This window comes from Pongo abelii, chromosome 6 (genome assembly GCF_028885655.2).
Source record: "Pongo abelii isolate AG06213 chromosome 6, NHGRI_mPonAbe1-v2.0_pri, whole genome shotgun sequence".
Lineage (NCBI taxonomy): Eukaryota > Metazoa > Chordata > Mammalia > Primates > Hominidae > Pongo > Pongo abelii.
In genome coordinates this window covers 46,308,297-46,885,012 of record NC_071991.2, presented here as the reverse complement: position 1 = coordinate 46,885,012, position 576,716 = coordinate 46,308,297, and the positions used below count along the sequence as shown (strand labels likewise).

At 39.1% G+C, this 576,716-nt stretch overlaps 4 protein-coding genes, 1 long non-coding RNA gene, 4 pseudogenes and 4 gene segments (V, D, J or C); 3 read left to right on the top strand and 10 right to left on the bottom strand.

Annotated features, from left to right (window-relative positions):
* Positions 1 to 113,026: 113,026 nt before the first annotated feature.
* On the top strand, positions 113,027 to 167,364 carry STARD3NL (STARD3 N-terminal like). Of its 4 annotated transcripts, XM_024250157.3 has the most exons (10): positions 113,070 to 113,263; positions 113,931 to 113,986; positions 144,411 to 144,693; positions 151,307 to 151,384; positions 151,979 to 152,056; positions 153,963 to 154,016; positions 154,131 to 154,248; positions 156,493 to 156,588; positions 165,487 to 165,559; positions 166,610 to 167,364. In XM_024250157.3, the coding sequence occupies exons 3-9, from the start codon at positions 144,469 to 144,471 to the stop codon at positions 165,540 to 165,542; spliced, it is 705 nt and encodes a 234-aa protein (XP_024105925.2). In that variant the 5' UTR covers positions 113,070 to 113,263; positions 113,931 to 113,986; positions 144,411 to 144,468; the 3' UTR covers positions 165,543 to 165,559; positions 166,610 to 167,364. The 4 variants fall into 4 exon arrangements, with proteins under 4 accessions (XP_024105924.2, XP_024105925.2, XP_054415262.1 ...); XM_024250156.3 differs by lacking the exon at positions 113,931 to 113,986 and having other exon boundaries at positions 113,027 to 113,263; XM_054559287.2 differs by lacking the exons at positions 113,070 to 113,263; positions 113,931 to 113,986 and adding an exon at positions 130,053 to 130,212.
* Positions 167,365 to 175,245: 7,881 nt separating this feature from the next.
* LOC100937967 (T cell receptor gamma constant 1) lies at positions 175,246 to 220,294 on the bottom strand. Of its 3 annotated transcripts, XM_054559285.2 has the most exons (8): positions 207,596 to 208,992; positions 203,441 to 203,770; positions 200,233 to 200,280; positions 187,312 to 187,641; positions 183,269 to 183,316; positions 180,537 to 180,584; positions 177,750 to 177,797; positions 175,246 to 175,834 (listed from the first exon to the last, which is right to left on the bottom strand). In XM_054559285.2, exons 1-8 carry the CDS (start codon positions 207,759 to 207,761, stop codon positions 175,692 to 175,694), a joined length of 1,161 nt encoding a protein of 386 aa, XP_054415260.1. In that variant the 5' UTR covers positions 207,762 to 208,992; the 3' UTR covers positions 175,246 to 175,691. The 3 variants fall into 3 exon arrangements, with proteins under 3 accessions (XP_054415260.1, XP_054415259.1, XP_054415261.1); XM_054559284.1 differs by lacking the exons at positions 180,537 to 180,584; positions 183,269 to 183,316; positions 207,596 to 208,992 and adding exons at positions 214,376 to 214,423; positions 219,832 to 220,294; XM_054559286.2 differs by lacking the exons at positions 175,246 to 175,834; positions 177,750 to 177,797; positions 180,537 to 180,584; positions 183,269 to 183,316; positions 187,312 to 187,641 and adding an exon at positions 197,734 to 198,322 and having other exon boundaries at positions 207,596 to 208,990.
* A 32,915-nt stretch (positions 220,295 to 253,209) lies between these two features.
* On the top strand, positions 253,210 to 253,639 carry LOC103891126 (coiled-coil-helix-coiled-coil-helix domain-containing protein 10, mitochondrial-like; annotated as a pseudogene).
* Positions 253,640 to 275,295: 21,656 nt separating this feature from the next.
* On the bottom strand, positions 275,296 to 277,223 carry LOC100938905 (T cell receptor gamma variable 8-like). The segment is given in 2 exon segments: positions 275,296 to 277,055; positions 277,181 to 277,223. Coding segments are annotated over 2 exon segments (634 nt in total).
* A 224-nt stretch (positions 277,224 to 277,447) lies between these two features.
* Positions 277,448 to 282,240, bottom strand: LOC100452720 (uncharacterized; annotated as a pseudogene).
* Positions 282,241 to 286,890: 4,650 nt separating this feature from the next.
* Positions 286,891 to 291,056, bottom strand: LOC112134346 (uncharacterized; annotated as a pseudogene).
* A 164-nt stretch (positions 291,057 to 291,220) lies between these two features.
* Positions 291,221 to 292,254, bottom strand: LOC129060716 (uncharacterized). The gene is made up of 3 exons (XM_054560766.1): positions 292,158 to 292,254; positions 291,897 to 291,956; positions 291,221 to 291,780 (listed from the first exon to the last, which is right to left on the bottom strand). The coding sequence occupies exons 1-3, from the start codon at positions 292,252 to 292,254 to the stop codon at positions 291,221 to 291,223; spliced, it is 717 nt and encodes a 238-aa protein (XP_054416741.1).
* A 3,294-nt stretch (positions 292,255 to 295,548) lies between these two features.
* Positions 295,549 to 296,267, bottom strand: LOC100938017 (T cell receptor gamma variable 5-like). The segment is given in 2 exon segments: positions 295,549 to 296,108; positions 296,225 to 296,267. Coding segments are annotated over 2 exon segments (603 nt in total).
* A 3,474-nt stretch (positions 296,268 to 299,741) lies between these two features.
* LOC100938750 (T cell receptor gamma variable 5-like) lies at positions 299,742 to 300,595 on the bottom strand. The segment is given in 2 exon segments: positions 299,742 to 300,436; positions 300,553 to 300,595. Coding segments are annotated over 2 exon segments (603 nt in total).
* A 3,080-nt stretch (positions 300,596 to 303,675) lies between these two features.
* LOC100938131 (T cell receptor gamma variable 4-like) lies at positions 303,676 to 305,029 on the bottom strand. The segment is given in 2 exon segments: positions 303,676 to 304,794; positions 304,910 to 305,029. Coding segments are annotated over 2 exon segments (570 nt in total).
* Positions 305,030 to 305,106: 77 nt separating this feature from the next.
* Positions 305,107 to 314,809, top strand: LOC134761758 (uncharacterized). The gene is made up of 2 exons (XR_010140843.1): positions 305,107 to 305,580; positions 314,585 to 314,809. It is a non-coding gene; the product is annotated as an uncharacterized LOC134761758 (long non-coding RNA).
* On the bottom strand, positions 308,565 to 309,281 carry LOC112134303 (probable non-functional T cell receptor gamma variable; annotated as a pseudogene).
* A 10,231-nt stretch (positions 314,810 to 325,040) lies between the features above and the next one.
* Positions 325,041 to 574,434, bottom strand: AMPH (amphiphysin). Of its 7 annotated transcripts, none has more exons than XM_054559278.2 (22): positions 574,213 to 574,434; positions 479,684 to 479,764; positions 442,176 to 442,230; positions 432,985 to 433,079; positions 429,576 to 429,671; positions 413,530 to 413,637; positions 411,999 to 412,084; positions 403,737 to 403,812; positions 403,029 to 403,111; positions 400,550 to 400,688; positions 398,893 to 399,021; positions 377,168 to 377,284; positions 373,415 to 373,438; positions 371,025 to 371,048; positions 369,021 to 370,760; positions 368,124 to 368,156; positions 363,641 to 363,697; positions 359,017 to 359,142; positions 335,323 to 335,532; positions 333,082 to 333,351; positions 331,151 to 331,252; positions 325,041 to 326,263 (listed from the first exon to the last, which is right to left on the bottom strand). In XM_054559278.2, the coding sequence occupies exons 1-22, from the start codon at positions 574,279 to 574,281 to the stop codon at positions 326,156 to 326,158; spliced, it is 3,828 nt and encodes a 1,275-aa protein (XP_054415253.1). In that variant the 5' UTR covers positions 574,282 to 574,434; the 3' UTR covers positions 325,041 to 326,155. The 7 variants fall into 7 exon arrangements, with proteins under 7 accessions (XP_054415253.1, XP_054415256.1, XP_054415255.1 ...); XM_054559281.2 differs by having other exon boundaries at positions 369,933 to 370,760; positions 574,213 to 574,429; XM_054559280.2 differs by lacking the exon at positions 359,017 to 359,142.
* Between the last annotated feature and the right edge of the window lie 2,282 nt (positions 574,435 to 576,716).

Genomic DNA, 576,716 nt, shown 5'->3' with positions numbered 1-576,716 from the left:
GTTTCATGAAGGTTACATAAATATTTGAACCAGGATGGGGTATAAGGCAATAGAGAGTGATGGGCCTATGAAATTTGAGAAAGTATCTTCTGCCAGAAGTCATTCAAATTCAATTACGAAACCAAGACAAAACAAAACAAAAATAACTGGGCCAGCCAAACAAAATATTTTCAGGCCAGATTTAGTTGGCAGTCTGCAAATTGGTGAACTTGGTTGAGGTTATTTTGGGCCCTGCCTTTGATTATTCTTTTCTATACCCAGCTGATAGGATACTAAAGTTCACATCTTAGCGGAAAAGAGTAATCATATTGATTAATACCTGAAGGAGACCTTGTGTTTAAATAGATGCCAAAGCCATAAGCTAAAGTTTGTTTTATTTGGAGGAAAAGGCTGAAAAGGCAAGTCTCATGATTGAAAGAATAAATAATAATGGGGTACAATATAAAAAGAAAGGCTTAGACTGGGGGCCATCAGGAATAGTGATATAAAAGCAAAACGACTTGTTTATGAATTATTCTAAGAAATCTCAGGGTGCCTCTGCTTGAATTTATCAAGTGTATTCATTGTACAAGTGAATATGAATGAAAGAGGGATTTAAAAATGCATTAGTGAGTTGGTTGGTTTCATTCATCAAATCCTTCCCAGCATTTTGTCATTAAAAAGTGCTTTGTGTATAACAGACATTTGGGTGAACTCTCTGAATTTAACAGTTTTCCATTCTGATATCTACCGTCTTAGATGCCCACAATGAATAGGAATGGCTCTCTATGCCTCTAGACTGGTGTCATCAGCTTGCTCTTGAACTCAGAACTGCAAACACAAGAAGGTGAAAGGAAAGCAGGCTATTTTGCTTGGGAAATGTGACCTTGGTTGGCCCAGAACTGCTTCCCTCGATTCTTCAGGGAGAGAGGTTCATGGACTCTTTGGTTCAGTGACTTTCTGAATCTAAGCTGAACTTGGATTTTGTGTTCCCTTGGAAAACTTTCTCTCAGTTTTGCAGAGGGTGAGTTCTTTGACACTTTTCTGGAATGAAGTGGAGAGATCCTATCTAGAGGACGAAAAATCTGAACCCTATCTCATCACCTACCAGTTCCTTGGATGCATGGTGTAGGTTTCCAGGTCAGCCAGGCAGGCAAGACTTACCCAGAGTCCTCAAAGCTTACCCAGAGTCCTCAAAGGAAATCTGGTCCCTGAAACAAGACCAAAGAGAGCTGGTTTCTCACTTAGTGGCCAGCCTGGATTGTCGCCCATATGCCCCCTGCCAAGCATGGCACATGGATGTGTCTATTTTCAGAAATGCCAATTTGCAGTAGTCTTTGACTGTGTTTGTATTTACTATAACAACTGTATGTTTTAGATGCTGTGACTTGCATTCTTCTAGTTGTCTGCAGGTTTTCTTGACCTGAAGAGAACTGAGAACATTGGCAGCCACCAAGAGCCTAGGCAGGAACAAAGGGAGAGAATTCCACGCTATTTTCTACAAACTCCAACTTACCTTTAGACTAAATTATTATAAACCACCACCAATTGTCTCCAATTCATTAGGTTGCCTTTTGCTTCTTCCTGAAAACCAAGGATAGCAGAAGAAAAAAAAATCTATCTGTCTATCTATCTATCTATATATATCTTTTGTTATAGCTTGTTTGAAGAATATAGAATTACCACAGAGCCTGGTAAGACCACTTCAGTTAGAGTTTCTCATATGTAAGCTAGCTTTAAGGAGTTTCTAATACTTACTATGTTAATTAAGTTGCAGAAATATTACATAGGGATGAGAGTTTGGGTATATGTACAATTTACCAAAACATGATTCAAAGCTGGCAGGTGTCTTGTTTCTGTTTGCTATGAATGGTGTCATTTATATCAGATCCCACTTATTGATACTTGCCTTAAAATATAACTTTGGTTAACATGAAATATCAAACTTTTGGGGACAAAGTTTAAATTTCTTAGAGGTAAGTCTGAGGTTTCATTAGGGAAGGAAGGAATAGATCTGAAGTTGGGGAAATAGATTCATTACTCTGGGATCTTGTGGACAGAGATCCTAATTTGTTAATGAATAAACTCTGTGCCTAAATAGTTATGGTAATTAGCAAGCACTCAGTAAATGGCTGTTGAATGACTTAGTGGTGGGGAAGTTTACTTTTGGAATTAAAGTAACTCACCAAACATACTTTTGAAGACAGACTTGGCCAAAACTATGGGCCAAATAATTATGGGCCACATCTTTAAAATTCCATAAATTAAATATTTTATTAAATAGGAAAAGAGCAACTGGAAAAATAGCACTGGTTTTAAAACCACAAAAAAATCCCTGGAAAAAACATGGTACACCACAGGTTTCAGTGACCTCTACCCACCTGAAATTGTGAAGATCTAAAAAGGAGGCAAATGTCAGGAGTGAAGACAACCCAAGTATCTTCCAAGAGTAAAGAAGGTATGCTGGCAAGACTGATGAAGTTTACAAGCACAGCAAATACTTTCTAAGAGAGATGTTTATAGCAGCTCCATTTAGTGAATAACTATTTTGCAGTAGAAAAAATATGTTTATCAGCACAGCATCACTTTGGGAAAATCCTCCTTCACATTTTTTTTATCTACATGACTCAGGAATGCACTCTTTTCACTGGAGTTGCAAAGGTGGGAGAATGAAGACTTAAGTTGTTCAGGTTCATTTTTATCACCAGGAAGTAAGGGTCTTTCAGAGAATGAAAATAGCGAAAAGAAATTCAGAGATGAGAGATGAATACAGATCATTTTCTGGTCATATTGTGAGAGTATGTGGATTCAGCTATACCGGAAACCATTCTCATACTTTTCATTTAATGAAAAACTTTTTAAAATCTATTTTTGGCATATTTCTCTCTATTGCTTTTCCTCTGTCCTTATCCAGCAATAAAATGTTTCCCTTTTAAAAATTATCAAAAATATTTGTACTTTACTAATAAATGATCCATGTCTTCATTAAATTACTTAATGTTCCACTTTGTGAGTATCTTTTCCAAATAGGAAACTATTTGAGACTTTATCATCTGAACACAAATTTTTTAAATGTCATACAGCTCAAAATGCTTTTATAGGAACCAGTTGAGAGCTTCATCCAGCTCTTTTTCAAAAGGCAGAAGAGTTGTTGGGAAGAATAAAAAGATTAACTTCCATGTATAAACAAGGTTATTGAACTAAAAGAAGTAACACAGGCATTAAAACCTCCATTTTGTCTTGTAGTCAGCCTCTGAATGTCTAGCCCCTTCTAGATAGAGAGTTGGGTTAGGGGGAATGAAAGCTCCACTCACATCTTCCTGCATCCACAATTCTAGCATTTATGACTCTCTAATTGAAAAGTCACAAATGCCAGTTCACCAGGTACCTGAGAGAAACTCAGATCTTCCTTCCTCCCTAATGTTATCATCTCAGGCTCCCGGAAATGGGACTTCTGCTTGTGAAACTTGAACTCCAGTCTTTCCTCCCTTTGCTGTTTCAAATTCCTTTGGAGATTGTAATCATCCTTTTAAGCTTGGGTGATTTATGCTCGTAACATTTCGCTACCAATATTGGGAGCTAGGGGTATCTATCTATTCCTTGTAGCAATTGTCCTTCTTTATTTATCCCCAAAGCCCTACCAGTTGAATTTAGGGGTTTAGTAGACAAATTCAACTGATATGACTTGCTCACAAGAATTGACCCCAAACACCCAGCAGCCTCCTGTCGTGCACTATTGTATCTAAACCTGACATCCTCTGGTTCCCCTTCTCTCCTAGAGAATCTTGGAATTCATCCCCAATTGTAGACAAAGTGATGAGGTCATTACACCAATAACATTTATGAAGTAATTTCAGATGGGCTATAGATCAATTTTCTAGACAAAGACACTAAAATGTAATGGGAGCAAGGCAGCCACACTGAGCAGAAGTAGGTGTAGCATATCCCAACACAGCTGCTCCTGGTCCCCAGAACCCCTAACCAATCAGAATACTCCAGTGCAAGGTGGAGTCCAGCCAGATCTGAGCAGCTGTATTTTGCAGTGTCAGCTGTTCTCATAGGCAGCAGATGATTTCTGGTTTCTCTGGCCTGTTTCTAATATACATTGATATATTTGTCTATTCATGTGACAATACCACACTATTTTAATTGCTGTAGCTTTATGATAAGTTTTGGTATCTGATAAATAAGGCTTTTCATCTTGCATTTCTTCTTTAAGATGGTCTTGGCTATCTCAATTCGTCTGAATTTCCTTACACACTTTAGAATCAGCTTGCCAAAATACAAAAGATTTAAGCCTATAAGAGTTTTAATCACATCATTTCGAGGAGAATTGATATAAGATACAGTGTTATAATCCATTCATATTTTATAACACACAATGTAGGTTTAAGTTTTCTTTAATTTCTCTTAATGTTTGTGGCTTTCTGTATAGAGGCCTAACACAACTTCAGTTAGATTTATTCCTAGGTATATGATGTTGTGATGTTATTATAAAAGCAATTGTTAAATTTTCTTTTCTGACAGTTTTCAATATAGAGAAATGAACTGATCTTTAAATAATTTTGTATACAGCAATCTTGCTGTATATACTCTAATTCTTATGATTTATCTGTGAATTATTTTAATTTTTACATATAATCATATTGACTGCATATACTAGAAGTTTACCTTTGCTTCTTTATCTCTGAACTTTATACCTTTCATGTCTTTTTTGTTGCCTTATTATATTGACTATTTAACTATGAACTTGAGAAAAATGCTGCATAGAAAAGATAACATCTGCGCCTTGTTCCCAGTTTCAAAGGGAATAATTCTATTTTTATCACTAAGTATGACATTTGCTGAAGTTCTGTTGTTTTGGGTTTTTTGTAGATATTCTTTTTCAGATTATCAAGGGTCTGTTTTAACCCAGTTTGCTAAGAGTATGTGTTTTTCTTAAATCATGAATGTTGAATTTCATCATATACGTTTTCTTCTTCTGCCAAGATTATCATGATTTTGTTCTTCAGTCTATTATTGTGTCACATACTAAGAGTGAGATGCCATACAAGTGCTGGGAGTAAAAAAAAGTTCTGAGGAAGGCAGGAGCCCAATTATATCAAGCAGACATCACACTGTTTATATGAATAGCAGTTACAAATAAGTACATGTAAACCAAAGCCATAGGTTGCAAACATAGAAGAGTTGGATACAGATGTTGAGAAGAAGAGGTACCAAAAGGAAAAGCAATGACATTTTAAAATATCTGTGAAAGCTTAGCATTACTGCAACTCGTTAAGCACTTACTACATGTATTAACTGACTTATCCTCAAAACAAACCTATTATTTCCACTTAAGAGAGAGGAAGCTGAAACTCATAGTGGTTAAATAACATGTCCAATGTTGCCCAGTGAAGTGCTGATGATGGAATTCCAACTGGCTCCAAACCTCAACTCTCAAGTTTCTTTTGGAGAAGGCAACAAAACATACTGGGTAAGGATTTGATAAGCAATGTTTTTTGAAGTGATATTCTTATAGGTGGAAATATTAACAGATAAGAAGAAACTGTACTCTGAACTATTTCACAGAGACTATTCATGTGTAGTTTATTTATAAAGTCTGAAATTCTTTTATTCTGTGCACTATCACATAAGTTTTTCTAAATGAAAGAACTTAATTGTGTGCTTTAGGGGCTGTGGGCAGAGAAAAAGATTGAATGCTTTTCTTCCTTGTGGTAGAATAAATTCTTCAATTCCCCTCATTCCTTCCTACATGAAAACTGAGCATTCTCATAATACTTCCTAAAACAGCGCCTGTTGCTGTTGACAATGTTAACCACTTCAACTCTTCAATGATGCGCTATGACAACATCACGTTCCTTAATCTTTCTTCTGTTCTCCTGTTTCTTCTGGCTTCTTCTTGGGCTTCTTCATTTATATTTAAAATGTCGACGTCAAGAGATCGAGACCATCTTGGCCAAGATGGTGAAACCCTATCTCTACTAAAAATACAAAAATTAGCTGGGCGTGGTGGCAGGTGCCTGGAGTCCTAGCTACTCAGGAGGCTGAGGCAGGAGAATCACTTGAACCTGGGAGGTGGAGGTTGCAGTGAGCTGAGATCCTGCCCTGCACTCCAGCCTGGCGACACAGCGAGATTCCGTCTCAAAACAGAAAAACAAACAAACAAAAACATGTCAGGAAATGATGAGCAGTAAACTGAGAAGGATGTTAACTCTGAGGAGGAAGAAAGAAAAATAGAGACAGTGAGGGATATACAGGGCTCTAAAATTCAGGTTGAAAGATTTTTTACTAAAATAGGGCAACACTTTATGCGAAGAATGTTCAATATGTTCTTCTCTACTCTTTTCTATGTGTTTGAAATATTTCATCACTTAAAGAGGAAAAAATAAAAGTCAGAATGGGTTCTAGAGTTTTGACAGCTATGAAATTGGTGAATCTATGACTTTAGTCTCATGTTCTCATTTTAGGACTCTCTTTCTTTATAAGATTATTTTTCATTCTCAAGTTCTCAGAATGCTTTTATGATGTTATGTTCCACTGCTTTCCTAATTTACACCATTTGAAACTTCAAAAGGTTTGCTTAGGCAATGCATTCAAATTAGTTGTTTTAGAAGGGGACTGCAAGGACTGTCTTATTGCACTGAAAGCGGCACCCTCACTTGAATTTAGGCTCTTCTGTTAACTGAATAAATGAACGTAAAATCAGTGTCATAAATTAGCATTGCAGGTCTAAAAATAGGATGTGTTATGCCATGCTCAGATTGGGTCAACAGTAAAATGAGGTATGTATGTAACTAAAAAAGAGTCACAATGCCAGCAAATGCAAAGGAGAACTTTATTTCTAAGGGGGGTATGTCCTGCAGGTGGAAAGCGAGCCTCCAACCTTGAATGTAAAGCCATGATTCAAATGAGAGAAAGAAGAAGTAGGTATTTATGCTAAATGGGGAGGCAAAACATACATATTCAATAGGATATAGGAACATATTATGAATATTCATGAAAAGCACCAAACATGTGCATATTATGTGTATGAGACATATGGCGACCAATGACCCATCACTTTGGGATGGAGATTTAACATTTTAATGCATTATAAATAGGTCTTACGTGGTAAAAGGTGAAATGTAGGGAACAAGTCCAGGAACTGTGCATCCTCTGGAGACCAGTTGAAACCAGTCTGCAGCTGGCAGTCATTTATCAAGAAGGGAGGTGGAGGCAAATGGGAGATGGCCAGCCTTTGTCCTGCCATGGCCAGGAATTTAGCATTTTGGGGTCTTTTAGCCAGAAGAGAATCCGTTAGTTTGTGGAAGAGATTTAGGACATATATTTCAGTCCTCAGTTATGTGCTGAAGAAGTTTTCCCACTTGTCTTGGAAAAGTGTATTTCCATTCAACTCACTAGAGATCGGGGTCTCCTCCTACCATTTAATCCCAAGCTAAAATTTCAGAAAATGTTTCCCAAATGATTTAGCAGAACATGACCACTCTACTTCAAAATGGCCCTTGGAGTGGATAAAATAAAATTTGGGCTTCAGGACTCTTCCTGACTCGAGGCCTTCCTGAGACCTCCAGCCACACCCAGGGCAGTTAGAGCAAGGAGCTAGGGAGAAGTCTCCCCGCACACCAGCCTCCACCAGAATCACCTAAGGGGACCAACTCCTTCAAAAATATTCTCCAAATGTGAAAGATGACATAATGAAGCTGGGCTTTGAAGAGCTCCCATAGGCCCTAAAATCTGAGGAACTGAAGAAGTCCTGGTTTGGTCTCTTGAGGCCTGAGCAGGGGCCAGGCCTCCTTCTTATGTTAATTAGAACTTGCTTTCCACACAGTCATAAAGAAGGAACTGGTAAAACTCCTAATCATCCAAATGAAGAGAATTATTGAGGAAAATCAGGCTGATAAATGGGAGGATGAGGGGAAAGAGAGAGGCTATAGCTCGGGAGCAGGGATAAAGTCTTCGTTTTCTTTTGTTCTCTCTTTCATCTCACCCTCCACTTCTTAAATTCTCTAAACCCTAAAATATTGAATACATTGAAATCTTGGAGGGCCATGGCAGTGGTTCTTGGGAATCTGAAGGCAAGAGAAACTGTCTTAATTCCTTTAATTTGGGTCAGAAATAATGAAAAGCAAAAGATGTGACTTTAGTATCATCGAGGTAGAGGCCAGAATGCTTGGGTATGTTAGGATGAAGCCGTGGGCCCAGGGCTAAAGTAGATGATGCTAACCTAATGGAAGGAAATTCAATATTTGAAACTGTTTTCTTCCAATTCTGAAGAAGTTGTACTTCAAACATACAAGATTTGATTGAATGTAACATAGTTGTCTGTCCCCAGGAGTTATCTACTGTGGAGGCTGTGCCTGAACTTGGAGTGGAAGGTTATTTTTCTCAGGTTCTTGCTTGAGGGTCTCTAGGTCTCAACATGCAGGGTAAGCTGTGTAAAAACGGCCAGAGACAGTCCATGTTCTGATATATGTGGGATTCTATGGGGGGAATGTGAGCAAGAAGCTGGAGACAGAAATGAAGATCCAGCACATGTGTCAGCCAGCCAACCAGCCAGCCCAACAAACGGCAAAGAAATTTACAAGTTCTTAAAAGAACATTGCCAACACAGACTTTAAGAGTAAAAAATACTAGGTCCTGATGGAATCGAGGATAGAGTTTATGACATTAATATTATCCTACAAGGAGATTCAGTGAAAATCCTGACCACCGTCTCCCCATAAGGGAAGCTAGGCCTGCAATGTGGAGGGCACATGACCCGGGAGGAAGTCAGTGGACCCCCATGCAAGGGGACCACACCTGAAGGGACCAGATGCAAAGGAGTTGGAAGATGGCCCAACCTCTGCCAGAGACATGGCAATCCATTCCAAGATGAGCCCATAATTGCAGAGTCCACTACCTTTAAGACAGCTCTGTACACATCTCTTGAGGAGGACTTCGATCGCTCTCCTGGCTATCATACAAAGATAAACACCCACCTATCACTTGTTGATCATTCAGCAGGAAGAACTGTCTGTGAACCAAGACAGTCCTATCCCAGGTGTCCTCAATCAGAACTTCCCTCTCTTCAATGGCCCAAGACATCCATAAAGCTTTCTTAAAAAGACGTTGGGGCCTTGACATCGAGAAATGCAATGGAGTTTGGAAAGGAAAGCTTCTGCACCTGCAAGTGAGGACTAACGAGAATGAGCTCTTGGTATCCACCTGGGTCAACAGAGGGATGGCACTCAATCCTGATGCCACATGGGGTCTATCATCCTGCCTCCAGACCCTCCACCACTTCACCCTGCTGCTTGACTCAACCTCATGGTGCTTCTATGGGCTTCTCTCTATGGACTGTCTGTTCATAATGGTTAACTGCATTTAGGGAGAAAAAATTGAGAATTTCTTCTCCCTTGAAAGACTAGTACTGTACATTTTTAATGATTTTTTGGGAGTCTATAACTTTCTTCATAAAATTCAATAGTAAAATATATTTATTTATGTAAATATATATATTTATAGATATATAAAATGTATTTTTTTATTACTGAGTTATATATATACTTATATGTGTATATATACCATGTATATATGTATATATGTATATATATATCATATATATGATTAGGAAAGAATAAAAAAATTGCACAACTCTTTCCTTTTCTGCCTTTGCTAAAATTATCCTGATGCACTGGCCACAAAATACCAGTAACTCAAGGAGTCATATATATCATATATATGATATATATATATATACATGTATATATGTATATATGTATATATATATCATATATATATATGATATATATATATACACACACACACACTGTGTCAAACCTAGCAAATTGTATCTTTAAGAAATCCCACAGGATAACTATGAATGCAGGCTGATTACATTTTTTAAAAATATGACAATTTTTTTTTAAAAATTACCCTAGAAATAATGATCTCTGCTTGTTCCCTTTTTTGGCTTAACTTTCAGGTGTCCATACCCTTGCAAGCTGTTAGTGAGGTGCTGACAGCTGGTCTCTGACTCTGGCTTGCCTTCTTGATTTTGCCCTGCCTTCTCCAACTGATCCTCATGTTTATCTTCTATCCCAACACACTCCTGGCCGACTCCTTGAGTTACTGGTATTTTGTGGCCAGTGCATCAGGATAATTTTAGCAAAGGCAGAAAAGGAAAGAGTTGTGCAATTTTTTTATTCTTCCTAATCTCTCCCTCTGGAGAAATGAATCTGGGAAAAGAAAGGGGAGGTCCAATAGGAAAGGCCAGCATAGATTGCAGTGCTTCTGAAAAGAGAGAGGATTATACAGATGGCTGGCCTGGACTGAGTAGTTGACCCCCAAGGGGACCACCACAAGGGGCCCACAGCTCTCTCCCTGGGATTTCTCCCCACTTCACCCATGCTACTTATGGTGGTAGATGGAGTTGAAGGGATCCACTTAGGAGCTCTGGGGCCCTGGTGGATCCTATTGCATAACAGGACACTGCATCAGCCCAGACCTGAAATGCCTGGACAGATTAACAGCTTCTTTACATTTTTGTTGGCGGGGGAAGGGAGTGGTGATCCATAGCTATTCTTGGTTAATTGATTACTTCTGATTTCAAGTAAGTTATTGTTAACTTTCTGGCTCATACACAAGTTGACTACTGTATCCTTTGTACCAATAACTTTATCAGAATAACAGCTGAATATATTGTTATTCTCTTCTCTATAATCATTCCCCTCTTCAAAGTAGGTATCATGGCTAATAACATTAATAATAGCAAAATAGATGGCACTTTCACTGGTCAGGAGCTGTTGTAAGTCGTTTACAAATATTAACTCATGTAATACTCATAATAACCCTGAGAAAGTTACTCTAGTCATTCTTATTTAACAGATGAGAAAACTAAGCAGAGACAGGTTGAATAACTTTCCAATCTCTCTCCACTTATCAGAAGTGGAGCTGGAAGTCAGACTGAGATAGTTGGACTCTAAAGTCCAAGTTTTCAATCATTAAATTATTTGTCTTTATATGATCATCAATGCCTAACACAAAGTGTTAAGTAAATGAGTGCTTAAGAAAAATCTGAGTAAATTGTTCTAACTGAGGATATTAAAACTGGGATCTGTAGCAAGTGCTTTAACATAGTCAAGTATTTTCTTTGGTATACTGTCAACCTGTACTGGAAAACTGAGCCTTCAAGAGGTAAGCCCTAACCCCTTGGGCTAGGGTTGAAAGCCATCTTCTGATTCCACATCCAGGGCTCTGCTTACTAGCCTGCCAAGTGATCCTTCTCTCAGGCCTTCTTGGAAGAGTAACCCAGACAACTGCAGGATCCCTTGGTCTTCCTGTGGCTCAGGCCTGCTCTCAGAGGCTCTCACACAGCAGATTGGCCAAAGGCCTTATTCTGGCTCATTTTGTGTAAAAAGGGATAAGTGCAGAAAGAGGCCTGGGGCACCGTGGAACCACAGCGTCCAAGGGTCCTCACTGTGGTCTTAACTAAGCTTCATCCAATGGCTTGACTTTCAACTCAAAAGTGAGAAAGTCTAGGTTCTGTTCCTTCCCCATCAGTAATCCTGTGCTCTTGAATCATTCCCATTCTGAGCAAGAGCAGACAGGGCAAAAAATCAGGACTGGCTCCTCAGCCTCCAATCCCATTTTCCAACAACTGGAAACTCTCCTATATGGGTCCCTCAGGAAGGCTTGAGCTTCTGGGAATCCACCTGAAGACCACCAAGGTAGTTTTTCATTACAAATGGCCCCTGTTTTGCCTTTTGGATTCAGTGACAAACAAAAGTCACAATGCCTCAAATTAAGATATAACTTTTAAAAAATGTAAATTTAATTACACAGTTGAAGGTCTTCAGATAAATCAGGGAGAGTTTTGGTTTACAAATAAAGGCACAAGAATTTTGCTTTATGAATAAAGGCACAAGACTTATGGTTCACAAGTAATAAGCTACCACTTTTCATGATTTTTGCCAAGTCACATCACTTGACTACTCCCACTTTGTCAGTGAAACTAAAACTTACCCTCTGCTTCTCACATGGATTTAATAAGATGAGGTAATGCATTTAGTTGGCATTAATTTTTTTGCCCTTTCATACAAGCTTAGATTTCCCGCTTCCCCTCTTCATTATTTATTCTCAATCACCTTTAGTAAAATACTTTATTTCTTTTTTCATCCTGTTCTCCCTAGGAAACAAGAAAAGGTCAATTCACCATCTTTGTAAGAAAGAGAAAAAATAGCTTTGGGAGATTTTACGAGGTGGCTTTCTAATCCAGGCACAGGACTCCAGTCTGGGTCTTTGTTTAGAAAAGAGTTTTTCACAAGATGTTTTTCCACAGATAGCACTTTGGTGACTTTACAGGCTTCTGTGGGGAGACGGTCATCTGTGGTGGCTCTTCCAGCCAAGCATTACATTTTTGTTCTTCCCAATGACTTCAGGGAAGGAGACTCGGCTTATAGCTCAATGTTGACTGTTATCAGCTCCTTACAGTATACCACATGCAGTCTAGTAATTCAAAAGGGTAAATTATTTGTTAATTATTGAAGGTTAATTGTAGAAGACCTAGAAAGCATGTAAGTAAAAAAGTTGGTCTCCAAAATCGACCACCCAGGAGATTTCCTGTTGTGGTGTTGATGATTTAAGAAAACATTACACGTTGCACATTACACCTTTCCCAGCCCAGGTGTCCCTCAACAGGAGACTGGATAAACTGTGGTGCATTTATACACTGGAGCAGGAGTCAGCAGTACAAAGGAATGAGCCACCTATACACAAACAATATGGATGAATCTCAAAAAATAATGCTGAGTGAAAAAAGCTTTACATGTCGAGTACACATTGTATGAGTCCACTCATATGCAGTTCTAGAGCAGATAAAGCTTGTCTATGATGGAAAAACTGGAAGAATGTCTGCTGTGGCAGGACAAGGCAGAAAGTGAGAAATAGGCAATGAAACTTTCTGGGTGATTGTAACATTCTATATCTTGACAGGGGTTTGCATTATACAGGTGTATGCATTTGTCAAAATTCATTTAATGATACACTTAGGATTCGTGCATTTCATTTATGTGAATTTTACCTAGAAAAGTATAAAAAATATTGATATCAGTTAATCATATGCAAACTATTTAGATGGAAGTAAACTGATATCTGCAGGTTATTTTGAAATGCATTACACAAAAGATGGATTGATGGATGGATACAGATAGATGGACAGATCTGTGATAAAGCAAGTATAGTGAGAGTTTCATTAAAGAATCTAGGTGTAATTACATGGGTGTTTTCTGTGCAATTCATTCAATTTTTCTGAGGGCTTAAATTTTTTTCATATTCAACTGTCAGTAAGAAAAAGAACACAACATGTTTCTATGCCAAATATGCTCCCACAACATTTTAAAGGACATAAAATCAACAACACCTAAAGAATGAAATACAACACCATCACTGTTAAACATATAGGTTGTTTTAAAGCTTATAGTACATCTTATACTTAGCTGTTTAGACACTTGATTTATTAGATCCTTAGGATAAATTCCTACCAACATCAATGATGACTCAATAAAGAATGACAGATTTGGTTCCTATTGCACTGTTTTCCTCCTGAAGATACAGGACAGTTTTCTCACTTACTAAAGAAAAGACATCTACTTCCTCATATTTCCATAAAGATAGAGTTTTGTTCTTTTTGTCATCTTTGCTAATCAGTTTGATATTTTTAATGGAATACCCTTATAATTTATTATTTAGATTAATCCCTGAGGTTTTCAGCAACAAGAGAAAAAGACAAAAAAAAGAGGAGAGAATTTTCAATGCCCAGTGTTTGAACTTCAGAGCCCATCTGAATTTCAAAGATTGAAACCATGACAGGTCTTCAGCCTATTTTCATGATTTGAAATGGAATCAGTACAGTCATCCATTGGTATCTGCAGGGTATTTGTTCCAGGACCCCCACATATATCAAAATCTGTGGATGCTGACAATCCACAGAGAGATCGTCTAACTGAAAGCAAAAATCAGTTCTATCTAGTATTTTCTCTGAGGCTATTCCATGAATGTATATGTGATATAAGGTTGTGGGAGGCACTTACCCTTCATGCTATGATATCACTGTGCTTTGAAAATTCTAATTTGGGAGTTGCAAGTGCTAGCACTTTAGGGTTATTAGCAAGCTGTATGAATGCCAAGGCTGGATCACTCATATCTGAATGATGATTAAAAACTCATACAATTCCTGCACCAATTCAATGTGCCAGAGGGGGCAGCACACAAACAAAACACTTGGCTACTGTTCTCCTCCAGCTCATTGTGGTGTAGATTACAGTCCTGTTTTATCCCTTTCTCTGGCTCTTTCAGCAACAGATAAAACCACTGAAGCCACTCAGCAGACAAACACACCAGCTCACGAGCCCAGAGGACAATTTTCCTTTCCCAGCAGCAGCACATGGTCCTTCCCTGGGCTTTCCAGATGACCTTTATAGTAGCAGCTGACTTCTTGAATGGTTTGTATTTTGATGGGCTATCTAAGCAAAATAACAAAGCAGTATTGCCTTGTCTAAGAGCCTGAGATTCAGATTTTAGATCCATCTTGCATTTGGTTTGATTTGAAAATGAGATTTTTAAAAGACAAAAGTAAATGTGTGTATGTATTCCTCATCAAGGTTTAAACCATTGGTGAGCACCAGGTGCCTTTTACAATTTCCAAAAATGATATTAAGTGTTAAACAAGTTTTAGACAGTATTCCAACATCAGGTTCTAAAAGGTTCAGCCAATTTCATCCACTTTAAAATCATGTTATCTGATTCTCTATAAAAAAGTTGATACTAAAGGTTGACTTCCTGTTGAAATTTCACTTTTCTCTCTGATTTCCTCGACATTGCATTTTCTAGTTTCCATCTACCTGCCTGAACATCTCTTTTCTCTCTTGACTGGCTTATTTCATTTATTCTCAATTCTAGAAATACTTGTTACTCAAACTTCAGGCTTCAGCTTTATGTTCTATCTTGACTTCCTCCTATAAAATTAGGAGCCAAAATCAGTTCCAAACTTTTTGGATGGGTTCCTAAAAGTGGAATTAAATTTAAAATTCTTATAATATGTCTATAAATTGGTACAACTTGTTTGGAAGACAATTTTCATTTCTGCCAGCTGCAGAGAAAAACAATTTCACTTTGTACTTGCCAAGCAAGTCCCTTCCGTGCTCAGAGCTGGGTAGATCAACTGATGAAAAAGGGTCTCATCCAACCCTTAGCCAATCATATGGATCATCGTGTTCTTTCTCTATTTTTAAAATTAAAATCGTTATTTTTTTTCTTATTTATCTCTAACCATTTCTTTTTTTTTTTTTTTTTTTGAGATGGAGTCTTGCTGTGTTGCCCAGGCTAGAGTGCAATGGCGTGATCTTGGCTCACTGCAACCTCTGCCTCCTGGGTTCAAGCAATTCTCCTGCCTCAGCCTCCCAAGTAGCTGGGACTACATGCATGTACCACCACACCCAGCTAATTTTTCTATTTTTAGTAGAGACAGGGTTTCACCATGTTGGCCAGGCTGGTCTCGAACCAGTGACCTCAGGTGATCCACCCACCTCAGCCTCTCAAATTGCTGGGATTACAGGCATGAGCCACCGTGCCCAGCCAACCATTTTCTTTACATTAAAAATAGCCCATTGCTCAATATAAATATTACAAATCTTTTCCCAGCTTTATTTACATTTTAATTTTCAATGTGTTTTTCTTCATTGTGAAGAGCATTTAATGTAGTCATCTCATTTTCTATGAACTAAAGAATGAGCACAGAGCTGTGATGGTTAAGAAACTTGGTGAGAGCAGTGAAGGCATAAATTAATTATTGTATCAGAAGAAAGAGCTAAATGGAGAAATGTGAAAAAAATTGCAGACACAGTATCTATTGACCATCATTTCAGTGTATCAATTTTCTTTATCTGTTCTCATCACTACTTAATTTATCCGTCAATGTTTTATTTCAATTCCTGTATTTTTTGAGTTTTGAATTATTAATTCTTTCATCTGTTATATATACCGAATCCTCTTCATAGTGGTTTGTTTGCAAATATGAACATTTAATGTGCTCAACTGAGTGTCTATTTTTTTTAGCTTTTATTTTAGGTTCAGAGGTACACCTGAAGGTTTGTTACGCAGGTAAACTTATGTCACGAGAGTTTGTTGTACAGATTATTAAATCATCCAGGTATGAAGCCCAGTACCCAATAGTTATCTTTTCTGCTCTTCTCCCTCCTCCCAATCTCCACCCTTAAGTAGACCCCAGTTTCTACTATTCCCTTCTTTGTGTTCATAAGTTCTCATCATTTAGCTCCTACTTATACGTGAAAATATGTGGTATTTGGTTTTCTCTTCCTGGGTTAGTCTGCTGAGGATAAGAATCTCCAGCTCCATCCATAATTCTGCAAAAGATATAATCTTGTTTTTTATGGCTGTGTAGTATTCCATGGTGGATGTGAACTACATTTTCCTTATCCAATCTGTCACTGATGATGAGCATTTAGGTTGATTTTATGTCTTTGCTATTGTGAATAGTACTTCAGTGAACATTCACACACACGTGTCTTTATGGTAGAATGTTTTATGTTCCTCTGGGTATGTACCCAGTTATGGGATTGCTGGGTAGAATGGTAGTTCTGATTTTAGCTCTTTGGGGAATTGCCATGCTGCTTTCCACAATGGTTGTAATAATTTATACTCCCACCAACAGTGTATAAATGTTCCCTTTTCTCAACAACCTCACCGGCATCTGTTATTTTTTTTACTTTTAACAATAGCCATTCTGACTGGAGTGAGATGGTATCTCATTGTGGGTTTGATACGCATTTCTCTAATGATCCGTTATATTGAGATTTTTTCATATGCTTATTGGCATCATGTATGTCTTCTTTCAAAAAGTGTCTGTTGGTTGGGCAGTGGCTCACGCCTGTAATCCCAGCTACTTGGGAGGCTGAGGCAGGAGAATCGCTTGAGCCTGGGTGGCGGAGGTTGCAGTGAGCCAAGATTGCACCACTGCACTCCAGCTTGGGCAACAAGAGCAAGACTCCATCTCAAAAAAAAATAAAAAGTGTCTATTCAGGTCCTTTGCCCACATTTAATGTAGTTGTTTGGTTTTCTCTTGTAAATTTAGGTTCCTTATGAATGCTGGATATTAGACCTTTGTCAAATGCAGAGTTTGCAAATATTTTCTCCCATTCTGTATCTTGTCTGTTTACTCTGTTGATAGTGTCTTTCTGTTGCTGTGCAGAAGCTCTTAAGTTTAATTAGATCCCGTTTGTCAACGTTTGCTTTAGTTGCAGTTGCTTTTGTTGTCTTTGTCTTCAAATCTTTGATCATTCCTATGTCTAGGATAGTATTATTTAGATTGTCTTCCAGAGTTTTTATAGTTTTCAGTTTTATATTTAAGTCTTTAATCCATCTTAAGTTGATTTTTGTATATAGTATAAGGCAGGGGTCCAGCTTCAGTCTTCTGCATATGGCTAGCCAGTTATCTCAGCACCATTTATTGTATAGGGAGTCTTTTCCCCACTGCTTGTTTTTGTCAGCTTTGTCAAAGATCAGGTGGTCATAGGTGTACAGCCTTATTTCTGGCTCTGTATTCTGTTTCATTGGTCTATGTGCCTATTTTTGTACCAGTACCATGTTATTTTGGTTGCTATAGCCCTGTAATGTAGTTTGAAGTGGGTAATGTGATGCCTTCAGCTTTGCTCTTTTTGCTTAGGATTGCCTTGGCTATTTGAGCTCTTTCTTGGTTTCATATGAATTTTTAAATTTATTTTCTAGTTCTGTGAAGAATGTCATTGGTAGTATGATAGGAATATAATTGAATCTGTAAATTGCTTGGAGCCTTATGGCCATTTTAATGATGTTGATTCTTTCTATCCATGACCATGGGATGTTTTTCTATTTGTTTGTGTTATCTCTGATTTCTTTGAGCAATGTTTTGTGATTCTCAATGTAGAAACCTTTCACCTTCCTGGTTAGCTGTATTTCTAGGTATTTTATTCTTTTGTGGCAACTGTGAATGGGATCTAATTTCTGATTTGGCTCTCAGCTTGGCTGTTGTTGGTGTATAGGAATGTTAGTGATTTTTGTACATTGATTTTGTATCCTGAAACTTTGCTGAAGTTTATCAGATGAAGGAGCTTTTAGACTGAGACTATGGGGTTTTCTAGATATAGAATCATGTTGACTGCAAACAGAGATAGTTTGACTTCCTCTCTTCCTATTTGGATGCTCTTTATTTCTTTCTCTTACCTTACTGCTCTGGCTGGGACTTCCAATACTGTGTTGAGTAGGAGTGGTGAGAGAGGGCCTCCTTGTCTTGTGCCAGATTTCAAGGGGAATGCTTCCAGATTTTGCCCATTCAGTATAAAGTTGGCTGCGGATTTTTCATAGATGGCTCTTATTATTTTGAGATATACTCGTTCAATACCTAGTTTATTGAGAGTTTTTAACATGAATTGATGTTGAATTTTATTGAAAGCCTTTTCTGTATTATTGAGATAATCATGTGGGTTTTGTCTTTAGTTCTGTTTATGTGATTAATCACATTTATGTATTTGTGTATGTTCAACCAACTTTGGATCTCAGGGATGAAGCCTACTTGATTGTGGTGAATTAGCTTTTTGATGTGCTAATTTGATGGTTTGGGTTTGCAAGTATTTTATTGAGGGTTTTCCCATCTATGTTCATTAAGGATATTGACCTATAGTTTTCTTTTTTTTGTTGTGTCTCTGCCAGGTTTTGGTATCAGAATGATGATGGCCTCATAGAATGAGTTGGGGAGGAGTCCCTTCTCTTCGATTTTTTGGAATAGTTTCTGTAGGAATGGTACCAGCTATCTTTTGCACATCTGGTAGAATTTGGCTGTTAATCCATCAGGTACTGGACATTTTTGGGTTGGTAGGCTATTTACTACTGATTCAATTTCAGAGCTCATTATTGGTCTGTTCAGGAAATCAGTTTTTTTCTGGTTCAGTTTTGGGACAGAGTATGTGTTCAGGAATTTATCCATCTCTACTAGGTTTTCCAGTTTGTGTGGATAGAAGTGTTCATAGTAGTTTCTGATGGTTATTTTTGTTTCTGTAAGGTCAGTAGTAATATTGCCTTCATCTTACTAATTGTGTTTATTTGGATTCTCTCTCTTCTTCATTAGTCTAGCTAGAGGCCTATCTGTCTTATTAATTTTTTTCAAAAAACCAACTCTTGGATTCATTAGTCTTTTGAATGGTTTTTGTGTCTCAATCTCCTTCAGTTCAGCTCTGATTTTGGTTACTTCTTGTCATCTGATAGTTTTGGGGTTGATTTGTTCTGGCTTCTCCAATTCTTTCAGCTGTGATGGTAGGTTGTTAATTTGAGATCTTTCTAACTTTTCGATGTGGGCATTTAGTGCTATGAATTTCCTTGTTAACACTGCCTTAGTTGTGTCCCAGAGCTTCTGGTATGCTGTATCTTTCCTCTCATTAGTTTCAAAGAACATCTTGATGTCTGCCTTAATTTCATTATTTACCCAAAAGCCATTCAAGAGCATATTGCTTAATTTCCATGTAATTGCATGGTTTTTAGTGGTTTTCTTAGTCTTAACATCTATTTTTATTGCACTATGCTCCAAGAGTGTGTTTGGTATCATTTCAGTTATTTTGCATTTGATGAAGATTGTTTTATTTCCAATTATGTGGTCAATTTTAGAGAATGTGCCATGTGGCAATGATAACAATGTATTTTCTGTTGTTTTCGTGTGAAGATTTCTGTAGAGTTCCATCAGATCTATTTGGTTCAATGTTGAGTTCTGGTCCTGAATATCTTTGCTACTTTTCTGCCTCAATGATCTGATACTGTTAATGGAGTGTTGATATCTCCCAGTGTTATTGTGCAGCAGTCTATGTCTCTTTGTAGGTCTCTAAAAACTTGTTTTATGAATTTGGGTGCTCCTGTGTTTGGTGCATATATATTTAGGATTGTTAGGTCTTCTTGTTGAATTTAACCCTTTACCATTATGTAATGCTGTTCCTTGTCTTTTTTTTAATCTTTGTTGGTTTATAGTCTGTTTTGTGTGAAATTAGGATTGGATTGCAACCCTTGCTTTTTTTCTGTTTTCCATTTGCTTGGTATATTTTCCTACATCCCTTTATTTTGAGCCTGTATATGTCATATCATGTGAGATGAATCTCTTGAAAACAGCATACCATTGGATCTTGCTTTTTATCTAGCTTGCCAGTCTGTGCCTTTTAAGTGGGGCATTTAGCCCATTTACATTCAAGGTTAGTAGTTAGTGTTGATATGTGTTGTTATTGTGTTGTTAGCTGGTTATTATGTTGGCTTGTTTGCATGGTTGCTTTATAGTGACACTGGTTTGTGTGTTTTAATGTGGGGGTTTTTATTAGCTGGTAGTGGTCTTTCATTTCTATATTTAGTGCTCCTTTCAAAATCTCTTGTAAGGTAGGTCTGGTGGTAAACTTCAGCATTTGCTTGGCTGAAAAGGATCTTATTCTTCCTTTACTTAGAAAGCTTAGTTTGCTGAATATGAAATTTTTGGTTGCCCTTTTTTTTTTTAAGAATGTTGAACATAGACTCCCAATCTCTTTTGGCTTGTAGGATTTTAGCTGAGAGGTCCACTGGTAGCCTGGTGGTGTTTCCTTTGTAGCTGACCTGTCTTTCCTCTCTAGCTGCCTTTAACATTCTTTCTTTCATTTCGGCCTTGGAAAATCTGATGATTATGTGTCTTGGGGATGATCTTCTTGTGTAGAATTTTGTAGGAATTATCTGTATTTCCTGAGAACAATCCTTCTTAAAGTTTTATAAGAATTTGAAAAGGAGGGACTACTTATTTACTCATTCTGTGAGACCAGCATTATCCTAATACCAACACCAGAAAAAGATGATACTAGGAAAGAAAACTACATACCAATATCTTTTACAAAAATTGATGCACAAATCTTCAACAAAATACCAGTCAACTAAATTCCACAACATCTTAAAAATAATATAAATGATGCCCAAGTAAAATTTATTCTGGGAATGTAAGGATGGTTCAATATATAAAAAAATCAATTAATATAATACACTACATTAACAGAATAAAAGACAAAAACTACATAGTTATTTCAATTGAAAAACAAAAAATATTTGACAATATTCAACATACTTTATAATAAAAACTAGGAATAAATAAAAACAAACTAGGAATAAAAGGAAATTACCTCAATATAATAAAAGCCACACATGACAAACCCACAGCAAACACCATATTTAGTAGTAAAAGACTAAAAGCTTTTCCTTTAAGATCAGGAACAAACCAAGGATGCTTCCTTTCACCACTTCTATTCAACATCATACTAGAAGTCCTAGTCAGAGCAATTAAGCAAGCAATGAAGTAAACGTTATCAAAATTGAAAAAGAAGTAAAGTACCTTTGTTCACAGATGATATGATCTCATATGTAGAAACATTAAAGATTCCACACAAAAATCTCTTAGAACTAATAAGTGAATTAAGCAAAGTAGTAGGATACAAATTTAAACAGAGATCACTTGCAGTAATATGTAATAACAAAGAACAATCTGAAAAGGAAATTTGAGACAACTGCATTTATTATAGCCTTAAAAAAGCTTATGAATTTACTTAATGACAGAGGCAAAAACTTGTACAATGGAAACTAGAAAACACTGCCAAAAGTATTTAAAGAAGAAAAATCAATGGAAATATGCACCATGTTCATGGACTGGAAGTTTGTTTTTTTGTTGTTTTTTTTTTTTACAGGGTCCCACTCTGTCTCCCAGGCTGGAGTGCAGCGGCATGATCTCGGCTCACTGCAATGTCCACCTTCCCGGGTTCAAGCAATTCTTCTGCCTCAGCCTCCCAAGTAGCTGGGGATACAGTTGCGCACCACCATGCCCTACTAATTTTTGTATTTTTAGTAGAGATGGGGTTTCACCATATTGGCCAGGCTGGTCTCAAACTCCTGACCTTGTGATCCACCTGCCTCCCAAAGTGCTGGGATTACAGGCAAGGGCTGGAAGTTTTAATAATGTTAAGATGTCAATAATACTCAATGCAGTCTGTAGATTAAATATAATCATCCCAACAATAAATTTTTCAAAAATAGAAACATTTATTCTAAAAGTTATAAGAAATCTCAAAGACCCTTAATAGCCCAAACAATCTTTTCGTTTGTTTATTTTTGAGACAAGTCTCACTTTGTCACCTAGGCTGGAGTGCAGTGGTGCAATCTCAGCTCACTGCAAACTTGACCTCCTGGGCTCAAGCAAACTCCCGCCTCAGACTTCCAGGTAGCTGGGACTTCAGGCATGCACCACTATGCCCAGCTAATTTTTTGTAGAGAAGAGGTCTCACTATGTTGCCCAGACTGGTCTTGAGCTCCTGGGCCCAAGCAATCTGCCTGCCTCAGCCTCCCAAAGTGCTGGGATTACAGGTGTGAGACACTGCACCTGGCCAGCCCAAACAATCTTAAAAATGAAGAAGACATCTGGAGGATTCACACTGACTGATTTCAAAACTTAATTTCAAAAGCTGCAGTAATAAAAACTGTGATGCTGGCATAAAGACAGCAGACACATTAACCAATAAACTGGAACAGAGAGCTCAGAAGTAATCCTTTGCATATATGAAAATAAGATTTCATTTTGACAAGGGTGCCAAGATCATCAATGAAGAAAGAAAAGTCTTTTCAAAAAATTATAATGAGAAAACTGGATATCCACCCACAAAAGAATGAATTCAAACCCTTATCTAACATAAAAATTAAAAATTAACTTAAAATGGATAAGACTAATCATTAAAGCTAAAACTATAAAATTCTCAAAAGGAAACATAGGAAAAAAGCTTCACAACATTGTATTTGGCAATACTTGCTCAGATATGATACCAAAAGTACAAGCAACAAACAAAAAAATACACAAATTGAACTTCATGAAAACTAAAAGTTTTCATACATCAAAATGCATTATATAAACAGAGTGAAAAAGCATCCTATGCAATGGGAGAAAATATTTGCAAATCATATGTCTGATAAAAGATTAGTATCCAGAATATATAGATGACTCCTATCACTCAACAACAAAAACACAACCTGATTAAAAATGGGCAAAGAACCTACAAAAACATTTCTTCAAAGAAGATCTACAAATAGCAAATAAACACATGAAAAAAAAGTTCAACATCACTGATCATTAGAGAAATGTAAACCCAAACTACAATGAAATACCACCTTACACACCCTAAGATAGCTACTATATATGTATATTTTATATATAGTATTATTATAATGCAATAATATTACATGTATATTACATATATAATTACATGAATAACATATTATATGTAATAATATAGATGTATAATTATTACATGTAATCATGTATATAAGGATGTTACATGTGATTATATATATTATATTATATTATAATATTATATATAATTATAATATGTATTGCTTATATATACACAGAAACAGAAAATAACAGGTGTTCAGGTGTTGTCTTTGATGTGGCGAAAATACATTCCTTGTGCATTGTTAGTGGGAATGTAAAATGGTACAGATTTTAGGGAAAACAGCATAGCAGTTCTTCAAAAAAAATTTTTTTTAATGACAAATGATTTCAATTCTGGGTATAAACTCAAAAGAATTGAAAGCACATTCTTGAAGAGATATTTGTGTACTCTGTTCATAGCAGCATTATTAAAAATAGCTAAAGTATGAAAGCAACCCAAGTGTTCATCAATAGATAAGTGGATAAGCAAAATGTTATATGTACATACAATGGAATATTATTTGCCTTTAAAAAGAAGGAAATTCTGACATATGCTAAAGCATAAATGAACCTTGAGGACATTATACTAAGTGAAATAAGCCAGTCACAAAAGACTAATACCACATGATTCTACTTCTATGGGATACCTAGCATGTTAGTTTGTTCTCACACTGCTATAAAGATACTACCTGAGATTGGGTAATTTATAAACAAAAGAGGTTTAAATGACTGACAGTTCTGCATGGGTGGGGAGGCCTCAGGAATCTTACAATCTTGGCAGAAGGTGAAGGGGAAGCAAGCACCTTCTTCACAATGTGGCAGGAGAGACAGAGGGAGACCAAGGAAGCACCACACTTTAAAATCATTAGCTCTCATGAGAACTCCCTCACTATCACAAGAACAGCATGGGTGAAACTGCCCCCATGAACCAATTACCTCCACCTAATCCTAACCTCAACACATAGAGATTACAGTTCGAGATGAGGTTCGAGTGGGGAACAACAAACCATGTCATTCCACCCCTGGCCCCTCCCAGATCTCATGTCCTTTTCATATCTCAAAATGCAATCATGCCTTCCCAACAGTCCCTCAAAGTCTTAACTCATTTCAGCATTAACTTAAAAGTCTAAGTCCAAAGTCTCATCTGAGACAAGGCAAGTCCCTTCCACCTATGAGTCTGTAAAGTCAAAAGCAAATTAATTACTCCCAAGATACAATGAGGGTACAGGGATTGGGTAAATGTTCCCTTTCCAAATGGGAGAAACTGGCCAAAACAAAAAGGCCACAGGCCACATGCAAGTACAAAATGCAACAGGACATTCATTAAATCTTAAAGCTCCAAAATGATCTCCTTTGACTCCATGTCTCACACCCATGGCACACTGTTGCAAGGGGTGGGTTCCCAAGGCCTTGGGGTGCTCCACCCCTCTGGCACTGCAGGTTACAGTCCCTTTGGCTGCTTTCATGGGCTGGCATTGAGTGCCTGTGGCTTTTCCAGGTGCACGATGCAAGCTGTCAATGGAACTGCCATTCTGGGGCCTGGAAGATGGTGGCCCTCTTCTCACAGTTCCACTAGGCAGTGTCCCAGTGGGGACTCTGTGTGGAGGCTCCAACCCCACATTCCCCTTTTGCACTGCCCTAGCAGAGGTTCTCCATGAAGTCTCCACCCCTGCAGCAGACTTCTGCCTGGACATTCAGGCATTTCCATACATCCTCTGAAATCTAGGCAGAGGTTCCCAATGCTCAACTCTTGTCTTCTGCACATCTGCAGGCCCAACATTACAAGGAAGCCACCAAGGCTTGGAGCTAGCACCTTCTGAAGCAACACCCTGGGTCTTACATTGGCCCCTTTTAGCCATGCCTGGAGCTGAAACAGCTGGGACACAGGGTACCAAGTCCTGAGGTGGCTGTACAGAGCAGCAGGACCATGGGCCCAACCCATGGAACCATTTTTCCCTCCTAGATCTCTGGGCCTGTGATGGGAGGGGCTGCTGCAAAGATTTCTGACACGCCCTGAAGACATTTTCCCCATTGTCTTGGCTATTAACATTTGGCTCCTCATTACTTATGCAAATTTCTGAACCTGCTTATATTCCGCCCCAGAAAATGCATTTTTCTTTTCTGCCACGTGGTCAGGATGCAAATTTTTCAAACCTTTATGCTCTACTTCCCTTTTAAACATAAGTTCCAATTTCAAACCATCTTTGAGAATGCATATAACTGACTGCCTTTAGAATAAGCCAGGATACCTCTTGGATGCTTCGTTGCTTAGAAATTTCTTCTACCAGATACTCTAAATCCTCTTCCTTAAGTTCAAAGTTCCACAGATCTCTAGGCTGGGGGCAAAATGCCACCAGTCTCTTTGCCAAAGCATAGCATGAGTGACATTTATGCCAGTTCCCAATAAGTTCCTCATCTCCATCTGAGACCACCTCACCCTGGACTGAATTGTCCATATTACTATCAGCATTTTGGTCAAAACCATTTAACAAATCTCTAGGAAGTTCCAAACTTTCCCACATCCTCTCGTCTTCTTCTGAGCCTTCCTAACTGTTCCAACCTCTGCCCATTACCCAGTTCCAAAGTTGCCCCCACATTTTCAGATTATCTTTATAGCAGTACACCACTATCCCAGTACCAAATTTCTGTATTAGTTTGTTTTCACACTGTTATAAAGATACTACCTGAGACTGGGTCATTTATAAATGATAGAGATTTAATTGACTTACAGTTCTGCATGGCTGGGGAGGTCTCAGGAAACTTACATTCATGGCAGAAGGCGAAGGGGAAGAAAGCATCCTCTTCACAAGGCAGCAGGAGAGAGAGAGAGAGCACGAGGAAGTGCCACACTTTAAACCCATCGGCTCTCATGAAACTCCCTCACTATCATGAGAACAGACTGGGGAAAACCACCCCCATGATCCAATCACTCTCACCAAGTTCCTCCCTCAACACATGGGGATTACCATTTGAGATGAGATTTGGGTGGGGATGCAGAGCCGAACCATGTCACCTAGAGTAGTCAAATACATAGAGACAGAAACTAGAATGGTGGTGGTAATGGGCTGAAGGGAGGGGAGAATGAGGAATTATTGCTTAATAGGTATAGAGTTACAGTTTTACAAGATGAAACGGTTCTGGAGATAGATGGTGGTGATGATTGCACAACATTGTGAACATATTTAATGTTATTGGACTGTTTTAAGTCCAATAAGTTTTGGACTTGCTTAAGATGGTAAAATTTACATTATGTGAATTTTACCACAATAAAAAAAAATTGAAAAAGAAGTTCACTGGGAAAGGCATATTTTGATTTCAAAGAAAATTTGATATATTTTCCCTGGAAATATTATGGGTATTGCTGGAAAAGGAGACATTAATTGCACAAACCAAGCCCCTATACTGAATGGAATCATTACTTAGCCCCTCTGAGGCTTGATTTCTCCAACTTTCTATGTTGCATAGCAGAGTTACCTGTAGGATTAAATTAAGACATCGATTAAAATTTCAAGTGCAATGTTTACCTAGAGAGGAAAAACTAGCATTTTAGTACCTAATAAAATTTTTATTTCATGTGTTTACGTAAAATGCCTCTTTTAAAAAACATTGATTGAGGAATATTTGAATGCAGAAATGAATTTCGTACAAATTGTTGTAATTGGCTTAAAATGCAAGGCAAATTTTTAACTGTCATCTTCTGATATGAGAAAGTTAACATTCAGCCTCATTTCTTATCATGGAAGTACCTTCGAGCTACAATACACACAATGAAATGGTAAATGCCCTCCCTGAATTGTTGAACATAAAATGTAAGAGTCTCAGGTCCTTCTGAAAGCAGACAACGTAACTTCTGAAAGAAATATGTCCCTTGAAACAACTTCTTCTTCTAGGCTACCTCAGATCTTCAAATTCCTTCAGCAAATAAATATGCCAACTCATCTTTAAATGGTACTGTTGTGAGATTCAAGGGTTAAGACTTTATAGGATATGGTTGATCTGAGTTTGTTATTAATGGCTGGTCACATGGCCGTTGGAAGGCCAAGTGGTAACATTGGCTTCCAGGAGAGAGGATGTTTTGGAAAATGATAACGTATGTGACTATCTGTTCCAGTCCATCAAGTGTTGGCAGAGTCTCCCATCCTACTGTCTGTTTCCTTTGGTTTGGTTTAACCTACTTTTGAGTAACATCAGTTTACGTTCTTTCCTAGACTTTGGGAAGGGAGTTTCATATTTTGTGTAAGATCATATGAGATTTTATTGCAAAACCTCAAACCATATTTAATTTGATTGTTCTGAACTATGCCATTGACTTTGAGTTCCAGGGATCTCATTAAATGTTGCATCTTGGTCCAAAATTTTTCTCAAAGGAAATAGACCATTTTTTAGGCTCCAAATTGCCATGCCCAAGTAGATAGGTCTTTATGAGAAGGCTACTATTTAGAGTTCTTTTTGTTAATTCTAAAACTTCTGTTAGTCAGATAATGACTGTTAGTCTTTGGCTACAAAATTTCTAACAGTCAACAGAATCACAGCTGTGGCTAAAGGATAGAAACTGATACTTATAAGGTCTTATAAAAATTTCCTTTTCCTTGCTGTCAAGGATCATAGAAGAGTCTCCTTGAAACCAGCATCATATTGATCATCTGTCCAATTTTTGCTCACCAACTTAATGGCAACCTATACTACAACCATCAGCCTGATAGGATGGTACAAGGCCCCTCACCTGGAGCTAACCATCAGGTTCCAGAAACCATTTCTTTCTCCATTACTGCCATCTTGCTTTATTGTTAGGAGGTTATATGTTAGCAACAACATCTGCCATCCTCAGTCACTTCGAGATGGTATAAGCACATGTGCAGTCACCTTCAGTATTATAAGAATTAAGAAGAAGCATGACAGGCTTAGCAGGGACTATAATACTTGGGCAAGTTTCTTTACCCCTGTGGAAACTTAGGTTCTCAACTGTGATGTTACCTATCATCCAAGGTCATTAAAAAGATTTGGAATAATTATTTTGTGATATACGTGTGGATGTGGGATGTCTCAGCCAAAGCCAGCCATTTACATAATTGAAGAGTTATTCTTAATGAATCAGTGGAGTAAAACCCCAAGATGCTCATTAGAACAGAGTGATGGTGTCTTTAAAAAGTGATTCTTAAGGAAGCTTCAAGATTGGGCTTGATCTAGTAAGGCTACCCCAGACACTGTACTATTCTTAGAATGACTCAGAATCATTGAGATCTGCTTTTACCTAGCTTCTACACTGGACTCATATCTAAGAACCTCAGAGAGATGGATGAAGAGAATTTAAAATAAATGCTAAATGACAATAAAATATAAGTATCTGTGTTGGTGGCTCATACACCTTCTAAAGAGTAAGTGTGTTCCATACCTGAAACACATGAGTACATTTTATCCACTAGAGAAGCACAATACTCAGATGAGGCAGACTATTTATGAGTTTACCTGAGGAACTCTGAGGACCACCCAAATTACCTGTCAGAAAATTTGGATAGGACGAGGTCCTGTATTAGGGAGGCAAGAGCATTAGCTAGTAAAATGCAGCTTATCACTGTTTAATGTGATCTCATTTGTAGCCATCAGATAAAATCCTGAAGTAAGTTCTGTTACAAGTATAATACATGTAATGCTTTAGACATAGTTAATCATATTTAAGTGACATTTTCCATTAATTATTATAATGTGCATTTAATGCATTAACTGGGAATGTTTCATTTTGTTATGGAATACAAGAAAAAAATAGGATGAATAAAACTTAAAATCCATGTTAAACATAGATAATGAATAAATTAGTTGTTTGTAAGACATAGGTGAAACTTACCAAATATGTAGGCATAAATAAGGAATAAGCAAGTGGCTTCTAAGACATGGTCAGAAGTCCTTATGTGAGTTAACACAGAGAAGCCAGATATTAATATCTGGGACATGGACCATAGATAAAGAAGCAAGGATTGAAGAACCAAAAGGCACCTAATATTTATGATATAATGATACATTAGACATATTAAGCACTCAGCATTTCTGACACCTTATAATAACCACCCAGGTTGACACACATTCTGGCCAAAAGTACAAATAAAATTGATAGCATCTTATGAAGCCAGATGGTGAACAACAGCTGTGGACGCTACTTGTCCCTATGTCTGTTTGCTAGAGCAATTGTGTATATTGTTAACTCTGAACACTTTCCATTTGCAAGCCCTCTTGCTTACCTTTTACTCTGGTCTTTATAACCCCACTCTGGTCCTCATTACTCCAAGATCAATAAGGAATCCTAATGCAGCAGAGGAGGCAGATCACATAAACATGGATTAAAAGAAAATTTAGTTTGTGTGGTCCTTCTGCCCTGCTTGCCTTTTAGACCTGATGTGTTAACCTCCCACTTCTCTTTCTTCTTTCTGTGTTTCTAATTGATTTAATAAACTGAATGATTCAAGCATCTTAATTTAGTCTGTGAGCATCTCTGGGGTAGCTTGAAGACTACTATTGTATTAAGGTGGATTTAACTAGTGAATTAGAGAATAAACTACAAGCAGCAAAAATCACAGATGATCCTTTGGAGTTGAAAAAGGACAATGTGTATGGATTGCCAAGGTAGAATCAGATATGCTTGTTTGAATAAACATTGTTGGTTTGCGCCAGTAGAAAACAACTGGGAAAAGCCTGACGACAATTGTCTAGGATTCTTGTCTGGTTTTAGAAAAGGTTAGTACAAATCTTCTGATTCTTTCTGCTATTGACTCAGTCCCTTCAGTCCAAGGCAAGCATTATTTACGTTTTAAAAGCAGTACCTTAGATGTATTGAATGTTACATTACAGCAATCTAACTGAATATTAGAATAGATAATAAATATGAAAATTATTACCATGCATATTTAAATCAAATTATTCCATCTTCTTGAATTTATCATATTTATAGTATGTGAACTTTCGTGCCTGGCTTCTTTCACTTAGTATAATATTTTCAAGGTTCATCTATATTGTAGCATATATATCAGTAATCCATTCCCATTCTGTTGTTATGTAATAATAATAATATGTTCATATTCAGCTCATTGCAGTACTAGTCACAGTAGCCAAATGTGGAAATAACCAAAATGTCTATCAACAGAAGAATGAATAAATAAATTGTGGTATATGTTCTGTATAATATTCTGTCATTATTATTGTATTATTATATTCTGTTATGATATAATAGATAATAACCTATTATTATATTCTGAATTTTATTATATTTGTATATATAATGAACACATTTTCATGTCCTTGCTCACCATTTGTATATTTTCTTTTTTTAAAATAAAGACAGAGTCTCGCTCTGATGCCCAGGGTAGAATGCAGTGGTACAAGCACAGCTCACTGCAATCTTGAACTCCTGGGCTTAAGTGATCCTCCTGCCTCAGCCTCTTGAGAATTTGGGACTACAGGTGCAGGCCACCATCCCCAGCTAAGCCATTTGTAAATCTTCTTTAAAGAAGTATCTATTCAAGTCCTTTGCATATTTTTTATTTGGGTTGTATTATGGTCTGAATGTTAGCATCCCCCTAAAATTCATATGCCGGAACCTAATACCCAATGTGATAATATTAAGAAGCAAAGCATTTTGGGAAACAAAGCATCAGAGTGGTTGGAGGGAGTTGCCTTGCCAATTCTACCATGTGAGGACATATAAAAGGTGCCATCCATGAGAAATAGTCTGTCACCAGACACTAAATCTACTGGCATCTTGATCTTTAATCAAGAGCTGTGAGGAACAAATTCCCATGGTTTATAAATTACCCAGTTTAAGGTATTTGGTTATAGTAGCCCCAGCAGACTAAAACAGGTTGCTTATATTTTTGTTGTTGTAATAGAAGAGCTTTTTATAGATATTCTACATGCTGCACCTTATCAGATATATAATTTATATTCATTTTAGGTTTTTTTTTTTACTTTCTTGACAATATTTTTTAAGGTACAAAATTTCTAATTTAAAATAAGATTCATCTTATCTATTTTTTTCTTCTGTTGCTCTGTATCCTTTATAAGAATCAACTGCCAAATCCAACATTATCATGGTGTTTTCCTCCTAAGTTTTCTCTTAAGAGTTTTACAGTTTCAGGTCTTATATTTAGGTTCTTGATCCATGTTGAGTTAATTTTTTGCAAATGGTGTGAGGAAGGGATCTAACTTTACTTTGCATATAGTTATCCAGTTCCCCGAGCACCATTTGTTGAAGAACTATTTTTTCCCCACTGAATGGTCTTCATGCCATTATCAATTGACCACAGATGTATTGGTTTATTTCTTGACTTTCAATTGTATCCCATTTGTCTTTATGCCTGTCTTTATGCCAGTACCACACTGTCATGATTACTGTACCTTTGTTGTGAGTTTTTAAATTTTTAAGTGTAATTATTGCAGCTTTGTTCTTAGTTTTCAATGTTGTCTTTGATTGCACCCAAAAGAAAAACATGCACATGTATAAATTTAACCAATGAAGTAGGATACTTGTACACTGAACACTACAAAACACTGCTGAAGGAAATGAAAAAATACAAAGAATACCTAAATAAATAGAAATACACTCCTTGTTCTATACGGAGGAAGACTTACTATTTTTGATGGTAATAATAATAATCCTATTTAGGATTTCTTGAAATTACATGTGAATTTGAAAATTAGCTTTTCCATTTCTGTAAAAAAGATCATTGGAAATTGTACAGAGATTGATTAAATTTGTATACAGCTCTGATTATTATTGCCATCAACAACAGTAAGTCTTCCAATATAGAACAAGGAGTGCCTGTCTATTTATTTAGGTATTCTTTCATTTCTTTCAGTAGTGTTTTGTAGTTTTCAGTGTACAAGTATCCTACCACACTGGTTAAATTTATACCATAAATTTTCTTCCTTTAGATGCTATTGTAAATAAAAATTTTTTAAATTATTTTCTCATTATTCATTGTGTATAGAAATAGACAAAATTTTGTGTGTCAATTATGTACCCTGAAATCTTGCTGAATTATTTACATAGCTTTAGTAGTTCTTGTAGATTCTTTGGGCTTTTCTATATAGAATCATGTCATCTGCAAATAGAGAAGTTTAGTTTTTCTTGTACAATTTGAATAGCTTTTATTTCTTTCTTTTGCATTATTTCTCTGGCTGGAACTTCCAGTACAATTTTGAAGAGCAGTGGTGAAAGCAGATACCCTTATCTTTTTCCTGATTTTAGGGGAAAAACTTTCAGTCATTCACCACTGAGTATGTTAGCTGTGTGCTGTTTCTTCATAAATGCCTTTTATTATGTTGAAGAAGTTACCTTCTATTTCTAGTGTTCTAAGTAGTTTTATCATGAAAGTGTGCTGAATTTTGTCAAGTGCTTTTTCTGAAAAATTGTTCTTCAACACATGGTGCTGGGGCAACTGGATAACTACATGCAAAAGAATAAAGTTGGATCCCTTCCTCATACCATAGGCAAAAATTAACTCAAAGTGGATCAAGAACCTAAATGTAAGAGCTGAAACTGTATAACTCTTAAGAGAAAATTTAGGAGGAATACATTGTCATGATGTTGGATTTGGAAGTCGATTCTTATAAATGATACAAAGCAACAGAAGAAAAAATAGATAAATTGAATCTTATTTTAAATTAGAAACTGTGTACATCAGAGAACATTACTGATATGGTTTGGCTGTGTCCTCATTCAAATCTCAACTTGAATTGTATCTCCCAGAATTCCCATGTGTTGTGGGAAGGGTCTAGCGGGAGGTAATTGAATCATGGGGCCCAGTCGTTCCCATGCTATTCTCATGATAGTGAATACATATCATGAGATCTGATGGGTTTATCAAGAGTTTCTGCTTTTGCTTCTTCCTCCTTTTCTCTTGCTGCCACCATGTAAGAAGTGCCTTTTGCCTCCCACCATGATTCTGAGGCCTCCCCAGTCATGTGGAACTGTAAGTACAATCCAATTAAACCTTTTTTTTCCCAGTCTTGGGTATGTCTTTATCAGCAGCATGAAAACAGACCGATACAATTATCAAGAAAGTAGAAAAGAATTTATAATGGAAAAAGTATTCTGAATCAATTGAGATAATCATGTGGTGATTTTTATTTGTTCTATCAATGTGATATATATTATGCTAAATGATTTTCTTACATTGAAATACCCTTGCATTCCTGGAAAGATTCACCTTGGTCATGGTATATAATCCTTTCAGATTCAGTTAAATTCAGTTTGCTAGTGTAGTTTGGTATATATGTCTAATTTTCAAATCTATATTTGTAAGGATCTGTGGCCTATAGTTTTATGTGTATGATGTCTTTGATTTTGGCATTAGGAAAATATTGGTCTCATAGAAATTAGTTAGGAAGTGTTTTTTTTCTCTCTTAATTTTCTATTACAGTCATGTGTCACTTAACATGGCAATATTTTCTGAGAAATGCATAATTAGGTGACCTTGGTGTCATGCAAGCATCATAAAGTGTACTTACACAAACCTAGATGATATAATCTACTAAAACATAGGCTATATGGTACAGTCTATTGCCCCTAAGCTATAAGCCCATGCAGTATGTTACTGTACTGAATACTATAGGTAACAGTAACACTATAGTAATTAATTATGTATCTAAAAATATCTAACTTAAAAAAACACGGAAACATCCACTACCAAGAGAACACAATAATATTTTAATAGCTGACCCCAAAGAAATGGAAATCTATGAGGTGCATGACAAATAATTCAAAATTACTATAAGGAAACTCAACAAGCTGCAAGGAAACACTGACAGACAACTTAATTCAATTAAGAAAACAATACACAAACAAAACTAGAAAATCAACAGAGAGATATAAATTAAAAGCACCAAACAAAAATTCTAGAGTTAAGGAATACAAAAAATAAAATTAAAAAACAATGCAATGGAGAGCATCAACAGCAGATTAGATCAAGAAGAAGAAAGCATCTGTGAAGTAAAAGACAGGGAATGTGAAAATATCCACTTAGAGGAGAAAAAAGAAAAGAACAATGAAAAAGAATAAAGGTCTATGGGATGTATGCAACACCATACAGAGAACTAACATTTATTTTACAGGAATTTCAGAAGGAGAAGAAACAAAAAGCTAATACTTTACCTGGCAGAGTTGTCCTGTAGAAATAAATAAACAATACAGACTTTGCCAGACAAACAAAAACTGGAGATTTCATCACCAATAGACCTGCTTTACAAGAAATGCTACAGGGAATTATTCAAGTTGAAATTAAAGGATAATAATTAGTAACATGAAAATATACAACTCACTGGCAAAAGGATTACTCAAATTCAGAATACCCTAATACTATAATAGTGATATATAAGTTACTTATATCTCTAAAATAAAGGTTAACAGACAAAACTATTAAAATAACTATACCAAAAATAATTTGTTAGTAGATACACAATATAAAAATATGTAAAAGTAACATCAAAAACAAAATATAGGGGTGGAGTAAAAAATTTAATGTAGAGTTTTGAATGAAATTGAAATTATCAACTTAAAAGAGACTATTAGAACTATAAAATGTTATAGATAAGCATCATGGTGATCAGAAAACAAAAACTTACAGTAGATATGCAAAAGATAAAGAGAAAAGAATCAAAGCAAATCACTACATAAAAGCATGAAATCACAAGGAACATTGAAAGACAGGCCAGGTGCAGTGGCTCATGCCTTTAATCCCAACACTTTGGGAGGCTGAGGCGAGTGGATCACCTGAGGTCAAGAGTTCAAGACCAGCCTGGCCAACATGATGAAACCCCATCTCTACTAACAGTACAAAAATTAGCCAGGTGTGGTGGCACATGTCTGTAATCCCAGCTACTCAGGAGGCTGAGGCAGGAGAATTGCTTGAACCCAGGAGGCAGAGGTTGCAGTGAGATGATATCATGTCATTGCACTCCAGCCTGGGCAACAAGAGCAAGACTCTGTCTCAAAAAAAAAAAAAAAAAAAAAAAGAAAGAAAGAAAAAAAGAAAGAGAGGAAAATAGAAACAAAAGATCTAGAAAATAATGAACAAAATGCCAATGGTATGTCCTTACCTATCAATTCTCACCTTGAATGTAAATGGATTAAATTCTCTGATAAAAAGACAGTGTGTCTGAAAGAGTTTTAAAAAACAAAAAACAAGACCCAACTATATGATGCCTACAAGAGATTTGCTTCAGCTTTAAGGACACATATAAACTAAAAGTTAAGGTATGAGAAAATATATTCCATGCAAATGGAATTGCAAAGAGAGCAGAGGTAGCTATACTTACATTGGACAAAATAGACTTTAAGTAATAAACTGTAAACAGAGACAAAGAAGGTCATTATATAATGAAGACATATGTATAAGATACATATATAATATACATGTAATATATGTGTATGTATATTAATATAAGAAAAATTTTAAAATATTTTGGGACAAATGTAATGAAAACACAACATACCAAAACATATGGAATGCAGCAAAAGTTGTTTAAGAGGAAAGTTTATAGCAATAAAGACTGACATTAAAGAAGAGGAAAGATTTCAAACAGCCTAATGATTCACCTCAGGGAACTAGAAATAGGGAACAAATAAGCCCAAAATAAATAGAAAGAAGGACACAACAAAGATCAAAGCAGAAATAAAATGGAGACCAGAAAAACAATAGAAAAGATCAATAAAACTTAGAGTTGGCATTTGTAAAGGAAAACAAAATTGGAAAACTTTTCACCAGACTAAGAAGAAAAGAGAAGACTCAAATAAAATTAGAAATGAGAGTGGAGAAATTACAACTGATAATACAAAAATACAAAAAATTATAAGAGACTGCCATAATCAAGTATGTCAAAATTTAGATAACCTAGAAGAAGTTGGATAATCCAGAAGAAATTCCTAGAAACATACAACCTACCAAGGCTGAATCATGAAGAAATAGAAAATCTGAACAGATCAACAATGAATAAGAAGATTGAATCATTAATTTAAAAAAAATCATCTCCTGCCAAAAGATAATGCAGTGATGGCTTCACAGCTGAATTTTATTAAACATTTAAGGAGGAATTAATACCAAACCCTATCAAAATTTCAATAATTTGAAGAGAAAAAAAGTTTCCAAATTCATTTTATGAGGCTAGCATTATGTTGGTATGAAAGCCAAAAACACTGTAAGAAGATAAAACTATAGGCAAATATTCCTGATGAGTACGATGTAAAATCCTTAAGAAAGTACTAGCAGACTGGATTCAACAACAAATAAAAGTGATCATATACCATAACCAAGTGGGATTTATTCTTGGATGTAAAGATTGTTCAACATATGCAAATCAATAAATGTGATACACCACATTCACAGGATGAAGAGCAAGAATCTTATGATAATCTCAATAGATTCAGAGAAAGCATTTGACAAAATTTAACATCTTCTCATAATAAAAAGAAAACTCTCAACAAATTAAGTATAGGAGGAATGTAAATGAATACCAAAAAAAAAGAGTCACATATCATAGACCCACAGCTAACATTTTTCTCAATGGCGAACAGTTGAAAGCTTTTCCACTAAGACCAGGAAAAAGACAAAGATGCTCCCTCTTGCCACTTCTATTAAACACAGCACTGAAAGTCCTAGCTAGAGCATTCAGGCAAGAAAAAGAAATAAAATACATACAATTTAGAAATGAAGAAATAAAATAGTCTCTGATGGCTAATGGCATCATCTTATATGTAGAAAACCCTAAATATTCCACCACAAAATCCCAGCACTTTGGGAGGCCGAGGTGGGTGGATCACCCGAAGTCAGGAGTTCGAGACCAGCCTGGCCAATGTGGTGAAATCCTGTCTCTACTAAAAATACAAAAATTAGCCAGGCATGGTGGTAGGCGCCTATAGTCCCAGCTACTCAGGAGGCTGAGGCAGGAGAATCAGTTGAACCCAGGAGGCAGAGGTTGCAGTGAGCCGAGATTGCACCATTGCACTCCTGCCTGAGCAACACAAGCAAAACTCAGTTTAAGAAAAAAAAAAAAAAAAAAAAAAACCTGTTAGGAAAGATAAACAAATTCTATAAAGTTATAGGTTACAAAATCAACATACCAATATCAGTAGCATTTCTATATATTAAGAACTATTGGCAAAAACAAAATAAGAAAACAATCCCATTTACAACAGCACAAAAAGGAATACAGTACTTAGGAGTAAATTTAACCAAGGAAAAGAAAGAACTCTACATTGAAAACTATAAAGCATTGATGAAAGAAATTGAAGAAGACACGAATAAATAAAATATATTCCCTCTTCATGGATCAGAAGAATCAATATTGTCAAAATGTTCATACTACTTAAAGTGGTCTACAGATCCAGTGAAATCTCTCCCAAAATTACGATGGTATTTTTCACAGAAATAGAAAAACAATTCTAAAATGTATATGAAACTACAATAGACTTGGAAGAGCTAATGCAGTTTTTGGCAAGAAGAACAAAGCTGGAGATATCACAAATCTTGATTTCGAAGGTAATCAAACCAGCATAGTTTCTGCATAAAAACAGTGGGAAAGACAAATAGAATAGAATAGACTTCCAGAAAAAAAGTCACACATACATGGTCAATTTAAAGTTGCCAAGAATATGCAATGGGGAAAAGATAATCTCTTCAGGTAGTGTTGGGAAAAATGTATATCCACATGCAAAAAAATAGATATTGAATCTTGTCTTGCAATGCACAAATAATTCAAAATGAATTAAACATTTAAAACCTAAGATCTAAAATTGTAAAACATCTAGAGGAAAACATAAGGGTCTTGACATCGGTCTTGGTAATGAGTTTTTGGATATGACATCAAAATCACAGAGAAGAAAAGCAAAAATAAATAAGTGGGACTGGAAAAAACTAAATCACAGCAAGGGAAATAATCAACAAAATGAAAAGACAACCTACCAATGTGAGAAAACATTTGCAAACTATATATATGATAAGGGAGTGGTATCCAAAATATATAAGGAACTCATACAAATCAATAGCAGTAAAACAAATCACCAATTATAAAATGAGCCGAAGACTTGAATAGACATTTTTATAAAAAAGATATAAATGGCAAACAGGTATTTGAAAAGTTACTCAGCATCACTAATCATCAAGGAAATGCAAAACAAAACCACAGTGAGATATCACCTCGTATCCATTGGGATGACTAGTATCAGAAAGTCAAAAGATAATAAGTGTTAGCAAGAATAAAGAGAAAAGGAAATCCTCATTCATACATTATTGGTGGAAATGTAAATTGCTACAGCTATTAGAATAATGGAAGTTCCTCAAAAAATTAAAAAGGAATGACCATACAATTTGGCAATTCCATTTCTGGGTATATATCCAAAGGAAATAAAATCACTCTTCTGAAGAGATATGTGCACTGCCATGTTCATTACAGCCAAGATGTGGAAATAACATAAGTGTCCATCAAATGATGAACGTACAAAGAAATTGTGATATATATATGATATATAAAATAGATATATGTGATATATAAAATAGATATATGTGATATATAGACGTCTCTTGATGGATGGATGGATAGATAGATAGATAGATAGATAGAGTTTAGACTGTGCAAAGGAGTTTAGACTCCTTGTTAAGGCAGCAGGCCACCACCACAGGGGTATAAGCAGGCTAAGTGAGTGAGCATCCTTACAAAGGACGTTCTGGGTCAGGGGCAGTGGCTCATACCCGTAATCCCAACACTTTGGGAGGCTGAGGTGGTAGAGTCATTTGAGGCCAGGGCTTTGAGACCAGCCTGGGTAACAAAGCAGGACCCTGTCTCTATGAAAATAAAAATAATTAGCCAGGCATGGTGGCTGGCTAAGCCAGGAGGCTGAGACGGGAGGATCACTGGAGCCTAGGAGTTTGAGGCTACAGTAAGCTGTGATTGCACCACTGCACTCCAGCCTGGGTGGTAGGGTGAGACCCTATCTCAAAAAAGAGGGCAAGGAGAGGAGACGGGAGGGAAGGGGAGGGGAGGGGAGTTGAGGGGAGGGGAGAGAGGGAGGGAGGGAGAGAGGGGAGAGAGGGAGGGAGGGAGAGAGGGGAGAGAGGGAGGGAGGGAGAGAAGGGAGAGAGAAAATAGAATATTATTCAACCTTTAAAAAGAAGTAAATCCTGCCATTTGTGACAACATGGATAAACCTGGAAGACATTTTGCTAACTGAAATAAGCCAGACACGCTTCCAATCAGTACTTAGTGGCAAAAAAAAAAAAAAAAAGAAAAAGAAAAAAGCCAGACACAGAAAGACAATTATTGCATGATCTCACTCAGATGTGGAATCTTTAAAAAGTTAAAACAAAGAAACATAGACTAGCAGGATAGTTACTAGGGATCTAGGGTAGGGAAAATGAGGTGATGTGGGTCAAAGGGTACAAAACTGTAGTTATGAGTAAGTTGTAGAGGCCTAACATATAGCATGGTGATGATAGTTAATAATAACACATCATATACTTGAAATTCACTGAGAGTAGATCTTAATTATATGAATATATTGAATAGCTTGATTATGGAAATCGTTTTACAATGAATATGTATATTAAAACATCACTCTGTATGCAAATATGTACAATTTTTATTTGTCAATTATACCTCATTAAAGCCAAAAAATAAAGAACTTTCTTCAAATTCACATTGAACAATTTTCATGTATAGGTTTTTTGCCAACCATATAGATAAGGAAGATTTGGAAATACAATATTTTTAGCTGAGAATATTGCAATATTTAAATACACAAGCCTTCTGTTTTAAACAAGAGCAAGGAATTGATAATGGTGAGGCAACCAGCACATAATTAGTTGTTAACATTTATATAGCACATATTAAATACCAGACATTGCTCTAAATGCCTTACATACATTAGCCCATTTAATCATCACAATAATCCTAGAAGGTAAATGCTTTTATTTTCTTCTCTGTACAGATGATGAATCTGATTCAAAGCATAGTAACTTCATGTCTCAGACTTACTAAGTCTTAATAAGGGCCAGAATTAGCACCTGATTACTCTCCAGATCATTTCCTAAACCACCTGCTACACTGCTTTGCATTGCCAGAAAACAGACCCAAAATCTATACATACATCTTTTTTCTCCTTTCCTTTCACAGTCATTTGTTAACATATTTATGCCACCTTTAATTCAATATGATTAAAACTAGACTGTGAAGTTGTTTCTTTAACTGGCTTTCTATATCTGCAACTTCCATTGCCATTCTCCAAATTCTAAAGGACTCTTGCTCCCAAAACCTGTAAGGAAGAGGAAACTAATTTTAAGGAGGACTGTGCAGAAGTTGTGGCTCACTGGTTCTTCATTGACTAATTTACAGTGTATCCCTAGAATTTATCCTAGAATTTGGTCACTGCAATAGCCTCCGTCTGGGTACCCTAATGTCCATTCCATGATTCTGATGTTTAGAGTAATCTAATAGATGCAAATTAATTGGTGAGCAGTAGGAAGACACTGAATGGCAGTCTGAGTGAAAAACTTCAATCTTTCTAATATATCTTAAGATCACTCATATATGATAGTTCTTTACTATTCAGTCAAAATTCCTTGGGTTGAAATTCTACATTCTAAAGTAGGTTCAACTTCTTTACAACTTCATTTTCATGTACTTCTCTATCTCCAGTACATTTACAGTCTTCTAGCCATTCTTAGCAAAAGCACCAAGCTGGAAAGGAATAATAACATCCTCCCCTGATAAACAACTGCCTTTTTACACAAAGTTATCTCCTGATCCTTTTAAGTATTACCATCTCAGTTCATGCCAAAATAACTTTGATAACTTTGATAGAAATAACATAGAAAGTCCTTTGATACTTATGGGAAAATAATAACAATAAAAAGTCAGAATGGATTTTCTTACAATAGGGGATTGTACTTTGTATCTTCACTAAGAAATAGATGTGTGTGATTGCTTAAACCTAGATGACACTATTTCAATTATCTACTTCTGCATAACAAAGCACCTCCAAAACTATGGCTCGGGCAAAGCTCAGCTCTTCTCAGCTTCACATATGTTTGGGCAGGGCAGGGCAGCTAGAATTTAACTCCCACGATTCTAGCTGGGGTGACTGGCAGGTCGTGGGGCTGGCCATGCCTCTCTTTCCCTGTTTTTGATGTGGTTTCCCTCTCTTTGATGTGGTTTTGCTGTGTCCCCACTGAGAATCTCATCTTGAATTTTAATCCCCATAATCCTCATAACTCCCACATGTCAAGAGTGGGACCAGGTGGAGGTAATTGGATCATGGTGGCAGTTTCTCCCATGCTGTTCTCATGATAGTGAGTGAGTTCTCACGAGATCAGATAGTTTTATAAGGGGATCTTCCCCCTTTGCTCAGCACTTCTCCTTGCTGCTACCTTGTGAAGAAGGTGCTTTGCTTCCCCTTCACTTTCTGCCATAATAGCAAGTTTCCTGTGGCCTCCTCAGCCATGCTGAACTGTGAGTCAATTAAACCTCTCCTTTATAAATTACCCAGTCTCTGGCAGTTTTTCATAGCAGTGTGAGAATGGACTAATACAGTAAATTGGTACCAAGGTAGTGGGACACTGCTATGAAGATACTCAAAATGTGGAAGCAACTTTGGAACTGGGTAATAGGCAGAGGATGGAACAGTTTAGATGGCTCAGAAGAAGACAGAAAAATGTGGGAAAATTTGGAACTTCCTAGGGATTTGTTGAATGGCTTTGACCAAAATGCTGATAGTGATATGGACAATGAAGTCCAAGCTGAAGTGGTCTCAGATGGAGATGAGGAACTTATTGGGAACTGGAGTAAAGGTCACCCTTACTATGCTTTAGCAAAGACACTGGCTGCATTTTGCCCCTGCCCTAGAGATCCATGGAATTTTGAACTTGAGAGGGATGATTTAGGGTATCTGGTGGAAGAAATTTCTAAGCAGTAAAGCACTCAAGTGGAAGCAGAGCATAAAAGTTTGGAAAATTTGCAGCCTGATAATGCAATAGAAAAGAAAAACCCATTTTCTGGGGAGAAATGCAAGTCTGCTATAGAAATTTGCATAAGTAATGAGGAGCCAAATATTAATCACCAAGACAATGGGGAAAATGTCTCCAGGGCATGTCAGACATTTTCAAAGCAGTCCCTCCCATCACAGATCTGGAGGAGGCCTAGAAGGGAAAAATGGTTTTCTGAACCCAGCCCAGGGTCCCCCTGCTCTGTGCAGCCTCAGGGCATGGTGCTCTGTGTCCCAGCTGCTTCAGCTCCAGCTATGACTAAAAGAGGCCAAGGTACAGCTATGGCCTTTGCTTCAGAGGGTGCAAACCCCAAGACTTGGCAGCTTCCATATGGTGTTGATGACCCTGTAGGTGTCCAGAAGTCAAGAATTAAGGTTTGGGAACCTCTGCCTAGATTTCAGAGGATGGATGGAAATGCCTGGATGTCCAGGCAGAAGTTTGCTGCAGGGGTGGAGCCCTCATGGAGAATCTCTGCTAGAGCAGTGAGGAAGGGAAATGTAGGGTTGGAGTTCCAACACAGAGTCCCTACTGGGGCACTGCCTAGTGGGGCTGTGAGAAGAGGCCCACTGTCCTCCAGACCCCAGAATGATAAATTGCACTGTGCACCTGGAAAAGCCACGGACACTCAATGTCAGCCCATGAAAGCAGTGGGAAGGGGGGTGTACCCTGCAGTGTCATGGTGTTGGGGCTTCCCAAGGCCATGGGAGCCCACCTCTTGCATCAGCATGACCTGGATGTGAGACACGGAGTCAAAGGAGATCATTTTGGAATTTTAAGATTTAATGACTGCCCTATGGGATTTTGGACTTGCATGGGGCCTATAGCCCCTTTGTTTTGGCCAATTTATCCCATTTGAAATGGGTGTATTTACCCATTACCTCTACCCCCATTATATCTAGGAAGTGACTAACTTGCCTTTGATTTCACAGGCTTATAGGTGAAAGGGATTTTCCTTGTCTCAGATGAGACTTTAGACTTAGAATTTTGGGTTAATGCTGGAATGAATTAAGACTTTGGGAGACTGTTGGAAAGCCATGATTGGTTTTAAAATTTAAGGACATGAGATTTTGGAGGAGCCAGGGACAGAATGACATGGTATGGCTATGTCCCCATCCAACATATCACCTTGAATGCAATCCACATGACCCCCATAAACCCCCAAGGGTGGGACCAGGTGGAGGTAATTGGATCATGGGGGCAGTTTCCCCCATGTGGTTCTCATGATAGTGAGTGAGTTCTCATGAGATCTGATGGTTTTATAAAGGGCTCTTCCCTCCTCACTCAGCACTTCTCCTTCCCTCTGCCTTGTGAGAAAGGTGCCTTGCTTCCCCTTCAACTTCCACCATAATTGTAAGTATCTTGAGGTCTCCCTAGCCATGCAGAACTGGGAGTCAATTAAACCTCTTTCCTTTATAAATTACCTGGTCTCGGCCAGGTGCCGTGGCTCACGCCTGTAATCCCATCACTTTGGGAGGCTGAGGCAGGAGAAACATCTGAGGTCAGGAGTCCAAGACCAGACTGGCCAACATGGTGAAACCCTGTCTCTACTAAAAATACAAAAATTAGCCAGGTGTGGTGGCGGGCACCTGTATTCACAGCTGCTTGAGGAGCTGAGGCAGGAGAATTGCTTGAACCCAGGAGGTGGAGGTTGCAGTGAGCTGAGATTTTGCTATTGCACTCTAGCCTGGGTGACAGAGCCAGTCTCTGTCTCAAAAATAAATAAATAAATAACCGAGTCTCAGGAAGTTCTTTATAGCAGTGTGAGAAAGGACTAATACATTCTTCCTCCAGCACCTTTCTCTGCTCATGTGGCCTCTCACTCTAGTAGGGTACTTGACTCTTTGAAATGGTAGCTGTGTTCCAAGCAGGTAAAAATTGATGCTCCAAAACTTCATAAGGCCTACATCCACGAATAATACAAAATTACTTCAGCTGCATTCAATCTGTCAAAGCAAGTCAAAGGACCAGGCAAAATTCAGGGAGAGGAAAGGGGAAAGGAGTTCCCCTTTCAGCAGAGAAGAGGCACACATGCGTTGGGATGGGAGTAATCACTGACAGCCAACTTTGCAGACAACCTACCACACAAAGGTTTACTTTTGCTTTGCTTCAGTAAGACATATCAAAAGTATTTTCCAGCAAAAGTACCGTATGAAAACCATTATCATTTTCCTTTCTTTCTATATACTGCCACATGGTAGTTTGATTGCAAAAGTGTATCTCATTCTGTGTTTCTCAAAATTATAAATATATGAATCTTTAGAGAATACTCAATCTGGTGGAAAAGATATTTTTCTCATTTTCACAGGCTAAATAAATTTTGATTTGTAGTGGGTTGAAAAACTACCTCTAAAATCTCATGTCCAAGCCCTAACCCCCGGTACTCTATAAATGTGACCTTATTTGGAAAAAGAGCCTTTGCAAATATAAGAAAGTAAAAGATGAAATTGTTGTGGAATAACTGGGTGGGCCCTAAGGCCAATGACAATAGACTTTATAAGAAGAGGAGAAGACTCAAACACACAGAGGGAAGAAGGCCAAGTGAAGACAGAGGCAGAGATTGGAGTTATGCGGTCACAAGCCAAGGAACGTCTGGACCTACCAAGAGCTAGCAGAGGCAAGGATCTCCCCCAGGGCCTTGAGAAGTAGTATGGCCCTGTTGACACATAGACTTCAATCTTCTGGCATTCATAATTGTGACAGAATAAATTTCTGTTGTTTTAAGCCACCCAGTTTGTAGTAACTTGTTATGGTATCCCAGGAAACTAATACATAGTTTTTTAATCAAAATCTTTTGAAAATATTTTATAATTTACTATTTTTTAAAAATTTTTATTCCTAGTTCATCTGACTTCAGAGGCACTTCATATTGCAGAAGAAAATAAGAGGGGTGAAAGACCTTGCATTTATTTCAAATTTACTGATACTCTCTTAACAAGATTATGTGAATCTTAGTTCCTGAATTTTTTAAATTGCCCTCATCACTCTTGCATCTACAGATATAGGACTCAAATAATCTCATCACTTATGTTCCGAATAGCATCTCTGTAGTCTCATATACTTATGGCAAGAAATTAACACAAAAGTAAAATATTTAATTGGTCCCATGGCTTAAATGTCTTCCTTAAAGAGTGACACCTATACCAGCAACATCAGTATCATTTCAGAACTTGTTAGAAATGCAATTCCTGGATACCACTCCTGACCTATAGAATCAGAAACATAGCAATCTGTGTTTGAACAAACCCTCCTAGCAATTCTGATGCCACTAAAATATAAGAATTGCTGGGAATTCTGTCACTTACTCAATGTGACTATTCAAATTAAGCATTCTAGAATTGTGGAAATTACCACAGGATGGAGGGAGGGTTCCACTCAGCCCACTGTGGAGTTGATCTGAGCTAAACCCCACTGATCACCTGACCTCTACAAGCCCCTACTCTGACTGGTGGACCACAGTGACTTTTGGTTCTCTTAGAATTAATGTGAATTCAAAGCCAGTATTCAGTAATGTTCAAAAGGTCTGATTATTTCCTTTTCTCTGATGCACAGTGCACCTGGAGAATGATGCCATTTCAAGGACTCAGTGCTGGTTGCTATTGCTGGCAGATTGGGCATCCATCAGTGGCTGTGGCCAGGCTGACCTTGGTAAGTGGAACTCCATGTTGCTTCCAGTGATTATACACTTCAAATCTTTGAAATATTAATATCTGGTATCTAATTGAATTTCTTATATATGAATATGCTAAACAACTTTTTTTTCAATTGATTTCTTTTTCAACTTTCCTTCCCTTTTTAACCTGCCTCATCTAGCAAGTGTTTTTTCTAAGATGGCTGCTGTCCAACATCTGGTTCTAAAAGGAAACTACAGAAATCCGTCAAAACACATTTGCTTGATTCCTGTGGGTTTTTGGGTGGAGAATAAATTTAAACTCTGTGTGAACCTAATGAGGATAAAATAAGCAAGGACAGAGGAATGAAACATTATATTGAGACTGTAGAAAACCAAAACTATTAGGTTTATGCCCCAAGCCTTTCCTCTGTGATAGCAATATGTTTGGGTCCAAAGGAACTGGCCTGCTACACAACCTATCTTGCACTGCAGGTATAGCATATTCATTATGTCATTGAGATCCTGTAGGTATCATTCATGTCTTCCTTTTGCCACTTTGTGCAGGCAGATCTATATAATTATGAACAGTTGTAATCCCAGCCACTGGATATAGTTTACAAACTAGACTCTCCCTCACAATCGATGCTTACTGCTCAATGGGACAGAATTGAACAGAAGCAGGACTTTAAAATAGAAGTGTGACAAATTTGTCAACAAAGTTACAGGATATTCTATCAAGGATATGAATTATAGAATATTAGTATCCTATGCACCCTAGTATTTCATTCCAGCTGCTCTGCTGCTATGTGTATGTAAGATTCATACATCTGAAAAAATGGGAGAATGGAAATAGAGGAATCCATTACTTGATGCTTGATGTAATGGTTACTTATCCTTTCCAAAGGTTACAATATAACCAGTGTTTAGTAATGGATAGCAAGCTCCAAGTCTAGAATAAAGAAGGAGGACTTTATATTTTTTTATGTCATCACTTTATGTGGCAAACTTTCTGAATCATAATTTATTGATGCAATCAGTTGTAAAACGTACCATTGTTTCCATACTTCTGGGCAGAAGAAAAAGGTTGCCAATTAAGTTATATCTTATATTTTTGTATCTATCGAAAGAGCTGTTTTAGATATATTTAGACCTGGATACTTATCACTTTATAGGCAATGAGAAAGTGTTGTACTTTTTAACTCTATTAACCCCCATTAGCTTTTTATGTTATTGTTGTCATGCATTTTAATTCATCATATATTGTAAATATCACAAAATATTATTTTATAATTAATATTTTAAATGTGCCCATGTATTTACCAAGATCACTGACTTGCTTTTTCCTCCTCCATTTCTGTATTTCTTTCTTGATCATTTTCCTTCTGCCTGAAGAATTCTGTAGTACCTACTGTAATATTTGTCAGTGATGAAACTTCTCAGGCTTATTTTGTCTAGAAATATCTTTATTTCACCTTCAATTCCAGAGTAAATTTTTAGTTGGCAGAGAATTGTAAACTGGCAGTAATTTTATCATTAAAGATGTCATTAAGTTGTTTTCTGGCTTCCATTTGTTTTAGGAAATTAGCTATTTATCTTATTGTAGTTGGTTTGAAGGTAATGTGTATTTTCAATGTTTTATTATTGTTTTGATTTCCCTCAGTTTGACTCTGGTGTGCCAAAGTGTGGTTTTCATTGTATTTACCCAGCTTGGGCTTATACGCTTCTTAAATCAACTGCTTGATGTTTTGGGTCAGATTTGGCAAATTCTTGAGAGATTTCCTCTTGAAATATTGTTTCTTCCCCATCCTCATCTTCTCCCCTTCTAGAACTCCAATTTCATACCTGGTAGACATTCATGTAAATATCTTTTAAAAGATGTGCTTCCAGAAAAAAGAAATGCAACGTAAAGGAAGAACAAAGAAGCAAGAAACAGTGGTAAAAATGGGACTGAAAAACACTAGGGTCAACATCAACAACAATTGACCATATAAAATATTAAAATTATTATTTACAAATTGTTTCATGAATATAAAAATAAGTCAGAACTAAAATAGGGAAATAATAATATGTTAGATCTGAGGCAATGTGTTACTTAAGTCTTCTAAGAATCTGTACTTTCTAGGTGAAGGATAAAGGTAACACTGAACTTTGCAAAGTCATGTGTACACGTTAAATGTTGAAGACTATTTATTCAAATAATAGAAATGGAATATAAACCCTTCAAAATATTATTGGGTGATATGAATTTTTGCCCAAAAAAACTACTAAAACCTTGAAAAGATGAAAAAAATGAAGTATGAAGGAAAGCAATATTACTTAAAACCACAAAATAGGATGGCAAAAAAAAACCCTAAATATACTAGTTTAACTGAATTGGCCAGTTGAATAAAAATTAAGATTGGATTAAATAAAATTCAGCAATATTTTATTTAAAGAAGACACACTTAAAACATGGGTATACCAAAAGATTACAAGCAAAAGGATAGGAAAAGATTACTATGCAAACTGTTTTTTAAAAAATCCTATTGCAGGGGCTGGCAATTTCTTTTTGTAAAGGGCCAGACAGTAAACATTTTAGGCTTTATAAGTCATAACTTACAACTACCTAACTCTGTGATTCTAGTAAGAAAGCATATACAGACAATATGTAAACAAATGAGCATGCCTGTGCGCTAATAAAAATTTATTCAAAAAACATGCCATATTTGCTGACCTCTGGTTTATTAGAAGACCATAATCTTGTGCCTTATGGATAAGCAAAAAATACATTTTAAGATACAAAGAAATGAACTAAGATAGATGATGTTACAAGAAAACAGCCTCAGGAGCTAGCATAGGTAAAGGAAAAGGAATTGAACAAAGGTGGTAAGTAAGTTGTTTTTGATTCTCTCACCCATCATTAACTCCACGATTTCTTTCTGTTTCCCTCATCCCCACTTTACATCAGTTCTAGACAAGGTAAAAATTAGAACATAGCTTTGGGAGAGTAGTTCCCAATAGCAGACGATCCAGAGTTTTAAAAAACAGAATCCCAGCCGGGTGCGGTGGCTCACGCCTATAATCCCAGCACTTTGGGAGGCCAAGATGGGAGGATCACGAGGTCAGAAGTTCAAGACCAGCCTGACCAACATGCTGAAATCTCGTCTCTACCAAAAATACAAAAATTAGCTGGGCATGGTGGTGTGAGCCTGTAATCCCAGCTACTCAGGAGGCTGAGGCAGAGAATCAACTTGAATCTGGGAGGCAGAGGTTGCAGTGAGCCGAGATCGCACCACTGCACTCCAGCCTGGGTGACAGAGACAGACTCAGTCTCAAAACAAAACAAAACAAAACAACAACAACAACAAAAAACAGAAGCCTCAGAAACCGTAGACTGGAATATAAGAGATCTTATGGGTGCACTACCGGACAGCCCTTCTGTAGCCACTTGGGTCATGAGAGTGAAATACACTATGGCACCACTGTTTGTGATTAAAGATGTTAACACTAATGGACTCCACTGGCATTCATGGCTAATTACTTAAGAAAAGATTAAAAGACAACCATCACAATTTCATACCTAGCATTGGAATCATACACTGTAAAGCGTTTGTTTCTTATTTGTCTCTTAATTACAATTCTTACCACTAGGTGGCATTCACCCAAAGTTGTATCTCCCTGGGAAAGTGATGCAGAGGCTGCAAATTGGCAGGGCCTGGACATGGCTCACAAATATGCTTTGATTGGCCCATTGTGTTTTCAAACATTTGGATGACTGGTCAATATTTAAGATTAGAGAATTTTACCCTATAAAATTGTCTTTCTTGCTTTTCTTGAAAAATAGAAGACTTGGCAATACTAGGTCTTTCTCCACCTGCCAACAATCACCTGGTGGGACGAGGCTGCTCCCACAGAGGGAAAATGCACTCTTCATATCAGGCCCTGCTGCTTCTTCGCTTCTCATGTGCTTTAATTAACTATATTCCTGCTTGGCCCCTGCAGGTATTCAACTTTGTGACCCTTGCATTATAGTTTCACCAGAACTTTTGAGCAACGGCCATTTATTCTAAAACACTAACAAAAATATAATTTCACATTGCAGTACATTTCAGAAATGCAGATGTAAAGTTAAAACAGAATAAATCATACAAGAATCAAGACCTGGTTACAGAATGATATAAAAATCTTGAATTAAGGAAAATAAGGGAGGACCCAAAAGCAAAGTAAACAGCCAGACACTATTAAAAGATAAAAGTACAAATGCATCCAGCAAATGTCAGTTTACTGGATCCAGCACTGGTATAAAAACTCTATATGGGTCAGGGCCAGGTGCGGTGGCTCATGCCTGTAATCCCAGCACTTTGGGAGGCCAAGGCAGGTGAATCACTTAAGGTCAGGAGTTCGAGACCAGCCTGGCCAACACGGCCAAACCCCGTCTTGACTAAAAATACAAAACTTAACCAGGCATTGTGGCGCACATCTGTAATCCCAGCTACTCTAGAGGCTGAGGCAGGAGAATCACTTGAACCTGGGAGGCAGAGGTTGCAGTGAGCTGAGATCACATCACTGCACTCCAGCCTAGGAGACAAGAGTTTAAAAATATATATATATATATGTGGATCAATGCATTACATTCTCAAAATCTCTCTATGAGGTGTAGTGTTTCCTTCTCATCCCACAGATAGAAAAAGTGAGGCCCAAAGTTGAATAACTTTTCCAAAGTCGTAGATAAAAAGTGGCAAACCTGGGCTTAATCCCAGGTAGATCTGAGGCAAAGCTTAAGCTTTTAGCTTCTACACCAAGGCCCTTATTGCAAAGAGATTATTTGAGGAATAGGGTTGGCGCTGGAGTTTGGAGTTATAGAATTGCTTTGCCATTCATACTGGTTCTTTCTGTGCCCTCAGATTGATGAATCCTGGTTTTCTCTGTTGAGTGAAGAGGTAATTCCTGATGGAAGAAAATAGATATTTCTTTTTCTTCTTTTTGAAGAGGAGGGAAGAAAAGGGTCCCTTTCAGATAGTGGCATGGCCTATTTGGATTACAGTCATTTGTTCCCTTCTCTCCCTAGGATTATCTTTCCTAGGATAACTTCAAATATCCCAGGGATGCTTAAATTTCATCCTGAAAGAGAAGCAGAACACCTGCTGTCAGTGATGAAAGCCACTCTTCTTTATAATTGCTGCCACACGGTGTCGCTGTTGAAACACAGGGAACATAGCCACCCAGGTATGGTCCCTGCTGTACAGTATTGTTGCTGAGTACCAGGCCATGCTGTGGTTGGTGAATACAACAGAGGAGTGCTTTAATGGTGCTTGTGCTTTAATGACCCACAAGCACCACTGTCATCCATCTCTTGTCTGTGGTAGTTTCTCCATAGGGATAAGAAATGTCTCCTTGGTAGCACTTTCAACTATGATACTTTTGTGCCATTGTAGGCTTGGTCCATCCACAACTTCAGTCTGATAATTAAGACATTATTCAAGTTTACATATAAAGCCATTTTTATAAGATCGCCAGGGCAGCTGAATTTGGAGGGATTTTCAGTCTTAGCCATGCAATTTCCCAGGATTACCTCTCCTCCCTCCCACCTTCTTTAATCATCCCCAACAGTGAAAGAACTTCCTCTCCATCTCTCTGCTTCAACGGCCATTCATTTTTTTAATCCAAGAAAGAGTAATTAATGTTCCTTTATGGAACACCTGACCTTGTTGCAAACACAAGCTATAATATTAATGCCCGAAAGTTCTCTACTACCTAGAGAATTACTCTGCACGGAGTCAATCACCTTGGATGGATTAAAGCTGTGTATTTTGGTTTCATAGACTTGGCTGTGAACTGGGTGAAGCATCCTTAGCAGCTGAATCCCAAGAGAATAATCTACAAATTCCTTCTTAAAAAATAATTGGTGTCCTTATCGTTTGTTATAGAGCTAGGGGTGTGTGCAAGTGAACAAGAAATGATAGTTAAATAAAGTTTCCAATTCAGTAAAGGATGTTTCTCATATAATTTCACTCTATAGCAATGTTCTTTCTCAGGGAAATATTTCTGTATCTGTAAGTGGAGATTTGAGATAAAGAATATACATGAAAAAAATGCTAACTGAACATGGATTTGGGGACCATGAAATGACTAAGCTGGAAATGACCTTGATGAATTGTCCAATTTGTTCTGGACATATATTAATATGGACATATAGTAAATTCTCAACTAATCAGAGAGAGCTGTTCACAACTAATCCAAAGTCAGAGTGGAAATAAACTATGCATCATCTTCTAGTGCTTCCCAGCTGACTTCCCACCAGCCTGTAAGCAGCCCATTCTCAAGTCTTGGTTCTTATTTTTCTGAAACCACCACAGCAGCTCTGGCCCTCTGCAGGAGAGGGAAAGGTGTCTTAGTGAATATCAATGGCAACAAGTGATAAGTAAATACTGCCTAACTCCTGAGCCTTGCTTCCTGGTTACCATTAGGAATCTGACTACTCTCTCGCATGGTCATGAGATGTGCCTGTATCCTAGTCTCCAAGATCTTCCGGGAAGTAGACTTGCACATCCTTTCTTCCCAATCAGTTCTAGAGGTAATTAGTCAAGCAAATAATTTTTTGTTAGTACATATTATTAATTTATTAATTTTCCTATGAATTAAAAAAAGATTTCCTGAGAAGTCATTTATTTCTAAAATGGAAGGTATTCAGCAATCATTTTTTTATATGAGTCATGGAACCCCTCCCAAAGCAAAAAGAAAAAGTTTAGAATTATAGAAAGGTCTAATAGATCATCAAATTCAAGCTTTTGAGTTTTTTTCATTTACAGGTAAGGAAGCTCATTGCCTTCAATATCAACCTTCCCATCTGTTAAATGGAGGGCTCCATATGATTTGGCCTCAATTGAGCAGTTAGTTACTCAGTGTAAAAATAGCTAAAATCTCTGTCTAAGGCACCTTATGCTGCATTAGAACTAATCAGTCATTTTCTTCTAAAACCATTTTTACCCCAGAAATCAATGCTACTCTACATTACAATTCCAGGATACAGCTTTTAAAATGCTTGGCTGAAGTGAAGGAAGGAAAGTTGCTGGCATTGTGGCTATTCTATTGTGGTTTATAGGCAATCCAAACATCAGTTGTGTGTTGTTGTAGTTCAATTCTCAAAGATTGTTATGGGATCCCACATTATGGTATGCTTAAAATAAAAACAAATAAAAACACAGAGACCTTGTTTTCTAAGGCTATGGGATGACATGCAGTTTTGTGCCACTTCATCAGAACTTGGTCTTTCGACCAGAGTGTTTATTACGAAGTGCAGTAAAGCAAAACAGAACCACAAGACAAACGTTAAAGCCCTCCCTCCCTTTCTGAAAGATCTGAGGAGAGGATTTTCCTTCAGAAATAACATGTCTGCCTCAGTGCTCACTGTGCGCAACGGCTCTGTCTCAGTGAAAGAATTTCCCATGGAGTTCTACAAAAAAAATACCTGACTATACTGAGAACCAGAGAAATGTACAATTTAAAGCCTCTTTAATTAAATGTCCTTCCTTCTTTGGAATGGAAACAATTTTATCAGGTTATCTTTGGGGTAGGATTGAGGTGAGCAGAGATGTATTCAGATTTAGTTCCAATGAGCTCCAGGTATGGAACAGATTATGTAAATTCTGTATGGAACAGAATTCTGTATGGAACAGAATTTACATAATCTGTTCCATACCTGGAGCTCATTGGGACTAAATCCATTTCTGTAACTGAAAATGTCCTAGGGCAACTGGAAATAATAAATTGAGCAAGGCTAAAATTTTGGAGTTAGAAAAACTAGAAGAAATTTAGTGTGTGTAGTATAAATTAGCACATGAGGACAAGGATTCTAGAAGTCTGTCACCAGCTTTTCGATCAGTTCCTGTCACCATCCCACCGCTTTGGGTTCATCAAAGCCAACTATTCATTTCTGTCCTTCTGTGATCCTGAGATGGTTTAAGAAGCACTTTTTTAACTCTTATTTTCCCTTATTAAAAAAAATTAAGTTGGCTGGAACTTGTATTACATTGTTGCTTGAGGCAGTTTTGCAGCTGGAAGGTTGCAAACTAAATCAAAGCAGGCTGTGCTCTTGTATTTCTGAATTATTAAACATTTACATGCGACTGGTCACACAGTGTCTTTTTAAGAAAATGTATACACCCCTTGATTTAGCAGCAGAGTTTAGGGTCAGTACTTTGGAGGATACCTCGTTCTATCAGAAGGCATATTTTAGGCCAATTCAGCTAAATTTTGCTGATGGAACAGGAAACTTAAGTGCAAGGGTGAACTTTTTAAAAACTTAAATCCATAGAGTACATAAACACTCTAAACCAGCAAGGCAAAGAAAATGATGTTTTTATCATTCTGATTACTGAACTTCACCAGCCCAGTTCAAGACACATTAAAAAGTCGCTTAGATTGGCAATGGATCTTGTTTCAGTTGTTAAGCTTTTCCCTTTGTTTTCCTAAGGTCAGAGCACCAATTCTGTAGAAAGAGGCTAGAAAATCTGAAAAATAGCTATTGGGTATTAAGCTTTGAACCTAAAACAAATGTTAAAAAAAAAAAAAGAAAATCTGAATAAGGTTGTAAAGTGATCCAAGAATGCCAGAGTAGTTTTTACTCCTTCAGGATTCTAAGGTCATGTCCTTTCGCAATGAAAAAAGTTAATGATGCTTTCAACAATGACAGATATGTAACAAAAACAGAAATTGAGTATGTATCCTCTAGTTTCTATGTGAGTTGTGGGTGATACAATTAAGAGGACAACAGAAAACCAAGGTAAACTCTAAAAATCTGCCCTGGAGGAAAAATCATTTATCTACTTTCTTGTTGCCACTTTCCAAAAAAATTTTTGTGAATCTTCCACAATTTGCATACTTTGCACATTGGGAAATATAGTGGTTATCCACAATAGTTAATGAGAACAGCCCAAGATTTCCATTTTTTCCATAGTGTTTCATAACCTCTAGGCTAAGTCATCCTCTCTTTGACGTATCTTTAAACATTACACCTAGTATCAAATTATTCCATTGCATGGCATTTGTTAAAATATATTGAAATAAATATGTAATATGATATTTCCTGTGGTACAAGCACCTTGAAAATATTCCCACCAGTGATGGCTCATAGTCACATTATATTTGAGTGGTGATTGAGGGCATGTCTAATAATTATCTTTTCCATCCTTTCAAATAGTCAGCACTTCCCAGGCTCTGATTAACGGCCACTTTTAACTGGATTTCCCTTAAATGATAAGATAAAAGAGACAGGAATCACCACTGAGTTTTGTGAGTTGTCAGTTCATAACCACTGCATAGCTTTATCCCCCTGTATTGATCTGGGACATTGATGCAGTTAACTGTGATAGAAATAATTATTTTGTTCTTCCTCTTCTCTTTATGCTCAAAGACTAGTCTGGTTCATTATTGGCCTCAAGAATGTGCTTAGGCTCCAGAAATCCTAGATTACAATGTTTCAGACTCTTACCACAACCTCTTGACCTTCCACTTCTCAGAGGATTTTCTTTCCTCTGACCTTGACTTTACCCCCAGAGCCGTCCCCTCCTGGACTCCTCATCTCCCCCCACCCCACTGTATGTGCCCTCTCACCAGTAGCTTTACAACCTAACTGAACCTGATGATTGATCTCTCTCACTTCTCACCAGTACCTCAGTTTACCTACATCTTATCCTGCTGCCACACACTCACTGCGAATATTATCTGATCTTTGGACAAAAGACTAGAAACAATCCAACTTTTCCTACTGAAAAGGGACTGAGAGCTGCTGGAGAAAGTCAAGTGACCTGCAAATTGATGAAATCAAACTTCTGAGTCTCTGTCCTCACAGAACCATGGGTACCTCCTATTGGCACTTTTTTGTGGCTGTTTAAAAAATAGATTTAGGGGGTGCAAGTGAAGTTTTGTTACCAGGATATATTGTGTAGCTCCCACTTATAAATGAGAACATATAGTATTTGACTGTTTCTGAGTTATTTCACTTAGGATAATGGCCTTCAGTTCTATCCGTGTTTCTGCAAAACACATGATTTCATCCCTTTTTTATAACTGAGTAGTATTCCATGGTATAGAATGCATAGGTAATACATTTTCTTTATCCTATCAAACATTGATGGACATGTGATTGATTTCATGAGTTTACTGTTGTGAATAGTGCTGCAATAAAAAAATGAGTGCAGATATATTTTTTATACAATGATTTATTTTTGCTTGGGTTGATACTTAGTAGTGGGATTACTGAATTGAATGGCTGTTCTATTCTCAGTTCTTTGAGAAATCTCTATAGCGTTTTCCATAGAGGTTGTACATCCAACCAACAGTGCGTAAGCATTCCCTTTTTTCTTCATCCTTGCCATCTGTTATTTTTGACTTTTTCTTAGTAGCCATTCTGACTGCTGTAAAAATGGCATCTCATTGTGGTTTTAATTGCATTTCTTAGATTATTAGTGATGTTGAGCATTTTTGTTTTTTTTTTTTGGCCGCTTGTATGTCTTCTTTTGAAAACTGGGTGGGGACATAGTAAAACCATATCAAAGAACATGTGAAAGAGACCCTACCTATAGAAATAAGAATAGAAATAACAAAATAGTGTGTTTTGGAAACCAAGAGCATACCAAATTTTAAAAAGAAAGGGGGGCCAGTCATGGTGGCCTTTGCTCATGTCCTTTGCTCACTTTTCATGTCCTTTGCTCACTTTTATTTGCCCATGGTAAAATTTCCCTTTTATTCCATGCAATGACTCTTCTAAATCCAGACCAGCCCTTCTCTTCCATTAAATTCACAATCCATCCGGGTGTGGTGGCTCACGCCTGTAATCCCAACACTTTGGGAGGCCAAGGCAGGCAGATCACTTGAGGCCAGGAGTTCGAGACCAGCCTGGCCAAAATGGTGAAACCCATCTCTACTAAAAATACAAAAATTACAGAGGCATGGTGGCACACATCTGTAGTCCCAGCTACTTGGGCAGAGATTGCACCACTCCACTCCAGCCTAGGTGACAGAGAGAGATTCTGTCTTGAAAAAAAAAAGAAAAAATCAAAATCCAACCCAGTCTCCTACTTTCCTGTTCTCACACATTTTTTCAATCTTAACCTCTCTCTAGATTTTGCTTAAAGTGTTCGGTGGTTCATTTGCGCGCGCGCGTGTGTGTGTGTGTGTGTGTTTAATTCTGAACTGTCCATCCAGAAATGTATTTACCACCACCCATTTTTACCTTTTTTCCTCTGGTCTAACAGTGACAGCCAACCACCCAGCCCCGAGCCCCATGCACAACCTTCAGTCATCCACTATCCCCCTTACATATTCAATCTCTTCTTCCCTGTCTGCTCCCTTACTTTTACTCCCACACCAAAACAGAAATAAGGACAAATACCTTCCCTTGAATTTCATACTCCAAGAGCTACTTTTTAATCTCACAAGTTCAGATTAATCAGGAAGAAGAGATAAACCCAGACTACCTTATCTGGTGTTTGCACTTCATCTGCTGAATTCTAGCTCCCATTCTCAGCATGCTGTTGAAATTGCTCTGTTGAGGTCCATCATAACATTATAGCCAAATTTAATAGTCATTTTTAGTTTATATCTTAGTGGATCTCTCTACTTTATATGACATTGTCTATCACCGCCCCCCACTCCTTTTTAAGAGACAGGATCTTACTCTGTAAACCAGGCTGGAGTGCAGTGGCACCATCATAGTTCACTGCAGTCTCAAACTCCTTGGCTCTAAGTGATCCTCTTGCCTCAGCCTGCTGAGTAGTTGGGACTACAGACATACACCACCATGCACAGCTAGTTTCTTAAATTTTTTGTAGACATGGGGTCTTTCTATGTTGCCCATACTGGTCTCAAACTGCTGTCTTTAAGCAATCCTCCCACATTAGCCTCCCAAAATGCTGGGATTATAGGTGTGAGCCACTACAACTGGCCTCCCTTTCTTTTTAAAATTTGATATGCTCTTGGTTTCCAAAACACACTATTTTAATATTTCTGTTCTTATTTCTATAAGTGGGGTCTCTTTCACATATTCCTTGATATGGTTTGGCTGTGTCCCCACCCAAATCTCATCTTGAATTATAGCTTTCACAATTCTCATATGTCATGGGAGGGACCCGGTGGAAGGTAATTGAAACATGGGGTAGGTCTTTCCCATGCTTTTCTCATGATAGTGAACAAGTCTCACAAAATCTGATGGTTTCATAAGGGGGAGTTTCCCTGCACAAATTCTCTCTTGCCTGCCACCATGTAAGACATGCCTTTCGCCTTCTGCCATGATTGTGAGGCCTCCCCAGCCACATGGAAATGTGAGTCCATTAAACCTCTTTTTCTTTATAAATTCCTCAGTCTCAGGTATGTCTTTATCAGCAACATGAAAACAGACTAATATATTCTTTAATTTTGGATTATTTTCTCAGTTCTCTGCCTTGATACACATGAAGAACAAGTAAAATTAATTCACGTCATTTTTAGCTAACTTCAGTGTGCTTTTGACTTCAGAACTTTTTTTCATCTCAATTCCTTCCCCTTCTTGAGATTTGGACAAAATCTTTACCAGCTGGCTGAACCTGATTATTACTTATTGAGAAGTTCCCAAATCCAATATTTCTTAAATGAAAGTCTTCCCACTACTGTGCATCCTTTTCTTAATCCCTTCTGTATACCCAGTATCAACTGGCTATATCAATATCCACCTTTATTAACCCATGCTTGAAATCTGAAGTCACCTTGTAGCTCCCTTCTCCTTCACTGTTTACATCATACCCTTAACATAGTCATTGATTGTATCTCCAATATTCTAGTACCTGAAAGCCTCTTCTACATCTGCACTATAAATGCTAGGGTTCAGGCTGCTTTTGTAACTTGCATGAAGATACAAAAGACTCCTAAATACTTCTTCATGTTCTTTCTCCACAAAGCTTACAATCCACCGTTCTTTGTTTTTTGATGAAGTCTGATTTTATCATGTTCATGCTTAATACCTTTCAATGACTGCCTACACAATAATATTTGGGCAGGTTATTGTGACACTACTATGTTCATGCTTAATACCCTTCAATGACTGCCTACACAATAATATTTGGGCAGGTTATTGTGACACTACTTCTTCATAATGTAATCCTCACCTCCCCTTTAGCTATAAATGTCACAAACTCCAGCCTCTGGCTGCTGAAGCATCATGAAATGCATGGTATTTCCCAAATTTTAAAAATCTTTTCTCAGCAGGGCATGGTGGCTCATGCCTGTAATCACAGCACTTTGGGAGGCTGAGGTGGGCAGATGACTTGAGCCCGGGAGTATGAGACCAGCCTGGGCAACATGGCAAAACCTCATCTCTACAAAAAAATATGAAAACTCATCTGGGCATCATAGCACATACCTCTATTCCCAACTACCCAGAAGGGTGAGGTGGAGGATCTCCTGAGCCCATGGAGGTTGAGGCTACAAGTGAGCGATGATCGTGCCATTACACTCCAGCCTGGGCAACCATGAGACTCTGTCAAAAAAAAAAAAAAAAAAAAAAAAAGAAGGAAATAATTATTTCTGTCCTGGCTGTCTTTGCTCTTACAATGACATTTTTAAACAGATGCTTTAAAAGGAAAATAGACAGTAGAAATTGTGGAAGCTTTCCAGAACAATTGTGAGTTAGAGATAAATCTCTGATAATATTTCCTTTTTTTGTCCTGGTTTCAATTACATAGTAGCCTTCTGTTATTTTTTACTTATAAAATGAAGTTATTTCAGTAAAAACTTACACACCACTGTTGTCAGATAATAATTTCCCCGAGTAAATATAAATATTATACATAACATTAATATCAGACCTAATAAGGACTGAAAATTTATCATCTTGTTCTGAGATGTCCAGTAAAGTCCAGGTCTGTCAGTACTTATGGGAAGGTGCTAAAAATCACAAGAAGTAGACTTTTTTGTCCTCGAGAGTCTTCCAAGGAAAAACATCCCTGCACTGGAGGTGAAAATAGTGGAGTGTGTGCCACTAGTTACTTCCACATCTCCTAATGGTGGCCCACATCCTCACGATCGTGTTGTGAATGGCTAGTGTTGGATAGACTCTGAAATTAGGAGCCAATTCCAAAAGTGTCAATGAGAAGAGGTGAAGTGGTATTTGAATATCCTGGTCTAATCAGGTCTAAAGTACTGTGCAGAGCTGGTGGACCTGAGGCTTATTTGGATATGTTATTGTCCTTATGAGGTCAGGTAATTGCAAGCAGAAACTTCCCTTGCTTTAAGATTCCCCTGTGTCTCACAGGGACCATGACTGAAAGGATAACATTTTTTGCCTGAAATTTCCTATCTCATATTCTGATTCAGGTACCACTAGTACCTTCCTTAGACCTTCTTGGTCTCACCTTTGATTTCAGCTACAGCTGTGACAAATAGTTCCATGAAGCCTTTGTCTCATGTGATACTAATATAACCTCAAGTGCTCACACTGTCTGCTCAGGGCTTCACACTGCTGCAGCATAAGACATAGAAGACTACTCCACGTGCATGCATTTGCAGCCCAGAATTTCAGGGGCATTAGAAACCCATAGGTGAACCCTTGATCAGTGGGAGTCAGAAAATGATGGATAATTGCTTCTCTCTGATGATCCTCAGAAGAATGATCCTGAGAGACACACTACACTTTCCTTAGAGATCCAGCCCTAGTAACTCACAGATATGACTAATGCAGGTGATTTTTTCAGGTGATTACAATAAAAACAACTGATTACAGTAAAAACAAAATATGTCCACAAGGTTGGCAGGGAAATGCAAATAAAGATGAGCACACAACCAGTAATCACAATACATTAGCAGAAAAAACTATAAAGTAATAGAGGCTTCAAAATAAAGGAAGAACTACCTCTGGAACAAATCGTGCTAACAGAGAAACCACTGAATGAAACTTTAGAAAATGTCTAAAAGAATTCCTCTCCTTCCCATCCCCAGAGAAGTTCAGAAATATTTTGTATTCAGTAAAGACTCCAATAGAAATCTACAAAATTAAAAAATTAATTATGAAATTTAAAAGGTAGAGGTGGGATAAACAGTAAAATGAACAAAGCTGAAAAACAAATTAGTGAGCTGAAAGATTAAGCTAAGGAATTCTACCTAAATGAATCCCCAAAGAACCAAGAAATAGAAAACATGATAAGAGAAATAGAAAACAGGATAAGAGAACTAGCATGGATATCCAGAAGTTTCAGAGGCAGTTTTGGAGGAAGAGAGCATAGAGAGCAAAGGGAGGAGGCAGTAAAATCAAAGAAGAAAATGTCCTAGAACTGAAAAAGGCTTGGTGTAAGATTGTAAGAGCCTATTTAAGTGCTAAGCAGAGTAGATTAAAAAGAAATCACATATAAAGATCCAACTTTGACCCCCTTTTTTGTCTCTGTTAAGTTTTAGTATCAGGATGTTCCTGGCCTCATAGAATGAGTTAGGGAGGAGTCTCTCCTCCTTTATTTTTTGGAACAGTTTTTGTATGAATGGTACCAGCTCTTCTATGTACATCTGGTAGAATTCAGGTGTGAATCCGTCTGGTCCTAGGCTTTTTTTTTTTTGGTAGGGGGCATTGGTAAGCTTCTTGTTACTGATTCAATTTCAGACCTTGTTATTGGTCTGTTCACAGATTCAATTTCTTCCTGGCTCAGTCTTGGGAGGGTGTGTGTGTCCAGGAATTTATTCAGAAAAGTGTTCATAATAGTCTCTGATGGTTATTTGTATTTCTGTGCAGTCAGTAGTCATATCCTCTCTGTCATTTGTAATTGTGTTTATTTGAATCTTCTCTCTTTTCTTCACCATTAGTCTAGCTTGCAGTCTATGCAAAAATCCTCAACAAAATATTGGCAAACTGAATCCTGCATTACATCAAAGTCTTATCCACCACAGTCAAGTAGGTCTTATCCCTAGGTTGCAAGATTGGTTCAACATACGCAAATAAATAGATGTGATTCATCACATAAACAGAACTAAAGACAAAACCCACATGATTATCTCAATAGTTGCAGCAAAGGCTTTCAATAAAATTCAATACTCCTTCAAGTTAAAAACTCTCAATAAACCAGGTATTGAAGGAACATACCTCAAAATAATAAAAGCCATCTCTGACAAACCCACAGCCAACATCACACTGAATGGGCAAAAGCTAGACGCATTCCCCTTGAAATCTGGCACAAGACAAGGATGCCCTCTCTCACCACTCCTATTCAACATAGTATTGGAAGTCCTGGCCAGAGCAATCAGGCAAGAGAAAGAAATGAAGGACATCTCAATAGGAAGAGAAGAAGTCAAACTATCCCTATTTGCAGACTACATGATCTTATGTCTAGATATCCTAGTCCAAAAGCTCCTTCAGCTGATAAACAACTTCAGCAAAGTCTCAGGATTCAAAAATCAATGTTCAGAAATCACTAGCATTCCTCTACACCAACAAGAGCCAAGCTGGAGGCCAAAATCAGGAATGCAATTCTATTCACAATTGCCACAAAAATAATAAAATATCTAGGAATACAGCTAACCAGGGAGGTGAGAGATCTCTGCAAGGAGAATTACAAAAGACTGCTCAAAGAAATCAGAGATGACACAAAAAATGGGAAACATTCCACGGCACAAGGATAAGAAGAACCAATATTGTTAAAATGGCCATACTGCCCAAAGCCATCAATGCTATTCCTAACAAACTACCAATGACATCCTTCCCAGAACTAGAAAAAACTATTTTAAAGTTAATATGTAACCAAAAGCAGCCCAAATAGCCAAGGCAATCCTCAGCAAAACAGACAAACCTGGAAGCATCATCTTACCCAACTTCAAACCATACTACATGGCTACAGTAACCAAAACAGCATAGTACTGGCACAAAACTAGACACACAGACCAAAGGAAGAGAACAGGGAACCCAAAAACAAGGCTGTACACCTAGGACCATTTGATCCTCAACAAAGTCGACAAAAACAAGCAATGGGGAAATGACTCCCTATTCAATAAATTGTGCTGGGATGACTGCAAAGATATATGCAGAAGATTGAAACTGGACCCCTTCCTTACACCATATACAAAAATTAACTCAAGATGAATTAAAGACTTAAATGCAAAACCCAGAACTATAAAAACCCAGGAAGACAACCTAGGTAATAACATTCTGGACACAGAACAGGCAAAGATTTCATGACGAAGACACCAAAAGCAATTGCGACAAAAGCAAAAATTGACAAATATGATCTAAGTAAACTAAAGAGCTTCTGTACAACAAAAGAAACTATCAACAGAGTAAACAGACAACCTCAGAATGAGAGAAAATATTTGCAAACTATCTGTCTGACAAAGGTCTAATATCCAGCATCTATAAAGAACTTAAACAAATTTATGAGGAAAACAAACAACCCCATAAAAAAAGTAGGCAAAGGACAAGAACAGACACTTTTCAAAAGAAGACATACATGTGGGAAACAAGCATATAACTGATGATGTTGAGGCAAACCTCAACATCACTGATCATTAGAGAAATGCAAATCAAAACCACTATAAGATACCATCTCACACCAGTCAGAATGGCTATTATAAAAAATCAAAATAATGACAGATGCTGGCAAGGTTGCAGAGAAAAAAGAATGCTTGTACACGGCTGGTGGAAGTGTAAATTAGTCCAATCATTGTGGAAAACAGTGTGACAATTCCTCAAAGACCAAAAGACAGAATTACCTTTTGACCCAGCAATCCCATTACTGGGTATATACCCAAGGGAATATAAATCATTCCATCATAAAGACACTAGCATGTGTATGTTCACTGCAGCACTATTTACAATAGCAATGACATGGAATCACCGTAAATGCCCATCAACGATAGACTAGATAAAGAAAATGTGGTACATATACAACATGGAATACTATGCAACCATAAAAAAGAATGAGATCATGTCCTTTGCAGGAACATGGATGGAGCTGGAGGCCTTTATCCTTAGCAAACTAATGCAGAAACAGAAAACCAAATACTTCATGATCTCACTTATATGTGGAAGTTAAATAATAAGGATCCATGGACGCAAAGAGGGAAACAACATACACTGGGGTCTGCTGGAGAGTGGAGGTTGGGAGGAGGGAGAGAATAAGAAGAAATAAGTAATGAGTACTAGGCTTAATACATGGGTAATGAAATAATTTGTACAAAATACCCCCATGACAGTTTACCTATACAACACACTTGCACATGTACCCCTGAACTTAAAATAAAAGTTTTTTTAAAAATAAAATAAAAATAAAGTTCTTAACATGTTTTTTAAAAAAGAAAGCTCCAACTTTAGTATGCACAAAAGTGAAATATCAAAACATCAAGGAAAAATTATAAAATGTAGAACATATTTCTAAATGAGAACAAAATTCTAAAATGAACATACTTCTCATACAGTAATAAGTATTAATTTTCCTAGCTATAGTAAGAGGATTGTAGCTAATGGAAGATTTTCCTTATTCTTTGGAGATGTATGCTGAATAATTAGGGGTGAATTCTCATGAGGGCTGCAACTTATTTTCAAATGGTTACACAAAAGAACATACGCACACATAAAAGGAGAAATACCAAGCAAATACAGCTAAAGGCTTACCTAGGTGGGAGGTACATGGGTGTTCCCTGTAACATTTTTTCAACTTTCCTACTTATTTGAACACTTTCCCACTATAAAGTTGGGGAAAATTTCTCAAGTTCCTGTTTACTGGCAACTAACAACCATAAATTATTTATATAATTTGTGCCAGAGGGAAATGAGATATCTCATTAGAAGATAATGGAGTGGAATCTTCTAAGTTCTGAGAAAAATATCTCTTATCTTTCTCAGCAAAACAATCCATTATTTAAATGTAAAGGCAACCTAAGTGATTAAACATCATACAATTTACCAGTCACTGACTGCATTTAAGAGAATGACTATGGAATATATTCCAATAAATTAAAATTAGCGAAAGCAAGACGGAGCCAAATTACATGATAAATATATGGAGTCAGTCAACTATGCATCTAATCTCCCTCCAAAAATACTCTAAAAAGAACATCAAAGAGAAAATAATACTATTGCAGCATTGTAAAAAACCCTGAAACAGAGGATCTAACTGGGTCCAAATTCCTGATCCACAGAGACTATGAAATAATAAATGTGTGCTGTTTTAAGCCTTCAAACGTTGGTGCAATTTGTTACACAGCAATTGATAACTAATACAAATTATTATAGGAGAGAAATGTTTTGCATGTTGTTCTGGGGCCTGTTTGTGATCCTGCTAGCATTTGAAATGGTGAATATTCTACAGTGCTTATGAGAGACTATTCCTGCACCAAATCCTTACCTCAGTTCAATGCCATGCAGGGCCAGTGCACCTGGACATTTCCTCTTCTTTGACATCCATATTTCTCATTACCACAACAAAATATATTTTTTAAAAAATAGTCATGGCCTGGCACGGTGGCTCACACCTGTAATCCAAGCACTTTGGGAGGCTGAGGCGGGCAGATCACCTGAGGTTGGGAGTTCAAGACCAGTCTGACCAACATGGAGAAACCTCGTCTCTACTAAAAATACAACATTAGCTGGGCATGGTGGCACACGCCTGTAGTCCCATCTACTCGGAAAGGCTGAGGCAGGAGAATCACTTGAACCCAGGAGGCGGAGGTTGCAGTGAGCCAAGATAGCGCCATTGCACTCCAGCCTGGGCAACAGAGCAAAACTCCATCTCAAAAAAAAAAAAAAAATATATATATATATATATACACACGTGTATATATATATACGTGTGTATATATATACATGTATATATGTATATACATACATATATGTATATACATACACATATGTATATGTATGTATATACATATGTATATGTATGTATATACATATATATGTATGTATATACATATGTATATGTATGTATATACATATATATGTATGTATATACATATATGTATATGTATGTATATGTATGTATATACGTATATACATATATGTATATGTATGTATATACATATATGTATATGTATGTATATACGTATATACATATATGTATGTATATACGTATATACATATATGTATGTATGTACATATCTACATATGTATATGTATGTATGTACATATCTACATATGTATATGTATGTATGTACATATCTACATATGTATATGTATGTATGTACATATCTACATATGTATATGTATGTATGTACATATCTACATATGTATATGTATGTGTACGTATATACATATATACATATGTATATGTATGTGTACGTATATACATATCTACATATGTATATGTATGTGTACGATATACATATATACATATATGTATGTGTACGTATATACATATATACATATGTATGTGTACGTATATACATATGTATGTGTACGTATATACATATGTATGTGTACGTATATACATATGTATGTGTACGTATATACATATGTATGTGTACGTATATACATATATACATATGTATATGTACGTATATACATATATACATATGTATATACGTACATATACATATGTATGTACGTATATACATATATACATGTATGTATATGTATGTATATATACACATATATATATATACACACGTGTATATATATATAGTAATCTCTACTTTAATTGGTGATTTGTTTGTCTTTTTGAGAAATGTGAATTAGTACCTTGCCAGATACTTCTTACCAAATAACAGAAAGAATGATAACTGGAAACACTTATTTTAGAATATTTTGTTACTTTTTAAATAAATAAGTAGATTGTGTTTTCAAGTAATGTTCATTGAAAACATATTAATATTGAAAAAATTCAATTTTTATTATTTCTCCAATCATATATTTGAAAACTTAATAATAAACATTTACATAATTTTAAGTTTTACTTCAAATATGACATCATTATTGTTTTCTTTTATTTTAGAAGATAAATGTTTACAATATGAGATTTTTCAAGTTTTTCTTCTTTAGATCACATTTATGTAAGACTCATATCCTTTCAAACAGATTTATATTGTGATACTTTACCTTATTTAATAGTATCAAAGTTTATTTGAAATATTATTTTATTATAAGATGTCTGCAATTTGCTTGAAAAGTATGTGTGTGGGCAGAGGAAGGGAAGAATGGGTTAAGAAAACACATTTTAAAAGACCAGCCATGAGTTGATGCTTGTTAAAATTGACGATGAGTTCATTGTAGTATTCTTTCTAGTTTTGTATACAAATGTAATTTTCCATCCTATGTATATAAATACCTCGTCTCTTCTAAGGATCCTATTGCAGTATTCCACATATAATTTTTTAAATAAAATCATACGCTACTTTCAAGTTTCTTGCCACATCAATCAGCAAAACAAATATGTGTAACATTTTCTATTTTCAGTAGGATTATTCACTTCGAAAGAGACATGCTGCAGAGGCAGTTACAATTATAACAACTTTGAATACTGAATAAATTTTACTGGAGATTTGCAATGGAGCAGACCTTATGCTGTGTTCCTTATATGCATCATCTCAATCTAATCCTCACACAGTTTTATTCCAACAGTAAAAGGTGACTTGGTACTTTCCTCCATAATTTACCTGAATAAGTTATTTATATAACTTATACATGATAAACTTATCTAATAAGTATGAATCATAATCTCTATGAAAGCCAAATATAAATTCTAAGGGACTATATAATATGCTGTGGCATTATTTTCTACTATTGTAATGCTTCTCTAGGAAGTTATTTGACATCATACCAGTTTGACATCTTCCCTTCAAATACTTCATATACTGTCTGCAACAAAATACATCCTGACACAGATTATGACAGATGTTTATATTTAATCTTTGAAGGGCAAATAGCATAAACAAGTAAGTAACTTTTTATTTAGAAGATCTTGCTTGGAGTGATATTAGAAAAGTATACAGCTGAATGATTTGATTTCATATTTGTTAAGTTAGAGTCAAAAGAAGGGGCCACTAAATTCAAAAGAGTTTTAAAATTTAAAAGAGTAAGAAGATAGTTGATATGAGTATCTGGAGAATTCAAAACAGTGAGCCAGCTATTGAGAGAAGCTGGAGAATATTTGAAGTCCCATTATACTTACTTTACATGCTGTCATCAAAAAATTTACTTTGTTTTTAAAAAAATTGGTCTATGGCTTGCTTTTGCATAATTAAAAACCATGAGACAATATTTATTTTATTTGTTTTTATGTAAAATTGTGTTTATTCATTATGTGTTTGCTATAGTTAATTAAATTCACTCATCACCCTCGTAGAATCAACCAGTCTGTGACTTCAGTGATCTTGCTATAATCAACACAATCACCAATACGAAAGCAATGTAGATTTTCTAGAAATCAGCATAAGCATTTGTGAGACGTTTCTTTCTTGCATCAGCTGTGGAAAATTTTATTTGTAAAATACAAATGAATTCTCAACCTTTCATCTCCATTTTGTTATGAAGTTCATTGTCTAGTAAATTATCTGGGTTTAGAGCCTGGCCCACAGTTTACCCTATGACCATGGGAAAGCCTCCTTTTTCTGTTTCCTCATCAGTAAATGGACACCCCTGTCCCGCTTTCAAGACAGTTATATTGTATAGTAGCATAACATTCATGGTAAGTGATCAAAAACAGCATTTCTTCCCTTCATGTGAGATGACTTATTTTTCCTTTTCTTTTTTTTTTTTTTTTTAGACAGGGTCTCCCTTTGTTGTCCAGGCTGGAGTGCAGTGGCATGATCATAGCTCACCGCCACTTTGAACTCCTGGTCTCATGGATCCTGCCATCTCAGCCTTCTGAGTAGCTGGGACTACAGGCATGTGCCACCATGCCCAGGTAAGTTTTTAATATTTTTTGTAGAGACGGGGGTTGGCCATCTTGCCCAGGCTGGTCCCGAACTCCCGGGCTCAAGCAATCCTCTAACCTCAGCATCTCAAAGTACTTTTTTTTTTTTTTTTTTTTTTAACAAATGATAACATACTGTTTTATAAGTGGTTACTTGTAATCTCACTTAATTAAAGATGCTAATTGCACAAGTGTCCAATTCATCATGATGATGATATAGACCCTGAGGAATGGAAAAATTCAGAATTGGGAAGCTGAAAACTCATCTTCAAACTCAGAAAAAAATTTAAGATATCAGCAGGACACTTTTTACTTTAAAAATGTGTTTAGTCAAGGGAGTAGTTATTGCTAAATACATGTTGTAGTATTTGTAAATTGACAGCTCTCTTATTTTCTTTCTCAGAAATATTTCCCCATGGTGTCTCAAAGTTTCCAAACTTGCCTGATAATGAAGTTCTTCGGAGAAACTCTTTAAAATAGACGTTCAGACCCCCTCCCCTGGAGAGGCTGATGCATCTGAGTGGGGGAAGAAATTCATATGGCTAACTGTTTCCCCGGGTGGTTCTTATGATCAGGCAGGAATAGGAAAAAGTGCATCAGCTGATCTGCCCATTTTGCTGATTGGGGGAATGTGTATACATGCAAGTCAACCACCAAAATTACATTTTGTCTAAGTCACAGCGTGCTCAAATTCAGTAATTGTTCCCTCAGACTTAGCAGTGGGTTGAAGCCTGCAGGGCTGAAAAGTTAATTACAGTGAAGGTTGAGAAGGTAACTTGGCCACACAGCCCTTCGTGGCAGGATTATATTTCACAGAGTTAATCTCTGTGTTTTCAGAGTAACTCCTTCCCTCACTGTTTCTCACTCATGCACTGAGGAGCTCTTTTCTTCCCTCCCACGCTCTTCCCTCCTTCCTTCCCTCCATCCAGCCAACACCAAAGCAGAAACAAAGACTGAAAGAAGCTTCGGCTTCAGTGTCAGACAATAGGGTTGGAAGATATACTTGCCAAGATAGGGTTGGCCTAGAAGAAAGTGAGAAAACAGAAACTAAAGGGAGATAAGAGGACAGAGTGGCAGATGAGGGGCCACAGAATAGGAAGGGAGGAGAGAACTTCTATTTCAGGACTAGGAAGTGGGGATTCAGCACTGGTCTGGAGTATAGGTACTCTGCTGCCCTGCTGTCTAATAGTCCTTCCACTTAAGAGGAGAGATGACTCAACACTTTGTGCAGAGATGACGCTGTGATGGAAGGACATCACCCTTGATTTGCATGGCCTGTTGAGAACCGATCTTTGAGAACTGAAGTGTACAGTTGAAACATAAGCTCAGAAAACTAAATCCTTACCTTTTGGCAAAAAAATTTTTAGCCCCTTTGATAATATCTTCATCATTATTGAGTTAAGGTGATTTCTCTCTTCTTTCTACACTAAGGTCAGACCATAAAAGCACATGTAAGTATGTCCAAAGCTTTTGAATTTGTCAATTCTTGTTTCTAATGAAAAATAATAAGTGTTATTCTCATGCCCCAGTTGCATTAGTGAAGACAGGAAACTCCTAACAATCCCAAAGTTTCTGTGGGCTTGACCCAATAAAGGTTTACTTCTTGATTGCTAGGTTCTAGCCACTAGACCCGGAGATTTTTCTATTACATTGATCAAGTAACCCTTTTATAAGGTATGCATATATTTTATTCCTAGGGTCCTTGAAATTAATAAGCCACTGCCAAATATCTTGTGTAAAAATATTTCATTGCCACTTCATCCTGGCAGCCCATTATGGTCAATGCTCTCCCTTTCTCTTTGCCAACTAAGCATTTCCACTTCGCTTCTGCTTCTTCTAGACTGCATTATCTCCACTGACATCAGGAAGTGCATCTCAATGATAGTATCTCCTACAGTCGCATCCACCCATAATGAAGCAGTAAGGTTAAGACTGGTGCTCCTGGCTGGGTGCGGTGGCTCACGCCTGTAATCTCAGCACTTTGGGAGGCAGAGGTGGGCAGATCACCTGAGGTCAGGAGTTCGAGCCCAGCCTGGCTAACATGGTGAAATCCCATCTCCCTTAAAAATACAAAAAAAATTAGCAGAACATGGTGGTGCACGTCTGTGGTCCCAGCTGCTCAGGAGGCTGTCAGGAGAATCACTTGAATTCAGGAAGCAGAGTTTTCAGTGAGCCAAGATCGCACCACTGCACTCCAGCTTGGGCAACAGAGCAAGACTCTGTCTCAAAAAATAAATTGTTGCTCCTCTCATCAATAAAATTTTCAATGGCTTAGTGAAGAGAGTATCCTCTGGGCCCTCTTGGGAGTGGGGTAGAGGAATGGGTACATATTCAGCACCCCAAGATTTCTATATTCCTAAACTTTTGGATTCCTTCCTTCTGCCAGGGCAGTTCTGGCATCTCAACCTCATTGAAAGACAGCCAGTGCTGAGCCCAAGGTTCATGTTGACTGTTGGAGCTACTCTGCCTGCACAGGTTCACACATTCAATTCAGAATGTCTGGTAAATGTACCCATAGCAATAAGTAGAGACATTGTCAGTGTTACATTCTTTTCCTCCATGGTCCCACACGTATATCCAAGATTGCTGCTAACATAAATTACCAAAGTCTTATCATTCTTTTAGAGGCTATTTCTTCCTATGTTCGACTTGTAATTGGCCCCAGAACATGATTAGATACGACTCAAATTATGGGTTTACAGATAACAAGGCGTGATTGGGGTAGGGTTTGAGGAAAATAAACTTCTACTTGTAAGGCAGCTGCCCCAGGTTAGGCTATTAAATGGTCTAACAGGGAGTCTGCTAGAACCAGGAAAGCATAGTATGCAGAGCTTCATCTCTGCATGAGAAAGGAGAGTAAAAAAAGGTGACTTTGAAGCTGGAGACAATAGTTTATGAACTGGCCAATGATTGAGGCTGTGAATCTTTCTTCCCTAGCTTGTGGGAGCCTTTTGAAAGCAGTACTGCACCTTGCTCTAGCATTTTGAAAAGTGACCTCAGTGCAAAGAAATTGTGATGTGCTCTCTCTGTAACAGATGAATGTTTTTAAAACTGAATCTGTTGGACCAGGCACGGTGGCTCACACTTGTAATCCCAGCACTTTGGGAAGCCGAGGCTGGTGGACACGAGGTCTCCTGGCTAGCATGGTGAAAACCTGTCTCTACTAAAAATACAAAAAATTAGCCTGGCATGGTGGCGGGCGCCTGTAGTCCCGGCTACTCAGGAGGCTGAGGCAGGAGAATGGCGTGAACCCGGGAGGTGGAGCAGTGAGCCAAGATCATGCCACTGCACTCCAGCCTGGACGTCAGAGTCAAAAAAAAAAAAAAAATTGAATCTGTTTTTCTTTTTATGTAGAAATCATTTTGGAAGAGAAAAGGTCATGTTAGTTCTGGACCAACACCCTAATGTCTGTGTGTTTGTGGGACAAATAGTTTGCAGTTGAATTGAAAACAATGGGAAGTTGTCCTGAGTCTGACAGGTACGAATGAGGTAAAGAATCTGACTACTATACTCCAGAATCTTCAGCCAGGCCCCATCCTACCTTCACAGCCTGTTTCACATTTTCACGAATCTTTCTCATACTCTCCTGGTCAAAATGAATATATTCCTCCCCTCTATTCAATAACATGGTGTATGCTCTCCTTGTCCTGTATCAGTAACATGTATACATAAATGTCATATGTGTGTCTTGCCAAAATAATAGAAAGTTATAAGTAATTGTGTTGACCCAGCTACTCCACAGGAATGACAGACTGGGCCCTTTGTAGCTTAACGCTGTGTCCTCTGATGCTACCTTTTGCCATACTCAGTCATCTGAGCCTTCCAATATCCTATTTCTTCTTCTTAGGACTTGCTACTTCTACTGGTGGCACCATGACTCCTTATCTTTCAAAAGACTGAGCTTAAGTGTCATTTCCTCTAGGGTGCTTTTCCTTACTGCCTCCCTAGACACACCCTACCCATGTCTTCACCCCAGGTGGGTTACGTGTTCTCACTGTGTGGGCTCATTAAACCATCTACTCATCTTCTACTCTTATTACAGCATTCATTATCTTTTATTTATTTGCTTTTTTGGCTGTTGTTCCTGCTAGAACATATGACATGACATCACTCACAGAGGAGGAATGCAATTGGTATTTAAAAGACAATTGTCAAATAAATGTTACAAAATGAATGAAGGCTGGGCGTGGTGGCTCACGCCTGTAATACCAGCACTTTGGGAGGCCGAGGTGGGCAGATCAACTGAGGTCGGGAGTTTGAGATCAGCCTGATCCACATGGAGAAACCCCATCTCTACTAAAAATACAAAATTAGCTGGGCTTGGTGGTGCATGCCTATAATCCCAGCTACTTGGGAAGGCTGAGGCAGGAGAATTGCTTGAACCTGGGAGGTGGAGGTTGTGGTGAGCTGAGATCATGCCATTGCACTCCAGCCTGGGCAAGAAGAGCAGAACTCTGTCTCAATAAAATAAATAAATAAAAATAAAAATAAAAATAAAAATAAAAATAAAAAATGAATGAAAATCTAGATTTGAAGTTTGACTTGTCATTTCAGTCTGGCATGTAAAGAAAGCTGCCTTATAGGCAGATCCTTATAAAAGAGCTAGATGAGATAAGGGAATAATGTTTTGAAATCAAACAGATGATTAACTTAAAATGAGATAGAATCAGTAACAAAATAACCACCATTCCATGAAGTCAAATCAGTGTTGTGGAGGACAATCTTGAAAAGTTCTCCAGAATGTACTGAGACAAAAGTGAAAATATGAGAAAATTACAGGATGGAAAATGCAATTTGAAAAATAGTATGATATCAATATATTGAATATGACCAAAGAAACAGAAAAAAATCAATTCCTTTGGGGAGAGCAGAATATTAGGTAAGTTTATAAATGAATAAATGATTTTTTAAAAATTTTACATGCCTCTGTTATAGAGAATCCAGAAAGAACAAAAACAAGTATGAGTAAATTAATGATATATGTAAGAATATCACCCAGAATGTAATATGGAGATACAACAGGATGGAAAACAGAGAAAAATTCAGAAATATGGAGGATATAAATATGGACGACATAAAACATATGTCTAAAAGAAGAGATGAAATAGAGAGAATAAGGGAAAGACAATGTTTCAAAACACAATAATTCAAAAGAACTTTCCAAAATTTAGGAAAAACTGTAAATCATCAGATTGAAAAATTTATCAAGTCTTAGACAGATTAAATTTCTACCATATACATGTTGCATGTAATTTTATAACTATAAAGTCTTAAATCCAGAAAATAAATAGTATAGTGCCACAAATATATGACAATTAGACTGAAAGCAGATGTTTTGTCAGCAACAATAAATAAAAGCAAGCTCTCAAAATAAATGAATGAACAAATGAAAATAGAACCTGTGAATATACCTCAATAAAAACAAAAGAAAACTCAAACATATGGAGAAAAAAGTAGTGTGTGTAAAATTGATAAAATATTTTAGAAAATTTAATTATGTATTGCATATAAAAATTAAAACATCATTATTAACTTTACTTACGAGACCTCAGTGGTACTATGGTATGGCTTATTCCTGAAGAGGAACAGTAACTGAAAAACTGCAGCCTTTATTAGAAAATAATGAAAGCTAAATATTTATATTAAATTTATCATTAAAAGCTACACTTATAAAAATTAAAGCATAAAAATAAATGAATTAAATTCTAAATTGTAAAAGCTGGGGAAAGAAAGACTAATAAAGCAAACCAAAACAAAGCAGTTGGAAGTACATATAAATACAAAAGTGGAAAATCATAAATTAGAAAATAGGAAAACAACAGGTATAATAAATCAATATGCTATGTTTTAACAAACAATAGAAAATGACTAGATAATCCAATCCAGAAAAAAGGAGACAGCACAAAAGAATGAAAGATAGAGGAAATAAAAATTGGAAGAGAACATTAAAATCCTGAGCAATTTTTACATCTGGGAAGATAGAATAGATATACTTTTTCCTATTCTTCCTACTCAGTCCAGCTAAAATTCCTGGTTGTCATATATAAAGCAAACATAGGAAGAATCTGGACAGTGGAGAGAAGAAGATAAAATGACTAGGGACCTTGGGACCCAACCAAGAACAAAGTGGTGCATTCCCCAGGTTGCGTTTGCTTCATATATCCGAGATTTTGAGCTGGAGAAATTGGCAACGAAGAAATGCCAATGAGTGTGAAGAGAAAAAGTACTAACAAAGCCTGCTGTCTCCAGCCAAAAGACTAGGGACAACTTAGCCTAGACAGAAAACCTTAGACAATAACCATTCTACCTTAACCAAATACTACAGAAAACAACTGTGGTCCCACCTTTGCCAGTTGTATTTGTCTGTTTGCATTGCTGTACAAGAATACCTGAGACTTGGTAATTTATAAAGAAAAGAGGTTTATTTGGCTCGTGGTTCTGCAGGCTGAAGAAACATGGCACCATCATCTTCTCAGCTTCTGGTAAGGCCTCAGGAAGCTGAGGCAGGGGTGAAGGGGGAGTAGATATGTCACATGGTGAGAGAGGGAGCAAAACAGAGAGGAGGAGGTGCCAGGCTCCTTTTAATAACTAGCTCTCACAAGAACTCATAGAGTGAGAACTCATTCATCACCAAGGGGAAGGCACCAAACCATCTGCCTACATGACCTGAACACATCCCACTAGACCCCACCTTCAATACTGGGGATTGCATTTTAACATGAGATTTGGAGGAGATACACATCCAAATCACATCACCAGCAAAGGCAGTGATAGGAGTGTAGATTTTCACCCACATCAGGCACTCATAAGGCATTCCTAATATTCCATGGGGTGCTGTCAGAGAAGGCCAAGAAGGGAGCTGAAATTTTCATTTCTGAAGAGTGGTCATGGGACTCCCTTCCTTGAGGTATCAGTGGAAACCATGTGGGAAACCCAGACTTCCACCCAGCAGGCAATAACAAAGTGCCATTCCCACTCTATGCTGCGGCAGTGTCAGAGAAGGGCTAGTGGGGAGTCAGGACTGCCACCATCACCCAACAGTAGAGAAGCCACCCTCTACCACCACTCCTGTGGTGTCAGTGGAAGACATATGATAGCAGAAATGAGGCACTCCTACTCCATCCAGCCAGAAAGCTTTTAATGGGAGCCTAGTGAGGACCCAGAAATCCCATCCCCAGCCACCCAGCTGTAATAAGGAGTCATTCCCTCAGGTGTCAAAGGAGAGTGAATGGAGAACCTGGACGTCCACCATCTATCTGGAAGTAGTGAGGTAGCACCTTCCTGCCTTATTCTGCTAAGTTACTCAGCTAAAACAGAAGATTTAAATAAGATGTAGATTCTCAGAACATAATCCACAAGATGTCCAGGTTCTGATTTTTAAAATCACAAGAACCAGGAAGATATCAAACTGAGTGGAAAAGAAAATCAATAGATGCCACACAGATGACAGAGATGTTAGAGTTATTTGACAAAGATTTTAAACAAAAATCCCCTAACAGGCAATTATTAGCACATTTGAAACAAAATGAAATTTGAAATTTAAAAAATGGAAAGAAATAAAAGATAAAAAGGAGAACTAAAAGGAATTTTCAGAACTGAAAAACATAATAACTAAAATTTAAAAAATTAATAAATGGGCTCAATAACCATTCATTCTGAATAACAGAGAAAAGACACTGAGGGGAAAAAAAGAACAGAGCCTTTAGGAAGCTATGGGATTATAATAAAAGGTCTTACATTGCTGTGATTAGAGTCCTGAAAGAAAAGAAGAAATAAGCAGAGCTGAAGAAGTACTCAAAGAAACAACAGCTGGAAGCATCACATAAATATGTACAATTATTATGTGTCAATTAAAATCCCATAGAAAGTTTAAAAAATTTTAACTTAAAACAAGTACTTCTTTTCGTTAAAAAAGGAAATAATCGCTGAAAACTTTCAAAATTTGGCAAAACGTATAATTCTACAGATTCCAGTGCTGAGTGAATCTCAGAGGATGAACTAAAAGAAATTCATGCCAAGACATACTGTAGTCAAGCTTCTGAAAATTAAAGACAAAGTCTTAAAAGCAGTAAGAGATAAATGACAACTTACCTAAAGAAAAAACAATTCAAATGACAGCAGATTTCTCATCAGAAACCATGGAGGCCAAGAGAAAGAGACACAACATTTTTCAAGAGCTGAAAGAAAAGAGCTCTCAACCTAGATATCTCCATCCAGTGACAATATCCCCTTCAGGAATGAAGGAAAAATTAAGATATTCCCATATGAAGGTAAACTAAGAGATGTTGTTGTCAGCCAAGTTATCCTAACTCCCCACTAGCCCTTCTCTCACATGAACTCATAGAGTGAGAACCCATTCATCACCAAGGGAAGGCACCAAAGCATTTATAAAGGATCTGCCCCATGGATCCTTTGAAGGAGTAACTTTGAAACACCAGGAAAGAAGAAAGGCCACAGTGAGTAAAAATATGAGCAAATACATTAAGTTTTCTTAACAGTGTTTGATGGTGGAATCAAGCATTATAACACTGATGTGGTTTTAAATGTATGCAAAGGAAATATTTAAGGCAATTTTGTGATAAATAAGGGAGGGTAAACATATGTAAAGAGAATTGACTTCCATGCTTCACTCAATGTGGTAAAAATGACATCAATAGATTGTGATACGCATATAAAATGTAATACTTGGATCAACCACTAAAAAACTGTACAAAGAGCTATACTAAAAAGCAATGTAGATAAATGTCTTAATCTATATGGGATACTATACAAAATACCATAGACTAACTGGTTTATAAACAATAGAAATTTACTTCTTACAGTTCTGGAGACTAGAAAGTCCGAGATCAAGTCACTGGCAGATTTGATGTGTAGTGAGGGCCAACCTCCTCATAACTTCTCAGCAAGGAAGGAACAGAGGGTATCTCTTGGATCTCTTTTATAAGAACACTAGTACTATTCATGAGGGCTCCAGCCTTATGACTTAGTTATCTCCCAAAGATGTCACTCCCTAATGCCATTGTCTTCAAGTGAGGATTTCAATACATGAATTTGGCCAGGGGACATAAACATTCAGACCATAGAAATAAATAAAAATGAAATTCTTAAAAATTTTCAAGTAACCCACAAGAAGTCAGAAAAAAAAAGAAAACAAGAAATACTAAACAAAAAGAACAAAAAATATATATATATATAAAATGTCACACTGAAGCTCTCATACACCAATAATTACATTAAAGGCAAATGACCCAAATATGTCAATTGAAAAATGGAGGTTGGCAGGGTGGACTGAAAAACATGTCCCAACTGTTTGCTGTCTACAAGAAATTCATTTCAAGTGTAAGAACATCGGCATGCTGAAAGTAAAAGCACAGAAAAAGATGTTGTCCAAATGTTAATCAAAGAAAAAGCAGAGTTAGTTGTATTAATGTTAGATAAAGTAGACTTCAAACCAAAGAAAATTGCCAGAGACAGAGAAGAACATTTCAAAATGATAAAAGGGTCAATCTACCAAGAAGACATAGCAATCCTAAATGTAGGTACACCAAAACAAACAAACAAACAAACAAACAAAAAACTGATAGCGCTGAAATGAGAAATAGATGACTCCACAATAGTTATTTGAAACTTCAGCACTCATCTCTTAAAAATTGATAAGTAAATAAATAAATGAAGCTAGCAGGGATATAGAATAACACCATCATCCAAAAGTATGTAATCAACATTTATAGAAAATTGCACCCAACAACATTAGCATACACATTCTATTCAAGTGCAGAAGGCACATTTATCAAAACAGACTATATTCCAGACTATAAGACGAACCTCAATAAATTTAAAAGAATTAAAATCATACAGAGTGTTTTCTCTGACCACATTAAAAATAAAACTAGAAATTAATAACAGAAAGATAATAGGAAAATCTCCAAAGCCTTGGAAACTAAACAACACACTTCAAAACAATTCATGAATAAAAGAGGAGTTCTCAAAGGAAATTTTTAAAATGCATTAAAATAAATGAAAACGAAAATGCACCATATCAAAAATTGTGGGACATAGCTAATGTAGTACTGAGGAGGAAATTTATAGGTTAATTGCTTACATTAGAAAAATGTCAAATCAACAATCTAAGCTCCCACTTCAGGAACCTAGATTAAGAGCAAAAAAGGAAGAGCAAAATAAATCCAAGTCAAGCAAAAGGAAGAAAATAATAAGGACAAGAGCAGAATCCAGTGAAATTGAAAACAGGAAAGCAATAGAAAACATAGAAAGCAATAGAAAACATCTTTACGTACGTTGTATTCATAACAGCTTTTAACTGGCAACAACTCAGATGTCCTCCAATGGGTAAATGGTTAAGCAAACTAGGGTACATCCATATCATAGAATATTACTCAGCAATAGAAAGGAACAAACTTGATACATACAATAGCTTGATGAATCTGAAGAGACTTATGCTGAGTTTTCATTGAACAGGAGAGTCAATATTGTTAATATATCAATTCTCCCCAAATTACACTGTAGATCCAGTGCATTCCTAAACATAACCTTAGCAGGTTTTTTGTTGTTGTTTGAACTTAACAAGACGATTATGTCATTTATGTGGAAATGCAAACAATGTAGAATAAACAAAACAATTTTGAAAAAAATAACAAATTCGAATATTCACACCTTGTAATTTCAAGAATACAGTAACTCAGACACTGTGATTTGTATAAAAATATACACAGAGATCAATGGAGCAAAACAGAGATCCAAAAAGAGACCCACACACAAATAGCAAATTGATTTTCGACAAAGATGCCAAAACAATTCAGTGTGGAAAGAATAATCCTTTTAATAAATGGTACTAGATATTTGAATATCCATACTCAAATAAAAGAATGTCAATTTATAAAAACCTTATTGATCTAAGGTTAGGCAAAGATTTTTTAAATAGAAATACAAAATGCACAAACAATAAAAGAAAAAGATTAAGTAGAATTTATGAAACTACAAATTTGGGCTCTTTAGAAATTGGCCTTAAGAAAGTGAAAAACAAACCACAGAATAGGAGAAATTATTTTCAAAACCTATATTTGACAAATTTTCTATATCCAAAATATGTATAAAAGTCTTACCTCTCAATAATAACTAGTCAAACAACTCAATTAAAATGAGTAATGATTTACATAGACACGTAAGCAAAGAAGATTCAGGGATGGCCAATGAGCACCTAAAAAGAGGTTCAACATCCTTAGTAACTGGGAAAATGAAAATTAAAACTGCAGTGGGATATGACTACAGCATATTATGATGGCTCAAATTTTTAAAAACTAACAAGACAAGTGAAGTGAGAATGCTAAGCAACTGGAAGTTCCGTAGATTGCTGGTGAGAATGCAAAACTGTACAGGCATTCTGAAAAAATCTGGCTGTTTCTTATAAAGTTATAAATATGCTTACTATATAATCTAGCAACCCACTCTAGGCATTCACCCAAGAAAAATGAAAATTTGTATTCACACAAAAAGATCTGCACACAAATGTTCATAGCAACTTTAATAGTCATCCAAATGGGAAACTACACAAGTACACCAAACAAACTTTTGTACATCCATACAATGGAATACCACTCAGCAATAAAAAGGAAGGCAAACAACAGCTCAGTGAAACAACAGGGACTCACGTTAAAAGCATTGTGCTAAGTGAAAGAAGCCAAACCAAAATACTGTGGACAGTATCATGTCATTTGTATGAAATTCTAAAAGAGAAAACACTATCATAGCAGAAATCAAATCAGTGCTTGCCAGGGGCCAAGGGAAGGGGTAAGGGATTGACTGCGCAGGACATAAAGCAACCTTTTTGGGGTGATGGAAATGTCCTGTATTATGAAGATGAATATATTTATTTCAGTCATCAAATTTGCATTTAAAATTTATGAATTTTACTTTATGTAAATTATACCTCAATAAAGCTAACTCTCTCTAAAACAAAACAAATAAGCCAAATTATTCAGTTTTGATCAGATAACCACAGAGGAGAGATATAATTATTTCAAGTAATTTTGTAACACACTCTGACTGCATGTACTTAGTGTTATTTATAAAGACAAAAAAATCTGCAAGGAAATATTGAACTTTAGTCCATATACTTACTGTTAGCAGTACTATTGGTACTGTAATTTTGAAATTATTTTAGGTGTATTGTAGAATAAAGCAAATAAATATTTAATATTATTAAGAACCAACATTATTCCAGTGTCATAGAAAAAATAGTCCAAGATAAAATGAAAGAAGTTGAGGAAAAACCCATACAATGTTAAGTTTGAAATGGAGATATCAATATGAGGTCCTACTTTTAAAAAATATAACTATTAGCTGTAACCCATGAAAAAGCCTAAAAAGAATAATACTGCAACAGCAATTAGCACTCCTAATATTCAGAACTTAGTTTTTAAATACAGTTCCCCACTTACAAGGAACCAGTACTTGGAGAAATGGCTCCTCTAGATCTTTGGATAGAAAAGAGCAAGATGAGCCTGGGACAACTTGTGATAAAAAGCAAGAAAAGGCTCAATGGTTAGGGGGGTCATATTAAAAAAGACACAGTGACCACACTGATATGGCTCCTAAAGGTCACATTTGGGACAATTTAAACATCAAAAAATATATATATAAAGGCTGTGATTAGAACACTTAAAATAATTTTTTAATCAAACAGTTCATACTAATACTCTAAAAGAATACAAAAAAGAAAAATAGAAAAAGAGAAGGGAGATGTCGTCTTTACAAAAATATCACCTAACAAATGTAAATAGAATGGTAAAATTCAAAAATTACCATTTTGTAACCCCAAGTACAATTATTCATACAAATTTTATTAATATGTCTTATAAAACCATTAAGGGACAAGTCATCAAGGAACAGAAAATGACAAATATTACCCTATCATTTACTAATTAGAAAAAAAAATCTTAAAATTGAGAGATCTGTAAACCAGTACCTCAACAAGGTGGTCAAACTTAGCATAAGTCACTAATAGCTGCTAAGAGTATTACACTTTGACATAATTGGCCCTCTGATGTGACTACAGTGGGACTGAAAACATCATCTTTGAAGTATGATTGCCAAAAATGTTTACTCTGAATCTTATCAAAAAGCCTCTAGACCCAACCAACAATTTACAGAAAATAGACGGAACAAACAGTCAAGCTGTTAGCAAAAGAAAAAATAAATAAAGTCATTCTTGGACAATTGGTGGTAATTTAAATATGGATTATGTATTAGATATTACAGAATTATTTATAATCTTTTGGGTGTTCCAACATGGAGTGACTATGTAGGAAAATTCCCTTATTCTTAGTAGCTGCATGCTGAAGTATTTAGGGTAAATCTCATGCTGTCTGCAACTTTCTCTCATATGATTCATGGGGGGAAATACACACACACACGCTCACACACTCGCACACACACAAAGTGTGTGAGAGTGTATGAGAGAAAGAACATGTGGCAATATGTTAACCAGTGAGATCTGGATGCAGGTTAATATAGATGTTCATTATTGTATTATTTGTTTAACTTTTCTGTAAGTTTGTTTTTAAAAAATAAAAAGTGATTAAAAATTGTTCCAAGGGAAAGCTCTACAGATAATTTTTTTCAATTGTAATGCTGAAAAAAAAACAGTTTTTATTGCAAAATGACTAGCTTGATTATATGTTCTTTCTCTGACAACATGGAAAAGGAGTTAATCCATTTCTTTCTGACAGTATATACTTCCTAGCTTCTCCATAACTATTGACAATATCACTAATTTTCTTTCCACAAATGTGAAAATTGGTTATTGTTTATAAAATAGAAATGCAAAATATACTTAGTATTTTATAATTGTTCTTTAAACGAATTAATATGTTTTCATAAACTCCATTGTAAGAATGCTATAATTCTCCACATTTTAAAAAATGTAATGACAGCCACTAAAAGAATTGAAATACAATCTATAGATTTGAAATTAATAAAGTGGGGGCCCGGCATGGTGGCTCCCGCCTGTAATCCCAGCACTTTGGGAGTCTGAGGCAGGAGGATCACTTGAGGTCAGGAGTTCGAGACCAGCCTGGCCAACATGGTGAAACCCTGTCTGTCCTAAAAATACAAAAATTAGCTAGGCCTGGTGTTGTGTGCCTGTAATACCAGTTACCTGGGAGGCTGAGGCAGGAGAATCATTTGAACCTGGGAGGCAGAGTTTGCAGTGAGCCCAGATCGTGCCACTGCACTCCAGCCTGGGCAACAGAACTAGACTTCATCTCAAAAAAAAAAAAAAAAAAAAAAAGAAAAGAAAAAAGAAAAAGGAAAGCGTTACAGAATTTTTTATCAGTCCAATGCAGGGAAAGATATAAAAAGACATAGCTGAACTTGAAAATAATATAAACACTCTCTGAACCAGAAACTGAAAGGAAATTCAAAGTGGCCACCAGTGCTAAACCCACAGGCCTTCTGAGCTCTGGTGTGGAAGCAGGGTCTGAGGGTGCCAATTACCTGAGGCAAAGAGGCCAGAAAGAGAACCATTCAAGACAAGGAATCAGACAGTCAGACTCAAGACTTAATGCCTGGAATTAGGGTAGGGCTGCCCTGGCCATGAAAGAGAATGAGCCTAGGGGAAGAGTGATGAGGAATACCCAACAAACTGTGACCAAAAAGCATGTGGTTACAGCTTTTAGGAAGCTATGGGCATAAGGAAATTGGAGGACACTGAAGCGGCCTCCTAAACAAAAATGGAAACCAACCACCCGCTGGCTCACACCTGAATCTGCATTATGTCTCTATCACAGAAGAACTTAAGAGCTCATTATATTATGTAAACCTAGTGAGAGAGAGAGAGAGAGAGAGTGAGAGAGATCTTTCCACCCAAAAGGAGACTGCAAACTAAATTCCAAAACATAAGAAAGAAAGAGAGTGAACAAAGTCAATAATCGTAATTTTTTAATGAAAGTTTTAAAATCAGTGGGTTTCAAATGTACATGAAAAAGTAATAGCATTTATTAGAAACAAACAAAAATAATGAAACAGTTACATATGAAACTGAAAACGATAGTTCTGAAATAGAATCAAATATTTCAGAAATGCAATATAAAGTCAATGAAGTAATGTAACATGGTAAATTAGAAAAATGGAAGATGGTACTGAGGAAGTTCCACACGCAGTACAGAAATAAAATAATAACATGTTCAAATGAAAGAGCAATTATGATGCATACAGAAGAGACTGAGAAGTTCCGATACATACATAGTAGGTGTTTCAAAAGAAAAGATTAAACGGAACAGTAGAGATAAGTTACATATTTTAAAGTTTGCAATATTCAGTAGCGATAAATGGATACAGCATAGAATAATAAAATAAAGAATCTATTAAGACTCTATAGGCCGGGCACGGTGGCTCACGCCTGTAATCCCAGCACTTTGGGAGGCTGAGGAGGGTGGATCACGAGATCAGGAGATCAAGACCATCCTGGCTAACACGGTGAAACTCCGTCTCCATTAAAAAATATATATATATACATATACACACACAAAAAATTAGCCAGGCGTGGTGGCCTGCGCCTGTAGTCCCAGCTACTCCGGGGGCTGAGGCAGGAGAATGGCGTGAACCTGAGAGGCGGAGCTTGCAGTGAGCCAAGATCGCGCCACTGCACTCCAGCCTGGGCGACAGAGCGAGACTCCGTCTCAAAAAAAAAAAAAAGACTCTATAAATTGTATGTAACTACAAACCAACAAAATTGCTTCAAAGAAAATATACAAATTGCTAATGAGTACATAAAAAGATGTTCGACATCATTAGTCATTAGAGAAATACAAAACAAAACCACAAGAAATAATTTCACACTCATCAGGATAGCTATTTTTAAAAAAATGAAAAATAACAAATGTTGGCAAGGATGTAGAGAAATTGAAACCTTGTGCATTGCTAGTGGGTATGCAAAATGGTACAGCTGCTGTGGAAGTTTGGCAGTTCCTCAAAAAGCTAAACATAGATTGCGCACCCATGTACATGGCAGCATTATTCACAGTAGCCAACAGGTAGATGCCAACCCAAGTGTTCATTGAAGGATTAATGGATAAACAAAACGCTGTATGTACATATAATGGAATATTCAGCCGTGAAAAGAAATAAAGAATTAAAATAAGCTACAGTGTGGGTGAACCGCAAAAACATTAGGCTAAAGGAAATAAGCCTGTCACCAGAGGATAGACACTCATTATTTCACTTATATTAGGTACCTAGAGTAGTCAAATTCACAGAGAAATAAAGTAGAATGATGATTTGCAGGGACTAGTGGGAGGGGAGATGAGAAGTTATTGTTTAATGCTACAAAATTTCAATTTTGCAAGATTAATCATTCTGTGGATAAATGGTGAGATGGTAGCACAACAATGCAAATTTACTTGATGCCACTGACCTGTACATTTAAAAAGGCTTAAGATGGTAAATTTTATGTGTATTATATTAAAATGTTTAAAAAGCTAGCACAGAAATACCATATAAGCCATCAATTTGTCTCCAAGGTATGTACCCAAAAGAATTGAAGGCAGGAACTAAAAATGATACTTGTATGCCAATGATCATAGCAGCACAACTCGCAATAACCGGAAGATGGAAACAATCCAACTGTTCCTCAAAAGATTAATGAATAAACAAAATGTGGTATGTGCACACAATGGAATATTATTCAACCACTAAAAATGAAGTTCTGATAGATGCTACAACATGAATGAATCTTGAAAACGTTATACTAAATAAAATAAGCCAGGCACAAAGGACAAATATTTATAATTCCACTTACATAAGGCACCTAGAATAGGCAAATTGATAGAGACAGATAGTAGATTAGAAAGTAACAGAGACCAGAAGGAGGAAGAATGATGAGGTTTTACTTAATGGTTATAAAGTTTCTATTTAGGGCAATAAAAATGTTTTGGAAATAGGGTTACACATCATCATGCATATAATTAATGCCACTGAATTGTACACTTAGAAATAGCTAAAATGGTAAATCTTACTTTATGCATCCCTTATTACAATAAATTTATATATAACAAAAATTGACAGAGATATAGAGAAATAATACATATCCAGAATTATGGTGGGAAATTTTTACCTGCATCTATCAAAAACCATTAGTGGACAAAAAAATTTTAAAGGATATAGTACATTAAAACAGTAAAACCAAACTTCTTGATAGGATGGATGGATGTGGTGTATATAAACAGTGCTCCCAACAAATACATGAAATATAAGCCTTTTTTTTCTTTTCTTTTTTTTTTAGAGACAGAATCTCACTCTGCTGGCCAGGCTTGAGTGCAATGGCATGATCATAGCTCACCACAGCCTTGAACTCCTGGACTTGAGCATTCCTCACACTGCAGCCTCCTAAGTAGCTGGGACTACAGGAATGTGCCACTATGCTCAGCTAATTTTTTAAGCTTTTGTAGAGATAGTGTCTCACTGTGCTGCCCAGGCTGTTTTCAAATTCCTGGCCTGAAGCAATCCTCCCACCTCAGCCTCCCAAAGTATTGGGATTACAGGTGTAACCCAAAACACCAGCTATGAAATATATTCTTTTAATGTGCACATAGATTATTCAGAAAAGTTGAAATGCATTCAATATTCTTTGCTGATATCTGGTCAAAGAATTAATAGCATGTAAATTGTAACCTCTGACTATAATACGATACAATTAGAAATAAACAATAAAGATTATTTAAAAGGAAAATTTCCCTTAAGCTTCAATATTTGAAACCTTTAAAATGTAATGAGGCTATTACAATAGAATAGTCATAAATTAACACCTATAAAAGTACTATATATCAAAATTTATGAGATGCAGCTAAAGTGGCATTTAGAGGTAAATTTATTAGAATCGAATGGATATATTAAAAACTGAATGACTGAAAATTAAATCTTCAAATCAAGATATTATAAAGTAACAAGAATATTCTGAAGAAAGCAAAAAATATGCAATAAAGATTAGAATAAAAATCAATGAAATAGAAAATAAAAGAAACAGCAGAGGGCATTCGCAGTTGCCTTTTAACATTGATATTCTAGTCAAAACAATAAAATAAGAAAAATAAATATATGACACAAGAATTGGGAAAGAATGGATGAAACTGTTTATATTTTCATATTCCATTATTGTCTACAGCAGTCCTTCCTTATCAGCAGGGGATATCGTCCAAGATCCCCAGTGGATGCTTGAAACCACAGATAGTACCTAACTCTGTATATCGTATGTTTGTTCCTGTACATACTTACCCATAATAAAGTTTAATTTACAAATTAGGCACAATTATAAATTAATCTGCGTGGCCAGATTCCCCAGTTTCAATTACCCACAATCAATCAAGGTCCAAAAATAGGTGAGTACAGTACAATAAGATATTCTGAGAGACAGAAAGAGAGAGAAACATCTCATTCACAAACTTTTTATTACAGTATATTCTTATAATTGTATTTATTATTAGTTATTGTTAATCTCTTATTGTGCAAATCATTCTAATGATCTTTTACAAAGAACACCAAAAAAACAATACTGAAGGATAGAAAAAAAAAGACGTAAATTAATGGGAAAATTACCAACTCCAAAGATTGGAAAACTCTGTATTAAAGAGTCTGTAATTATCTTTAAATAAATCTACAAATTAAATATAAACACAAAGTCTTACCTGACAATTTCATCGAAGTTGACAAAAGACCAAGAAATTCAAAGACAAATTTGAAGAGGAACAAGAAGGGGAGGGGGCATATTATGTAAAGCAATAGTATTTAAGACTGTCTGGTATTAGCTCAGGGTATTAGCTCAAGCAAGTAGAAGTGAGAGCTCAAAAGTAGATCTACTCACATATGGAAACCATATATGACAGATGTGTGAGAATAAACACACCACTCAATACAGAGGGCTGGGGAGGGGAGGACCTGGAGCAAGATGGCCAAATACAACCCTCCAGCAGTAGTCTCCCACTCCCCTGAAGGAACACCAAATTGAACAACTGTCCACACAAGAAAGCACCTTCATGAGAACCAATTCTTAAGTGTGTGAACACAGTACCTTGTTTTAACATCACAACATTTAACATCATAACAAGAAAAGAGGCACTGAAGAGGGTAGGTAAAACAGTCTCGAATTGTTGTCACCACCCCTCCTCCATTCCCTGACAGTGATTTGTGGCACCAAGAGAGAATCTGTATGCTTGAAGGAGAGAGAACAAAATAATTGTGGACTTTTGCATTAGAACTCAGTGCTGGCCTGTCACAACAGAAGGCAAGATAGGGCAGAATTCAGCTGGCATCCAAAAAGGGAGCATTTAGACCAGCCCTAGCAAGAGGGGAATCATTCATCCCAGCAGTTGGAACCTGAATTTGGGCTAGCCTCACTACTGCGGGCTGTAGGGCACTGGGCTCCTAAATAAATTTGAAAGGCATTCTAGGCCACAAGGACTTCAATTCCCAGGCAAGTCTTGGTGCTATGCTGGGCTCAGAGCCAGTGGTCTTGGGGTACACATGACTTAGTGAGATACCAGCTGGGGCAGCCAAGGGGGTGCTTGCATCACCGCTCCCCCAACCCCAGGCATCACCACCCACAGCTCTGAGAGAGACTCCTTCCTTCTGTCTGAAGAAAGGAAAGGGAAGAGTAGAGAGAACTTTGTTTTGCAACTTGGACACCAGGTTGGCCACAGTATAATAAAGCACTAAGCAAAGTTCTAAAGCCCAGAATTCAGGCCCTAGTTCCCAGATGACGGAAGGGGACCCACTGCCCTGAATGGAAAGACCCAGTCATGGCAGGATTCATCACTTGCTGACTAAAAAGCCCTTAGACCTTGCAGAAACTCCAGCAGTAGACAGGCAGTAGTTGCCACAGCCCCTGAGAGAGACCCATTACTGTACTGGCTTTGGGTGTAACTCTCTACATTCCCAGCTATGGTGGCCATGAGGAGAGACTCCTTATGTTTGAGGAAAAGAGAGGGAAGAGTAAAAAGGATTTTGTCTTGCAGATTGGGTCCCAGCTCAGCCACAGTAAAATAAAGCACCAAATAGATTCCTAAGATTCCCAATACCAGGGCCTAGCTCCTGGATGGCATTTCTAGACCCACCCTGGGCCAAAAGGGACTCTGCTTCCCTGAAGGGAAAGACCCAGGCCTGGCAGGATTCACCAACCTGCTGAGTAAAGAGCCCTTGGGCCTTGAATAAACATCAGTGGTAACCAGGCAACAGTCACTACAGGTCTTGGACAAAACCAAGTACTGTGTTGGTTTCAGGCGTAACCCAGCACAATCCCAGCAGTGGTGGCCATGAAAGTTCTTGTGTCACACCTCCCTCAAGTTCAGTCAGTATAGCGTGGGGAGATAGACTCTGTTTGTTTGGACGAAAGTAAGGGAAGAGAATAAGACACTCTGCCTTTTAATCCAGGGAATTTTTCTAGATCTTACCCAAAATCACCAATGTGGTACCACTACAAGTCTGCAACAGCCACAGTGATACTGAGCTTGAGGTGTCCTCTAATGCAGATACAGCCACAGTGACCAAAGACTTAGATGACAACACTCAATTTCATTTGAATACCTGAAAAGCATTCTCAAGAAGGATGGGTACAAATAAGCTAAGACTGCAAACATTAGAATAAATACCTAACTATTCAATGTCCAGACACAGACATCCACAAGCATCAGGACCACCCAGGAAAACATAACCTCATCAAATAAACTAAATAAAGCACCAGTGACCTATCCAGGAGTGACAGAGATATGTGACCTTGCAGACAGAGAATTCAAAATAGCTGTTTTGAGGAAACTCAATGAACTTCAAGATAACACAGAGGAGGAACTCAAGATCTATCAGATAAATTCAACAAAGAGATTCAAATAATTTTTTAAAATCAAGCAAAAATTCTAGAGCTAAACAATTCAATTGAGAAACTGAGGAATGCATTGGAGTATCTCAATAGCAGAATTGATCAAGCAGAGGAAAGAATCAGTGAGCTTGAAGACAGGTTATTTGAAAATACACAGTCAGAGTAAACAAAAGAATAAAAAATAAAAAAGAATGAAGCATGCCTGCAAGATCTAAAAAATAGCCTGAAAAGGGCAAATCTAAGAGTTATTACCTCAAGGAAGAGGTAGAGAGAGATATAAGGGTAGAAAGTTTATTCACAGAGATAACAGAAACTTTACAAACCTAGAGAAATATATCAATATTTAAGTACTAGGAGGTTATAGAACAACAAGCAGATTTAACCCAAATAAGACTACCTCAAGACATTTAACAATCAAACTCCCCAAGGTCAAGAATAAAGAAAGGATACTAAAAGCAGCAAGAGGAAAGGAACAAATAACATACAAAGGAGCTCTAATACATCTGGCAGCAGACTTCTCAGTGGAAACCATACAGGCCAGGAGAGAGTCGCATGACATATTCAAAGTGCTAAAAGGAAGAAAAACTTTTATTCTAGAATATTATATCTGGCAAAAATATGCTTCCAATATGATGGAGAAATAGACATACCCAGGCAAACAAAAGCTGAGGGACTTCATCAACAGCAGACCTGTCCTACAAGAAATGCTAAAGGAAGTTCTTCAGTCTGAAAGAAGAGGACATTAATGAGAAAAAAAAAAAAAAAAACACAACACTGAAGGTATGAAACTCACTAGCAAAACTAAGTATACAAACACAGAATATTATAACACTGTAATTGTGGTGTGTAAACTATTCTTACCTTAAGCAGAAGTACAAATAGATGAATCTATAAATCCATAAAAATAATAACTATACAACTTTTAAAGACATGGAGTAATAAGATATAAATAGAAACAACAAAAAGTTTAAAAGTAAAGGGGATGAAGTTAAAGTTTAGAGTTTTTATTCATTTTCTCTTTGCATTTTTTGCAATCAGGGCTAAGTTGTCATCAGTTTAAAATAATGATTTATTTGATGTAATGTGCAAACCTCATGGTAACCTTAAATAAAAAAACCTATAGCAAACACACACACACACACGTGCACACACACACACAAGAGCAAGAAATTAAAATATACCACCAGAGAAAATCACCTTCACTAAAAGAAAGATAGGAAGGAAAAAAGAAAGAAGAAGGAAAGAAGGAAGGATGGAAGGAAGGAAGGAAAGATGAAAGGAAGGAAGGAAGGCAGAAAGGAAGGAAGGAAGGCAGGCAGAAAGGAAGGATGGGAGGAAGGAAGGAAGGAAAAGAGAAGGGGAAGGGGAAGGGAGGGAAGGAAGGGAAGGAAGGAAAGGAAGGAAAGGAAAGGAAGGAGGGAAAAACATAAAGCAACCATACCACAAATAGCAAAATAAATCTGTCCTTACCAATAATAACATTGAATGTAAGTGGATTAAATTCTCCAGTCAAAAAATCAAGTGACTGAATGCATTTTTTTTTTTTTACAAAGACCCAACTATCTGCTGCCTACAAGAAACACATAGAAATCAAAACAGAGCAGGACAGGAGTAGCTATACTTTTATCAGATAAAATAGATTTCAAGACAAAAGCTGTAAAAAGAGAGAAACAGGGTCATTATATACTAACAAAGGGGTCAATTCAACAAGAAGATATAACAGTGGTAAATTTACATGCATCCAACAGTGGAGCACCCAGATATGTAAATAAAATATTATTAGAGCTAAAGAGAGAGGTAAATCCCAATACAATAATAGTTGGAGACTTCAATAGCCCACTATCAATATTGGACAGATCATTCAGACAAAAAAAAATCAACAAAGAAACATCAGACATAATCTGCACTATAGACCAAATGGACCTAATAGATATTTACAGGACATTTCATCCAGAATATACATTCAGCAGAATATACATTCTTCTCCTCAGCATATAGATCATTCTGAAGGATAGACTGTATGTTAGGCTACAAAACAAGTATTAAAATATTCAAAAAAACTGAAATCACATCAAGGATCTTCACTGACCTCAATGGAATACAAGTAGAAATCAATAACAAGAGGAACTTTGGAAACTATACAAACACACAGAAATTAAACAATATGTTCCTGAATGACAGTTGGATCAATACAAAAATTAAGAAGGAAATTGAAAAATTTCTTGAAGCAAATGAAAACGGGAATACAACATATCAAAATGTAAGAGATACAGCGAAAGCAGTACTAAGAGGGAAGTTTATAGCAATAAGTGCAATATCAAAAAGTGTAAAAACTTCAAGTAAACAACCTATTGTCATATCTTAAAGAACTAGAAAACCAAGAGCAAACCAAGCCCAAAATTAGTAGAAGAAAAGAAATAATAAAGATCACAGCAGAAATAAATGAAATTGCAACAAAAAAGAATAGAAAAGATCAACAAAATGGAAAGTTGTTTTTTAAAGATAAATAAAGTTGACAAAAGTTGAGACAGACTAAGAAAAAAAGAGAGAAGACCCAAATAAATAAAATCAGAGTTGAAAAATTAGACATCACAAGTGATACACCAGAAATTCAAAGGATCATTATAGACTTACTATGAGTAGCTATGTGCCAATAAACTGGAAAACCTGGAAGAAATGGATAAATTCGTAGATACATGCAATGTACCAAGTTTGAACCAGGAAAAAAAAAATTCAAAATCTGAATAGACCAATAATAAGTAACAAGATGGATGCCATAATAAAATGTCTCCTAGCAAAGAAGAGTCCAGGAACTGATAGACAGATTGCTAGATAGACTAATAAGGAAGAAAAAGAGAAGATTCAAATAAACACAATCAGAAATCATAACGGAGATATTACCACTGACCCCACAGAAATGCAAACAATGCAGAGAATATTATGAACACTCCTATGCACATAAGCTAGAAAATCTAGAAGAGATAAACTACTTCCTGGACACGTACACCCTTCCAAGACTGAACCAGGAAGAAATTGAATCCCTGAACAGACCAATAACAAGCTCTGAAACTGAAGCAGTAATAAATAGACTACAAACTTAAAAAAGCTTGGCACCAGATGGATTCACAGCTGAATTCTACCAGATGTACAAAGAAGAGCTGGTTCTATTCCTACTGAAACTAATCCAAAAAAATGAGGGGGAGGGACACCTCGTAACTCATTCTATGAGTTCAGTATCATACTGACATCAAAACCTGGCAGAGGTTGGTGGTCTTCTTGTCAGGGGAAAATAACTAAAATCAGCATCTTGTTCAACCAACACTGTAGTTATGGCTTGAGGAACAGAGGGACTCAGTTAGTCAGTGTTTTATGGTTGGTGAGCTGCAAGTGCTTCAGCATTGCTTATTTCAAGGCCAGTGCTTGTTTAGCTGCTAGAGAAAGAGAAAAACCTTGTGGCACTTAAAACATACTTTATTATCTAAGTGTAGAAGTACATGACTTAAACCCTTGCTTGCATGGTCTTAGATCCTATTTATAATTTGGTATCTTATGGCCCTAGAGAGCCAGTTCTGTCAGTCTTATAATCTCTATTTTAATATTAATTCTGGTCAGTTTTTGTATCTAAACCCCAAAAGGGAGGGAATATGAATGAGGCATATATGATCTCCCATCCCATCATGACCAAGAACTCAGTTTTTAAGGTCTTTCTGGAGTCCCCTTGGCTGGGAGGGAGTCCATTCAGTAGTGAGGGGCTTAGGTTTTTATTTTTACTTTACAAGAGCAATGTAAAAGCATATGAAAATGTAAAGTTTTCTGGGAAAGGCAAATATGTAAATAAATATAGAATCCTCTAGTACTGTAATCACTTTTATTCTTGTATAGAAGTTAAAAGACAAAAGCATAAAAATAACTATACATCTATGTCAACAGATATGCAATATAAACAATGTAATTTGTGATATCAATAACATAAAATCAGCAGGGGACAGAAATGTAGAGTAGTTTCATATGCAGTTGAAGTTGTTAGCAGTTTAAAATAGATTGTTGTAACCTTAAGATGTTTTACGTACTTCCCATCCTAACCACTAAGAAAATTTCTATTGAATATCCACAAAAGGAAGTAAGAGAAGAATCGAAGCATGTCACTATAAAAATCAACCAAACACAAAAGGAAGGCAGCGAGAGAGGAAAAGAGGGTAAAAAAAAAATAGCTTCAAGACATACAGAAAACTATTAACAAATGGCAAAAGTCTTTCTATCAGTAATTACTTTAAATGTAAATGGATTAAAACACCAATCAAGAGATATATTTGGCCGAGTGGATTTTTAAAAAATCCACTTATATGCTATCTATAAGGGACTTTAGATCTAAGGACATACATAGACTGCAAGTGAAAGAATGTAAAACTATATTCCATGCAAATAGTAACCAAAAGAAAGCGAAGGTGGTGTGTTAGTTCATTCTGATATTGCTATAAAGAAATACCTAAGGGCAGGCACAGTGGCTCATGCCTGTAACACTTTGGGAGGCCGAGGTGGGTGGATCATGAGGACAGGAGATTGAGACCAACCTGGCTAACACGGTGAAACCCTGTCTCTACTAAAAATTCAAAACATTAGCCAGGCATGGTGGCGGGAGCCTGTAGTCCCAGCTACTGGGGATGCTGAGGCAGGAGAATGGAGTCAACCTGGGAGGCGGAGCTCACAGTGAGCCGAGATTGTGCCACTGCACTCCAGCCTGGGCAGCAGAGTGAGACTCCATCTCTAAAAAAAAAAGAATACCTGAGACTAGGTAATTTATCAAGAAAAGAGGTTTAAATGGCTCACAGTTCTATAGGCTGTACAAAAAACATGATGTTGACATCTGTTCAGCTTCTAGGGAAGCCTCAAGAAACTTACAAACATGGCATTAGGCAAAGGGGGACCCAAATTCTTACATGGCAGAAGCAAGGGCAAAAGAGATGGAGGCGGGAGGAGCTACACACTTTTAAACAACCAGATCTTGTGAGAACTCACTCACTATCATGAGAACAGCACCAAGTGGATAGTGCTAAACAATTCATGAGAAACCACTCCCATGATCCAACAATCTCCCACCAGGCCCCACCTCCAACACTGGAGATTACAATTCAACATGAGATTTGGGCAGGGATACAGATCCAAGCCATATCAGGGGGCTATACTTACATCAGACAAAATAGACTTTAGTCATTTATGCCTGGTGTTCCATTATTCGAATGCTAAGCTGTAGGAGATCTGTCAGAGTAGTGGTAGAAACTATACGGAAAGGAGCAGGCCTTCTGAAAGGTTGGAAGGCCCTGCAGAGATTCGGGGGGAATAGCTGAAGGCAGCTGTTCTCTAATCCTGAGACAGAGGGCAAAGAGTATGTGCAAGGGAGTGAAGGGGAAGTTATCTTGGTCAGGCTTGTTTGAAGTTGTCCAGGTATTGACCTTTGAACATCCATGCACGTGATGTTCCCTGAAAGGGGAATATATACATGTTAATTTCCCACAGATAATACACGTTAATTACCTGCAGATTGCATTTCCTCCAGGCTCTTGGCATGTGCCTGCACTGAATAAAAGCAAGCAGCTCCAGCTTCTCTAGGCTGCACTTTGGCCACTAGAGCCGGGCAGTCCACTAGCTGCTCTTACATGGCATACCTGTGTCTGAGTACTCATTTCATCCATCAGCCAGGGTCTGTGGGACAGACTTGGAAGGTGGTGCCCCATCTGAGGAACGCTGCAATGGATCACAACAGAATTCTCGAAAACAAAGGTAAAGTGACTGTGCAGGAAGTAATCGGTGCCTGCTCAGGATTTCCAAGTTCAAGGGGATTTTCAAGCTAGGGTTTCATCATGAGACAACAGTTATCATCTCAACAGCAACAGTATATAAAAGTATTGAAACAGCTGCTTAAAGCTATTGGAGCCTCTGTCTCAGAGGCCTAATTAAGGGACCTAATGCAAACTGTTGTTTCCCATAACCCATGGTTCTCTGAAGAAGGCACGCTAGACTTAGAGCTCTGGGAACAAGTGGGAAGAAATCTTAAAAGACATCATGCACAAGGGCAACGAGTCCCAGTAACATCTTTAATATTATGGGCCTTAGATAGGGCTGCTTTGTCCCTGCTCTACACAGAAGAGCCTAAAAAGGGAAGGGAAGAGGAACCATCACCTACCTTACTGCCCCCTCCTCCTCCCTCAGCCCTGCCATTATGGGTATAGGTGCCACAGAAGAGACAGAGAATTTTCCTGAGCCCCCTCCCCCAATAAATTGGAAAAAAGACAAGAGATACACTACAGGACACTGTCTTAGGCAAGCAGCATTAGAAGGGGAGCTCTTAGCCTGCCCGGTGATGCAAGATCAACAAGGCAATAGGGTACATGAACCCATTACTTTCAACACCTATAAAGAAATAAGAAAAAGCATTAGAGAAAATGGAGCTGCTAGCCCATTTACAAAAGGATTAATTGAGGCCATAGCAGATAACTTCCATATGACCCCATGGGACTGGTCAGTGCTAGCTAAAACAACTTTAGAGGCCAGTCAATACCTCCTCTGGAGGGCAGAATATGATGAATTGTGCGAACAAGAAGTCAACCAGAATCAATTGGCCAGGCAAAACATAATGGCTGCTATGCTCCAGGGGAGGGGTCCCTATGTCAATATACAACAACAATTAAATTTTGTCCCCCAAGCCTATGCACAAGTGTCCTTATGCACCCTCAGGTTTTGGGACTGAATCCCCAAAGATGGAGTTCAACAGGGATCTTTTGTAATTGTTGAACAAGGGCCTCAGGAGCGATATGTTGAATTTATCAATCAGTTAACCAAGGCAATTAAGAGACAAATTAGTCATGCCCAGGCCACTGATATCTTATTGTTGCAACTGGCTTATGAAAATGCTAATGTTGACTGCCCGCAGACAATGCAGGCAATCAGAGGAAAGGCAGCTACAGTTGGGGAACTTATATGAGCATGTCAGCTGGTGGAGACTGAAACACACAAAGCTAGAATATTGGCTATGGCATTAAAGCCTCCTTCCCGCTGGCAAACTACTCCAGTTCTTATCTCATATTCCTATAGTTATGCCTACAAAGGTAGTTCACTCCCCCATATCTAATGCTTTAACACTTTTTACTGATGGCTCTGGTAAAAATGGAAAAGCAGCTATCTGGTGGGAACCACATAACTCCCTCACTCGATCTGGGTTTACTAGTACTGAGAGAGCTGAGGTTGGAGCCCTGGAATATTGGCCCTGGAAGCCTTTTCTGCTCAGCCCATCAATATTGTTAGTGACTCTGCTTACTCCGTTTATTTATTGCAAAACCTTGAAACAGCCCTCATTAAGTCCACTCTTGAGCCCACCTTCTGTGTCCTTTTTCTTCAACTTCATTGCTGGATCAACGTACACATCCTATTTTTATTACACACATTCAGGCCCACAGCTCACTGTCCAGTCCACTAGCCCATGGCAATGATCAAGCAGACCTGCAAGTTATGACATCACTGCTTGACCAAGCCACCCAGTTACATCAATTTTTCCACTAAAATTGGAGAAATTTAAATAATGTCAGTTAACCCAAAGACTAGTGAAACAAATTATCCTGCAATGCCCCGATTGCCAGCTCACAGTCCCATCCCCTCCTTCAACAGGTGTTAACCCGGGATGACTAGAACCTAATGAGTTGTGGCAAACAGATGTTATGCACGTCCCTGAATTTGGAAAACTTAGACATGTACATATATCTGTAGATACCTTTTCCCACCTAATTAGTTCACATGCTCTTCCTGGAGAGTCCACCCAATATGTCATTAAACATCTTCTCTTAACTTTTGTGTTTATGTGGCACCCACAAAAATTAAAACTGATAACGGTCTGGCTTACACCAGCTCACAATTTCAACAATTTTGTCACACATGGAACGTCCAACATTCCATGGGTATCCCCTATAACCCCCAAGGACAGGCCACAATAGAACATGCCCACTCCACCCTTAAAAATATGCTCAGAAAACAGAAAAGGAAGAATATGAGTAAGGACCCTACAACACTACTAGCACAAGTCTTATTCACCCTTAATTTCTTAAACTTAGATAGTAAATTTTAATCAGCCACAGAAAAGCACTTTGCTAAAACCTCCCAAGATATAAAACCTTTAGTTTTATGGAAAGATGTAAACGGTAATCTACGGTGCAGTCCAAATGATTTATTAACATGGGGAAGAGGATATGCTTGTGTTCACACCCCATCAGGTCCTCTTTGGATTCCAGCATGACACATCAAACCATACCATGGCATGGCTGGGACCCAGCCCGGTACCAGAAATGAAGGAAATGATCCTGCAGGACCCACAGCCCCAGAAGATGCAGCTTCCTTGGACAACACAGGCCTCGGACATTATGCTGGAGGAGACAACTCAGAAGGCTGAGCAAATCCTGCTCCAGACACAAATACTGTTCACTCCAGATAATCTGTTCCTTGCTATTCTCTCTGTTGGACATTGCAACTCTCATAGGGTATTGGTTTTTCTTATTGTCTCACTCTACCTGCAGCCTGTGCCTGCTACACTCTATTAGGTCCATCTTCTAGATCCTCCTTTCTTCCACTCTGTTACTTTGGCAGACACCCCCTTCCCAGCTTCTAACAATGGGACTGCTCGGCTAGGAGGGATTAATATACCCCTGGTGGGGTTTCTCAACAACAGCCCTATAGAACAATGTGCAAAAACACCCCTCCTGGATAGACCCCCACTCCTGGGGGTCACTCTTTAATTGGAAAAGAATATTACTGATTATACTCATATTTGCCTTATGTTATCTACTGGTTCTAGGATGCAAAGCCAGAACACAACTGTAACCGCTGTGACTGTCAAGCCTGTCACTGTGCACATCTGTGTGCTGCTTCAATCAACAAAACCTGATGCAAAAAACAGAAAAGGGGGGGATGTAGGACATCCATCAGAGTGATGGGAGAAACTATAGGGAAAGGAGCAGGCCTTCTAAAAGATCAGAAGGCTCTGCATAGCTTCAGGGGAGAATAGCTGAAGGCAGCTGTTCTCTAACCCTGAGGCAAAGGGCGAGGAGTATGTGCAAGGAAGTGAAGGGGTGATGTTCCCTGAAAGGAGTACAATAAATGTTAATTACCCACAGATTGTGTTTGCTCCAGGCTCTTGGCATGTGCCTGCACTGAATAAAAGCAAGCATCTCCAGCTTCTTGGGGCTGCACTTTGGCCACAAGAGGCAGGCTGTCCCCTAGCTGCTCTTACACTGCATACTTGTGTCTGAGTACTCATTTCATCCATCGGTCAGCGAGGGTCTGTGGGACAGACCCGGCACTAAGCATGTGGGAGTTATTTATATCCTACTGCTCAAGATCATCGCCAAGGTCTGATTGCAAAAATTCAAAAAATTGCAACCTCAGGCATAAATGAGTTAAGTCAGAAACTGCCCTAGAAACAAAGAAGGACACTTTATAATGACAAAATGATCAATTCTCCAGAGAGCTATCACAATCATAAACAAATATACTCAACATCAGAGGTCCCAAATATATGAGGAAAATATTGACATAATTGATGGGAGAAATAGACGACAACAACAAAAATAGTAGGAGGCTTCAATATTCTATTTGTAATAGTGGATAGAATAACCAGACAGAAGAAAAATAAGGAAACAGAGAACTTGCAAAACACTATAGCACAATGGGACCTATAGACATATACAGAACACTGTACCCCAAACAGCAGAATATACATTTTTCTCAAGTGCACATGGAAAAATTCTCCAGGACAGACCACACATTAAGTCACAAAACAAGTCTTAGTAAATTTAAGAAGATTGAAATCATACCAAGTATCATTTACAACCACAATGAAATAAAACTAGAAAACAATAGCAGAAAGAAAACTGGAAAGTTTACAAATATGTGGAAATTAAACACCAAACTCTTAAACAAACAAGATCAAAGAAAAAAATCATATAGGAATTTAGAAAATATCTTGGGACCAATGAAAATGAAACCACAATGTACCAAAACTGATAAGATACAATGAAAGCAGTACTAAAAGGGAAGTTTATCATGATAAATGCATATATTAGAAAATATGAAAAATCCCAAATTAATGATCTAAAGTTACACCTCAACAGAACAGATGCAACTGACGCAACAGAAATGAAAAGGATTATATGAGATTGCTATGAACAATTATACAACAAAATAGAGAACCTAGAAGAAATGGATGAATAGCTAGAAACATAAAACCTACAAAGACTGAATCATAAAGAAATTAAAAATCTGAACATATCTATAACTAGTAAGAAGATCAAATTCATTATCAAAACTCTTCCTCTCAAAAAGCCCATTATTAAACGGCTTTATTGAAGAATTCTAAAAAATATTTAAAGGACAATTTATACCAAAACTCCTCGAAATCTTCCAAAATATTAAAAAAGAGGGAACACTTCCAAACTCAGTTCATGAAGCTGACATTACCCTGATACGAAAAGAAAACTTACTATAAGAAAAGAAAAAATTCAGACCAATATCCATAATAAATATTAATGCAAAAATTCTAAACAAAGTACTAACAATTCAAAATCAACAGCACATTAAAAGAATTATACACCATAACCAAGCAAGATTTATTCCTGCAATGTAAAGATGGTTCAACATATGAAAATCAATCAAGGTAAAACATAACATTAACAGAGTGAAAGATAAAAAGCATATGATCATCTCAGTCAATGAAGAAAAAGCATTTGACAAAATTTAACACACTTTCATGATAAAAACACACAATAAGCAAGGAAAAGAAGGAACGTACCTCAATATAATTAAGGCCGTATATGCAAAGCCTTCAGCTAACATCATACTCAATGGTAAAAAGCTGAAAGGTTTTTCCTCTAAAATCAGGAATATGGCAAAGATGCTCATTCTCACCACTTCTATTCAACATAGCACTGGAAGTCTTAGAACAGTGACACGAGAAAAACATACAAAAGGCATCCAAATTGGAAAGGTAAATGTAAAATTTTTCCTATTTATGGATGATGTGGTTTTATATTGTAGAAAACCCTAAAAGTTAACAAAAAAGCCTGCCAGAACTATTAAACAAATTCAGCAAAGTTGCAGGTTACAATATCAACACACAAAATTAGTTGCATTTCTATACACTAACAATGAACAATCCAAAAGGAAATTTAAGAAAACAATTTCATTTACAAAACCATAAAAACAATCCTTAGGAATAAATTTAACCAACAAAAATAAAAATATGTACACTGGAAGCTACAAAATATTGCTCAAGGAAATTGAAAAAAGCACAAATAAATAAATAAAAACATATCCCGTGTTAATAAATGAGAAAGCTTAGTATTGTTAAAATTTCCACACTACCCAAAGCAATCTACAGATTCAAGGCAATCTTTATAAAAGTAGCAATGTCACATTTTTTGCAAAAATAGCAAAAACCATCCTAAAATTCACACAGAAAATCAAGGGACCCCCATATAGCCAAAATATCTTGAAAAATAAAAAAGTTGGAGGCCTCACACTTCCTAATTTCAAAACATTATAAAGCTACAGTAATAAAAACTATGGTAATGGCATAAAGACAAATGTTTTGACCAATGGAACATAATATAGAGGACAGAAATAAACCCTTGTGCATATAGTCAAATGATCTTGGTCAAAGGTGTCAAGACCATACAATGAGGAAAGGATTATCTTTTCAACAAATGGTGCTGGAAAAATTGGATATCAACATGCAACAGAACAAAGTTGGGCATTTAAGCTACACCATAGATAAAAACTAAATGGATTAAAGATTTAAACATAAGATCCCAAACTCTGAGACTCCTAGAAGAAATTATAGTGGAAAAGCTTCATAATATTGGATTTGGTAATGATTTGTGTATAGTGAATGAGTTCACCATGAATGAATATTGATTATTATGATGTTGTCTGCTTGTATTATTTCTTGTTTTTTAAAAAGCAACTTTTATAGATAGCATAATTTTATGAATAAATTTTTATATCAATACAGTGCAGCCAAAAGTTAAAAATTATTAACAGTGCTTCCATTTGAATTCTTTTTTAACACAATGATTTGTTAAATTATTTTATTATGACACCAAAAGTGCAGGAAACCAAAGCAAAAATAGACAAATGGACTATATCAAACTTAAAAACTTATGTGCATCAAAGGAAACAATTTACAGAGTGAAAAGGCAACCTACAGAATGAGAGAAAATATTTTCAAATCATATATCTGCCAAAGGGATAATAATCGAATATATAAAGGACTCCTACAACTCAACAGCAACCAAAAAAATCCCAAGTAACTTGATTAAAAAACTGGCAAAGGACTTCCGTATATATTTCTCCAAAGAAGATATACAAATGGCCAATAAGCATATGACAAGATGCTCAAATATCATTAAACATTAGAGAAATGCACATTAAAACCACAATAGATATCACAAAAACAACAACAAAAAAATACCAGGAAATAACAAGCATTGTCAAGATATGGAGAATTGGAATCCTTGTGCACTGCTGGTAGGAATTTAAAATTGTGTAGCTGTCATGGAAAACAGTATGAAATTTCTTTTAAAAACTAAAAAGAGAGTTACATATGATCCAGCAATCTCATTTTGGATATATATCCAAAGAATTGAAAGCAGATCTTGAAGAGATTTTTGCACGCCAGTGTTCACTGAAGCGTTACTCACAATAGCCAAGAGGTGAGAGCAACCTCAAATGTCATCTAAAGGAAGAATGGATTTTTTTTAAATGTGGAATATATATGTGCCAAGACCAGCTTGGTCCCGGGAGACCCTAACCCAGTGGCGCTAGAGGAATTAAAGACACACATACAGAAATACAGAGGTGTGAAGTGGGAAATCAAGGGTCTCACAGCCTTCAGAGCTGACAGCCCCAAACAGAGATTTACCCACATATTTATTAACAGCAAGCCAGTCATTAGCATTGTTTCTATAACAAGGCTATTGTTTCATTAACTAAAAGTATCCCTTATGGGAAACGAAGGAATGGGCTGAATTAAAGGAATAGGTTGGGCTAGTTAACTGCAGCAGGAGCATTCCTTAAGGCACAGATTGCTCATGCTATTGTTTGTGGCTTAAGAATGCTTTTAAGTGGTTTTCCACCCTGGGCGGGCCAGGTGTTCCTTGCCCTCATTCTGGTAAACCCACAACCTTCCAGTGTGGGCATTATGGCCATCACGAACTTGTCACAGTGCTGCAGAGATTTTGTTTATGGCCAGTTTTTTGGCCAGTTTATGGCCAGATTTTGGGGGGCTTGTTCCCAACATATATGCAATGTTATTCAGCCTTAAATCTCATCACATGGTACAACATGGATGAACCTTGAAGACATTATGCTAACTAAAATAAGTCAATCACAAGCAGATGGGCTTATTGATTCCTTTCAGATGCAGCACCTCAAATAGTCAAACTAATTGAAAGAGAAAGTAGAATGGGGATTGGGGAAAAGGGGAAAGTGGGTAGTTTTTCAACAGGTATAAAGAGTTTCAGTTTGTGAGATGAAAAAGTTCTAGAAATCAGTTGTACAACAATGTGAATACAGCTAACACTATTGAACTATGCACTTAAAATGGTTAAGTGCATAATATAAAATAAATTTTATAGTATGATGTGGTGTGTGATTTTTTTGGCCTCATTAAAACAAAACAAAACACCCTGGCCCACAGCCATCTTACAGAATTTCATTAAAATTAACATCATTCCTATCTGACTCTCTCCCCGACCTCTCCTTCTCCATTCTCATCCCTCCAGCTCCAACTTCAATTGGGATCAACCATCACTGTTGGAGAGTGGGGAAAGAGGCTATTAGAAAGACAGAAGAAACAGGCAGCATCCTTTTATCCAGGAGCAAGTTGTCCATATGTAAAGGACCTGGCTAAGAGAAAGGGGATGGCTTTCCTCTGAGAGGAGAATGAAGTGCTGATCAATATAAAAGACTAGGCATTCGAATTTCTGGTATAGGACTATTGTTTACAACTTAGAGTGAACTAGGAATGAACAGAAGAGTCAATAGACACACCCAGTTTTAATCCATTGGCCCAAAAAAAAAAAAAATCCTACTTAGCTTGTTTAAGGAGACAATAGGAAACAAAAATAAAGATGTTTTAAAATTATAGCCTGTGTATTTTACCTGTTCAATATACTGGTTTAAAATATTAATGCATAAAATGTTAATACAGAGAGAAAGTTGGAAAGGCTGTACCTAGATGGTTAACAGTTAACAGTAATCATCTTTGGGGAGGGATTGGAAAAGGGTGTGTTTGAAAGGAGATTTTCACTCTACACTCACTACATATTTATGCAAGCAGTATGTATTCCTATGTCACTTATGTAAGTCATGTGGTATTTTTAAAGTCAAAAGTTGAAATTAACATATTGTGCAGGTTTATTTCATATAGGTAATGGGTCTAAGTATTGTCTAACTTTGTTATAATCAGATATCAGTGAACCCCTGTGAAACACAAACTTTTTTTGAAGCTGTTAGAACCCAGCATTGATAATAGAGCCAGATGAGAAAACTGTTTTTCTAGATTTTTCTTTTTTCTGTAGCTAAAAGAGGAAGAAAGAAAAGAGGAAGGAAGGAAGGAAGGTCCAATTTCCTTTTCCCTAAAATTTTAAACAGGCTAATTTTTAAAACAAACAAACAAAAAGTACCTCAATAACTCTATCAGTTTCTGATTATAGGAAGTGAGTTCACCACAAACGAATATTGATTATTATAATGTTGTCCATTTGTATTATTTTTCCTTTTTAAAAAAGCAACTTTTATGGATAGCATAATTTTATGGAGAAACTTTTATATCAATAGCTTGCTGGCAAAAGTTAAGAATTACTAACAATGGTTTCATTTGAATTCTTTTTTAAACACAGAATCAGCATCAGGTTTCACATGCTTACAAAAAGACTAAGAAAACCTCCAATAAGTCCAAAAGGCAATGTGGATAACTCCCTTTGAAAATAATTAATGATAATTGTAAACATTGCTTTCCTGGATATTCTGCCATTATGTTGGCCCTTCCTCACACGTTACCACTAGAATCTTTAGGAGCATCTTCTTGCCAACATAAACTGTGTGAAAACTTTACAAACATAGCTGGGAAGAATAGACCAATGACCTCTGTATGACTTCTTGGCAGCTCTGCAAGTCAGAGGCCTAATTTGAAGTGTGGAATTGGTGGTTTGACCAGTTTTGGCTAACACTGGGTCCACATGTCAGAGAGATGCAGCAGCTCCCTCCCCGGGTCACCAGCTCAGTCCCATGCATGGTGAGTCACAGTGGCAGAGGGTGCCTCCTTCCTGGCTGTCTTGACTCACTCAGTGGAGCAGGAGAGGATTTTCATGGGAGTTGTGGTCTTGTGTTACATGACAGACCGCAGTGAGCTAAACTGCTTCACCAAAATGCAATCAAATACCTCAAAGAAGGAGAGAACAGGATGGAAATGACCAAATTTACTGATGGTTTGGGTTGGCAAAGTTCTATAAAGTTCTAACATTAGCTCTGGGCTCATAAATCATCATTAGCTCTGTCTTTTTCCATTTCTGATAGTTAAATTGCTGCAGTTGAAGTTGACTTTTCAATAAGTTCTATAGCAATTTACATGCAGTCAAGGTTGAATGAGTGGTAGACTCACACGTTGTTCCCTCCATTTTTCTCCTGTAATGCTTGCCTTTCTCCGTCTTCCACCTACTGTCTTACTGCTTTATATCACTTATATCCTTGGAGATTAAAGTTGCAGATGATCTATTTCAGTAAATATTCCCATATTTGTGTCATTCTGTTAGGATTTCTATTCTGCGTTCTCTTAATTTTTGCTCCATATCGCTTATTACATGATTTAAAGTCTTTATCACTTCATGCTCAAAGCACTATATTTTTTAGTCAACCATGACTTCTCCCTATGTTTCTTCTCTCACCTGAGTTCACTGTGTCCATGTTTCCTTTTGGTCTCTTCTGCTCCAGCCTACTCTAAATAATGATATTCCCAAGATTCAACCTTGGTTCTCTTTCCTTCTCAATCTGTACACTCGCTCTGAGCAATAGCATCTATACCCATGCACATGATGATGTCTCTCTTGAGCTCTCCAGGTTTGTCAGCTAGTTGCCTTCTAGACATCCAGATGAACTACACCTATCTCAGACATGAAATGTTGAAGAGTGAGTTTATAACCTTCCTCCTTAATTCCTGATTTAAGTTAATGGCAAAATTCCTTAACCAATCACCCTTTCCCCACCCCTTTATTTTCCCAAATAAAGGCAATTGTCAGCTTTTGTCAATTCTACATCTTTCATAGATTACATATTTAAAACTTCTTTTCCATCTATCCTAATGTGTATTACTGATTTCCATTATCAATATATTTCTTGCAAAACTTCAGGCTTTCATCATGTCTCATATGGATTCAGTAGAGGCAATGTAGAGAATGGATTTGATAGAAGCAAAACTAATATGTTCATTGCATCATTTATTCAACGAATATTTCTAAGCCCCAGTTCTGAGGCAAAAAACAAAAGGTATACCTAATTTAAAATGCAAAGTGGGAGGATGAGTGGCAGATGAATTGGGGATATAATGGTAGAACTTTCCCTAGTAATTTCAATGTTGACATTGTCATAATTTAAGTGAAACATTGCAAATATTTCAAGTAATTTAGATAGTTCTTTCATATTTACAGTAGCTATAGATGTCCCTACTACCTCAGCTCCATGAAAGTTTGGGAAGCAGACAAAACCTCTTCTGAACACATTTCTTTTGGTAGTAGCTGAGCCACTGAATTGATGTTTTTAAATTGAGTTGAAATTCACATAACATAAACTTAAGCATTTGAAAGTGAAAAGCTCATTAGGGTTTACTTAGTACATTTCAAATGTTGTACAACTACCACTTCTGTCTAGTTTCAAAATATTTTCATCACCTCAAAGGAAAACTTCTTATCCCATAAGCACTTTCTCCCATCCTCCCCCTACTCCCAAACCCTGATGAGCACCAATCTGTATTCTGTCTGCATGGCTTTACCTATTCTTAATATTTCATATAAATGGAATCACACAATATGTAATCTTTTGTGTCTGGGTTCTTTCACTTTGCATAATGTTTTCAGGTTTATCCACATTGTAGCATGTTTCAGCACTTTGTTCCTCTTTACGCTAAATAATATTCCATTGTATGTATACATCACATTATTTTCTGACCATTAATCTGTTGATGGATATTTGGGATGTTTCCAACTTTTGGTTCTTGTGAATGGTGGTACTATGAACATATATATGTACATATACTTGTTTGAGTACATGCTTTTAATTCTTTTGGGTATATACTTAAAACTGAAAATGATGAGTCATATGGTAAATCTATGTTTTATTTTTGAAGAACAACCAAGCCGTTTTCCACAGCAGCTTCCCTATTTTACATTCTCACCAGAAATGCACAAGGGTTCCAATTTCTTGTCATTCTAGTGGCTGTGAAATCGTACCTGTGGTTTTGATTTTCATTTCCCTATTGACTAATGATTTTGATCATGTTTTCATGTTTTCTTGGTGATTTGTATATTTTCTTTGAAGAAATGTCTATTCTGTTTCTTTTCCTATTTTTTAGTTGTGTTGTCTTTTTGTTGTTGTTGTTGAGTTGAGGAGTTCTCTATATATTCTGGATATTAGACCCTTATCAATTAGATGATTTGCAAATATTTTCTTCTATTCTGTAGATTGAGTTTTCATTTTCTTGATAATGTTCTTTGACGTAAAGCCCTTTTAATGTTGATGAGTACAGTTTATAGCAAAATTTTTGTTGTTGATCTTCATGATTTTGTTCGGCTATCAAGGAATCCATTGCCAAATTCAAGGATTTACCAAGATTTACCCCATGTTTTCTTCTAAGAGTCTTTGGTTTTAGCTCTGATATTTAGTCTTTGGCCTATTCTGAGTTAATTTTTGTAAATGGAGTGAGGTAGTGGTTCTCATTTCACTCTTTTGCTTATGTATTTCCAGTTGTACCAACAACATTTGTTGGTGAGATTATCATTTTCTTCATTTGGTGCCCTTGTTCAAAATCAAGTGGAAATAGTTGTACAGGTTTATTTCTGGACTCTAGATGATCTATAGGTCTCTATACACCAGTGCCACACTTTCTTGATTACCATAGCTTCTTTGTAAGTTTTTAAGTCAGAATATATGAATTCTTTAACTTTGTTTTGTTTCAAGATTGTTTGGCTATTTTAAAATTATTGTTAAATTCTTGTAGAATTTAACAATGACAATTCTATATGAATTTGAGGATTAGTTTTTCCCTGTTTGTAAAAAGGCTGTCAAAATTTTGACAGAGATTTCACTGAATCTGTAGATGATATTAACATAAAAACTTTTGAGAAATTAAATTTAACAGCATTTGAGCAAAGAATGATTCATGAATTAGGCAGCACTCAGAATAGAAGAGGTTCAGAGCTTCACTTTGCAATATGGGCAGTATTTATAGACAGAACGTGATGTAAAGTGCAGAAATAGCTCGATTGATTAGAGCTAGACATTTGACTGACATGGACATGGTCTGATCAGTTGGCTGTCTGTGATTGGTAAAGATCAGGCTATGTGTTCTAAAAATCAGACTCCCAAGTTGTTTCCTTATGTACTGTTAGATTGTGATGCACTATGAAGGAACTCAAAGTATGGAGACAGCATCAGGTCAATGGCCTCCTGTTTATTTAATTTAACAATGGCGATCAGAAGTATTGCCATCTTAACTATATTGTCTTCAAGTTCTTGAATACGGTATGCAATTCCAATTATTTACATATTAAATTGCTTTTAGCAATGATTTTTAGTTTTCAGTATACAAGTCTTTCATTGTTTAAATTTATTTCTAGGTATTTTAATTTTTGAATGCTTATGTAAATGAAATTTTCTTAATTTACTTTTCAGTTTGTTCATTACTAGTGCAAGAAATACAACTTAAATTTGTGTTTATCTTGTACCTGCAACTTTGCTAAATTATTAGTTCTAGTTGTATCATTCTTGTTTTTTCAGACTCCTTGGAATTCCCCAGATACAAGACCATGCCATATCTGAATAGAGAGTTTTACTTCTTCCTCTCTAATTTGTATGCATTTTATTTCTTTTCCTTGCCCAACTGCTCTAACTAGAACTTCCAGTACAATGCTGAAGAGCGGTGGTAGAAGTGGGCATCCTTGTCTTGTTCTTGATCTTAGGGGGAAAGCTTTCTTTATTTCATTATTGAGTATGATGTTAGGTAGGTGTGGGTTTAGGAATTTCCCTTCTTTTCTTAGTTTCCTGAGTGTTTTTATCAAGAAACAATGTTGATTTTTTTCAAATGCTCTGTGTCAATTGACATGCTCACATGGTTTCTTTCATTTTATTATTATGATGTGTTAAGTAAACTGATTTTCTTTTGTTGAACCACCCTTCCATTACTAGGATATACCCCACTTGGTCATAGTGTATAACCTTCTAATATGCTCTTGGATTCAAATAGCTGATATTTTATTGAGAATTTTGAGTCTATATTCATATAGGAATATTGGTCTCTAGTTTTCTTACAGTGTCTGTCTGGCTTTGGTGTGAGACTACTAGTAGCCTCATAGATTCAGTTAGGAAGTGTTCCCACCTCTTCAGTTTTTCAGAAGAGTTTGAGAAGGATTGGTGTTAATTCTTTAAATGTCCAGTAGAATTCACCAGTGAAGCCATCTGGTCTTTGACTTTTGTTTTTTAGGTTTTGTTGTTGTTGTTTTTAAAGGACTGATTAAATCTCTTTGTTATAGATCTGGTTATAGTTCCTATTTTTTCTTGAGTTAGTTTTGGTAATTTCTATGTTTCTAGGAACATGTCCTTTTCATTCAGGTTATTTGTCAGCACTCAACTGTTCACAGTCAAATCTTATAATCCTTTTTCCTTATATAAGTTTGATATAATGTCTTCACTTTCATTTCTCATTTTATTTAATTGAATCTTCTCTTTCTCTTTTCAAATTTGGGGAGTTCTGAGACATTTTTCTCCTCTAATATACTTTTTCTTTTTCTCTCTTTTCCTTGTGTGACTTCTGTAATATATATTTTGGTATCCTTGTTGATATCCCATAGGTCCCTTAGGCTTTGCTCATTTTCCTGTTATTTCTTTCTGCTCCTAAGACTGGATAATTTCAGTTTTCCTATCTTAAAGTTTACTGATTCATCCTTCAACATGCGAAAATGTTTCTTGAAATTCTCAAGTGAAGTTTTCATTTCACTTATTTGTACTTGCAAGCCCAAGGTTTTCTATTTGGTTCCTTTTGATAATTTCTATATTTTTACTGATATTTTCCTTTTGTTTATACATCATTACCCTAGTTTCCTTCAGGTTTTATGTTCATGGCTTTGTGTCTGGAATTGGTGGGTTCTTCGTCTCACTGACTTCATGAATGAAGCTGCAGACCCTCACAGTGAGTGTTGCAGTTCTTAAAGATAGTGTGTCCAGAGTTTGTTCCTTCTGGTGGGTTCATGGTCTCGCTGACTTCGGGCGTGAAGCCACAGATCTTCACAGTGAGTGTTACAGCTCTTAAAGGTGGCATGTCCAGAGTTGTCTGTTCCTCCCGGTGGGTTCGTGGTCTCGCTGACTTCAGGAGTGAAGCTGCAGACCTTCGCAGTGAGTGTTACAACTCTTAAAGCAGCGCGTCTGGAGTTGTTCATTCCTCCTGTTGGGTTCATGGTCTCCCCGGCTTCAGGAGTGAAGCTGCAGACCTTCGTGGTGAGTGTTACAACTCATAAAGGTAATGCGGACCCAAAGAGTGAGCAGCAGCAAGATTTATCGCGAAGAGTGAAAGAACAAAGCTTCCACAGTGTGGAAGTGGACGTGGGTTGCTGCTACTGGCTCGGGTGGCCTGCTTTTATTCCCTTATTTGGCCACACTCACATCCTGCTGATTGGTCCATTTTACAGAGTGCTGATTGGTCCATTTACAGAGTGCTGATTGGTCCGTTTTTACAGAGTGCTGATTGGTGCATTTACAAACCTTTAGCTAGACACAGAGTGCTGATTGGTGCATCTACAATCCTTTAGCTTGACAGAAAAGTTCTCCAAGTCCCCACCCAATTAGCCAGACACAGAGTGCTAATTGGTGCATTTACAAACCTTTAGCTAGACACAGAGTGCTGATTGGTGTGTTTACAATCCTTTAGCTAGACAGAAAAATTCTCCAAGTCCCCACCCAACCCAGAAGCCCAGCCAGCTTCACCTCTCAGTTTCCTTTAGTTCTTTGAGCATATGTAAGACAGTTGACTTAAATCATTATCTAGTAAGTCCAATATCTGGGCTTCCTTAGGAATAGTTTCCATCAATTTCTTTGAGACTTCAGAGGCTACACATGAGTGAATGCAATTAAATTCACAATGTGATGCCTCTACATATTCACCAGAATGTATAACATTTAAAAAGGAAAAGACAAAGGAAGAACACAAAACACAAATGAGTATAGTAAGTGTTGGAAAAGATGCAGAGTAACTGAAATTTTCATTCACGGCTAGGGCATGTATAAATTAGTAAAACCTAAAAACTATTTGGCAGTGTCTATTAATGTTGAATATATTGAATATATACCCTGTGCATAGTAACACTACTTCCAGGGATCTTCCATAATCAAATGTGTAACTATGTGCATCATAAGACAGGTACAAGAATATTCATAGCAGCGTCATTTGTAATTACCCCAAACTTTAAATAATCTAATGTCAAACAACAGTAGAATAGACAAGTAAATTTTGGAATTATATACAAAAATGAAAATGAAACTATTATATTCTTGAATATGGATCAATTTTACAAATATAGTATTAAGCAAAAAGAGCCACATAAGAGTTCATATTATGTATGACTATTTATAAACATTCAAAAGCAGGCAAAACTAATTTGGTGGTAGGATTCAGAATTGTGCCTATCTGTGTGTAGGGGTATAATGACTAAGACTGAGCATGAGGAAAGCTTCTAAATTGCTGGTAAACATTTAAAATTTTGCTGTGAGGCGGTGGTTACACAAGTTTGTTCACACTGTCACTAAGACAAGCACTTATGATTATTAAACTTATTTTGTATATGTGTTGTGCTTTAAAAGGTTTTCACATCTATCAGTTTATAAAATTTTTTTTAATTGTATTTTATCAGTATTGGCGAGGATACAGGGAAAAATTGCTCAAATACTAGGAGTGGGAATGTAAGTTAAAACAACTACTCAGGGGAGCAAATCAGTGAAATCTATTAAGGATTTACATCGTGCACACTCTGTGATCCAGCACATTCTCTTATCGGTATCTGCACTCTAGAGAAATACTTGGACCTAAGTACAAAAAGGCATCTAAATATATATTTATGGTACCATTGCTTCTCATAATAATATTAGTAAACAAACATGAGGGTGGGGGAATGGTACATTAATTATGTATGTATATATATATATATATACACACACATATTGGTTCTGAGGACATGTAGCATTTTCAAAGAATGAGGTAGATTTATATACAGATATGGAAAGATTTCAATGCTGAGTGTAAAAAAGTAACATCTACACTTGCAAATGCACAGGAACTAGGAGTCATCATCTACAGACTGGGTTTGTAATTAGGGCCTAAAAGGGATATAAGCATAATTGTAACGTTTAAGCTTTTTTTTTTTTGCATGGACATAATCTTACTTGTGTAATTTAAAATTAATAACGGCACTTAGAATGACTTTGGAAAAATATACAAATAATGAAATGGGGATCCAAAGAATGTTCACTGTATACCCTTGTACTTCTAAAAATGTGAATAACTGTAGCATCTATTGGGAGAAAAGTTTAATTAAATTTTAAATAAAACAATAAAAGATGCCTAACTTCGTGTGAAAACAGACATACAGAAATAATTAAATGTGACTACCCCTCAGAGATGTTAGTTATGAACTAGGAGCGCTGAGAAAAGGTATCTTAAATAGGTCTGGGGGAAGTGAGAGTTAGAAGAGGTGACTCTTGAGCTGAGTACCCACATAGAAATGGTATGCCCTGTTTTCATTCCTGGAGGGCTCAGCATGAGGTGCCCAAGAGGCCCTGAAACCCATTTCCATGACATTTTCCCATGAGCTGGAGCATAAACCCCCACCGAATAACTGAAGGGAAGCGGAAGGCGCAGACACGCGGAAGAAGAGGAAGCGGACGCTTGTTAAACCGTGGGAAGCACAATGCGGGAAAGTCCAACCAGCTCCGTGTTTCAAAGCTGGATGCCAGATTTCCCACCCATTCCAACAGGCAGGCCGGCCCGCCCTCTCCCTCCTTCCCGCGTCGTTTACTGGTCAGTAGAAGATTGACAGGTCGTCTGGCCAATAGGTTGGCTCCTCTATGGAGGCACTCAGGAACCAGTCGTGTCTTTGGTCCCTCGAGCGAGATGCGAGCTGTGTGCGTCGACGTCAGCGTGCTGACGTCACGGGCCGGAGGTCCCGGGGCTGCTGGGTGAGGGCGGTGGGCTGCGCGTCGTCCTCTGGACCAGGTCCCGGGTCCCGCCCCGCCAAGCCCCGCCCCTCAGGCCGGGGCGCGACCGCGGATCCTCAGTTCCCGGGCCAGCCTGGGGCGGCCGGCCAGGAACCAGCCGTTGAGGTAGGCTGGCTTTCTCGTTCCCCTATTTGACAGGTTGGAAAACTGAGTCTCCTGGGTCAGATGACTTACATGGGGGCGAACGGGCGACCCGCGGACGGAGGCCATAGCCTGGTCCTGTTCTGTTTACTGAGTCCTGCGCGAGCCTCCAGGGGAGGAGGAGGGGCGAGGCAGGCTGTGCTCATAATGGACACAAGAGTGAAGTTGCAGAATGCTGAGCCCCGCTGCTCCCACGGCGTGGGCAGGGATGGATATAGGCAGCGGGAGTGTCCCCATTCCTCCAGCCTGCGGACCGTGAGGAGTCCCCGGTGGGGTCGGCCCCGGGCTGGCGCCATGGGCCCCCAAGAGGGACCAAGAATTGGTGACTGGGTGTAATGCGTGGGTTGTCCAGACACAGGAGGTTGTGAGTCTCTTCTATTCATTGAGGAAAGTCGTGTTCAAAAAAAAAAAAAAAAAAAGGAAAGAAAGCACGAATCATGAATGTTCTCCCTGTGGTTTCAGTTCACTGCTTCGCCTACTCATAGATATCTCGCCATTGTTTGAAATCTTAGTTGCTTGAATACTTTTGATTTAGAGTTAGGGATTTTTCCCCCTCTCTTTCAGTTCAAACATGGGTGGACATTGTGGAACTTTTCTTTGTTCACTATGTCATTTGTCTTCTATTTCACAGATGGAATCACTGAATTCATCACTTGACACAGTACTAGTTTGGATAAGTTTAGCAAGGTAACCAAGTAACGGGTCTAATTAAATCTTTACTGGAATTAGTCCAGTTTGCCACATTTCCTTGTTAGGAAGAGTTCTGAAAGGTAATTCCCGTCTATATACCATCTACCCATACGCCTCTTTTAGAAGCAGGATCTCACAAAACGACTTATGGTATCCTTGTTTTATTGATGGATTCTGATAATTAAGGTGGTGGATTATTCATGTTCATAAAATGAAAACATATACAATATGTTGTCATGTAGAAGGCACTGTCTTTAAAATCTAACTGTCTCAAACATTGGTCTTTTAAAACTGCATTATTGCATTGCCTAAAACTGCATGAAAGAAATGAAATGAAACAGCCTCCCTTAATAAGTAAGGGATATTACCTTACTTATGTTCACAGAAGGATGGTGATTAACATCATTTGGATTTATTCATTGGACAGTTTGTCTGAGTGATTGTCTATGCCACTCATTGTTTTAGGTTTTAGAGATTGAGTAGTGAGCAATTTAGATAAGGCCCCTACCCTCAAAGACTTTAACTTTTGATGGAGAATATAATAAACATGTAAATCAAAGAGACAAATTTAGATAGGAATAAATGTCAGAAAAGATATTACTGGGTAGAGAGTTTGAGAGTGACTGGGTTGTATGGAGAAATGGGATGGTCAGGGAAGACCTCCCTGAGGAGGTAACATGAGGTGACATTTTGGGTGATAGCTGAATGTTTAGCTGAGTCAGCCATGAGAAAATGGGCTGGAAGTTTCTAGGCAGATATAAACAGTGTAAAGGAGCTAAAGGAAGAATGAACTTGGCATGTTCCAGGGACAAAGGGAAGCCCGTGTGGCTGGAGCTGAGTGAACCTAGGGGAGGGTGAGGTGAGGGGACAGTGGTCAGAGGTGACACTGGAGAGGTATACAGGGATTGGATCATCTTGTATCCCATGTGAGCATTACAGGCAGGCAAGGGAAAGATAATTTGTGTACTGCAAAGTCTTGTTTTCTTTTAGTGATACTTACAAACTAGCCAATTTTCTGATTTGTTTTGGTTATGAAATCATCGCAGTAATTCATTGTGTATATATTTTTTCTCCAGAGGCCCTCTTAATGAAAAGATCTTGTTTCCTTCAGCACCTTATCTGATGTAGTTTGTTTCCTTTCCATTGTTATATGCAGAACTCAAAGTCTTTGCTTTTTCTTAAGCTCCCTGCTTTTAATCCTTTCTACGTCCAACCATGAATACTCTTTCTTATTACCTATACCTGCCTTCCACTTGGAAAGCAGTGGCAGTCGGTCCCTGCTCTTCTCCAAGCCAAATTCTAGGAAGCTGCATTGGCAAGTGGATTATTGTTCTTCATTAGAGCTTGTATTACTGACCAGGAACATAACGCTTGCCTTTATTTAGTACCTACGATGTGCCAGGTATGTTACATACATTCTATTCCTTCCAACGTGGCAAAGGAAAATATTAAGCCTTTTTGATAGTGAAGGAAACTTACACTTCAGTTACTGAGCTAGTACTGATGGAGCTTGGATTTGAACTCCCATTAGGTTTACTCCAAAGCCTAATTCATTCTACCCCACCACCTGTTAACCTCCAACCTTGCTACCCTGAACAGCAAGTTTCTATTACTTAAAATTATGTTTTATGATGTGGCATTTTAGAGATCACATGATTCACCCCTCTTAGTTTAGAGCTAAGCCTGTGGAGGCCCAGAGAAGGTCAGTGAGTTTTAAAATAATGCACCTAATGGCCAAACTGGTATCAAATTTTCACCCTGCTCATTTTCAGGCTAGTGTTTTTTCTGCTATATTTCCTTCATGAAAGTCCCCTATCAATATATTTCTGTATATATAAAAATATACTATTTCAACAGCACGAATTTATTGGCCATAAACTTGTAAAAGTTAATTTTAAAAAGATGAGACATTGCTTCTTCTTGGGCTACAATAATCCTTTGCCTTATTTTCCTTCCCTTTTCTGAACAATGAACAGGTATAAACTTTCTGGATGAATCTGGTTTCTGTTAATAGAAAGCTGTGGTTTAAAAATGACTTTTAAATTTTTGTTTTAATTTTAGAAATGTTTGAAAAGGAGTTTAAAATGTGTTACTATTTTCCTAGCCTTAATCTTATGCTTAGAAGTATGGGAATATTGCCTAGAGTTTGCTAACTCATAGTTTCTCTTAGCAAGTAGAGTTTCTTCCTGTTATTGAGGAAGCCCTTAGGTCAGTGATGTAACTTCTTTTTCTTAGTAATATGTTATGTTTAAAAATAAGTCAAAATCAGTTTATAAATTAATATGAATAAGAAAGCTGTTAACAGTGGTCTTAAAATTTAAAAATACCCATTATTTATTTCTAAGGTTTGCATATTTTAGTAATTATGAGTGGAATATGGTAGATGAATAATAACAGACTAATAAATAGCTTAATTTACTTTCTGTATGTCTTTTTGACTCTCCTGTAACTTAATAGAATTTATCTTTTTCTTTAGAATAATTTTAATGGAATTAGTATGTTCTTTTTTAAATATTGAAAGGTACTTAAGTTTAAGCAAAAGAGAGTTTTTGCTCTGTAGGCCAAAATAGCAAAACTAGACATCCTGGCTATCTCTGTTCTTTAAGATTGTTCATGCAACTGATGCTCATATTCTGAAGACCCAGGTCATCATGATTTGACCACCATCTTTTGCCATGAGCCTAGTGCCCCAAATTGGACTCCTGGTCTTTGCCTCAGGCTTTCCAGCTTCAGTGCCATTACTTGTTCTGCTTGGAATGCCCTCCGGATAGACAACTCCAGCCAGCCAAAATTCTACCTGTCCCTCTAAGTCCACTCAAATGCTGCTTTATCAATAAAGCATTTCCCGTGTCTCTGTAACAGAAGCCTTCTTTTCTCATAGCACTTTCGGGAGCCTCTTTTTGACACCAGTTACCAATCATGATATCTTTAGTATTGCACTATTACGTACACAGGTGTTAAAATATATGTTGACTCGAGCTTAAAAAACTTGACGATTTGTGTTATACATGCACAGTTTTTTGCAGATTGTAGAGCCCTGTTATTTTATTTACACTTTTATCATCTTATCTTTGAGAGACACACTGTTAGGCTTTTCGCAGCTTTGGTTCCACAGAACCTGTTTTCTGTTTTAGTTAAGGGTCTGCCTTCTGCAGTTATCAAGGGGTCCTTTGAGAGGAACTCATGTCTTTGGGCTATAAATGTTGAAGGCACACTGTCACAAATAAAATCATTGTTCGCTGTGTTAATGGTATTGGAAAATACTAACAACGATTTCCACTTTTTAATGTTACAGATGAGAAAACTGAGGCCCAGAGAGACTAGCCCTGTGTTACTTGCAGTGCTAGGCTAAGAAGCCTGGTCAGTACCCCTGGTTCATGGCTGCAGAGGCTTGTAGCAGGCCATCATCAGTTCTGATGTCCTGTGTTGGAACTCCTGGCAGCCTCTTACACGATGTATCAGTACAGCTCAGGCCTTTCCAATTGTTTTGCTTGCTTTATTTGTGAGCTGACCTGGATCTGGAAGATACCTCTTGTGGTGAATCAAGATTAAAGCTTTAACTCTCACCAGGAATCCCTGACTCTGAGCTATTTAAGCCTGGAGGATCTTCCTGAGCAGGCATGGGTATGGAATCAAGTTCAGTAGGCTCTTTAGTTTAAAACCCTTCTCTTCTTCCTCTTTAGTTACAGTTTTCAAAATAGTATTGTGAGACTAGCGAGCATCCTCAGTGTATTCAACCTGGAGTTTGGAGGAATTTGGCCCAGGACCTTTCAAGTTGCAGTAATCATAGGTTTCTGTGTCCTATATTTTCCAGGACAGTATACTTTTCAAATACTGTGCATTATTGCTAACCAAAGTATATTCTTGCTTGCTTTTTGTTTCAGGAAAATATATTCTCAGAATTATTTTTTAAAATTAAGCATTTATTAAATTAATGATGTAGAAACTGAATTTCAAGTACCTTTTTCTATTTTAATTGTATGTTAAATTCCTCAAAGGTAACACAGAGGACGTTAGACTTTTCTCTAGCCGAGGGAAGAACACCAGCCAAGACTTGCCTTGGGCATTGGTGGTAATAACTGAAGCATATAGAGGGCTTTCTTTGTGCCAGGAGTTGTTCTAAATGCTTTATGTCAGGGCTTCTGTTCCTCAGCACCGTTGATATTTTAGGCTGGGTAATTCTTTGTTGGGGACTGTTCTGTGCATTGTAGGATATTTAGCAGCATCTCTGGCCCCTACCCACTAGAAGCTAGTGGTACCTCCTCTAGTCATGACAACTAAGAATGCCTCCAGACATTGCCAAATGCCTCAGGTCTTGGGGGTTGTGGGAGGGGGAGTGCGGAATCCCCCTCACCACACCATTCAGAACCACTGTTTTATATAAACTGATTGATTCCTTACAGCAACCCTCTAAGGTAAGTTGTAGTATAATTGTCCCTGTTTTACAAAAGAAGAAATGTAGGCATAGAGAGGTTAAGTAATTTGTCGAAGGTTACACAGCTAGTAAGCAGCAATACTGGAATGTGAAACGAGGAAATTCTCTTGCTGAGCTCTCACCCAACACAGCTGACTCAGACCGGCCACCAACTATTAGGGCTCCACAGACCCTATAAGCCAGGAGGAATAATAAATGCTGGCAGGGACCAGGCAGAGCTGGGAGTGAGCAAGGTGGCTGAGTGGCAGACTGGTAAATGGGGGAGTATTTCCACAATTGCCTATTTTTAAAGAGGAGCAAGGAATCTGGATTTTATTTACATGAAAAACTCACATCTTCAATATTGCAGTTAATTCAGTGTTTAAGAAACGTTGTGTTCAAGACCAGCCTGGCCAACATGGTGAAACCCCGTCTCTACTAAAAATATAAAAATTAGCTGGGCATAGTGGCAGGTGCCTGTAATGCCAGCTACTTGGTAGGCTGAGGCAGGAGAATCACTTCAACCCAGGAGGCGGAGATTGCCATGAGCCAAGATTACACCACTGCACTCCAGCCTGGGTGACAGAGCAAGACTCCATCTCAAAAAAAAAAAAGAAAAAAGAAAAAGAAACATTGTACAAGGCAACAAATACCATCACCTCTGTACGGACAAGATTTGGCCCCAGGCCGTCAGCTTTCAGCCTTCTTTGTGTGGACTGCAGCAGTGCGACGTTATAGGGAAGTGTGCATTCATTTGATTTAGGAAATGAGGTGGATTCTGTGTGGAGGGCAAAAGATCCTCTTCCTTGAAGACTGGAAATGAAGGTGGGTAAGGTGGGGCTTCTGGACTAGAAGGGGCCATCCTGTCCACTCTGAAATTTGAATGCTCCGCAGACTAAGTTCGAAAGTTACCTACTCTTCCTAACTTTGAAAAGTGTTATTCGTAACTCTTTCATGACCTCCACTTGTCTGGGTGTTAAAATAGATATTTTATAGGATGCTGAGAAAACATCAGTTCTGGAGTTGACCAGCTGTGTCCTGGAGAAACCACAACCATACCTCTTTGTTGACAGCCAGTAACCAGTGGAGTCCATGTTTCCACTCTTTCAACGACGAGGCTCTCTGCCAGCTTTTTAGAAGCAATGGACTCTTGCTGGCCTTTGGAACATTTTCCTTGTCCTCAGGACCTGGCCTCCTCAGTCAAGCCTGTGTGCCCTTGGTGTAAAAGGCAGGCGCACACTCCCATGCTGACTTCGTGGCGCCCTGTGCCCTGTGCACACTTTCCATTCCGGCTGCACTTCCTGTGGCTCCCTCACATGGTGTGTCTCCGGTTTGTCCAGCTTCACACTGTTCACAGACCTGCTTCTGTTTCTCTTTTTAATTTAGTCTACCTTCTCCTTGGAACATAACTTTTCATTTCTTTGAAAGTCTCATTTTCTCTAAGGCCAGCCTTTTCATTAAGCCTTTCTGGTCATATAAACCAGAAGTGCAGTGTTCTTTGTATTATAATTATCTTTGACTCTGATTTCTAATTATTTATGTAACTGTATTACCTCCTTTATCAAGCTGAGGGAGGTATTACCTCCTTTATCAAGCTGAGGGAGGTATTACCTCCTTTATCAAGCTGAGGGAGGTATTACCTCCTTTATCAAGCTGAGGGAGGTATTACCTCCTTTATCAAGCTGAGGGAGGTATTACCTCCTTTATCAAGCTGAGGGAGGTATTACCTCCTTTATCAAGCTGAGGGAGGTATTACCTCCTTTATCAAGCTGAGGGAGGTATTACCTCCTTTATCAAGCTGAGGGAGGTATTACCTCCTTTATCAAGCTGAGGGAGGTATTACCTCCTTTATCAAGCTGAGGGAGGTATTACCTCCTTTATCAAGCTGAGGGAGGTATTACCTCCTTTATCAAGCTAAAGGATGTAATACGGTTACATAAATAATTAGAAATCAGTTATTTAAGATTGAGGATCAGGACCATGTCTTTTCCATTTTATTTCCTGCATAGCATTTACCATAGTGTTTTACTTATGGGAGATGCTTAATAAATATGTCCATTTGTTTGGGTTAGATGGGTTCCTACTCATGTAGTGATTTCTTTCTGTTTCTATATACTTGTATTCATTTTTGTAGTGTGTTATTAGAATGACTTCACTAAATAGCATTCAAAATACATTGGAAAGAAAGATTACCAATTTAGTTAATTTGGGAGAGTTGGGAACATTTTTATTAATTTCATTGTAAATGAAATTAACTGGCGATTAAATATTCTTGGCTTATTTAATATACTGCTGACCCTTGAATAATACAGGTTTGAACTGCACAGGTCTAGTTGTATGTGAATTTTTTAAAAATAAAACAGGGACCTGACCTAAAATAGTTTTCACAGCATGTGGAACCCATGTATGCAGGTGGTCCTGGAACCAATTCCCTGCATATACCAAGGGAGGACTACCATATTGAAACTCCAACCATATGTGTAAGTTTGTCTAACTTTAGTTAGCAAGTAGTCAGGTGACTTTGTACTTTCATACAGTGATAGTTGCAATTTTTAAACTAATTGAATACCTAACACATGCCAAGCATATCGTTGGTTGCTAAGAATGTAGAAGGTTCTCTAGGAGTTTTCAGTATAATACCAAGAAGAAGACATGAACAGTATGTGAAACATGTGAAAGACTAGAGGTGCTCTTAAAGGTATATGGAATGTATATTATACATACGTGGTCAGAGAAAGTTTCATCCAGGAAGTGATATTTAAGCTACCTTGAACAATTAATAGTCTTATTCTTGCTGTTAATATGATAGTTTGGTGGTTCAAGGAAAAGGCATTCCAGGCAGAGGGAGAACTGGGGCAAAGGCAGGATGGTGAAACTTCCTGTGTCAGTCCATATGTGTCGCTTCCTATAGATACCTTAGGCTGGATAATTTTATAAAGAAAAGAGGTTTAATTGGCTCACAGTTCTGCAGGCTGTACAGGAAGCATGGCTCGGCTTTTGGTGAGGCCTCAGGAGGCTTACAATCATGGCAGAAAAAAAAGCTGGAGCAGCATGTCAGGTGGCAAGAGCGGGAGCAAGAGAGAGAAGGGAGATGCCACACATTTTTAAATAAGCAGATCTCATGCGAACTCAGAGTGAGAGCTCACTCATCACCAAGGGGATGGTGGCAAGGGGATGGTGCCAATATATAGTATATGATATATACTATATATAGTATATAACCGATATAGTATATAATATATACTATATATATAATATATAACGCATATAGTATATAATATATAACATATAACCCGTATAGTATATAATATATATATAATATATAACCCATATAGTATATAACATATACCATTTTTGAAAAACTTGCTCTCAAATAATGCAACGAAACAAGCAATAAAGAAAATTATGACTATGGAAATACATATATATATATAGTCTGCCTATATATATGTATTTCCATAGTCATAATTTTCTTTTAATTGCTTGTTGCATTATTTGAGAGCAAGTTTTTCAAGAATAGTGCTAGTTTCAAACTTTTATTGAGAACTTTATGAAATTAAAGAGATCCTACTACTTTTGTTGTATTCTCTGCCTCTGTAATGTGCTCTGGGTCTGTTCTTATTGTTAGACTGTAAAGCACACTTTATTTTCTGAATATTTTAGCCTGTGGTTGAATTGAGTCTTGTGATTAGTGGTCTTTGTGTGATTCTGTTTGCTAAAACATGAGTTAGGCTGATGATAAAGGGGATCACGAGGTTACTTCGGTTGCTGATCTTCTTGAGGGTCTGATTTTCTTTATGACTGCCTAAGAAGTCTTTCAGGGAAAAGGATACTGGTGATTTTTAAAACCTAGGCATCAAGATTTTGAGACTGACTTTCCCTGTCTGTCACATGCAGTAATCTTTGGACTACAAACCTTTATCTGTGGTATGATTCATAATTTCTTTTTGGACCTATGTGCTGTTCTTGTATATCACATCATAGGAGATAACATATGTAACTTCTGCCTGTTGGTAGATACCCCTGGGCATAGATGTGAATGGCACACCTTTCATTAACCTGCTCTATTTTGTGACATGGGGAGTTGGTCTCAGCTGCCTCCTGGGGCAGTTAAAGTAACATCTTCCCTAGCATTGCTGTTAGTGTGCCACTTCCACCAACCAAGAGCCACCAAAGGGACAGTGAGTAGAAAATGGCTCTGTCAACTGGAGTGACATTTTCAGGAACACGTATCTCCCACATTCCTGAGGAGTTTTATGTTGTTGAATGAAAAGAAACCTAGCTTGTCTATGAATAGTTGTGCTGGCTTTGCTGACTACTTACCAGCTGGCCCCTGGGAATTCAGCTTCTGTTTTCTCTGTATAGAAAGATAGGTCTGGGGAGGCGTTGAAGAATGTGTGATGAACACATTCTTTGGGATGAAGGGTAGTTACTAAAAGAAGAGTACACTTTTAGCCACTTGCCTATGATTCGTAGGAGAGCAGTGAGCTCACCGCTGTGGATACTATTGATTTTCAGATCTAGATTAATAAGATCTCAGGTCCTGTGCTGAAAGTTGACAGCATTTGTTTGAAAATTGCTTGTAGTAAGTATCGAAGGAATGACATTATGTGATACAGAGATGTCCTCATATGCATTGGAAAATATTTCAAGTTCCTTAATTGAGGGACCTTCACCTGTCTAGATAGTAATATGACTCTTGACTCCTCCATTGCCAAGGCTGGTGATACATCTCTAAGAGGAAGTTGTAAATATTCATAGGAATATCTATATGTACACTGAGGAGCAACACGACTCCTCGAGTGCTGGTCTGCTGATGGTTGACAGAACTAATGAGTCAAAATTGGCAAAAATAATGGTAACTTCGCACTAGCCATCAGGTATTTTATAACTGATGTATTATGTGATTTTTTAGGACAGCTAAAAGTAGATTTTGTCATGAGGGACCAAGGAAAAGTTCTGGAAAAAGATAGTCAACAACCAAAAAATCAGCAGTATTTTGTACTTGTGGAAGTGACCTTATTAGTCTCCTAAAGGAAAAATTGGGTTACAAATAGCTCTGTGACCTGGAAGATTAAAACAAAGGAGTTTTTAGGTGAGCTGTGGAGAAAATACAGCCATGTGCTGCATAACAACATTTAGGTCAACAATGGACTGCATATATGATGGTGGTCCTATAAAATTATAATACCATATTTTTGCTGTATTGTTTCTGTGTTTAGATATGCAAATACTTCTCATTGTGTTACAGTTGCTTATAGTATTCAGCACAGTAACATGCTGTACAGCTTTATAGCCTAGAAGCAATAGGCTGTACCATATAGCCTAGGTGTACAGTGGGTCTACCATCTAGGTTGTGTCAGTTAACACTGTGATAATGAGGAAGTCACCTAATGACGCATTTCTCAAAATGTATCACTGTCATTAAGTGACACATGGCTGTATTTAAGTTTAGGAGTTAGAGCCAAAGCTGAGAAAGGGGGAAAAAAGCTGCAAAATCAATTTGAACGCCAGGAGAAATCCACTATGAGGAGAATAAAAGGTTGGAGACAATAGAAGCTGGAGGAAGGTAGCTATAGAGACCCCATTGTTTCAGTTACTTTGGGCTACCTGACAGCAGCTTCTAAAAAAAAATGAGAAATAAATAAAAGAATATACTTAATCCCCAGGGCCCATCTTGAGAGAGACTTGCATTGAACGAGTGGTGAGACCCAGCTCCAACATGCCAGCTGGCTGACTCAGCCCATGCTAGTGAAATAACTGACTACCAAGTTGTTGACCCCTGCAGGGTTGATGAGCTAACAAGTATTTCGTACCACCCAACATTACTGGGCGGCTGTGTGGCATCTTCCCATTTTGCCAACCTGTAGTCTATGGAACAACTTATATACATTGTCAAATGCCTTTCTTCTTTCTGGCTTGCTCTTCTTTGCCTGGACCAAGCAACAGTCCTGATGGCGTGGTTATTGTCAATAATATATACTTGATTTTTTTCCCTCTCTTCAGTCATTCACTTGTATTATTTATATATCTTCCCTATTGACTAGATGTAGGTTCTGCTGAGAGCATGAGACCTCTTGTATTACCTTTGAATCCTTTTAAATGCCTGTGTGGTGTTACATTTTTTCAGTGCTGAACGCTTATGGTTTACTAAAATGGGAACTCTTAGTGGACTTACATAGGGCCCACTTCATAATTGTTTTCTGTTCTATAAATAGATAAAATTTATTAGGTTTTTTTTTCATTTTTATGGCATAGAAGAATATTCTTATTTCTGCCTATCTTATGTTTTAAAATTTCATCTCTATGCTCCCCTGAATTCCTGATTCATATCCAGCTGTTTACTTTATCTCAACTTGGATATTAATAAGCATCTCATGCTTTATGTCTAAACTGAACTGATATTCTTGCTCAAAACTGCCCCTTGTCTAGCTTCGCGCTTTCACTAAATAGCACATCCATCCTTCCAGTTTCTCAAGCTCTAAATCTTGCAGTTCTGTTTTAGTCCTCATTTTCTCCCATACCCCATGGTTAATCTGTCACCAAATGCTTTGGGCTCCTTACTTGGAACCAATCTATTCTCATCCCGTCTACTGCCCTCACCCCATTCTATGGAGTCAGTACATCATCTCTCTCCTGAATTATTGCCGCTGTCTCCTAACTGGTTTCCCCACTTCTTTGCTTCTTTCAGCAGAGCCTCTTAAAACTTAAGCTACATTATTTTTCTCTTCTACTGAAAATCTTCTGGTGTCTTCCCATCTCATTCAGAGTAAGACTTTACAGTGGCCCACACACAAGGCCCAGCCCTTTGTTAACTGATCTGTCATCATCTGAGGCTCTTCCCCTCTCTCATTTGGCTGCAGCTTCGCTGGCCACCTGGCTGCACTCCTCTGTGACCAGTTCCACCCCTCCTCAGAACTTTTGCCCCTGTTCTTCCCTCTATCTGCAGTGCCCTTCCTCCTTGTATCTACCTGGCATTTCTCCCTTATTTCCTGCTAGTCGTTGCTCAGATGCTGCCTCAATGAAATAATCTTGACCTCTCAGTTTAAAATGACAATGTTTCCAGCCCTACTTTGTCTTCCATCCCCTTCCTGTAGAAGGTAAACTCTGTGAGGATAGATGTTTTGTTCATCACCATGGGAGTGCTCAGAAGGGGACCTGACACAATTTTAATGCTCAAACATATTTGTGGGGTGAATGAAGTAGATGTGGTATATTCTTGGCAAACTTGAATTTTCAAACATTATCAAGTGCAATTCTTAAACCATGTAGTTCACATCCAGATTCAGCTTCTCAATGTATATTTTAGGTTTGTCTCGTAAATTATGAAAACATTGATATGCATTTACCCAGCCATCTTTAAATCTTAATATTTATCTCTGCATTACGTGTCAAATGAAAGTTTAGTAATATTTTTAATATTCCTATAGGAAATAGATCACATAGAAATTGCGTTGCTTTAAAAAACAGTTGGAGTTCAGGAGATAAATTAATGTCTGCCAGAGGAGTGACTTAAAAGCACCATGACATGTATTTTTCCCCTTAAATTTTTCTAAGTCATTGATGTTAATTTCTAAATAAATCTGAGTCTTAAAGCAGATTGTTGAAAGGTTAAATTCTGTTATGGGCACACAATTACTTTTATCTGCTGATGGTAGCAGAAATCATTGAATGAGACAAGACTACAAAACAATGACCAAATTTTAACAGGCAGCCTCGGATGTGTGTGTGTGTGGGAAGAGGGCAGAACACAAAGCATTCAAGAGTGAGAAGATTTATTAAGATGGAATGAAAGCATTAATTACATCCCAAATGAATATAAATAACACTGGAAAATATGACGCCTAGAAAATAAAGATTAAGAATAACACCATGGAAATAATATATAAAGATGTTACCATGGAGTTGGGCTGTCAAAATTCATAAAGGAAAGTAAGGAGAGGAGCAGAAGGAAGTGCAGTTGAAATGTGCATCCAAGTGTAATAAGTCAGCCATGTGAATTAAATAACACATGGTGTGTCTGAGCCTTGGTAGGTGGTGCTTTGTAAAAGATCTGTCTTTCCCCAGGGGTCCCTGAGTTCTAGTGCAGGGAACAAATGAAGGAGCAACTTGGCTTGTAAAAGCTTGTGGTGTATGTTGTACACGTTTTTACTAAAGACCTGAGCAAACTTTAGACCCCAAACCATTGGATGATGTGACTCCACTATTTCACATACACCTTATAGCAGCAACAATAATAAAAGACCATTTTCAGTTATATAAGTGACATTGGCTCAAAATGCAAATAGAATGACTTCTATCTATTAGTCATGCATGTTTTAGAAGCCTTTAACTATCTCCATTTGTGTTTAGGTAATTTGATAGTTGTATTAAGGGCAGAATGATTTGGGTATCCGGAATTCTTATATGGGTTTTCCTTTAAGTCTATCAGTGCAACTCAAACTGTTGTGTATCTAGGAATTATTATACAAAGGTACGTGTACAAAATTCATATGCATTCAGTTTTATAGCATGATTTAAGAGGTTTTTGAGGATGTTTGGTTTGTCTTTACCTTTAAGTGTAGCACATACTTAAGAGCAAAGTTGGTCTCATGATTTTTTTGCCATGAAAATTTGCCTTTGCTTTCTTTGCTATACAATAGTTACCTCTTATCCATGGACAGCACATTTCAAGCCCCCCCCAGGGGATGCCTGAAACAACAGGTAGTACCAGACCCCTATAAATATTTTGGTTTTACTTATACAATAATGGGCAGATAGCATATGCAGTGTGGCTGTTCTGGACAAAGGGGTGATTCATGTTCTGGGTGGGATGCAGTGAGATAGTGGGAGATTTCATCATGCCACTCATGATGACACACAATTTAAAACTCATGAACATTTATTTCTGGAATTTTCTATGTAGTATTTTTGTAGTTCAAGTGTTTCAGGTAACTGAAACTGGAAAGTGAAACTTCAGATAAGGTTGGGGAGGGGGATTATGGTACATACATATGCTACATATGTGTATGTATACTGTATGCATCTTATGTTTAAATGTATTAATATCGTATGTATGTGTGTATATACTGTGTATAGATAGATAGGTACAGACACAGCAGTGCCATCTCAAAACAGCCTTATGCCCTTACGTTTTTCCAAATGAATCAGAAATAAGTTTTTTCCGAATGAATCAGAAATAAGTTGCATACATGATGACACTTATCCTTTAGTACTTAAGTGTGCATCTCCTAAGAATAAGGGCATTCTCCTGCATAACCATTACTAAACTGTAATCAATTCTCCAATTGACTTTTGTGGCTTTTGTTTTTTAATTCAAGATTCATTCTAGGCTTGTGCATTGCATGTGATGCTTGAGTCTCTTTATGCTCTTTTCTATTTGAAGAGTATTCACACCACTATTCTTTTTATTTTTGTTTTTCACCACATTGACTTCTCTGAAGAGTCCAGGATAGTTGACTTGTAGAATGTCCCATATACTGTTTATTATTATTATTTTTAATGACTAAATTCAAGTAAAACTTCTGGCAAGGATTTATCATAATTGATATTATATAGTTCTTGTTGCAACGCATCAGAAGGCAGGTAATGCCAGCTTGCTCCAGTATTGGTGATGCTGTTTGATTACTTAGTTCAGATGGTGCCTGCCAGATCTCTCCACTGTAAAAGCATATCATCCCCAATGAAATTATTAAATAATCTGAGAGATGCTGCTTTGAAACTATAATATCATATCCCCCAACAACCTTTTAATAATTGCTGGCATCCATAATGGTCCTTGCCTGAATCTGTTACTACACTGGGAGTTGCAAACCATTGATTTTTCTAATTTTATTATTCCTTTTACATTTTTGTGTGACTTTTTTCTGTATAGAAGAACTCTTCCCATGCCATCTGTCTTTTATTTACAATATTGCCATGGACTCATGGAATTTTTAAATTTGTCCAATGTAAATTCCAACATTACTGTCATTATTCATTTTTATGTTCAAGTTGTCCCAAATGAACCAGGGGGAGCCCCTTCATGACAGCCTACACAATTTTTTTAATGGTTATAACTTTTTGTGTCTTCTTTAAGAAATGTTTGCAAAAAATATTGCAAAAAAAATTGTCCTACACATTCTTCTAAAGCTTTGTATTTTTAATTTTTACGTTTAGGTCTGTAAATCATCTTAAATTATTTTTTACCTGGTGTGAGTTAGGGTTTGAAGTTCTTTTCAGTTTTAATATCTGGTTGTTTTCTTCACTGTTTGCAGAAAACAGACTTTATTTTCACCATTGGATTACTTTGACAGCTTTGTCAAAATTGAAATGACCATATATGTGTGGGCCTATTTATATACTCTATATACTCTCTATTATGTTCTATTGACCTATTTGTTTATTCTTATGCTAGTACCATACTGTTTTGATTACTGAAGCTTTGTGGAAAGTCTTTAAGCTAGCTAATGTGTCTTCTATTTTTGTTCTTTTCCCAGATTGCTTTGGACAGGCTTATTTCTTTGCATTTTGTATACATTTTAGAGTTAGCTTGTCAGTTTCTATTAAAAAAAAGGCATGGTGGGATTATGATTGGGATTGAGTTGAATCTGTAGATCCATTTGAGGAGAATTGATATCTTAACAATATGAATTCTTCCAATCCATGAACATGGTATATCTCACAATTTATTTTCAACTACTTCCATTTCTCTCAGCAGTATTATGTAGCTTTCAGTTTTGCGATATTGCATATCTTTTATTAAATTTATTCCTTAGTGTTTTGTTTTTGATGCTATTTTAAATGGCTGCCTTGCCTTTCTTTTTTTGCTTTCTCTCTCTCTTTCTGTGTCTAGTTTCTTTTCCCACTCCCCCAGATTGAAGGAACTGGTAAATATATGAATCACAAAATCATAAAAGTGAGCTCTTGTTAACAAAGTTTTGTTGTTGTTGTTTGTTTGCTTGCTTTTTTAAATGGAAGACAAAAGTATGCGGCATGATAGATGTAATTATAGAGGTCTGTGTACACTCTTTTCTGATAGGGGCAGAGAGGTTTAGAAGAGTTAGAGGAAACAAAGGTTTCCCTGAGAAAATGGGTTTTGAATTAAGGCTTATCAAATGGGTCAGAACTTTAGAGATAAGGAGAGTGGCACTCGAGGTGCCACTGGAGAGAAAAATGCAAGCAGAGGTTTGTGAGAACGTAATGTCTTTAGGGAACTGCTTGTGATTTTTTACCATGATGAAGTGGCTGTGGAGAAGTAGGCCAGTGTTAGGTTAGGCAAAATTAAAGAGTTTGAGCTCTACCTGAATGAAGGTCCCAAGAAACCATTTAATAAATAATCTCATAAATTTAATTTGCTTCTCTAATCGGCTGCTGTCAACTAAGTGCTTTTTTAAACAAATGAGCTAATGCTTAATATTTGGAAAATTTCCTGTTACAGTTCAGATTTCTGGCTTCCACTGATAAATATAAGTCTGCCCTCTCTTTCCACACATATAGCCCCTGAAGATCGGGCACACACTCCTCCTTGTCTCCTGAGGCCAACTGTCAGTTTCCAATTTTCTTTCAGCTTACATTTTTTTTTTTTTTTATGTCAGGGATGTGTTTCTGCCTGGCTCTTTCCAAAATCCTTCTCTCTCTATGTGTTTCTCTATGTCTCTTTCAGAATAAGAGACTTAGCCACATTTTAAGAGAGTGAAACAGATATCCACTTGGAAATGAAGAGTTGTCCTACAAAGTTTGAAATTATGCAAGTTCCCCCTGCCACCTGCCTCCAATGAAAAACCAATCAAAATGTACATAATTTCAAAGCTTTTGGCCTAAATGAATTGTAAGTTGTGTTCGTGCATGCTTTTGAAATGCAGTGAAACGTTTTAATGAGTAAACAGAAATGTCTGTCCTCCTATTAGGATTAGTTTGTTGTTGTTGTTGTGGTTGTTGTTTTGAGACGGAGTCTCACTCTGTCACCCAGGCTGGAGTGTAGTGGCGCGATCTCGGCTCACTACAAGCTCTGCCTCCTGGGTTCACGCCGTCCTCCTGCCTCAGCCTCCCGAGTAGCAGGGACTACAGGCGCCCACCACCACACCCGGCTAATTTTTTTGTATTTTTAGTAGAGACGGGGTTTCACTGTGTTAGCCAGGATGTTCTTGATCTCCTGACCTGTGATCTGCCCGCCTCGGCCTCCCAAAGTGCTGGGATTACAGGCGTGAGCCACTGTGCCCAGCCAGGATTAGTTTTTATCTATATGTGTTTTGAATTATGTGAGGTTTTAGGAATAAGCTCTGATATGTTTGTCTGACTTGTGGGAGCTGTTCTGAGGTTTAAATGACATTATGTATCTTAAGTACTCAGCATTGTGCCTGAGACAGTGAGTCCCAGTGTGAGGAAGCTCTATTCATTTTGTTATTGTTAATATATGATATACAATGTTATGTAATATATAATGATGTTATATTAATATGTGGGGTTAGTTTATACTTTTGTCCTGTTGTATGTTGCAATCTTTAATATTCTTGTGTTGTTACATGTTCTTGTTCAGATAATGTCAGTATTATCCTAGCTTTATTTAATAATAGGATAGCTTTCCTTTTTAACATTCTGAATCAATATGTAGGATTTTGTCTTTTATTTCAAATATTGAAATGCCCATAAAACTGTCTGACTCCAGTCCCTTTGCTAGATAATTATTTTTCACTATTCTTTTTTTGGAATGGTTTATTCTATTCAGGTCATTTGCTTCTTCTTAGTGTAATTTATATATTTCCAGAGTATTGACTTTAGTTATGGTTTTCAAGTGGAATTAAAATATTACATATACTTTGAAAGTGACTTCTTCTATAGTGGTACTTGTATTCCTTTATTACTCCCTTTATTAGTACTTTACATTTGCCCTTTTAAAGGACTGATCACTGGGTTTATCTATATATTTTAAATTTGTTTATGAAGTGTTCATCAAGTACAAAAGTAGAGTTTTTGTTATAAAGAATCACATTTTTCCCACTCCCCAGCTTGCAACAGTTATCGTCATCCTCCTTTTGGATTTACTAATTGTATTCATTGTTTTTCTTTTTTTCTTTTCCATCGTTTTCCATATAGAATAGTTGCAGCTTTCTAACTTTATTATTTAAATGCTGAATTATTTAATTTTATTCATTATTTTAAAAGTAATTAAATTACTTTAGTGATTTTGATAGTAAGCCCAAGTTTACAGCTTTCCACTGTTTTTATTGTCATTTTTTCCCAATAGTTTGTTTTACTTTTTAAATATTTTTATTTCAATGTTATTTTAGAAAATAGTACTATGTTATGGAAGTCTATTTTATGCACTGCTCATTCTTTATAGAGTTCCTTATTGCAAGATTTATTACGTGTTTTTTGGTGGTCTAGTTTTGTGATCAATTTTATAAATATGGCTTACCTCCTCAACATAGTATATAGTCTATGACTGTAGAGTTAAAAAATAATTATCTGTCTTAAAAATTTTAATTATAGTATTAATCTGTATTCGTATCATTAAAATATCAAATAGGCTAAAAAAGTAAATGTCAAAACCTTTCATTGTGATTATAATCTTCCATTTACATAGCATTTGCCTTTTTTTTGTTTTTAAAACATTTTGTATCTCTGTTCTTTCTGATAAAGCATACACTAATACTGAGTGGTGAATATTAAGCCTAATTTTATATATATATTTGGACTGAGTCTCGCCCTGTAGACCAGGCTGGAGTGCAGTGGCACAGTCTCGGCTCACTGCAACCTCCGCCTCCCTGTTCAAGTGATTCTCCTGCCTCAGCCCCCTGAGTCGCTGGGACTACGGGCGCGCATCACCATGCCTGGCTAATTTTTATATTTTTAGTAGAGACAGGGTTTTACCGTGTTGGCCAGGCTGGTTTCGAACTCCTGACCCCATGTGATCCACTTGCCTCGGCCTTTCACAATGCTGGGATTACAAGCGTGAGCCACTGCACCCGGCCACACTTAGCAGTTTTTAAAAATCCCAGTGTTAGCCATACTTGCTGAGTTGAAAGAATATGTGTCAGAATTTTCAGAGCTTAATTATGCACCTTGAGTTATTGTGGCCTTATTAAAAGCCTTTGTGTGAGCTGTGAACCTCCTCTGACTTTTATTGGGTGTGAATTAGTAATCATACCCAAATACTTGCAAGTCAGAATAAACAAATTATTGTATAGTCAAGTTCAGTGATTCTAGCTTTGCTTTGAGCTTGCTAACTGTAGTCCACTTAATAATTCCAGTTAAGGAAAATTATTGATAATTACCTGTAAGTTTATAAGGAGATACTGGGGGAATATCTGAGTGATGATACAACCTTTCTATAATTCTTTTTTGGAATTACCACTTGCATACCATGTACAGAATGTGCGAGTATTTTGTAATAGCTATCCATCATTTAGATTGTGTCTGAATAATATCTCTAGAAGTTCCCAAAGAGTAGTTTGTAGCTGATGGTGCCAATGTAGGTCATTAGAAACATCTAGACCCCATCTCCCAAGAAACTACTCCGTATTATCACATTGGTGACATTATTCGTGTTTGAACCCAGACCTTCTCCTTGTTAACTGAGAAACCTGATTAGTCAGCAGCTTAAAGAGCCCACTTGCAAGTGGCTTTGGCTTTGCCTTGCATGAGTAGGCTCATGTCTCAGTGTCTGCCGTGAACACCTTAACTGCCATGTGGACTGAATGTTTGCTTCAACCTGACCAGCCTGTTGTTTCCTTACATAAAATGTTACATCTTAATCAGAAACATGGAATTAGAAAAAGGATGTGGGAGGTATGCAGAGGATTATTAAATTAAATTGTTGTCAATCAATTATAGGAATCACTTGGCCAATGGATGGGAGATAGTTGATGCAGTGTCACATTGGATCATGACACTCCTTTTCCTGTGTTGTCCTGGCTGACCCATCCTCTTTCTGATGGGCACATTCCCTCTTCTCCTCTTTAGGCTTGAGCATGTGCCTGTCAGCTTGTTCTCATTGCTTGGCTTGTGAGCTATTTTGTTTCTTTGAGGATATAGCACATGTACTCTGATTCATTATGTGTTTTTTTAATAGTGTAACTCTCAGTATTCCTTTGTTTCAAAATTATTCCCCATTGTAGACCTGATGATATATATCTATGGAATGCTTTGTAGAGTTTCATACATAAACTTCTTTTTCTCTGTTTCTTTTTTTAAAATTTCACTTGTTTTCACTTGGCACGTTAGGAATTTGCTGACAAAATTTGATTCTTTGTGTCCAAAAATATGTTTTAATTTGAAGTAATACCAAATAACTGGCCGAGTGAGTTTATTTAAATGCCTTATAGAATTTTTCACATAATATTTTGAGATGACTGGTTTTTACACAGATTTCTCTATATAGTAGCTTTCTATTGCCTCAGCTATTAATTTGGATGTAATTTATGAAATAAATTTTTAGAAAAAATATTTCTAAAATTGGGAATACTGGATTTAATTTTTAAACGCCTGTTTTTTTTCTGGACATTGTATTTAATATGGAGCGTATATGGCATACAGGAAAACAAGGCTGCTTTGAAATGTCAACGTAATTGTAATGGGCAGTTCGCCAAAGAAAGATTTGTTTGCTTTTGGCTTTATGAAAGTTTTCCTGTAGAGCTTCGTGGTGAAGCTTCTCAGACTCAGGAGGCTGGAGTGTCACACACATGCATCAGCTCCCTAACCTTGCCCACTGCCAGTCCTTTCCCTATGAATTTCTGATCCTGTGAGATAGCATTATCTTTTCTTTCTTTCTTTCTTTCTCTTTCTTTTCTCTCTTTCCCTCTCTCTTTCTCTCTTTCTTTCATTTTTTTTTCTTTCAGGGCCTTGCTCTGTCTCCCAAGCTAGAGTGCAGTGGCATAATCTTAGCTCACTGCAGGCTGGAATTTCTGGGCTCAGGTGATCCTCCTGCCTCAGCCTCCTGAGTAGCTAAGACTACAAGTCTACACTGCCATACCCAGCTAATTTTTAAATATTTTGAAGAGATGAGGACTCACTGTGTTGCCCAGGCAGCTCTCAGACTACTTGGCCTCCCAAAGTGCCAGGATTATATTTGTGAGCCACTGTGCCCAGCCACTTGTTTCTTTTTTTTAAGAATATCTTATCTACAAACCATCTTTGAGGTGTTTTCAAAATGTAGACAGCCTCATATAGGCAGACATTAAGCAGAACTTTTTATGTTATCTAAGTTTGAATTACTGGTTAAATTTGACATATCAGTTTTCCAGGTCTTGTTAGCATGCCATAATGTTCCTCATGTCACATGGGTGCCTTTAGAATATGAAGGTGATGCTGTCTTGCTGTGTTTTTAGTACTCTGGATTAGCTTCCTCCCCACATCTCTCTTCTCTATGCATGCTTATTTTTAAAGCATCTGTGTTTTTTCAGGCGTCTTTCTCATACTAGCAAGGTAAGTTTATAAATGTCAGGTTATTCCCTCACTGTTCCCATTTCCTACTTCTAGCTGCTTCATCTCGGAAGGTGAGGGCTCTAAACAGGACTTCTGTGTCATTAACCAGGTCTCATAACAGTGGGGGGCCTTGCAAGACAGCCAGCTCAGGCTGCGTCCTGCTTCCAGGGGCACCCAGTCCCAGGATACAGTGGGCACAGCCATGGCAGTCTGTCCTTTGGGACTCTCAAATCCCATGACTGTATTTCGCACACCATGTGAACACTTCTTGATATGTCTCCTACTTTCTTCTGTGAATCTGGGGTAAGGCAGGATGATAGAGAGGAAAGAGCCAAGTTTTAATCCTAAGTATACACTATCCTGAAATATCTCTTAGATGGATCCATGTAGGCCCCACCGTTTTTGCCTGTAAAAAGAGTCAGAAAGATCAGGCTGGCAAAGTCAGTTGCCTCCAGGCTAGGTGAAGATTGAGGCCAACTGGAGAGTGCGTGCCCCACTGAAAGTGGTCAGCAGCTTGGCTTTATTATCATGGTAAGAGAATGCAGACCTGGTGATTCTATACCTTTTGACTTTTCAAGAGAAGCTGGAAATCTGGGGAAAAAGTAATTAATTAATTAAAATGTTAGCAGTTAAGTCAGTATCTTAAGAAACACTGTACAAGACCAAGAAAACATGTCTCTAAGCCAAATCATCTCCAAAGACCTTTAGCTAATATGATGACTAAGGCCTTTCTAAATTAAATATTTTTAATGTCTATTATTCCAACATTGTTTTGGAGGAAAACATACAGTGTCCTGGCTGCTGCCATAAGTAGTGCTGAGAAGGCTGGGTGGTTGGGTTGAGAGACTTGGCTTGGCTGTCAACAGGAGGTGCACAGTCTCTCTTCTCCTCCTAGGAAGGCTGAGAGATTGTGGGGCTCCTGTAAAATGCAAGTAGTGGTAGCTCCTGCTCCATAGCAGCTGCTGGTCACCATCTGGGTAGTGTCACTTCTGTGTGGAAGCAGATGGAGCTGATGTTTTGACCCAGCTCTGTACCCATCATGAGGTGCAGCCTAGATCAGGGGAAATTCAGGCAGCATACAGACCTGTGAGCTTGAGAATAAATGTATAGGTTACTTTAAGCCATTGAGTTTTTAGTGATTTGTTAATGTAGCATAAATAGAAATAGCTGACTGATCCTGTAGTATAGAGGAGGATAGTTACACATTGGTATAAAATAAGACATCAATCTCTTTTTCAAAAAACAACCAAAGGGGATTCTCATCTTCTCACCCAAATGTTTTTCTTTATTTTCTAATTCTTCACTCCCATACTTCCCACACAGTTGGGATAAATTCTGAATTGCAGATTTAGCTTCCTGTGTATACAGCCAATCAATACTTAGCACCCTCTTTAGAGAGGTATGGCCTTCCTTAAGCCAACCCCAGAGAGGATCTCAGTATCCCGGATTGAATAATACTTCTGAAATGACATCTGGAAAAATACCCAAGCTCTTCCTCACAAACAAAAACAAACAGTTGTAATCTCCTGAATTCAACAGAGATTGCTGAGAGCCTACTCTCTGCTAGTATATGTGCTAGATGCTAGATAGAATTTATGCAGTTGATATTTGTTCTGTTCCTGCTGTCTGTCGTGTGCTGTGGTCAAATTCAGAGCCTTTAAGGAATATACTAGTTAGTGGGAGAGGCAGTGAAGTGGATAATTAAGGCCTAGTGTGGTAAGCAGTATCATTAAGTGGCACATCCACAGACTTAGGGGAGCTTGGGGGAAATGCATCTGACTGCCTGGAGGTTGGAATATGGGGAGCATTCAGAAAAGTCTCTCTGAAGGAACTCACCCCATACTTCAACTTTCTGAAGGATATGGTTAGAATGAAATCCAATAACCAGACAGTAGAAAGTGGCTTTAAGGAATGATCCTTCTCTTTACTCATTAAAAGGAAGGGCTCTTTCTCAATGAGTGTCAGAATCACATGGTTCAGGTATTGGGGATTAACCAAGATCCACATGTGATATTGGTGCATATGCACACCAAAAATTCATAACTTTATTGCGTATGAAAATTCCATGACACTTTTTCTGCACTTTCTCAGACTCTCTTGGCATTGCCTCAAGAACCTGCAGCCACTGGCTTTGCTGGGCAGGCAGCTCTACTCTAGTCTGTGGGGTTCCAGCACCTAGGCTAGCCAGTCCCACACCCAGTTTTTGTATCTTCCCTCAAGACTCGAATGAAATGCCATCCCAGAAATGTGTAATCTGGCTTTAAGAGAGGCTACCTTGGCCAGATGAAGCAACTAGAAATGTAGTAGAGTTAACTCACTGTCAGGAGTAATTTGACAGGTGGAAATAGGCAACAAGAAGCAGCTGGGTAGATGTAGTCCTCCTCACTGTTCCCTTCAAAGCCCCCACCCCAGACTGCTCTGAGGCATGGTTTCTCCATTTCACCCATCTGGAAATGTATCACCTGGCTGAAGGTACCTGTCTGCCCTTAACCTGCTGTGTCGCTTCAAGGCTGGTGAAGACGCTAGTGCAGTGCTTCTCGTTCTTCCCTGTTCCACTATTTTTAATCCTCATTTAACCTATATATTTTTTAAGGAACTCAGGCTAAACGTTCTATGTGTTAAGTCTGAGTTCCTTAAGAACATTTAGAAGTGTATCTAGTATATTAACTCAAATACGCTTGTATTTAGAATGTTTTAACTCAAGTTTATCACAATGAAATGAGTCACAGAAAGAAAAGCCAGTCTTATTTTAAGGGCTAATAATGCAGAAACCAAGAGTTTCCTACAGAGCATAAATTAGCTGATATTTCCTTAGTATTTTTCACCAGTGCTTCCCAAATTTCCCAGTTTACAGTCTGCTTTGTAGGAGTAAGAAAGATTCTTGAGCTCTCCCTTCCCACTAGCCCACAGGCCCTTACCGATCCCCCAAATAGATTATCAATCAGGAGTAATTGTTTTTTGGGGGAATGGGGAGTAGAGCCTGTCAACTTTGTTGACCTGCTGTTGTGTGCTGCAAGAGGCCATATGTGACTGTTAGTCAGTTTCACCAGCAGTAAGGGAGATAGAGGACAAAGATGGCCAAATGTTTCTGAGTTTGAATAGTATGTTTCTAACATGAGTCCCTCAAACTAAGCACCCTTCCTCTCTAATTTTTCTGTTTTTAAGTAAAAGTTTCACTCAAAAAATTAATTCTAGAAGTCTGAACCATGTGTTTTCATAACCTAACAGAGATTAACCTTGTCATTGGTTACATCTAGACCAATTAATTCACTGGATTAAGTAGGTAAACTAGAAAGAAAAAGAAAAACAAGCTCGCTGTCCTTTTTACAACTTCCCTTTTTCCCAGAGAAAGATCAGTTTGATTAGAGCCAGTCTGCTCAGAGATGTCTTGTGCTTTGTGTAACTTTTTTTATTGAGGTAAAAGTATCTATAAATTCTTGCTCATTAGCAGTTACACATATACATATGAAAAATAATGTAATGATTCTCATTTCCCAAGCCATGTGTTTCCATTGTGTATTTAATGTCATTTTTTAATTTTGAAATATATTTCAGATTTCTAGGGTTGGTACGTTTCTTAATCTTTCTTATTCATAAGAAGTGGGTTTGTGGAAGGAAAAAGGAGTGAAACTAAGAAAGTGATTTAATTTCCTTGAAAATGATCTTCCTCCTAAAATCAGTCCTTGGTTTGAATTTTGAATTTGTTCAATTTTCTGTACATATTAGTGAATTTAATAATTTAAATTAATTTTTAAATATAGCTGCTAATTATTAGACTGGCTTAGAATTATTTGAGTTGCTTTTTCATAATGTAGGATATATTGTTGCAAAAATATGTCTGTATTCATTCATCCAGATTTCTTTTTTTTGTTTGTTTTGTTTTGAGACAGGGTCTCACTCTGTTGCCCAGGCTGGAGTGCAGTGGCACCATCTCAGCTCACTGCAGCCTCTGCCTCCAGGTTCAAGCGATTCTCCTGCCTCAGCCTCCCGAGTAGCTGGGACTACAGGTGTGCACTACCACTCCTGTCTAATGTTTGTATTTTTTGGTAGAGACCGGGTTTCCCCGTGTTGGCCAGGCTGGTCTTGAACTCCTGGCCTCAAGTGATCTGCCAGTCTCGGCCTCCTAAAGTGCTGGGATTACAGGTATGAGCCACTGCGGCCGGCCTCAGCTATTTTCTTAAACTTAAAATATGTGTTTCGTCACAAAAGATGTATTAATTACATTCATATTTACTTACTGTTTCAGAATTAACTCCTAGAAGTTTGACAGGTGGTAGTGCTTTGCAAGCTTTGTGTTAAGAGCTGCTACTGGGGAGTATGTCGTTGCTATACCTTCCACTAGGGTGGCATTGACCTCATTAAGACAGAAATTATGTAAGAATGCTTTTAATTTGGGAGCTTATTATTTTCTTTCCTTTTACTAAACGCTTAAGTGGCTTCTTAATGAGTTTTTCAAAATGCTTTGCTGATTTGCTGACTCTGAGGAAACAGATTGAATGACAGAGACACACACTACCTAATGTTGCCTATATTGGCAGAAAAGAAAGGGAAAGGCTGCTTAGCGTTCTGAGGACATCTGTACAGAACCTCAGCAAAGTGATGTTTGAATTTAGTGCCTCTCGTTGTAAACATATAACAAGTGCAAAAAGTGTGAAAAAGGCCAAAGGAGGGGGAAAATATAACCTCATCAGTCAGAGAGAATCATTGGTAATATCTGATACATTTCTTTTTTTTTAATATTTTTATTTTTTTATTTTTTATTTTTATTATACTTTAAGTTTTAGGGTACATGTGTACAACGTGCAGGTTTGTTACAAAGTATACATGTGCCATGTTGGTGTGCTGCACCCATTAACTCATCATTTACATTAGGTATATCTCCTAATGCTATCCCTCCCCTCTCCCCCCACCCCACAACAGGCCCCAGTGTGTGATGTTCCCCTTCCTGTGTCCAAGTGTTCTCATTGTTCAGTTCCCACCTATGAGTGAGAACATGCAGTGTTTGGTTTTTTGTCCTTGTGATAGTTTGCTGAGAATGATGGTTTCCAGCTTCATCCATGTCCCTACAAAGGACATGAACTCATCATTTTTTATGGCTGCATAGTATTCCATGGTGTATATGTGCCACATTTTCTTAATCCAGTCTATCATTGTTGAACATTTGGGGTGGTTCCAAACCTTTGCTATTGTGAATAGTGCTGCAGTAAACATACGTGTGCAAGTTGGAAAACACTCTGTGGGATATTATCCAGGAGAACTTCCCCAATCTAGCAAGTCAGGCCAACATTCAAATTCAGGAAATACAGAGAACGCCACAAAGATACTCCTCGAGAAGAGCAATTCCAAGACACATAATTGTCAGATTCACCGAAGTTGAAATGAAGGAAAAAATGTTAAGGGCAGCCAGAGAGAAAGGTTGGGTTACCCACAAAGGGAAGCCCATCAGACTAACAGCTGATCTCTCGGCAGAAACTCTACAAGCCAAAAGAGAGTGGGGGCCAATATTCAACATTCTTAAAGAATTTTCAACCCAGAATTTCATATCCAGCCAAACTAAGCTTCATAAGTGAAGGAGAAATAAAATACTTCACAGACAAGGAAATGCTGAGAGATTTTGTCACCACCAGGCCTGCCCTAAAAGAGCTCCTGAAGGAAGCACTAAACATGGAAAGGAACAACCGATACTAGCCACTGCAAAAACATGCCAAATTGTAAAGACCATCGAGGCTAGGAAGAAACTGCATCAACTAACGAGCAAAATAACCAGCTAACATCATAATGACAGGATCAAATTCACACATAACAATATTAACCTTAAGTGTAAATGGGCTAAATGCTCCAATTAAAAGACACAGACTGGCAAATTGGATAAAGAGTCAAGACCCATCAGTGTGCTGTATTCAGAAAACCCATCTCACGTGCAGAGGCACACATAGGCTCAAAATAAAAGGATGGAGGAAGATCTACCAAGCAAATGGAAAACAAAAAAAAGGCAGGGGTTGCAATCTTAGGCTCTGATGAAACAAAGATCAAAAGAGACAAAGAAGGCCATTACATAATGGTAAAGGGATCAATTCAACAAGAAGAGCTAACTATCCTAAATATATATGCACCCAATACAGGAGCACCCAGATTCATAAAGCAAGTCCTTAGAGACCTACAAAGAGACTTAGACTCCCACACAATAATAATGGGAGATTTTGACACCCCACTGTCAACATTAGACAGATCAACGAGACAGAAAGTTAAGAAGGATATCCAGGAATTGAACTCAGCTCTGCACCAAGCAGACCTAATAGACGTCTACAGAACTCTCCACCCCAAATCAACAGAATATATATTCTTCTCAGCACCACACTGCACTTATTCCAAAATTGACCACATAGTTGGAAGTAAAGCACTCCTCAGCAAATGTAAAAGAACAGAAATTATAACAAACTGTCTCTCAGACCACAGTGCAATCAAACTAGAACTCAGGATTAAGAAACTCACTCAAAACCGCTCAACTACATGGAAACTGAACAACCTGCTCCTGAATGACTACTGGCTACATAACAAAATGAAGGCAGAAATAAAGATGTTCTTTGAAACCAACAAGAACAAAGACACAACATACCAGAATCTCTGGGACACATTTAAAGCAGTGTGTAAAGGGAAATTTATAGCACTAAATGCCCACAAGAGAAAGCAGGAAAGATCTAAAATTGACACCCTAACATCACAATTAAAAGAACTAGAGAAGCAAGAGCAAACACATTCAAAAGCTAGCAGAAGGCAAGAAATAACTAAGATCAGAGCAGAACTGGAGGAGATAGAGACACAAAAAACCCTTCAAAAAATCAATGAATCCAGGAGCTGGTTTTTTGAAAAGATCAACAAAATTGATAGACTGCTAGCAAGACTAATGAAGAAGAAAAGAGAGAAGAATCAAATAGATGCAATAAAAAATGATAAAGGGGATATCCCCACCAATCCCACAGAAATACAAACTACCATCAGGGAATACTATAAACACCTCTCCGCAAATAAACTAGAAAATCTAGAAGAAATGGATAAATTCCTCGACACATACACCCTTCCAAGGCTAAACCAGGAAGAAGTTGAATCTCTGAATAAACCAATAACAGACTCTGAAATTGAGGCAATAATTAATAGCTTACCAACCAAAAAAAGTCCAGGACCAGACGGATTCACAGCCGAATTCTACCAGAGGTACAAGGAGGAGCTGGTACCATTCCTTCTGAAACTATTCTAATCAATAGAAAAAGAGAGAATCCTTCCTAACTCATTTTATGAGGCCAGCATCATCCTGATACCAAAGCCTGGCAGAGACACAACAAAAAAAGAGAATTTTAGAGCAATATCCCTGATGAACATCGATGCAAAAATCCTCAATAAAATACTGGGAAACCGAATCCAGCAACACGTCAAAAAGCTTATCCACCATGATCAATTGGGCTTCATCCCTGGGATGCAAGGCTGGTTCAATATCTGATATATTTCATGGGTACCTTCTTATAAGAATTCGGTTTAGGTTTATTTTACAGAGTTCTGAACATACTGTGTGTGTGTGTATTCCATTTAGTATTCGATTTTTAATTTAGTTATCATAACCCAGGCATTTTTTTCTAAGTCATTATAAATGCTTCATAAACATTTATTTTAGTGACTATACTGTGGCTATACCATGATTTTTATCTAATTATTCTAATTAGTTATTTAGGTTGTTTTCTAATTGATACTATTATAGATACCTTATTATAAAGTCTTTTAATATGGATTTTTATTGAAAGATAATATACACTATTCAGTTGTGTATACATGTATATACTATATAGCATTTTGAATTTTTCATGAGCCAACACATGACTAAAACTACTGTGTACATCAATCAATTATCAATAAATGAACACAACTATGTTACCACTACTCAGGTTAAGAAATAGAACTTTACCAAGTCCTCTAAATATGCCCTCTACCCTCTGCCTTCTAATCACTGTTTCTTCCCTCTTGCTTGAAGATAATCACTAACCTGACCTTTAAGGCCATAGATCAGTTTTTGCTTTGAAGGTCTGTAGTTTGATTAATTTCATTTAGATTTAGGGTTACAAGATCAAGAAGTATGGAGGTTTTAAAGTATCTTATTTCACATAATCAAATTGCCTTCATAAATGCTGTGCCATTTTACCACCACGTTGTTAAAAAGTATGAGAAAGACTTTTGTTCCTGAGCGTGGAAAGGAAGAGAAATCAAGGTCAAGTGTAAAGAGACAAAGTTCTGGACAGTGAATAATAGGACCAAATGGGAACATATTGCTTTAGGGAAATCTCAGCCGTCTGTTTCTAAATTCTATTTTATGGCTTTGAAAATCCTCATCTTTACCTGGACGTTGCCAGTCATTGTGGCAGAAAGAAAGGAGAGTGTGGGGAGCCACGTACTGGCGATTCATGCACCAGCTCTGGACACAAGTGGCATATGAACTTCTGCCCACATTACATGCCACGTTCATGGCTAAAGAACAGATATGAGTTCAGTAGAACCAGGAGTATATAATCCCACAGGGAGAGGTCCTACAGAAAAGGAAACTAGGCTGCTTGACAATCATACCATCCGCCACACTTTGTTTAATGTCTTTGTCCCATCCATAAGCAGATCAGATTATTTAGATTACTCATTTTTAATTTTTATTATAAAAGTGCCCTCTGGTCTTGAGGGGCCTGCATCTCTGTATAGGACTATACCTTCTGTAATTATTGGTCGGGTGGTTTGCATAGTGCTAAACTTTTTGTTTAGTGTGTGTACTTCTTTTCCAAGAAGAGGCCTAGAAACATGCTTGTTCATTAAGAGGATGGGGAAATGCTAACTTTAGTTTGTAAGGTACTTTTGATGGAAAGAAATTCCTCCTCAGGAAGTAAGGATGTTTGTGTGATTTTTGTTTTTCGTTTGAGGCAGTGTCTTGCTCTGTTACCCAGGCTGGAGTCCAGTGGCATGATCATAGCTCACTATAACCTCAACTCCTGGGCTCAAGCAATCCTCCTACGCAGGTCCTGAGTAGTTAGGACTATAGGCATGTGCTGCCATGCACAGCTGATTTTTCTTTTTTCTTTTTTGTACAGACAGGACCTTGTTATATTGCCCAGGCTTGGAAATAAGCATTTTTATAGCTAATTTACACATTCTGCTTACATGCTCCAGGAAAGCATTCAGTAAATGATTTTCTAGCCCATGCACAGTTATACTTACAGGACTGTGGAGGTTTTCTCCCTGGTACAGCAAGGTAACTGAGTCGTTCACCAAGAGGTTTGGTCCAGGTCATCAGGAACACCTTTCAGTTGTAGCTAACATCCTGTCTTCACCCTTTCCTACAGTCAGTTTGCTTCTTCTCTATTGCCATTGTTTGCTAAAATAGCTATTTCGTAGTATTGCTCTAAAACATTATGTGTTGCTTCTCATTTCTCTTTCTCTTTATGTCTTCATGAAAACATAAATCAGTCAAGGTACTCTGTTGTTCAGTTAGAGAAATAGTTGCACAGTGGAGAGGGTTGCACAGTTATGTTTGATCAGCTTGGATTTAACATGGTGTCTCTTTTTTATTTCCCAAAGGTGTCTTCTCTTTAGGGATGGTGAGGTTGGAAAAAGGCTCCCATAACCCTCCTCCAGGATGAACCACCTGCCAGAAGACATGGAGAACGCTCTCACCGGGAGCCAGAGCTCCCATGCTTCTCTGCGCAACGTCCATTCCATCAACCCCACACAACTCATGGCCAGGATTGAGTCCTATGAAGGAAGGGAAAAGAAAGGCATATCTGATGTCAGGAGGACTTTCTGTTTGTTTGTCACCTTTGACCTCTTATTTGTAACGTTACTGTGGATAATAGAGTTAAATGTAAGTAGGTGATTCATTCATAACTTTTTAAGAAGTGTTTCCAGAGACAACAGGGTTTTTTTGTTCGTTTTTCTTATCATTTGTTTCATTTAGTAATTTCCATCTGTTTCCAAATGAAGCCATTGCTCTTCTCCTGCTGATTTGGACCTTTCTTGTTCTTTAATATTATTGTTTAAGGCAAATGTGATCAGTTTAAAACTCATGTTGTCTGGGGTTTTGAAATTTGAATTCCTGGTATTTTGCTCTGTAACAGGAGTTGACAAACTATAGGCTGTAAGACAAATTCAGTAGGCCTGTTTTAATAAAGTTTTATTGGAATGCGGCCAGGCCTGTCTGTTTACATATTGTTTATGGCTGGCTTTTGCACTGAGTAGTTGCAGTTGAATAGTTGTGACAGAGACCCTCTGACCCACAAAGGCAAAAATATTTGTTCTCTAGTCTTTTTCAGAAAAAGTTTACCCATCCTTCCTCCAGAAAATGTAGAATGCTTTTGGGATATGTTTTAGATGTTTCATGTACTTTTCTAGTTCCCAGGTTTAAGATTTTGCATATGTTTGTTCTTTACTTTCTTGCAAAGAGATTACTTATTTATATTTCATCGGAAAAGTTGTCCTGGAGGCATTTGGAGGTTTATGCAGTTATTCTGTATTACCAACTAATTGTTTAGACCAGTACTGTCCAATAGAAATATAATGCAAACTATTAAGTATGTAATTTAAAATTCTCTAGTTGCCACATTAATAAAAATCAAAATAAACAGATGAAACTCATTTTAATAATATTTTTTATTTAACCCAATATATGTGTTTTCTTCCCAAAGCCTTTGGTCTGATTGTTTACGTTTCTTACCAACCAATAGGTGAGCTCCTCCAGAAGGTTTTCCTCACAAGCAAAAAGTGTCTGCTTTCCTATTTTCAGCAGTTCATTTATTTCCAGGAAATGTTTGCTAAGACCTAGGTAGTAATAATTATTCCCTGTTGTTTATTTTTAGGGGGTTACTCTTTGCTAGGCACAGTGCTAGATGCTTTATGAGAATTTATTATAGTACAGAAGATATGAAAAGATGCTGAGATTCCTGTTTGAAAATTATTTAAAATTTTGCCTTTTAACAGCAAGAAGCAACATCTTAATCTAATTTTTGATTAGTATTCTAATTCATAGCATAATTTCAATTCTAAACTCTAATCTCTTAATAATTAGGATCACTGAATCTCATTTAATATCATCATGAATCCTAATAGAGGAACTAAACTCATTATGAAAGCAGACAGTTACATTAGAAAATAATGTTTGTCCCATAATCACAGTAACATGGAACATGAGTCCACTGTTAAGTTTCTGTTTACAGATTTTTCTTCTGTTAATTTTGCACTGTGGGAATGCCTAAGTTTTGTTTATAACCAGACAGCCCAGTGATATGACATAGTAATTTAGAGTCTCTTTTTGCTATGTGTTGCACATGTGCACATTAAGGAAAATATTTTAATTAATGTATAGTTTAAAGGAGTAATATGATTTCAAAACTATAGCTATGTAATGAGAGATGAAAAGGAAATGCATCTTTTTTTTTTTTTTTTGAGACGGAGTCTTGCTCTGTCACAGAGGCTGGAGCGCAGTGACACGATCTTGGCTCATGCAACTGCCACCTCCTGACTTCAAGCAAATCTCTTGCCTCAGCCTCCAGAGTAGCTGGGACTACAGGGTGCACACCATCACACCTTGCTAATTTTTTTGTATTTTTAGTAGAGACAGGGTTTCACCGTGTTGGCCACACTGTTCTCTATCTCCTGACTTCATGATCCGCCTGGCTTGCCCTCCCAAAGTGCCGGGATTATAGGTGTGAGCCATCACGCCTGGCCGGAAATGCATCTTTTAACAGAAAACACATCAGTAGTTTTAAGGGGGCACACTTTAAATTTATTTTAACGTCAACAGCAAGTCCAGGCATTCATTGCTTTGGCTGCTTATATCACTGTGTGCCTTTAAATGAGGAAAGTCATGGGGTAGAACTGTGGGTTTCATGGGATCACACTTCTCATTTCTCTCCTTTCTGTTTTGTCCAGGGAAGTGGAAATGAAGTAGGCTGCCCCCTGTTCTTGTTCACAGACAAGTTATCTGTTTACATCTGCATGCAACATGTTATAAATTAAAAATCACCAGGCATAGCAATTTAGAAATGTGTTTTTATCCTCACTTTTCCACCAACTACTAGTTTCCCCAGCTGTAAAATTAAAAGATTGGAAAAGGGTATATGATCAAGCAAGAACATCAGGACTTTTTTTAGTATGATTGTTTTTCGATGCCCAATTTCTAGTTCTACTTGTTTTGAATTGTCAGTCTTGACCTGGCGTTTTCACTACACGCAGTACCATTCATTTTGCTTTATTGTCTCTCTGTAACTCTCTAATCATTCAAATCCGTTTTTTAAAACATGTCTTTACATTTACCAAATGCCAGAGAACAGGCTTCTAATTCATGTGTTGCAAGCTCTACCAAAAAAAACTGTATGGGATTTAGAGTTTAGCTGAATAAATGTGGCACATAATCTTATACTGCCTTGTGATGTAGTCTTTAAAAGAAGAAAGAAAATGTCATAAAGGGTGCTTACGCCTTTAGAATATGGGGAACCAGCTGTTCTTTGCAATTATAACAATAACCAAACTACTTTGCCTTCATGTATGACTTTCACCTTAGCCACCTTCCCTTTTTGCCACAGGGACCTGACTGGCACCATCCCAGCCTCAAATGCAGGGCTCGGGTGAGCCAGAGAAGCCTAACACCACCTTAGTGCATTTTCCTTCTAGAAGATCTTAGGGCTGCTGATCTCTTTTCGGTCAGTCAAAAGGATGGTTTTGATTCTATCCAAGGCCTCGTGGTCCACCTTTGAGTAGACTGATTTCCCAAGTTAGATCTGGAATTAATTATGGCTTGCGTTCCCTGAGGACTCTTTTCCCTCTGCAGACTCTCTCCTAGACTCTGTAGACAGTGTGAACAGGGATCAAAGTAGTGACAGTCAAAAGGAATCTGGTTTTCTTTTTAGCTTTTGATACTTGATTGAGACTATGGTTCAAAAAAAAGCCTTTATCAGTGCTTAGTGACTTTTTTCTTACTATTTTCTAACTGGCGTACTAGAAAATGCCATAACACTCCTAATTTGACTTAGAGCTGTCGTGACCAGGTCTTTGGCCTTGGGCAAGCTGTTTAATAAGTTCTCTGGGCCTTTCGATCAATTTAATAAACTAATACTGGTCTTGTCTTCCTCATGGGTCCATGTGAAGATCAAATGGAAAGATGTATACAGCAGCCCCTTTGAAGATACAAAGGTCTGCACGATTATAGTTTATGTAATTTATTAATATCTAAAATAAATTTAACCCAGAAAGAGGAAAAAAATGCTTGTTACTGTTTTCTCACTATTGTTACATTTAAGTTTCAGGTACTTATTACCCTGCTAATTCTGATTCTATTACCTCATTCCTACTATGCTCTATAAATTGTGGTGACCAAGTATAATAGAAATTCAGATGAGGGAGATCAGTGGCTTGGACTGTTTGAGGGAGTGAATGGAAGAGATGGACTGTGAATTGGATTTGGAAGGATAGGTGGCAGTTAAGATGGGAGGATGAACTGGGAAGGATGATCCTTCAGTGTGGGAGCTTGGAAAGAGGGTTTGGAGATCACAGTGCATGGAAGTACTGAGGCAGGAGTGTGTGCTTATGTGTGGGGAGTGCATGCTCAAGTGCTTGTATTTGGAGGGAACAGGGACAGAGGCTGGGAAAATACTAGCTTGGCTAGAAAGTAAGGTGCCTATTGGAAATGAAATTGAATAGGTAGGCTGGTGCTAGATTATTCAAGTTATTAAAAGGTATATAGAAGGATTTGTATTTACTGCAATGGTGAGCTGTTACAGATTCTGGAGCAGATTGGACAACATGATTTTGAGATTTTCCAGAAGTCAGTGACTCACAGTCTACATCACAGCCTCCTTGACCTGTCCAGTTGGATGTCTGACTTAACATGCTTCCCCCAATGCATACACACACCTGCTTTCCCCCTTCTTCATCAGTAAGAAAATGCAGAGACTTAGGCCAAACTTGAAAACGCATTTTTGATTTGCCTGTTTGTTTTGTATTTTTCATGCTTCATATCCAGTCTAAAAGTAAGTCCTGTCAAATCTGCCTCTAAAATATATTCAAAATGTGACCACTTCTCTTCTTTTCCACTGTTTCTCTTCTTTTCCACTGTTTCCCTTCTTTTCCACTGTTTCCAGCTTCAACCAAGCCGCATTATCACTCATCTAAACTGCACTGCTGGCTGGTCACCTGCTTCCTCTCACCCTGCAATCCATTCTTCTCACAGTAGCCAGGGTAACCTGTGAAAAACAAAAGTCAGATCATGTCACTTTCTGTTACAGCTCTTCACTGGCAGGCATGGCTTTTAGAATAAAATCCAAATGTTGTACTTTGGCTTGCAGAGCCCCAGAAGCCTCTCAGACTTCCTCCCCACCCTCTGTTCCTGGCTCACAGTAGATGAGCACGCTTGCCTTCTTCTGTTTTCAGAAAGGAATAAGCTCCTTTCTATCTTGGGACCGTTCTACTAGTTGTTTCTTCTATATGAAATGATTCATTTCCTGTATCTTTTTGTAGAATTCAACTTCTTATCTTGCTAGTATCAGTTGAAATGTCTTCATTATTCTGTCACTGTCCTGCTTCTGTTGTCTGTGGAGCATTTGTTTTCTTATTTGCTATCTCTCTCACCTTGCCAGAATATAATGTCCATGAAGACATATTATTTTGTTTACTGAAGTATTTCCTGTATTTAGAACAGAGCCTGGTGCATAATAGATGCTCAGCAAATATTTGGTGAATGGATAAAGATCATTGTGGCAGTGGTGTGCAGGTGGGACAGATTGGCAGTAAGAACGTGAATTCAGAAGCTGTTGCAGGAATGTCATGGAAGGTGGTGGAAATAGGAAGGAAAGAACTAACCTGAGAGTCACTAAAGGAAGGAGTATGAGAAGACTTGTTGATAGGCCGGTTTTATCATCCCCAGTATGCAAAGATGACTCTAAGGTTTCCAGTGATGGAACCTAGAAGAGTAGTACCAGAACTGACTGGGAAGGGATTTTGTGTGAAACTAAAGATAGTCAGTTTATTTAAGACATCTTGAGGTAGAGACAAAAATTTTGAAATGAGGATTTAGCGTATAAGTTAGGGATAGAGATATAAATTTTAGATAATGTCTGTTTAAAGGCAACTCCAAATCAGAGCATTTTAAAGTATGCAGATACCAGAGAAAAGCTTTGGGCTGTTTATTGCAAAACTCTATGGGCTGCTTTGATTCCTGTTCTCCCAGGAATAGCAAGGGGAGGTCTCTCTGTAGTAGAGAACCCCTGTTTGCTGTAGGCCGCTTGGAATAATCATTCTTATAATATTCTGGATATTGACAAGTTTCCTTAGTCTGGAGAGACAGTAATGAGACTAAATGGTTGGGTGTCTTTCAATCATTCCTCCTTCCTCCCAGGTTTTCAATTCTATTCATTTGTAGAGGTCTATAGCCAAGCAGGTCTACAGAGGATCCATGCTAATTACAAAGAAATGTAGACCTCCTTAAGGTATTTTAGGGCACAGGATAGTATTTATGGTATGCTTTCATTTTTGCATAACAAATACAAATATGTGACATGATACCTAAGCTAGGAATACCCTTCCCTGTGGCAACTTTCATTCGAATTTGAACCTGGCAAAGGTGTTCCTTAATGTTTTCCCTCTTATCCAGGTCTCTGGTTAACTGTCCTTCCATTGGTCCTTTTTTAAACCCTCTGCATTTGTTTGCTCCATCTGATCAGGCTAATGCAGGGCTCTGACAGTTACCCTGCTTGGGTGCTGCATTAGCTGCCGACACATGTCCCCTTACTTGATTTTTTAAAAGTATTATGCTCCATAGTTTCATTTGTCGAATTTTGAACTCGATAATATAAGATTTATTTTGACAGTAGAGTTGGGAGAGGACAGAAAGTTGTATCAGGTTTGAGTCTAGTACTGTCCTTATTTCATTATCTATTCATGTTAAAAATATATTTAAATTGATAAAAGTGCAGAATCTTTAAATGCCAGGAGAAATAAAAATGAGAAACCACGGAGAATGTTTACACTTCTATCCTGTGTCATGCTAATGGCCATCATTGACATTTGCCCAGATGTCAGGGGAGTCTTAGCCTTCCAAGACCTAAGACTGTGGAGCGTGATCAGAAAGTAAGGTAGTCCTGGATAAAGGTGAATTGCCTTCTTTAAAAATATACTTTTGTATGATGGAAGACTTTATCTTAGAAGGAAAAAAATAATTTTCTTAACATTTTAATTTTCCCAAATATGAACTACAGAAGCCATTATTTTTCATTATACATTTATATCTGTTGAATGAATGAATTCAGAATTGAGGAACTGGAGAGTGCTATCCAGCCCTTTTCTATTAAAATTATGAGAGTTCTTCCGCACTTTAGCATTTCTGGGTTCTGAGAAGATAGGCAGGAAAGTTGGATAGGAAATCTTACCCTTGTTTTATTTCCACACATAAACCTCTCCTTGTTTTTGCTTCTTACTCTCCTTTCTAGGTGAATGGAGGCATTGAGAACACATTAGAGAAGGAGGTGATGCAGTATGACTACTATTCTTCATATTTTGATATATTTGTAAGTATTTTTTATGTTTCATTTCAGATGTGATAAAACTGACCCAAAAGGCAGATTTCCTCTAAATAGACTTCAAATTCTATGCCCTTTTTTCCTCTTTTGAACACTGACCATATTTTCCTTTTCTTTTAATTCCCCACCCATTCAGTGTTCTCTCTCTCTAAATAAGGAATTGTCTCATCACCTCAAGGAAATAAAAGATTAATGACAGATAAGGGAGGGCAACAGAAGGAGCCATTCCTATTTTCTTGTTGGAGAGCCTTTATTCTTTCAAATGACTGAAATAGAACGCATTGACATATCTAGTCACTGAAAGGAAAATTCACCTGTTTATATAATAAGATGATGAAAATGCCATCTTTTTTTTTCTTGCCTTGTTTTTTCTTTCATAATGGGAGATTAATGTGAGACCTAATTTGCTATTACGTTAAGTTGTAGAGCAGGGATTCCCAAATGCTGGTCTACAGACCAGTGCTAGTGTCTGGTAGTCTCCAGCTAAATCACAGTAATGAAGACAGTCTGGTGAGTTCTTCATAAAGCTATGTCATTTTTGTATATATTTTTTAAAACATCTCTTTATTTTCTTGCTTTCAGCTTTTGGCAGTTTTTCGATTTAAAGTGTTAATACTTGCATATGCTGTGTGCAGACTGCGCCATTGGTGGGCAATAGCGGTGAGTATGCCCTGCATGAGTGGGTCATCTCCTCCAGTGCTGGTGGCCAAGTCCTGCTTTCAACAGGCCTGGGCTGGGAGAAGATACAGTTCTAATGCAGGTGGAATCCCACTAGCTTTCCTGAGTCCCGTTTCCTCCATACTTAAGTAGGTTTAATACTCCAGGGCTTCTTTCCAATGTTAATGAGTAACTAGATTTGTCTCTTGGTGCTGAGCCAAATGAGGAATCTAGAAGCCCAACAGTGATTACTGGCCAAGCACCAAGCCACCCTCTACCTCATTTTGCAAATAAGAGATGGGAGGAGTACCTCTGTCACAGAGATATTTGGAAAATGTCTTACTTGGTTGAAACTGCTTAGTGATTGTTTTCATGACATGGTCCGTACTTATTTAGGTAATTGCCTTACCCCCTCCTTTCTTCCTCACAACCCCCCATCTTGGAGGGAAAAGCTCTCAGTCTTTCTGTTGTTGCCTTGGACTTCTCAAGGACGAGGACTTTTTAACTCCTCTGTTTCCTGGCATCTAGCACGGAGAGCTTTGGTATTCTTAATAAATATTTAGAGATTGAGAGAATTACTAGCAATTCTGCCTGACAGATGTCTGAATATTTGCCTTTTGTAAAGCTTTAATAAGTCAATTCTGTGGGAAGAAAATGTGGAGCTCCTCAGACTAGAGAGAACTGCTCAGAAATAACCTGCAGTTCTGCGATTAGAGGGTGAGACCTCAGGTCTGGGTGGCCCAGGCCTGGGTTTCTCCAGCTGGGAATAGGACTTGTGCTGCCCTCCTGAGTCCACTAGGGGGCGATGTCTGTCTGGGCCATCTCTTCTGAGCATTCTGAGAATCACGGGGCAGTGGTCAGACTATCTGTTAATCCGGAAGCTCTCATTTTATGGATGTAGGCTGGCAGTCTTGGCCAGACTTGACTCCCTTTCCTGAATACTCTTTTGCTGATATCATCATAGCTTTTGATGATTGTACCCTCCTATTTTTCTGCATTTTCTACAACAGGTCCCTTTGGGATGTTGTATTCGTGAGTCCCTATATGTATGCTAGTATTTGTCAGACCATCCCTCTCAATGTTTGTTTTAGAAACGTGTTTGACATACAGATATTCAGTGAGAGCTGTAAGACAGTATCTTCAATATCTGCTTTCAGATTATCTGAATAAGTCTAATTTAGCAAATCATTTTATTGCTTCTGATTCTTGTTTTAAAAAACATTTGCAGAGAAGAGTCTAGAAGCTGGAAGGAGGAGAAGTCAGCTGGTATTTAAAGAGTGCTTAGTGTGAGCCTGTAAAGTTAATTAGTGTCAGAATATAAAATGCTAAACTGCCTTCTCTCCCAAGCAGCTGTGTGTGTGTGTGTATGTGTGTGAGTGTGTGTGTCTGCAACTTTGTTAATACTTATTGAGCAAGATACTTGGCGTTCCCTGTCCTCCCTTCTGTCAGTCAAGCTACTATTGGTATTCATTTTGGTCAGGTTTCACCATGTTAAAAATATTAGTTGAAGGAACAGTGGCAAGGCTTAGGTATTATGGTATCTCTGGACTTCACAACCCCTGGCGAGAGCCCTATCTATGCACTTTGCTGGTCTCTTCATGTGCTTGTAGAGGCTTTGGAATTGTACCTTCTGGTGGATAAAACTTAGTTACCTAGCACACCAGCCTGCTGAAATGTGGGAGAAGAAACCACACACAGTCATTTAGGGATTGTGTCACATGTAGAAGCCCGTTTTGCCCTAGTGTGGGTCTAGGGGATAGAGACTGAGTGATATGGGAAGGAGCCAGGCTAGGCACAGGTTTTTCAGGCATTGCCTGCTCCTGGCTCAGACGGGTCTCTTGTGAAGAGGGAGGTACCTTCACAGTGTGAGATGCCTAATGTGAATAGTGCTGGATTATGTGTCTTGCAGTTGACAACGGCAGTGACCAGTGCCTTTTTACTAGCAAAAGTGATCCTTTCGAAGGTATGGCCTACCACTTTTTCTATACAGTTACCATCTTCAGTGATGAAGCCTCGTTGTCCAGTATGAGTTTGTGGTAACTGCATTTCCCTTTCCTGGTCATATCTTTTCTTCCAGCTTTTCTCTCAAGGGGCTTTTGGCTATGTGCTGCCCATCATTTCATTCATCCTTGCCTGGATTGAGACGTGGTTCCTGGATTTCAAAGTGTTACCTCAAGAAGCAGAAGAAGAAAACAGTAAGTTCCTCTCAAAGTCAGCCTCCTGAGGCGCACTGGGTACCAAGCTGGGAGGAAGAGATGTGGTGTCTTGGTGTGAATGGGGCTGCAAATGGGTAGAGTTGGGCAGAGGTGGGGTCTCCATTCTTTAGTGGCTACAGCAGAAATCGAGAGAAGGGTTGGGTGGATGAAAGGGTAAGTAACAGAAAGCAGCTCCTTTCTCCAGCTATCGGGCCAGGCTTCCCCTGGAAGAGAATGTGAACACTGGTGAAAAGGGCATTCAAGCAATAACAGAAAATAGCCAGCACTTCTTTCTCCCCAGACAGCTTGTTATTTTCTCCCTATTAGCAATAGGCAGGACACTAAGCATTTTGTGCGTATAAACAGAACTGTGCTGTTTAGGGGCAGAGAAAATAAAACCAATTTTAAGTGAGTGGAAGCAACTATTCTAAATACAAGCCATTGATTCTCCAAAGTCTCCCATTGTGATCCATACAGCAGTTGGTGGCTTCAGATGGGCTGCTGTTAGAACAGTTAAATGCCTAGGGCTGGGGACCATTGGTGGGTTTAGAATGAAGATTATTCACAGGAGGATGACAGCAAGCCAGAGCGATGCTCAGCCTTTCACCATCCTCTGAGTAGCTGAGTCATAGCTAACAAGGTGTACTCATGAATCCTGCCAAAGCTGCTATAATCTCATCATGGCTTTCAGCATCCCAGAATATTCACTAGGAAGGCCAAATGATTGATTAAGCTTTGTGGTAAGTTACCAAGCTGAAATTCTTCTCCACATAATGTCCTTAATGGAAGCCCACATGCCGCACCCACCCATCTTAAAGGTGAAACGATCAAAGCTCATTTCAGACGCCCATGCAGTTTCAAGACATGCTGTTTTTATGCCTCTGCTGGTCATCTGGCTCAATTTGCCCTGCCTCATAGGAAAAAAAAAAGTATCTGACAGAAAGTTAAGCATGATTATAACTTCAAAAAACAGCAGGATACAAAATAATCTTGCAAGTGGTTTTATTTTGGAAAATCTCATTTACATAGAAGAAATATATAAGAAAAGAATAATTCAAGAGTAGATTTTAAAAACCCATTAATCAGACCGAGTTGTACCTTCTATCCTATGCCCTCTATTCCTTTGTGAAAGTGTATTTTGGAGAAGTTATAAGTAAAGCTAATAAAAGTCTTTTTTTAATTGTATATAAATATAAAACTGAACTTTGTTGAAAACATAACTATTACTATGACTGAGGCTTGAATGGTTATGGGATTAAACCACATTCGAAGTGACTAATAAAGCAGAACACACAATTAATGAAAATTTTAAATTAGCACTTATTTTCACTGTCAGTAGCATGTATGACACACATACCTGGTATCTGCTATTTGGCCTGGTGCTTCCTCCAACTTTATCCTAAGGTTAACTCAGCTTTCAGTCAAAAGAACTTAAGTATTGATGGCCTTGCATGTGTTAGTGTTCCTCAGCTGTTCACATCCTGTTTTCTTACCTTTTCTTTGCTTTTTTAAGACACTTTTTTTCTTTTGAAACCTTCTTGCTGCATAAATATTTGTCATCTTGATTGTTGTTTATATATTTATAAAAGGCCATCCCTGTATTGCACTTTACATCTGGTATCTCTCTAACCAGATGTAGCCAGCAGACCATTTGTAGGAGCTGACCATGTTTTTTATTTTACTTTGTGTTTTGGTTTTGATATTGTGCTTTTTTGTAGGAAGGCAGGTACTCACAAGGGAAAGATGTAAATACTGAGTTATTTATTCTGAGACAGGGTCTCACTTTGTGAAGTGCAGTGGCACAATCATGGCTCACTGCAGCCTCAGCTTACTGGGCTCAAGCAATCCTCCCCAGTAGCTGGGACTACAGGCATGCGCTACCACACTCGGCTAATTTTTAAATTTTTTATAGAGACAGGGTCTTGCTATGTTGCCCAGGCTGGTCTCAAACTCCTGGGCTCAAGCGATCCTCCATCCTTGTCCTCCCGGAGTGCTGTGATGACAGGTGTGAGGCACTATGCCCAGCCTCATGAGGCACTTATTTAAACTGCTTAGCTATCTGTCCTTACAGTATTGTTTGTCATTTGTTAATGAAACTTATTGTTTGGTTGAAACTTTTTAAAGTACCTCTTTTTCTAAAGGTATTTCATTGTAATAATAATACCATTTTATTTTACTTAATCTTGCCGAAAAGCTACCAGAAAGGTGACCTCATTCCCAACATCTGAATTTCTTCTCTTCCAGGACTCCTGATAGTTCAGGATGCTTCAGAGAGGGCAGCACTTATACCTGGTGGTCTTTCTGATGGTCAGTTTTATTCCCCTCCTGAATCTGAAGCAGGTAAAAAACTTGATTATTATTTGTGCTTGTATCTCTCATTCAAAGGCTCTGCTCTTCCTCCCTCTCCCTACCCCCTCTATTTCTCAATATACTTAGCAATATCTAACATGCCAGGCATTAGGGATATGAAAATAGGTGAGACACGGTCTCACATGAAACCAGTGGTAAGACACAGAGTTGTAAAAGTAAATGTCATGGAGGAGTGATTAGACACCATGGTTTGTGATGTGTATCTTAGAAGACACACAGAGAAGGGGAAGGGTCTCAATGCTCTCATTATTGCAGTTCATCACCAAACCAACCTCCGTCTAGGACTCCCATGTCTGAGAATGGCAGCACTGTCCACCCAGTTGCCCAGATCAAACACCAGAGCCTCACTGTTGGCTCCACCCCGTTCTTATGGCTCACATCTCATCATTCACTAAGCTATTTCCATCCTCTCTCCCTTATTTCTACCTCCATTTTCTCATTCAAATCCTGCCACTTCTTATCAGCTCCAACCTCATTTCAGCATTACTTTCTGCAGTTTCTGCAACAGCCTTTTGTGTTTCACTAACCAGCAACCAGAGTGCTCTGTTAAAAATAACAATTACACTCAACAACAAAAATAAACAACCTGATTAAAAAATATGCAAAGGTTTTGATAGACATTTCTCTAAAGAAGATAAACAAATGGCCGATAAGCACATAAAAGATGCTTAACATCACTAATCATTAGGAAAATGCAAATCAGAACCACAACAAGATACCGCTTCATACCCATTAGGATGACTATTACAAAAAGCAAAACCAAACAAAAAGACAGAAAATAAGTTTTGGTGATGATATGGAGAAATTGGACCCCTTGTGCATTACAGGTGAGAATGTAAAATGGTATAGCCCCAGCAGAAGACAGTGTGGTGTTTCCGTAAAAGATTAAACATAGAGTTACCATATGATTCAACACTTCTACCCCCGGGTATGTACCCAAAGGAAGTGAAAGCAGAGACTACAGCAGATACGTGTATACCCACGCTCATAGCAGCATTATTCACAGTAGCTAAATGGTGGAAACAAATCAAACAGCTGTCAGCAGATGAGTGGATAAACAACATGTATGTACATACAATGTAATATTATTCTGCATTAAAAAGAAATGGAAAGCTGGGCACAGTGGCACATGCCTATAATCTCAGCACTTTGGGAGGCCAAGGTAGGAGGATCGCTTGAGCCCAGGAGCTCAAGACCAGCCTGGGCAACATAGGGAGACCTTGTCTCTATTAAAAAAAAAAAAAGAAAGAAAAGAATAGAATTCTGACACATACTGTAACATGTATGAACTGTGAACACATTATGCTAAGTAAATAAGCCAGACACAAAATGACTGTCGTATGATTTCACTTAGATGAGATACCTAGAGAAGTCAAATTCTCAGAATGGTGATGATGGCTGCACAAGAGCGTAGATGAACTTAATGCACTGGATGGCATGCTTAAAAATGGTTAAAGTGGTAAATTTTATGTTAAATATATTTTTCTATGGTAAAAAAACACTATTTTTAAAATTGCTAACACTTTTTAAAGTGTCAGGCGCTGTTCTAAGCTTTATTAATATTCACTCATTTACTCTTCCCTTGTCTGCTTATCTTCTGAGATACAGATCACAAACCATAGTGTCTAATCACTCCTCCATTACATTCATTTTTTACAAATCTGTGTCTTACCACTGATCTCTTGTAAGATTGTGTCTAACCTATTTTCATATTCTTAATGCCTGGCATATTAGATGTTTGCTAAGTGCCTCCACTCTGTGATGTAAAACTCGTATTATCCCTAATGTAGAGATGAGCAAATGAGGCACAGAGAACTGAAGCAATTTACCCAACATCACACTAATAATAAGTGGTGCAGCTGGGATTTGAAGCTGGGGTCCAGTGCTAGAGTTCATGCTTATAACTGCTAAAGTATATTAGCCTCTTGGTGTTTATGAAAATATAGACTTGGTCATGCCAGTCCCCTGCTCAAAAGCCTTCAGTAGCATAAAGGATAAAGAAATCAGCAGATCTTAGCCTGACTGGAAGTGCCCCTGTGGACACTGTCACCAGTTGTCTAGCTTCTCACCTTGTGACTGCCTTCTGGTGTGCTGTTCATAGCTCTTCTGAAAGTGCTGTGCTCTAGAGCCCTCCAGCTATTGTCCCCCTTGCTGTTTCCATACTGAACATGATCTCCTTTGTAATCCTAGTGTCTGCTCACATGTTCCCACGTTCTTCCCAGCCATGCCTACCCTTCCCGTCACTCCCGGCAGTCTTAGAACATCCTCACCATGTTCTTTGGAACCTCTTCTACAGCCCTGTCATCGTATGTTGTCTGCACTGCCTTCAGCATTGACCTGGTCTGTTTCTACTGCTGGGTTGTAAACTTGAGTTAGAGACTACATCATTGTATTCCCTACATTAGGCCTAGTTAATATTTTAACACACACACACACACACACACACACACACACACACACACAGAGTGATAAAAGAGATTCCAGACAGAAAGAGCCTTGAATGATTGAAGGTACAGCAATGTGAAATATCAGTGTACTGGAGGAACTACAAGTAACTTGAGATTCCGGACTGTTGGTGTTGGATCTGAAAGCAGCGTACAACACAGAAACATGGAGCCAGATGAAATACAGATATGGATTAGTAGAAAATCTGTTTCTAAAACAGTAAAAACTAGAATTAAGTATTAAATTCTTACCTCATAAGGATTATTTCATTGAGATGTTTTGTGTCATAGGACTTTACTCTTTGAAAAAAGGAAATTCATATTAGAGTTCATGCATCTCTACTTTTTCTAAGACTAATACAGGTTCTCAGTACTAATGTATTTTCTTAACTAGAGTTCAGAACAGAATAGTAGTGACATGAGGAACACGGCCTCAAGCATGCTTCATCAAGCTTTCTAGTTATGGGATCCATCTGCATTTCACCTTTATCATTTACCACCACCTAGTGGTACTCTGGAGCATTACCATTTCCTTGAGTTGGGAAGGTGAACAAGAACAAAACATTTTCATGGTGTTCCACTGTGTAGCTGCTTTGTTTGACTAAAGACAGGTTACTAATGGGCAGAGAAGGAGTGGGCAGAGTGGACTACCTTATTATATTTGCATTGTCTGAATGTTCAATTTAGGAAAGAATTAAAAATGAAAACTGTTACTGGAATTAATATACCTAGAAAAAAAAGACTACTCTAGAGCAAAGCTTTTCCCTTATGCCAATAGCTAAAAATTGAAGCCTTTCAGTAGCTTGAGGTTCTAAGCTGCCATTGCCCTGCTACAGCACTGACTTCCCTGGTATACATGAGGGCGTCCGAAAAAGGCCTAACGTGCCTTTTTTTGTCTTTTTGCTCCACCACCTAATACAGTACCTGGCTTATATTAGACTTATAACTGTTGAAGAAAGGGATGAAAAGAAAATGGAAAGAAATAGGAGGTACCATAAACAAAAATGTTAGCATTTTTCCTTGTAAAGGAGCAGCCTGAATTTTAGTATCACAGGGATAGCACGGTTTATTAGATATACTTGTAAAGGATATAAAAATAGTTTGTTTGCAGGCTTGCTTGTTGATCAGACCACATCCTGCATCCCTTTGTATTAAATGGAAAGAATGAGGAAGCATGATCCTCTCTCAGATGACTGCGTTGAAATTAGGTGTGGTCAGAGAGCATAAGTGAACCAGTTGTGAAGCTGAAGAAAGGGTAATTCTTCACCTCCTAAACCATGGAAAGATTAACTTAAAATGAGGAATTGCTCAATTGCATAATATAACCTGTCCTGTGCAAGTCTAGATAAGGCATTCATTGCAATTCTAAGTTGCCACCTCCCCAGAGTAGCCATGCATCCTGGTTTGCCTGCAGCAGCCTTGCCTTCTTCTGTTTGCCCCATATAGTTATTATTAGAAGCCCTTGTATCTCTCAGCAGTGTTCTTGTTTAGATGATCATTTCTATGATCGCCGTATGTGTAGTGAATAGATTTGAAACACAGTTTTTTCTACCTTTTAATTAAAATTTTGAAAATTATTGAAAAGTCATTGCCAGGGATACTGAACAATACTGACTTTTTAAAAAAGCTTGATTGAGGTGTAATTTGCATATAATAAAACTCATCCATTGTAAATGTATAATTGCGTGATTTTTAGTAAATTTATAAATTTTTAATCAACATTACAATGTAATTTTGGGACAGTTTCATTACTTGAAAAACTTCTTTCATGCTCATTTGCAGTTAATCCTCACTTCTACCTCTAATCCTAAGTAACCACTGATCTTTGTATCTTGACAAATTTACCTTTCCTGGGCATTTAATGTAAATGTAGTGATATGATACATGGCTTTTTGCATCCAGCCTCTTGCTTAGCATAAGGTTTTAGGACCAACCATGTTGTAGCATATATCAGTGTTTTGCTCCTTTTTGTGGCTGGTCATGTGGCAGGTTTCTGTTTAACTTTTTTTAAAATTGTCAAACCGTTCTTGATCGTGGCTGTTTTATTTTACGTTCCCTCCAATAATGTACAGTAGTCCCTTCTTATCCACAGTTTCACTTACCTGAGGTCAATTGAGGTCTGAAAATATTAAATGGAAAATTCCAGAAATAAACAGTCCATAAGTTTTTAATTGTGTGCCGTTCTGAGTAGCATGATGAAATCCCACACTCTCCTGCTTCGTCCTGTCCGGAACGTGAATCATCCCTCTGTCCAGCAGATCCACACTGCGTGCACCACCCACCTGGTAGTCACTTAGGAGCCATCCAGGTTATCAGATTGACCATCCCAGTATCACAGTGCTTGTGTTCAAGTAATCCTTATTTCACTTAAAAATGGAAAAGTAGTAATTCTGACAATTCATATATGCCAAAAAGAAACCATAAAGTGCTTCCTTTAAGTGAAAAGGTGACAGTTCTCAACTTAATAAGAAAAGAAAAAAAAAATCATATGCTGAACTTTATCATGTTCGTCATATGGTAAACTTTTTCATAGGTATGTATGTATAAGAAAAAACATAATATTGATAGGATACAGTACTATCTGCACTTTCAGGTATCCAGGGATAAGGGAGATTACTGTATATGCATTTCAGTTTCTCCATATATTCACCAATGCTTAGTATCGGGTCTTTTTGATTATAGCCAGGCTAGCAGGTTTAAAGTGGTATCTCATTGTGGTTTTAATTTGTATGTTTGTAGTGATACTGAGATATTTTTCATATTTCTATTATATGTAATTCATAAGTCTTATTTAGAGAAAAATCTATCTCAAGTCTTTTGCCATATTTTTAATTGTGTTGTCTTTTTATTATTGAGTTGTAAGAATTCTTTACACATTCTAGATAAAAGTGCTTTCATATATGATTTACAAATATTTTTCCCAGTCTATTATTTGTCTTTTCGTTTCTTCATAGAGTCTTTTGAAGCACAAGTTTTAAAATTTCGATTAAGTGTAGTTTATGAATTTGTTCTCTTATGGATAATATATTTGTGGTCATATCTAGGAACTCTTTACCTTAACTCTATGACATGAAGATTTTCTCCTACATTTTCTTCTAAAAGGTTTTTTAGTCTTACATCTTTCAATTAAGATTACAATACATTTTGAATTGATTTTCAAATATGGAGGAGGTAAGGGATTAATTCATTCTCTTGCTTTTGGATATTCAGTTGAACAGCACCAGTTCTTGAAAAGACAGCCTTTCCCCATTGTACTGATTTGACACGTTTGCTAAAATCAGTTTACTATAAACTGATTTTGTGCCAAACCAATTTTTATTTTTTAATTCTGCTTTCTTAAGATGAATACTTATATGATTGATTTGATACTTTTTTTTTCTTTTCTTATATAGCCATTTAAAGCCATAAATTTTCCTCTAGGAATTGCTTTAGTGATCTCACATGAATTTTGATATGTTGTGTTTTCATTTGAATGCATTCCTTGGCTTTCAGCAGGTTGACACGGATGTGTCTGCATGTGGATCTCTTTGTATATATCCTAATCTGTGTTTATTCTCCTTATAAAATGTGTGGATTAATATTTCTCAGCCAATTTGAGAAATTTGAACCATTAATTCTTCAAACATTTTTCTGACATTTTCCTCCTTCTGGGATTCCCATTACATGGTTGGTTGATATGCTTGATGTCTCTGAGCACTTCAATTTTCTTCAGTCTTTTTCTTTCACTCAGAGATTGTTTTGTTTTGACTGTCATTTTTTCCTCGGAATGGTCACACTTTCTTGATTCTTTACCTATCTTGTTTTTTTTTTTTTTTTTTTTTTTGATGAAAAGTATTTTGCTGAAAATAAAGTAACTCTGGATTCTGATTTTTTTCCTAAAACATTGCTGTTCTTGCTCTTTATTTGTTTAGTAAATCATCTGTGTCAAATCTGTGAGATCTATACACCCTGGGATGTGTGGCTGCTTCTGTTTTCTCTCAGTTTTTTGTTTTATTGTCCATTAATTCTTGCCTATATTTTTAAGCCTAGCTTCCTAGGAGTTACCCATGTCTAGAGCCTACTGATTAGGCAGAGCCTACCTAGTGATTACACAGAGTATTGCACTCAAATACCTGAATCAAGGCTTCCATCCTCTGCCAGGTAGAAATGTACATAGGTTGGATAGCACCTTCAGAGTTCAGGCCATTTTCAAGTCCTCCCCAGCTTTTACTTTCTGCTAAGTCCTTTCCTGCTCTCTGTGCGTATGCTTAGGGCTCAGGCTAATTGGCTGGCTTGCGCTCTCTTGGGTCTCCTCTGTGCATGGAGACAACACCAGCTGGGCATATGCTTGTCCCAGTGGTGACCACAACTCAGGCTCCCAGAGTAGTTGGCCCTTTCTGCTCACCTGCCTCTGAATTTGTCACTTCACCGTCAGTGTCACTGGGCATGACCGTGGCTCCCCACTCCAAACTAAGCGATCTCTCTTCAACTGAGTAGCTTTATTGCCAGTCCCCATGGCCTGCCTCACCCTAGCAGAACCTCCATGCCCATTGAGCTGGGTATTGGGAGGTTGGAGAAGAACAGGAGCAGCTCCAGGCAAGACACGACTGCTATTCCCTGAATTCTGCAGTGTTTCAAACGTAAACATTTCTCCAGTTGTTGTATACTTTTGGTCATTTCTCCAGTGGTGAGATGGCTAGTTTTGCCCATTTTGCCACATTTTGGGGGTGCTTTTCAGGGAGAGGATTTATTGACTTCTTCACTTGGCCATAGCAAGAAGTTTTAAAATATGTAAAGAAGACATACTGTTATGTTTTAATTAAGGGTTTAGCTTTATTTAGGACTCCCAAATAATTCCAAGACATGGCAACTCACTGTGGTTTCAGTGCCGCTGGCCTAGCAGGTTGAAGTGAGCTTGGGAACGGGAAGATCTGGTGTGACTATCTTCCCCAGCCTCCTTCCACAGTGAGGACAGGCAGCTCACCACCTCCTGTCTCTAGGATGGACAGCATGTTACTAGGGTAGAAAGCAAAGCCTTCAACAGTTAAGTCTTTACCTATTCCTTTTACTACAAATTCAACCTAACCATGTGACATTTATCAGGTTAAAATGTTTTCTTCAGATTATCAGGCATTCTTTCCCTATAACAAATTTGTTCTTGGCTATAATTCAGGTAGACATTCTCCTTAGGGGAAAAAAAAATGTGCTTTTTAAAGTGTGTTATCTAACAACGTTCAGGCGCAGTTGAGAGAGGCTGCAGTTTTTACGTGTGAATTGATGGCATCTCTCACCCACTACTTTGGTCTTCTCTCAGGGCCTCCTCCGCTTTTTTTTTTATTCCCCTTCTCTGATTATGAAAATCATGCATTTAAAAAAGTGGAAAGAACAAAAATTAGAAATCATGTATCCTTCAAACTATTTGGTAACATCAGTGTTGACAGTTTAGTTTCTTTCTTGGGGGGGGGGGGTGTGTGTGTGTGTGTTTAATCTCACATCATTGTGCCCATGCTGCCTATATTATTCATATTCTGCTTTTTAAAAATATAATTTAAAAATTATTAATAAAGTCAATTCAGGTTTATTGTAGAAATGTTAAAATATCCAGAAAAATATATAAAAGTTACACGGTTATTTTCTTCTACTCTTTCTCGTTTGCACACATATATTTGGTTTTTAATTTTATCAAATGTGATCTCATGGCATATAAAGTTTTATTTGCTATACATTTGCTTTTACCTTACAGCGTATGCATTTTTCATGTTATAAATTCTATATAACCATAATTTTAAGTGGATACAAGATATTTTATGGAACTATGGTATTAACCTTTCTTCTATTCTCACTTAGTTTTCTTTTCTAATTTTTAGAGAGAAAATCTACATAATGAATAATAAGGATTATTTCCTCAGGGATAGGTCTATCCTAAGGAAAGGATTCCAGAGTGGAATGACCAGGTCAAATCTAGGAATGTCCTGAAGCTCATGAGACATTGATCCAGAAGGGCCAGACAGTGGTCACTGCCACAGTGCCCTCTCACTGCTCTCTCGCTCATCTGCCACAGCCATTGTTAGAAACACCTAGATTCAATTATTTGTACCAAGCTCAACATTTTTGCATGTAAAAAATATATACAAGCTTGTCAGCAAAGAGGCAGAGGAAGAATAGTGATTGATAATAATTATTGGTCTGCATGATATTCTTAGTACATAAGTGAAATCCATTTTGACAGATTAGTGTAAGTGATAGATTATTGTTTAAAGGTTTTCCTGTTACAAGAAATAAAGTAAAACTTTCAAATAGCAGTTAACCTAAATCTCTTGAGGATTAAACATATGTTTAATGTTTTTATGTGTATATGTTATAATTTTAAACATATTTATTTAAAATAGTCTGTTACTGTAATGGAATGAAATACTTTTTCTTTGTCCCCTTCTCCACCACGTAGGATCTGAAGAAGCTGAAGAAAAACAGGACAGTGAGAAACCACTTTTAGAACTATGAGTACTACTTTTGTTAAAGTAAGTGTTTGAAATGAAACTGTAACAACAAAGTAGTTAAGTATGGAGATTTCCTTTGAGTAGAGTCAAAGTAGAATTCAAAGAATAAGAGTGTAAGGATAGCCAGATTTGTCTTACTTGCATGAATTTATCAGTCACATTTTATTAATGCCAAGTGTCTTAACATTTTTTATGTAGGTATACATTTATAAGGTTTGAAAAATACCTCAGATTTCTAAATTTCTAAAGAATATAGATGAATTTATGTTAGTTTACTTGGCCAGAATGTCTACATGCCAGTCACATATCATTGTTTTAATGACAAGTACTAATCTATGTTAAGAGGACAGCAGTCCTGTGAGACGCAGGTGCTGTTATCATCTCCATTTACATTTGAAGCAGCAGGGACATAGAATGGGTCACTTATCCAAGGTTGCACAGCTAGACTTGGCAGCACTGGGGCTCAGGCCCACACTGTCTGGTACCAGGTCCACTGCAGCCCCTCACTGGGATATTTCTCAAGGATTTTGGAGCCTCTGAGATGAAAGCTGCTGTACATCCAAAGCAGTCATGCTTAATGGGCTCCAAAGTGGAACACATTGTTAAATCCCTTTAAGTCATCAAAGAAAATCATTTTAACCTCATAAATAGAAGGCAATTGAAGTAAATTGTAGTAGCAGCAAATCTGCCTGACAGTTTAACCGCAGAAGGAAAAAGCTGCCAGATTGTGAGTCATTGGGAAGCTGGGATAGAGGCTGGCTGGGTGGGAAAGGCAGCCAAGGTCATGGCGCATGGAGCCCCAGTGCCTGCCTCCTCAGCCCCCAGCACACCTCAGCCGCATCTCTCCACCACAGTTATGTAGACAGAAAGCAAAAATGTGGGCATGCTGGTAGTTGAGCCTTTTCTGAAATATTTTAACATGAATTCTAGTGTGACCACACCCATGGTCCTTCATGTGTCTGTCACAGCCCCTCTTCAGCACACAGACGTTTATGTACATGTAAGGTGACCGTGGCATTTTGCCTTTTAATGCTATTTCTTAAATACTTTTGTCTTCTCTCTTTTTCTAAGTGTGAAAAACCCTCACAGAAAGTCATCGAGGCAAAAAGAGGCAGGCAGTGGTGTCTCCCTGTTGACAGTAAAGTTGAAATGGTGACGTCCACTGCTGGCTTTATTGAACAGCTAATAAAGATTTATTTATTGTAATACCTCACAGACATTGTACCATATCCATGCACATTTAGTTGCCTGCCTGTGGCTGGTAAGGTAATGTCATGATTCATCCTCTCTTCAGTGAGACTGAGTCTGATGTGTTAACGAATAGGTGAAGAAAGTCTTGTGCTGTATTCCTAATCAAAAGACTTAATATATTGAAGTAACACTTTTTTAGTAAGCAAGATACCTTTTTATTTCAATTCACAGAATGGAATTTTTTTGTTTCATGTCTCAGATTTATTTTGTATTTCTTTTTTAACACCCTACATTTCCCTTGTTTTTTAACTCATGCACATGTGCTCTTTGTACAGTTTTAAAAAGTGTAATAAAATCTGAAATGTCAATGTGGCTAGTTTTATTTTTCTTGTTTTGCATTATGTATATGGCCTGAAGTGTTGGACTTGCAAAAGGGGAAGAAAGAGGAATTGCGAATACATGTAAAATGTCACCAGACATTTGTATTATTTTTATCATGAAATCATGTTTTTCTCTGAGAGATTGTTCTGAAATGTTCGAAATACTCTTATTTTGAATGCACAAAATGACTTAAACCATTCATATCATGTTTCCTTTGCGTTCAGCCAATTTCAATTAAAATGAACTAAATTATACTGTGTGCTATTTTTTCAAACATGAATATTCCCCTTGATTCATGGAAAGTCAGGATGTCTATTAGTTTTCTTTCATCATTCATTGTGTCATTGAAGAAAAACCTAATTGCCTGTAGTGGTGATGATGCTGGCTTGGGTAGAAACTGACCTTTTGTGCATATCAAGTTACTTCTATCTGTGCTTGTTCTAAGAGTAGATCAGATCTCAACAGTGCAACAGGGAGGCTTGCTGGGAGGCTGGAGTCTAACCAGGATGAGCGTCTCATAGTGGAGAAGGGGCGAGGAAAATCTCAAATATCTGGCCTTGAGACTAAAACCTTAGAACTCAATGGTGTTATGTGAGTGAGAATCTCCTGTTTCAGGATTGGAGTTGCATATACACCAACCCCATAGATGATGCTTAAGCTGCCAATCAGGTTGTTAATTTAACCTGAGAAGGAGCTCTCACCCAGACATGCTGGGTGAACCAGTAGGATGTTGCCAATCCTCAGAGGAAGCCAAGTCTGGCTCAGAAGTCTTAACCTCTCTAAGCACAGACCAAGAGGAATGAGGTATAGTATTTGAATATGCTAGGAAGTCAGACCGTGGGAGCCTACAGTGATTATCTCAACGATTGAGTTATATATTCCCCTGGGACTGCATAGATTCAGCCCAGGGGCGTGGGCACCCACTCTGCCATGTTTCGGTGGGGTAGGAGTGGAGCCGTTTGTCCTTTATGCCCACATTGCTGAGCAATCCTCTGACGGACCCTTATCACTCGTTTATCTGATGTTATTGTCCTCTAGTAATCCTTGCTCTGGTTGATGCTGAAATCATTTTGTCTCTGTAGAGGGACTTGATATGATTCCATTTATGACATTCGTTACACAGTTGAACTCAGGGCTTCTATATCCCTGGTTTCCTGTGGAGAAAGAAGCACATCACTGTTACCCACATCTATGATCTACCTGTGCTAATAGGTTCATGAGTCTTGTGTCACCCCGTTTACACTGAGGAAATGAAACCAAAGGTATTAGTGTCTGAATCAGGTGCCTCTGGAAGGTACAGATACTGGGTGGAATGTTAGGATCATCTCCGTGCTGCAAGATGTCCTCTGCTCTTCAAGACAGTGTCATGGGAGTGGACCGAAGGTGCCGTGTCTGAACAGTCCTTGGCATCAGATTCCCAACTCATCTAGTAGCTAATGAACCTTGAATATCAAATGCAGGGAGCCCCACCTACCCACAGCGTGGAGTGTGTTTGATAGTAATCTTGTATGTGTGAAGATGGATATTTTATTTCCATTAGCTGTGGGCTCTTGAAAGTGAGCAAAGTTGGTTGTGGTTTAACTGTCCTCGTTTTGTCTTACAACACCCTAGCCACCCCATGCACAGCCCCAACCAGTAGGGGCCGGTTTGACTTTGAGCATTTTCCATGAATCAACCACATTTGCCAGAGCACGTAAACAAAAGAAGCCTGAGAAAATAAAACACCATCCGCCACATCAGCGCCCTCCCACCACCCACTCTGCCTCCTCCACCACCACCACTGCATTCTCTCTCTACATTGCTGAAGTTTGGGGCAGCCCAGCTTGCGCTGGGGAAGGAAATCGCTAAGAAGTGTGAAACCACAGGAGACATTGCCCAGTACCTCAGCTAGTGATATCAGCCCCACAAAGCCCTTAGTGATCTGAAAGTTTCCTCTCCCAGTGCAGAAATCATTCCAGATTTCTCTATAGAGGCCAGGTATTTGCCCTGAAGAGATTCAATCAATTCATGAGAATCAAGGAGTAGATCTAAATTAAATTTGATCTTTCTTAAATCTGGTTGGTCTTGCTTTGTTTCCAAGTAGGATTCTCTACTTGGTTTCCAAAAGAACATGTTTCACAGAAACAAGCTGATTGTAGGCAAACCAGAAAACCTTCCCAATGTTCAGTAACACATTGTTTTAATTCTAATGTATAAAAATGTTTACTTTAAAAGGATTCACTGGAGAAAACAGAAAACACACAATCACTTATTTTTTCACCCACCTACCAACAATGAACATTGTTTTATCTTTGTCTGCAGAAATACACAGACACACATATAAATGAGTGTCATGCCTATTTGTATTATTACTCAGTAGAAAAAATGGTAAAAGGACATGAATAAATATGGCACAGAATAATATAAAATAGACCTTAAACATAAAAAGATGTTTATCTTCACTCACAGTAAGAAAAAAAGCAAATTAAAACCACAATGCAGTACTATTTTCACCTGTCAAATTAGCAAAACCCCAACGTTAAGCAGTATGCTGTCAGCACTCACACACATTGTGGGAGAAGGGGTTAGGGCTATTTCTTTGGAGGGCAGTTTGGCAGTACCCATCAGAATTACCAGTGCATATGTTCAAATGACATAAAACACTATTATTCATTTCAGCATTTTTTATAATAGCAAAAGATTGGTGCTAAACCAAGGCACTGATTAAAAGTATGTTCACCAGTGAAAAATATCTGTATTTAGCTGGGCACGGTGGCTCACGCTTGTAATCCCAGCGCTTTGGGAGGCTGAGGTGGGCGAATCACTTGAGGTCAGAAGTTCGGGACCAGCCTGGCCAACCTGGTGAAACCCTGTCTCTACTGAAAACACAAAAATTAGTTGGGCGTGGTGGTGGGAGCCTGTAATCCCAGCCACTCGGGAGGCTGAGGCAGGAGAATCACTTGAACCCAGGAGGCAGAGGTTGCAGTGAGCCGAGATCAGCCACTGCACTCCAGCCTGGGCCACAGAGCAAGACTCTGTCTCAAAAAAAGAAAAAGAAAAAAAAAAATACCTGTAGTGAAGTGCCCCTGCATATAAACATAAAAAGAGCTTTAAGATTTATAAATGGAAAGACATGTGCAGATTAATATATGTTGTATACTCCCTGTGTAAAAAGGGGAAATGAGAACATATATACATGTACATGGATACTTATATATGTACATCCATATTTAACTAAATAAAAATTGGAGTGTTTTCGAACCATGTAAGTGTTCAAATGTATTTATCTCACAATAGGATTAATAGGATTATGCTATGAATATTATTTTTCAACTCCACATCTATTTATTTTCCAGTTTTTAACCCATTTCCTTTTTGCCCCAAGAATACTCATCTCTAATCCTAATACAACAGAAATGTATATGATGTTACATTAGGATTAGAGAGAAGTTCTGTTTAGAAATAACTCCAAGAACAGTTTTTGTTTTGTTTTGTTTTTAAGAGAGAGAGTCTCGCTGTGTCACCGAGGCTGGAGTGCGGTGGCTCGATCTCAGCTCACTGCAACCTCCGTTCCGCCTCCGGGTTCAAGCGATGCTCCTGCCTCAGCCTCCCGAGTAGCTGGGACTACAGGTGCACGCCGCCACGCCCGGCTAATTTTTTGTATTTTAATAGAGACGGGGTTTCACTGTGTTGCCCAGGTTGGTCTCGAACTCCTGAGCTCAGGCAATCCACCCGCCTCAGCCTCCCAAAATGCTAGTATTACAGGCGTGAGCCACTGCGCCCAGCCCAGGAACAGATTTTATATTTTATTTTCACATTGAAAATCAGTCAGATTTGCTTCAGCCTCAAAAGAGTGTGTTTATGTAAAAACAGCGAGCTGCACTTTTTTCTAAATGGGAAATGGGTTAAAGAATCTATACTTTTTGGAAGATGCATATTTGTCTATTTATGAATTTCTGATTGTTCATCTGGGTTAATTTGGGGCTGTTTGAACCAGCACTATCGTGAATGAACATCCTTGCACATAAATCTTGGTACACCCCTTTCGTTTCCGTGGGAAATAGATGGGTCCCATGATAAGAACACCTTCCAGGTGGCGTGTGTTCCACCCGTGTGTAGTGGGCTCTGTGATGTTTCCTCCCGGCTTGTGTGGAGCAGAGCTGGAGTTCAGGCGCTATTTCAGTCACTTTTCATAGAATTATGAAAAGAGGATTTTCCAAGGTCCTGATGCCTGGCCCGTGATAAAGGCTCCCAGAAGGAGAGCCCCTGGTAGGATGGATAAGGCAGCAGGTCTTAAGTCAGACAGTCCTGGAATCATGTGAACTCTGGGACTCACTCAGTGGTTAATTGGGCATATTTTTTAACCTCAAGACCTGGTTTTCTTATCAGTGAAACGAGCATAATGGCTGTAAGGTGATGCAGTTGAGAGCGTTAGAGAGAGAGGACGCAAGCTGCCGAGCCATATTTCTGGTGCTCAGTAAGTGGTTGGTATTCACTATTCCTCAAACACAACAGAAAAAGCAAATAAATGAAAAAGAACCTAACAAATCATGGTGCAAGCTACGCATCTACTCAAATAACTTTTCATGGCTAATGAAAATCTTGAATTTCTAGCTGTTTGGCTGAATTACATTGGTGTAGTGTCTCTGGTTATCTCTTATTACTCAGAATTTCTCACTGACAGTTATATAGGACTTTGATTAGTATAATGGGGAAAACATTAATCATGACCTTCTTGAAAGACCAAAAACCTTCAAAAATGAAATCTATGAAGAAAGGAATTCCAAAACAGTAGAAAGAATGCATAATTAGAAATATTTTGAGAACTGTTGAACTGAAGTTTTACTTTTTTATAGTTGAGAAATATATGGAGTTTTTTTTATATATAGTTTTTTCTTTTTTTTTTTTCTTTCTTTTTCTTTTTTGAGACAGAGTCTCGCTCTGTCACCTAGGCTGGAATGCAATTGTGCGATCTCGGCTCACTGCAACCTCCACCTCCTGAGTTCAAGTGGTTCTCCTGCCTCAGCCTCCCAAGTAGCTGGGATTACAGGCACAAGCCACCACACCTGGCTAATTTTTGTATTTTTAGTAGAGACAGGGTGTCACCATATTGGAGTTTTTTCCTTTTTTTATTTGACAAGCGTATGGAGTATGCTAGCTCTGTAGTGACTATTGAGATATGTGTTTTTATGTAGAACTGTATAAATCTTTGCCTAATTTTTCCATTGCACACCTGTGGGTGCTGCCTGTTCTGGTACTTATTTTGTCCAACCATGTGCTTCAGTCTTGAATCACAGAAGTCCTATATGATGGATGGGAGCTCAGCATATAAAAGTCTTCCCAGCATTGACAAATTGGCAGGTTGGCTTATAACCCTCTAATTATCTGAACAGCATTGGAGCAAGGAGGAGAAATGTGAACAGCCAAAGAGGCAATTTCCTTCCTACTTTGTAGCCTAATAAGGAAGGACATTTTCATGTTTTAATTGAAACTACAAGTAACCTGTTTTCACTCTAAGAGGAAATAACACAGAAGGTAAGAGCGGAGGTCCTGGAGCCTGGCTGCTTGAGTTCAAATTCCAGCCCTGTTTCTTAGTAGCAGTTTGGCTATACGAAAGTTCTTTAGCCCCCTCTGCCTCAGTTTCCCCATCCATAGAACAGAGATAATTGTACATATAGAATTTTTATGAGAATTAAATGAGTGAACACGTCCTTAAGCCAGTACCGGGTACATGGTGAGCACTATATTTGTGATTGCTATTATTACTTCCTCAGGGTGTTAATCACTGAATTTGTAACTTTAGGTAGAAATCTGAAATTATTTAATCTAAACACATTCTTCTAAAGACAGATGAACTTAGGCAGTGTGGGATGGTTAAGAACAAATTGTGGCCGGGCATGGTGGCTCAAGCCTGTAATCCCAGCACTTTGGGAGGCCGAGTTGGGTGGATCGCCTGAAGGCAGGACTGAGGTTAGCTGAGTGTGGTGGTGGGCACCTATAATCCCAGCTACTTGGGAAGCTGAGGCAGGAGAATCACTTGAACCTGGAGGTGGAGATTGCAGTGAGCCAAGATCGTGTCACTGCACTCCAGCCTAGGCAACAGAATGAGACTCCATCTCAAAAAAAGGAAAAGAAAAGAACAAATGGTACAGCTTGTTAGAGCCAGACCAAGTGGCCAGGGCTCTAACTAGCTGTGAAGTGTGACTAGTATTCCTCCCACACCATGAGACCTCCCTATATGTGGTAGCTGTGCCGTGGTGGAAACGTACTGGACCAAGAACGATGCATAACCTTCTTCTACCCCCTACCTCAGAAATGCACGTGGGTGTTCCAGAATCTCCTCCAAGGTGATTCTGCAGAGCTCTGGGCCTGTTTAGTCTCTGGAAGGAGCTGGGGTGCCAGAATGCTATACACACCCAGAGAGCACCATGAACCGTCCTGCTGTGCCTGAAATGTACAGTCCATTAGCACCCCCAAAAAGAGCAGCTGCAGATCTAGGACACACGCTCACAGGGTAGAATTTCTATACTCTTTACAGCCGAGGAAGCAATTATGGTAATTCCAGAGTAGTTCAGTTTTACCCAAAGAGAAAAAACAAATGGGAAATTAGTGACAAACCAGTGGCCTGGAGTCTAGATAAGGAGAAAACACAGGTGCACCATTATTTCCTTAAGAAAATTCTCATTGACTCTGGGGAGGATGCCTTTAGTAAAGAAACAATGCATGTTTTGTTTTGTTTTCCCCAATTGAAAGTCAGTGAAAGGAAACGTGATGTTGGATAAATGTGTGTGTGTGTGTGTGTTTGTGTGTGTGTAAATATATGGGCTCTGGGTTCAGAGGGACCTAGCTTTAAATTATGACTATTACTTTAAAAATAGTGACCTTGAGTAGGTAATTTAATCTTTCTAATCTGTGAACTGTGAGCCTTAATTGTACTGACCTCAACTGGCTCATCAAGGATTTCTGGATGCCTGGTGCATAGTAGACACTCACTGGGTCCCTATTCTCACCACCTAACCTCTCTGCGGAGAGGTGAGAGTAGAGATAACTGTTAGTGCTTTTGCATATGTGTGGAATCTACTATGTGAAAGGAAAAGAAAAACTCTGGACCCCAATTCACCATGCTATGTTTTAGAAAAAAATAAGCCAAAAGCTGGGTCATGTGAGAAGCTTCCTTTCCTTTTGTGCCTAAACAGAGAGCTACAGATGAAAGGTGAAATAGCTCCAGAGGTAGCTACTCTATGTTAACCATATCTTATGTAAAGTGCTGATTTATTGAGCGCAACATGAATACGTAATTGGCAGTTCCCCTGCCTGCTCCCTTGCTCTTGCAACATGTGGATTGTTATACCCTCCCTCTTTCCCCTCCAGCCCACTTTCCTTTTTTAAACATTGAGGCCCTTAATTTCATCTTTGGAGAAAGGTACAGACCATAGACTGTTTCTGTGATTCCATGTTATTTTCTTCTGATCATGCCCTTAGCCTAGGCAAAATAAACTTCTAAGTTGATTGAGGCCTGTGTCAGATACTTTTTGGTTTATTACTGCCTCTAGAGCAGAGCTACCAACAGTGCGTGCCAATACTGTGGAGGACTTGCATGTGCCAGGTGTCATTAACTCATCTAATCCACATAACTTCAGGAAACGGGGCATTATAACTTCATTTTACATGAGGAGATTATGGCACATGGAGTTGCTGGAACTCGCCTGAGTTCACCCAGATACTAAACACCATACCCGGGATTCCTGGGATCAGAGAGCATGTGCTGAACCTCTCCATCACGCTGCCTCTCTGCTGTTAGGGCAGCTCTCACGGAGGTATCGTGAGGATCAGGAAACACGGTGTCTGTGAAACACTCTAGAGCTGAGCTCACACGGTACGCGTCACAGTAGATGGTGTCCTATAGCCACTGGAATGTCCTAAACCAAATGAATCTGGCTCTGATGACCTTTAAAACAGAAGCCGCATGGGCTCCTTCATTTAGTTGTAGTTCCTCTTAGAAGGTGTGATAACCACGATCTCAGGGAAAGAATTAGAAATGGGGTGTTGGGCCATTCTTACAACCAATACAGAATTCCATAGCCCAATTGCCATGCTGTTTCTTACCTTGGATGTTCAATTCGATGTCATCCAATTAAAACACACATGGACAAAAGTCACCTTTTCATCTTTTAAAATTTATTTTGCCTATTACGAAAAACACACCACATAATTCAACTAGCAAAGAAGACTGCTTCAGGGCGTGTAAAATGAAAGGCTTCTAGGCAGTTATCTGATTAAAGAACACTAAGAGAGGGACAAGGCTAGAAGCCGCGGGCTGTCTACACTATAGCAGGAGCCATTTGGGTTGGCTGGAGGAGCTGTGGAAAACATGGAGAGGGTGGTGCTGGAGACCGCCATGGCTATTCCTCATTGTTATTACAGAGTGAGGTTCTCTGTGTGCCCACTGGTTTGAAAACCTTTACACAATAATGATAGAATAGTACACACATGAGAACTGAAATGGCCCAAACCCAGAAAGAAAGCCCAACTAGATCCTCAGAAGACACTTCTAGGGACAATAACCGATGAGGAAAAGATGGCCTCCTTGTGCCACCGTCTGTTACGATTTCACTCCATTGCAGCAGACAGCCGTTCTTCTAAGCAGACAGAAGGCGATGATGGCAAAATAGACCACACTCTTGAGGAGCAGGAGGAGGTACATGTAATATGCAGAGGTGTTCGTGAGCTGCAGCAGTAGTGCATCTAAGAGAAATTGCAAATGTTCTTTTTACAGAATAAGATATATTAATGGGAGAGGGGTTCACAAATACTTATTTCTCATGATTTACATTGAAGTAATATTCCACCACCACCAAAACCTAAAAGCAAACATCTACTGCTACCACCACCACCAAGAGTCAGACAAGTCAGAATTCAGCTTTCAAGTTGATTAACAACCTCTGCTAAATTCACTTAGAACATTTTAAACTATTAAAAAGTAAGGTTACATTGTAGAAAATCAAAGAAAGTGGTTAATCCAGATTTGCTGATGTGTTAGGCAGTTGTGGTGCACTCACCTGTCTTTCCTAAATGTCTCTAATTACGGCTATGCTATTATTGGGTGATTGCATTTCATATCATTTGAAGTTTTGCAAGAGATATGTGATGTCAAGGAATAAGTAAAGACAGTGGGGGTGGACCACCAGTGGCTACTCAATGACCTACAAGGCTGAGTCTCTTCCTGCAGAAATTTCTATTTACATGTTTGGTCTTCATAAAGTGAGAACTCCAGAAACATCAGTCCTTGGTGTGGAAAAGGATCTCAAGAAGTGATATGTCCATAAATCCCTGCCCTTGGTCAAGTGAGGTGTTACTGCCCCTCCTTGCCTGGTGTGGCAGCCTAAGTCAGAGCCCCTTGGTATTGGAAATAGAGGAAAGTTGAGCAGGGCTAGAGCCAATGCTTCTAGTCACATTCTTTGTGCATATGTAGAGAGAAAAAGCCAGAAACAAGTATTCACTCTATGTCTGCTAAATGAGATACCCCATGCCAGACATCTCACATTCATGCCCTTATCTCTTCAATAACTGTGAATCTGGTTAATTATTCTTTGTTGGCTGATGAGAAAACTGTTACCCATAAAATGTAGGTCACTTACACCTAATCATTAAAAGAGCTGGAGTGAAAGTCTAGTCGGCAAAGCCCATGCACCCACCCATCCCCACATTATGTCCCTTTGGTTTCACATTCCTGCCTTGTAATTTCTTGCTATCTGACTCCATTGTAGAAAAAATAGAGAACTTAGTAACTGCACGAACTCTTTGTTTGATGTCCTGGTTTGAAATCCCAGACCTAGCTGTGTGACATGTATAAGGGATTTTTATAGGTATTTACTTTAAAGGGACTGTAAAATGGGAGAAAAAATACTGTACTACTTTTTAGGAATATTAAGATGATTAAACTAGAAAATGCAGAACAAGCCCTTCTGTGTAAAAAGCACTTGATAAACACTAGTTCATGTTATTAGCTACTAGCAAAGACCAAAGACTAAAACAAAACAACTCGAGAAGCAACAGGGTATCATGTTTTCCCCAGTCATTATAACAAAAGACACAAGGCCGGGCACAGTGGCTCATGCCTATAATCCCAGTAGTTTGGGAGCCCGAGGGGGTAGATCACGAGATCTACTCAGAATTCGAGACCATCCTGGCCAGCATAGTGAATCCCCATCTCTATTAAAAATACAAAAATTAGCCGGGTATGGTGGTGTGCACCTGTAGTCCCAGCTACTTGAGAAGCTGAGGCTGGAGAATCACTTGAACTAGTAAGGCGGAGGTTATGGTGAGCCGAGATCGCGCCACTGCACTCCAGCCTGGGTGATAGAGTGAGACTCCGTCTCAAAAAAAAAAAAAAAAAAAAAAAAAAAAGACGGATGAATAAAGTCTGTTTTTTGAAATAACTGAAAGCATATCACTGTACCCTCTAATTTACAATCATCTCATACCCGAAGCAGTAGTTAGGTTTGTTAATACAACTCCTAGAAAATGAGGGACTAATTTAAAATATCACTAGGTCCATTCTGCAGCATCCAACCTAGCAAAATCCATTCCCTGATTTTTCAAGCCAGAGAAGTTCAAAACTTAAAATGATCAGGAGGAAATGAAAAACACAAAAGCTTACCATTTGCATCTTTTGACCAATTGTCTTTGGGATCCATTGTGATGACATCTAGAAGAATGAGAGCAAGTACTAGTCAATTGTTCATGCCCATTATTTGTCAAGGTGTGTGTGTGTGTGTGTGTGTGTCTGTGTGTGTGTGTGGAATTAAATGAATATTTATAAAACCTGTCAACAGAAAGGCAGGAGGACAGTTATTAAAAATATGAGCCCTCAATTCCAGAAATAATTGGTCTGATTCTATGTAATCAGGTAGATCTAATTCATATATTATGTTTTTGCACATCAAGATGTTGAAGTTCGTGAAGAATACATTTTTCTTTTTTATCACAACTGGAGTGTAGTATCCAAGAACATTTGGTTTTCCTTCTGTATTCATAGCTCCTAGCACAGTGCCTTTTTATTTATCAAAAACAGACCACAAAGTATGTTTTTGATACATACTTGTTCAATGGAAATAAACAGAACAAGTGGCTACTTTACACCCTTCAGCACACACTGCTGACCTGAAATCAGCAAAAATAATAATTTTGGGGTTTGTTTTTTTTTTTTGACGCAGAGTCTCACTGTCACACAGGCTGGAGTCGAGTATAGTATGGTGTCATCCCGGCTCACTGAAGTCTCAAACTGCGCAGGTTCAGGAGATTCTCCCATCTCAGCCTCCCGAATAGCTGGGAGTACAGGCACACACCACCAAGCCGAGCTAATTTATGTACTTTTGTAGAAACAGGGTTTCGCCGTGTTGCCCAGGCTGGTTTCAAACTCCTGGGCTCAAGCAATCTTCCTGCCTTGTCCTCCCAAAATGCTGAGATTACAGGCATAAGAAACCACACCTGGCCAAGAATTCTTTACGTCCTAGAATCCACAACAGAATCTTACATGTTTGAAGGAGACTGGCTTAGAAAAATTTCTCATCTAAGCAGAAAAAAGCAGTCATACCTTTCCAAATCATGCATATCCCCAACGTCCCGAGCAAGTACCCATGATTTTCTGGAGGTATAGTGTTTCCGGACATAACAACAACAATATTAATAAAAGCTAATATCTACTGAGTGCTCATTATTGTGTCAGGCACTATGTTAAATGCTTCCCATGCATTTATTTGTTTAATTCCCCAGTAACACTTATGTGAGCATTATTACGTAACACGCACGTACATGAGTATTACATGGCCCCATGTTCTGAATGAGGAAATAAAGCTTAAAAAGTGCAGGCAACTTGCCGAGAGTCATATCAGTGAGTAGCAGAGCCAGTATTCAGACAGTAGTTGTAGGGGAAGAAAAGAAATTGGACATATGAAAAGTACTTTGTAGAAATAATCCACAGAAATAGATAGAAAGTAATTTATAAAGAGACAATATAATGTCGCCATTGTGTACTCAAAGAAAATCACTTTCAGTATGTTAATTACTCTCAGCAAATGGCTGTTTTTATTACAGGAGCTCCGCATTTCAGTGCAATTTTTTCTGGGACTACAAAGACAGAGGCCAAGTCACATTGACAGTTCTCTCAATAAAACCTGAGGTGAGAGTTGAATTTATCTGTGATGTTTAAAAAGAAAAAAAAAAAGAAGCAGCAGCAAACATGCATACGAAGACAACATATTTTAAAACAGAAGAAAACAGAGTCGCATTGGTGTGTTGGTTTATTATTTTTCTACTAGATGTGTGTTTGTCTATACGGATATGATTCTGGTGTGCAATTTTATGCACTCACTGAGATCTTTATTTCATGTATTCTAAAAAAATGGACTTGAGGTATGGGTTTTGGATAAGTCTCACAAATGCAAATGTTAGTTATCAAGTCTGCATGTCCAAATATCTTTAAGGGCTGACTTTAATGGGTTTTCAATGTCTTTTTATTTTCCTTAGGGTGACTTCATTTATTAAAAGAGAAATGAAAATGACTATCATTTATTTCCATGCATTGATTGAGGTAAAAAGAATAAAGTAACTATTCCCCATAATAAAATCTCCAAGTGTATCCTGAGTTCTCTCTCTCTCTCAATCAAGGTTGGTTGCAAATGTGGACCAGATTAGTTTTATCTCCTTGAAAAGCACTTCGTTGATTATATAATATGATCACTTCCATGTTATATTTTTAGCTCTTCTCAGAAAAACAAACTTCCAAGAAAGAGCATTAGAAATCTACTGTAGAATGACATTAAGAGAACTGTCTTCCTTAATGTAGTTGCCTTGAGAAGCGCATGAAAGACATTTTACTTTTAGGCCAGGCACAGTGACTCACGTCCGTAATCCCAGCACTTCGGAGGGCTGAGGGGGCAGAAAACGAAGTCAGGAATTCTAGACCAGCCTGGCCAACATAGTGAAACCCGCTCTCTACTAAAAATACAAAGATGACCCACACATGGTGGCGTGTGCCTGTACTTCCAGCTACTTGAGAAGCTGAGGCTGGAGAATCGCTTGAACTCCAGAGGCGGAGGTTGTAGTGAGGTGAGATCGCGTCACTGAAATCCAGCCTGTTCAACAGAGCGAGACTCCGTCTCAGAAAAGAAAAAAAAGAAAAGAAAAAAGACACATGGATGAGTAAAGTCTGTTTTTTGAAATAACTGAAAGCATATCACTGTACCCTTTAATTTTCAGTCATCTCATACACGAAGCAGTAGTTAGGCTTGTTAATACAACTCCTAGAAAATGAGGGACTAATTTAAAATATCACTAGGTCCATTCTGTAGTATCCAACGTAGCAAAATCCATTCCCTGATTTTTCAAGCCAGAGAAGTTCAAAACTTCAAATGATCAGGAGGAAATAAAAAACACAAAAACTTACCATTTGCATCCTTTGAATAATTGTATTTGGGATCCACTGTGGTGACATCTAGAAGAATGAGAGCAAGTACTAGTCAATTGTTCATGCCCATTATTTGTCAAGGGGTGTGTGTGTGTGTATGTGTGTGTGTCTGAGTGTGTGTCTGTGACTGTGTGTAATTAAATGAATATTTATAAAACCTGTCAACAGAGAGGTAGGAGGACAGTAATTAAAAATGTGAGCCCACAATTCCAGAAATCATTGGTCTAATTCTGTGTAATTAGGTAGATCTAACTCATATATTATGTTTTTGCACATCAGAATGTTGAAGTTTGTGAAGAATACATTTTTCTTTTTTATCACAACTGGAGTGTAGCATCCAAGAACATTTGGTTTTCCTTCTGTATGCATAGCTCCTAGCACAGTGCCTTCCACAAAGTACGTTTTTGATAAATACTTGTTCAATGGAAAAATAAACAGAACAAATGGCTACTTTACAGCCTTCAGCACACACTGCTGACCTGAAATCAGCAAAAACAGTAATTTTGGGTTTTTTTTTTTTTTTGAGGCAGGGTGTCACTGTCACCCAGGCTGGAGTGAACTATGGTGTGGTGTCATCATGGCTCACTGAAGCCTCAAACTGCCCAGGCTCTGGTGATCCTCCCATCTCAGCCTCCTGAATAGCTGGGAGTATAGGCACTCACTCCCATGACCAGCTAATATTTGTATTTTTTGTGGAGACAGGGTTTCGCCATGTTGCCCGGGCTGCTTTCCAACTCCTGGGCTCAAGCAATCTTCCTGCCTTGTCCTCACAAATGATGAGATTACCAGGATAAGCCACCACACCGGGCCAAGAATTCTTTCAGTCCTAGAATCCACAACAGAATCTTACGTGTTTGAAGGAGTCTGGCTTAGAAAAATTTCTCATCTAAGCAGTAAAGAGCAGTGATTCCTTTCCAAATCATGTATATCCCCAACGTCCCGAGCAAGTACCCATGATTTTCTGGAGGTATAGTATTTCTGAACATAACAACAACAATATTAATAAAAGCTAATATCTACTGAGTGCTCATTATTGTGTCAGGCACTATGTCAAATGCTTCCCATGTATTTTTTTTGTTTAATTCCCCAATAACACTTAAGTGAGTTGTATTATGTATGGCCCCATGTTCTGAATGAGGAAATAAAGTTTTAAAAGTGCAGGCAACTTGCCAAGAGTCGTATCAGTGAGTAGCAGAGCCAGTATTCAGACAGGAGATGTAGGGGAAGAAAAGAAATTGGACATATGAAAAGTACCTTGTAGAAATAATCCACAGAAATAGATAGAAAGTAATTTATAAAGAGACAATAGAATGTCACCATTGTGTACTCCAAGAAAATCTCTTTCAGTATGTTAATTACTCTCAGCAAATGGTCATTTTTATTACAGGAGCTCTGCATTTCAGTGCAATTCTTTCTGGGACTAGAAAGAGAGAAGCCAAGTCACACTGGTACTTCTATCAATAAAACCTGAGGTGAGAGTTGAATTTGTCTGTGATGTTTAAAATAAAAAAGGAAGAAGCAAACATGCATACAAAGACAACATATTTTAAAACAGAAGAAAACAGAGTCGCATTGGTGTTTTGGTTTATTATTTTTCTAGTAGATGTGTTCTTGTCTATACGGATATGGTGTGCAATTTTATGCACTCTCTGAGATCGTTATTTCATGTATTCTAAAAAATAGACTTGAGGTATGGGTTTTGGGTAAGTCTCACAAATGCAAACGTTAGTTATCAAGTCTGCATGTCCAAATATCTTTAAGGGCTGACTTTAATGGATTTTCAATGTCTTTTTATTTTCCTTAGGGTGACTTTATTTGTTAAAAGACAAATGAAAATGACTATCACTTATTTTCATGAATTGATTGAGGTAAAAAGAATAAAGTAACTATTCTGCATAATAAAATCTCTAAGTGTATCCTGAGTTCTCTCTCAATCAAGGTTGTTGCAAATATGGACCAGATTAGTTTTATCTCCTTCAAAAGAACTTCATTGACTATATAATATGATCACTTCCATGTTATATTTTTGGCTTTTCTCGGAAAAACAAACTTCCAAGAAAGAGCATTAGAAATCTACTGTAGAATGACATTAAGAGAAGTGTTCTCCTTAACTTAGTTGCCTTGAGAAGCACACGAAAGACATTTTACTTTTAGACTGGGCACAGTGACTCACGCCTATAATCCCAGCACTTGGGGAGGCTGAGGCAGGTGGATCACTTGAGGTCATAAGTTCAAGACCAGCCTGGCCAACTTAGTGAAACCCAGTCTTTACTAAAAATACAAAGATGACCCAGACATGGTGGCATGTGCCTGTAGTCCCAGCTACTTGAGAAGCTGAGGCTGGAGAATCGCTTGAACCCAGGAGTCGGAGGTTGTGGTGAGCGGAGATCACACCACTGCACTCCAGCCTGGGCAACAGAGTGAGACATCATCTCAAATAAAAAAAAAAAAAGACAGATGGATGAGTAAAGTCTGTTTGTTAAAATAATTGAAAGCATAACACTGTACCCTTCAATTTACAGTCATCTCGTACACGAAGCAGTAGTTAGGTTTGTTAATACAACTCCTAGAAAATGAGGGACTAATTTTTAAAATATCACTAGGTCCATTCTGTAACACCCAACCTAGCAAAATCCATTCCCTGATTTTTCAAGTCAGAGAAGTTCAAAACTTAAAATGATCAGGAGGAAATAAAAAACACAAAAACTTACCATTTGCATCTTTTGAATAACTGTCTTTGGGATCCACTGTGGTGACATCTGGAAGAATGAGAGCAAGTACTAGTCAGTTGTTCATGCCCATTATTTGTCAAGGGGTGTGTGTGTGTGTGTGTGTCTGTGTCTGTGTGTGTGTGTAATTAAGTGAATATTTATAAAACCTGTCAACAGAGAGGCAGGAGGACAGTTATTAAAAATGTGAGCCCACAATTCCAGAAATAATTCTGATTCTATGTAATTACGTAGATCTGATTCATATATTATGTTTTTGCACATCAAGATTTGAAGTTCGTTAAGGATACTCTTTTTCTTTTTGATCACAAATGGAGTGCAGTATCCAAGAACATTTGGTTTTCCTTCTGTATGCATAGTTTCTAGCACAGTGCCTTCCACAAAGTATGTTTTTGATAAATACTTGTTCAGTGGAAAAATAAACATAACAAGTGGCTACTTTACAGCCTTTGACACACACTGCTGACATGAAATCAGCAAAAAGAATAATTTTGGGGGTTTTTTTGAGGCAGAATGTCACTGTCACCGAGGCTGGAGTGGAGTATAGTATGGTGTCATCAAGGCTCACTGAAACCTCAAACCCTCCAGGCTCAGGTGATCCTCCCATCTCAGCCTTCTGAGTAGCTGGGAGTACAGGCACTCACTCCCATGACCAGCTAATATTTGTATTTTTTGTGGAGACAGGGTTTCACCATGTTGCCCAGGCTGCTTTCCAACTCCTGGGCTCAAGCAATCTTCCTGCCTTGTCCTCACAAATGATGAGTTTACCAGGATAAGCCACCACACTCGGCCAAGAATTCTTTCAGTCCTAGAATCCACAACAGAATCTTACGTGTTTGAAGGAGTCTGGCTTAGAAAAATTTCTCATCTAAGCAGTAGAGAGCAGTCATTCCTTTCCAAATCATGTATATCCCCAAAGTCCCGAGCAAGTACCCATGATTTTCTGGAGGTATAGTATTTCTGGACATAACAACAACAATATTAATAAAAGCTAATATCTACTGAGTGCTCATTATTGTGTCAGGCACCATGTTAAATGCTTCCCATGCATTTTTTTGTTTAATTCCCCAATAACACTTCAGTGAGTTGTATTATGTATGACCCCATGTTCTGAATGAGGAAATAAAGTTTAAGAAGTGCAGGCAACTTGCCGAGAGTCATATCAGTGAACAGCAGAGCCAGTATTCAGACAGTAGTTGTAGGGGAATAAAAGGAATTGGACATATGAAAAGTGCTTTGTAGAAATAATCCACAGAAATAGAAAGTAATTTATAAAGAGACAATAGAATGTCACCATTGTGTACTCTAAGAAAATCTCTTTCAGTATGTTAATTACTCTCAGCAAATGGTCATTTTTATTACAGGAGCTCTGCATTTCAGTGCAATCCTTTCTGGGACTGGAAAGAGAGAGGCCAAGTCACATTGACAGTTCTCTCAATAAAACTGAGGTGAGAGTTGAATTTGTCTGTGATGTTTAAAAAAAAAAAGGAAGAAGTAAACATGCATACAAAGACAACACATTTTAAAACAGAAAGAAACAGAGTCGCCTTGGTGTTTTGGTTTATTATTTTTCTAGTAGATGTGTTCTTGTCTATACGGATATGATTCTGGTGTGCAGTTTTATACACTCACTGAGATCTTTATTTCATGTATTCTTAAAAATGGACTTGAGGTATAGGTTTTGGGTAAGTCTCACAAATGCAAACGTTAGTTATCATGTCTGCATGTCCAAATATCTTTAAGGGCTGACTTTAATGGGTTTTCATTTTCCTCATGGTGACTTTATTTATTAAAAGATAAATGAAACTGACTGTCACTTATTTCCATGCATTGATTGAGGTAAAATGAACAAAGTAACTATTCCCCATAATAAAATCTCTAAGTGTATCCTGAGTTCTCTTTCTCTCAATCAAGGCTGGTTGCAAATGCAGACCAGATTAGTTTTATCTCCTTTGAAAGCACTTCATTGATTATATAATATGATCACTTCAATGTTATTATATTTTTAGCTCTTCTCAGGAAAACAAACTTTCAAGAAAGAGCATTAGAAATCTACTGTAGAATGACATTAAGAGATGTGTCCTCCTTAATGTAGTTGCTTTGAGAAGCACATGAAAGACATTTTACTGTTAGGTCCGGCACAGTGACTCACACCTGTAATCCCAGCACTTTGGGAGGCTGAGGCAGGTGGATCACTTGAGGTCAGGAGTTTGAGACGAACCTGGCCAACATGGTAAAACCCCATCTCTACTAAAAATAGAATAATTAGCGAAATATGGTGCCAGGCGCCTGTAATTTCAACTTCTCGGGAGGCTGAGGCAGAAGAATTGCTTGAAACTGGGAGGTGGAGGTTGCCGTGAGCCGAGATCATACCATAGCACTCCTGCCTGAGACACAAGAGTGAAATTCTGTCTCAAAAAAAATAAAAAAAAAGACATTTTACTTTTAGAATTTAGTGTAAAGTAAAACACATTATAAAACTGTAACTTCTCTCCTGTATGGTATTCACTGCCCTGGAACTTACTATGCTTTTTATTTCACCCTGATCACTGGAAAAATCAGAACACTTAAGCACAGTGGTAAGACTACCCTCAAGCTTTGCACTTTTGTCTCCTCTTTGTGTCTCAGCAAAGGAAATAGAAAATTGGGACTGTTTTTATAACCCCACTTCAGTTAGTTTCAGGAAAGGCTACACCTAATACAGTAACTACACAAATGAACACATCCCTGCTACCATTTTGAAAGCAAGCATTTTCCCCGCCATTGTTTCCTTTACACTCCATCATAGCCCCAGGGGAAAGTCAAGACAACTGTCCAAATCACATTTGATCATTGCAGAAACTCAGGATCTGAAAAGCTAAAGACTTACCCTAGAAATTTGGAATGGTACATGGCAAAGATCTTCAAACATTTTGTTAATGCTTGTTCCCCTAGGCTAAAAAGGACTTGTTAACCACAGGAAAAAGCACAAAATGAGTCCTTTTCATGCCCACTCTGGAGGTATTGGACTGTTATGTTCATATTCAGGATGTTGACATATAGTGACGGACTGGACCACTGGGCCAGAGCACATTCAGCCCTTGGCCCAATCATCTAGAGATGTACAGAATCTGCATCAAAGGCACTGTTTTGGGAGCTCGCGCGTGAATCATGAGTGACCCTGAGTGATCAGGAAAAGAGTATATTCTCTGCACTGTCATGCATCCTCCTTAGGATAGTAACTCATCCTTGTCTGTTCATCCACATTTCCACTAAGCCTGGTGTGTCATAATTGTACAATAAATATCTATTGAGCTGCATTAACCAATGGCAGGAAATGCATTTATTATGGAAAATGGAAGAATGGCTGTACATGTAAGCCTTACCAACCTTTAATTATGAAATGTTACTTTATGGTGATATATAAAATGAAACTCTGAAAAACCCAAGGCCTCTATAAAACTGCAGTGGCCAAGACTATTCTATGTTTTGTAGAGCCACACTCTACAGATAAACATTATCTACAGATAAACAAGATCTACAGTTATCGTCAGATGAACATTATTTTGTCAACAATGAACCCATGGTTTGTAGGTTAAACTTTGTGGGTAGCAATATTGAGGTGAGTGACTCTCCTGCTTGGGCAGAACATTCCTGAAAGACATATACTTGTTCTTTTCCGATCAAGTAAAGTCATCAAAAGAAGGGAGAACACTTTTTGAGCATTTACCACGTGCTACGTTGCTAGATGCTTCTGTGTATGTTGTTTCCTTTAATCCATCTAACAACCCTAAAAATCAGCATGTGACTTTCTTATTTTGGATAATGGAGCTGAGGCTGAGAAACCTTCAGTAACTTTTTCAATTTTGTTTTCTCCAAAACCTATACCATTTTAATTCTATAGAAAAGTAGCAGGGCATTTACTCTACCATTAAATGTAACCATTTTTAAGAGAGATTTATGTTTGTTTTTCATTAATACTGAAAGGAAAAAATGCAGCATTCACTTTCAAAGAAGTGTTCTGAGAGATATGTGTAAACACATACCTGTCTTTATTGGAGGAAAGATAATTTCTTGATCAACTCCGTTTTTATTATTCTCATGTCTGACGATACATCTGTGTTCTTTGTCCAGTGACTTTTCTGGCACCGTTAACCAGCTAAATTTCATGTATGTGTCGTTAGTCTTCATGGTGTTCCCCTCCTGGGATCCCAGAATTTTGTTGCTCTTCTTTTCTTGCCAATGTATCTTAATAACATCCGGGAAAAATTTCTCAAGAAGACAAAGGTATGTTCCAGCCTTATGGAGGTTTGTTTCAGCAATTGAAGGAAGAAAAATAGTGGGCTTGGGGGAAACATCTGCATCAAGGTGTTTATCTATGGGGAAAAATGAAATATGAATTTAAAAGAATCATTAGAGAAGCACACACATTGCACGGTTTGAAGTGGCCTAGTACATAACCATAAAAAGAGAAGGTGCCATTGAGCTGGTGTCCACCGCGGCCTTTCATCCAGGATAGGATGCACAGTACTTATTATTGTGCTTATTTTACAGATGTTGAAAAGAGGATCAAGACATTAAATAACTTGCCAAAAGTCACAGCTCTCAAGCGTCAGATGCTGGATGAAAACTTGGCCCTTGTTTATTCTGCACATGCTGTGATGAGTGTGATTTTTAACTGCCTCCTACCAGGGCTTCCAACGTTCATGAGCATATTTATTTTATTTTTTAATCTCTTTTGTTTCATCATAATGAAGCAGATTTTCAAGGTGGATGGCAGGGGAAAGTGGAAGAAGGTCAGAAAACTTTAATGATCTCTCTACAGATGAGACTCTTTGGTCCTTTTCCCCTTTCCCTTTTCCATCCTTTGTAACTTATGTTCTTTGGTCAAATAAGACACATTCTCATGTTCTGCAATTTTGTGTACTCCCACTCTTCATTTAACTAAATCTGCAATGCACCATATTTATCTTATTATTTATCTTATTTCCCATATGAATAAATGTCAGAAATTTTTTTTTTTTTTTTTTTGAGACTGGGGCTTGCTCTGTCGTCCGGGTTGGAATGCAGCAGCACGATCATAGCTCACTGCAGTCTTAACTTCCCAGGCTCAAGTGATCCTCCCACCTCAGCCTCCCAAGTAGCTGGGACTACAGGTATGCACCACCATGCCTGGCTAATATTTGTTTTTTCTAGGGACATATTTCACCATATTGACCAGGCTGGTTTAAGACTCCTGAGCTCAAGTGATCTGCCTGCTTCAGCCTCCCAAATCCTGGGATTATAGGTGTGAGCCACCATGCCTAGCCACTTTGTTCACTTTTATTTTTAACATACACAGTCACTTGTTTTAAAGAGAATCTACTTCCACATGTACACACTGTCTATCAAGTTGACTGTGTAGCTTCAATGTGTATGCCATGCGCAGTTCCCCCAGTTAATATCTAACTTTATATAACATCTCAATTTCACATCTGCACCCTCCAAGTTTTGGGATGCAGCAGTATTTACAGCTGTACCTCCAGATTATTCACCATCTCTCGAATTTAGAAACAAAATGGCAACATTTCCAATACTCTTATTTAAATTTTTTATTGATTATTTTCAGAAATACTCTTGTGTTAATCTTATGCAGTAATGCACTTATCAAAATTTTGTTTTGCTTTAGAAAGTATTCACCAAAAGCACATTTTATTTTGGAATTTCATTTGAAGTTTAAGAATGACTAAGAATGCACCAGGGGTGTATTTTTTATACTAGTTTTCATATAAATTTACCCTATTAATGAGAAGGTCTATGTAAATCAGTGTATCTATATTTTGACTCTTTATGTCTCTCCCAGAATTTGTATCTGTCCTATATGCTGCTTAACTGTTTTAAAGCTCCATTATTCTCTTCGTCTTAGCCTGCTGAATAAAACGTATATGTAATTGCTCTATTAAAAGTCATGATTTCAGAGCTTCTTATAGGCATAGGGTCAAGATACATAACAAAGCATTATATGTTTACAAAGGCCCTTTGTAAACACTTGAATCTGGAATGTTAATGGGTTATACATGTATTTTTAATCTACTAACTGAAATTATAAATGTTACAATTCTCTCTATTTTGATTTCCAATTGAAACTCCAATGCTTTGGCTGGTTTGAAGTGAGTTTAATAATTGAACCATTTCTTAAGAAAATAAGAATTAAATTTCTCATTTGAGAAGAAAAGAAAACAATCTTGATAATTTCTGTTTGTGTAGCAAAGCTTCTGATTTTCATACAAAATTAGTAAACATATAAAGAAATATTAATTTTTGAGCATGCATAAATTTAATTAGGCATAATGTGCTCATCTTAATTTCATACTCTTTGCTTTTAGTGCAAATAGTATTTTACTTGTTATACTTGTGAGACAGTGTATATTTTTTCTCCACTATATAGTTTGCTTCTAATTTTAAAAGCATGTTATAAAATATAAGATTAATTTTTCAATCGTACATTATATTTATATAATTTTAGTCTCTAGTCAATATATTTTCCAATCTAATTTTCATCCTAGGAACTAGAGTCTCTTCATGGAAATACTTCTAATTCATTGTACTAAAGAAATTAAAAATCAAATGATAAACTTGGACATTTTCTGTATGGTATCACAGCATTCATTGCCTCTTGTCCCCTTTCTTTAGCTAGATTCTTTAAGTTTCATTCTTTTCAGGACAAAATGCATCTGGAACTTCCATAACTTTCTCAACGTAATAGTTAACGAATCATTAAATAGCATACTTGATTATACATGGTAAGTGCTGATATTCTGGATCATCCTCTCACATGATTTTTAAAAATACTACTTTTAAAATGTACATATTAAGAGTGTTTTTTATGGTCAAGTATGGTACATTTTTACTTACTTCAATAACAAATAGTATTTATATATTTTATTTCTTTAAAATAATAAACCTGTTGGGTGCATTTATGTACATTTATTTGCATAATCAAATAGTATATTTGAGTTAAATTGCCTAAGTTGTTTGTAGTTTATTAAAATGCAGCATTGTAAATTTACCAAATATCGACTACATTTTTATAGATGGTATGATGTATTAAATCTACCTATGGATATTTATTTAAGTGTTCTCTATTTCTTATTTTTTCATTAGCTAAATAGTTATAGCCATTTTATGTTTAAATATGTATTTCAGATTTACAACGTTTCCAACTGGATTTAATTGATTTGATATCTTGACCATTTTTGGTAAGATTTTAACCTTTTTTTCTTGGGACGTATGAACAAAACCCTAAACTAATTAGCTATAAATCTTAGGACCAATATGTTGGTGTTAGAAATGATATCAATTAAGATAAAGGATTAAGTAAACCACATAGAACAACAAAAATAAAAAATAAGCATCTTATTACAATGTTTTTGCCAAGTGATTAAAAAGTCTGCTAACAGGAAACGAATCCATAAGTTCAATTTTTGTGTGTGTGATCTGATGTTAAGATAACCTTCCATTTGAGCAGTTAGAAGTACAGCTGAATCCTCTGGAGAATTGCTGTTCTGTAAATTTGATGGGCTGAGAGCAAGTCTCCATAGTAGATCCATTGTCTCTTTACATGTGAATCCAGAGAACATTTGTTGGGCACCTATTTTGGGTTGGACAATGTGCCAAGTACTTAATTCACACTATCTTGTGCAATTCTTATACAACCCTGCTGAATTCATAGTTACCCCATTTTATGGATTAGAAAACTGAGGCCAAAGAATAATCACTCAATTTCACTAAGCAGTGAGTAGTGGAGCCAGAGTTCCAGGTGGACCTGACTCCAACACCCAGCTTCTTTCACAACAAGAGTCAACATGTCTTTGACCATCAGAGATGAATATGTGTCCACTTTATAGAGTCTATCACAAACTTACCTGTCATAATACATTTGGTCTCAGGGCCTAACATTTTAATGAGATCATTTCATACATTATATATGAGCACTTTATAGAAGTCCATATACGCACAAAGCCAAATCCTATTATGATATTTGTGCCATGTTATCTATGTTCTCTTTTAGTATGAGCATTTGTTTTAAAGTCTCTCCTAAGATTTCTACATCAAATCCCCATCCAATTCCTCTTTTCTCTAAACATTATTACATTATTCCAGTTTAATCATTTCTTGCCTTCCATTATCTTGGAAATGTTGTATTCTTCTGATACTTACCTGTGACAACAAGTGTTGTTCCACTGCCAAAGAGTTTCTTATAATAATTCCACAGTGATTCAGTCCATATCAAAAACTCTAATTCAGTTTCCCTGAGTTCTTCAAACTCTTGTGGTCTGGGATTCTCAAAAGACCAGGGTTCCAGTCCTGGTTCATTTTGCTCATAAGAAGTTCTGCTGCTCCGCAAATCAAATAACTTAAAGCTTTTGGTGTTTCATTTGTCTAAAAACAGTGATGTTTCAAAATCAGTTCAACATCGCTACTGGCAATGAAGTGAAACCAAAATGAAACAAGATATAAAAAAGCAATTTGATTAAAATGTTATTGGTCGCAGTGCAGTGGCTTGTGCCTATAATCCCAGCACTTTGGGAGGCTGAGGTGGGTTGCTTGAGCTCAGAATTTTGAGGCCAGCCTGGGCAACACAGTACCTAGTGAGACCCCATATTTACTAAAAATAAAAAAAAGCATTAGCTGAGCATGATGTGCATGCCTGTAGGCCCAACTACTGGAGAGGCTAAGGCAAGAGGGTCGCTTGAGCCTAGGAGTTGAGGCTGCATTCAGCCTTGATCACACCACTGCACTCCTACCTGGGCAACAGGGGAAGACCCTGTCTCAAAAAAAAAAAAAAAAATGCTATGGCAATATAAGAGATTATGATGATGATGTCATCATCATTGTTATGATTAGCAAATCTGTTTGCTATGATTGTGTGCCTTGACATGACATTTTAACTCTATAGGACCAAGCATTGCCCTTACTAAAAAAAATTCAGCATTTTGGAGTGGCAGTTAAATCCATAGCAATTAAGCAGGAAGAATAATTTCTCAGTTCCTCTGTTTGCATTCCACTTTGCTCTGGGATTCTCAAAGCCATCGTCCCCATCATCACAAGAAACATGCCTTCCACGTGCTCAATCTTTACTTGGCTATCATTTGCCTTATCTGCCGTGTTAAGAAAATCAAAGGGAACATCGGCTAAAGTCTAATATAAGCAGTCAGTATATGGAAATTCTTCCCTTGTGTTTTTCAAAACAAGTGAGCCTTTTTCTAATCAGCAGCACAACTTATTTGCCTTCCAATTTTCACCAGAAACTTCAGCCTCAAACTGACTTCTGTCTAGTTTATGCCAAAGTCCAGCTTGAAACACCTGGCTTGACCATTCAAGGGAGAATGGGTAGAAAAATGGCAGGAGGCCTGGTCCTCAAATCCATCTCTCTGTTGTCACTTTAGATCACTACATGTTATCTGCCTGACCATGTCTGCTGAGAATCACCATCTATGCATTTCATTAAATGTCAGGATGCCCATAGCACTGATGCAGTGGTAATATGCAGTGGGTTTTTCATGACCATTCCTTTCATTTTCCAAAATGGAAGTTGAAGGCAATGCCCACTCTTCCATTCCCTTCTAAAGGACTCATGCATTGAAGTCTTTTTCCAATTTAGTAATAGAAAAAAATATGATATTTGAAAATTTGGTGTGCTTCTTTTTATCAGTTAGTAAGATGTATGTATTCCCCTACCTTTTCCTCCTTCCTTTGAGCATAAAATTTTAAACTGTGCTCCTTGTTAGGTAATCAGAGGCCTTTTTCCTTCTCCTTTCCTTAAGGCTTTAGATCATCTGTATTTATGTAATGGTCTGACTGTGCTTGTGTCTTTTAATTTAGGTCTTCTCAAATAGATTTTGGAAACAGGTAGCTTAAATAAGTAACAAATAGTTCGTGCATTTAGCATGTTTCTCTTTTGTCCTCAGGAGTTGTTTGTTTTGTAAGGTCAAGCTCAAATAAGACACAAGGAATGGAGAATATGTTTGCAAATCCTAGCTCTGTGATAGGGACACCTAAATACTAAATTTAGATAGAAAGTGCCAGAACCTAAAATGAGGCTTTTTTCCCCAAAATTTTCTCTCACAACATGGGGAGGTGCCTTATGTATGGTACAGTCTTTGTGTAACCTCTCATATTAAAAAATATTCTTCTAATACTCTGCTTTGATCCAGAAGGACTAACTGGATGAGATATCAACATGAAATGAACTCAGTGAATGCTAGTTTTGGGGATAGCACGGGTAAAAGAAAAAAAAAAGCAAAGAAATTTATCATGAATTTAGTCATTATTACTTGGAGCTAAGGTCCCTGTAGTTTTTACTTACTTCATACAAATGTAGAATAACAGAATAAATCAGAAAAAATAATTTCCTTTTATTTTGTGAATGGATAATTGTTTCCTAGAGTAAAATATTCAGGGACACCATCACATGAGGAATCCAAAATGGACACTGAGACCTGAGATGCCTTAGAAAGTTGCTCTGAGATAGATGCTTTACATGCATGTGAAGCATCAAAACAAAATTTTTAATGAAATACAAGGGCGAAAAAGGCAATATTTCTCAACTGATATTGGTATTGATATAATCTTTAACTTTGAGGTATGATCCAGTTAAGAAATTAAATGTTGTAATTAGACATTTGACTGTTTTACTTGTATCCCTATAAATTTACATATTCAAGTTGGGGGAAGGGAAAATACATATTTTCTTAAACTTATATAAATTTTCTCTGGAAAATGAAAAATCACCTTGTATTCAGGCAGATCATATTTGAGATAATACATAAAACATTCTAATTACTTTTAGAAGCAGGTACAATTAGGCTTTTAGAAATAGAAAGCATTTTATGAACAGTGACATTTGTTCTGAAGTGAGCTGTTAAATAGACGGGGATTGATACATTTTTCTGTATTCCTGAGGGTATAAAGACCTCTCATGGGTAGTAACTTGAATTCTGGAAGAGGAAAGAATATTTCTATCACCTACCAAGTGCCAGGCATTCAGCTACCCTGAAAAATTGCTATTCGTATACTGAGGCCAGGAATGTGACATATTCAGGTAAGGTTGATCAGTTTTTTCTAAAAAACATCTATCAGTTTTTCATTACTGGAATAAAAACAGAAAAAAAATCTTACTTACCAGGCGAAGTTACTATGAGCCTAGTCCCTTTTGCAAATGTCTTGATCCAATCAGTGCTATCACACTGGTCTAAGCTTCTACAAAAATCTCAACCTTCTGATCCTCATGACATGACTAGCAATCCAACAACTTTGAACTAGCAATTTCATCTTCTGGCTTTTTTGGAAGTCCTTGAATATAGGTTTTGTGACATGTGATAGTTTGTAATTTTTCCTCATAAATTGCCTGCTTTCTTCTAAGGCAGTAATTCTTGAAAAGCATCAACAGAAAAAGGAAATGTTAAGAAAAAAAACCAACAACAACAAAAAAAGAAAGGCCAGGCACAGTGGGTCACGCCTGTAATCCTAGCACTTTCGGAGGCTGAGGCAGGTGGATTGCCTGAACTCAGGAGTTCAAGACCAGCTTTGGCAACACAGTGAAACCCCGTCTCTACTAACATACAAAAAAAAATATTATCCAGGTGTGGCAGCGTGTGCCTGTAGTCACAGCTACTCGGGAGGCTGAGGCAGGAGAATTGCTTGAACCCGGGAGGCAGAGGTTGCAGTGAGCCGAGATCGTGCCATTGCACTCCAGCCTGGGCGACAGAGCGAAAAAACAGCAGGCTCAATGGGTCAACGCACTACTTTTCTAAATTACCAGGAAAAGTATTCAGAGAATTGTCTTTTTTTTTCTTTTTTAATTTCCGGGGGTTTAATTGTGTTGAAACTGCTTTGAGATTACATGAAAGGAAAAGCGCTTCCGTCCTCACAAACACCAGGGCCTCTCTGTTAGAAATTTGGGAAGATACTTCTGAAAGGAGGAAGCTCTTTAGTAACTGAAAATGCAAATGTGTCAACGCAGATAAAATTGAGAAATTTGAACAAAGGTCTCCACTTTCCAAAAGCCACTTGTATCATTTGGCAACATGATGCTTTACCAAGGCAATGCCAAACGAGGAAATGTTTTCTACAATGATTTATTATCATTTTTCCTGGAATAGCAGAAATTTGTAGAATTCTATCTCCCATGGAATAATACATTCTTTATTTAAACTATGGCATAACCAAAAAAAAATTTAGTTATCTGATATGTTGAAAAATCTGCCATCTTAAGCTGGTGTTGGCTGTGTGATCTCCTGAGTACAGATGAGGTGTTCAGTTGCAAGGACTGAGGAGGACAAGCCTTGACGACCTCCATGTCCACTCCAGATCCACCCTACTCCAGCCTAAGTCCCACGAGTCCTCATTCAGGAAGGTATGAATGAGGTCACAGAGGGCACCTGTCCATACACAGCAGCTCACAGCTCCCAATTCAATGGAGAGGACAATGGGGCTGAGTGAAAATTATGTTTGGAAAGGGTTTCTTCTTAATAGAAAATTCAAAATTATTATGTGGCGCTGTCAATGACCCTTTACACCTGTGATAGATGGAATGACGCCCACTCAATCTCTTTTTGTCCTCTGGCCTTCCTTATTCTAGGACCATGAGGGGAAGCATCAGAAGTCTTAGCAGCTGTCAATATTTCAAGAGCCATGAAGGATTTAACTAATAAAATGTGAAAAAGTAATGAATTATAAAATCTTTTATTAAATTTATCAAACGAATACAAGAATGATATGAAGAACACAGTATTTAGTTTTCCTAAGGACATAAAATAAAACCCAAATAAATAGAGAAACATACATTGATGAATAAAAAGCTTCTATCATAAAGAGGCCAATACATCCTAAATTCATCTATAAATTTCCAGCAATTCCAGTCAGAATTACTACGACATGTTATTGTTGTTCCAGGGTGTGAAGTTTATTGTTGGGCTAGATAAGTTTATTTTAAATTCTATAGGGATGAATAAATATGAGATGATTGAAAAGTAATTTTCTGAAAAATGGTACAGTGAATAGACATTTGGCATAGTATATCTTAATTCTTATCACAAAGCTACTGAGATAATGACAATGATACAAGAATAATGAAATAAATAAAACAGAAATTCTCCAGAAAATGTGTTAAGTATGTGTAGCTATTAAAAACACGCTGGAGCATTTTTAAATTGTAAGGAAATGATGGATTATTTGGAAACGGGCATTAGGAAAATAATTACCCGAGAAAATAAAAATATCACTCTACCTCATCCCAGATAACACAGGGTCCAAATAGATTAAAATTAAAATTAAAATGACAAAGCTACAAGTGGCCAGAAGGAACATGTAGAAGAATAATTGTATCCATTGAGTAAAGAGGCATGAGATGGAAATGGGGTAGGAGAAACTTAACACATTAATTTTTAAGAAGTAAGAATGTGGAAAATTTTCTATTTTTATAGTATTTTCAAATAAATGTTTTTGAAAGAAGAATAGACAATGAGGACTTGCTAAAAGATTTAGGGAGGAAAGTGACATGATCACATTTGCACTTGAGGAAGATAAATGTGCAAGCAGAAAGGAAGGGGCTCTCCCCAGGACAGCAATTTGGGTGAAGCAGATGGTTTTATAGGTGGTCGCCATAAGCCAATAAGAGGCAACAGGGACCTCCGTTGTTGCAGTGATGGTGGAGATGGACAGAGTGGCTGCAGTAATAAACATTAACAAGTTTACTTGAGTTTTTAAAATATTCTTATGAAATAAATTATTATCTCAGGAAGTTGGGCATGTCCTTAAAGTAGGCAAAATAAACTTCTAAGTTGATTGAGGCCTGTGTCAGATACTTTTTGGTTTATTGCTGTCTCTACAGTACCAACAGTGTGTGCCGATACTGTGGAGGACTTGCATGTGCCAGGTGTCATTAACTCATCTAATCCACATAACTTCAGGAAACGGGGCATTATAACTTCATTTTACGTGAGGAGATTATGGCACATAGAGTTCCTGGACCTCACCTGAGTTCACCCAGATACTAAACACCATACCCGGGATTCCTGGGATCAGAGAGCATGTGCTGAACCTCTCCATCACGCTGCCTCTCTGCTGTTAGGGCAGCTCTCACGGGGGTATCGTGAGGATCAGGAAACACAGTGTCTGTGAAACACTCTAGAGCTGAGCTCACACGGTACGCGTCACAGTAGATGGTGTCCTATAGCCACTGGAATGTCCTAAACCAAATGAATCTGACTCTGATGACCTTTAAAACAGAAGCCACATGGGCTCCTTCATTTGGTTGTAGTTCCTCTTAGAAGGTGGGATAACCACGATCTCAGGGAAAGAATTAGAAATGGGGTGTTGGGCCATTCTTACTACCAATACAGAATTCCATAGCCCAATTGCCATGCTGTTTCTTACCTTGGATGTTCAATTCGATGTCATCCAATTAAAACACACATGGACAAAACTCAGCTTTTCATCTTTTAAAATTTATTTTGCCTATTACAAAAAACACACCACATAATTCAACTAGCAAAGAAGACTGCTTCAGGGCATGTAAAATGAAAGGCTTCCAGGCAGTTATCTGATTAAAGAACACTAAGAGAGGGACAAGGCTAGAAGCCGCAGGCTGTCTACACTATAGCAGGCGCCATTTGGGTTGGCTGGAGGAGCTGTGGAAAACATGGAGAGGGTGGTGCTGGAGACCGCCATGGCTATTCCTCATTGTTATTACAGAGTGAGGTTCTCTGTGTGCCCATTGGTTTGAAAACCATTATACAATAATGATAGAATAGTACACACATGAGAACTGAAATGGCCCAAACCCAGAAAGAAAGCCCAACTAGATCCTCAGAAGACACTTCTAGGGACAATAACCGATGAGGAAAAGATGGCCTCCTTGTGCCACCGTCTGTTACGATTTCACTCCATTGCAGCAGACAGCCGTTCTTCTAAGCAGACAGAAGGCGATGATGGCAAAATAGACCACACTCTTGAGGAACAGGAGCAGGTACGTGTAACATGCAGAGGTATTTGTGAGCTGCAGCAGTAGTGCATCTAAGAGAAATTGCACATGTTCTTTTTACAGAATAAGATATATTAATGGGAGAGGGGTTCACAAATACTTATTTCTCATGATTTATATTGAAGTGATATTCCACCACCACCAAAACCTAAAAACAAACATCTACTGCTACCACCACCACCAAGAGTCAGACAAGTCAGAATTCAGCTTTCAAGTTGATTAACAACCTCTGCTAAATTCACTTAGAACATTTTAAACTATTAAAAAGTAAGGTTGCATTGTAGAAAATCAAAGAAAGTGGTTAATCCAGATTTGCTGTTGTGTTAGGCAGTTGTGGCACACTCACCTGTCTTTCCTAAATGTCTCTAATTATGGCTATGCTATTATTGGGTGACTTCATTTAATATTATTTGAAGTTTTGCAAGAGATATGTGATGTGAAGGAATAAGTAAAGACAGTGGGGGTGGACCACCAGTGGCTACTCAATGAGCTACAAGGCTGAGTCTCTACCTGTGGAAATTTCCATTTACATGTTTTGTCTTCATAAAGTCAGAATTCCAGGAACAACAGTCCTTGGTGTGGAAAAGGATCTCAAGAAGTGATGTGTCCATAACTCCCTGCCCTTGGTCAGTGAGGTGTTACTGCCCCTCCCTGCCTGGTATGGCAGCTTAAGTCAGAGCCCCTTGGTATTGGAAATAGAAGAAAGTTGAGCAGGGCTAGAGCCAATGCTTCTAGTCACATTCTTTGTGCATATGTAGAGAGAAAAAGCCAGAAACAAGTATTCATTCTGCGTCTGCTAAATGAGATACCCTATGCCAGACATCTCAAATTCATGCCCTTATCTCTTCAGTAACTGTGAATCTGGTGTAATTATTCTTATTTGGCTGATGAAAAAAATGTTACTCACAAAATATAGGTCAATTACACCTAATCATTAAAAGAGGTGGAGTGAAAGTCCAGTCTGCAAAGCCCATGCACCTACCCATCCCCACATTATGTCCATTTTGTTTCAGGTTCCTGGATTGGTAATTTCTTGCTATCTGACTCTATTGTAGAAAAAGAATAGAAAACTTACTAAGTACATAAACTTTTTGTTTGATAGCCTGATTTGAAATCCCAGATCTAGCTGTGTGACATGTATAGGGATTTTTATAATTATTTGCTTTAAAGGGACTGTAAATTGGGAGAAAAAAAGTACCATTTTATAGGAGTATTAAGAGGGTTAAACAAGAAAATGCAGAACACAGCCCAAGCCCTTTTGTGTAAAAAGCACTTGATAAACACTAGTTCGTGTTATTAGCTACTAGCAAAGACCAAAGACTAAAACAAAACAACTCGAGAAGCAGCATGGTATCATGTTTTCCCAGTCATTAAACAAAAGACAGGACAGGAGGCCGGGCACACTGGCTCACGCCTGTAATCCCAACACTTTGGGAGGACGAGGGGGCAGATCACGAGGTCAGGAATTTGAGACCATCCTGGCCAACATGGTGAAACCCCAACTCTACTAAAAATACAAAAATTAGCTGGCCATGGTGGCAAGTGCCTGTAGTCCTAGCTACTCGAGAAGCTGAGGCAGGAGAATCACTTGAAGCCGGGAGGCAGAGTTTGTGGTGAGCTGAGATCCTGCCACTGCACTCCAGCCTGGGTGACAGAGCACGACTGTCCAAAAAAAAGACACATGGATGAATAAAATCTGTTTTTTGAAATAATTAAAAGCATATCACTATACCACTGTACCCTCTAATTTACAGTCATCTCATACCCCAAAGCAGTAGTTTACTTTCTTAATACAACTTCTAGAAAATGAAGGACTAATTTAAAATATCACTAGGTCCATTCTGCAGCATCCAACCTAGCAAAATCCATTCCCTGATTTTTGAAGCCAGAAAAGTTCAAAACTTAAAATGATCAGGAGGAAGTAAAAAACACAAAAACTTACAATTTGCATCTTTTGAACAATTGTCTTTGGGATCCATTGTGATGACATCTAGAAGAATGAGAGCAAGTACTAGTCAATTGTTCGTGTGTGTGTGTGTGTAATTAAATGAATATTTATAAAACCTGTCGACAGCGAGGCAGGAGGACAGTTATTAAAAATATGAGCCCACAATTCCAGAAACAATTGGTCTAATTCTATGTAGTTAGGTAGATCTAATTAATATATTATGTTTTTGCACATCAAGATGTTGAAGTTTGTGAAGAATACATTTTTTTCCTTTTTATCACAACTGGAGTGTAGTATCCAAGAGCATTTGCTTTTCCTTCTGTATTCATAGCTCCTAGCACAGTGACTGCCACAAAGTATGTTTTTGATAAATACTTGTTCAATGGAAAAATAAACTGAACAAATGGCTACTTTATAGCCTTCAACACACACTGCTGACATGAGATCAGCAAAAAGATTAATTTTGTTTTGTCTGTTTGTTTGCCTGTTTTTTTTTTGTTTTTTGTTTTTTGTTTTTTGTTTTTTGAGGCAGGGTCTCACTGTCACCCAGGCTGGAGTGGAGTATAGTGCGGTGTCATCATGCCTCACTGAAACCTCAAACTCCACAGGCTCAGGAGATCCTCCCATCTCAGCCTTCTGAGTAGCTGGGAGTACAGGCACATGTCAGCACTCCGAGCTAATGTTTCTATTTTTTGTAGAGACAGGGTTTCGCCATGTTGCCCAGGCTGGTTTCCAACTCCTGGGCTCAAGCAGTCTTCCTGCCTTGTCCTTACAAAATGCTGGGATTACAGGGATAAGCCACCACACTCGGCCAAGAATTCTTTCAGTCCTAGAATCCACAACAGAATCTTACATGTTTGAAGGAGTCTGGCTTAGAAAAATTTCTCATCTAAGCAAAAAAAGCAGTCATTCCTTTCCAAATCATGCTTATCCCCAATGTCCCCAGCAAGTACAAATGATTTTCTGGAGGTATAGTGTTTCTGGACATAACAACAACCATATTAATAAAAGCTAACATCTACTGAGTGCTCATTATTGTGTCAGGCACCATGTTAAATGCTTCCCATGCATTTTTTGTTTAATGCCCCAATAACACTTAAGTGAGTTGTATTATGTATGGCCCCATGTTCTGAATGAGGAAATAAAGTTTAAAAAGTGCAGGCAACTTGCCGAGAGTCATATCAGTGAGTAGCAGAGCCAGTATTCAGACAGTAGTTGTAGCGGAAGAAAACAAATTGGACGTATGAAAAGTACTTTGTAGAAATAATCCACAGAAATAGACAGAAAGTAATTTATAAAGAGACAATATAATGTCACCATTGTGTACTCTAAGAAAATCTCTTTCAGTATGTTAATTACTCTCAGCAAATGGTCATTTTTATTACAGGAGCTCTGCATTTCGGTGCAATTCTTTCTGGGACTAGAAAGCGAGAGGCCAAGTCACATTGACAGTTCTCTCAACAAAACCTGAGGTGAGAGTTGAATTTATCTGTGATGTTTAAAAAAAAAAATGAAGAAGCAAACATGCAAACAAAGACAACATATTTTAAAACAGAAGAAAACAGAGTCGCATTGGTGTGTTGGTTTATTATTTTTCTACTAGATGTGTTCTTGTCTATACGGATATGATTCTGGTGTGCAATTTTATGCACTCACTGAGATCTTTATTTCATGAATTCTAAAAAAATGGACTTGAGGTATGGGCTTTGGGTAAGTCTCACAAATGCAAATGTTAGTTATCAAGTCTGCATGTCCAAATATCTTTAAGGGCTGACTTTAATGGGTTTTCAATGTCTTTTTATTTTCCTCATGGTGACTTCATTTATTAAAAGATAAATGAAAATGACTATCATTTATTTCCATGCATTGATTGAGGTAAAAAGAATAAAGAAACTATTCCCCATAATAAAATCTCTAAGTGTATCCTGAGTTCTCTCTCTCTCAATCAACGTTGGTTGCAAATGTGGACCAGATTAGTTTCATCTCCTTGAAAAGCACTTCATTGATTATATAATATGATCACTTCCATGTTATATTTTTAGCTTTTCTCAGAAAAACAAACTTTCAAGAAAGAGCATTAGAAATCTACTGTAGAATGACATTAAGAGAAGTGTCCTCCTTAACGTTGCTGCCTTGGGAAGCGCATGAAAGACATTTTACTTTTTGGCCGGGCACAGTGGCTGACGCCTATAATCCCAGGACTTGGAGGCCGAGGTGTGTGGATCACTTGAGGTCAGGAATTTGAGACCAGCCTGGCCAACATGGTGAAACCCCATCTCTACTAAAAATACAAAAATTAGCCAGGTGTGGTGGCAGGCACCTGCAATCCCAGCCAGTCGGGAGGCTGAGGTAAGAGAATCGCTTGGACCCAGGAGGTGGAGGTTGCAGTGAGCTGAGATCATGCCACAGCACTCCTGCTTGGGCAACAAGAGTGAAACTCCGTCAAAAAAAAAAAGAAGACTTTTTGCTTTTAGAATTTAGTGTAAAGTAAAACACATTATAAAACTGTAACTTCTCTCCTGTATTATATTCACTGCCCTGGAACTTACTACACTTTTTATTTTGCCCTGATCACTAGAAAAATCAGAACACTTAAGCACAGTGGTAAGACTACCCTCAAGCTTTGCACATTTGCCTCCCCTTTGTGTCTCAGCAAAGGAAATAGAAAATTGGAAATGTTTTTAGATAAACATCGTTCTGTCAACAACAGATAAACATCATTTTGTCAACAATAAACCCGTCGTTTTTAGGTTAAACTTTGTGGGTAGCAAGATTGAGGTGAGTGACTCTCCTGCTTCAGTAGAACATTCCTGAAAGATGTATATTTGTTCTTATTTCCCGATCAAGTCATCAAAAGAAGGGAGGGCTCTTTTTGAGCATTTACCATGTGTCATGTTGCTAGATGATTCTGTATATGTTGTTTCTTTAATCCATCTAACAACCCTAAAAATCAGCATATGACTTTCTTATTTTGTATAATGGAGCTGAGGCTGAGAAACCTTCAGTAACTTTTTCAATTTTGTTTTCTCCAAAGCCTATACCATTTTAATTCTATAGAAAAGTAGCAGGGCATTTATGCTACCATTAAATGTAACAACATTTAAGAAAGATTTATGTTTGTTTTTCATTAATACTGAAAGGAAAAAATGCAGCATTCCCTTTCAAGGAAGTGTTCTGAGAGATGATATGTGTAAACACATACCTGTCTTTATTGGAGGAAAGATAATTTCTTGATCAACTCCGTTTTTATTATTCTCATGTCTGACGATACATCTGTGTTCTTTGTCCAGTGACTTTTCTGGCACCGTTAACCAGCTAAATTTCATGTATGTGTCGTTAGTCTTCATGGTGTTCCCCTCCTGTGATCCCAGAATTGTGTTGCTCTTCTTTTCTTGCCAATGTATCTTAATAACATCCGGGAAAAATGTCTCAAGAAGACAAAGGTAGGTTCCAGCCTTATGGAGGTTTGTTTCAGCAATTGAAGGAAGAAAAATAGTGGGCTTGGGGGAAACATCTGCATCAAGATGTTTATCTATAGGGAGAAATGAAATATGAATTTAAAAGAATCATTAGAGAAGCACACACATTGCACGGTTTGAAGTGGCCTAGTACATAACCATAAAAAGAGAAGGTGCCATTGAGCTGGTGTCCACCGCGGCCTTTCATCCAGGATAGGATGCACAGTACGTATTATTGTGCTATTTTACAGATGTTGAAAAGAGGATCAAGACATTAAATAACTTGCCAAAAGTCACAGCTCTCAAGCGTCAGATGCTGGATGAAAACTTGGCCCTTGTTTATTCTGCACATGCTGTGATGAGTGTGATTTTTAACTGCCTCCTACCAGGGCTTCCAACGTTCATGAGCATATTTATTTTATTTTTTAATCTCTTTTGTTTCATCATAATGAAGCAGGTTTTCAAAGTGGATGGCAGGGGAAAGTGGAAGAAGGTCAGAAAACTTTAATGATGTCTCTACAGATGAGACTCTTTGGTCCTTTTCCCCCTTCCCTTTTCCATCCTTTGTAACTTATGTTCTTTGGTCAAATAAGACACATTCTCATGTTCTGCAATTTTGTGTACTCCCACTCTTCATTTAACTAAATCTGCAATGCACCATATTTATCTTATTATTTATCTTATTTCCCATATGAATAAATGTCAGAATTTTTTTTTTTTTTTTTGAGACTGGGGCTTGCTCTGTCGTCCGGGTTGGAATGCAGCAGCACGATCATAGCTCACTGCAGTCTTAACTTCCCAGGCTCAAGTGATCCTCCCACCTCAGCCTCCCAAGTAGCTGGGACTACAGGTATGCACCACCATGCCTGGCTAATATTTGTTTTTTCTAGGGACATATTTCACCATATTGACCAGGCTGGTTTAAGACTCCTGAGCTCAAGTGATCTGCCTGCTTCAGCCTCCCAAATCCTGGGATTATAGGTGTGAGCCACCATGCCTAGCCACTTTGTTCACTTTTATTTTTAACATACACAGTCACTTGTTTTAAAGAGAATCTACTTCCACATGTACACACTGTCTATCAAGTTGACTGTGTAGCTTCAATGTGTATGCCATGCGCAGTTCCCCCAGTTAATATCTAACTTTATATAACATCTCAATTTCACATCTGCACCCTCCAAGTTTTGGGATGCAGCAGTATTTACAGCTGTACCTCCAGATTATTCACCATCTCTCGAATTTAGAAACAAAATGGCAACATTTCCAATACTCTTATTTAAATTTTTTATTGATTATTTTCAGAAATACTCTTGTGTTAATCTTATGCAGTAATGCACTTATCAAAATTTTGTTTTGCTTTAGAAAGTATTCACCAAAAGCACATTTTATTTTGGAATTTCATTTGAAGTTTAAGAATGACTAAGAATGCACCAGGGGTGTATTTTTTATACTAGTTTTTATATAAATTTACCCCATTAATGAGAAGGTCTATGTAAATCAGTGTATCTATATTTTGACTCTTTATGTCTCTCCCAGAATTTGTATCTGTCCTATATGCTGCTTAACTGTTTTAAAGCTCCATTATTCTCTTCGTCTTAGCCTGCTGAATAAAACGTATATGTAATTGCTCTATTAAAAGTCATGATTTCAGAGCTTCTTATAGGCATAGGGTCAAGATACATAACAAAGCATTATATGTTTACAAAGGCCCTTTGTAAACACTTGAATCTGGAATGTTAATGGGTTATACATGTATTTTTAATCTACTAACTGAAATTATAAATGTTACAATTCTCTCTATTTTGATTTCCAATTGAAACTCCAATGCTTTGGCTGGTTTGAAGTGAGTTTAATAATTGAACAATTTCTTAAGAAAATAAGAATTAAATTTCTCATTTGAGAAGAAAAGAAAACAATCTTGATAATTTCTGTTTGTGTAGCAAAGCTTCTGATTTTCATACAAAATTAGTAAACATATACAGAAATATTAATTTTTGAGCACGCTATAAATTTAATTAGGCATAATGTGCTCATCTTAATTTCATACTCTTTGCTTTTAGTGCAAATAGTATTTTACTTGTTACACTTGTGAGACAGTGTATATTTCTCCATTATATAGTTTGCTTCTAATTTTAAAAGCATGTTATAAAATATAAGATTAATTTTTCAATTGCACATTATATTTATATAATTTTAGTCTCTAGTCAATATATTTTCCAATCTAATTTTCATCCTAGGAACTAGAGTCTCTTCATGGAAATACTTCTAATTCATTGTACTAAAGAAATTAAAAATCAAATGATAAACTTGGACATTTTCTGTATGGTATCACAGCATTCATTGCCTCTTGTCCCCTTTCTTTAGCTAGATTCTTTAAGTTTCATTCTTTTCAGGACAAAATGCATCTGGAACTTCCATAACTTTCTCAATGTAATAGTTAACGAATCATTAAATAGCATACTTGATTATACATGGTAAGGGCCGATATTCTGGATCATCCTCTCACATGATTTTTAAAAATACTACTTTTAAAATGTACATATTAAGAGTGTTTTTTATGGTCAAGTATGGTACATTTTTACTTACTTCAATAACAAATAGAATTTGTATATTTTATTTATGTAAAATAATAAACCTGTTGGATTCATTTATGTACATTTATTTGCATAATCAAATAGTATATTTGAGTTAAATTGCCTAAGTTGTTTGTATTTATTAAAATGCAACATTGTAAATTTACCAAATATCGACTACATTTTTTATAGACGGTATGATATATCAAATCTACATATGGATATTTATTTAAGTGTTCTCTATTTCTTATTTTTTCATTAGTTAAATAGTTATAGCCATTTTATGTTTAAATATGTATTTCAGATTTACGACGTTTCCAACTGGATTTAATTGATTTGATATCTCGACCATTTTTGGTAAGATTTTAACCATTTTTTCCTGAGACGTATGAACAGAACCCTAAACTAATTCGCTATAAGTCTTAGGACCAATATGTTGGTGTTAGAAATGATATCAATTAAGATAAAGGATTAAGTAAACCACATAGAACAACAAAGATAAAAAATAGACATCTTAATACAATGTTTTTGCCAAGTGATTAAAAAGTCTGCTAACAGGAAACGAATCCATAAGTTCAATTTTTGTGTGTGTGAGCTGATGTTAAGATAACCTTCCATTTGAGCAGTTAGAAGTACAGCTGAATCCTCTGGAGAATTGCTGTTCTGTAAATTTGATGGGCTGAGAGCAAGTCTCCATAGTAGATCCCATTTTCTCTTTACATGTGAATCCAGAGAACGTTTGTTGGGCACATATTTTGGGTTGGACAATGTGCCAAATACTTAATTCACACTATCTTGTGGAATTCTTATACAACCCTGCTGAATTCATACTGTTATCCCATTTTATGGATTAGAAAACTGAGGCCAGAGAATAATCACTCAATTTCACTAAGCAGTGAGTAGTGGAGCCAGAGTTCCAGGTGGACCTGACTCCAACACCCGGGTTCTTTCACAACAAGAGTCAACATATCTTTGACCATCAGAGATGAATGTATGTCCACTTTATAGAGTCTATCACAAACTTACCTGTCATAATACATTTGGTCTCAGGGCCTAACATTTTAATGAGATCATTTCATACATTATATATGAGCACTTTATAGAAGTCCATATATGCACAAAGCCAAATCCTATTATGATATTTGTGCAATGTTATCTATGTTCCCTTTTAGTGTGAGCATTTGTTTTAAAGTCTCTCCTAAGATTTCTACATCAAATCCCCATCCAGTTCATCTTTTTTTCTAAACATTATTACATTATTCCAGCTTAATCATTTCTTGCCTTCCCTCTATTACCTTGGAAATGTTGTATTCTTCTGATACTTACCTGTGACAACAAGTGTTGTTCCACTGCCAAAGAGTTTCTTATAATAATTCCACAGTGATTCAGTCCATATCAAAAACTCTAATTCAGTTTCCCTGAGTTCTTCAAATTCTGGTGGTCTGGGATTCTCAAAAGACCAGGGTTCCAGTCCTGGTTCATTTTTGCTCATAACAAGTTCTGTTACTCCACAAATCAAATAACTTAAAGCTTTTGGTGTTTTATTTGTCTAAAAACAGTGATGTTTCAAAATCAGTTCAACATCGCTACCGGTACTGAAGTGAAACCAAAATGAAACAAGATATAAAAAAGCAATTTGATTAAAATGTTATTGGTCGCAGTGCAGTGGCTTGTGCCTATAATCCCAGCACTTTGGGAGGCTGAGGTGGGAGGATTGCTTGAGCTCAGAATTTTGAGGCCAGCCTGGGCAACACAGTACCTAGTGAGACCCCATATTTACTAAAAATAAAAAAAGCATTAGCTGAGCATGATGTGCATGCCTGTAGGCCCAGCTACTGGAGAGGCTGAAGCAGGAGGGTCACTTGAGCCTAGGAGTTTGAGGCTGCAGTCAGCCTTGATCACACCACTGCACTCCCGCCTGGGCAACAGGGGAAGACCCTGTCTCTAAAAAAAAATGCTATGGAAATATAAGAGATTATGATGATGATGTCATCATCATTGTTATGATTAGCAATCTGTTTGCTATGATTGTGTGCCTTGACATGACATTTTAACTCTATAGGACCAAGCACTGCCCTTACTAAAAAAAATTCAGCATTTTGGAGTGGCAGTTAAATCCATAGCAATTAAGCAGGAAGAATAATTTCTCAGTTCCTCTGTTTGCATTCCACTTTGCTCTGGGATTCTCAAAGCCATCGTCCCCATCATCACAAGAAACATGCCTTCCACGTGCTCAATCTTTACTTGGCTATCATTTGCCTTATCTGCCGTGTTAAGAAAATCAAAGGGAACATCGGCTAAAGTCTAATATAAGCAGTCAGTATATGGAAATTCTTCCCTTGTGTTTTTCAAAACAAGTGAGCCTTTTTCTAATCAGCAGCACAACTTATTTGCCTTCCAATTTTCACCAGAAACTTCAGCCTCAAACTGACTTCTGTCTAGTTTTATGCCAAAGTCCAGCTTGAAACACCTGGCTTGACCATTCAAGGGAGAATGGGTAGAAAAATGGCAGGAGGCCTGGTCCTCAAATCCATCTCTCTGTTGTCACTTTAGATCACTACATGTTATCTGCCTGACCATGTCTGCTGAGCATCACCATCTATGCATTTCATTAAGTGTCAGGATGCCCATAGCACTGATGCAGTGGTAATATGCGGTGGGTTTTTCATGACCATTCCTTTCATTTTCCAAAATGGAGGTTGAAGGCAATGCCCACTCTTCCATTCCCTTCTAAAGGACTCATGCATTGAAGTCTTTTTCCAATTAATAGCAGAAAATATGATATTTGAAAATTTGGTGTGCTTCTTTTTATCAGTTAGTAAGATGTATGTATTCCCCTACCTTTTTCTCCTTCCTTTGAGCATAAAATTTTAAACTGTGCTCCTTGTTAGGTAATCAGAGGCCTTTTTCCTTCTCCTTTCCTTAAGGCTTTAGATCATCTGTATTTATGTAATGGTCTGACTGTGCTTGTGTCTTTTAATTTGGGTCTTCTCAAATAGATTTTGGAAACAGGTAGCTTAAATAAATAACAAAGAGTTTGTGCATTTAGCATGTTTCTCTTTTGCTCCCAGGAGTTGTTTGTTTTGTAAGGTCAAGCTCAAATAAGACACAAGGAATGGAGAATATGTTCGCAAATCCTGGCTCTGTGATAGGGACACCTACATACTAAATTTAGATAGAAAGTGCCAGAACTTAAAATGAGGCTTTTTTTCCCAAAATTTTCTCTCTCAACATGGGGAGGTGTCTTATGTATGGTACAGTCTTTGTGTAACTTCTCATATTAAAAAATGTTCTTCTAATACTCTGTTTTGATCCAGAAGGACTAACTGGACAAGATACCAACATGAAATGAACTCAATGAATGCTAGTTTTGGGAACAGCACTGGTAAAAGAAAAAAAAAGGCAAAGAAATTTATCATAGATTTGGTCATTATTACTTGGGGCTAAGGTCTCTGTAGTTTTTACTTCATACAAATGTAGAATAACAGAATAAATCAGAAAAAAATATGTCCTTTTATTTTGTGAGTGAATAATTGTTTCTTAGAATAAAATATTCAGGGACACCATCATAAGAGGATTCCAAAGTGGATGCTTTGACCTGAGATGCCTTAGAAAGTTGCTCTGAGATAGATGCTTTACATGCATGTGAAGCATCAAAACAAAAGTTTTAATGAAGTATAAGGGCAACAAAGGCAATATTTCTCAACTGATATTGATGTTGATATAATTTTTAACTTTGAAAGTACGTTCCAGGTAAGAAATTAAATGTTATAGGTAGACATTTGACTGTTTACCTGTAGCCCTATAAATTTACATATTCAAGTTGGAGGAGGGGAAAATACACATTTTCTTAAACTTATATAAATTTTCTCTTGAAAATGAAAAATCACCTTGTATTCAGGTAGATCATATTTGAGATAATACGTAAAACATTCTAATTACTTTTAGAAGCAGGTACAATTAGTCTTTTAGACATAGAAAGCATTTTACAAAGAGTGATATTTGTTCTGAAGTGAGCTGCTGAATAGATGGGGGTTGATACATTTATCTGTATTCCTGAGTGTATAAAGACCTCTCATGGGTAGTAACTTGAATTCTGGAAGAGGAAATAACATTTCTATCACCTACCAAGTGCCAGGCATTCTGGTAGGTAATTTCTATATTTAATTTCATTTAATCTTTACAACATCCACTGTAGATAAATAATCTCCATTATCTTCATTGTACAGATCAACTTGAAAACAGAAGTTTCAACTTTGTTCTGGTATTGAAAAATATTAAGGACATTTGAAAAGAATGTTTATGAAGTAGTGTGAAGTGAAAAACCCAGATCTATTATTGTGTATCTAGTATGATTCCAACTTTGTGAAACAAACAAACAAAAAGCAGAGAAAAATGTTTAAATAAAAATATAACAAAATGATAATGTGATGAGGGTCAATATCAAATCATAATTTTTTGCTTATTTTTGTGTTTTCCAATTTTTCTATAATGAACCAGCATTTTTATAATTTGAACAATTGGTAAATCAAAATACACTTCCTAAAAGGGAGTTACATAGAAAGTGCTAGCCCCAAGAGTCGAGAAACAAAGTCCATACCTTTTCCTGCACCACACTTTCCTGAAAAATCACTTCTCAGAAAATTACAAATTGTGAATTTGCTTGCTACAATTCTCATTAAGTCAATTGGATGAAAGAGAATCGGAAGGTCACTTTTTAACTTGTAAGTTCATTTTATCATAAGATCTCAACCACTAAGGAAATAAAAATATAAAACTGCTTTCATTTTTTTCAATGCTTTATCAACTTTGTGAAAATTCTCTGAAAACTTTCATTTCAGTGGATCTAACAGACTAAGAGTATCTTTATGAGATGTTTTCTCTCATCCAGGCAAAATTACATCTTTAAGCTTAAGCTAACAAATAATAAACAAACTCATTGGACTGATTTAAATAACAATAAATGCTGCTTATGTCACTTCTAAATATGGTCACACCGAGAAATATTTTGACATTTGATATTAACCATTCTTTGGTCAAATTATCAAATATTTCATCTTTCGGTGACCAAATGAGGAGGGTAGCTGATTTTTTTTTTTTTTTTTACTTTTTTCCATTGGTTATCTTTAGAATTGAAGAAATAAAATCTCTAAACTAAACTTGTTCACAAAACTTTCAACAGAGAGATACCAATGGAACATAAGGCCTCCATCATTTAGAGATTTGCAGTTGGTCTAAGCTCCTTAGTAATGTCTCCCATGCGAGGGCAGGAAAAGTTCTGACTCCTAAGGCATGAACCTGACCTCTCTGGAGATTTCACCATGATTAGTGACCAAACCAGGAGGGAATCCTAGAATTCTGAGCCAGCTCCTGCCTGCCAGCCTCCCATCCCTTCTTTACATTGCAAAATTTAAAGAAAACTTACCTGTAATGATGAGCTTTGTTCCGGGACCAAATACCTTGATTTTTTTGCCCAACTCTTGCCCACCACCTGAGAAGCCTTTATAAGAATCTCCCTTTGTGTTTGTCTTAAAATTGTGCCAACATTTTTTTCAATATTTACATAAATACATAAAAATTGGCCCTGCTGACGTTAAGTCAAGACGAAGTTCAAACAAAATCACACTGGATCTGAATGTAATCAGGAATTTAAGAACTGACCTCACCCTGCCCTGGGCACTTTGGGTTATGTACATTCTCTCCTTGTATCACATACATTAGAGAGTCTGAATTTTACCTTTTCTCATGATTTTGCCTGAATCTTTTAAATCTTCCCTAAAAAGTTTTCTTGTATACACTGTCTTAAGTGTAATTTAGAGTTAATATTTCCTTAATTTTCAAAGAGAGACAACAATAGGATTCTTATGTTTGACGTTTAATAAATAGATATTCAATATGATTTCTAGGTATTTTGTGATTCATATGTATGGAGGGATGGGTATCTAGATTGATTCTAAAGTAACTTCTTTTTGGCCAGGCACAGTGGCTCATGCCTGTAATCCTAGCACTTTGGGAGGCTAAGGCAGGTGGATCACTTGAGCTCAGGAGTTGAAAACCAGCCTGGTCAACATGGTGAAACCTCATCTCTACTAAAAATACAAAACAAAAAAAAAACATTATTTGGGCGTAGTGGTGGGGGCCTGTAATCCTAGCTACTCAGGAGGCCGAAGCAGAAGAATCTCTTGAACCTGGGAAGTGGAGGTTGCAGTGAGCAGAGATGATGCCACTGCATTCCAGCTGGGTGACAGAGTGAGACTCCATCTCAAAAAAATAAAAATAAAAATAAATAAAGTAACTTCTTTTTAGAATCCAGTTCTCACTGATAGAATACCAGATGAGTTGTTACAAAGTATGAATTCTTAATGATGATTCATTGCTGAAAGACTGCTACTTTTGACTTGAAAATATCTATACAGTTTCATTGAATTAAGTCGTGTGCTACTCAACAGAGAATCCGAGGCAGCTCTGAGTTATGCAACTTAGCACTGCAATATAGCATAGCTGCGATAGTTCCTACATCAGTTCCAACATATCTAGCAAATTTGATGCCAATACAGAAAGACAACTGAGTGGAATGATGTCAAAATGACTCATTCTATAGAAATACCCTAAAAATTATATTTTGAGTATTTAATAAATGCATACTCCATATGACTTTTTGGAAGAGAGAGAGGTCATTTCAGTGCCATAATTAGAAGTAGAAGAATTGTATTAATACACAAATAGTAATGCAAATTGGGAGTTGTTACTAGAAAAATAGTTAACTAAAGAGTCCATTCATAGGGTCAAGCTACAGAAGAGGAAATATTCAAAGTATAAAAATATGACAATATTTCTAAATATCACATAAGGGTCCAGACCAGGCACTTTGGAATAGACAAGCTTACATAGATCCCAGACTTTGCCACAGCGACTAGTCATGTGACTTTAAGAAAGTAACTGATCTTCTCTAGGCCTCAGTTTCCTCATCTGTGAAATGGGACTAAGAGGATCTCCTGCATAGGTCTGATAAGGAAGGAGATAAAGCACTGAAACTATTTAGCATGGTGTCTGGCTCTCAATAAACTTTACTAATATTAATTTTCTCCTTATTTTAGACAATATTGGGTCATTTTATCAAATCCTCCCACCAAACACAATACATAGATCTTATAAGCAATAACTGCTACATAAATTAAGAAAGAAAATGAGCTCATGAACACAAGACCTTCTGCTTCTCTGGCAGCCACAGGCCAAAGAACGTGGACAGGGCTCAACCAAGCCAGAATCTAGGATACTTATCTGCCAGGCTGGCAGCTTTTGAGTTTTGAGACTGTCTTCTTTGCCCTTTTATCTCCAGCATCAAGAACAAAAACTGTTTTTAATAAATATTTGCTGAGAGGATGAATGAACAAATGAAGATGTAAAATGATGAAGACTCTTTTCATTGACCTTGGAGCTGACATGGCTGGTTGAACTTACAAATTCCATTAAACTGGGCCATTTCCAGGTGATATAACAAGAGTCCCAATTGCATAAATTTTGACTGACTTCAGCCTCCCTCAAAGAAACTAGAGCACTAATAAGTGGGATGTATTGACCTTCTATAGTAATTTACTGTAAGAAGTAATTTTTTTCTATGCTATTTCTCAGGATGAGATCAAAATCAATAACATGGGTTTGGCAGGCTAGCAGAAGAAGGGAGCACTGTTATATCTCAAAATACAGAGAAGACGTAATTAATAAAACTCCATTTTTATGTCTCTCACTTAAAAGACCAACAAAAAAGTAACTTGGACCAAGGACTTACACCAATGGTGTATAGACATGGTCCTCAAAACATTTTAATTTCTTGCCAGAGTCTACTTTGTGTGTGTGTGTGTGTGTGTGTGTGTGTGTGTGTGTGTGTGTATTCTTAAAGTAGAATTTTAGTCTGCTTACAGACAGGGAAGGGAAGATATCATGTACAAAATCGTTTTGTTTCCATATTCAGCTAACCTGCAAAATTGCTGTTCTTATACTGAGGCCAGGAATGTGACATATTCAGATAAGGTTGATCATTTTTTTCTAAAAAGCATCTATCAGTTTTTCATTACTGGGATAAAAACAGAAAAAAAAGTTACTTACCAGGTGAAGTTACTATGAGCTTTGTCCCTTCAGCAAATATCTTGAACCAACCAGTGGTATCACACTGGTCTAAACTTCTACAAAAATCTCAGCCTTCTGATCCTCGTGACATGACTAGCAATCCAACAACTTTGAACTAGCAATTTCATCTTCTGGCTTTTTGGAAGTCCTTGAATATAGGTTTTGTGACATGTGATAGTTTGTAATTTTTCCTCATCAATTGCCTGTTTTCTTCTAAGGCGGTAATTCTTGAAAAGCACCAACAGAAAAGGGAAATGGAAAAAAAAAAAAAGCAGGAAGAGAAAACAGCAGGCTTAATGGGTCAACCCACTGCTTTTCTAAATTACCAGGAAAAGTATTCAGAGAATTGTCTTTTTTTTTTTTTTTTTTTAGTTTCCAGGTGTTCAATTGTGTTGAAATTGCTTTGAGAGTACATCAAAGGAAAAGCCCTTCTATTCCCACAAACACCAGGGCCTCTCTGTTAGCAATTTGGGAAGATACTTCTGAAAGGAGGAAGCTCTTTAGTAACTGAAAATGCAAATGTGTCAACGGAGATATACTTGAGAAATTTGAACAAAGGTCTCCACTTTCAAAAAGCCACTTTTATCATTTGGCAACACGATGCTTTACCAAGGCAATGCCAAATGAAAAAATGTGTTCTGCAATGACTTATTATTTCTCCTGGAATAATAGAAGAAATTTGTAGAATTCTATCTCCCATGAAATAATACATTCTTTAATTATACTGAGGCATGACCAAAAAAAAAACAAATCCAGTTATCTAATATGTTGAAAAATCTGCCATCTTAAGCCGGGGTCAGCTGTGTGATCTCCTGAGTACAGACGAGGTGTTCAGTTGCAAGGACTGAGGAGGACAAGCCTTGACGACCTCCATGTCCACTCCAGATCCACCCTGCTCCAGCCTAAGTCCCACGAGTCCTCATTCAGGAAGGTATGAATGAGGTCACATAGGGCACTTGTCCATACACGGCAGCTCACAGCCCCCAAACCAATGGAGAAGACAATGGGGCTGGGTGAAAATTATGTTTGGAAAGGGTTTCTTTTTAATAGAAAATTCAAAATTATTACGTGGCGCTGTCAATGACCCTTTACACCTGTGATAGATGGAATGACGCCCACTCAATCTCTGAAAAATGGTACAGTGAATAGACATTTGGCATAGTATATCTTAATTCTTATCACAAAGCTACTGAGATAATATGATAATGATGTAAGAATAATGAAACAGACAAATAAAACAGAAATTCTCCAGAAAATGTGTCAAATATTTGTGCGTATTTAAAACACGCTGCAGCATTTTTAAATTGAAAGGAAATGATGGATTGTTTGGAAACGGGCATTAGGAAAATAATTACCTGAGAAAATAAAAATATCACTCTACCTCATCGCAGATAACACAGCGTCCAAATAGATTAAAATTAAAATGACAAAGCTACACGTGGCCAGAAGGAACATGTAGGAGATTAATTGTATCCATTGAGTAAAGGGGCATGGGATGGAAATGGGGTAGGAGAAACTTAACACATTAATTTTTAAGAAGTAAGAATGTGGAAAATTTTCTATTTTTACAGTATTTTCAAACAAATGTTTTTGAAAGAAGAATAGACAATGAGGACTTGCTAAAAAATTTAGAGAGGAAAGTGACATGATCACATTTGCACTCGAGAAAGATAAATGTGCAAGCAGAAAGGAAGGGGTGCTCCCCAGGACAGCAATTTGGGTGAAACAGATGGTTTTATAGGTGGTCACCATAAGCCAATAAGAGGCAACCAGGACCTGCATTGTTGCAGTGATGGTGGAGATGGACAGAGTGGCTGCAGCAACAAACATTAACAAGTTTGCTCAAGTTTTTAAAATATTCTTATGAAATAAATTATTATCTCAGGAAGTTGGGAATGAAGAAAAAGACACTTTAAAATTGGAAAACCCAGGTTCAGATTCCAGTTCTTGCACTCCTGGTGATGTGCCTTTGGGCACACACACTTCTCAGAGCCTGAGTTTCCTCATCTTTTAAATGGAGAGGATTAGACTTATTTCCCAGGACTTTTGTACGATATTTATAATCGAGCCTGGGACACAGTAGATGCTAAAAACTGGTTAATTTTCTCTTATCATTTATGCAACAATTCAGACAGAGAGACTTCACTTCGTAAGGTAGAATGGAAACATCTTATTTCTGTGTCTTTTTATCTGAAAATTATAAGTTATTGTTACTTTGTACTGTCAATTACCCTTTGCACCTGTCGTAGATGGGATGATGCCCACTCAATCCGTTTTTGTCGTCTGCTTTTCCTTATTCCAGGACCATGTGGGGAAGTATCAGAAGTCTCAGAAGCTGTCTACATTTCAACAGCCATGAAAGATTTAAGTAATAAAATGTAACAAAGTAAGTAATGAATTATAACATCTTTACTAAGTTTACAAAAAAAAAGAACTATGTGAAGACCATAATGTTCGGTTTTACTAAAGGCGTAAAATGAAACCTAAATAATGTGTATAAAGATGAGCAGTTTTGCCTCTAACCCTGTGTTTTGGAACACACACATCCCCGCCGCCATATTTGTCATGTCTTGAGTTAAACTGAGGCCACTTAAATCCTGCTTCCAAGAAGATGGGTTATGAATGAACAAATATATAAATAACAAGTAAGTCAAATGAGGTAAAGCACAAGTTGATAACTGCATTGCTTGAAGTTTTGCATCACTTTTTCAAGTTTGATGATAATAACTTTCACAGAGAACAGCTTCAACCAAATTTGTTAGACCATCAAAAGATATGAAGATATATCTCACATTTCATTTCGGGGTTTGATTGCCAACATGAACCAAAATAATAATTTGCACAATTTTTTCACATTGGTTTATCTTTTAGAAATTTTAATGGATCTTAATTAAATCAGGTACAGAAGTAAGTTAAGACACTTCCAAGAGAGACCACTGTCTGAAGTGAAATAAACACATTATCTGACATGTACAAGAGATAAAAAATCACATACTGACAATCTGTGGACCACCTACTTTCATAAATTAGCATAATTTGATTTCACATATGTCATCACTTAGATAATATCAGATATGTTACAATATAGTCCAGTGGATCTTCACTTGTTTCTAAAAACACCGAAGCAGTGTTTGGGAAAGGCCAGGTCACTGCACTTTCAATCAGATTCTCTCTTTTAGCAATTGTGCCACCTGTCTTCATTCTTAACCTGATGATTTAGTCTTTCAGGGTTTCTTTTGCACTTGGGGTATTTAACATGCCACTATGCATGTTGTAGATTTATAGATACTTTTCAACTGATACTGCTCCCACAGGCAAACATGCCTGGTGAAACACTTGTTTCTTTTTGGCAAACAAGAAATGTTTGCATAAAAGACTCGTGTCTGGAAGAATGTCTTGAGAAATTAATACTCTACTCTAAGCCCCAAATCTCCTTTTCACTTACCTTCCATGAGCCTGTGCTTTCTGATAGTGAAAGAGAAGAAAACTCATAAATATAGTGTCTACCATGAGTCAGGCACTAACTATGCATTTATCTCTTTCTGCTTTACCCTATAAATGGTTATTACCATTAAAAGTCATGTGAGGAAACAGAATTAGGGAGTTCAAATTGAGCCAGGATTTCAGTTCAAGTTTTCCAGATCCCAAACCCTGTTCATTAATTACTTCACAGTTGGAGAGATATGTGTGGAAGGAACGCAGTTCCTAGGTATAGTCTAGGTCTGTATAATATAGAGAATCTGTTTCTCAAATGGCCATATAGAGGACGCTGGTTATTGCTTTCTAGGAATCACAGAACATACCAAATGAAATAAAAAGCAGATGAAAATGGTTGATTTGCATATTCTAAAAAGCAATGAGTAGTCAGTGCCAACACCTAGCAAAATAATCTGTGAGGAGTGGGGCTAGTTGAATCTGCATATCAAATCATATCTCACAATTTACTTTCTTTTTATTTGTCTTTCAGTGACACCAGGAGATTATAGCATCCATGGGGCCATTTGGGCCATGCACTTCAGAATAACAATCATTGCTGTCATGGCTGGCCTATTGCCCTGCACATGTCAGGGGGAACACAAAGAGTTTCTAAACCTGCAATAAGTTAGAGAGAAGACTGGGTGTTCTCTGCACTGGGTCTGTAGCGTTTTGGTCGGGGGCTCTGTTGAGACAGCCTACTCCAGTCTCAGATTGGACCACACAGGGTTGGGCCTGGTTTGTGGGTGTCTTTCTGGCAGGTGAAACCATAGTTTCCAGAGCTCCTGTAACCTCCCTTCAGATCTTATATCACAGGAAACTCAATAATAGTTGCGTCTCTGCACTCTTCTCTCATTACTAGGAGAAACAAAAAACACAGAAGTCAACAAAACACTATCTGCTTGAGAAAACACCCTTGCCATTGCATCAGACAATACAATATACTGTTGCCACTTACTGCAATAGGAAAGTCTGGGGAGGAAAATAATACATGCTCGGAGATTGGGGGAAGGGAATGGAATTGGAATCAATAATTTTTTTGGCTACTTGTCAGACATCCAAGAAGAGAGGCACTGAGCTATAATGTAATGGTATAGATATGGTTGCTACTATTGTTCTTGCTGTTTTCTAGGTGTGGCTGGTAAGGCCTTGGACATGAACAAGTCCTAGGTCACTCTAAGAAAGCAGAAAGCAGGCCAGGGCTACCCAATTTGAACCAAGTGCATGGCCAGCCAGTTGGGATTGGCTCCAGGTTTCAGAGTGAAGAGTAGGAAATTCCAGCCTTGGTTCAGCAGGTCCTTCTATTACAAGAATTTACTAATCTAGTCAGAAAAAAAGCTAATCTCTATTTCCCACATGCCCATATGCATGATGGGCATACCAGGGAAACTGCTCTGATTAGTAGGGATTTCAGAACAGTTAGGAAGCTATAGAAACAAAGGGCAGTAAATAGCTGTGGGAAGACAACATGGGTAGATGGAGTGTGAAGTCCATCCCTGCTGACCTCTGTCCCCTTCTCAGCAGTGTGGTAGTCACATGTTTGGCCTATATCACACTTGACTGGGGCCTAGGGGTACCACTGAGGAAGATGACGCATAGTCGTCCCAGTTCCCTTTTGAAAGAGATGTGATTTTGCTGAAAGAAATTCAATAAAGACCATGAGAGAGGCAGGACGAGGCGCTGGACTGAGAATCTGAAATGCAAGAATGTGGCCCTACCTCAGTGGTTAAAACTAGCTTGATACAAGTCACTTGCTGTCTCTGTGCCCCCAGCTTCCTCATTTGAAGTGGGGACATTGGGCTAAATATGTTCCAAGGGCCCTCCCTGTTCAAACAGCCTATGAACCAATGAACAAGAGCATTAAGGAGTCTGTTGTGGTTGCAGGAGTATGAAAGCAGTCAGGGGGTGGTCATAGGAAGATTTTCTTACAGGTCCCTTCTGACTCTGTGACATTGTGAGATCCCAGCAGGTACAGTAGTAAGTGGCTCCATCCGACTTGGCAACATTGTTAATGATCAGGTAAAAGATACCATCATGTTTATCATCTGCCTCCAAGCCGGGATTGGGCCTGTCTTGCTTGTAATTTTTGGCTGAGCCATAAAGGATTCGTCTCAGGGGCTCCCCTTCTTTTTGTTGATACCAGTGCACAATGGTGTTCTCGAGGGGAACCCCAGACAGCTTGCACCTTATGTCCACTGTTCTGTCTTGTCTGCGTGTGGAGGAGTTGATCCTGAGATATTCGCATTTTGGTGTCTCCATCTGAAAAGCAAGGAAGAGAAATGAGAGGCACTGAAAACAGTTGACTGTGGACACAAAGGACAAGAAAGGAGTGAAGTCAACCTACAAACCCAAGCCAAAGACAAGAAAAACCTATGAGGCTGACATTGCCAGTGGCTAGTCGGAGTAGATGCTACAAGGGAGCACAGATTAGGACTGAAGATGTAGTGGCAGCTGTTGCTCTGCGATAGGGAGGGAAAGGTTTGTTTTAGAACCAATGAAAGTCCTTCACAGGGAGTTCTGTTGCAGTGGTATTTGTCACGTTCTGGTGTAAAGAAACTATCAAATCCAAGAAGATCTCGTGAAAACACTTCTGTTATAATAAGTCAATGTTAACTTCCCCTTTGGAGTAATTCCCTCCTATTGTTTTTTTAAGTGTTACTTTCTCCACTCCTGTTTTGGCCATATTTTGTCAGAGTTGTGGGTAGCTATGCATTATCATGAGTATTGGAGGAAAAGTATAATCACTGTGTATAGTAACAAATGATATTATAATTTCACAACCTCTTTCAGTACTATGTACATTTTATAGATTAGAAGTGTCCCCAAACTTCACAGTGTGATAAATATTAAAAATTCATGTAGTTATTGCTTTAGACACTGTGACGTTATACTCTATTGTGACTGAAGCAAAATTTTGGAGGAAAAAATCTTTTTTGGTTTATTACCCTCCAGTCTTTTCCCATGCATAATTTTTAGTTTTTCAAAATTAAAGTTATAATTTACTGTTGTTTGGGGGACAATATAAGATGTTATTTTTATTTATTTATTTATTTATTTAGAGATAGGGTCTAGCTCTGAAACCCAGGCTGGAATGCAGTGGCACCATCATAGCTCACTGCAGCCTCGAATTCCTGGGCTCAAGTGATCCTCCCACCTTAGCCTTCCAAATAGCTAGGACTACAAGTGGCTACTTCCACATCCAGCTAATTTTTGTATGATTTTAGAGACAGGGTCTCACTATGTTGCCTGAACTGGTCTCAAACTCCTGGCCTCAAGCGATCCTTCCACCCTGGCCTCCAATCCTCACACCTGGGATTACAGGTATGAGCCACTGCACCTGACCTGTTTTTACATTTCTAAGCATCACTATTTTAGCTGAGATAGCTCAGCGATTTAGTCATAAGGGAAAGGACACAAAGGAAGTGATTTGTTGAGCACTATGTCAGAAGCTTTCATATGTGGAGGCTCACTTAGACCTCAGCAACTCTATGAGGTGACTAATGTTAGCCCCACCTGAAGCTGGATAAACAGAATGAAAAGGCATTAAGAACTTTCCTAGATCACACTGTCAGTAAGTGGTCCAGCAGGAATTTGAAACCCAGGTCTCTGTCACTCAAAAGGTCTTGTATTTTCCAGCACTCTTTCATTCATTCAAAGTCAATAAACTAGCCCAAAAGCCAGCCCAGGCTTCAGAGGGATGAGTCTGGATGATAAAGTTTCTCATTGAAAGAAGCATCAGAAGTTGGGCCCTTGGGCTCCTCCTCAGACTTTGCTCAGGACACATGCACCAGAGAAAAGCTCTCTGTGGCCAGCAGCCAGGTGCCTCTAGGAGGCAGAAAAGAGGAGGTGTGTGTTTTCACAGGTGCAGCGGGCGTGGGAGGTGTTTTTGTTCAGTTACAGTGGAGCATTTTGATAGAGTGTGTCCCAGCAGGTGCAGTAATATATCCCTGCATCCTCCTCGGCAACTCGGTGTATTCTCAGGCTGGAGGACAAGTCACTTTGCCATTTCCTTGCTTCATATCTTTCCTCACTAACACCTTGTTCATGGACAACATTTTCATTTGAGGAGATATACAGAATTCGCTTTAGGGGCCGGTCTGGCTTCTGGTGGTACCAGTGTATACATACATTCTTCTTAAAGGTACTGGATTTTATCTGGCATTCAAGAAATGCTGTATTTCCTTTTTTCTTGGTGATGGATGTTACAAGTTGTGTTATGAGATTGTCTCCTCTTGTATCTGAAAGAAAAACCAAAAATTTTGAAATTTTTCAATATGAAATGTTGATGTTGATTAAGATGGTATGTTTGTTCTCTATTAAGGGAAAGCTTGGGTGTGAAGTTTACATTTTCTTCCTGAAGAACTCAAGGTAATGGTGGAATTTGTCAGCTTAGCTTGAATGACCATGTGGCTTTGTTCCACCTGAAAATAGTGTGATTTAAATGTCCACGCTTAGGTTGATTCATGTTTTTGTTATTGTGAACAGTACTGCAATGAACATACACATGCATGTGTCTTTATAACAGAATGATTTATATTCCTTTTGGTATATACTCAGTAATGGGATTGATGGGGATACCATGCAATACTATGCAGCCATAAAAAGAACAAAATCATGTCCTTTACAGGGACATGGTTGGAACTAGAGGCCATTATCCTTAGCAAACTAACACAGGAGCAGGAAACCAAATATCACATGTTCTCACTTATAAATGGGAGCTGAATGATGAGAGCACATGGACACATAGAGGGGAAAAACACATACTGGGGCCTATCAGAGGGTGGAGGGTGGGAGAAGGGAGAGGATCAGGAAAAATAACGAATGGGTACCAGGTTTAGTACTTGGGTGATGAAATAATCTGTACAACAAACCCCATGACACAAGTTTACCTATATAACAAAACTGCACATGTACCCCTGAACTTAAAATAAAAGTAAAAATTAAAAATAAATAAATGTCCACATTTTCTGTGCCTCTCTTCCAATGAGCAAAATGTCCCTTGGGTAAAGCAACTCACATGTCCACAGGGAGGCCACCAGGATGCCCGGCAGCAGAAGCAGCATTCTGCAAGTTCTTGTCCAGAAAGGCAGCTGAATACAGGGTATTCTAATCACAGAGAAAATCTGAGGTCTGAGATGTCAAGAGGAAGTGCGCTCTGCACACACGGCTGAGACCCGCAGACTGCAGGGGAAGGGGCCCATGCTACTTTACTCAAACATCCTGTGAATCTGGTTTTCTAACTCAGTGCATCAACGGATTTCTCATTGCTGTGTGAGTTTTACTATCTGAAGATGTTTGTGTAAAGAGCCATTTTCTTGCTAAAAGATAAACATTTTTTATTGGTCTAAAACAGAGAGGGAGAGAGAAAGAGAGAAACCCTAAAGTCTGCCTTTGAGGTGCCTCAGGGGCAAGTGTTCTAACACATTTGCTCCTCACTGCACATCATCACCTAGATCCACTTAGCTGTGGATCTAGGCTAAGAGAAGAGCTAACTTACGTATGACCCAGGTTTATCCTGTAGACAGACCAGCCAGAGCAAACTTATTTCAGATTCTCTTACTTTTGAATGTTACCATTAAATGGGAATCTTATAGAGGCTGTGTCCTTGAAGCAAACTTTTAAAACAAAACATTTTTAATACATTTTAAAAACAAGGGCCATTGTTATTTCCTATAATAAGACAAGTGTAGATTCAGTAGGTGTCAAAGAAATGCAGAGGAGAAAACAGTCACTTTTTGTCCCCACCAACCAGAAGCAACTACTATTAACAGTTTGGTATATTTCCTTACAGACTAATATCTGCTCATCTTTTTCATTTGCTTCACATAGATATAAGATGTGTGCTCGATTTTAAGCTCTGTCTTTATAACTTAAGGTAACACCAGGAATGTTTTTCGGCTCTGTGGTTACTTTCTTATCATGTTCTGATACTTAGCAAGATTCCCTGGTCCACCACCACACTGACCATCAGATCACACAGGGGTCTGCAGATTTATTTTACATGGCCAGTCCCACAAATTACAGGAACAGAAAAACAAGAAATTATTATTTAATTGATCTCTTAGGTTTTGAACTTCTATGAGGTTCCTGTTGCTCACTTAGTATCTAGTTAATGAAAGTAACTTAATTATCTTCCTTCCTTTTCTTAACATCACTTCCTCACTCTCCTACTAGTCTTCCTGTATCTCCCAAACAAACTCCTGTCCTCAAAGCCTGAGGCTCACTTCCTGGGGGAACTCAAACTAAGACAGGTTGGCTGTGTCCCTTTCAATACAGATGCCCTCCCGGTTGTTATAACAGTTCCACGTCCTTCCAGAGTTAAGAGTAGCAAGGACTTTTGTGTTGGAATAGCCCATTTGAGTAGTTACGACAGACACTATGTTGTCCACCAACATAGAATATATTTACTATTGGGTCCTTTACAAAAATAGTTTGCCAACTCCTGTTTTAGAGCAATTAAGATTTAAAGGACAACGTTTTACCTTCATTTATTCTATTTCCAGTGCTTATCATTTCCTTGTGTGAATTCAAGTTTTTGACCCATATAATTTTTTTTTTACCTGAATAACTTCTAACATTTCTTATGAAGTGCATCTGCTGGCAATTACTTCTCTCAGTTTTTATTTTGTCTGAAGCTGTCTTTATGCCAAGTGACAGTTTTTTCATTTAACACTTTGTAGATTTCACTCCAATGTCTTCTTGCTTGCACGGTTTCAGATGGAAAATCTGCTTTTTTTCCTCTAGCTACCTTCAAGAGTTTCTCTTTATTTTTGGTTTTCAACCATTTAAATTTAATATGTCTAGGTATTTTGTTTTGTTTTTAATATTTATCCTGGTTGGTGTTTTCTCAGCTTTTTGGTTCTGTGGTTTGGTATCTATCACTACATTTGGAATACTCTCAGCCATTATTTTTTCAAATATTTCTTCTGCTCTTTGTCTCTTTTGTTTCCGGGATTCTAATTACAAATATGTTTGAAAATATGAAATTGTCCACAGTTCTGTTCTTCCATGAAGATATTCTTTCTCTCCTGTTCTTTCTTTCTCATCTCCTTCCATTGCAGTTTGGGTCATATCTAGTGGCCTATCTTTATGTTAACCAAGTCTTTCCTTATCTCCATAGGGTCTACTGGTGAGCCCTTCAAAGGCATTCTTGATTTCTGTTACTGTGTTTTTTTTTATGTCTTGCATTTTCATTTGAATTTTTTTATGTAATTGCTGTCTCTTTGCTGAAATTCTCTGTCTGGTCTTGCACGTTGTCTACCTTTTCCGTTAGAGCCTTTAACATACTCATCAGTTATTTTAAACTCCCTGCCTGACAGCTCAAACATCTGAGTCATATCAGAGTCTGATGCGTATGACTGCTTTGTGGCTTCAAGATTGTGTTCCTTCTTGTTTTGGGGTAAGGTACTTAGATTTTTTTATTGAAAGGGGACTATGTTGTATAACACAGTAGATACTGAGATAATTATATTTGATGCTTAAAAATGCCTACATTGGCCAGGCACGCTGGCTCATGCCTGTAATCCCAGCACTTTGGGAGGCCAAGGTGGGCAGATCACGAGGTCAAGAGATCGAGAGCATCCTGGCCAACATGTTGAAAACCCCGTCTCTACTAAAAATACAAAGATTAGCCAGGCGTGGTGATGCACGCCTGTAGTCCCAGCTACTTGGGAGGCTGAGGCAGGAGAATCACTTGAACCCAGGAGGCAGAGGTTGCACTGAGCTGAGATCAGCCACTGCACTCTAGCCTGGGTGACAGAGCAAGACTCCGTCTCAAAAAAAAAAAAAAAGAAAAAAAAAGAAAAGAAAAGAAAAAAAAATGCCTACATCCAGACCTTTAGTGTGGGAGTTTGTGTTAATCTAGTTAGGAGTTAGACTGGGTTAGAAGTTTGTTGTTGCTACTAAGTTATCTGGATTGGAGTTTGTTCTTCATAGGACATCAGAGACTTTAGATTTCTCTAATTATCCCTTGTTCTTGGCTTTGAGCTGTCCCTTTGTTCTGCTCCCCAGAGACAGTCTGACTTTTGAAGCTCTCTTCACTGCATTCTACTGTTACTTTTGCTCAAGATAGTATGATGGTGAGGTGAGGAAGGGAGACATTCTCTGCTATTTTCATTCAGCTTCTGTCTTAAACAGGCAGGGTCAAACCAGGACTTGAGAATGTACCTTCACAACCGTTGCTGCTCCTATTCCAGAGGTGGCACATTTCCAGTCATAGGAGGCACCCACCAGTGTCCTTGGGCTATGGTTTTGACACCCACTCTTCTGCACATTAAAAATGGTTACTCTGTGGAGATAGGGATAAAGTATTGGGCCGAGTTGATGGGGGCCTCCTTTTCCCTCCCTCAACTAAAATGAAATTCCATGGAAACCTTCTCTTGCAGATTAAGTCCTTCTTCTACAGTGGAGAGGAGGTGGGGTAGGTCTGGGTGAATTTAGACAGTGGCTACTGTTCCCCTCCTACAGCCAGTACCAAAAGGGGAGCTTTCTCTGGATTCTCCATGCTCTTCCCTGCAAGAGCCTGCATAGGGCTCCTGGAGAAAAATCTAAAAGATGATGGGAAATTCCCTAAATTTTTGGCCCCCAAGGGCTCACACTCTCCCACTAGTCTGCATTCAGCCTTTATAATTTCACTAAAATGTCTAGTTTAATTTCCTATCAGTGGTCTTTCTAGCCGTAGAGACCACATATTAGATGCTATTTTTACCTCCTCTCTCAGAGTCAGGACACAGCATGGTTACGAGGACAGACACTGAAGCCAGAACCCCAGCCCCTCCCCACCCCAGTTAGGAACTCTGTGACCACAAAGTAAATCACATCGCTCTGCCTCTGTTTCCTCCCCTATAAGACGAGAATCTTGACAGACCAATGTGAAAAGATGTCCCAAGGATGAGAAGAGTTATATGTGAAGGATTTAGAGCAGTGCCCAAGAGGGAGCAGAGTACCCTGAATAAACGGCTGCTGTGATCACAGGCAGAATCCGGGAAGAGGATCCATCCTGGTGGGTATCCACCTTGTTGGTGGATCGTCTAACGCCCCCTCCCTTCCCTAGGAGGATCTGAGACCTGTGCAAAGGAAGTATGCTGGCTGGACTGTAGCAGGATCCCTCAGAGTGGAATGAGCCTGAGGAGAGGGCAGGAGCTTCATTCCACACTCACCCCCAACATGAGTGGAGCAAATGAATACTAACTTCTTCAAGGTCACAGGACACAGCTGAGGAAACATGGGCATTTGCGGTTTAAGAAGGTATTTTATCTTTCAAGTTATTTCATATTAAGGTGGAAAAAAATGAAGATGACACTGCAAAAGTATTGCAATGGTTATATAAGATGTGTAAGATACCCAGCACATTTCCTGGCACTCAGTGATTCCCTCTTTGAGTCTGGATCATATAAACTTCCAGGTAATCCCTGGACCGTGAGCACAGAGTACACTGATTTCTGTATGTCCTAATGTGTGAACATAATCAAGTTTCCAGAGGTTGAGGAGGAAGTCCTGGGAGGTGCAGTCCAACCCTGACAACTCTGCTGAGCTTGTGCTCCTGTTGGAAGGGGGCCGGTACACACAGACCTAAGGAGGGATTCTGTGCGGGTGTCCTGACATCTCTTATCTGTGATTCCAGCAAGCACATAACTATCTCCATTTCCTTTTCCTGAGAATTTATCCTATAGGTCAAAACAGATCTAGGAACATCATTTTCACCCCTAAGTGAATTGAGCAGGTTATGTTGTTGAGGAAAAGGCATCAAGTTATGTTTCAGCCAGTATAAGCAGCTAGATACTACCCCAGAGAGTATTTGGACTTTTAATATTTTTTTCTGGAAATTAATATTTCGGGTTGCTCCAATTTCTTCTATCCAAAACAAGCTGTAAACAAAGAAGAGAAATCCATATGAAGACCTGAGGTATAAAGATGCACCATCAAAGAATTTCTTTGCTCTCTCCTCAAGAGTCAAAATGATGGGGAACAGATATGAGTCCAGAGAGAGGAGATGATGCTTCCAGCAACGACATCCTGCTGTGTCCCAAGGAGAAGGCAGGGAAGTATGTGCTTGATGCCCAGTGGGCTCAATAATCACAGCAGTAAATGACCTTACCTTCCTGTTTGTGAAATTTACTTTCAAGGTTGAAGTGGAAGGATGAGCATCATTGTAAGCCACAACACCTAATGGACCCTGAGCAGGTGCGATTGTCAACACACATCCAATACTGACTTAGGTTTCATCTGACACCAGTATTTGACTTCATTTTTAGTCTTGGCTGGATATTTTACAAGGTATAAAAGCATCCTTATCTTTTGCCCTGGGTATTTTAAATTTGTGCCAACTTTAACCCCCTGAGAATAACTGTAAGCAAAGAAAATTAATTCTCATGAACACCTGATATGTAAAGATGAAGTGATAAAGTATTTCTTCACCTGGTATACAAAGTGAAATGACTGAGGAGCAATCCCCAAGTGAATCCCTACATGCTCCGAGTGCTGACATGCTCTGGTCTGCCAGGCTGTGTTCCCAAGAAGAAGCAGGAAAGTGAGGATGCCTGTGCCTAGAATGTTTAGTGTGTGGCAGGGGTAGCTTGGTCTGAGCAGGTGTCAGGGAAAGAAGTAGTGGGTCACAGTGATTCCCTGACAGCCCTCTGTAGAGTGCAGCATTGTCAGATCTGAAATGGCTGGCCATCTAAATACTCCAGTGCCCAGGAGATCTGGCAATATGGTGATGGTTAGAGGAGAGCTCTTCCTATGAAGGGTGAGGTGTGGGTGAGTGGTGACAGTGGCAATTAACTTCATTTTCTCTCCCCTTCCCTGTTCCCTCCTATTTTGTTTTTCAGTAGCCCTAGTGATATGAGGATATGTGATATGTGAATATGAGGATATAATGATATGTCTTTTGTGCTCAAAGCAAAAATTACTCTTCCTGTGGGTTGACTGTGGATCTAAAACTCAAGGTTATAAAAGACCTGTATTTCTCACTATGTAAAATACTGAAAATTTGGGCTGATTTTATAACAAATTTTATAAATGAAAATAAAAGTACATATACGTGGACAGTTGAGTACTTTTTTAAATTAATTGGGAGGATGCCATCTATTTCAGCCCCAGAGAGGCCAAATATCAGCTCAATATTGCTCTCCAGAAATTAGGACACTAGACAAAACCATCCTATGGAAATGGGATTGGCTTGCACTTGTACCAGACTGTGGAGCTTGTATCTTGAACACTTTGGCCCTTAGACTTCCACTCCCCACACCATAGTATGTAGGAGGGACCTTCTGAAAAGAGCTTCTGACTCAGTAGGCCTGGGCTGAGGCTTGATTGACTGGATTTAAAAGAAGCTCCTAAGTGAAGCCGATGCTGCTGGTTCACAAATCAAACTTTGAGTACCAAGGACTTAGAGTATTAGTCTAAATAATTTTATTTTCTAATATGCAATAATAACTCATATGATCAATGTAGTGCTTCAATTTGTTGAGCATTAGGCATGCCCCAAGCACTTGCAAGAACTTTATTTGTATTATTTAAGTTAGTTTTCTCAACAGTTTATTTGAGTAATTATTATTATGTTCTCCATTTTACAATTAGGAAAATGAATCAAATATATGCTAACTAATTTATCTAAAGTCACACAGCTAATATGGGGAGGGTGGATGTGTAACAAAGGGTCATTCAAGAAACATTGAGAAATTGGGAAACACTAAATATGAATAAATTTCACTCATGAATAAATCACTCTAGGACAGTGACTGAAAATCATTTCCTTAAAGACCCAAATAGTAAATATTTTGGGCTTTGTGGGTCTCTGTTATAGCTACAGTCATCTCTCAGAATCTTCAGGGGATTCGTTCCAGGATCTCCGACAGATACCAAAATCCATGTATGCTCAAGTCCCTGATATAAAATGGCATAGTACCTGCATATAGCAAATGCACATCGTCCTCTACACTTCAAATCATCTCTAATTATGTATAATATCTAATACAATGTAAATACTATGTATGTAGTTGCTATATTATATTGTTTTTATTTGTATTATTTTTATTGCTATATTGTAATTTTTTATTATTTTTTTCAAATATTTTTGATCCACAGTTGGTTGAATTCACAGATGTTTAATGCACAGATACTGAAGACTGACTGAATGTACTCTACCATTCAAGTGCAAAAGCAGCTAGCAAAAGCAGCCATAAACAATATATAAATAAATAGGCATGGTTGTATTTCAATAAAACTTTATTTACAAAACTGGAGACTGCTGGTCATAGACATAGTTTGCTGACCTTCTGCTCAATAGTAACCAGTATTAACATGAAGGTTGGTATTTTTGTTTTGTTTTTTTCTGAGAGCTATAGAGTAGTGATATGATTAAGTGGAAAAACATAAAAATAATTTTAAGTGTGCCATATATAGTTATATTTTATGTTGTTATATAAACAGTTTCATTATTAAATGCACAAATCAATAAAATATTGAAGCTGAAGCCACTATGGCCTACATCTTTAAAAGTAGTAGCAGCTTTTTGTTACAATGTGTAAAATCTGTGCAAGTACCAAGAAGATGTTAAAATCACCTATCCTTTCAGAGACATCCACTCTTTAACTTCGGAGAATTTTTTTCCTTTTGCTCATTCTTCAATATATACATGTATGTACATGAGAGCTTCCTATTTAAATCAGTTCTGTGTTCAATATCCTCCTTGCTAATACATGGTGAATATTTTCAATTTTACTTATAATTCTTCAAAAACACTGCTTAATTGCTACATAGTATTTCATTACTTTAAATTCACACAGATAATTGTGTCTCTTTCCTTCCTGTTCCTCACTCTAGTGTGTCTCTAAGTTTTCTTCCCCATAAATCTCCCAGGAGTCTCTTAAAAAGTCAAAGTGACTGCATCTTCTAAGACCTGACCTTGTGTGGCCACTAGTCACTCTACACTGCTCTTTTGAGGATTAAATAAAATAATCCATGTAAAATACTTAACACTGACATTGTGAAAAGCTGAATTCCATCTTTTCATCCCACCTATTTCTGGAAAAGTTCATGTCCTCAGGCTCTGTATTTCCTTAACAGTCTTCTTCCCTTTGCTTCTATGTATGCATCAGGTGAGAGATGAGGTCTGTTGAGACTCACTCAGGCGCTCGGGTCATTCTCCCTGTGGACCACCATGGTCAGGAATCATGGTGGACAGGATGTGGGACTCCAGATTCTGAGTCTGCACCTGGAAAGGGGCTGACCTGCCATGGAGGCTCCTGGTATTCCCTCACTGGGCTTTCAATAGCATTTCTCCTCTTATCCTATCAGGATGGTACAAACTGATTCTCAGAAGGGAGAATGGAGAAAAAATACGTTGCAATTACTTCAAGGACTGTAAGTAGACTCCATGCATGGCAATATGCTGTCAGATATCCATAGTACTAAAGGTATCAATGGGAAAAAATTTTTGAAACTAAGGATTTTTCATCATTAATTTCTTTGTTGTTTGAAAGTTTCAAAGAAGTAAGAGAGGACTTTTACAGTTTCACATTTATATTTTGTTTCATTATTTTTTGAAAGTTCCCAACCACCCAATGATTAATCATGGAATAAACATAAAGTAATTGTCAATCATTATTTCTTATTCATTAATTTCTGAGGGGTATTATGGTTATTTCCTTTACGGATGCAGGAAGCATGTATTATCTTTCTTCTTAACTATCTAATCCTATTTTACTCAGGATTTTTAGTTTTCTTTGCAGAACCCTTAAAGACAAGATCTCCAAAGCATAGCCCGCATCCTGAGATCCCCCACTGTGCCTAGCAGCTGGGTTCCAAGGCACAGTTCTTGTTTTGTCCCAGCACTGAGCCCTGAGTGTGAAGTGAGCTGCATGCTCTTCCTCTAGGACACAGGATTTAGACTTTCATCTCTCATATACCCCAAACAGGTGATTGTTTACTTACAGATCTACTTACTTGTTCCTAGATTTCCTCAGGAGGGCCTCAGGTGCGAATAAAAAGCACACAATTACTATGTTTGACAGATCATTCTAACTTTGAAAACCTCCAATGCTCATGAACCAAATGGGAAAATAATGATAAGAGCAGAGAATATCTGTGTAAAATATATACTGCTTCCTGCTTTCATTCTGAACCATTCAGTTACTAGAAATCTCTACGTAGTGAATTACTAGACAGATCAATTTTGCTCTAAGCCACCCAGTCTGTTTTTTCAGAGTTCCAGATATCCTAATGTTGTAGGAAATAGTGTCAAAATGTCCCTAATTTGGATCCTAATTGCTGACACTGATATGGGATCAGGGGAGGGGAGTGCTGGGAAAGGAAGGGCGTGGTCCCAGTCGAGGGCCCCACCCCCAGGCCTGTGCCCACGGACCTAGGTGAGGACAGGCACTCCTGCCTCCACGCCCAAATGTTGCATTTCCCAAGATCACCCTGGCCCGCCACACCCCCATCCTGTGCCTATAAAACCCCCGAGGCCCTAGCGGGCACACACACAAGTGGCTGGACATCGAGAGGAACACCAATGTGGAAAAGCACACCTACAGAGACTGGCAAGCTGCAGGCCATCGACTGGCAGAACAAAGCAGAGTCTGGCCGGGGTGGTTGGAGGAAAGCCTGGCCGCTGGGCAGTCAACTCCAGGGGAAAACCACCTTCCCACTCCATCTCCCTTCTGGCTCCCCCATCTCCTAAGAGCTACTTCCACTCAATAAAACCTTGCACTCGGCCAGGCGCGATGGCTCACACCTGTAATCCCAGCACTTTGGGAGGCCGAGGTGGGCAGATCACGACGTCAGGAGTTCGAGACAATCCTGGCTAACACGGTGAAACCGCATCTCTACTAAAAATACAAAAAATTAGCCAGGCGTGGTTGGGGGCACCTGTAGTCCCAGCTCTTCGGGAGACTGCGCAGGAGAATGGCGTCAACCCGGCAGGCGGAGCTTGCAGTGAGTCGAGATTGCGCCACTGCACTCCAGCTCGGGCGACAAAGTGAGACTCCGTCTCAAAACAAAAGCAAAAACAAAAAACTTGCACTCATTCTCCAAGCCCACATGTTATCCAATTCTTTCAGTACACCAAGGCAAGAAACCCCGGGATACAGAAATCCCTCCGTCCTTGCAATAAGGCAGGGTATCTAATTGAGCTGGCTAAAACAAATCACCTACGGACAGCCAAACTAAAAGAGCACCCTGTAACACAGGCCCACTGGGGCCTCAGGAGTTATAAGCATTCACCCCTAGACACTGCTGTGGGGTCGGAGCCCCACAACCTGCAAGTGTGCATGCTCCCCCTAGAGGTTTGAGGAGCGGGGCACCAAGAAGGGAGCCACATCCTCATCGCACGCCCTGAGAGGGGACAAGAAAACTTTCCCGGTTTGGACACCATGAATCACCAATGTGATTCTGCACACCAAGGGAGCAGAATCTAAGATGTCTTCCTGCAACGTTCCAGAAGAGCTGCAAGGAGGGCAGGCTCCGGCTGGGCACCCAGCCGAGCAACCCACTGTGGTTGCCCACGTGGAGAAGGATGTGGATGGGCACAGACTCGGAGATAGTTTCAGTGTAGGTTATCTTGACAACTCTAACACTGCGGTGCCTAATCCAGCAGGCGCAGTGGTACACCACCTCATCTTCTTTCTCTAAGAAATTTATTTTCAAAGTGGAAGTGGAAGTGTGAGCATTTTTACTTACCTCAAGTTTCTTAGTCTTCCCACCTGAGCGATCTTGAGCAGAGATTGTCAAGAAGACATGTAATAAATATTCTAAGCCTTGGTTTGGTTTCTGCCAGTGTGAGTGTATGATTTTACCGCTAAAGCCTTGGATGGATGCCTTCCAAGATATGTGGGCACTCTTATTTGTTGGTCTGGAAATAGATATTTCAGGTTGCTCCAACTGCCCAAGTGCAATTGCAAGTGAAGAGAAATTCCCATGAGCCAATGATACATGAAGAGGTAACAATACGGAAGGACTTCAGTCTCTTCTGTAGACTGAAATGATAAGGGGGCAACTCACAAGCCCAGAGGGAGAAGAAGATAACAGCTACTACCAGTGGCATGCTTTCTGCCAGTCTGGTTCCCCAGGGAGAAGGTAACCCTGTTCACTGGAGGTCTCAAGTCAGTGGCAGGAAGGCGGGGCTGTTGAGGTCTCTCAGAGGTACTAGATCAGGTGGTTCCTTGGGGTTCTTCATGAGCTGCTACAGTTATGAGCAGTTCCAGGGTTTCCTGCATCCCATGAGTGCTGGGCAGATCGGGTAAGTGGGTTAACCATCTGGAAAGAAATACCTAATATGAATGTGTATCTCTAGGGGTGGGGCAGGGATGTTCTCTTGTCCACTCTTCCATTCTCCAGCAGTACCATACTGCAGAAATATGGCTTTGAAAATGTGAAGATAAACCTGTTGTTTTCTGTCCCAATGACTACCTTTCTGTAATTTGCTGTTAATTCAGAACTGCAGTAAGAAACTTGACAAGCATCTAATATACATTTACAACTTGCTACTTGTCTAGATGTTTTCTTATATTATTTTATTTGATCCTCTCAACAGTCCTGTGCAGTAAGTTCTGTGATCATCTCCATGTGTCAAATGAGGACAATGGCAAACAGAGTTTGAGTGACTCATTCAAAAACACAGAGCTGGTAAACGTAAGAACTCAGGTGAGTAGCAGTCATCCATTAAGGAAAATCTGAATAAAATGAGATATAAAAATTGACAATAAAAGGTACCCATCATTTACATTTCCTTTGAATTTTTCTCAACATATTTATGGTTGGAAATAGAATTGCTTGGTATTGTTCATTGCAGCACTATTCACGGTAGCAAAGACATGGAATTAACCCAAATGCCCATCAATGATAGATTGGATAAAGAAAATATGGTACGTGTATACCATGGAATACTATGCAGCCATCAAATGGAAGGAGATCATGTCCTTCACAGGAACATGGATGGAGCCGAAAGCCATTATCCTCAGCAAACTAATGCAGGAACAGAAAGCCAAACACTACATGTCCTCATTTATAAGTGGGAGCTTATTGATGAGAACACATGGACACAGGGAGGGAAACAACACACACTGGGGCATATTGGCGGGCAGGGTGTGGGGAGGGATAGCATTAGGAAAAACAGCTAATGCATGCTGGGCTCAGTACCTAGGTGATGGGTTGATAGGTGCAACAAACCACACAGCACACGTTTACCTATGTAACAAACATGTACATCCTGCACATGTACCTCAGAACTTAAAAGTTAAAATTTTTTTTAAAAAGAAATAGAATGGCTTGGTATTATTTATACATAGGATATATGTATATATTTCAGTGGGATTTGCATATTTGGCTTTATACTCTCTTATTTTGGTTACTTTATTATCATGAGCAATACTGCAGGTCTTTAGTCTATGTGCACTTTATTTTTAGTGACCAAATACAATTAAACACTCTCCTATACCACTTAACCCTACAGAATGTGGGCTGAGTTATTTAAGCTCTTGGGCCTCAGTTTCTACATGTGTACCTTGACTACATATATATCTTCTAGAGGTACTAAGGGGCTTACATTATCATGTTACACAATGGTAATGCATAAAATACTCAGATATCAGTACCTGGCACAGCATGAGTCTGTAATGATGTTTTCATGTCTTAGTATTACTACCAAACAAGAGAAAATTGCTTTGTTAAGCATATCTTACAACAAAACCTTAGTATCTCACTTAAGAAAATATATAAAAATTAGTAAAAGTCCATAGAATAATTTAAATAGTTATTCCCTTGGGAATAATCATTCTAAAATTTTGGATAATTCCTTTCTGTTTTTAAAAAAATTGTTCTATCAACACAGACATTTATATTTTTAAGAGGTTTTATACACTTCAAGAACTTTTCTTTACATTGTATTGTGAAGATGTTTGAATTTTATTAATAAATGCATAAAATATCATTTTCACAGGCTACGTAGTATTCTATCATTTGAATGCACTATGAATCTAGTGTCTCTTTCTCTGTTTCTCACCATTTAGTCTGATGCCTGAAAGGCTGAGGGAGCGTTCTGCTCTATGATCTGGACACAGGGATCTGGCAGTGGATACCTCAGTGCTGCTCTCTGAGGCTGTTTTGAGTAGTAGATGAGACAACCACGAGAAGAGGGTGACACAAGTATTTCCGCAAGCCCATCTATGCATCCCTGTCTGAAAATAGCTTATCCTCTCAGATTCGCTGTGTTTTTCCTCAGATCTTACTGTCTACTTTAGCTAATATTAAAGTTAACAAGTAAAGGCCCATATAGATTCAAGAAACAAAGTGTGGCCTGCCCTGAGGGAATATGATGGTCAGGAATTACACAGACAGGATGTGGATCACAAAAGGCCGAATGCATCGCGGGGGGAGGATGAAGACTGACGGATTGTCTGATTCCAGCCCCAGGTCAGCCTTTCCTGGAACCCCCTTTATTTCCTTCAGTAGCCTTCCTGGGTCCTTGGAAAAGGGGATGATGAGGATAAATATGTTGTCCTGACCTTGGAAATTATCGAATAAGTAAGACAATACATGGCACAAATGCAAGGTGGTATATATATTTTTCCATGGGGGTGCCTAGTATGTACTGCTATAGGAAAAGTACATGGATTAAACGTATTCTTCATTTCTTTCTCAATTATTTTAGAGATGGTATCATAAAATAATCGAATTTGTAACACTTTATATTTTGAAAAAATGGATAATTTATTGGTATTTCACTTATTCAACAAGGATTCCTAATTGCTCCAATTCTGGTCACCTGATTCAGTTCAAAATAATAATTGTGCCAGTAAATGTTTTACAGAAGTTGTCAGTATTGTCTTCTCCATGGGAGTAGTAACAATGTACTTCTCTTTACCCTTCTATGATTAAGGAGTACAGACTCCGGAGCCAGATTAGCTGGGTCCAATCCTACACTGCCATGAACCAGCTGTGGGACCTGAATGAATGGCTAGGACACATAGATCTGACTTACCCGAGTAAAATGCACTTCTGTTCATAACAGAACAGACCTCAGAGGTTGCCAGAGGTTGAAGGAGTTAATAAATGCAAAGTATGGCTCATTTAACAGTCCGATGCCTGGGGCTCTTTTCTGATGACATCACACTGTCACATCCCTTAGTGTGAAGTGAGGAACCATCTTCTTCTCTACAGAAAAAAGACACTTGCTCCACCCCAAAGTCACCTCAAAGAGTCTGTTGCACAACTGTGATTTTTAGATATTCAGGGTGGCCTCATGATCCAGTTTTAAAAAACAAAAAACATGCACTTCTTGTCTTCGACCAGTCACTTTAAACTTATAAGCTTTAATTTCTTTATTAAAATGGGCAAATAATAGTTCTGTTGCAGGGGTGTTGAAATAATTATATATGGGATTCCTATACACAACGATTCTCTCCCTTGGCCTAAGCCATTTGCGGTTAATAGAAGTATCTGGATGCTGACAGGAATGAGATCCACTCGAGCCCAGACAAAACCTTAATTCATTAGGAAGTAGTGTTCAATGAATATCTGGGAACGTCATGATCAGGCATGCTTCCTGCTTAAAGCATTAACCCAAGATGTCTTCCCGGAAAGATCCAGAAGTGCTGCAGAGAAGGCAAGGCTGAGGCTGGGAGCCCAGCTAGGAGTCCATAGCGTTTGCTCCCATGGGAAGGATGTGGTTGGGCAGAGATCCAAGAGAGAATGTTGTGTGGGACAGTGTGGCACTGATGCTGTGGGTCCTAAGCAGTGCAGTAGTAAATGGCCTCATCTTCCTTTTCTATGAAGTTATGGTAAAGACTGAAGTAGACATTTGAAAATTTGTTCTTGCCTCAAGTTTGTTGTTTTTCTCACCTAAGCAAACCCGAACTGGGGCTTGTTATTGAAGTGATATTTGTCAGATGGCTCATAATTTAGTTTCAGTTTCTGCTGGTACCAGTGTATAACTATATTTACAGTCTTCAGTGGACACCACACAAGATACCTAGACACTTTTATCTGTTGCTCTGTTGACAGAAATGTAGTTGACATTTTTGATTGCTTTAAATTTAACTTGCCAACTTCAACTGCAAACAAAAAAGAGAAATCCCCATGAACCTGGGACATAGAAAGAGGAAATGATAATGAAACACTTTCATCTGGCCAGGTGTGGTGGCTTATGACTGTAATCACAGTACTTTGAGAGGCCAAGGAGGGCAGATCACTTGAGGCCAGGAGTTCGAGACCAGCCTGGCCAACATGGCGAAACCCTGCCTCTACTAAAAATAAAAAAATAAGCTAGGCACAGTGACGCATGCCTATAATCTTAGCTACTCTGGAGGCTGAGGCACAAGAGAGAATTGCTTGAACCCAGGAGGCAGAGGTTACAGTGAGCTGAGATCACGCCGTTGCACTCCAGCCTGGGTGAAAGAACGAGACTGTCTCAAAATAAAAGAAAAAAGGAATCACTTTCATCTCTCATCTATGTTGAAATAACTGAGGAGCAACTCACAGCTGCAGAGGGAGAAAAATATGAATATTCCCAGCAGGGACATCCTGCTGTCTGCTGAACCATATCCCCAGGAGAAGGACCCTGGTTGCTGGTTGGCCCCAGTCAGTGGGGAGAGAGCATGGCATGACTTGGTGAGAGAGAAAAATGTGGTGGGTGGGTCAGGTGGCCTCTGGGGACTTCATGGCCTACTGCGAGCTGAGCAGTTCCCAGGAGCACTGCACTGACCACTGACCGGGTGTAGGGTGCATTACCTGACAAGAATGTGTCTGTGGAACGGGATGGGGGCAGCTCTGGAGTTGAACTAATTCTGCTTCAAACTTAGCTGTTCCTTCCTTAATTTTCAGACTGTACAATATTGTTCCAGATATATGAGCATATAGCTTTCTTTACCTCATGTAAAAATTGATCCCTCTGTTAATGTTTTGGGGATTCAGGACTCAGGAGTATAAAACATGGACAGTATTTTACAATTTTAAAAAAGGCAAGCTGAAATTTTACACTAGCATTATTCATACCTCATTTAAAAAGCTATAGTCATTTCTGTTTGAAATACAGTAAAGTATTTGGTTTATAATTAATTGGGATGTCACAATGCAGATTATAACTCAGAGAAATCTAATTTCACTTATAAAGAGGGTGCACCTCAAGAGGAAACTTGATTGAAATTGCTGGAGGGACCGACAGGTAGTCTGTGGGAACTCACCTTGGACTTCAGAACTATCTTATGAACACTTTGTCAGAGAGAGGGGTGTTTTTAAATAAAGTTCATTTTTACATGTAATAATAAACCTTTAAAATTAACGTTATATCAAACATCTATTGTAGACTTGCTAACATTGTTCTAAACGTTTTCTTCCATTACTTCCTTCACACTTCTCACCAGTGTTGAGAGGCAGTGGTATTATTATCTCTCTCTGACAGACAAGAACAGTGTGTGGCACATATGACGTCCCAGATCACAAAGTTGGTAACCATGGAGCTTGGATAAGTAACCAATCCTCACTGAAGAAAACCTGACCAAATGTTGCAAAATGATGAAAATATTTTGAGAAGACTCTAGTAGAACATTAATTAATTAATTAAAATAAAGAAAATAAGGGCAAGCAGAATTTACTTTTAAGCATGTTCTCTACACATTTGTAGATAGTAATATATTTGTTTGGATCATTACACAGGATCACAGGATTAAATTTTTTTTTTCTTTTAGACAGAATCTTGCTCTGTCATCCAGACTGGAGTACAGTGGCACGATCTCGGCTCATTGCAACCTCCACCTCTCAGATTGAAGCGATTCTCCTGCCTCAGCCTCCTGAGTAGCTAGGACCACAGGCGTGCACCACCACACCCGGCTAATTTTTGTATTTTTAGTAGAGACGGGTTTTACTATATTGGCCAGGCTGGTCTCAAACTCCTTACCTCGTTATCCGCCCACCCTGGCCTCCCAAAGTGCTGGGATTATAGGTGTGAACCACCGCACCCGGCCATGATTAAACATTTTTAAATGGGTTTTACATTTACAGTTTTATATTCTGATATTTTAATTTTATATTTAAAAATATATCAGGTCCTTCAAAAGCTCATCTGAATATTACTATTAATGACCTATGACAATATGCACCCTTCTAGACTACTTACCCTATCTAACATCAGCTGTGTTATTTGAAATCTTTATGTCTCAGTTCTACATCTATAAGTGCCTAAATGGCTTCCAGAGACTTAAGAAATTTACATGATCACATAATAATGATAATGAACATGAAGTATAGATAACAGTACCTGTCACATACCTAGATATGGAAAACCCAAATTTCTTATGTTTTTATATTGAAAAGTCAATTGGTGGCCAGGCGCAGTGGCTCAGGCCTGTAATCCCAGCACTTTGGGAGACCCAGGCAGGCGGATCACGAGGTCAAGAGATCGAGACAATCCTGGCTAACACAGTGAAACCCCATCTCTACTAAAAATACAAAAAATTAGCCAGGCGTGGTGGCGGGCGCCTGTAGTCCCAGCTACTCGGGAGGCTGAGGCAGGAGAATGGCGTGAACCTGGGAGGCGGAGCTTGCAGTGAGCCGAGATGGCGCCACTGCACTCCAGCCTGGGCGACAGAGCAAGACTCCGCCTCAAAAAAAAAAAAAAAGAAAGAAAGAAAAGTCAATTGGTACTTTACTGGCATTTTACTTGTTCTCTGAATACACCTAATCACTGGAACCCTGGGCACATCTTTCAGCACACGGTAGTAATATGTGTCAGTTAATGTTCCGTGATGGTCAGTTCTGTCTCCTCCATGGGGATGGAACAATGTGTCTTTTCTTTTATACTCCTGTGATTAAGAAGCAGTTTAGTGTCATATTCAAGAGGAACCAGATTACCTGGGTCCCTCCCTAGGCTGTGCTACCACCTATCAGCTCTGTGATTTGGACAAGTGCATGAACTAATACTCCACTTATTTCAGGAGTTAGATATGTTTGATGAGAACAACAGAGCAGACACTATAGGTAGTGTGGGTTAAAGGAGCTAATATATGCAAAGAATTGAGAACACTGTAGAAAACTTACACACACACACACACACACACGATACAATTCTCTCTTCCTTTACAGGTAAGACCAAACGTTATTCCAACATGAAGGGTCTCATCCAATGGCCCCTGGGATGACTTGGAGCTCTATTCTGATGATCTCATGCAGGCAAATTCTCCTCCCTACCCCTCCCAGAAAAAAGGGCACTTACTCCTTCCCGAATTTATCCCAGATATCCTAGCATTTACTTAGAGAATTGCAATCCTTAAACTGTTCGGTGTGGTCTCATAGACCAGCTCAAAGACATGACTTGTCTGGCAGATCATGCAACCCCAATTCTCTAAGCTTTCATTTCTTTCATTGTAAACTGTGCCAGTGATAGTTATATTGCAGGGGGGTTGTCTTGACTGTACATAATAAGGATCCCTCTCTCAACTGCACCTTGCTACTTACTGGAAGTCTCTAGGTGGTGATATGATGGACAGTGGCACGACCTATGTTCTCTCAGTCCCCAGACAAGTCTTTAATGCATTAAGAAACAGTGTCAAATAAAGATACTGGAGCACAAGTCCTGGGATCAGGTGGGAACGAAGGTATAACCCGTAACAGCTTCCTGGAAAGCCCTGGAAGAGCCTCAGAGAAGGCGAGCCTGAGTCTGGGAGCCCAGCTGGGGACTGGCTGTGGTTGCCCCTGTTGGGAAGGATGTGGTGGGCGCAGACCCTGGGAGGGGATTTTGTGCATGTTGTCTCAACAGTTCTAGTATGGTGTAACCCCATGCAGCACAGTAGTAAACGGCCATGTCTTCTTTCTCTATGGACTTGATGGTAAGGATTGAAGTCAGAGTTTGAGAATTCTTTCTTGCCTCCACTTTGTTGCCCATCTTACCCGTGCTGCCTCGAGTTGCGGATTTTGTTGAGGCAATATAGATCAGGTGCTCCAAAGCCTGATTCGGTTTCTGCCAGTACCAATGAATGACATCTGTTTCAAACTTTGTGCTCGATATCTTGCAAGGTATGTCAATACTTTTCTTGACTTCTGTGGAAATGGATAGCTGGAACTGCTCCACTTTTGATAATCCAAGTCCACCTGTAAGTAAAAGAGGAGAATTTCCAATGAACATCTGACAGTAGAAGAGGGAAACATTGAAGAATGATTGTGGTCACGCAGCTAGACTGAAATGTTCGGAGAGGAACTCACGAGCCCAGAAGGAGGAGAAGGCGAAAGCTTCCAGCAGTGACATCCTGTCTTCGGGGCGGTGTCCCCAAGGAGAAGGCAGGAAAGTGCAGACCTAGTGGCTAGTGCAGGAAAGTGCAGCCCCTGACCGGTGACTCCGGTCAGGGGCTGGAGGGTGTGGCCTGAACTGGGGAGAGAAAAGAAAGTGGTTTTTTGGGCCCTTCAGTGCTGCCTGCAGGCTCAGCACTGAGCCCCCCTCCTGCTCACCCTGCTTATCTCAGATCAGGTTAGCAATCTCGATGGGGTTCTCTGCACGAATGTGAGGGGGCCATGGGGGTTGCTTAATTTCTGTGGAAATGAGAAGGATTTCTAATTGCCTAGGAGTTGTTCATGAACACTTTTCCCCAGCATAATATTTTAAATTGTTGCATATTTAATAAACATTAACTTTTATAATAGCAAATACTTATTGAGCATTTTCTATTTGTTAGCCTTTTTTTTTCTAAATGTTTTTCACCTTCTAATCTTCACAATGATCACTTAATATGGGTACTTGGAATTTTCATTTTTTGGATGAGGGAATGAGGCACAGAGTCATCAAGTAACTCCACAGAAGTCACACAGCTGATAGGTAGAACATGCTGGTAATGGTGCTTGTCGAAGAAACTCAGAGCAATGGGGAAAGATAACAGTAAAAACATCTATGGTCATATCACAAAGGCCCACTACTATTCGCATTATTATATGGTCACTTGTAGATTTTTTTCACTGTAGATACATGAATATTAATAAGATTTTATGGACTATAGATATATTTACATGTATAGTGTTCTATATTCTTTCAGTTCAGCTTATATTCTGAGCAACTTCCCATGTCATTGGAGAATTTTTTATTTATATATATTTTTTGAGACAAGATCTTGTTCTGTCGCCCACCCTGGAGTGCAGTGGCACACTCATGGCTCATTGCAGCCTCAACCTCTTAGACTCAAGCAATCCTTTCATCCCCAGCCTCTTGAGTAACTGGGACTACAGGCACACACCACCATGCCTGGATAATTTTGTATTTTTTGTAGAGATGGGGTTTCACCATGTTACCCAGGCTGGCCTCCAACTTCTGAGCTCAAGCAGTCCACCCACCTCAGCCTCCCAAAGTGCTGGGATTACAAGCGTGAGCCACTGCACCCAACCAAAACATTTTTTAATGTCTAACTGTTCATTTTTATCACATAGGGGCTGCCTGACCCTGTGCAAACTTCTTAATCTCTTTGTGCCTCAAATCTCTCATCTGAAAATGGACACAGTAATAACACTGGTATTAAAATTTTATGCAGACTAAATAGCTAAGTACACTTAGTACAGTTCCTGACATACAGTAAATTTTCAGTAATTATTAGATATTATTATTACTACTACTACTACTACTACTACTACATTTTTATCTCCCCTCTACTTTTTATTTTTTTTTCCATAGGGATAGGGTCTTACTATGTTGGCCAGGCTGAAGTGCAGTGGTGTGATCATGGCTCACTGCAGCCTTGAATTCCTTGGCTCAAGCCATCCTCCTGCCTCAGCCTCTTGAGTAGCTAGGACTATAGGCATGCATCACCATGCACAGTTTCCCTCCACTTCCAGCCATTTAATTTCCCCAACAGCTTTCATTGTTAAAATGCTTTGCTGACTGTTTTGAAGTAGTAACCTAGCTAAATCAAGGGAAAACAGTCAAATATTGTTAGTACTTCATTTTTCCACATTACAGAACTTCTCTTTTCTTCCATTCAGCTCCATTTTATGATTTCCATGTGGCTTTCTTGGAGATCTTCTGGCGCCTCAGGGTTCCCTTAACCTTGGACAGTGGTTGTCCCTGTCACTTTTGTCCAGCTCTGGCTTGTGTTGTGTGGGACAGGTATGAGCTCCGACAGCTTGGGTCCTCCCTAGGAGACAGAAGAGGAAGCAGCTGGCTCGGATGGCTCCTCCTAAAGCAGTTGCCCTGTTCACCCTCTTTTCTGATAAATACCGTTTTTGAGACACTCAATGCTGGGGAGTCGAATGTTGAGGAGGTGGAGGTAAGCAGACCAATGGGCCTGTGGCTACAACTAGAAGGACTCACTATTCCCCTGTATAGGATGTGTCCTGGGAATGGGAAGTAGGAGAGGGCGCCCATGCTGCAGACTGAGCCAGTCTGCAGGGCCCGGCTTAGAGCCCTGGTGCTGCCACAGCCAGGGCAGCCACGGCCACCCTGGAACTCACTAGGCACCCTGCACACTCCATCCCTGCCAGACAGTTCCTTCCAGACCCTGCAACTCCAGCAGCCGTGTGTGTGTGTGTGTCTGTGTGTGTGTGTGTGATGGAGAGGTTGTAAGGAGTGTATCTAATTGCTGGAGTCCATAGTATACCTGACTACCTGGAATAAAGGCTGAGAAAATGCATCAGGCATTTTTCTTTTCTGTAGAGGGAGATGAATTCATCCATTCACCAAAACCCATGAGGTGAAAATTCCCTAAACACAGGAAAGCGTTACTAGGAGTCAAGAAGAAAGACAAATGGACACTTTTAAGATACTTTTTTGTTTGTTTTTTTATTTGTTTTTTCAAACAAATAAAGTGAACAAAGGTAGAATTTATATTATTGAAAACATTGTCAGAAAACAGATACTCAATTTTCATAATATTAATAGTTTGCATTAATTGAGGGCATTGTCTGTAGCAGGCTCTGTGCTGCAAGCACCTTTGTCCATTATCTATTAAGTGAGGATTCTTATTATTGTTCCCATTTTCCAGATGGGAAAATAGAAGCTTTGACCTAGCAGGCATTTTATTCAAGATCAAGGCATTTTTACAGAGCAGGCATTTTGTTCAAGCATGCACTTTGTTCTGGCAGGAGTTAAGTGACAGGACAGTAATTTGTGACAGAGGGTCTAACTCTAGAACCTGTGTGCTTAATGAAACCTTTTATTTCTCCCAGATATATCAATTATACAGATATATGTATACACAAACTTATATATGTACATGATGTACTTGTGCATGAATAAATTTATTCTTCTTTTCTGTTGCAGATATAAATATTTCTGATTGTGCCATTTTGATTACCCAACCAGGAAAAGAGAGAGAGAGATGAAAAATAACATAGGCTTTTGAATGAACACCTGAAATATCAAGAGAACATTAAATTCTTTTTTAAAAGTTTCTCACATAATTTGAGCAAAGAGAAAAGCAATCCCATTAGCTCAGAGGAACTTGCAGCAGATTGCTGGTAACCAGGCATCTTGTCTACCCAGTCTTTGCCTCCGAGGACAGGCCAGAGGCTTCAGGTCAGTGTCAGGTGTGTGTGATTGCTGGTGTAAGGAAAGGAGGTAAATGGTTCAAGCAGGGACTACCATTCCATGCCACTCATGAGGTTTCAGATATGTCTGGATAACATTAGCCAGGCTGCAACAACAACAAACCCACCAGTTCATTTATAAATAATTAGATAGATAAACAACAGGGAGATAGAGATAGAGACAGAGAAGGGATGGAGGTGGAGGTGGAGGTGGAGGTGGAGGTAGGGATAAGTGTACCTAGTGAAGACTGCAATATCAGCAATGTCCCTGAGGGAAGGTTTTCCTTGATTAATTGTCCAAACCATTTCACACAAGGGAGTGTAGACAAAAGTGAAATTAACAAATACTGGTAATGAGTACTTACTTGAGACCTTTCTCTACTCCAGGTTTGATGCTCAGCATTTCGTATTTATTATCTCAACTAACCCTCACAAGCGTCACTGGAGTGGGCACTACCCTCTCTGCCACATAGAGAGTCAAAGCTGTGTCTTCACAGTCAAAGCTGAAGACGCTCAGGTTGACTCAAGACCTCTGACTCCAGAGTCTGCACTCCTTGACTTCACACCATGGTGTCACCTATGCGAATGACTTTTTTTTCATGACTTTTTTTTTTTTATCAGTTTTTCTCAAGGCTCTGGAGTGTAATGTCTGGCGGCTGAATTCAAACATTATTTTCATTAGTTCTTTAATGATTATTTTTGTGTAAACTAATTTTGTGTTTCCATGGGGTTAGGAAGCTTCATAGATTCAATTTATTTAAAGCCTCGTATCTTGAGTCTGTGTGGCTCTATCACTAATTACCTCCTAAACAGCACCCCTACTCCACAGAGCACAAATAAGGCTTCTTTTTACTAATTAACAAAAGGCATGCCCTTAGGCAGAATAATTAGACAAAGACACCATTCTCCAGCATGTCACAGCCCAACTCCAGAGTGTGCAGGGGGTGGGTGTGAGATGGGATTTTGGCTCCCACGGGTGCCCCTCACCCAAGTGATTTTGAGCAGGGCACAGCCACCCAGCTAACTTTGAGCAGGGCATAGTGGTGGAACACGCACACACTATCATTCAATGCAGAGGGGAAATGTACACAACCTATACCTGTCGTCTCTTGCTCGTTCTGATATTGTGGGGAGGCACTAAACTTACCAATTTAAAATAGTTTCCACCAGGTTAGAGCAGCCTCTTTCAGATGGGCTCGGTCTCTTTGTGGTGCCTGCTTAGGCCTTTCTGCGTTTCTCTCTCTTCCTCCTTCTCATCCCCAGGATGACATCTCTACACAGGGGCAGGGTGTGTGAGTGAGTTCTTAGAGGTGTCTTCCTGCTACTCTCTGCATCCTCAACAACTTCCAGCATTTTGCCCTGCTGATCTCAGGGATTTCACTCTTCCTCTGAACCGGCTGGTGTGAAAAACCAGACTGAACTTGCCACTGTTGACTCCATACCATGCCCTTGGGATGCAAAGTTCCCTTCCTGCAGCTTCTCATCCAAATCCCAGGTGCTGTGCCCTCCGGCCCCCTCAGTAACTTTGTATCCTCTCAGAGACCCTGAGAAGGATCTGGGCCTCCTACATGCATAGCCTGTGTGGAGAGGGCTGCTGGTTTGGGCTCACCTTTGCAAATGCCTTCCACTGTTGATGAAGTTCTACCAGGGCCATATTATGGAAGCTTGATAGGAGCCAGACACTCGCAGATTCTCCTTTGTCTATCTTGGGTTTCCGTTGGGCTTTCTATCCCCTCTGGCATAAGGCCCTCAGATGCAAGGGAACCAGGAAGTATCTCCATGTAATGCTCTACCCCTCTCACTCTTCCCACCGGCTCGTACTTCCCAGCCAGAAGGAACAGCGCTTCTCCTTGGGAGGGTGTTAACGTCACCGATATCATATGCTGAGTCTTCATAGCTAGCAGCTGTAATAAAATTCTGTGTTGTTACTTTACCAGGGTGGCCTTTTGACCTATGAATGAGAGAATCACAACTTTAGAAAACTCTTTGAAAAAAAAAATTGAACCTGATTTTCAAGCCCAACATCTCACAATTAATTCAAAAAGTGAATTTGTGGCAGGCCGTGGTGGCTCATGCCTGTAATCCCAGCACTTTAGGAGGCTGAGGCAGGCAGATCACGAGGTCAGGAGATTGAGACCATCCTCGCTAACATGGTGAAACCCCGTCTCTACTAAAAAAATACCAAAAAAAAAAAAAAAAAAAAATTAGCCGGGCGTGGTGGTGGGCTCCTGTGCACTGCACTCTAGCCTGGGCGACAGAGTGAGACTCCGTCTCAAAAAAAAAAAAAAAAAAAAAGTGAGTTTGTTCTGGGCAACTACCATCTCTTTCTATGGGTAGTAAATATCATGGATTAGCTATAATAAAGAAAGGACAAAAGGTGACATGATTTATTTTGGAGAATAAAAATATGTTGGCCACATTTCCAAAACATGATCCTCATTACACATTTTGATCATTTCCTTAAGTCTGGGCCATGAGGTTTTTGATCCCTCTCCAGGTATCCCACCCGTGATATTATCTGCTAAAGCAAGTTCACAAGAACAGAGAGGATTTTCTGATTTCTTAGCCTTTTCCCCTCCAGTAAGAAGAAGGGTCCTAGGGCAGAATGCCTGTGGGGAGCGGGATGGGGGTGGGGTGGGAGGTGGGAACTCTTCCAAATGTGTGTTCAGCATGACCGTTTAGCCGTGGCTTCTTGAGTCACTGCCCATTCTGTCCTGACCTGGCTCTGCAGGACTAGGCAGTCGGTCCGGGCCAGTGCATAATTACCCACAAATGCCACAGTTTATTCCTATAAAGTTTTATTTGTTTGTTTTTGAGACAGAGTCTTGCTCTGTAGCCCAGGCTGGAGTGCAGTGATGCAATCTTGGCTCTCTGCAACCTCTGCCTCCTGGACTCAAGTGATCCTCCCACCTCAGCTTCCAGAATAGCTGAGACTACAGGCAAGCTCCACCACACCTGGCTAATTTTTGTGTATTTGTAGAGATGGGGTTTCACCATGTTGCCCAGGCTGGTCTCGAATTCCTGAGGACAAATGATCTGCCTGCCTCAGCCTCTGAAAGCGCTGGAATTATAGGCCTGAGCCACTGCATCTGGCCCTATTTCCATTAAGTTAATAAACCCAAAGGGTATTCAAAGTGGCCCAATAGTGCACTTGAAAGAGCATGAACTATTTGTTTGGACAGATAACTGCCCCTGTCTAAGCATCAGTTATTTCTTTCATGAATAAGTTTATTTACCAGGTTCTTATGACAATCACCTGAAATTCTGAACATGTAGGACATCTATCCCATTTTCTGGCAGCCAATGGGAACTGAGTGGATATGAATTCCATCTTGTTCCTTGCTGGCATCTTTACCCTGAGCATTTCACCATGACTAGAAGTCTCTAAGAAATGAAATAATGGACCTTGCCTTCTCTCTGAAATAATCATGCAGTTTCAACAAACATAGTCTCTAAATAGGAACCCAAGTCAATAGGAAATGATGTCAAATCAGACACTTGGGGGTATAGGTACTGACATTTGTTGGGTGCAATTGATAGTCATCAGACTCCCTTTCTGGTTTCCTGTGATCACAGAGGCATCATCTGAGGAACACAGGAAGTGCTGCAAGCTGAGGCTGAGGCCTAGCTGGGGCAGAGGGCTGGACGAGGCTCTTCCACATTGGGAAGGATGTGGTCGCAGACATGATAACGGGGCAAGTGCCCATTACCTCAGCTCCAATGTCATGCTAGGTTCCTGGGGGCCATTATATTGGGTCATCATGTCTTTCTATTTTTCTGGGAATTTTATATTAAGAACTAAAGGGGAGTAGACAGAATTTTATATATAGAATTTATATGCAGAATTTTATATATGGTTGCAGCTCTTTGCCTGTAATTGACCTTGGACAGGGTTTTTTCCAAGTAAATATCAAATCCTCAAAAGCCTGATTTGGTGTTGGTCAGTACCTGAGTGTGTATGAAAAGTTCTATCTGAATACCCTACAGTGAAAATATACGCTTTGTTTCTGCTAACGAAATAAAGATTTTTACTTGCTTCAATTGTTTTTACCCAATTTCAATTAGAAACAAAATAGCATTTTCAACGAAACCAAAGTTATCAAGAAATGAGACATTCATTTTCAAAAAAATCCCTCAGCCAATCTGAGAAGTAGGGGAACAAGTTCACATTCCCAGAGTGAAGAACAGGTGCATATCTGTAGCTGTGATGTCCCATCTGCTCAGGCTGAGTGCCCGAGAGAAGGCTGAGGAAATAGGGAACCTGGAGTAGGAGAAGCTGAGGCAGGATGAGGAAGGGGAACCTTGCAGTGTTCACAGAGAAAATGGGTGTCCCCAGGCCCTGCACCCAGATCAGTCATTTCTGAGGTTGCTGATTGGTCAGGATCACATGGGAACTTTATCCATAGCTGTATGACACCATGATAACTGGTCCATTTGCCAGCGTAAAAGTTATTCACCTTGTTATCTTGTTGACTCTTAGAAACTTTTAGAAAGATTCTTTTTCATTATTATTATTTCATCATGATTATCTAACTGATTTCAGGGGAGAGTTGGTCCAAGTTACCACATGTGCTATGACCTGCAGCCACCTGTCCACTTTTCCAGGTGAGAGTCCTCACTGGTTTATCTGGCCACCAAACACTCACGGCACAGACCCAACCCTTCCATGATCCACACACACGGCTCTGCTCTGGACCCATGGTGGACGTAGGACCTGAGAGTCCTATTTGGTGTGGAAGTAGAAGAGCTACCTCATCACCTCCTCACTGGGAGAGGAGGGGATTTCCAAGGAAATCCCAACAGTGCTTTTCAGAGAAAGTCTTTGCAAAATTAGAGTCCCCAGGAAAGCTCTTACGGTAATTAGCCTGGATATAGCTCATGAGCCAAAGGTTGGAGTCATCAATTTTATCTACCTCTTAGCAAGTCTTTGAGAAATATGGCCAACTACCCCAGGGTTTCTCAGCCTCTGCATTATTGACATTTTGGGCTGGATAATTCTTTGTTGTGGGGCTGTCCTGTGCATTGTAGGATGTTTAGTAACACTTCTGGCCTCTACTCACTAGATACCAGTAGCATTCTCACTCTGTTTGTGACAATAAAAAATGTCTCAGACATTACCAATGTCCGCTGGAGAGGGGCTTGCCCTCCACTGAGAATCTCTGGTTTTGTCCCCTTCTTTTGGATTTCTACCATTCTCCTGAGCTTAGAGTGTCAGTGGAGATTGGGACAAAATGAAACTCCCACCGAATATCCAGTATGTAAAAATTCTCATCACTTAATGAGCAATATCACTTAATCTTCTTTGCCACCATATATTTTCTTGAGGAATTGGAGTGGATATTACAACAAATACCTCTATCACTCAGCATATAGCACTGCAGCTTTGCTAGACCACTTGTTACCTGCTACTTTCATATAACACATGCTAGATTTCATTTTTGTTACATCAAAGTCATATGTTGTAGGGATTGTTAAAGCCCCTTATTTCATCAAGAAGGATGTCTTCCCTATAGTGGGAGCTCCATAAATATTGACTATCCTTAGGAGATAATTCATATGAGAAATCCTATTAGAATGAATGAAAATGTGTTAAAATAAAACTCTCACTTTTTACTTTGTTATGGTGTTTACAATTTCCAAAACACTTTTACAAACATTGGCTTATTTAATCCAAATAATATTTTGAGGGAGAAAGCGATTCCCCATGGGGAAGAGGGGGTAATGTAAGGCCTCTCAGCTAGTAAATGGTAGAGCTCTAACTAAAACCTATTTCTTTGATACCAAGCAAATCCACATAGTGTGCTATACAGGCGAGCATGCAATCATTCAGTCCTGCTTTTAATTCCAGTTAAGCCTGCTGTTAGCTTGACTTGTTGCTATCTGACCCCCAGTGCCCTCAACTATGAAAATGAAATTGAAATCCCTATCTACCAGCATTGGCTTAGATAGGTGCATAATACGCCTGGAATAAAGTGGGAACTCAGTGGGTTCCATATCTTTCACCTCCTTCCTCTCTACTCTGCCTCCTTGTTGAAACAGGATGAGCACAGAGCTACTGTTAGGAGGCCTAGTTTGGCTTTGGGGTATGCTCTTTTTCTTAGGATTTTAGTTCCTTGACTTGAATGACAATAAATAACATCTCTAGACAGAGGAACTCCCCATCATGAGGTGTGGTGGGGCTCTCAGCATTGCCCTCTAAGTGGAGGCTTTGTGTGGTGGGGCCTCACGACCAGTCGTGGGGCTGCTGCACCCATCCTCTTCCCCCAGAGGGGTTCCGCACATCCACGCCCCACCTCGCAGCAAATTTGGGCAAGGAGGGAACTGGCTGCAAATGTCCCATTTATCCTGTACCCGAGGAGGTGGTAAAAATTAACTCACTGAAGAGTTTGGTTAAAAAAATAATGAAGTTCTATAAATAAAAACATATTTATAAATTTGGGATGCTTTTTCCTAAAATATGTCCTTTCGATATTAGCAAATGTGATGATGACAAAAGCTAGTTTTTACTGTTGCAACCAGACTGTGACAAAAATGAACTTCCTCCTTTTCTTGTTTGGCAAGACTTTTACTTGAATCTTCTGGCTCTATGAAGCCTTCCCAGTGATCCATTCACTTCTTCCTTCTCAGAACATTTATCTATGTCATGGAATCAAGGACTAATTAGTTTCATTTTTTCCTTTGAAGAACAAGTGAATAGTATAGTGGCATTCCTATTGATATTCACTCAAAAGAGTCGGGCTGTTTGATTGCTGCGTTATGTTTCATCCAGTAAACTAGAAGTCTTCCTGCTTCAACCTTTTTCATGAAAGGACCAAATTCCCTACTTGGGTACACTTAGAGGAACACATTCCACATCCTTGTGAATATACAGAGAAGTCTGTGCCCCTCTTCCCTTCCTTGTCATTTATTCCAGTTCTTGCTGGGTGAGTGTGGTGTGGTGGGAAGAGGGTAAGTCTTATGGACCGTCACACTTGCTCTACATCCCTTCTCTGCTACTAGTGATGCCTGTGTGATTTTGGAGGCTACAGAGTCTCTCTGAATCTCCGGTTCCTCCTCTGAGAAAGGAGATGACAATATTTAAGTGAGAAAAGCATGTAAAGTCCCAGGCCTGACACTGACTTGGCCCTCTGACCATCCAGGCCCTCCCTGGGCAGTCACGCAGGAAGCAGAACATGATGTGGCCATCTCAGGCCAGGCTGCAGTTGGGTCTCAGCCTTTCCACCCATTCCCATCCACCTTTGGATAACATTTCTGTGCTCCCCAGCGGACTGAGGGTAAGGGAGTGCAGCAGAAAGGTGATAATCAGGGGAATATCTTTGCGTTCCATCTTGCTGCTTTTCTGTTGCTCAATAAACACAGTTTTGGTTACGCTTTTTTTTCTTGTTAAAAAAAGAAAAACAAAATCTTAGAACCCAGAAGTCAGAAAAACTTGATTGCATAGGAAAATTCTCTGTAGAGAATTCTCTGCAGATTGTCTGTAAGTAAACACCGTCAGCATCAATTTAACTAACTTCATGTGACCCTGGGGAATGGAGCTTAAGGCTGCAAGTGAAAAAAAAACTCATAAAACGAATAATAAAATTTTTTATTTCCCCCCTGAAATGTCTCCATTTAAAAGTTCGTGTTTGGTTTTGTTTTTCTCATCACTGTAGCAGATCAAGGCAATAGATTCTGTAGTCAGACAGACCTGGATTCAGGTCCCAGCCTCGCTGCTTACTATCAAGTATCTTAATTTATCAAAGTCTCAAACCTGTACCTAGAAAATTTCTATAAAGGGCATTTGTCCCCGCAACAGAACCGCTGCCGCCATCGCTGTCATTTAAGATCGCCCGGGTCCCTCCGCCGCCACCATGCCTCTGGGAAGCCGCAGCGCGGCTGTCCGACCAGCCAGCACCCTCCCGCCGCGCCCTCTGCCCACCTGCCCCCACACCCACCGCCCCCAGCAGCCGCCCCATCTCCGCCCCTTCGGGCCAGCCGAGCCTCATGGCTCAGGTGGCGTCCATGGCCGCAGGGGTAGCCGTGGGCTCAGCTGTGGGACACGTCATGGGCAGCGCCCTGACCGGAGCCTTCAGATGCGGGAGCTCGGAGCCCGACCAGCCGGCTGCCCAGCAGACCCCTACCCGCACTGCCCTCCAGCCCCTGCAGATGAGGTCCTGCGCCTACGAGATCAGGCAGTTCCTGGACTGTTCGACCACGCAGTGTGACCTGTCCCTGTGTGAAGGCTTCAGCGAGGCCCTGAAGCAGTCCAAGTACAACCATGGTCTGAGCTCCCTGCTCTGAAGAGGTTGGTGCAGACTCGGGGGCCAGCCCTGCACCCACCTCTACCCTTTGCCGACAGCTGGACCACAACACCAGATTGTACCAGATGTTTGGGATTGGAAGTGAGGAGGTTTCTCACCCCACAAATAACCCAAGACACAAATGTGCAAATAAAAGAGTTTATTAAAAAAAAAGTAAATATCTATAAAAATGAGATAATAATAATGATAGTATTTTGTTAGGCTCAAATGACATAAAGCATGCAGTATAAAGTGCCATGCACATAAGAAGTACTCAATAAACAATAGCTACTATGACTACACTCATAAGAACATTTACCACATTATTCATTTTCACATAGAACTGAGCTCTTTCAGAGAATAGTCTGTACATTTAACTCTGTACATGTAAACTCACTGATTTTTCTGTTTTTCTGTGGCTAAGCAAAGAAAACAAGGAAAGTCAGAGAAATCTGCTGACCCATGGACTGCAAATTCAAATTCTGCCAATTTCAGAACACAAATATGGAGTTTTGATAATTACTCTGTAACTTTAGTTTATAAGTAAGTAAAATATAAAGAGAACGGGACTACAGTAAAGTATAGCACATGATTCAATCTCTCTGAATCCATTAGTACTTTGCTAATTTGCTAGTTAAAAGTTGACTTAAAAGTGACAAGAAATTAAATTAGGGATCTACAGAAGAGACACATCAATTATAGCAACAGGGGTGAGGGGATAAATTCTACTTGACATGAATGTGACAGGCATTTCTCTATCCTCAATCATCTAATGAGAGTTGAGATTGTTTCTCTATTTTAAACTTAGTTATTGTTGTAAAGAACACTATAAGCACAATTGGATTAATCATACTATCGATTCATGAAGCACTACAAGCATAAAGCACTATAATCATTTATCTAAATGTGTATCACTTTTATGTCTCTTATTTGAGTCTACTACATGTTGGTGATTTATTTAATGAGTCAACAAATACCTAAGACTCCTTCACTTAACTCAAGAAAAAAGCATTATAAATAATCTACATGCTCCTCTATATTAAGAAATCAACTAAGGAAGTACTAATTAATGATGATCTCTCAAGATTTGTCCAGTTTCCTGTTTTTTTACTCAAGGAACAGTCACACATTCTGTTCTGTTGGAGATGGGACCTTGGTGGTTTTGTGGAAAGTGAAACAAAACTAGATAAAACCTTCTGGCTCCCTAGCTTGTCCTACTTATTTGAGGTCAAATATAATCCACTTATTGGGCCATCCACGGGATTTCCTCGTTGGCTCATCCAAGTCCATTTTCCACCTAACTGCCTTAAAAGTCTGACCGCCCTGGGCTGCATGGATGGTCTTCCCTATCCTGCAGGTGTTGTTTGGGGGTAGAAAATGGAAACACCAGCAGGCAGCTGGGAAATAAGAGAGTGGGGTCAGCGTTCCCTCCCTGAAAAGGGGCCTTAAGTTGGCTGCATCCTCCCCCGTTGGCCAATATACAGTGCCATTTGCCCCACAGCCAGAGCTGATGTCCAGGATCCAGGAGGTGTGGGTAGGAGTCGCCATTCTCTTCTATTTCAGTTAGCTCACTGAAAAAAGTTGTTTCTTTTTTCCCAAGACCTTTGATCTACAGGCTTGAAAAATCCTAGTGCTCAAGGAAGACATACAAGCCCAATAAGCTGCCTTGAGCACTCAAATCACTAACATTTTCTTTAGCTCAGCACAGTGATCAGTAGGAAACAGGAGAAAAGGTAAGATTTTGTTTTTTAAAAGAAGAAAAAGTTGTCAGAGAAGAGGAAAGAAAAAGTAGTCAAGCAGAGCCCCTTCCAGGCTTTTCTAACCAACACATTTTACATATTGTCTCTAGGTGCTCAATAATGTGCAGGGATATGTTTAATATTATAAAACAGGAATTCTTTTTTTAAGTAAATTTTAAAATAAAATTAAAAAGTAATGTGTTTTCTATTAGACCATTTCAAAAGTACAGAAATGACACAGATAAAAATACTCATGAGTGCAATGTCTGGAGATAAGCATTTCAAAGTCTGTGCCCTTTTTTCTCTACCCCAGGCTGCTTCTTGTGAACCCCTTCACAGGACTGAAAGCAAAAAGAACCCGAGACAAAACAGTCAGCATGGATTTCCAGGTGGGTACAGCAACTTCTAGAATTGTGGTTTCTATAAGATGACTCCTGGGCAGTAGACATTACTTTTTCCGTAGTACTTGTATGTGTGGGGAGTTCGGCAACAGATGATATGGTTTATGAAAATATTGCTTTCCAAGATTTCCTTAGATTTTATTCAGATTTTATGTTAACTAGATAATATAATGTTGATTCTATCATTCAGAGTCATTGCAGCTCACCCACCTCAGGTAGAAAAGAAAAGAAGTTGAACTCAAGTCATCAGAATATTCAGGGCATCCATCCATACAACCCGCTGACCCATTAGGTAAAATGAACCCCTCAATGAAAGTATCAATCTCAATTCAACAGATATTCATTGAGTCCCTACTATATGCAGTACAGTATATTCTAATAAGATGCTGTCAGTGTTTCTGTGAATCCAAAATTTCAACCATTTAATTGGCAAATATTAACTTAGAGCTGGTTTGCCTCTGGCTAGTTTTCCTTTGGTGTGGCCAAAATGTTCCTGGTGAAGCTCACCTTAGCTAAAAGGAGAAGGGCAGGAGGAGTAAAGGACTATGAATTTCAACCTGTTTTTCCCCTATAATGGTCGTCTGCACTATGCACAAGTCCACTGTCCTCTCCAGCTGTGTGTGAGTCAAAGGTCTTAGGGAACCATGACCAAAAGCTTAGAATTAAATTAATCTGGGATAACCTCTTGTAAGAGTTTCTTCATACTTAGCTATTCTCTCTATAAAATGTAATAGCCACACTATGATAGATGTAGTGCTAAGCCCTGGATATATAAAGATGTGTATATGGGCCAGGCGTGGTGGCTCATGGGTGTAATCCCAGCACTTTGGGAGGCCGAGGTGGGTAGATCACAAGGTCAGGAGTTTGAGACCAGCCTGGCCAACATGGCGAAACCCCGTCTCTACCAAAGATACAAAAAATTAGCCGGGCGTGGTAGCGCGCACCTGGAATCCCAGCTACTCGAGAGGCTGAGGCAAGAGAATAAAAAAAAAAAAGATAAAAAAAGGTGTGTATGTGTGTGTGTGTGTGTGTGTGTGTGTGTGTATGTTTTCTTGTATATACAGTCATGTGCTGAATAATAATGTTGCAGTCAAAGATGGACAAATTATAATGAAACCGCCCTATACATGTGTAGTATTTTTCTTTTATATTGTATTTTTACTGTACCTTTTCTATGCTATGTTTAAATACACAAATATTTATCAGTGTTACAATCGCGTATAGCATTCAGTACAGCAACATGCTGTGCAGGTTTGCAGCTTAGGAGCAATAAGCTATACCATATATCCTAGGTAAGTAGTAGGCTGTACCATGTAGGTATGTATTAAGGGCACTCTACAATATCTGCACAACAAGGACGTTGCCAAAGGATGCATTTCTCAGGATGTTTTCCTGTCGCTAAGGGACACATGACTATATATGTGTGCTTGCTGTTTTTTTTTGTTGTTGTTGTACCTAGTTTTGTCTCTTGTCAGATAACACTGGGCTGTCACAATATGCCAAGCACTAGGCCAAATCCTTGATATGCAGCATGTCAGGAGTTCTCACAGCCACCCATATGGTAACCACAGGACCATTGCCTCACAGGTGAGGAAATGGGGCTAGAGAAGCTCAAGGCCTTGCCACACAGCTTATCTGTGGTAAGTAGAGCCCCATTTGGACCTGCGTCCTTCTGACATGACAGGCCCAGGTGTTGACCACTTTGTACATTATATGTACACTCAGATAATTATTGAGCTGTTGAAAAATCAAAGTATCAGAGAAATTTGAGAAGATGAGACTAACAATCATTCATCTCTGAACTCTTTCCCAGTGGAAATCTACTTTTCTCTATTTTATATTTGTAAGATCACATTTCAAGAAAGGGTTCCATGGCATAAACATAAATTAAAACAACACCATCAACAATAATAAATTGCAAAGCCTGAGTTGAACTAGAAGTAATGAAAATTCATGAGAGATTTACAATCATGAGTTATATTCAAGTTGAGGACTGCCATTTTAGTGGTGAATGGCAGCCCAGTAGCAGGAAGTGGTTCAACAGAAGCAACCTCGGGCCTTTGCAGAGTGTATGGGCCTGTAATTTCTGCTGTGCATAATGCCCGGCTCAGAGTAGTCTATCAAAAGCTCATGGTTGGATGACCAGGCACGGTGGCTCACGCCTGTAATCCCAGCACTTTGGAAGGCCGAGGCGGACAGATCACGAGGTCAGGAGGAGATTGAGACCATCCTGGCCAACATGGTGAAACCCCATCTCTATTAAAAATACAAAAAAATTAGCTGGGCGTGGTGGCACGCACCTGTAGTCCCAGCTACTTGGGAAACTGAGGCAGGAGAATCGCTTGAACCCGGGAGGCAGAGGTTGCAGAAAATGAATTTTTCCTCAAACCCCAATCCAAAGTGGACTTTGACTTGGATTCGATTAGTGGAAGTGTTTACGAATTTTGTACAAAATCAAACATCACCACTCAAGGCATGCATGTGATAGATTTGTCATTGCAGTCTGCCCTGCTCGTGGTTAGATCATGCTGCATTTGTTACATGTTAACCTCCAGAAAAATGAATACCGTTTAATGTCATATCCATTTTTTAATTAAGAGAAATAGGAAGATCAGAGAAAACTTATGTAATGCATATTGACGAGAACAAAAGGATCACACTAAAAATGTGTATCTATTATGCCAGAAAAAAATATATAATGAGTAGGAGAGGTTGAACCAGAAAAATAAACATGGGTGACCTAGAAAAGCTGTTGATGAGAGAGTACAACCCTGAAAAAGATGAGGCTGGTCACTTGTATAGACTTATGCAAAGCTTCTGCTTTGAGAAAATATAGAATTTGGCAACTCCAAGTAGAGGCACCACATGAATGTTTATCTCAAAAACTGTTTACAAGCACACTGGTGGTAACTGTGGCTTCCCAATTCGTAATTATAAACAAAGACTCAATAAACATTTATTGAATGGGATGGCTCAAACTGTGTGCTGCTGTGCACCTCCCACAAGGCACAGTAGTAGGTAGCTATGTCCTGTTTCTCTACATTGTGAATGGTGAGAGTGGATGTAGATGTTTCAGGTACCCTATCCACCTCAAATTTGCCTGATGGAACGCCGGATTCCTTTCTGACAGTGCCGTCATATGAAATGGACACCAGGAACTGTACGACTTCACCAGGTCTTTCTCGATACCAATATACAGATGTTGCAGAAATTGTTACTCCAGACACCACACATTCCAGGCGGGCTGTTTTTGACAGCGTTTTAGTACTGGAAATTTGAGGTTGCTCTAGGTGACCTGCACCATATACACACACTGGGAAAAAAAAATGGGAGGGAGTAAATAAACCAAGAATTTGGAATTTATAAAAATATACAACAATAGAGAATATCAGTCCAAAGTGATTGGGGGAGCAAAACTACTTACAAGCCCCAAGGACTGCCAGCGTTGATGCGTGGAGCAGTGACAGCATGTCTGCAGGCACTGTGCTGTCTGCCAGGGCAGCCTGGAATCACCGCAGAGAAGCGTTAGACCTCTGTGGCTTGGCTGAGTCCACCAAGTCAAACTTCCCATGGATGAGGGTGACATGGGGCCCCCTGCATCGTTGTAAAGCGGTGTCCTCACCACCTGTTAGCACTTCCAGTCTGTGTGAAGACAGTCCTGCAAGGTCTGCGGCCTGAGATCAGACCACATAGTTTAGACGGCCACCTCAGAACACACAGCGGCCACCCCAGCAAGTTGTCAGGCTGGTGTTGTTGGTTGTTGGGGCTGTGACATGCAGCATTGTCTTCTGAGAGCTTGTCTTCAACCAGCTGGATTGATGTTGGTCTGTCAAGCTGCTGAGCTCTGCTCAGCTACCCACACAGCCTGCAGCATGGGTCCTTCTAGTCACCTTCATGAGGCTGGGCCCTCCATCCCAGTTTGTTTGCTTCTGTTGAAGATTCAGGTTCCTGTCCCCTCCCTCAGCTACCTGAATAATGTACGTCTCCTGAATCCCGGCTTCTCTTCAATGACAGTTTCCTATTGTCTGTTGTTCTTTCTCTAAGCCAAGACATTTAATCTGTCCCAAGGTATTTTTACAAACTGCTCTCCCCAGTGCATCCCTTAAAAGCTGCTGTGTTCCAGATTTCCATTCTTAATTTACCCACTGGGAGCTGCAGCTCACTGCCACAGCCCAGCATTGCAAGAGAGTATCATAACCTTATATCACTGTCCTGGGGAAAGAGCAAAGGTCAAATTATGTTTTCTACCAAATGCGTGTCACTTTTGCATCATCATAAAGTAAAAAAAAATCTTAAGTCGGACCTCAGTTAAATCGAAAACTGTCTGTACCCATATCCAGCTAACTCTTGGACATTTTCAAGTATGTCTGACACGGGATCTCAAACAGAGTCTGTTCATAGCCAGAGTGAACTCATTCCCTTCCCTCAAACCATTCCGAGTTCCCTGTATGACATGACTACCCACATTGCCCAAGCCGGGAACTTGAGCATCAGCCTCAATTCTCCCCCTCTAACTAATTCACCACACTCCAATTCCTGAGGATTCTACATCCTAAACACTTCCTGGCTCACCACTGCCTCCACCTCACGCACCTCCATGCGTCCCATCTCAGCCCCTCCCACTCACCTTCCCCATGGCCACTAGACTGACCTGGTCCTTTTCCTGCTCTAAAGTCCTTGCTCTCTCTACCTTGCCTCTGAAGATGAAGTCCAGAGTTCTTAGGATAAGAGGTTCTCTGTGATGTGGCCACCGCCTCCCTGTCCTTCCATCTTCATTTAGTCACTCTCTGCCTAGAATTCCACGACCCACTTCTATGGATTGACTTGAATTTTTTTGTGTTTGGACTGCATTCTACTCCACATTCCCTGGCTAATTCCTGTTTATCCTTCTGGGCTCAGCCCCAGGCAGTCTTCCCCAGGAAGCTTCCCTCACCCAGTAAGTCCAGGATGGAGATGCTTCAAATTGCTTTCTCTTCACGCCACCTAGTGCCTTCCTCTCTCCTAGCACCTCCTGCCCAAGTCTTGGCCTGTTGACCCATTTCTCTCTCATTCTAAACGCCAGTTAAGAGTTCCCAGGGGAGTAAGATCATGTGCTGTTTAATCTCTCTATTCCCAGGTGTTTGTTGAATAGATGAAAGGGTGGAGTGAGGGAATGGATGGCCATTGTAGTATTTTTTTGTCGTTCTGATGTTAACAAAACATCACCATTTAAAATACAGTTTTTAAAGAGTTACCAAGCAATGAACACTTAGTGAATGCCTTTAATGTGTCAAGCAGTTTGTAGCCATTATGATGTTTAATACCATAAATTTAGTATAATCTTCACAAAGCCCTACTCAAAGCAGGTCAGGTAATGGGTCAAGGTTTAACAGCTTGTTGGTGACAGATTTAAGATTAATTCTGTCAGGCTGCAAAGCCTGAGCTCTTTGAGTAGTTCTCTCTGCCTGTTTTCTTATCTACCAAATGAGAATAAAATCACAGCCTACCTTACTGGATGTTGCAAAGAATAAATGTTAGCCCAGGTAGACTATTTAGGGCAATGCCTGACACAGAGCAAGCCCTTGGAAACTGATGGTGATTTCTGTTATACTCTCCCACGCTGCCTTCTGTGAACTTGCCCCAGCTCACCAGCAGCAATGCACCAGCCACGCCCTTGTCTTGCTGAGACAGACTAGCTGGGAGGCTCCCTAAAGCAAGAGACGATGAGAGGGAAAGAACTTGGGACCATTTCTAAGAAATAAAACTTGAAAAGTCTGGTGATGATGCCTCTGAAGGTGAGATCACTTAAGAAAGATAATATCTTGGTCTCTAAGCTAGTCTATCACCCTGGAGGTTGAGGCTGAAACCAGGTAGTATAATTCAGAGGGAGATCAATTTTGGACATTGCTGTTTTCTTTATTTTGGAGATGAGGAAACTGATGGCTAGGAAATTTAAGACTTCACTCAAGGTCCCAGCGTTGATGAAGAGTAGAGCAGGTTTTGGTGAGGAGTGAAGGTGGAGGTTTGTGGTGGTGAAGGTTCACTACAGTGGCAGTCTCCTCTTGAGGAAATGAAAGATGTTGTTCTGTAAGAAGGTGACTGGGGAGCTTACTCCTCCATTTGGTCACACCCTGAAATCACCATTTCACCAAATTTACTCTTGTTTGGAGTAAAGCACTGAGAGAGGGGGCAGGCAGAAGAGGAGGCATCTCCTCTCTGTGCCCATTTGGTTTTATCAGCACAATTAGAAAATGAAATGAAGGAACAACTCCAAAACAGAATGAAAATTTCCTCCTGTATGGCCTCTGTCCTTCTCACACAAGTTGGAAGGCCTTAGCTGTGAACTGAGCCTTCAGTAGAGGTTAGAGACGCTGGGCTGTTTCAGAAGCAAGGCGTAGCTTTTTTTTTTTTTTTCTTGTTGCTCAGGCTGGAATGCAATGGCACGATCTCAGCTCACCACAACCTCTACCTCCTGGGTTCAAGCGATTCTCCTGCCTCAGCCTTCCGAGTAGCTGGGATTATAGGCGTGAGCCACCACGTGCGGCTAATTTTATATTTTTAGTGGAGATGGGGTTTCTCCACGTTGGTCAGGCTGATCTCAAACTCCCGACCTCAGGTGATCTGCCTGCCTCGGCCTCCCAAAATACTGGGATTAGAGGAGTGAGTCACAGCACCTGGCCTGCAAGGCATGTCTTAATTATCAATCTCTAGCACAAAAACAGAAGTTGAGAGAGGTGGACAATGAGTGAAGGAATGTGATGGACTGAGCTCTTCAGAATTGTTTGGACTTTACATTCATTCACCTTTTTTACTGCTGTCATCAAGTCACACATAAACTTTATTTTATTTTATTTTATTTTATTATTATTATACTTTAAGTTTTAGGGTACATTTGCACAATGTGCAGGTTAGTTACATATGTATACATGTGCCATGCTGGTGTGCTACACCCATTAACTCGTCATTTAGCATTAGGTATATCTCCTAATGCTATCCCTCCCCCCTCACCCCACCCCACAACAGTCCCCAGAGTGTGATGTTCCCCTTCCTGTGTCCATGTGTTCTCATTGTTCAATTCCCACCTATGAGTGAGAATATGCGGTGTTTGGTTTTTTGTTCTTGCGATAGTTTACTGAGAATGATGATTTCCAATTTCATCCATGTCCCTACAGAGGACATAAACTCATCATTTTTTATGGCTGCATAGTATTCCATAGTGTATATGTGCCACATTTTCTTAATCCAGTCTATCATTGTTGGCCATTTGGGTTGGTTCCAAGTCTTTGCTATTGTGAATAGTGCTGCAATAAACATACGTGTGCATGTGTCTTTATAGCAGCATGATTTATAGTCCTTTGGGTATATACCCAGTAATGGGATGGCTGGGTCAAATGGTATTTCTAGTTCTAGATCCCTGAGGAATCACCACACTGACTTCCACAAGGGTTGAACTAGTTTACAGTCCCACCAACAGTGTAAAAGTGTTCCTATTTCTCCACATCCTCTCCAGCACCTGTTGTTTCCTGACTTTTTAATGATTGCCATTCTAACTGGTGTGAGATGGTATCTCATTGTGGTTTTGATTTGCATTTCTGTGATGGCCAGTGATGGTGAGCATTTTTTCATGTGTTTTTTGGCTGCGGGAATGTCTTCTTTTGAGAAGTGTCTGTTCATGTCCTTCACCCACTTTTTGATGGGGTTGTTTGGTTTTTTCTTGTAAATTTGTTTGAGTTCATTGTAGATTCTAGATATTAGCCCTTTGTCAGATGAGTGGGTTGCAAAAATTTTCTCCCATTTTGTAGGTTGCCTGTTCACTCTGATGGTAGTTTCTTTTGCTGTGCAGAAGCTCTTTAGTTTAATTAGATCCCATTTTCAATTTTGACTTTTGTTGCCATTGCTTTTGGTGTTTTAGACATGAAGTCCTTGCCCATGCCTATGTCCTGAATGGTAATGCCTAGGTTCTCTTCTAGGGTTTTTATGGTTTTAGGTCTAATGTTTAAGTCTTTAATTCCATCTTGAATTAATTTTTGTATAAGGTGTAAGGAAGGGATCCAGTTTCAGCTTTCTACATATGGCTAGCCAGTTTTCCCAGCACCATTTATTAAATAGGGAATCCTTTCCCCATTGCTTGTTTTTGTCAGGTTTGTCAAAGATCAGATAGTTGTAGATATGCGGCATTGTTTCTGAGGGCTCTGTTCTGTTCCATTGATCTATATCTCTGTTTTGGTACCAGTTCCATGCTGTTTTGGTTACTGTAGCCTTGTAGTATAGTTTGAAGTCAGGTAGCGTGATGCCTCCAGCTTTGTTCTTTTGGCTTAGGATTGACTTGGTGATGCGGGCTCTTTTTTGGTTCCATATGAACTTTAAAGTAGTTTTTTCCAATTCTGTGAAGAAAGTCATTGGTAGCTTGATGGGGATGGCATTGAATCTATAAATTACCTTGGGCAGTATGGCCATTTTCATGATATTGATTCTTCCTACCCATAAGCATGGAATGTTCTTCCATTTGTTTGTATCCTCTTTTATTTCCTTGAGCAGTGGTTTGTAGTTCTCCTTGAAGAGGTCCTTCACGTCCCTTGTAAGTTGGATTCCTAGGTATTTTATTCTCTTTGAAGCAATTGTGAATGGGAGTTCACTCATGATTTGGCTGTCTGTTTGTCTGTTATTGGTGTATAAGAATGCTTGTGATTTTTGTACATTGATTTTGTATCCTGAGACTTTGCTGAAGCTGCTTATCAGCTTAAGGAGATTTTGGGCTGAGACAATGGGGATTTCTAGATATACAATCATGTCATCTGCAAACAGGGACAATTTGACTTCCTCTTTTCCTAATTGAATACCCTTTATTTCCCTCTCCTGCCTGATTGCCCTGGCCAGAACTTCCAACACTATGTTGAATAGGAGTGGTGAGAGAGGGCATCCCTGTCTTGTGCCAGTTTTCAAAGGAAATGCTTCCAGTTTTTGCCCATTCAGTATGATATTGGCTGTGGGTTTGTCATAGATAGCTCTTATTATTTTGAGATATGTCTCATCAATACCTAATTTATTGAGAGTTTTTAGAATGAAGGGTTGTTGAATTTTGTCAAAGGCCTTTTCTGCATCTATTGAGATAATCATGTGGTTTTTGTCTTTGGTTCTGTTTATATGCTGGATTACATTTATTGATTTGCGTATATTGAACCAACCTTGCATCCCAGGGATGAAGCCCACTTGATCATGTTGGATAAGCTTTTTGATTTGCTGCTGGATTCTGTTTGCCAGTATTTTATTGAGGATTTTTGCATCAATGTTCATCAAGGATATTGGTCTAAAATTCTCTTTTTTGGTTGTGTCTCTGCCCAGCTTTGGTATCAGGATGATGCTGGCCTCATAAAATGAGTTAGGGAGGATTCCCTCTTTTTCTATTGATTGGAATAGTTTCAGAAGGAATGGTACCAGTTCCTCCTTGTATCTCTGGTAGAATTTGGTTGTGAATCCATCTGGTCCTGGACTCTTTTTGGTTGGTAAGCTATTGATTATTGCCACAATTTCAGAGCCTGTTATTGGTCTATTCAGAGATTCAACTTCTTCCTGGTTTAGTCTTGGGAGGGTGTATGTGTCGAGGAATTTATCCATTTCTTCTAGATTTTCTAGTTTATTTGCGTAGAGGTGTTTATAGTATTCTCTGATGGTAGTTTGTATTTCTGTGGGATCAGTGGTGATATCCCCTTCATCATTTTTTATTGCGTCTATTTGATTCTTCTCTCTTTTCTTCTTTACTAGTCTTGCTAGTGGTCTATCAATTTTGTTGATCCTTTCAAAAAACCAGCTCCTGGATTCATTAATTTTTTGAAGGGTTTTTGTGTCTCTATTTCCTTCAGTTCTGCTCTGATTTTAGTTATTTCTTGCCTTCTGCTAGCTTTTGAATGTGTTTGCTCTTGCTTTTCTAGTTCTTTTAATTGTGATGTTAGGGTGTCAATTTTGGATCTTTCCTGCTTTCTCTTGTGGGCATTTAGTGCTATAAATTTCCCTCTACACACTGCTTTGAATGCATCCCAGAGATTCTGGTATGTTGTGTCTTGGTTCTCGTTGGTTTCAAAGAACATCTTTATTTCCACCTTCATTCCGTTATGTAGCCAGTAGTCATTCAGGAGCAGGTTGTTCAGTTTCCATGTAGTTGAGCGGTTTTGAGTGAGATTCTCAATCCTGAGTCCTAGCTTGATTGCACTGTGATCTGAGAGACAGTTTGTTATAATTTCTGTTCTTTTACATTTGCTGAGGAGAGCTTTACTTCCAAGTATGTGGTCATTTTTGGAATAGGTGTGGTGTGGTGCTGAAAAAAATGTATATTCTGTTGATTTGGGGTGGAGAGTTCTGTAGATGTCTGTTAGGTCTGCTTGGTGCAGAGCTGAGTTCAATTCCTGGGTATCCTTGTTGACTTTCTGTCTCGTTGATCTGTCTAATGTTGACAGTGGGGTGTTAAAGTCTCCCATTATTATTGTGTGGGAGTCTAAGTCTCTTTGTAGGTCACTCAGGACTTGCTTTATGAATCTGGGTGCTCCTGTATTGGGTGCATATATATTTAGGATAGTTAGCTCTTCTTGTTGAATTGATCCCTTTACCATTATGTAATGGCCTTCTTTGTCTCTTTTGATCTTTGTTGGTTTAAAGTCTGTTTTATCAGAGACTAGGATTGCAACCCCTGCCTTTTTTTGTTTTCCATTTGCTTGGTAGATCTTCCTCCATCCTTTTATTTTGAGCCTATGTGTGTCTCTGAATGTGAGATGGGTTTCCTGAATACAGCACACTGATGGGTCTTGACTCTTTATCCAATTTGCCAGTCTATGTCTTTTAATTGGAGCATTTAGCCCATTTACATTTAAAGTTAATATTGTTATGTGTGAATTTGATCCTGTCATTATGACGTTAGCTGGTTATTTTGCTCGTTAGTTGATGCAGTTTCTTCCTAGCCTCAATGGTCTTTACAATTTGGCATGATTTTGCAGTGGCTGGTACCGGTTGTTCCTTTCCATGTTTAGTGCTTCCTTCAGGAGCTCTTTTAGGGCAGGCCTGGTAGTGACAAAATCTCTCAGCATTTGCTTGTCTGTAAAGTATTTTATTTCTCCTTCACTTATGAAGCTTAGTTTGGCTGGATATGAAATTCTGGGTTGAGAATTCTTTTCTTTAAGAATGTTGAATATTGGCCCCCACTCTCTTCTGGCCTATAGAGTTTCTGCCGAGAGATCAGCTGTTAGTCTGATGGGCTTCCCTTTGTGGGTAACCCGACCTTTCTCTCTGGCTGCCCTTAACATTTTTTCCTTCATTTCAACTTTGGTGAATCTGACACAATCTTCCATTGAAAATGTGTTTGCTTTTGTTTTTTATTTGTATAAATTTAAGGAGTACAAGTGCAATTTTGTTACACACATACAATGCACAGTGGTAAAGTCTTGGCTTTTAGTATACCCCACACATGGATAATACGCATTGTGATGTGAAAGTACTTAATTTCCATCTGTATTCCTTCTGCCCCCCACCACCCTTACAAGCCTCCAATGTCTGGTTCCACACCCTATGTCCACTTGTACACATTATTTAGCTCCCATTTATAAGTGAGAACATCCAGTATTTGTCTTTCTATTTCTGAGTTGTTTCACTTTAGATAATGGCCTCCAGTTTCCTCCATGTTTCTGCAAACAACAGGATTTCATTCTTTTGTATGGATAAGCAGTATTCCATTGTGTGTATATACCACATTCATTATGGATGAATAGTACTCCACTGTGTATATATACCACATTTTCTTTATCCAGTCATCCACTAATGGACATTTAGGTTGATTCCATATTTTTGCTATTATGAACAGTGCTGCAATAAATATATGAATGCAGTCTAATATAATGATTTATTTTTCTTTGGGTGGGTATCCAGTCATGGGATTGCTGGATTGAATGGTAGTTCTATTTTTAGTTTTTTGAGAAATTGCCATACTGCTTTCTAGAGAAGTTGTTCTAATTTACATTCTCATCAACAGTGTATTAAGCATTCCCTTGAAAAGGCATTTAAATTCAGCTTAGACTTCAAAGAACTTCTTTTTTTTCTGCACATAGAGAAGCAGAGGGGTTTCCTGTTTGGTGCTGGAGGATCAGTAACACAGGCTTTCTTTTTTTTCTTTCACTTATTCTACGTTAAAAAAGACTGCTTTATGTGAAGGTAGTGGGCATAGTGATCTTATGTGTATGGCTTTGCTTTAATACAAAAATCATAGTCACATAACTTAGCAGACATGTGGCTAAACCCCCTCATTTGTCAGATAGGTGTCAGATAGGAGAACAAAAGTCTAGAGAAGCTTGGGATACACATGTGTTCCACACTGGGGTGCTGTTCAAGGAGAAGTGGAAGGCAAATGTCTCATCCAGGGAGTATTGCATCACACTGCCATGTCGACTCTCTACTCACATCAGTTCCTGTGCAGCCTGCCCACGGATGAAAGTACTGAGAAGTGGGCAGTCATGTTTCCTATGCTTCTAATTGCTGACTCTATTGCAAAATGATATCAGCCCCAGGGCCAAGAGCTTGGAAGCTGGAAACAGGAGTAGGCTTCCAGTCTCAGCTTTTCAACCATTTTGTGGTAAATCTCAGCAAGTCCTCCACCCTTGAAATCTCTTCCAAAATATTTTATTTGTGCATTCCTCAGGGGATATGGTCATATTCTTAAATGATCACTCTCTAACAGCACTGTCCCATAGAAATAAATATGAGCCACCAATGTGAGTCACACACTTAAATTTTTCTAGTTGCTGCATTAAAAAAAGTAAAGAGAAATAGGTAAAATTAGTTTTAATGCTGTTGGCTTTAGTCCAAGATACCTAAATATAATCATTTCAACTTTTGATCATTATAAAAGTTATTTCACTTTTAACACTAAATCTTCAAAATATGATTTTAGACACACAGCCCATCTCAGCTTGGACTATTGCACTTGTTATGTTTCCCATGCTCAATAGCCACAGGTGGCTAGTGGCACCTGCATTCAGGAGCACAGGTCATCCTGCAAAGGCTTCAGAGACACTGAACTGGAGCATCTTTAAACAGACCTCTTTTGATGAGATATAGATCACTGAGTCTGCGCAGGCTGAGAGCCTCATCTGTAGTGGGACCGGGGAAGGGACCTCCAGGATAGATGGGGAGGCGAGGGACAGGGGACAGGACTTTTTTGCTTCTATGCCCCAGGGAAACCCAAGGGACCAAGAGTGAGTGAAAATGCCCAAGGCCTTGTTGGATCAGGAGGAAGAGTCCTTTTTTTGTGCAGGGCTGGGGCAGCGTGCAAGGCTGCGCAGGGCCCAGGCAGTGCAGTAGTTCATGCCCCCGATGCCTGTCTCCAACTTCAGTACTGCCAAGGTACAGCTGCTGCCATCCTTGGCTGTGATTTTATCTGCTTTCAAGATGGAATCCCACTGCACATCCAACTTGGACATGGCCAGCTGGTGGAGTGCCTCAGGGACCTGGCCCTTCTGCTGCTGGTTCCAGCGGATGTAGCTGATCCTGGTGCGGACCACGCACTGCAGGATGACCAAGCTTCCCTAGTGCCCCAGGACATGGGGCAGCTGCTCCGGCCTGATGAGCCACCAGCCAGCAGTCAGGGAGAGAGCAGTGAGGTAGGGATGACCCAAAGCCTCGCCACCTCTCCACAGGTCCTTAGGTAGGAGACTGACCTGGAAACAGGATGACCCAAAGGAAGGCAGGGTGGCCCAGCACATCTCTGATCCTGAATGGAGGAGAGGAGCCCAGGGTGACCTGTTTCAAACTGTGGACCTGAGCCACACTTTCCTGAGTTATGGTAGCGACCAGCTTAGGGCCTGAACTGCTATTTCCCTGGTGGCGCAAGGAGGTAACTGATGAGAGAAATGGGGGAGGAAGAAAGAAGTCCCAGAGCAAAGACAGAAATCTGACCACAAGGTGAAGGGAGGGATGACCAATGGTTAGAGTTCTGAAAAAGGCTTAAAGAATGTTGATGGTATAATTAGCAATAATAGCAATCATTGGTTGGACACTGGCGAAACTCTTGCACTGCACTAATTGGTTTATGGTCATTGCTTTATTAAATCCTAAAATAACTCTATAGGATAAATGTTATCTTCAGTTTAGAAATGAAAGAGTAAGGCTGTTATTTTAAGTAGCTTTTCCAAGGCTGTAACACCTAAAGAGAATCAGAGTTGGGAGAGAAGCCAGGCCTGGCTGGTGACAAAGCTCCTGCTTCATGTAACCATCTTATACGCAGAGAACAATGAGTGTGCTGCTTGCTCCAGAGGAAGGGACAAACACAAAACAGCAATCCCTGAAAAAAACCCATGCCCACCATCTGAGCCAGCATTGGAGCATGTCACCCAGAGGTCCTAGTAGAAGGAGATTTTCAGTGCCCTAAAATAACATGATAGCTGTGTAGTCTTGGTCAAGTTGTTTCACCTCTTTTTCCTCATCTGTAAAGAGAGGTGTCATAGGGCCACATGGAGAGTAAACAGGAGAATGTGAGCAGAGCATGCAGCACAGTCCCAGCGCATAGACCATGCTCAAGAAATGTGGGGTGTTGTTGTTTCACCTGGAAACTGGATGGGTTCCAGTAAATGATCTCTGGGGTTCACACAAAGTAGAAATTATAGGGACTAATGCAGTTTTCAAGAACCAGGTGTGTTTGTGCATGTGTGTGAGTGTGTGTGTGTCTCCAAAGGAAGAAGGCTAAGTCAGGCCAGCAGACAGAGAGGGCCTGGAGGCAGAACCAGCTCATCCTCTGCCAGTGGCGCATCCTTGGAAATGGTGAAGACAGTGCATTGGGAAGGGCCAGCGAAGGACGCACCTGCCAGAGGCTTGGAGAAATAGACCTACCCTTGAGTTCCTACTGAAATGAAGGTTCATTTTCAGCTTTGCTAATGACACCCAGGACCTCCTGAGTAGTCAAAGAGATGGCCATGAGGGGAAGGTTGTGGACATGGCAAGAAAAGGGGTCTGGCTTGGGAAGGGAAGCTGTGAGTCCCTGGGCTCCCACGACCAGACCCAGTTCCTGGGCTTCTCTTCGATGGCAAAAACTGAAAGTCATGATTCCAGTTTTCAGCATTCTGACATGCAGGGCTTAGGGTTGTGCTGAGTTGGTGAGAAGGTGGTCAAATACAAAGCTAGCAGAACATTTTGACAGATGGATATTCTGGGGCTATCATTTATACCCTCTGTAGACCTTTAGCCCAGTGGTGGGACAGGGTAATGGGAAAGAAAGTGACAGCTATGGTCAGAAAAGGTCAACGCAGGGAAACGACAGGTAGAAAGTGCGAAATACAGACAGTGAGCAATGGAAATGGGCAAATTATTTGTTTTCAATCTTTCTCTATTTTCTAGATTTTTTTAGAAATAAGAAAATATTATTTTAGAGAAAAAATTATAACAACTACATGTTTTCAATATTCAAATTGGTTATTTAATTGCACCTTGTGCTTATAAGTTGCAATATGCACAGGAAAAAAAGTGATATGTTTCATTTTAGTCTCGTCATAACAAACCAAACCATATTAGAGTCACATCTGAGGTAATATACCAAGTCAACATGGCATTGCATAATGAAGTGCAGTGGAAAGCCTCATCCTGAAGGCATATCTTGAAGGTAAATTTAATAGAAAAAAAAACAAACTTCAGTAATGCTTACAAGATACTTACGTCATCACCGATTCATGCACAAATTTGGTTATTACTATTCTATAATAAATTTGGTGACTTTTGGACAACCTCATTGGTGAGAATAATTTTCGTAAACTTTCCGCTTTCTAATTTTTTTGTTTGTTTATTTCAATAGTTTCGGGGAAATAGGTAGCTTTTGGTTACATGGATAAGTTATTTTGTGTTGTCAGTGTTCAAAACTATGTTTCTCTCAATTGTTGTTTTAACCGTTTTAATTCAATTACTGATCATTAAAGACTCAAAAGTTGTTAGCAATAGCCAATCAGCCAATCATAGATTTTTTGTTTGTTTGTTTTTTGAGACAGGGTTTCACTCTTTAGCTCAGGCTGGAGTGCAGTGGTGCGATCTCTGCTCATTGCAACTTCCACCTCCTGGGTTCAAGAGTTTCTCCTGCCTCAGCCTCCTGAGTAGCTGGGATTACAGGCACGTGCCACCATGCCTTGCTAACTTTTGTATTTTTGGTAGAGACAGGGTTTTGCCATGTTGGCCTGGCTGGTCTTGAACTCCTGACCTCAGGTGATCTACCTGCCTTGGCCTCCCAAAGTGCTGAGATTACAGGGGTGAACCACCACACCCAGCCCAACCATAGATTTTAATAGAATCTGCTGTAAACCTGCAGCCATACATTCTGTCTGGTGACATTTGCTTTCCTTTCCTCTACTTGTCTTCCCAATTCGGTGGGCCTGTGCTCTTCTCGATGTAGCACTTACAGGTTCTATTTGTCTAAATTAGACACATGTTTAAAATAATAATAGGCGGGAAATCTTGGGCAAAACACAGTCAAAGTGTAGGAGGGCTTGCCCTCTGAAGCCCTCGGGGGGCATTTGAAGGATTCTGACCAAGATCCCAGATCTCCAGGGAAAGAGAAATGCGATGCTGGGCGAGGGAGAGGTGTGTCCTCTCATCCCATGTCATCCAGTTGCTGCCCAGGTGGAAGCAGACCTCAGCCAACGTGGGGTAAGGCTGCAGTGGTGAGGAAGAGCAGATCCAGGCTGAGGCGGCCCCTGCACGAAGATCCAGGGACTAAGGGCTGGACCTTTAAAGTCACGCATCCCCTGCATCTTCCACGTGATTTATCCGACCCAGGACAGTGCTCTTCTGGCGATCCTAGAATCTGAGAACTCATCTAATCAGACTTTGTCATTTTGTCATGTAGGATAAATTGGGTATTCACAGGATGACAGTTATTAGCAAAATTGACAAGACTGGGACACCAGAAAGAGGACTGCCACTGAAGGGTTTTGATGAGAAGACTGTGGATAAAATTTTATTTCTTTTGTTTCCAATTTACCACTTCATAGCACTGTTTGTTGAATAAAAATTTTTGTTAAATCTGTATTTTGTGGGAATTAGTAATCCCCTCTTTCAGCTTTATTGAGGTATAATTGATAAATAAAATTATATATTCCAGGTATACAATATAATGTTTTGGCAAATGTATACATTGTGAAATGGTTACCAAAATCGAGCTAATTAATACAGTCATCATCTCACATAGTTACCTTTGGGTTTGTGTGGTGAGAACACTTAAGATTTACTCTTTCAGTAAGCTTCAAGTGTACAATATAGTATTACTAAGTATAGTCACCATGCTGTATTCCAGATGTCCAGAACTGATTCATCATAGAACTGCAGGTTTATATCCTTTGACCAACATCCGCACCTCCCTACCCCTATTATTTTTGTTATGTTTTGTAATATACACAATGCATTTCTATCCTAGTTCATGGTTCATAGTTATAAATAAGTGTACATATATATAAGGGGTATATTCTTCAATAAAAGTATGCTTTTTTGAAAAAACAAAAAAGCAAGAAAATTTGATTATGAAAAACTATTAATTTTTTTTAAAAGCTATAGCAATTAACAGATTGTGCTCTTGCACAAGGATATACAACATAGGGACTCAGCCCCATATGTAAAGTTGAAGTTGTGCACACACAGCCACCCCACCTCTGGTTGTGTCTTTAGAGAAACTGGCAAAAGTACAAGCTGACATGCACAGTAGAGAAGAAGAGAGAGCAGAAGGGGCTGAGTGAGCGTGTGGAAACTTCACTATCACAAAGGTGGCCTTGAACTGGGGGTTAAGGACAGGTTAGGTCAGTAATTTGGGAAGAAACTGGCTCTCCACTTTAAGATTCCTACCCAACTCCCACCCCACGCACAAAAGGCAGATCAAGCAGAAGAAAACCCTCAAGGTATTGGGAGAATAAAAATGAGAATATGTTTATGCTTCAAGGTAAGGGACAGGCTTTCTTAAAAAGGTGTGATCCCCGAGAAAGAGAGCAAATTAAAGCAGATTCATTTAGTACACAACCTTTTCTTGCCTGAGGTCACAGGAAGCCAGAAGGAATTGCAGTTGTGGAATTATCATGCAAAAATGTGAGAAACTGTCAAAGCAGCTGCTTTGAGGGGTTGGGGGAGATAAGAGTGAGGCGGATTTGGTGGGCTGCGAGGGAGCCTGTGAGCAGCTTTCTAGAACACCTTCCTGTGTCAGGTTCAGGACAGCCTCTCCATCTCTTGTCACTAGTGCAGCAGTTTTAAAAAGTCAGTTTGAATAAGAATCAGCTCTGGAGGTTATTTTAAAATGCACATTTTCACCCTTCATTCCAAGATTCTGTCTTACTGTGTTGGGTGCTTCCCAGAACCTGTACTTTTTTTTATTATTATTATTAAAAGCCTCACATGCTTCTGATCCAGGTGGTCCATGGAGTACACTTTGAGAAACACTCTTCTAGGAGCCAGGACTATAAGGCTGATTCAAGGTTTAGGGTTCTGGAAGAAAGAGGATCCAATAGACAAAAGACCAGATAAACATGAACCCAGCACTGCTCCCCTTCAGTATTCTGGACTCTGGATTTCTTGTAGACTCAAGCTTCTCTATCATTATTCAGAAACCTCTTCCTCATGACCACATTTGTTTAATCTCATTCCTGCATACCGGGGCCTTTGACACATCAGCTGTGATATTTTCTAAACGGAAATTAATTCTTCATGGTAAGTGTTACTTCCCTTTCTTCTCCTGCTGTTTCCTGGCTTATAATTAGTTTCTTATTCTTTACACCAGCCATGTGCTTCCACTTCATCAATTAGAATGAAGGACTGCATTTTGAGACAGGAAGAGCCATTTTCTAAGACCTGCCTCAAAGTCAAGATATTTTAAAGAGAAAAAGATTTAAGACAGGTTACAATAGCCAGAGTGTGAGCTCCAGTCAGTGAAAGAGAATAAGCCATATGGGTTCCAAATGAAATAAAGAAATGAAGCCTGCCTGGACTATCTGGGGGTGGGGGGCAGCATCCTTATTTTATGGCCATTCATCATATCCACTCTGATATTCTCAGACACGGGGTAGAGACCACAGTCAGTCCATCCACCTATGGGACTGCACTTTTAGATAGACTTGGGCCTTTAAAACTAACATTAGAGGGGGAGCTTCTATGTGTCCTCACTCTAATGGGGGACCACGTTGACAGTATGCATTTCTTGGTATCAAAGTTAGCTCAGATGCTGTCTCCAAAAGCCTTGAAAGACCTGGTTATTCCCCTTCCCTAGGTGTACAAATTTCTCAGGTAATTAGTCTTCGATCTTTTGGGGGAAAAGGCTCGGAGAATCACTACCATATATACTTGCTAGAACATTACAAGGTTCTCCCTCAAGGCAATCTGTCTTCCCCTTCATTCAAAGGATTCTGAGTTGGAGAATAGGAGGAGCTGACATCATTCTTTCATTCATCTTCTCTTAATACGTTCCAATTACATATATATATATATATATGAGACATATATGTACATACGGAATACATATGTGGAATATCATTGTGGTAGCCAAATTTCCTTACCCCTAGGAACACTGTGGTTTATTAGCTGTCACCCCAGATTTCTGTAGAGCAGGGCTCCTTGGCTGCTTTTCTGGCTTTATGTCTTCTCAAACTAATTCTGCCCGTTTGGACTCTTATTTTGAAATCACATCATCTCCATTGACCCTAGGGAGCTAATTCCTTAACAGCGTCTCCTATAGCCAACCCTGCCCCACAGGGCACATCTTCCACCAAGACTCTCAAGAACACTGATGCCTCCCATTTCAGAACATGCCCTTCTCTTCCTAATTCAGAGGGTTCTCTGGGCTCTCGCAGGGAATACAGTTATCCAGTGAGTTCTCAGGTTTGGTGGAAAAGTCCACTCTAGCATGCCTACCTCTCGAAGCCTTTTAATGCCTCTCTCTGTAACTGTGTCCAGGCAGCTCTGACATCTCCGTATCATGTCATGCCACCAAGGTTTCCTCCATGTTTCCAGGGAGCCATCCCAGGAGTGTCTAAGGATCAACACCAGGAGCCCTGTCAGGGCACTAAATTATGAAAGTACCCCCATATAATTAAACTCTGCTTCTTCAGGCTTACATTCCACAACCCACCACTGAGCACCCTCCAAGTCTGCTTCTAGGCACGTTCTCCATGTCGGCCAGGACGTGTGAACTCCTTGAGTGGATAATCCTTTTTATCTCTCAGCAGGGCTGTAGTGTTCCTCAATGGCCCATGCTGAGACCTGATCCAAATTATCAGTCTAATATCCAGAGGGGACATGGAATGAATTGTGCTGCAGGGCAAGGGTCAGATCCTTCAGATACTTGCATTAGGGCACGGATGCTTGAAATGGTTGAAAACCTATGATATGACCCACAGGTTGGTGTACTTATGACTATCACTTTTTTACCCATTCTCCTGCAGACCAATAGTACCATGATTTGATATGTAGAAAAAAATGTCAGTGTGTCCAAAAGATAGCAGATTTGATACACGTTAGATGTCTTACTGAAGTGCAAAGTTGTTATTCCAACATTTATCCTGAGCAATGAATAAGCACTATTTCAGCCTATAGACAATAATTGGATAAATGCTTGAGTGCGGCTAGTCTTCCCTTATAGTCTCCTAAATGAATGCCTCTACAGATCAATCCTTGAGGAACTTGTCTGTCTTAGGAAGCAGGTGGAATGGGTCTCCACCAGCCCCTAGAAGAGCTGAAAGAACCAGGCTGCTTGGCTGACACAGCTGGGAGATTGTAGTTTGGTCTTTAGGTAACTCATGAGGGTGGGGTGGAGAACAGGGTGCAGCTGCTGCCAGGGGAGTATGATATTAGGGGAGAGATGAGAAGTTAAGCCGTGTTTCTCTTTGTACAGAATACAGTGAATTCATGGGCAGGAAATGAGATGAGGCTGGTCTATCTTGTGTACAAGGAGTAGTCACAAGGCAGATTTTCAGTGTGGTGTACGGCAGGTCTGAATCACTGTGCCTGTCCCAGGTGGCACAGTAATAGACCCCAGAGTCATGTTCAATTAGGTTTTCCAGTATAAATCTAAAGCTCCTCCTTGTGCTTGCATAAGTCTGATACTTTCCTGGACTGATTCCTGATTCCAACACAACCTTGGAGGTGGAGACGTCATAGTACAGAAGACGCTGTGGGGCCTTCCCCTCCTGGTGTAGGTACCAGTGGATGTAGGCGGCATCTTCCACAGGAAGATCACAAGTGATTACAGCCAATGACCCAGTTGGCCTGGTGACTGACTTCGTTCTCCCTTCCAAGTTGGAAGATTTCTGACTGGCTGCAATGGGAACAACACAAAATATAATGAGGCATTTCTTAGTATGGTATCCCTTTCAAAAGAAGAAAATAAACAAAACGAAACAAAATAAAACCTGTGAGCCTCTCTGTAGGCAGCACTCTTACCAGGAGGCAGGAAAGCTAGAAGCAGAGCTAGAGCCAACAGCATGCCTTCCTCTCTGGGGTCTTGGAAGTAAGGGACCAGATGAAGAGGAGCAGAAGACCCTCTCAAAACTCAGGTCCCACTCAACAAGGAAGTGATCCCTAGCACAGAAGACAGTAGGAGGACCTGGTCTTCTTGAGTCTCAGGCAGAGAGAAGTGACTGAGGATCTGTCTTAGGGGACTCTGGGTGGTGCCTGGGAGGACCTGCAGAGGAGTTTCTGCCTCTCTGCTCAGGCCAGTTCTCCAGCGCCCTCTGTGGCGGCTGAGAGCAGGCCCTCTGCAGAAGAGAGCCCGGGGCAGGGAGAGCTCAGGCCTGCAGCAGAGGGAGTGCAGATGTGGGGGAAGCTGACCCTGGAGTTAACAGGCTCAGACCTTGAAGGGGGCAGTCTCACAGCAGGCTCACACCCAGCACTTCAGAGTTTCAGCAGGTAAGGCAACTGCCAGGCCCTCATTCTGCTGAGAAGCTTCTGATTAGGGCCCTAAACCACCATCCTTTTCACATCTGCAAGGACACTAGAGGCAACACCCAGGGGCACTCTGAGAAGGCCTGAACCTGCTTTATTAACAGGATCGAGGGTCAGGTATGTTGGTGGGTCTTGGACTCTCCTCTAAGGTAAATCGGTGTGTGGGGGTGGGGCGGGTGTTTGTGTGATCCTGTGTGAGTTTTTGTGTGTGTGTGTGTGTTGGGAGTGTGTGCCTGTGTGTGTGATCTCTTTACTAGAGGATTTCTGTTCATTCAAGTAGAAGTGTGAGGTTTTTTTTTTAAAGTAATACAGGGTGCCGTGTCATGCAATATTTGGGACATATTTAAGCTAAAAACTTCTTATTTATCTGAACTTCCAAATTTCCTGAGTATTGCATATTTTACTTAGCAACCGTATCCTCAGAAAGCTGACTGATGTCTGCAGTGGACCTGGACTCATAGATGGAGATACAGGTGATAAAACAAGTATAGTAAAATAATTGTGAAAATTCAGTAGTGCATACACAGATTTTCACTTTTGTAAAAAAAAAAATGTTTGGACACATGTTTAAGATATTCATAAAATGTAGAACAACGTCCCTCTTGGTTGTTGTTTTGGCCTAGCTCAGAGAGTTCAGTTTTTGCTGACATCACAGCTGGGAATGAGAAAGGCAGGGGGCTCCGGTTGGTCTCCCTCTGCCTCTCGACAACACGTACAGGACTTGAGGCTGCCACAGGAGCAGCTCTGAAAGCTGAGTCATTGGGGTCCTTGTGAAGGAGGGAAGCTCACCTGCCTTGGAGCCAGGAAAATCCTGCCTGGGACAGAACTCTCGTGGTTTAAAAATGAGAAGGGAGAGAATTGCCATCACATTAGAATGCAAAGAAAATCCTTAAAACAAAAAAGTAATGAGAGAAACAATCTCCACTGGAATATAAAATGAACTATAAAACTACGGTGCTGAAGATGTAATGCCCAACCTTGTTTTTACTAACCCTGTTTTTAGACTCCCTTTTCCTTTAATCACCTAGCCTTGTTTCCACCTGAATTGACTCTCCCTTAGCTAAGAGAGCCAGACAGACTCCGTCTTGGCTCTTTCACTGGCAGCCCCCTCCTCAAGGACTTAACTTGTGCAAGCTGACTCCCAGAATATCCAAGAATGCAATTAACTGATAAGATACTGTGGCAAGCTATATCCTCAATTCCCAGGAATTCGTCTGATTGATAACTCCCAAAGCCCTGAGTCTATCACCTTGTAATAGTCTTAAAGCCCCTGCACCTGGAACTGTTTACTTTCCTGTAACCATTTATCCTTTTAACTTTTTGCCTGCTTTATTTCTGTAAAATTGTTTTAACTAGACCCCCCTCCCCTTTCGAAACCAAAGTATAAAAGAAAATCTAGCCCCTTCTTCGGGGCCGAGAGAATTTTGAGCGTTAGCCGTCTCTTGGCCACCGACTAAATAAACAGACTCTTGATTTGTCTCAAAGTGTGGCGTTTTCTCTAACTCGCTCAGGTACAACAAAGAGAGGACAATACTAGCACTAGACTGAAAAGATTCATGGAACACAGTGGAAAGTCCAGAAAAAGAGCCACATGTATGTAATATTTTATCATGTCATAAAGTTGTATGTTAATAACCACAAGGAAATACTTGATTATTTACTATGTTCTCCTTTGGGAATTGACTTACCATATGGAAACAAATATTCTTGGGTTGCTAACTTAAAAGGTACAAATAGAGATTTAGTTGTAATAAAACTGAAAACAGGAAATTAGACTTAAACGATGATGAATTGCACACTAATTGTAGGTGACATTGGTCTTTCTGAGCCTGACATCATAATAGAGACCCTAGAAAAATTGATAGATTTTATTAAAAGTAATATACAAAGTTCAGTTCACCAAAAGGTGCCGAAAATAAATAATAGCAAACGATGAGAAATATTTTCAACACGTTTGATAAAGGATCAATATCTCGAAAATGGTGTATATTAATTCTTACAAACAAATAAGAAAAAATTAATACCCCAACAGAAAGATAGGCAAACAGTATGAAAAGGCAATTCACAAAAGAAGAAGTATAAATGGCCTATAAAATTGTAAAATAATGCTAGTATTCATAAAGATAAGAAAATGCAAATTGAGGGGGTGGGAAAAAAAAAAAAAGAAAATGCAAATTGAATGAACAAATCTCATTTTCTGAACCCCAGAGCTTGGATTGAAATTGCTATCAAATTAAACTATATGACTTAGGGAATGTTAGTTAACCCCTCACTTTCTCATCTGCTATATTCAATGTTACTGAAACCCGTTGATAAGGTTTCTGTGAAGATTAAATAAAATATACATGTAATGTGCTTAGTACAGTAACTACCAGAAAGTCAGTACCCATATTTATCATCAGTATTATTATTATTGCTATAGTAATTATTGTATAAAAATTCCAGATAGATCATGATATCAAGTAATAAATGAATAAAATATTAATGAAATGATATGAATTTCTTTATGCATTCTTCTGAAGTATGTTCACTTTTCCAAGTAGGACACAAAATCCAGACACCAGAAACTAAAAGATTGATTGAAATGTATAAAAACAGAATATCAGAACAAAAACATAAATATGCCATTCAAATAGAAATAATGCATACTGCACATATGACAAGCAAAAGATGTATTTCTGTAATAGCAATAGACTTCTGAATAAGAAAAAGTGAAAAAGTTCAACTGAACTAATAAAGATATTGTTACCTATAGGGTGAGACACAGAAGAGAAAAGAGAATCCTAGAATGGAAGCTAAAATCTCTAAATTGATCTTGTTTTATAATTTTGACTTCAGTTCCATGTAAAGGTTTTACATATACAAATCAAAATAATACAACAGATTTCCAAAATATAAAAATGAAAACTGAACGAATAAACTAGCTGTATCAAAGTTGGCATGAACATATAGAGAATGATTCTGTATTCTGATTGTGTGCCCAAAAAAGAAAGAAAGAGAGAGAAAAGGAAGAAAGGAAAAAAAGAAGGAAGTAAGGGAGGGAGGGAGGAAGAAAGAAAGGAAGGAAGGAAGGAAGGGAAGGAGGGAGGGAGGAAGAAAGGAAGGAAGGAAGGGAAGAAGAGAGGGAGGAAGAAAGGAAGGAAGGGAAGGAGAGAGGGAGGAAGAAAGGAAGGCAGGCAGGCAGGCAGGCAAGCTAGGGAGGGAGCTAGGGAGGGAGGGAGGGGAGGGCAGAAAAAGGGATGTGTAGAAAAATAGCAAGTAACCAAGAAAGTAGAGAGAGAAAAAAAGGAAAGCAGAGGGAGAGAATGTTCAACTGCATACCTAGGCTTAGTGTTTTAGTGGTCATTATACTATTGCTTATATTGTTATAGACATAAAGAATAAGCAACACTCTCAGCCGTGATCTTTAGATATATGATTCAGTATAAATATCCTTCCCATTTGCTGTCCAAAATATCTCGCTTCACAGTTGGACCCTAGGTGTACCTGTTGGTCCTAGGAAGCAGAGAGAGTGGACCTCCCCCATGTCCTTGGAGAGCTGAGAGAGTCTTGCTCTCAGCCAGGCTGCTTGGCTGAGGCCTGGAGATGACAGCTTGTCTTCAGGAAAGTCCTGGGGGAGGGGTGGGGAACAGGGTGCAGCTGCTGCCAGGACAGTGTGATATTAGGGGGGAGATCAGGAGTTATTCTGTGTTTCTCTTTGTACAGAATACAGTAAATTCGGTGGCAACAAATGAGAGGGGGCTGGTCTATCTTGTGTACCAGAAGCAGTCACAAGGCAGATTTTCAGTGTGGTGTAGGGCAGGTCTGAATCACACTGTGCCTGTCCCAGGTGGCACAGTAATAGATCCAGAATCATTTTCAATTAGATTTTGCAGTATCAATTTCCAGCTCCTCCTCATGCTTGCATAAGTAAAATACTTTCCTGGACTGATTCTTGATTCCAACACATCCCTGGAATAGTAGGGGTCATAGTACAGAAGACGCTGTGGGGCCTTCCCCGCCTGGTGCAGGTACCAGTGGATGTAGAACGTATTTATTACAGTAAGATCACAAGTGATTATGGCAGATGACCCAGTCGGCCTGGTGACTGACTTCCTTCTCCCTTGCAAGTTGGAAGATTTCTGACTGGCTGCAATGGGAACAGCACAAAATATAATGAGGAACTCCTTAGTACGGCACCCCTTGCAAAATAAGAAAACAAAACAGAACAAAATAAAACCCATCAGCCTCTCTGTAGGCAGCACACTTACCAAGAGGCAGGAAAGCTAGAAGCAGGGCTAGGGCCCACTGCTTGCCTTCCTCTCTGGGGTCTTGGAAGGAAAGGGCCCAGATGAAGAGGAGCAGAAGACCCTTTCAAAACTCAGGTCCCATTCAACCAGGAAGTGATCCCTAGCACAGAAGGCAGTAGGAGGAGCTGGTCTTCCTGAGTCACAGGCAGGGAGAAGTGATGGAGGATCTGTCTTAGGGGACTCCCCAGCCTTCTTCCCAGAGGGGTGGTGCCTGGGAGGACCTGCAGAGGAGCTCCTGCCTCTCTGCTCAGGCCCCTTCTCCAGCGCCATCTTGTGGCAGCAGAGAGCAGGCCCTCTGCAGGAGAGAGCCAGGGGCATGGAGAGCTCAGGCCTCCCGCAGAGGGAGTGCAGATGTGGGGGAAGCTGACCCCGGCGCCAGCTGGCCAGGGCCATAGGACGGGGCAGTCCACAGCAGGCTCACACCCTGCCCTTCAGAGTTTCAGCAGTTGATGCTGCTTCCAGGGCCTTGTCCTGTCAGGAAGCTTGATTTGGGCTTTCAACTGCCTTCCTTTTCACATTTGCAAGGACACTTGGAGGCAAATACCCAGGGCCACTCTGAGAAGGCCTGAACCTGCTTTATTAACAGTGTAACACCTAAGGTTCTTGCCTAGCCACGCCATAGAATTGGTGTGGCGGCTGACTGCAGTGAGTGATAGAGACACGGACTGAGAGAGAGAAAAAGCTGTAGGCTTTGTTGAGCAGAGTGAAAGTACAAAGCTTCCACAGCATGGAAGGGGTCCAGAATGGGTAGCCAGAGTTAGATTATAGGATTGCCTTTTAAACTCTTTAAGGCGGGAAATACCTGAGGCGGGAAGATGTTACCAAAGCGAGAAACAAAGGCAATCAACCATTTGTAACATGTCTTAGGTCTTGAGGAAAACCGGAATTGCAACTTAGGTTTTATCTACTTTATGACCTTGCAGCGGCATGGCAAAGGAGACGGGATCTCACGGACTTTACAAAGTATGTTTACAAGGAATTGGAATTGGGAGTATAGATAAGGTCCGCTGGTCACAGAAAAATGGGCAGTTAACATTATTTTACTTTAGTTTTTGGGCAGGGGGAAGGAAGAGAGGGAGAGAGAACACACGGAAACTTTACAGCAAGATTTTCGCTATTCATAGCTTTCATGGGGAAGAAAACACATGCACAAATCCTGGTGTTCGGAATATTTTAAGCATGTCTTCAGTATTATTCATCCAGGACCGAAGTAAATCGTGATGCAGGAAATGAGTGCGTTTCACAGCTTGCTGAGCCCCTACTCGACCCAGGAAGCCCAGCTGGCCCCTCCTCTCAACAGGAGTGAGAATCAGGTATGTTGGTCGGCCATGGACTCTCCTCAATGGTAAATGGGTGTGTGGGGGTGGGGAGGGGGTGTGTGTGACCTTGCGTTTGTAACCTCTTTGTTAGAGGATTTCTGTTCATTCTTAAGTAAAAAGGCCACATCAAGTAGGAGTGTGAGATTGGCTCACGCCTGTATTCCCAGCACTTTGGGAGGCCGAGGTGGGCAGATCATGAGGTCAGGAGATCGAGACCATCCTGGCTAACACAGTGAAACCCCATCTCTACTAAAAATACAAAAAAATTAGCCAGGCGTGGTGGCAGGCACCTGTAGTCCCAGCTACTCAGGAGGCTGAGGCAGGAGAATGTCGTGAACCTGGGAGGTGGAGCTTGCAGTGAGCCAAGATTGTGCCATTGCACTCCAGCCTGGGCGACAGAGTGAGACTCCGTCTCAAAAAAAAAAAAAAAAAAAAGTACAGGTGCAGTGCCATATGCAATATGTGGTACATACTTGAACTGAAAACTTATTTGTTATTTATCTGAACTTCCAATTTACCTGGGTATTGCGTATTTTATTTGGCAACTCTACCCTTGGAAAGCAGGCTGATATCTGCAGTGTACCTGGATTCATAGATGAAGATATGGGTGATAAAACAAGTAGAGTAAAATAATTGGGAACATTCAGTAGTGTATACACAGATATTCACCTCCTCTATAACAAATACATTTAGATTCATGTTTAAAATATTCCTAATAAGATGTAGAACAACATCCCTCTCGGTTGCGGTGTTGGCCTAGCTCAGAGAATTCAGTTTCTGCTGTCATCACAGCTGGGAATGAGAAAGGGAGGGGCTCTGGTTGGTCTCCCTCTGCCTGTGGACCACACGTGGAGGACATGAGGCTGCCGCAGAAGCAGCTCTGAAAGCTGAGTTCTCGGGGTCACTGTGAAGGAGGGAAGCTCAGGTGCCTTGAAGCCTGGAAAATCCTTGCTGGGACTGATATCTCACAGTTTAAAAATTAGAAGGGAGAGATTTGCCATTACATTGCAATGCATAGAACACCCTTAAAACAAAAAAGTAATAAAGGAAACTAACTCCACTGTAATGTCAAAAGAACTATAAAGCTACAGTGCTGAAGAGACGGCAATACTGGCACTAGAATGAAAAGATTCATGGAACACAGTGGAAAGTCCAGAAAGACAGCCACGTGTATGTAATATTTTATCACATGATAAAGTTGTACGTTAATATCCTTGAGAAGCTACTGGATTATGTAATAAGTTCTCTTTTGGGAACTGACTTACCAAATTTTTTTTTTTTTTTGAGACGGAGTCTCTCTCTGTCCCCCAGGCTGGAGTGCGGTGACACAATCTCGGCTCACTGCAAGCTCCGCCTCCCGGGTTCACGCCATTCTCCTGCCTCAGCCTTCTGAGTAGCTGGGACTACAGGTGCCCGCCAACACACCTGGCTAATTTTTTATATTTTTAGTAGAGATGGGGTTTCACCGTGTTAGCCAGGATGGTCTGGATCTCCTGATCTCGTGATTCGCCCACCTCGGCCTCCCAAAGTGCTGGGATTACAGGTGTGAGCCACTGCACCTAGCCAGAAACAAATCTTCTTAAGTTACTATGTCGCCAGCTACAAATGGAGATTTTCTTGTAATAAAACTGAAAACAGAAAATCATTAGACTTTAACCATGGTGAATTGCACACATATTGTAGGTGAGATTTGCCTCTCTGATCCTAATATCAAAATAGGCCCCTTAGAAAAATTGATAGGTTTTATTAAAAGTAATACACAGAGTTCAGTTCACCAAAAGGTGCTGAAAATAATAGCAAACCATGAGAAATATTTTCAATACATTTGATAAAAGATCAATATCTCTAAAATGAGGTATATTAATTCTTACAAACCAATAAGAAAAAAATAATACCCAACAGAAGAATAGGCGAAGAGTGTGAAATGGCAGTTGACAAAAGAAGAAGTATAAATGGCCTATAAAGTTGTTAAGTAATGCTAGCATTCACAGAGGTAAGAAAATGCAAATTGAATTAACAAATCTCATTTTCTGAACCCCAGCACTTGGATTGAAATTGCTATCGAATAAAGTATATGACTTAGGGAATGTTAGTTAAGTCCTTTATTTCTCATCTGGTATATTCAATGGTACTTTAACCCCTCAATGGGGTTTCTGTGAAGATTAAATAAAACTTACATGCAATGTGATTAGTACAGTAACTACCAGAATGTCAGTACCCGTGTTTATCATTAGCATATTATTATTACTACGGTAATTATTGTATAAAAATTCCCAATAGATCAGAGAAGCCATCATTAAATAATCTATGAATAAAAGCATTCAAATAAATGATATGGACTTCTTTATTCGTACTTATGAAGTATATGCACTTTTAGAGGCAAGACACAAAATCTAGACACCAGAAGATAAAAGATTGATTAAAATGTATAAAACCTTATCAGAATGAAAATATAAACATAACAATCAAATAGAAATAATACACACTGCACTATGACAAACAAAAGACTTTTCTGTAATACTGAAAGACTTGTTCTGAATAAGAAAAAGTGAAAAAGTTCAACTGAACTGGTAAAAATATTGTTACCTATAGGGTCAGGAAGAGAAGAGGAAAGAGAAATCCAGAATGGGGCCTGGTGAGGTTGCTCATGACTGTAATCCCAGCACTTAGGGAGGCTGACGCAGGGGGATCATCTGAGGTCAGGAGTTCGAGACCAGCCAGGCCAACATGAGGAAACCCTGTCTCTACCAAAAATACAAAAATTAGCTGGATGTGCTGGCGGGCACCTGAAATCCCAGCTACTTGGGAGGCTGAGGCAGGAGAATCTCTTGAACCCAGGAGGCGGAGGTTGCAGTGAGACGAGATTGCTCCACTGCACTCCAGCCTGAGTGACAGACTGAGAATCCGTCTCAAAAAAAAAAAAAAAGAGAGAGAGAGAAAAAGAAATCTAGAATGTAAGTTAAAATCTCCAAATGCATCTTCTTTAAAATTATGACTTTAGTTCCATGTAAATATTTTACATATGCAAAACAAATATGAAACAAAACAAAATAATACAACAAATGTCTAAAATTTAAAAATGAAAACTGAACAAATAAACTAGCTATATCCATGTTGGCATGAACATGTAGAGAAAAATTATTTCAAATGATTTTGTTGAAAAAATATTCGGATTATGTACCCAAAAAGGAAAGAAAGAGAGAGAAAAGCAAGGAAGGAAGAAATGAAAAAAGGAAGGAAGGAAGGGAGGGAGTGAGGGAGGGAGGGAGGGAGGGAAGAAAAAATAATAAAAGCAAGCAAGGAAGTAAGAAAGGAGAGAGAATAAAAGGGAGGGCAGAGGGAGAGAGTGTTTAACTGCATATCTAGGCCTAGTGTTTTAGTGGTAATTATAATATTGCCCATATTGTTATAGACTTAAGGAGTAAGCAGCACTCTCAGCTGCGATCTCTGGACCATGATTGGATGCATGATTCAGTATAAATACCCTTCCCATTTGCTGTCCAAAATATCTCGCTTCACAGCTAGACCCTAAGAAACAGAGTGAGTGGGCCTCCCCCATGTCCTAAGAGGGCTGAGAAAACCTTGCTCTCAGCCAGGCTGCTTAGCTCAGGCTTAGCTGAGATGGCAGCTTAGTCTTCAGGAAAGTCCTGGGGGAGGTGGGGAACAGGGTGCAGCTGCTGCCAGGAGAGTGTAATATTAGGGGGGAGATCAGGAGTTAAGCTGTGTTTTTCTTTGTACAGAATACGGTAAATTCAGGGCAGGAAATGAGAGGGGGCGGCTCTCTCTTGTGTACCAGAAGCAGCCACAAGACAGATTTTCAGTGTGGTGTAGGGCAGGTCTGAATCACTCTGCCTGTCCCAGGTGGCACAGTAATAGACCCCAGAGACATTTTCATTTAGTTTTGGAGGGATAAATTTCCGGCTTATCCTTCTACTTCCGTAAGCATCATGCTTTCCTGACTGACTCCTGATTCCAACACATCCCTGGAGTTGCAGACGTCATAGTACAGAAGATGCTGTGGGGCCTTCCCTTCCTGGTGTAGGTACCAGTGGATGTAGAAGGCATTTTCTATAGGAAGATCACAGGTGATTACAGCAGATGACCCCGTCTGCCTGGTGCCTGACTTTATTCTCGCTTCCAGGTTAGTAGATATCTGACTGGCTGCAGTAGGAACAACATAAAATATAATGAGGTATTCCTTAGTGTGGCGCCCCTTGCCAAAGAAGACAAAACCAAAACAAAACCCAACCTGTGGGCCTCTCTGTAGGCAGCACACTTACCAAGAGGCAGGAAAGCTAGAAGCAGGGCTAGGGCCTACCTCATGCCTTCCTCTCTGGGGTCTTGGAAGAAAGGGCCCAGATGAAGAGGAGCAGCAGACCCTGTCAAAACTCAGGTCCCACTCAACAAGGAAGTGATCCCTAGCACAGAAGACAGTGGGGCAAGCTGGTCTTCCTGAGTCAGAGGCAGGGAGAATTGACTGAAGATGTGTCTTAGGGGACTCCCAAGCCTTCCTTCCAGAAGGGTGGTGCCTGGGAGGACCTGCAAAGGAGCTCCTGCCTCTCTGCTCAGGCCAGTTCTGCAGCACCCTCTGTGGCAGCTGAGAGCAGGCCCTCTGCAGGAGAGAGCCAGGGGCATGGAGAGTTCAGGCCTCCAGCAGAGGGAGTGCAGATATGGGGAAAGCTGACCCCTGGAGTCAGCAGGCCCAGCCCTAGGAGGGGGCAGTCCCACAGCAGGCTCACACCCTGCCCTTCAGAGTTGCAGCAGCCAATGCTGATGCCAGGACCTTGTCCTGCCAGGAAGCCTCTGATTAGGGCCCTGAACCAACTTCCTTTTCACAACTGCAAGGACACTTGGAGGCAACCACCCAAGGCCGCTCTGAGAAGGGTTGAATGTTCTTTATTAAAAGGACTGAGGATCATGTGTGTTGGTGGGTCTTGGACTCTGCTCTAAGGTAAATGTGTGTATGTTGGGGGAGGGGGGGTGCCTGTAATCCTGTGGGTGTGATCTCTTTATTAGAGGATTTTTGTTCATTAAAGTAGGAGTGTGAGTTTGTTTGTTTGCTTGTTTGTTTTTAAAGTAGTACTGGGTGCCAGGTCATACAATATTTGGAACATACTTGAACTAAAAACTTGTTATATATATGAACTTCCAAATTCCCTGGGTATTGTATATTTTATAATCAGCCCTACCTTCAGAAAGTGGTGAGATCCACAGTGCACCTGGATTCACAGATAGAAATATAGGGGACAAAACAAGTACAGTAATATAATTGTGAAAATTCAGTGGGACATGCACAGATTACCACCACCTCTGTAAGAAGTATATAGAGACACATGTTTGAAATATACATAATGAGATGTAGAACACTGTCTCTCTCGGTTGTCGTGTTGTCCTAACTCAAATTTTTCAGTTTCTGCTGTCATCACAGCTGGGAATGAGAAAGGGAAGAGGCTCTGGTTGGTCTCCCTCTGCCTCTGGAGCACATGTGGAGGACATGAGGCTTCCGCAGGAACAGCTCTGAAAGCTGAGTTCTCAGGGTCCTTGTGAAGGAGGGAAGCTTGCCTGCCTTGGAGCGTGAAAAAGTCTTGCTGGACAGAAGTCTCACGGTTTAAAAATGGGAAGGGAGAGGACTGAGATCACACTAGAATGCACAGAAAATTCTTAAAACAAAAAATAATGAGAGAAACTTCATCAGAATGTGAAAAGAACTATAAAGCTACAGTGCTGAAGAGAGGGCAATACTGGCAGTAGAATAAGAAGATTCATGGAACACAGTGGAAAATGCAGAAAGAGAGCCACATGTATGTAATATTTTATCATGTGATAAAGTGATATGTTAATATCCACAAGGAAATAGTCAATTATTTAATAAGTTCTCTTTTGGGTATTGACTTACCATATGGAAACAAATATTGTTGCATTTCTACCTTACCAGTTACAAATAGTGATTTAGTTGTAATAAAATGAAAATCAATAGACTTAAACGATGATGAATTGCATACAAATTCTAGGTGAGATTGGCCTTGCTAAGCCTGACATCAAACTAGACACCCTAGAAAAATTGATAGATTTTATTTTTTTTTCAAAGTTCAATTCACTAAAAGTTGCCAAATGTAAATAATAACACATGAGGAGAAATAGCGTCAACACATTGGATAAAGGGTCAGTATCTCTAAAATAGTATATATTAATTCTTACGAACCAATAAGAAAAAATTAATCCTGCAAAGGAAGAATAGGCAAAGAGTATCACAAGGTGATTCTCAAAAAAAGAACTATAAATGACCTATAAAGTTGTAAAATTATGCTAGTACTCCCAAAGATGAGGGAATGCAAACTGAATTTAAAAATCTCATTTTCGGAACCACAGAGCTTGGACTGCAATCATTATCAAATTAAAGTATATGACTTAGGGAATGTTAATTAAGCCCCCTATTTCTTATGTTACATTCAACGGTACTTTAAATCCTTAATGAAGTTTCTGTGTAGACTAAATAAAATATGCACGTAATGTGCTTAGTACATTAACTACCCAAATGTCAGTACCCATATGTACCATCAATATTATTATTATCATTATTAATTTTTTTGAGACAGAGTCTCACTCTGTTGCCCAAACTGGACTGCAGTAGTGTGATCTTAGCTCACTGAAATCTTCACCTTCCAGGCTCTGGAGATTCTCCTACCTCAGCATCCAAAGTAGCTGGGATTACATGTGTGCACCACTACAGCTGGCTAATTTTTTGTATTTTTTGTAGCAACAGGGTTTCACCATGTTGTCTCAGCTGGTCGCAATCTCCCAGCCTAAGTGATCCTAACGAGTGGACTACCCAAATGCTGGGATTACAGGCATGAGACACCAGGCCTGGGCAGTATTGTTATTACTAATACAGTAATTATTGTATAAAAATTCCTGATAAATCAGTGATGCCATCATTAAATAATCAATGCATAAAAACGTTCAAATAAATGATATGGACTTCTTTATGCATACTTATGAAGTATGTGCACCTTTAGAAGTAAGACACACAATCCAGACATGGGAAAATATAAGATTGATTAAAATGTACAAAAACCGAATATCAGAAGAAAATATATATATGGCATTGAAATAGAAACAATACATACTCCACTATGACAAACACAGTGAAAAAGCTCAAGTGAACTGACAAAAATATTGTTACCTATAGTATCAGGGAGAAAAGAGGAATGACAAATCTACAATGAAAGCTAAAATCTTCAAATGCATCATCTTTTATAATTTTGAATTCAGTTCCATGTAAATGTTTTATATATACAAAACAGATATGAAACAAAACAAAGTAATACAACAAATTTCCAAAATGTAAAAATGAAAACTGAACAATTAAACTAGCTGTATCAATGTTGACATGAACAAATAGAGAAAAATTATTTCAAATGATTTTGTGGAAAATGTATTCTCATTATGTACCTAAAAAGGAAAGAAAGACAGAGAAAAGCAAGGAAGGAAGGAAGGAAAAAAAGAAGGAGAATGGATGGAAGGAAACAAGGGAGGGAGGGAGGAAAGGAGGGACAGAGGGAGGGAGGGAGGGAGGGAGTTAGGCAGGGAGAGAAAAATAAAAACAAGGAAAGAAGTAAGAAAAAAGAGAGAATAAAAGGGAGGGCAGAGGGAGAGAATGTTCAACTGCATACCTAGGCCTGGTGTTTTAGTGGTCATTATAGTATTGCTTATATTGTTATAGACATAAGGAATAAGCACCACTCTCAGCTGTGATCTCTGGACCATGACTGGATACATGATTCAGTGTAAATACCCTTCCCATTTGCAGTCCAAAATATCTCACTTCGCAGCTGGACCCTAGTGGTACCTGTCTATCATAGGAAGCAGAGAGAGTGGACCTCCCCCATGTTCTAGGAGAGCTGAGAGAATTTTACTCTCAGCCAGGCTGCTTAGCTGAGGCCTAGAGATGGCAGCTTGGTCTTCAGGAAAGTTCTGGGGGAGGGGTGGGGAACAGGGTGCAGCTGCTGCCAGGACAGTGTGATATTAGGAGGGAGATCAGGAGTTAAGCTGTCTTTTTCTTGTTCAGAATACAGTAAATTTGTTGGCAGGAAATGAGAGGGGGCAGCTCTATCTTCTGTAACAGAAGCAGCCACAAGGCAGATTTTCAGTGTGGTGTAGGGCAGGTCTGAATCACTGTGCCTGTCCCAGGTGGCACAGTAATAGACCCCAGAATCATTTTCAATTAGATTTTGCAGTCTCAATATCCAGCTCCACCTCCTGGGTGTATGAGTATAATACTTTCCTGGACTGAGACCTGATTCCAACACATCTCTTGCGGTGGAGACGTCGTAGTACAGAAGACGCTGTGGGGCCTTCCCCTCCTGGTGTAGGTACCAGTGGATGTACAAGGCATTTGTTACAGTAAGATCACAAGTGATTTCAGCAGATGACCTAGTCGGCCTGGTGACTGACTTCGTTCCCCCTTCCAAGTTGGAAGATTTCTGACTGGCTGCAATGGGAACAACACAAAATATAATGAGGTATTCCTTTGTATGGCACCCCTTTCAAAAGAAGAAAACAAAACAAAACCCAACCTGTGAGCCTCTCTGTAGGCAGCACACTCACCAGGAGACAGGAAAGCTAGAAGCACCGCTAGGGCCCACCGCATGCCTTCCTCTCGGGGGCCTTGGAAGGAAAGGGACCAGATGTAGAGGAGCAGAAGATCCTCTGAAAACTCAGGCCCCACTCAACAAGGAAGTGATCCCTAGCACAGAAGAAAGTAGGAGGAGCTGGTCTTCCTGAGACACAGGCAGAGAGAAGTGACTGAGGATGTGTCTTAGGGGACTCCCAAGCCTTCCTCCCAGAAGGGGTGGTACGTGGGAGGACCTGCAGAGGAGCCCCTGCTTCTCTGCTCAGGCCCGTTCTTCAGCGCCCTCTTGTGGCAGCTGAGAGCAGGCCCAGGGCAGAAGGGAGGCAGGGGCATTGAGAGCTCAGGCCTCCAGCTGAGGGACTGCAGATGTTGGGGAAGCTGACCCTGGAGTTAACAGGCTCACACCTTGGAGGGGGCAGTCCCATAGCAGGCTCCCACCCTGCCCTTCAGAGTTGCAGCAATTAATGCTGATGCCACAACCTTGTCCTGACAGTAAGCCTCTGATTAGGGCCCTGAGCCAACTTCCTTTTTGCATCTGCAGACACATGGAGGCAACCACTCAAGGCCACTCTGAGGAGGGTTGAACGTGCTTTATTAAAAGGACTGAGGATCATGTGTGTTGGTGTGTCCTGGACTCTGCTTTAAGGTAAATATGTGTGTGTGGTGGGGGGGGGGGGGGGTGTGCCTGTAATCCTGTGGTGTGATCTCTTTATTAGAGGATTTGTGATCATTAAAGTAGCAGTGTGAGTTTGTTTGTTTGCTTGTTTGTTTTTAAAGTAGTATTGGGTGCCATGTCATGCAATATGTGCAACATACTTAAACTAAAACTTATTATTTATCTGAACTTCCAATTCCCCGGGTATTGTATATTTTATTTGTCATCCCTACCCTCAGAAAGCGGACTAATATCTGCAGTGCACCTGGATTCACAGATGGAAATATAGGGGACAAAACAAGTACAGTAACATTATTGTGAAAATTCAGTAAGGCATACGCAGATTATCACCACCTCTGTAAGAAGTATATAGAGACACATGTTTGAAATATGCATAATGAGATGTAGAACAGTGTCCCTCTTGGTTGTTGTGTTGGGCTAGCTCAGAGAATTTGGTTTCTGCTGTCATCACAGTTGGGAATGAGAAAAGGAGAGGGCTTCAGTTGGTCTCCCCCTGCCTCTGGTCCACACATGTAGGACATGAGGCTGCTGTAGGAACAGCTCTGAAAGCTGAGTTCTTAGGGTCCTTGTGAAGGAGGGAAGCTTGCCTGCCTTGGAGCGTGAAAACGTCTTGCTGGACTAAAGTCTCACCATTTAAAAATGGGAAGGGAGAGGATTGAGATCACACTAGAATGCACAGAAAATTCTTAAAACAAAAAAATAATGAGAGGAACTTCATCAGAATGTGAAAAGAACTATAAAGCTACAGTGCTGAAGAGAGGGCAATACTGGCAGTAGAATGACAAGATTCATGGAACACAGTGGAAAATGCAGAAAGAGAGCCACATGTATGTAATATTTTATCATGTGATAAAGTGATATGTTAATATCCACAAGGAAATAGTCAATTATTTAATAAGTTCTCTTTTGGGTATTGACTTACCATATGGAAACAAATCTTGCTGCATTTCTACCTTACCAGTTACAAATAGTGATTTAGTTGTAATAAAATGAAAATCAATAGACTTAAATGATGATGAATTGCATGCAAATTCTAGGTGAGATTGGCCTTTCTAAGCCTGACATCAAACTAGACACCCTAGAAAAATTGATAGATTTTATTGTTTTTTTTATTTTCAAAGTTCAATTCACTAAAAGTTGCCAAATGTAAATAATAACACATGAGGAGAAATAGCATCAACACATTGGATAAAGGGTCAGTATCTCTAAAATAGTATATATTAATTCGTACGAACCAATAAGAAAAAATTAATCCTCCAAAAGGAGAATAGGCAAAGAGTATGACAAGGCAATTCTCAAAAGAAGAACTATAAATGACCTATAACGTTGTCAAATATTGCTAGTACTCCCACAGATGAGGGAATGCAAACTGAATTAACAAATCTCATTTTCGGAACCACAGAGCTTGGATTGCAATCATTATCAAATTAAAATATATGACTTAGGGAATGTTAATTAACCCCCCAATTTCTTATGTTACATTCAACGGTACTTTAAACCCTTAATGAAGTTTCTGTGTAGATTAAATAAAATATGCACGTAATGTGCTTAGTACATTAACTACCAGAATGTCAGTATCCATATGTACCATCAATATTATTATTATTATTAATTTTTTTGAGACAGAGTCTCGCTGTGTTGCCCAAACTGGACTGTAGTAGTGTGATCTCACCTCACTGAAACCTTCACCTTCCAGGCTCTGGAGATTCTCCTACCTCAGCATCCAAACTAGCTGGGATTACATGTGTGCACCACTAATTTTTTGTATTTTTGGTAGGGACAGTGTTTCACCATGTTGGCTAAGCTGGTCGCAATCTCCCAGCCTAAGTGATCCTAACAACTGGACTACCCAAATGCTGGGATTACAGGCATGAGCCACCGGGCCTGGCCAGTATTATTATTACTAACACAGTAATTATTGTATAAAAATTTCTGATAGATCAGTGATGCCATCATTAAATAATCAATGCATAAAAACATTCAAACACATAATATGGAATTCTTTATGCATACATATGAAGTATGTGCACCTTTAGAAGTAAGACACACAATCTAGATATGGGAAAATATAAGATTGATTAAAATGTATAAAAACCGAATATCAGAACGAAAATATAAATATGGCATTGAAATAGAAACAATACATACACTGCTGTGACAAACAGAGTGAAAAAGCTCAAGTGAACTGACAAAAATATTGTTACCTATAGGGTCAGGGAGAAAAGAGGAATGAGAAATCTACAATGGAAGCTAAAATCTTCAAATGCATCATCTTTTATAATTTTGACTTCAGTTCCATGTAAATGTTGTATATATACAAAAGAGATATGAAACAAAACAAAGTAATATAACAAATTTCCAAAATGTAAAAATGAAAACTGAACAATTAAACTAGCTGTATCAATGTTGGCATGAACAAATAGAGAAAAATTATATCAAATGATTTTGTGGAAAATGTATTCTCATTATGTACCCAAGAAGGAAAGAAAGTCAGAGAAAAGCAAGGAAGGAAGGAAGGAAAAAAAGGAAGGAGAATGGATGGAAGGAAACAAGGGAGGGAGGGATGAAAGGATGGACAGAGGGAGGGAGGGAGGGAGTTAGGGAGGGAGAGAAAAATAAAAACAAGCAAAGAAGTAAGAAAAAAGAGAGAGAATAAAAGGGAGGACAGAGGGAGAGAATGTTCAACTGCATACCTAGGCGTGGTGTTTTAGTGGTCATTATAGTATTGCTTATATTGTTATAGACATAAGGAATAAGCACCACTCTCAGCTGTGATCTCTGGACCATGACTGGATACATGGTTCAGTATAAATACCCTTCCCATTTGCCATCCAAAATATCTCACTTCACAGCTGGACCCTAGTTGTACCTGTCTGTCACAGGAAGTAGAGAGAGTGGACCTCCCCCATGTCCTAGGAGAGCTGAGAGAACCTTGCTCTCAACCAGGCTGCTTAGCTGAGGCCTGGAGATGGCAGCTTGGTCTTCAGGAAAGTTCTGGGGGAGGGGTGGGGAACAGGGTGCAGCTGCTGCCAAGACAGTGTGATATTAGGAGAGAGATCAGGAGTTAAGCTGTCTTTCTCTTGTTCAGAATATAGTAAATTTGGTGGCAGGAAATGAAAGCGGGCAGCTCTATCCTGTGTACCAGAGGCAGCCACAAGGCAGATTTTCAGTGTGGTGTAGGGCAGGTCTGAATCACTGTGCCTGTACCAGGTGACACAGTAATAAACCCCAGAATCATTTTCAATTAGATTTCGCAGTATCAATATCCAGCTCCACCTCCTGGGTGTATGAGTATAATACTTTCCCGGACTGAGACCTGATTCCAACACATCCCTTGAGTTGGAGACGTCATAGTACAGAAGACGCTGTGGGGCCTTCCCCTCCTGGTGTAGGTACCAGTGGATGTACAAGGCATTTGTTACAGTAAGATCACAAGTGATTTCAGCAGATGACCCAGTCGGCCTGGTGACTGACTTCATTCCCCCTTCCAAGTTGGAAGATTTCTGACTGGCTGCAATGGGAACAACACAAAATATAATGAGGTATTCCTTTGTATGGCACCTGTTTCAAAAGAAGAAAACAAAACAAAACCCAACCTGTGAGCCTCTCTGTAGGCAGCACACTCACCAGGAGACAGGAAAGCTAGAAGCACCGCTAGGGCCCACCACATGCCTTCCTCTCGGGGGCCTCGGAAGGAAAGGGACCAGATGAAGAGGAGCAGAAGATCCTCTGAAAACTCAGGCCCCACTCAACAAGGAAGTGATCCCTACTACAGAAGACAGTAGGAGGAGCTGGTCTTCCTGAGACACAGGCAGAGAGAAGTGACTGAGGATGTGTCTTAGGGGACTCCCAAGCCTTCCTCCCAGAAGGGGTGGTGCCTGGGAGGACCTGCAGAGGAGCTCCTGTGTCTCCTCAGGCCCGTTCTTCATCACCCTCTTGTGGCAGCTGAGAGTAGGCCCAGGGCAGAAGGGAGGCCGGGGCATTGAGAGCTCAGGCCTCCAGCTGAGGGACTGCAGATGTTGGGGAAGCTGACCTTGGAATTAACAGGCTCACACCTTGGAGGGGGCAGTCCCATAGCAGGCTCCCACCCTGCCATTCAGAGTTGCAGCAGCTAATGCTGATGCCAGAAACTTGTCCTGAAAGGAAGCCTCTGATTAGGGCCCTGAACCAACTTCCTTTTCGCATCTGCAGACACATGGAGGCAACCACTCAAGGCCACTCTGAGGAGGGTTGAACGTGCTTTATTAAAAGGACTGAGGATCGTGTGTGTTGATGTGTCCTGGACTCTGCTTTAAGGTAAATATGTGTCTGTGTGTGTGTGGTGGGTGGGGGGGTGCTGCCTGTAATCCTGTGGGTGTGACCTCCTTATTAGAGGATTTTTGTTCATTAAAGTAGGAGTGTGAGTTTGTTTGTTTGCTTGTTTGTTTTTAAAGTAGTATTGGGTGCCATGTCATGCAATATTTGCAACATACGTAAACTAAAAACTTGTTATTTATCTGAACTTCCTATTCCCTGGGTATTGTATATTTTATTTGTCATCCCTACCCTCAGAAAGCAGACTAATATGTGCAGTGCACCTGGATTCACAGATGGAAATATAGGGGACAAGACATGTACAGTAATATTATTGTGAAAATTCAGTAAGGCATACGCAGATTATCACCACCTCTGTAAGAAGTATATAGAGACACATGTTTGAAATATGCATAATGAGATGTAGAACAGTGTCCCTCTTGGTTGTTGTGTTGGGCTAGCTCAGAGAATTTAGTTTCTGCTGTCATCACAGCTGGGAATGAGAAAGGGTGGGGGCTCCGGTTGGTCTCCCTCTGCCTCTGGAGCACACATGTAGGACATGAGGCTGCTGTAGGAGCAGCTCTGAAAGCTGAGTTTTCGGGTCCTTGTGAAGGAGGGAAGCTTGCCTGCCTTGGAACGTGAAAAAGTCTTGCTGGACTGAAGTCTCATGGTTAAAAATGGGAAGGGAGAGGATTGAGATCACACTAGAATGCACAGAAAATTCTTAAAACAAAAAAATAATGAGAGGAACTTCATCAGAATGTGAAAAGAACTATAAAGCTACAGTGCTGAAGAGAGGGCAATACTGGCAGTAGAATGACAAGATTCATGGAACACAGTGGAAAATGCAGAAAGAGAGCCACATGTATGTAATATTTTATCATGTGATAAAGTGATATGTTAATATCCACAAGGAAATAGTCAGTTATTTAATAAGTTCTCTTTTGGGTATTGACTTACCATATGGAAACAAATATTGCTGCATTTCCACCTTACCAGTTACAAATAGTGATTTAGTTGTAATAAAATGAAAATCAATAGACTTAAATGATGATGAATTGCATGCAAATTCTAGGTGAGATTGGCCTTTCTAAGCCTGACCTCAAACTAGACACCCTAGAAAAATTGATAGATTTTATTGTTTTTTTTATTTTCAAAGTTCAATTCACTAAAAGTTGCCAAATGTAAATAATAACACATGAGGAGAAATATCGTCAACACATTGGATAAAGGGTCAGTATCTCTAAAATAGTATATATTAATTCGTACGAACCAATAAGAAAAAATTAATCCTCCAAAAGGAGAATAGGCAAAGAGTATGACAAGGCAATTCTCAAAAGAAGAACTATAAATGACCTATAACGTTGTCAAATATTGCTAGTACTCCCACAGATGAGGGAATGCAAACTGAATTAACAAATCTCATTTTCGGAACCACAGAGCTTAGATTGCAATCATTATCAAATTAAAATATATGACTTAGGGAATGTTAATTAACCCCCCAATTTCTTATGTTACATTCAACGGTACTTTAAACCCTTAATGAAGTTTCTGTGTAGATTAAATAAAATATGCACGTAATGTGCTTAGTACATTACCAGAATGTCAGTATCCATATGTACCATCAATATTATTATTATTATTAATTTTTTTGAGACAGAGCCTCGCTGTGTTGCCCAAACTGGACTGTAGTAGTGTGATCTTACCTCACTGAAACCTTCACCTTCCAGGCTCTGGAGATTCCCTACCTCAGCATCCAAACTAGCTGGGATTACATGTGTGCACCACTAATTTTTTGTATTTTTGGTAGGGACAGTGTTTCACCATGTTGGCTAAGCTGGTCGCAATCTCCCAGCCTAAGTGATCCTAACAACTGGACTACCCAAATGCTGGGATTACAGGCATGAGCCACCGGGCCTGGCCAGTATTATTATTACTAACACAGTAATTATTGTATAAAAATTTCTGATAGATCAGTGATGCCATCATTAAATAATCAATGCATAAAAACATTCAAACACATAATATGGAATTCTTTATGCATACATATGAAGTATGTGCACCTTTAGAAGTAAGACACACAATCCAGATATGGGAAAATGTAAGATTGATTAAAATGTATAAAAACCGAATATCAGAACGAAAATATAAATATGGCATTGAAATAGAAACAATACATACACTGCTGTGACAAACAGAGTGAAAAAGCTCAAGTGAACTGACAAAAATATTGTTACCTATAGGGTCAGGGAGAAAAGAGGAATGAGAAATCTACAATGGAAGCTAAAATCTTCAAATGCATCATCTTTTATAATTTTGATTTCAGTTCCATGTAAATGTTGTATATATACAAAAGAGATATGAAACAAAACAAAGTAATATAACAAATTTCCAAAATGTAAAAATGAAAACTGAACAATTAAACTAGCTGTATCAATGTTGGCATGAACAAATAGAGAAAAATTATATCAAATGATTTTGTGGAAAATGTATCCTGATTATGTACCCAAAAAGGAAAGAAAGACAGAGAAAAGCAAGGAAGGAAGGAAGGAAAAAAAGGAAGGAGAATGGATGGAAGGAAACAAGGGAGGGAGGGAGGAAAGGATGGACAGAGGGAGGGAGGGAGGGAGTTAGGGAGGGAGAGAAAAATAAAAACAAGCAAAGAAGTAAGAAAAAAGAGAGAGAGAATAAAAGGGAGGGCAGAGGGAGAGAATGTTCAACTGCATACCTAGGCGTGGTGTTTTAGTGGTCATTATAGTATTGCTTATATAGTTATAGACATAAGGAATAAGCACCACTCTCAGCTGTGATCTCTGGACCATGACTAGATACATGGTTCAGTATAAATACCCTTCCCATTTGCCATCCAAAATATCTGACTTCACAGCTGGACCCTAGTTGTACCTGTCTGTCACGGGAAGTAGAGAGAGTGGACTTCCCCCATGTCCTAGGATGGCTGAGAGAACCTTGCTCTCAGCCAGGCTGCTTAGCTGAGGCCTGGAGATGGCAGCTTGGTCTTCAGGAAAGTTCTGGGGGAGGGGTGGGGAACAGGGTGCAGCTGCTTCCAGGACAGTGTGATATTAGGAGGGAGATCAGGAGTTAAGCTGTCTTTCTCTTGTTTAGAATACAGTAAATTTGGTGGCAGGAAATGAAAGCAGGCAGCTCTATCCTGTGTACCAGAAGCAGCCACAAGGCAGATTTTCAGTGTGGTGTAGGGCAGGTCTGAATCACTGTGCCTGTACCAGGTGGCACAGTAATAGACCCCAGAATCATTTTCAATTAGATTTCGCAGTATCAATATCCAGCTCCACCACCTGGGTGTATGAGTATAATACTTTCCTGGACTGAGACCTGATTCCAACACATCCCTTGAGTTGGAGACGTCATAGTACAGAAGACGCTGTGGGGCCTTCCCCTCCTGGTGTAGGTACCAGTGGATGTAGAAGGCATTTGTTACAGTAAGATCACAAGTGATTTCAGCAGATGACCTAGTCGGCCTGGTGACTGACTTCGTTCCCCCTTCCAAGTTGGAAGATTTCTGACTGGCTGCAATGAGAACAACACAAAATATAATGAGGTATTCCTTTGTATGGCACCCCTTTCAAAAGAAGAAAACAAAACAAAACCCAACCTGTGAGCCTCTCTGTAGGCAGCACACTCACCAGGAGACAGGAAAGCTAGAAGCACCGCTAGGGCCCACCGCATGCCTTCCTCTCGGGGGCCTCGGAAGGAAAGGGACCAGATGAAGAGGAGCAGAAGATCCTCTGAAAACTCAGGCCCCACTCAATAAGGAAGTGATCCCTAGCACAGAAGAAAGTAGGAGGAGCTGGTCTTCCTGAGACACAGGCAGAGAGAAGTGACTGAGGATGTGTCTTAGGGGACTCCCAAGCCTTCCTCCCTCAAGGGGTGGTGCCTGGGAGGACCTGCAGAGGAGCTCCTGTGTCTCCTCAGGCCCGTTCTTCATCACCCTCTTGTGGCAGCTGAGAGCAGGCCCAGAGCAGAAGGGAGGCAGGGGCATTGAGAGCTCAGGCCTCCAGCAGAGGGACTGCAGATGTTGGGGAAGCTGACCTTGGAATTAACAGGCTCACACCTTGGAGGGGGCAGTCCCATAGCAGGCTCCCACCCTGCCCTTCAGAGTTGCAGCAGCTAATGCTGATGCCAGAAACTTGTCCTGAAAGGAAGCCTCTGATTAGGGCCCTGAACCAACTTCCTTTTCGCATCTGCAGACATATGGAGGCAACCACTCAAGGCCACTCTGAGGAGGGTTGAACGTGCTTTATTAAAAGGACTGAGGATCATGTGTGTTGATGTGTCCTGGACTCTGCTTTAAGGTAAATATGTGTCTGTGTGTGTGTGGTGGGCGGGGGGGTGGTGCCTGTAATCCTGTGGGTGTGACCTCCTTATTAGAGGACTTTTGTTCATTAAAGTAGGAGTGTGAGTTTGTTTGTTTGCTTGTTAGTTTTTAAAGTAGTATTGGGTGCCATGTCATGCAATATTTGCAACATACGTAAACTAAAAACTTGTTATTTATCTGAACTTCCTATTCCCCGGGTATTGTATATTTTATTTGTCATCCCTACCCTCAGAAAGCAGACTAATATGTGCAGTGCACCTGGATTCACAGATGGAAATATAGGGGACAAGACATGTACAGTAATATTATTGTGAAAATTCAGTAAGGCATACGCAGATTATCACCACCTCTGTAAGAAGTATATAGAGACACATGTTTGAAATATGCATAATGAGATGTAGAACAGTGTCCCTCTTGGTTGTTGTGTTGGGCTAGCTCAGAGAATTTAGTTTCTGCTGTCATCACAGCTGGGAATGAGAAAGGGTGGGGGCTCCGGTTGGTCTCCCTCTGCCTCTGGAGCACACATGCAGGACATGAGGCTGTTGTAGGAGCAGCTCTGAAAGCTGAGTTTTCGGGTCCTTGTGAAGGAGGGAAGCTTGCCTGCCTTGGAACGTGAAAAAGTCTTGCTGGACTGAAGTCTCACGGTTTAAAAATGGGAAGGGAGAGGATTGAGATCACACTAGAATGCACAGAAAATTCTTAAAACAAAAAAATAATGAAAGAAACTTCATCAGAATGTGAAAAGAACTATAAAGCTACAGTGCTGACGAGAGGGCAATACTGGCTGTAGAATGACAAGATTCATGGAACACAGTGGAAAATGCAGAAAGAGAGCCACATGTATGTAATATTTTATCATGTGATAAAGTGATATGTTAATATCCACAAGGAAATAGTCAATTATTTTATAAGTTCTCTTTTGGGTATTGACTTACCATATGGAAACAAATATTATTGCATTTCTACCCTACCTTACTTACAAATAGTGATTTAGTTGTAATACAAGCAAAATCATTAGACTTAAACAATGATGAATTGCATAGAAATTCTAGGTGAGATTGGCCTTTCTAAGCTTGACATCAAACTAGACACCCTGAAAAATTGATAGACTTTAATGCTGTTTTTTCAAAGTTCAATTCACCAAAAGGTGCCAAATGTAAATAATAACAAATGAGGGGAAGTATCCTCAACACATTTGATAAAGGGTCAGTATCTTTAAAATAGTGTATATTAATTCTTAGGAAGCAGTAAGAAAAAATTAATCCTCCAAAAGAAGAATAGGCAAAGAGTATGACAAGGCGATTCACAAAAGAAGAACTATAAATGACCTATAAAGTTGTGAAATAATGCTGGTACTCCCAAAGATGGGGGAATCCAAACTGAATTAACTAATCTCATTTTCGGAACCACAGAGCTTGGATTGCAATCATTATCAAATTAAAGTAGATGACTTGGGGAATGTTAATTAACACCCCAATTTCTTATGTTACATTCAACAGTACTTTAAACCTTAATGAAATTTTTGTGTAGATTAAATAAAATATGCATGTAATGTGCTTAGTACATTAACTACAAGAATGTCAGTACCCATATGTACCATCAATATTATTATTATCATTATTAATTTTTTTGAGACAGAGTCTCACTCTGTTGCCCAAACTGGACTGCAGTAGTGTGATATTACTCACTGAAAACTCCACCTTCCAGGCTCTACAGATTCTCCTGCCTCAGCATCCAAAGTAGCTGGGATTACATGTGTGCGCCACTACAGCTGGCTAATTTTTTATATTTTTAGTAGAGACAGGGTTTCACCATGTTGGCTCAGCTGGTCGCAATCTCCCAGCCTAAGTGATCCTAACGACTGGACTACCCAAATGCTGGGATTATAGGCATGAGCCACCGGGCCTGGCCAGTATTATTATGACTAATACAGTAATTATTGTATAAAAATTCCTGATAGATCAGTGATGCCATCGTTAAATAATCAATGCATAAAAACATTCAAATAAATGATATGGACGTCTTTATGCATACTTATGAAGTATGTGCACCTTTAGAAGTAAGACACACAATCCCGACACGGGAAAATATAAGATTGATTAAAATATATAGAAACCGAATATCAGAACGAAAATATAAATATGGCGTTTAAATAGAAACAATACATTCTCCGCTATGACAAACAGAGTGAAAAGCTCAAGTGAACTGACAAAAATATTGTTACCTATAGCGTCGGAGAAAAGAGGAACGAGAAATCTACAATGGAAGCTAAAATCTTCAAATGCATCATCTTTTATAATTTTGATTTCAGTTCCATGTAAATGTTTTATATATATAAAAAGATATAAAACAAAACAAAGTAATACACCAAATTTCCAAAATGTAAAAATGAAAACTGAACAATTAAACTAGCTATATCAATGTTGACATGAACACATAGGGAAAAATTATTTCAAATGATTTTGTGGAAAAAGTATTCTGATTATGTACCCAAAAAGGAAAGAAAGAGAAAAACAAAGAAGGAAGGAAGGAAAACAAAGGAAGGAGAATGGATGGAAGGAAAGAAGAGAGGAAGGGAAGGAAGGAGGGAGGGAGAGAGGGAGGGAAGGAGGGAGGGAGGGATGGAGGGAGGGAGGAAGGGAGAGAGAGAAAAATAATAAAAGAAAGCAAAGAATTAAGAAAAAAGAGAGAGAGAATAAAAGGGAGGGCAGAGGGAGAGAATGTTCAACTGCATACCTAGGCGTGGTGTTTCAGTGGTCATTATAGTATTGCTTATATTGTTATAAGGAATAAGCACCAGTCTCAGCTGTGATTTCTGGATCATGATGGGATACACAATTTAGTATAAATATCCTTCCCATTTGTTGTCCAAAATATCTTGCTTCACAGCTGGACCCTAGGGGTACCCGTTTGTCCTAGGAAGCAGAGTGAGTGGGCCTCTCCCATGTCCTAGGAGAGCTAAGAGAACCTTGCTCTCAGCCAGGCTGCTTCACTGAGGCTTAGCTGAGATGGCAGCTTGGTCTTCAGGAAAGTCCTGGGGGAGGGTGGGGAACAGGGTGCAGCTGCTGCCAGGAGAGTGTAATATTGCAGGGGAGATCAGGAGTTAAGCAATGTTTCTCTTGTTCAGCACACGGTAAATTTGGTGGCAGGAAATGAGAGGGGGCGGCTCTATCTTGTGTACCAGAAGCAGCCACAAGGCAGATTTTCAGTGTGGTGTAGGGCGGATCTGAATCACAGTGCCCATCCCAGGTGGCACAGTAATAGACCCCAGAATCATTTTCAATTAGATTTCGCAGTATCAATCTCAGGTTCTTCCTTGTGCTTCCGTAAGTATCATACTTCCCTGGACTGATTCCTGATTCCAGCACAACTCTGGAGTTGTAGGAGTCGTAGTACAGAAGACGCTGTAGGGCCTTCCCCTCCTGGTGCAGGTACCAGTGGATGTAGACGGTACTTTCTCCAGGAAGATCACAAGTGATTTCAGCAGATGACCCAGTCGGCCTGGTGACTGACTTCGTTCTCCCTTCCAAGTTGGAAGATTTCTGACTGGCTGCAATGGGAACAACACAAAATATAATGAGGAATTCCTTAGTATGGCACTCTTTGCAAAAGAAGAAAATAAACAAAACAAAACCCATGAGCCTCTCTGTAGGCAGCACACTCACCAGGAGACAGGAAAGCTAGAAGCACCGCTAGGGCCCACCACATGCCTTCCTCTCGGGGGCCTTGGAAGGAAAGGGACCCGATGAAGAGGAGCAGAAGATCCTCTGAAAACGCAGGCCCCACTCAACAAGGAAGTGATCCCTAGCACAGAAGACAGTAGGAGGAGCTGGTCTTCCTGAGACACAGGCAGAGAGAAGTGACTGAGGATGTGTCTTAGGGGACTCCCAAGCCTTCCTCCCAGAAGGGATGGTGCCTGGGAGGACCTGCAGAGGAGCGCCTGCGTCTCTGCTCAGGCCCGTTCTTCAGCGCCCTCTTGTGGCAGCTGAGAGCAGGCCCAGAGCAGAAAGGAGGCAGGGGCATTGAGAGCTCAGGCCTCCAGCTGAGGGACTGCAGATGTTGGGGAAGCTGACCCTGGAATTAACAGGCTCACACCTTGGAGGGGGCAGTCCCATAGCAGGCTCCCACCCTGCCCTTCAGAGTTGCAGCAGCTAATGCTGATGCCACAACCTTGTCCTGACAGTAAGCCTCTGATTAGGGCCCTGAACCAACTTCCTTTTCGCATCTGCAGACACATGGAGGCAATCACTCAAGGCCACTCTGAGAAGGGTTGAACGTGCTTTATTAAAAGGACTGAGGATCATGTGTGTTGGTGTGTCCTGGACTCTGCTCTAAGGTAAATATGTGGGTGTGTGTGGGAGGGGCGGGGTACCTGTAATCCTGTGGGTGTGACCTCCTTATTAGAGGATTTTTGTTCATTAAAGTAGGAGTGTGAATTTGTTTGTTTGCTTGTTTGTTTTTAAAGTAGTATTGGGTGCCATGTCATGCAATATTTGGAACATACTTAAACTAAAAACTTGTTATTTATCTGAACTTCCAATTCCCCCGGTATTGTACATTTTATTTGTCATCCCTACCCTCAGAAAGCAGACTAATATGTGCAGTGCACCTGGATTCACAGATGGAAATATAGGGGACAAAACAAGTACAGTAATATTATTGTGAAAATTCAGTAAGGCATACGCAGATTATCACCACCTCTGTAAGAAGTATATAGAGACACATGTTTGAAATATGCATAATGAGATGTAGAACAGTGTCCCTCTTGGTTGTTGTGTTGGGCTACCTCAGAGAATTCAGTTTCTGCTGTCATCTCAGCTGAGAATGGGAAAGGGAGGGGGCTCCGGTTGGTCTCCCTCTGCCTCTGGAGCACACGCGCAGGACATGAGGCTGCTGTAGGAGCAGCTCTGAAAGCTGAGTTCTGGGATCCTTATGAAGGAGGGAAGCTTGCCTGCCTTGGAGCATGAAAAAGTCTTGCTGGACTGAAGTCTCACCGTTTAAAAATGGGAAGGGAGAGAGGATTGAGATCACACTAGAATGCACAGAAAATTCTTAAAACAAAAAAATAATGAGAGGAACTTCATCAGAATGTGAAAAGAACTATAAAGCTACAGTGCTGAAGAGAGGGCAATACTGGCAGTAGAATGACAAGATTCATGGAACACAGTGGAAAATGCAGAAAGAGAGCCACATGTATGTAATATTTTATCATGTGATAAAGTGATATGTTAATATCCACAAGGAAATAGTCAATTATTTTATAAGTTCTCTTTTGGGTATTGACTTACCATATGGAAACAAATATTATTGCATTTCTACCTTACCAGATACAAATAGTGATTTAGTTGTAATAAAAACAAAACCATTATACCTAAACAATGATGAATTGCATAGAAATTCTAGGTGAGATTGGCCTTTCTAAGCTTGACATCAAACTAGACACCCTAGAAAAATTGATAGATTTTAATGCTTTTTTTTCAAAGTTCAATTCACCAAAAGGTGCCAAATGTAAATAATAACAAATGAGGGGAAATATCTTCAACACATTTGATAAAGGGTCAGTATCTTTAAAATAGTGTATATTAACTTTTGCAAACTAATAAGAAAAAATTAATCCTCCAAAAGAAGAATAGGCACAGAGTATGACAAGGCGATTCACAAAAGAAGAACTGTAAATGACCTATAAATTTGTGAAATAATGCTGGTACTCCCAAAGATGAGGGAATGCAAACTGAATTAACAAATCTCATTTTCGGAACCACAGAGCTTGGATTGCAATCATTATCAAGTTGAAGCATATGACTTAGGGAATGTTAATTAACCCCCCAATTTCTAATGTTACATTCAACAGTACTTTAAACCTTAATGAAGTTTCTGTGTAGATTAAATAAAATATGCATGCAATGTGCTTAGTACATTAACTACAAGAATGTCAGTATCCATATTTACCACCAATATTATTATTATTATTAGTCTTTTTGAGACAGAGTCTCACTGTGTTGCCCAAACTGGACGGCAGTAGTGTGATATTAGCTCACTGAAAACTCCACCTTCCAGGCTCTACAGATTCTCCTGCTTCAGCATCCAAGTAGCTGGGATTACATGTGTGCGCCACTACAGCCGGCTAATTTTTTGTATTTTTAGTAGAGACAGGGTTTCACCATGTTGGCTAAGCTGGTCACAATCTCCCGGCCTAAGTGATCCTAATGACTGGACTACCCAAATGCTGGGATTACAGGCATGAGCCACCGGGCCTGGCCAGTATTATTATGACTAATACAGTAATTATTGTATAAAAATTCCTGATAGATCAGTGATGCCATCATTAAATAATCAATGCATAAAAACGTTCAAATAAATGATATGGACTTCTTTATGCATACTTATGAAGTATGTGCACCTTTAGAAGTAAGACACACAATCCAGACATGGGAAAATATAAGATTGATTAAAATGCATGAAAACCAAATATACGAACAAAAATCTAAATATGGCATTGAAATAGAATTGATACATACTGCACTATGACAAACAGAGTGAAAAAGTTCAAGAAAACTGGTAAAAATATTGTTACCTATAGTGTCAGGGAGAAAAGAGGAATGAGGAATCTACAATGGAAGCTAAAATCTTCAAATGCATCATCTTTTATAATTTTGACTTCAGTTCCATGTAAATGTTTTATATATACAAAACAGATATGAAACAAAGCAAAATAATACGCACATTTTCAAAATATAAAAATGAAAACTGAACAATTAAAGTAGCTATATCAATGTTGGCATGAACACATAGAGAAAAATTATTTCAAATGATTTTGTGGAAAAAGTATTCTGATTATGTACCCAAAAAGGAGAGAAAGAGAGAGAAAAGCAAGGAAGGAAGGAAGGAAGGAAGGAAAGTGAATAGAATGGACAGAAGGAAGTGGGGGGTGGGAGGGTGGGGGGGATGGAAGGAAAGGAGGGAGGGAGGGAGAGAGAGAAAAATGATAAAAGCAAGCATGGAAGTAAGAAAGGAGAGTGAGAATAAAAGGGAGGGCAGAGAGAGAGAATGTTGAACTGCATATATTGGCCTAGTGTTTTAGTGGTCATTATAGTATTGCTTATATTGTTATAGACATAAGGAATAAGCACCACTCTCAGCTGCGATCTCTGGACCATTATTGGATGTATGATTCTGTATAAATACCCTTCCCATTTTTGTCCAAAATGTCTTGCTTCACAGCTGGACCCTAGCTGTACCTGTCTGTCCTAGGAAGCAGAGTGAGTGGGCCTTCGCCATGTTCTAGGAGAGCTGAGAGAACCTTGCTCTCAGCCAGGCTGCTTAGCTGAGGCCTGGAGGTGGCAGCTTGGTCTTCAGGAAAGTCCTGGGGGAGGGTGGGGAACAGGGTGCAGCTGCTGCCAGGGGAGTGTGATATTGCAGGGGAGATCAGGAGTTAAGCTGTGTTTCTCTTTGTACAGAAAACAGTAAATTCAGGGCAGGAAATGAGAGTTGGCTGGTCTATCTTATGTACCAGAAGCAACTACAGGCAGATTTTCAGTGTGGTGTAGGACAGGTCTGAATCACCGTGCCCATCCCAGGTGGCACAGTAATAGACCCCAGAATCATTTTCAATTAGATTTTGCAGTCTCAAATTCCAGCTGCTCCTTGTGCTTCCAGTGTCATACTTTCCTGGAGTGATTCCTGATTCCAACACAACCCTGAAGTAGTAGGGTTCATAGTACAGAAGACGCTGTGGGGCCTTCCCCTCCTGGTATAGATACCAGTGGATGTATAAGGTACTTGCTCCGGGAAGATCACAGGTGATTTCAGCAGATGACCCAGTCGGGCCGGTGACTGACTTCGTTCTCCCTTCCAAGTTGGAAGATATCTGACTGGCTGCAATGGGAACAACACAAAATATAATGAGGCATTTCTTAGTATGGCGTTCCTTGCAAAAGAAGAAAAGAACAAAACAAAACAAAACCTGTGAGCCTCTCTGTAGGCAGCGCACTCACCAGGAGACAGGAAAGCTAGAAGCACCGCTAGGGCCCACCGCATGCCTTCCTCTCTGGGACCTTGGAAGGAAAGGGCCCAGATGAAGAGGAGCAGAAGACCCTCTCAAAACTCAGGTCCCACTCAACAAGGAAGTGATCCCTAGCACAGAAGACAGTAGGAGGAGCTGGTCTTCCTGAGTCACAAGCAGGGAGAAGTGACTGAGGATGTGTCTTAGGGGACTCCCAAGCCTTCCTCCCAGAAGGGCTGGTTCCTGGGAGGACCTGCAGAGGAGCTCCTGCCTCTCTGCTCAGGCCCGTTCTCCATCGCCCTCTTGTGGCAGCTGAGAGCAGGCCCTCTGCATGAGAGAGCCAGGGGCATGGAGAGCTCAGACCCACAGCAGAGGGAGTGCAGATGAGGGGGAAGCTGACCCTGGTGCCAGCTGGTCATGGCCCTTGGGAGAGTGCAGTCCCACAGCAGGCTCACACCCTGCACTTCAGAGTTGCAGCAGCCAACGCAGCTGCTAGGACCTGGTCCTGCCAGGAAGCTTCTGATTAGGGCCCTGAACTACCTTCCTTTTCACATTTGCAAGTCCACATTTGCAAGTCCACCCAGGGCCATTCTGAGAAGGCTTGAGCCTGCTTTATTAACAGGACTGAGGGTCAGGCATGTTGGTTTGCCTTGGACTCTACTCAAAGAAAAACAACAGCAGTGGCTCTCACTAACCATCGGTAGGACATTTTAAGCACCAAAAGAATAACACCTACAGAAATTCTTGAAAAACATAGTATAGCAAAATAAAGTCTCCTCTGGAGGTTGCTAAGACACCATCTCATTCTGAAAACAGAAAAGAAAATAATCAAACATTTACCTTGCCATTTCTGTACAAACATTTCAGAATACCACAGAGCTTAAGAATGAAAGTTTTTGTTTTTTTTTTTCTTTAGATAGATAGAGTCTCGCTCTGTGGCCCAGGCTGGAGTGCAGTGGCACAATCTCGGCTCACTGCAATCTCCACCTCCTGGGTTCAAGCAATTCTCCTGCCTCAGCCTCCCAAGTAGCTGGGATTACAGGCACGCACCACCACATCTAGCTAATTTTTATATTTTTCATAGATACAGGGTTTCACCATGTGGGCCAGACTGGTCTTGAACTCCTGACCTCAAGTGATCCACCCACCTCGGCCTCCCAAAGTGCTGGGATTACAGGTGTGAGCCACTGTGCCTGACCGAATGAAAGTTCTTTTGTGGAAGTATTACAACCGATAAATTTAGGATAAATGTTAAAATGAGAATATTAGCATTATGCAACCGTAATGATATATTGAATTTAGACAACTACCATGAATTGCTTTATAGCGTTCATGTGCACTGGCTCCATTTCTCTCTCTACTATTCTATTTCTCTATCTCCTGCGTTGCTTTCTATCACTATGTCCTTCCATCTCCATCTTTATGTTCATATTTCTTTTTTCTCTGTCCCGTTGTTGTTCACCCCTTTACATTTTTCCTCCTGTAGCTCCCTCTTACAGCTCTCAGTCTCCTCTATTTTGCTTTAGTGCTCCTGTTTTTACTCTCTCTCTTCATATCTCTATATTTCTGTCATTGTATCTGCCTATCTCTATTCATCTCTTTTTCTATTTCTCTACTTGTATCTCTCCTATCTATTTACTTTCTACCTCTTTCTCTCCTTCTCTCTTTCCATTTCTTTCTGTGGTCACAATAGCTCCTTTAAAGTGTTTGTTATTCCAACACCTGTGTCATGTCAGGATTAGCATCTGTTGTTTGGCTTTTCCGTTTGGAGATGCTAAGATTTTCCTTATCCTCCACATGCGGAGCAATTTCTGATTAAATCCTGCACACTTTGAATATCATGTTATAGAGCTCTGGGCATTGCTTAAATATTACACAGAATGTGGAAGGATTTTTTTTTGTTAGCAGGCAACTGACGCAGTTAGGGATTACAACTTCCTACTGGTGTTTGGTGGGCAGTTCCAGTCGGTTCCGTTTTCCAGCCTTTGCAGTACTTGTCAGACCTGTCCTGTGTGTGCGCCACCCAGTGGCCATTCTAGGACCTGGGCAGTGCCTACTCCTGCTTCAGTTTGCAAGGCCTTTGGATTTGGAGCTGTTTAGGGTCATGTTTATGCATGCACAGCTAGTGGGTGAGCCCAGGAGTCCAGACATCATTGCATGATGTTTCTTTCTTAATCTTCTTTCTCTCTGCAAGCTCTGCGATACTTTCTAGTTCACAGGAAATGCCCCTCCAGTCCTCTGGCCAGACAGGTGTGGCTTTAATACACTGCATTTCCCACCATTGTGTCTCCCTCCAGGGCCAAGTAGTGAGAGGACAGAGAACAAAAACCACCAGGATTCTCTCTCAGGGCCACAGCTTCCCTGGTCAGAGAGAAGGATCCCTGTCCTAAGAGTTTTAGGCTCCTGGCTCACCATAGCTGCTGCCACTGCCACTCAGATTGCCTGGGGGCTGCGAGAGAATGGAAAAGGACGAAAAACAGAAAACCAGGGCTCTCTGACCACAGAGAGTCCCCCTTTCTCTCTGTCCTCACCTGGTGTACAGTTCTGCATTTCAGATTATCTTTGTACATATACTCTGATTACCTGAGTACAGGCCAGGGGATAATTGAGGAAAAATAAATAAGAAACTTACTGTGAATTCATAGTGCTTCACTTTCCGATTTCCTCCTCCAATTGACTTGCTATCATTTATTTTTCAAAGTCCTCAGATTCAGGGTTCATAGTTGCATTTGTGAGCCAAACAAGGCAGCGTGGGCTCACTGCAAATTTTCCAGAAGTGGAACTCATTCTTGATAATTCAAAGCTCCTTCAATTAAGAGGCGCCGTTTATTCCCCCCGCCTTGTTTTTTTTTTTAAATACAAAAGAACTCATAGGGCTCCAGTTCTGAACTGAGGCTTCAAGTGGCCTGATGTGCTTCTGCTAGCTCTTTGCTTTCTGTCATTGTCATTAGAATAAATCCAGGCTAGCCTTCTGGAGGATGAAACCCTGTGTGTAGTGGAGCTGATTTATTCGGACCCAGGCACTTTGACCAGGCAGTCCTCCTCCCAGCTAACCCAGCAGCTGCCTGACATGTGGCCAAGCCCAGCCAAGATCAGATGAGCTTGGTTTAGATCAGCAGAACAGTCTAGCAAACCTACGCATTTGTAAGAATTTGTAGATGATTATTGTGCTAAGCCACTGAGTTTGGGATATTTGCTACATGGCGTTATTGTGGCAATAGTATGGATAGACAGACAGACAGAATATATAAAGAGAAAAGGAAAGCTAGAAATACATATAATTTTTTTTTTTTTTTTTGAGACGGAATCTCGCTCTGTCGCCCAGGCTGGACTGTAGTGGTGCAATCTTGGCTCACTGCAAGCTCTGCCTCCCTGGTTCACGCCATTCTCCTGCCTCAGCCTCCTGAGTAGCTGGGACTACAGGTGCCCGCCACCACACCTGGCTAATTTTTTGTATAGAAATATATATAATATTTTATATATAACATATTATACATGTATAAATACATTGATATATTATTTTTTACAATATATAAATATGCATATTTCTTTCTTTTTTCTCTTTATATATATTTTTCTATCTCAATATTTACCACTATTTCTGTATATTTATCTCTATCTTCCTAACACTGCCGCACTCTGTGTGTCCACGTGTATGCTTCTGTCTCCACAGGTCTATCGTTCTCTCTCTCTCCCTATCTCTCCCCCTAACTCCAGTTCTCTCTTCTTGTATCTTTCCCTATTTCTCTGTCTCTCTCCATCACTGTCCCTCTCCCTGTCGTTATATTTATATCACAGTCTCTCTCTCTTCTCTGTTGTTTTCTCTCTCTCCATCTTCCCTCCCTCTCTCTCTCTCTCTCTGTCCCTCTGTCTCTCACCCTCTCTCTGTGTTTTGTATTTCTTTCTCTGTTTTCTCTCTCTCTCCCTGCCATGATAGAGAACTATACCTCTCCATGTGTCTCTGTCTCTCGCTCTTTTTGCCTGTATGGCCACTGTCCTAGTCATTTTCTTTCCTTCTCACTTCCACTCTGCTCTCTGTCCCTCTTCAATTTTCTACTTTCTGTTGCCGTCACTGTCTCTATATCACGCCCTCTCCGTCTTCATATTAACACTCTGTCCCCTCTTCTGTCTCTCCTTTCATCCCTATCAAGTCCTCCTTGCCAGTCTTCTGGCGTCCTGAGGGTGTGATCTGCTCGCTATGGTGGGAGAGAGGTGCAAACTCACAGATGTAAATGTTCTTCTGCTTCTCCTCATAATTGTACCATTACATATCAAGAGGTCAGAATTATGATGATGATAGAAGAGTTGTTTAAAAAATAGCACTGCCTTGGGGAGAAAGTTCTAGTACACAGACAATTGCTTATATTTCTATTTCAGTCTGCTGTGAGATGTTCCATAGCGACACTATGGGAAACAATCTGCTTAGCATGAATTATTAGAATTTCCTCGCCTCTAAACGGTTGTCTGGGCTCTCTGTATCACTTTGTGACCGCAGTGACGCAGGTCAATAGTGTTTTCAATGAGCTTAAGGGGGCACACACCTCAGTATCAAGAGCACACAGCACAAGGCCTGGAACATAGTAGGCATTGAATGTGTATCGATGAGGCTGGGCACGGTGGCTCATGCCTGTAATCCCAGCACTGTGGGAGGCCGAGGCAGGCAGATCAGTTAAGCCCAGGAGTTCCAGACCAGCCTGAGCAACATGGTGAAACCCAGTCTCTACAAAAAATACAAAAATTTAGCTGCATGTGATGGCACACGCCTGTAGTCCCAACTACTCGGGAGGCTGAAGTGGGAGGATCACTTGAGTCTGGGAGGTCAAGGCTGCAGTGAGCTGTGATCACGCCACTGCACTCCAGCCTGGGCAATATAGTGAGACCCTGTATCAAATATATTTGGATGGGATAAATGAACAGGTGTGTAGTTTAGAAGGCTATTATAAGGGTGTCAACAAGGCTGAATTATATAATGTATGTTCTTTCCATAGAAAATTAAAAGGAAAAATGAAAAATTCTGCAAAGAACAGGGTTTTTATATGCTCAGTCTGGGCTGGGGCATAGATGGGAATGAGTAACTCATGCACATCGTCACTGATCATCCTGGGCTAAAATAGGAGTGGATAATGGAGAAGATACAAAGCCAGAGTGGATGGATGAAGGGTCCCCAGTTTATGTTCCTGTGTCCTGTGCTGCTCACTGGGCCCTGCATGTTCCCATAAAACAGCAGCATCTCCTGCCGGTGCTGTGGCCAGGCGGTGTCAGGCACTGTTTCCAGGAAAGTTAAGTGTGTCCCAGAAACCTCAGCCAAAGCCTCACTTCCTTCCTGCTCTTCCCACAGGCCCTGTGGCCGCCTGGTGCCCTGGGAATGGTCCGGTCATGGGCCTCAGCCCAAGATGAGCAGCCAACAATGCAATCCCACGAAGAGTGTGCGCAAGGGAGAGGTTACTTCTCAAGATGGAGCTGCCAAATAGGGACACTTTGGAGAGTTTGACCTGAGAACTTTTAGCTCCAAGAATGTATTGCTTTGGAAAAGACAGAATAAAAGTCCAAGCACTGCCACTTAGAGGTTGTATGTCCTTGGGAAAGTCACTGTACGTGGCAATTATAACCTTTACCCTGGATACACCATTCATCTCCTGGGGCCGGGGATTGTGCCAACTTGTTCATTTCTAAACTAAATGATATCTAAGCTAGTCTTTACCACAATTTAATTCTTATAATAATACTCCAAAGGAGAGATAATCAACCACATTTCACAGATGAGAGAGTTGGAATCTTAAAAAGGTTAAACTCTTCAAGGTCATTTGACGAGTAAATAATGGAGCCTGGATTTCAACTGAAGTCTAACAAATTCCAAAATCTTGGCTACCGGTCATTTTATATTCATATATATATATAAATATTTTAATATAAATTATATAACATATATACATATATCATATGTGTATAATATTATATATATTTCTTTTTAAGCTATAAAGTATAAGAGACCATGAAGAAAATTTCAGAAAGATTTTAGAAACTCAAGGGTCACTCTCAGATGCCAGTAAGCAAACAACCTAAGATACTGTTGAATAGTATTCATTCAGTTAATTGTTGTGGACCTCAAAAAGTCACAGAAATTTCCTCTAGCACTGTTAAGTAAATAGTTAATGGCCTTTTATTAAAAGACTAATTTTTAAAGTCATAACAGAAATTCTTGATCCATTAAATGATAGCAAATACCCTTTGAGTGTCAAACATTGTGTATATTTATTCTTTTCTTGCAAGCAGAAAGTAGGTGATACTTATCCCCATTTTTCAGATGAAATTGAAGCTTACAGAGGTTAAATAACTCCTCAAGGTCACCTAGCTAATAAAGAGCACACCAAGAATTTGAACCAAACAGACCAGTCTCTAGAGCCTGTGCTGTAAGGGAACTGCTTGGCTGTTTATGATTCAGGGATTAATTTCTGTCTTCATGAAGCAGCTGCATTTTGATACAAAATATATTTCCTGTTTGTTTTCAACTCCCAGCTTCATGCTTTAAGAGTGTTCCGACTGCATTTAGTTATTTGTACTAACCTCTAGCACCCCCTCCTGGCCATTCGAGGTATATCATACATGTTATATTCCCCCAATATTTGACCCCAATAAGTGGAGTCTATTAACAGCAAAGACTTAGTATAATGAATGGAAAGGGCCCCAAATGCAAGGCAGGTTCCAACTGCACACCTTATGTGCTTGATAGTTTTAGGCAAGAGACTCCTTCTTGCAGGGTTGTCATTTCTTCCGCCTCAAAATCAGAGGAGTGGGTGATGTTTTTGGTCTCTTCCAGTTCTAATTGTGATTCTGAACTGAATTGATAAACTGGATATTGAAGTAACAGGTGTGGCGAAATGAAAAATGGAAGCTTCCTGTTTTTATTTTGATCCAACAATAATGCATGTTATTTGCTTCCTCTTGACTCAATATTGCTCTAGGAAAATTCGACTCTACATAGACTCCTTAACAAAAACACATTGATTCCTAAAGGTCTTCTGAATGTTTGGATAGCCAATGGCTTTGCAACCCAGCCTGGCCACTACATGAGGCCCATGACTCCAACAAACTTATTTCAGGCCAGTGTAAATGCAGTGTTCAAAAATCCCACCTAAGAAGGATGGGAACACTGAGGTTTGTGTAGGTAACGTGCAGGTGTGTACACAGGTACCCAAGAATGCACACACACATACATGGACACAACTGCAATTGATACAAAAGGCTGAACTGTGCTGATTCTTACAGGTACTTAGTTCTGGCCCAGTCTGGAAAAAAAGAAAAGATCCTTAGTCCATCTAAACATGCATACAAAATAGAATTCCCACCATACTTCGATGTTATCTATTTATAATTTTCAATGTTTTAATGTTTTGTGGTCTTAAAAATTAAAAGGATTATTATCAATGTAGCTAATGTGCCTTGAGTCTGAAGGACATGGTAACTGCCTGTGGTTTGGAAAATGTTTTGGCTAAAAGACAAGTTCTCCTCCCTCCTCTCATTTTTATATCACAGAGCTGCATCGGGGCTTGGATCAATGCCTGAATCCAGTGTTCCTGAGTGCACAGCATCTTTGCTCTGGGTGAGCTTTGACCATCCTGGGGAAGAAGGCTGCTGCAGGGGTGGGACAAAGCCAAGACCAATGCCCAGCAGCCAAGGCCAGCCAGATGGCTCTGTGCTGGCAGCCAGCATACACGGATTTTACCTGAAGGAAAATGTCACGTTTTCCACAGACAACTGAAGAAGAAGAGCTCTTTGGATTACCCTAATCGTGATTTACTCATTGGAACCACTGTCTTGGATTGTCCAAAATTAAGTCTCAAAGCTTAAATATGAGGCTTCAAGGAGTTATCCTGAAATCAGTGCTTGATATCGTCTTGTTTTTTGCTTGTTTTTTAAAACCTTAATTCTCATAGTTTTCTGTCATATTTCTCAGTGCCTGGTACATTGTCACCATTAATCCATGCCAGTTATGTATAGTTTTGCATGTTTGTTTTTTATTTTACTCTTTTCTCTCCTTCGTTCCCTATTCCTGTTCTCCCACAGGTGCCCAGTCTAATGTATTTGATATCTGTCCTTAGAGCCTCCGTATCTGTGAAGACTAGAGTCATGCACCTCATCACATTTCAGTAAGATGGGCCACATGTACCACAGTCCCATAAGATGATAGAGGTGCAGAAAAATTCCTGTCACCTAGTGACGTCGTAGCCATCATAACATCACAACACATGACTGTCATTTGTGGTGACCCTGGTGTAAACAAACCTACTGTACTGCCAGTTGTATAAAAGTCTAGCACATCCAGTTATGCACAGTACATACTTGAAAATGATAATAAATGACCATGTTACTGGTTTATGTAATTACTATATTATACTTTTTATCATTATTTTAGAGTGTACAACTTAAAAAAAAAAAGTTAACTGTAAAACAGCCTCAGGCAGGCCCTTCAGTAGGAATTCCAGAAGAAGGCACTGTTGTCCTAGGAGATGACAGCTCCGTGTGTGTTACTGCCCCTGATGAACCTCTATGGGTACAGGATGTGGAGCTGGACCACAGTGATATTGAAGATCTCAACCCTGTAGGTCTAGGTTAATGTGTGGCTGTGTCTTGGTTTTTAGCAAAAATGTTTTAAAAGTAAAAATGTTAAAAATAGCAAACAGTTTATAGAATAAGGATATAAAGAAAATATTTTGTACAGCTGTATAATGTGTTTTTTGTTGTTGTTTTTCTTTTTTTTTTTTTTTGAGACAGAGTCTCGCTCTGTCGCCCAGCTGGAGTGCAGTGGTGTGATCTCGGCTCACTGCAACCTCTGCCTTCTGGGTTCAAGCGACTCTTCTGCTTCAGCCTCCTGAGTGGCTGGGACTACTGGCATGTGCCACCACACCTGGCTAATTTTTGTATTTTTCGTGGAGACAGGGTTTCACCATCTTGGCCAGGCTGGTCTTGAACTCCTGACCTCGTGATCCAACCCATCCATTTTGGCCTCCCAAAATGGTGGGGTTACAGGCATGAACCACAGTGCCTGGCCTGTTTGTGTTTTAAGCTAAGTGTTATTAGGAATCAAAAAGTTAAAAAATAAAAGTTGCTGAAGTAAAGTTACAGTCAGCAAAAGCTAATTTATTAGTGAAGAAAGAAATGTATGTTTTGATCAATTTAGTGTAGCCTAAGTGTCCAGTGTTTATAGTCTACAGGAGTGTACAGGAACGTCCTAGGTCTTCACATCCTCTCACCACTCACTCATTGACTCACTCACCCAGAGAAGCTTCCAGACCTGCAAGCTCCATTCATGGTAAGTTCCCTGTACAGGTGTTACAGTACTTAAACTCTTATATCCTATTTTTACTGTAGGTTGTCTCTGTCTAGATATATTTGGATACACAAATACTTATCAATGTGTTACAGTTGCCTGTAGCACTCAGTACAGTAACATGCTGCACAGCTTTGTAACCTAGAAGCAACAGGCTACACCATATAGCCTCTGTGTAGCAGGCTGTGCCATCTGGGTTTGTGTTCTACAACGTTGCATTCTACAATGTTCCCACAAGGATGAAATCACCTAAGGACACATTTCTCAGAATGCTTCCTCGTTGTCAAGCAATGCATGACTGTATATAGAATTGTTCATAAATACTGTGTTTTTCATCCATGTAAATGGCGTGCCATTTCTACCTATCCACGTCTGCTCACCAGCTCATGCCCTTCGTTCATGCTCCTTTCCATCCATCCATTCCCCTAAACATGGGCATGTTGCTATCAGCAGGGAGCTGTGATGGACCCCTCACAAGGTCCTCTTATTCCTCGTGTAAGCCTTTCCCTGGGAATGTCCTCCCAGCATTGCTGGTCAGGGAGAACACACACTCACATCTTCCCTAAATGCTACCAGTGCTATGGTGTTATCAGGAACTTTATTTATTTTTTGCCAATATGATACCTATCAAGCTACCCCATCTCTACTAAAAATACAAAATTAGGCCTTTAGTAGAAACTCCGTCTCTAGTAAAAATACAAAAATTAGCTGCACATGGTGCCGCGCACCTGTAATACCAGCTACTTGGTGGCTGAGGCAGGAGAATTGCTTGAACCCAAGAGGCAGAAGCTGCAGTGAGCCAAGATCGCACCACTGCACTCTAGCCTGGGCAACAGAGAACCTGTCTTAAAAACAAAAACAAAAAAAACGGCACAGCTCTGATTATTAGGAAGCTGAGGTCCTTTTTTATACTTAGTATTCACTGAAGTGTGAATTACCCTTTCATGTCCTCTAAACATACCAACAAGAAGGCTGGAGTTAGAACTTATGTTAGAGCCAGCCTGCCTGGGGCACAGCCTGGCCCTGCCGTTTATTGACCGTGTGACCTTGAGCAAGCTTCCTCATGTAACTCTATCTTAGCTTCCCTGCCTGTAATAGGTAAAAACAGCAACTACCTCATAGATTTGTAAAGATTAAATAAAATAATACATACAGTGCCTGGCAAATGACAGTCAACGAATGTTATTATTATTTTAACTATTGCCATATTATAAATATAAATAAATATAAATGATATAAACAAATTATAATAATAGTAATTATTCATTTCGTCTTGACTTGAATGAGTTCCTTGTGTATTTTAGACATTTATCCTTTGTGAATTTGGGATGGTATAAATATCTTAGGCAAGTCTATTATCTGTCTACCAACTATCTCAAATATCTTTTCATTAAATATAAATTCTTAATTTTGGAGTCAAGCTCTTTTTTTTTTTTGCCCATATACTTTGGGTGTTTCCAAGTCCCATTTAAGAAAACTTTCCCCTCTCCAATATCACAGACGTATTTTGCATTTTCTTCTCACACTCAGTTTCAAATTTTATTCCATGCTGATCCTGAGATTAGGGTTTCTGGACTTCCCTGAACTAATCGTTCAATCAGCCTCTTGTTCATTCACTCAGCACACGAGTACACAAGATCCAGGAGTGAATAGAGCATGCAGAGAAGGTTGGAGACAGTGTGCCACTTGGTGGGGGAAATGAAGGGCTAGGGAGTATCATATTTACTCTAAATATGGAAAGAATGTAGAAGGATGAGAGGACAGGGGGATTTTGAGGATACAGGGCTCGAACTATGCCTGGGGGATGGGATTAGAGGCCAACAGGAGAGGGGAAGGCATCCCAGTAGAGGGGTTTTGCAACACGGCAAGAAAGGTATACAGCTGAGGGGGAGAAGGCGGGTGGGGTGCTGAGGAGACGCCTCTGAAGCAGGCAGTGGATGAATACTGGGGAAGAGGTGAAGTTCAGCTCTGAAGACCAAGCAGAGGCTCTTGGATCTGGTATGACATGCAGCAGATATTCATCATTTGTGTGTGTGTTTCTGAGAGGGAGAGGCAAGGAGGGAGTGGGGACCTGTTGGGTACTTAAAATGGGTGGGCCGTAGGGTACGACGAAGACAGTAAGTCAGGTGACAAGGGAGACAACAAGGATCCAATTTGTCTTCTCTGGCAGTGTGAAGAACAGAACCCCGACTAGATTAAAGTGCAAGGTTGTATGTTTTGCAGGGAAATCATAGCAGGTGCCCAAAATCTGGAAAATAATGCACAAAGGAAGCTCCCAAGTCTTCAGGCCCAAGATTCTGAAGAACGGAGGAGCCCCTCAGTGACACACCATGGAGGGGTTTGGAAGGAAGTCCCTCAAGCGCGAAGTCTAAATCTTATGAATGCGGTCCCCATGTACAGTAACTGACACTTAGCTGGTGCTTGATATATTTTAATGAACAAATGAACATGTGGACTTGGAAGCAATAATTGGACACTCCAAAGGCAACATTCCTTGGACAACTGGAACACAAATTGAAGGACAGATCGCTATTGCCCCACCCCACTTCCAGCACCCACAGGAAGGAGGAAAAAAAAATTAGGAACAGTAACAGAGAAGGAACAACCAGAGAGGTAAGAAAACAAGGAAAGTTCGTATCTTAGAATCTTGGGGGAGAATTGGAAGTTTGGTGGCATCTCCAAATGCCACAGACAGCACTTTGTGATCACTGGTAGGTTTTTGGAGAGCAGAGCATAATGACACAGAGTTTAATATTTACTGGTGGGAGAGGGTATAGGGTATCAGCCATGTGGCAAGGTGCTTATGGACAAGGCACTCCTGGGCTGGACTGGTTTTACAGGGCATCAGAGTGCAGCAGGAACAGTTTCTGGAGTGTTAACTACAGATGCATCCTGTGTAGGGTGCTGCGGGGAGGGAAATAAGCATGCAATTCTGACCCAACCCTCAAGAATCAGACAACCTGAGTGTTTGATCTGAGATCAGGGGGCACTGGGAATTAACTGGATTTTAGGAAACAAAGATAAAATTTAGATTTATTTGGAAAGAGCTTCAAGGTACCTACTTGGCCTTCCTCTCAATTTGCATAGATGTAAGGGTTGTGTCTCAAATATCTTTTAAGTGGAAAAAGTCACTATTTGCTGCTGTTTGTTAAGTGATCCTTAAAAGGTATTACCAATGAGTCACAAAATATTTGGATGGAATATTAAGCTTATTCAAGCATAGTTTATTTGGCTTTATGAACAATTTATCAACCCCCTACTGTGTGCCTTGAAGAACGCTGCCCGTGGACATCCAGGTGGTCTCCTCCTGGTGATTCAGGACAGGATCATCATCAAACAGGGATGCACCTGCAGGGCTCAAAGATGAACAGAACCACCTGGATCTCCATTTTCTAAGTCTTCCAAGAGAATATTGGCCATTGTCTTCTCTGTGCGGTTACCTAATGTCCAATTCCACTTACTGAAGTCCTAGGAAGAAGTCACCCCAGGAAGACGGTAGCTACAGCACTGTGTAGAAAAGCTGTGCGATCTGCTCATCTCCAAGTTCTGACACATGTTTATAAGGTTTTCAGTTGAGTTCCAAGTAAAAACCAGAAGGCAGCTGTTAGTTGGTCTCCTTTGAAAAGGGGAGTAGAGTCCTAGCAAGGCCAATCCTTTGGCCAGTCTATTTCTTTGGCCAGTCTATTTCTAAGGCTTCAAGGTGTTCAGCCATGCAATTTGTGTGGAATAAAGCACTGAGCTTCTGCCATCTTTAAACTCATTGATTTCTCGTAACTTTTGTAGTTTCCCAAAGGCATTTTCCTTAATGGGCCATCTGAATGGGCCATGGGGCCATGATGGGATCGTTCCAATGCCCTGATTAAAGGCTTCTTTATGTAAGAAAAGAGGGCTCAGAATTCTAAACGTGCACACTCCACTGGGCAGCCTAAGATGTGATGGATATGGTTTTCTGGCTGACTCCAAAGCCGCCCCAGCTTTGTCAGGAAGAGCAGGCATGGCGGAAGCAATGCAACAGCACGGTGTGGGAACTTTTACCTGTCCCAGGGGCCCTGGCTACCCTGAGATAGTGTTAAAAATTGAAATGGCTGGCCGGGTGCGGTGGCTCACACCTGTAATCCTAGCACTTTGGGAGGCTGAGGCCGATGGATCACTGGGTCAAGAGATCAACACCATCCTGGCCAACATGGTGAAACCCCGTCTCTACTAAAAATACAAAAATTAGCTGGGCATGGTGGCACATGAGATCGAGACCATCCTGGCCAACATGGCGAAACCCCGTCTCTACTAAAAATACAAAAATTAGCTGGGTATGGTGGCACATGCCTGTAGTCCCAGCTATTTGGGAGGCTGAGGCAGGAGAATTGCTTGAACCCGGGAGGCAGAGGTTGCAGTAAGCTGAGATCATTCTACTGCACTCCAGTCTGGCGACAGAGCGAGACTCTGTCTCAAAAAAAAAAAAAAAAAAAAAAATCAAATTGCCGGGCAATTTTACTTTGCAATTATATACATCACACAGGTTTAAATGAGTGACTGTCATATTGGTAGGAATGCCAGGTAGGTGTATGTTTAATAAGAACTACTGGCTTTCTTTCCAAACACGTTCTGACTCATAACTATTTGAAGGTCTGCATGCCATTGGGTTTCTAAGAAGAATCTTAAATCATGGAGAGGAAGCTCAGAAAGGACCAAGGCCTGACTGGGCGCAGTGGCTCACGCCTGTAATCCCAGCACTTTGGGAGGCCAAGGCGGGCAGATCATGAGGTCGGGAGATTGAGACCATCCTGGCTAACACAGTGAAACCCCATCTCTACTAAAAAATACAAAAAAATTAGCCAGGCGTGGTGGCGGGCACCTCTAGTCCCAGCTACTTGGGAGGCTGAGGCAGGAGAATGGCGTGAACCCAGGAGGCAGAGCTTGCAGTGAGCCGCGATCATGCCACTGCACTCCAGCCTGGGCAACAGAGCAAGACTCCGTTTAAAAAAAAAAAAAAAGAAAAGAAAAAGAAAGGACCAAGGCCTGGTTCAAGGCCATTTGGGATACAATACAAACTTGCCATTATACGACTGGGTGATGTGCCTAGGATGGGTTGGTGGTGTGAGAACTTGAACAGAATAACTGAGAAAGAGATGTGGAAAGAACTTCACACTAGTAACCCCAGAAAGTCCTAGAAAGTAACATTCTTTAGAAAATCCACTGAAATGGAAAACAATGTTCACGCCACATTCAAGGACATTTCTGGGGAATGCCACCACCACATGCCCATCCCCTCCATCTCCTTCGTTTTCAATGCATTAGGAATTCTTGGATTTTGGCAATTCCTGAAACAAACAAACAAAAAATCTGATAACTCTTATTTAGTGTAAAAAAAATCCAAAGGCATTTTAAAAAACAGGACTAAATAGCTAATTAAAATCATGTCATTTCAGAAGAACTTGTTACATTCATCTAGGAACATTCACCTAGGGCTACAGTTATCTGGGCCATGTCCTGGCAAACTGTACACTGTGAGCAGCCACTGTGGGCAGGAGGGTGAAAGGAATTTAAGAATAATTCATCACATCTTCTGCTCCAGGAGATGTGGCAAGCCAATTATCTTTGCAGAACATTAGGTGCATTTTATTATTAGAGCTAATTTTTCAGTCTTGGCTTTTAACATCCTGTGTGTACTCTACCGTCAGGAGTGGCTTTCTATTATGAATCTTACATTGCTGCATTCCACTTGCTGAATTATCAGTCATGCTCCTGGGCAGCGACATTTGCTTTTCTTGCACTAGAATAGCATTCATGATGACCCAGCTTCTCTGTAAATTAGCCCCTGGAAAAATCTTGGCTCAATAACAGTTATTTCCCTATTCACACTTAAAACAACAACGTCAGTAATAAGCCAGGAAGATTCAAACCATGAATCAGGAATACATCCTAAATCTAAAAGTCTAATAATATACATTCTTGACCAGCCTACGTTGTATAAAGAATTGTATTAGCAGAAAAGAGTCCAAATCAACTAAAAGCATTTGCGTTAAGAATTCTCTTCTGGAAATGATGGCCAAGTGAATTCACTTTTCTATTCCATCTAATCTAATTTTTATGTACCTACGAACATAAACATGCCAGAAAGAAAAGTGACCAGAAAATGAAGCTGGTGTGAGAAGAAATTGCTGATTATGAAGGTCGTAAGATTATCAGTGATTCACGGACTGGGAGTCCACAGCCGGCACCTTTAAGGGCTCTCCGTTGGCAGCTGTTATTGGTGCTGCAGTAATTGCTGGATGTCAGGGAACACCGAGTGACCAGCAATGACTGGAATGAAGGAAGTGGGGAGGTGAGGTGGGGGCGTGGAGTGCAACCTAGTGGAAGAACGAGCATATTTCTGCACAAATAACAACTCCAATACCAACTGTTTCAAGCAGAGTATCCAACTGGAACAAAATTTCCAAAATAAAAAAAAAAGACTCATCAAAAGGAATTAGGGTAATCGTTGGAGATTACCGAAGGTTTATTTGGAATGACACAGCACTGAAAACATAATTGTTACAGATGATTTGTGGATACAGCATACACCATCTATTTTACTTTAGAACAATCTGTGAAGATGAGTTGCATAAATAGAAAGAGGTGGAAATATAGAGGAGCTGTTTTTATAGCGTTCTTTTGGGGGTGGATGAATATGCCCCATCTTTCTACCCAATCTCATAAAGGCAAAAGAGAAGACTACTTAGCTGCCCATCCCAACTAGTCTACCTCCAGCCACAGCGGCTGGACAGCTAGATAAATCAGGCCCTGCCTTCTCTGAGGGGGCCTCAGTGTAGTCGTGCTATCTGTCATCTCATCCTGAAAACTGCACAGTACAAACACAGATACTGTTGACTGTTTTGGCAATGGGATGGCTGGTTTTGCCATGAGGCAAAACTGCAATTGTAATGCCAGACAGAATAAGAGCAATGCATGTATCAATGACACTTGAGAGGCAAAGAGCTACAATGGAAAGGAAAGAAAGCAACTATGTATATGTAGCCTTCTGCATACACATAGATCCAGGAGTCATGGGAACTAGCTTGCGTGACTGTGTGTCCATATATATATAGATGTGTTGGAAAAGAACATTGAGAACTTTTGCAGCAGTTTAGTTTTAAACATAGTAAACCTGAAAGGGAGCGAGAGCATGTGCTCACACCTGGGCAGGGGAATAAGATAATCTTGTACTACAGGATAATTCATCACATCTTCTGCAGGGCAGCCACTCAGTACGATACACCTGATGCAGAGAAATTAAAGTCTGATCTGGAGAAAGCTACTTTAGAATTGGTGGGAGGGCATCAAGTACAAGAGTCTCCACAGCTTGGACAAAGCACAAACAAACCTGTTATTGACAACATGGGAATGACTGAGGATTTTTTCCTTAATTTACTTTTTTTCCTCTTACTTTTTTTTGCACACATGCTCCATTGATACATCTTCCCAAGGTTTGTCTGGCATCAGTCTGTAAATCATTAAGAGCATAATAGCAAAAGTGAACTCTTCAGGTTTTCATGAAGGTTTAAAAACCCCATAACTGAGCTCCTTCTTGCAGTACTTGTTGCCCTAATCCAAGCGTCGGGTGAAGTTCTCTGGAAAGAGGCCTTTGTAGGTGGCAAGGTCTCTGTACTGAAGCCAGTCTGATTCCTTCACTCCCACCAGCCAGCCTGCATCCTGAAAAACAATGACAGGACTTTCAGGGTCCAGCAAACTACTGGAAAATCCACACTGCCACAATTAATTAATAATGTGTTACATTAGTGTTGTGGTTCTGAACCAGGATGTCACATTACAGGTAAAGTGCTGTGCCGTGATCAGTGGGAAGGCCTATCCCAAGTAAGTTGTTAGTTAAAAAAAAAAAAAACAAACAAAAAAGAAAAAGAAGGAATAAACATTTGCAATGACTTATTGACTATATAAAGTATAGTTAATTGATGATTAATATTAACATTATGACTGTACAAAGCATAGTTAATTGATATTAACTGGATTATAATATGAGTTCTTAAAGACGAGAAAAGGATTACAACTACAACCAGTGCAAAGACAGGAATACCATGTGAAAGCATTTCATGCACAAGAGCATGACCTGTTCTGGGGTCACAGTATAAAAAAGGTTTGAGGTTCCTTGGGTTAGAATGGAATACTGATGAGGCCATGGAATATCTTATATATCATCCCAAGCCACTTGCTTATAAGAAAGAACTCTGACCCCCAGCTCATATCCTATAACCCCAATAAACGACCTATGTAGGGCTCATTAAATACTAAAAGCTAGATGTGTGTTGCCTTATATTACTATTTTTGTTTTAATAATACCTAATTTTTCAAGTTTATATAAACTACAAAGCAGTTGGATGTCATGGCATTCTTGCTGGAAGCACTCCTATATCCTTTATAAATTATTCCTCATAAACATTTGTCTGTCATATAGAAGTGCCATCACAAAAATGAAACAGTTTGCCCCAGAAAGGGTAAAGAACCCATCCATGTATGGTCATGCAGAATGGGAGACGATACTTAAAAATGAGAAACAGAGGCTGTGGTCTGCCCTTGGCTTCCTGAAGATAAGCAGAGTCTAGCTGGAAAAGCTGTGTTGAAAGGAACAGTGGGAAACGAGACCACAGGAAGTGCAAGGAGTGGGAAATGACTATCTTTATTATGTTAACCAGTGCAGAAAGGAAATTCCAGTTCAGATGAGGGATGGCCAGGTTTAGTCTAAACCAACCCCCAACATAGTTCAAGTACATCAGATAAAATGAGGCCTCAAAAATTAAATGAAGAAGCTGAATTCATTCCCTTTTGATATAATCTGAGACTATAAATTGATGCTGCCACGTAGACAAGAAATATAAGTATTTAGACAGCCCAATTTTTGAAGGCAGGAAAAAAACCGCTGAGGAAAAAAATGACTCAATAAAATAACTGATAATATCCTAGCTGATGAGGAAAAGTGCCCTCTTTAAAATTATGATGTCATATATGTGAAGGACAAAGCTATACTTAAAATCAAAGATGATAGCTAAATATTTTCTGAACCTCTAGAAAGCATATAAAAGGTCATTTTTCCCCCACGAGTGTCTATATTTGACTTTATTTACAGTGAGTGAAAAATCTAATGGAGCCAAGTAGAGTTAAGGACTTAAAAATTGTTTCAATAAAGAAAACAAGTAAAGGACTACACAAACCCACAATCAAGATATATTCCAACACATATATTCTGAAAGACAACTTGTAAAGAATATTAGCCAACATCAATCTTTAGCTGAGGAAAATATAAAAAATTAAATATTAACTGCTTAAAATATGTGGTAGAAAAGGATTTCCTGTCTTGGTAATGGCAGAATAGCTTGTATTAGACAACTCCTCTGGAGAGAATAATTAAAAACATTGGAATAACTATATATCTCTAAATATCTATATATACATATATGCAACTATTTATATAAACAAACAACTCTTGGTTAAACAATACATAAAGTATAAATTTATATATAATGGGATGGGTATAAATAATGGGTAAAACTATTTGAAGATGCTGGAAATGACCAAAAGGAGGCAGAAATTAGAAAGTATTTGATGCTTGAAAGTAGAGAACTGCAAGGGGTGAGATCTATGCTGATACAGCTTTTCCCCTGAGGATTATCATCACTCAGTGTGATGTGGGGCATTCAGAGCATAGAGTGTAAGGCTGCCAGAGAAGCTGTACACTCAGGGGGGGTTATCTTGAAAAGAAAGGAATCACTGGGGGATGGGTATCCTAATGTATGTGGATAAACTGCCTTGAAATCCTGGGCTGACCCCCAAGCTGTGCATGCATAAAGGGTACATACCCACCCTAACAAAGTATAAAACCAACTCCCATCAATTCAAGGGAATTATCCAGTAATTTATATGTCTGCTAAAACAAAAATAAGCAATTTTCAGATATAGAAAACAGAGTCAGACTCTTTACCACTTATGGTCTACTTACTATGTCTAGCATCAATTAAAAATTATTAGACATAGAAAAACAGGAAAATATGTCCCAAAGATTAAAAAGCAAACAATAGAAATATGCTCTGAGATGGCCCAGCTGTTGGAATTAGCAGTAAGAAATTTAAGGCAGCTATTAAAAATTTGTTCAAGTATATAAATTGAGAGACAGTAATAATGAAAGACTATAAGTGGGAAATCTCAGCCAAGAAATGGAAACCATATGAAAGAACAATATGGAAATGAAGAATTCTAAGAGTCTAATATCTGAGGAGAAAAAGTCACTGGATAAATTTAACTACGAACTCAAAGTAGCAGAGGAAACAGTCACAGTACTTGAAGGCAGATCAATAGAAGTTATCCAACCGGACTACCAGAGAGAAATAGTGAAAGAAAAAGAACAGCATCTTAGCCATCAAGAAGTCCAATATAAGTATAATTAGAAACCCAGAAAAAAAGAACACAGAGAATAATTCAGAAAAAAAATTAAAAAGCAAACGTAGTGAAAATCATTAGGTTACAAGTCTAAGGAGCTCAGCGATTTTCAAGTATGAAGACCACAAAAAAAAAAAAAAAAAAAACCTACCCAAGCACAATATATTCAAACTGATGAAAATCAAAGATACAGAGAAATTTATTAAAAGTAGTCAGGGAAAGTCACTTTGCATACAGAGAAGCAATATTAAACAAATGACAGCTGATTTCTAATTATAAACAATAGAGACCAGAAAACAATGAAACATGTTTAAAGAGTTGAAAGGAAAAAAAATCAACTCAGATTTCTATCTTAGTGAAAGTATTGTTAAAAATTAAGAAGAATAAAGACATTTTCAGACAAACAGAAGCCAAGAATATTTGCTGCCAGCAGACTAGCACTACAGAAATAGCTAAAGGAAGTTCTTTAAGCAGAAAGGAAATTAAGACCAGATGGCAACTTGGACTTAAGGAAAGAATGAAGACCTGGAAATGGTAAACATGGTGGTAAACATAAAAGACTACCTTTTTTTCCTTTTATTTCTTTACACAATAACTTCTGGTTAATGCAGACAAAAATCCCATTATAAATAGGATTTTTAATATCTTTGAGATGTATGATGCTGACACCTTTTCTTTGTATTGGTAATTTATGCTTTGTGACTTTTCTTTCTTGAGTCTTTCTAAGGTTTTAACAATTTTGTTAATCCTCTCAAAAACCTACTTTTGGCTTCATCAATTTTATCTGTTACAGTCCTTTATTGCATTCATTTGTGAACTTATTTTTATTATTTTCTTCCTTCTATGCATTTTTCTATTTAATTTCTATTTAATGATCATTATGAAATTTTTTTTTAACTCACACTATGATTTATTTGACCCATGGGTTATTTAGAAGTGTATTTTAAAATTTTTAAATCTTTGGGGGCTTTTAAAAATATATTATTGTTATTAATTTTTTGTTTTTTGAGACGGGGTCTTGCTCTGTTACCTAGGCTGGAGTGCAGTGGTGTGATCATGGCTCACTGCAGCCTCGAATTCCTAGGCTCAAGCAATCCCCCCATGTCAGCTTTTTGAGTAGCTAGGACTACAGGTGCCCACCGCTCTACCCAGCTAATTTAAAAAAAAAAAATTTTGTAGAGATGAGGTCTTGCTATGTTGACCAGGCTGGTCTGGAACTCCTGGCCTCGAGTGATCCTCCTGCCTTGGCCTCCAAAGTCCTGGGATTACAGACATGAGCCACCCTGCCCAGCAGATTATTGTTATATAAATTTCCAATCTATTTTATTGTGGTAGAGACTGTTTGACCCAGCACCTGATGTATCTTGGTAAGTGCATTGTCAAAAGAAAGAACAAAATGTTGAACATATTAAGTCTTAACCTCAAAGGCAGTGATGCTTGAATTTATTTTTTAAGGGGAGAGCTCATAAATCTCTTTGAGAATAGTATGGAAGTTAGAGTTTTTCTCTCCAGAAAAATATGTTTACAGATGCATTTACTTGTTTTGCATACCATTTCAAGGGTTCACATATTTTATGAATGAGAACAAGATGGGAGTTCTCAGTACCTTACATCAGACCACTCTTTTAGGAAGTGATATTTTTAAAGAATCTCTTTAAGTTGAGGTATAATTTAAATACTGTATAATGCAGAGATGGTTAGGTATATAGTTCAATGAGTTTTGACAAATACATGCAGACAACTCTCTGAAGATATAAAGCATTTCCATCACTCCAGAGGGTTCCCCAGGTTCTTTCCTAATCAATATCCACACACCCAGAGGCAACCACTTTTGAAGGCGTCTTTTAGTTCACATTAATAGTGTCTGCATTTCCTGAAGACAGGTGTTACAGAGACAACATTCCCAGAAAGTGGTTACATGATAAGAAACGGTCAACTGTTTGTATTATATAAAAAAAGAATGTAACAGCATCCCAAAAGGGTGTCCTAGAAACCTGGTTAATGATCTATGCTGTCACAAGCCCTTAAGCCCTTTTTAGATGGCTTGTAGCATCTCAGAAAATAGAAACATCTTTAGGAAGTGATTGTGTCCAACAGACCCTCAGAAAAAAATCAATGTAGCCCAAAGCATCTTCCAGTCTTTTCTTTTACCTGATCAGCTTCTGAATCTGAGGGGACCACCAGCACCACATCACCCCTTTGTAAGGTAAGTTCATCGGAATTTGCTGCCTCAAAATCATGCAGTGTTTCCACCTGCAGAAGATAAGAATACATAAAAATCAATTTCCCAGCCAGATTATAAGCAGACACTCTTACAAGCACTCTCCAAGCTGGATGAAAAGAGGAAGATATTTGCCATATCCCAAGGAAGAAGAATGCCTCTAAAGCCAGAAGGGAAGTCCTATTCTCTGATATGAGGCCATTCATATGTATATTTATTAATAGTAATGCAATGCCCTCTACAACAGGGAAAAGCACTATATTAATCAAATTTTAATTCATCTTATTTTTGTTAGAGATTTGCATTTTATTATCACTGATGCTTTATTACTGTTTGTTGTTTAACTGGAACCAAAAATGTCTAAATCTCCTCTAACCCCAGCTTCTGTCAAATAATAATCAGGAAAACCACCACTTGCAGGTTATATAGTAATTACTACTAAATAAAACTCTGTGATCAATTTCTGTGTAAATATATTTCCTTACTTCCCTATCCTACCTTATATACAATGGCAACCAGTTTCTTTTCCTTTCCCATTTTGAAAAAGATTTCCTTAAAATTTTATTATAGAAAAATATTTTAAAGCAGAAGAAACAACATAATGAACCCCCATGCGTCTGTCACCCAGTCTGAATCACTCTATTGTCATGGCTGATTTTATTTTTCCCACCTTTCCCTCAACTCCACCCCTGAGAGTAAACATTGGCTTTTAAAGTGTGTATTTTGCCATTGAGCATATTCATAGAATCACAAACTTGTCAGAGCTGGAAATGGATTATGTTATCCCCAAATTAATTTTTCTGATGGGAAAACTGATACCCAGAGAGAGGGTCTATATGGGGTGCCTTAGGTTATTCTACAGTTAGTGAGGAGGCCAGAATGGGCCCAGCAAGCACCGGTCGTGCTTGGCACAAGGCTTCTTGGACTGCTTGTGCTCCAGTTAAAACAGAACCTTAAAACAGAACCTGGCAGGAAACAACCCCCTATCTACAGGTTTAGCTTTTTCTCCAAATTAATTTATTCATAAATCCATTATAGCCACCCCTGTCCCCACAAGAGGTAGCAAGGTAGTAGTTACTTTCTAATGGAGAGAGACAAAGACAGAGAGAGAGAGAGAAAGAGAGAGAGAATGATACGACATTTTACACTTTAGAAGAAAAAGAGCTGATTTTTAAATGTAAAATCAAATTTAAAAACTTAAAATTCCTTTTCAGATTCTATTAGGAAATATCTGAGACAGGAAACACTTGGGTTAAGCCAGTGTTTTTAGGTATTTACTAAGTTTTTTTGGTAAGAACCCTTTGGTTTATGAAGGCTCTAAGTAGCCTGTCTGAGCAAAACCTTCTTCCCATTAACTTAGCCGCCTTTTTTTTTCTGCCTTTTGGTGCAAGTTCATTCATATATGAATCCATTAATTTACAAAATATTTATGGGCTCCCTACTCTGTGTCATGCACCCTACAAGGTGCCAGAGTTGACTGAAGGATTGCTGCCCGACCCCCAGGGGATATAGCCCAGTCAGGAGCTCTTGGTGATTCCAAGGCTTGGTCTGAGCCAGGCTCCACAGATTCACAGGCACCTGAGGGAGTAGAGAGGAGGGAGGGCTGGAAGAGACTCTCCCATTCATTATCCAGGGGCATACTGTTTGCCCTGTGGTGAACTTCCCTTTAATTGTTCTTTGTTAAAACATGAAAATCTATTACTGTAGTCCTGGCTTGTCCAAGTGATGTTGTGGTGAAGGGAAAGCAGTTCAGAGAAATAATAATTGCAAAAAGTAAAAGTAAAAACTGGAAAACCAAAGGCTTGAGCAAAAGGGACTCAAAGCAAAAAAAGGATAAATGAGACTTAAAAAATAAGAATACCTTGTAGAGAAAGCCAGGAGGCAATTCCTGAGAGGCCTCCCTTGCAGATGCTAGCTGGTCAGCAGCTCCCATGGCTGGTGCAGAATGCGTGGGCTGAGGGTCCTGGATAGGCTTCTGCTCCGTAGCCAGCTCCGGCGTCTCGCTGGTGGGGCCTGGAGGAGCCGCATCCTCGGTGGTCTCCTTGGGCTCTGCACCTATAGTTATTTCGTTTTCTCCTTCCCCTTCATGGTTGGAAGCAGGCTCTATGACCACCGAAGGGATGACCTTCTCCTGGGGGAAGAAAAACCGTGGCGGTGCCCAGCAGGGCCTGGAAAACAGAACCTCCTTGTCCTGCACAACCTGCCTCAGCCCCCAGCCCAAAGCTGGGGCTGCCATTTCCATAATTCCCCACTAGCCAGACTCAGGTCTGGGCCTTCTGCTGTGCCACACAGCCTCCTTCTGTTTCTCCTGAGGCCTAAACCCTTAGTGGAATTAATTTCTGGATCCTTGAATAGCCAGGCAGTTTGGTAAGCATGAAGTTTCGGTGGGAATTGGGAGGAGGGATAGGGGATGGGAGACTGAGTCTTGAAGGGTGAGGGAGGCCATCCTGAGAGGGATTGCAGGAGGAGTCAATGCAGGCCAGCCTGGTTCTTTTTTTTTTGAGACGGAGTCTTGCTCTGTCACCCAGGCTGGAGTGCAATGGCGCGATCTCGGCTCACTGCAAGCTCCACCTCCCGGGTTCACGCCATTCTCCTGCCTCAGCCTCCCGAGTAGCTGGGACTACAGGCACCCACCACCACACCCGGCTAATTTTTGTATTTTTCGTAGAGACGGGGTTTCACCGTGTGAGCCAGGATGGTCTCGATCTCCTGACCTCGTGATTCGCCCACCTCGGCCTCCCAAAGTGCTGGGATTACAGGCGTGAGCCACCGCGCCCAGCCCCGCAGGCCAGCCTGGTTCTTGTCCCAAGGAGCCGTAACTCTTGCGGCTGGCAGTTCACCTCCTGTGAGCCCCTTCCTCCCCTCCCCCAGTCCCAAGAGGCCCCCAGTGCCTGAACCATGCTTGCTGATGAAGATCCAGCCCGGGTTTGGAGATCACCCACCAGTCCTTCGCTTGTGATTATCATTCCAGCCCCGCATTGCTGTGGCTGCTGGAGGGACCACACCTCCCACAATCCACTCCAAGTACTCTAGTGTCTGAACCAAAGGATTAGGACCACCCTTTCGTTTGTTTAACAAAGATAAGCATGGAGGGGAGTTTCGTCAGCAGAACAGGAGTCCTTCTATATTCCCTCTGCTATCAGCAGACTAGACCACTAACATTCGTCAACTTGGAGAGATAATACCGTCTTTCCATGAGTACAACAATATACACAAAAACACTCTGGGCACTGTGATGAGAAAATCTAAGGGGAAAAAGGAATATTCTTTTAAGTTCCTTCTCCCATAACAGTGTTATCTGCCTCAGCCCCCAGCCCAAAAAGGGATAATGAAAGGGATAATTCAGTTTCAAGTTTTAAGTAACCCTGGAGAAATTTTTGAAAATTTATTGGGAGTAAAATCATCAGGAGAAAACAATGCATACCATTAAGCCCCCTCTTAACGTTGCCTTCTAGAATACAGAAGAACCAGACAGTGGAGGCAGGCCCTGGGGTTGGAGGCCCTCGCAGTGGTAGAGTATGTGGCTTTGTGGCCTCTCAATGCTGCTCTGCGGCAGTGCCAGGCAGGGCCCCCTCCCGCCTCATGCACCGACCTAATGGCCCTGGTCCCTTTGTTTCCCTTCTCAACGTGCCACCCAGTGGTGGGTTCTTGGTAAAAGGGGCCTGATGGTGAATTTGGGGCACTCTAATGATAATAATAACCACCAAACAATAATAAGAATAATAAGATCTGAATACTATTGAGTTCTCCCTGGGCTAAGTGCTCACTTCATCACATTCTCTTTCTCCCAGCTCCATTCTCATCCTTTTCACTGTCCTGCTTCATTCCTTTCTCCACGTCACCCCAGTTTCCCCTTCCCGTTTCCATGCTTAGGCCCAGTCAGCCACAGGCCCTGAGGGCCTGTATGCAACATTGCAATGCTGATACTGAGCAGCTGGGATTACTCTTTCTGAGAATCTGATAATAATGTTGTTTGGTAAAGTCACAAAATTGCTACAAATCTATTATACATCCAAAGAGTTATCACCATGAACCAACCAACAGAGCACCCAGCCCATGCTACTTCCCAGGAGCTCCCCTGGCTGCGACATGGGACACTCACCTGAGGCACTGTTGCTTCCAGCTCCTCTGCTTCAGGTTGGGCACTCTCTGCACCCTCAGTGGTTTCAGTTCCAATTTTGGCCTCCTCTAAACTTACTCCTTCCCCGGCAGGGACAGTGGGCTTCTCTGCCTCTGCTTCCTCTCCTGGGGCCCCCTCAGCTGCTGACACCAAGGTTCCAACAGCTGCATCAGTATCAGCTCCAGGTATGATCTGCAGGGCAGAAACCAAAAGGCCACGTCTGCATCTCCGTGGGCCTCTGCCAGGAGTCAAACTCAAGCCTACTTCTAATCTCTCCTCTGTGAAGGCTATTCAGATTTGGAACACTCTTTGCACTCCCAGGATTTAGGTACAGCAGAGTCTGCCATCTATTCATCAACACTCCGACTTCTGCTGAGCTCCCAACAATTCTACACTCCTCAGCTTTTCCTGCTGTCAGGTGTAGCAAATGGGATTAGAATGGAAGTGACATACACCATTCCAAAGACACGGCTTTTAAGGTGCGGGTGGTCCTCTCCACAAGCTATTTCCATTTTTATTGGCTGGAAGCAACAAATGAGGCCTTAGGGGAGTGAAAGAAATATAATTGAATCTCGGGACCTTAAACTCACCATGCCAAAGGAAAGCTAAGCTTGGGAACGGAGTCACATGAAAACGACCTTCCTTTTGCTCCCAAACACACAGCTGTAATTTCACATGCTTCCTTCATCTTATGTAACATGCAGAACTACAGAGCGTGAGATGAAGGCATGAGTGACTTTGTCCCCACTCCCTCTTTTCACATGTGAAATGTAGATTCACTGAGCGCTAATCAGAGCTTCACAAGAATGTGACACTTGCCTCATTGCCTACCCCCCACCTTTTTAAAAAAATTATTTCCTTCTTGCTTGCTATTTCCCCTTTAAATACTGAAGTTCTCAAAACTCTCTTCAGAAAAAGCACAGGTCACAGATCCTCCTTTGACTCGTGTTTGTTTTTCATGGGTGCATCCTTAACCTTGGCTAAATAAGCCTCTCCATGACTGAGACGTGCCTTGGTCACTTTTTGACTTACGTGGCACATCTGGGTCACGGGATGGAAGTGGCCTGGGCCAGAGAGAAAAGCCATATCAGAAAAGCATCCTCATCAAACAAAGTCAAAATTTAGAGAGATTGCATTTTAGTATAAACTTTCAAATCTTTGTGAGGAAGGTTCCAGAAGCCAAATCACTTTCACAGGAAAAAAAAAATACATAAGGAAGCTTTCTCAACGAAAACCCTCGAGAATGAAGGGGAAATCATTTTTGTAATCAAATATGCATGGTAATGCTCCAAATAGTTGTAGAGCTTGTTATAGGCAAAATGCCAAAATCATAGTCTAGGTCCAGTAAGGAGAAGTGAAATAGAAAAAAGTCAGAATTTTCTTTCTAAGGTAGAAACACAGAAGAAGAGTTTTAAGTACTATTTAAAATTTGAGATAATGAAATAAAGGAAGTGCAATCAGAAGTTTTAGTTTTGAACAAATGGGTTGGAGTCCAACTCTTTAAACAGGATTCTGACAACATCAGCTTGGCAGACTTGATTTGAGAGGTTCGCGTGAGAAAGACTATGGAAGAAGAATCTCAGGTTGATCTTATGTAATATATCCAGGACACATATTTCAAAAATGGCTCTTACTATCTGATGTGAATAGGATTACCTATTTTTTCCTTGTTGAATACATTCTACCCAGTTCAACATCTTAAGTTAGGAAGACCCTAATATTGCAAATATTAACTTTCAAACTCAGAAAACAGAAAAGGACAATGAAGGGTACTTCTGAGTGAGCATCAGAAATTGGAGATGAAGAACATGAACCACACACCTGCACTTATAACAAAGCAGTTTTAAAACGTTTCTGCTGGCTCAAAGGTACAGGTAATAGTTTAAATAAAAATGCCTGTTACAGAATATATACAGTAGATTTTTCTACAAGATAATATTTTATTTGGGAATGAAAAAGAAATGTTAACAGCTATACTACTCATTATATGTCCAAGTATTTACTCATATTCTTAGAAATTTATTTCCCTATCTTATGAGAATCTCCTATTATGAGGTTGTGGCTCTCCAACCAGGGTGTGCAATGATTTAAAATGCAATCCCTAGCCATGACATACTTCCTTCTTCCTGCCCTGTCATGAAAGTACATGTGACATGGTTTGGCTCTGTGTCCCCACCCAAATCTCATCTTGTAGGTCCCATAATTCCCATGTGTTGTAGGAGGGACTTGGTGGGAGATGATTGAATCATGGGGGTGGGTCTTTCCTGTGCTGTTCTCGTGATAGTGAATGGGTCTCACCAGATTTGATGGTTTTAAAAATGGGAGTTTCCCTGCACAAGCTCTGTTTTTGCCTGCTGCCATCCATGTAAGATGTGACTTGCTCCTCCTTGCTTTCTGCCATGATTGTGAGGCCTCCCCAGCTATGTGGAACTGTAAGTCCAATAAACCTCTTTCTTTTGCAAATTGCCCACTCTCAGGTATGTCTTTATCAGCAGCATGAAAACGGACTAATACAATATGGGTTCACAAAAGTAATGATTTCTCATGAATTATAACAGACACTTATTTAAAGTGAATTATAAATGCTGATCATTATTGAAGTGGGGTAACAAGTACATGAGGGTTTATATTTTGGCAAATGGCTGAAAATTCCTATAATAAAAAGTTTATTTTGAAATCGAATAGAATTTCATCACTGTTTTAAATAAGCACCAACCCTTTTATGGATGCTATTGTTACTGTTGTCAAGAGAATAGTAATCAGAACATAAATTAGTAGGGCATCTTAATCCTGAGAAGAACAAGGAGCAATTGCTCATAGCTTTATTGTTGGAGACATTAACAGGATTTCTCTAGGATACTAAGGACCTAATAAAGTTTCTTCTATGTTAAAAACTATACTGAAAGAAAATGTGCATGCAATAAACTTATGAGCTCAAATGTAGAAAATAAGTTGTGTCATGATTACAAGCTTATTCTCTCCATCTGTCTGGAAAATCACACCTATGAATATCCCACTAGTTTCAACAGCTTGGAAGCAGATGGACTCTATCTACATGCAGACGGTATGGACAAACAGAGCAGCAGACACCACCACTACACACACATGCAGCAGAGGCACTGCTACAGATGAAAAAGCAGACAGGATGTTATTCCATGGGCTACTCTCCCAAGTGATTATGCATAAATCCTTTTATACATATATGTTCCAACCACACATTATTACTAATTGGCTTTTAGTCTCAGTTGAATTGATACTACATCTCTGGGAGAGGATATATTTCCGTGACCTATAGATGGTGTTGCCACAGGTAATTTTTTAAACTTGTTCCATACAAACATAATGTTTATTATTAACCTGTAACTTATCTCTAGATATCTATCAATTTGGTTGTATAAGATTTTATCATCACTAAATATACATGTTATCACCTTTCCTTTGCTAGATAATTTAAGTAGGCAACAAAACTAGACTCCCATCTTTTGCCATATACAAAAATTAAATAAAAATGGATTAAAGACTTAAATCTAAGGCTTCAAACTATGAAACTACCAAAAGGAAACATTGGGAAAACTCTCTAGGACACTGGACTGGGCAAAGATTTCTTGAGTAATATCCCAAAAGCACAGGCACACAAAGCAAAAATGGACAAATGGGATTATGTCAAGTTGAAAAGCCTCTGCACTGCCAAGGGAACAATCAACAAAGACAACCTGCAGAATGGGAGAAAATATTTGCAAACTACCCATCTGACAAGGGATTAATAACCAGAATACATAAGGATCTCAAACAACTCTATAGGGAAAAAAATCTAATAATTCCAATTAAAAAATGGGCAAAAGATCTGAATAGACATTTCACAAAAGAAGACATAAATAGCAAACAAGTATGTGAAAAGGTGTTCAACCTCACTGATCATCAGAGAAATGCAAATCAAAACTACAATGAGATCTCATCTCACCTCAGTTAAAACAGCTTTTATCCAAAAGACAGGCAATAACAAATGCTGGCGAGGAAGTAGAGTAAAAAACCTCATATACTGTTGGTAGAAATGTAAATTAATGCAACTATTATGGTGAACAGTTTGGAGGTTCCTCAAAAAAAAAAACAAAACACAAAAACTAAAAGTAGAGATACCATATGATCCAGCAATCCCACTGCTATGTATATACTCAAAAAAAAAAAAGAGGAAATATATATATCAAGGAGGTGTCTGCACTCCCATGTTTATTGCAGCACTATTCACAATAGCCAAGATTTGGAAGCAACCTAAATGTCCATCAACAGATGAATGGATAAAGAAAATGTGATACATATATACAATGGAGTACTATTCAGCCATAGAAAACAATGAGATCTTGTCATTTGCAACAACATGGATGGAACTGGAGGTCATTATGTTAAGGGGAAAAAGCCAGGCACAGAAAGACAAACTTTGAATGTTCTTACTTATTTGTAGGTGCTAAAAATTAAAACAATTGAATTCATGGAGACAGAGAGTGGAAGGATGCTTACCAGAGGCTGGGAAGGGTAGTGAGGAAGTAGGGGGGATGGCTAATGGGCACAAACAATAGTTAGAAAGAATAAATAAGACCTAGTATTTCATAACACAAACAAGGTGACTACAGTCAACAATAACTTACTGTACATTTTAAAATAACTAAAAGAATATTACTGGATTATAATGCAAAAAAAAGGATAAATGCTTAAGGAGGTGATAGATATATTTACCCTGATGTAATTACTACACATTGTATATCTGTATCAAAATATCTCACGTACCTCATAAATAATACACCCCCTATGTACTCACAAAAGTTAAAAATAAACATAAAATAAAATAATAAAAAAAAGTATTAGCTGCTGTGACACCAACCACCAGCAGGTGGCGGCAAAAGGCTCTGCCTGACTGCTCCGACGTTCCTGACGTTGCAGGAGCAAATACCTCAGCCTCAGCACCTCAGCAATTTACCTGATTTCTGTCACATAAAAAAGAACTGCAGCATGCAGAAAACTAATTTTAAGAAGGATTAATAAATATCAGGAAAATACTGAAATTAACAATTCTGGCAAAGGTAAGGTGCTAAGGAATTGGCACTTTAGACTTTAAAGAGAAGCCAAACAATTTTAATGATCTACTTGGAAAACAAACACTTAACACTCCTACACCCTACCCTGAGTCCATTAGTAATGAATTCCCATTTCTCCAGCTGCTGTTTACTTAACACGTTGATTTTACAGAGCTTAAAAACTACATAAACAGAGAAGGATCATCCACTAACTGCGTATCCTCATAGCTTTCTGTTTCTGACACTGGTCTGATGATCAGGGGGCCTCAGTCCTCCCTTTACGTCTGGAATCCGGTCCAGATTTTTTGCTCTTACCAAAATATTTCCAATGCCGTATTTACTGACCACAAGAATAGAATAACATAAAAACACAATGGAAAACAGGAACCCATTTGTTCAGATTAGGTGTTAGCTGTAGATAAAATCAAGAAAAGAGTGAAAAAGTTTTCATCAATGAAAGTTATACCTCTTATTATTATTGTTGTTGTTATGCATTTCACTTTGTTAGCTATTTGTAGAGCTATAAAAGAAAAAAACATTTTATATGCTCTGCTTGCTACAGTACATGTTATACCTGCTAGGAAAAACCACAATGATAAATGACTACTATTTGCTTTTTAAAAAATGTTACTCAGGAAGACCAGAGGACTGAATCTGCTGAAAGTATTTCAAGCCTTTCATACCCAGTGCTATCAAATGTTTCTCTTAACTCTAAATGTTCAGAAAAACACAATTATCCTATCTTCTGCCCAACCTATACTATCTATTGGTCAAATATATTTATGGGGGAAACAGCTATTGCAAAGAGAGACTAAAAATGTTCTCCTTGACCTTGGGCACATATTTACCATATCCATGAGGTCTGTGAGGTGCAGAAACTAGGAGTATTGCTAACCCGCCTATCCATCACACAGAAATCACAGCGACCAGCACAGAACCTTCTGGAGAGAGTAGGTGGTGGTTCTCTGCACCATACATACCTCATTGCTTTCTTTTTTTCTTTCTTTTTCATTTTTGAAATGAAGTCTCACTTTTGTTGCCCAGGCTGGAGTGCAATGGTGCGATCTTGGTTCACTGCAACCTCCGCCTCCCAGGTTCAAGCGATTCTCCTGCCTTAGTCTCCCGAGTAGCTGGGATTACAGGCACCTGCCACCACACCCGGCTAATTTTTTTGTATTTTGAATGGAGACGGGGTTTCACCATGTTGGCCAGGCTGGTCTTGAACTCCTGACCTCAGGCGATCCACCTGCCTTGGCCTCCCAAAGTGGTGGGATTACAGGCGTGAGCCACCGTGCCCGGCCCCTCATTGCTTTCTAATCTTCTGCCTCAATCATCTCCTTAGTGGAAAGCCATATAATTATGGCATTCATGCCAGGGTCCTCTAAACACCAGTTTAAATTTGCTTTAGCAAAATTTTCTGGAAATGTAATGACATGAAAGAAATGCAACAATAGCCTAGGTTATCAATCATGTGTGAAATAGGGAAACACAACTGGGTGACAGAAACTAGCCAGTCCTGCTATGAGACGGTGCTGTGAAAGCAGGTCAACAAGGACCACGACCCCCAAACATGTCGGAGTAGTGATAGGCTCAAGAGAACTTGTCGTCTCTGAGGTTTATGTCATGCATTCATACATTCATTCACTCATTTGTTTATTTGCTTGTTTTCTTTGTAATATTAGCTCTGAACAATGCCTGACAGTAGTTTGTCAGTCACGCAACTGGTCAGGATGAGACAACTGAAGATACTTTGATTCTCCTTCTGCCCAGCATGAAATTCCATACTTATTTATAAAGTTGGTTATTGTAACTGATCATAGGCATTTTTCTAATAAAGCAATTAGAAAATTTTTTTCTAACAAATTTTAAAATAATAAAAGAAATAATTTATGGTAACATTTTGATATATTCAGTTGTATTCATTTTCTAATCATACAAGCGTTTATTTATTTTACAAAACATGAGTCATGTTTCTTAGAAAAGTTATAGCAATGGATATATAATACTTTATTGCTTATTCTATTTAACAAGTTATTTAACAGTTCTATTAGCATTAAACACTAGTTGGTTTCATTTTTAAATGTTACTCTAACACTGTGAGAAAGATCTTTGGTTTGTAATCCAACAATTATTAGGTTACACATTTCAGTAATTTAAATACTAAACATTGCTCTCTTTATTTCTTTATGATGTTTCCATTAAACATGTTTTTGGGGTTTCTGCTCAACATTACAAGAAATTTAAAAAAAATTTCAAAAACATAGAATCATACAATGAACTTTCAAGTGCCCACCACCTAGGATCTTCAATAGACATGTCACCATATTTGCTTTATCACGTCTTCCCACCTATCTGCCTTGATTTGAGTCATCTTTCAGTCATTTGCAATATATCTTCATAAAATGCTTTTTAGGAATTCTATGGAAAGTCTCCAGCACCTTATGTAATTGGTAATGTCTTTCTGCTGCTTTCCTACATGACCAACAATTGACTTGGGGTAGAATTACTATATTGTGTTTCTTTGTGCTCAAAATCTGTATGTTGTTCTAATAGCTTCTGACCTTTAGTATTGATATGGATAAGTCAGAGAACAACCTAATTGTTGTTCATTTGTAGTGCTTTCTTATTTCCAACCTAGATGCTTGCAGAACTTTTTTTTAAACTTTAAACTCAAATATTTAAAAGAATACATTTCAATGTAGTCTCTCCCCATTAAGTTTGCTTTTTTTGGTGATTTCTTATGATCCATATGGAGGAATTCCATCAACTAGGAAAACTGCAGTTTGAGCATGTTTTTTTCTATTATACTGGCCACTTCTGCTTCTGTAACATTCTTATAGTCTCTTCTTCAGGATGAACTTCTACCCATGAGCTGTATCTTCACTCCTTGGCCCCTAAATCCATCACCTTTGCTTGTGCTTCTCTTTATGTGTTGGAAGAACTCCAGCTTGTCCTCATATCACTAAATCGATTCTCTATGGTGTTGCTTCTTGTCTTTACCACAACTCGTGCAAATTTTAATTCTAATATTACATTCCTCCCCTTAAAATCTTTTCTCATGTTATTGAGTTCCCTTTTCATCTGCCTTTCAAAGTGACTTTCTTTTCTTCTTAATATGGTTGCCTTATCATCTCACCCTTCATGTTTTGTTTCACCTATCGAGGTCATCTTGAGTTTTACTGACAACAAAAAGGAAGGCAATTTTCAAATTTTGTCTTTGTATGTCAGGTAATTTTTGTTATTGTTGCATGTTCTCTAAAGAAACTTTTAACTCTGGCATGCAATCATTATTTTTTCTTTTGTATCGCTCTATAGGTGTTTGGTAATCTAAAAATGTATTTATTTGCTTAGTTTTCTCAAATCAGGAGAAATCTCTATAGGCTTGATGTTTACAGTAGATGTGGAAACATTTTCTTTGTTCCATTTTACTCACTATCTGGGGACTCTTAGATATCCTTTTCAGAACAGGAGCTGGAGAGGGATTTATCAAGTCTTTACACAGAATCACCTGTTTTGAATCCCCCAGATATATGTGTCAAAGGATATACTTCTGTGAGAGTAGCAGCAGGCCCCAAATGGCCTGGATGCTTCAGAAAGGAATCCCATACTCATGGCAGGGTAGATGCGAGTTGTCTCTGATCGAGGGTGGAGATGGATGACACTCTCAGATATTTTCCCTTGCCTGGCTCAGGTATTATGCTTCAAGGATCCATTTATACTTTGTTTTATAGAAAATTATCTTGGGTTTAGCTAACATTTCTAGAATATACTTTTGAAATGTTGACTTTCTTTTTCTATATGCTGGGTTTTTTTCTTTAAGAGTAAAATCATTAAAATGAAAACAAAAAAACTAGTAATAGTGAATCTGATTTTTTGAGTGATTTTTAAGTGTTTTCAGCTTTCTTGTGAATCTTTATTTACACATCCCAATGATAAATTTCATTTTTTTAAAAAAATGCTTCAAGGTTTTTTGTTGTTTTTTTTTTTTTTCCAAGATGGCTGACTGGAGACATCAGATGCCAGTTCTCTTCAGAAAGGGGATCAAAGTTACAGATGAGTGGCCATGATCTGAATGGAAAGCTGAGAGAAGAGAGCCAGGGCCTGTTGGAGTTCCCATGGAAATAAGCTGGGGTGTAGAAAAAGGAAAGCTACAAGAGTCTGGCAGAGACTGACTCTTAAGGAACTTAGAATTCGGCAGAAAGGGTAGGTGGGGGTGCTTCTCTATTCCCCTCCCTTCTGTGACAAACTGCTGACCACTAAATTGTCAGAGAGTACCTCTGCCCTTGCGACCTTGGGCAATGCTGTTGGTGGCAATCTGAGAACTTCCTGAGGACAGAGAAGTGGTGGCCCGCTCCTCCAGGTGCACTTGCACTCCCCGCAGGCCTGCGCTGAAATGGCAGGTGCCATACCGGCTGTGCACCCAGTGTAGGTCACTGCCCGCCTGAGGAACCTCAGCCTTTGTGCAACTGTGTCACCAGACCCCCTGCAAACATACCTCAGAACCCACTCTGACTTGGCAATGATAGGGGACTGATAGGGAGGATGCTGGGAAGCTCTGGGTACTCCAGAGAGCTAGCTCTTGGCAGAGGCCGCCCTGAGGGAAGGGGGAATACGGCCTGCCAAAGTGCCCCTTGGAACAAACGAAGTGCAGGCATGGTGCTGATTTCTGAAAGGGGTAGCACCAGTGGCTGGGAAAGATCATGGAAAAGAGGTCATTTCCCACCTCCCCCACCCACCATTGTGGATGCAGAGCAGACTTTCCCTGCTGGGGGCTTGGGCAAGTGCACTTGGAGAAAGCCTTTTCAGTGCATTTCCAGATGGCCACACTCCCAGTAAAAGTGAGCCTATGCCATTTGGGTTTGCACAAAGGGCAGAGCCCATCTTCCCCTCCCTAAACAGAGTGGGCAGCAAGGTGGCAACAGAGGACAGACAAGTCACAGAGCTGTCTGCTCTGGACTGGGGGAAGAAGCTCTGCCCCAAGGCCATTTTGCTGATAGCCACCAGAGAGGTCCTTTCACAGACCTCAGTCACACTGCAGACTGGAGTCAAAGGACAGCATCTATGTGAACTGAAGGTCACGAGTCCTGCAACAGGAAAGTGAATCACATTTCTGCCTATCTAGGATGAGAAGCTGCTGCAGCCCCCTAACCCTTATCCCCAAGAGCTCAGCACATCCTCCTCCTGTCACCCTTGTCACGGCAGGTGCCTCCATTCATCATCCAGACCCAAGGGTAAGCCAGCTCTCATCCTTAGGTGCCACCTACTGGACTGGAGACTGAAGACCAAATAAAAAACCTGCTGCAGAAGGGCATAGTATTAATGTATGAGATAAACTTGAGACCTCCACACTCCCAGCCCCACAGAAGACAGTGTATCAGCTCATATACCCAATATACTGCTACAACAAGCAGCATTTGAGAAAGCCACCACACAAGAGATATCCGTAACCAAGGAACTCATGTAGAGCCTTGGCCTCCTGAAAGCACCTAGAAACAAAGCCAAACAATCATATACAACAAACCCCACAGCCATATCCTCAAGGGAAAAAAGAGTAAAAATTTAAATGTCCCATCCAAAGGATGACTAATTTAAAAATAAGAAGTGACAGCTTCTTCACATGAGAAAGAATCAGCAGAAGAACTCTGGCAATACAAAAAGACAGAGTGTTTTGACACCTTCAAAGGAGTGCAGTATGTTCCCTCAAACATATTTGAGGGAATGATTCAGAAAAGTTTTCCTGATCTTGATAGAGAAGTATTTATTCAGATACAAAAAATTCAGGGAACATCTGGGAGGTACTATATGAGATTAACATCATCAAAAAATATAATCAACAGAGTATCCAAGATCAACACTAATGAAAAAATCTCAAAGGCAGCTAGGGAGAAGTGTCAAATTTACCTGCAAAGGAAATTCCAACAGACTAACAGTCGACTTCTCAGCAGAAACCTTATGAGCCAGAAGAGATTCGGGGCCTATTTTTAGCCCTCTTAAAGAAAAAAAATGCCAGCCAAGAATTTTATATCTTGTCAAGCTAAGCTTCATAAACGAAGGAGAAATAAAGTCTTTCCCAGACAAACAAATGCTAAAAGAAATCGTCACCACTAGACTGGTCATACAAGAAATGCTGAAAGGAGTTCTAAACATGGAAGGGGAAGGATGGTACCACCACAAAAGCACACATAAGTACAAAGTTCACACATCCTATAAAGCAATTACACAACTGAGATTATAATGCAACTAGCTGATAACACTATGATAGGAACAAAACCTCACATGTCAATATTAAACTTGAGTATAAATAGCCTTAATGTTCCACTTATAGATTGGAAAATTGGATTAAAAAAACAAAACCCAACCATCTGCTGCATACAAGACACCCATCTAACATGTAATGACACCCACAGGCTCCAAGTAAAGGGGTTGGAAATGATATATGATGCAACTGGAAACAAAAAGAGCAGGAGTTGCTATCCTTATATCAGATAAAACAGACTTTAAGCCAATAACATTAAAAAGAAAGACAAAGACAGCATTATATCATAACAAGAGTTCAATTCAATAAGATTTAACTATCCTATACATATATATATAGATATAGAGAGAGATATATACACATCTAACACCAGACCACCCAGATTTATAAAACAAATGCTACTAGACCTGAGAAAAGAGATAGTCGTCACTACAATAGTAATGGAGGACTTCAATACCCCACTGATAGCATCAGACTGATCACCAAGGCAGAAAACGAACACAGAAACTCTGGACATAAATGTACTTCTGACCAAATGGACTTAATAGACATCTATAGAACATTCCACCCAACAACTGCAGAATATACAATTTTTTATCTGCACATGGAACATTCTCCAAAATCAACCATATGCTTAGCCATAAAGCAAGTCTCAATAAATTCAAAGCCCTGAAATCATACCAAGCATCTTCTCAGACCACAGTGGAATAAAATTAGAAATAAATACCAGGAGAAACTCTACAAACCACACAAATACTTGGGAATTAAACAACTTGCTCCTGAATAACTTTTGGGTAAATAAGAAATTAAGGTAAAAATAAAAAAAATAGAAACAAATGAAAATAGAGACACAACATATCAAAACTTCTGGGATACAGCAAAAGCAATGTTAAGAGGAAAGTTTATACTGTTAAATACTTACATCAAAAAGATATAAAGATCTCAAATTAACAATCTAATGTCACACCTCAAGGAACTAGAAAAATAAGAACAAACCAAACCTAAAGCTAGCAGAAAAAAAGACATAACAAAGATTAGAGTGGAACTAAATGAAATTGAAAATTTAAAAAAATCTTACAAAGGATCAACAAAACAGAAAGCTGGTTATTTAAAAGGATAAATAAAATTTATAGACTGCCATAATAATTAATATTAGGTGTCAACTTGACTGGATTGAGGGATGCCTAGATGGTTGGTGAAGTATTGTTTCTAGGTATGTCTGTGAGGTTGGTGCCAGAGGAGACTGACATTTGAGTCAGTGGACTGGGAGAGGAAGACCCCTCCTCAATGTGAATGGGCACCATCCAACCAGCTGCTAGAGTGGCTGGAACACCAAGTAGAAGAGGGGGGAATAAGCTTGCTTGCTCTGAGTCTTGTCTCTCTCTCTCGTGCTGGATGCCTGCTTTCTCTCCTACTGCCCAAAACTCAAGGTTTTGGGACTTACACCAGTGGCCTCCTGGGGGCTCTCAGGCCTTTGGCGTCACACAGAGCTGCATTGTCAGCTTCCCTGGTTTGAAGCTTTCAGACTTAGGCTGAGCCTTGCTACTGGTTTTTCTCTATCCCCAGCTTGCAGATGGCCAATCGTGGGACTTTGCCTTGTAATTGCATAAGCCAATTTTCCCTAATAGATTCCTCTCTCTCTCTCTCTCTCTCTCTCTCTCCCTATATATATATATATATATAGACATAGATAGATAGCTATAGAGATATATCTATCTATAGCTATCTATCTAGCATCCAGCAATTACTCTCTCTCTATCTATCTATAGATAGATATAGAGATATATCTCTATCTATCTATCTATCTATCTATAGAGAGAGATAGAGAGACAGAGAGAGAGGAGTCTATTAGGGAAAATCTCTCTCTCTCTCTCTTTCTCTCTATAAAAGTGAGAACAACACATGTTCTCACTTTTGAGTAGAAACTAACCAGCGGATACACATGGACATAAAGATGGAAATAATAGGCACTGGAGCTCCAAAAGTGGAGACGGAGAGAAGGCTGAAGGTTGGAAAATTATCTATTGGGTATAAAGTTCACTATTTGGGTGATGGGTTTAACAGAAGCCCAAATCTTACCATTGCACAACAAAACCATATAATAAACCTGCACATATATCCTCTGGATCTAAAATAAAATTTAAAAATTTTAAATTAAAAAAAATTTAAAAATTAAATATATACTAAGGTAAATTATACAAGTCATAAGTACAGAATAAAGACATATATATTTTAAATTTTAGCCAAATGATATTCTTCCATGGCTATGGAACACTTTATACTACAGTTAGAGAACAGCCATCTTCCTGGCATTTGCTCTTACAGAGACATTTGACTACAGGAGCACTGAATTCAAGGCTTACCGATTTACCCCAAAGATGGAGAATAATAATTCCGATTCTGATTCATAAGCAGGTTTCTGCTTGACAGTTTTGATACATGCACATTCTGTAGACTGTGGGGGAAGTGGACATTTATCATGAATTTACAATTTTCCAGACTCTATCTCAGGTGGTTTACATTTATTATACATTATTCTTCCAACAACCCTATTAAATATTCCCCCATTTTCAAGAAAAATTAACTAGTACTTCAAGTTTAAGTAACTCACCTAGTCAGTAAACAAGGACTGAAACAGTTTGTCTAACTCTAAATTCTGTGTTTTCTCACACCATCCCATAACCAAGAAGACCACACACCTCTCAAGTAAGGGAGTTCCACAGAAATTCTGAGACCTCCTAAATAACCTTTGGTTCCCAAGTGATGTTTGACAAAGAATGTGAGTGTATTCTTATAAACAGTTGATACATTCACTTAAATTGTTGGAATGCTACTCTTTAAAGTGAGATGCATAGATTATAAATTTTTTTCTTTATTCATGTACACATATTATCTGGGCACCAAAGCAAACATATCACAAAATCCCTCTTAATCAACAGCAAATTATACAATAAAAAGATATCAAGAAGAGTTTGGTTTGATAGAATTTCTCTACATTACTTAGGCCGGGCGCAGTGGCTCACGCTTGTAATCCCAGCACTTCGGGAGGCCGAGGTGGGCGGGTCACGAGGTCAGGAGATCGAGACCATCCTGGCTAACATGGTCAAACCCCGTCTCTACTAAAGATACAAAAAATTAGCCGGGCGTGGTGATGGGTGCCTGTAGTCCCAGCTACTCAGAGAGGCTGAGGCAGGGGAATGGCATGAACCTGGGAGGTGGAGCTTGCAGTGAGCCGAGATTGTGCCACTGCACTCCAGCCCAGGTGACAGAGCAAGACTCCATCTCAAAAAAAAAAAAAGAATTTCTCTACATTACTTTTGCCTACATTATTATTCTACATTATTTTGTCCTGTATTTGTCCTATAGATTTCATTTTTGTCCTGTAGATTTCATCATTAAGTTACGTACAGGCTGGAAAAGTGGAAAAGACCAGTTGATCCATTGCACTACAGAACTACAACTGAGAACATTTAGAAGTTTCATTGATAGCTATGTCCACAAGTTAGAGATTAATCTGATCCCATGGCTGGAAGGACCACAGGGCCCAATGTTCTCATTTTAGAAAGGAGGAACTATTATAAAGTAGAAGCAGCACTAGAGATAGACTAGAGATTGGGTTTCAGTTTTGACTCTTCCACTAATTTGCTGTGGAGCTGGAGGAAGTCCCTTTGGGCCTAGTTGTGTAAACTCATGGGGAAAAGTAACAAAGGAGGATAAATACAGCGGGAATCCTGGCTGCAGGGCACCATTGTCTTTTCTTGCCCATCTCTCATTCTAGATCCAACTTGAGCTCTTGACTTGTCTGAAGATCCTTGGCATTTTAATGAAAATACAGCATTTTCTTCAGAATCCATTTTAAAGAAAAGCCCAAGAGGTAGGTAGGGTATCCAGATCCTCACTATGGCCCCAAATAGAAGATGACTGGATTATGGCACAGGCTGGTGACTGGTAAATCTCTTCACATGAACTATATTTAAAACAATGTGGGTCATAATTTTCCTTCGGTGTGACTGTAGGGGCAAGCTCTCTCCATGGTACCCCGGGTCCCTAGTAGCGTTCCTTTCAAAGCTGGCACTTGATATCGCAAATTTCATTTGACACATTTATGTGCTTTTTTTCTAATAAAGGAGTTTAGTGGTGTCCCCCTCACAACCTTCAGCTCAATCATCTTTTTCAATCTGCTCTCCTGGTATTGCCTGCAGTCCCATCATGAACCCTCAGCAGCTGGGTGCCAGAGCAACTCAACTGCAGGCAGCACTGTTGCCATGGCAATGTCTGTTAGAACTAGCTCCATCACTTTCTTTAAAAATTAAAGTCTTCTACAGAGATCTCAAAGTTAATGAATTTTTGGTTAATTTGGCCTTTAAGTTTGTGTCAGAATATCCAATAATAATACAGACCAGTAGTTAAAGTTTTAATTAGTGATTTATCTGCAACGTGTAGGGGAGAAGTGGATAGGAAAAGGGGACTTATCTTTTAATGCAAACGTAAATACCATGTATTGTTCTCTCTCAGAGATGAGGAGATAAGCACATACTAGTTTTTGGAGCAGCCACCATGGACAGCTTCAATGGTGATTGCAAATAGTGTCTTAAAGAGGTTGCTTAAGGAAGACACATTTACGGTACAATAAGCATTTTTCTGTGGCTGGCTATGGCATCTTTGAATGATATGTAAGGTGCCTGCTGTTACAGCTCAAACTGCCTTCTCCTAAGCAGGCCCAGGCTCAGGTTGGCAGAAGGCAGAGGGAAGGCTGCCAGACACACCCAGAGACTAGACTGAGAAACAGTGATCTGCAAATCACCTGAATGTCATTACACTTTGTTGGCAAAACTCCCAAACCTGACCCTGTCAAGCACGACATATATCTCACCGTGCAACCTGGGACCCAACCCAGTTGGCAGTGTGGGGCCTGAAGCTTGAGGAGGGGTAAGCAGCTGAAAGTCGCACTTGGAAAGCCTGACTGCCAACCTATGAGTTCACAGCCTTTGAACTGGCCATGGCATTAGTAAGTAAAAGCCACTCCACAATATGTCATCCCGATGGCCTAGCAAGCAGAGGCTGGAAAAAAGCCATAAACACAGGGTGCTCTTGTTACTACAAGGAATTGTCACTACAAGGAATTTTTAAAGTAATACATTTTGATTTTGGGGAGCAGGAAGAGGTTATCATGTACAACCCTCTTAAAGGAGGAATGAGAAAACTGGCACAGAGGGTAAAATTATTTCCCTAAGGCCACCTCACTGGTTGACCATGCAGTCAGTTCCTCATATTCCTAATTCAAGATCTTTCAAATACATCCCCTTTGAAATTTGCTTTGCAGCCAAAGAAAAAGTGTAGGATTAGGACACACATTACCTCTGAGAAGATCAAGGTTGAGGCTGCACAGAGTTTCTGTTTCATTTCAACTCCTCAGCCACAAACCAGGAACATCCATCAAGTCTAAGCATTCGTTGTGGGAAGTCTTTGTGTCAGCTTGGACCCTAAGTTGTGACCCTAACGGCTTTAGTTAGATGTGATATGAGATGTGTTGATAAATACATTTTTATAAAACCTGCTCTTTTTAAAAGCATCTGGAGTAGTCAGGAGATAGACAGCTATGGATTAAAATACCAGGATTTGAATCACATGTCACTACTTTCTAGGTGTGCGATCTTGGTTAATCAATTAATCTCTCTGTGTCCATTTTCTTAATCCGTAAAATGGGAGTCCTGATGCCTAAATAATCCTATTTCACGGGACTGCTGTGAGAGAATGCGTAACAATGCTAGTGCTCCCTAGTATCTCTTATCACAGTATGGCCTTCTTTACTATCACCTTACTCTCTTTGATCATACTCCTTCACTTCAGGACACACACAGTAGTCCTCAAAGGCAGTATCTGAGCTGCTTGAGCACCGATGCTGGAACACAAGGCAACTTGCTGGGGAAAAGGAAGGGATCTCTGATCTCAAATCAAGCACTTTTTCCTGATCATGTTTAAGGTCCAGCTCATGTCTATGGAGGGCTAGCAGGAGGGATTCATCCAAGGGCCTTTCTATCCTGGAGGTGAGGGATGGACAGAACAGTAACATGGCAAGAAGTGAATGAGAACTCAGCACACATGGTCTAGGGGGTTGGGTCCATATTATCCATGGACTAAACAAATCCCAACACTGTCACCGGTAGGGGAAGAGGGGTGAGCCAGTAAGTAGAACACATCTGTAAGGCTCTTGTAGGTCTAAATTCTGATTTCTGGGGTGGGACTGGGCTTCATATTGGGGTGGGGCTTTATTATCTCAACAGAGTTGTCTTTTTAACATCTGAATGGGTCTGGTCTTACATAGGCTACCCAATTATGTTGATGACCAGGAATGGTTTCAGTGAGGGATTATGAATTGGGCCCAATACATATTCAGAAGAGAGAATAAGAGTTTCTTATCCTGAAGCTAATGATAACTAGTCATATTAAATATATCAAGCTAAAGCTCTAGATTTAGTATGTGACAAAAGGTATACACCAAGGCAGACACAAAACCATCTTATAATCATGTGTTGTATGATTCCATTTATATCAGCTCTCTAGAATAGATAAATCCATAGCAGATTGGCAGGTAACAAGGGCCTGGGGAGGGGAAGATGGGAGTCACTGCTTAATGGCTATGGGGCTGGATTTGAGGTGATGAAAATGTTTTGGAACGAGATAGAGGTGATGATTGTACAACACTGTGAATGTACTAAGTGCCACTTAATTGTCACTTGAAAATGGTTAATTTTATTTTATGTGAATTTCACCTCAGAAGAAAAGTACATGACAAAAGTAATACTTAAAAGTCACTGGGCATCTATCACCTAAAAATGGTTCCTCAATAGTGGAAGAACAACCTGAATCCTGAGTTAATGTTCACATAGAGTTATAACAACACTCTGAATAAACAATGACATTTATTAAAAAGTCTCACTTGGCCCTGTTTGAGATGGGGCTTTGGAAATCACACTCCAGAAGGCAGGGAAGATGGTGTGTGTATGCCGCTACTAGCAGTTGGTAGGTGGTTAATGAATACTTAATATCAGCCACATCTCAAAACAGCAGTGGCCCCATATTTCAGAGATGGCCACCTACAAACCCAGATCAACCTGCTCTGTGAGGTTGGGGGAACTGATCACTGTGTTGTTACTTTCATTTTACTCTTGGCTAATTTTATCTCTTCCCTATGACTTCCTGCAAAGACAGAGAGAAAGATCTAGGTTCAGTTACTTGTATCAGATTTGGATGTATCATGTTTGTAGATCATCTGCCCTTCTTTTTCCTTCTACAACCACATTGAAGGAGGACGCAGCTGAGAGGGCACTGCCAGTTCTCTGAATACTCATATCTCCTGGGCAATGAAGATAGAAAAATTCCCTATTCATTCACTGAGTATGAAGGTGCCTAGAAAAGGGAAAGTCTTCTTAGAGAGGACAAAGAATTTTGATGGGACACAGCTTGTTTGGGAACCACATGGAAATTTGTGTTGATGGAGATCTAACAGGGACTGGGTCCCTTGCCATTTCTGACATGAGGCAACACTGGAAAAGGGGGCTGTTATTCTTTGCCTCTGCTGCTTTCTCCTCCCCAGAGTACATATTTCACCTGCTTCTGCTTATTTGCTTCTCACCAATTTTTCATGATGATGATAACAATAATGATATCACCAAACTGTCATTAACCAATAACCTCTGCATGACAGATGCTGAAACTGACAACATGTATTATTTCTAAGCCCTCATAGGAAACTTTTAAGGTGATTATTATTAACTCCATTTTATATTTGAGGTAAGTGGGGCTTAGGTGTCACAGAGCTGTGGGGCAGAATGAAAAAATTGACATTGCTTTTGATCATAATAACTGGCTTGCTTTTCCTAAATATAAAAAAGCCAAAGTATCTGAATGAAAAAAAAAGAGAATGAAAATGACCATATACATATTTGTACTTTAAGAAATCAAACTGCAGCCCCTTTAAGGACCCCAAGACTACAGTGTCAACCAACTAACAAATCAATGACTTAGAATTTGATGGGTATGGATTATGCACTCTGCTGTGTGCTTGGTATCATGAACAAGAGAGAAACAGACACGTGTTTGGTTTGAGGGGCATTTAAAATGTAACTATTTGCTAATGGGAATACAGTCAAACTCAGAAAATAACCAATTCTGGGATGTTTTCTTTCTAAGAAAGGTAAACAGGAACATCCATCTCCAAGGTTCTCATAAAAAAAAGAAAAATATATACATATGTATGTTTCTTGACATCTTAAAGCATGCTTCAGTGTGAGCACTTGGAGTTGGAAGATCATTCTATGTTAATAAAGGCAGACAATAATTCAAGCTTCCTGGCTTCCTCTGATCTTCAATGTCTTCTTCTGACATACTGGGAGATCACATCTAGAGGCACAGGGGAAACGCTAGCTCTCATGTTTACTCTGCAAAAGGAGAAAACCCAAATGCTGTTTCTCATGAACATGAGTGTCACTGAAGGACACCTCAACCTCCGTGTAACGTGCATCTCAACCACCAGTCTGTGGAAACTAGGAGGCAGGAGCCATATCTATTTACCACATCCCTGTATTCTCCAGATCCAGAACAGAGCCTGACACCTACAGAGGACTCAAATATATCTGTCAACTGAGTAAAAGAGGAAGTGAGCACATGCATTCTGTTCAGACAGAAATATTCTAGCAAGATGAAGTTGATAGACTATAGTCTGGCAATTCTGATATGTATATATTTGTTGGTTTAAATTGGTCTTGACAAGTTAAGTGGTAAAATTTTTAAAAAACAAAACACAGCAAAAACCAAAGTTGTCCCCAGAATAATGGGTCAATAATGTTTCATAATCCAGGATTCCCCAACAATTCTAAAAATGTCTTTACCACAGTCTTCCTTACATTTATATGTTCTAAAAACTATGCTAACTCTAAATTTAATTACATGGCATTATTTTGAAAAAATAATAGGCAAAAAGAACACTGGTATAATTCACATCATTTAAGCAAAATACAGGCACTGACAGAAATTTAGAGAAAATTAGAAGGGGCCTCTTTAGAAAAAAATGGAATAAATGTGGGTAAAAATCTAACCATAATTAATTGTAACCAAATAATACATTATGAATTGGCTCTGTGCTCATCTTTACCTGCTTTGCAACCTCATTCTCTAACATATATTGAAACGAATATTGAAATCATATTGAATTTTTTTTTTTTTGAGACAGAGTCTCACTCTGTCACCCTGGTTGGAGTGCAGTGGTTAAGATCTCAGCTCACTGCAACCTCTGCCTCCTGGGTTCAAGCGATTCTCCTGCCTCAGCCTCCCAAGTAGCTGGGATTACAGGCACCTGCCATCATGCCAGGCTAATTTTTGTATTTTTGTAGAGATGGGGTTTCACCATGTTGGCCAGGCTGGTCTTGAACTCCTGACCTCATGTGATTTGCCCACCTTGCCCTCCCAAAGTGCTGGGATTACAGGCGTGAGCCACCGCATCTGGCCCCAAATCATTTTTTTCTAACAAATATTTTCATTATTTACATAACATAGAAACATCTGGAAAAGGAAAGATAAGAGTGTTGTTTTTTTAAATGCATCCTGTAGACATACTAGTAAAATTTGATGTTGGGAAAAACTGAAGACAATACTAGCTATATGAGAAATAAAACAGCAAACAAAAATGTAATAATTAAACTTTTCTTAAAAGCCCTAGGTTTCTTTCGGAAACACCATTAATATTTCCCATGTTTGAAATTATACTTGCCTCTTTAAAAAAAAAAACAAAAACAGAACAATCACAAACTTCATCTCAGATGAAATGCATTCTGTCAAAACCTGAACTAACAATTATGGTAGCATTTCAGCAGTGAAAGGGATTAGCTCAAAAGGTCATGTCAACTCAACGCTGACTGACGACAACCACAGCCAGCCAATTAATTAATGCTAGGGACACAATGTGGATTTTTGTTTTTACAATTAAATACCACATATCTAGCAACCTAATAGACCTTTCTCCAGAGAAATATAACCCTAATATTATGTTAGATTATTATGACCAGAAGGAAGAAGCTATAAATCTACTTTGGGAAACAAAAATACATTTTATCTGATTCTATTTTCCTAAGGAGAAGGGAGAATGAGGAGAAAAACTGATTTCATCCAAGTATGTCCATGTTAAAAACACGAAAGGCAGCCACTACTGATGACCATTAGGCAAACTGAACTGCTGTAAATTGTCTCCTCTTAGTTAACACTGTTACTATTATTTTTCAGTCCATATGGAGAAATGAACTTGAATTTTTTCTCTGTGGAAAGCGTGGATCACACTGTGAGCTCTGCACGTATGATTCTTGTATCACCTGTGGATCTCAGGAAGTGCCTGAATCCTTCATTAGACTGTAAATTGCCTTATATTTTACAAGGAATCAAAATTTTTGATTCTCTACAGTTCACCTATGAGCTTCAGGAGAAAAGGTATTTTCAGAATGAAGCATTCTTCCAAATAGCTGCTTACCCAACATGAGGGAAGCTGGTTTGAGTGATGGTTGGTGCCTGTGCCACAGGGTGTTGAATATTTTTCATATTACCCTTAGTTTAAATGATTATCAAACATATGCATATATATATAGTAGCTATTACATAGTAGGTACTTAATAATTGGTGGCCACTAATATTGTCCACTGGAAAATCATAAACCTGCATTCTGAAAAAAACAAAAGCCTACTTAGATCAGTTTGTTGAAATGAGGATGGGTGTGGGAGGTATATGAACATGACACTCTTAGAAGGGATCATGGAGAATCAACATTCAGCCGTATTGAACACAGTAGCTTGTCTATTCCACATTTCCAATCTATTGCACAACATCCAATGCTGCCCCTGCTCAAACAACATCAAATGCCATCATGGGCATGATTGCATTAAGCCTTACACTGAATATTCTTGGGCATAAAATCAATGAACTAGTTTTAAAACACTGGTGAAGATGAAGTCGGTGCTGCTGTTCAAAAGAGGGATTTGATGAGAGCTTTTTCAGAATCGAAACAATTTCCCTCAAAACCTAAATCAATATCTTTTTAACTCCCTGGCATCATCCATATTCCTTTAAAAATAAGTTATCTTCTTAATTATAATAGTAGCAAAAAATTAAACTCTATTTTTCCCTTCCTTTGTTATTTAAATAATCTTAAAGCTAAGGTGAGTAGACAGATCACCATTGGACACCAAATGAAAAAGCACTATCTGCATGGACTTGCTGAAATCTCCAGTGAATCTGGGAGCGGCCCTGGACACAGCACTCCCTGCTCTAAAGTCCCTGCAAGCAATGCCTCTAGGAGAGATTCAGTCCAGCTTTAAGTATTTTCTATTACTATCTTGCACTATTGTTTATTTTTCTACTTGATTAATAAACTGTTGATGTGACAGATGACCTACCATTTTCCCTGTAAAATGACTTAAGGCACCAACGACATGAAGTAAGACTCATTTCTCTAGGTATCTAATCTAGGGAATGTTATTTTTGGTAATAGAGAAATTGTTTTTCCTATTTGTACAGTCTATGAAGGGTAAATGGTACCCTGACTGAAATTGTTGGAAGACATTTTTCTGCATTTCATAAATAAATGACTTTTCACTCGCCATGGGTATTTTGTACTCTACACTTTCATGGGTATTACAATGTCCAGTTCTACTTGGTACATATCAGAGCTCAGCCCAGTTTGCAATGTGGTGTTCTTTATGGCTGCATGGATTAGGGTAAGAGCAGGTTTCCGGGCAGACAAATGGATCCCCATCCCAGCACAAAAACAAAACATCCTCAAGGTCTGTATTATTATAAGAGTCATCAGCAGACTTAATTGTAAGCAAATGGTGGTGCACATAGGAATCCTTATAGATTCATGGAGTTGTGATATGGGATTTCAACACCTCATTGGACCTTAACCAACCTACGAAACTAATATTGTAACTAATCAATATGTACCCACAATGAACAAAGTTATTATTCTGTTTATCACATGCAAGTTCCCTAATAAAGGCACGTCTCCAGCTGCCACAGGTAGAACAAAGCATTAACAGGTCTGATTATTCGCAAGTTCTACAACCCTTCTACGGTGCTGTACCTGTGGCTATGTACAGTTTTCTTTAGATCATAAGATCAGTTATCTGGATATCTTTCTTAATAAAAAATGAATGAGAACAGGAATGAAGGCTATTTGAACCTGGGAGCTACGACAGATATGGAGCATGTTTGGCCCAAGTGAGGCCAAACATGCGTATGGTCATGAGATGAGATGAGCATGGCCATGGCAGCGAGGCAGATGGAGGGTGAGAGGGAGGTGGTGCTCACCACTGCCTCCTCCACTGGCTCCTCAGCCCGAGTGTCCATTCCAAGGTCCAGCCCAACGGCAGGTGTGACAGCAGCCAGAGGCTCCTCTGCTTTTGGCTCTGTGGGCGGAGCCTGTTCAGATTCAGCCTTGGAGTGTTTGTTTTGAGGGTTAGAGGAAAAAGATTCAAAAAGGTAAATGGATAACATTACAGAATACTGGACAATTAAGATTTTCTTTGTCATCCCATAGGCAACTAGCTTCATGAAATCCGTGCTGGAGAAAAGCCCTCATTTGCCATCACAGGCTTTTAGAGAATGGAAAAGACTAGAAATAAAATCTTATTAAGCTTCTGCTTTACCATCATCAAGACTGTCATTTCCCTTGAAGTCAGGCAAGACTTACCGTTTTACCTACCCATTTTACTTACTTGCAACATTTTGACTACCCACTTACCTATGATAGCTATAAGAGGTTCTGCTATTTTCCAGAGAGAGAGAGAGAGACAGACAGACAGACAGACAGAGACAGAGAGAGAGAGAGAGAGAGAGAGAGACAGAGACAGAGACGGAGACAGAGACAGAGAGAGAGGATTCTAGGAGGACCCACAATTATTTGCCAGTGGGAAGGAGTAAGGAAGAAATCGCAGGGCACACAGTTCCAGGGCCTTTCAGTTTTATGAATATGCATTGCACCAAAAAAATCAAGGTGTCATTCTAATAGTCAGACTAAAATGCATTCATTTGACCCAACAGGTCACCATGAAGCTAGTGTTCCACTTCCAAGGCTGGGAAGAACAGAATCAGCTAGCTGGCTATTCGCTACTACAATCATAGATACTTTACTGCCTTGTTGTAAATTCCTGCTCAGTCCCTTGTTCCCTTTCTCCCTCCAACAAAATCCTTAGTAATGCATTTATTTCATATAATAGTTGTTTAAAGAACCACAGGCCAGTATTCTCCATGGTATCAATTACACCCCCTGAATTGTGTAGGCAGGGTGAGGTCTTTTTGTCCCAACAAGACATATAAACATCATCCTGATTTCAATTACATATATGCTGAATCAGGCTTCTGGCATCTCTTAGATCAAGGCCTTTTTAGTTTTAAAATTAGCAATATAAACTAACAGCAAGCCATTAAAAGCACCACAGCCAATGCATGTCACTACAAATACTGAAAATATTCCTTCTTTTTCCATTCTTACTAATATAAATAAACATATTTATCTAGCAAGATTCTTTCACTAAATGAATGGCCATTAGAGGGCTCATAAGATCCTTTTCTATCACCAGAACACTTAAACTAAAAAAAGTTTAAAAGTGATTTCCCAGTGGAGTAAGAAGTCTCTAATTAATGCTGTGATTGGAGAAATCAGTAACTTCTATCCAAGTCACCATAAGCAATCAAAACACACCTCTATTTGTCCTGTACATTTATCTGAGTCAGTGCACATGGCAAGTTCCACAGAGAAGTGATGGAAAAGTTATGCTGAGATAATACAAAATGAATATCAATAGCCTAGTGTTGGACAAATACACAAAGTATTTGCCTTATGTTTCCCACCAACTCATTCCATTTTTATGCATGCCAGGATCACACGACTATTCTTTTCAAAGGACATAATAAATTCAAAGGACTGGTAGACAAGTGTGCAAACATTTGATTTTTATGGGCCTTTTTAAGCTTTAAGAGGTGGCCTGACATAATTTTTAAGGAAGAATGAGATAAAATTCACACTAATATGCTCTCAAGAGTCCTTTATGGAAAAGTACTTCACTTTTATTGTTTGAAAAGAATTATCTTCATAATGGAACAAGTTTTCATAACAGCAAACAGATACTATAAGTGCTCAGGGAATGATCTTACCATTTGGGAAGTCAAGGTGATTTGCTATGACAGCCTGGCATCAAATGACCTTTGCAATGAAGGATAAAAGGGTAATTTGAGAAAACATCAAGAAATCCACGAGCAGATGCTGTTCACTGCAAGCTGAGTCTACTCTATGGAAGAAGTAAGATCGAAGCCAGATGAGAAGCCAAGAGATGTTTTAAAACATGAGCCAAAGAAATATAACATCATATATTTTATAAAAGGCAAAGATATCTTAAAATGCAAAAAATATTTGCATCAGAGTCTGGGTTTCTTAGAAGTCTGAAGAAATTCTGACATTTTTTATAAGGCAAGAATAAATAGCTAGGGTGATTTTATAAATGAGTCTAATTGCATTTGCTTGTTGAAATTTGACAGTGCAACTGCGGTCTAGTATAAAGAGAACATAGGATTGCTTATGTCCCCACAAGTCACAAGATGTTTCACATATGACAATAACACATGAAATTTTACAATATGGCATTACAACTTAATCTAAATTCCAGGAGGATAGTATAACTCCCTAAATGATGAGTAACAATGAAGCATGGTTATATATAAAATCAGCTACCCAAATTTAGAAATAGAAGCCACCTTTCTATTCCAAGATAATGTAAAATTGTAAGTATTTTGTCAAGAAAGAGGGAAAAACAAAGATAAAATGTGAGCAACCTCTTGTGGAGAGATTTAATATAGTCTTGTGGGAATTGTGCCCTACCTTCACCGTTTTTCCTATGAGACACCTCCCTTGAAAGACATTGCAAATGGGTTGATCCCATGCCACACCTATTTTGGAGTGCTGAGAATGATTTCCTATTGTTTGCTTCAGTAGCAGTCATTACACACTCAGAGAAGAGATACATCCTTTACAGATATTGGTGGCAGCAGATGCCACAATTGTTTAACTCTGAGGACCATAAACCAATTCTTCCTTTAGAATAAAATGAGGAGTGTAGCCTTGCAGCACCTTTTCTGGTATCCTTTGTGATAAGATGAAAGGCGGGTCAATACAGAGGAAGAGGAGATGGGTTGGGACAGCAGGGGCAGAAGTCTAGTCACATCCAATGTGGCCTTGTATCCAGTTTCTCCAATCCTGAGAGAGCTAATTTAATGAGAACTCCAAAGAGCTTTAGAGGCAACCCTGAGCCCTGAGCAAGAGTTACTGATTCAAAAGAGTTTAAACCTGTACTCAAAAGATGTCCTGCGGGGCTGTATGATGCAGGCTGGGAGATGTACAGCTGATTACCAACTTCACCCCCCACCTCGCTCAGAATAGTCAATGAGCCAAACACTGGGACGTTTTCTTGCTCCTGGGAAGATCGTGTACAATCACGACTCACTGGGAGACATCAGTTCACTGTGATTTCCTAGATCAGAGGGCAGGACCAATGTTAGCAGCATTTGCAATGCTGAACATGACAAAGCTAAGTTCCCCATGGAAAGAAGGGGCAAGATGTCTGCTTCAGAGAATACATACAAACAGAAGAGAAAGACAAGCATGGAAGCTCCTAGGACCAGCCATGGATGATAGGGAAAGGTTCACCGAAACTCAAAAACCACTGAATTCTATACCTGAATCTTTTGCATCAGTGTAGTAGGTGTGAGTTTAATTATAACCAATTGCCTTTCCTTTTATACTGGTATTTCTCCATTTCTCATAAACCATTCATGATTGGTAATTAAAAATTCCATTCTCCATCTCCATCACTCAGCTGGAGAATCACCAATGAACATGAAGAATGAGTTTCACTGGCTCCATTACTAACACAAGTATAATTTGTATTTGAAACATTTAAATATTTATTTGCAGGCCAGAGAGACCCTGCCTTTCAGCTGGTTGCCCAAAAGGCAAAAGTGTGACACTCTATTGACAAGGTATGAGAGACACAGCTGTGTTTGCAAATATATCAAACCAGCCTTGAAGACAACTTTCCAGAACAGAATTCCTTACTTAAAAATAAAATAGTTTAAAAGAAATCATTCTATTTAATCTCAATTCCAAGCATCCAATATGAAAGGCAGGAGCTGGGATAAGTATGCACTATTCCCAAGAGAAAACCATAGTGCTACAAATAACCCTCATGAACTAGTCCTCAAAGAGCCCAAATCCTCTGAAGCGTAGCAATGACATGCTCAAAAGTGACATCTCATAAGGTCTCTTCATTCATCTTTACTAGTAAGCTTTAAGCTGTTGCTAAAAATGTTTCCCATCATAACTGCAACACTGATCTTTTAAGAATCTCCTCTAATGCCAGGAGTAACTATTTCTATTTCTTACTCATCCCCTAACTAAGTTTTTCTCTTTCCTCTCATTTGGTATCAAATTAGGAATCACAACTCTACTGTGCATTACTGCTTTCTACCTCTCACAAAGTGGAGGGATGAGATGATAAATGGGGTAGTTTCAGGTTCAAGAAACAAACAAGGATTTATTTTGAAGCATGAATTCTTGAGGCAATTTCACTTTAAATACTGGAGCTTAAGTTATATTCATACGGAAATATACATGTCCTTAATGGATTCACTGTGTTCTGCTGGGGTTCATAATTAGGAGACTAGTTTTTGCTGGAATGACTGTGCCTGTGTGAATAGAAATAACCAAACGCAAAGTCACACTGAGGTTTTACAGACACATTCTCTCCTGTTTTCTAGAAAAGTACAGGATCCAGAAAACACATTCTGGATATTCAAACTCTAGACAGCCTAGAATGATCAGCTTTAGAACATTCAGTGATAACTAACAACTTCCTGAGAGCACAAACCCAAATCAACTTACCAAGTTGCAGATCATACTCTGGTCTGTCTGCATTGTGAATAATGAAGTATCCTGGGGCTGAAAATCAAGGATAAAAATAGAAGATGTTTTTTAAAGATATTTAAATTAGCTACCATCAATTGTGTCTGTCTATCTATCTGTCTATCTATCTATCTATCTATCTATCGAGACTCTATCTATCTATCTAATTTTTTTTTGAGAAAGGGTCTCCTCTGTTCCCCAGGCTGGAGTATAGTGGTATGATCATGCTCACTGCATTCTCCACCTCCCTGGGCTCAGGCCATCCACTTCAGCCTCCTGTGTAGCTAGAAGTACAGGCGCACATCACCACACCTGGCTAATTTTTGCATTTTTTTGTATAGACAGGGTTTCATCATGTTGCCCAAGCTGGTCTCGAATTTCTGGGCTCAAGCAATCTGCTGAGCTTGGCTTCCCAGAGTGCTAGGATTACAGGTGGGAGCCACCATGCCTGGCCTCAATAAATATTATTTTAAACATGTTCAAGTCCCCTTTTATTTTAAATCATTAAGTCAAAACATGCAAAAGTAAGTTTTAATAATAGTTATTCTAAATATAAGTCTCTGTTAGCAGAATACTATGAGAGTCATTAAACAAAGGCCACTGGCTTCAGGGGCATCGTTAGTCCACAGTTTCTCTTCTGGCTGTTGATATCAAATCAGAAGTTAGTGGTTGAAGCTCCAGAATTTAAACTTTTTAAATGCTGTGAATTCAATCTCACTATATTACTTAAGTGTTCCTTCTATGGGTTATGTATGAGCCATATGTTAACATTTCATAAAATACGTTCATTGACCTAAACAAATCAAGCTGGAGGAAATCTAAAGGAAAAGTAATCTCTAAAGGAACCTTCATCTCTCATTACATTGGTAGCCAGGCTTGCACCCTCCAAATAGGAGACCCAAGTGTCTTTCCTGGGAAATCTGCCAGCTCAAGGTAAAAAACAAAATGCCTGAAGAAATTGACATCAGGGGATGCCTAACAGAAAAGATGAGCCAGTGACTTTTGGTTGAAGATGGTGTTTTGAACACATGCAGTTACCTCTGTTACCTCCTGAATCCAAACTAAACAAAAGGGATTTTTAAAGGCATAAACCTATAAGAATGAAAAGAATGAGAAGAAAGACAGAAACAACAAAATGTTGAAATTGGAAAGCAGATGAAAGAGTAGTAACTTGGTAGATCAAAGAAATCTGTATCCTAAGGTGATGCTGGAAATGCTGAAAATCAGTCCGATTTGTTCCTTAGAATTCCCAGTGGTGAAGAATTAGAAGCATAAAGAGCCATTGGAAACAGGAGTGAGAGTGGTGATAACAACAGAAGAATAGTAAAAGTCTATTACAAAGTCATCAGACCTCAAGATATTCTTACCTACTAAGAACACCAAGCAACATCCTTGCCTACCCTAGCAGAAGACTTGAGATTAATTATACAGAGGCTGAAACAGGGTTCCTGGACTGGGGAACGCACAGGCACATCAGGAAGGTAGAAGCACTGAGTACTTACATAATAAATATTGAGACCATGCACCCCTCTCTCGCCACTCTGCTCCCATTTTTTCCCCAATCACCTCAATTACACTAGTAGTCAGACTTGAACTTCACAGACAGGAGACAAAATAAATCTTCCCTGGGAAATCTGGCCAGCCCAAAGGAAAAAAAAAATGCCTAATGAATCTGACTTCAGTGGCTCCCCAACAGAAAAGATGAGCCAGAAAGTCCTGCAACAATGCCCACAGTCAATGAACTCTATCTACCTGTACAAGTTTCCAGTCAGCTTTTCAGCATCCCACTTTTAAATATGAATATTCAGTCAAGATCACCAAACATTTGAGAAGTCTCAAATGTAAAAGAGAGATGGAATAGAAAGGGTTAAGCAAGAGGAAGAAACAAAGACTTTGCAAAAATAATTCAAAAATGATTATTAATACCTTCAGAGATATAATGGAAGAGAATCAGTCATGACACAAGAAGAAGATGCTATTGGAAAATAAATATGCAGTAAACAAAAAGAGTTATTGGAAATTGAAAAAATTATAGGGGTGAAAAACCTGTTAGAATAGTTGACAAACAGAGAAAGTAGAGAAAGACAACAGAGAAAAGGAAACAGCAAAGAAAAAATAATAGAATACTAGTCAGGAAGTTAACATATGAAAAAGAGAAGTGTTATGGAATGAGAGAACAAAGGAAAAAAAAGATAAAGCCATGAAATATTTTTTTTAAATTCTCTCAAACCAAAACCCATACATTTTGAGATTAAAAAGGCTTATACAGTGGATGAAAAGAGACTCAGACCATAGCCCATCGTTGAAACATTTCAGAAACACTGAAGTAAAAAGAAGATGCTACAAAGTTCCAGAGAGAAAGAGAGAAAAGGAAGATGAAAGAGGTAGGAGGAGGGAGATAGAAAGAATGAGGAGAGGGAAGAAGGTTTCTTACAAAATATCAAGAATCAAAATGACAGTTTCTTGAAGGCAACACTAGGTGGTAGGATTGAGTGGAGCGATGGCTTTAAAATTCTAAGGGAAAATGATTTACAGCTTCTAATATAATACCCAAACTAGCAGTCCAGTATATTAATATATACGTAGGATATGTTCAGATGTGTAAGGTCACAAATATACACCTTCCGTGTATACACTTTTCTCAGAAAGCTACTGGAGGTTGTGCTCCACCCAAATGAATGGTTAAACCACAAATGAGGAAACTTGCATCAGAAAACAGTGGAAGGACACGAGAGAGAGGTGAAGGCAGTCCCCATGACCAACAGGATGGAAGAGCCAGTGAGAACAGCTCTACAGCAAGTCACAGTCATAGAGTACCCAGTTCAGACCACAGCAGCCCAGGAGAGGAGGACAGATAGGCAATTTCTTCAAGAAGATGAAACTGATTGAATGTCTAATGTTTTCAGCAAAATAGGAGATTTATATAACTACAGAGTATGGGGTTCAATATGCAAAAAGTACCTAGAAAACTAAGCATATCAATCAAAAGGCAAATCAATAAGAGCCACAATTATTACCACCAAGGAAAACAAAAATTTGGCATGAAACAAAATGTGAACTTCATGACTTGGCTGTTAATAGCATTTTCATCTCTATTACATTACCACAGATTGCCTGGATGGCTCTGATGGAACTCTATCAGAGGAAGGGCAGGAAGCAGAAGAGGGGGCGAATTGGGTGGGTAGGAGGTGGAAAATACTTTAAGTCTTCACCTTCCAGAGAGATGAGTCAATAGATAATACTTTAGAAATCAAGAAGCAGCATTATAAGAAACCCATGCACACATATAGGGCGGAAACAGAGAATTTGTTGAAGGAAGTGAAACTATTTACCTCTAAGAAACAGGAAATGAAGGGAGTGTATGATGGTCTGAAGTTTTAAAATAAAAGCCCTTATAAAAGTTGTTACTTTTAAAATTATGTGCATTAATAACTCTGATGGAAATACAAACCTGAAAAGAATGAGAAATTGATGACAATGCCTATGATAACCTTTCAAAGGAATTTTCTGAAGATGGAAGAGATGCATTAACATCTCTCTTTGTGTTTGTGTGCATCTGTATTTGGATGTGGGAATATCCGTGGGTTTTTATCTTTTTATAGGTAACATGGGAAAATAATGAAACCTTTAGAGAATTCTATTCATGAATATATTATGAATATGTATTTAGAGAATTCTAAATGCTAAATTATTAGAAACTGTGCATGTCTGACATTCTGAGACAAAGCAGGCATCACAGACAAGCCTGTTTGAGGTCTCCATTGAAGAGGTTGTCAGAACTGATCCAGAAGCCTGAGAGCCATGCGGCCGGCCTTTTACATAGGTTACACCTGCCTACCTGTTGGGACATACACATACACTGTCCTAATGGGACAGTTCATCTTGTGGTTTCTCTTTCACAGACTCTCAAGAAAAATACTGTCTTATTGGAAACAACCAGCATATGGTTTCTGATCTTCCAACAGCTCCTTCCTGGAGAACTGCTGAAGAGGTAAGGCTCTGTGCAGTGTGGCTCCTATAGGAATCTCTAGAATGAAGGTCCTAAAACCCTCTCACATTTTCTAAAGATCCATCTCATTAGTTCAAAACAATCCTAGCTCTTCTTTAGAACAGCTGAATCCAGTGGATCTCTCAGATCAGAACAACTTCTAATTTCTAGTAGAGGAATCGGTAGAAGGTAGAAGCCCATGGTATAGCTAACCATATTAATAGAAGCTAAACTAAAGTCAGGGAGAACTTAGTGTGTGCTAGCCTGCTGGGCTAAACACTCTGTTGCATATCTCATTTGATCTTCACAATAATCATACAATGTTGCTACTATTCTGTTTCCATTACTCAGTCTGTAAGTAGTGGGTGCTGACATTCTTAATATTATGCTATACTAGTGGCACAGAGAACCACATTGAAAATAAATGTGCATCATTCTCAGCAGATGGATCTTGTAAGAAAATAGATTCCTTACCTGTGTGAATCCATTAAATGAACCACCAGGAGCCTAAACAGAAACGAAAATCAGATTGTGTTATTATTTTTCATTATCATTTTTGTAGGACCAGTAAATATCCATTAGACAAGTTGGAAAGTAAAGACTACCACAAGTTTTAAAATAATACAAAAGGTTGCTGTGCATGAAAGAGCTTAGGAAATGCAAAGGCCACACTGTATGATTTTAAATAGGCTGACAAAAAAAAAAGAAAGGTTAATTTTACAATTATTGCTGCTGCATTATTGCTTGGTGCCAACCAAAACCCACTTTCTCTATAATGAGAAGATGATTCCAGAAAAGGGCCATTAGGAGTTAAGTTGCTTGTTTTTCAGGCCATTGATATAATCTGGAAGAAACTTTTCCAGTGTTTCTACAATGCATCATTTTGATGAACAGCAATTATGATATTTTACAGTTTCAGTGGGCCTGGGTTGAAACATTTCATGTGTTCTTTTTGGAGCGGAACCACTTTAGGAACAGTAAATTAGTCTGTGCTGCTCTTGGTTTAGCACATTTTTAGTACCTGCATAGTAAGAGTGAAAGTAGGGAGAATAAACTCAGAAAATGAGATGGTAACATAGACTGTCATTAATTCCCAACACAATCATTCTGCTTTGTGTGTATGTGTCTATGTTGTTGGGTTTTTTTTGTTGTTGTTGTTGATGCTGCTGCTTTTTTTTTTTTTTTTTTTTTTTTTTTGGTCAACCTATTTGTGTTTGGTTTGCACAGATTTCAAGAAGTACATGACAATCTGTTAGAGAGATCAGGCCTCCTAGAAGATAGTGATGTATAATGAAGTAGGTGAGAGACATTAGGAAAAACAGAACCTACAGAAGTCTTTGGCTAGTCTATGCTACAGACCAGGATAAGTACCTCGTCTTTGTCAGCCTCTATTTCTTGGTACAACAATCCATATCTCTGGTTAGCAATTTCATCTTCAGATAAATCTGAGTTGTTGATGTCCTGGTCTCGGGAACTAGCAGAACTCTCAGTGCTAACATTCCAGGAGGTCCCCAAAATCAATGGTCTTGCTATCTCCTGGCTTTGTTCCCAGCAGCTAGAAATGGCTTGTTCCCTACAATCACCTGCTAGTAAGTCCACCTTCAGTTCTTCCTTGTGCTCAACTACATCTAAATGTGTCCAGCTATTATCTAAGCCTTCTGTATCTCTGATAGGCCAGTGGTTAATAGAATCCAGACAACTGGCAAATCCACTTGCTTGGCCATCTGGTATACCAGAGAATCCTGTTATATCCAAATTATTCATTGCTGAATCCAAGCTTGGCTGCCAGATTTGACCTGGATCTGTTCCCCAAGAGTCTATCTCTGCAATTCTTGGCAAGTTAACAGTATGACTACAGTTCTTAGTTACTGTTCTTTCAGACCCTTCTATTAGTGAACTTTCTGCCTTACATGAACATAAATCTCTTCTGTTTGCATCTCTTCCCAGAGAATAATTAAGGTCAGTCCTAGACTGAGCTTCTACTTCAAGTTTTATTGATAAAACAGCCTGATTTTTATCCCTGTCACCTACAAGAGCATTTAAAACAGTCTCACACTGAATTTCTTCAGCATCTGTACTGTCTTGTGCTGGGTAAAATATCATATCATGGTTGGGAGTGTCTATTGCATTTTTCTTTATGTCTTTTCTAGTCAAATCCCATCCCTCAGGGCTGCCATCTTCAATATTAGATACAGAGTAGGTCTGGAGAGATGGATTCAAGATATCTGGGTGATTGGCAGGTTTGGCTCCAAAGCCTTCTATCATTCCACAATTATTGATTACCTTTTGAATTCCATCATGTAGACCTTGGTCTCTGTCACTAAGTTCTTTTGCCATATCTCCTCCTTCCATGTTCTTTTCTAATAGGTCAGTTTTCTCAAAAGAATTTTCATTGGTGTTTGTACTTTCCTTATACCCTGCTCTTAGATCTTTTCTAGTTTCCACTTCATTAATTTTTAAGGTCTTATGGTCTTCCTTTCCTATGGTATTAAGAAGATCTACCACTCTGTTTCCTGTCCTTTCACATGCTTTCTCTTCAAATTCCTCTGTACCTTCTAGTGTCTTGATATCAATAGCTCCAGTGTCTACCTTTTGACATGCCTCCACACCTGCCCACAGAGAATCTTCTATCTTCTGTTTCTCTTCCTCTTCATCTGGCTTCTTCATATCTTCATGACTTTCTTTGAACAGGCCAGCTGTGTCCATGGCTGGCATGTCTGAGTCAAGTGGGTCATACTGCTGCTCCATCTCCACACAAGCAGCAATGGCTACTCCAGCCTCCGGCACAGGCTTTGGGGGCAGTTGTTCATTTCCACCTGGAAAGGCTGGCCCCGGGGCATGCTCACCCTGTTCAGCTACAGTGGGCCAGTCAGCAGATGAAAGCAGTCTGGTGGATAATCTTATGTCTTGCTCTGCTTCGGAGGGACATGCAGAGTCTTCTCCAAACCCACCTGAGGTAATTTCTTGGCTGACCCTGTCTGTACTAGCGTCAGAGCCCCAAGTAAATGCACCTATATCATTTTGAGATCTTTGAATTTCTTCCGCCAACCCACTGTCTGGAGTTTCCTCCATGATCAGGTTACACAAGGAAAGGCTTTCTGAAGAGTCAGTCTTTAACGTATGCAGAAAAGCAAAGGGAAAAAAACAAAAACAGAAGATGAAACAGAACATGGTAAGATTTGATGAGAAACACAAAGCTCTTCAGGCGAGTAGCACCAGTAAAACCAAACTGGAAAGTGATTACATTCATTGGCTTAAGGTTTAAATCTATGACTAGCAATGCCATGGGGAAACAGTTCATTCTAGAAAATATACTATGTATGTAATGCATGTCAAATACCAAAAAAATCCAGAATGTTCTGGATATTTACCTACCGGCTGTACCAAATCAGTGCTTGTCTGTATGGGTAAAGAAAATAGTAACAATAAGGCAAGAGAAGAAAATTCACTAATAGAGTAAAATCCTATGCTGTCTAGAGTCAACATTCTGCTGAAGGCTATAGCTTTTACTGATTTAGGAACAAATTTTACAATTTGTTTTGCGATAGGAATGATTTTTGCTCCAAAATTGTCTAAGACCACTGTAGAAAAGGCACAACTGAAACACAAAGAAAGCCTCTTTCATTTTTTAGCATCAACAAGGATGTTTTATGGCTAGTACATGACTTCTGCTTTAGTAGACTCTGAAATGTGAAGTTTCAGGCTAGTACATGACTTCTGCTTTAGCAGACTCTGAAATGCGAAGTTTCAAACACATAAGCAAGTTTGAGAACATCGGAATAAGATCAAGCACTAGAGGTCAAGAAATTACACAGTAGCACACACTCTGACACAGTATCAGAAGAAAATATTCCCCAAACTCATCCTATACTTGGCTCTGTCTTTGAGGTGGGTGTTTAGATGGAGAATGGTCTGATATTAACCAGTCTGACTGCCTGCAGAGTTCTCTTGATGTCATTCCCCCAAATTAGCAGCCATTTTCTCCACATAATGAAAAAATCTTGCAAAGTTGAGAAGATTAATAGCTGTGAGCAATTATGTTCAGAAAGCTGTTGTTTTGCATTCTTGTTATCGCTACCATTCCTAACAAGTTTGTCCTCTGAAATGTTCAAAAGCTCTTTCTAGATGATACCGTCACCCTCTCCATACCCTCCCAGCTAGGGAAGGAAAATGTGTTACAGTTCCACTAAAGATATAAAATATTAGAATAACAAAAAATAGCATTGTCTTTTTAATTTCCAAGGAAATTAACACAGAGTTGAGGTTAGAATTCAAATGACTCAAACATCAATCCATGAATGCCTTTTTGTGAATATATGAGTAAACTTTTCACTAGAAAAGATATAACTTAGTCATTGGTGGTTTCAACAGACATTTTAAATCTCTCTTCTTGAGCACTTTCCTTGATGCTCCAAGGATCTTAAAGAGTACAGTATAAGCCCTGCAACTGCAGAAGGAAGGGACAGCCATCTTTTTGTTTTGAAGGGAGAAAGAAAGTGGCAATGTCAATTCAGAAGTGGCATTGCCCATGAATAGCTAGATCTATCAAACTTTCCTTTTGCTGCCTCACTATAAAAGAAGAAAACATACAACTTAAGCTGGGTTCTTAAGACCACATCACCAGGGCTTTTCTAAAACAAAGACCCTGCTCCAAGGGATATAAGGCTGTAGAGGTGTGTGACCAATCACCTAATTTCACAGCACCAATGAGACCACCACAAAGCTCTGTTTGTGACACTTTCCCAAGTCTAAATTATGGAGTAGTTATCCTTATACATCAGATTAGCTGAATAAACATCAGTAATAATATCTACCTTTTATTGATACATACCAGACACCAGGCTACATACTCTACAATTATCTTATTTAAACCTCACACAACCTTCTGAGGTAGGCATCGTTACCCTTATTTTACAAATGAGAAAAAATGATGCTTAGAGAGTTTTAGAAATTGCTCAGGCCGGGCGCGGTGGCTCACGCCTGTAATCTCAGCACTTTGGGTGGCCAAGACAGGCGGATCACAAGGTCAGCAGATAGAGACCTTCCTGGCTAACACGGTGAAACCCCGTCTCTACTAAAAATACAAAAAATTAGCTGGGCGCGGTGGTGGGCGCCTGTAGTCCCAGCTACTCGGGAGGCTGAGGCAGGAGAATGGCGCGAACCTGGGAGGCGGAGCTTGCAGTGAGCCGAGACAGCGCCATTGCATTCCAGCCTGGGTGACAGAGTGAGAATCCGTCTCAAAAAAAAAAAAAAAAAAAAAAGAAATTGCTCAAAATCTCAAGGATATAAGTAGTAGAGTTTGGACCAAAATCCAGGGCTATCTGGCTCTAAAGCTCAAGTTCTTATTAACCCAAGCCTCACTGAATACAATAATTTTTAAACAATGGTTCCATGTGCTAAGTAGCCCATCTCTTCCATTTTCTCATTCACACTTTCCTTGACTTTTATTTAAGTGTGTGTGTCCTTCACTACAACAGCTCCTTTTGCCACCACCACAGAAAGAAACAAAGGGCCAAATTCTTGACCATTATTCAAATTATTGACCATTATTCACCCAGGAGTTTGGTGCACTGTACTGTTCCTTCACCATCATCTTCAGGTTCTGATAATGCTCAAGACTTTCAGTGGCCTAATGATCATTCTAGGGGACTACATCATCATTAAATGTATGAGTCTTCTTTCTGTTGCAAATGAAATAAAATATAACAAGGTTTCCAAATTTCTGGGGATCAAGATACATGACAACAGAGTTATTAGTGGCTTACCGTCCATAGGTCCCAGGGCAATGTCTGAAAGCAAATAAACAAAAATACTGTTAGTTATGCAAATCCAAAACATAAAAAAATGCTGAGGTGACAAAAGTTCTTGAAATCATAAGCATTTTTTAAGTATTTTGTGCAGTACTGTTCAATAGAACTTTTTTGGTGAAGGAAGTGATCCATATCTGTGCTTATCCAGTATGGTAGCCACCAGTCACATGTGACTATTGAAGCACTTGAAATGTGCTAGGGTAACAAAACCACATTGTAAATTTTACATAATTGTATTATACTTAATATAAGCTTAAATGGCACTTAGCTTTGGATAGCACAGGACTAATCAATCTCAACTTTCACTATGTGAGTAGAAAACTATATTTGAAACACGAATGAGGTTACTTTAATATATACACACACATACACACACACCTCATTAAAATAAAGTAAACAAGGTGTCCAAATATTAGAGCTTATCACATCTTTGAGGAAATGCAGGCCCTAATCACTGCTAATGCTATTTCCTTCCCATCTCATTCAAGAGGATATAGGATGACCAGTTTGATGGTAAATGAGCCCCAGAAAAACAGTTCTTCAATATGTTAAATTAGATGATAACACACTGCTCAATGAATTGGTAATCATACAAATCGGCAGAGCACCCTCTAAGACATGAATGAATTACACTTACTACTGGCATTTTAATTATAAAGCTTATGAATCCTGGGGAGTGAGGCCAGATGGTTCAAGTGGCTTCCACTATGGGTGAAGGGAGTAGGGGAGACTTCTCTTTCTTATTTCCTTTATGATTGAGAATTGCTGCTAAAGCCACATCCCGTTATGCCCATGTCTTTGTGACTAGAATGGATTCATGTTTATGCACTTATTTTGAATCACTAAATGTCAACAGCAAACTAGAGAACCTGGCATCCCCACCTTAAAAATATGATGGTTTCCAGTTGAGACTGCAGAGGCCTCGTTTGGGCTCTGTATTATAGAAAGCGGGCCCTGTGGTTCTAATTCATACCCACCCACGTGGTTGGGTCCCATTCTAACCGCTCTGCACTGCCTGCCTTGCATCTCCATGCAGTCTGCCTGGTCTCTTGCTTAGCGTCTTCTCGTAGGACGATTAAGACAGGAGAGAACAGCTCCATGGAAAGCCACAGTTTTTTGTACATGGATCTAATATATGTTTTCTGATTATCTAGATGATTCTCATTTCATTGCTTCATAGCTCCTTAAGAATCAAAGATCATAAAAGCTAGTACATGTCTCTGTATAATGCACACATCACCAGTATTTTCTTTAAAAGGAAGGTAGGAAATATGAAATGTCATGTTTATCAATCCTCAGGATCATGAAAGGATGCGTTAGTGTGCACAGATACTGCAGAGATCACAAGATGAGGTGTTCTGCTAGCAGCAAGAACATCACTTGAAAACATGGGGTCAGGTGATGGGTAAAGGGGGTCATTTTGAGTGAAGAGGAAAGAAACCAGGCAGACCTAACAGTGCTGTGCCTTTTTTGTCATTCAGTCAAGACTTTTGTTCTTAGCAAAAGAGGAGAGGTATGATCAAAGCTGGATTGCAGGACAACTATAGTGTAGTGACTCAGTTATGGCCACCAGGAGGCCAGAGGGTTTTATTACCTAGCCCTGAAGAAGAGCACAGGGACACACACAGCTTGCCCTCACTGCGATGATATATGTCCTTCAGAACTAAGACTTTTGAAGATTAAACCAAGGTCATTTTTGTTTAATTTTGAAGAATCTCTTAGTCATAAGGCCACACACAGTTTCATGATTTATGGATTAATGTAATCGTGAATTAACATAAAAGAAGTTTCCCTCCTGATTCAAACTTGTAGACAGAAATGCTATGAAATCTCACCCACTAATCATTCCAGCATCCACTGCAGAAACTTTGTGTCTGCCACAAAAGAAATGAAGCATGGGCCGGGCGTGGTGGCTCATGCCTGTAATCCCAGCACTTTGGGAGGCTGAGGCAGGTGGATCACGAGGTCAGGAGATCGAGACCATCCTGGCAAACACGGTGAAACCCCACCTCTATTAAAATACAAAAAATTAGCCGGGTGTGGTGGCAGGTGCCTGTAGTCCCAACAACTCGAGAGGCTGAGGCAGGAGGATGGCGTGAACCTGGGAGGTGATGCTTGCAGTGGGCCAAGATCGCACCACTGCACTCCAGCCTGGGCAACAGAGTAAGACTCCATCTCAAAGAAAAAAAAAAATGAAGTAGGGAGAGTAAGGCAGAGGAAATCCTGTGAATTCTGCAGGCTGTCTATACAATGAGAGATCTCTGAGAAGGAAGTATACTCAATTATATGTACATTCACTTTGTACTTTTCTTGGTCACCAAGGTGGAACCCTCAAACTTGCTGACAATACTTTAGCATTTCTCAAAATATTGTTTTAGAGAACATTCCAATGAATATTAAGAAAAGTGTAGTTAACATAGATTTCTGTGGTCAAACAAATTTGGGAAACTCTAAGTTAAACAAATACAAACAGTTTTTTTTAATTGCAGAACTTCTCAGCCTTTAATATTCTAATGCACATCATGAATCTTCTAGAAGAGAGTTAATACAGGAGGCTTCCTGGAACATTCACCTAAGAGACCCATTTTTTTTTTTGCAAAGCGTCTTTAAGGCTAGTGTTTAGACTATTAATTTCTTACTTTATTAACAGTTTAGACATTTATTGTTCATATTGCACAACAGGAAAGCCTTTAGAAGCCCAATCACATTCTAGAATAAAGCATGGAATAGACATAATCCTTATTTATTGAGGTTCATATTGAGCCATTTATTCCCTAGCAGTTTACTGTGATATACCAAGAAGGCTTCAAGCCAGGGAATCAAGCTAGGTCTTAATTCCTAGGTTGAATGTTACAATATTCTTGCACTAATTCATTTGAAGCATACTCTAGCAACTTTGGATTTGCCTAAATTCATATGTGGGGCTCCAACCATATGCAAAGTACTTATATAAACAATTTCTGTTTTGTCAAATTTTGAGTTAACTTCCTTCTATTAGCATAGACAGTTGTAAACTAACTATATTTCAGAGGACCTACCCACAGGTCATTATGGCACCTACCACCAGTATCCTCCGACAGAGAATGTAATGACAGTAACTATAAGAAAGGAAGAAATGTGGAGTGTGAGGGAGTGGTGAGCAAAAAGGCTTGGGGAAGCAAGGCAACTCTCCATCAAACCATAATCATGATCACAGGAGGGGAGCTTCTTCAATGGGGAGGATGAACACAGCATCATCAAGTTCAGAACTACCAACACCGAAAACGGCTTCTGCTGGGGCATGCTCTCATGGTCACTGCAAACACACTTTAACTTGCAAAGTATGAGGAAGGGAAGTAGAGAAAACAGCAAGAAGAGTAAACCCAAAACCAAAAGAAAGTGCTTCATCCAGGGAAGCCATAAAATGTATCCTGTAAACCTGAACAGTTCTCAGTGCAAAGTGGGCACTGGTAACAATTACTCTGGGAGAGAAAACAGGAATGTATAGTTATGCCAGCTCTATGGGTAGAGAAAGCTGATGGCATGGGAGGCTTAGAATAGCTGATATTGATAAGGTCCCCTTTCTACCCCTCTTTCCTATTAGGAAATATCTGTTAACCAAAAATAAAAATAGATAGTAGTCATGAAAGGTATAGGGATCATTGGTTACCACACTGAGCCTATTGAGGTTTATGAAATATCTCCAAACATCCAAAAAGCACCTGATACCTGAGACATGGGTGAGTGGGTCACTCCAGCAGAACCTGCAGGTGTCACCTCGGGCTTGAAAGGATCAAAGTCCAGATCCAGCAAAGTCTCCTCTTTCTTCACCTCAGGGACTTCATTCTGTTAAAACAAACAACAAAACAAAACAAAACATGTATTAGCTTGAATCTGGTAAGACCATCATATAGCCCATGTATACTCTCTCTAATATTATTATTGGGTAACCCCAAAACACACTTTTATAAGCATGGTGGCTCACCCATATGCACCCGGTCACTCAGCTAAATGCAGTGAGAAGGAAATAACTGACTCTGGCCAAGTATAACCTAAATTGCCCTGGAATGTGTCCCAGGCTCCAGCTCTTGTCCTTTGTTTAGCTCCAAGTCCAGTCAACAAAGAGAATGTTCCAAGTATGTATCCTAATGTACCAAGATACAAGGAGTCTCTGTCAGCTCAGGGAACTCAGATCAAGAAATTACAGATGACCCAATCGATAAAATGGGCCAAGATCTGGAATCATTACAGCAATACTGCTGATGTTCTTCTGGGAAGCTAAAATTTTACAAGGAAGGGGCCATTGTGTACTGCTGACCACATCCCAACTGCCTCATTCCCTCACTGGCACGGTATCCCTTGATTTAGTTATCATTTGATCCAGTCTTCATCCTAGCATTGTTAGTTTCAATTGTTTATGTGTATGAGTGAGGGTGAATGGAAGGGAGAGAGGAGAGAGACAGCCATGCCTCCCAACATTTGCTTCAAAATGAGCTCCCATTAATAATATTTGTGGATTAGAAAGAAGGTAAGCCAAATAAGACATAGGACGAAAGTCCTGCTTTGATAATACAAAAAAACCTATCATACTAAACATTATCATCTGTTCATTTATTTGTGGTATCATAATACATGAAAACAATGTGGGCTTGAAGTTGGCATAACTCAGGCTCAAGTTACACAGTAAAGGGCCAGGCTAAGACAAAGTCCCATAAAGTACATCACAGAAAAGGGAGTTGGGGTCAGTTTTCATACAATTTAAATTACATGTGTTTAGCATTCAATATAAAATTCTTTTTAAAAAAACTTTGTTGACTAGAAATTGAAACGTCAAACCAATGGGTAAAGTATACATTAAAATAGATTTTTGGAGACAGATTTTTGAAGAACAGGAGTTATTTTAATTAATATTCATCACAGACATTAAAAACTGAGAAATGTATGAAAAGTGAGGGCCAGACACGGTGGCTCACGCCTGTAATCCCAGCACTTTGGGAGGCTGAGGTGGACGGATCAGGAGGTCAAGAGATTGAGACCATCCTGGCTAACATGGTGAAACGCTGTATCTACTAAAAATACAAAAAAAAAAGAAAAAAGAAAAAAGAAAAGAAAAATTAGTTGGTCATGGTGGTGTGTGACTGTAGTCCTAGCTACTTGGGAGGCTGAGGCAGGAGAATCGCTTGAACCTGGGAGGCAAAGGTTGCAGTGAGCCGAGATCGCGCCACTGCACTCTAGCCTGGGTGATGGACTGAGGCTCCATTCCCCACCAAAAATAAAAATAAAATAAAAATAAAGAAAAGCGAGGTGATATAACCTAAATACTTTCCTTAGCATATCCGTACTCATTGCAGAAGAAAGCTGCTAATATGTCATGCTATTAGCCTTATATTTTCTATTTTGCAGCATAGTAACTCCCCATATATACTTTTTAAAAATTTCACAAGGATAATGCCCTTCTGAGAGCTCTACTTTCTTTACTAATTACAATCACAAAACTATCAACCGATTCCCTATTCAAAATCTGCATAAGCTTTGTTTTTCCCCAACTTTTATGTTGGTAAAAATTATATTTTTAAAATTTAGTAAACATACTATACTTGGAGTATGATAGGCACTGTTCGAAGAACTTTACACATATGGACATTACCTCACGTTAACACACTTTGGTGCAGTCTAATGTCGACAACACTTTATTGCCTTTAAAGCATTTATCTTGCCATGTTCTCCAAACTGCATTGTACCTGCCTTTTCAAATATAATCCTTACAAAAAATTGAGGGAGGGATGGCAGCAATTCTCCATTTGGGAGAATGAAGAGAATTGGCTGAATGGTGATCTATGGTCATGGCCCCCAGCTGCCATGTAGCAGAGGTAAGACCGCAGTTGGTGCCTCTGACTCCAATTCCTGCCAGGCTGTCACTGATGCCCCAGACCCAAGTTTCTCAATTAGGAACCCCAAGAATCTGCAGAGGAATTCTCAAAGTTCTGCAAGTTCTCCATAAAATTTTAGGTCATGTGAATATATTCATTATTTCCTTTTAAGCCTAATGAATCCCCTTAAGGAAGCTCAAATGGGAATTTAGAGATGAAGGATGAAATGAGGCATCAGACTATAATGGGCTATGCTCAGACTTTGATTGAGATCAATCTGTGTTTATACCCCAATTTTACCACTTGCTAGCTGTCTCTCCCCGGCCAATCAATTGAGCTTCTTTGAGCCTCGGTTTCTTCATGAATAAAATGGGATTAATAAGACCTAATAGGATTACCATGAGTAATAAAGATGATAAATGCACATGTACATAATATCTAGGAAATACTCAAAATGGAAATGGAAGCTAATGTTATTGATTACCATTAGCAACAATGCATACATGTGATTATAGTTTGGCTCTGTGTCCCCACCCAAATATCATTTCAAATTGTAATCCCCATGTGCCAAGGGAGGGACCTGGTGAGAGGTGACTGGATCATGGGGGTAGTTTCCCCAATGCTGTTCTCACAATAGTGAATGAGTTCTCATGAGAATTGATGGTCTTAAAGTGTGGCACTTCCCCCTTTGCTGTCTCTCTCCTGCCACCATTTAAGATGTGCCTTGCTTCCCCATCACCTTCTGCCATGATTGAAAGTTTCCGGAGGCCTCCCAGTCATGTGGAACTGTGAGTCAATGAAACCTTTTTTTCTTTATAAATGACTCAGTCTCAGGTAATTCTTTATAGCAGTGTGAAAATGGACTAATACAACATGTGAATATGTAAAATTACTGTCATCGAATATCCATAATGCCAATTTGGCTGCCTTCAAAATATGTGGCTGGTTTTTTCAGGCTCAACTTCTGCTTAGCTTTGCCCTCTTAATCTTGAGAATTATCCCTTAAGGTACTCATGTCAAAGAATATTCTGGTAAAGCTACAAAAATAGCAAAAGGATTTTGCCTGCTTATGTAGTATTCCTTTTTAAAAGGGCAGGAATGTACTCACAACTCTGTCACCACATGTTGAAACACAGAAAAGTGTAATTTTCCTTAACAAGACAAATGAATCCTGTACACCTTCATCACAATTAGAGTACACATGGTATGGTCTCAACATTCTTAGCTTTTGGGGAACTTGATTGTAAGTACTGCTTTACCATCAGAAATCTACAAGGGGTGACTTGGAATGTGCTCCTAAGAAAGGAGACCAGCTGTGGAAACCACAGTAGGGGAAAATCTTCCAATAGGAAAACATTGCCAATTATAATAATCTGTGCTATGTTTCATGAGGTGTCTTCTACTTGGGACATCTAAGTTTATTAGTAAGGTACCGGACCTCTTCCAGTGCAGATGTGCAATTTGAGCATAATCTGTATGCCTAGCCTTGCCACGGCTTCGTGATAGATGGATTTTACTCTTTATCATGGATAAAGAGGATCATTGCCTAAACATTTATGCACTCAATTACAGAGCTTCAACATAAAGCAAAAACCAAGAGAGTTATAAAGAAAAATAAAAAAGCACACGCAGTTTTATAGGAAAGACTTCAATACTCCTCGTTCAATAATTGAAAGAACAAATGGAGAGAAAATGAGCAATAGTATAAAAGATTTAGATAACACTATGACTAAATTTGACCTAATTTACATTTATAACATTCTATCCAACAACAGGAGAATATATATTCTTTTCAAGTGTACATGGAAATGTAACATGATAAGCAGTATTCTAGGTCATTAAATAGGTCTCAACTGATTCTTTTTTAAAGGCCCTATCTGAGATTTTATTTCTAAAAACAAACAAACAAATGAACAAATAAACAAAATGGAACCTCTTTCTTGCACAGACACCAGAGACAATGCTAAAGTTCCCAGTATAACTCTATTATAAAGACACACGCATGCGTGTGTTCATCGCAGCAATATTCACAACAGCAAAGACATGGAATGAACATAACTACCTATCAATGAAAGCCTGGGTAAAGAAAATTTATATATATATATATATACACACACCATGGAATACTATGCAGCCATAAAAAGAATGAGATCGTGTCCTTCGCAGGGACATGGATGGAGCTGAAGGCCATTATCCTTAGCAAACTAACACAGGAACAGAAAACCAAATACCACATGTTCTCACAAAGAGGGAAACAACACACACTGAGGCCTATTGGAAGTGGAAGGTAGGAGGAGGTAGAGGATCAGAAAATATAGCTAATGGGTACTAGGCTTAATACTTGAGTGAGGAAATGATCTGTACAACAAACGCCCATGACACAAGTTTATCTTCTGTAACAAACCTGCACTTTTACCTCTGAACTTAAAATAAAAGTTTAATAAAAACTTGCCCTTTTAAAGAGCACAGCATGAAAGTGGCTGCCATATGCATACTCAGTCCACTCTTGTCCTAGTGGCCTCATCAAGTGAGATACAGCCTTCTTCCTCTCCCTGGTAGTCTATCTTCTGTTTTAAGACTCCATGTGTCCCAGCTGGAAAAAACTGTCACTGAATCACTTCTGCCTTCAACTAATTTAAAACATTCAAGCCACATAAAGTATGGTCTCTGACTACACTGGAATTAAATTGGAAATTGTTAACAGAATGGTCTCTAGAAAATCTGCAAATATTTTAATCATCCAGAATGATCTCTGCAAAATCCACAAATAATATTCTTCTAAATAACCCAATGAGTCAAAAAAGAAATCAAAGTGGAAATTGGAAACCTGAATGGAAATGAAAACAATATATCAAAATGTATGGGATGCTGCTAAAGCAGTACTTATGGGAAAATTTATAGCACTAAACTCCCATATAAGAAAACAAAAAGGTCTGAAATCATTAACCTCACCTTCTTTTTATCCTGAATACTAGAAAAAAATATAAACAGAGCAATAAAAACCAAAGTAGAAACTGGAAATTATACAGATTAGAGTGGAAATCAATGAAACAGAAAACAAAAGACAGAGTGAGAACAAGAAAAAAGAGAGAATCAATAAGACCAAGGGCTAGTTATTTGAGACGATCAATAAAATTAATCAACATTTAGCCAGTCTAATTGGGGTAAAAAAGAGAGTGAGAGTGAACAAGGATGCAGATTACCAATATTAGGAATGAGAGAGGGAAGCATCATCATAGATATTAGATATATCAAAAAATAATAATAAAGAAATATGATGAACCACTTTATTCCAAATACATTTGACAATTTACATGAAATGGACAGATTCCATGAGAAACACAAACTACAAATACAAAAATATCACTCAAGAAAAATAGATACCCTGAACTGCTCTATTATCTATTATATAGAAATATATCAAAACAAAAGAAAACACAACAAAACAGAGCCCAGATGAGTTCTCTGATGAATTCTATCAAACCTTTAGGCAACAAATAATACCAACACAAATGTAACCAGCACACTGAAAGGGAGCAATCGATTTTCAGTTCAATTCATTCAATACCATTACCCTGGTATTAAATCATGAAAATGCTTTTCTTAAAAAAACCCTATAAACTAATATTCCCCATGAACAGGAATGTAAAAATTCTAGACCGAGCTTTAGCAAACTGACTAAAGGATATATAGATAAAAAGGATAGCATACCATTACCAAATGGGGCTCATCCTGGGACTTCATGGTTGGTTCACCATTGGAAAACCAATAAGTATAATTCACCATATTAACAAACTATCAAGAAAACTCATATGATCATCTTAACAGATGCAGCAGAGCATTTGAGAAAATTCACATTAATTCCTGTTTAAAACTCTCTAAGTAGGAATAAAAGGCTACTTCCTCAATCTGATAAAAGCCATCTAATGAAACCTACAAGTAACAAACACCATGTTTAAAAGTGAAATACTACATGTTCTTCCTCTAAGACCAAGACAAGGATGACTGCTTTACTACTTTTACTCAATATTATTCTGGTGGTACAAGAATGAAATAAGGTAGGAAAAATAAATAAAAGTCACCTAGATTGCAAAGAGAGAAGTAAACTTTATTCATAAAAGATATGATTATATATATAGAAAAATCCAATGAAATCTACAAAAAAGCTATAGAAACGAATAATTCGGTTTACCAAAGCTGCAGATACAGCATCAATATACAAAAGTCAGTTGTACTTATAGATAATAGTGTGAACAACCAGAAAAAACAGATTTAAAAACACGATTTATAATAACAATAAAAATACAAAATACTTAGGGATAAACCCAACAAAAGATGTGCAATGTACATTGCAAACTGTAAAACATGGCAGAGAGAAATTAGAGAAGACCATTAATAAAGGGAGAGATATACTGTGTCTATGCATCAGATGACTCAGTTATCATTGATCTATAGATGCGGTGCACCATGATTCAATATCTGTACTGCTTTGAATAGTACCTCCCGCCCAAATTTCATGCCTATCTGGAACCCGTATTGTCCTTAATTGACAACAGGGTCTGAACCAATGTAATAAAATAAAGATGAGGTCATACTGATTAGAGTGAGTCCTAATCCAATGACTGGTGGCCTTGTAACAAGAGGAAAATTTGGATATGTAGACACAAGGAGAATGCCCTGTGAAGACACAAGCACACAGACACACAGGGAAAATGCCATGTGATGACCAAGGTGCATATTGGAGTGATGTATCTGCAGCCAAGGAACCCCAAGGACTTTCAGCAACCACCAGCAGCTGGGAGAGAAGAAAGGATTGATCCTCCCCTAGAGCCTTCAGAGAGAGCATGTCCCTACTGACACCTTGATCTCAGACATCTAGCTGTCAAAACTGTTAGAGAACATTTTTTTTTGGGGGGGGGGTTGAATTTAAGCCACTCAGTTGTGGTGCAGCAGCCCAGGAAATAATACAATATCAACTTACAGTTGATTCTGAAGTTCATATGGAAATTCAAAGGACCTGGAATAGCCAAAACAACTCTGAAAAAGAACAAAGTTGAAAGACTAACCCTAATCACCCTGATTTCAAGATATTATAAAATGACAATAATCAATATAGCATGCTGCTGGCACAAAGGTAAGCAAAAAGATCAATGGATAATCATATGGCCCAGAAATATATCTATCTATCTATATATATATATGGTATATACATATATATTAGATAGATAGATAATTAGTTGTCTAATTTTCCACAAAGGTACAACTAATTTTCCACAAAGGTACAAAGGCAATTTAGTAGAGTAAGAATACTTTTCAACAATGGAATATTCATTTCTAAAGAAATAAATTCCAACACATACTTTGTACCACATAAAAAAATTAACTCCAAATTGGTCACAGGCCTAAACGTAACACCTGAAGATAAAACTTCTAAAAAATATTAAGAGAAAACCTTGCGATTTTTATCTTGGGTTAGATGTTACATGAAATATATAATCCATAAAAAATGGATAAATTGGATTTCATCAAATAAAAAAATTCTACTCTCCAAATTACACTGCCAAGAGAATGAAAAGAAAGCCACACACTGGGAGAGAGTATTTGCAAATCTTATCTAATAAGGGACTTGTATACAGAATGGATAAAGAGGTCCCAAAAACTCAGTTAAAAAATAAATAAATGAGCAAAAGTTTTTAACAGGCACTTCACCAAAGAAGATATATGGGTGTTAAATAAGTACATGAAAAAATACTTAACACCACTAGTCATTTGGGAAATGCAAATTAAATCAAAATGAAATACCACTATCATTTACTAGAATAGCTAAAATTAAAAATACTGACTGATATGGTTTGGATTTGTGTCCCCACTCAAATCTCATGTCAACTTGTTATCCCAGTGTTAGAGATAGGGCCTGGTGGGAGGTGACTGGATCACGGGGGCAGAGTTTTCATGAATGGTTTAGCACCATACCCCGCTTGGTACTGTATAGTGAGTGAGTGTCAAGAGATCTGGTTGTCTAAAAGTGTGTTACACCTCCCTCCTCTCTCTCTCTTCCTCCTGCTCCTGCCATGTTGGACACCTGCTCTTGTTTTGCTTTCACCATGAATAAAAGTTCCCTGAGGCCTCCCCAGAAGCAAATGCTGCCATGCTTCCTGTAAAGCCTGCAGAACCATAAGCCAATTAAATCTCTTTTCTTCATAAATTACCCAGTCTCAGGTATTTCTTTATAGCCATGTGAGAATGGCCTAATACACTAACCATGCCAAGTGTTGGCAAAGATGTGGATGAACTAGAACTCTTATGCAATGCTGATGAAAATATAAAATGGTACAAACACTTCAGAAAATCTGTCAATGTACCCCAAAACTTAAAGTATAATAATAATAAAATAAAAAAAAGAAAAAGAAAAAAAAATTAAATTTATTCCTAACGTATGATCTAGCTAGTTTATCCCTAGGTATTCATCCAAGAGAAATGAAAGCATGCATGCACACAAATATTTGTATACAAGTGCTTATGGTGCCTTTATTTATAATAGTCAAAAATTGGAAACAACTCAAACAACCATCAGATAACTTGTGATATATCCATACAATGGAATACTACTCAATAAGAAAGAATGAAGTACTGATATGTGCTACAACATTAATGAATTTCGTAAACCAAAAACTATGCTTTCTGATACTATAGGATTCCATTTATATAAAATTCTAGAAAATGCAAACTAATGTATAGCAACAGAAGATGATTGTTTGCCTAGAGATGCTGGCGCCAATGGGGAGGAGCAAGACAAATTAAAAAGTTGCTCTGAAAACTTCTAAACTTCTTGTGGTGACATATATTCATTATCTTGATTCTGGTAATGGTTTAATAGTATATATGTATGTGCAAACTCATCAAATATGTGCATATGTAAATATGTACAGTTTATTGTAGATCAATCACACATCAATAGAGCTTACTAATAAGATTAAAAAGAATCTAATAGTGGCAGATGGGTTAAACCTACCATAGCACATTCTCTTAACACAGTGCTCTGCTGCTATTTAAAATAATAAAATAAATACTAAATTGACATGGAAATACTTTTGTTATATTTGTACTAAAAAATCATAAATTAAAAATCTGACATAGAATGATTACATTTCCAAAAATATACATTTAGGTTACTATTTTTTTTTTTGAGACGGAGTTTCACTCTTATTGCCCAGGTTGGAGTGCAATGGCACGATCTTGGCTCACCGCAACCTCCGCCTCCTGGGTTCAAGCGATTCTCCTGCCTCCACCTCCCAAGTAGCTGGGATTACAGGCATGCGCCACCATGCCCAGCCAATTTTGTATTTTTAGTAGAGACAGAATTTCTCCATGTTGCCCAGGCTGGTCTTGAACTCCCGATCTCAGGTGATCCACCCACCTTGGCCTCCCAAAGTGCTGGGATTACAGGCATGAGCCACCGTGCCCGGCCACATTTCAGTTACTATTTAAATGGAAAAAAGTGGCATTTTACACACAAAATTAGTAAAAGTGAGTCCTGGGGAACAGACTTTTACTTTTGAAGTTTTACTTTTTGCTTCTCTGTAATTTACTATTTTTTTACATTAACTATGCATCCTTTTGGGCATTATTTTTATAAGCATATCAGGTAAAAGAGATTTCAATATATAACTATAGCCATAAAACATTTAGTAGTGATGCATCTGTAGGTAGTTTGCAAGTATTTGATTGACCCAGAAATCTAGCCTCCAGAGCATACACACAACACATTTTCTGAGGATCTTAACCTTTAGAATTTGAATAAAATGTATAAAATCTGTAAACACTTCAAAAAAACCACTTAGAAATAAAACATATAGTCTCTAAACCATCCTCATGGCTGCACGCAGACAAACAGACAGATGAACACACACGCACACACACACACCCATACACAAAATTTCTTTAATCATAACACAGTATTATAGTAAGCCAGATCACCATGAAGGCATAGAGATTTTCCTCTTTTCATCTTCTAGAGATTTTCATCTTTTATTCTTTCATTAAACATATTTTGAAAACCTTTACTACATCCTACGTATTGTGCTGGACACTTGTGACTTCCCAATGAGGCAAAAGAGGTGGAGTAGGAAGCTTAAGACAGAGAGGTTAAATAAAATCTTTAGGAACAAGGCCAATCAGAAGTTATCTTTTATGTAATAGAAATACCTTTCACGTAAAAGTCACAATTTACAATTTCTAACAGTGAGTAAAGTTTTAGCATTTCATCAACAATTACAATGAAGCAGTGGCCTAGGAAAATTTACCTTCGTGGTTAGAAGCTTATAACAAGATTGCTCCAGATGGGTACATTACAGTTAATGTGAGTCATATAGCACATGGACAGGGTTCAAGTGCTTTATATTGCAGTCTTAGAATGGAAAATCTTTCAGTCATTTAAAATGATGTTGCCAAGTATTTGTTCCACAAAGGAACAAGGTTTATTGTAGTATACTAGTCCTTCCTTATTTGGAGGAGTTATGTTCCAAGATCCCCAGGGGATGCCTGAAACCACAAATGGTACAGATAGTACTGAACCCTATACACACACTGTTTTTTCCTATACATACATACCTATGATAAAGATGAAGTTATCAATTAGACATAGTAAGAGATTGATGACAATAGCAAATAGTAAAATAGAACAATGATAACAATACATTGTAATAAAGGTGAATGTAGTGTGAATGTGAATATAGTCTCCCCTCGCTCGCTCTTTCCAAATATCTTACTGTTATGTAGTATTTTTGGATCATGGTTGACCATGGGTAACTGAAACCATGGAAAGTGAAACTGTGGATAAGGGGAGACTGCTGTACAGAGAATTAAAAGGATAGTATAATGCAGATCCCTTTACTCACAATCTAGACATATCGATTGTTCTCTCACATTTGCTTCATGTGCATACCTGTATTTACATAATCCTGAAATGCTCTAGGAATGAGTTGACACACAATAAACCAGACCTTCTAGGAAACTGTTTTCCTACTTTGTTTTGTTTTGACTTTGTTTTTTATTAGAACAAGTTGGTAGGCTGCAAAATCATTCCTAGTGTAGCACGTGGGTTTTGTTCATTGCCTTTACATATATTATGACTAATAGCATAAAGCCTGACTAGTCATGAGAATAGAGTCAGCAAGGAAGAGGGATAGGGCCTCTGCTTATAATGAGGTTCTACTCTGACTAGTGGAAAGACAGATGGCTAAACTGGTTGAGTAAAGGCCTCCTACCACTAGATCATGGTGTTTACCAATAATGCACTGATATGTAACAACCTGAAGAACTTTGCTAATATCACAACTCAAACAAGTTCTAGAGAACCTGCATCCTGGATACTAAGGATAGAAAGAGTGATATCGATTTGTTCATTTACTGAATGCCTGGTACTGCTCTCTTTTGGGTGCTTACAATGCTGTCACACATAGCCTACAGCATTCTGCTTTCCACTTCTGCGCTAAGAGAGGCATGGTTCAGCAGAAAGACGGCAGGTTTGCTCTTCTAGAAAGTAGGACTAATGACATGTAAATCACAGGATTGATGTCAAGGTTAAACTGAATGAGACCTTGCAGAAAGATATTTAGTAGTTTTCCCTGTTCTGTAGACAGAAAAAGCCTAGGCACTGTTAGCAGCTCTGGAGTCAGAACCTTGAAAGATAGTGAAGCCTAATGACCCAATGATTTTAAAACATTTTCAGAACACCAGATGATACATAAACTGCACTTCTTGGTTACTCCTGCTCAAGGAATGGAACAACGATGTTGGCAATCCACCAGGGCAATGAACTGACTAAATTTGGGCTTGAAATGCACTGTGTAGTTTTTCTTCCTTCTAATTTTCATCTTACTAATTCTTTCTGTCTTAAAATAATGTTAACGTGTTTACTTTGAAAAATAGCAAGGGAAAGAAGAGGCAGCTGGTCCAGAAATATGTTATGTTGAAAAGCCAGTGTGGTATTTAGAACCGGGTTACAGATATCCAGTAAGTGAGAGATGCATATGTTCATAACTGCAGGCTGGCCTCTCAGGATTACATGGGTAAAAAAATCATTTCATGGACTGATTCTGCAAGTTGAATTCTATTTCAGTTCAATTGTCTAGGGAAAACAGCATGATTTAATGAAATTAAAAAGTAAGACGCAGTATTAAGCTGGAAAACAGAAACATAAGAGTAGAAAAGCCAATGGTGCTCAATTGGTCCCAACACTCAGGATTGAAAGGCTGTGCTCACGTCTGCGTGGGAGCATGGTAGGCATTCCTGTGGGGTGATGAGCAGGGCTTGGAGAAATAAGCTTGGATGTTCAAGGGATAATTCCTCTGGATTTGTAAAGTGGAAATCTTTGATCAGAGAAAATATGCAATATCATAGTTGGGAAAAGATTTAAGAAAAATAGTTGGGGGTATCTGCTATGAAAAAATCCTGAGACAGGCAACATTTTCTTCCTCTCTGCCACTGGACACAAATAAAGTCCGTGGTAAAGAGGGACCCTGCTCCAAGCCCTGAATCTAAGGGGACTGTCATGCTTTTGAGCACCTTTCTTAAAGTTTCCTAAGTCTTCCTCTGGCAGAAGGGACCAGCTGCAGCTGCAGTGCCATCTGGTCAGGGCATCCTGAGCCTGTACCAGGACTGGGCTTTGGTTGCCATATCTCCTCTTCGGAGCACTCCCCAACCCTACTCCATGTGTACGGTCGATTATATGCTTCTGGAACTCTGGGGCTCCTATCCACAAAGGTGTTGTGAGCATGAAGATGGGGCCTGTTTCCAGGAGGGTGAGTGGTGAGATGGTGAGATTGTTCTTTTTGGTCAGCTTGGCATTTCACTTATAGAAACCCCTGAGACTGGCCATCAGAATGTTGCTGATAAGCTTATTTCAAGTGACTCCAACTTTTTATATGGAAGAGGTCCCCAGCAAAAAAATTTGCTCAGGGCCATAATCCTAAAGGGAGGGTGAACATTGGATTTTAAATCCAGTCATCAAGTTATAAGAAAAGCCAATCCAAAACACTTTCTTTTTTTTTTGAGACAGGATCTCGCTCTTGTCACCTAGGCTGGAATGCAGTACTGTGATTATAGCTCACTGTAACCTCGACCTCCTGGGCTCAAGAGATCCACCTGCCTCTCAGCCTTCTGAGCAGCTGGGACTACAGACACATACTGCCATGCCCAGCTATTTTTTATTTTTTATTTTTGTAGAGACAGGGTCTCACTGTTTTGCCCAGGCTGGTCCCAAACACCTGGCCTCAAGCAATCCTCCTGCCTTGGCCTCCCAAAGTGTTGAGATTACAGATGTGAGCCACCATACCTGGCCCCAAAACATTTTCTGAGGACAAGAATTGAAAGAGAGAGAAATAACCTTGCACATACACACATACGTTTGTGTGTATATACACATATACACACACACATATATACATATATATGTATATGTATATATACACGTGTATATACATATATGTATACGTACACGTATACATACGTATGTATATGTATATGTATGCATACGTATGTATATGTATATGTATGCATACGTATGTATATGTATATGTATGTATACGTATGTATATGTATGTATACATATACGTATATGTATATATGTATGTATACATATACGTATATGTATATATGTATGTATACATATACGTGTATGTATATATACGTATATGTATATATACATATACGTATATATACATATATACACGCACACACATATATACATATATACACACATACATGATTGCTTTATTTTTTGTCTTGATCTCTTGTTAGAATCATATTTATATGGAATAGATTTGATTTCCAGGGACAAAATATTTTTTAAATCTTTATTTCTTAAAGTGTTTTACCAAATACCCATTTCCTAGGAAAGCATATTTTGGGGGTGAAGGAGAGACTGTCTGAGAAATTCTGCCCTAAACAAAGTTGAATGGAACTTTGTTACAGAACTTTTCAGAGCCTTAAACATGCCGATGTAAACCGTGAAAAATCAAAAGGGATGTAGCCCCCTAGTCTCATGTAAACAGAGACTCCCTTTTCAAAGCATCTAATGATACTAGTTTTCCTCAAAAATATGCTTTGGAAAATGCTGTTTTAAAAGAATAATGTAGGGACACAAATACACAGGGAGGGAAAGAAAAAGAGAGAGAATGGATTTCTAAGTTCTAAGGACGGAAAAATAGGGAACAAGTTTTTGGACCTTTGGAAGATCCATTTTTGTAAACACAGAACCAGAAAGGCAACATAAACCATTGGGTCATAACCATGGGGCATCTCCCTACAAGCAGATAAGAACATTCACCAGAGAAAATTCTATGCTACATTTAAAGTTTGGGCCATTAGAGGGCTCTCCAGATCTAATGGATTTCTGTCTTCAATCCCAGGACACACTCAGGAGAGAATCATCACCGTGATGGTGCTTGGTGGAGGAGACAAACAAATCCATCCGAGACTGGGTAAATTTCAGTCATTACATTTTGAGCTTCTGGGCAGGATTAACACAAATGCTTTTCTTCCCCCATTAAGTGCATGATAAAAATAGCAAGCTGGGGACATAGATCAATCTTCTAAATGTAAATGACTCGTTTAAAAAATTAATATTAAAATAAATGTAGACGGAGCATCCTATATTGTTATATGTGTCAGAGAAAACCTTTTCAGGTACATCTAAGCTGTCTAGTTTTCAATGCTGTACTTCCTTGCAGTTAGCATCACATTTTTCCCAGGTATTGTTATTTATTCTCTCTTATCTATTTATCTGTAGATTGTCAAACACATTATTGTCTGGATGATACAGTTCATTCACGTATAATATGTAGCTTGACCTATAATCTGATCAACACATCTAAGGTTATAAGCACACATGCATACGTGTATGTGTCCAACTACCCTAAATATGGAAGACTTTGAGTCACACTAGTTTTGAAGGGAGCAGTTATGAATGGTCAATCATAGCACACACTTGACTCAGCTGGGTATTTCCCTGGAAGAAATCTATTAATTCACTGTGGTGCTTTGTTAATGGTCACTGATTTGTGCCATGTGGAATCCTGATAACTTTAAACAGTGGCTCCCACAGTGTGGTGCCAACACCAGCAGCATCAGCAGCATTTTCCTCAGAAATGCAGATTCCTGACCTCATTCCAGACCTGCCAAATCAGAAACTGCTGGATGGGCTGAAGTATCACAAAATGGCTATTTATATCTACACAGGAACAAGCCACTGAAGAAACTGCCAAGATGCTTCAGGAAGAGACAGCATCTGTATATTTTTAATTAAAGCCAGATTATGTCACTCAATAAACCAGAAAGCAGACAGAAATATAAATCCCTGTTTCACTCCCTCTTTTGACATCTTGACATGAGACGAATGGTCATTTAGTCCATGGAAACACTCCAAGTCATACTCTGTGGTCCAGCTGCTAGAGCCATGTCGCTTTTCAGATTTAGAAAAATGGCAGAAACCCCTTTCTGACTCCTCCCCAGATTAGAAGAAAACAATATAAATAAGGCTGTGCCCCCGAAAATGCACTCCTATAATGTCTCTGGTGCTTAGTTCTTCCAAAATTGACTGGAAGATGGAAGGATGTGACACACAGCAAGTGAGATATAAGAGGTATTGATGGAGAGAAGCTGAAAGCTCCCAAATTCCTTTCCCAGCAGCCTGGGCGTTATGCATAAAGCACTAGCAAAGCCTAGGCAAGGGGACCCGGGAATAGTGTCCTCACAGGAGCTGCAGCTGGAACATGCTTCTGTTTGGAAAGGCACTTCCTCTGCCCCAGTTCTTGACTTTTCCCATCACTCTCACTCAACAGTACCAGCAAAAGCTAATGCTCTTTTAAGTACTTAGGGGACTCTCCTGGCATCTGTAATTTTCAAAAGTGCTTTGATTCTTTTTCCCCCCACCATCAAGTGTCCTTACCTATGAGCCAGGAAATTACAAATAAAAAGAAAAAACATTTAAAAAGAAAGAACACTTCTGAACCTCGTCTTTACTTCACAATGAGTCTGCATGTCATGTTGTCTCTACTTCAGTTGCCTTGTCTACCAAATGGGGATGTCCTCAGCTAAGCACACAAGGCTTCTAGGTGACCAAAGTCTCTATTTGTGATGGAACTGAGAGGATGCTCTTGGAGGGTCCAGGTCAAAGCAACTGAGTAAGGGTATTGTTGCCTTAAAACACTCCCAGTTCGAAAATTCATGTAGCAAACAAAGAGAATGAAGCTGGGCAGTAGCAAATGCAAAGGGACTGTACAACTTTGGAAATTAGAATTGCTCAAGTTTGTCCCAGGACAACTGGCAGATGCTGGGTAAGATCCTTTGGTGCTAAGACAGCTATTCCTGGCGGCATCTTGGTATCCACAGACATACAATCTGGCCATGCACCGATAAACACCATTTTCAAAGGAGCTGCTAAATCACATCTCAAGCTCCAGTTAATTTTATCAAACTCAGCATCTTATGCATACAACAGAAGAAAGAAAACAATAGCTCAAAGCATTTTGCCTATTGATAAGTGTGCTTGAAAAGGATGAAAAATCATGATTTGCCACTGCATTGTGTCTGCATTTTTATTTTCTGAGGTCCCTATTATTATCAATACGCCATCTCCGCTATTATTAATATGATGTGTTTATAATCGGGATATTATGCATAGTGTAGTGATTGATGTGCTCAGTAATTATAGTACTGCATTAGCACCTCTTGTAAAATGTAAATATTATTTCAGACCCTGAGAATACTGAGAAGAAACAGTATCACCATGCCTTCTGTATGGTCTTTTACTCGTAGAAAAAAGAGATGGTTTCAGTGACATTAGAGGCAGCTCTGGAAGTCATGATAATTCTCGAGTCAATTAAAAAAAAAAAGCACAGCCACTAGCAGGTACAGGCCTGCAAGTAGCTGCGGTGGGATATGTGAACCCAGGTATATTCAAAATCAGTAGGAACACTGACTTTCATTTGCCAATTCATGTAAATAATACGCCCCTGTTGAAGGACAAAAGACTTAAAATTATTCACCTCTTTCAATTTCATTGAAATTGAAGCCACCTGGAGCCCAGGAATCAGCCTGTCTGGACTCACTAACACTGGAGCTAGTGTAACCCACATTGGAGCCAAGCACAAGCAATGCTCAGCCTGCCACTGCCTCCGCTGGGGCCCAAAGACTGGTCAACCTTGCACCCTTGTCCTCAGCAAAACTTTACCCTGGCCCCCTGCTAGCAAATGCACCCTAAGTCATTGAGGAAATCACAAGTACAACTGACACTATTTACAGCCAAATAAATCATACAAAGATCACACCACTACATGTGGCCAAAATCAAAGCCAAAATGTCTGACCCAACCAACAACATATATACATCTTCAGAGAAAAGCCCTCCCCTACAAAAACCAATTTCAAAGAACTGGAAGAAGCAACCAGATTGGAAATTGGAAGTTATACCAGATGCACAGATATCAACACAATGAAACAGAATCATAAAACAGCAAGGAAATATGACACTTCCAAAGAAACAAGATAAAGAATTCAAAATATTGCTTTTAAAGAAGCTCAGTGAGATACAAGAAAATTTTGAAAAACAAAGGAATCAGAAAAACATTTTAGGATATGAATGAAAAATTTACCAAAGAGATATTTTTTAAAAGAAACAAATAGAAATTCTGGAACTGAAGAATTTATTGACTGAAATACAAAACACATTTGGAAGCTTCAACCAGAGACTAGATCAAACAGAAGAAAGCATCTCAGAACTTTAAGACAGGTCTTTGAAATAACCCAGTGAGACAAAAATAAACAAAAAAGAATGGACAAAGCCTTCCTGACATTTGGGACAATATAATGCAATGAAATATTTGAATTATTGGTGTCCTTGAGGGCCAAGAGAGAACAAATGGGCTAGAAAATCTATTTAATGAAGTATTAGATTGAAAACATCCCAAGTCTAGCAAGAGATCTAGCCATCCAGATATAGGAAGCCCAAATATCCTTAAACAGATACAACGCAAAAAGGTCTTCTCAAGGCTATATTACAGTCAAACTACGTACTAAGGCAAAAATAAAAGACAGAATACTAAGAACGGCAAGAGAAAAGCATCTGTTTATTTATTTAGTCAGTTTATCTTTTAACTTAATCTGTTTTCTTTCAAGGCTATTACTAATATGTGAGGTTTTGTGACTGTCATAATGTTCACTGTTTTCTGGTCATTTTGTGTGTGCGTGTGTATATATGTCACATATATATGTCATACAATGACATATATGTCACCATGGTTTGGTAGTATACTGCAGTAGTACCACTTGAGTCATTTCTGTTCCTCATTTGTGTGTTTGGTCTCACAAAAAGATTGCGGAGGGATGGAGGGAGGTGGGCAAAGGTAAAATATTACCTACTGGGGACTATGTTCACTATCTGGGTGATGAGATCATTAGAAGCTCAAACCTCAGCATCACGCAATGTCTCCATGTTACAAAACTCCACATGTATCCCCTGAATCTATAATAAAATAAAAATAAAGAAGTCTCCCAACAAACAGAAGCCTAGAATTAGTTGAATTCACAGCCCAACCCTATCAATACCAGTCCTCCTGAAACTATTCCAAAAAATTGAAGAGGAAAGAACTCTCCCTAACTCATTCTACAAGGCCAGCACTATCTTAATACCAAAACCAAACAAAAACACAACAACAAAAAGAAAACTATAGGCAAATATTCATGATAAACATAAATGCAAAAATCCTTAACAAAATACTAGCAAACCAAATCCAACAGCACATCAAACAGATGACACACCACACCAAGTGGGATTTATATCAGGGATCTAAGGATAGTTTAACTTATGCAAAACAATAAACCTAATACATCACATCAACAGAATTAAGCACAAATCTACATAATTATCTCAATAGATAGAGAAAAAGCATTTGATAAAATTCAACACTACTTCATGATGAAAACTGTCAACCAACTAGGAAATAGAAGGAACTGACCTCAAAATAACAAAGGCCATATATGACAAAAGCACAGGTAGCATCATAGTGAATAGGGGAAAAGCTGAAAGCCTTCTTCTATGAACAAGATAAGGAACAAGATAAGGATGCCCACTTTCACCTCTCCCATTCAATATAGCACTGGAAGTCCTAGCCAGAGCAATCAGGCAAGATAAAGAAATAAAAGGCATTCAAATTGGATAAGAAGAAGCCAAATTGTTCCTCTTTGCTGATAGTATGACCTTACAGCTAGAAAAAATGAAAGAATCCACCAAAAAAACCCTCCTAAATTTGATAAATAAGTTCAGTAAAGTTGCAGGATACATAAAAAAAAAATCAACATACAAAAATTGGTAGCATTTCTGTACACCAATAAAGAGCCAGAAGGGAAAGAAATCAATACGGCAATACCATTTACAACAGCTACAACAAAATAAAATACCTAGGAACAAATTTAGCCAAGGAAGTGAAAGATCTGTATGAGGAAAACTACAAAATACTGATGAAAGAAAATTAAAAGGACAAGGATCACAAAAATTAATATTGTAAAAATAACCATAATGCCCAAAGCAATCTACAGATACAATGCAACGCCTACCAAAATACCAACAACATTTTTAGCAGAATTAGAAAAAATCATAAAATTTGTATGAAACCAAAAAAAGAGCCAAAATAGCCAAAGCAATTCTGAGCTAACTAAAAGAACAAAGCTGGATGCATCACATTACCTGACTTCTAAACATATTACAAGTCTATAGTAACCAAAACAGCATGACATTGGTATAAAAATAGACACGTAGACCAATGGAACAAAATACAAAGCCCAGTAATAAATCCACATTTTGACAGCCAACTGATTTTCAATAAAGGTATCAAGAACATATACTGGGGAAAGGACACCTTCTTCAATAAATAGTGCTGGGAAAATTGGATATCCATATGCAGAAAAATGAAACTGGATCCCTGTCTCTCCTGATATATAAAAATCAACTTAAGATGAATTAAAGGCTTAAACATAAGACCCAAAACTATAAAACAACTAGAAAAGGACATAGGGAAACACCTCAAGACATCAGTTTAAGGAAAATTGCATAGGTAAGACCTCAAAAGCACAGATAACTATAATAATAATAGAAAAAAATGAGGCTATATTAAACTAAATGGCATCTGCACACAAAGGAAACAATAAATAGGGTGAAGAGACAACCTGTTGAATGGGAGAAAATATTTACAGACAGACATTCAACAAGGGAATAATATTCAGAATGTACAAGGAACTCAACTCAATAATTAAAAAAACAAATAATCCCATGAAAAAGTGGGCTAAGGACATAAATAGACACTTCTCAAAAGAAAACATACAAATGGCCAACAGATATACAAAAACATGCTTAGCATCACTAAGTATCAGGGAAATCCAAATCAAAACCAAATTGAGATGTCATCGTACCCCAGTTAGAATGGCTATTATTAAAAGAACAAAACATAACAGATGCTGGCAAGGATATGGAGAAAAAGGAACGCTTAGACAATGTTGGTGGGAATAGAATTAGTACAACTAGTACAGAAAACAGTAGGGAGATTCCTCAAAAAAACTAAAAATAGAACTACCATAAGATCCAGCAATCCCATTATTGGGTACTTATCCAAAAGAAAAGAAATGTGTATATCAAAGGAATACCTGCACTTGCATGGTTATCACAGCACTATTGATAACAGTAAAGACAGAGAATCAACCTAAGTGTCCCTTGATGGGCAAATGGATATAGAAAATGTGGTATAGACACACAATGGAATACTACTGAACCAAAAAAGAATGAAATAATGTCGTTTGCAATAACATGGATGGAGCTGGAGGTCATTATGTTAAGTGAAATAAGCCAGGCACAGAAAAGACAGATGCCATGTATTACTAATATATGGGAGCTTAGAAACAATCTATCTCACGGAGATAGAGGATAGAATAATAGATACCAGAGGCTGAGAAGGATGTGTGGGTGGAAGGAGGAGACAAAGAGAGGTTGGTTAGTGGATGCAAACATACAGTTAGATTGAACAAATAAGCCCCAATATTCAATAGCAGATTAGGGTGACTGTAGTCAGCAACGATGTATTAGGTATTTCAAAGTAGCTAGAAGAGACGACTTGAAATGTTACCAATGCATAGAAATGATAAATGCTCAAGGTGATAGATACCCCAAATACCCTAACTTGATCATTCCACATCCTATGCATGTAACAAATACATGTGTCCCATAAATATGTAAAATACTTGGTATCAATACAACAATTTTAAAAAATAAGATAAACTATTCATTTTATACTTTTCAATATTTTTCCAATTTTCTATAAGTATATACTACCCTTAATAAAAAAATAGATAATTTTCAAATACTGTACATCTCCCATTTAAGAATGCTTCAGACTAACCAAGTAATTAAAACAAGCCTGAATGACAACTAAAATTATATTGTTGGTTCTGGCACCACCACTTTCTTTAGGGCTAGCCCCTGAGAGTCCTTCCACCATGGGACTTTTATGGACATACCAGCCCTGAACCAGGCACTTACCTGGGAAGGTGTTGTCACACTGATTTCTGGAACAAAGTTGTCCTCAAAGAAACTGATGATGTTCTCCTGCTGCAGTTCCTTTGTCGGGGTGACTTTAGGTAGAGGTGGGACAGGAGGCCCTTTCCTTGTCTAGGAAGCATTAAATACAAACATTAATCCAGGCAAAGACATTGTGTCAGCCATGAAGAAAGCACATGAACAGAGCTACATGGACAGATTGAGCTCTGATTGAAACTTATATCTGCATACAGCAGCAAGCCTATCTGATACAGGTAAAGAATGCTGTCTACTTGTGAGGCTCTCAAACAAAACTGAGGCTATAAGAGTCCATTCATCTCAACTCAAGTACAATACACAGAGCTGCAGGGCCAGGTACATATACTTTAAAGGTTAAACTAGGGCAATACCCTCTTCTGAACTAAACTGAAAATAATTTCTCATTTCAGAAATAAATTAAAATTTCAAAACTAAAGCAGCTTTTCATTTGAATTGGTGAGACCAACTATAGGCAGCTTACATTTCACTTTCCATTCAAGGATTTTGAAAAGTAGAAAACTTTAAAGATCTGTTTAATACATGTATCTTCCCAAGACTTTCCTTAGTTCAACTACATATAGATGGTCCTCAACTTACGATGGTTCAATCTATGATTTTTTCGGACTTTAGGAAAGTGTAAAAGCAATAGGCATTCAGCAGAAAGTGTGAAGATACTCTCTCATGAGGCGGGGCAGTGGCAGTGAACCACACTTCCCAGTTAGCCCTGTGATCACGAGGGTAAATGACTGCTATTATGTTCTACAGTGTACTATAAACAGTAAATTACACAAGATATTCAACACGGTTATAAAATAGGCTTTGTGTTAGATAACTTTGTCTAACTGTAGGCTAATGTTAAGTGTTCTTGGCACGTTTAAGGTAGGCTGGGCTAAGTCATGATGCTCAATAGGTTAGGTGTATTTAATACATTTTAACTTGCAATATTTTCTACTTATGATGGGTTTATCAGGACACAACCCCTTTGTAAGGCAAGCAGCATCTGTACAAGAAAGCTTGAACTGGACTGGGGACTATAAATTTTTCTACAGAAATTTCATTTTCACCCAACATAGGGAGAATAAAGGTGGTAGTTTCTCTCTACAGTTACCTTTGCCCAGCCCTTATTGTTTCTCTTCAGTTATTTCTTCAATTCAGTTTTATTAAGTGGCCACTCATATGCAAGTGTGTGTACTAAAAAATGTCCAGGTGTACCAAAAAATGTGAGATGACATATAAACATAACTGCTTTTCTTGGAAGTACTTGCCGACTCTAAACCACTAGGAGAGGGAAGCTTTCATGCAGAGGTAGGATTTAAATGGAGCACTGAAAGAAAAGAGTTTTGTAGCAAGAGATAGGAGAAGAGAGAGCATGCTCGCCTGAGCATGCTGAGAACGTGGTAAGTCCCAAAAAACTTGAATATAGGGCATGTGAGGAAATATCAAGTCAAACAAGAAAAGCAGGTGGATACCTTCATGACAGTCACAATGCCTAAAGCCTCACATCTCAGTCTCCCTAACTGGAAAGTTCTCTTAAAGCCCCGGCACCATGGGATTATCCTAGATGGGGCCACCTTCACCTCATCATGAGCTCTATCCCCCAATATATTTGACCTCTTCCTACCTGTGAAGGTGACCGAGGCCGTGCTGGTGCGGGAGACGCAGGTGCTAATGTATGATTTGGACTTGCTGTCGGGCTCGGGAGGGGTGAAGGCTCCTCAGGCGGTGATGGTGTCTTTGCAATGCGGAGAGGACCCGAATCACTAGAGGAACACAGGGGATTGGGCAAGGGGCCTTCTCAAGAACAGTATTCATCTGATCAGGGGTTTTCCATCTCAGAGAAACCCAGAAGCCTAACAGGTACTGTCTGTTCTCCTGCTCTCCCCTTCCAGGTTAATTCTGGTTAATCACAACAGTGATGGTGATAACTGGTACCATTTATTTGCACTACGGAGACCTCATTCATATATTATCTCTTGTCTTCACAGTAGCCACTTTACAAGTAGTAAAGTGGGGCATAGACAGGTTAAAAATAAAAACTCTAAAATCACCCAGCAATTTAGTGAATCTGAATTCAGGTCTTAGTAATGCAAGCCCTCTGTTCTTTCAAACGAGCTCTGCAAGAATCTTCCAAACATAAGCTGAATTGATTTTACTCGTTTCACTTTCTATTTACAAGAGAATCTTGCCATGTCATAATCTATAAAAAACTATGAAAATTGTAACTTTTATATTAAAAGGTAGCCTTAGGATAGTGTTAGTAAGGATTTTGTAGAAGTGCTTTCTAATAACATTTGGAAATAAACTCACTAATTATTTCTCTTTCTAGGCCTTATAAATAACTACTCAACTCTGGCATCTTGAAATGTGCAACAAAATCAGACAAGATTCAGTTTCGTTTACTAAGAACCCACCATGTTCCCGGCATGCGGCCAGATGCTCGGGAACAGCCCAAACGTGATGACTAAGAAGCACTCAGGACACATCCTACTCTCTAAGAATTTCTAAAGTCTACAGCTTGAAGAAACAGAGTCTGTACCCCAAAATAAAAGAGCATGTACACAGCAGCATGGTCTACATACTCAAAGGGCTGAGGAAACTGGGTCCTTTAGCGAGAACACAGACATGCCACATGATTGGGGTCATATGCCAGCAATCATGGCCTCAGACAGAAACATAGCCCCAATCTAAGCTTAATAGAGATGCCACTGAGCTCACTCACCACCTCATTCTGCAGAGGAATGTGGAAAAAAAAATGAAAGGAACATTCATTAAGTGGTCATGGCCCCACTTTTTCTTCACTGTATCTCATTTGGCAACATTAAAATTTTCAGATGAATTTGTCCCTTTCATTTCCATGTAAGGGAACAACCCTAAATTTTTTCATGCACTTCATTTTTAAAACACTCAAATGTCATTCTGATATTCCTATTCCAATTCTTCCTTTGTGCCTAGCCCCATACTGAAGTAACCATATGGAAAACAGTAACTCTGCCTCTCTTATGTATTCTTTCAGGCAATATTCTTTCCCTTAGGAAGAGAAGATATACTACTGCTTACATAGTATAGAAACCATAGCAGAACCTATAAGTAGGGCTAATCCAAAGAGCAGGGAATAATAAAATTAACAATCTCTAGAGGGATCCAAACATTAACATATGTAGAAGTTGGTTCATGTGTATGACTATGTGTGTTTTCATAAATGTATGCCAATAAGTGTTTGTATTAAAATGGCAAATATAGAATGTCAGGACTGTATATTACCTTGGAAAACATGTAGTTCAATAGTATCTTTTTCTTTTTTCTATTGAATTAAAAAAAATGAGACCTCTAACCAGAGAGGTTTTTAACTTACTCAAGGAAGGCAAAGCAAGTTAACTGCAAAATCAGAAAACCGAAAGCTGGGTCTTCTGACTCCCAGCTCACTAGCCATCATTCTCTGAGTATACAAAATTGCGAAGGATGGAATAAAAAGGATTCCAGAATCACCGGAGAAAGCTGGTGTGCAGCAGAACCCTGGCAAGGCAGACAGTTCACCTATGGATCATTGGGGCTCTGGGGTATTTGACTGGCATACTCATAATGCAACATGCAATAAAACAAAAACAGCACAGTGTTCACCAGATCAAGAGTCAGGAGGTAAGACGAAGATGAGATCTCACCTACTTCCTCTTTCCTTTCCCAAAATGGATTCATAAAAGATGTCAGCATCAATGATAACAATCAGGACAAACTGTCATAAACTTAGGGAATTCCTTTCTTCTCCAGAGAAAATATTAAGTGCATAACAAATTATATATTACAACAAGCATATACATTATATATTAAAATTTCACACTGTTGCTATCAGGCCTCATGGAAAGCAGAGAGAGGCAGAGAGGCAGAAAGTCAATGCTGTTGTGACAAGAAGAAGAATCCTAGTTGGGTCACTGAAGGCCAGAAATAAATGTAAAAGCACAGAAATAAAATTAGTGTCAGCTTCTAGGGTGAAAAGGCTCCTGCGAGACTTTTGTAGGATAAATAAAATAGTACAGGCTGGTCCACAGATTGCAGAAATTTTAACAAGCAGGACATTACAGGTGCTCCAATGAGCAGGGGCCTACCTGGGCGCTCCTTGGATGGTGAAGGCCTTGTCGGCGTGCTGGTCACCCAGTTTCGTCATCACTTCATACAGTTTGTGGCAAAGCTAAGGGAACAGAGGCCACTTGTCTATTAGTCACATGTCATTCTGGTGCCAATTCAGGCTATTCTCCCCACGAAAGAAATTGCTTATTGAGAAACTATAAATTTTATGATAGTTTGGATGGCCTCAGGATAACTGAAATTCTGTATAAGGTTAAAATTTAAAATCTATGTCAAAACTGAAACAAACGAAACACGAGTAAACTAAATATATATATATATATATATTAACCAGAGTACACAGCAGAAAACAAAAGCTTACTGTTTAATTGACTCCACCCTTTAGAACAACAACAACAAAAATCAATCAACAACAGAGTTGTTGATTACCTAAATATTTTGAGAGCAATTTTTCATTAGCCTAAAATACCGTTGGGAATTCCAACTTTATAAACTGCCTGGTAAAAGAGACAACACTGTAAAACTGTGGCAAAATCTTCAAAAGATACAAAGAACTATGTGATCACTATGAAAAACCGTAGAAATGTTACCAAGGGTAATAACGCACTACTAAAAGAAACATACAAAAGGGTGAATTCTTTGGATAATTCTATCCCATTTCATTTGCTTCCAAAATAAACCCTCCTTTACTTTATATTCCATATGCAAAAATAATCATCATGACTCACCACCGCAATTTCCTTATGAAACTTGGCTTCAAGGCTGGAGACGTTTTTGAAAGTATTAACATAAAATCCAACTCGTCTGCCGTGTGGAAATAAAGAGAGGAAAGAAGAGAGAGGGAAAGACCAGTCAGCAAAAATAATTTTAATAGCAATGAAATGTATGAAAACCCAGGTTTCTTTTATACCATTTTGAATAACTTTGGACTAAATAAAATACTGAACCCAAAGCAAGCCTAACATTTCCTCATCTGTTCATGAACAAAAACAAATATATTTTGGCATAGAGCATGACCTCTCCTAAAATTCAGTGCCTTAAGACAATGATTCTCAAACCTTAGTGTGCATGAGAACCACCTGAAGGGTGTGTTTCTGATCCAGTAGGTCTGAGCATGGAGACTGAGAATTTGTATTTCTGATGAGTTTCTAGATGATAACTGATGCTGTTGATTCAGAGACAATGCTTATGGAACCCCCGCCCTGAGAACTTATTTATATTTTAGCTACTGTTTCTTGCTTTCAAGATTTGAGAAGTTCATTATTAATTTTTATAAACTATAAACGGTCTAGTTATTATTATGTGTTTGGACTCTGAAATTTGTTTCATAGAGGGAAATACAAAACCAGTAAATTAATTCTAATTGCTCATCAAAAATGAGAGTTTGTCATCACTGAGTAAATGAAAACATAAGCTGCCCATTCATAATAGCAATGAGATTAACTTCTTCTATGGCTTATCTTTACTTAAATCCCTAACATATTTGACTCAATCTTAATTTTCTATACCTACAGTGATCATGTGACCCTGATTTCATATATTTTTCTTTTAATTGATTTTAAAAGATCATATACTTATTCATAAATAAATGTGCATATACCTATTCATATGCATACAAATACACATGCATATAGACATCTATTCATTAATAAAGAAAATCCTCCATAGTGTGTTTGGGAAATGGTAAGCCCCCAGGAAGATCAGACCAGAGCCTGGGAGAGGAGAGCCTAGTGAGGAAGCAGATGGTTCTCTGGGGCAGAGGTCCTTGCCAGACCATGAAGCACACCATTTATTGGCAGGCAGTGGGCAACCCCTAGATGTGTTTGAGATAGGGTAAAGGAGAAGACTTGCACCTGTATTTGAGGAAGCTAATTAAGGCAGCAGCTTGACGGGCAAGGAGAGACCCTACAGGTTACCTGTACATTATGCAGAGGGACTCCACTCGCAGTGTTTGCAGAGAAGTCTTCTGGGGCACTTTGAGTGACAACTCATGACCCCTTCTCCAGGGCCCCAATCAACTGGGACAGTAATTCTTAACACTTTTCTTCCTTCAGTTACTTCCTTCAATTACTCAACAAAGGACCTATCCAACTCTGGGTACACGCATAGTGGTAGGTGAACATGTCTCTAGGAATGTACAATCCAGTTAGAGAAGCACCCAGAGGGGCTGCTCTATTTATACTTACAATGGAAATATATGTGTGTGTGTGTGTGTGTGTGTGTGTGTAACAGAAATAAGCAGATTTTATATATGTGTATATATATTTGAAATAAGCAGCTTATAAAATCACATGGGAATGTTAAGTTACAACAAGAAGGCATACATGATTACATATCAAAAGTGAGTGGATATGGGCAGAAACAGAGAAACTGAGAAGAGAGGAGAGCAATGGGCCCTGTGACAGCTGCAAACATCTGCTTAAGAGGACAAACTTGGGCTGCAGAAAGAAGGGTCCAATTTAATTAAATAGAAGGTGGGTACAGATGGAAGAGGTGTGTAAGTTGAACTTCACTGGAAAGTATTATTTTATTTTTATTAATTTTTTTCTAAGGTAAACAAAACCCTAATGAATATCTATGATTAAGGTTTTGTACACAGCTTATTCATTTCCCTAGGACAGATTTCTTGAAGGTATTTGCTGGTAAAAGGAGTGAACCAAATAAGCACTGATGTTCACCGTCAAACTGCTCAACTGCTCGCACTAGACTGGGCCACTTATAGTCCCTTAAATATTACCTTATATACAAGGTAATTGAACATTACCTTACATACAACCTTTATAAATATGATAGCCGAAAGTTAGTATGTCACTGACTTTTAAGTTTATGTTTCTTTAACACTTTCATTCATTTATTTATTGCTCATTCATATTCCTTCTTTTGTGAATCACCTATTCAAATTTTTATTTCTTAGTATTGTTTTTCTTATCAATATGTAATGGCACTTCTATTTAAACATATTTAACTTTGGATGCATTAGGCAAAAACAAAAAAGAAGTCCCATTCTTCTATATTTCAATTTTGTTTTCTGATATACAGCATATCTTAAGTTGTCAAATCAATTATTATCCTGAGAAAATGGTGTAGTATCAGAAATATCTTATTTAGAATAACTAAACAAACATCTATTTCTAATATTTCATTTTTTAATATAGAAATTAAATTAACTAGCATGTATTTAATTAGGATAAAGTGTCCAACATTTTTGATACAACTGATCGTGATTTTCTCCAATTTATGAAGTCAGAGATCCTGCAAAGAGGGGAATGCCTTTAACTAGTTCACTATTACAGCCCTAGCACCTAGTACACAGCAGGCATGAATAAATGAATAAATTCCATAAATGAACAAACAAGCCAGTGAATGAAGAAACTTTATTAAGATGTTTCTTTGTTCTCAGAAATAAAGGAAAATTTAAGTTGAGCTTATCACAGCTACAGTTTGCAGGCCTGAGCACTCTCCCCTTCTCAATGCCCTAAGGAAATCTGTCTCCCTGGAGGGGAGTGTCAGTGCTTCCCCCAGACCCTCTTTCAGTGGAGGAGGCAACCCCTGCTGTCCCTCACTTACCATGGAGATGGAGTACGAGGAAGAGTTTTTTCCTAGCTCTCTTCTGATCCTCTAAGCTCATTTACACTCCATTCTGGGATTAATGGCACTCATATTAAACCTCTTCAAAGCTTAATATCAACCTCTCGGCAAGACTCCTCAACCCCAACCACAATCCACAACGGCATGCCTCATGGTTTCCCCTCTCTCCCTCACCAAATCCTAACACTAATACAGTAGATCTCAACAACCATATGACTATCCAGCCAAAACAAGAGCCCTCTAACTAGTGACCCCAGCATTCTATTTATACACATTCTGCACTGGCCTCTGACATTTTGGATCTTGCCATGACTTACAACTATTTCACCTCCGAAATGGGGCAGATTAGTGGCCCACCCACTAACCTAATTTCCTGGGCCATGAGCTCCCTCATTCATTCATTTCCATTCCACCTGCTTTTTTCAAAACCTCTGTGAGATCAATGTACTTTTCTTCCAGGCCACTACCCTTGATCAGGTTGAACATACTGCTTTATCAAGCTTGGGCCCTGTGGTGTACCCCTCAACACTCTCTGGTCAGTCCTACCAACACCCTTCCTTCTGTCTTGATCCCCTGTTTGCCCCACATATCCTCAGTCCTAAACTATTCCACCTTTACCACAGCTATGCCACCTTCTTAAAACGACAAAAGTTATTTTTAGAAAGCTCCCCTTGTCCTCTAATTTCCCTATACCAGCTGCCACAATTCCTCAGGCCCATCATAGTTAGAATCCTCAAAATAACAGACACTTGTTGCTGCTTCCTCATCTCCAATGGAGTCTCCAATGCCTATAATCAAGCTTCTGATCCCAACATCTACTGAAACCCCTCTGGACGTTTACCAAAGGTGATGCCTCTTTAGTCCTCATCTGCTTGATACCTCTATTGTAAATGATAGTCCTGGCACTCCTCATTTTTAAAATTCTCTCCATTCTTGCCTTTTTGAGATATCCATCTGTCATGGCTCCTTCTACATCTCTGATTAATTTTTGGAAGGCTTTTCCACAGTCCCCTCTTCTTTTGCACATTCCATAAAATACTAGTGCTCTCAAAGGTTCTTCTTTGATCCTCATCTTGCCATTTGATCTATCCAACCATCTAATTCATCAACTCTCATGGCATCATTACCACCCATATGGTAATGACTCCCAAATCTCTCTTCAAGCTTTAGACTTAGCTTAATAGACACATCTTTTTGAATTTCCTAATGATTCCTCAACTCAACATATATAAGCTAGATTCAATCTTCCCAAAATTTCCTTTTATTTATATATTGTCTATCTCTTTGAGGGACAACTTCCCTAAACATCCAAACTACAGTCTGAGTTACACCATCTCATGTCACTCTCTACTAAATTATCCTTTTTTAAAATTTTTTCTGCATTGAACTTATTGTCTGATATCTTATTTTTCATTTCTTTTAAAGGTAACTGCCTTTCCCTGTCCTTCAATATAAGCTCCAAGCAAACAAAACCTTTCAGTACAGAATCTTTAGCATCTAACGGAGTTCTTCACACACAGTGGGTGGTCAATAAATATTTGTTGAATGAATGATATATGTATCTGATCCCTGTCTTTCTCCCACTTCATCACCACAAGCCCCTCCTTAGACACTATCACTCTGACCCTGAGTTACATTAGACTAAAGTTCCGTGAACCCAGATATCTGCTTCAACCCACAGGCCTTTATTCATACTCTATGTCAGCCTAGAATATCCTTTTCACTAAATGGTGGCTTTACTTATTTCACAAGATTTACCTCAAGAATTCTCTTTAGAGTCCTTCCTTCTTGGTGATACTACTCTATCATCTCTATCTATATAATCTATAAGCTCCTTTAAAACCTGCAATCATATTCTAGTATTTCCTTTTTTAAAATTGAACCTGCATCCCCCTCTAAGCAGTAGTTCATTTCTCCTTCATGAACTACTAATCTTTGAAGATCAGTTCCAGACTTTTGAAAGTTTTCTACACTTGGCAGTAATGGAGGAATAGAGAAACAAAAAAGACATAAGGCACACAAAGCAATTACCAAAATAGTAGATAGAAAAGCCTACATTATTGGTAATTATATAAAGGTAAATGGACTGAGCACAGCAATCAAAAGGCAGAGGCTGGCAGAATGGATAAAACACACACCATGTGCACCCACAAATGATCCAACTAAATACTGCCTACAAGAGACACACTTTAGATTCAAGATAGGTAGAAAGTTTAAAAAGGGAAAAAAGAATATTCTATGCAAAGAGTAATGAAAAGAGAGCTTGAATGGCTATAGTAATATCAGACAAAATAGTCAAAATTATTAAAGACAAAGAAGGACAGTTTATAAAGAAAAAACAGTGAATCCATCAAGAAGATATACCAGTTATAAACATATATACACCTAATGACAGAGCCCTAAAATACATTAAGCAAAAGCTGACAGAAATGAAGACAGAAATAAGCCCAATAATGGTGGGAGACTTCAATATCTCACTTTCAACAAGGCAGAAGATAGTAAGGAAATAGAAAACTTGAACAACATATAGTCAACCTGAACCTAACAGGCATATATAGAACATTCCACTCAACATTCTGAAGGATTATAAATAGTTTGATGCATTAATAACTAACATGTAATATGTTTATTACTTCATGCCCAGTATTATGCATTTCCTCATAGGAGGCAAAGAAGATACAAAATACTAATTTCAATTTCAAGGTTGAGTAATATGGCTTGTTAAAGAACATATGTATTTATGGAATAACTTGAAAAATTATGACTGAATGCAATCTCATTTTAGATAAAGAAAGGCCTTAGATAAAAGCAGCAGGATTCACAGGAAAACAAAACAAAACACCAAAGTGTTTTTGAATGCTACCTTTAGGATTTACAAGCGTAACAAGCTAAGGTAAGGTATTTAATTAATATGATCTTTAGCTTCTCATCTGTGAAATGGAGAGATCTGTAATTGTAATGATCAGACGCTATATATGTAAAGTACACAAAATGACACCTAGCAAATAGAAAGTATTCCAAAAAATGATCTTTGGTATACAGCATACACAATGCACACAATTATTATGCTTGAGTAATCTGGATTTCATCAAGAAATATGCTACATAGAAAGGAAGGCCTAAGTCAGGTTTTGATCAAAAGGCAGGATCTGGATTGAAAAACTAGTTTTGACTGATGTTATTTCCTAAGTGCCAGAGTGAGACATTAGATTGATTTCAAAAGCATTGAAACATTTATACTGTGTATGACCAGAAAAGGGGAAAGGTTCCTTTCCAAAATTATCCCTCAGATATTCCCTTTGTTTTTAAGTCCCTACAAAGTCTTTCATGCTACAAGACACTCCAACAATTACTTTACTTTGAATAACCAAATACAATTTAGGAAGGGCACAAAAGACTGAAATAACATCAATGCTAGTTTTGGATGTAGCAGAGATCACTAGAAAAACCTCAGTTATATACCCAATACATATTAAGGCAAATAATAAATATCTGTCTCTTGGCAATTCTGGCAATTTCCCCAAAGTTTCATAATTGGCACTGGCAATTTCCCAGAGGTATTATCTCATCATTGAAAGCCTTGAACACTGTGGTACCCAAGCCTTTTTGAAGATCAGTTTAAAAAGCAATTACATTAGAAATCATAAAAAATTCCTTTACAGGGGAAATAAAAAGTATAGCTGTCTTAATTGTATGTAAATGACAACCTGTGTTTGGAACTAAATATCTGTCGAAGATGATGATAAGCTCTGGAGAACTGCTAGTTGAGATGATGAGTATCTTAAGTAAGGACAAAAACACTGATGCTAAAGATATATGTAAAGATTTTGGATAAAAGTATTCCATGAAATATAAGAGTAAAAAAGTAATATCTGTATTTTTTTTTAAAAAGCCATAGCATCATATAATTTGTGGTTTTAAATAAATGTGAATAACTAAATAAATTCAAATCATAAATAGATATTTGTTTTATCTCTATCCCTAAAAGTTGTATATATTCAGGTTGTTTAAATCCTCTCTGGGGGAGAGAAGAGGTCTTCTTTAGGCACATACAGTGAGGTCCTAAGCAGGCCACAGAGATGTCAAGGTGGAGCTTCTGAAAGAAAAGGTGTACAGGAAGAGGTCAAAGAAAGAAATGTAAGGGCAAGACTACCATCATAATACACAACAGGATGATGAGGGTTAGGGTGGGGACAGTGGGACCAGAGACAGGGAGAGTGATCCAGAAGCCCACGCCAAAAAATGATGGATTGTTTATTTTGATGGCTTTTTGGTTTCCTGTGGGTAACAATTGCAAAGCTTTGAGGTTTCGGAACCCAGAAATAATGGCACCAACAAAATAAAATAAAATAAATAAAAAGAAAAAGAAATGCAGATGTAGAGAGAATGAGTAAATTCAGATGAACAATGACATAATTTCACATGTTGGACTTTGGGTGATGGCTGGACACTGAGGTAAAAACCAGCCAAAATTTCATCCAGATATTTCAGTTCAGAGAGAAACACTAAGTGTCTTTTATTGGCAAAAATTAAAAACACTAGAGATGAACATAAAAATGGGCAAACTCTAGTATAGACCCTCAAAATGCTTACAATTTTGGTGGGTAAATAGAAGCTCTAGAATTTGTATATAAGAAGGCTTCATGGGCAAATCCATCTAGTTGGAAGTTAGAAATAGAGGACCTGATTTAAAATAACGTGGCATTATTTTAAGTACAACTCTGGCTAATTTGGGGTGGGAGCATGAGGATGCTGATAGAGATCAAGGATCATAAGGTCCTATTTCGTCCAACAACTTCTTTGTTCTACCACTGAGTAGGAAAAACAGAACAACTATTTAAAAATGCACATAATTCCACAAGAAATGTAGAGTAATGTGTAAGTAAGAATATCTGGTGCTTAAAATATGAATACAGTTCAGATTTAAAAGTCAGGGCTGAAAGTAGAGGCTTACCATCTAAGCCAGATGACTAGATGAGCTCTTGGAATAAAGGAAGTTCCTCCAAGAACTGAAAGGATATTATTGTAAGTTTCAAGATGAAGGGCAGTCCTCCTAATGCCTCTAATTGAGATTTAGGTCTCCACTTGAGAAATAGATCAAGGTCTAAAATTGTGTCATCCTATATGGCAGCTACTAGCCACAGGTGGTTATTTCAATATAAATAAATTAAAACAAAATAAATTAAGTTTAAAATTTAGCTCCTCCTTTTTAATCCTAGCCATATTCCAAGCGATCAATAGCCACTGGTGACAAGTAGCTACCATACTGGAAAGCACAGATAAAGAACACTTCCACTGGAAAGTGTTGAAGTGTCACAGTAATAATAAAGACAAGATAAAGGATATTCACTGATCTTGAATTTCTAAAAGGAACATGTGCAACCCATAGAGAAACATTTTTACCTTGACCATAATGATGGTAACTCTTCTTGTAAGTCAACGTTAAACTCTTCAAACACTTTCTGTGCTTTCTGAAATTCTTCTTCTGCCTAGGAATGAAACATAACATGTGTTTACACTAAGAGAGACCATTTCTATACACAACAGCATCATTTTATATAAAATAAGAATAGTCTTATGGCACCTTGGAAATATTTTGAGAAGGAGAGTATTTGGTTAAAAGCATATCCTTGTTTTTCAATTAAACATGAAACACTAAGACTCCCTAAAACTGGAAACCAGATTGATTACAATGGTTGCTCTTGCAGTTTCTGGCTGATTCATTTATTCTACAAAAATGTGTTAGCTGCCTGCCATGTAGACAGCTCTGCTATGGATACCGAACATGAATGCATCCCCAAGAAATTCCCAGTCTAGTGGAAAGTCTAAATAATTACATTACAGGATGTATTTACAAAAGGGACTTAGAATGTGTTATAGAGCATGCTATATGGAAGGTGGTGCAGAGAAGAGAGAAGGTAATTTTTTAACTGAATCCTAAAGAATCAGAAAATGTTTGCTAAAGGAGGGGGTAAGAAAGACATTACAATACATAAAGGTGGAAAGCCTTGAAATGGAATTCTAGCTTACCATGTGAACTTGTCAGATTGCTTTACCACTGTGTACCTCACAGGTTGTTTTGAGTATTAAGGAAAGTTAATGTAGATGAAGTGTTGAACAGGGTGCCTAGTATCTAGGAGGCCTCTCATGAAGGGCATTTGTTATTGTGAACTGCTCAGAAACTGATGTGTAGTTCTGGCTCATGGTATGTTTATGGAAGAAGGCAAGGAGGGGAAAGGAGACTTGAAAGTTGATCAGGATGGACAGGTGAGTTACAGCCAAATTGTGAGGATCTTTTATGCTGTACTAAGAAATTAAGTATTTTTTGTAGAGGCAATAGAAACCATTAAAAGACTTAAGCAGTTGAGAAACATATCTCGATGTAGAAAGACCATTCAGGCAGCTGTGTGTAGGCACATAGGAAAAGGCATGCCTGGAAGAAGAGGGTATAGTTAGGAGGTGACTTCAGTTAGTTGGCATCTGTAACTTGCTGACATACATGGTGAAAGCTACTAAAGAATGTTTTCTAACAGAAAATTTGTTTTATGCAAATCCAGACGTCTGTACTCTCAGACAATCAAAAGTCACCTCTGGGAATTTCAGCTTGGTGTCCCATCTGCATCTGCATTTCAGCACTGAGAGTGGACCACAACCACCTAAGGAAGTGCAGACACACTACTTTCTTTGATCCCGCAACATTGTAGGTCAAAGTTCATTCTGATCAAAATGTGTGAGTCAGTATCCCCCATATGAACTGTACAATATAATGAAAAGCCTTATTTTGATTAAAAATAACAAAAAGCACTATGTTTCAGTTTAAATTCCATTCAGATTCCAATCTCCTTTTACAGAGGAGGCATTTAATTTTAAAAAGTAAAGCTGCAACAGGTCATAAAATATGGAGAGTGGTATTCACCATGGGCTCAATCCCTACCTTAGAGATTCGACTCTCATCCTTCCTCTTAGAGCTCTGCAGAGCTTCCAGATGGTGGCGGGCACTGTCATAGTCCACTAGCTTCCTGCTGCGCTTGGCGATGCGATTCTGTCAACAGGAAATGCACTCACTAAGAAAGAAGCATGGACATAAGAGTCTCCCTTTGACAGCCAGGTGCCAAAATGCTTTCCTTGGCCAGAGCTGCTGAGGATCTTGACTGGAGATCAAGATGAGCTGAAGTTTCACTAGCTAAGTGACCCCTGAAAGTCATATGAACACCTCCAATCCTTTGTGTGGAAGCCATTAGATAAATATCTTCCCTTTTGATAATAATTAGGCCAATCACGAGCAGCTGAGGGCAGAGTTTGCAGTCAAAGACCAGAAAATAATCCAGAATTGGTCAGGGAGAAAAGGCAAAACTATACTCTTCATTATTCTCTAGTCTAAATCTTTAAATGTTCTGTTCTGAAGATAGTGGAAAACTATGTTAGATTTGGTTTTATAATTCTAATAACACTCACACCAACAGCAATTCTATAAAAACAGATTTACTTCCTAAGAAATCTCTTTTCCTGCAAGTGATTCTCAATACTTTGTTCATTAGAATCCCCTGGACTAATGTGTCATTTGGAATAGCTGGTGGCCAAAGACACAGGGCCAAAGGCACAGATTGTGCTAATGGGCAAGCCCTTTCCCATGGGTCAACATTGGAAGCCATGAGAAAGTCTGAGAACAAGACATTCCCTTGCAGTGTGGATGAGAATGAGGTGATATATGGCTGCTAGGGGATAGGCATAAAGCCCTGCTCATTTCTATGGAACATTTCCTCTTAACAACAACAACAACAACAAAAACAAAAAGCTTTAAGCTGCTTGAGGAGGGGGCATCAAACCCTTCTACCCACAGGTGCAAGCAAAGATCTACTGCTTCTGGGGGAGCAATAAAAGTAAAACCAGTGTAGCTCTGGTAGAGATGGAGAGCCTTCTGACCTCTAGATTTCAGGCAAAAACAATTGCTGTAGGCAAAAGGGCAAAAGAAAAAGTCTCAAGGGGCATAAAAGCTTCCTAGGCCCAAGACCTGACTCCTATAACAAGTAGTGGACTGCTCCAACTTGGGCAGGGAAGGAAACTCTTGCTCAAATCCAACCACAGATGTGAGGCTGACTTTGCCTAAAACAAGGCCGGGAAAGGATTTAAAACAAACAAACAAACAAAGCAACAACAATAACAAAAACAGCCCTAACTCCACTACAAGCTATAACACTAAAAAACAAGCAGTAGTGGCCTACCACTGGAGGAGGACAGTGCAAGGAGAGAGACCCCTTCTGCAATACAGGCATACAAAGACAACTAAAATCTAATAAGCAGCAGCCACACTGAGAGAAATCCTCCAGCACCTAAGGGCCCCCATATCAGGCTTCAACCTAAGAATCTGAAAATATTACAGATGTTAAAATATAAGTACAAGGCATTAGCAGTCCAATTCCAGAGGAATTTGAAAGCTGCGGTGCACTGAAGTAACAATAGCAAAAATAAAGCCCCAATGCAGCTCAGGTCCTGATTAATTGATTCCAACTCTCATATTAATGGCCTGACAAAAAGGCTGGCCAATTTCCAGACATAAATATTATTTCAGTACTCACTATCTTATACATGATGTCTGGCATTCAATCAAAAATTACAAAATACACAAAAACAAAAAAACAACAACCCATGAGAAAAGATAAAGCAAACAACAGAGACAGACTCAGACATGACCCAGATGTTGGAAGTAACAAACAGAAATTTTAAAATGACTACGACTAATATGTTAAAGTACCTAGTTTGAAAAAGTCAACAACATAGATAATCAGATGGGGAATTTCAGAAGAGATACAGAAACTTTAATGGTCAAATAGAAATCAAATGGAAACACCAGAAATTTTAAAAATGTTATCAGAGAGGAAAAATTGATTGAGTGGGCCCATTACTAAACTTGAAAAAGCTGAGGAAATAAATAGTGTTCTTGAAGACAGGTCACAATAAATTATTTCCATTAAAACACAAAAAGGAAAAAGAATTGAAGAAAAAAAAGAGAGAATTGAGCATCTAAGACCTACAATGCAATATAAAATGGTCTAACATAATTGAGGTCTCAAAAAGAGATGAGAGAATAATACGCAATATTTCAAGAGATAATGGCTGAAAGTTTTTTTTTTAAATAATGAAGACATCAAAGTATAGATGCAAGAAACTCAGAGAATACCAAAAAGGAAAAATACCAAACAATACACATCTAAATACATCATAGTGAAACTACTTAACATCCAGAATAAAAGAAAAACATAAAATAAAAAGGTAAGAATTACGGGATGCTAATCTTCAGAAACCATGCAAACCAGAACACATTGGATGATATATTTACAGTACTGAAAAGTAAAAGTTAAAAGAAATCTGCCAACTCAGAATTCCACACCCAATGAAAATATCTAACAAAAGTGAAGGTGAAATAGTTTTTTTCGCACAAACAAAGGCTGAGGGAATTCATTGCCAGCATAAGAATTTTAATATGAAGTGGAGCTACACAGAAAAATGAGTACCAGAAATGATAAAAATCAATGTAAAATATAAAAGATTTTGTTTTCCTACTTTTAATTGCTTGAAAAGGTAACTGATCATTCAGAGCAAAAAAAATAACTAATGTATTGTGGGGTTTATAACATGTAAAAGAAAAAATGTATGACAATAACAGTGCAAAGGAAAGGAGGTGGGAACTGAAAGTGTACTGTTGTACAGTTCTTAAATAATACATGAAGTAACATACATTATTTCAAGTTAAACCTAATATGTTAAAAATGTATATTATACATCATAAGGCAGTAACTAAGAAATAAGTTAATAAAGAAGTATCTATGTGCCCCATAAATATGCACAATTATTATATGCCAATTAAATAAATTGTTATACGTCAAATAAATGAGAAAAATGTAAAAATAAGTCTAATAAGGAAGTATCATAAAATATATTGATTCCTGAGCCCTACACTAAGAGATTCTGATTTAATTAGACTGAGGCAAGCCCTAGATATCTACAGTTTAAAAATATCTTCCCCATAGTCCAGTTATGCCCAGCTATTTGAAAAATAAGAACCCAGGAGGAAATGCTTTAAAAAATTTGATATGGTAGGAAAAAGAAAAAAAAACACAATTATAAATGGTTATGGCTTACAAGGCATTGTCACATCTGATGGATCCTTCTAGCAACCTACAGAATGAGTGTTTCAGGGATTATCTCCATTTTACTTTCAGGAAATGTGGAGCTGCATGAGATAACCTCTAATTAGTCCGAAATTGCTCAGCAAGTCTGTGGCAAAAGTGAACTGAATTAGAAGTTGGCCCCAGTGACCAGCGCCAGGAGTAGGGTGACGCAGGTGAGACAGGGCACAAAATTTAAGAAGGCGCCTTACTCTCAGGGTCATGTGAGTGCAGGGTTAGCAACTTTCTCCTTCTAATTTGCACCACGGGTTCTTTGCTTGCCTCATCCAATCTCATCCCTGCTTCTCAGTCTCGGTTAGTGCTTCTTCCAACAGCTCCCACCATTTCTCTGACAGACTTTATGAATCAACTACAGCCTGTCACTCTATGCTATTCTTCTACATGCCCTTCAGGACTGGTGAGAGGTGGGTTGGGGCACTTAACCTCTTTGGCTATTTCTCATTGCTTTCATTTTCCCTGCACCTACCACTTCCAACTAGTATACTGGCAGAAAGCATGGAGATACACACCCAGCCACTCAAAGTATGCAATGAGTTAGCCCAGGCAGAGTAGAGTGAAAACCCTTCAATTAGGTACGGTGAACACCATGTGCCTATAAAGTGACAAGGCTCATTACTTTTAGCAAAAATGTGTTACCTTCAAAGGAGGCTATCCCTTGAAGCAGTGGCCTATGTCACTATATGCAAACTCTTATAAAGCTCTTCCTTATGGACTTGCCTTCTAGCCTGGGGCATTCCTTTAATATCTTCCAAGTAGCAAATCTTGATTCTCTGAAGATGAATTTGATTTTTGAAAGCAGCTATGAATCAATAACTTTTAAGTCTTAGAATAAGATGGAAGAGTGCACTGGGTAATCTTATTTTTGTTCAAAAACAAGAAGCAAAGTAAATAATGTGACTCATTTTCTTATGTAATTTTTAAGTCAATTACAAGGATAGCTTACCATGGTAGAAATGACTATTTTGAAGAATATCACTCATTTTGATGCATACATTTTGGGGTTAGAAAAGATAAATCAATCTTATTTCCTTACCTATCTGATATTTGGGAAACTTGGGGGAAAAACTCAAATCTCCTAAATAAGGGTAAGGTTGACACACATTAGCTTTTTTTATGGAAAATTATCTAATTCTTATTTAAGCATCCAATAGGAAAGTTAATTAAATTACATTATAAATTTAACTTACATTTCTTGAAAAGAGAAAAAGAAATTGTTGAGATTTCTCATTGTGCACTGAACCTCTGTAGTTAAAAAATAATTTATTATACATTTTTTAAATTTCCATAATAATCCCAATTTGGAATTCATTTTGGTACACTGAAGTAAATACATGCTTAGTTTCTCATACATGGCTGCCAAGATAGAATCCAAACTATAGTTTACAATAACTGCTCACAGCTGTAAGCCTGCCTGGGTTGGTGACAAGCAGGCTCTTATTATAACATTGATTTCAGATGTCAATGCTGCATAACAGAAACCGTAACGCAGGGTATCCCGCCAATCACAGCTGGAAAAGTTAAACATCATCCCCTCGTGAATGGTCCTTCATAGCCCTCACTGATGGGCTCAAGTAAATATTTGGAAATTTGCCTGAGGTTTTAACTGCACATGGCCTGTTGATTTCAATAGGAGGCAAGGAAGTCAACTGTGTTCCATGCTTTAAAAATTCTCCACTGAGTATTTTTGTAAAATACTCCACCGAGTATTCTACTAATAATTACTTTAAATGTAAGTTGATTAATCTTCCTTTCCATCAATAGCTCATTCATTACATAATCACTCAACACTATTTTTATAAAGTGATGGAGTCTATACCTACTTCTAACTTCCATTCACTGAATAAAGGCACACAGAATAACTTAAGTCCATTTTCACAGAAAAACTTCTTTCAAATATTAAATACAGCTATCTTCTCACTCTCCAATTCCAAATTATCTCCTTTCCAAGTTAATAGCATAGCTATTACAAGTTAATAGCATTTTGATTTCCTCAACTGTTACTTGTGTTATATGGCTTCACAATTATCTATCTTGGTTGATAGCCTCTATGTATGCTCCAGTTTCCTAAATGTGGCTTGAGGGAGAGAGAGAGAGAGAGATTCAGCCTCTTTACATGATACATAGAAAACCTTAACGTATATTTACCTTACCTTCAGGGCATCCAGCAAAAGATCTAGATGATATTGTTTCCAAATCTCTACATGGTTCAGAAACTGCAGGATCATCTTTGTATGTGACCTCAACCATGGACCCCAATAAAAGAATTGCTCAAGGAAAAGTTATATATATATTTTTTTCATTTCTTATTTTTTTTTTCTTTTATTATTATTATTATTATACTTTAGGTTTTATGGTACATGTGCCCAATGTGCAGGTAAGTTACATATGTATACATGTGCCATGCTGGTGCGCTGCACCCACCAACTCGTCATCTAGCATTAGGTATATCTCCCAATGCTATCCCTCCCCCCTCCCCCCAACCCACAACAGTCCCCGAAGTGTGATGTTCCCCTTCCTGTGTCCATGTGTTCTCATTGTTCAATTCCCACCTATGAGTGAGAATATGCGGTGTTTGGTTTTTTGTTCTTGTGATAGTTTACTGAGAATGATGATTTCCAATTTCATCCATGTCCCTACAAAGGATATGAACTCATCATTTTTTATGGCTGCATAGTATTCCATGGTGTATATGTGCCACATTTTCTTAATCCAGTCTATCATTGTTGGACATTTGGGTTGGTTCCAAGTCTTTGCTATTGTGAATAATGCGGCAATAAACATACGTGTGCATGTGTCTTTATAGCAGCATGATTTATAGTCCTTTGGGTATATACCCAGTAATGGGATGGCTGGGTCGAATGGAATTTCTAGTTCTAGATCCCTGAGGAATCGCCACACTGACTTCCACAAGGGTTGAACTAGTTTACAGTCCCACCAACAGTGTAAAAGTGTTCCTATTTCTCCACATCCTCTCCAGCACCTGTTGTTTCCTGACTTTTTAATGATTGCCATTCTAACTGGTGTGAGATGGTATCTCATTGTGGTTTTGATTTGCATTTCTCTGATGGCCAGTGATGGTGAGCATTTTTTCATGTGTTTTTTGGCTGCATAAATGTCTTCTTTTGAGAAGTGTCTGTTCATGTCCTTCGCCCACTTTTTGATGGGGTTGTTTGTTTTTTTCTTGTAAATTTGTTGGAGTTCATTGTAGATTCTGGATATTAGCCCTTTGTCAGATGAGTAGGTTGCGAAAATTTTCTCCCATTTTGTAGGTTGCCTGTTCACTCTGATGGTAGTTTCCTTTGCTGTGCAGAAGCTCTTTAGTTTAATTAGATCCCATTTGTCAATTTTGGCTTTTGTTGCCATTGCTTTTGGTGTTTTACACATGAAGTCCTTGCCCATGCCTATGTCCTGAATGGTATTGCCTAGGTTTTCTTCTAGGGTTTTTAAGGTTTTAGGTCTAACATTTAAGTCTTTAATCCATCTTGAATTGATTTTTGTATAAGGTGTAAGGAAGGGATCCAGTTTCAGCTTTCTACATACGGCTAGCCAGTTTTCCCAGCACCATTTATTAAATAGGGAATCCTTTCCCCATTTCTTGTTTTTCTCAGGTTTGTCAAAGATCAGATGGTTGTAGATATGTGGCATTATTTCTGATGGCTCTGTTCTGTTCCATTGATCTATATCTCTGTTTTGGTACCAGTACCATGCTGTTTTGGTTACTGTAGCCTTGTAGTATAGTTTGAAGTCAGGTAGCGTGATGCCTCCAGCTTTGTTCTTTTGGCTTAGGATTGACTTGGCGATGCGGGCTCTTTTTTGGTTCCATATGAACTTTAAAGTAGTTTTTTCCAATTCTGTGAAGAAAGTCATTGGTAGCTTGATGGGGATGGCATTGAATCTGTAAATTACCTTGGGAAGGATGGCCATTTTCACGATATTGATTCTTCCTACCCATGAGCATGGAATGTTCTTCCATTTGTTTGTATCCTCTTTTATTTCCTTGAGCAGTGGTTTGTAGTTCTCCTTGAAGAGGTCTTTCACATCCCTTGTAAGTTGGATTCCTAGGTATTTTATTCTCTTTGAAGCAATTGTGAATGGGAGTTCACTCATGATTTGGCTCTCTGTTTGTCTGTTATTGATGTATAAGAATGCTTGTGAAAAGTTATATTGAGCTCTTCATCTTTCTGACATGGAATAAACTGAGAAGACCAGCCAATATAATCTGTCATAATTTTATTTTAATCTTTCTGTGTTTCAATAAACGTAATTCTGTATGTGCTTGTATTCTGAAATTACATGCTCTTAATCAGTGTGGCCAATTTCTAAATACAGTACAATAACTAAGATCTTCCCATTTCATTAATGATACTAAGTTTTTGTTCCTGAAACTCAAAAAACTTTCAGATGTTTGCTTCTCTAGTCAGTCACAGCCTTTATTTGCTTAGCTAAGTCATACTATGAACATATATCATATGAATAATTTGAACAAGTTGTAAGCTGCTTTGGAATTTTCAGGTAGGAGGACACAATTTAACCTCTTCTGATTTCTTAAGTATTGCTTTTAAGGAGATTAAATTACCATGCAATAAAGGTGATGGTAGCAAGATGGAAGAATAGGAAGCCCTGGACTCTCCTTCCCCACAAACATACAGATTTAATACCAACACATGAATTGATTTTTTGTTTGTGAGACACCCAGAAACTAGTTGAATAGCTCCTGAACCCTTGGCAAGTGCAAATCCAGCCACATTGAAACAAGCAGGAAAAGGGGAGATACATTCTTGCTATCCCTAGCACAGTGCCATATAATGAAGAGGGAACCTCCAGCTCCCTGCTTCTCAGTGAAGAGTGAAGAAGTAGGACTGCACATCTAGCATCCCAACTTTTCTGACTTCTACCCAAAGGAGTGCCTTCTACTTGCCTGTCTGGGATAGCTGACAGGTCCAGCATACACTAGTCCCTGGGGTCTACAGAGAATAAACAAAGGTTTGAACATGCATGCAGGCACTTTCCATGGCTCCTCTCCCTAGCTCAGTGTAGAGTAAGCAGGAGGAAACAAATAAACAAATAAAAACACACTTCTAGGTAGTATGGCCTACCATACAACTAGTTGCCACAGCCCCTCCCCTCAACTGAGGGATAAAACAAACAAACAAACAGTAAAACACACCCAGTTTCCTGCGTCTATCTATGCAGGGAAAGAGTTGAACAAGCATCCAATGATACAACTTTTGGGGGCTTCCCAAGAAAATGGCTTCCAAAGAAAATGAGTCTTGCTTGTCTCAGAGCACTGAAATGACCCAGCATTCTCTAGATGCCTAGGGGGTGCTAAGAACAAAAAAAGCATTCAGAATAGTCAAAAGTTTGAGAGGCTTCCAAAATCTATGACTGGGATGATTGGTGAAGGTCTCCTCCTACATGGAGCTAGTCCACAAAGATTAAAAGAGGTGGCTGTTTTGTCTAATATGAAGATATCAACATAGAGAACCGAGGTAAATTTAAAAACAGGGGAATATGTTTCAAACAAAGAAAAAAAAATAAATTTACAAATATCAACCCTAATGAAATGGAGATATATGATGTGCCTGACAGAGAATTCAAAGTAACTGTCACTCAGATCAGGATAATAATGTATCCACAAAGTGAGAAATTAAACAAAGTGATATAAAAAATATCAAACAGAAATGACAGAACTGAAAAATACAATAAGTGAACTGAAAAATTCACTAGGGGGGTGTTCAGTAGAATATTAGATCAAGCAGAAAAAAGGATCAATAAACTCAGACAGGTCATTAAGAATCATTTGGTCAGAGGAACAAAAAGAAAAACAAATGAAAAATAGTGAAAAAAGTTTAAGGGATTTATGGGACACCATTACATAAATGGATTTATGCATTATGGAAGTCCCAGAAGGAAAGGACAAAAATAATCACAAAGCTATTGAAAGAAATAATGGCTGAAAACTTCCCAAAACTGGGAAAGAAAATGTTCATCAAATTCAGGAAGCCCAAAAACTCCAAATAAAATGAACCCCTAAAAGTCTACACAGAGAGACATTATAATCAATTGTCAAAGACAAATATGGAATTTCAAAGTAGCAAGAGAAAAGTGACTTGCTCACATATAAAGGAATCTCTGTAATACTATTAGTGGATTTTTAGCAGAAGCAGGCCAGAAGGGAGTCAGATGACATATTTAAAGTGATGAAAGAAAGAAAAAACTGTGAAACAAGAATACTTGTTTCTTGTATTCTTTAAGAAGAGATAAAGACATTGCTAGACAAACCAAAGCTAAAGGAGGTCATCACCATTATGCCTACCTTATAAAAAATGCTAAACATATTTCTTTAACATGAAATTACAGGACACTAAACAGCAAACAATAGCATAAAAAAGTATAACATTTGTTGGTAAATGTAAATATATAGACAAATACAGAATACTTTATTACCATAACAGTGGTGGGTAAATCACTTTCAATTATAGTATAAAAGTCAAAAAGGCAAAAACACTAAGCATAACTATAACTAAAAAATATATTTATGGAAACATAATATAAATATATGCAAATTTTGACAATATAAAGTATACATGTGGTGAAAATAAAAGTGTAGAGTTTTTATAGGTGATTGATGTTAATTTAGTTCTTAGCTTAAAATAGACTGTCATAAAATATTTTATCTAAATTCTGTAATAACCACAAAAATGCATATGGAAGTTACACAAAAGTAAAACAAAAAAATCAAAGCTTATCAATACAAAGAAACAACAAAATACAAAAGAAATTAGCAAGAGAGGAAAAGAGGAACAAATGAACAATAAGACAAACAGAAAACAACGAACAAAATGGTAACAGTAAATCCTTTCCTACTAATAATTACTTTAAATGTAAGTTAATTAAATTCCCAGTCAAAAGACATAGAGTGGCTAAATGAATTTAAATAAAAAAAGATCCAACTATTTATTGTCTACAAGAGATTCACTTTAGATTATAGGACACACATAGGCTGAAAATAAAGAGATGGAAAAAGATATTCCATGCAAATCGTAACCAGAAAAGATTAGGGATGGCTGTCCTTATCAGACAAAATAAACCAAATTCCAAAACTGTCACAAGAGAAACGGAAGGACATGTAATGATAAAAAGGTCAGTCCCTCAGGAAGATATAGCAATTATAAATATAAAGCATCTATATATATGTAAAGCAAACAGACAAACTGAAGAAAGAAACAGATGGCAATATAATAATAATACAAAACCTTAATATCCCACTTTCAATTACAGATAGAACCACAATTTCAATTACAATTTCAATTATAGACAGAATATCAACAAAGAAACAGTAGACCTGAGCAACTATCAAATGGACCTAACAGACATATACAGAATGTTCAATCCAACAACAGCAGAATACACATACTTCTTAAGTTGCACATGGAAGATTTTTCAGTATAGAAAGTATGAAGGGTCACAAAACAAGTCTTAACAAATTTAAGAAGACTGAAATTATACCAGGTATCTTTTCCAACCACAATAAAATAAAACTAGAAATCAATAGCAGAAAGAAAACGGAAAAACTCACAAATGTGTGGAAATTAAACAACACAATTTTGAACAATCAATGGGTCCAAAAAGATATCAAAATGGATATTAAAAAGTATCTCAGTGCAAATGAAAACAAAAACAAGTAGCAGCAAAAGCTATACTAAGTGGAAAGTTTTAGTGATACACGCAAAAATTAAAAGGAAAGATCTCAAATAAACAACCTAACTCTACATCTCAAGGAACTAAGAAAAGAACAAATGAAACCCCAAATTGGCAAAAGAAAGGAAAGATAAAGATTAGAGTGGAAATAAGTGAAATAAAGATTAGAAAAACAATAGGAAAAATCAAGGTAACTACAAGTTTTTTTTTTAAGCAGATAAACAAAATTAACAAACTTTTACCTAAACTAAATAAGATAGAAGACTCACATAAAAAAAATCAGAAATGAAGGGTGATACATTACAACTGATGCCATAGAAATAAAAAGGTTAAGAGACTAATATGAACAGTATATACTGGCAAACTGAATAATATAGAAGAGACAGATAAATTACTAGATACATATAACCTACAAAGACTGAATCATGAAGAAATGGAAGGTTTGAACACATCTTTAAGTAGTAAGGAGATTTAATAGGCAACCAAACACCTCCCAACGACAACAAAACCAAGACCAGATGGCTTCATTGGCAAATTCTACCAAACATTTAAAAAAGAATTAATGCCAATTCTTCTCAAGCTCTTCCAAAAAGATTGCAGGGGAGAGAACACTTCAAAACTCATTGTCTAAGTCCCTGATATCAAAGTCAGACAAAGACACCACAAGAAAAGAAAACTACAGACCAGTATCATGATTAACATAGATGCAAAAAACCGCTACAAAATACCAGCAAACTGAATTTGACAGCAGATCAAAAGGATCACACGTCATGACCAAGTAGGGTTCATTCCTGGGATGCAAAAATGGTTTAACATACGAAAATCAATTAATGTGATACACCACATTAATAGAATGAAAGATAAGAATCGCATAATCCTTTCAATAGATGTAGAAAATGCATTTGATAAAATTCATTACCCTTTCATGATAAAATGCTCAGCAAACTAGAAATAGAGGGAAATTACCCCGACATATCAAAGGCCATATATGAAAAGTTTACAATTAACATCATAACCAGTGGTGAAAAAGTGAAAGCTTTCCACTGACATCAGAAACAAGACAAGGATGCCCACCCTCACCACTTCTTTTCAAATGAAAAAATTAGGCAAGAAAGCGAAATAAAATTCATCCAAATTGGAAAGGAAGAAGTAAAATTGTACCTGTTGGCAGATACTTTGAGGTGCTACATGGAAAACCCTAAAGGCTCTACAAAAAAACTGCCAGAACTACTAAACAAATAAGAATAGTTGCAGGATACAAAATCAACATAAAGTAATTAGTTGTCTTTCATCATACTACCTGACTTCAAACTATACTACAAGGCTACTGTAACCAAAACAGCATTGTACCAGTACTAAAAGAGATATATAGACCAATGGAACAGAACAGAGGCCTCAGAAATAATGCCACACATCTACAACCATCTGATCTTTGACAAATCTGACAAAAACAAGCAATGAGGAAAGGATTCCCTATTTAATAAATAGCATTGGGAAAACTGGCTAGCTATATGCAGAAAACTGAAACTGGACCCCTTCTTTATACCTTATACAAAAATTAACTCAAGATAGATTAAAGTCTTAAACATAAGACCTGAAACTGTAAAAAACCCTAGAAGAAAATCTAGGCAATACCATTCAGGACATAGGCATAGGCAAAGACTGCATGACTAAAACACCAAAAGCAATGCAACAAAAGCCAAAATTGACGAATGAGGTCTAATTAAACTAAAGAGCTTCTGCACAGCAAAAGAAACTATCATCAGAGTAAATAGACAACCTACAGAATGGGAGAAAAATTTTGCAATCTATCTATCTGACAAAGGGCTAATATCCAGAATCTACAAAGAACTCAAACAAATTTACAAGAAAAAACCAAACAACCCCATCAAAAAGTGGGCAAAGGCTATGAACAGACACTTCTCAAAAGAAGACATTTATGCAGCCAACAAACATATGAAAAAAAGCTCATCATCACTGGTCATTAGAGAAATGCAAATCAAAACCACAATGAGATACCATCTCATGCCAGTTAGAATGGCGATCAATAAAAACTCAGGAAACAACAGATGCTGGAGAGGATGTGGAGAAATAGGAACGCTTTTACACTGTTGGTGGGAGTGTAAATTTGTTCAACCATTCTGGAAGACAGTGTGGCAATTCCTCAAGGATCTAGAACCAGAAATACCATTTGATGCAGCTATCCCATTACTGGGTGTATACCCAAAGGATTATAACTCATCCTACTATAAAGACACGTGCACACGTATGTTTATTGCAGTGCTGTTCACAACAGCAAAGACTTGGAGCCAACCCAAATGCCCATCAATGATAGACTGGATAAAGAAAATGTGGCACATATACACCATGGAATACTATGAAGCCATAAAAAAGGATGAGTTAATGTCCTTTGCAGGGACATGGATGAAGCTGGAAACCAACATTCTCAGCCAACTAACACAGGAACAGAAAACTAAACACCTCATGTTCTCACTCATAAGTGGGAGCTGAACAATGGAAACATGGACACGGAGTGGAACATCACACACCAGGGCCTGTTGGGGGGTGGGGGGCTAGGGGAGGGACAGCATTAGGAGAAATACCTAATGTAGATGATGTGTTGATGGGTGCAGCAAACCACCATGGCACATGTATACCTATGTAACAAACCTGCACGTTCTGCACATGCATCCCGGAACTTAAAGTATAATAAAAAAATTATTAGTTGCCTTTCTATACACTAGTAACAAACTGAGAAAGAAGTTAGGAGAGCAATACCAATTACAATAGCATCCAAGATACTAAAATACCTAAGAATAAACCTAACTGTGGAAGTGAAAGGATTTATACACTGAAAACTATACAATATTGATTAAATAAATTAAAGAAGGCACAAACAAATGGAATGGCATCCTGGGTGCACAGACTGAAAGACTTACTATTGTTAAAATGCCCATACTACCTAAAGTGATCTACAGATTCAATGCAATCCCTATCAAAATCTTAATGGAATTTTTAACAGAAAGTTTTTTTTTAAATTCTAAAATTCACATGGAAGCACAACAGACCCCAAATAGCCAAAACACCTTTGAAAAAGAAGGATAAAGCTAGAGGCATTACACTTCTTATTTCAAAATTTGTTACAAACCTCAGTAATTAAAACAGCACTGTCCTGGCATAAAGACAGTTATATAGACCTCTGAAACAGAATATAAAGCCCAGAAGTAAATCTACAAATATTTAGTCAACTGATCTTCAAAAAGGGCGCCAAGAATACAGAACTGGGAACAGGCAGTCTCCTCAATAAATGGTGCTGAGAAAACTGGATATTTACATGCCAAAAAATTAAACTGGACCTTTATCTTATACCATACACAAAAATCAACTCAAAATGGATTAAAGACCTGAATTGTAAGTTCTGAAACTGTAAAACTCCTAGAAGAAAAGTTGAGGGGGGGGAAGCTTCATTTTCTAAATGAAGATGTTTTAAAATAAACATTGGTGTTAGCAATGATTTCTTGGACTTGACACCAACAAGACAGGCAACAAAAGCAAAACTAGACAAGAGGAACTACATCAAAGTAAAAAGCTTCTGCTCAGCAAAAGAAACAATCAAGAGTAAAATGCAAGCTATAGAAAGGGAGAAAAGATCTGCAAACCACATGTTTGATGAGGAGTTAATTGCTAAAATACACAAAGGAACACCTAGAGCTCGATAGAAAAAATAACTAATAATCTGACTTAAAAATCGGCAATGGACTAGAATAGACATTTCTCCAAAGACCTACAAACAACCTCAGAGAAGCAAAGAATACATAGAATGATGGTTGCCAAGGGCTAGAGAGAGTTGGAAAATGAGAGTTGCTAATTAACGGGCATAAAATTTCAGTTACATAAGATGAATAAGTTCTAGAGATCTGCTGTGCCTACAGATAACAATACTGCATTGTGCAGTTCAAAATCTGTCAAAGGGTATATCTCATGTCAAATGTTCTTACCGCAATAAAGTACAAAATATAAATAAAATAAAATAATTTTGAAAATAAATTGCCATGCAATAAACAGTATTCTGAAGTGATTACTATTGTGAGATTGTCTGCTCCACAAACATTCAAATCCCAAGGCAAAAACTGAGTGACTAATCAAAATTATCTGAAGATGTCTCAAAACATGTTCCCTGGTACACACGGTCTTACAGAATTTTTAACAATTTAAATTTTTAATTTCTCAGAGAATTTTTAAAACCCAATTCACACCTGTTAATTAGGTTGCATTTGCCCAACTACTCAGTAAAGCACTTTGCTGCCTAATATGGTAACATCATCGAAAATCTACTGTTTGGATTTGCTCTATGTGGCATTTTGTCAATAGGTCTAACACATTTAGTCTGATCCATTTAGGTTCATTTACCATATACCAACCCTGATAGTTTAAAAGCCATCTTTACCTCCAGAGTCAATTCCAAATCTACAATATTCAATCCTTCACTTGTCCATTTACCTCTGTAATAGATTCAAGGGTCAAATAAGATCAATGTTTCAGACACAATATTTTTAGGTCCAGATGCAAATGTATTTGAAATGCTTATATCTTAACATTTAACTTCAACCTGAAAATTTCAGTGAGAGAAAAACTAACCAGATTCACTATAAATGCATGCAAAATAGACAGTAAACAGGGAAAGATCAGGTTTTGCTCTCGTATTTACAATGAACTTTCTCCCTTCCTTGTGACCGCTGGTTATTCTAATGGAAATCCTTGTCAAATGCTACATAATAAAAAGTGTGGATTATAAAGAAGATTGGAATTTTTGGCAGCTCTGGTTTATGATTTTATATCTATAGGTTTAAAAAGACTTCTGTAGAATAATAAAAGCTGAAGCAGTTCACTAAAGGCGAAATGTGATTTCTGTAATGACATTTCTTTTCAAACTGATAGGAACAATATAAAAATCCCACGCCTAAATAAATGAAAAGTTACCAACTATCTTTGATGTCAGTTTGAGGACTTTTAATAATTCTTCTCTTGCCCATGTTTCAATAACTACATGACCCCACTCAATTCTTCCCTTTATAGACACAGAGTAAAATACCTTTATGTCAGGAAATTGCCCCAGGTATGTATCCAGTGTTAGCAAGGACCCATCCACAAGTTTTTGATGGAAGTCTTCCCACAGCACATCACATTTCTAAAAGAAAACAAGAAATAAAGAGACCACTGCTGAATTATTTTAATTGGATACCTTTCACCAAACTTCTAAAAAAAATCTGAAACTATAAAATTAGACAAGTAATACTTTCCCAGATATAAGATGCTAGGGAAAAAATGAGAATCATTTAATAATGCAATAAAATTGTAAGGCAATTTGGCCACTAGTTCTGGTTAACAAAACAGGCTAGCTAAGAGCTCAGCTCATTAAAATTGTACTTCTGATTCTAAATTACTAAAGAATGCAGAAACTTCAAAAGACCCCCATAACCCTATAGATGGACTTTGGGGCTAGAGACTGAGAATAATTCCACTAAGACAATTTGCTTTTGAAGCACTCCATGAAATTAGAAAACAATCCACACTGAAACAAACAACAAATCATTTCTGAAGCCTCCCCAGGGAAAACAGAAAAGTTACAGTCATATTGGGAAAGGTCTTACCATTTATGGAGTATCAATTATGTTAAACATACAATGAATATTAGGTATTATTATTATTACAACGAGTATTCCTACTGTCACTAGGTTAAGGCATTCTCACAAATTGTTTTATGAGAAAAGACTTTGTTATTTCCACAATACAGAAGAGGACACTGAAGCCCAGAGATGTCACATAACTTGGCCAAGGTTATGCAGTTGATAAATGACAGACAGGTTTCAGCTCAGATTTGTCTCCTTGAACTCAAAGCCATGATATGAAAGTCAGGATATGACTATCACACCAGGCTGCCTCACCAGAGGACTTTTTATCCCAGCTGTGTGACTTTGGGGAAGTAGACCTCCCTGAATTTCAATTTCCCCAGTTAAATGAGTTGGCAATGTAAAGTGCTTCACAGAATTTCAGGCAAATAGCAGGTACTCAAGAATGTCATCTTCACATTTCTCTCACTAGCACATTCTGGGTCTCTTGACAGAGTCTGCTATTTGTCACCCAATCTCTACCCTTTCTTCCTTCCTACTAACTGAACCTCCCATTTTAGCTCGGCACTTGGCCATCTAGGATAAAGACTCTACTTCCCAGACTCCTTTGCAACCAGGTGCAGTCATGTGGCTGTGTTCTAGACAATGGGATGTACTTTCAGGAAGTGTCCTGAAAGGAGGGAAGGAGTGGGCTGTCTTCCAGACTTCATCCTCCTTGCTAACTGGCATGAAGAAATGAGAGCTGATGGCCAGTGCTCAGAGAGTCACCTTGCCCCTGAAGGCAGGCTAAAAATGGCAAATTTGGGACCCTCATACTTGTGGGGCCAATATGCAATGCCTGGACTGCCAACCCTTAAATTCCTCTATGTGACACATAAGTTTTCATCTTGTTAAAACACACACACACACTTTTAAAATTTGCTTTTGTTTCTTTCTCACACTTTGAAAAGTAGTCCTAATTTTTACAAATCTCAATTCAAGAATTTTATGCAAACCAAAACATTTAAATCCACTGTTTAGAAAGGCTCAACTGCTGTCGTGAGTAGACCCTCTGAACATGCAGTATTCAGTTTCTTCATCATCACAAGAGCCTATGTTTGCATCTGCAACTGAGGATTCCAAAAATCCTGGCAGCTGCAAGAACCAAAGTAGGATAACAGCCATTTCCTTAAAAAAAGAAATGCCAATAGTGACCTTTGCCAAACATAGAAGGTAACATGGTGTTCTGAAAAGTTATTAACACAAGTTTCTATTATTCCCTTAAAAATTATTTTTTGTGATGAATTTTTAGTTATACCACTAATTAGAAATGTACAAAGTATTTAGCAACATGATGTTGAAATACTGTGTTTTAATCGAAGAAATGTGAGAAGATGCAATTACTTAATAATTGCATCTGAAAGTAACATGTGCAGTCTGGTTTGGCCAAATCTACATCCTGAAAGTTTTTGAAAGATTTGAAAGAGCCAACAAGTGCTTTCCTCATAAATAAATCTCTGTTAGTATCTCAGTTATAAGAAGATTATGAAGCTCAATGTCAGGGTGTCAGAACTGTCGTGGAGCAGCAGCCTAGGACTCCACTGTTAATGCAGGTTTTCCAAGGCTGCACAGACATTCAGTGCATCACCTGTCAGACCTTCCCCTGAGCTCTGGCTGCCACATTGAATTTAGGTCATCTGTGCCTAAATGAGTTGCAATAACTCACCTGGAGGAGAGGACATGACAAATAACTGCTCTTTGTTTTAAGAAAGAACTTGGATGTGAGACAATTTGTGACTGGCAGTTGTCTCACATCAGCAATCATAATATGTACCAAACACTGAGTAGGTAGAGGACATCCACACAAAAGCAATAAATGTCTTATTAGTAGGTACATTTATTTTTTTTTATTTTGTAGATGAGGAACCTAAAGCCTAAGAAGATTAAAGAACTGGTCCAACATCACACAGTGCTACTGAGTCTCTGGTCCATTCTGCTTTCCAGAGAGCAAAACCCACTTGCTCACTTCCTGTCAGCCAGAGAGCCCCCAGCCAGAAGCCTGATTTCAAGTGTTAAGACATGTCTAGGGCCAAAGCCTCCCTGAAGTCAAATTCCTTTTCACGGTCTGACTTTGTGCTTGTCTTCGTGAAGTGAAGATCTGTGAAGGGACTAGCTGGTGTTAAAGTGGAATGGGCGCTCTTCTGAACTCCTGTCCCTGCATTTGGGGAGGCATAGTCAATAGGGGGATTGAGATGAAGGGGTGAAGTTGGGACAACACAAATCACACCGTGATCCATGTCTGCTAGAAATGGGCTGTTAAGGCTTGTAGTGAGGACAGAAAAATGATATTGTTATTTTGCAAAAAGGAATCTTAAAACACTGCTCTCTACCGAAGTGGTTTTATTATCATCTTCACTTTTCTTTTATTTTCTTCAAGATGGAGTCTTGCTCTGTTGCCCAGGCTGGAGCACAGTGGTGCGATCTTGGCTTACTGCAACCTCCGCCTCCTGGGCTCAAGCAATTCTCCTGCCTCAGCTTCCTGAGTAGCTGGGATTACAGGCGTGTGCCACCATGCCTGGCTAATTTTTTTGTATTTTTAGTAGAGACGAGGTTTCACTATTTTGGCCAGGCTGATCATGAACTCCTGACCTCAGGCAATTCGCCAGCCTCATCCTCCCAAAGTGTTGGAATTACAGGCGTGAGCCACCACGCCCGGCCCATCTTCACTTTTCACTCTAAGTTTGGAAGCATCAGGCAGCAGAACTGCACGGTGCCTTCTGAGCACACTGTCTTGCCTCATGATTAAGACTGTGAGGTGGAAAGAACAAGTCAGGGGACAGGTGGACTGAGCAAGGCTCATGGGAGCCTCATGGAAGCCACCTCAGCTCTTACCTCGCCAACCATTTTCACATCTTCCCGCCCATACCAATCCGGCTCATAGACTTCATGCAGCGACTCCGTGAGCTTCATGGAGGCCTCTTGCATGCCTAGTGTTGGAGAGAAACAACTCCTGTTACACAGAAAAGAATGAGGATTCTCTTCTCCCTTCCTCCACTTTCTTAAGTGAGAGAAAAATATTGTACTTGCTAAACATTTAAGGAAAAATTATAAAGGCACAACTGCTGCTTGTATCTGCTGTCATATCTTTCTTTGAGGGTCTCTAAGACTTATCACATTGCACATTTCTATTATTCACTTGATAATGATAGATATGGGGTCTTGGGAAAAATCAACAAGTATCCTACTCTGAAAACTACAATAATCATAATGTGTCCTATTACGTGTGCTACCACTTGCCAAATGGTATCGGATGCTAAGAACACTGGTCCATAAAACTGCAGAGTTCTCAAACTAAAATTAGTCCTAAATGAATTTAAATACAAGGCATAAAGAATTTTTAGAAGGGACTAGAGGTAAAAATCAATAGGATTATAGGGCATAACAGTCAAAAGTGGTTAAGTGGCCTAAAATGGTAAACATGGTTAAAGTGGTTAAATGGTTAAGTTTTAAGTGGCCTAAAATTTTTACAAAGAACAAAGAAAAAACGTTTGTCATTTTCCAGTATAGTAAGTCCTTACTTAATGTCATCTATAGGTTCTTGCAAAGTGTGACTTTAATTGATACGATGAATAATGAAACCAATTTTACCCAAGGCTAATTCATATAAATAAGAGTTAAGTTCCCAGGACATATTTTTCATCACAGACACATCACAAAACTTCTAACTAAAGGTCAAAACACTTCTAATATTGAACATTGAAATAAATGAGAGCAGTATATACATTTAAGAAAGATTAATAAAAACAAGTCAGATAATTATTTACTTACTTACTCCAGTTTAGAGTCATGGGTGACCAGATCCTCTCCTAGAGGCTCAGAGCACAAGATGGGAACCAGCCCTGGACAAGATGCATCATTGCATCATTGCAGGGTGCACTCACAAACCCACACTCACTGACATGCCAGTAAACTTCACCTGTATATCTTTGGGATGTGGGAGGAAGTCAAAGTACCGAGAGAAAACCCAGTGTACAAATTCCACACGGACAGTGGCCCTGGCTGAGATTTTTTTTTTCTCATCATTATTGTAACAAACTGATGTTGAATGAAACAATGCTATTTGAAGATCTGCTGTATTATTTAAAACTATGAATGCAGTTTTAAATCAAAACTCTTAGAAATTTTAGGGTTCCTAAGCCTTTGGGTCTGAATTTTCATTAGGGATACATTTGATATGCTGCAAAACTATGGTTTGCAACACTGAAGAACAGCATTAAAGATACATGCTTCTGAGCACAACATGGTGACATAAAGTATCACCCAGTCATTTTTAGTCTCTCCCAAGGACCCCCTGCACAAAGGTTAATGTATGTACTGAAAAGCCACGAAGACAGCTCATGGCTGAGAGCAAAACAAGGGGCCAGGAAGAGCTGGGGACTTGGAGATGCACCTCTGGCAGAAGACTCTCCCTGACAGCCGGAAGGTGGGACCTGGCCACATTGATGTCTTGGCCTTTGTCACTAGGGGGGATAAAAGGGGGCTGGAAAGAGGGAGAGGAGAGGAAAATCAGAGCAGTGTCATGAGAAATAAAAAACACATCCTGTAAGCTTAAGGTCAGTGAATCCTAAGATGAAAATCATTTGTTAAACTGAAAACTCAACATTCTTGCTGGATTGGAGGTAGCTAATTCTGGGTTCAACTGTGAGAGAAAAGGACAAACTAAAAGATGTCTGAAATGACAGAAGTATATCCTTGAGGAGTATGTATAAAAGTCCACATGTAACTTGGTGTTTCATAGCACTTGTGCTCTCTTTAGACACAGCCGACATCTCCCTTCCCTCAGAGCATCGCTGGGCACATTCCACGAAGCCCTTGACAATGAGGTGTCCTGCCTACATGAGCTGAAGTGACTTGACCACCATCAGACGAAGCTCTGGCACAGTCTGGGGTAGGAAAAAAATAGTATGACTCAAGACTCTGGGGACTCTGATGAAACAGAGTCGTGCAGGTGAAGGGACAGCAAATAGGAGACAAAACCTGAATCCGACCCCTGGCACTCTGAATCCAAACAAGGGTGGATACGTTGTCTCATGATATGGTCAACACTGAGGTGGAAGCTACATTATCCCAAGTGTCCAAATTCACCCTTACCCAAGTACAAGCAAATCTCTATCAAGAAATATACCCCTCAAATTCATACCAAGCGTTAGTCACTAGTGGACCCCCTTCTATAATCCAGATGCCAAAAAACTTCTGGCATTTTCTTTAAATCTTTGTCTTAAGTCTGATGGAAATTATACATAGCTGTGTAGATAGGTTTTTAACAATGTCTTCAGAGAAGAAAAAGAAATTTGGCACTGTAGGCCAAATAATCTTTGTGATGAAAAATAAAGTCATGAATATAACCTTAAAATAAAATTATATAAGACTTTAATCATCAAGACTAAAAGCATGATGTTGCAGTAAATATGTCTATTAGCAGCCAAAAGAACTACTAATTACAGAGTGGATAAGTGGTGATGTATCATTTGGACAGAAGCCATTCTGACATTGAAATTGTTTTGAGAACATCTACTCCGTAGGATGCACTTTGATGGATACACAGGTGAAAGGCTTCAAGCCTAGCTCCAGACTGGCAGAGCTTTTAGGGATTTAGGGATTACTCTTCTGACAGAGTGTGATGGGGGAAAAAAGCTAAAATACAAGTTCCCTTCAGAGTAATTTGGCAACATCAAAGCAGAAAAGGTGCTAAATGCTACCTCCGAGATTGAATAATATACAATATCCAAAATTTTCTTAAAAGATTAGTGATTTCTAAAACTGTAAGACAAATGCCCAGCATCATATATAGAAGAATTATTATTATTTTACTACTGGATGGGAACCACTTCACTCTCTTCAAAATTTTGGACCTTCTCCAAGACATTTCATATAACATTGTCTATTCCCATTTGCAGCCAAATTTGTGAGCTTCCATTTTCATCCTTTAAGACTTGTTGCATAGATTGCACTACTTTATAAGTACTCCTTGCTTAAATAGCCTGAGAGTATGTGTTTTAGTTAAAAATAACATCAGTTAAAACAAATTACGACAATAACAAGCAGCAGCGATAAACCATTAAAAGAACGTCTAAAATACTGCAAGTATCTAGCAGCTTTGTCCCATTGCTTAGAAGAGAGCTGTGTAAAAAGACAGCAGCTGCCTCAAAGGAAAGCAAGAGTGGGCATCTTTTTCTTAGATTCTTAAGGAGAGCAAGGATGGGAACAAGAGTTGGAATAAAATAGGCAGTTGGTGAGGTAGCTCAAGAATAGTCAACCCTACTCCTTAGTCATGCCTACACATAAGACACATAAATGAAGAACTATTAATGACACCACGTGCACCGTACTTCATTTAGAGAAAGATCTGGCATGTTCATCATCCCTGTGTCTGGCCTCCACTGCACCTGCATGCCAGTGACTCCCAATTCTAAATTCCTACTGGACATCTCCACTTGGATGTCTTACTAATACCTCAAACTTCACATGTCAAAAACAAACTCTTAATTTTCCTGTCCAAACCTGCTTCAACTCCTTTTCTCAGTTCTCATGAATGCCATCCAGTTGCCCCAGTTCAAAAACTAGAAGTCATCCCAGATTCATCCTCCCAAAGCTGAGTCACCAATTCCGCCTGATTCTCAAATCTAGCCCCTTCCTTCCCTGCCCACTGCCCTTCCCTGGATTAGATACTCATCACCTACGATTTAGATTAGATAACATAATCCACGTAACACGATTTAGCAAAGTAGTTGGCACAAGCAGATGTCCAACTGTCAGCCATCACAATACAAAATATTTTTGGAGGCAACATAACAAGATAATTAAGACTATTATTTGCAATTAATCAGCCTTTGTTAAAAGCTTGGTTCCATTACAAATGATTCATGTGATTTTAGGCAAATTATTAATCATCTATAACCTCAGTTTTCCAAGATGTAAAATACCAATAAATATACCTGCCACAAGGTTGTAGGGAAAATTACATAAACTGAGACATGTCAATGCTTATCTCAGTGCCTAGCATATAAGTGCTCAATAAATGTTAGCTAACAGTATTATTGAACTATTGGACTAGACTTCTACTAAATCTCCATGCAATTTCACTTCTTCTAGCCTGAATTCCACATAATCACAATAACTATTTTTCTAAAATGCTAATCTGATCATGGGACTTTTTCCCTTGTCTACAATAACTCTAACAATGACTCTCCTGTCTATTGATAGAATAAAATCCCCATATGATATGATACATGAAGCACTTCTTTATATAAATGCTGCTGCCTTTCCATGTTTCATTCAGCTCAGTTTTCTGCTTGCATCTCACTGCTCTGTTTGCTCCCTCAAGAACCTATGCTTCCTTCTGCTTCCTGGCCTCGTTGTTTCTTCCACCTGCAACGTCCCTCCGAAATCTATCTTTCTCTAGAAAACCTAATCACTTGATGGCCACCTATGATCCCACTTCTTGGGTTCATTGAAGTGTAAGTTCCTTGGAAGAACCATTCCTGCCCCAGTTTCTTGCCTCTCCTAAAGTGTGAGTCTGTCCTCTGTCATGATGACACTCAAATGCACGTATCTATTAAAATACATATTACTATGCCTATGTGGCCTTTTTATTTAACTGTCTCCTCACTCTGCTGTGAGCTCCTTGCAAGCAGGCACTATGTCTTGCTCATCTCTGCATCTCCCTCTCCTAGAACAGTGTCAGGTGCACAAATGGAGCTCCAGAGATGTTTGCTGCTAAAATGAATGCAAGCATAAGATCCGCCTCACGAAGCCTAAGCATCAGCAGAAATCATAAAGACCCATAGAGGAGAAGCCACCCAGAGATCAGTCACAATAAAATGATTAGAATTCATTTAACCCAACTTCACAGAATCCCAGTTTTGGGGCCTTTAGGGGCTTCTGAGAGAACTGAAGCATTTAATAGATGAGGAACCCAAAGCAACTAAAAGGCTCAATGATTTTCCCACAATTGCCCTAGGACCCATGATTCTCCAGGGCCAAATATCACTTTCTCCTATGCTGCCCTGATGCTACCTGTGTTATAGCAGGATTAGTTAGCCAGAGTTGTCCTTGTGAAAACAAGAAAAATTGCCCATGAAAGCCTTTGAAAATGTAAATTATGATCTACTTAAGGCATTGATATGGTTTGGCTCTGTTTCCTTACCCAAATCCCATCTTGAACTGTAATAATCTCCACGTGTTGTGGGAGGGACCTGGGAAGTAACTGATCATGCGGGCGGGTTTCTCCTGTGCTGTTCTCGTGATAGTGAATAAGTCTCATGAGATCTGATGGTTTGATAAAGGGGAGTTCCCCTGTACATACTCTCTCTTGCCTGCTGCCACAAAAGACATGCCTTTGTTCCTCCTTTGCCTTCGCCATGATTGTGAGGCCTCTGCAGCCATGTGGAACTGTGAGTCCATTAAAACTCTTTTTCTTTATAAATTACCCAGTCTGGGGGCATAACTTTATTAGCAGCGTGAGAACGGACTAACACAGGCATATACCTTGTATTCAAGTTTGGTCCCAAAACCCAAAATGTGTTCCCAGGAACACTATTCATTCTTCACAAAGCTTTGTGAAGAGAGAAGGGTCCTACAGTCAAATAACTCAGAATTCCTGCCTGTCCCACAGGACTTCTGAGTTGACTTTAGCATATTAAGGGCTCTGAGAAACTCAGTAGTAGCCTGTTTAAAAATTCATTCCAATCAGCTGTGGACAGAGTAATTTAAGCAGAGATCTCTTTTTTGGAGCATCGCTTGATAACATAGTCAATCAGCAAACCCAAGATGGGGAAAAGCTGATAGAATTCCTTTCTCCGTCATACGGAGCTGTGGCCACTAGCCCTGGAGTGCAGATGCAGTCTGCCAGAAAGGCTTATTTGATGCTTCACCCAGCTTTTCTCTGGAGCTCAAGCCTCACCCTCAGGGAATTCTTCTAGATCACATTAAGGAAAAGAATTATGCCAGTCTTTATAAGCAGCACGCTCCACACCAAAGAGGCAGCACAGACCAAATCGAATAGACTTGGGAAAGAGAACTCACTCTTTGATTCAACAAACTTATCCACATTTTCAAAAAAATCAACTAACCCAGAAAAAGTCCTGTGCTTGAAATAATATGACTTCTGTGTTCAAATCCTAAATCAATAATAAAAGAAATACTTAGAGTGGCTTCTATTTTCTGACTGAACTGTTACAAATACTTAAGGTTGATTTGGGAGTAATTAATGATGAGCACCATCAAACTGTGGAAGTTAAATTCTCTGAGACTTACTTCTTTGCAAATGTAAAATCAAGTTAATGACTGATAATATGGCTATGTTGGGAAGTTAGAAACAGGTAATGTGCCTAAAATGCTTAGCACAGACTCTAACACACAGTAAGTGCTCATGAAAAAGTAACAGTAGTAGGTTGCCATTATTCCATTGTATAGATGAACTCTGACTTGTGAAACCAATGCCTTACCATTGGTCATGTAGTTCAAAGGCAGTAAAAGACAGTAGATAAAACCAGGGCTCTGGAGAAACACAGAACAAAATATGTAATCTGGCCCTGTTGTTTCCTTGGCATGCAACCCTGGATGATCTATTTAAACTCTATTTAAAAAAATCACTTTTTCTTTTTTTTGAGACAGGGTCTCACTCTGTCACCCAGGCTGGAGTGCAGTGGCATGATCTCCGCCCACTGCAACCTTCACCTCCCAGGTTCAAGCAATTCTCCTGCCTCAGCCTCCTGAGTAGCTGGGACTACAGGCATGCACCACCACGCCTGACTAATTTTTGTATTTTCAGTAGGGTTTTGCCATGTTGCCCAGGCTGGTCTTGAACTCCTGGCCTAAAGTGATCCACTCGCCTCGGCCTCCCAAAGTGCTCGGATTAAAGGTGGTGTGAGCCACTGTGCCTGGCTGTAACTCACTTTCTTATCTATAAAATTAAGATAATAAAACTACCTGCCTTATAGAGCTGTCATGAGAATTAAAATGATATGCCTGGACTATAAAATTCATAAATATATTTTAGTTTAAAAATCAATTTTGCTAATTTTTATTATTTTGGCCATTTTAAAATTATTGATATTTTTATTATTTCATTATTTAATAACATGTTTGTATTCAGTTTTACACATCCACATTAAAACTGTGAGAATAAATTCTTAGAATGAAACTGGTATGTCAAAAAGCATACCAAATAAATAAATAAATAAATAAAAGATTTTACCAAATGCTCTCCAGAAAAGCTATCCTCCCAGCAATACATGAATGGAGTCCACTTCCCAGAGCTTTACCAATTCTAAATACATATTTTATTTGTAATGTGTTTGAACATTTGGAGGAAAAATGATAAAATCTTCTTTTCGATGCTACTTAATATTATTTGATTATTCATGAGGATAAGGCTTTTTCGCATTTATCACCCATCTATAGTTCTTCTTTGGCTAATTTTCCCTTAGAGTTTTCTGCCCATTTTTAATTTAACCAATTGACCTTCATTTAGTTTACTCACTGAGCTCTTTATATCTTTATTTACTTTCACTAACTATGTTGTCAAAATGGTGTTTTTAAAAAACATATTAAGTTTTACATACTTATGAGGTCAAATCTCTCCATCTTTATGGAGAGATTTATGGGTTTCTGCCTTGCAAGTAACCTGTATAAAGACCTTCTCTACAGCCTAGAGACTAAATTTACTGTATTTTATTCTAGTACTTTAGCACATTTCTTTGCATAGCGATGCATAGCAGACACACCTGACAGTGATAACTTACGCATCCCCTGAGAATCACCCTTTATGGTAGATGCACCTGAATATGTGCTCAGAGTTCTGAGCTAAGGAATCTGGGAGTGGCCAACCCAGAGATTCATTCCTTGTCTACAAGGAACATCTGAGCCCTGAGCCTGTCCCACTGAAGGTGAGTCATACAGGTGATTGAGGCCATGTGTTTTGGGTTAAACGAAGGTTGCCAGGTGGAGGTTGTTAGGTAGAGGATGCTAAGCGAAAATGTTACAGAAACTGCGTTGCTTTTTGCAAACGCATGTAGTTCTCCTGCCCAGCCTGCCACCACTTGGCCATGCGATACTCCTGCCCAGCCCTGCCATGACTGGGCCCACTCTGTATGTAAGTTTCCCACTAATAAAACCCTGTGTCTTGTTTGCTGACTCTGGGTCCCTTCTTCAGCCTCTTGAACCTGGTGCCATGTCTACTGAAGTTAATAGAGTCCAGTACAACAACATATTTACATCTTTACTATATCTGGAATTAGGAAGGAGGGAGTAAAGTGTGAGGTTGAGAATTTCACTCTGTTTTCTAAGTGTTTGGCCAATTTTCCCAATACCCCTTGTCAGATGATCCATTCTTTCCCCACAAAATCTGCCTTATGATACATCATATCCGTGGGCACACTTGGCTGTGACTCAGGGCAGGCAGCGTGATGATGGATAGCAGGCACAGGCTGAGCCCACCTCCCTATTGCTCTCTTCTCCCTCCTCCAGTGGCCTCATTTCCTTGCCTTACATGGCTGAGTCCAGAAACTCATGCTAGGGCCTGTCCATGCCCGTGCATTGTACGTTGGTAGGGATGCAAGCGCTGCTAATCCACACAAGTCACAGCCAGTCCAGGGCCATGTTTGCTGATCATCTTCCACCTGCCTCTGCCACCATGTCTTGCCCCTTCCAGTGAGAGGGCTTAGGTGCATGTCTGTGAGTGCTCCACTCTTGGGATGTGGTCTCCCTCAGGAGGTAAGCCAGCTGTAGCTTTTCTTAAATAAGGTCTCAAGCTCATTCTAAGAAATTTTCCTGGAAATCTCTGGCATGTGGGTGGCATTTATTTCTAGTTTCCAGCATAAGGGCACACATATTTTTTCCTTATATATTCTGATTATCATTTCAATGGGAATTTGGGGTGGGTGGAATGGAACACCTGTGTTCAAGCATCCATCTTGCCAGGAAGCCAAATGGCTTTGTAATTAACACTCAATCCTGTCACTCATGAATTCCAAGAACAACCTGTGCTTAGTAACATGCAGTAAACAACTCATACACATTACCTTTGATTGCTGCTAAATATCCTCGGAGTTCTCGCTGAAGTCTGGTACCCTCTGCCTAAAAAACACAAGCACAGATGCTAAATATCTAGTCTATATTCTGCATGAAAACATGTAAGAAGTGTTAAGTCTTGAAGTTACCATTGCCAGAAGCTCATTCTTGGAAAAAAACATAAATATGTGGACAGACTAAACAAGGCAACAATGTCCATCAGTCTAGATATTTATAGAAATTTTGTTCCACTTCAGCAAAAGGAGAAGGCAAGATTTTGCTAATAGATAATACAATTCATTACACATCCTCTAATTCAACAGCTATCAAATTTCTAGATTTTGACACATGGGTTATAATAGTAGGGAAGTGATCACCATTATCTAATATGGTAGCCACAAGCCACATATGGCTGTTGAGTACTTGCAATTGAGATGTACTGTAAGGGTATTTTCCATTTATATTGTAAATGTATTTTATACAACATATTTTAGAGACTGAGTACCAAAAAAAACTGATTAATTTTATATAGATTACATGTTAAAACGATAATATTTTGGGTATATTGAGTTAAACTACATTATTAAAATTTCATCTCTTTCTTTTCACTTTAAGGATGTAGCCACTAGAAAATTCTAAACTATGTAGTTTGCATTATATTTTTATTGGACTGCACTGAAATAAAGAAACTGTTAAATTGTAAATGTTGACACATGAATGCCTGTTTTAGTCTGGATACTTTTTTAGAAACTCCAAGACTCTCTGAAACTAGGATGAGACTGCAAATAGTTTAATTTGGAGTTAATCAAAGAAATGCCAGTAGGAGAGTAGAGAAGTGAGGCAGAGAAGGGAAGATAGCTGATACAGAGAGCATTATCAAGCAAGTTACCACTGTGGGCAACTGGACCTCAGTTCCACTGGGGAACTCTGGAAGACAGTGTCAATGAAACACCCTATAGATACCCTAACTGAAAGGCAAGGAAGCTGAGGCATTTATCCAATATCTTGTCGGCTGTGTTTCTAGAGCTGCTCCTAGGGGACATTAATTCCCCAATACATCTATACAGAGGCAGAGAGGGCTCCAGAAACCAGAGAAGCCCTCAGGCAAAGAGTTGCCAATGCTGGCAAGTCAGTCTGGTGGGCTCAGAAAAAGTAGGTACTAGGGGCATATGTCTGAGCACCAACAGTAGCTGCTATGACTCTACAACTGAAAGTCGATTTAAAACATGCATGCATTTTAATTGCATAGTCATTTAACAAAATTGCAGAGAGCTAGCATACAGGGCTCCACCTTGAGCTCAATAATAGGACAGCAACTTCAATAGTCATGTTCAATTTAACAAACGTTGTTAGTATTTGCCCAAAAGAGTGGTGGTGGGGGGACCCTCTTTCCTCATTATAATCTAGTGGGGGAGCTAAAATATATAAGCAAAAAACAAAACAATTGCACTGCAAGGCAGATTACATTTAGCATTGCAACGGCCATTCAAAGTGTTGAAGTACAAAAACAAAATGCCCATCATATTTAAAGATAATGATTAATACAAATAAACTGAAAAGAAATAATTAAGACTATGCTTGATGGCAAAAGGAATTCTGAATTAGGATATTTTCCATATAACACTTGCATTGTGCAAGTATAGTGACATTATTTCTTTGAAATCTATGTAACACTCAGGTGAGGTATTCTGTATTTGAGTTAAGCTCAGGTTATTTTTGCAGCTCTATAAACCCAGTTACTACCAGACAAAAGCTTAGGATGAGTCCGTTTGCTGGCACGTATGAACTTCAAACAGAATGGTTCTATTCAGAATGGCAAAGCAGAAATCAAAGTGCTAAACAATTGACTCCCTTTCTAGTGTCTCAACATGGTTTTAAATCAAAACTCAAGGTTTCTATTCCCTTGTTGAAACACTCAGAAAATTTGTGTGATGGCAAACTTCCATCAGCTAGAGAAAATAAAGCAAATCATGGTGGGGTTCCAAACAGCAAAGTGTAGTAGAAAACTATTTCCAGAGAGAAGAAGAGGAGAATAAAGAGAAAATCCTGATGATAAACACTTGAGTAAAAGGAGATGATGAAGAGGACCCAGAGAAGTCAGGATGAAGTTCTCAATACCACCAAGAAAAGTATATTGCAACAAAAGAAGTGGGTCTTTCCCCTACTAAATATCCATTATGTGAGGGCATTGTGTCACATTCTGAGTACATAAAAAGTGGAAAAAATATGGCTTTGGTAGATTTTATTGTCAATCTATGCTGAACCTCCCTACCAGATCTGTCATTGGAGAAAGATCATACTTCTTGCCTCAGCAACATCAGGCTTGGCTGTAGGACTGTAGTCAACGAAACCTGAGTGGAAGTAACATGTGCTACTTTCAAGCTGAAGCTATAAAAGCCATCACATGCTCCTGCCATTTCTTTCCTCTCCTCATACAGAATTTGTTTCTTCAATCTGGATCCCAGAGTGAAGGGACCACAGAGCACAGCCACCACCTGCATTTTCATGAGTGAGAAACCAACCTCTGTTGTTGAAAGCCACTGAGATATTGCTACCATGGCATAACCTAGCCCAAACTGCCCAATAAAATGATTCACCATCAACAGAGGAAATGCTGAAATGTGGAGAGAGGCTGAAATCTAACCACAACAATAAAAAGTCCAATAGAATTAGTGAACAGAAAAGAACTAAAAGCATTTACAGAAACATTTCAGAAAAATCAAATTGGAAAGATTAAGGACAAACTGAATGGTTCACAAATGGAAGCCCAAGTGGTGGTCAAGCAATGGAAAGACATAGAATGGAACTGAGAGAGAAGCAAGCTCCAGAATCATTTGTCCCATCAGATTTCAGATAATTTAAGAGAGAATAATATCTGAAATTTACCTGGACAAATATAGACCCAAACCAATCTAAAGCCTAAAAGCCCTGAAAGGTACAATTAGGAGGGCTTGAATCCATTAAGGCCACATTTCTCCAACTAGATAAATGTAGAATCTGGGGGCATTTAGTGGTTTGTCTAGGGCACATACATCCACAAAACAAAGCTAAAAGATCTCTCTGGAACATCAATTTATTGAGGTGAAGGGAAAGAAATGGAAGAGAAACCATTATTTTACAACCATTAAGCCACCTCTTATGAAGTTGAATAAAAAAATAGCATGGGGATGAAACACAGAACTTCACAGATTTCTGCTGCTTTCAGCTGTCTGCTTTAGGATTCTGCTGTACCAGTCATGGTCCTTCCATGGAAATGTGTGAGGGACACCGAGTTAAGCAAGGCTCACTTCTCACCCAGAAGGATGTGTTCCCTCAGTTATACAGAGCCGGCCATGAAAAGGGATGGTTATGAGTCACCAGGATTGCTCAGAATATCCAGAAATAGCAAAAAAAGTAGCAGGCAAGGGCATTCTTTTCTCAAATGTTCAAGGAATAAAGTTATGTCAAATTAACCCCACAATTAACTAATCGCCTTTTCCTTCAGTAGAAATAAAGTGAAATAATTCAGGCTCCAATCCATATACTGGATTCATCTTGTCAAAGGGAAGCACTGCAGACTTTTTTTTTAATGAAATAAGAAATCTAGAAGAGATTTTTTATATAAGAGTGGAACAAAGTTCAAAATTGTACAATAATTGCTAATAAATGAGTTCAATTTAAGCAGATAAACTAAAGGCTGATTTAAATGACTTCTTTTCCAATTATTAAAATTCTTAATTTTCCCCATGAGTATTTGGGTTTCTTGAATCACTCAGTAATAGCCACACTGAATTTCATCTAAAATTCTACCTTAATCAAAAAGGTAAAAAGCTCTGGAGAAAAATCCTCCACCTACAATATGCCATAAAGTAGTATCTCCTGTACAAAACTTATTGCATAACAAACTTTCCTTAAGATCATTATTCTGCAGGGATAGCAGATGTTTGAAATTAAACAAATTCTTATAACATTGCTCAGATTTCACTGAATTTGAAGTTCATTCCGAATTCCTTTGTAAAGTATCATTTTAGTGATTCAGCCGTGAATTATGTATTGCACATGTGTGTGCAGAAAACTAAGTTCTACACCCTTGAGATTATATGCCTGTATTTTCCCTTCTTGTTTCTTTATATCATTTTCTACAAGATATCAGGAAATTATTGTTCTATGTCCTGGTCACAGGGATCATGGCAACAGGAGGGCAGGGGAGTCTATTACAATTAAGTTGTCTGAATTGCCTAGTAATACTCCTCTTTGGAGAAGATCCAACTGCATGAAGGTGTGACGAGTGTGGGAAATTACTGAGTCAAGCTGTTTTTTGTTTAGATACACTAAATTTTGAAGCGCTGCAATATATTAATATTAGTAAATACATATGCCAAGACTTCAAGAGTCTTTAAAAAGGTATAATTTTGTTAGTTTACCTTTAACTCAGTTATTTCTGCCCAGAAGAAAGGAGCCATAGTTGAGGCACTAATTCAATTTAGTTGCGGACAAAATTTATAGAATGAATTAATGATTTCTAAGGAACTAAGAGCAGCAGCAACCACTGCACCATTTAGGGGCACCATTCCCATGTACTACAAACTACCATGTGCATGACACCCCGGGGCAGGGGTGTGCATCACTATGGCCCCAAATGCACAAGAAAAAACAAATCCTGTGGATTTTATTAGTAAGGTTAAGCGGGCCTGGAAAATGTCTCAAAGCAATAGGAGTTTAATACCTGTTAAACAGGCAATGGCCTGTTGAATTGGCTTGTTAATATATGGTCAGTGTAGCACTGACTTACCTTTATAAGTAACTTTTGTTATAAAAAGAAAAAGAAAGACAAGAGGAAGAAAATATCACACACAGTATGGAAAAATTTTTCATTAAGTTGCCTCTCCAACTCAGAAACTGTGAGCTGACATTTTAAAAAAGGCTCAGGTGGAAAGCCAGCAGTACTAACATCTGCATGAAAGGTGGATCTTAGGAGACATAACTTCATAAAGTTGCAATTTTACAAAGGTGAGTCCTGTCATCTCATCTGTGATCATAAGCCTATAGACATTCCCAGAGTTACATTATTATTTTTTGCCTTTGATGACATTTTTCTCTTGAAAATGACTGAAATAACATATCAAAATTAAAACTGGCTCAATTTCTCAGAGTTCAGACAGGTTAACTCAATCTTGAAAGCAATGATAATAAACTTGCTGATCATTTTTGAAGCTTAGAAGAAAATTAGATTATCAAGGAGATGAGATTTAATGAGGCCATAATCAGCACCTTGATTAACAGATGACTAATAACATAATATCTGAATCCACTTATGATCAAAGACATTAGGCCACTGAGCACTACAGGCACTCCTGGCTTGTTAAGAAATAGAGCTCGCCCTATGAAAAGTTCAGGTGCTGTTAAATGGGAAGATGAGAGTTTTTCTTAAGTAAAAGCACCAGGGTCTCTGAAATTTACATTTCTGTTTCCTTGCTTTGAGCTCTTTGCACTATTGGAGCTGTCTATCATTAAGAACCCAGCACTGACTTCATAAAACAATTTCTCTTCTTTTATTTCTTTTTTTCACAGATATTAATGCAGAAGATACAAGATAAAGATGAAATAAGACTGGATATTTGCAGTCATTTTCCTGGGAAGATGAGGCAGGGAGTGCATGGAAGGAAGAGAAATGTCAAAGAGAACATCTCAGTTTCCACAATTTTATCCAAGATTCGTGGCCCAATTTTCAACTATCCCTGTCACCAATTCCAGAATATCTACGATCTGAAGACTGGTTATTACATACTTTCTAGCTTCAACAAAACAAAATCAGAAATCTAGCTAATAATCACATGTACAATCTCTCCATTTATTTCCCTTAAGCCAACTAACTTTGAGTTTATAGAGATCTCCATTCGGATCTTCTGGAAGAGCTAACCCATAGTGTGTTAAACCGCCATTAAATCGTCACAGCATGCAGACTGGATACAGCTGGAAGATCAGCTTTATTGCCTTGAATTTGTGACCCTTGAAAAACCACTCAGTTGTTTTTCTCTCTCTGTGTGTGAGGAGACTTGACTTACAAGGTGCATCACGGGCATTATTTAAAATCTTTTCAGCCTTCACCTTAATAGCTAGAGCACAGTATTTAATATACTGGTAGGGGAGGAGCACGGAGAGCTGACCCAAAAATCAAGGGAGACTTTAAAGGAGCCCCACTTCCAGTAGCAACTCCTCCTGTGACTTGCTGTTCAGTGTCCCCTGCTGTGGGTATAGATGCTAGCTCTATCTATAACATTCTGTCGTGACCAAATCAGACAGCACGTACAAGGACTAGAAAAACAACTGCTGTGTCAAGGCACAGAGATGCACTGATGGTAGAGAAGGAAGGGCCTTAGCTATCATTACTCCAGGCCTAATCAACAGCCAGAATGTTTCTGAAACTGCCATTTATGATGTCTGTATTAGTTTGCTTGGGCTGCCACAACACAAAACCACAGACCAGGTGGCTTTCTCACAGTTCTGGAGGCTGAAAGTCCAAGATCAAGGTGTTGGCAGGTACAGTTCCCCCCCTCCACCCCGTGGCCTCTCTCCTTGGCTTGCAGATGACCACCTTCTCACTGTGTCCTCGTGTGGCTTTTTGTCTGTGTGCGTGCATCCCTGTTGCCTCTCCCTCTTCTTACGAGGACACCAGTCCTGCTGGATTAAGGCTCACATATATGACCTCACTCAACCTTAATCACCTCCTTAATGGCCCTATGTCCCAAAACAGTCACATTCTGAGGTAGTGGGGATTAGGAATTCAGCTAACGACTCTGAGGAGAACACAATTCAGTCCATGATGTAACAATGAAAGTTTTTGATCTGGCAAAATAATCACAAAGTCTAACACCTACTGAGTGGCCACTTTGATCCAGGCATTGTTCTAAGTTTCACAATTCTGTTAGCTCATACTCCTCACAATAACTGCATATGGTTGGCACATTATTACGAGAAAACAGAGGCACAGAGGCTGAGAACTTGCCCAGAGTCACACATCTAATAGGTGGTAAGCCAGAATTGGAATCCAGGTAGGCTGAGTTATTTTAGCCCTATGTTCCACCTCAAGAGCCCACCAGCTTGACCCCTGCTCTCCCACCTCTGTGCCCCAGGCTGTAAAGGATGATGAAGGATGAAGGATAAAGCTGCCCAACAAGAAGCAACTGTTGATAAATAAGGATAATGCAACTAAAGGCACCATTCTCCATGCTCTCAGGATACAGTCCTCATCTGTGAATAAAGATATCAATTGTTCACTAGTTTTTCTCAAAGTCCCACAATTCCACGGAGTTTATTCCATGTGATTCATATCACATAGTGGTTAAGTCTATGGGCTCTGAGATCACACTTCCTGGCCTTAAAATCTGAGCTCTGCCACTTCTAACCATGCAACTTGGGGCAAGTTACTTAATCTCTCTAGGCCTCCGATTCCTCATCTATTAAATGAGGATGATAACAGTACCCACCACCTAGAGCTATCATGAAGGTTGAGGGAGACAAGTCATATAAAGTATCTGCTGAGTGCCTGGCACATATCATGCACTCAGGAAATGCTGGATAACACTATTATCATTCAACTAACACTTTGTAAATGATAAATTATGCAAAGGGTAGGTGTTTCATAAATGCTTGATTGACCTAAGTTCTGCTACATGTCATACTGCAAACGAATATCTTCATGAGGAAGATGCATGATGAAAAACCTTCCCAAAACAAGCTACTTGGGAATTTATAATGCTTCCTTGTTTTTTCATTTGTACTTTTAAGTATCAAAGACACAGTTATATTTTTCAGAAAGTTATTTTATAGCTTTGAATATTGCAGTAATAGAGGCTCCCAGAGTATACAAGAACAATTTATGCAGATGTAAAAGAACCAACTAACAATGGATATGAGAAAAATCAACCGAATATGATAAACTACTGCCTGAGGAAACAAGAAAGCATGAATACTAAAGGAAAAAAGAATTACTAAGTTCATTTCCAAAATGAAAATTTTTATGACATATACTCAGTTTTCTCATGTAAAACAGAATTGTAATTATGGATTGCCATGAGAATCAAGTAGATGATATACAAAATGCTTTCTAAATGTCAAAGCCCTTTGTAGAAAGTCTTCAATATAAAAATACTTTGTCACTGCTTTTGCCTAAGCCAGTCAAATAAGGCTTGGAAATTTGGAAATTGTTAAAGCCCCTTGGAAGATTCTTATAACAAATCAGGTTTGGGAACATATTCCAGCAGATATGCAATCAAAGAAGCCATTATCTTTATTATATGTGTGCAATCTCAGGCTTATATCCAAGTGCTTAACATCATAGAACGACTCTTTAGAGACACAAGTCAAATGTGTGACTTGACTCATAAGTCTGAAATAGGACCCAAGAATCTGTATTTTAAAAAGCCTCCAGGTGATGGTTATTGGGAAACTTTAATTTTTTTCACTATGTCTGTCACTTAATGGACACTTAAATGTGTATGTAGCTCTAGTATGAGATTCCTAAAAAGACACTTCAAAATATGTCTGGTTCCAGGTTTCAGTCAGTCACCATATGACATTCCTTCCAGTCTATGTCCTTCCTTTAGATTGCTATGCCAATGGCAAAATCCATGTTGGGGCTTACAAGGTGACTTATAAGAGAGAATCACCATCAATGGGAACCAATAAAACTCATGCAAATCTGAAAACCAACTGCAGCTCATTTCTGCAGTTGTTCAAAACCATTTCCGATAGTCTCCCTGGGCTTGGATGAGAGATATGCCTCATTCTCTGCATCCCATTACCAGAATGGTACAGTCAGCCTGGGAATCATTTAGACAGATACATCCAAACTAAATAATGAGCTTAATTCACAAGGGGAAGTGGAAAATATATGGAATTAGTCTCTAAATAAATGCTGAGGAATGGGACTCTAAACCCTCCCTAGTTGGCACGGTTAATTAATATTGTAGTGTAAAATGCAATTAAAGTGGGTAACAGAATAGGACAGATAAAAGGAAACCATCAGAGAAATAACATGAAGAGCTTCCTCTAGGAGTGATTTCTTAAACTGGGGACAGGCTTCATAGGAAATGGCACAGTAATGCCTGTGACATCTGCAATTTGACTAGGTCAATTTTTAGTTCCGCTTAAACTAAGGCTTTTCATTGAGATAGGCTAGAACTGAAGAGATGCTCTTACTGATGAAATAAAATAAATAAGAATAAAGAAGTTAACAGATAAACGAGTTAAACAAATGTAACAAGTTTTTGTTTTCTTCCTCCTGTCTGGCACCATGGACAGCAACACCCTAGCATTCCCATGAAGTAGGCAGATTTACTTGCCAGTGAGGAAAGAGGAGATTTATTGGATGTGTTGGAAATGAAATAAATAGAAAGACTATAGATAAATGCAGAACAGTTTGAAAAGCAAGGGCCATTACATGCTTTTGACACCTACAGGTTTCCACTATCTGCTCCCTCCCACAGAAGTCAATTTTATTGGCAATCATAGCAGTTTATACTTATATTTTAAAAACTTTAAATCAAGATTGTATAATCAAAATACATATTTCCCATAAGAATAATATTACCAGGGAGAGTGGCAGTCTTAACTAAGAGCTCAGTGGCCACATTCCCTTGTTTTTTGCCATATAATGAATACAACTATATCTAAATTAAACTAAGAATCTCATAGCCAATCACATAACAATTTCATACTATTTAGCATGCTATGTGAGCAGCTTTACAGGGTGATGATTTTTGCAGAAAAGAACAGGAGACACCCATCGAACCTGGGAAGTCTAGCTGAAAATGGGATTGTGGAAAGGTATAGAAATCATTTCTTCTAAGAATACCAATTGGGGTGAGAGAATACTCATGCACTAATGACAAGTGATGAAACTAGGATATCAAAATATATCATAATTATGGAAGTATAGTGACATCATCAAGAGATTCTGTATCTTTTCCCTACTACTTTAATTGCTTCAAAAGAAAGAAGACTTTTGTGCACTAGACCACAAGCTCGACCAAAACAAAAATTTTTCTCTAAATTGTTCATTTCTTTCAGTGCCTTGTACAATGCCTTGAGTCAATGAAGAATCCTTTTGGTAAAGATTTGTGTGTAGGGAATTTATTCTCTGTTACCTTAAATAGAGTGTCCTGCTCCTAGCTCAAGTCAATTCCTCAGTTGTGTATTAGATACCATCTCCTCCTGCCTGCTCAAGGGCACAGATCAGCTGTTCTTCCCTTTGTCTGATGAATCACCACATTTTCATTCTGGTCTAAATGAGTCCCTTTCACATATTTCTGCCTTCTTAAGAAAATGTTCTTTTGACCCTCACTCCTCCAAGCTAGTCTTGGTCTTTGACCCCTCTTTGCTTCAAAAGGCAAAACTTGAAAATTGCTGCCTCCAGGCCTCTAAATACCATTCCCTTTGCTCTGCTTATTCTTGCCTTACTTGGTTTTCCTTCTATAGCTCTCATCATTTTCTAGCAGACAGTATAATCTACTTACTAATTGTGCTCTATTTATTGTCTCCCTCCCTGTTTTGGAATGTAAGATCCACAATGGCAATGACCTTTGTCTGTCTTGTTCACTGAAGTTTCTGGAATACCTAGATCAATTCCTGGCAGGAAGAACACACTCAGTAAATCCATAGCAAAGGCATGCCTCAATAGTTACCTGCTATTGTTTTAAATGGGCCTCCACATGATATCATCTATCAAATAACCTAAAAACTTCCTTAAAAGTTAATACTAAGATGAAACACTTTAAAATTTGGAAAATATTTACACAATAAGATGGTTTTCAACATTAAAGAACTCCTGCAGAAATTTACAGCTACAACTAACAGTATATGCTATGGTTTCAATGTCCCTGTCAAAACTCATGTTGAAATTTAATTGCCGTTGTAACAGTGTGGAGAGGTAGGATTTTTATGAGGGGATTAGGCCATGATGGCTTCAACTTCATGAAAGGATTAATGCCATTATCATGTGAGTGGTCTAGTTATCATTGGAGCGGGTTCCTGGTATTAAAGATGAGTTTGACCTGATTTCTTCTCTGTTTTGTGCACTTGTTTTCACCTTCTGTCCTTCCACTAATGTCTGAGCAGATGCTGATGCCATGCCCTTGCTCTTCTTAGCCTCCAGACTGTGAGAAATAAATTTTTCTTTATAAATTACCCAGTCAGTGGTATTCTATTATAGCAGCAGACTGAGACAGAAAATTTATACCAGAAAGTGGGGCTGTTGCTATAACAAATACCTAAAAATGCAGAAGAAGCTTTAGAATTGGGTAATGGATAGAGGATGGAAAAGTTTGCAGCAGGCTAAAAAGAGCCTTTATGGCTGTGAACAGAGCATTAAGGGTGATTCTTGTGAGGGCGCAGAAGAGGAGAGCTATAGGAAAAACCTATATCTCCTTAGAGATTACTTATGTGGTTGTGACCAGAATCATGGTAAAAATATGGACAGTAAAGGCCATTCTGGTGATGTCTCAGACAAAAAAGAGGAACAACGCATTGGAACCTGAAGAAAAGGGAATCCTTGTTATACAGTAACAAAGACCTTAGCTGAATTGTGTCCACGCCCTGTGGACTTTATGGAATGTAGAACTTGAGGGTGATTGATATGGTTTGGATTTGTGTCCACACCCAAATCTCATGTTGAACAATAATCCCCAATGTTGGAAGAGGGACCTGTTGGGAGGTGACTGCATCATGGGGGGTGGACTTCCCCCTTGCTATTCTCATAATAGTGACTTCTCATGAGATCTGATTGTTTAAAAGTGTGTAGCACTTCCTCCTTCACTCTCTTCCTCCTGCTCCAGACAAGTAAGATATGCCTCCTTCCTTTTCACACTCCACCATGATTGTAAGTTTCCGGAGGCCTCCCCATCCACGCTTCCTGTACAGACTGTGGAACTGTGAACCAATTGAACCTCTTTTCTTTATAAATTACCCAGTTTCAGGTAGTTCTTCATAGCAGTGAGAGAATGAAATAATATGAAAAATTGGCACCAAGCAGTGGGGCATTGCTATAAAGATACCTGCAAATATGGAAGTAACTTTGGAACCGGGTAATGGGTAGAGGTTGGAAGAATGTGGAGGGCTCAGAAGAAGACAGAAAGTTGAGGGAAAGTTTGGAACTTCCTAGAGACTCATTAAATTGTTGTAACCAAAATTCTGATAGTGATATAGTCAATGAAGTCCAGGCTGAGGAGGTCTCAGATGGAGATGAGGAACTTATTAGGAACTGGAGCAAAGGTCATTTGTGTAATTCGTTAGCAAAGAGATGGGAAGCATTGTGCAGCTGCCCTACAGAGATGATTTAAGGTATCTGGTGGAAGAAATTTCTAAGCGGCAAAATGTTCAAGATTTGATCTGGCTGCTTCTAGCAGCCTATGCTTATATTCATGAGCAAAGAAATGACCTGAAGCTAGAACTTATGTTTAAAAGGGAAGTAGAGTGTAAAAGTTTGGAAAATTTGCAGCCTGGCCATGTGGTAGAAAAGAAAAACCCATTTTCTGGAGAAGAATTCAAGTTGGCTGCAGAAATTTGCACAAGTAAAAAGGAGCCAAGTCAATGGGGAAAATGCCTTGAAGACATTTTTTTCAGAGACCTTCTTGGCAGCCCCTTCCATCACAGGCCCTGAGGCCTAGAAGGAAAGAATGGTTTTGTGGGCTGGCCCAGGGCCCTACTGCCCTGAGCAGCCTCGGGACACTGCTCCCTGCATCCCAGCCACTCTAGCTCCAGTCATGGTTAAAAGGGCCCCAGATAAGTCTCAGACCACTGCTCCAGAGGATGTAAGCTATAAGACTTGATGACTTCCATACAGTGTTATGCCTGTAGGTATGCAGAGGGCAAGAGCTGAGGCATGGGAGCCTCTGCCTAGATTTCAGAGGATGTATAGAAATACCTGGTCCAGGCAGAATTTTGCTATAGGAGCAAAGCCCTCATGGAGAACCTCTACTAGGGCAGTGCCAAGAAGAAATATGGGATTGGACTCCTTACACAGATGCCCCACTGGGGCACTGCCTAGTGGAGCTGTGAGAAGAGGGCCACTGTCCTCCAGACCCCAGAATGGTAGATCCACTGACAGCTTGTACCCTGCACCTGCAAAAGCTGCAGGCACTCAACACCAGCCAATGAAAGCAGTCTCGGGGCTGTGCCCTGCAGAGCCACAGAGGCAGAGCTGCCCAAGGCCTTGGGAGCCCACCCCTTGTGTCAGTGTCGCCTGAATATGAGACATGGGGTCAAGGGAGATTATTTTGGACCTTTCAGATTTAATGACTGCCTTGCTGGGTTTCAGACTTGCATGGGGCCTGTAGCCCCTTTTTTTGGTCAATTTATCCCTTTTGGAATGGATATATTTACCCAATGCCTGTATCTCTATTGTATCTTGGAAGTAATTAACTTGTTTCCTGTTTTTACAGGCTCATAGGTGGAAGGGTCTTGCTTTGTCTCAGATAAGCCTTTGAACTGTGGACTTTTGAGTTAATGCTGAAATGAGTTAAGACTTGGGGGACTGTTGAGAAGAAATTATTGTATTTTAAAATGTGAGAAGGACATGAGATTTGGGAGGCCGGAGAAGGAATGATATGGTTTGGATTAGTGTCCCCACTCAAATCTCACGTCAAATTGTAATCCCAAGTGTTGGAGGAGGAACCTGGTGGGAGGTGATTGGATCATGGGGGTGGACTTCCCTCTTGCCATTCTTGCCATTCTCATAATAGTGAGTGAGTTCTCATGAGACCTGGCTGTTTAAAAGTATAAAGCACTTCTCCCTTCACTCTCTTCCTCCTGCTTCAGCCATGTAAGATGTACTTCCTTCCTCTTCACCTTCTGCCATAATTGTAAGTTTCCTAAGCACCCCCCCATCCATGCTTCCTGTTCAGCCTGAGGAACCATGAGCCAATTAAACCTCATTTCTTTATGATTACCCAGTCTCAGGTAGGTCTTTATAGCAGTGTGAGAGCAGACTAATACAGTGATGCACTAGGATATCTGGTGGAAGAAATATCTAAGTAGCAAAGCATTCAGGTTGCTGTGTGGTTACTTTCAACTACACATAGTGGGATGCTAGAGAAAAGAAATGACTTAAATACGCAATTTATAATTCAAAGGAAAGCAGAACAAAAAGATTTGAAAATTCACAGCCTGACTATGTAAAGAATAAAAAGCATGTCAGAGAGACAAAGCTAATGGTATAGCCAAGTGATCATTTGTTAAAGAGATTAATATGAACAAAAAGAAGCCAAGTGCTATTCATCAAGACAATGAAAGACCCCACAATCATTCTGAAAATTTTCTAGGCTGCCCCTCCCATCACAGTCTCAGAGCTCTAGAAGGGCTGAACGGTTTTGGGAGATGGGCCTGGGGCACCCTCCACAGGCTCACTGCCCGGGACAACCAAGGGACTCTGCTCCCCACTTCTCAGTGCAGCAGTCTTTGGCCAGCCCAGCTGTGGCTCAAGTGGCCCCAAGGTCAGCTCAACCCACTGCTCCACATGTTACAAGTGGTAATCCTTGGTAGTGTCCACATGGTGATAATTCTACAGGTGCACAGAGTGGAAGAAATTTGAGGAAATGGCTTCTTCCTCCCATGAGATTTCAAAGGATTTCATAAAAAGCTTGGAACTCAGGCAGAAACTTGCCACAGAAGCAGAGGTGTTACAGAATCTCTACTAGGGCAATGCACAGTGGAGCCCTGGGGTCAGGGCTGCCAGTGAAAACATAGAACTTGTAGGGCCACCAGCATGGAACTCCAACCCATTAAAGCTGGGTGAACTGAGCCTAGCAAAGTCACAGGGGCAGGACTGCCTGAGGCCATGGGGGCCCAACCCCAGCTGCAGTGTATCCAGTAAGTGGGATATAGAGTCAAGGGTGATTATTCTCCAGCTTTAATGTTTAATGTTTTCTCTGTTGGGTTTTGGGCTTACTTGGGATCAGTTATCTCTTTATTCTTGTCTATTTATCTCCTTTAGAATGGGAATGTCTGTCCTATGCCTGTCCCACCATTGTATTTTGTAAGTAGATAACTTGTTTTGATTTCACAGGCTCACAGCTGAAAGGAATTAGCCTCAGGATGAATCATGCATTCAGTCTCATCCACATATGATTTATACAGGACTCTGAACTTTGAACTTTTGAATTTATGTTGGAATAAGTTAAGACTTCTGGGGCTGTTGGGATGGAATAAATGTATTTTGAATTGTGAGAAGGACATGAGTTTTGAGGGACCAGGAAGGAATTCTATGGTTTGAACATCTCTGCCAAAACTCATCCTGAAATTTAATTACCATTGCAACAGTGTTGAGAGGCAGGATTTTTAAGAGATGATTAGGTCATGTGGGTTTCATGCTCATGAACGGATTAATGCCATTATCATGGGAGTGAGCTAGTTATCATGGGAGTGGGCTTCTGATAAAAAGGATAAGTTCAACCCAATTTCCTCTGTGTCACGTTAACTTGCTTCTACTTTCCACGCATTTGCCATGGGATGGTCTTCATCAGATAGCAGAGGCAATGCTGGCACCACATCCTTGGACTTCCCAGCCGCCAGAACTGTGAGAAATGAATTTCCTTTCTTTATAAATTACCCGTTCTGTGGTATTCTGCTACAGCAGCAAAAAACAGACTAAGACAGCATCTCTAGGTAAACTTTATTTCCAGAGATGCAGACATGCACCAATTCACTTACAGAATACTGTGCAATTATTGAGTTTAAAGATTAATGGAAATCCAGTATGAATTCAGGCAACAAGACTCATAATTACAAAAGAAGTTTCTCATGCCAATTAATTGATATCAATTAAATATATTAAGGCTCTCTGGTAAAAATATTATCCCATAAGAGAACAGTCTTACTCCAAAACCCAGTATATTAAAAATATTTTAAAATTGTACAAATTGAAGAACATAACTTGGACTTAAAGACAAGAAAAACATTCTTAGGCATAATTAAAATTATTTATTTTATTGTTTGTAAATGTATGTAAAATTCTTAGAAGACTGAAAATACTGTGTCCACAGATACCTATGGGCATCATGGAACTAGGGCAGCTTTTGAACCAGGAGTGACCAAAACTTTGCCCTAGTCTCTGTAGTCCAGGTTAGGATCAAGCCCAGGCCATGTCAGGCATTCTCCGATGGATAAAAGAGGTATAGTAAATGACAATATAAAAAGAGGGGTGTTGACATATGCACTCACATGTTCATTGCAGTACTATTGACAATAGCAGATTTATGAAATTAACCTAGGTACCTATCAGTTGTGGATTAAATAAATAAAATGTGGTACATATACACCACAGAATACTATGCAGCCATAAAAGGAATAAAACTGTGCCCATGAACCCTCTGAATCTAAGAAGTTGAAAAATAATAAATAAAAATTAAAAAAATAAAAAATCATCTTGGCTATTCTAACTCCTTTGCCTCTCTCTCTCTCTCTCTCTGTCTCTCCCCCTATGTGTGTATGTATATATATGTATATGCATATAATCTTAGAATCAGTTTAACTATATCTATAAAACATTCTGTTGGAATTATGATTTATATGGCCTAAATTCTATAAGACATCAACTTATCAAAAAAAATGTATTCATCTGGGAATCAAACCATCTACATTCCAGGAATAAACTCTCCCTAGTCATAGTATATTATCTTCTTAATATAGTATCTTCTTAATATAATATCTTCTTAATATAGACTTCAATCTTCAATGTTTCATTTATAAATGTTTTGCATGTATAGTCATAAATAAAGTTTACATAGAGTTTTTAAAAAGAGGGCTTTGATATTAAACGAGTGAGGCGGCACATAATATGCAAAGCAAAGGGTAAATACAGAGAATAAGTGTGACAAGCAGGCAAGTCAAAACTGGGATGTACTTATTAGGCACCTAGCAAGTACTAGAAGCCATCGAAGGTTTGTAAAAATGACTAAACATTGAGTCTTCCTTTAAATATTTTACAATTGAATGAGAACATAGATACACAGCTAAATTACTATCATGTAAGAAAACTAGATAACAAATAATGTACTACTGAAGTAAACAGAGGAAAAGAGACTCCTGACTGAGGGGATGGGGAAAATACCACTAGAATATTCCTTGTGAGTTGACCTTAAAGAAGGATGGGACTTAAGCATAAGGAGATGGCAGATCCGGGAAGGAAGGGCAGTCAAATCATAAGGAAGTAGTTGCAGTGAGGGAAGTGGAAAAGAGTTTGAAAGCCAGCAATTCAGTCCCAAAATTACACTCTCAGACATAGACCACCAACTATTCACTGCACCAACTTCCTTTCTGCCTTTAATTACATGAGAGCATCTTAATTCAAATCAACCTCCTTAACGGGATCCCTAAAGAGAAAAGCCATTTACTTGGCTGATAGGCAGTTGAGCTCTGTCAAAAACTAAAAGGGGAAGTGTGATCAAATCCTTAGGGATGGCCAAAGAAAGATTTAGTGCTATGAATGTGAGAGAAAGCCCAAAGCAAACTCTAGGTACAAATAATTTGTGTCCTATAGAGTGGGCACTGAATACAGAAAAATTCCAAACAAGTAGAATTTGCTCCAAGTCATGTAAATATATATTCTTAAGAGGGTATCTTAAGGAAACTACCCCAGACAAGAGGTCAGAGATTTTTCTGTGTAAAAATGTATGTGTGGACTGGGTGCAGTGGCTCACACTGGTAATCCCAGCACTTTGGGAGGCCAAGGCAGGTCGATCAGTTAAGGTCAGGAGTTCGAGACCAGCCTGGCCAGCATGGCAAAATCTGTCTCTACTAAAAACACAAAACTTAGCCAGGCGTGGTGGCAGGCACCTGTAATCCCACCTACTCAGGAGGCTGAGGCAGGAGAATTGCTTGAACCTGGCGGGCAGAGGTTGCAGTGAACAGAGATAGCGCCACTTCACTCCAGCCTGGGTTACAGAGCGAGACTCTGTCTCAAAAAAAAAAAAAAAATGTATATGTGGAGTCAGATACATTTTTTAACAAATGAAAAAAGGTAGAGAGATTTTTGGAAAAGTGCAGATTGAGTAGAACATACCCCTCCACGCATCATCTCTTTTTTTTTAATACTTCATTAAAGGAAAGGAAATATTATCACCCACCCCATTTCCATGTTGCTTTCTTGATCTACAGACTTTTCATTCTCTGTTGGAGGGATTCCCATCCCCTCAGTCAGGAGACTATCTTCCTCTGTATACTTCAGTAGTACGTTATTTATTATCCAGTTTTCTTACATGATAGTAATTTAGCTGTGTATCTATGTATCCGAGACCAGGACATTCAGTAGGTGCTTCCCATATACACTCTTTGCTGAAATGTCACCAGACATTGAAAATTCTACTGAGATTTCCCCAGTGGAACAGGGGTAATTAAGGCCAAATCTACCACCCTGTGAAATGTATTACTACAGCTATCATAGGAAACTCCTGATGAGGTAGAGTAACACTGGTTACAATGAGCTGCTTGGGATCTGTGGGGTCACTGCATGAGGTGGAGAAAAAGGGACCTCAAGCAAGGATCTTGTACTTCCAAAACCAAGAACCACATTTTAATTCTTTTAGAGTAAATGCAAACAAACCATACATTTTAAATCGATAACTGCCATCCTATTAAAGTCTAAAAAGCAAACTGCTCGCTAAGTTAATATGGCCATATATTAACTGTTACCTTTTCCTCGGGGCATTAATAATGCTTATCCTTTAGTACACTTATATGTGTAATAATGTTTGTATGTTTAGTATTGTTATAGCCCATGGGTCAAATTTGTTCTATAGACATTGATTTATTTTACAAACTCCATTATGAAATTGAATTAGGTGCCAGTATTTTAAATAAGCGGGATACTTCCTGTGATGCACAGGCAGAGTGAGTGAGTATAGCGGGGAGGCTCTCAGAAGGCATGGTGCAAGGAGTGAGGGCAGAGAGAATGCAGCAGGCATACCATCAGCAAGTGGGAACTCAGCTACGGTGCTGAGCGGGCAGAGATTCTTGGTCAGCAGGCCTCCAGAGGGGAGAGAAGGGGAAAGTGTAGGTGGGTATGAATCAGCCTACAGCTAGAGAGCTAGAGAGCAGGGGACCCTGGACTGGTGCAGCACAGGAGACAAAGAGATGGCCCACATGGTCAGGAGGCTGGTTACATAAGGGAGACTGCACAAATAAATATACGTATATTGAAGATAATGAAAGCAGGTTTCTCACTCTCAAAGAGGGAAGTACAAATCTAGAAAGGGGGATGGCCCAGCCAGGCGTGGTGGCTCACGCCTGTAATCCAGCACTTTGGGAGGCCGAGACAGGCAGATCACAAGGTTAGGAGTTCGAGACCAGCCTGGCCAACATAGTGAAACCCCCATCTTTACTAAAAATACAAAAATTAGCCGGGCGTAGTGGTGGGTGCCTGTAATCCCAGCTACTCGGAAGGCTGAGGCAGGAGAATCGCTTGAAACCAGAAGGCAGAGGTTGCAGTGAGTGGCGATCGCACCTCTGCACTCCAGCCTGGGCAACAAGAGCGAAACTCCATCTAAAAAAAAAAAAAAAAGAGGGTGGGGGAGAGCCCAAATAAAGCAGGAGACACTGAACTGCAGTTGGAAGGGTCACAGTTTCAGATAGATACATAATATAGATGTCTGTGTGTATAAACACTTGTATATACAAGTGTGTTGTGTGTGTGTATACACACATATATATCCTGTCCACTTAGAAGGCCTAGAAGCATGATACCCTAGAAACAAAGAATACACCTAGAACCCAGATCTTGGTTTCTAAATCCCAGTCTCCACCAAAAGAAATCAGGATTTCTTGGAAAAATAGCTGATTCCAAGCTATTTGGGCAAGGGAAAGCACAACAAGATCCTAAAACATCTTGTACCAAAAAGGTAAAAATGTTGTCAGAGAATGATGCAGGTCTGTCAAAAGGACAAAGGAGTCAACTCCTAGGAGTTTCCACTGGTTAAATTTGGAGGAACTGCACTCCAAAATGACTAATAGTAATGTATTATAACCCGATGAATAACATAGGAATCCATAAGTACATGCTGATATAATTAATTAATTAAGAAAGAAAAATTTTTACCAGGAGTGAGGGCACAGATAACAACATTTTGCAAAATGATTGTACAATGTCACAATACTCAAAAATTTTACCATTGAGTAGAATGCTAATTAATAAGTTTAGAAGGAATTCAAAATAATTCACCATGTAGCAAGCATCAGAGTAACAGCTGATTTAAAGAAGCAGCACTAGTGGATAAAACTAGTAGGTGACAGTTTGATGAGAAACAGGACATGTACAGTCTCAAACTATATCCCCATAAAATATTTATTAATACTACTTATTAAATATTTATTAATTTTAAGAGAGAAAATATTTATGTATTAACTCTATACTAGAGATACCTGGCAGATATCATCTTATCTTACTAGAGATACCTGCATATCATCTGTTGAGCTCTGCCATTACAAAGTGATAAAAGTTAGCATCACTAGCAGTGGCACAAATTAACATGATGTGTGTTCTGACAGCATACACTGGGCATCACTTTCTTCTGTAGTAATCTTCCTAGAAGCTAATTATTAACATGAAGCTAATTATGAGAAAAGTATCAGGCAAATCCAGAGTGAGGGACACTCTACAAATAAACACTCCTCAAAAGTGTCAAGATCATGAAAGGCAAGAAAACACTGAAACACTCTTCCAACAGAGTTAGTTTAAAGAAACTAATGAAACCTGACAATTAGGGGCAACATGTGACCCTGGATTGGATACAGGCCCTTTAAAAAACACAATTAGGGCATATGTTGCAAACATTTTCTCTGGGCCTCTAACTTGTCTTTTCATCCCCTTCACAGAGTCTTCTGCACAGCAAAAGTTTTGTCACAGGCAAAATTTGGGGACCTGCAAATTAGATGGTAATACAGGATCAATGGTAATTCACTGACTTTGACAGAAGAAACTACTGCTGTGTAGGATACAGGAACTACTACTGTTTTTGGATACTAATGGATGGATGGATGGATGGATAGATGGTTGGAGGCATGGAGACATGGAAGCATCCATATATAGATAGAATGATACAGTAATTGGGAAGTCTAGGTGAATGGTACACAGCAGTTCCGTATACTATTATTATAGCTTTTTGTAAGGTTAAAATTACTTCTAAATTTAAAATATACAAAATAAAATTGGGAAATTTTATTAAAATATGAATTTAATCTTTTCTTGAAAATCTGATGTGGCAACATGGGACCCACATCCTCCTGTGATTCGTGTGCACTGGAGTTGACAGCTACTTCTTTAGGTCCCATGTATCCTATAATTCAGCACAGTCCTCACCACTCCTTACTGTTTTATACCTTGCCTACTCAGCTTGTTTATGTTCCTTGACACATCTCAGCAAGAATGTGAGTCTGTGGCTTCTGCCTTCAAGTGTGTTTGTTCTGACAGAGGCAGTGAGGCAGTATGCTTTTTCTAGGTAAGCCTATGAAAAGGGATATATTTTGTTTTTTTTTGTTTTTTTTTTCTTTTATTATTATTATTATTATTATTATTATTATTATACTTTAGGTTTTATGGTACATGTGCGCAATGTGCAGGTAAGTTACATATGTATACATGTGCCATGCTGGTGCGCTGCACCCACTAACTCGTCATCTAGCATTAGCTATATCTCCCAGTATTATCCCTCCCCCCTCCCCCCACCCCACAACAGTCCCCAGAGTGTGATGTTCCCCTTCCTGTGTCCATGTGTTCTCATTGTTTAATTCCCACCTATGAGTGAGAATATGCGGTGTTTGGTTTTCTGTTCTTGCGATAGTTTACTGAGAATGATGATTTCCAATTTCATCCATGTCCCTGCAAAGGACGTGAACTCATCATTTTTTATGGCTGCATAGTATTCCATGGTGTATATGTGCCACATTTTCTTAATCCAGTCTATCATTGTTGGACATTTGGGTTGGTTCCAAGTCTTTGCTATTGTGAATAATGCCGCAATAAACATACGTGTGCATGTGTCTTTATAGCAGCATGATTTATAGTCCTTTGGGTATATACCCAGTAATGGGATGGCTGGGTCGAATGGAATTTCTAGTTCTAGATCCCTGAGGAATCGCCACACTGACTTCCACAAGGTTGAACTAGTTTACAGTCCCACCAACAGTATAAAAGTGTTCCTATTTCTCCACATCCTCTCCAGCACCTGTTGTTTCCTGACTTTTTAATGATTGCCATTCTAACTGGTGTGAGATGGTATCTCATTGTGGTTTTGATTTGCATTTCTCTGATGGCCAGTGATGGTGAGCATTTTTTCATGTGTTTTTTGGCTGCATAAATGTCTTCTTTTGAGAAGTGTCTGTTCATGTCCTTCGCCCACTTTTTGATGGGGTTGTTTGTTTTTTTCTTGTAAATTTGTTGGAGTTCATTGTAGATTCTGGATATTAGCCCTCTGTCAGATGAGTAGGTTGTGAAAATTTTCTCCCATTTTGTAGGTTGCCTGTTCACTCTGATGGTAGTTTCTTTTGCTGTGCAGAAGCTCTTTAGTTTAATTAGATCCCATTTGTCAATTTTGGCTTTTGTTGCCATTGCTTTTGGTGTTTTAGACATGAAGTCCTTGCCCATGCCTATGTCCTGAATGGTAATGCCTAGGTTTTCTTCTAGGGTTTTTATGGTTTTAGGTCTAACATTTAAGTCTTTAATCCATCTTGAATTGATTTTTGTATAAGGTGTAAGGAAGGGATCCAGTTTCAGCTTTCTACATATGGCTAGCCAGTTTTCCCAGCACCATTTATTAAATAGGGAATCCTTTCCCCATTTCTTGTTTTTGTCAGGTTTGTCAAAGATCAGATACTTGTAGATATGTGGCATTATTTCTGACGGCTCTGTTCTGTTCCATTGATCTATATCTCTGTTTTGGTACCAGTACCATGCTGTTTTGGTTACTGTAGCCTTGTAGTATAGTTTGAAGTCAGGTAGTGTGATGCCTCCAGCTTTGTTCTTTTGGCTTAGGATTGACTTGGCAATGCGGGCTCTTTTTTGGTTCCATATGAACTTTAAAGTAGTTTTTTCCAATTCTGTGAAGAAAGTCATTGGTAGCTTGATGGGGATGGCATTGAATCTGTAAATTACCTTGGGAAGGATGGCCATTTTCATGATATTGATTCTTCCTACCCATGAGCATGGAATGTTCTTCCATTTGTTTGTATCCTCTTTTATTTCCCTGAGCAGTGGTTTGTAGTTCTCCTTGAAGAGGTCTTTCACATCCCTTGTAAGTTGGATTCCTAGGTATTTTATTCTCTTTGAAGCAATTGTGAATGGGAGTTCACTCATGATTTGGCTCTCTGTTTGTCTGTTATTGATGTATAAGAATGCTTGTGATTTTTGCACATTGATTTTGTATCCTGAGACTTTGCTGAAGTTGCTTATCAGCTTAAGGAGATTTTGGGCTGAGACAATGGGGTTTTCTAGATATACTATCATGTCATCTGCAAACAGGGACAATTTGACTTCCTCTTTTCCTAATTGAATACCCTTGATTTCTTTCTCCTGCCTAATTGCCCTGGCCAGAACTTCCAACACTATGTTGAATAGAAGTGGTGAGAGAGGGCATCCCTGTCTTGTGCCAGTTTTCAAAGGGAATGCTTCCAGTTTTTGCCCATTCAGTATGATATTGGCTGTGGGTTTGTCATAAATAGCTCTTATTATTTTGAGATACGTCCCATCAATTCCTAATTTATTGAGAGTTTTTAGCATGAAGGGTTGTTGAATTTTGTCAAAGGACTTTTCTGCATCTATTGAGATAATCATGTGGTTTTTGTCTTTCGTTCTGTTTATATGCTGGATTACATTTATTGATTTGCGTATATTGAACCAGCCTTGCATCCCAGGGATGAAGCCCACTTGATCATGGTGGATAAGCTTTTTGATGTGCTGCTGGATTCTGTTTGCCAGTATTTTATTCAGGATTTTTGCATCAATGTTCATCAAGGATATTGGTCTAAAATTCTCTTTTTTTGTTGTGTCTCTGCCAGGCTTTGGTATCAGGATGATGCTGGCCTCATAAAATGAGTTAGGGAGGATTCCCTCTTTTTCTATTGATTGGAATAGTTTCAGAAGGAATGGTACCAGCTCCTCCTTGTACCTCTGGTAGAATTCGGCTGTGAATCCATCTGGTCCTGGACTTTTTTTGGTTGGTAAGCTATTGATTATTGCCACAATTTCAGCTCCTGTTATTGGTCTATTCAGAGATTCAACTTCTTCCTGGTTTAGTCTTGGGAGGGTGTATGTGTTGAGGAATTTATCCATTTCTTCTAGATTTTCTAGTTTATTTGCATAGAGGTGTTTGTAATATTCTCTGATGGTAGTTTGTATTTCTGTGGGATCGGTGGTGATATCCCCTTTATCATTTTTTATTGCATCTATTTGATTCTTCTTTTTTTCTTTATTAATCTTGCTAGCGGTCTATCAATTTTGTTGATCCTTTCAAAAAACCAGCTCCTGGATTCATTTATTTTTTGAAGGGTTTTTTGTGTCTCTATTTCCTTCAGTTCTGCTCTGATTTTAGTTATTTCTTGCCTTCTGCTAGCTTTTGAATGTGTTTGCTCTTGCTTTTCTAGTTCTTTTAATTGTGATTTTAGGGTGTCAATTTTGGATCTTTCCTGCTTTCTCTTGTGGGCATTTAGTGCTATAAATTTCCCTCTACACACTGCTTTGAATGCATCCCAGAGATTCTGGTATGTTGTGTCTTGGTTCTCGTTGGTTTCAAAGAACATCTTTATTTCTGCCTTCATTTCGTTATGTACCCAGTAGTCATTCAGGAGCAGGTTGTTCAGTTTCCACGTAGTTGAGCGGTTTTGAGTGAGATTCTTAATCCTGAGTTCTAGCTTGATTGCACTGTGATCTGAGAGACAGTTTGTTACAATTTCTGTTCTTTTACATTTATTGAGGAGAGCTTTACTTCCAAGTATATGGTCAATTTTGGAATAGGTGTGGTGTGGTGCTGAAAAACATGTATATTCTGTTGATTTGGGGTGGAGAGTTCTGTAGATGTCTATTAGGTCTGCTTGGTGCAGAGCTGAGTTCAATTCCTGGGTATCCTTGTTGACTTTCTATCTCGTTGATCTGTCTAATGTTGATAGTGGGGTGTTAAAGTCTCCCATTATTAATGTGTGGGAGTCTAAGTCTCTTTGTAGGTCACTCAGGACTTGCTTTATGAATCTGGGTGCTCCTGTATTGGGTGCATATATATTTAGGATAGTTAGCTCTTCTTGTTGAATTAATCCCTTTACCATTATGTAATGGCCTTCTTTGTCTCTTTTGATCTTTGTTGGTTTAAAGTCTGTTTTATCAGAGACTAGGATTGCAACCCCTGCCTTTTTTTGTTTTCCATTTGCTTGGTAGATCTTCCTCCATCCTTTTATTTTGAGCCTATGTGTGTCTCTGCACGTGAGATGGGTTTCCTGAATACAGCACACTGATGGGTCTTGAGTCTTTATCCAGTTTGCCAGTCTGTGTCTTTTAATTGGAGCATTTAGTCCATTTACATTTAAAGTTAATATTGTTATGTGTGCATTTGATCCTGTCATTATGATGTTAGCTGGATATTTTGCTCGTTAGTTGATGCAGTCTCTTCCTAGTCTCGATGTTCTTTACATTTTGGTATGATTTTGCAGTGGCTGGTACCGGTTGTGCCTTTCCATGTTTAGCGCTTCCTTCAGGAGCTCTTTTAGGGCAGGCCTGGTGGTGACAAAATCTCTCAGCATTTGCTTGTCTGTAAAGTATTTTATTTCTTCTTCACTTATGAAGCTTAGTTTGGCAGGATATGAAATTCTGGGTTGAAAATTCTTTTCTTTAAGAATGTTGAATATTGGCCCCCACTCTCTTCTGGCTTGTAGGGTTTCTGCCGAGAGATCCGCTTTTAGTCTGATGGGCTTCCCTTTGATGGTAACCCGACCTTTCTCTCTGGCTGCCCTTAACATTTTTTCCTTCATTTCAACTTTGGTGAATCTGACAATTATGTGTCTTGGAGTTGCTCTCCTCGAGGAGTATCTTTGTGGCGTTCTCTGTATTTCCTGAATCTGAATGTTGGCCTGCCTTGCTAGATTGGGGAAGTTCTCCTGGATAATATCCTGCAGAGTGTTTTCCAACTTGTTTCCATTCTCCCCGTCACTTTCAGGTACACCAATCAGACGTAGATTTGGTCTTTTCACATAGTCCCACATTTCTTGGAGGCTTTGCTCGTTTCTTTTTATTCTTTTTTCTCTAAACTTCCCTTCTCGCTTCATTTCATTCATTTCATCTTCCAGGGCTGATACCCTTTCTTCCATTTGATCGCATCAGCTCCTGAGGCTTCTGCATTCTTCACGTAGTTCTCGAGCCTTGGTTTTCAGCTCCATCAGCTCCTTTAAGCACTTCTCTGTATTGGTTATTCTAGTTATACATTCTTCTAAATTTTTTTCAAAGTTTTCAACTTCTTTGCCTTTGGTTTGAATATCCTCCCGTAGCTCGGAGTAATTTGATCGTCTGAAGCCTTCTTCTCTCAGCTCGTCAAAGTCATTCTCCGTCCAGCTTTGTTCCGTTGCTGGTGAGGAACTGCGTTCCTTTGGAGGAGGAGAGGTACTCTGGTTTTTAGAGTTTCCAGTTTTTCTGCTCTGTTTTTTCCCCATCTTTGTGGTTTTATCTACTTTTGGTCTTTCATGATGGTGATGTACAGATGGGTTTTTGGTGCGGATGTCCTTTCTGTTAGTTTTCCTTCTAACAGACAGAACCCTCAGCTGCAGGTCTGTTGGAGTACCTGGCCGGCCGTGTGAGGTGTCAGTCTGCCCCTGCTGGGGGGTGCCTCCCAGCTAGGCTGCTCGGGGGTCAGGGGTCAGGGACCCACTTGAGGAGGCAGTCAGCCCGTTCTCAGATCTCCAGCTGCATGCTGGGAGAACCACTGCTCTCCTCACAGCTGTCAGACAGGGACATTTAAGTCTGCAGAGGTTACTGCTGTCTTTTTGTTTGTCTGTGTCCTGCCCCCAGAGGTGGAGCCTACAGAGGCAGGCAGGTCTCCTTGAGCTGTGGTGGGCTCCACCCAGTTCAAGCTTCCAGGCTGCTTTGTTTACCTAAGCGAGCCTGGGCAATGGCGGGCGCCCCTCCCCCAGCCTCGCTGCCGACTTGCTGTTTGATCTCAGACTGCTGTGCTAGCAATCAGCGAGACTCCGTGGGCGTAGGACCCTCTGACCCAGGTGCGGGCTATACTCTCCTGGGGCACCGTTTCCTAAGCCCGTCGGAAAAGCACAGTATTCGGGTGGGAGTGGCCCGATTTTCCAGGTGCCGTCTGTCACCCCTGGAAGGGGAACTCCCTGACCCCTTGCGCTTCCCGAGTGAGGCAATGCCTCGCCCCTGCTTCGGCTGGCGCACGGTGCGCTCACCCACTGACCTGCGCCCACTGTCTGGCACTCCCTAGTGAGATGAACACGGTACCTCAGATGGAAATGCAGAAATCACCCGTCTTCTGCGTCGCTCGCGCTGGGAGCTGTAGACCGGAGCTGTTCCTATTCGGCCATCTTGGCTCCTCCGTCAGGGATATATTTTAATTGAAGTTTCAATGATGTAATTATGGAATCATTTGGAGTTGTGTGTATATATATATAGTTGTGTTAGTTGTGTGTGTATATATATATAGTTGTGTATATATATACACAATCTTATATATAATCTATGATATATAATATATAGTTGTGTATATATGTAGTTGTGTATGTGTCTACGTATATATATATAGAGAGAGAGAGAGAGAGAGAGAGCCTTTGCATCCTATACTCAGTCTTCCTTGACAGCAACATTTTGCAAAACTATTGTACAATGTCACAACATAGATGCAATCTACCCATCTTATTCAGCTTCTCCCAGTTTTACCTGTACTCATTTGTGCGTGTGTGTGTTTAGTTTTATGCAATTTTACCATATGTGTAGGTTCATGTATCCATCACCACAGTCAGGATACAGAAGTTTCCAGTCAGGACAAGAATCCCTTGTACTGACTTTTTATAACCACATCCACCCCAAATCCCCATCACTCACTCTTGGCAACCACCAAACTTTACTCCATTTCTGCAATTCTGTCATGCCAAAAGAGTTACATAAGTGGAATCCTACAGTACAAAACCTTTTAGAATTGGATTTTTTCACTAAGAATAATTCCCTGGAGATTCAAGCAGGCTTTGGTGTGTGGCCATAATTATTTTCTTTTCATTGCTTACTAGTATTCCATAGTATGGATATACTACAGTTTGTTTAACTATTCACCCCCTGAAGAACATCTGGGGTGTTGCCAATTTGGAGCTACTAAAGCTGCTATGGGCATTTGTGAACAATTTTTTGTGAGAACATACGTTTTCATTTCTATGGGATAAATGCATAAGAGTGCAGTTTTTGGGTTGCATGGTATACATGTCTAATTTTTTAAGAAATAGCCAAACTGTTTCCCACAGTGGCTATGAATCATTTCACACAATGTATGAGTGATTCAGTTTCTCCAAATCCTTGCCAGCATTTAGCATTGTCACTAGTTTTTATTTTAGCCATCCTGAGAGATGGATGGTGATTTCTTGTGTGGTTTTAATTTGCATTTCGCCGATGGCTAAATATGTGTTAAAAATCTTTTCATATTCTTCTTTGCCATCCACATATCTACTGCAATAAAATATCTATTCATGGTTTCTTTTCTTTTTTTTTTTTTTTTCTGAGACAGAGTCTCATTCCGTCACCCAGGCTGGACTGCAGTGGCATGATCTCGGCTCACTGCAACCTCCGCCTCCAGGGTTCAAGCAATTCTCTCACCTCAGCCTCGCAAGTAGCTGGACTACAAGCACCCACCACCATGCCCGGCTTTTTTTTTTTTTTTTTTTTTTCAGTACAGACGGAGTTTTGCCACATTAACCAGGTTGGTTTCAAACTCCTGACCTCAAGTGATCCACCTGCTTCGGCCTCCCAAAGTTCTAGGATTACAAGCGTGAGCCACTGCACCCAGCCTCTATTCATGGTTTTTTCCCATTTTCTAATGGAACTGTTTAACTTTTTTTACTATGGAGTTTAAAGTTTCTTTTACGTATTCTGGATACTAGTCCTTTCTTGGATATGTAGTTTGCAAATATTTTCTCCCAGTCTGTAGCTTGTCTTTTCATTCTCTTAACAGCTCTTTTGCAAAGGAAGTTTTTAATTGGATGAAGTCCAATTTATCACATTTTCCTCTTTTGTATTGTGCTTTTGGTAGCAAATCTAAGAACTCTTTACCTAACCCTAGATCCCAAAGATTTTCTCCTATTTTTTCCCAAAAGTTTTAAAGCTTTATGTTTTATATTTAAGTTCTTGATATATTTTCAGTTAATTTTGTATAAGGGTTAGTTTTAGGTCAAAGTTCAATTTTTTGGCCTATGGATGCCCAGTTACCATGGCACCATTTGTTGAAAGGTTATCTTTCTTCCACTGAATTGCTTTTAAACCTTTGTCAAAAACCAGTTGAGCATATTTGTGTGGGTCTATTTCTTGGTTACCTATTCTGTTCTATTAAACTACATGTCTATCTCTCTGCCAATACAATGTCTTGATTATTTCACCTACGTGGTAGGCCTTAATATCGAACAGAATTTTTCCTCCTACTTTGTCTTTGTCATTGTTTTAATTATGATAGGGTCTATGCATTTCGATGTAAATTTTAGACTAAGTTTATCTATGGTCATAAAAAACATGCTGTAGAAATTGCATTAAACCTATAGGTTAATTTGGTGAGAACTAACATGTTTACTCTGTTGAGTCTTCAAATCCATGAATACAGTACATCTTTCCAAGTATCAGTTCTTTTTGATTTCAGTATTTTATAATTTTAAGCATATAGATCCTGTATGTGTTTTGTTAAGTGTACATATACATATTTCATTTTCTTTGGACTGATTATAAAAGTTGTGTTTTTAATTTTTATTTCCACATGTTCATTGTGAGTATATAGAAATGTGATTGATATTTATGTGTTAATCTTATATCTTGTGACCTCACTGAACTCATTTATCTGTTAGAACAGTATTTTGGTTGACATCTTAGGATTTTCTATGTACATAATTATGTCATCTGCAGATAAAATGAGTGTAATTTCTTTATGAGCTATACACCTTTTGTTTCCTTTCATTTTCCTTATTGTACTGGTTAGGACTTCCACTTCTACATTGCATAGCATTGGCGAGAATGGACATCCTTGCCTTGTTTTCAATCTTTGGAGAAAAGCATTCAGTCTGTTACCATTAATTATGATATTAGCTGTAGGTTAGGTTTCTTTGTAGATGTTCTTTACCAAAATGAGGTAATTCTCTTCTATTCATAACTTGCTGGGCATTTTTATTGTGGAGTGGGTGCTGAATTTTGTCACAAATTTTTTCTACACCAATTGATGTGATCATATGATTTTTTTCCTTACCTTGTTTATATGGTAAATTACATTGATTGATTTTGGAATATTAAACCAGCCTCTCATATCCTGAATAAACCCTACTTGGTGAAGGTGTATAATTCTTTTTACACATTGTTAGATTTCATTTGCTGATATTTGAAGGATTCTTACATGTAACTTCATGAGACATATTGGTCTGCAGTTTTCTTTTTTTCATACTATTGTTGTCTGGTTTTGGTATCAAGGTAATACAGCCCACATAAAATCAGTTGAGGAGTGCTCCCTCCTCTTCTATTTTGTGAAAAAGATTATGTAAAATTGATATTAACTCTTTAAATGTTAGAATTATCCAGTGAAACTATCAGAGGGTGTGGAGATTTTTTTTTCAGATTTTAAATCACAAATCCACTTTCTTTAATAATTATTAAACTATTCAAATTGTCTATTTCACCTTGATTAAGTTTTAGTGGTTTGTGATTGTAAAGGAGTTGATCCCCTGTGGTTGTCAAATCTGTAAGTATAAAGTTGCTTGTAGTATTCCCTTATTATCCTTTAGATGGCTACAGAAGCTATAGTAATATCCTTTGTTTCATTTCTGATGTGGGTGATTTGTGTCTTTTTTCTTGTTGTCAGTCCTGCTAGAGGTTTATTAATTTTATTGATTTTTTTTCAAAGAATCAGCTTTTTGTTTCATTTTTTTCTCTATTGTTTTCCTATTTTCAGTTTCATTGATTTCTGTTCTTTTTTTATTTCCTTCCTTCTGCTTGCTTTGGGTTTATTTTCTTCTCTTTCAAGTTTCTTGAGGTAGGAAATTAGATTATTGATTTGAGACCCTTCCTTGTTTCTAATGCAAGCATTTAATGCTATAAATTTCCCTTCCAGCATTGCCTCAGCTGCTTCTGGACAAGACACTTTCATTTCCAAGGCCTTGTATTCGCTGAACCTGGTTTCCCAGATAATCAATTTTTTTCCCAGGACCCTATGTCCAGAGTTCTAACACCTTCTATAATTTCCCCTATTACACCAGACTATCTTAAAAGAGCTTCATGAAACTCCTTCTCATTAAGGTGTAAGCAGGGACTTTCATTTCTTAACAGGGCCTCCAGCCTCCCGGCTCTACAACCTTGGAAGAAGCGAGCTCCATCACTGCACTCAAAAATCATGCCTGTTAAATATCAGATCATCTTAGTTGATTTGATCTATGCAGATCACAGATAATCCAGAGCATGACCACCAAATCTTTATCCATATTTATAATAAAGACTAAAAATAGACATCAAACATAGGATTAGAAGTTTCAAAGACAACCCAGAGGAAGCACTTGTAAAAACTTGCATGAGTAGATACAATGCATTAGTCCTCAATGTGTTGTCCCTGGATCAGCATCACTGGCATCACTTGGGAACTTGTCAGAAATACAGATTCTCAGGCCTCACCCCAGACATCAACTGCATTGAAGTCACCTAGAAGGCATTGGTACAGCACAGGCTGCTGAGTGCGACCTGCTGTACCATCACCTTCTAGGTAACTTCAAGGCAGCTAATGTTTGAAAAACACTGCTCTGGGGGGCATAAAACTTGCCAACTTAGGTTCTTATTCAGAATCCAGAAGGTCTAGTAACCTGACAGGATGCTGTGTAGGGCAACTGAGGCTCTCCATACTGCCATTTAGAATTGGATCATTATTTAAAACAGATCTGATGGGATCACATTTAATCAAGGCAGTGGCCATCTCACAAGAAGGTCAAGATTAATATTTAATGAAAGGTAGATACATTAATATATTCACATCATGGTTATCTGTGGCAAAAACAAATGTTCTAAGGTATATGCTAGGCCTATCTGCTCAAGCAAATTGCAAAAAGCTTCTGAAGGTAAGTATAATTTATCGTAAATTAAAATTTTATCCACATATTAACATATATACTGTGGCAGTATATTTTTATTTTACACTCTTTCTTAAAACTTCTAAAATTTTTCTCTTTAGTCATTTATATGTACATATACTAGGTTCTTAAAAATGTCATGAAACTGCTTGCAAAAATACATACCATATACAACATCTCTTCCATCCCAGAAATAAAAATGTACTCTAGGAATGCATTCAAAGTGATAATTTCTGCCACTAGTTCAGCTTCAAGTTTAGCAAGTTTTGTTAAGTTTACTTGCAAAGCACTAGCTCCCATGGAAATAAAAACATAAAAGTAGCAAAACAGGATCCCTGTGCCCAGGAGGGGTGAGTTCAGTATAAGGAGAGGACATGGCCCAGCTTTAAACAGCTGCTAGAGCATCCTACTCATGGGAGGCTGGTCTGAATTCTCACCACTGGAGAGGATTTCAGGGTCCCAGGGTCTCTTCTCTTATTGGTTCATATTACACAAAAGTTAGCCTATCACTCAGTCGTGGCCATGGAGGAGCTGCACAACACTGCTATGGTATTTCAACGAGGGAATGGAAGCCTATGGAGATGCCAGAAGGAGAACCAAGGCTCTCTTTCCTTTATTTGAACTATTTTTCTTAGATGGGACCTGGATGAGGGTGCTCCCACCTGCACTCACTAAAATGTGACCAAATAGTTGATTATCTGGGCTCAACCAGCTCTCAAGGTATCTTCTTTTAATTAGCACACTTGCCACAGGTGCAGCATCTTACTGGGTGAGTTTATTAGCAGGAAGGAGGGAGAGAAACCAAGGACCTTCCTTCCACAGTGGGACCTTTTTTCTGCTCATTAACAGATCTGTCAGCAGAAAACTGGTAGGACTGAAAGCAGGTGATGTTCACACCAGTCAATTTTGCTACTTGTTAGCAGCTTTGATAAGAGACCAAAAATAGAACTGGGAAGAAAGACCCTCTGAGGAGGAAATGAAATCAGATTTTGTTCTTCCTGCTGGATTTCTAAAATCCTTGCTCTCCTTAGCATACATTGTCATGGAAAATTCCAAGTTCTTTGTAGAAGAGTTCATTCTATTCCCTGATGTACTACTCCTAATTCCTTCCTTCCTTCCTTCCTTCCTTCCTTCCTTCCTTCCTTCCTTCCTTCCTTCCTTCCTTCCTTCCTTCCTTCCTTCCTTCCTTCCTTCCTTCCTTCCTTCCTTCCTTCCTTCCTTCCTTCCTTCCTTCCTTCCTTCCCTTCCTTCCTTCCTTCTTTCTTTCCTTCCTTCCTTCCTTCTTTCCTTCTTTCCTTCTTTCTCTCTTTCTTTCTTTCTCTCTTTCTTTCTTTCTTTCAAAATGAGGTCTCACTGTGTTGCCCAGACTGCAGGGCAGTGGCTATTCACAGGCACGATCCCACCACTGATCAGCATAGGAGTTTTGACCTGCTCCATTTTCAACCTGGGCAGGTTCACCCCTACTTAGGCAACCTCGTGGTTCCCCGCTACTGGCAGGTCACCATATTGATGCTGAAATTAGTGCGGGAACCCAATCAGCATAGCACACAACAGCCCAGGACTCCTGGGCTCAAGTGATCCTCCAGCCTCACCCTGCTAAGTAGCTGGAACTACAGGCATACACCATGGTGCCAGGCTCTCCGTGTTTTAATTAAGTAGTTTATGAAACATGAACCACAAAAGCTACAGCAATTGGGAGTCCAGTGGATAAAAGAAAGTATGTACAGACCCTTTATTGATGCTCTCAGTCTCACACAAACCATGTTGAAGGAAAACAAGTTTGAGATCAAAAGGAAAACTTAGGGTTGGAATAAAATAAAGCAAAGCCCCAAGCCAGAGTTCAAACACAGACCTTTCTGCCACTTTGGTTTCCAACATGAACAAGCAAGGAATATATCAATAACTATAAGGATCTTATGATTTTATAAAAGGAATCTAAAAGCAAGATAATCAAGCTGCCATAAATGTTTGAATAATTCTAGAACATCCTAGAATGGTCTACTTCTTTATTAAACACTACTTGAGTGTGGTCAGGGGACTATAATACAATGCACAAATCCAAATATGGTTTCATTTTATACCATCAATAGTATCTTTTGGGATATAAAATATATATACTCATAGAAAAAATATGGAATCTAGGTTTCCTAGGTTAGATAATGCCTTTAGAGTATGTAGCCTTTAGATAATGCTTTGTCTCTTCAGAGTACTGATTCACCATCACATTAATACTAAGAATAATAGACCTTGCAGATGTAACCATAATCTTGGCAGATCTTTCCTTCTAGGTAAATGTTTCTACATAAGTACCACTCCTTTTTCAGCATACCCAACACGTGCAAATTGATCACCAATACATATTGGGGGTAAGAGGATTCTTCTCTCTGTAGAGCATTAATAAAATCAGTCTTCAGCTATACTTCTCAACCTTTAATATGTTTCAAAAGAAAATTAATAAATCCCTCCCCTTGTCTTCCTTCTATCCTCCTTCCCTTTCTCCTTGTCTCTCTCTAATATACAAACAGGGGTAAGGCACTCTCCTTCCTCACTCTGCTATAATGATTATAAATTTTCTCTTTCTGATTAAAAAAGATCAAAATGAGGATATGAAAATGCAAGATGTTTTAGATGCAAAAATAGTTTCAAAGTGAACCAAATGGGGTCAAGAGACTCCCTGAGAAATAACATTTCCTACATTAACAGTCTATTTGCCTTACTCTTATGAAATAGAATTACTTGTTCAAATTTCCCCAAGTTTTGAAGTTTCACACATGTTTTAAAATCTGCTAATATTCTTCGGAGAACTAAGGTGGTAGTCTTCACAGGTGCTAATATACTATGCCCCATAACATTTGAAGATGAGTATTGTATATAGTGACCAAAATAGATAGCAGGACAGCAGTTTAAAGTCACCCCATGCTGCTGCTGCTAGTGGCACAGATCATTCTGCCAATGTAGTTGATGATTTAATCAAATTGTACTTTTCTATAGTACCTTCAACAAAAAACGATCCTCACCTGGGGCAGTCAAGAAAGCTGAAAAAAAAAAACAATGAAAATTCACTGTAATCAGAACATGCAAAGTGCTTCCTGGCATGAGTGCATTACTAAACCTGATGCTTCCAAAGTTAACCTTCTGGGGTGCTAAAAACATCAAAGTGCCATAAAAGTGATAGAGAAAAACTCCAAGAGCAAAGAATTAATTAGCTCCATGGGGATATGCCAGACAGGAAAACAAGGTTTCGAAGGGTACAGTGTGAATCCTTAGGTAGGGAAAACTGTAAACATGAATCACTTCTTCAATCTAAATCCAATCTTTTAGAGCAGGCATTTGGGATTGCCTGCAAAGTCACAGGGCACTGATGGACAAGTTTGTGTATGGGAAGTTCCTGCAATACAAGACAATGATCTATTTGAGAGCTGCCCACATGCAGGAGATGTGTGAAAAATCACCAAATGAGAACAGAAGTTGATGTGAAGACCCTCTTCTCCTAGAGGAGACTAGGAGACTACTTATTCTGTGGGACCAAGTCCAACATTTCTCTAGGGATTCTCTTTTCTACCTTTATTAAGCCAAAGCTCTCTGTAATATTTGTTCATTTGGCCATGATCAATTTTTCTCTCCATTACTGTTGTGCTCTCCAGCTCCTCTCTCCCTTTTCTCACGTTCAGATAGAACATGTTTGCTATCCCATTCGTGGTAAACTGACTACCTATCGCACATGCCAACCCTTAGTCTTGGGATGAAACTGGAGACATTCAGGAATGCGTTTTGGCAAAACTGATCTACCTGGCTCCATACCTGCTGAAATGTATAAACCCTCTTGGTAAGGAAAAGAAATAGAACGTCTTGGTGAGAGAAACAGCAGGAACCCTGATACACAAATGGAAGAAAGAAACCTCCAAGGTCAGGAGCAAAGGGGGCAAAATAAAACCTGTGATGATTTCCCATTATTGGTGTCATCCCTGAGGCCATAATTCCCTCTGTGGACACTGGTAGCTCCATTGACAGCACGAAAAGAAATCCATGTCCTTATATTGTTCCCCATATAATCTGACTTTATAATGCCCAAACCCCATTTCCCAAGCCCTTCTCGGTCTGCCTTCTTCCTACCCCACCTCTAAGATGATCTCTAGATTTGAGGCTTCTAACCTCAGACGGCCCCACTCCTACCTTCCTCTCCCCAGCCCTTATGTGTGTTACCTAAAGAGAGGTATTCTAGCCAATTATCCAAGCCTTAGAGATCAAGACATAGTTTAAAAATAGTTTCTATATCCACGTGTCTGTTAAACACATACACTAAAGGAAGAAACATCACAACCTGTTTCTTAACTTCTTTTTCATTGTCATCTCCCTAAGGAGTCTTTTAAGACTTTTTTTCTGAATTACACCCCCTGTAAAATTTAAATACCATAAGTGTACTATATATCTGTTTATCTAATATATGTTTATCTATGCTTTATACACTAAAAAGTTTTCTTCACCCACCAAGAACCAATTTTCAGCCCCTTAGGGAAGATATTAGTATAATCCCTGTGGTGAGTGCATGCTCTTGAAGCATGCAACAATTAAGATCATTTTACCAGAAGTGTTAAACTACTGCTTTTCTAATGTTCAATGAAATATAAATCTTCAGAAACACCAGCACTCCTATAGATCCATCATCTGTATTAAAGTGGTCTGAGACTGGGCCTGGTAGCTCACACCTGTAATCCCAACACTTTGGGAGGCCTAGGTGGGTGGATCGTTTGAGTCCAGGAGCTCAAGACTATCCTGGGCAACATGGTAAAACCCCATCTCTACTAAAAACACAACAAAATTAGCCACATATGATGGCGTACACCTGTAATCCCAGCTACTTGGGAGGCTGAGGTGGGAGGATCACCTGAATCCAAGGATGTTGAGTCTGCAGTGAGCCAAAATTGTGTCACTGCATGCCAACCTGGGCAATCTGAGTGAGACCCTGTTTCAAAAAATAAAATATAATAAAAAACTAAAGCAATCCAGGACAGCAGAGTCTTTATCTCCTGGGATTCCAAAACCTACTCTCTATGGCCTTTTCCCCATCTTTGATAGGAAATTCTACAGAATTAGCAAGTGTTACTCTCAAGTTAGTGCCAACTCCATCTAGTCTTTTTTTAATCTTAACGCATTTTACTTATATACTAAGACACAAACACATTTAAACCATTTCCCACTCCAGAAACTAAATAAATGGACTCACTTCTTGCCGTTTGAAGTTCTGGACATATTCTTCGAACTGTTCGTCTTTTGTCTCATCAGCTTTTCCCAGCTTTTGGAGGACCTAATTTGCAAATAAAACAAAATGGTTTAATTTGATAATGTTTTCAAAGAAAGATGTGCATTTTCTGTTAATGGAGCAAGGCTGTTGTTTTGCTCTGAGGAGTAGAGCAAAACTATCAGCACTTCTAATTTTTCTGTTCTGGAAGCATCTTGGCTTGGCAGCTCTGGAGTTGAACAAAAAAAAAAAACTGAATCCCAGTCCCGCCCCTCACAGGCTGTGTGGCTTTGAGCAAGTGTTGTGCTACACTGCACTTATTTCTTTATATAACTGTTTCCTTTAGCAGGCTGTGCGTGACTTAGAGACAGAAGCTATGCCTTATTTGTCTTTTTGTCCAAAGCATCTGGCACAATGCTGAATGCATAATTGGTACTCAACTGCTTGTGAACAGTAGACCAAAGCTGTCTGACTAAAGCATTCATCCACTTCAGTAGTCCCCAACCTTTTTGGCACCAGGGACCAGTTTCATGGAAGACAATTTTTCCACTGACCAGAGGGTGGTGGGGGGAATGGTTTCAGGATGACTGAAGCATACTACATTTATTGTGCACTTTATTTCTATTATTATTATTACATTACAATATATCATGAAATAATTATACAACTCACCATAATGTAGAATCAGTGGGAACTCTGAGCTTGTTTTCTTGCAACTAGATGGTCCTATCTGGGGGTGATGGGAGACTGTGACAGATCATCAGGTGTTATATTCTCATAAGGAGCTTGAAACCTAGATCCCTCGCATGTGCAGTTCACAGTAGTGTTTGCTCTCCTATGAGAACCTAATGCCGCTGCTGATCTGACAGGAGGCGGAGCTCAGGCGGTAATGCTCCCTCACCTGCTGCTCACCTCCTGCTGAGTGGCTGGGTTCCTCACAGGCCACAAACTGGTACCAGTCCGAGGCCCAGGGTTTGAGGGACCCTTGATCTACTTCATAGGGACAGTATTAGAAGCCAGGATGATGGTAAGTTCCGTCTCACCATCTTCTGATACTCCCTTCAACTCAATAAACACTCAAAGAAGTCATGGGATACACAAGGCCCCATGCTAAACACGGGTCACTCAGACATACTAAAAAACAAGGCCCCAACACTTGATCCTAAAAAATGTATATTTTAGCGGAATAGACAAGGCAGGTCCACAAATAACAAATCAAGGATAAGTTAAAGACACAGCATAGAGTCTCTTTGGGACACAGGACATAAGTAACAAATTGTACTTGCTGCCTTTAAAAAGTAGGGCAGAAGGAAGATAACTAATATACTTTAGGAATATAAGAACTCATTTTCCTGCATAACAAAATAAACGATACACATCTCTTTTTTAACTAGACATTTTCATAGCTCACATATTTTCCCCAAGATACATTTATAATGTTATATTAATAAATAAACCTAAGTATCAAAGTAGTTACCCAATAAGTCAGAGTCCATGCAGATTTCTTCAAGAGGTCAATTTTCTTTGGAGCAAAAGTAATTATTCTAAACGAAAAATGATTTTGTATTCTATTCTAAAAATAGTTGTTCATAAAATGTGCTAGTATTTCTTCCTTTTCACTGTCATTAACAAAGATATATATTTTAAATAAAATTGTATACAGATTCACACATGTATTACCAATTATTCAATATCACTCAATTTCATTTCACAAACCAATACTACATGTAAGTAATATGAAATATGCTATTTTTCATTGTAAATGTATTATTTTTCAGAAGCTGCAGGAATCTAGTATCATAAATATTAAAAGAACACATAATCACTGTATTAACTAATACTCTCCTGTCACTTACATCAGGGTTTCTTTGAAAGGTGGAGCAGAATACACTGCATTTTTGGAAGAATAGGGCATTATAACTAGGGAAGAATTGATAAACATAAGAAACATGAAATTATGTATATATGTAAGAAGACTATAACTATGTTAAAAAGTTAATAGTGGCTATTTCTAGGTGATAAGATTAAGGGTGATCATTATTTTCTTCTTTATAACTTTCTATATTTTCCACAGTTTTCTCAATGGTTAAAGTAACATGAAAATTCATTAACATAAATACACAAGAGTTTATCATACTGTAGAGTTTTTGTAAGAAATGTACATATTAGATTTTAGTACAAGTTAAGTGGATGTATTAGTAGCTGGTTAAAAACTCCCAGCAAAAAAATTCCCATCAAAAAATATTGATAAGCAAATTAATACAAACCGAAAATAAGACTTCCAGAGGCAACCATGAGGGACCTATATCTGATTGAGTGGCCCACATGTAAGATAAAGATATCAATAGTGCCTACTTAAAAGTGTTGTATGGAACCACCAAGGATACACATGGAAATACTAAGCTATGATGACCAACATATAGTTAATGCTCAATAAATAATATCTATTATTATTATAGTTATTTTTTATCTAACCCCACTGAACTTCACCAATGTATAAGCTTATACTGAGAAAAAGGCAGGGAGAATGTTGAAAATGTTACATGACCAGAATCAGGATTCACAAAATACCTTCTTTAACAAGATAAAATTCAACAAGGATAAAATTTAGGACAAAAATGTAATTGTATAAGCACCAGATTTATTATTCAACTTGCAACCAAAATGCAACAAGACAGGTGTTAGGGATGGGTGGTTTCCACCCTTAAGTAGAAGTAAGGGATGACTTAAACAGATCTTCAATATAAGCCAACAAAGTGATGTTGCTGCCAAAGCATCTAACGTAATCTCAGTCTGCACTAACAAAGCTTAATAGCTATCAGGAAAGTGGTCCTGGACACTTTCAGAGGTGGACAAGTTGGTAAACGCATAAATACACAGAAAATCTGGAGCCAAAAAAAGGAGCTCTCAAAAAGGCAAAGAGAGTTGATACTATGTGATGAGAAGAACACTTGATATGATTTGGTATATTAGCAGGGAGAAGAGAAGACCCAAGGAAAAGAGCACAGCCATCCTCAAACACTGGAAGGATCATCACAGTAAAGAAGGATCAAACTTGCTCTGCCAGGAAGACCCAAAACTCACATCAGCAGGCAAAAAGTGCATTAAAAATTTGTTTTCACAAAAAGTTTTCATCATAGTTTCCTAGAAATTAAATAGTTTGTTGCTGGAGTTAATGCGCTTACCATTCCAGAAGTTATATGAGCTTCACCAATAGTTAGGGTCCCAGAGAAGAGACTTACTCATCAAACAGGTAAATAGACTAACTCACATTTCAAATACGTTCTGAGAATCCATAATAAATGTATTACATTAGGCATTTTCCCTAGTGAAGAATGCAAATCACAACGAACAGTAGCAAAGAAGAAATCCTCTTCATATTTACTAAAGACTGTGTGTCAAACACTGGGCTGAGGGGCTGCAGGAATAACAGGCTGCATTCTAGGGACTGTGATCGTTCAATAGTATTCAAGCCCAGGGTGGGAGGTGTGGAACTGGAGCGGACAAGGGTGGCATGATAGGCAGAGGACAGATTACAGAAAGGCTTAGGCAGTAAGACTCAGAACTTTGATTTTCTTGTACAGACCATGGAGAGCCAATGAAGGGTTTCTCTGGAGGGAGCCACATGGAGAGGTCTGCACTCCTTGGTGACAATTTTAGGGACAGATTAGAAGAAGGCAAGATAGGAATAATGAGACCAGTTAAGAGGCTTTTTAATAGTCCAAGCAATAAACGACAGAACCGGAGCTAGGAAACAGATCAATCTTTAAGAAATATAATGCACAGTACATAATGGCTTATGAGATGAAAAAGATGAAGGACAGAACAGAGTGAAGGATGACCTCAGATTTCTGTGGGGGAGACTGAGTAGGCATTGAGTCCTTCAAACAAATTAGACATCATTTTGGACATGCAGAGTTTGAGACAGCTCTGTGGCATCCAGGTAGAGATATGGTAAATAGCATGATAAAGCCAAGGTTCTGAGAGATGCTCTGAGCTACAGTTATAATTTGGAAATCACCAGAGTATGGTGGTAGTAAAGCGTACTACAGTGTATGAGAAAGCCCAGAGAAAATATGATGTACAGAAAGAAGTGGGCCGAAGACAGTCCAGAAAAATCATTATTTGAAGAATGAGCAGAGGAAGAGAATCCTTGACAGAAGACTGGGGAACCAGAGGTATGGTCAAACCAGGACCAAATTTATTGAAACCAAAGGAGACAGTTTCAATTGCCACGGAGAACTCAAGCAAGTTAAAAACCAAAAGCCCTGAAAGTGTCCACTGGATTTAGGAACCAGAAGTTTCCTGGGGTCCTTTCCAAGGGCTATTAGTGGAATGGCAGTCAGAAAACGGATCACAGTAGATTGAGCAAATAGGAGGAGAGGAATCAGAAGAGCAAGTAGGTACTCTTTCCAGAACTTGGGGGCATGAAGAATCAAAGGAGCAATACCTGACCCTGTTTCTAGGCAAGAGAGAACTGATCAAAGCAAGGAGGCAAGAGCTATAAGGGGGTCACACAGTAAGAAAAGTTTCAAAGGGGATGGCAACTCAGATTCACCAGAAAGGACCCATCTTACTCAGGAAGAGGCACAGCCATTCCTCAGAAACATGAAGGATTTCTGAGAAGGCAGGGAAGATTGCCTTTGTAAAGGCCCAATTGGAAGGAATGCACACACAGCAGATCCATCTCTCCTGTGGGGTAAACGACCAGATCATCTGCTGAGCAGCAGTGGGGTGAGGTCATGGGAAAGGTCCCCAGGAGAGGGGAGTGATTCAGATGTGGAACTGGAAAAGATGAGAACCAGAAACACATGACATCTATTTTAGATGAAACTGAAGGCCCCACTGAGGCAAAGACCATGATGTGCAGTTGCCTATATGTAAGCAGTTTTATGATTTTTCTCCAGCAGCCTCAATGGAGGTGGGAAGATTGATCTGCTATATAGAAAAGATCTTAAGGCACCAAAGACAGTGAAACCTAGAACTGAGATGACTAAAAACATCTTTTGCCTTGCTCTATGTCACGAGTATTTGACAGTGAGCTGATAATTTAAATGACCTCTCTCATTAACCACTCCTTTGGCAGTGTTGAAAACACCAATTAAACCTGAACAGTGTGGCACTGTTGATATTACAGGAGGATTACTATGTATTTTTGTATTTGATATGCAGATTTTGACATCAACATGATACTTCTTCCGCCTACAGGCAAAAGGAAGAAAGTTCAGTGCCTTGTGCATTTTGGTTTAAGACTTGAATCTTTTACTTCAAAGACAAGTTCATCTACACTGACACTTTAGTATTTTGAAACAGTAAGATTTTTGTTGTTACTTTTAGTGCTGCTGTTTTTCAAATGCAAAATAATACACTACGTTGAATAAGCTTTTCAAATTCCACTTCCTTTCAGTGAGATTCTGAGGTATTCTGTTAGGGATGTGTGCTCCTCCTCCGACCCTCACCCCAAGCTCAGAAGTTCTGATCTAGTCCTAAAAGACATCATGACATAGGCAAGTAAAAAAGTAAATAGGAAGGAAAAGCAGGAATATGGTAACTTGGAATATTTCATCTTAAATCCTCTTTCAATCTCTCCTAAGGCAGCTAGTTCCTCAGCTTGGGTTACAAGGGCTGCCCCAATGACAGGGGCCTCACATTCTCTTTTAGGGCAATTGCCTGTGTATAAAGTACCCAAGTAAAGTCCCTAAAAATTTAGAACTCTTTGGTTTGGGCAGTTTCTCCATACTATAAAGCCAAAATTCTGACCAAGTTTCAAGTCTTCATAGTCCAATACAAACTAAATCCTACTATAGTAAGAGAATAATTGCCTTCTCTTACCATTTTAAGTTAGGAGTGGAATATTGTGTTGGCAGCTTTCAAAAAAGTGGTTGGCATTTTAAGTCAAAGATAAAGTTCACAATCTTCCATTCCATGCAGAAATAACTTCTGTTAATCAGGGGAAAAGATCAAGGAAAAGTCAAGCTATGAGAAGGTGTGACCCCAAGCAAAAAAAAAAAAAAAAAAAAAAAAGCTAGTCCTACAATCAGAAATGGGGCAGTTGATGAGAGGAAAGGCTGCAGGCCACAAAGCAGTTCAAGGTGAAGGCCAGGCATGGCTTGTTACTGAGACAAGAATGATGGCAGGGTTGGCCACCAAGATGCCTTAGTGGCATTCATCCATTGGATGAGGGCTCCAACTAGACAAATTTCCAACTCTGGGTGACTCACGCTTCCTTGAGCCAGACTCTAAAAGTCAAGAATAAAATCACACAATTTAATTAGTCTTCTTTAACAAGGAGACAGCTCTCTCTTCACACTTTCTGTTCTTAAAAAAAAAAAAAAAGAAGAGCACATAAAATAATGTGTACATTCTCCATGTAGTTAATCAGGAGTAAACTAAATCAGAAGGCCATGGCCTCTTCTGAACAGGACGTGGAGGGGTGGTCTTCCACTCGTGCCCATGTCCAGATGATTCATTCATTCATCAGTCCATATACCCACCTACCCATCAAGAGTTCTTATCCTGTGCTCACCTTAACACTACAAAGTCCCATAACTTACGACTGGAGACAGGCCATCAGGGGAGGTAAGTGCAGGGTAGCTGCTTGTCCTAAAGCTTCCTGCTGGGCACGTCCTACACTGTTTCCCAAACTTCAGGATACTAGTCCTTTGACCTCTTTCTGAGTGTGTGTCAGGACTTAAGGAAGTGGATTTAATTTGCCCTAATGTGAGAGGACTAAGATGAAACACTAGAAATGCATCTTTTGGTGTGGTTCATGGGCCTTCAAGGTCCTCACATTGTCCTTCAGCTTCCCCTCTGGGGGATTTATTTCTGTACCACTATGACATCTACTTCTTACCTTGGTAGATTTTAACAGTGCATTAGCCATCACGTCATCAAAGCCTCTGAGGCTGGCATGAGGCTTCCTGCCAATTCTGGGAAACACTTCTGGGAAAGTAAACAAGAATAGATAAGAGAGAATATTCACAGCCTCTGTCCCATTTGAATGGCCTTCAGACTTTAAAAGGTTGAGAATGACATACAGTAGAGAAATTACATGTCTCATACATGAGTAGGTTTATCCTAAGTGGGACACAGGCAACTGGGAATTAGAAAACTAGGGAGAAAGGACAGAGGCAACTGGGAATTAGAAAACTAGGCAGAAAAGAAAATTTAGTCCCTAGATGGGAACAGAGGTAAGTGAGAAGGGCCCTAAAAGGCAGTGCAGTAAGCACCCGCCAAGGCTGCTTTCCAATCACACATCTACCTGAAAAGGTATCATGTTGCAGAATGCTGCTCTCTTTTCTCCTTCCTAATCCTTTCAACTTCAGGACATTTAGTCCTCTGACTTCAAGAGAAAAAAAAAATATTGGTGGGGAAAAACAGCTTGAGGAATATTGACCTGGCAAAGATTTGAGTCCTAGCATCCAAGATGGTCGTCTTCTCCAGGAGTTGGTGCCTGTTGGCTCTCCCACCAGATTGAGTCACCTTGTCCTAGAATTACTTTTTCATGAACCTGATATCCTCAGTAGCCAACCCAGAGTATAATAATTATACCAAAATCCAGTGGAAGTCTGCTAAAGCCTGTGAGTCATCCCATGAGACTCGGATAAACACCAGATTTTCCTTCTCCAGTGGCTCCATTCACAAACAGAGCACTGTCTCATGTTATTATTGCACAGGATAATGCAATGAATCTCCAACCTCTTTAGATCATGTAAATTAGTCCTCATGTTCCTTAGCTAGGCAAAGGGATCCTCCATATACTACCAGCCAGATGTTTGAGAGAAAGCTTACATCTGCCACACTGGTAGCAATCTATCCTGCATCAGAGCTGCTGTAAACACACGTGGCCGCAAAAGCCACAGAGGGTTCTACATTTGGGAAATTCGCCACAGAACGGGTCTGTTCCTGATTGCTTTATACAGATTCTTCAGGCAGTTTTCATGTCAGTTATCCATTAGACCAATAAAAGATGAGTTAGCAATGTAAAAATTGATCTCCTGTAATGCCAACACTTTGGGAGGCCATGCCAGGAGAATTGCCTGAGCCCAGGAGTCGGAGACCAGCCTGAGCAACATGGCGAGACCTCATCTCTACAAAAATTCAAAAAGAAAAATTGTCCGGGTGCAGTAGCTCACACCTGTAATCCCAGCACTTTGGGAGGCTGAGGCAGGCGGATCACAAAGTCAGGAGTTCGAGACCAGCTTGGCCAATATGGTGAAACCCTGTCTCTACTAAAAATACAAAAATTAGCCAGGCATGGTGGCGTGCGCCTGTAGTCCCAGCTACTTGGGAGGCTGAGGCAGAAGAATCACTTGAACCCAGGAGGCGGAGGTTGCAGTGAGCTGAGATTGTGCCACTGCACTCCAGCCCGGGTGACAGAGCAAGACTCTGTCCCACAAAAAAAATAAAATAAAAAAATTAGCCAGGCATGGTGGCATGTGCCTGTGGTCTCAGCTACTTGTGAGGCTGAGGCAAGAGGACTGCTTGAGCCCAGGAGGTCGAGGCTACAGTGAGCTATGATCGCATCACTGCACTTCAGCCTAGGTGAGAGATCAAGACCCTATCTCAAAAAAATAAAAAATTAAAAAACGCTGACCTGCCGTACAAATATTAAAGAAGATGTTGACTCAGGTAGAACAAAAATTCCACAAAACTCTACCCAGGATTTCAAATGGGAGCTGTAAGTGCCCTAAGGCAAGAAGGGGCTGCTTGTGATGATGGGTATGAAACAGATGAAGAAGATAGATAGAACATGTTCTTGCTTTTCTGCCTCTTATAAAAAATGCCCACTTTACTAAATCTATAATTGTCTAATTTATTAGCTATCACCTATGGAAATTTACAATACATCAAGCACAGATCTAAGTGTCCTATATCTAAAAATGTATTTAATCCTCCTGATAATCTTGTGAGTTAGGTTACTATGATTATGTTCATCTTACTGATGAGAACACTGAAAATTAGAGAGGTGAAGTAATTGATCTCCATCACACAGCTGGTATGTAACCAAGTTTATGTAAGGCTAGGATTTGGTTTTCAGCTACCCTTCTGATTTACCATGATCTTTCTGGAATAGTGTTTCCCAAAATGTGTTCCATGGGAAATAATCTCAGGAATCTCTATTAAAATAAATCCAGCAGTGATTCCGTTTGAAAAATACCAAAGACTATATATCCATCTACAGAGTCTCAAAGAATACTATTAAAAAAAAAAGGAAGAAATCACAATACCCATAAAGTACAATGTGAACATGTATCAATCAATGATTATTTTTTTACTCATTAATTAATGAGGAAACTGGTAAGATTCTAACCACTATACTATAATGCCCTAAAAACAGGAGCAGAGAAAGAAACACACCCTGGTGACCACACTCCTCTACTTTCCCCTTGACAATTAAGTCATTTTCCTCTATTTTAGATTCTACTCTGACTAACCATATCATATTGTCAGGAACTCAAACATAGTAACTGCTTGATCCATACTTTTGTTAAATGGAAACTATATGACATCATCTCCCTCCCAAAATAGGTTATTGTATTAATTCAAATACCCTAGGAGAGGAAGCAAGTTATACAAAATATATGTTCTCTCTGCTCTGTCATCACTTAGAGGAACCTAATTAGCCTCTGATGAGCAAAAGGCCAAAGAGGTCATCACCTCCTTGTAAGAATATTATGGATCAGGCCACCAAGGTGTCTCATAGAAACAGCAGGAAAACACAAATGACCATGGCCTCTCTCTAGATACCGGGTTCTATATCTGGGGTCCGTGAACAAATCCCAAGATGTCCAGGAATCGCCTGGAATTGTGGCTAATATAATATGGCTGTGGCTTTTATCAGGATGGGAGGAAGGGTCTCCTGGTTTCTGTAAGGTGAAGAACCACTGAATTTTAAGAGACTTCATGGGTACAAGTGGAAAGAAAATAAGTGCTAATATCAAACAAAACTGGGCCTCACTTGATCACTTTTGAGAGCTGGATAACCTTTGCAAAATGTTTAACTTGGTTGAGCCTCAGTTTCGTCATCTTTAGAAATGGGAGGATACCAACTCTAGGAAGACTAAGTGAGAACACAAGCAAAAGCTCCTAGCCTGATCTGAAAAGTGTTTAATGAGAGTTTATTCTTTCTTTTCTCCTTGACTTCAGATCTTCACTTTAAGTTGCAATATCAAAGGTCTGACAGGGAACTTAGATCTTCCAGTTGATCCAATGGAAGAGATTCTTAAGAGATTCTTACGTGTTTGGCCAAGCTCACATCTTTGACTTTCTATGACACAGATGGATCTTTTAGAGCTAAAGGGATACTGTAGAGTCTATGGAAACATCTGCGCTTAGAGAATTATTTTCTGGCAACTGTCTTTCTGCAGCTCAGTAAGTGTCTCTTGAGCAATTCTATAATTTCAAGAACAATACATGTGCCGGCAATGTTGCCAATGCAACCAAGAAAGCCTAGAGTGGTGGTCTACATTCCTATAAATCATCTTTACTGGTGGTTTCTCACATTTGAGCAGACTTTTGTAGCAGCAGGAAATGGAATCCTTCCATGTGACCCCATTCAAACCTGACCAAATCCCTCCATCAGATCTGCTAATACCTGTCTTCCTGAATAGAAAAATCTGGGCTTGGGGAATAAGGGTGGATCCGGCTTCACATCAAGAACAGCTTGCTTTTTCCCCCTTAAGGTTTATTTTCAAGACTTAAAGCTATTTGAAAGTTCAGTTTGTTTGGGGCAGAGGAGGGGCTGTTTTGATTTGGTTTGGTTTTAGTGGAAAGAATAGTGTGACCAGAATTCTCACACCAAAATTTCCACTGCAGTCCTACCTGGGGCCACTGAGTGACATCAGGAGGGCCACCCATCCTCTTTGAGCAAACTTTCTTCCTGTTTTTATTAAATGATGCCTTTTGGTAATTTGCCTCACAAACACATCATAAATGAAGAAAAAGAGATAGGCTACAGGGTACTTACATAACTTCTGAAAAACATTCTGCATAATCTCAGATTGGTAGATGTTCTGCACAATCTCAGAGTGAGGTACCACCAAAATTCCACAGGTTCTTAAGTGGTCCCCCAAAAGCCATGCAATATGCCCCAAATGCCAGGACATAATTACCAAGGATTTCAAACAGATCCAGCAGGATGTGCGTGATCACAAAGGCAATTTCATCGATGGCTTCTATCTTTAATGTTTATTGATCCAAAAATAAAAATAACCTGATACAAAACAAATTATACACACATTACAGGTTTGAATGGAAGTTAAAAAAAAAAAAAGCGGGGGGATGATTGCTAATAGACCAAAAAACCAAACCCTACTTCCTCTGGTAATGACTCCTAGTTGAAGGCTGGACACAGTATTTTCAGTTCAGTTTGTCCCTGTGGTCGTTTTCTAAAGATTGCTCAAGAAGGAACTCTGAGTGCATTCATAACCTTCCTTGAGAACCTGGACAGAGGGTAACGGAAGGTAGCAGAGAGATGCTACCCCTTCTGGCTATCTGAGGCTGTCTCTGTCAGAGCACACAGCTTCCAGCTCTGGGTACCAAAAGCTGCAAATACTTCTCACCAGCAGAACAGGCAATCAACACAAATGAATAAACAGACAATGAATGAATTTGTGAAGCACTAATTATTTTTGTATACATTTCTATACTTTGATCTGTGCTTTGATTTTCCACTTTACACAGCTGTTTTAAAGTCTGATCTGCATGAAGTGAATTTCTAAAAAAAAAATTAAACACTATTTTGTAGGAGACCTATGTTTCAGATTTAATTTGAGCTTCTCAAACTGAAATTTCCATGTTTATATGATTAACATGGATATTTTATAATAAAAAGTTGAATACAAAACCTGCAGGAATTTTTAAAATAAAACTGGGACTTCAAAGAAATATTGTGTTACCAGTATGTGCTTTGGGCAATATCATCACATTCTCTTGTTTGCTATTTGGGTATTCGGAGGAGGATGTTTTACGATGCAATGTTTGGGATATAAGAATGACTGCATGATAGATGGGTGGGAAGGATAGAATTCTATTCTGGTGACCCTGGGTAACACACCTACCAGCCTTGCATACAGATAAGTAAAACGTGATACTGGAATTGCATTTCGCTAGCTGTTCACACCATCTGTAAATACTGGCAGACACTTCCATGCTGCATTCTCTCCAGTTGCCCCTCCAGATCCATTCACCACCCTTCTCCACACTGCTGGGTGCTCCAGGAAGCTAATCCCTAAGAACTGCATCCTGCCCAGACCCTCTGGCTTCCCTCTAGTCTCAACCAATGGCAAGCATCAGCAGGATATGCAAGGGCAGGCAAAGGTGGGAGGAGGGAGAGCCTGGGGTTCTGGTTCCCCTGGCTATCTCCCAGCCAGCCACCACCAGCAGCCATCTCATCCTCTTGCCTTTCAGGTGGCCCCAATAATCGCATCTCCTCTCCATATGTTTTGATAAAAGCTCCCTCCCCTTGCTTTTAGGCCTGGGGAAAAATGTCCCCAGCAGCCTCCACTGTCCCTAGATCCCTCGCTGGTTTCCCATAACCCTCCCCACAGGGAATCTAGAAATAGAATTCGGATCTCAAAATTCTTAGCTCAAAATCTTTCACTACCTTTGTACCCTTAAACTATGAGAAGTAATGAATTAAAACAATCCAACACACTCCTAAAAAAGAATCACTGTGTGTTACAGTGTAGAAACGGTGCAGAAACAAACCGGTACAATTCACCAGACCAAAACAACTTGCACATCCCTTGTAAGTTGGATTCCTAGGTATTTTATTCTCTTTGAAGCAATTGTAAATGGGAGTTCACTCATGATTTGGCTCTCTGTTTGTCTGTTATTGATGTATAAGAATGCTTGTGATTTTTGTACATTGATTTTGTATCCTGAGACTTTGCTGAAGTTGCTTATCAGCTTAAGGAGATTTTGGGCTGAGACAATGGGGATTTCTAGATATACAATCATGTCATCTGCAAACAGGGACAATTTGACTTCCTCTTTTCCTAATTGAATACCCTTTATTTCCTTCTCCTGCCTAATTGCCCTGGCCAGAACTTCCAACACTATGTTGAATAGAAGTGGTGAGAGAGGGCATCCCTGTCTTGTGCCAGTTTTCAAAGGGAATGCTTCCAGTTTTTGCCCATTCAGTATGATATTGGCTGTGGGTTTGTCATAGATAGCTCTTATTATTTTGAGATATGTCCCAACAATACCTAATTTATTGAGAGTTTTTAGCATGAAGTGTTGTTGAATTTTGTCAAAGGCCTTTTCTGCATCTATTGAGATAATCATGTGGTTTTTGTCTTTGGTTCTGTTTATATGCTGGATTACACTTATTGATTTGCATATATTGAACCAGACTTGCATCCCAGGGATGAAGCAAAAATGATGAGTTCATGTCCTTTGTAGGGACATGGATGAAATTGGAAATCATCATTCTCAGTAAACTATCGCAAGAACAAAAAACCAAACACCACATATTCTCACTCATAGGTGGGAATTGAACAATGAGAACACATGGACACAGGAAGGGGAACATCACACTTCGGGGACTGTTGTGGGGTGGGGGGAGGGGGGAGGGATAGCATTGGGAGATATACCTAATGCTAGATGACGAGTTAGTGGGTGCAGCGCACCAGCATGGCACATGTATACATATGTAACTTACCTGCACATTGCGCACATGTACCATAAAACCTAAAGTATAATAATAATAATAATAAAAATAAATAAATAAATAAATAAATAAACAAAAACAACTTGCATACTAAGCAAGCCCGAGTATACTAATCCCACAACAATGGGGTCTGCCAATCACACACTTTTCAGAAACATAAGCCCTGCAGTTGACAAAGGATAATTATTAAAAAATGTTTAGTAGGATGTTTTCAGCTGTGAACCCAAAATATCTGAGACAAGTCTCAGTCAACTTAGAAAGCTTATTTTGCCAAGGTTAAGGACAAGCTATGACACAGGCTCAGGAGGTCCTAATGACATGTGCCCAAGGTGGTTGGGGCACAGCTTGGTTCTATACATTTTAGGGAAACATGAGATATCAATCAATATGTGTAATATGTACATTGGTTCCTCTGGAAAGGCAGAACAACTTGAGGTGGAGAAGGGGGCTTCTAGATCATAGGTAGAGAAGAGACAAACAGTTGCATTCTTTTGAGTTTCTGATTAGACTTCCACTGAATATACAACTTACAGAAATAGTCACTTACGCCTTCACTGGCTTAGTGAAACAATAGGGCAGTGAAAGCAATCAGATATATGCATTTGTCTCACGTGAGCCTCAGGGTGATGACTTTGAGTTCTGTCTGTCCTTTGCCTAGTAGGAATTTCCTTGTGGGCAAAATTTTTTTTTTTTTTTTTTTGAGACAGAGTCTTGCTCTGTCGCCCAGGCTGGAGTACAGTGGTGCGATCTCTGCTCACTGCAAGCTCCACCTCCTGGGTTCACGTCATTCTCCTGCCTCAGCCTCCCGTGTACCTGGGACTACAGGTGCCCACCACCACACCCGGCTAATTTTTTTGTATTTTTAGTAGAGACGGGGTTTCACCATGTTAGCCAGGATGGTCTCGATCTCCTGACCTCGTGATCTGCCTGCCTCAGCCTCCCAAAGTGCTGGGATTACAGGCTTGAGCCACTGCACCCGGCCCCTTGTGGGCAAATTTTGAGGGAGGTATGCAGCCTTTTTATCTTTGTATTAAATAGCTATGTTATTTAGGAATAAAATGGAAGCAAGTTTGCCTGACACAGTTCCCAACTTGACTCTTCCCTTGGCTTAGTGATTTTGGGGTCCCGAGATTAATTTTCCTTTTATATGTCCTTTGACTGAAGGTACCTAAAATGAAGTGGCATCATTCATCTGGGATAATATCCAAGGTTCATTGTCCCACGCCAAGGAAATCAAGGTTATGAACACACAAGGAGTGAGGTTAAGAGAGGAGGTTTAATAGGCGAAAGAAAGAGAAAAGCTCTCTGCTGCAGAGACAGGGGGTACCGAGCAGGTCTTCTGGTCCACAGTGAAATGCAGATTTTATAGATGAGCTTGAGAAGGCAGTGTCTGATTTACATAGGGCACAAAAGATTGGTCAGACCAGGTGTGCCATTTGCACACGTGAAGAACTGGTTAGGACTAGGTGTGCCGTTTGCATAGTGCACAAACAAGCTGGCTACCTCACTCTAATCTTTTATTATGCAGATGAGTTGTCTACGTAGCCAGTGCCATGTTGTCTGCTTTTTCACTGTGGTAACAAAGAAACAGAAGATGGATCCTCCATGTTGAACATGGCTGGTTCTCAGGTAGCCCTTTTCTATTGGCACAGCTGCCGGCATTCACCTGTGCAAGCTTCCAGCTTGCTTATCTATGTTGGCAGCTCGATTTTTCAGGCTGATTGTTTTTAGAAAAGCAATGATTTAGGGGCTTTATTTTTTGTTAAAAGGGAAGCCTTGCTGAGGAGTCCTTTACCCTCACTAACTGCCTAAATAATTTCTTTCTAGCTGCTGTATCAAAAGGGCAGAAGTTGTTTTCCCCTTTTAACGACTGAAAGATTTATCACAGAAGTTTACACAACATAAGTTCATCATTATTGGTAAGATGTTGATTTTCCTCCATTGAGAATGCAAGACAATCACAACCAATATCATAGGTACATAAGAGACAAGGTACATAAGATCTGGCTCTTTTGAAGAAATTAACAAGCTAATTCTCAAAATCACCTAGAAAGGAAAAAGATACAGAATAGTCAAAACAATTTTTGGGAAAAAGGAGAATAAAGAAAGGATGCCACATCCCACTTCAAAGCTCTTCAGAGACAAGAAGCCCAACTTTCAGAATACAAAACTGAAAATATGATGAGTTATTTCTGCCCTGCTAAAAAGGTAGTTTCATTCAAAACCTTTGACCTTAATACCTAGAAAAGACTAAGCATAGTAAAACTAAATAACAACAAACAACTAACTTCCTATGAGCCTTATTTCATGTCCACAGGGAAATCAAATCCCACATGTGGTCTTGGCATAAAGCACAGGGGCTGTAAGGTATTATAAAAATCAGTGTAGAAAAAAGCTGGACTGTTTTCAGAAAAATGACCAACCATGTTACTAAGACAAAACCTCTCTCTATGGACTGCATTCTCACAAGATAATTACTTTAGATTCACCAGATATACTGGTTCCACATCTTATTATATGACATAATATGGAAGTATTTCTCTGCCTTCTATTTAAAATGATCAAGATATGTTTGCTTTCTAAAACTTTAGGTTTTGTTATTCCACTCCTGTGTATCTGTTAAAGCCATAATTTATAACACTTAATAGTTGATTAGTTAGAACGTTGAAACAATGTTGTTGTCTGATCAATACAACATCCTGGTTATCTGAAAGGAGTAAATACTTCCAACTCTTGTTATAGCATAGCTTCCAAAAATAAGTTGGTCATCTTGACGAATGTATGAAGCAATAAGTATGCTGATTCTTTATTTGATGAAATCCTTTCATTCCCTTACATTTCCTCCCCTAAATCCTTGCCACTTAAAGTGGGTCCTCACACCAGCATCAGCCTCACCAGAGAGCTTGCTAGAAATGCAGAATCTCAGGCCCTATTGCAAAGTACAATCTGCAATTTAACAAGATTCCCATGCAATTCATCTGTGCACTAAAGTTTGGAAAGCCTGTTCTAAATTACAAACTCAATGTCAAGCCCTACAGGTAAATGGAGGAACCAACGTCATTATTCCGCGCATTTGATGTTGATGCAGACAAAGATCAGATAATCAGATTGAAGCTGTAATGATCACAGGATACACCACAAATGCTGGTTATTAAAATACATGCATGATCTCTGCTTCGCATTTCCCTTATTCTTTTTTAAAATTATTTTTATAGATTTCGGGTATATAAGTGTCATTTTGTTACATGGATATACTGCATAGTGGTGATGTCTGGGCTTCTAGTGTAACCATCACCTGGATAGTGTGTATTGTACCCATTGGGTAATTTATCATCCCTCCTCCCTCTCCCATCACTCACCTTTCTATGTCTCCAATGTCTATTAAAGCAGAGGACGGAAATATTTCCAAATGGTTAAGTGTTTTGGATGGCTGGCTGGGTTTTGGTTGTTTGTAGTTTAATTTGCATTTTAATGAAGCCATCACAATTAGATTTTTATAAAAAGATGATTCTGCAAATCTCCATAGGAAGTGGAATCATTCTGATTAGTCACATTTTTGTCATAAAAATATGAATTAAATTTGAATATCTGGCTCAGTGACATTCAACAACTTCACATAAATGAAACAGTAACATCCATGAAGCTATTCCTGACCATGACCCAAAATGATAAGCCCTCAGTGGCTTGCTCAAAACCCCTGTGGATGATCCTGCCCTTTCATGTGGAAACAACAACTGAAACCAGAGGAGCTGCATCTGATTTTGGATTTCAGAACCACCATTTCAAGCAACTCAGATTACAAGCAGGGGATTTTAACATCAGGCAAATCTATGTCAGATTTCCTACGATGACTTTTTATATAAAATAAGAAATAGGCTTTAACTCTATCTTGTGTGCCATAGCATCATTAACAATGAACCAATCTTCACTTCTTCCTCCAAAACCTAAGGAGCAATCAGCAACCAAATCCCTCCTCAGCAAGTGGCTGGGAACAAGGCACCATGTCTGCCCTGTTCTGAGCATCTGCAAATAGGAAGAATAGTCAATGCTTCTTTCAAATTTACAATTGAAGTAAATGCAGGTTTTCTCTCCCCATCATTTATTGCCTTCTTTCTTTTTTCCTTTCCCTCCTCACCTCTTATTAAGAGTCCCCAGACTTTGTTAACATACAGTATATTTAAATTATGCTGTGAAAGGTGGCCAGTATTAGCAGGAGAAACTTTCATTTTGTGTAAGTGTCTGTCTAAAGAGTCTGAAGGGCTACACATCCAAGGATGCCCAGGACCCAAATAGTGCAAATACCTTCCCCCACGGCCCATGGACCCAGGGATGTGAGTGAAGAGCCAAAGGGATGCTAAGGAAAGAGGAGAGAGGAAGAGAGAAACAGAAAGAATGAGGGAGAGAAACATCCGTGGCTGCACATCCCAGGGAGGCTGCCTATGAAATTTTAAGCAACAAACTGTTAGAAAATTGGAAAAGTAAAGAAATGTCTGCATCACACTCAGGAATTAACATGGGTGCAAGAGCAACTGAAATGCACTTCCTTTTAAATTCCTAAATTCCTTTGTAATTTAGAATATGGAGTGGACATACACTCTCCTGAGTGTTAAAGGCCAAACTAAAGGATTACATAACTAGTTGGAAAAACACAAGATAAAAAGTGTAAATTTAAATAATTCACTCTCAAAGAAAATTATCCAGGAAACCAGAAAACTTCATACAGACTTAATATGCCAAGTACATTTTGAATCTCCAAGAGGAAGTTGCAGAATGTAGTGTTCTCCAATTTTTCTTTTCTGACAAGAGAACCCTTTTGTCAAAAATGAGTATCCTGCAAGACTAATCTGTACCAAATGGACTTGGAGGGAACTCTGGGCCACACCATAGAGATCCAGACCCCAGGACCCCCTGCACTTCAGTAACAGAGCTCCTCGGCCTGGCTGGCATAAGGACCACCTGGCAGGCTTCTGATGCAGGAGGTCTGCACAGATCATTTGGATGAGTACCAGAACTGCTCTCATTTGCCAGATATGGGCAAATCCCTATGCACATTCCTTAGGAGTAATTATTTTAATGTAATACCCAATTTATACAACACCCAGAAGTAAGCAACATGAGCTAATAATTAGATATCTTGATCTGGCCAAGTGCAAGCTCTATCACCTGGAATAAGTCACCAAGGCTCATAAGTCCTTTCCTCCTCTGTTTACGGACCTGCATCTCCAATCAGGGTCCTGAAGACCACTTGTGCCCAAACACAATCTCTACATTATAATCCCTGCCAGGTGTACGTCAGGTTACTGGGATGCATACTTCAGCACCACTAATTTCCCTATGTAAATAATTCAGTATCAGCCAGGCTCAAATAAGGGAGGGGAAGAGCTTTGGAGAAGGTTCATGACCTTGACCCCGCTCTGCCAAGTAGAAGCTAAAGTTTTCTCATCTCCTCCTCTTCTCTTTCTCTATCACTCTTTCATGATGCAAGTGACAACTAATTAAATAAAACTATCTGTGAAATACATGTACATTGAGACCTTCCAGAGACAAAGATCCAACCTTCTGCCAGCCCCAAATCCAATCTCTGCTGTTCCCTGTGCCCAGGAGGACGGACCCAATGGACTACATTACCCAGGTTCCCTTGATCTTAACTTCCTGTAAGCCGGTGGGAAAGACACCAGCAGGAGAGGAAAGGTCAGGCCCTGCTCCATCCTGCTTTGAACTATTTCTGGCAGTCCCTAGGTCAATTCATACCTGTCTGGAGACCTCTCCTTTATGACTTCTGATCTCACTGGGACCAGTTGTACCATTTTCTCTCCTTGCCTCTTCCGGCCTTGCAGTGGTTGAGCTTCATGCTATTGTTACTGGTCTTTGGGGGCCTCAACTCCACTGTTGATTCCCTTAACACTTCCCACACTTCCACAAACACTCCATGCAGTAAAGCCTCTTGAACCATCTGTGCTGAACTCTGCTTCCTGCCTGCCGAGCTCTGGCTGACAGAGTCCCAGACCATCTCTGGCCCTGGGGATCATCACTGTTCCAGTGTACCCATTCTGAACCCAAGGGGGCTGCAGACAACCTTTTTGTAGTTTTAAAACACACATGCAAATATACATAGTCGTGGAATAAAATAACGATGTCTGGAAATACGTTACTGAGGGTTCACATGTGCCATTTTAAAGCACACCAAGCAGTATGCATTAAAATATACATTACACTGAGTTAAAATTCTAAAGTCCTAATTGCAAAACAAGCCTGCACCCAAGGAAGGACAATAGATATTTATTCAGATTAAATATTGTCTTCCTGAACTTTCACTACACTTCATGGGGCCTTGAGTACTGCCAAAATTTGATTTCTGTAAAATAAAACTCCAAAACTCAAATTGATACACATTGGAGCCTGGTGGTTTTCACAGCAAAGCCCTCTGGGCAGGGCTGGAATCACATGCTTGGAGTCTCATCCTCCAACTCTGCAGGCTAAAAAGAGTTTGGTTTTGGCTACAGATAAAAAAGACAGATCATTTCCTGGTTTCACCAGAGTTGTTAAGAGTATTGAGCTTATTAGAGAATTTACAACCAAAGAGCTGGGGCTCTTTAAGCATCACTAGATTCTGCCTCCAAAAGAGCACTCCTCATAAGGTGCTGGGGACCTTAGTGACCCGCAGCCCCAGCTGCATCCTTTCTGCCACATCACATTCCATTGTCCTCACTCCTCCAATTCCCCTGCCTGGCTGGGACTAGCTTCCTGACACCAGGAAGATGCACAGAGCCACATTCTGGGCATTTTCATCAAGCCCACCCAAGCCTCTTTCACTTTGAAGCCCATGAAGAATCTTGGATTTGTGCACATTATGATTTCTGGTTTCCCAAATTCAGTAGATAACTAGGTAAATCTGAAACTCAAATAACTCCAAATGCATCCTGGGCCTTCCTGTCTGCTCCATGTGTATGTCTCAGAAGAATTCACAATCATGTTCTCTAGAAGGCTAAAATCAATAAATGAGCATTTTTGTGAAGTCACAATTTGATTTAGCCTTTCTGGAGTACACTTTGGTAGCATTTATCAAAATCCTTTAAAATGTCTATACTTATTGACCCAGCAATCCTACTTCTATAAATATGCTTAAAGAAAATAAAAGATATGCCCAAAGATAAGACTACAAGAATGTTCATTATAAATACTTTACTTATAATAGTAAAACAGTAATGACAAACTAAATATCCAAAAATAGTTAGTTAAATATTTTACTGGCTTTTCCACTTCTTACATTATGAGTGGGCTAGAAACCCAGAACAACTCTCCAACTCAAAATTTCCAGACAAAATATAAGCATTGTTTTCAATGCATTGCTGAGCTAGCAGAAAGTCAGGAATTCCACAAGTCCAATAGAATGGTCCGGGAGGCTTTAGCCCAGAGGGCATCTTCCACTGTTTTGACAGCTGCACTGGTGGGACCAATCAGAGATAAAGTTTAGATATGGCTAAGCCAGAGTGAGAAGTCTACCAGGAGATGCACACACTCTTCTCCCCAACCTTAACCTGTGTAAGGTTAAGACCCCAAGGGGTTACACTTTCAATGTGAATTAATTTACCTGTAAATAGTGAATTAGAATTATACCTGTCCCCAGAAGGAGAGCATAAAGAAAAGTTGCCTGTTTTGACCTGGCTGTTGGGGGAAGTGGAAAGAAACCCTTTCCCTGAAGCGGTGAGCACAACTTGGCCACGGCATTTGAGGTCCACAGTCCCATGTCAGGGCAAGAGTTAGAATCTCAAGTGGAGAATTTCATTTAATGCAGTTCTTTGGGAGACCAGTGAACAATCACTTGAGGCCAGGTATTCAAGACCAGCCTGGGTAGCATAGTAAGAAACTGTCTCTAACACAATTTAAAACAAAACAAAAAAAATTAGCCGAGCATGGAGGCTTACACCTGTAGTCCCAGCTACAGGTAGGAGAATTGCTTGAGACCGGGAGTTTGAGGCTGCAGTAAGCTATGATCATGCCACTATACTCCAGCCTGGGTGGCAGAGAGAGACCCTGTCTTTAAAAATAATGAATACATACATACATAAATAATAAAGTAGTCCCAAGCTGATGAATTCATAGTCCCAAGGGCTGGCCTTGACAAACAAAAATCTCTTCTGGAGGAATTTAACTTCAGCCCCATCTTCAAAGAATTCCCATGTGTTAGGTTCTAAGGAATATTATAATAAGGAATGCTAGGCTTAATAATAAATTCATTTCTGGAATCTTCATAAACAGAGGAAAATATTCACAGTATTTTACTATGTGAAAAATTCTGTATGATAATAAGAAAATTATAAAAATTAGATAGATCTGAAGGCTATGAGAAAATATGTTTCCACTGCCTAAAGTCAACAGGGATCGAATTATGGGTTTTCTCACTTTTTTCTCATAATTTGTAGTGTTTTCCAAATGTTCTATAAGCATATATACTTTAGATATTAGAAAAAAATTTATTGAGAAAGCCAAATACCACATGTTCTCACTTATAAGTGGGAGCTGAACATTGGGTACATATGGACATAAAGATGGCAACAATAGACAATGGGGACTCCTAGAGCCTGAGGGGAAGGAGGAGGGAAGGAGGAGGCTAAACTAACTATTGGGTACTATATTCAGAATCCATTGTACCCTAAACCTCAGTATCACACAATATACCCAGGCAACAAACCTGCACATGTACCCCCTGAATCTAAAATAAAACTTGAATAAATAAAATAAATATTAAAAATAAAAATCAAAAGAAGATAAAATTATTTTTTTTAATTTGAAAAGAAAAAGGAAAAGAAAGCTATTCAACAAAACTTAGCCTTGAAAAGAACATCCCAACCTTTAAAAAAGTGTGATCTAACTCCTGCTATCTTTCAGTTCTCCTAAAGAAAATACTAGCCGAAGTACTGATGTGAGCATTACATAACTTTTACTATTATTAGACACCTGCTGTATGCCAGACCCTGCTAGGCATAAGAGGAAAAAAAAAGAATGAGAAACTGCCCTGGCCTTCAGGAGCTCACAGCTGAGATGGGGTTTCAGAAATGAAGTAAGTGTAAAGCTCAGTGTGCCTGACGGGCTCACTCACCAGATACGGGGAGGCACCAGGGAAGGCCCTCACTCACCATAGTCCCGCAGTCAAGGAGGGCTTTCAGCCTTCTTCGTAAAGGATAACTGGGAGCGACTCAGGCAGAAGGGAAGGGAAAAGGTGCTTCTGGCAAAGGAGAAAGCACATCATTCTCACCACCCTCCACTCCTGCACTCTCTGCCCCCTGCTCTGCTTTATTTTTCGTCACGGCAAATGTCACATTATTTATGTGTTGTTTCCTCATTTGGTATCTGTTTCCCAATTCCACTGTAAGTTTCATGAGGGAAAGGGCTTTGTCTGGTATACCGCTATCACCATTATGTGCTAGACATAAAGATGGCAACAACAGACACTGGGGACTACTAGAGTGGGAGGGACGAAGGATGGCAAGAGGGGAAAACTAACTCTTGGGTACTATGCTCAGTATCTGAGCATACATATGCTCAAGCAAATTGACTTGGATGAATGAATGAAAGAGAGGCAAGAAAGAGAAGCATGAGCGTAGAATAATACTATGCTTCAGTTCATTGTCATTGGGCCACAACACCAAATTCCCAAGAGCAATAGGGATCCCTTGAGGAGGACAAGGGGATGATATGGTCCAGGACAGCTGTGTAGAGGACTGATTTGGGGTGGGAAACAAGGGAAGCATGGGACAAAACAGCAGGCAAGAAAGAGAAACTGAAAAAAGGTGCAGGAATAGCTATATCCACTCATTCATCCCACAGCTACTTAAACTACACATGATTACGTGAAAGTGACACAGCTATAGTAGTTATCACAGCCATGGGTATAGTAGTTCCTAACCCAGGTGATATGGTTTGGCTGTGTCCCCACCCAAATCTCATCTTGAATTGTAGTTCCCATAATCCTCACATTTTGTGAGAGGCATGAGGTGGAGATAATTGAATCATCAGGGCGGTTTCCCACTATCCCTGTTCTCATGATAGTGAGTGAGTTCTCACAAGTTCTAATGGTTGTATAAGGGGCTTTCCCCTTCACTGGGCACTCATTCTTCTCCTTGCTGCTGCCACGTGAAGCAGGATGTGTTTGCTTCCCCTTCCGCCATGATTGTAAGTTTCCTGAGGCCTCCCCAGCCATGCTGAACTGTGAGTCAATGAAATCTCTTTCCTTTATAAGTTTCCCAGTCTCTGGTATGTCTTTATTAGCAGCATGAGAACAGACTAACACACCAGGCCCTGCTGTAATCTCTGGAGATAATGACTGTGAACAAGACAAAGGCCCTCCTCCATGGAATTTATATTCTATTGTGAGAGACAGTTAAAAAAATTAAATAAAATAATTTTAAATAGTAATTCATCCCAGAACTTTGGGAGGCTGAGGCAGGTGGATTGCCTGAGCCTAGGAGTTTGAGACCAGCCTGGGTAACATAGCAAAACCCCGTCTCTACTAAAAATAAAAAAAAAATTATCCAGGCATGGTGGTACATGCTGTAACCCCAGCTACTCAGGAGGCTGAGGTAGGAGGATTGCACTCCAGCCTGGGTGACAATGAAGCCCTGTATCCAAAAAAAAAAAAAAAAAAAAAAAAAATGTATTTCATGTTATATGAAGAAAAATACAGGAAAGGAAAAAAGAGGAAGATTCATGAAACATTTAAGAGGTAAAAACCGCAAGACAAAGTGACCACAAAGCTGCCTATGAATGCTCCATCTTGACTTTAGTGCTAAAGTAAAGAATCTTCCCGAACACTCTAAGCACAGTTTCTAGAGAAAGTCCATCTAATCAAGAGCATGTAACAGATGGCTCTTGATCTAGTTCCACAACACACAGCTCAAGGGCAATACACTGATGGTTTGGGGCTGCCATATACCAGGGCTTCTGCACCACCCACAGGCGACAGAAGCAGGTGGAGTGCACCTGGCCAAAATCCATTGCTTGGGATTCCAAAGAGAGAGCCTTTGGCAATGTAGCTCTGTAATTAGGGGTCTGGTTTTATACTGCATCTTTGCTCCCTCAGAGAATTGAAACTCTTCTGGACCTAAGGAGTTGTCTCCAATGCCAAACGTTAAATCTGAGGAACAGTTTTAAACACTGTTTAATGCTATTTTTAGTCTGCAAGATGATGGGAAAGACAGGAATAATGATGGAAAGGAGGGAGGAGGTGGTTAGTAAACATCTGGTTGAGAAAGACATAAAGCATTTCCTTTTAATGGAATGTTTGTAGGTTAAGAGATGTAAAACAACATGTTATGTAACAATTTTCCCATCTCGAAGAAAGTTGCCTTAGAAAGACGCTGATGCTGGTTCAGCATTTGTCCTGAGACACATCCTGCTGACACACTGTACTCCGGTGACCCTGGCCAGTCAACATGGAGACAAAAGGCATCTAGAGTGACAATTGATGAAAGAAAATAACAGTGTCCTGTTTTTGCAATTGGCACGTATACGAGAAACAGACCTGCATAAAGAAGCTTATTTTGCATTCTTCTATTTGTAGTCACTCCTTTTAATTTATACTGGCAGCGACATACCAAACAGGAAACAGTGAGACATAAGGAAATTATATATAGATTCTGAATCCAAGAACAGTTCATTTAATGAAAAACTAAAGTCACAAAGGACAGGCCCTTTCCATGTTCACGTTGTCAAGCTGTATAATTCATGTGTTTTCCAGCCTTCTCAGGTTCCTAGGGGCCCACAGAGTGTCCAGCTTGCCAGCTGCCAGCATTTTGTAACATGGCCTATGGGCAAACCCAGCAGGCCCACTACTGAAATCACAACCAGTTACCCAGCTGTATTACTTCAGCTTCTCTCCTGATTGTGGCAACAGCAAATAACAGAGCAGTCAAAGGACTGCCTCATTTACAGCTCACCCACACAAGGTGCATATAGATGAAGGACGATGAGGTATAAATCTAATTTTTAGGCAGGAGAACAACAGAGAGTGGTTTCTACAGAATGTCCTGGAAGAAAGTCAAGCACACTGGGTTTCCCGATGGAATGGGGAGCCAGGGATCCCAGCAATACGCCCCAGTCAGCCCCCACTGACAATAGGCTCACATGACCAGCTGGATCCCTGAGTCAGACTATATAGAAACAAATGGACGTTCCACCTTGTCTCTCTGACACTTGGGGATGTCGAATTTTCACAACTTCACTTACTGAACACTTATGCTGTGCCAAAAATGGTACTGCATGCTTTATTTCACTTAAGCCTCACAAATACCCTATAACATAGGTACCATTACTAGTCTCATTTTACAGATGAGAAAACTGAGGCTTATAGGTTGGAATAATTGGCCTAATGTCGCATAATTAGTAAGTGATAGAACTGGGACTAGAATTCCAGATCTGTGCTTTCGATAACCTATTCCTGCTTCAGTATGCCAAGCTTGTGGATCATCTCAGGTCAGGAGACCCCACCATGCTCCTCTTGCAGCTGACACCTATGGCGCCTGTATACATGGATTAGTGGCTGGGATCACCTAACCAGTCCACTTGAAGCACAAAGCAATATGATAAAATAACTGGCATCCACAGATAATTCTTCTGTTTCATATGGAATTCTGCTCATTGGTATACTGTGGTTACAAAAATGCCCACAAAATCTTTCATTTCCTGTATGTAGTCTGCTTTGCAGTGTGACCATTCAGCTCCTCCCATGAAGAGGTGAAGGCTGTCTCTCCATCCTTGAATTTCAAATTAGCCAAGTGATTTTCTGTGGCCAATGAGAATTTAACAAACTATAGGCAAGCGGAGGCTTGAAAAGTCCCTACTCATGATTATACTTTCTTTTGCTTAAGAATCCTGGGCCCTCCTCTCTGTGGACAAACCCAGGCTAGTTTGTTAGATGACGCAGTACACACAGCCATCTCATCCCAACTGCCCCAGCCAATAATAAATCAACCACCAATCAGTCCATCCAGCCCCAGACACTTGCAACCTCAGTTGATATTAGCTGAGACAGCCCAGACCAGGAGAATTTCCACCTGGCCCATGGAATTGAGAAAAATGATAAACATTTGTTGTTTTCAGCCACTAAGTTTTGGGATGGTTTGTTACACAGTGCAAGCTAGCTGGCACAAGAATTAAGAAAGTAAAGCTCTGACATCTTTGCAGTATTATCAGTAGTGCAATGTGACTTGGGCCACATTCCTCTCATCCAGACAGCACTGCTAGATGGGTTATGTCTGTTCAAGAAGAGAACTTGTTCTAAATCCAGGCCAGTAGCACAATACATGTTTGTTTGTTTTATTTTGTGTTGTTTGCAGCCTACCTCATTCCCAACCGTTTTGAATTGAGTACCACTCCTAGGGTGGTTCCCAAGGCTAGCTGCAGCACAGCACAATCACCTGGGTAGCTTCGAAAAAATACTGATGCACTAGGCCCATCCTCAGGGATTCTGATTTCTTTGGTCTGGGTGAGGCTGCAGTCTGGCTATTTTATTCTCTAGAATCAGACTGTGATACCTCTGCCATTGGCTAAATGATATATTTATTACTTGTTCTCTCAAACTTGGGCTATCTGGAAACTTTAAAAACCCATGCTTTCAATTAAAGCAAGTTAACTCTTTCACTAGGAAAAGTTATCTTTAATGAAGCATTACCAGACGCTTGGCCTTTTCTGAAGCACTTAAATGTCAGTATTTGAAGGCCAGTAACCAAGACCCACAGCAGGCACGTGGTTAAACTAACAGGGCAGGCATATGGCCATTGCCATGTGAGATCTCAGGCAAGTCACTGAACCTCTCCTATATTCATCTTTCCTATTTGGAAATAGGTAGGTGTTGAATAACGAACCACAAAGTTCCCCTCCAGCCCTGAAAGTATGACTGTTTAATAGTTATCAACATTCCAAGCTAAATGAGCAATACCTGGTTCCTCTCATGAGGTTAGACTGCTAGCCCTGTCTTATCCTCTAGAAAGTGTCATATGTACAGCCCAGAGGTACCAGCACAATGGGTCATGCATCAGTCACTGACTCAGTCAAGAAGCAGAGTGCCGACATGTGTCAAGCATTGTGCTAGGCACTGCACAACAGAGAGAGGGAAAAATGCTGGTATTCCTGAGATTATCGTGTTTAGAGAGAAGCAGAGGAGAGAAAAATAAAACCACAGAGCTTCATGACTGGCTCTTGATTGAACCCTAAATGAAGGAGAAAGGTGGAACCACTTCCAGTTCAGATGAAGGAGGGTGCTGAGAACTGAATGTTTGTGTCCCAGCAAAATTCACATGTTGAAACCCTAATCTTCAATGCCATGGTACTCGGAGATGGGGCCTTTGGGAGGCAAACAGGTTTAGATGAGATCCTTGGGATGAAGCCCCCATGATGAGATTAACGTCCTTATAAGGAGAGGAACAGACACCAGCGTTTCCTCTCTCTGCCATAAGAAAACACAGCAAGAAGGTGGCCATCTGCAAAAGCAAGAAGAGGCTTCTCACCAGAACCAGAATCTCCTGGCACCTTGATCTTGGACTTGTAAGAAAAAACAAAAGTGTTGTTGCTTAAACCACCCAGTCTATATGTTTTTTTCGTTATGGCAGCCGAGACTGACTAAGACAGAAGGCTTTTCCAAAAACGGTGGGACTTCAGATGAGGGCCAAGTAGAAAACAAGGTGGGGAAGTGAGATAAGTGGAAATGAAGGAGAGGAAGAAAAAAGTCATTTCATGGAAGGAAATGTGAGGCTAAAAGAGAAGAATGAAAAAAGTCAGCAAGGTAAGCACAGAGCAACCTCCCTAGACAGAGAAAGAAAAAACAATGGTTTGTTTAATCCTAAGCAAAACACATTGACACTTTCTATTCTTTCCAATAAACCTGACATTCAAAAGAGAAAGTCATCATTGTCTGGCAGCACTAAGCAGCTAGTTGTCTGACAGGGTGAGGCCATGCTAACTGCTTTAGAGTTTCCTTCTCTAATTAAATCAATTAATTTTAAAGCACGTCTTAAATTGGGGTGATGTCGTTTCTAATACTTTGACAGCATCAAGAAGGAATCACTAGCTCATAAATATGTATTATCACCTACTGGCACAGCAGAGAAGGGAAGAAAGACTTAAAGGCCTTTCACACCATGAAAGTGACAGATCCAAGGCAAAAGTTGAGGAATCCTAAGTCCAGAGGGGCTGGTAAGACTCACAGTCTCAGCCTCTGAGGCAATATTGGGCTTGTAACAAAATACTGAAAGGAATCATGATTTGAGCACAAAAAGAGGGAGAAGAGGGGAGGGAGAGGAGAGGGGTATAGAGAAAAGGGGAGTGAAAATGTAAGAGAAAGAAAAAAAAACAAAAGCATCTTTTATTTGTGATGTGCCATTATTAAGAATATTGCAGCTAAATGAATAAACAAACAAAAATCAGCAGTGCAAGGAGTGTGTCTGCATACTTATTTTTCCTCTTCTTTAAAGGGGTAAAGCTTAACTTGAAACAGAATTCCAAGCCATCATTAGTCTCAGATACAGCTTACCTGAATGTTTCTGTAAGTTCTCCTTACTGAGCATAGCCATGAGTACCTGAATTCAACCCTAGTACCTTGAAGTCAACTACATTTGCACCCAGTTGGGAAACCAATTGTTAAGCATGTTATGTTTTCCTATTTGAATTAAAATGTGTTTTCTAAAGAAAAGGCATTAGAAAGAGATTTTTCAGGCCTATCACTACACATGCAGATACTTGTTAAGCGTTGAATGATGAATGAATGAGTGAATGGATAAGTACTTTCCATGGTTCACCCAGGGGCAGCCTATTAATTGCACACATAAATGCCCCCATAGAACCAACCAATCTTCTGTAAGGAGAAGACTCTCTAAACCAATTCTTTTTCATTTATTTATTTCAATCACTTATTCTCAAATACTATTCTCAAATTCTATTTGAGAACCTACTAAGTCAGATGCCTTAATAAACACATCATGATTAAATTATTTCATTCTATGGTATTTGGTGAGTATTCACACCTCAACTTCCTAGGAGGCTATGAGCTCCACAAAAGGAAAGGCCTGACTTAAGTAACTTTCCAAAAGTCATACAACCAAAAAGTACTATAATTGAGTCTAAGAATCTGGCCCCCAGGACCTGAATAGCTGCGAGCTACAGTCTTTCTCTTGGGGGCTCAGTAAATACTTGGGGAATGAAAGATTTACACATGATCCATGACTTTAAAATACCTTGAGAAGAGCAATAATACACATTACTTTTAAATGAATCATATTTGAAAACAAAAATTATCCCAAAAGTGTTAGGAATAATTCTGATTTAGATATAAATGCTCTGTTACCAAAACATGGAAAGTCTAAAGAAAACAAATATTTCTTATCTCAATGACCAGCAAACACCACCATTAGCATTTGACATATTTTCTTATGTTCTTTTACTGCAATTACTTATTTATTTTTACACCTCTGGAATCATGTTTTTCTTCAAATTATATCCTAAGAATGTTATCACCTCACCACACATTTTTCAAGCATCTAAGTTTTAGTCACTCCATAATATGTTATCACATGAATAGACCCCAACTGGTGTGATCAATCATTCCCTTCTTGACAAACACTTGGGTCACTTCCAACTTTTTACAATAATGAAATAATTTTTTAGGGTTATTCAACAGTTCTTTCACAGTTTCTCCATTGAATTAGAACAAATCCCTAGCATTTTTAATTAAATGTGTAGTTGAAGTAAAATATCTCCACAAATTATGTGAAAGCAAGGGCATAACTAGGGTTTAGATGCTTTGTAGTTTCAGATGATAGGTCTGGGGCTCCATCACCATCACCCAAGGACTGAAGTGGAGATGAGGAGACAGAACCCCTGCACACGTCAAGGGGGGATCAGGGACTATACAGACTGTGACCCACTTGCAGGGCAGTGTGAGAGATGGGAGGGCTGTGGAACAGGCTGACAGAAAAGCAGCTGCAAGGCAAAGTCCTCAAGTGGCAAGGCGGTGGCAAGCTGGACCTGGTAAGAGGGCTGGTGGTGAGGTAAGAGGAACAGAGCACAGGTGAGAAGAGAAGGTACTGAGCATGTGGACCTGGGGACCAGAGAGCTGGTGCCCAAAGACCATGGGGAACAAGCCATGCCTCAGGGCCACCATCATGAACCAAGGACAGCACAAAACCAGGAGACCCTCAAAGATGCTGGGATGATCCAAATCCTCAGATATTCAGCTCACTCCTATTACCTAATAGATGGAAAGTGAATTGCCATCTACAGGAAATAAAGTGTCTCCTTCCCAATACTTAATATACTGCCTCTGTTCTCAGGCACCCCTCTGAATTAAGAATGGCTATTTGTAGGTTGAGGTGATGAAAAAACCTTATCAAGGTGAACATAAGTTTTATCTATAAATGCATACCATAAAAAGAAAAGAACCGGCCGGGCGCAGTGGCTTACACCTGTAATCTCAGCACTCTGGGAGGCCGAGGAGGGCAGATCACGAGGTCAGGAGATCGAGACCATCCTGGCTAACATGGTGAAACCCCGTCTCTACTAAAAATACAAAAAATTATCCGGGTGTGGTGGTGGGTGCCTGTAGTCCCAGCTACTCAGGAGGCTGAGGCAGGAGAATGGCGTGAACCCAGGAGGCAGAGTTTGCAGTGAGCCGAGATTGTACCACTGCACTCCAGCCTGGGTGACAGAGCGAGACTCTGTCTCAAAAAAAAAAAAAAGAAAAGAAAAGAACCTTCCTCGGATGAATCCTACTTTGTCCACATAAATGATTCCTTTAAATAATTTAATATGATTTATTATAATTTTATTTAGTTTCAAGCCATATTATTCCAAGCCCCTGTTTTCATGAGCTATGCTTCTTAAGCTAAGAAGTGTATATAATGGTTTGCTAGGGCTGTCAATAACAAAATACCACAGACTGGGTGGCTTAAAACACAAACATGTACTTTCTCACAGTTCTGCAGACTGGAAGTCTGAGATCGAGGTGCCATCAACTGTTTCCTCAGGATGGTTTCTCCTTGGCTTGCAGGTGGCTACTCCCTAGATACCTCTTCACATGGTCTTTTTTTCTGTGCACGTGCTCTTTCATAGTTTCTGAGTAAAGTCTAAATCCTAATCTCTCTTTATAAGGACACCAATTATGTTGGATTAGTGCCCATCCTAACGACCTCATTTTAACTTAATCACCTCTTTCAGGGCCCTAGCTCTGAATACAGTCACATTCTGAGGTACTTGGGGTTAGGGTTTCAACATATGAATTTGGGGGGTGGGGAGGTCACAATTCAGTGTGGGGGGGGGAGGTCACAATTCCCATGTCAGTGGGAGATGAAAGCAAAGGGAGGCTGAGCTGCAAGAGTTCCGGGTCCTTCACCTCCTTCAACCCATCCCTCCCTTTCAACCAGTCATCACCCATTCTTATCTTTTCCCCTAGTTTTATCAGTTTTTTGTAAAACAGTTCTATTTAAAAGAAAAAATGCTACTAGGCTAAAAACACTGAAATAATAGTCAATGCAACATTTACAAAATTATCACTTTCCATTTAAAAATCAAAGAAAAGATATCTTCATATGAAAATATTAATATTAACAGGGACCACCTTTAGAAGAAATGTGTTTTTTCAAAACTTTCTTCCTAAGTCCCCCACCACCTGCTCCTTTCCCTTACTCTCTGTTTTTTATTTTTGCTTTTGTTTTATTTCAGGGACCTGTTTGCTTTTGTAGTATTTTGTACCTATTAAGAGGTAAAACTTCTTAACTGCTATGACCAAAAACAATAGTAATGATTTTGGGAAAAGCACCTTGAGACAAAAGCATCTCATCCTAATGTTGTCAGGCTATCAAGGAGCTCAAACTCTCTTGAAACTCATTAATGTCTTCTTTTGTCTTGTTTCTTGTTTTGTTTTGTTTTGAGACAGTCTCTCTGTGTTACCCAGGCTGGCCTCAAACTCCTGGCTCAAGAGATCCTTCTGTCTCAGCCTCCCAAGTCATTAGTTATTAAAATATGCAAGGACCTAACACCATAAAAACCCTAGAAGAAAACCTAGGCAATACCATTCAGGACATAGGCATAGGCAAAGAGTTCATGACTAAAACACCAAAAGCAATGGCAACAAAAGCCAAAATAGACAAATGGGATCTAATTAAACTAAAGAGCTTCTGCACAGCAAAATAAACTATCATCAGAGTGAACAGGTAACCTACAGAATGTGAGAAAATTTTTGCGATCTACCCATCTGACAAAGGGCTAATATCCAGAATCTACAAAGAACTTAAACAAATTTACAAGAAAAAAATACATCAAAAAATGGGCAAAGGAGATGAACAGACACTTCTCAAAAGAAGACATTTATGCAGCCAACAGACACATGAAAAAATGCTCATCATCACTGACCATCAGAGAAATGCAAATCAAAACCACAATGAGATATCATCTCATGCCAGTTAGAATGGCGATCATTAACAAGTCGGGCAACAACAGATGCTGGAGAGGATGTGGAGAAATAGAAACGCTTTTACACTGTTGGTGGGAGTCTAAATTAGTTCAACCATTGTGGAAGACAATGTGGTGATTCCTCAAGGATCTAGAACCAGAAATACAATTTGACCCAGCAATCCCATTACTGGACATATACCCAAAGGATTATAAATCATTCTACTATAAAGACATATGCACATGTATGTTTATTGTAGCACTGTTCACAATAGCAAAGACTTGGAACCAACCCAAATGCTCATCAATGATAGAATGGATAAAGAAAATGTGGCACATATATATACCATGGAATACTATGCAGCCATAAGAAAGGATGAGTTCATGTCCTTTGCAGGGACATAGATAAAGCTGGAAACCATCATTCTCAGCAAACTATCACAAGGACAGAAAACCAAACACCACATGTTCTCACCCATAGGTGGGAGCTGAACAATGAGAACACATGGACACAGGGTGGGAACATCACATACCAGGGCCTGTCAGGGGTTGGGGGCTGGGGGATGGATAGCATTAGGAGAAATACCTAATATAAATGACGAGTTGATGGGTGCAGCAAACCAACGTGGCACATATGTACCTATGTAACAAACCTACACATTGTGCACATGTACCCTAGAACTTAAAGTATAATAAAAATTAAAAAAATAAAATACACAAAGATAGAACTATTATCACAATGCATTGCTATCCATGAATCCTTCAAATCATATTCTGTAAGAGTACCTGTCTGCCCATGCAGAAATATGTTGTCATCAAATGGATGTTACAAACCTAAGCTTTCAACTGCAGGAAAAGCTTATGTTTTAGCTGCTTTGCACTGTTTAGAAAAACTGAAATTGAAAATAATTAGAATAGTTTTTAAGCCAGGAAATTGAGTTTTGTGTTTACATCATTCCTCTAACTTCAATAGTAATAACAATAATCAACCCATGTGATTATTATGACTCTCCATTTGAATCTATATTGAAAATTTTGATAGCATTTAAAATTAATGAGGCAGCTGTAACAATATACCAAGTATAAATGAAAATATTTATATATTCTATTATTCATATTTCTATTTTCCTATTACATATTATTTTGATCTAGATTTCATTGGCAATAACCCTGAAATCCCACAGATTTAATAAATGTTATTCCAATTTAACTTTTCCAAGTGTCTTCATGCTTCCCAAGCTTTTAAGAAACACTAACTTTAAAACAAAACCAATTTTTCCTTATTAGTGTTGGGGTATTATGTGCAAATTCAAATTAAGCCAATTTAGGTACACCATTTATGTAATGTATACTTCCTAACATGTAAAGAATCCTTTGGGAGGCCGAGGCGGGCAGATCACGAGGTCAGGAGATCAAGACCATCTTGGCTAACATGGTGAAACCCCGTCTCTACTAAAAATACAAAAAATTAGCCGGGCATGGTGGCAGGTGCCTGTAGTCCCAGCTACTCAGGAGGCTGAGGCAGGAGGATGGCATGAACCTGGGAGGCGGAGGTTGCAGTGAGCCGAGATTGCGCCACTGCACTCCAGCCTGTGCAGCAGAGCGAGACTCCATCTCCATAAAAAAAAAAAAAAAAAAGAATCCTTCCTTCTACAGCTATGACTACTCTGTAATGGTTTGAGCTAATATCTCCCCAAATTCTGAAGCAAATAAGTGTTATCACACATGGCTGCTGAACTGGTGGAGAGGCTTTATTATTGTTACTATGACTGTATTAATTATTCTGAAGTTGCTCCTTGATGCAACAGGAAGAGTGCTGTATTTGATTACTGATGTCTGTCACAGGCATAAGGGGCAGGCACAGAAGTGCAGGCAGTGCCTAATATCCACACCAACTCCAGGACCATGACTGACTTACCACACCTTATGCCCAGCAGCAAGACATCTGGTTTGCATTAGGCCACGTGTGCAGAAGGGACCAACGGAAGGGAATGGAGTTAATGAGAGCTGAACCCTGACACTGGCGGGTCTATAAACATGTAAGAATTGCCCAAAGGAAACTCAATGATTTTGTAACAGCTCTATATAATGGGTGATACAGATGCTATTATTATTGAGTAATATAAAAACCGATGCTTAGAGAGGCACAAGGTAACACCTGGGTCAGAATGAGACTCAGAATCCAGGTTCCTCCAACAGCAAAGGCCATGCTGTTAGCTGTAACTATATTGCCATTAGAAGCTACATGTTTTAACATTACACTTTTAAAATGATAATATAATCCAACCCTCATCTCTTTTTGCTGATAAATATAACCTGTATCATATGAAAATTGAGAAATAATTTATGCTACCTAAAGTAATAGTCTAAAACCCAGAAATGACTTTTGTACAAATACTCTCATCTCATCTTTTTCTACTGTAAAAAAAAAAAAAAGAAATGCCCCCAAATTAGGAATGCTAAGTATGCAATTTACAATCATAAAAAGTATTTTTTAAATTACTATACACATAATTTCTAGTGATAACCAGAATTTTAATGTGTATTCATATCTATCTATATTACACATATTGTATTTGTGTGATTATACCTTTGTATCTAAAGAAAACAAACACCAACTCACATTATATGAAAAACAGAACCACCTGATAGAAGTACTTGCCGTTAGTGCAAAGCATAGTAGAACTGAAACAGAAAAAAAAAGGAACATAAAGAAAAATAATGGCTGGAATACGGCTGCTTCCATTTTATAATAAATTGATATAACCTATATATAAAAATATGAAAACACTTTTTTAAAAGAAATTTTCAAGGAAGTTAGAATTCAGAAAGTCTTGGGATGAAAAGCAAATCCCAGCCAGGGTTTTGACAGGTGGGGAGGTTGACGTGTGAGAGGTTGGTTATGAGTACCATTTTGATTAGGCTGACCACAGCCTTAGAGGTGATAGAAAAGTGGCATTAATAGGTCTTTTGAGATATTATGTATATGTTCTTTCTTATTAACATAGAAATGGAAGAAATTTTCATAAAAACAGAAAACCAAAATATCGTAATTATGTTACATTTGCCAGGTCATAAGTTTCTTGGAAATAAATTACTGAAACAAATGGATTACATTTTTTCAATCTAAATGGTAATTCTCCATGACAGCAAAAATCTTACACAACACTGTACTGAGTGTAAATGGATGTTCAAGTAGATTATAACACTGCAACCTGCCTGGAAGTTGCCTTAATGAGTCCTGGAATTGGAGGCCCAGGACTCCAAGTCTGTTGGCAAGACTCAATCTCGACCCAAATGCAGCCTTTTGGTGAGGAAAGAATACTCAAAGAAGTAGCACAAAGAACAACTTTAAACTAAGTAATGAATCCTGTATTAGTAATGCAGACTTGATGGTGAGGCCAGTCTTCAAGCTTCTCATTGGTTTTATTTTGCAGATTAGTGAGACAACATATGATCATCCAGAAACCTCCTGGATTAGTTGAGTTCTGATGTTTGTATCAATCAGAAAAGCAGAAACCACTTCAAGGATTTACAGTACAGTCATGAGCCGCATAATGTTTCGTGTCAAAGACAGATCAAATATCTAATGGTACTCCCATAAGATTATAGTGGAGCTGAAAAATTCTTACCACCTAGTGATGTTCCAGCCATAGCAATATCATGGCACAATGCTTTACCCACGTGTTTGTGGTGATGCTGGTGGAAAAAAACCTGCTATGCTACCAGGCATATAAAAGTCTAGCATATGCAATTATGCACAGAACATGATAGTGATAAAAAATGGCTATGTTACTGGTTTCTGTATTTACTATACTTCTTATCATTAGTGTGAATTCCCATCAATTAAAAAAAAATAACTGTAAATCAGCCTTGGGCAGGTCCTTCAGGAGGTGTACCTTCCAAAAGAAGGCATTGTTATCCCAGGAGATGACAGCTCCATGTATGTTAGTGCCCTGAAAACCTTCCAGTAGGACAAGGCGTGGAGGTGGAAGACAGTGATACTGGTGATCCTGACCCTGTGTAGGCCTAGGCTAATGTGTGTGCGTCTTAGTTTTTAACAAAAAAAATTTATATATATATATATATATATTTATATATAGAGAGAATACATATAGAATATATATTACATATAACATATAGAATATATATTACATATAACATATAGAATATATATTACATATAACATATAGAATATATAACATATAACATATAGTATATATATTACATATAACATATAGTATATATTACATATAACATAGAATATATATTACATATAACATATAGAATATATATTACATATAACATATAGAATATATATTACATATAACATATAGAATATATATTACATATAACATACAGAATATATTACAGAATATATTTATATAGAATATATATTTATAAATATATATAAATTTATACATGTATAAATATATATTTATACATATATAAATATACATATACATATACATATAAATATACATATAAATATAAATTTATACATATATAAATATATATTTATACTTATATATAAATTAAAACCTAGAAAAAAGCTTATAGAATAAGGATATAAAGAAAGAAAATATTTTTGTACAGTTGTACAATGTGTTTGTTTGGAGCTGTTATTACAAAAAACCTCTAAAAATTAAAACGTTTATAAAGTAAAATGTTACTGTGAGCTAAGGTTACTGTATTAGTGAAGAAAGAGAAGTATGATTTTGATAAATTTAGCATAGCTTAAGTGTACAGTGTTTATTATCTACAGTCATGTGATGCCCTAGGCCTTCACATTCACTCACCACTCACCCAGAGCAACCTCCAGTCCTGCAAGCTCCATTCATGATAAGTACCCTATACATGTTTATCTTTTTTTTTTTTTTTTGAGATGGAGTTTTGCTCTTCTTGCCCAGGCTGGAGTGCAATGGCACAATCTCGGCTCACTGCAATCTCTGCCTCCCAGATTCAAGTGATTCTCCTGCCTCAGCCTCCCAAGTAGCTGGGATTACAGGCATGTGCCACCATGCCTGGCTAATTTTGTATTTTTAGTAGAGACAGGGTTTCTCCATGTTGGTCAGGCTGGTCTCAAACTCCTGACTTCAGGTGATCCGCCCACCTCTGCCTCCCAAAGTGCTGGGATTACAGGCGTAAGCCACCACAACTGGCCAGGTGTACCATTTTTTATCTTTTATGCCATATTTTTATTGTGCCTTTTCTATGTTTAGATACACAAATCCTTACCACTGTGCTACAGTTACCTACAGTATTCAGTACAGAAACATGCGGTTCAGGTGTGTACCCCAGGATCAATAGGCTACGCTATACAGCCCTGGTGTACAGTAGGTGCTACCATCTAGGTCTGCTTAAGTACAATCCATGATGCCCACACAACAATAAAATTGCCTAACGATTTCTCCTCATTTTACCCTCATCATTATTCCACACACGACTGTACAGGGGATGCAGGGGCTGAAAAGCCAATAAGGAAGAGTCAGGTATTCCAAAGATTAGCAAATGTAGAAGGCTGTTCCCATACCTGAGCTGAAGGGACCAGGGAGAAGGTGATGTTATTAAAGAGCCCAAGGGCCAAGATCACCTGAAAGAAGCTGGCACCAGAAGCCAGTCCATGGAAAGCTGCTGGTAAAGCAGCCACCCAACGTGAAGTGGGAGCGGGAGGAAGACCTTGTTTTCTCACTTCCACTGACCCTCTGGTCTCCCAGCAGGACCTCTCATTGGCCAATCCCAGCCAGAAGCCAAGAAGCCAACCAACAGGGAGTGTGGGATAGGAACAGCCTGCAGTGTCCATCCCACCTCCAACACAGAGGGCAGAGGAAGGGTGAGCATGGCCTCTGAAGACAAGCAGGCCCAGGACCGTGGCCTCCAAGCTCCAGCACAATATCAGCATCAACTGCAAAAAGCGCCTTACTGTACCCTGCCTTGGTGTGGTCCCATCACCTACACCCAGAGAATGAAATATGTCATCATGATTAGTGTTATTGACAAAATGGTGTCAAGATTCCGATTCATTACATAGTCCGTACTCTCTTTTGAAGGCTCTGAAAAGAAATTTTCTGCTGTTGTCAATATCAAAAAATATTTGTACCTCCCTGATGTAATTACAAAGACTGGGGTTTGTGGACACTGGGCTGTGACACTGCTCGGGCTTCCCATGTCACACTCTCCATCATGGCCAAACTGGTTCAGCCTCAGTCCTCCTTACATGGTTTCTACTTTTTCTTTTTTCTTGTTTTTAATTTTTGCCATTTTGTACTTTCTGTATTATTGTAAACTGACTTAAACAGTTTATGGATCAAGCAGGAAAGAAATACATACATGCATACACACATACATACACTCCTATGAGTGGCACACATGCATAATTTTGAACATGGGCTAATGACAACCATAATATAACATGAATCCAAGGTGTGAGCTTTGGTGTCACAGCATATTGGGTTTAAAGCCTATTAACTCCATGTTTTTCAGACATGTTGTAACGATTGTGTGTCTTTATTTACTTTTTTAATATTCTAAAATTTATACTTTGCTTTCTTGACATATACAATACAGACTTTTAATGTTCATGTAGTCAAATCTATCAGTCCTCTGTGGTTTTTTGCACTGATTGCCTGCTTAGGGAGACTCTCCTGATCTGAATTTATTTTTCCTTCTGATTAATTTATATTTCCTTCTGATTATTTCATGGTTTCTTTCAATAAAAATAGTTAATGCTTTAAAGCACTTAGTAATACCAAACAATTGTATGGAACCTGCTTTGTGCCAAAATTGTTTTATAGTTCTAAATAGTAACTAATGTAGTAACTCATTTAATTTTCATGACTGTCCTAAAGGAGTAGCTACTATTATCATCCCCATTTTACAGATGAGGAAATAGAGGCCTATAGAGGTGAAGTAACTTGACCACTTGCTAGTAAGTGACACAGCTGGGACTGGAGTCCAGGTTCTACATAGATTTCAGTGCTCAAACACAATGCCATGCTGCCTCTGGAATAGATTTTGATGTTAAGTATAAGGCAAAGATGTAAAATTTTGTTTTTTGCTATCCTGAATAGTCAGCTAACAACCCTAGCAACATTACTGAATCATCTTGATTTCCCACAACAAGTGATGCCAACTTTATCACATATATTCTTATTTTCCTTGACATCACATATGTGCCAGACGACAGAGATGAAGCAGTCTGTTATTCCCATTGCACACTCACAGATTCAATAACTAAGACAACTGAGAGGTGATTTATCAAAACCTCTCCACTGGAGACTTCTGCTCCCCACGGCATCTGGCCGGCAGACCATGAGTCACGCTCTCCAGTGGCCCCTCTCAAACAGCAGGATCCTCAAGACACAAATGAACACTCAGAACAACACTGAAAATTAGAATTTCAGTCAAACTATTGCTCCCTCATTAGGATTTCCTCTAATTACAAGATTTAGGAAGCTGAAATGAGATTTGCAATCGCAGCTGCTGTTCACACAGCCTCTGCCACTTACAAGGGAGAGAAAACGGGTGGCCTGAAAAATGTAACAAACAATGAACACTTATTACAAGAATAAATATTTAGGGATAAATAAAAGAATAATAGGAGTGATTATCAACATTATGTTCATGTGGTAGGATGATGGATGAGATTTTTATTCTTCTATTTTTTTCTAGGCCTTCCAAATTTATCATTCAATACTATTACCTTAATAAAAATCACTATTAAGGCCAGGTGCCGTGGCTCACGCCTGTAATCCCAGCACTTTGGGAGGCCGAGGCGGGCAGATCACGAGGTGAAGAGATCAAGACCTTCCTGGTCAACATGGTGAAACCCCGTCTCTAGTAAAAATACAAGAATTAGCTGGGCATGGTGGCACACACCTATAGTCCCAGCTACTCAGGAGGCTGAGGCAGGAGTATCACTTGAACCCAGGAGGCGGAGTTTGTAGTGAGCCAAGATAGCGTCACTGCACTCCAGCCTGGTGACAGAGCGAGATTCTGTCTAAAAAAAAAAAAAATCACTATTAAAAGATTTCACAATGATGGAAAAGTGTAAGTATACCCAGATCTCAAGTTTCCTGTTGCATCTTTCAAACATGAACAAATATGTACATTCAACTCTACTCTATATAGACCTTCCACTGGGCACTGGGGATATAGTACCAAAAAACATTTAATCTTATCTATAACAGTTTAATTTTTTAACCTAGATAATACAGTCATTAATATTGGTATAATTAAATATTAATTTTCAAAATGTTTATGAATGTAGAAAATGGAGAATGAGCATTACATGTCAAAGCAAGGATTCTAAGGGAAGTCTCCAAAGGACATTTATTTGGTTTGGCTGTGTCCCCACCCAAATCTCATCTTAAATTGTAATCCCCACGTGTTGGGGGAGGGACCTCATAGGAGGTGATTACATCATGGGAGCAGTTACCCTCATGCTGTTCTCATGACAGTGAGTGAGTTCTCACAAGATCTGATGGTTTTATAACCATTTCATTCAAACCTCTCAAACCCACTTCATTTAAACCTCTCCTTCCTGCTGTCATGTGAAGAAGGACATGTTTACTTCCCCTTCCACCATTATTGTAAGTGTCCTGAGGCCTCCCCAGCCATGCTGAACTGTGAGTTAATTAAACCTTTTTCCTCTACAAATTATCCAGTCTTGGGCAGTTCTTTATAGCAGCATGAAAATGGACTAACACAGCCATCTTGATGCTCCTTCCACTTTGTTCATCTCCACCACTCAATCACTGCCCAGGCTCTGCTACTCACCTTCATTCTATTCCTATGGGGAATTCACCTGAGATCAGAGCCAAGCAGAGAAGTGGCTGCCCTGCCTTTCCTAACCTGGTAGGGATATGGTGGCAAAGGCACCCCCTGGAACTTCCTCCACCACGGTTATAGTTTTTATTTAGCTTCCGTAAGTTACTCTCTTAAAAGGAGCCTTCTAATTCTAAGTTGGCAAACATTTTATAAGCCTCTGGGATAGACTGCCACTAGACTAGAGTTCCTAAACACCTACTGAGATGTGGTGCTATGTAAGATCACAGGACATAAAGAACACAACAACCAAAACACCTTTGCAACATGCCTTTGATGTGACCATCATTGCTGGAGAATTCAAACCTTTCAAAGAAGTCCATATTACTTTGGAAAGGTCTAATTAAAAAACAAATAAATGAACAAACAAAACAAAACAACTTCTTAATATTGAGCTCCATGACTCATGCTTATAATTCTTTTTATTGGTCCTCTTAGTTCATATCCCTAGGGCAGAAGTAATAATCCCTTCTCCACACAACAGTCCTTCATGTTTGATTTAATATCCTCAGATACTAAACTATGGCAATTTTCATTATAATGTATTGCTGCTCTATCTTCATTATCTTTTCTTGTTTTCATACTTAGCCACCTGAGAATACCTAGAATTAACCATCTGAGGCCTTCCAGGAAATTGTATGTTAAGTGCTGGTTTTCAGGAGAAAACTGGAGAAAAGTGTGAATTAGATGGCCAGATAATCATGATCTTTGTCTTATTTATCAGAATATAGGAGACAAAGGCAAAAGAATAGGGCATGGGGGTTGCTCATTGTTCTTTTCTATTTTTATGTTTTTTTAAAAAAGGCTAAAGAAATGAGACAGAACCCCCAGACTCATGCCTGAGAGACCTCACTTAAGTCTTTACTGTGTCTAACACAAGGACAATGTGCTAGGCATGTGGTTACAAAGCTGGACTTACAGTCAGAATCTGGACCCTGCTAATCAACAGTTGTGTAACCTTGGGCAAGTCACTTAAGCTTCCTGAAATTAGTTTTCCCATCTATACAAAGGAAATGATAACATCTACCTGGCCGGGCTGTTCCGAGAAACCAAATGAAATAATACATCTAGGGCTCATGATATGCTTTTGATAGCTAGCAGTGATTATTATTATTTCTTAAAGAGGATTTGTATGGGGTTCTGGTCAACCACCTTATTCTTTTCTAGTCTACATACAAATCAACTGTACCAGTGTGTAATTCAGAAATTCAGAAATAGATGTTTATGTAGCAGGCATAGGCAGAGGATGTGCTACTTTATTATAATTTTTCTAAAAACTGCTGAACAAATGACATCCAAAAACTAATTTAGAAAATCAAAATAACAAGAGGAGCATGTGGACAAAGGTACACCTGTGGCCAGGTCTCCAAACTGCATGCAGTGGAGCAAATCGCCTTACTCCCAAGACCTCCCTCTTCATCCCTAGGCTATAGTTCCAGCCCCCACCCTGTCAAGTTCTCACATATGGAGTCTTCGCTTCTCCATATGCAGATGCTAAGAAAGGGTATCCACTGGAACGCCGCCCCACTGTGAACTAGCACATTTCCATTGTGGTTTAGATTCTTTATTCCCTTGTGTGTTTGATTAGCGTAAGTTGACTGCAAAGAATTCTGGATGCTGAGCAAGTTTCCAGAAGGCAAGAATATTACCTTTTTTGTTTTCTCCTGAAAACCAGCCCTTAACATAGTGTCTCATACACCACAGAATGAATGCAGCAAACAGCTGTTGAACAAATAAGAGGGAGGTGGTGAAAGAGGAGGAGGGAGGGAGGAAGGAAAGAAAGAAAAAAAAGAGAAAGAGGGAGGGAAGAACAGAAGGAAAGGAGAAAAGAAGGAAGGGCACAAGCTAGGGAAGGAAGGAAGAAAAAAGGAAGAAAGGGAGAGAAAGGAAAGGAGGAAGGGAGGGAAAAAGAGAAAGAAGAAGGGAAGAAAGGAAGGAAAGGAGGAGGGAAGAAGGAACATGAAAGAGGAAAGGAGAAATGAATGAATGAATGCATGAGTCAAGATAATACCTGTGAAGCCTCTTGGAAGTCATCTCTACATCCCTCTTAGCAAATACCAAGGGCTTAACATTGGAAACAAACAAAATAGCTGTGCCACCTGTGCAGGCTCTGCTATAAGTGACAACACACGACTACACTGTATTTAGTAATAAATGACAGAGATTGGGCTGAAATCAGTTGTTGACACTGCCACACACTTATAGGTGATGCCCTTCCAGTAGCCCCCAAACTTTTCCAGGAGAAAATCACACCCACCACTGCAAAGTCAGAAAGAAAGACATCAAGAATAATCAAGTGTGCAATTACTTATTAAAGTTGGTTCCAGTGCCCACTGAACAGGCAGTAAGAATTGCAGTGTCTCCACCCTCTCCCCAAACAGCAGGTGCTAAAACCTACTGCAAATACAAGGGCTGAGCAGGTTATGTTGTCAGATCTAGTAAATAAAAATGCATGCAATATTTGGGAAATACATGTGCTGAAAACAATTCCCAAAGAACTTTGGCTTTTGCAAGTGATATCTTAGTATTTATCATATTAGATTTTAAAGAAAATTTTTTTAAAACATTGCATCATTTAAACTCACAATAGGTGTGCTGCAGAGCCTCACATCTGTAATCTCAACCCTTTGGGAGGCCGAGGTGGGAAGATTTTTTGAAGCCAGGAGTTTGAGAACAGCCTGGGTAACATAGCAAGACCCCCATCACTACGATAACAATTATTTTTTAAATTAACCACGTGCTGTGGCACGTGCCTGCAGTCCTAGCTACTTGGGAGGCTAAGGCGGGAGGATCACTTAAGCCCAGGAGTTTGGGCTGCAATGAGTTATGATCACACCACTGCACTCCAGCTTGAGCTACAGAGTGAGACCCTGTTTCTAAAAAATACAAAAAACAAATTTAAAAAACCCCTAACAAACTCATCACATGTCAATATAATAACATCTTATGACATTTTTATGGTTTTTTCTTACATTTTTACAAATATCTTTACTGTTTACTCTCCAGCCTAATAAAAGACAGCTAGATTCTTTTATTTACTTCTGCTTTGAATCTGTTGAGATATTGTATGTCATACAGCTTCTGGAAAACTCCATTGTACACTTGTAAGAGAATGAGAGTGATGAAAGCAAATCATATCTTAGTGTTATTATGAAAATAATGCTGGCCTCACAAAGCCCCTGAAAGGGTCTTGGGCGGCCCCAGGAGTCCCTAGACCAAACTGCAAGAACTACAACTCTAAGCCAACTAAGGACAAATGGAAAGACCACAAAACACCCAGAAGAGATTTCCATACCTGCTGCGCTAGTGTCCATCACCGGTTTCTAGCTGTTCTGTAGTGTGCAGTGTCTTTGACAAGGGGAGAGACCAAAGCACCCATTCTTAGCCCCAGTCCAGGGCTGTCTCCAGTGGCCACTCTCCACTGGGATGCTGGTCCAATGGAAACATGGCCAGACTCTCTACCGCCTGTTGGCTTTGCTTTCCCTTCCAGCGCCATTCTTCCCAGAACAGTATCCTTAAGCTTCAATGTAGGTATGGGTAACAAACCAATCAAGTTGGCTTTATTTCCAAACCCACAAATCCTAAGTTGCTTTACAATGTAATATACATCAAGTATAGGCTATCTTCTCCAGAGCAGTAGCTACAACTGTTAGTGCATATTATCTTGACTTATGTTCAGGTATCGGTTGGTATGAAGTGAAATCTTAAGAGATAACTTAATATCCTAAGACTTAAGAAATGTCTGGTCCAAAACTCTTCTTACAAAAGAGGCAACAGTTGTGTCACAAGTGCAATGACATTTATGTCAATTGTTGTACTACCAGAATAATTCCTTAGGGGAGAATGAAATAATCAAAATTGATCATGGGAAGACATCTTTTATATCTGTACCAAATCTGAAGTATTGATGTTAATCCCTACATAACCTAAATGTCACATTGAGCTATCTCCTCTCTCACCAAACCTTTTGTGTAAATTATGCCTAGGGAAAGAGAAGCACAAAAGATCAAGAAGATGTACACAATGTACACCAGAAAATGCATACCAGTCCCAGACTCATGAATAAACACTTAGGTAAAAAGCACTGTTACATAAAAACATTGATGAATCTCCAAAATGTTAATCTCCAAAATGTCCAGTCGACTTCTGATGCTCACATACATTTACAGATTCTCATCAGAGCACTACGTCAATTTTATGTAAATAAAATACCCTCCTAGATTTTGATCCCAAACTAGGAAAAAATGCTTAATTATAAGACCTTTCTACTTACTTTTTATGCCTTTCTCTTCCTAATATTGGAGGCCAGAGGAAAGATGAAAAAAATTAACAAATATAAATAGTAAAGCTTCATTATTATATTCCTGAATTCCCCCAGTGAGATGCTACAAGAACAAAAGTCTCTGAATTCCACTAAGCGTGTGAAACCCTGCATTCTTTATCTCCTTATTAGGGGTTTACAATGCACAATCGCAAAATAAAGGCCCTGAGAAAACAGAAACTTTAACTGATTACCTCCCAGATTAGTTTCTCTTGAACTTCACCTCTTTTTGCACAACATCTATTGACATCACCAAACCCCTGTGGCTCACTCTCTAGGTTGGATGTCCTCCCAGATCAAACCTGGGGTCGCCAAACCCCAGGAGTATTAGACATGATGCTCTGTACGAATGGACCAGAGCTGTAGCTGGCCCACTTTCCTCAGCCTGTGATATTCACCCTCCATATCAGTGCTATGACCTGAGGATGAGAAGTCCAAGAGATATGGGATGATGATTATGATGATGATGATGATGATGATGATGACGATGACAATAAGGGTCTGAGAAGTCTGGAACAGTTGTACTTGTTCTCAAAGCAGAGCCCCACACTGAAGTTCCTCTACCCCAGAATCAATTTATGCCCAAAGCACCTAACTTTGTAGGTATAAGTCTATACTTTAACCTCAAAATACAATTAGGACATTCCTTTGATCAAAGTCACATCTTAGTCACATCTTATTACAAAAGACTTTTTTCAATTATACCTTATTTTGCATACTGTGGCAAAACTTGGAGTTTAGAATGGGTTAAGCCTATTATATTTCTTTGATATGTTTATAAATTATTTCTCAACATGAAGACATAAAATGGTCTACTTTCCACTCATTCATTCATTTCAAATATTTACTAATACTCTAGTAGGTGCCAAGCACACTCAAGGCTGAGGAGCAATAGAAGAACAGACAAAAGAAACGGCTGTCATAATAGATTGTTCAGCTGCGGTTGGAAAATGAGAGGCAATTATTTTAAATAATAAGTAAAATACGTCATACATTAAATGGCAAAAAAAAGTGCCAGGGAGAAAAATAAAGCAGGAAAGGGGGGAAAGAGTGTTGGAGGAATTGCAATCTTAAGGAGGGTATTAAGGGAAGGCCTCACTTGAGAAGGTGATATCTGAATAATGGTCTAAGGTCGACAACCGAGTGAACCCTCCAGATAAATGGGGACGGGGACTCTAGGACGATGACACTGTAAGTGCAAAAGCCCAGAGGTCCCACAAGGACGTCAGTATGGGTAGAGGGGAACTGGCCAGGGAAGGGTTATAAGAGGTAATGGAAGTAGGGATCAGGTCAGATGGAGTTTTGTGGGCCTTTTTAAAGGACCTTGGCTTTCTTTCTGAGTGACATGAAAAGTTGCTGGTATGTTTGGGACACAATAGAGCCTCACTCACCTTTTAACAGGAACAGACTGATGGCTGTGTGAAGAAGAGATTCTAGTGGAGCAAGGAAAGGACAAGGGACAATTAAGAGGCTCTGCAGTAACTCAGGCAGGATGTTACGGTGTTGGTAGTAGTGGAGGTGGTAAAAATGGTAGCATTCTATATCTATTTTAGAATTTGATGCAGATGAGCTTGGCTGATGGACGAGATGAGAAGCATGAAAGAGAGGCCTCGAGAATGACTCCATGTTTCTGGACTGAGCAACCTGAAAGATGGGATTTGCTGAGGTGAAAACGACTATAGGGGGAAGAGGTTTGCAGAAGAAGGAGATGGGGTGCTCATTTTTTCATGCTCTAAGTTTGAGATGCTATTAGATGCCTAAGAAGAGATGTCAAGTAGGCAGCTGGATACACAGATCTCAAGTTCAGAAGAGAGGCTGAGGCTGGAAATACATGCCTGGTATATAAAAACATGAGGTTGAATGATGCCCACACAGAGTGAATAACACAGATTAAAAAAAGAAAAGAAGCCCAAAGCCTGAGCCACGGGAAACTCCAACATTAAGAAGTCAAAGAGATAAAAAGGAACCAGCTAAAAAGGAAGTGAGTCTAGCACCCTGGAAGCCAAATGAAGAAAACAGTTCAAGGATGGGTAAACGATATATTGTGCCAAATAATTCTAAGAGATGGAGAACTGACCACTGAATTAAACAATGTGAGGTCACTGATGACCTTCACAGCAGTTTAAGTGCCATGGTCATGCAGAAAGCCTGACTAGGGTGGGTTTAAGAGAGAAGAGGAGAAATAAAAAAGCATATAGATCAGGAATTATTAGATCGTGTTCCAGGCACCCCGAGGCGTTCCCAAGAGGTTTCCATGCATCAATAGAGTCAAAACTACTCTTATTCTTTCATAAGTTTATGGCAGAGTTGTTCAAAGATTCCATGACATATAGATGACATCTTGCACTGACAGCTAATGAGATGTGTGCTTGTGTATAATGTTTTAAATGTTTTTAATTTCTAATATGGGAAATACTAATGAATATAACCAAAATAAACTAAAATTCTTTGGAGGTGTTTTTAAGCGTCATAAAGAGGTCCTGAGATCAAAAAGTTTGAAAATGGCTGAGTAGACAGACAGACATGCATGCATATACTTATAGCAAAGCTTTAGCCTCAGAAGTCACATCAGGGGATGCACAGGGTCCTAGTCAAAAACTGATTCTATGCAGTGCAATATGTGTCTGAAAAGCTCTAGCCTGAAACAACCTTATTTATTCAGGGTCGGATGTCAAAATGAATAAGACCATCCTTCACTCAAGCACAATTTGGTCCATAGATTCAAATTCTCTTTAGCATTATTATATTTTTGTCTAAGGGGAAATTTAGTTTAGAATGGTTCACCACACATAAGAGTCAACAATGTATTGACAATCTCATGGTTTATTACTGATGGGAATAGGGAATTATTTTAATAAAAGATTAAGGTTAAAAGAATCACCACCATCCCGTTTATTCATTTTCAAGGATAATACGCATCACAGCTCCCTTTCACTCAAAACATATGAAAAGCCCAAGATTACATTTCTGTATCTCAGTGTAGTAAAAAGAACAGATAACTTTAGAAATCAACAGACCTGGGCTTGTCCACTTCCTAGTTCAGTGACTTTGGCAACATACTTGACATCTCTGAGACTTTATTCTTCAATCTTTCAAGTAGAGATTTCATAAGTTCATGACAATCAAATAAAATATGCTATACAAAGAACCTAATAGAAAGCCTAGCAAAAGTAGCTATTCAATAAATGATGAATTTTTTTTTAGTATTTCAGTAACTAAGCACAAGCCACACACCTTTTAATACTTAAACTTGAAATAATAATATGAAAACACTTGCTCAAAGCAAGAGAGAATAAAGGATTTATTGAGACAACACTTACATGTAGACATTCATAGTGAAGCCTTCTGCATTCATTTTGAGGATGAACCCCTCTGTACAGGATAGACATATTCTATCAGGTATTTATTTCCTAAATGCTATTGTGTGCCAGGCACTGTGGTGGACAATAAGAATACAAAGAAAATAAAGCAGAGCCCCTGCCCCCAGGGAAGCTCACAGTCCACTAGGGAAACAAATTCTGAACAAAACTGCAATGGAGAGGAATAAAGCTGTGTCAGCCATGCACTGGGTGCCCTGGAGGCAGAGTGAGGGGGGCCAGAAGCCCCTGCACTGCTTACTACCCACCAAGTCCTATAATCTTCTTTCCAGTGAGTAACAACTCTTGAAAAATACCCCTAAAGAACCCTGCTACCACCATTGCCATTGACACATCTCTGAGCTCACTGAGTTCTGCTCTATAATGACGGGGTTAGAGAGAGATAGGATGGTCATGTGTTTCCAGGGTTTAGAATTTGATTAGCAGCAATCTAAATCCATGGAAAAGACTTGTTTATAACCAGTTTATTTTTACATGTGCATTTCTTTTTTTAAAAAAGATAAGGTCATTAAGAGCCCATTTGTTTTTATATATTTGACTTGTTTCAATTCATTTTAGTCATTGTCCTTTCATGCTCTTATTGCAGCATTTCAATAGGCTACTGGGAGCACCTTAATGTTGGCCTCTGTGTCCTTTTGAAGTGACTCCAGGTAGTCTTTGACAGCTTCCTTGCTTCAGGGATAACAAACTACTCCAGATGCATCTTATACATTTCCTACCCAACCTAGAATCAGCTATTTCTGCAAGGAGCCCTGGTAGTAGGAAGTTTTAGTAGGATATGGTTTCTTTTAGTAAGAAATGCGGCACTGCTGCATGGCTGTCATTACTTTGAGGCCTGAATATCATTCAAGATGTAGTCATGTTCATGAGATGTCACCGCAGTCAGATTAGTCATTTACTACCACCTAGCACCATCCTTTTCTGACAATGCCGTCCAAGAGGGGATGTCCCCTGAAGACAGTTATTCTGCCAAAAATCAAAGCTCCCCGCAGAGATATGCCATTCCTGCACTGGTAGGTCATTCTTGGCATATGACCATGAATCACGCCATGTGGCAGAAGAGGAAAAGAACCTCCTAGAGATTTGGAAGGCCGGTTTCTGATGAGAGAACTAGGGAATCAACATTCCCAGGCATCAGCCTTCCTGGAAATTTTCCCTCTGCACTCTCTTGGGCACACGGCCTGATTCCATTACTACCTCAGCAGAGACCTGAGCAGATGGAGCTGAATTATTGCAACTTCTACCTAACTAAAATGGCCATTATGTAAATATCGGGCTTGAATCCAGTGTGCAAGGGCATATGTGTATTTCAGCCAAATAGCCATCAGGTCTACATTTCTCCCACACGCTTCTGGCTTTAAACAAAAATTTCCTATCCCTTCTGAGTAAGAATCACAAAGTTCATCTCTGAATTCTCCATGACAACCAAGAAAGGTGGCAATTTCCAACCCCGGGAAACAGCAAGCTACATGTTCCAACACTCAGACTTCTCAGTCCATGATTCATCATCATAATCATCATCACAATTCACACAACTGTTTATTTACGGGGTGCCAGTTAAGTAAGAAGTATCTCATTTCCCCTCACAAGAACCCCATGGCATAGATACCACTACTATTCCATTTTTACGGTGAGGATTCTGAGAATCTACAAGGCCGTGTGTTTCAAAACTGTTAGGAGGCAGTGCCAGACTCAGGTCTGACTCGAGGTGGATGCCCTTAGCCATTACTCTGAGAAAGAAGGGAACAAGTATCCTTTCTCCAGTTGGTAGGACATACGGTAGGGAATATGACTTGGCCACTAGCTCCCAGCTAGTGGGGAGTGGAGATGCATAAACTCTGCTAACTAGGGCACTCACAGGGGCTTTTGCAAAGTAAGAAGATGCTGTCACTTGATGGTGACAGCCATGCTCAAGTCATCTGTAGTACCAGGTCCTGACGACACAAGCCTGGCTTAAGAAAAATACATTCCCTTTACACATATGGATCCTTGAGGAAACGATGCAGAAAAAGTGCTTTATACTAGGTTCTGCTGTTATTTTACACACCACAGAGCCAAATTTAGCCTAAGCTTTTAATACATGGATCTGTCCAATAGCCTCACGGTCCACTGTGCCAGTGGAATTTTCCTGTCTACTCTTAATAGGCTATTTAAATGCAGCAAGGGCTATTTTTGAAACATTTTTCACCATTTGAGTGTGGTATATGGTAGAATTTCTAAATCTCAATAACGCTTCAGCACTGATTACCTCTTCTGATGGGAACATTAAGTATAAATGTATGCATAGCTGTGGATACACAGAAGATTTCACTTACATAATCCTTAAACCAGGGGATAGTGAAGTAGCAGCTAGCCTGAGAGATTTTTTTCTAAGCTTCATCTCTTTGCACTGAGATGGCTTTCGTACATTTCTTTTGAATTTAGCTTTCACCTTTTTCACCTTTTAAAATAATCTTATCCTACAAATAATGGCATGCTACATTAAATTACACCTGAAAGATGGCCACATGAAATCCAGACATGGAACTAAAATATGCCTGGACTTCCAAATATTTCAACAGGAAGGCAACCATCCCAGCATTTGTTTAAATATGAAAAATTTTCATTGTGGAAATTTTCCAACAAACACATAAGTAAAGAGAACAGTATAAAGAACCCCCACAAACCCTTCACCCAGCTTCAACCCCTTATCAACATTCTGCCATTCTTGTGTCACATGTCAATCTCATCAGAATTTTTAAAAGGGCATTCTCTGAGCAAAACAAGCCTTCTGTCGGAACTACAGTGGTGTCTCAAATTTCGTATTTTCTGTAATAACATAGACTCTTCTACCTTGTGGTACCAATCACAGAGTATCTCAACTCAACAGCATCTGCTCAATTTCAAAACTACTCTAAACAGTAACTCACACTTGCAAAAAATCAAGATATGAAAGTGCCAATTGCTAGTGAGTTAGCTCTAAGCAACACAGACTGATCTTTTATATATGTATCACATCCATGTGAAAATACAAGGTCTGAGATGGAAGGAGGGGTCTAGAGCTGATGCAGAGTACAAGTGACAGCAGGTGGCTCCAACCAGAAACACAAAGGTATACACAGTCTACATTCTGCCACACCAAGTAGAAGACACAGGTCCCAGTTCTGCTTCTCATCATTATCCTCATCATGACTATTTATTGACGATCTGTGCTATCCTGCACCCTGTGCTAAGCACTTTACATGTCTTCTCTTTGATCTTTAGCAGGATAGATCTTTTTTATCTTCAACTTGCAGATGAAGAAACAGAGGTTTAGAGAGATTTCATGGCTTGTTCAACAGAGCCTAGATTAGAAACCAGGTTGTCCTAACTTCGAAGTCTGCATTATTTTTCCTATCACACACTTTGGTCCCAAGTATTATTGACCCAAATATTAGGAATAGTGTAAATACACACACACACACACACACACATAAAATCCACACCTAGTCCGAATCTCTAGTGTGCTGATGAATAAAATGACCATTATCTGTGCAATATCTGGTTAAAATCTGAGACTGTGGGGCTCTCACTAATTTTATAACTTTTTTCACTCCTGAAGAGAATAAACGAATCAAGGAGCTGCGGCTATGCTGATCTGGACGCTGAGCCGACACTGTTTACTGTACTTCAAAGCACCTTTAATATTAGGAAACAGCTCTGGGTGCTAATGTTTCCTGGGGCAGGTGGGTCAGGAGGTTTCGAAGCTGTGACTATTTAGTGCCACCAAAAACCAATCTTGACATCAATCTAAACGTGCTTCAGAAGAGGTGGTTCCAGGAGAAACTGTCAGCTTAAACTCTCTGAGTTATCTGTGGTATTTAAGTCTAGGTAATAAAAGGCTCTCTGATACTTGGATCACATTTTGTACTGAAATCACCTGAAAGGGTATTTGGGGAGATTTTGACAGTTAAATAATGAAAGCTTGAAAACGAGAAAGCACTATGTTATAACCTAAGATATTCACAGGGGGCTGGGAAATGCAAAGCTAAGTCCTCTGAACTCAATTCTTTGAAGAAAATATTTAATTAGCAAATGTCTTACATAATGGAAGAAACCTTCAAATAGTATAAGAAGGTGGTGCAAGAATGGCCCTGATTTGATATACTAAAACATCATACCATGTGTATGCCAATGTCTTCAGTCCATTCCAAGAGAAAACTGTCATAATAATTGTGCTGCCAACGGTGCTCATTCTCTAACCCTAACCTACAGTATTTACTCTAATACTAATCCCCTCTATAATCGTGGGTGATCAGCTAGGCTCCACAGCTTCAAAATGCTGAACTTTAAATAGCTTATTAATTACTGTGCGTGTGTGTGTGTGTGTGTGTGTGTGTGAGAGAGAGAGAGAGAGATAGGGTCTTACTTTTTCACCCAGTGAAATGCAGTGGCGTGATCTCGGTTCACTGCAGCCTCGACCTCCTGGGCTCAAGCAATCCTCCCACCTCTGCCTCCCAAGTAGCTGGACTACAGGTGTGCGCCACCTTACCTGGCTAATGTTTTTGTATCTTTTTCTAGAGATGGGGTTTGGCCATGTTGTCCAGGCTGGTCTCAAACTTCTGAGCTCAAGTGATCAGGTGTCTCGGCCTCCCAAAGTGCTAGGATTACAGGCATGAGCTACCACGCTTGGCCTTATTAATTACCATTAATTAAGATGGAAGATGGGATAATATCTTCCATCTTATCCCAAATAGTATTTTTTCCCAACTTTAGTTCTGCATCGCTCTCTCAATAAACCATACATAGTGGGGTTCCATATCATCTTGAATCTTCTCCATTAAATCTTGGTTTCCTAGATATAAGAAAGCTTCAGAACTCCAGGCATATGTGTAATCACCATCCTGCTTCCCCTTTCTTGGTGAACTGATCTGGGGAAGCAAAGGGCACTAAAATTTACTAAATGTCTACTGTATGTGCCAGACATGTTAATGGCACCACATCAAAATGAGCCTGTCAAGATGTAAAACTCCTTTTTTAAAATTTTTGCCAATATGCACTACTCACATCCCTGCCTCTGTTCTGAACCTAACCAACTCTCCAATTATGGGGCACCATATTGGATTAAGAGTTATGTGTATTTATTAGAAAAAAAAAGATAATCAGGGGGAAAAAAACAGATATTTTCAGAAAACCCATTAGAAATGGCTTTGATTCTAAATGTTATTATTACCTCCAAACTATCATTATAAAGAAGACTTGTAATACTAACTTGAATATATATTTTACTAGGATTGAGGCCATAATTGTTAAAAATTAATTGAATACTTAATGGGCATCTGAAATTCAAACACCCTCCTCCACACCCTCTCTTGCCCCCCAAACAACCACTGACTACTACACAAACAAATATAATTAATTGAAATAATAATTTAACAAGAAATTATAAGAATAATTATGATTTTAATCATATAATTAAAACTCACAAAAGTAGGTGAGTCCATTCTTTAGAATAGAAAATACCATATTCCTATTGATCAAATTCCAATTTCAATTAATAAATTTAATTGATATTGAAGTCTGACTATCCAACATTAAAGTAGAAATAAGATAATCAGAGATTCAGACCATAAAAACTGCAAGTGTGAGCAGAACATTTCATAAAGAACAAGCAATATCCTTTTCTAGAATAAATCAATATGGTCAACACTCAACTCTTGGTGAGGTATAATTTTACTTCTAGATTGCCTCTAATTCTCACACCATCACTTACCCATCTCTGAATCCCACCGAATTCCTCATTCCATCTCTCATTGCTACTTTTACCTTAATCCTCATCTCAGGGTTGATGTGACTGTAAAGCTTATATATTGGATAAGATTGCCTGTCTCATACACTAGTTGGTAATTTTTTTAAATAGCAGAATGTTTAATGGCTTGGCTTCCAGACTGTGTCAACCTACCCCTAGCATCAAAACAGCTGCATCCAAACCATAATGGTCACATAAAATGTCATGTATTCTTGCCACTAGTTATTTCATCACAACAATTTTGTAGAATACTGTTTCTGCCCAACCTGAAGATAAGGTTTTATTAAAATTATATCTCTAAGAATACAGGCTTTGCATTTGATTGCTGACACAGTATTTCATATTATGTAGCTCTCAATTATTAATTGAGTATGAAAAAGTTTAGTTTGGGGTAAACACACCAACCTGATACATCCTTAATCAATGCCAGTTTTGTATGCCCAGAAAGGGCAACTGTGAACACAAAATTGCAAATGTTGGACCTCATCATAGGAAAGATTTTAGAGATCACTTAAAACAATTCAGTGGGTGGAAATCACCAACAATCACAGAAGGGATAAAAACAGTAAACTGTCTTAATGAGTTCTTGTTGCTCGAAATAAAATTTCAAGGGACACTATCACACAGGGCTTCGAAGAGTGCTTTATCTGAAATGACATTGATGGAGTGTTGAAGTGTTACTGGGGGATCTTTGTTCTTCCAGCTCCCAAGATGATGGCGGGCCACTCGCAAGATGAGGTGGGCCTTTTGTTCTCTGACCCGGGGTTCTTGGCCTCACAGATTCCAAGGAATGGAACCTTGAGCCATGTGGTGAGTGCTGTAGCTCTATTAGAAGCTGTGGGTCACAGAAGAGAACCGTGGAACCCAGCGACTAGTGTTCAGCTTGATTAGGACGAACCTGGGCACTTAGCTGTGCAGGAACAACGGTGAGCCTTTAGCCCGATCAGGAGCAGCAACGGACGCCTCGCTGGATCAGGAGCACAGCGGACACCCTGCCAGATCTGGAGGGGTAGAAGTCAGCGGCGGGTCTGTGATGGCGGCATTCAGCAGTGGTGGATGGTGAGTGAAAGCTCAGCTTGAGTCAGAACAAACACAGACCAGAAGAGTGTGCAGTTGCAAGCTTTAATAGAGTGAAAACAGAGCTCCCATACAATGGGAGGGGACCCAAAGGGGGTTGCCCACTCCCAGCTGGAATGCCTGGGGTTTATATCCCAATCCCGCTGTGCTCTCCCTCCCGCTGTGCTCTCAGATGATAGATGATTTGACTATTTCTTTACCTCCTGCTTTTAGCCTAATTTGTATTTTAGTGAGCCTTCTTTACTACCTGATTGGTTGGGTGTGAGCTGAGTTACAAGCCCTGTGTTTAAAGGTAGGTGCGGTCACCTTCCCCAGCTAGGCTTAAGAATTCTTAGTCGGCCTAGGAAATCCAGCTAGTCCTGTCTCTCAGAAGTTCCCTGGAAAACTAAGTGGGATAACTCAAAAGGTGGCTCTATTGAGGACAATGACCACAAGGCCATAGATGCATGTGAAAGACTAATACAACTTTCATAAAATGTAAAAGTAAAAATGTCCCACCTTGAAGGTAAGATATAATTTTATATTATAAGAGATTTCAAAATGTTACTAAATTAATACACTAATATTATAAGTTGGTATTCACCTATTTGCAGTATAGCCTTAAAAGTTCATTTATAAACGGGAGGGATATTTTGAGAGGGAATCTTCTCACCAGTTGTCTTATATTCAGGAGAATGTGGTAAATATCATTATCATAGGGCTAGGTTACCAGGTCTCCTCTGACTCCCATGGCAAGCTCTCTAGTTCCCTAAAGCTAAGGGAATTTTCAAATATAAATAAATTATGCCAACCTGTCCTTCTCAACCAAGAGAGAATAATTTAAGAATCTTGGAAGCCCAACGCCTCCTTTCTTTTGTTTTCTTTTTTTTCTTTTTTTTTTTTTTTGAGATGGAGTTCCTCTCTTGTCACCCAGGCTAGAGTGCAATGGCACGATCTCAGCTCACTGCAACCTCTACCTCCTATGTTCAAGTGATTCTCCTGCCTCAGCCTCCCTACTAGCTGGAATTCCAGGTGTGCACCACCATGCCCGGCTAATTTTGTATTTTTAGTAGAGATGGGGTTTTACCATGTTGGCCAGGCTGGTCTTGAACTCCTGACCTCAGGTGATCTACCCACCTTGGCCTCCCAGTGTGCTAGGATTACAGGCATAAGCCACCACACCTGGCCCCAAATGGCTCCTTTCTATAAACCCGGCTCTCATAAGTTAGAAAGGGTCCCAAAAGTGGAACGATTCTGCAAAGTTCCCCCAAACCTTATCATCCCTCCACCACTAACAATAAACACATAACCAAACTGCTGACAAGCCTACAGCTGTCCTCAGTGTGCCATCTTTACCACCTCCCTAATTCTGTTCACTGCCCTGACACTTGTCACAAGGAACCAACTATATCCCTTGAGGTCTGTGTAAAGCCATTCACATTTCTCTGATGTCTTTCGCTGCAGGTATTGCCAAGACCAGCTTGGTCGTGGAGACCCTAACCCAGCAGCACTAGGGGAATTAAAGACACACACACAGAAATATAGCATGTGGAGTGGGAAATCAGGGGACACACAGCCTTCAGAGCTTAGAGCCATGAACAGAGATTTACCCACGTATTTATTGACAGTAAGCCAGTGATAAACACTGTTTCTATTATAGATTAACTAAAAGTATTCCTTATGGGAAACAAAGGGATGGGGCAAAACAAAGGGATAGGCTCTGGCTAGTTATCTGCAGCAGGAACATGTCCTTAAGGCACAGATCACTCATGCTATTGTTTGTGATTCAGGAATGCCTTTAAGCGGTTTTCCACCCCGGGTGGGGCAGGTGCTCCTTGCCCTCATTCCGGTAAACCCACAGCCTTCAGCGTGAGCGTCATGGCCATCATGATCATGTCACAGTGCTGCAGAGATTTTGTTTATGGCCAGTTTTGGGACCAGTTTATGGCCAGATTTGGGAGCCTATCCCAAGCAAGGTATGATCATTCCCTCTTCACAGCTACCATGGCCCGTCTGAGCCATGTTTGATCAGAAAAAGAAATGACCTTGGGTCCAATGATCTCAGTTAAAATTCAGTTTCCGGGCCCAGCATGTTGGCTCAAGCCTGTAATGTCAGCACTTTGGGAGGCCAAGGTGGGTGGATCACCTGAGGTCAGGAGCTCAAGACCAGCCTGACCAATATGGTGAAACCCTGTCTCTACTAAAAATACAAAAATTAGCCAGGCATGGTAGCGGGCACCTGTAGTCCCAGCTACTTGGGAGGCTGAGACAGGAGAATTTCTTGAACCCAGGTGGTGGATGTTGCAGTGTGCTGAGATCATGCCACTGCACTCCAGCCTGGGAGACAGAGCAAGACTCCGTCTCAAAAAAAAAAAAATCAGTTTCTCCCACTGTGTGGTCTCACCTGGTGATCCTGGGCCAGCTACTGAGACTCCCTGCATCTCAGTTCACTAATCGATAAAGAGGAAACAGCAATACCTGCTTCACAGCTGAATAAATGAGAGAATTGCTTTGAGAAGCCCAGGCCAACCTGTGGCATATTCTAGCCCCAACTGCTGTTAAAGCTGGGGCTCTGTTATTGTACTGACACACCTCCTCTTGTAACTTCTTCTGAACCTGCATTATCTCTCCAACTAAACTGCAAGTGATCCAATTGTAATTGAAATCCAATTAAAGTTATTCAAGTAGTAAAACAATGCAAGTACTTTGTTTTACTATTTCTCTCTATATCTTACAAAGCACTTGGCACACAGTAGGGGCATAATAAATATGTTGGCTACATGATACAAATGAAAGGCTTTTTATAGGCAAAAAACCATAAAGCATCTTAAAAATAGGGTAAACATTTACTTATTTTTGTATCTGTAAAAGGATCTACTTCACTCTAGTGAAGCAGAAACTATTCTTTCAGTGTAGAATCATTTCTACTAATTTTCTTTGGCAGTCTTCAAAAACAATAAGATAAAGAAAAAGAAAAGAAAAAAACAAAAGCTCAAGCAACTCCCAGTGTGCCCTACCAAATGTATGTTTCAAGGGAGCAAGCCCGGCTGAATTAACAGAGGTTACATCCAAAGGGTAACAAGCAGCGTTCCTGAGTGGCTCTTACATTAAGCCAAATGAAAATATTAAAGGACCTGTAATTTTCCCTGTATTGCTCTCAGTTCCATCATAGGAGCTAACTGCCTCTATAAAAATAACAAATGTTAATTTGCTGCATTACTTGATAGCTTTGCTTTGCAAAGAAGAATGCCACATTCGGTCCTGCTTTGATTCACTTTCATTCCTTCATCAACAAACATGTATGGGGCACCCACTGAAATGCTGCCTCCTGTTCAGGGATCTGGGGATACAGTAGTACAGTAGTGAACACACAGTCAAAAATCCCCACTCAGAGCTTGCATTCAACTGGGTAGAGAAATAACAAGACAAGTTTTGTATGTTGAGACACTACTGAGAGGTGGGAGGACATGAAAGGGAGAGGGCAGAGTGGATTAATCACACCCAAATCTTAAACTGGGACCCTACATTATAAACATGCCCCAACTTGTGCTTTCATGTTGTAATTCTTTAATTTCATGTTTGCCTGATGCAGTCAAACATGATCAAATGAAAATGAAACGCGACGGGAAGGGAAAGATGAGAAAGGATGGGATTCTGAGCCTCTTCCTCTTTATTTATTTTTTCAAACCAGAAATCCAAAACTGTCCTTTACCATACCTCTTGCCCACTCCCACATGCCAAATCTCACCACTTCTACCTCCCAATGGACCCTCGATTCCATCCACCACCTTCCGGCCACTGCCAGCACTGAGGTAGATGGCCTTTCTGGCCTATGCATTTATCTCTCTGTTTTCAGTCTCACTCACCCCTCCAGCCCATTCTCTACTCCAGTGTCCAAATGACCTCTCAAACACATGCATCTGATCATACTTCTCTCTGGCTTCAACAGTTTCCCACTAACTCTTACAGAAAAAAGTCCCCTGCCGCCTGGCCCATAGCAACAATGCAACAAATAGTCATTGAATAAGTGAACGTTTTGATTTTACATCATTTCATGTATGCTACTTCATTTTGAGTCAGCATAAACCTCTGAGCTGAATATCAAAAAGCACACATAGTTCTTGTCAACCATTAAAGTAAAGTAAAAAGGCAGGAAAAAAAACAGCCCATGGTTTTGATACAATAAATAATAAAAGTTTCAGATTCATAGTCATCCATTTGATTATGACATATGAATTCATAGAACTCAGGCAGATTTGTATATATGATTGTATTTTCATTTAACAGGAATTTGTCATCACGAAAGTTATATTATGTTAAATAATTGCCCTCTATTGAATATTTGCCCCATAAGAGGAACAGGAAAAGGGTTATAATGAATCACTAACATCAGAAGATCATGTATTTGACCTAGATGCCTCTGAATCAGCTCCGCAACTAGGACTTCAAGGTAAAACATATGTGTTATATAGTCAAATATGAATATTTTAATTCAAGAGATATGCTCTGAGGCAATTCACTGTCTGAGATTTCTTAAGCAGAATTAAATACTGTATAGATTCCCCATGCTGAGGTGAATTATCTTTTTATTTTTTTTCCACAATGAAAATAGATTTTTATCAACTCTCACAATCAGAGGCAAAAATTACTCCTACCAAATACCAATGATACTCACAGGATGTGACATTAATGTCTGATAGGCTTAGCCAGTCTTAAAAAACCCCACCCATCACAACTCAATGGAAAATACTAATACCATATGCTGAGATATCTTAAAATTTGAAAATAGCCTTATCTTTCCATCTTGTTTATGGTAACTTGTATTCTTGTTTTGTGTTTCTATGGGGTGGAATCTGGCAATCTTTTCAGGTATAGTATCTGCCTTGGCACCTGGCTCAGAAAGAGTTCCCTTTCCTCAGTCCCTGCATGTGCCCACCCTTATCCTCTGAGAACATTTATTTTATCTTCCTCACATTAGTCTTCATCTTAGCTATGAACTTATTTTTGTATACAGCATATAGAATAAAGCTGGGGTCATTTTTTCTTCAAATGATGAGTTGTTGGCCCAAATAGATTTATTGAATGATTCTTACATACCTTTGACTTTATGTTTTAACTTTCCATAATTTTCCACCAATTTGTCTATTTATGTTTGTAATATTTTAATATCCAACAAGATAAGGTCAACTTCCTTTTAGTGAAAGCAAGTTGTTAAGTTAGTCTGTTTAAGTCATTACTTGTGTTTGCAATGTTTTTTGTTGTTCTTCTTCTTCTTCTTTTTGTTGTTGTTGTTTGTTTTTGAGACTGAGTCTTGCTCTGTCACCTGGACTGGAGTATAGTGGCAGTGGCATGATCTCAGCTCACTGCAACCTCTGCCTCCCAGGTTCAAGCAATTCTCCTGCCTCAGCCTCCCAAGTAGCTGGGATTACAGGTGGCTGCCACCATGCCTGGCTAATTTTTTGTATTTTTAGTAGACATGGGGTTTCACCATGTTGGCCAGGCTGGTCTCGAACTCCTGACCTCATGATCCACCTGCCTCGGGCTCCCAAAGTGCTGGGATTACAGGCGTGATGCAATGTTTTAATATCTTACAACATAAGGTCTACTTCCTTTCACCAAAATTTTCCAATTTACAGTTTATATTTTATAGGTTTATCAGCCTGTTTCTAATTCCTTATTTTCTTGATGTGGCTTCCAGCTTCTGTTCTTGATTTGTCATCTTAGTTATGTTTATTTTATTAGCCTTTTCAAAGAATTAATTCGTACTTTAACTGATTAATTTTTTGGTATTATTTTATTGTCTCATTCCTTGATTGCTGCTTCTAACCTTGATATTCCTTTCTCCTCCTGTCCTTAGATTGGGTTTTCCTGGCTTCTTAAGTAAACACTCATTTTCTTTAATTTTATCTTTTCCTGTATAACATAAAAGCATTTAAGGCAACTGCTTTTTCCCTGAATACAGCTTTGCTTGTCTCCCATGACTTTAGTGTGTAACGTGCTCAATGTCATTAATTTCTATATAGTGCCTAAATGTAGCTTTGATTTCCTCTCTTTGACTTAAGTTACTTAACATAAATATTTCTAATTTTTCAAGTAAATTGTGATAAACCTTTTCAATTGTTTTCCAGTTCTTTGAGTTGTGGAGAGAATGTGGTCTATGTGATTTCTGCTTTTAGCAATGTAGTGCGATGAACTTCATTGTTTCTATATACTGTTGACCCTTGAACAACACAGGTTTCAACTGCACTGGTCCATGGACTTTCTTCCACCTCTGCCACCTGTAGGACAGTAGGACCAACCCCTCTTCTTCCTCATCCTCCTCAGCCTACTCAACGTGAAGATGTTGAGGATGAAGACCTTTATGATGATCCAATTCCACTTAATGAATAGTAAATATATTTTCTCTTCCTTATGGTTTTCTTAATAACATTTTCTTTTCACTAGCTTACTTTACTGTAAGAATGCAGCATATAATACACATTACATACAAAATAAATGCTAATCAACTGTTTGTACTATCGTTAGGGTTTCCAGTTAACAGTAGGCTATTAGTAATTAAGCTTTTGGGGAGTCAAAAATTATACGTATATTTTTTACTGCATTGCAGGGTTGGCACCCTAACCGCCACATTGTTAAAGGGTCAACGGTAAATACATATCTACATATTACATCTACATAAATTGCTATGTTCGTATACATAAAATTTGGTCTGTATTTGGTCTATAGCATGCACTTGTATTAATATTTTATCATTAATATTAAATAAATTTGAAATATTTTAAATATTTAAGTATTGTAAATATTATTTTAATAGTAAAATAATAAATAGTTTTAGTATAAATGAATTAACAAAGCTCCTACTTTCCAATAGTATTTATTCCAACAGTCCACTGTTATGAGTCTCCTCATACAGAGCACTGTGATATAAAATATCATTGTATCTTATTTTCTTATAATATATTCCTAAGAGTGGAATCACTGAATCAAAAGTTGTAAGCATCTTTAAGGACCACTCCCAAACAAGAATTTGAGAGTAGCCTTTGGATTCAGCCCTCACCAAGAGGTAACCAGGTGTTTAAAATACATTTTTATTTGTGATAGTTTAAAAAAATAAAAGATAAAAATCCAAATTTAAATGCATTTATTTTATTATTAATTAATCTGACCTTTCCCATACCTTTCTAAATTATTTTTATTACTTCTTTTGAGAACAATCTAGGCCAATCATGAGTTTTAAGCAAATATTTAAATTTTCCTTTGTATCTGTTTATCATGTCACATTCCTGTTATAATATTCCTTCCATTCCACGCCTCTTTGAGTTAGCCACGAATTCCAGATTAACATGAAAAAATAGTATTTAATGGTGGAATCCTCTTCATATTCCTGATTTTTAAATACAACAACTTCAGTGTCAGCATACTCTGATGTTCTCGTAATATTAATATTAATATTTTTATCACAAAAAAGGTTTTATTTTTAAAACAGGAATGAGTGGTGAATTTATCATAACTTCTATATATCTATTGAGATTATTACCTACTGATTGGCTATATTTTTATGTTGAACCATAGGAAAATGTCAATCTTTGACCATTTTATACCTAGAAAGTATGGTAATTTTCTATTGTTTAACCTAACATATTAAATGATATGCTAAATATTAAACCATCCTTGCACCGAAGAGACAACTCCTACCTGGTTATGGAGATTAATTCTTTCAGTGCCCTTTTAAATTCAGTTTGTTAGTGTTTCTATATGAGATTTTGTATCTGCATTCATGAGTTAGCTTTGGCTGGGTGTTCTTTATTCAATCTTTGTTATAAGGTAATTTGCATAAGACATTGACACTGTTATAAAGTGACAGGTACCACCAGAAACATTACCCATGCTGGCAGTGAGCCACAGATACAGCTTGTCTTCTGCCAAGCAGGAAACTGTACTCAAAAGACCATTACAAATGATTGCTCATTACGCCAGTTCACATCTTTTCCTTGAAGCTCATTAGCACGGAGACGCCGAACTCTCTTGAGGTCCTTGTTTATCCAGTGAATCTCCTCTCCTGCTCCAAAACAGCCTTTCCCATTGTCAGTGAGCAACGCCACCTTACCAGCTGTGCCCAACCAAAACCTGCCCTTCTGCAATAGAAATCAAGAGAGAATGTCCAGGTATCCAAATGTCAAGGCCTCATCCACAGCCACCATGGCTGGCCCTTCTTCGCTATTTCAACAGTTGTCCCGAGAATTCACTCTGACACTAATTGGAAGCCCTCGTTCCCAAGAAGCAGGTGTCTGACTACACTCCTTTCTCCATATCTGTTAAAATAGCATCTCATTAGAAGCAACCTTCCTTGGGAGATAAGGCCAAAGACCTCTGTCTTATTTCACACAAATTATTTTTTCTCTTTGCTTAATCCAAGTTCCATTTTGTGAAGGGGACTTTAAGCTCAAACAGTTACTTTTTTCATGATCTAGGACACTCAAAGCTGTACTCTAATAAATTTATGATATTTGAAAATCCAAGCTATGACTTATTCATCTTCTTATTCTTTCAAGCCCTCCCAGTATCTATAGCACAGTTCTGCTCAGTAAATGCTTGCTGGATTCAAAGTATTAACATAACCGTATTTTTCAGAGGTAAGGTAACGGAATGGAAAGACTAGGACCTCAAAATGCTAAAGATCTGCCTGGAAATCCCAGCTCCACTGTGTAACTTTGTCTAAGTGACTCAAGCTCTCTGAGTGTCTGTTTTCACTTTTGCAATATGGACTAATCAGATTGCTGGCAGCACTCAAGAAGAAAGCAAATATAATTTATATAATATTTGAGGAGAGCAAGCACTCTCCTCACCTTCTCTACTCCCTCATTATAATATCCTATAAAGAACCCCAGAAAACTACAGAAGGCCTGTGTATTGCTCAGATCCCAAAAGCAAAACCATAACTACCCGTGGGTATCAATGCAAAACCATCAGCAAATTTTCTATGTGGATCTAAACATCCTAAGGAAGGCCGCAAATAAAAGTCCTTCAACCCCCCTGGTCATCTCACCCTGTCTATGCCACTGATAATGGAGGATGTTAAGCACAAGCCATCTGAGGAAGCCTGGACACTGTACAGCCCAACAGTGGGCAGCACCACAGACGCCAATAAGGTGGCTGAGACACCTTGTCCCAAGGTCCACAGAGGCTCACCCTGACCACCTGGCAGCTCTCTCTCAGAGCCTCCTCTACCTCAGCTCAGTAGCCCAGCTTTCTAAATTGATTTCTGTGTCTGTTTCCCATAGCTGTTATAACAACTACCACAAACTTTGTGGCTGGAAACAACACAAACTATTTGTTCTGGGGGTCAGAAGTTTGAAATGAGTCTTGCCAGGCTAACATCAAGCTGTCAGCAGGGCTGTGCTCCTTCTGGAAGCTCTAAAGGCGCATCCTTCCATTGCCTTTTCTAGTTTCTGAAGGCTGCCCATGTTCCTTGGCGCATGGCCCTGCATCACTCTGACCTCTGCTTCATGGTCACATCTCCTTCTCTGACTCACTTGCCTCCTTCTTGCTTTTATAGCAATCCCTGTGGTTACAGTGGGCCTACCCCAGTAATCCAGAATAATCTCCCCATCTCAAGATCCTGAACTGAACTACATCTGCAAAGTCTCTTTTGTCAGGTAAGGCAAGATATTAAAAAATTCCAGAAATTAGGATGTAGACATCTTTGAGAGTACATTATTCTGCCTACCACAATTTTCAATACCTTGACGTGACACCCTGAAATGATGCACCAAGAACACTGCTTCTCTTCTATGGTATTCCCGCTGAAATTGTGTAGCCTGACTCATGGAATCGTGAGGAAACAGACTGCCCAAATTAAGACACATTCTCCAAAATTACTGGTGTATTGTCTTCAAAAAGTCAATATCCCGGCCCAATGGAAGGCTGAAAGTTGCCTGAGATTAAACTAAAAGGATATGATGTTGTAAAGAGCACAACTGGCAACACCTGAATCAGGTCCAGAGATGAGAAAATAGTACCATATCTATTTCCTCATTGCAAATATTGAACCTACTTTATGGCAGGTGGATCACTTGAGGTCAGGAGTTCAAGACCAGCCTGGGCAACATGGTGAAACCCCGTCTCTACTAAAAATACAAAAATTAGCTGGGCATGGTGGCATGCGCCTGTAATCCCTGCTACTCAGGAGGCTGAGGCAGGGGAATCGCTTGAACCCAAGAGGTGGAGGTTGCAGTGAGCCAAGATCAAGCAACTACTGCACTCCAGCCTGGCGAGAGAGTGAGATTCTGTCTCAAAACAAAAAAATTATGCTAAAATAAAAAGTTAAAATCAAGCCAGAAAATATCACATAAAAATCACATTAAGAAACACAATCCTCATTTCTCAGAATTTCAAAGCAAAGAAAGAGGCTACATGAACAAGCTTTGAAATGCTTTTCTATTCTCTCAACCTCCTTTGGACTCCATGGGTGCCAGATCCTTCCTAGTACCCGAACCATATTTGGTAGTTAGCTAGGTACAAGCTACAGCTACGAACATACATGCTTCCATGGTAGCTTAAAACAGTGGTTGGTTTCTAACGTCCCTAGACTATGCAAATGGAGTTACATGGAGCGTGCAGAAGACGAGCCAGGCCTCCATATCAGTCTTCCATGGAGGTTCTGAAACCCAGCACGCCAAGGGCTTGTCAGATCCAGTAGACCAAGCACCACAGCTCAGCCCTCCCTGCTCATGCAGTCTGGTGATTTATGTGATACTTGCCTGAGGCCTCAAAGGATTACTAGGTCCCAGAGTGGACAATGCTACCAATCCAACTAAACTATATTCAGACCCTGCTCTCATCCTGGAAGCAAAAATAAGAAAAGAGATGCACATTTTGACAAATCTGACAAATATGTGACTGTGTAATTCATCACACGTGATGTCCTTTCTCTTCAGTGAACACAGGGTGGAGCAGAAAGAATTTAGGTTATATGTCAGAAATAATTACAGTAGGAGAATTATATCCTATACTGATTAAGATGTTGAGAGAATTTCCAGGAAGCTTCAAAAAATAGACACACAAGTGTGATTGTGCCTGTCTGGAATGGGATGATGTGGTCATTTATGAAAACCACATCTGGGGAAGATGAGTGGTCCTCATTCACCTGTGCTCTAAGATCTTTGTAAATAGGAAATTTTTGCACTATCTCCAACAAAGCACACACAGAAACAATGCATAGCAACAGATCTAGAAAATGAAGAATAATCATACATTGATTATTTTGAATAATCAATGAACAGGCAGATGAATTTTGACTATCCAATGATGGCAGGACAGATTGCAACAAGAGTAAAGGACAAGGTGATAAACCCTCCTATCCCCCAACCCAGAGCCTCTGCAACTTCGGCAAGCCCAGCATGTCTGTGAACTGGGCAATGCTTGTGTGTTGATGTGGGGTAGAGAAAGGAGATATGCAAGAATGAGGATGAGCACACACTGCCCCAGCCCTGCACAGGGCAGTTGAGGGCTTGGGATGAGTCTACGGGCCTAGGTTGGGATCCTGGCTCAGCCACGTGTTGCTCACATGAGTAGAATAGATTACTTAATCCCATGGAGCCTCAGCTTCCTCAATAACTACCTCCTAAGTTTCCTGAGAACTAGAAGAGTCCTTCATCCAAAGACCCAGCTCTTATTATTATTACCAGGAATCCACCCTGTTATAAAAGCTCTACACCAAATGAACTACGTTCCCTCTTCAATCTCCCCTCCGCCCCAGGAGGACTGACTTTGTCATTTAAAGCAAATGATGGTCGATTCAAAGTTCTTTTTTCTCACCCTTTTCTTCTTAGGCTGTCTCTAAGAATAGCATTTTCCTTCATTTTTTTTTTTTCCTAATAGTTTTCTTTATTTGGAGGTACAAGGTGATTAGTCAAAGTAGACTATCATTTTTATTCCCTCCATCCTTCACAAAAATGACAAAGGATTAACAGGTGATTCATTTGGAAGTCAGTAAAGATTAATGAAGGATATTTATCACATAAACACAAATTTCTGTGGCAAAGACAAAGCAATTAGCTTTTCTCCAGTGAAGTCTGAAGCCTTTTGGGGTACTGATCCCATAATAAGTATGGCTACAGAACCAGAAAGTCCTAGACAGAGGATAAACTGTTACGCAGTAAGGAGGCAGAGACTCTCAGAGCAGAAAGGGTGGGAGAAGGGGACAAGAGAGGAAAGGTGAGGGGACGAGGGGAACATGGGCTAAAATTTGGGTATTGAGAGATAAAGCAAGAGGAAGAAAGGGGTTTTAGGGGGCTACACTGCCATGACACATGAAATGATGGAAAAGAGATGAGATGGAAAGCATCTCTAGAACATTCTGCTGTATATTAGTCAATGTACTTCGCTTTTGGGCCCCTTTTTGAGAACCTTCAGCAGAGACTTCTGGAACTTTCTAAGGCTTTTGTGGAGGTCACATTTGGTTCTCTGTGAAAATGTAAGGCAGAGTCCATTTAATATTTATTTTTATTTTAGAATTTTGATCCAATATTCACTGGAGACTTAAAATGGTTTTCTTTTCATTTTATCTTTATCTTTTTTTTTTTTTTTTAAACGAAGTTTCACTCTTATCCCCAAGCGGGAGTGCAATGGCACAACCTTGGCTCACTGCAACCTCTGCCTCCTCAGTTCAAGCGATTCTCCTGCCTCAGCCTCCCAAGTAGCTGGGATTACAGGTGCCCACCACCATGCGCAGCTAATTTTTTTTTAATATTTTAAGTAGAGACAGGGTTTCACTATGCTGGCCAGGCTAGTCTCAAACTTCTGACCTCAGGTGATCCACCCGCCTCCCAAACTGCTGGCATTATAGGCATGAGCCACTGTGCCTGGCCTTTATAATGTTATTTTGAGTGCTAGAAGCCTAAACTCGTAGGAAAGAAAGCCCCTCAGCACGAGTCTATGGCCATCCCTCATATGCACGACCTCACTTACTCCTCACAACTGTGTGGTGTAGAAAACGCTCGTGTCCTTACATTACAAATCAAGAAATGAGTGCTCAGAGAGACTGTGGAACTCGTGCAAGCCTGCACAGTAAGTAAATGGGAGAGGTGGGACTCAAACATAGGTCTTGTACTAGGTCAGTACAAGCCCAGTCCCCATGCTTTGAGTTTTGGGGTATCTTTGGTTTAAGGGTTTGTTTTTTGCTTTTTGCTTTTTAAAAAAATTGTGGTGAAATTCAAATAACATGAAATTCACCATTGTAACCCTTTTTAAATGTGTAACTCAGGGGTATTTAGTGCATTCACACTGTTGTGCAACCGTCACCACTGTTTAGTTCCAGAACATTTTCATCATCCCAAAAAAGAACCCTGTATTCATTACGCAGTGAGTCCCTATTCCTCCCTCTCCACAGTTCCTGGCAAACACTAATCTGCTTTCTGTCTTTATGGATTTGCCTATTCTAGATATTTCATATGAGTGGAATATCTAGAATACATTATGTGGCCTTTGGTGACCACTCCTTTCACTTAACATGTTTTCTACATTCATCCATACTGTGGCACGTCTCAGAACGTCATTCTCTTTTTTTTTTTTTTTTTTGTGAGACAGGGTCTCACTTTGTCGCCCAGGACAGAACGCAGTAGTGCAATTTCAGCTCATTACAGCCTCAAATTCCTAGGCTCAAGCCATCCTCCTGCCTCAGCCTCCTAAGTAGCTGGGGCCACAGGCACATGCCACCATGCCTGGCCAATTTTTTAAACTTTTTTGTAGAGACAGGGTCTTGCTATGTTGCCCAGGCTGGTCTTGAACTCTTGGCCTCAAGCAATCCTCATGCTTTGGCCTCCCAAAGCACTAGGATTACAGGTATGAGCCACCGTGCCAGGCCAATCATCCCTTTTTAAAGCTAAATAATATTCATTACACTGTATGAATTTTCACATTTTATTTATCTTCCCTCAGTGAATTGACATTCGTGTTGTTTCTACCTTTGACTGTTATAAATAATGCTGCTGTGAACACTCAAGTCCAAGTTTTTGTTTGAACATTTATTTTCAATTCCTTTGAGAAATCCCCATGTTTTTCACCATTACAGTGCCCAACTCTTCAAAATGTGACTAATTCCCATGACAACCACCTAGCTTCGAGGGATCCAAGGAGGCTCAGAAAAGCATTTGTTAATGGAGATGGTGACTTAGAAATGACACATTCAGAGAAATGCCCTATATTCTACCAACCCAAAATTTCTCAATTTCAGTACTAATTTCTAAAGGTCCCAAATATTCATAAAAGATCCACCCAATACCAAAGCAACTAACCAGCACTTCGAATCACCTCATTTTCTTAATTACAAGCACCACTTTAGCTAAATTTCCAAAGCAGAACATGCAAAATGCTAACACAGTTAAATGTCTATTTGGTTATACATAAATGGTACATGTCCATTAATGTATAATACATTTTGAATGCAAAAGGTAAATACCCTTTATGATTTTTCAAGCTACCATCAAAGAGGCTCCAGTGGTCAAGAGCAGGAGGGTGACAGACCCCTTCAGGGACCTCAGGACCACTGGTAAAGCAAGGTAGGGGTATAGTAAGTGGAGGAAAGGAGTTGAGGAAAAGAAACCAAGAGGCTCTGTTTCTACTACTGGAAAATGATTTAATTAATATCTGCTAAGTCATCGATTTCTATGACTGCACAATAAAATGAAAGTGCAGGGGGTCCAGATGCTATAAGGATGAAGATAAGGAACCCTGCACAATGTTCTCAGTTTATTTGAATTACATGGACCACTGAAGGCACTGAAAATAGGACCTGAGACTTCCAATACCCAGGCCTTTGTGGGACAAATTCCTGACGTTAAACTCCATTTACAAAGCCTTATGAAAATTACTTACAACACAGAATTTTCTTTTAGTTTCCCCCTTGGAGAAAAGGTGGATATAAGTCAGTGATTTTCTTTTTCTTTTTGTAATTTGTCACATTGATTTTACTTCTCTTCTTTTTTTAAATTTTTTTCAATTTTAATTTTTAGTAGAGATGAGGTCTCACTGTGTTGTCCAGGCTGGTCTCAAACCCCTAACTCAAGTGTTCTTCTTGCCTCCGCCTCCCAAAGTGCTGGGATTACAGGCAAGAGCCACCATGCCTGGCCCTTCAGAGATTCTCTGTGGCTCTTCTTCGAACCCCTGTAAGATCATCGTGGGTGTTGCTGTGCATAAGACACAGCCTGGGTGGCATGCAGGATTGTGAGTATCTGAGCACGGCTCCCGGTCAGCTTTCCCAGGTGCAGCTTCACAATCACTGTCAGTGGCTCTGACCATCCAGCCCTTTATCTCTCTGCTCCTGGTGTCCTCATGAGTAAAACTGAAGGCAACGTGCTCTCTCTCCCAGTGAAGATTAACTTAGATAATAAACAATTGCCTGGCAAGGCATCTTTCCTCTCTGCCCCCTTCTTCCACCTTCTTTTCACTGGGGAGCTCCCTGTCTTCCTAACATACTATTTTGACCCCTCTCTAGGCTTTTGGGGTTCCGTAGCACACCTATTATCCTGGTCAGCTCCCTGAAAACCCTCAGACTTGAAACGAGAAAGGCTAACAGTTTTGCCTTTGCTGTGTATCTCCCCAATCCTCCAATATATTGATGCCAATAATTGTCACTACAGACACAAATAATCAATACTGGCATCAAACAGGAGAAAGAAGGCTGAGGGCTGCATGCAGAGGTAAGTGATGGTGGAAGGCCTGGTCCCCAGACGCTGTCATCTGTGGCGTGATTCATCGTTTTAACTCACATGTACAGTCCACATCAGCAATCGAAATTATGCAATGACCATGTTCTTCAACCTGTCCATTTCCCCTAGGCAAGCCCACATTAGGAATATTCCTACAGAAGAATTAGGGCAAAGGAGATATGAGAGTTCTAAGCAACACAACGGGCAGTTTAAATGAGCTAGTGTCTTTTTGTTGCTATATGAACGTGCTTTACATAGTCAATGATAAATCATCATGAGGCAAAGAGTGATATTTTAAGCCAAAGCAAAGCTTTGGTAAAAGCCCAGTGGGCTCTTGGCCCCAATCCCATTTGCTGGAAAGGTGAGATGACTGTGAGAAGAGGGTGATCATCAGATCACAAGGCAGAGGGAGGGGCCAGTTGCTGAAATCAGTTCTCTGCGTTCAGGCTCGACTCAGATAAATAGGAACTATTTTCAGAGCTAGCTAATAGTATCAAAATCAGCACAAGCAGGAATATGCACACAGCACAGAGGAGGGAAGGAGCAGAGGTGGTTTTGGAGAAACACAGGCTCTTTCCTTCGATGGAGGTTTCCTTTTATTTCTGTTTAACTTGGGTGCCAATAAAGGCCCTCAAAGTCACGCTGAAAGGCATCTGCTAAGCCTCCCCGCCATGCTTGATTATACCTAGAAATCCTCCTGCCCAAACTCAGCCACAGTGACCACTGGCTGAAGCACTTTAGGCATTTCGTCAGAAACTGCTGGCACACTGCAGAGAGCCTGAGGACACCCCAGGAATTCCACAAGGGCAGTCAGTGAAGAATTGGGTCCAAACAATGGTCCATCCTTATTACACCCATTAAAAACCAGATTCTCCAAGTGGACCAAACCAAGAGGTACTAAGCAGAAAGAACTGGATCTAAGGCTATCTTCTGTATGATCTCAATTTGTAAAATTTATCTTTTTTTTTTTTAACAAAATTGGGGCCATACTGTATAAGGTGTATATATACATTTAAAGAGTGGTTACCCCTGGGTGATAGATTGCAGGTGCTTGTGTCAATGAATACATATTACGTTCACAATTGTATCTATTTCTAAAAATGGAAATTTAGTTACAGATCATACAGACAGCACTCAATAACCATTAATTCATCCATAAGCATTTTCAAAATTCATCCATAAGCATTTTCAAAAACTTACTCTGTTCAAAAACCAGTAAAACGGGGAAAGCTCATAATATAAAAGAAACTCAGCTGGGTGCAGTGGCTCACGCCTGTAATCCCACCTGAGGGATCCCACCTGTAAATCCCACCTGTAAACCTCACCTGAGGTCGGGAGTTCGAGACCAGCCTGACCAATGTGGAGAAACCCCGTCTCTACTAAAAATACAAAACTAGCTGGGTGTGGTGGCGCATGCCTGTAATCCCAGCTACTCGGGAGGCTGAGGCAGGAGAATTGCTTGAACCTAGGAGGCAGAGGTTGCAGTGAGCCAAAATCGCACCATTGCACTCCAGCCCAGGCAACAAAAGCTAAGCTCCGTCTCAAAAAAAAAAAAAGAAAGAAAGAAAGAAAAGAAACTCAGGGAGTTACAGAAAACACAAATACACAGAGGGGCACATACAAATAAAAAGCCAATTTTGTTGACATTTTATTCTAATAAAAGTATAAAACACTAGACTTGGATTATTTAAAAAATAGAACCTACCATGTTTTGAGAACTTACTATATCCCAGGCACTATGCTAGACTTTCACTTGCACTATCTACTAATCTTTCAGTTATCCTTTAAGTTAAGTGTTTTACAAATGTTACAAATGAGGAAAGTGAAATTTAGGGAGACTCCATTGCCAAATAACAAGTAATTGGAAGAGATACATTTTAAACATGGGTCTATTCGTCTTGATTTGCCCTATAAATAAATAAAAAGGAATGTAAAACATTTAGTAACATAGCAAACAAAAAAATCATTTAATTTCAACTTATGAGCTCATAGAGACAAGAGTTAAGGAGTATAAGGACAGAGCAGCAGAATGAGAGAATAGAAAGGAAGAAAAACAGAGAAGTGAATGGTACCCAGACATTAGATCAAATATCAAGTTTAATGATCCAGCAATCCCACTCTGGGTATTTATCCAAAAGAACTGAAAACAGAATCTTGAAAAGCTATTAGCATTCCCATATTCACTGCGGCATTACTCACAATAGACAAGAGGTGCAAACAAACCAGATGTCCACCAGTAGATAAATGGATAAAGGAAAATGATACATACGTAAAATGGAATGTGATTCCGCCTTTAAGAAAATTCAGCAATATGCAAGAACATGGATTAAACTTGAAATTAAGCTAAGCGAAAGAATCTCATCACAGAAAGACAAATACAGCATGATTCCATTCATGTGACATATCTAAAACAGCCAAATTCATAGAATCAAAGAGTAGAATGATGGCTGCCAGGAGATGCAGCGGGGAAATGGAGAGTTGCTAATTAATGAGCATAAAGTTTCAGCTTAGCAAGATGAATAAGTTCCAGAGATCTGCTGTACAACACTGTACCCTATAGTCAACAATACTGTACTGTACACTTAAGAATTTGTTAAGAAGGCAAATCTCATGTTAAGTGTTCTTACCACAATAATTATTTTTTTACAGGAGGTAAACATCTCTTATCTGGACAGTGAGATCATATTTGTTCTCCAAGATTGTGAATATCTGATTCACCCCTGCATACAGCCTTAACGGCTAAACCTTCAGTCTCCATTGCGGAAGGCACAGCCACAGTAGGAAATACCATTTTGACTTCTGTACCCTGGCTGGAACAATAATTCCACACCTGTTATTTGCAGCAGCCCAGCAGAAGTTAAACCAAGAGTTGAGTTCTACCCACTGGCCACAGGTCCTCACACCTAACTTTTCCTGCTTACATTAGCTCATTTGCCTGCAGGTGTCTCAAATATGTTTCCGGTGCATGGGACTCAGAAGGTTTCATTAATTCCCTATACCATAAATGTTAGTAATAGGAGCTAATTATTAAAACCTTGATTTTACTGACAAGATAGCTAAATCACAGGAAAAGAGATGAATCTTTGGGTGTTAATACTCAAACAGTGTCTGTCTACACGGCTTAATAAGTGGGCTAAGTAAACGACCCAGGTCTGAGGACACACCTCTGTTCCAGCTCTAACAGTCTAAGTTCAATAAACCCTGCTAAGACTGATTTTTGTTTTTGTTTTCTCTTTTTTTTTTTTTTTTTTGAGACAGAGTTTTGCTCTTGTTGCCCAGGCTGGAGTGCAATGGCACAATCTCTGCTCACTGCAACCTCCGCCTCCCGGGTTCAAGTGATTCTCCTGCCTCAGCCTCCCGAGTAGCTGGGATTACAGGCATGTGCCACTACGTCTGGCTAATTCTGTATTTTTAGTAGAGACGGGGTTTTTCCATGTTGGTCAGGCTGGTCTTGAACTCCTGACCTCAGGTGATCCGCCCGCCTCAGCCTCCCAAGGTGCTGGGATTACAGGCATGAATCACCACACCCGGCCTGTTTTTGTCTTTTTACAAATATCACTGTGAAAATGCCACTGGAGTTTCACAGGGGGCTTTGGAGCTTAAATAGAGGGCAAGGCTGGTGTCTTTTACATCTTACCCACATAATATAGTCCTTTCCTACAGCCTGAACAGTTTTCTCAAAGGGCCTCAGAAGCATTGATGAGGAGAGATTATCCATATAAAAGAAGAGTGAAAGAGAAAATGTCTTTCTATCTTGGTCTTACCTAAAGATGGTTCTCTGCAGGAAGGGGCATCAGGGTTTTTCAAAAGGTCCAATGGGTCTGTTTCCCCATGGTTGAAGATGAGAGTACCTGAGAGCCAGTAGATGATGTCAAATGGTCTGTCTCTATCTGCAGTTCTGGGACACCTCTTTTAGAACACTTGGGTGTGACCAAAGGAAATATGTGTTATATACTAGGTGTTCAAAGTTTAAACAAGGTGCTTCCCCATTTGGTTCAAATAGATCTGTGCATTATACATTTAGATCCTCTTTTATGCCATCTATTCTAAAGGAAGGTTAAAAGCATATAAATATAGCCCTAATTTGCCACCTTGAGAAAGACACTGAAATCCAAAGAAAATAAAAATAGCTACCATTTACATTCTATGGAAATACTACATACTGTGCCAATACTTAAAATATTAGCTCTGACTCTAACTGCAACCTAAAAAAAATAGCATCATTTTCTGCATTTTGCTAAAGTCGAAACATTGGTTCAGAGAGACTTGCCCAAGATCACACAGCTGAGAAGTGAGAAGGTCGGGATTTGAATCCATAATTGACTCATTCCAAAGCTCTTCCCATCATTCTGAACTGCTTCCAAATAAATCGTACCAAAATCTTTCTGTAATTCTAGCACTACAGCTTATATTAAGTCACCCTTTCTAAAACGTCTTGGCCAACTCCAAATAGTCCCCTTATAGCATCATCTCACCTACCATGGCATAGGACCCAATACAGGTAGAACTTTCACCTCACAATTCAAGTAGAAATACTGCCCAGGGGCCAAATTGTAAAGCTCTGTATTGAGGTGGCTGCCTTCCAACTAATTAGACTAAAAGTACCTGACAATGCTTCCAAGGAGGTCTTAACTAAAGAGATCAATCTTTTTAACAGATAATCGGGATAATTTCTAAGCAATCAAGCACCTGCTCATTATCCCCTGTTCTGAGCTGAGAGTATTTCTCCACCGTGCCTGAACCATCTCTGACCCTTTCATAAAATGCTCTCCACTTCCACAGTATGCAGCCTCAGACAGTCGGTGCAAAATTCAATTTTTACAAATGAAAGTATATTCTTAAGTTGAACTGTATGAGATTGCTGATATTTGACAAATTTTGATTGACAAAAAAACGGCAATTTCAAACGGTTCAAAGTAAACCTTAGGACAGAGGTCTAGCTGCAGGAATAAAAGCCAAAAAAAAAAAAAAAGCAGCTTCTGTAGATATAGAAGTCTCCTGCTTCGTCATGCAACCGTGCTAGTGTAAGGTACCCAGGATGCCACAGCAGTTCCATAGTACAGAGGACCCCACGCTCCTCCATGCTCATATTCCTGCTGTACTCAACACGTGACATGGCAGGAGTCCACCCCATAGTCTAAAGGTCACAGCCCCACCTCCCACCATGGCATCCACATCCAAAGACTGGGAAAGGGAAAGGCAGCAGTGGAACACAAACCTCTCCCCTTAGGATCAAGACCTAGAAGTTTTCTATGCACCTTCTGCACATCTCCCACTGATGAGAGCTTAGCCACATGACACATCTAGCCACAAATGATGCTGTGAAATGCTATCATTTATCATATATGGGTAGTTATATCCCAGCAAAAGTTGGAATTTTATTACTAAATGAAAAGGGAGGAATTGATACTGGGGGCAACCTGCAATCTCTGACATATAGTAAGGAAAAGAATTGCAATTGGCATACAATCCTGCAGTTTCCATGATGGATCATGTAAAATTGGCTGAACTGGAAAGCTCTGGAAAAGCACCTGGAAAGATGAAAACTGAGCTATTGAAGTAAGCTTAAATTAAGTGGAAATCAGAATTCTTGGCATATGGAAGTTGCTAAGAAGCAGATATAGAACATGCATGAGTTCTCTAATGGCCTGGGAAACATCTGCCCTTTGGAGAAATCGGCCCTTTGCCAATTGGTAGAGCACATGCATCCAGGCTTTGCTCTCATCTTTCTCAGTCCGTAAGGTCATATTTGGAGGCACATCTTTATTTCTGGTGTTCAACTTAGGATGAGCTGTAAAGGTTTTGTAAGATGTTCATCTTGTAAGAAATGAAATTAACTCAGATACTCAGGCATTCTTTATGATTTTTCCAAACCATCTTTTGAGGCACTAAGGCCCCGAGGTAGAAGTGCCTCTTTCCCAGATCTCACAAGACCTTAAGCATCATATTTATTAAAGCAGTTTAAGTTGCTGGGATACAACTACTGTGCAACCAAAAAGAGCTGATTATCACATCAGTTTGCCCCACTTTAGGAAAGTCCAGTATATTAAAGAAAACCCTCTCCAAAGTTAAAAAGAAGGTAACTGGAAGGTTCCAGTGATATAAATATAATGACACATAAAGCAATGAATGAAATGTAAAGGCATAAAACCTTTTCAGGTGCCAGACCACTTGGAATTTCTCCCCTACACTACATGACACCTGACATTCTCTCAACTCAATATTGCAGAATAACTTCACCAGAACTGATGAAAAGAACATTGCACTGCAAAGTCAAATGAGACTTCCAAGATCAATTCCATATTTAACTAGCTAAGTAGTCTCAAGCAAATTGCCTAACCATTCATCTCTGTGCTTCAGTCTGTTCATCTGTAAAACAGGGATAATAATAGCACCTACTTCATAGGGTCACTAGGAGGGTGAAATGAGTTAATATATGGGACTGCTCATCACAGAGCCTAACAGGGGAAACACCCAATTCTTTATTCTAACTGGACTTGGCACAAGAATTAAGATACCTTGAGTGCAAATTTTCCATTACCCTTCATTAAGGCTAAAAAAGGGAGATAAAACCTGGAAGCCCCAGCTCATAGAGCCCTCTTTCCCAAAGTGGAATGAAGGTGCCCCCTTCATCCATGGTGCCTGGCAAGCTCTGCCGCAGGAGGATATAACAGAAGGAAGAAGAAAGCCTTCCCCTCTGCAGAAAAGAGAAACAAAAGTGGAAGAAAATATACCCCAATTTTCTCCTCTCCTCCCCGAGAAGTGAGGATAATGTCAGGGTCAGAGGGGAGCTACAGTCCTTATGCCCCACTGAACACTCTGGAAAGATCACTTCTTGGGCTGCCCCTCTCACCAGCCTAGGGCACAGTTACACCCTGTAGCTGCACAGTGTAGCCAGGCTAAGGAGACCTGAAGTTGAGATTACCCCAGCTGCCCTTAATACTCATGTAGTGAAGACACAGCAGGTTAGCTACTGTAGCAGTGGCCACGTGGTTCTGTAACAAGAGCTGGGGATCAGAGCCCAATGTCAGTGCAGCCAGATGGCAGAGCAATGAAGGTTAGCCTGAGCCAGTGGGTGCATGCCATGCCACTGGCCTCCGCTAGAGCCAAAGATGGAGATCATGAGTTAATGAACCACATATACATGCAGGGAACACCATTCATGTGAGCATAGGACACTGCTCCCAGAGGACAGGAGGCAGAATATAGCACACCAAAGAACCTCTGACACCACGAGACTAGCTGTATCACAATCCTTCCCCCAATCATCTACACAGACACGATGTGTACATCTCCTCTGCACAAGCAAGTCGTAGTCTGAGTTTAAAATGGTGACCACTCCCCAACCTGATTCAAACACAAAATGTGGACAGTTCATGAGAGAAATGTCCCTACGATTATGTGTGAAATACATAAAGATAAAATCAATTATCACTAAACAAATATGAGTCCCATGGGGATACAGGAGTGAAAAAAATTCAACTCAGTTAGTGAAATCAAACTTAGAACATGAAAATATAGGCTTTCTAAATTCTCACAACTGTGGACAGGACTAAAAATTTGATGCAACTTTGGAAAACTGTTTGGTACCATCTCTAAAAGCTAAAGAGGGCCTACCCTAATGAATCATTCATTCCACTCTCAGGTATTAACCCAAGAAAAATAAGTGTTTTTTTTCTACCAATAGACATGTATAAGATGTGTTCAGCTGCCTTATTCACCATAGCCTAATACTGGAAACAGACGAAATGCCTAACAGGTGACGAATGGGTCAATAAATTGTGGGATATTGTACACTATAATATAATTTATCAATAAAAAAAGAAGGAACTGCTCCTACAAATGGCAATATGGATGAATCTCAATACACGATGAGCAAAAGAAGTAAAATTCATAAGAGTACATACTATATGATTCCATTTATACAAGGTTCAAGAACAACTGAAATTAATCTATGGGGTTAGAATCAGAATAGTGGCTACCTGATAGTAGGAAGTGAGCAGAGGAGAGGAGGTATTAGCTGGGAAGAGGCATGGAGGAGCTAATGGATTCTGGAATTGCCCTGTGACTTCATCTGAGTAGCAGTAACACAGGATAGATATAGATAAGATATAGATACAGATAGATGTAGATATAAATACAGATAATGTAGATGTAGATATAGATTTTGATTTAGAAATATTTTACATAAAATTTTTACATATATAAAAATGTATGAAGCTGTACGGCTAAGATTTTTGCTACTTACTACATGTATTTCATACCTCATTATAAAAGCTTCGAAACAATACACGTGCACAGTCTTTTCTACTTCAATTTAAGGAAGCAAGGTGTGTGAGGAATGTGTTACCCCAAGGGGGCTGCTCTACACCCAAACTCTACAGGGTGTCATCTAATGTATGTTGGAAATAAATGTAGACTTCCCCTGGTCATCTCTGATAGAGGGTTCCTCTCATTTACCTGGGCCACCTCTAACAAAGATCTTTAGATGCCATGAAATGGACAACTAGAAAAAGTCATAGGCTGTGGTGACTCAAAAACTGAATTACCTTAAGAAATTTTATTATCCCTTAAATAACAGATCAAAATAATTATTTTAGAGATGTGTGACAAGGAACCTGGAGTGGCAGAAGGCATGCACCACGTATTTATGTTGAAACTATCATAATACTTGGGCCAAATCCTGAGGGACCTAGAAAATCTGAGTCTTCAAGGGCAAGGACCATAACCAAACCAAGAATAAACCATGCTGGGTGCCCGGGTGCCAGCAGCTCTGTCATCCACTGATGACTTAATTCTCCTTCCTGCTCTTCAAGTTTTGCAGAAATATTTAAGCCAAGAGTCCCTTAATACTTTAGACTCATTGGTGGTGTTTATGCTTTTTAAGTCATAGATCTTTTTGAAAATCTGATAAAAGTTACAGGCACCCAGAAAAAAGGTATAAGATGTTGCATATATCTTGAGGTATCATAAGCAATACTTAGTAGCTCCTAACTATGGAATGGAAAAAAAAAACTGGAATTGTTGAACTACTAAGGGGAGTACGAAACATTTCCTCAATAATCCAAACCAGTTAGCAGACAGGAAGTGTAACTTTATTTATACTATGGCTAAAAACTAATTAGTTCCTTATATTACTTTATGTTTAGCTGGAGTTATGCTTAATAAATGTGCTAGTAACACCAGACATCTCATACTATGATCTTGCTTTATTTTTTAATGAGCAAATGAGCTAATAATTGTTTATTAAACAGAGTCCATTTCATAAGAAAAATATATTTTTGAAATATGCAGTAACAACATAGGTTAATGCAAAAGACAGTATAAATGCATTATTGCTTATAACTCATTATTATTCTATCTGATTTAAAAGATTTGCATAGGCCGGGCGCGGTGGCTCACTCCTATAATCCCAGCACTTTGGGAGGCGGAGACGGGCGGATCATGAGGTCAGGAGATCAAGACCATCCTGGCTAACATGGTGAAACCCCATCTCTACTAAAAAAAAAAACAAAAAATTAGCCATGCGTGGTGGCATGCACCTCTAGTCCCAGCTACTCGGGAGGCTGAGGCAGGAGAATGGCATGAAACCGGGAGGCAGAGCTTGCAGTGAGCCGAGATCGTGCCACTGCACTCTAGCCTGGGTGACAGAGCGAGACTCCGTCTCAAAAAAAAAGAGTTGCATAAAGCAATTATTATAAATCTTGCTGATGAACATAAAATATATAAACATGTAAGGTGTTTGACAATCACAATAGAACAAAAGAGAGAAAATGGAGCTACACAGGAGAAAAATGTTATATACTATTGAAATTGAGTTAGTATTAATCTGACCTCTATTGTGACAAATGTAGATGTTAACTGTAATCCCAGGGCAACCACTAAGAAAATAACTCAAAAACTATTTGTAAAAGAAACAACAAGGGAATTAAAAGACCATACCAGAAAATATCTGTTTAACACCAAAAGGCAGGCATGAAAAATAAAGCAACAAAGAGAAATAAGATATACATGACAAACATAAATCCTGGGTTTTCAGTTAATTATGTAAAATGTAAATAGATTTAATACTCCAATTAAAAGGCAGAGATTGGTAAAATTGATCAAAAAAACTAACAAAATACTGTCTATGAGAGACAACATTTAGATTCAAAGACACAAATAAGTTGAAAGTACAAGGATGAAAAAGATATCTCATGCTGCCAGGCATGGTGGCAAGTGCCTGTAGTCCCAGCTACTCAGGAGGCTGAGGCAGGAGGATTGCTTGAGTCCAGGAATTCGAGGCTGCAGTGAGTTATGATCATGCCCATACTCCAGCCTGAATGATAGAGCAAGACCCTGTCTCTTAAATAAAAAAAAAAAAAAGATACATAATGCAAATACTATAGTAACCAAAAGAAAACTGGAATGGCTATAACAGTATCAGATAAAAATAGACTTTAAGACAAAAGTTACTACTAGAGACAAAGAAGGACATTTAATAGTGACAAAAAGGTCAATCTATGAAGTAGATGTAACAAATATAACTATGCACCTAATAAAAGGGCACTAAAATACATGAAGGATAAACCGACAGAGCTGAAGAAAGAAATAGACAATTCAACAATAATAGCTGAAGACTCCAATACCTTAGTTTCAATAATGGGTAGAACATCTAGATAGAAGATCAACAAGAAAACAAACCAACTCATCCTAACACACATCTATAGAACACTCTACCCAACAACAGCAAAAAACAGTTATTCTCAAGCGTACATGGAAGATTCTCCAGGATAGGCCATATGCTAGACTATAAAACGAGCCTCAATAAATTTTAAAAGATTAAAGTCACATAAAATATTTTCTCCAACTACAATGTATTCATTGTCTATGCTTAACATGAACAACTATGAGCCAATATAGGTCCCCAGGAGAGCCCTACAAGGACTTAGGTCTCAACCTATAGTTTAGGAATGCCAGTGGTCCCCATGGTCACAAGCATTTTGTAAAGGGATGGAAACAGAAGTCTGGATACCATTTTCCTAGAGACTCTCAGAGAAGATATTGTGTTATAAAAATATGTAGGTTAAAGAGGCAGGATGTCTTACACAGATGTCTCATATATTAAAGAATTACAGAGAAAGGTATTACACTGTTCTTCAACATCCTAGGAGTGCTGCCATAAGTTGGGAGATCCTCCCAAGGTTTGGACCATCTACGCTATTTAAAGGTTTGTAACCATTATCAGATAGAGGAAAAGATTGTCTGCTATGAAAGATTCTCTTCCCTAATTTAGGATTCCTTCCAAGCTGCAAATCACCTGAAGCTGATTATTCCTAAGTCCAAGACCACTGCCTGCAAAATAATCAAGTCAATGCCCATAATTAAGTCAAGTTGCCAGCCTTAATTATATTTCTCTCTCTCTCGTTCACTGTCTCTCTCCTTCCCTCCTTCCCTCTCTGCCCCACTCCCCGTGTACATTATATACCAATTCATTGGAGATATATATATATGTGTGTGTGTGTGTGTGTGTGTTAAAGAAGCAGAATGTCTTACACAGATGTCTCATATATTGAGGAATTACAGAGTAATTACAGGAAAGGTATTACACTGTTCTTCAACATCCTAGGCACTGCTGTCATAAGTTGGGAGATCCTCCCAAGGTTTGGACCATCTATGCATCTATGCTATATATATACATACATACACACACACACACACACACAGGTGCAATTGATTAAATGTTGATTAAATGTTAGGCATCCAAATGCAATTAAGACTTTTAAAGACAAAAGCATCTTTATAGATGGGTGACAAGAATTTGATAAGGGCTTTCTTTTTTTTTGGATTTCTGATGGTTTAAAATAAGAGACCCTTCTCTCAACACATCCATGAAAGCATACTGGGTTGGAGTTTACTGCTGTTGTAAAAAAGGAGTTTGGATGACAGATAGTTCAGAGGGCAAGTCAGCTCTGAACCAGTGTCCTGGCTCTGTGTCAAGGGGGCAACTATGCCCCAGAAGGACTCTTCAACAGGTAAGGGTAAAAATCTGATCACACAAATGAGGGATCGCTACCACTGCAGGACCATCCCAATTAGGGTCCACTTTGCCTAGTTAAATATCCAAATGCTAGAAGAGACCATTTATAAGGCCAATGTCTGCAGTCAATTCTCTATTCTACAGTTCTTATTTATGCTCAAGGAGTAAGGACAAAGTGTCAGAGGTATAGAATGCTTCCTGACTCCTGTAATCAGCACACCCTTACTCCTCTTGTCTGATGGCTACAATTCATTCTTAGGATCTTAGCTTGAAATCTACCTTCTTTAAGTAACTGTGTTCAAATCCTCTGACTCTAGATTAGTTCCCTAGTTACATACTAAACTGTATTTTTACCATACGTAAGTTAAAATTACTATTTTTAACTAATAACTACGTACTTAGTAGTGTGTGCAAAAGTTTATCTCACTATCAACTCCTGCTGCTCTGTATGCTCAACCAGGACAGCTCTGTCAACTGCTATATTATGAGTCTCTAGCAAGTGCCTTCCACATATTACATTCTCAATAAATGGCTCGAAATAAATGAATTCTACCAGATTGACTTGACAATAGAATAGATAACTAATAAAGCATATAAATTTAACATCCTTTACTCAAAAACTTTTAGGTGCCTTGATAAAAGTGCATTTATGCATGGGTCTATGCATATTTTATTAAATCATTATAGGCACATAAAGATAGGGAAAAATCACATATATATTTATTAATTTGTTAAATTATTATATATTCAACCTCTTCCCATTTATGAAGTCAGCTTTCAACTAAATAACGGCATGAGAGTAAGATGTAAATGACCAAAATGGTGGTTTTCTCGATTTTGTACATCTGTTCTAAGTAGGTTCAGGGTGATCAAAATCGATATAGGATTATCACATAGCAAATATTTCAAAACTAAGATCTTATCCATTGCTTTATACGACATCATTCCTCAGAAGAGATTTGGTCAATTTGTGTTCATCTACCGCCAAATAGTATACTTAAATCTAGATTTCAAATCAATAAGAATGATGTTTCAGCATTTCCATGTGGAAAGGTGGCCCATAGATGCAGTCTCAGGAAATCGTGATTATTATCACTTCAATTTTGCATGATGCTGTATAGATGGTCTTACTATATTCTTTCACAGGTAAATTCCTTAAACTCTGTGGTGACAGCATCTCCATTATGTAAACGTTAGCCATTTACTGAAATGTAGGAAAAATCATATCTGTAACACAAGGAATCTTTACATCTTTTGTCCCTTTTACAGGAGCCCACTGGGCCACTTATTTTCTCAGAAGTTCTATGCAGGTGGCCCCTAGTGTAAATGGCTAGAAAGTCTTTTAAAATTGTGTTTGGACAGTAAGGTGGAAATTTCCATACTTTAAAATATCAGAAAAATGCATCATTTTAAAAAAGATTCTTTCCCTTCTCTACTTATTTTCTCCTAAGGTACTTCACAATATTTCCTGTTTGAAATTTAGTCATATATATGTACATATATAATATATGTAACTATATATTTGTATGTATGAATACACACACACACACACACACACACACACCCTTAGATGAACTGCAATGGCCCAAAAGATAGTCAACTTACAGGAATGGATACCAGAGGTCCTCTAGGGTAGTGTTTTTCAAATTGTGGGCTTAGAATCAATATTTTATGTCCCAAAGATAATTTTCTCAAAAGTCAAGAGTAGAGTGGAATGAAATAGATAATTCTAGGCACAATGTGTGAGGATATTGAATCTTTCCTAACTTTGGAACACTGGCACTATGAGCAAATCTTGGGGGAGGGGGAATTTGTATGTGTATATGCACAAGTAAATTTGAGAATGGCTTGGATAATTTGGGAATGGTTTGTATAATGTTCATGGATATTCATTTGTAAAGAGCTCACATATGTGGAGCTCAGACATACTGAAGCTAAGTCTAACCCAGGAGAGAGAGGCTTCCAGCTCCTGCCTCCACTCTAAGACCCACTGGTGAGGGCACTGTACTGTGCTCTTGTTCCCTGCAGTGCTCATCCAGGGATAAGAACGGTATCCGAATGCTGGACTCACATTAGGGACCCTTTCTCACAAGGCTGTAGTAAAAACCATTGAGTCATTTAAAGAAGGGAAACTCACCATGGGTTCCTGAAATTATCACAAGATACAGGGACCCCAGGGAGGAGTAAGAGATTTTCATAATAATTGGGTAGGAAGGAGAAATCATTTAATTTGAATATTTAAAGAAATGTGATCTAATTTCATACACCAAGTAAAGGGGGCCATATTGTTTATACAAATATTTCAGCTATGACAAGTTGTTTGGTCTATTTAAAAAGCTAGTTTTCAAATGTAACCAAATATGCTTGTGTTAAAGGAGAATGGTAACTTTTATTAATGTTAAAATCTGAGTTCCTACAGTTCTTATTTTCTGTTGTACTCATTCCTAGAGAAAGAAGGATACATTAGTATATATATGTTTGCGTTAATAAAAAAGGCAGAAGAAGGAAACTTTACTCTGTTAAGAATGTCCCATAATTATTATTTTTAATTTTTGAAGTTTCTAATACAGCCAGAGAAAATAACCCTAGTGGAAAGGAAGGCATAAGCTTTGTAAAACATAGACGCAGGCAACAAAAGAGATTTCAGATGATCTGAAAAAAGAGAAACCCTGATATGTCTCAGAGATTTGGTCTCTGAAGTGTCCTCAGAAGTAAACGTGGCCATATAAACTACTCTTCTACAGATGGGCCCTGGGCCTCACAGTACAAATCTCCTTGACAGAGGAGGATCTTCCTTTTCCCATTCTTTTTATACACACACACCATCCACAATGTTTCTCCTTGAGAACAAAAAATGCAGGCATCAGCAAAGCGACAATTGAAAAAGAATCCAAATGTCACACAACCAGACAGATGGAAGGAGACAACATTGTTTTCTTACCATATCACTCAATCAACATTGCGTTGAAGCACGTGACTCTGCCAATATTTGACTGTTTGACTCACAAATATGACAATTCCACATGATTCAGCCTAATATTTATAGCATTCCCACCATGTATAGAATCCATAAGGGTAATTACATTTGCTGTACTAGTTTCACAAAATGACAAAGCAAATGACGATGAAACCCTTATGATAATTTCACAAAAGTCACAGAAAGAATCGTGGAAGGATTCTTTAAGACAATGTGTTTGCAGGAGTGGGAAGTTAACAAGCAAGGACATGGAAAGGCAAATCAGTACATCGTCACTGAGTACATACAATTCGCAAGATATTTGGTCCTTGTCCTCAAGTACCTACAATTTAGTTTGGAAGATGTAATGCATGAAAAAAAAATTGCACCTAAGACAATTATATAATAATCACTTGGGACAGAGAAAATGACACAAAGAATATCAAACTGGGCAGGTCCTTAGAATTTAAATAGTCTAACTCCCTTATTATTATTATTATTATTTTTGAGATGGAGTTCGCTCTGTCGCCCAGGCTGCAGTGCAGTGGCACAATCTCGGCTCACTGCATCCTCTGCCCTCCGGGTTCAACCGATTCTTCTGCCTCAGCCTCCCGAGTATCCTGCTCACTACAGTCATGGCAAAAAAAAAAAAAAAAATGTTTAAAGGCAGTGCTTCACTGATTTAAATATTGCATAGAGGTCAAAGAGAGTTAAGACCAAATAAATGCCACTGGATTTCACAAATAGAAGAAGATGGGCAAAAAAATAAATAAATAAACATAATAAAAAAATAAATCCCAGAGAGATCAAGTATTTAAATAAAAAGGCATCTGATTAAACATGGCAGGCTGACTACATGTGCTTATTTCCATCTCATTCCAAAGCCCAACTAAAGCAACAGTAAAGGAATAAAAAATTATGAACATACAAGGACAAGAACAGGAAAGCCAGCATTAGTGAATACGAGAGTTCCATACATTTTACAGATGCTAAAAAAGATGAAAGAATGGAAACAAATCAGCAGAACAGAGGAAACTACAAGAAAAAAAAAAGTGTGCCTGTACAGGAACAACCAACGAAAAAGCAACCAATTCTCACTGCACAGTTACACACACAAACACACTCAGGGTTAGGACCTGGTCCTACCACACACCATACACCATAGAAGGTAAGAATGAAGCACAACACTGACAACAGGGGACTGTCTGAAAGCCCAGGAATACAGGATACTTGAGATTTTAGGTCCATTTCTCAATCCCAACACTGGCAAAAGAAGACCCAGGATGACATGTATGCAACAGGTCTACAGAAAAATCAGCCCAGATTACCACAAAAGGGCAGAGGCATCCAAAAAGGATATCTCCAGGATGAGAAAATGAGCAATTACATTATTTGATATATTGAACCTCGAACAATAATATTGATAAACATTTTACATATCTGACGAAGCAAGAAGAAACAACTTTTTAAAGTTCATTTAAAAAATAAGCAAATTTTTAAAGGCAAGGCAATTATTAACTCCAGGAAAAACAAAAAGCTGCATGAAAAACTTAATCTTCACATAAGACTTCATGAAAACTTTAAACTGCCACTCATCAAAGGGTACCACTAAGAAAGTAAAAAAGCAAGGCACTGTCTGGAAGAAAATATAAGATGTCCACCTGATAAAGAACTCATATCCTGAATACACAGAAAACTAAACAGCAACAGAAAAAAGACAAGCAACCCAAATAAAATACTGGCAAGAGACTTTAATGAAACTTCACAAAAGAAGATATCAAAATTACCAATAAGTACATGTAAAGGTGCTCATCAGGGAAAAGAGAGTAAAGTAATTTAAAAGGTATGAACATAAAAAGACAAAGAACAAGAAAGGCAAAAGAAATGGTAGGTAACTGGGATGGAAGAAACATTCTGTTACTTATCTGGGTGGTAGCTATGCAGATATCCATACACATAGAAACTCATGAAGCTGAACACTTAAGATTTCTGCACTTTATTCAATAAAAATTGGACTTCAATCTTTAAAATGTAATCTTTTGCAATAACAATTTTTGTTTCAGTGTATAATTAAGGGAAGAACTAGAGGAGAAATAAAAAAGTTAAATTTACATATCTTCACCATACATTAAAAGATAGATCAAGAAATAGCTGTCTAAGCATATTTTTGAGAAATCTCATGGTTAGCACTATTGCCTCTAACAAGATTGTAGGTTGAGGAGAGGGGAACAGGGGACTGTTATTTTTCTTTTTTTTTATTATTTTACCTTAAGTTCTGGGATACATGTGCAGAATGTGCAGGTTTGCCACATAGGTATACATGTGCAACAGTGGTTTGCTGCACCTATGAACCCATCATCTAGGTTTTAAGCCCCACTTCAAACTATACTACCAGGCTACAGTAACCAAAACAACATGGTACTTGTACCAAAACAGATATACAGACCAATGGAACATAACAGAGACCTCAGAAATAACACCACACATCTACAGCCATCTGATCTTTGACAAATCTGGCAAAAATAAGCAGTGGGGAAAGGAGTCCCTGTTTACTAAATGGTGCTGGGAAAACTGGCTAGCCATATGCAGAAAACAGAAACTGGACCCCTTCCTTACACCTTATACAAAAATTAACTCAAGATGGATCAAAGACTTAAATGTAAAACCTAAAACCATAAAAACCCTAGAAGAAAACCTAGGCAATACCACTCAGGACATAGGCATGGGCAAAGACTCTATGACTAAAATACCAAAAGCAATTGCAACAAAAGCCAGAATTGACAAATGGGATATAATTAAACTAAAGAGCTTCTGCACAGCAAAAGAAACTATCATCAGAGTGGGAGAAAATTTTTGCTATCTATCTATCTGACAAAGGGCTAATTATCCAGAATCTACAAGGAACTTAAACAAATTTACAAGAAAAAAACAACCCCATCAAAAAGTAGGCGAAGGATATGCAGTTTTTCATGATAAGCTTTTTACTAATATATTTTTAACTGCACACATAAAAATGTTAAACAAATATTAAATATGTGATTATTTATATAAACCTGGGATGGAAAAGGTCTTTTAGGGACGCCTCTGTAAATATCATTTATTTTGCCACCCAGTGTCCACTCCCCATTCTGTACTCTAAGTTCCCTACCTCCTCCACTAAGAGTCCATATCGTTCAGGGGAATCTTCATTCCTGGCTTTCGCACTGGCTCGTGACTCAGGCCCAATTCAACCAGTCCAACCCATGGTCTTGGCCCTTGCTCTCAGAGATGTTTTTTCTTCCAGAGATAGGCACAAGGCCCAGTTTGAGCCATTGGGAGTTATACCAAAGAGTTCTGTAAAAATACTGAAGCAGGCCGGGCGCAGTGGCTCATGCCTATAATCCCAGCACTTTGGGAGGCTGAGGCGGGCAGATCACGAGGTCAGGAGATTGAGACCATCCTGGCAAACACGGCGAAATCCTGTCTCTACTAAAAATACCAAAAAAAAAAAAAAAAAAAAATTAGCCAGGCGTTGTGGCAGGCACCTGTAGTCCCAGGTACTCGGAAGATTGAGACCATCCTGGCTAACACGGTGAAACCCCATCTCTACTAAAAATATAAAAAATTAGCCAAGCGTGGTGGTGGGCACCTGTAGTCCCAGCTACTGGGCAGGCTGAGGCAGGAGAATGGCATGAACCCAGGAGGTGGAGCTTACAGTGAGCCGAGATCGCGCCACTGCACTCCAGCCTGGGCGAAAGAGCGAGACTCTGTCTCAAAAAAAAAAAAAGCTAAAGGAAAGATATGGTCTGCATATACTTTTATATATACATATGTATAAGAATATGTATATAGGCTAATATAGGTAAGATATTCATATATCTTATGTGAATATATAGCTTTTATTCATTAAAAGCTAATCTAAATTTATATGTACAAGAACCATATATAAATTGTTAGATATTATTATTATTAGCAATTAAATTCCTTTTTTCCTTAAGCCAGTTTGGGTTGAGCTTTCTGACACCTGCACGTAGCAGGATCCTGACTAATTCAACCATGCAAAAGAGAAACCAGACAAAACCAATAGATGTAAGCAGTTATACATAAAACATCAACAGAAACATTTTATCAGTAGAAATCACTAAACAATTTAAAAGTAAATAGAAAAGGAAGAAAGAATGGTTGTAACCCTTAGGCTTGATAAAGTTTTTGCCCTTACTAATAACAAGACGGAAATGCTACAGAAAATGGGTAAAAATATAAATGCACAATTCAAGAATAAAAACATGAATGCAAAAAAGTTTGCTTTTTAAAAATCAAACAAATGAAATTAATCATGAACAAATTTTATCCAATGACATAGCTAAATATTGTTCTAAATTTTATTATCCAGAGTTGGCAAGTGTCTCATGGACTGCTGATGAGAATGTAAATTGGTACACCTTTCTGGAAGGCAATCTAGCTCTAACAAAAATAGGCAAACCTTGGACGCAATAAGTCTTCTTCTAGGAATTTATCTAAGGAGATAATTAAAGATGTGTGCAAACATTCTCCCTACAAATTTGCTCATTGACTTGTATTTCTACATAGAAACACTGGAAAAATGAATATTCAAAAGATAAGGCATTCAGTATAATCCATACATTCCAATAGTGTCCAATAATGTAAAATATTGATGGAAAACATGTACATGTATAGAAGGATGTTCATAATTATGAAGTGAAATAAACAAGTCTTCAACTATACAGCAATGAGCCTGTTTTGGTTGTATAAATACACACACACGGAAAAAGATCTACTCAGATACATATCAAATGGTAGTAAAATTTCTGAGTAGTAGAATTATGTGCTTCGTAATTTGCTGGAGTTTTTTTCTGCTTATATGTACATTTCAGCCTTGTGGTTTTTTCTGCTGACTAATACATTTCAGCCTTTCTCCAATGAATCTTCACTGACTTTCAGTAAGAAAAAAAGTATTAAAAATTCCTAAAAAGCCATGTCACCTCTAAAAGTGATTTCAGACATGCAGTTGGAGCCTAAACATATGCAAGCTTTTAGGTGAAGCACAGATGATAAGAAAGTCAAGGGAGTGGACTCTCTTTTAAGAAAATTTGGTTGTAAAAACAAGAAGCAAAGGGTCTCAAGGACATATATGGTCTATAGTTATTGAGATGAAGAGTCTTCTCTGGAGAAGAGGAAGAGGCCAAAGGTGTAGAAAAAGAGAATCACGCGGGGATATGTCTAATGGAGCCTCTGACAGTAACATACTGCACTTTCCTTTCTCCAGCTGCCTCCATTTGGGCTGGGCTGCTTTACCTGGATGCCCACATGCCCTTTTCTCTTTGTGCCAAGCATATCCTGATGCTACACACACTCAGAAAGGGGGGCAGAACTCACCCTGGGGCAGAACCTATACTCTCAGCCTCTTAGTGTTTGAACCTCTATACTAGGTGCAGCAGGCACTTTTCATCAGCACCTTTCCCCAGGGAAGAAAATAGGATGCTTGAAGCCCCCAAGAGGGTCTCTTACCCCCACTCCCATAGAAGACTGACCACCATCCACAACTGCAGTCATAAAGTACACTTGACCTTGATCGTGAAAAAGTGAGTTTTGACAATTCATAGAACTTGAATGCTCCGTAAGAGAGATTAGGTTTTCTTTTCATTTATTTTGAGCATATTAACAGCTGGTGACCTAGATTAAGAAATAATTTAATATGTGAAAAGGCAGAGCATATCACTAAATTCCTTCACAGATGGAAAGTGGATTCAGTGAAAAGCCTCAGACCGAAGAGTCAAGTAATTACTTGGAAGGCAGGAGGAGGAGTACCTACAAGTGGGTAAAATGAAGTGTGGAAAAAGGATGACAAAACCTGGCCCAGATCCCCAGCCAGCAGATCCCTGGCTACTTTCTGCACAAGTAACCCGGGCCTGGAAGGGAGCAGGCAGCCTTGCTAATTCAGCTGCAGAGGGAGAGGCAGGAGGAGGATCCCTTTAGTTCAGGATGAGCTTGGGTGGATATTAAAAGAAATACAATCCTCTTACTGCATGGAGAGTGTGCATGTGTGGAGGGAGGGACTAGAGGCAGCCACCAAGCCTCTGGGCCTGGGGACAAAAGGGATCAGTGCCCCCTCTGCTCAGCAACTCAGGGTCAGCCGGAACTGGGAGGCAGCCTGAGATTGGGTCTGAAGAGGGAAATTCATTGCCATCCTGAGCAACATGGCAAATCTGACTTCCAATAAAACAGGAAAACGCTAAACACCCCATATCCTAGGAACGGAAAATACTGCCACGTGAAAGAGAACACAGTTCAAGTGATACCAATCATGGGGCTCATTAGCCAGTGTTGATTTTCAAGTACAATGCTCAAGCTGCAATATAAATGAAATGTCCTTTGCTCAGAACACAAATGAAGACCTTAGGGCCGTCATATACAGCAGTCACCAGGGAAGCCAGGCAAGCCTGGTGCCTGGTACAACTCCCCTCCACCTGCTTGGGGCTGTGCTTGCTACCAACCTGGGTTTCATTCCTGCACATCTCTGGGGAAAAAAAATAAATTATTGTGGGCAATTTACTGAGGGACTTGCAAAACAACAGAGAACCCAATTTGTGCAATCTGGATTTTTAAAAACGCAATAGAAGGTCCTTCTTTGTGCAGAAATATGCAGAAAGGAACTATTAGGTTCAGGTCATATTTATTTTTGACCTTCTAAAGAAGGACACTGGCGTCAAAAGGGACACAAACATATAGACCAAAAATAAAAGTGTGTGTATCTAGATCTCTGTTTTGAACTCCAGAACTCACCAGACAGCACTGTGTGATCACGATCCTACCCTATTGGTCCTGGGAGATTTTTGGTGGCTTCTCTGTTAAATCGTTCGTGTCTACTGCACTTAAGTAGCCACAAAATCCCCCGCAAGAAGAACGGCTGCCGCAATCTCCCGCCCCGATCTGCGGGCCGCGTCCCCGCGAGCTGCCTCCGGGCGCGCTGGGAGCCGGCCCGGGGAGATGCGGGCGCAGGGAGATGCGCTCTGCTCCGGGCGCAGCGGGCGAGCTGCCGCACCTGCTACTTCTGTTGCCTGGCTTGGGGCCAGGAGAGCGGCAACCCCGGGGCGGGCTCCGGGGCTGGACATACCCCGCGCCTCCGGGGCCAGGGTCTGCGGGTCCCTGGCGCTCTCCGTCCTCCCGAATCGCTCCCCGCGGCGCCCCGGTCGCGCCTCGCTGCAGTCACCCAGCGGAGGGCAGGGCGTCCCAGCGTCCCCGGCCCCGGCCCCGGCCCCGCTCCGCAGCGCGCCGCACCCCGAGGCTCGGGCCCCGCACCGCTGCAGCCGGTGCCCTCTGGCCAAGCCCCCACCTGGCGTCCCCGGCCCCAGCCCCAGCCGCCCGCCGCTGACCTTTTCCTGCGCGCGGTTGAGTCGCTTCTGGACGTTCTTGGCGAAGATGCCCGTCTTGATGTCGGCCATGGCTGCGGGTCCGGGGAGCTGCGAAGAGCAGAGAGCGCAGCGGGGCTGGCGGCGGCGCGGAGGAGCGGGAGGAGGAGCGGGAGGAGGAGGAGAGGGCCGAGCAGGGGAGGAGCGGGAGAAGCGGCAGGGAGGCGCGGAGCGCCGAGGGGTGAGGGCGGGGCGCGGCGGCGGGACCAGCTTAAAGCGACAGAGCGGGGGCGGGATGCGTCGGGACTGGCTGTGACATGGGGAGAAGGGGTGGGGGAAGAAAGAGAAAGAGGCCAAGAAAAAGAGAGGGAAAAGCCAGAAGCCAGATTGTGTCCTCGATGATGGAAGAGTGTCGAGAGGAGAAAGAGAACCAAGCCAAGCAGAAGTCCCTGGGCCTAGAGGCAGCTCGGGGGTTCTTTTAACGCAGTTTGTGTTGAGGGAGAGTGAGGGGACCTGATTCTTTCCAGCAAAAAAAGAAACAGAGGAGACAAAAAAAGGAAGAACCCCAGGGATGTGGAAGCCAGCTGGATTGGAACTGCTCTGAAGTGGAGGTGATGGGGCTGGTCCCTTGCTGCTCCCAAAAGTTTCCAGCTAACAGAGCCCCCTCCATCCACCCTGGGTGTTGCAGAAGAAGGTATGGAGGTCGCCCTACCCTCAGGAGGCTCACAGCCCAGTGAGGGGGCCTGGCTGGGAAACCAACCAAGTCAGAGCTGCAGGAGAGAGGCGTGTGGGGAGCAAAGCGGGGAGAGACCATCGCTGACACTTGTTTAAACTTTAAAACAAGAGTTAGGAGGGTGGGGAGGTCCGCGTTGAGAAGGGTCAGCTTTCGGAAGACAGGCGATGTGTTTTGGTCATCTCCAAAATTCCTGTGCTGGGCAGAAACCTTAGAATAGACTACTCCTCAAGAAATGGTGCATGGAACAGTCAAGTCCCTTATAGCTTCGCATCAACCATGGAAGACCCAGGTCCGCCTAACTTGTTGCTTCCTTGGAAACCTTTTGGCAACCTTAACAGGGACTCACCATCCCTACTATTCTTGCTAATGCTTGGGAGAAGAACGAATAATAGGGATAAACCTGCCCTACACCCAGAGCTCTAGTTGGCTCTGACCAATGGTCAAACTATTCATATTCCATTCTCACTGAGAGTGTGAGGAGAGGAAGTCAGGTGGTGCCCTGCCAACAGAGGTCAGAAGTGGTCACTCACTTCTGAATCCTATGAGTGAATCCTATGAGTCCAGGTGAGCATCCTACTGTACCTCTGGGGGAAACTGTTACATTGGTAGACCTCAGCGAGCTGCCACCTGGTATTCACTCTTGTGTCGTCCTATAGTCCCCTCACCTTGATTCTAGAATGATGCTATGGCCAGCTTTAATCAATAAGATGTGGTGAAAGTGACACTGTGGTAATTCCAGTCCCCCCGCCAACCTAGAAACCAGGCAAGTTTTGCACTCTGGGGATTCCTGTGACACCACATAGGAAATTCAGCTAATTCAGCTACCCTGCTGCAAAAATAAAATAAAATAACAAGGAGAGGCCCTACAGAAAGGGAGAGGCCCTGAGATTACACACAGAGAGAGAGACAGAGAGAGAGAGAGAGAGAGAGCAGCCAAGATGTCCCAGCTGAGCCCATTCTCCAATCAGTTCACTGGTTGGCTGCAGCCACACCAGCAACCATCAGCAAGACCAGCAGAAGAACCACTCAGCTAATCCCAGCCAGAGTGCAGAATGTGAGCAAACAAAACAGTTTTTATGAGTCGATCACTTTTGTAATGCTTTATTATAAAACAGTAGGTACCTGGAACACCTGGTCTATGTGCTTGGCTCTTATTTCCCTAGGATAAATATCTGCCCCAGTTTGCTTAGGAATTAAGGAATTTCCAGGACACAGGACTCTTAATGCTAACATTGGGAAAGTTCTGAGCAAATTTGGATGAGTCCCACTTATAACACTCCAAGTAAACAGAAGTTTATTTCAGAGAGATAAAAAAAAAAAAGTCCACCGCTTGGTCAACATTCTACGAAAAAGGCTATGCTCAGAAACCAGGAATTTGAGTCACCTCCCTCAAACAGGGGCCTTTGGGGCTGTAATGGTTATACTGAGTGTCAACTTGATTGAATTGAAGGATACAAAGTACTGATCCTGGGTATGTCTATGAGGGTGTTGCCGAAGGAGATTAACATTTGAGTCAGTGGGCTCAGAAAGGCAGACCCACCCTTAATCTGAGTGGGCACCATCTAATCAGCTGCCAGCGTGGCTAGAATATAAGCAGGCAGAAAAATGTGAAAAGAGAGACTGGCCTGGCCTCCCAGCCTACATCTTTCTCCCATGCTGGATGCTTCCTGCCCTTGAACATCAGACTTGAAGTTCTTGAGTTTTGGAGTTTTGGAACTCGGACTGGCTCTCCTTGCTTCTCAGCCTGCAGACAGCCTATTGTGGGACCTTGTAATCGTGTGAGTTAATACTT

Excerpts from the sequence above, each read along its gene's own strand:
- STARD3NL (XM_024250156.3), top strand. The coding sequence starts at position 144,469 with ATGAACCACCTGCCAGAAGACATGGAGAACGCTCTCACCGGGAGCCAG. Across the intron at positions 144,694-151,306 it reads TGTGGATAATAGAGTTAAAT|GTGAATGGAGGCATTGAGAA; the intron begins GTAAGTAGGTGA and ends TCTCCTTTCTAG. Across the intron at positions 152,057-153,962 it reads GCCATTGGTGGGCAATAGCG|TTGACAACGGCAGTGACCAG; the intron begins GTGAGTATGCCC and ends TGTGTCTTGCAG.
- LOC100937967 (XM_054559284.1), bottom strand. The coding sequence starts at position 220,129 with ATGGAGACACCAAAATGCGAATATCTCAGGATCAACTCCTCCACACGC. Across the intron at positions 187,642-200,232 it reads TTGTTCAAAAGATGCAAATT|ATAAACACCTTGATGCAGAT; the intron begins GTAAGTTTTTGT and ends TTTTCCCCATAG. Across the intron at positions 175,835-177,749 it reads TTGGTCAAAAGATGCAAATG|ATGCACTACTGCTGCAGCTC; the intron begins GTAAGCTTTTGT and ends AATTTCTCTTAG.
- LOC129060716 (XM_054560766.1), bottom strand. The coding sequence starts at position 292,254 with ATGCCCCTGCCTCCCTTCTGCCCTGGGCCTGCTCTCAGCTGCCACAAG. Across the intron at positions 291,957-292,157 it reads AAGCAGGGGCTCCTCTGCAG|GCCCCCGAGAGGAAGGCATG; the intron begins GTCCTCCCACGT and ends TTTCCTTCCAAG. Across the intron at positions 291,781-291,896 it reads TCTAGCTTTCCTGTCTCCTG|CCAGTCAGAAATCTTCCAAC; the intron begins GTGAGTGTGCTG and ends TTCCCATTGCAG.
- AMPH (XM_054559278.2), bottom strand. The coding sequence starts at position 574,281 with ATGGCCGACATCAAGACGGGCATCTTCGCCAAGAACGTCCAGAAGCGA. Across the intron at positions 442,231-479,683 it reads AGAACTTCAAACGGCAAGAA|GCAGAGGGTACCAGACTTCA; the intron begins GTGAGTCCATTT and ends TGTGTTTTTTAG. Across the intron at positions 335,533-359,016 it reads AGCCAGTGGAGGAGGCAGTG|ATCATACCTGGAGCTGATAC; the intron begins GTGAGCACCACC and ends TCTGCCCTGCAG.